At 42.7% G+C, this 560309-nt stretch overlaps 12 protein-coding genes across 29 annotated transcripts; 6 read left to right on the forward strand and 6 right to left on the reverse strand.

Annotated features, from left to right (window-relative positions):
• Positions 1–57041: 57041 nt before the first annotated feature.
• Positions 57042–191706, reverse strand: oca2 (oculocutaneous albinism II). Its single transcript, XM_064326993.1, has 24 exons — positions 191258–191706; positions 175384–175656; positions 155980–156075; positions 151476–151667; positions 147915–147972; positions 146792–146864; positions 144926–145083; positions 143998–144080; positions 142451–142604; positions 132084–132155; positions 131594–131659; positions 130123–130179; positions 124920–125044; positions 121643–121781; positions 112847–112979; positions 102038–102185; positions 100593–100650; positions 98395–98503; positions 91457–91584; positions 90574–90633; positions 88764–88868; positions 83106–83199; positions 80697–80790; positions 57042–58252 (listed from the first exon to the last, which is right to left on the reverse strand). Exons 2-24 carry the CDS (start codon positions 175626–175628, stop codon positions 58165–58167), a joined length of 2535 nt encoding a protein of 844 aa, XP_064183063.1. The 5' UTR covers positions 175629–175656; positions 191258–191706; the 3' UTR covers positions 57042–58164.
• Positions 191707–201957: 10251 nt separating this feature from the next.
• Positions 201958–321172, reverse strand: herc2 (HECT and RLD domain containing E3 ubiquitin protein ligase 2). 7 transcript variants are annotated; one of them, XM_064326997.1, is made up of 95 exons: positions 321042–321172; positions 319521–319631; positions 314641–314734; positions 314008–314139; positions 309181–309412; positions 307582–307682; positions 304327–304468; positions 303621–303731; positions 302997–303168; positions 300667–300840; positions 300310–300327; positions 297388–297576; positions 296736–296887; positions 295334–295491; positions 294114–294227; positions 293379–293630; positions 290577–290770; positions 288068–288268; positions 284318–284546; positions 283434–283558; positions 280242–280420; positions 279619–279803; positions 278434–278589; positions 277917–278102; positions 276760–276930; positions 276377–276480; positions 275740–275890; positions 274009–274223; positions 272937–273069; positions 272035–272162; positions 271029–271224; positions 270390–270526; positions 269150–269326; positions 268445–268581; positions 267943–268094; positions 266052–266243; positions 264889–265076; positions 262555–262747; positions 261981–262163; positions 261508–261692; positions 260752–260899; positions 260165–260361; positions 259418–259648; positions 258009–258147; positions 256957–257103; positions 255308–255450; positions 254648–254915; positions 253363–253505; positions 252484–252582; positions 251923–252091; positions 250916–251041; positions 250649–250757; positions 250131–250270; positions 249822–250012; positions 249171–249276; positions 248946–249037; positions 248137–248312; positions 246779–246835; positions 245350–245461; positions 245144–245225; positions 244656–244799; positions 244302–244392; positions 243669–243846; positions 242240–242321; positions 241942–242113; positions 241137–241281; positions 238988–239213; positions 237754–237925; positions 236858–237044; positions 236272–236415; positions 235412–235603; positions 234207–234360; positions 233284–233391; positions 232608–232739; positions 231970–232128; positions 231757–231875; positions 231293–231418; positions 230830–230985; positions 230433–230548; positions 229950–230148; positions 229133–229347; positions 228181–228358; positions 224664–224825; positions 224029–224120; positions 221302–221441; positions 220330–220517; positions 219217–219414; positions 217250–217333; positions 216677–216818; positions 216143–216337; positions 215458–215570; positions 212012–212202; positions 211424–211529; positions 210342–210554; positions 201958–203078 (listed from the first exon to the last, which is right to left on the reverse strand). In XM_064326997.1, exons 1-95 carry the CDS (start codon positions 321114–321116, stop codon positions 202806–202808), a joined length of 14691 nt encoding a protein of 4896 aa, XP_064183067.1. In that variant the 5' UTR covers positions 321117–321172; the 3' UTR covers positions 201958–202805. The 7 variants fall into 7 exon arrangements, with proteins under 7 accessions (XP_064183067.1, XP_064183064.1, XP_064183068.1 ...); XM_064326994.1 differs by having other exon boundaries at positions 267856–268094; XM_064326998.1 differs by having other exon boundaries at positions 267856–268094; positions 319521–319626; positions 321042–321117.
• A 111-nt stretch (positions 321173–321283) lies between these two features.
• Positions 321284–325524, forward strand: nipa1 (NIPA magnesium transporter 1). 2 transcript variants are annotated; one of them, XM_064327007.1, is made up of 5 exons: positions 321284–322232; positions 322430–322477; positions 323048–323138; positions 323878–324038; positions 324388–325524. In XM_064327007.1, the coding sequence occupies exons 1-5, from the start codon at positions 322100–322102 to the stop codon at positions 324894–324896; spliced, it is 942 nt and encodes a 313-aa protein (XP_064183077.1). In that variant the 5' UTR covers positions 321284–322099; the 3' UTR covers positions 324897–325524. The 2 variants fall into 2 exon arrangements, with proteins under 2 accessions (XP_064183077.1, XP_064183078.1); XM_064327008.1 differs by lacking the exons at positions 321284–322232; positions 322430–322477 and adding an exon at positions 322768–322923.
• Positions 325525–326679: 1155 nt separating this feature from the next.
• Positions 326680–333301, forward strand: nipa2 (NIPA magnesium transporter 2). 3 transcript variants are annotated; one of them, XM_064327004.1, is made up of 6 exons: positions 326680–326834; positions 328277–328512; positions 329394–329450; positions 329603–329693; positions 330295–330455; positions 332346–333301. In XM_064327004.1, the coding sequence occupies exons 2-6, from the start codon at positions 328374–328376 to the stop codon at positions 332984–332986; spliced, it is 1089 nt and encodes a 362-aa protein (XP_064183074.1). In that variant the 5' UTR covers positions 326680–326834; positions 328277–328373; the 3' UTR covers positions 332987–333301. The 3 variants fall into 3 exon arrangements, with proteins under 3 accessions (XP_064183074.1, XP_064183076.1, XP_064183075.1); XM_064327006.1 differs by lacking the exon at positions 326680–326834 and adding an exon at positions 327193–327568; XM_064327005.1 differs by lacking the exon at positions 326680–326834 and adding an exon at positions 327603–328170.
• A 146-nt stretch (positions 333302–333447) lies between these two features.
• Positions 333448–401919, reverse strand: cyfip1 (cytoplasmic FMR1 interacting protein 1). 2 transcript variants are annotated; one of them, XM_064327001.1, is made up of 31 exons: positions 401612–401917; positions 389775–389895; positions 389157–389246; positions 387645–387722; positions 387292–387393; positions 386838–387019; positions 384157–384253; positions 383031–383159; positions 382622–382726; positions 381654–381745; positions 381120–381237; positions 379732–379854; positions 376735–376860; positions 375893–376059; positions 374554–374701; positions 373275–373428; positions 372338–372494; positions 371008–371104; positions 370250–370326; positions 368710–368818; positions 367219–367338; positions 366636–366835; positions 363440–363527; positions 350342–350485; positions 347569–347659; positions 344416–344546; positions 339159–339231; positions 338790–338884; positions 337798–338036; positions 336247–336394; positions 333448–334196 (listed from the first exon to the last, which is right to left on the reverse strand). In XM_064327001.1, exons 2-31 carry the CDS (start codon positions 389889–389891, stop codon positions 334032–334034), a joined length of 3762 nt encoding a protein of 1253 aa, XP_064183071.1. In that variant the 5' UTR covers positions 389892–389895; positions 401612–401917; the 3' UTR covers positions 333448–334031. The 2 variants fall into 2 exon arrangements, with proteins under 2 accessions (XP_064183071.1, XP_064183073.1); XM_064327003.1 differs by lacking the exons at positions 333448–334196; positions 336247–336394 and adding an exon at positions 336468–336516 and having other exon boundaries at positions 401612–401919.
• LOC135250573 (fibronectin type III domain-containing protein 9) lies at positions 351132–357116 on the forward strand. Of its 2 annotated transcripts, none has more exons than XM_064327010.1 (2): positions 351132–351632; positions 356084–357116. In XM_064327010.1, the coding sequence occupies exon 2, from the start codon at positions 356173–356175 to the stop codon at positions 356782–356784; it is 612 nt and encodes a 203-aa protein (XP_064183080.1). In that variant the 5' UTR covers positions 351132–351632; positions 356084–356172; the 3' UTR covers positions 356785–357116. The 2 variants fall into 2 exon arrangements, with proteins under 2 accessions (XP_064183080.1, XP_064183079.1); XM_064327009.1 differs by lacking the exon at positions 351132–351632 and adding an exon at positions 351693–352115.
• Positions 401920–412275: 10356 nt separating the features above from the next.
• Positions 412276–420320, forward strand: chst7 (carbohydrate (N-acetylglucosamine 6-O) sulfotransferase 7). 2 transcript variants are annotated; one of them, XM_064327023.1, is made up of 2 exons: positions 412276–413628; positions 418968–420320. In XM_064327023.1, exon 1 carries the CDS (start codon positions 412360–412362, stop codon positions 413608–413610), a length of 1251 nt encoding a protein of 416 aa, XP_064183093.1. In that variant the 5' UTR covers positions 412276–412359; the 3' UTR covers positions 413611–413628; positions 418968–420320. The 2 variants fall into 2 exon arrangements, with proteins under 2 accessions (XP_064183093.1, XP_064183092.1); XM_064327022.1 differs by having other exon boundaries at positions 412277–413628; positions 418992–420320.
• Positions 420321–421084: 764 nt separating this feature from the next.
• Positions 421085–476517, reverse strand: slc9a7 (solute carrier family 9 member 7). Of its 3 annotated transcripts, none has more exons than XM_064327017.1 (17): positions 476117–476517; positions 459878–460080; positions 456407–456484; positions 453740–453816; positions 452898–453010; positions 451721–451826; positions 451135–451281; positions 450459–450559; positions 450021–450109; positions 446217–446330; positions 445010–445121; positions 443914–444067; positions 438876–438935; positions 432597–432660; positions 430662–430744; positions 426980–427085; positions 421085–424693 (listed from the first exon to the last, which is right to left on the reverse strand). In XM_064327017.1, the coding sequence occupies exons 1-17, from the start codon at positions 476400–476402 to the stop codon at positions 424442–424444; spliced, it is 2145 nt and encodes a 714-aa protein (XP_064183087.1). In that variant the 5' UTR covers positions 476403–476517; the 3' UTR covers positions 421085–424441. The 3 variants fall into 3 exon arrangements, with proteins under 3 accessions (XP_064183087.1, XP_064183086.1, XP_064183088.1); XM_064327016.1 differs by having other exon boundaries at positions 450459–450564; positions 451140–451281; positions 476117–476516; XM_064327018.1 differs by lacking the exon at positions 438876–438935 and having other exon boundaries at positions 450459–450564; positions 451140–451281; positions 476117–476515.
• A 4773-nt stretch (positions 476518–481290) lies between these two features.
• Positions 481291–488197, forward strand: rp2 (RP2 activator of ARL3 GTPase). Its single transcript, XM_064327024.1, has 5 exons — positions 481291–481600; positions 483508–484176; positions 486684–486798; positions 487122–487207; positions 487376–488197. The coding sequence occupies exons 1-5, from the start codon at positions 481463–481465 to the stop codon at positions 487457–487459; spliced, it is 1092 nt and encodes a 363-aa protein (XP_064183094.1). The 5' UTR covers positions 481291–481462; the 3' UTR covers positions 487460–488197.
• Positions 488198–488786: 589 nt separating this feature from the next.
• On the forward strand, positions 488787–512396 carry jade3 (jade family PHD finger 3). Of its 2 annotated transcripts, XM_064327013.1 has the most exons (13): positions 488787–489176; positions 492260–492330; positions 499606–499680; positions 499946–500005; positions 500295–500377; positions 500679–500836; positions 501258–501448; positions 503814–504025; positions 504744–504911; positions 505289–505405; positions 505970–506428; positions 506830–506947; positions 507384–512396. In XM_064327013.1, exons 4-13 carry the CDS (start codon positions 499957–499959, stop codon positions 508274–508276), a joined length of 2448 nt encoding a protein of 815 aa, XP_064183083.1. In that variant the 5' UTR covers positions 488787–489176; positions 492260–492330; positions 499606–499680; positions 499946–499956; the 3' UTR covers positions 508277–512396. The 2 variants fall into 2 exon arrangements, with proteins under 2 accessions (XP_064183083.1, XP_064183082.1); XM_064327012.1 differs by lacking the exon at positions 492260–492330.
• Positions 512397–512483: 87 nt separating this feature from the next.
• On the reverse strand, positions 512484–533750 carry tbc1d23 (TBC1 domain family, member 23). 2 transcript variants are annotated; one of them, XM_064327014.1, is made up of 19 exons: positions 533454–533750; positions 530843–530954; positions 530366–530471; positions 529013–529217; positions 528227–528350; positions 527329–527453; positions 526701–526747; positions 526203–526306; positions 525683–525805; positions 524036–524128; positions 522492–522662; positions 521312–521354; positions 520981–521087; positions 520418–520560; positions 520096–520140; positions 518162–518250; positions 516902–517037; positions 516348–516542; positions 512484–514467 (listed from the first exon to the last, which is right to left on the reverse strand). In XM_064327014.1, exons 1-19 carry the CDS (start codon positions 533573–533575, stop codon positions 514383–514385), a joined length of 2175 nt encoding a protein of 724 aa, XP_064183084.1. In that variant the 5' UTR covers positions 533576–533750; the 3' UTR covers positions 512484–514382. The 2 variants fall into 2 exon arrangements, with proteins under 2 accessions (XP_064183084.1, XP_064183085.1); XM_064327015.1 differs by lacking the exon at positions 520096–520140.
• A 543-nt stretch (positions 533751–534293) lies between these two features.
• On the reverse strand, positions 534294–556025 carry tomm70a (translocase of outer mitochondrial membrane 70 homolog A (S. cerevisiae)). 2 transcript variants are annotated; one of them, XM_064327020.1, is made up of 13 exons: positions 555940–556025; positions 555242–555493; positions 547551–547724; positions 546848–546974; positions 546314–546423; positions 544386–544534; positions 543614–543821; positions 542878–543012; positions 542291–542398; positions 541490–541606; positions 538367–538464; positions 537689–537811; positions 534294–537303 (listed from the first exon to the last, which is right to left on the reverse strand). In XM_064327020.1, exons 2-13 carry the CDS (start codon positions 555488–555490, stop codon positions 537150–537152), a joined length of 1752 nt encoding a protein of 583 aa, XP_064183090.1. In that variant the 5' UTR covers positions 555491–555493; positions 555940–556025; the 3' UTR covers positions 534294–537149. The 2 variants fall into 2 exon arrangements, with proteins under 2 accessions (XP_064183090.1, XP_064183089.1); XM_064327019.1 differs by having other exon boundaries at positions 555242–555631; positions 555940–556018.
• Between the last annotated feature and the right edge of the window lie 4284 nt (positions 556026–560309).

Consider the following 560309-nt stretch of genomic DNA (forward strand, 5'->3'; position numbering starts at 1 on the left):
CAGATTTGGTGCGTGGTAGTAGGTTTCTGTTGAGGAAAACTCTGGACTGGAGGTGGCCAAAGACTGTAGAGTCATGGCTCAAGTGTGCTTGAATATGAGGGTCAATGTCGTAGATTGCACAGATGATACTGCCAAGATAAGTGAAATATGTTTCCAATCTGTAGGAGTTTTCAATTTATATGGAAAGTGGGTAAATCTGATGAGGAGATGGTTTGTTGAAGGTAACCATTTTTTCTGGGCATAGACTCGGAGAAGTTCATTGTTTTAGTTCAATTCATTACATTACATTACATTACATTACAGGCATTTAGCAGACGCTCTTATCCAGAGCGACGTACACAACTTTTTACATAGCACTTTACATTGTATATACATTTATACAGCTGGATATATACTGAAGCAATGCAGGTTAAGTACCTTGCTCAAGGGTACAACGGCAGTGTCCTTACCCGGGAATCGAACCTGCGACCTTTCGGTTACAAGCGCAGTTCCTTACCCACTGTGCCACACTCCGTTCGTCAGTTTTATTTGTATAGCACTTTTTACAGAGAGCTGTTACACAGACATGTTCCAGATTAGCAAGGAAAGAAGGCAGAGAAAATAGAGCAAACACCAGACCCAAACCCCAAATAGCAAGTATATAAGGTCAAATCTCTTAGTAGAGAGAATACCCTCAGAACTGTGTCAAGATAAAACTCCACGATGGGAAGAAAACTTGGGAGGAACCTAACTATAGAGGGGGAGCCCATCCTTCAGGGGCTGGCCTGGTGTAAAGCAGTGGTACAATGGAATGTAACAGAAATGTACTAAGGGATCTATCAAATGCAATGGGTTCAGCAGGTTACAGCTGAGGTAACAGCTAACAGGAATAATATAAGGCGGAATTGTGTGGTCCAATTAGTGCCATTTGTATAGATCAGTATATCCCAGGGGGTATATCTGGAGCTCCAGGCTTGGGTAGAGGAGGAGCAGGGCTGAAGCGGTCTGTAACCACGGAGCAAGGGACAGGGCTGGAGCACTCCTGTGGGCTCAGGATGAGGAAACAGGCTGGAGCAGTCTTTGAACTCAGGGCAAGGTAGGGGCAGGAGCCCCAGGGATAAAGAAATAGAGAAGGTAATGTTAGGCAATATAAAGATTGTCAACAATAATGTAATTTTAGATATACATTGAATTTTCACATAACTAACATCTCATGAACTAAGTGATCTTGGTGGAGAGTAAGGAATGAGTAACTCACTAAGATGGAGCTAAACCATTTAAAGCGGTATAAGTTAACAGGAAAATCGTAAATTTCTAAATTTGATAGGTAGCCAGTGAAGAGATTTGAGCACTGGACTGACCAAGGGACTGACAGTAAAGACCAGAGATGATGTTGAGTGCGTTCTGCATGGATGTTCCTGAGTGGGCCAATCAACTGTATATTGAAGTTGCAGGATGTGTTGCAGTTGTGATCTTGGTAAAAGACTGGAGGTGATGAACAGGTTCCCATCTAAACATTACTATATTTGTATGCCAATGTTCTTGGGTGCAGAGTGTAATAGCCTACCTTGACTCTTGTACCTCAGCACTGAGAGGGTCTGATTGCTATCCGCCAATACAGAACCTGGCTTGCACGTTATGATGATAAAGTTTTAACAGGTTGAGAAATTTTGGAAATACACCAAATCTGCCTAGCAGCACCCTGAGGAGCTTGTGGTTTACAGTGCCTTAAACAGGTCAATGAAGGTCAGGAAGAGGTCTTTATTGCTTTCGACACTCCTTGTACCTGTTGAACCACAAAGATCATGCGGTGCTTTGGTCATGTCTGAAACCACACTGGTTCTTGGGGAGGATGTGCTGTGCTACATTGACCAGGCCAGAGCATGACAGAGCATGACTCGTGCAAGGATTTACCCAGCCACTGCCATACGAGAGATTCCTCAGCCTACTCAGTCGCACTTTCTCCTATAGATGGTCACAATGTTAGTGTTCTTTCAATCTGAATGAACTCTGTCAAGACTGCAGTGATTACGTGGAACAGGCGGCATGGCATTTAATTGGGTAGGCATTGTATTTGTATACCTCCTCAGGTATTCTGTCAGCCCCATAATGGTCTGATGGAATGCAAACATGAGTGGTACATTGGTATGTTTGACTGGTGGCAATGGTGGCACCTTGTCAAGTATGCTGTGAATTGCATTGTTCTTTTGATTTAGTAATGTGCTTAAATGTTCTGCTTATCATTCCAGGATCTTCTGCTGGTCCTTAATTAACATTGTAACATCTGCTGATTATACTGGCGCTGTATTCCTTTTTTGTGGTCCATAAACAGATTTTATTGCATCATAGAAACTGTGGGCAGGCCTGGATCTGATCATTTTTCTGCCCTGAAAAATGCTGCCACAAAACCACGATAAAATGAAAAAAGGAAATATACACTAATAATCACTAATATCATTAGCTACATTTGTGGTACATTATAAATACCATCACATAAACATATTTCCAACATAATCTGAAAGAACAGAATGAACAACTAGCCCCTATTTACTTTGTCCCACTAACACAATTTTGTCTAGGTTTTACTAGTTTCGTTTAGTGTCAATTTCTCAAAAACTATTCACTGCACATCCATGGATGAAAGTTTAAATTGAAGCTGCAGTAGGTGGCTGTCTCATTGGTCATAATCTTGTGATGACATTTAGAAAATGTAACGCCCATTGGGCCTGCCATTTTCTTTTATGGTACATATATCAGCACCATATACTGATCCAGTAATCCATCCATTATCTATACTCGCTTATCCTGAGCAGGGTTGCAGGGGGTGCTGGAGCCTATCCCAGTGTGCATTGGGCGAGAGGCAGGAATATACCCTGGACAGGCCGCCAATGTCTCCAATTAGCCTACCTGCATGTGTTTGGATTGTGGAAACCCAGAGGAAACCCACACAGAGACGAGGAGAACATTCAAACTCCACACAGGCCGTGGAGAACCCATATTGGAACCCAGGGCCTTCTTGCTGAAAGGCGACAGTGCTACTCACTGCACCACTAAAGCTGTCCACCATATACTGGAAAAAACAGTATTTGCTGCTGGATTTCTCTCACAGCAGCTCTTTGTATGATTTCTGCCATTTAAGCATGACCGTTCCCCGATATCTTTTTTTTTTAAGTTACCTATTGTAGCTTTAAAGAAGCACCTTGTACCATTCAGAAATTTGCAACAGAATAAATTTATGGTATGATAGTCACATAAAGTGTATACATAATACATATAAAAATAAAAAGTACACTTGTCAGATGAGGGAAGGGTTTCTTTATTGTCCTCCTTGAAAAAGACAAATTCAAGTGCATGACTAAAGCAGAATCACTGAAAAAGACAACACCAAGTAAGTGGCAAGTATTACAATTAATGGTAATACTGTGTATATGTATAAGTACAAATAATAATTTATGTATAAAAAACCAAAATCGCTAAATATTACATCCACAATTGTGCGTCTGATATTGGCTCTAACAAAGCCCATTGACACAGATACTGTATTGGGCTCCACTTCTGTGCACTGGCACATTTTAATATGCTGTTGGTGACACTGAAAATACAATAATAATACTAATAATATCAGTATAACATCTTTCACATAAAATGCAGTGCAAAGTGCTTCACATTTCAGAGGAATAAAAACAGTTTGCCAAGCAATCAGGAAAGTGTAGCCTTCTTTCATATTTCTTGGCCATGCAAGGATGAGCACTCTTAAGGAGAGTTTCTATGTAGTCACAGGTATAGTACATTTGATATAATTTGCAAGAGGGTTTCACAATGGTAATATTGCACGACAACCTTCAGCCAGATGGATTTTCTGATGATTGCCAGCAAGGCAGTCTGTTGGATGCTGCCTATTGCAGATACTTGTCCAGATTTTTTGTTAGGGGTTTTCTCCTGTAGCCATGTTGCCTAGCAGGCTGACCCACCTGGCAGTGGGGCAGTGGATGGTGGGAGCCAGGGTGTGTCCACAAGCAAGTGGGCCTGAGCCACCTGCTTCTGGGGCCTACTGCTGCTCCAAGATCTCCTGCTGCCCAGCCTGGGACCGTGAGTCTCCCAGTTACCTCAGGCCGCCATGGGGAGTGAAAGCACAAGTCCTGGTGATGGAGACTATGTACTGGAAAAAAGAACACATAAAGTTGACTAATAGCTCAAAAGGCTTGCCAGTGGCAGCACCTGGAAGCAAGGAGCATCAAGCAGCAAGCATGCAGCTATGTACTGAACAAGCAGCAAGAAAGAGAAGCAAGTATGCAACAGAGCACCACAGGGTTGCTGCACTAGATGCATCACATCATCAGCTCATAACCCAGTGAAAAGATACATCAGCACATCACCATGCTGGTGACCTCGATGCACTGTTTGGTGTATTGAGAGGTTTCTTACAGTGTTCTGCATTTTTTTACTGAGAAAAAATATATAGGAAAAAAATGCACTTTGTTCTTTTCATGCAAATATTCCAAGGTCTTTTTTTAAGGGCAATGGCCCAAGCTTGAACCACAACATAAATAATTACTCCTGTTTCTTTGAACCAATTGCCTTTCGGTGTATGATATTTGTGTTGTTTATTGATCATAATATTTACACAGCCATTGGATGTACTGTGAGATTCAAAGATAAAACACTTAATTTGAATGAAATGTCAAAAACGAGATGTCACGCTCTACCTAGCTTTCTCAACATAAGTAAATTAAAACAGAAAATGATCATAGGGTTTCTTAAATATTAACGTGTGGCAAAATACAAGTACAAGTGTCATACTAAAACTATGAAAGACACATTCATTGTGTTACTTTTGTGAGTTAACATATTATGGCAAAAATAGTTTTTCATGAGAGCACAATAAAGTAGTGTACTGTAAAACGCAGATTTTGAAATGCCCTGTAATTCCAAAGACACAGCAATCAATGGGCATGATCAATTGTATATATACAAGCAAAAAACAAATAACACTAAACTAGACCTAGAAGCATTCATGCCATTACATAGCATGTATTAAGAAGACACTTTTATCTGGAGTAACTTAGGCAGCTTTTTTGTTTGCTTTTTTTATATTAATTCATTTATACAGCTGGATGTTCTCACCGTGTCCACGTGGGTTTCCTCTTCGTGACCCTGCTCAGGATAAGCGGGTAAAGATAATGGATGGATGGATGGATGGATGGATATATACTAAAGCAGTTCAGGTTAAGTACTTTGCCCAAGAGTATTGACAACCTACCAGAGAAATGAACTTGCAAACTTTTGGTTACAAACGAAATTTAGGGATTGGTATTGCTTTCTTTTTTTTACTTTTTCTACTTCTGTGTACACTTCCAGAGCACAGGGATTGATTTATTATGCATTCATTATTTCAGTTTTATCAAAGATATTACCAATATCACATTAAAATAATTAATTTCAGTATTTTAAAATCATTTATAATTTAGTAAAATGTAAGAACAGGTCAAGAGTCTGAATACTTTTTTTGTAACAGCGGTTACAATTATACCGCCTCTGATTTGCTATAACAAACAATGTGCTTTTTGCTGTTGCATGTTTACAGAATACCATCTAAAGAGAAAATAAGAGCGTTGGTATCCAGAAAGGTGATGGAGAGGGCTTCATATTTGGGGAAAACCATCTACATATAGTGTCCTTTTGGAGAGAACATTTTAATGGTGTTTAACATTTGTAAAAATAAAACATTTTTTAAACAATTAATTATACTTATCAATATGTTTGACTTTAGTTCAGTGTTAAATGTGTTCAGCTAATTTTCCTGCAGCATTGACATTAGCATCATCTTCTGGATGCTCCAAGTAAATAATAGAAAAGAAACTGGTCACAGGCATTCATAATTAGCACATACCAGCTGGGTCTGTGTGGTAGGCTATTTGCTTCGTAAAAGCTTACCTGGGTGTTAAACTAACAATAACAGCTTTCCTAATCGAGTTGGACACTCCCACAACTCACTTGTGATGCTTGTGCATCAATGTTTGCGCACAGTCTTTTTTCATTACTAAGCCCCATGCTTCATAATCCGAGGATGTGGCTGGTCTCACGTTTTACCACTGGAAATGTGTTTCTTTGATTAACATTGGTATGCACTGACAAAAACCTCCTTATGCGCATCATTGGGCATTACAATTACTGTTAAATTGTATCCGTCTAAATTAAGTTATAAATGTAATTTAAATGGGTAAATACAACTGATATGTTTGAAGTCAAATTTCATAGTTCTAGGTGAAATATTTTCTGAGTAAATGAGCTTGATCCAAAAACTTAACATGCAGTGGACCCAAGAGAGAAAATTGGAATCTGCTTGCTACAGACACAAAATTGGAGAGGCTTTTCCCAGGATGTCTCTCCATTTTACCATGAAACGGTAATTGAAAGGAGCATTTCCAGCAGATGTGAATTCATTTCCATCTCTGCTTGCTTTAATTGTGTCCATTGAAGAAGTCCAAAGAAATTATTTTATTGCAAGGCAAGGTTTTTACATAAAAAGCATAACTACCTGTACAGCATCCCTTTACAGTTATCCTTTGAAATGTCTCTTTGACCTAATGTAGGTTGGCAGAGATAGTTGGAAATTAATTTCCCTTTGGTGCGATGATTTCAGTATTCATTATTTGATTCTTTTCAATAATAGAAATAGCTTACATTGATGATTAGCAAATCATGAATTGCATTTGTTTTACATTACCTGATAATCAGAATATTATTACAAAATTCATTGTATTAATATAAGTAATTTGTTGATTGACAATTATGCATGTTACTCCTTTGTTTAAAATTGACCTCGTAACTGCATACATCAATTTTTAAACACCTGACACAAATTGTTTCCCATAATGCTTAATGAATAATCCCACTAAATTAGTTTGTAAAGTGCTATTGATAACTGATAAACAGCTGTCCAGGTGTCCACACTAATTTCCGAAACCACAGGGAGACGTAGTGTGAACTGTAATCACATGCAGCGAGTTAATCTGTGTGTTGAGCACTTAACTCTTGACAAAAGCAGGTGTCCCAAAATATAAAGCAATTATGATGCGGTTGATCCATTCAAAATGTTCTCAAAGATTAGAGAACAATGGAATATTCAAATATAATTTCTTGCATTATATTTCTTTTTTCAGACAGTATCCCTTTTAATCATTTCAGATGATTTTTCAAAATCCCTCTTTTTTCCGCAGTCTGGATTCCACCTCAAATGTGCCATCGATTTTTGCCCCATAATGTCACCTCCCTGTGGCAAAGCTATGAAACCTTGCTGGCAAATGTAGCAGTCATTCAGAAAACACAATGTCAGTAATAATTCCCCCAGCTCATAGCCGTATTGTGACATCATTTCCTTTGATGCAGTTTGCTCATCAGTCAGACTTCATCAAGAGAGAATACAAGGGTTTCCATTGCACATCCAAGTAGATACATGCTTTAGCATTCTGTTCTGCTCTTCAGTGTGAGGGGCAGTGGTGACGATCTGCCATTAACGATAAAAAGGACCACTCAGTTTTAATTGTTGCACGAAGCTCAAACAACTGACAGCCCCTTCTTTGTGTCAGGTCCCCCTCTTTCCAGAGGCTTAAATGTAGCATTTCAGCAAGTAAGTATAAATTTCAATTATATTACACTTCTCAGTGTAGTAGTGTTAATTTTATGCTGATGCATACATATGGTTAGAGAAGTTGTTCCATCCTGATTTGAAAACTTGGAAGTTGCAAGACTTAGGGGTAAGATTTTAGCATGGACAATGAAATGCATTACTCTATTAATATGGTATGCATAATACATGAACATGTGAAAGAAATTCCAAAAGTAATGTTTAGTAGTGTACTTCAACAAACCCAAACTAAAATATGTCTGTCAGTCATTCAATGGCGTGTGGTATTGTCTGATAAAGTATACTACTAAGAAAACTTGAAAAAAGAACCAGGCAAGCTGAATGCCTTTGTATAACATTTTGATGGGATTGGCTTTCTCTGTTCCCTTCTGAATTGTTCCTGCTCTTTTTGTTATTTTCCCTATTCAGATACTTTTCTTGTCACAGTTGCTGCACCATGAAATGCCACATCTCTCTTGACTGGCTATTTTGTCTCCATATAACGGCATTTTCTGAGGCTACCCTGAGGTTGCATGACATGTTTATGTTTTCTAATGGATAGTTTTCCTTGAAATCCTGATTGGATCAGAGGAGTAGTTATTTTATCTGGCAATAACAATAGCATTGTTCTTTTACATCTCAGTGGGAAGACAGGCCTCCATACAATGATGTGACACCTTGATGTAATTTGTTACCAAAGGGATAATGCCACAATTCTGCTTTTTTTTCAAATTTTCATATGATTTGGAATGCCTATAGGGGCGACATAGCTCAGGAGGCAAGAGCGTTTATCTGGCAGTCGGAGGGTTGCCGATTCAATCCCCCGCCCTGGGTGTGTCGAAGTGTCCCTGAGCAAGACACCTAACCCCTAATTGGAATTGTAAAGCGCTTTGGATAAAAGCACTATATAAATGCAGTCCATTTACCATTTACCATTTGCCTATTTGTATTCACCAGTCAGTGATCAACATGGGAGAACACAAAGAAGCAGACACTGTCCTCCAAAACACAGAATGTGAAGCCACTGCCTCTGTTCAGGCTACAGTCCACAAGTTGAGCTTGTATAGACATGAATCAGAGGAAGACACCTTATTTTCTGGTCGTCACATGGCATGTTGCGAGTTGTCGCACTGGCGTAATGGTATTTTCTACATATATTTAGATTTGCCTGAGTGTTAATTTTGTGACTCGCCATGCGCTGAAGCAGGAGGGGAGCCGCTGCTGGGGTGTGTCAGTCAATATCGCATGGTGCAGTGCAATTTTGGCAGCTCATCTGAATTGCAGTCCAGTCTGTCATTTGCGCCACTCGCCTCCCGCTAGCCCAGACCACGTTTAAGTCATATGGCACAGGTCATCGTCCAGGGGATTGCTCATTTTGGGGCTTTACCATACAATGAGTGCCTGTTTCACAGTCTGTTCAAAAGGCAATGGTTTTCATGGATCATATGCTGTCCAATTTGACTTTGATATAAATCCCAGAAGCAGGGAAAATGCATACTTTGCATGTATTGTTCATTGTCTTTTTTTACCATTTTAATTGCTGTATTTATTTCTATTTGAATATGTTTATGTAATATGTTCTTATACTGCATCGTGGTCCAGTATTTTCTTCTTTTTCTTACACTCACCTGTAATGAGAAGACAGTAAATGCAACCTGGACAATATCTTCATTTTAATCAACTGTAGTTAAAATGATAGAAACAATACTACAAATGATGGATAGCCCTTTATAAACAGTGTTTTATGCTCAATGCAATAATTTGCAACTATCTCGATTTTTGGCATAGTGAATGTAATATCTAATAAATGTAGGATCATCATAAAACAAAACTGTAGAAATAATTAGCATTTGAGTGAAACAAGTAATAATCATTTCAAATTCCTATATGTATTATTTCATACTAGGAATGAAAATTTTGCGAAATTCTTTGAATTGATCGTTGGCACCCATTAATCAACTGCAGTAGTATTTTTGGCTGGATCGCAACCGCGGGGCCAGCCCTACAAACGCGAATGTCTGTGACTGATTGAGTGAGTGACTGAGTGAGTGATGAAGTTACACCATTGGTCGGCCGAGTTATGAAGTCACACCATTGGTTGGCAGGATCATGTGTGTTAGGTCCAGCCATATACTAGGTTTTAACCTGGTCTTGTTTCCTTGTGGGCTCTCATCCTGTTTTGATCAGGATGAGATCTGTACGTGTCTGCTTGTGAGTCTGTTGGTGAAAGACATGAGTTCCCTCACTTCACACTTCCCTGTGAAATTCTTTTGTAAACTTTGATAATGAATGAAAGCAGAGCTGGGACGCTGTGCCTCCTTTCATCCATATGCAAATTACAGCTGCCTGCTGCTTATAAGCCTGATTTACAGCGAGCCAGACAGCTGAGAGAAGGTTATTGCACACAGCAAGCTAAAACCATGTGGTTTGATTGTTTCTATGAATTTAGTTTGTTTGATAAGTAACCCTTAGTAACCATTATGAACATTAAGAAGACATTTTGTGGTTAGAAGTTCTTCAAATGGAAACCATTTGACTGAAATATAGTGCTTAGTCAAAAACAGAGAATGGATAAATTAAAAATATTTGTTCTGTGTGGTTCCAGGGGGTACAACCCTCAATGAAATTAGCATCTTGACGTGGAATATAGTTGGTAAAAAGATATACACATTATTCCATTGGGCCATTTGGAGAGGCTTTTGGACCCACCTTTGGGAAACATATCTTAAATTTTACTGCTTCAGTCAATCCACTCCAAACGTTTATCCTGATGTGATATACAATCCTGGGGTACTGTTGGAAAAATAAATCTGGTTTTGTCCAGTATCAGACAGGCTGGCTGAACTGCCTCCAGGATGGAGACAAAAGGTATTTCTTATTATGCTACTTATTAAGCTAATACTCCTTTGTCATAAACTAATTAACCGCTTTAGTTGTTTTTTGTCTTTCTGACAACTTGTAGCTAACGTGGTCTTGTAATAAAAAGAAAACATTGACTTTACAAAAGTGCGATTCGTATTGCTATAGTGCAAGTGGCAGGCTGTTCATTTAGCAAAATAGCATCAAGAAAAGACTGCTAATTGGCAATATTCCTTAATTCTGTAACAGATAGCCATGACATGAACAACATAGCCTATATGCCATTACCTACCTTAATACCTAAGCATTTTTGTGAAGGAATATGAGCTTGTCTATGTGCTCTGGGATAATTCTGGTGGTGGTTTGCTGAAGGTCAGACCGCAAGTGTTAAGAGGCGCACAGATGGCACCGATGCTTTAGGAATGGACTAATAGCATTTTGCTAAAGCCAACTCTCCGTTAACTTTCAGCTGCTCCACACCCACTGATAATATATTCAGTATAACCCAGCTCTGTGTCCAGTGCGCTCCTCACCTCTGGTCCCAAAAATACCAACAATCCCCAAGCCACACCCAGTGTGCCAGATGCCGCACCATTGAGACTGTGCCCACGCGCCTTACAATAATAGAGCCCTGTAGAAGCAACTTGAAAAGCTGGTCTGCACCTGACTATCCAGTAGGGGGTGTCGGTGAGTGATATGACACAGTCATCTGCGCCAACTGCCCCCTCCCTGGGCGACACTACGGCTAGTTGCAGCCCTCAACCTGCCCAATTGCTAGCTGTCAGCATCAGTCTGAATTTTACACCAGGTCATGGGGCCGATCTACACACTGGAACAGTGGCGGTATATGCCGCCCAGCAATCCCAATGTCACAATTCTAATGCTATGGAAAAATAATGACAAACACAAACAGGCCACAGACTGGAGGAAGATGGCCTGGTAAAACAATGTTGCTGGAGACTTCTATAGATCTGTCCCTCTGACTGCCAAGGAGCGACAAGAAACACAAAGCATCGCCTGACAGAGGGGCTAGAAGCTAGACGACATGATTGCAGCCCTGGGGACACCCTCAGTGAAAAGAAAAACTATGAAAACCCGATCTCTCTCACTCAATTACCCTTAATCCATCTGCGAGGGCATGCCAGTTTGAAGCTGCTTAGAATTTTTTTTCTTTTTTTTTTCAGCCCACATCAGGCCAGGGACATTTTTATTGAATGTATTCATAGAGCTGGCCACTAATGAGGTTTGGCACTCATCCAAAAACTTCTGGATCACAGCTATTATTTTATTTTATTTTATTGTATTTTTTTACCCATGGGATTTATTGGAGAATCCATCCAGAGAACAGCAAATAAATCACTACAGAACAGTAAGCAGTGAAAAGACATGGTTAGAAATATGAAATAAAATAAAGGAAAACAACATTTAATTAAACAGAGCATTTTTTTTAATGCACACATTTTAAATCGAATTTATAGTATTTCACAGTTGCTTACGAACATTTCCTGAAACAATACTCTGTTTTGTTTCAGGAAAAATTCCCAAAATTTGACAAGTTAGGAAAACAAGTAAAAATAAAGTTATTCAACTAAAATGGGTATATACACTCGTTGTTAAAGAAAGACAGGTTATATTTACAGTGTCTCAGCAACCTGCTTCTGGGCCGGGTCAGTTATGTTATGTTAACCTGGGCCAGGCAGTGGGGGAAGTATCCCTTGGTATGTCTTATCCACCCCAAGCAATACTCCAAGATAATGTCCCCACAAGTCCCCATCCATTGCCTGGAGAAGGTTTTCCAGGTCATATGTATTTATTTCATATACCTTCTACTACCATGCTGTGGGGAATAGGGTGTAAGAAACAGAATCTAGGATCATCAGTGAACCAGTTGCGCACCACAGCTGCATGAGGGAAACTGGCATTGCCCCAAATAGCAATGTAGCATGATAGCCCTTGCTGCCCTGGCTTCCTCTGCGCTTGTTGAAACATTCATACATTATCCTGAAGACCATTGAGGAAAGCCAGCAGATGTGCTGTGGTATATTGGCACAGGTTGGCATGGCGGTGTAGGTCTCCAGGGCGGCTGATGGCGGCACACAGTGTGCTGTTGTCTCCACATTGGACAAGGACATCCACTATGGCCCAGTGGCCAATAACGATCCATCCTCTTCTCTTTCATTCTGTGAGGTTAAACCCTGCCGTGTCAATGAAGGTGAACTCATGTGGAGTGTTTTTGGCATCAAGCTCAAATATTTTCCACAAAAAAAGATGACATATATTACTGTATAAATACAGTAAATCACTAAAACTCATTATTAAAAGTAGGCCATCACATAACCCTCACTGTATGCTCCTGAAATACATAACCCAAAAATACTGGATGGAGACTTGCTTGCACATATTCCAAGTGGTGGTCTTTGACTCTTTTTGAATTCCTTTCAAAACGAACACAGTAGGTTTGTTTTGTTCATATTCTGTTGCATCGAAGGATGTGGTCAGTGGTTGAAATGCCGATTTGGTAGTTGATTTGGTAACACCACAATTGCATGGATCTCGTCAGGTACAAAATTTCTCTTCCACCTCCGCTCAGTTGACCTTTTTCTCTTACTTCAGCTCTTCCTGCATTGTTTGGATCAGTTGTTCCAAAGTGTTTGAACTCACCTGTGGCCCTTTTTATTCATCCTGAGGTTATGATGGGTGTGTTAACATTCTTTTTTTTTTTTCTTTTTTTTTTGCACCTATAGAAATTGAGTTCAGGCTGACTTGTGATGACTTGAGTTTGTTATTTTGAATGTCAGTGCTACCCAAATCAGCACATTCAGCCTGTGTGTAGTTTTGGACAAAGGGTTCCACAACATGCAACACATACGAACACACATGAACAGTATTTATAATTTTGAGACATTTTTTCTTTTGATAGCTGATGTAATAGTTTGGGATGTTTTACTAGTTTGAGTTTTAATGTGTAAGTGACTGAGAAAAACTGTAATACACTTCGGGAAAACTTTCGCCTCTTTGCAAAAATAGCATGACTGCATGATAAAGGTATTATGTTCCCCTGAAATGAAAGTGCAGTATCACATTAGTTGCATTGTTCAAAACCGCCCATTTTCTCCATAATCACCAATCAGCAAGATAATGCAAGGACAAGTCTCCATCACTGCCATTCGTGTTGCTAAGCAATTATTATAATGGTAAACTCATTTAAGCTCATTACTGGCTGGATAGGCAGTAACCACTGACTGGGAACATAGCTGCACAGAACTGTACTGATGCACACCTAATAACATAAATTAATGGCATGAGTGAACTGTAATGCTCCAGTATTTGATTTTTCCCTACCTGGCAGGGAGTGTGCAACATTAGTTTTTGGTTAATGCATTGTATTTTTATTCTGAAAGCAGAAAAAAACATCTCTGACACTGATACTATTCAGTAGTAGTTATAAACATTGTGTGAAATTAGTGATTTTAACTTGTGTATTTGAACTTTTTATGTCTGTCAGATATATGATATCACAGAGTCACAATCTGCCAACATTAAAGTCATAAGAAATTGTGAACATAATGTGGATCTTCAGATGTACCCTTTTTATAATCACTAAAATATCTCGTTGATCTCTAATCAATAGCTGTGGTGTGCACAATTTCTTCACATTCCACTCTTAAAGAGTAAGCAGCAGATTTTAAAAAATATATTAAATACACCAGCCAAACAGAAGTTGTCTTATTGTATGGTTCATGACGTTAAAAAAACATCATTTTATTTAAATAAAGGCAAGAAATAAACCCTAAAAGATCAAACCACATGCTCTTTTTACCCCGCTTCCCATTATCAACAATCTTTGAAATGATCGCCTATGTCATATCTTGTGATGCAATAGAATTAGGAAGTGATATGCCTTATTTCCATTAAAGAATTAGCCTATGCTTGATAAGAAAAGTATAAGAAAGTTACTGTAACAACTCTAATGGAAAACAAGTTATATCGAAATATGATTCTAGACTAATTTGCTTGTTAGGGGTGGATTAGCATAGATCCTAAGGTATGAGCTAAGCTAGCTAGTGCCATCCACCTACAGACATTGACAGAATTCAATGTCTGTAGGTGGATGGCACCCACTCTCTGAGGGCACAGGCCTAAAGAAAGCAAAGGCCTGCCTGTAAAGCAACGCGCGGAGAGACACACTGCACTGGCTCTCTCGGGTTATAGCCACAACCGGCGTTTATAACTCAATGTAAACATGTTAGCTATGCTGCAAGTAAGATAAAGAAACTGATCCATCAAGGGATCAATTTGTTTACTAACTTTACACTTACTATCGCTTTGCAACATAGCAACAAGTTAAACACGTGTAGTCCATGTACTTTCCTGCGACGGCAAGCAAATTAACTTCCAGCGCAAGGAAAAATCCACAGCAGGTGCCTAAGTCAGAGTTCCCTTGGACAAGCCAGTAAGACTGACAAACATTCAGGCATCAACTAGCTTACTGAACACTTATGTTTGTTCTTTGTGTCATTGTGTCATTGATTTTATGTAATGTTGTGTTTAGATTGTATGACGTCTCTTGTTAATTGGCTACAGCCACCTAGCCTGCATAGCTAACGTATATACTTTATTACTAACATTAGCTTATAGTCCACCTTCCTTTTAAGTGTGCACATGATCTCTCATGTACTAACTGATACTCTTTTGATATATGGTCTCGTATATTTAGAATTCAAAGGTACACTGAAATTAGCTAGACGTAGCTAACTTCAGTAGCCTTTTATTCACACCATTCCCCATTTCCAGGCCAGGTTTAGCAGCACATGCTGAAAACTGATTCATAAGTTTGCTCCAACAGAGGAGCCTGTCTCCCTGCACCACATGTGCTGGTGAACACACATGACAAGACACACATGCGGAACAGTCAAGTCCCCCTTGCGTATCATCCATTATTTAGACTTAAATTATTTTAGTTTATATGTTTGTTTAATAAATTCTATTTCATTAAACCTCATTGTCGAGCCGATCATTATTCTGATAAATGCTTGAGCCCACCACCACAAATAACTTACATCATTGGTTATTGTTTTAATATTTAATATTGAAAATCATAATCATGATTTAATAAATTATAAGAGACCGATTAATTATGAGAGTGATTATACCTTTGCACCATTTGATTATCACATAAGATAATATATTGATACCATATTTATTTATGTTACATTACATTACATTATAGGCATTTAGCAGACGCTCTTATCCAGAGCGACTTACACAACTTTTTACATAGCACTTTACATTGTATCCATTTATACAGCTGGATATATACTGAAGCAACGCAGGTTAAGTACCTTGCTCAAGGGTACAACGGCAGTGTCCTTACCCGGGATTCGAACCTGCGACCTTTCGGTTACAAGCGCAGTTCCTTACCCACTGTGCCACACTCCGTTCCTATGTATTGTGTATTGTGTATTTCGTGGTGCCTACTTGTGCGGATTGTTAAAATGGACAGGTTTAATTATTTATCGTCACTGTTCTACAATTCATAGATGTGTTTTCCGATACACAGTGATTGTCTTCTATAGACTCGTCAGAGTCATCTGTGTCACTGATAATGTCCTTTTATTCAGAATCAGATATTTCAATGTGGTCCATTTCTATCAACTTTTCAACCAATTGCTGTCAATTTCTGTCATCTTTGCAACCTAACGGTATAAATAGCAGAGCTGTTTGTCTTCCACCTATTGCTTCACACATCCTACAGTAATTTTCCATTGTGACTTCGGGTGTTTCCGTCAGGAGCAATCAATTTGTCAAATTTGAAGCCATACTAACAACAATTTCAGCTTAATTTAATGAGAAATCTTTAAAATACATTAAAATGAATTGGTCTAATATCTTTGGGGGGTGCATTATGTGGTGCTTACCCTTTAAAATTATTAAGAAAACTGTACTTTACCCTTAAAAAACACATTGGAATTTGATTTGATTTGGATATATATATTTGTAAATATGAGATTTAGAAGACAAGATTGGGCCATTCCTCACATGTTCTGTTGCTATATTATATACACATTTCACATTGTAAACATGTTTTCTCAATCTGGCAACTATGGGCTGTTTCTTACAGTTTTCTTCATGTATTTACACACCATTTCTGAAACTGTGACTTATGCCATGACAACCAAAATCATAATAATGCCAGTCTTTGATGAACTATGCACATACATTTTTAGTGTTCTGAACTTACTACTTACTTGAAGAGCCCCATTGTAAAAGATTAGTATTGTCTGTACTCAAATAAAATCTGTTGTTTCAAATGGACATTTGAGCAGATACCATGGGGGGAAACCAATAAAAAGGTTATAACAGTCTGTACTGTCTGTACCTCATATTCATTGTTTTATTCCAAATCCAATGCGCTGGAGTACAGAGCAAAAACATATGTCACTGTATACTTTCACTTTTAACAATTGTGGTGCAGACGGTGGTAACCCTGCCTCCTCCTGCTTGCCTGTCACCACCGCTTTCTGGGAAGTTCAGCAACACGACGGGGAAGAGCGACCACAAGGCAGTCCAATAATTAAATCATCATTCACCAACCGTCGCTCGTTCCTCACCCCAGCTAGCGCCCATTAAGGAGCCTTGGGAGAGCTAGGACACCCGGAGGAGCTTGTCACGACTCTGCACGTATGCTAACCGCTCTCTGGTTTTCCCACAGACTCCGACTAAACTGAAGCAAACTCCTGCAAGCAATGGGAAGTCCCCTCAGCCCTGGCTACAACTGACCTGCCAAACTTCCCTGGGAGGAGCACACCACAGCAGTTGGGGACCAGAAGCTTTTCCGCCTTGAAGCTTGCTAACCCAGGGCTTGAATTATTATGAATAAATGTGCCTACGGGCTTGATTGACTGTTTTGTTCTGCCTGGTCTGTGCCCAACCCGCCTGTCACTCCCAGGTAAGCACTACACTACATACAGTGCCCTCCACAATGTTCCAGAAAAATACATATTTTTTTCTTGATTTGGCTCTACTCCACAATTTCAGATTTGTAATCAAGCAATTAACATGTGGTTACAATGCACATTCTCAGCTTTTATTTAAGTGTATTTTATACACTTTGGCTTCATCGTGTAGAAATTATTGCGCTTTCTGTACATAGGGTATTTCAGGGTACCATAATATTCGGGACATATTAATGTCATGTAAATGAAAGTAGTCATGTTTACTACTGTTGAATATCCTTTGCATGCAATGACTGCTTGAAGTCCCATGACCCATTTTACATCACCAGGTGCTGAGTATCTTTTCTGGTGATGCTCTGCCAGGCCTGTAATGCAGCCGCCTTCGAGTGACCTGCTAGTTTTGTGGGCTAGTTCTCTTCAGTTTTTCCTTCAGCATATAAAATGTATGTTCATTTAGATTCAGATTGTGTGAATGTCTTGGCCAGTCAAGGATTTTCCCATTTTCTGCTTTAAAAATGTATTTTTTACATATTGCTTTAGCAGTATGTTTGGAATCATTGTCTTGCTGTTGGATGTTGGAGTTTGGTGGCACTTGGTTCAATTTGAGCAGACAAGATGCTTCTGTACTCTTCAGAATTACTTCTGCTGCTGCTATTAACAGTTACATCATCAATGAAGACAAGTGAGCCAGTACCTGACAGCCATTCATAACCAAACCTGATTTTGCAGCTAAATAGTGGTTTGTATCTTGTTTATTTATTTTATTGTTTATTTTTACAGGGACAGTGCACAATTAAAAGGTAATTGCACCAGAGTTAGCTAGCAGTTAATTTACATCTGTTGTCCCTGGGCAGGTGTACAAATGACAACCACAAAACAGCAAATACACTACATAAAACAGCATAAAAATCCATCAATGTGAGATAGTTAAAATCAATATGATAAAAAACAGTATGATATCTATGATAAAAACAAGGCAATCATTAGTGGTGGCACATTTGTACTGACTTTAGCCAAAGCTTGAGGCTGGTTTTAAACACTACAAAGCTTCCTGAGTTTCTAATGTTTGTGGGTATGGAATTCCACTTCCCCACTACTTTAACCGAGAAAGCAGATTGACCAAAGGCTGTCTATCTGAACTGCCTCTGTAGCCTCTGTAGTTCTGTTTGTGAAGTCTTCTGCTGACAGTAGTCACAGATACATCCACAACAGCCTCCTGAAGTGTTTCTGATCTGTCAGGCAGATGTTTGGAGTTTTTTCTTCATTATGATCATCAACTGTAGAGGTCTTCCTTGGCCTACTGGGCCCTCTGTGATTACTGAGCTCACCAGTGAACCCTTTCTTAATGATGTTCCACACAGATGATTTAGGTAAGCCTAAGGTTTGGCCTATGTCTCTCACAGTTTTTTTTCTTTTTCCCAGCCTCCTCATGTTCACAACACCAATAACAGATACCAAATGCAATATAAATATTAAAATACCCTTTAATAACAGCTGAGAATCTGCACTTTAACCACATACTAATTGGTTGATTACAAATATTATGGAGCTCACAGTATATATATATATATATATATATATACTTTCCAGCACAAGATCATTATGCCGGCGGTTGCCATTCTTAGGAGAAGACATTGTCAATGTGGTACATTTGCGGTGAGAGTAAAATCCAAATTTTTGGCATGTCAGAGGAAAATGTGAGAATGAGCTAACAAGTAATGCCATACCCCAGTCACTGGATGAGCTTGGAGATGATCTGGAGCCAACTACAAAATGAAGCCACACCATCCCTGCAGCAACAAAACTCCTTTCCACGCTGCATTTCCTGGCTTCTGGTTCATTCCAGGGCACAGTGGTGACATTAGCTGGCATTTTGCAGGCTGCATTTTCAAATGTGCTGTCACTGGTGCTGAGAGTCTTGCTGTGTTGAATGTCCCCTAACATCACATTTCCAAATAATCAAGAGGCCCTTCTGGAGCCCATGCTGGTGAAGCCCTCTTGTATGACCCAGAGAAAGTGGCGCAGGTGTTTGTGGTCTGGCTGCATACTCCAAAATATTGTGCTGCCTAACAGAATGGAAGTGGAACAATTTGAAGTAGAGGGAGAGGATCAGAACCCATGAGCTCCCAAACCCATGTGCACGAAAAATTGGAGACAGAAGTGTGCAGAAGTGATTCACAATTTTTTCTTATGAGCATTATTTGAGTTTTTCACCCCAAAGTAAGTCCAATTTAAAGGGATAGTTCACCCAAATTGCATAATTCTATAATAATTGTCTATGGGCAGTAGTTTCCGTGAACTCCTGCTGCTACTAATGGATTTCAGGGTTCAATTCCACTATTAGCTGCAAGAGAAGCTGCAAGAGAAGCAGAAATGCCAGTTTTTGGAAGCTACTACCCACAGACAATGATTATAGAATAATGCAATTGGGTGAAACAACCCTTTAATTAATGACCTTATTATATACCATTTCTTCTTTGGTTTTCCATAAATCAATTATAGATTTTTTTCACTTCGCTAACAATATTTACTTTTAGCTGTGATCTCCTCCCATAGAGTTTTTCTTCTCGCTGGAACATGGGTCTTAAATGCCAGCAGTGCATTTAAATTAACTTGCTGCGGCTGTGCTCATTTACGTAATGGCTGCACTCATTCAGATTAATACCCTGCTAAATTGAAAACATGGCACACGCAGAATTCAGCATGCTTTGTGTACATATGGCCCTAAATGTTCAAAATGCTAGCTGGAGATTCAGTAGCTCCAATATGAAAAATTATGCTATTTAATAGATTTAAGTTATGCCCGGGCTGATGACAGCTGTGTTTAAAGAGCAAACACAAGCAGTGCCACACTAGTACTACTAGAACGATAAGTAGCTTTCAAGTAGTTGTTGGACTCTGAAGGTGCATATACCCGGTTAATAAGAACACCCATTTGCAGAAATAAAATGGTTTATAACACATTGTAGACTTTGATGAAGATGTAAACATCTCGTTGTCATTATATAACTTTACCCTTCAAGCCAAGTCAGAAAACGTTTTACAGCCCCTATTTGCCCACATAACTTGGACCAATTGTGATTGGACAATCAGAATGACGTCATGACAGAGGTTGGTCACAGTGTGAATGACATTTACAAAATCCATTCTGAGGTTATTTTGAATAAGGGAGTGATTGTCAAAAAAATTTGGGGGCCATTTTGCTACTGAAATTGCTGTTGAATTTGTCTCTGAGGCCGCTAGCATCCATAATGATTTTACGTCACCTGAATAGAAGAAAGTGCCAATGAATGATTATTTTTTAAGATCTAAAACATTTCACAGTGAGTTTTTGTGGTAATAATATGTGTATTATTTCCTTTAATTTGGTTAGATTTTTTATAATGATCCTATTGATTTTGGTAGTTAACTTCAGGGACAAATGCTCAAAACAGTCAAATTAACATAATACAATTTATTTGCTTCTTCTATTCTAATTGTATACATTTCCTTATTAAATGGCATGTTAAAATGAGCCCAGATGTCAATTTTGTTTTATATTTGTGTGTGGAATGGCCATTGTGATTACAATGGCCATTCTACACACAGAATGGCAGAATGGTTGACCTCGCTAATATTAGCATCCTTAGACAGAGGAAAGTTCACAAGTGGCCTTTTTATCTGTGCTGAAGCACTGATTACTGATTGAAAAATTAATGTTCTTTGCACCTGTGAAACTGTTAGCTTGAGTCGAATATTCCTCGGACATTGGGATTTTAAAGCAATACAGAAAAAAATTGTATGCAAAAATATTCAATACATTATCCTTATCTCAATTTCAAGCAGTATGAACAATGTATATGTTTAGTCACTGGTTATGAAATATGTCTCTCAAAAGAGTCATTCCTCTTCTTCTAAAAGTTTCAAATGGGCCAGTTTGATCCAAGCAGAGCACAAGGTTCAGCGGAAATAACTGGTCTTTTTCACACTTCCAGCTCAACTAAACTCAAACCCATTTTTATAGCACATTTCATACACAGAGTAGCTCAAAGTGTTCCACAGTAGTATAAAATACATAATAAGATAACAGGCTATATAACAAGGATAAGATACTCATAAAATCATAAAATAGTAATAAAATAAATGTAAAAATACAAAATAAATAGAATAAATAAAAATATATAACATTTTTCAATGATTTTGATTTAAAGTTATGTTTTTAGCTTCTTCTTAAGAATGCCCACTGTATCAGCCTCTCTAAGATCCTTTGATAATGTGTTCCATAATTTTGCCCCACAAAGGCAGAAGGCAGCTTGTCCCATAGTTTTATGTTTTACTTTAGGGACATTTAGTAAGTTCTCAGAGGAGAATTTTAGGGGATGGACTTGGATGTAAATTTATTTATTCATTTATTTACTTTCTAGAATTAAATTCAAAATTCTCAACACCAAAAAGGCATGCAGCCAGACACCAAAGAGCATTCTCTGTGAGAGTGCTTAATGTCAGCAAATGGTTACCTCCACTAGTTTGACACCTGAAATGCTTATTTTTCTGAGATACACTTTTTATGCACCGTCCATGTATTAGGCTTATTTTAGTTTTTTTTTATTTTATGGCATCACATTTTTTAAATATATTCTCTGATCAGTACAGTGAGGTTAAATGAGCCTAAAAGGAGTGCATTTTATGAGAACACTTGGATGAAATGGCAGCTTCTGTTGCCAGCAAAATCAGGGCCAGTATTTTTGGGACACAATGCCAGCTGAGTCTCACTTACACTAATGAGCCACCTGTGTTTGGATGTCCCAGGCAGGTCAACAGTCACTACTCTGGTGAGCCCGCGCATGGTTAGGCATCACAGATCCGAGAACTGAGAGACCTCGTAGGACAGCAGTTTCCCTCCAATCTTTCCAAATCCCCTCTTTGTACAGACAGACATGACAGCACTACACACATAACTGCCAGCTCACACTGTTTTTGGCTTGTAAGTCATCTGATGCCATTTTCTGGCTTTGGTCCCAATGGATCTCTGTTGTCTGAGACATACATTATGGCCAACCTCACCAGTTCAGAAATAACGCTATTTCATAAGCCCATCCAGACTCATATACCTATGGCCTAACCTGCATTACACAGCAAAATGTTCAGTGTAAAATTAACTCTGATTAAGTGCTTTGAACTCCACTAGTGACACGTGGTCTTTATGGTTGATTTAGCAATGAATATGTTGCTGTGTGGAATGGGTAATGGACCAAAACTAATAATGGCCTGAGTCTTGTCAGATTCAGGAGAGGTCAGTGTATATTATGTGTGATTTGATCACTATGTATGAAAGGCCCATTTTAAATAAAATTATGGTTGTGTTTACCTTAAATGTTACATTACATATAATCTTATTATATTTGACATGGATACTTCTGGTGGCAGTAATGTAATTTTGTGAATAGAAATACCTACATATATGATATGCGCTGAAATATCAGAGATCCAAGAGTGTCAGCATTTCTTCTTCTTCTATTGAAACAGCTTTCAGCTTTTCTAGCCACATACTGAAGAACAGTGCACAGCAATTTCAAAACAATTCCTTTTAATGATGCAATATCATGTCATTTCATATTGTACATGTTTGATGAATGTTTACTGTTCGAAGCACACACATATTGGGCACATGCATATTGGGGAAAAAGTTGCCTAAATAATTGACTTAATAATTTACTTGGTGCTAGATATTTTTTCATTTAATTTAGCTTGACTCCTTGGTGTTGTGGGGAATCTTCATTTACTGTAAATCACTGTATATCATTAAATGTTATTTTTTATTTTTTAGTCTGTGCACTTTTATTTGAATAAAAGTATAAAGGCTGCCTACAATACAGGTCAATATTTTTTCTACACTATTAATTTCTATTTTAAATATGATGTTTAAAAATATAATAGTGAGTGTTTAATTGAATGCAACCAGGAGTTCATCTAGACAAAATCTATGTTGAATGTTAGGCTACTGTTGGTCATTAACACAAGCAGAAGGATAGGTCACTGTAGTACTGGTGCTCATATTTCTAATTAGGTTCAGGTAGGGTCAGATCAGGTTATTCCATTTTGGATCCAAAAATGAAACATTTTAAATTCATATTTTACATGTAACTGACTCTTTCTCCTGGTAAGGATGCTTGTTCTTTATCACAAACAAGTAATCTAATTTATCGGACACAATATGTATGTAAGATAAATGATATTATGTTTTATGCACAACTGATAAAAAAATTGCAGTCCTAAATGTCAATTTTTGCTTCTGGCAAACTTGTAAGTCGTTGTAAATGGACCCAAAAAGTATAAAGAACTTTTATGTGAATTCTGCTCTGTCACTGATTATTAGGCGGGGGGATTCAATAGAATGTCGGCTTAGCAAAAATGCTTTTAGGCTTTCAAACAGACATTTTGTTGAAAGACTGAATGCAAATAGTAGTTTATCCAGTTATGGACTCAAGAGTGCCTGGAAATAGAGTTGAAAGGACAGGATGGAAAGGGCATCAGGTGAATTTATCACATCTAGAAATGCCTTGAGGATGCTCCAAGGTGATGCTGCCTTCCTCACATCTGCCTCTCAGCCTTGTAGCATTTCCTGCTGAGCTCCCCAGAGGAACCTAACTAGGATCAACACATCAACACTTCCTTCCTAACTGTTTTCATCTCTCTGTCTTCGAAAAACTCAAATGAAGCTAGACAGGCTCTCTGGCTTCTGCCACATATCTATGTCCTCCATCTGCTGTCCAGCTCCTGTGTGGACTGCTGTGTTATCCTGTCAGCACAAAAATGATGTAACAGGTGTAACTGCTTCCCTCATTTGCCATAAATTGGCTTGTTAGCTTCTGACCCAGAACAGTGACATGAGCAGGGTTGTTCATCAGCCAGGTATGCCCAGTTCAGCAGAAAGTAAAACAAGACCAGGTCAAAATCTAGTATATGGCTGGACCTAACACACGTGATCCGGCCGACTAATGGTGTAACTTCATAACTCGGCCGACCAATGGTGTAACTTCATCACTCAGTCAGTCACTCAGTCACAGACATTCGCGTTTGTAGGGCTGGCCCTGCTTTTGCGGTCCAGTCAAAAAACAATTACTTTACATTGCAGATGCCATTCGTTGTACTTAAATGCAGTAAACATACTTTCCAAGGTGACATCTGGACTGGAAAGACAGTCTTGTTACTTAAGTATGCTCTTTTCTAAGCTCTGTCTTCTTACTTTTCCAAACTTATACAAAAAAGAAGAACAATTCCATGTTTCTCTTGAAAACAATTGCTGAACTAATAATAATGCCACGACTTACTGTCATATTCCAGCTTCTTATTGTAGTAATGTTTTCTTGATTTTCTTTTGTGGTAAAATAACAGGAATTATGGAAAAAATATTGGCTTCTACACTATAAAAAAATAATTCACTACCTCTATAAATAAATAAAGGCAACAATTTACAATTTACAATCTACTTGGGGTATTATTAAGTAAATGCTATAAGCCTAGCATGCATTTCAGACTAACACAGCTAGCTTAAGTACAACCAATGTGGGTTCCCTCCATATTTAAATTCTTAATTATGTCGTTCGACTTAAATATTTGTGTTTATATTCATTAAGATATTAAGCTAAGTAATTATTAGACAGTCATTGACACACTGCGACAGATCTCAAGTTTGTGACAACTAATGAACTCAGTAAGAAGCAGGTAGGAACTACAGTAAGCTCACTTCTCCTGAGTTACAGGCAGCTGCTACTTTTTTCTTGATTCCTCCCTAAGTAGCTGATGTTACATAATTCTACATCATCGCATTATAAAAAAATAGACACTTGATATTTGACAACAACATGCATAGACAAGTTTTCCAGCAATATGTGCATACCAGAAAAGAAGACAATAGAGCTAGAGCTTTCAAAGAAAATATCACAGATTATTTAATTAATAGTGTTTGCAACACATTATCTGCACGTTTGTCATGTTTGGAGGCTATTTTTAAAGTGAGTAAACATGAAGCTGATAAGTTTGTTGATTTACTGGTATATAGTAGCCGGTACTTGCCAGTTGCCTGTTAAATTGAATTGAATGTATAAGGCTTTAAATGCTTTTTCTTCAGAATATTTTTGATTTACGTATCTTCTATTCTCCTCCAAGATTTAAAATTACAGTGGAAGGCAAAGCCTTCTCATGTGTCCAGGTTAGCGGTTCTGTGCCTTGTTGGGTACTGTCTGTTCAGGGTGTGGTTAGGGGTGTTCACATCTTTTAGATATGCTGGCATGGCATAGCACCCTGGGGCTTTTTGATATTATACTCAAGCATCTACATAGGCAGCAGTTAATCTCAAAATGATATACTGCCAAATCCTTCTTCTCATCTCTATTTTCTTCCTGAGGGCTTCTGCCCCTTCCCCCGCCCTGGGTTTGCCTTGTCCCTCTTCTATTTCAAGCCCACACCATGACACAACCTGGAGGCCTAGATACATCAACATGCCCCTCTGAATTGAAGACATCTTATTACTATACATCTCTCTGCAAGGACTGTCTATTTTACCAGCTGATTTAACTACCTCTGAGTGTATACTGTCCATCAGATTTTATTGTTTTGTCTGCTAGATCTCTCATTACATTTTTGTTACCATTCATTCTATCTTAACTATAACAACAGGTCAACCAGTGGAGGATTCTCTGTAGCTGGGTTCCTCCTGAGATTTCTTTAATTTGAGTGTATTTCTTCCCACTGGGGAATTTGATTTTTTACTTCAGTTGCTTGTTTTTGTGGGTTCAATCCTGTTTTATTTCTCAGTTTCCTGCCATAAAGTGTCTTTGTGACACAAAGCGCTTAACTAAAATTTAATAGAATTTCTCTCCTTTTCTTCTTATTATTATTATTATAACTCCAGAACTGTGTGGTCTCGAATCAAAATTCTTCTCCCCTCAATTTCTTGGCTTATTCCGAACAAAACATATAAACCTGATTTAATTTGCCCCTCCAAAATGTTCTGCCATTTAGAATTTTTTGCAAACCTACTTTTGTGGACTAGTCTGGGTCTGTTTGGCCTGTAGCCGCCAAATAGGGCTAGAAAGAAAGAATCTCCGGAGTCTGAACGTCAATAATGATTTTAAAAATGTTGTTTTCAAAACAATATGCCTGCGACACATAAATAAATTGTTGTAGGCATGGCCATTTTTGCTAAAACAGCTGTAACTTATGAGCATGAACACCATGTCTGATCCTCAAGAAATTTGGTATACACGTACAGCACATGATTCCGAGGATACACACAAGTTTTGATACCTCTCTACCAAAAGGCTGAGCTATAATATCCAAATCATTTTAAATACCTATAACTCGTCAGCCATTTGACCAATCATGAAATTTAGTATGCTGCATCTCTGCAAAAAACCCCACTAGGGGTTCTAACAGATATCTTAAAACACATGGCTGACATCAGCCAATAAAATATCAGCAGCCACTTGATTGCCTTAGTCAGGGCCGGCCCGTGGCATAAACGCTCTATGCGGTTGTTTAGGGCCACAACCGCTAGGGGGGCCACACGATCCAATGTTAATGTAAGGTAAATAACATTATTTTCACTATTTCGTTATTCATCCCCTATCGCGGAACTAACGGTCTAAATTTTAAACGGAAAGGAAACAGAGAATTTCATACCACTATAATGTAAGAAGGATTTTACCAAGCGACCCCCCCCCCTCACTCGACAGAATCCAACAGCACCCCCCTCCCCCTGACAGAATCCAACAGACCCCACCCGCCCCCCCGTTCCCCCGTTCCCCCATTCCAACAGCTGAGACTTGAAACTAACTAACTAAACTAAGCTTACACAATGTCTTTCCTCATGAACAACATAAATGGTTAGAAGTAAAATGTCCTCCATGCAGAATTTCCCACCATTTTGACTTTTTTCCTCAAACGTTTGAAAGATGTCTCCTAGAGCATTTGACATACTGCATCAGCATGGACCTTTCAATGCTTAGTTCTTTGTAAGGTCCTTTAAAAAGTTATGAAAAAGACAGCTGATCCTATAAGACTGCAGCAAAACAGTATTTTATAAAAATTAAAAAAAAACACATTGACATATTATCATTACATTTTGCGGGGAAAATATGTCCTATCTATCGGCCAACTATGGCCCTGATTTGCCACTTGGGTCACTATACTACTTCTACAGCTTCATGGTGAATATTTGTACTTGGTCCACTTAATCGCTGGCATCTATATTTATTATTATTATTATTATTATTATTATTATTATATTCCTCTCATGATCTTTGGCCAAGATTCAATTAGCCTATTGTTTGCCCTTAATCACAACCTAAAGCAATACCGCCTCACTAGTTGCTCTTAATCAAAACTCTACCCTGCAAGTGGTTGCCAGGGTCTCTCACAACCTGTGTCATTGCGTGCGGTGATGGGACAGCGCTGAACGTAGTGTGATGGGAAGCTGGCTAGTGTAGCATCCGAAATACCAAGTGACTCACTACTCAGAATTGACTAATAATATAATTACATTAATTATATAGCAACTTTGTAATGTATTATAGGAATGCATTAGTTATACAGACAGGCTAGCAGCTTGCAGTGTTGTTTGATGTGTATGTTGATTAACATTAGCTCAGTGGTGTAAAGTAACAAAGTAAAAGTATTTCGTTACAGTACTTAAGTAGTTTTTGGGAGTATCTATACTTGAGTTTTTATATTTATTTCGACTTTCACTTTTACTTCATTACATTAAAAAGAAAAAAATGATACTTTTACTCCACTACATTAACATTGGACACCGTTACTCGCTACAAAATAAAATCTGAATATAATTGTCTCATCATGATATTGGATTATCCGGACTGTGCGTATTCGCACACGAACAACTTGCGCTCTCATCAAGACAAGTTGAGACATATCTCCCACAAGACCACACAGCTATTTGCAATTGCGAATTCTTCAGTCTCTGGAAACACCATGATGAATGCAGCCACCTCGTCCATTGGCAATAGTGGTGATGATACTGCCGCACCGGCACCTGCTAGTAGTAGTTTGGAGGAAGGCGAAAACCCGTGGCCATATCTACAAAAAATGTTTGCCTTTGTAGGGATCAAAGATTCATCCTACAGAATGAAGTGCCTCTTGTGTCTGCCTAAGAACACAGAAATAATGGCGTTTCAAAATTCTCAGTCAAACCTAAAAAAACACATTGTGGTAAGTGAATTAACTAATTGCAGTAATCAGTAAAGATACAATATTGTCGATAACATAGTTTGCCAACATTTTACTCAATACCTCAACTCAGCAGTTAGCTAAGAGTAGCCTTGCTAGCTTGCATTTATAAGACCACAACAGTGTTCGGGGCTTCCAATTGCATCACATATCCTTTATTTTTTCGCCTGTGGAGAAAATGAATAGTTTTATGTTCCCGTTTATAAATCGTTTTGTCCTTTCAATATGTTAAGCGGTGACATTAGAAATCTTACTGGGTGAAACCGTTTTATGTTTTGTAAACGTAATTGTACTGTATGGCAATCAAAAAATGATCAAAATCGCTAGCATTACCTAGCTTAGCAAAAACATTTGTGACAGAACAGAGAGAGGGAGGGAGGGAGCAAGAGGAGAAGGGAGTTGAGGGAGGGAGGGAACAACAGGGGAGAGAGGGAGGGAGCAAGAGAGAGAGGGAGGGAGGGAGCAAGAAGAGAGAGAGGGAGGGAGCAAGAGGGGAGAGAGGGAGAGAGCGAGAGGAGAAGGGAGTTGAGGGAGGGAGAAATACACTTAAAGCTTGGAGAGAAAAAAACAATTTCTGGCTGTTTTGTTTCTTTGTACTTTTACTTTTGATACTTAAGTATGTTTTAACACCAGATACATAATTTTGATACTTAAGTACATTTAATGTGAGCTACTTCAAGACTTTTAGTCAAGTGATTTTCTTATAGGTGACTTTAACTTTTACCGGAGTCACTTGCAAGTAAGATATCTTTACATTTACTCAAGTATGGCTTCCAAGTACTTTATACACCACTGCATTAGCTGTGATGGAACGATAGTCTAACAGTTATTGTTCTGTTAGCATTCTTCAAAAGGCAGACCATATTTCCTCAACTTTTATAATTCAACTTTTGAGACAGACAACAGGGTTGCTTGGGTTTGGTGCTTGTTGAGCTTAGCTGGCACTCTGGTGGAGCCTTGCATTTACCAATGAAGTCATCCCTTTCTTCACTGTAACTCTTACTGGCAACCGGCTGGTCATTTTATTTGTGAGAAAAAGATGGGCATCCTACTGGCCCAGGAGGCAGTAACCTCAGTATCTGTTTCAGGCAGACATAAACACAACATGGCTTACAGACTGTATCTATATTTGAAATTACGAATTCATTCACATTTGTTCAAGTTATTTTTAGTGAGGCAGCACAGTGGTGCAGTGTCGCCTCACAGCAAGAAGGTCGGGGGTTTGAATCTCGGCTTGGGCTTTGTGTGGAGTTTGCATGTTCTCTCCATGTTCACATGGGTTTCCTCCAGGTACTCCGGTTTCCTCCCACAGTCTAAAGACATGCAGGTAGGCTAATTGGAGACTCTAAATTGCCCATAGGTATGAGTTTGTGAGTAAATGGTGTGTGTGCTCTGAGATAGATTGGCGGCCTCTCCAGGGTGTATTCCTACCTCTCGCCCAATGCACGCTGGGATAGGCTCCAGCACCTCCCACGACCCTGCTCAGGTATAGATAATAGATGGATGAACTTTCCAAACTGCAAATAAAAAAATAATTATTGCTTTTAATTGTTAGTCGATGTTAAAGACAAAGGTTGCTCGTATTCCAGCATTTGACCTTTTCTCTCTTCCCCACATTTTAACCATGTTAGCCTTCTGTGCTTTAATATTCTTTGTGCGTTATAGTATTCACTCAAATTTCCCATAATTTTACCTTTCCCATAACTTTGGCTGCATCTGCTTTTGCAAAGTGGTGAATTATACCTTATTTTGGTAACACAGATTTAATTTGATAACAGATATAACTTATTTGTATATGTGGAACAAAGCCTCTGGTAAAAAGGCCTACAGATATAGACGGAAGTAGCACTCTGGCTCCAGGCTGCTGCTTGTGCCTCAGAATGCTTTTCCCTGTGGCTGCAGCCGGTGAAACCATGAGTTATGTCACTGACTTTAGCACGGGTTGTAATTGTTTCTGATTGCTATTTAATGTGTGGTTTTGTTTGTCACTTAATTATCTTCCTTGGTGCACTCTCACTTCAGAGTGGTGTGTCATTATTAATTGCAGTCTTGCTTGTCTACTTCCAGGAGTGCATCACTTTTCTTCAATTAGAGAAAAAGGCTACCTTGGGATTGAGCAACAGTTAGAGCTTTCTTTCTTTTTCTGTTGCTGTATTCTTTAAACTGTCTGCACTACAGATGCAAAGCCTGGGACTGGCATAATAGCACTGGCCATAGACCTGCTGTCTAATACAACATAACATTTTCTGGGTTAAGTAAACTTGTGTTCTATCCCTCTCACATGTGTTGGAGATATTCCAAACGTGTTTCAATAACATTATGGCCAATACTTTTTTTATCACTGAATACTTGCAATTCCAGTTATTAATATTTAATTGCCAGCAGGTGTATGTGAGAATGTTGCTTGTTTCTGTTGCATTTTTCATTTAGTGCATAGTGTAAACATCAGAATAAAGCACAACCATGTTTAAAGACAAAATCAATATTTAATCTTACCTTTACAGAATGGTGTTCATTTTATTAACAAAGGATTTGGCATGGCACCCATCAAGTGGGTGCAGATATTTAAATCATGTTTTTATATATGTATATATATATATATATTGGCAGGTGGAAATTGGTATGTATTTCACTGTAAAATAACTATTTAATATGCAGAACATATAAAACCGGAGAATTTATGCAAACTGATGATGCATTACTTTTTGCCTAAGTGCCTCATATATTCAGCCATAATTGTTTTTTTTTTGTTTTTTTGTTGTTGTTTTTTTGTTTGTTTTTTGTCCATAATGACAATTTTCATATTAATCCTACTGTTAACTATTTTGATTTGAAGAAAAGTACAATAAGCAGGTGAAGTTTGATTAATCAGCTTAAAATGAAATACGTTGCAGGAATACTAATTTTAATGTTAAAAAGGATAAAAGAGAAGTAGGGAGAAACAGAATAGAGACATGATAGGAAGTCAAAAACATATGACACAGCCATATTTTGCCCAGGAAAAGGAACTCAATTAAAATACAGAATAAAGCTCTTGAGCCTGTTGAAAGTGAGACGATGTTAGAGAAGGCGATCAGAAGTTGTGTGACGTGGCCTGGAGGCATGGCAGTGGGGGCAGTGCGTCCCTCCAGCAATGGTCTCATCGGAGCACTGGGCCAAGGGAAAGTCTCCACGTCACGTTAAATAAACTTTGACAAAGCCATGCTGCTGGTGCAAGGCTATGTAAGGGACAGATGTCCCACTACTGATGAAACAGAAAGGGTAGTGTCTGAAAGGAGTTTTGGCTGCCGTAAGACCCTCAGGTGACAGCCAGCCTTTTCTTGTTTTGCTAACTCTCCCCCTGCCACACAACCATTGTTGCCCCCACTGAGGGTTTCAGCCGTGAGGAAATTATGTAAAACAAAAGTCCCCCCGGGTTGTTTTTTTTTTTGAGGGGGGGGGGGTGGTTGATAAGTTGGTAAGATCTTTCAGTTTCACTCTGGGGAGGGTCTGTGGAATCACCAGTCTGAACCTCATGTTCTGCCAGCGGCATTGGCAGCTGTGGCCATGCCCCTCTTGACTCGGTGCACCTTGGACTCAATGTCCTGAGGTAGAATGCTTTAGGAGACAGACCACAGCTGGAGCCAATCCATTTCTGAGGAACCCGAGGAGATTTTCAGTCTTCCGTCTTTGGAGCCAGACAGTCTGGGTCAAATACATCTTTAGAATACTTTTAACTCTTTAGATAGCAGTTTGATGATCATTCAGGATTTTATCATTCCTAATCATACTGTTGGTATGACCCCTGTCGTAGGTTTCGTCTTTCCGGGCTGTCATCTGATTGGCCATTTCTGTCTCCAGTTACTCGGCTTGAAAAAGCTGCCGTTTGCCACCTACCAGTGGAGACAAGCTCATCTAACTTGTGCTTGGTGTGTTTTGTATAGTGATTGCTTCGTCTGACTTTGCATATTCTACCCTATTTTTCCTGTCTAGGCCTTCTAGTTTGTTTGCTGATTAGATCTTGTGTATGACCACTGACTCGTTCCCTTCGACTCCAATTTTTGCCTTAGCCCTTCTTGTTTGTTTTCCCCATGATTTTGTGTCTCTGACCATTTGCTCTTGTATTCAATTCCAATTCTCGCCTAGGCCCTCTGCTTTGTTTGCTGATTGGATTTTGTGTTTGACCATTCGTTCATTCTCTACTTCGATTCTTGTTTTTCCCTTGCCGTACGTACAGTGCTCCAGTTAGTTGCTTTGTTATTTTTCATTTATTAGTTTTAAAGGTACTCTGGGTGGAGATTCAGCACTCTGTTGGGGGTACGCTATTTGGACATTTGGTTTCAGACTATCTGCTAACTGTCTGAAGTTCAGCGTTCAAAGCCTCCCCATGCTCAAGTACTCTTGAAAGACTGGCCAGCTTTCAGTTATATTTGGATAGGCAGATAGGGGCCAAAGTTACTGGTCAGATTGCAGTATATTTCTCTTACCCATTTCCCCATCATTCACCCTGTTACAGTCTGTCCCTAGACCGGGTCGTAACACCATACAGTCATGTGAAAACATAATTTTGTTCAGCATATTTGCAAAAATTAAATTTCTTCAGATATCTGCAGGAATTGAAATAGTGCTTAAAGGGTTACAAGTTTTCTAGTATTTATTCAGCTCTGGCCTCTCTCACAGAGGCATTCTATCCCAAATCTAGAATCACCCTTTGAGGAGTACGTTTTGTTGTCATGCTTTGAACACCACATTGAGCTTTATTCTGATATATACAAAATAGAGACAGATTTGTCAGATTTAATTTTGCTCATTAGTACTGAGCATGCAAACCTTCCAAGCAGAGTGCATTGCACGTTTTTTGTGAATGCTGTACCAATTAGAGCATCTTAATGAAATACCCCACACAGAACACTGTGTAAGTCTGCTTTCTGAGTCAGACAAGGCCACTGCCCAGGGGATCTTTGTGAATCTTTATTAAGGCTTGAAGACAAACAAGCCATCGCAGCACACAGCCCATAATAGGGGCCATTTTTCACCTAACATGCCCATGGAGAAAAGCTAATACTGTATATTTGTCTGAAATAAAAAATAAAAAAACACAATTTCCCCAAGTGTCTTTTGATTGAAAAAAATAAAAGCTCAGTTGCTATTACCTTGTTTGTACATTTATTTGACCAGATAGGTCACCCGAGAACTTAATTATCTTTTGCAGGGAAAAACCTTGGAAATCAGAGTGGATATGGCTGGCAAGGGATTGTGCCATAATGGGGGGGTGGGCGTGGACATGATGGCCAGAAGCACAGACCAATTTTTGTGGGAATTTGACCAAAGCATGTGGGTTAGCACTCCTACCATTTCACCCCGCTGAACACTTGAAATGAGAAGAGTATAGGAGTGTTATGGCTGCTGGGCTTAAGAGGCATTATTACACTGAGCGCTACTGTGTATGTTTGCGTGGTCAGCACTACCATGTAAAACAGATATTTTTGAACCTCAGTATCTCAAAACGAATCCCAAGATCATTTTGCAGGTTGCCTACAATCTTTTAGTCTTCCTCTACCATGTTAGCTAATTACTCAGTCCCAGTCCTCAAAAAGCTGTATATTAACTTTAATTGAATGATGCATATCCTCTCATTGAATAATACAGAATCAGCCAGAAAATGACCTTTCTTCTATTCAACACAAATGGCTGAATATTTAAGGCTACCAGCAGCTACACATTAGTATATGTCGGTAATGATAGTTTGATGATAGGATGCCTCCCCTTCAAATTACACCTGTCAATGTTTATGTTTCAAACAAGCAGCCGAAACAGGGCTTCGTTTATGAAGTTCACTTCCTGGTCCTGTCGAGAGACGTTGCTCACTAGCGCTAATGTGGTTGGCTCCAGTATAGGTGTTTAAGCCACCAATTTCAATGCAAGTCAATGGTAACAATACAATAAAAATACGAAGACAGTATTTTTTTCCCATTGAAAATTTAGGCCCAGTAGGTGTCATTTCTTCCTCTAATGTCACCCCGTGTGCCGATTTGTTAAGTTATTGTGCTATTTGGAGGAGATATTTTTTGTGGAGGAATCAGTGACAGTTTGCCTCACCACTCAGTCACTCACACACTTAAGTGGACGACCGGACTTCATGCCCATATAAGGGTCCCCATTTCCCTTACTGTTCCAATTTGTACAACATGGCAGCAACCACAAACGGCACTTCCTGGGCTTCAAAACACTTTTCAACCCATGGAGAGTTAATGGGTTAAGTCACAGTGACTTGGTCCATATTTTTACCTGTCAGGGTAGTTGGTAATCCATCAAATTCTAATTGTGCAAAACCAGTTTTCTAACTAGCTAGTTTAATCTGAAAACAAAGTCATACTATAGTATAATTTTGGACATTTTGGTAAGGTTATTTTGCAGGGTTTATTCCATCTATTCAAGGCCTACAATCATAGGGCTCAAATTCATAATTTTTGTTGGCAAAGCAAAAATTTCTCAGGGCACTACGGCCAGATCAAAAGGTAGTGTATATTTATTTGTGTTATGGTTGCTCTCAAGCTCCCACAAACATAACAAAGCCAAAACCAAGGTTTCCCAAAATTAACCAATAACTTTATTTAACTACACATAAGTGATACCAAAATAGCTGCAAAACGTAAGATAAAATCAAGACCCGGCCGTGGTCGAGAGGTGAGGAGAAAAAGCCCCCATCTTTTCAGAAGCCGACTCCAGGCTTCTTAAAAGGGCACCGCCACAGGTGCTCTCAATTACCTGTAACAAGACCTGTAACGCATGTGTCCGAACGGCCAGCGCCCCCACCTGAGGCAGAGGGACACAACAATTTTTATAGTGCCTTTCCAATGCCCAATATTGTTTAACAAGGTTAAGAAACAAGAGTGAGTGTGTATGGAAAGCACACCAGATACATAGGATAGGATGTAATGCAGTAGAGAGTAAAGAATAAAGTATAAAGACAAAATATATAAGCATACTAATGAAAGCAATATTGGAAGCTACACACATGTTAAAACATGCAAGTTAGTATTTAGAAATTGCAATACTCTCTGCTTCCCCTCCTATTTTTTGAAAGTAGAAGTATCTTATTTTTACAAACTAAGTATGGCCTGCTCTGACTATTTTCCTTTAAAACAGTATCGCTGAAACCCAACCCCACATCAGCTGTATGATTTCTTCAGGGATGTTTCTGAAGTAAATTTTTTTCTGATTCTTAAAAGAGAGCTGTTATGGTTGACTTCTCCTTCCCCTCAGTCCACAATTATATTCAATCAGTGCAACTTTCATTGAAACTAAGTAAGGTCCTGCAGGACAGAAAAGCGCTAGCTAATCAGATTAGCAGGCAATGGCAATAAAACTGGTGACATTTAACTGTGCACCGCCAGCAAGACAGTATTAGTACATACTGCCTCACACAAAAGTATTGAAGTTCTTGGTATCCTTCATCCATGTCCAGAACCATTGTGTGTGTGTCTATATATATATATATATATACACCATACCGCACTGCCATGACATGACACAGATACAACAGATAAGTAAATAAAAATTTTAAACTGAAAAACTTGATTGTGTGTGTCATATTTTATGCTGGGGTGTGCAGCAGGGTAAAGTTGTAGTATGACGTGGCTGTGTTTGTGTGTATGAGGGGTGAAGAGTTAGTAAATTCTGTGTGTGCACTCACAGAACTCCACATGCTAAAACCGGAAGGGGAAAAGTGTTTGTCCAGCGGCTGGTGACAGAGCTCTCCGTCACAAATATATATATATATCTGGGGGCACCGAACGGGGCTGGTCTGGACTATGTCCCACCCAAATGCAAAGTAAAGTCTGTGTCCCAGACACTAGACAAAAGGAAGAGTGTGACGGACATCGCCTCAGTCTTCTATTTCACTGCAGAGCCAACATGGAATTCAGCACAATGTGGCAACAATGTCTCATTATCTCTGTGCCATCCCGCCTGGCCATAACTCCCTGTACAGTATCACAGTGGTGGCGAATGTTGGCCTAGGCCCAAAGAAGAATAACTACAGCCTTACTACCTCAAGCTAATTCCCCTTGTTCTCGCAGTTTTAAATTTTGAGATTGGCTAAAAAAATATATATTTATATTTTAACTTTCTGTTTGTTCTGTTCAAGCTGCAATATGGAGGACTTGGTGAGAGCACTTGTGGATTACAACCTTCAAGAGCAACATGCCACTTAGGACATGGCAGGTTGCCCGTCTCTTAGAGGTGTTTGGGACCCGCGCCACATCAGCCACCCCGCTCCCAGCCAACCCCACCAAGGCCCGGGATGTTCTTCTTAAGATGACGAAGAGTGATGACAAAGAGGCATACCTACACACCTGTGAGAGGGTGACTGAACATGAGATCTGGGACCACCAAGATTGGGTGGACATCCTTGCAACCTTCTTCACTGGCAATGCCCAACAGGTGTATCACAACCTGGGTGCAGCGGAAGCGAGGGATTATGAACGACTGAGGCAGGAGATACTGGCTAGAGCTGGTGTGGTCCCCACATCAGCTAGACCTACATGCTGGGCGAAAATCCCTGCAGCCTGGTGGTCTCCCTCCAAAGACTAGTGCATCGCTGTCTGTAGCCGAACAGAAGGACGAGTGACCAGATTACTGACCATGTTGCTATGGATGGCTTCCTGAGAGCATTACCACACAATGAAAAGAAACTGGCTGAACAACACTCTCCTCAAAGCCCTGAAGAGTTAGTTGACCTTGAGGTGATGGTGGGGACTACGCAGGTAATGCTCAGGGTGGGCCAGTCGGTGCTACCCCACCTTCGAGCCCCGGGTGACCGACCAAACAAGCCTGCCCAGGGACCAGCTGGCTAAGGGAAATGGCTATGAGACACACCAGCTGCCAGTGGAACAGAACCTCCTGCCTCAACCTGGAAACAGCCCTCGGGCATGCCCATGCCCACCGACTCTGGCCTAACACCAGCTTGTGCAGCTCTTGCCTGGTGCTGCCTGGTTGGGGAATTAAAGGAAGTGCACCAGGACACCCCTCCCCTGTACTGGATTGAGAAGCTCTAAGGACAACCATGGGAGACCCTTATCAACCTGGGAGCACTGACACTTTCATTCAGTCCCACCTGCTGCTGGATGCAGGACGTTTAGCCACTCAGCACTGACCTGTGTTCACAGTGATGTCCACCAGGTGACAGCAGTGAAGTTTAACCTTCAGTGCGACAGAGGCCAGTGGGAGGTGCTCGCCGGTGTGGTCGCTGGCCACTACTCCTGGGAGGGGACTGCCTGGGGTTTGACTCACTCTATCAAGCTGCAAGAAAAGCCCAGCTATGAGATGGGGTTACCCAAAGAAGGGGATGAATCATTGGTGGTGGGTGAGGTGAGTTCCCCTTCACTTTGAGCATTCGGAAAAGTGCTATATAAATGCAAGGATATGAGGCCCAGGGACCCCTGGATGATGGGTAATGGCCTCCTCTATTACAATGTACAGCAACATTGCGAGCGCACTCCTGGTCCTGCCCCAGAATTATGTCACTACAGCGCTCCAATTATCCCATTCACATGTCCTAGGAGCTCATTTGGGAGTCCACAAGACACTGAAGAGGATTGCTGACCGATTCCACTGGTCAAGAATGCTTAGGGCTATAGAAGATTATTGTCGCCGGTTTGAATATGCCAATACACATCTCCTGTAAAATTGCCTCTGATCCCTCTCTGTATCATAGAAACCCCATTTCTCCAAAAGACAGGTGCAACATTAGTCAACCCAAAATCAAATTTCTTTTTTAATTGTTAAGCTTGGCCAACATGAATGTGTAATGACAAATAAGCCCCCCCCACCCCCCAAAAAAAATCTCATATCTGCTAGATTTCTTGCATTTTTCTTTTTTCATTGACCTTCAAGGGGCAATTGTGAAATTAAAGTCTATCCTCTGTATCATTTGACCAACACCAGCAAAGTAATCAGTCTTATCACTGAATCTCTATAAGCTTTGATCACAGCATCTTAATTACATAAGACATAACCAAGTTATTCCCTCATTAATTAACAGAATAATTTTGCATCGTCTAAAAAACTACATTTCTAGCCCAAAAAGGCATGAGTACAGGGGAAGTGAGGGCAGTTATTTATAGATTTGATTAATTAATGCTGTAGAGGCACAGTCTTGGTAGGTTTTTGTGGTTTCCTTTTCAATCATCAGCCAGTATATGACTCACCGTAAATAGCAATTGAGTGATGGTCCAGTGCTGGCACATACTTACCACTTCAGTTGGCCCAAATACCACTATGGAATGGCAGTGATGAACCCATCCAAATGTGCCAGCCAGAATGCAACCACAGCTCAACTTTCATGAGACCACGTCTGGCCCAAAATCCAAAATCTGATAAACCTAAAAATGGTGCTGGTTACAGTTTGGCCACTTTTAGCCCAAAATTGAAATGCTGCGCAAACCTTATATGTGGTTAGTTGCATTTAGGTGACTTATGGCCCACAATATACTTGCATTTCCATAACTGTCCCTGAAGTGCATAGACTTAACTATATTTGGCCCGGAATCATCTGTTATCTTGGGCAAACCAAATATGGGTGGGTTCCTTAGCCAACCAGTGACTTAAATTAAGCACATTAGTGCTGAAACATGAAACACCAGCTGACACTTCAGCCCTCCAGGGCTAGAGTTTGAGATCCATGCTCTAAGGCAGGGGCATCTTATACAATAAGGTCCACTGTGAGTGCAGGTTTTTGTTTAAGCCCAGCACTAGGACACCTGATTCTCCTTAAAGGTCTTGACTGAAGACCATGATTAGTTAATCAGTTCAATCAGTCGTGCAGATAGTGATAGGCTGAAGAAAAAAACTGCTCCCACACCAGCCATTTTCAGATAAGACTGGAAACCCCTGCTCTAAGCAGTGACATTCTAAGTTGTACTGTATATTCTTATCAACTCATAGAAATAATTTGTATATCATTTTTCATTTTGCTGGCAAAGCTGAATTGTGAATGCAGATTTTTCGTAAGACAAAGAGATGCATTTCTTTTCTGTTTCAAATACTTAAAATATTATATAATCTAATAGCATTTGATCCTCCTAGTCCTCGGGTCAAAAATGACCCTATCATGGGCTTAGCTGCAGTGAAAACCCCCAACATTTATTTTATCAGCTTTAAATTTTATGACTTTTTTTATGACCCTACCATTATAAAAAGTTAAATATTGCCCTTTTAATGCTTTTAAAAAGGTGACACACAATCAGGGTATACTTATTGTATTTTAAATTAGGGGCGACACATCTATAACAGCAAAAAATAAATAAAAATAACATAAAATCAATTATGACTGAAGAAATACATGTCCCTCTGGACAAAACTGTTATTCACCAATTTATTGATGAGTGATGGGTTGTTTCTCCATGAAAGTATTGATTTAGGGTTTAAAATTCAATGAAGAGGCTTTATCACAGGGGGTCCAGCAAGGATGGGTCATTTGTGACCTGGTGGACATGGGGTGAATGCATAATATGAAGACAACAGGAGGGATAATACTTTTTTTAAGCACTGTATTCAAACTTTACCTATTCTTGCTGTTAGGATCCCTGTAGCTAATTACATCTTTTGTGATAATCTGTATTTTGCATCAGTTTTCCACAGAAATATGGGAAGGAAGTTACATTTATCTCTCTTCCTCACCACACGGGGAGGTTTCATACAAGATGCAGCTTCCTTCTTGTCACTCTTAAAGGAATGTGGACTTACAATGAAGCCACACTTCACGCGGTGCCGCCTCCATTCATTTTGAATGAGAGGTGGCGGCAGGTGGCGGGCAGACCCCGCAAGGCATGTTGGGATTGCCGATGGCGAGGCCGCGGGGAGATGGCCAAAGTTCAACTTTGACCTCCTTGCCGCGTCGCAGTAACCAATCTGATTTGATCTAATGATCCGTCAAGTAAATTGTCCCTATTTTTTTCTAATTTTAGTTCCACATTCTATCGTTCCACAATGGAGGACATAACTCGTAATTGCCGTATCGGGTTTCCCAGCTTAATAAAATCTCCTACAGAGACATTGATAAGAGGAACGCAGCGTGGAGAAAAGTCTCAGAAATTGTCGGTGGCTCTGCTATGTAGTTATCGCCATTACTATCAGTTATCACTGTCCAGTCTGAATAAAAATCGTTTTTGCAGTATCCTAGCTCTGAAAAAGGTTAATAAGCTGCCTAGTTAGGCTGTCTAATGTCTAGCTAGTGAGTACCAACCAACAATAACAAAAAAAATTCTTCCTAATGTATTAGTTGCTAGTTGTTCGTTTCTACCAGCCACCTAGCTAGCTAACCAGATATAACTTCGATGGCATTAGCTGGCTAATTAGCCAGACAATGTTTTTATTCTTGGTTGTTACTCACTAGCTAGACGTTAGACAGCCTAGCTAGGCAGCTGACTAACATCTTTCAGATCTAGGTTACTGCAAAAATGATTTTTATTCAGACAGGACAATGAATATGAAACACGACATTAAACCCGGTCAACATTTAATGAACACAACTGTCTGTCAAAAATAGGTGACACGCCCACAAACGGCCGATTATAGTGTGGCTTCAACGTTAGACTGTCTGCCATCTCAGAGTTCTGTATTACTTCTACAGAATTTCTGTACTGTGGAAATTCCATTAAAACCGAATGGAGGGAGGCATATGCAGTAGCCAAGTATAGGATATTGGAAAGACGGATGAATTATTCAAAAAAAGCCTGGCCCTACATGTTCTTAAGTTCTACACTGCTCCTCTGAGAAATATGGAGGAACACAAGTAGGGGGCAAAAGTCAGAACAGTCAGACCTTCTTGGTAACCTACAGCAGAAATATAACTGAGGATAAATCTCTGATTAAGTCAATTAGGATGATTCAGAGCACATTATGGATCATTAGAAATGTCCCCTCTGTGGATGAATCTCTGAACACCTGGGTGATCATTGTGACTTGTCATAAATGTTTAGAATATATGTACTTCATGAGAAACAGGCAGTTGAGATTGGCACGGTTGTTTAATGCATACTCAGTTGTCACTGAAAATGAATTTGCTTGTACAATTTATTGCAAAACAGGTGAACTCTTTATTTGAATTTAAATGTCTTTCTGCAAAAGGAAATGTGGTTCTTTCATTTCAAACATGGTCAAAAGCTAGTCAAATCTCAGAGCAAAAGAGCAGGGTGGGCCAAGGCATGAAAATACTGTCTCGGTTGATTTATGAAGTCTTACAGCGAACTGTAGAATATACCACAGAGGGGTGAGGGGAGCATAGCAGGCCTTGAGATAAAATGAGTTCAGATCAAGCAGCAACAACCTACCTCAATTCCCCCCCCCCCCCATGGCTAAAGAGAAAACCAAAACACCTTGTTGCAAAAAGAACTTGAAACTTTGCCCGTCCCCATTGTAAGCCAGTGGGGAAAGCTCCAAAAGTAGCCAAAGTTTTCTGTAGAAATTTACACAAAAAATGCTGGTTTAACAGGTTAATCCCATCCCTTCTAATGTCTATCCTGGGTCTGATTTTTTTAAATAATTGCTCCAATAGTGCTAAAATTTTAGTTAATTTCAGTGGATGCCGTGTGGCTTCTCATATTACCATAAATGAACATATGACCATGTAAGGTAATTATCCATCCTGGCAGCCCGGCGCATAACACAGAGTGCTTCAGTGGTAGGTGTAATGCTGCGTACCTATGTACATGTTTGCAGTTCTGTGTCTTTATAGAGCAATTGTCAATTGTTTATTTATGCCACATCTGCCAACATTTTACATATATTTATAGATCATTATGCTATGTAATTGGACATAATTCCTTGAAAATATCAGAAATATGCACTAATGGTTTATGGAAAATGCAATCTCTTTACAATGGAACTAAAAGAAAATGGTCCGGGATTTGGTAATTTTATGCAAATACCTGAATTATGCAATAATTTGTTATTCAATTAAGTGGATTCTACCTTATGTACCTGCACTGTTTTTGCAGTCTGTGCAGATTGAACTGAATCTTTTGAAATGACTAATGTTGTGTAGGTCACAAGTAACACCAGTGACAATAAGGATTATAAAGCATTCTTTGAGTGAAAGTATAAAAATAATTCAGTAAGCTAGCATTTGTGTTAAGTGAAAAGGTTTTTTAGTCATTATTATTTTTTATTGTGTCTTTATTTCATTTTTCACATTTTATACAAATTTCCATATACAGATATGTTTTTATTTGTAGGTTACTGAATTATCACATGTATAAAATATTTTTAAAAATTATTTAATTTTATAATTATTTAATTATTTTTAGTAGAAGCCCAAATTTGTTTTAATTAAATACAAAAAGGGGATGGGGGGGCAGAAGAGATAACAGGGAGAATAATTACCACCAGGGATGCATTAGAGGTTTTTAGATGACTTAGCATTTTACTTTTTATTTCTAGGCCTGAACTAAAGTGCCCTTATATTTCCTTTTTTTAAAATTATTTTTATGGAATTTATTTCTCACCAATTCTCATCTTTTTTCTAATATTCATTTATTATTTTGGAGTTTAAAAGTAAATGTTTTCATTAAATATACTTCATTAAGTTGACCTTGCTTATTAAAGATATTTTCTATTACTTCATGCCAATAAGTTCTTAGAATTGTACAGGAATATTATGTGCAATTGGCTTCATACTCACCATAGTTACTCTAGCATTGCATTGTATCGGCATAAAACATCTGTTAACATGTTAAGAGGAATCTTGCCACCATTTTCCAGGCAAATTCTCTCTAATATAAAGACTTCAATCAAAAATCTGACCCCCATTGTTTTCTGAGATTACATTAATTCCCCTCACCCACTTAATTGTAACTGCTTTATTTGCTGCCTCTGCTTTGCTATACTGTAAGTATCTTGTATATGTTCCCAATACAGTTCTTATATTATCCTTCATGATTTTTAAAACAGAATCAGAGGGTGGGGGTCCTTTAGTTATTTCATTCTTGTAGGTTCCATTAAATAACTCCTTATCTGCAAGTATTCATAAAGCTGTCTGATTGCAATTTTATATTGTTTTTGGTTCAACTCTTGGCTTTCCCTCATCCCATATGAATTTTTAAAATAACTTTTCTCAGTTATTAAAACTTTTGAATGGAATCAGATTTGGGAGTTTCTCAAACATATACTGAAAAAACACAGACTGGCGCACACTCAAGCTTTGATGCATGGAATATCTTTATTGTTTAAAATCAGACCAACATTTTGGCAAACAGGTGCCTCCATCATGGTATCCACCTGAATCAATTGAAATACATTTATTATGCTGTTCAAACATGTCTCACCAGCCAGTACCTCTGCAATCCAGGTGTGTCTTCTTTTCAACAGGTTCTGAAACATTAACAAGAATTTTGGGAGAATCTTCATTTTAAGACAATCTATTTTTTCACATATTGATAAGGGTAAAATTGTCCAACGATTTTGATCTTGTCTAATTTGATGTTATAACCCTCCATAATTACATTCAAAGAGGTGATCCAGTTTCTAAGTGTAAATCCCCCCTAGGTATGATTGCATGGGTGAATGAGTGTGTGTGCCCTGTGTTGGACTGGAGACCTGTCCAAGGTGTATTCCTGCCTCTCACCCAATGCATGCTGGGATAGGCTCCTACACCCCGCAACTCTGACTAGGATAAGCGGGTTTGGATGTTGCTGTAATCTAATAGGCAACCTTTTGATTCATGCAAACATGCACTAGTATGCAAGTTAAATAATTAAATAATAAAGATAGTGCAGCAGGTGAGCTGGGTTGGGCTATCAACAGCTTCTTTAGCTTTAGCTTCTTTTACTGCTTCCAATGGCCAACTGAAGAACCCAGCCCTGAATTGTACGTGGTGCTACCAGCACATGGATGTCTTCATTACAAGGCAGAGAGACCTGACAAATATTAGCGTTTCAGCACGGTAGTAGCCGTTGTGGCTATGGGCGGCTGACAGTGGGTCTGTTGGTGCAGGTGTGAGGTGTCCAAGACCGCACTACCCTGCACGAGCTGTTGAACGCAAGAACGAGAGAAAAGAAGAAAAAAAAACGACACTCAAGTTTTCCAGATGTGGACGTGTTGAATTACCATGTGAGGCAGACGAGATGGATTTTCCTGTGGTTGTGGTCCCCACTCTTTCATTCCACTGCATCCGTATTGGTTGCAAATGGTTGCAAAAGTAACAATGGCAGCGCCCTGGTTTGGGCTTTGTACGCCAGTGTGCACTAGCCATCGAAAATATATGTGTGACGTCATCATCACTTAGTCCATTTTTTCTATGGTCTATGGTACAGATGTGCAGGGAGGATCAGGAACACAGTTGCCCCGGGGGAACAGTTTACAGGGAGCATAAACTCTTTAAATTAGATAATGGGTGATTGAGGGCCAGAATAACAACTAATTTATTACTAGCATACCGTAATCAAAGTTGGCAAAGGCAAAGCACATCCCCATCTTGTAATGCAATTTACATGGCACATCAGCTCTCTGACCAAGGCTTAAAAATAAAAGAAGCAGTAACCATGGGCTCATGCAACAAACAAATAAATCACAGCTGAAATTCGATTTGGCAATTTACTGGTAATGAAATCTTATCTTTTCAACTGCATTGTTTAATCACCCTGATACCTACCTACAACAGGTTTTTGCTGACCTTCTTGTTTACAGTATAGACTCTTGGTCACCCTTCATAGTAATTTTTCAATAAGGGAGTTATATTTAGGTTTTCTTTATTTTCATTTTATTTATGAAATTCTATGTGATCAGAAATGAAACCTGTTGTTTACTTGACTAGATGCATTCCTGTATTGAAGTGCAAGTATGTATTGTGCCATGAATAATATGATAAAACTGCAATTTTTAAATGAGAAGATGGGAGGAAGATGAGAAAAATCGTGAAATTATTCACAGAAACTCAATCAAATAATGCTGTTATTTAAAAAAAACATTTCTGTCTGCATTAGGTTTGACACTGAAAAGCAGACGCTGTGAATGGAAATTTCCTTCCCCTGAGATAGACAAAACCGCGCATATTAGCCAGTAAATATGATAATCCCTATAAATACCCACAAATCTGCTACTGCAAACACAAAACAAATTACAGACCATTTTCTATTGTTTCTTTCTCAGCTTGAGACATTTTTGTGAGCAGATTGTATTTCGCATTTGTTATAATGGGCAGGAGGTGATTGAAACATCATTAATGTTGCCATTATGGCCTGTTCCAGCTATAATGATCTGCCTGACGGCCTAAGCCTGGATTTTCTGGCACTCTGTGAGTCTTTGTGATTGCCAGTCTTTCACACGGTCTCCTCCCCATCCTGTGAGTCACACTGCACTCAGAGACCATTCACTCTAAAATACGTCATACAAGGGCCATGCTTAAAAGCACGTGTGTGGTTGTATATAATAATTATCCTTTTCCATCATCTGACATTATTCTTCTCTGGCTACTGAGGTTATCTGAGAATTCAGCTTCAAGATGGCAACCAAAAAGCAGTGGATTTGACTAATACATCATGCGTTTTTTTTGTTTTCAGTCTGAATTTTGTTCTTTGCAGGTAGTTTGTGTTCCAGTGGGCTGATGCTTTTTCTGTTCTGACAACCACACTTCCATTGGGACATATAATAGACAAGCGCTATTGTGAGACAAGTATCTAGATCAGTGATCTTCCTTCCTGTTCAGGAATTTTATGTTTGCCTTGATATCAGCAACCTGTTCAAACCCATAAGGGGGGGGGGGGGGGGTATGACTTTGTAATCAGCTGCTTTAACTTTTCAATTAAGTGTTGAATAACAACAAAAACCAGCCACTCTCCAGGTCCAGGAATGAAGATTACAAACTACTATGTATAAATTATATATAAAAAGTTATGTAATTTGTACATGTTGAAACTAAAATGTATAAAAAATTTAATGAAAAAGAGAATTTGTACTTTAACCACCTGCAAATTGTTTAACTATACATGTTGAGTATGGGGCCAAAGCCAAATCAAGAAAAAATGTTTCTTTCCCTAACATTATGATGGGACAAAACTGGAAGATAGTGTACAATGGGGGTGGAGATGCAGCCAAGGTGAAGACAAGGCAACATACCACCCTTAAAGTACAATATTTTGCAATTAAGGGACAGCCGAGAGTGGTTTATTCCACTTATACAATGGTTACCCACATTGATTATATATCAGTTACTTTTATCTTTGTTGATTTTTATCAACTTAATTAGCTGAAATGAAATATTCTCTCATTGCCCTTTGGAGATATTATTTTAGCATTGTCAAGCAAAACTGGTTGATAGTTTTATTCGGACCATTGTTCAGCAAAAACCTCCTACAAATTAATATTGTTCATTCTACGATTCTATGAAAGCAATGATTCCTTCAGGAAAAAATATACTTCCTTCTCATTTTATACCATACTATTATCACCAGTTTTCCCATTTTTGTCATTACATTATTGAATAAAATTGCATTAAACCATAACTCAGTAAAAATTGACCTCCCTTTATCTTGCTTTTTAAAATGGTTTGGTCAGGCAGTGTAGACATAAAAAATGTCAGAATAGCAAATGACACAAGATTAAACTTGGTCACACAGAAATAACTTATATGTGTTTTACCAGATAAACTTGTACTTCATGCTTGAAACAGTTCATGGGTGTGTAACATTGTATAACTATACACAGGAACGTTCTGGCAACCAAGGCATAATTAAGTGCCTGTCCCCTTCTTCTTGTGACACTGAAATAACCTCACTGCTTGATCAATTACCAGCTTGGGACAGGAACACCCATTTAGGAGGAAACTTAACATGCTTGCTTAAACATTAAAGCAGTGATCAATGGTTTTATCTATGTTTTGTTGACCGCTCTAATACCACAAGCCAATCAAATGTGTGGCAAAAATAATACACCAATCACGTTAGGAGGGAACACACGTGGAATTTCGTTGCATCAATGACTTTGTAAGCATAAAAACTCATAAAAAACTTAACTACTTCACTCTGAGGTAAGACATTGGCTAACCGACCAGACGCGTCTCCTTAAGGACATTGCCAGACTTCGCTGCGCTTCCCAACTCGCACCTCGCTTGAGACCTGCTTGAGTTGGCCTGCCACCATCTGCGAAATAAACCAAGCTGGTTTATTTCCCATCGACAGCTGTTTTGAGGAAGAAGACTTTTCCTCTGTATCATCCTTGCGGCCGGACCCAAGTGGAAGATTTGTGCACATCCTAAGTCGTCTTGACTGGGACCCTGTGGGTGGAAAAAAAAATTAACATGGTGGAGAGTACACCTAACAGCGTTAATAAGTTTAAAACGTTCACACAAAGTAAGGTGCATGGTTCAAAGGGGGTGTACTTAGTCTCCTAATTAATCATAGGTGTGTTTTGGGCGTAACATGAAATAAACCAATCAGAGTGTCATCTCCCATTCCCTTTAAAAGCCAGGTGCACTTGCACCTTGGCGGATTGCTATTATAATGGCGGATTTGCCATTTTTTTTTAATATCGCGCGTTGTGCACCCATGTATGTAGGCGCATATTACTATCTTAATAATGCGCCCTTAAAATAACAGTAAAATACTGCGCCATTGACTTAAGACCAGGTTTTTGTTGGTCAATTGCGCAATCGCTTTCCGCTGCCTCAATGCGCCAGCAATGCGCCTGACCACACCTCATTTTAAGATCAACACGCCCATGGGCGCTCAGATGGGCGCAAGTACGATTGCTATTTAAACAACGTGGGCGCTGGACGGGAAAATGACAACTGCATCGGTCTGAAACTAGCAAAGACACTTTGCATTGCGCTTGGCGCTGCTTTGTGCCGGGTGTAAGAGAGAGCCCAGTCTTTAATCTATTTATTTATTACATGTGTGTAAATAAATAAACAACCGTGATTCATATGTCTGCCTCTTGAATAGACAAACAGCCACATGACACAGGAAAGGGTGTGATAAAAACAAACAAACCATGCTTTTTCCAAAGCTGCTGCCATAGCAGGGAACATGTACATTAACATCTTACCAAAAGAACAAAAACCACATGGCACAGGAGGATGTTAACATGGATCATATGTAAGAACACATAGTCTTGGGCAGGAAAAGAAACCGGTAGATGAATACTTCTCTGAAGAGAGAAGACAGGGAGAAGAGGGGAAAAGCCTGGAAATATCAGAAAAACAAGAGAAGGTGAGCTGTAAATTCACTCCAACAAGTTCGGAGATCAAAACAGTGAAAAAATACAGAATGCAATGAAAGGCTAAAGTAAAAGGCAGGGGTGAGGCTGTAAGGGGGCAGGAATCTAGAACAATCTCTACAGTGTAAGGATGGAAAGCTTACAGGATGGAAAAGTGCAGCAGCTTCAAACATAAAGACCTTGTGTGACCAGATAGTGGTTGGCTACACCTCCAACCAAATTGCAAAAAAAAACATACGCGAGCAGACCCAAACAAACTGGTCCTCAAAGGGCAATATAGAGTCTTTCGAAGATGAAAGGAACCAGGGCCAGATGCAATTCCACAGAAACGTTGTAGACATATTATCCAAAAACCTTAAAATCAGGCTGTACCACCTGCTTGGGAAAACATAGGGAGCCTGCAGCTGACGAACCAGCAAGAATGGAATCTTTGCTTTTCCATACCGCCTGCCAAGAATTTACATTTTTTTCAAGAAACACAGGAAGTTGAGGGCTGTCACACAACCAGTCATTGTTGGGTTATAATTATAAACTGTTTTCATGGGTGGCAGGGGGTCCAAAACTTGTGGGTACAAAACTTATTTATGGGCCCTTCTGTAGAGGTTCAGTTCTTTAAAATGAATCATGCATGCAACATCAAGTATAGCTATTTTTAGATGTCCAGGCCAAAATAAATAGTACAGTTGTGTCCACTTATTTAATCTGATGTGAGACCTTTAAGTATGCTTGTGAGACCTTCATAATCATGTCATATATACTTTATAATGCTTAATGATATCACCAGCAGTGTGTCTAGTGTGTAATAAATTGTATTAATTGTATGAACTATATTAATTGTTGTGATTAACTGATATGAAGAGCCTGATATACATTGATGAATATGCTCTGTAGTCCACAGCATTCATGGCGTAAGTAAATATTCAATATTCAAGAATATGTCAGGAATTCTTTATGAAGAAAGAGTTAACGTACATTGCATACCCACAAACACACACACACACACACACACACACACACACACACAGTCCTCTGAAAGTTGTAGGATCACTGGGCATGTTTAATTCAAACAGACTCACGCCAAACAGAGAGACGGTAAAGTGACGTGCCGTGAATCTCATTCCCGTGCCGTGCTCTGCTGCGCTCCTGCCATATGTGCAGCTGTGCTGCCGTGTGTGCTGTGATGACACTGACACCAAGCAAAACTGACTTGCCACTTTGTGTCTTGTATAAGCCAGGCCCGAGGTCCCAACCGCAGCTACCACAAATGTGTGTTGCTTGGAGCTGCACAGATCCATCTCCATGAAGAACCATAGATGTAAGATGTACAGTAGGCAAGATAGCTTACTGTACCAATTGGCTAGGAGTAGAATGGTCAAGTGCAATACTGGGAACTATTATAGGCAAATACCCTAAACTACAATACAGAATAAATGGGGTTAATCAGCAAACTTCAATAGATTTAATTTTTTTATTGGTTGTAATTTGGAGGAAAAATGTGCGGATAAGAAAAAGTAGAACAAATGGGCATAAGAATTTGTCACACGCCGCTTGAAAACCACAATGTGGCTGTTCTTAGATCACTGGGAGACCACTGAATAGCTCAGGGCCATATACACTGAAAGCTATATCTCTATATGTTCTTCACTTCAGTATATTTTAGCATAGGGCCATATACACTGAAAGCTATATCTCTATATGTTCTTCACTTCACTATGTTTTAGCTCAGGGCCATATACACTGAAAGCTATATCTCTATATGTTCTTCACTTCACTATGTTTTAGCTCAGGGCCATATACACTGAAAGCTATATCTCTATATGTTCTTCGCTTCACTATGTTTTAAGGATGGATAACAAATGGGAGTCAGTGGATGTGAGAGTTCTACTGGGTCATATTCTGTCATGTATATATTCAGAGTATAGCCCATGGACAACCAGGAGCAGAAGTCAAGTCTGAATTTTATAGTCAAATCTGAATTTAACTGACTGGAATGATGTGTTTGCTTTTATTTGCTCTTGACAAAACTCTGGCTGCAGCATTTTGTGCAAGTTAAAGATGTTCTATGGATTTCTGGGAAGGCAAAAGAGCGTTGCATTAGTCTAATCTGCTGAAAGCATGCAAGGGTTTTTCAGTTTCATTTTAAGAAAGAATGGGTCTGGCAATATTTTTAAGATAATAAAAAGCAGTTTTTCTCTGTGTGACATGAGGCTATAGTGAATCATATTACAGTAAATTATGGGCAGGAGAGGAAAAGTATATAAAATTACTACAATTCCTATTAATAGGGTCTGATTTTATAAGTCCCAGCCATGTAAACAGATAAGTAAATTCAGCGGGGGAACCATCATGGCTGCTCTTGATAAAAGGAATTGGACTTGGGGAACATAATTTACTCCAATGCAGAGCAGTGCGTGTGCGTGTGCATGGCGAATGTTATAAAGAAGATTAGCGGATAGCATCTTTGAACCCTGTATACGAGGATATACACCGTTCCCTTGCGGAGGATGTCCCCGAAAGAAATTGAAATTGTCACCACTACCACCACTTTACCTCTAACATGTCTAACAACAGAGTCACCAAGCATAAGTGTTATTGGGCACGAGGGTCCAGAGTTTGGCTGAGAGGTAAATGGAGGCATGTATCTGGTATAGACACTCAATGTCACTAGACTGGGAAAGGATGTATGCCGAGTAAATGGGTAATGAGAGAGGTAGTCCTAAAGAGCGATCAGGCTAACAGGCAGACTGGTTCAGAGTGGCACTTACATGCTGGAATGATATAGCTCAGTATGCAAATATTGAAAAGCAGAAGCAGAAATCAAGGAAATGTGGAGGTGGAGCAAAACACTTACCAGCATAGGCCCAGACCTGGGCCCGCTGAGTTGGTCAGGTACTGGTAAGTTAGCTCTGCTTCTCAGACAGCTGTTCGGCCATGAAAAAGCCAAAAAATATGCCAAAGGTAGAGGTGGTAAATTTGGTACACAAAATCTTATTATAAAAAATAACTGCCCTTAGGTTAGGATGATGACTGAAATGACAGCCATTCATCTCAAATGAATACGTACCGTACATGGGAAAAACTAGCAAATTATTGGCACTTTCATATATTCTAAAATATTGTTTCAAAAATTAATCTCTGTGAAATACATGTATCATTACATTTTCCAAAAAGTCCACATATTTGCAATATATTGCTGTACATCCCATTTAGCTAGACAAAATATGCTTAAATTAAGGGTAGAGGCCCATTAATAGGTTCCTGTTGATGGGAATATGCTAAATAAAATAACGAACAGCTAGCTCCTGATCATTTTTTCCTTGCTGCTTCTTTCAGCAGTCATTGACATTTTCCAAATACTGAAGCCTGAAGAACCATCAGGAACCACCATGGGCCACTTTCTTTTTCCCATCTGCTGGTGAATGTTATTCTTCAATAGGTCTTCAAACATGTTCGTATACCAAACATATCAGTGAGCCTTTTATCCTTCCCCTCTAATCAGAGGCTGATTTTGACCTGAAACGCTGTGAGTGGAATCTCTGGCCAGTCGGTTGCAATGATTATTTAATTCATTATCAGGTAGAAAACCAAACCAGCAGTACTACTCGGCCTCAAGGGCCAGTATACCGATTGTACAGCAATAAATTCATTCAGTCATTCCACAACAGTGTGCATGGGGGAGATCTTCAAGCACTCAGTTTCATCTCCAAAAGGCAAATACAATGGATTTTGTCAGGTCTTTAATTCTTAAAATGGCAACTAGTAGTGATGGGAGAGTGAGGTTTTGTCAACCCCATAATGGACGATGCCACAAAAAACTGACTGGTCACGAATCAATATTTGCCCCTTTTTTGAATGGTATGATATGTGAATGTGCCATAATTGGCCGCTGATTTTTTTTTTTTTTTAATTACTTTCACCAGAATTATTCAGAAAGTTATGTATAAGTATGTGTTACTTCATGCACACAAGTGCAAAACATTATCCTGAAGGGGCAACGTGTTCTTGTTCATCTGTAATACAGAATCATATGGTGTATGACAATAGTATTCACACAAACCCATACAATGAACACTGGTATAATGAGCCATATTGTACTCTCACAACTCGCAATGGGTGTTTTTTCTTTGTCTAATGTCTCCCTATGTGCCATTTGGACAAGACTACGATAACTTGTGGACAAATCAGGGATAGACTGTCACTGCCGAGTCACTGCTTCTCATGCACATAGTGGACAACCAGACTTTGACATGTTCCTACTGCGCAGTCTCTGGCTCTAATTTGTACCCACAAACTGCACTTCCCGAGCTTCAAAACGCTTTACACCAAGCCTGGAGAGTCAATGGGTGATGTCACAGTGACTTTGTCCATATTTTTATAGTTTATCATTTCATCCTTTTTTCCTTTGCAGTCTGAGAAGTGAGGTTAGTGTGAAATGCGCTCTATGTTCAGTGTATTCATAAAAGCTGGCAATGTCAATGTACCATTGAAATGTTTAATCGCCTGTCTCACAAGTTATACATGTTTTTTATCTGTGTTTCATGTGACATGTTACATGGCTATCTATTGACAAGCTAGCTGCAGGCTGTCGATAGGTTAGTCTGCTAAGTCTTTGTAATCTGGTCCACGTGGGTGTTTTCTGTGCCATTCATGCTGCAGCCCTTTCTCCTTTGCACTCTGAAGAGCTAGGCGGAGAAGTTGCTTATGTTTTTGAAGTCATCGCCGGTTACACTGGCTGCTAATGGCATTACGTTCAGGTTCAAGTCACTAACTGCATCAGTGCCTTCAGTACAGTTCCGTGTCACGTGAACAAATGGCTCCTTTAGTTCACTTTCGTTCACTGGATCTCTTATTCACGGACTCAGAGGATTCATTTGCCTGATGTGTATGACAGCCTGATAGGCAACATAAAGACTGTGGTTCATTTTTACCTTTTCAATTGGCTTTTTAGTAGTCTGTTGGCCCTCCCACAAATGCCAGACTGACACTAAGATACTGGCTTCTGCTTAAGTGACTAAAATCATTCATTTTGCTTGGGCAGTCAGGAGACAGGAGGAGCAGCCAATGAAGATGCAAGTCTCAGCAAATGGGAGGAGGGTAAAAAAAAACACCCTGCCACTGTCAAGAATACTGAAGCAATAACAGAAGAACTAAATATGAATAAATAAAAAGAAAATATTGGTACTAGCTCTGCAGCAATGGTTTTAGACATTGAAACACATTGAAATTAGGTAGCTCCCCTCTTGTTTGTGAATTACTCAGCTGGTTCCTACAGGTTGTGGATTGATTTGTTTGTTCATGGACAAGTCATTGACAGACATGTTACTCTAGTTCCCTTCATTTCTTGGATACACTGGTTTGTTCTTTTCTTTTCTTGCTCATTTGGAGGCATATACATTCAGTGAGTCCTCACCAATGATCTTTTGAATAAACACAGCCCGCCTTCTCAAAGATGTCTTAACTGTTCTATTGGCTCTCATTAGAAATATTCAAACAGAACCTGCTCAGGCACCCACTAGGATACATAGGTGAAGAGAGTAAGAAGATGAAAATGAACAAATAATTTCATAATGATGCTGTTTGTTCTCCTAAAACATTTGTTCAAAAAAGATCATATCATCCATGATCACTACTAGTCATGAAGTTATTGGTAGAATGCTGCTTTTCTGCGTCTCAGTCTGTTGCTCTTAACAGTCCATACTCTGGCTTTATTTATGAATTTACTGAATTTCTTTCTCACTTAGCATTACGTTGCGACAAAACTGTTGTGACTGTAACCTTTACTTCCATCCAGATGACTCCTTTGCATATGCATTTTGGAATGTATTGCTTTTATGCAAAATGTTATTGACCTGACACATTATCATCTAGATATGGGCTTAAGTTTTAGCATTGATGTTAGTTCACCCCCATATTCTTCCTGACAATTCTTTAAAATTCCACTTCAATTATAATTGACCCACCCTGTAAAGACTAAATCTATACAGCATATGGGGTTTATTATTACTTCCTCTACCATTACATACTTTGTTGATGGGCTGCCAGAATACTTTGGTTTTGATGCCTCATCTATCTCCACATTGACAAATGAATTAGCAGATGGATTACTCACTGTTCTGTGTACAACACTTGACACTTGAGTTCCTCCAATAAAAAAGTTACTGAGAAGTGGCTTGCTACTTGGTATACTAACCAAATTTGGGCTCTTAAACATTGACAAATCTTATGTAAATTGCAAACATTTGATTTGGCCGGGTGAAAAAGCCATATGCTTAAGTTTACTATTTCCAAAGATAGGTCATCTTAACTTTCCAACCATATAAATGAGCATGAGAATAATTCTCTAGGAGATTTCTCTAGGAGCAGCAACTATCCCTCAAATTCCATTTTCATGCACCAGTAATGACTTACATTTTTAGTGACATTAGCTTCTATCCCAGACAATGACAATAGTATTGACACTGATGAATTGTTTTCTAGATACACTCATAGTAATGAGACAGCCAAGGTTCTATTAAGGTACTGATCTTACTGTGTATTTGTACTGAAGATACTGTCTTTGATTGAATTGTCCACCATGTTCTCCTACATAACCTAGAAAAACCAGTCTGTCATGTCTGTTCTCTTCCCTGGACTCTGCCCCTTTCTCCCATCCCAAATTCACAGACCGATTCAGCTCCGGCCATCTCCATCGCCCATGCCCTGATGCAAGCTGGAATCTTTGATTCGTTGCCTCACCCCACTTTATCTGCATATTAATATACATTCCTGTAGGATATGTAGTGTTTAGATTTTTAAATAAGGGGTTCTAGCATGCAATATTACTTGAACATTTTAACATTGACTGTTGGAACCGCTGGATTCAGAAAAGAAACATATTCTTAATTAATCCTTGCTTGTCTGACATTCCTTGTCTGGAACTTTATATTTTATCAGCTAGTTCTTACTTCAGGCTGTAATCTGTCCAATCACTGTATTTATTTGCTCCTATAGATTTCCTATAGATATTACCATTTACCTAATCTTTAATTATTGATATCTGGCCAGTCAGCAGAGGGCTTCCGCTTTAAGTCCGAGGTCATTGCAAGGTTTCTTCCCACCAGGGAGATATTTCTTGCCATTGTTTGTATTCCCTCTGAGGAAAATTTTAACCGGCTACATATTTCATATTTCCTGTTTCTGCTATTCAAATAAAATCAACTGAAATGACATTTCTCTGGTTGGCCAATCGCATAAATTTCCCACAGAGCCACATGGGGCATAGCTGTGCTCTTTTAGAGTCATTTAAATTCATTCTTACATTTTAACAGAGCACATATTGTCCCTATTGTCCCTATAAAGACTGACAGGATTGATTTACCACATTAGCGTTGATTTAACTCAAGGAATTGTTCTGTATGCAGTATCTTATACAGTATCTTTGAGCAGGCCCTCAGTCCTTCATTTGAATGCATTTAACCTGGAATATGTATCGTATGGAGATTGAATATAGTGCAATGTATTATAATTGCTTTTTTGCAAAATATCATAAATGTATTTCCTATCAACGCATTTCTAAAAAATAGACTGCAATATTTCAAAATGGCAATGATTCCAAAATCTTTTGAAGTGTTGAAATACAAAGGTACTTCTTGACTTTGATTGTTTTTGAAAGTATATTCCATTCCATTTCTGCTTTTGTTTTTAAAATGTGAATTATTTTTTTAGGCCTCATAGGAAGTGTTGGGAGTACTTTAACAACATATAGTTACCTACATTTAGTTACATGTAGCTAAACTAGTATCTTAATTACATTTTGCAGCAGTGTGCTGGTAGTTCCAGTGCATTCAAGTCTGTGTAGTGGTTGTAGTATTTAATGACTTTTTTTGTCACTTTGAGGTTCAGTTAGCTACAGGAACTTTTGGCCTTTTTTTCCAAACCCCAAATTCCACCTCCTCTCTCTCTTTTCCATCTAATCCCAATTGGTGAGAAGCACCCAACTCCAGCATAGCTGTCAATAATCAATTGCCACACATTGCTGGTTCTGCCCATGTGCAAAAAGAGGCATATGTTTAAGGAGCATGATAATGACATTTTTTTTTTTCATTTTTGATTTAGATTTCTTCATTTTTTTTTTTTTTGTAATTGTAGTTTTGTAAGTTACATTTCTCTTTAGGACAGCATTGCATCTACTTTCAGTGTGAAGTAATTGCTAGTTCATACAAGCACACTTTCAGAGTAGTTTTATTTCAACACGGTTCATAGGTAGCACATAGATCTACTGTGAAGAATCAAAGGGAAATAAATTGAATAAATTCAACCACTTGTTAAGAGTTTTATTGCTTTGACTTTCTCTATTTTACCAGATGCATATTTAGAGCATTGGACAGTGCAGTATTCATGATTCATGAAACAGTATAGCCAGTACACCAGATGAGTTAAATAGGGATAGTTCATAGCATTCATCAATTTAATTTAGAATACAATAAATAACTTTGTAATATTTTGTAATTCAAAAGGGCAGTTTCTGGGGAAACAGATAGGTATTAACTCTCCTGATATAATTTTTTAGGTTTATCACAATCAAATGTTATAATCTTTAAAATAATATTTAAGATAAATGTGAGGTTACAATATTTGTGTATTTTTTTAAAAACAGGAGTCAAATCAGCTTCCTCTTACAGTCTATTACAGTATATTAGTTGTGTTAGTTATGGTAATGCAAAGTACACAATATGGAAAACAGCCATACTAAGATTTAGCCTTTTGGCAAATATTTGACTCTTACATAGACAAATTGGTCAACGCTGCTTACAGAGAATGCAGCAGGGCGTATGCTAACATCCCTTTCAGTATTTTTTTATGGCACCTTTTTTAAAATGCAAAATAAATTTGTTATTTCACCTTCAAAACATTCTTATTTTAAAAAATATTGTTCTGTATCAACAGTAATTTACAAATTGTATTTGCAACACTTAAAAGGGAGGCATAACCTCATCAGTGGCTTTTCATGGCAAATGTAAACAAACATACCATAGGGAATAAAAAGCCTCCATCCTCCAAAACAGACGGAAGCAGTGGATTCCAGGGTGGAGCAGACCACCATGTATTATTCCCTTGTTTCAGTTCTTTGTTTTTCACATCACTTTGCGATGTTTGGTTGCTTCGCTGTACTGTAGGTGCACTTGGAATGCGGTAAAGAGCTTGGACTTGAGCCGTTCTCAGAATCTCACGGAGCTGCATGTTAAGTGTTCTGTAATGGCACAGTCTCCTTTCTCCCCATTGTCACAGAGACTGTGGCAAGCCCTGCAGCAGAACACAGAGTCTCTTTGATCCCAAGACGGGATGCCTTTAGGTGTTCCAACCTAGCCCAATGTGAGTGGCCAGCAGGTAGCACATGCCTATTGTGCAAGTCATGAGCATCATGGGGAATCCCAGCCTGCAACAGAAAAGACAATGGAAACAATATCAGGAGCCGCCACACATTACCCCTAAAACTGCTTCTCAAGCAGTTGCTCCAGGCAGAAGTGCATACATTTCAAGGTAATTTGAGACAAAAGTACAGATGTTTTGTCATGACCTTATCTTGATGGAAAAAAATGCGTAAATGTACATTATATATCCATCTGTAGCCAGATGTTTTAGCCCAGCACTATGTCACCTGATTCAACTAATTAACTAATCATGGCCTTCAATCCAGACCTTGATAAGTCTAATCAGGTGTCTTAATGCTAGGCTAAAACAAAAGGTTCCATGCTGGCCCTTTTTGGATAAGATTGGACACCCCTGGTTTAAATATTTTCTCAGTATAAATTCCCTTCCTTCCTTGTGAAGAGTGGCTTATGGGTGAATGTGTCGATGGATTTGACATGTACTTCACGTTTGCTTCCAGTGACTGATAATCTAGACATCTCCTCCCTCCAATGACAAAACCTGTCAGGACGTGTCATTTGTCTGCTATGTTCGAGACACCGTTGTCTACAGTGTGGACCGGTGGGGTTTAACATGGGGAAGAGCTCAATTCCCCCAGACACTTCTGCAAACAGAGCAACTCAAACAGCATTATCCGTACATTATAGCAGCTTCCCTGTGCCGCCACCTTTTAAGCAGCTTTTCCAGTCTTTTCTGCATACGTCGTGTGTGAATGTGGACCAGTCCCTGAGTCTGACGTGAAATGCCTTTATCTGCTCCATTATAAAATATTCATAATCCTCCCAAAAGCATTACAAGTGTAATCATAACTGTGGAGTCCCTTAATCTCAGAATTCTATCACTCCACATGAGATGTCTTCTGAACCGATTAACCTATTGCCGTTTCTCTCTCTGTCTCACTTATTCATGCACGCTCTCTCTCTCTCACTCTTGCTCTCTCTCTAAGTAGCGTGTGTGTGTGTGTGTGTCTCAATTGAGGATTATATTCTGTCACATTTCCATCAGAAAGAAGGCAGCATAAGTCCTCTCTACTATGTCCCTTTGATACACTAAAGCGTAGCTGCCTGAAATATTTCCATAAAGATTTTTTTCACACTTTCATGACCCCATTTTGAACTGTTAATTGTGCCTGTTGAGTCACCCACACCTGTGCCAGGAGCGCTATAAATGAAGTGTGTGTGTTTCTACAATGCATTAACCCACAAACCAGTGACTATTTACCACACTACAAGCCAGACACAAAACAACCAGAGGGTTACCACTGAACTACCCTGGTCAGAGAAAGCCAACCATCATGTCTCAGAGCTGCAGATTCCTGTATTTAATTCCAATTAGCCATTAATCACAAACATGGAAAAAGTGGAGCTTCCAGAGGCCACCTGCTAGCTGGAGAAGGTTTTGTTATTATGTTAACATTGACCAGCGGTGTCCACTAATCAGCTTTAAATTAAAGCGATATCTATGGTCGACGTACACTAGAAGACGTCAAATGAAAATGATCACATCACAAACACAAGATCTTAAGTGCCTCAAATGAGAAACACTGTTTGAAAATGCTGTGATAGCACACATTAATTTAAAGAGCAGGCAAAGACTGTGAACCTTGCTTTTTCTTCAGTCCTTCCACAGCCATTTGCGGCATGTTCACATGCCAGATTTCTGAGAGCTTCCTGCAGAGCAAAACGCTCAGTTTCTCAGTACATTTCACTCTGACAGAGAAAATTTCTATCCCCGTTGGAGTCTCCGTTAGAGTTTAATTGACACTGATCAATTTTCTGTGCGCCAACCCTTATCTTGAAGAGAAGCTGGAGGTGTGTGATACTACCTCTTTCAGAGAAAGGCCAGAATGGGTCCCCTTCACCTGATGTGTGATTGTGGGTCAGGTTCATCTGTGCCATGTTTGTGTGAATAAAGATCTGACCCCCTGCTTTCTTAGCAGGTAAACGCTTATCGGACCGCCACCGATGCCAGCTGTCAGCTCCCCGGCATTTAAGCAAATCGGCACTACAGCGGTCCACTAGTGGCAGGACAATTCTCCAGCATTTTTTATAATTTTTTTCTTAGCTGATCCTCATCGCAATTGCATTGGCTCAACTGTCGGCTAGCAGACTACCGTAGCGCAGACATGCGAAACTGGCGTGTGGACAGCTGCGCTATTGATGGGCTGCTAGTCGCTTAATGCTCGCTTGCTGACTGGGTTGATGAACAGGAACTGAAATTACTGATTATACCCTCTCCCACAATGGGGACAAAAAATTCAAACACACACACACATACACATACGCACACACACACACACAAACGCATATATACACACACAGAGATACACACAGAGCTGCATACACCCCCATCCAGTTTTCTTGTGCACTATTGCTCATACTGGGTGATTTATGAAGTAGAATAATGGATTAATCTGAGCCTGAGAAATCTGCCAGATAACTGACACAGCTACCTCTCAGCATAAAAAATGATTGCCTTCCCTTATGAAACAGATTAAACTGTAATGTATTGAAATTAAATATATTTTCAGGATATTGTGATACTTCACAATTTATGGACAAACTTGAAAATGATTTCAGCTTTCAGAAAATGCTATACATATTTAAAAAACGTGTTGCTGTTAATTGTATTCAAAAACTATACGATCTGGAAACAGACATCTACAATTCTAAATTCTCAAACTTCACAGACTGATTAGAATAACAAATTATTCTAATATGAGTCAATAATCCAGTGAGGGTATTACTCTGAGCTTGTTTAATGTCAGAAATGTTTTGTGGAATGTGATATATCATATACACCAGTGTCCCAGTTACCTCTAGTAAAGGACCAAACCCTCACAACCCAGAAAAGGCCTAAACAATCCGCTCAATCCCCCTTGTTTTATTGTCTGATTATCTTAACTATGCACCCTCAGGAGTCAAATTTCTTTGCAGTATGAAAAGGAGAAACAAAATGCACTGCACTGGTCTAAACCACAGCAAGCAAGGCAGAATCAGTCAAGTGACACTTATTAGAAGTAATTACATGCAGTTTTGGAAAGTGGCTGAAAGGTCAGGGAAGTGGAATAATTTTGGGGTTGTTTAAAGGCCAAAGGTTGAGAGAAGCATTGCTGATGTGCTGCTGCAAGTATCATGACCATTCACCTCCTATGGGAATTCAGCACATGTCAACAGTATAAAAACATATATAATTTTCATGTAAATTGCAATATTTCACCAATATATAATGAAAAGTATTCTTAAAGCCACTTTAAAAACACATCACGAGTCTATTGGCGACACATAAATAAACCAGCCAGTATTCACAAATAATTGCTTTTCCAGGTGCATAATGATGAGATAAAGCCTGTGGAACTGCGACAGTTAATGGGGTTTGTCTGTGGCATTTACAGTTATGCACAATTCCTTTTATCTTTATGCACATAATTCTGATCAGTGTGCTACTTGGCAAGCGCTATTTTGAGTCATTCCAGGGTTGAATGGGAGAGGGCTTAAAATAGACCCGTTCGTAAACCCTGTAGGACAAAAATCAATCACTGAGATCCAGGGGACAAAGCGAAAAGCGTTACAGAGAAACGATTAATCTCAACATGCTGCCAAGTGGAAGCACACTAAATTCTGCACCATGACAGTGATTTTGGGGATCCATCTGCTGCCGCTTGGCCACCAAACAATTGCTGCCACTTGCCATGTCATCTCCCCATCAGCTCCCGTCGTTTTCAAAAAGAGAACTCCAGATGGTTTGTCATTTGGATATCTACCTTCTTCCTGTAAATCATTGTGACAGGTCTTTTTCTGAAAACACATGGCAGTATTTTAAACTAGAATTCCTCTTAGGAAGAGGGAAATAATGATGTACAAGAGAACCACCCACACGCATGAAATGTGAAAAATACAATCACCATTCAGTTCCCCAAATTGCTTAGTAATGTATAGTTAATGAAACAGGATACGCAGCAATCGTCAGTTCATTAAATGCACAAGGTAATGAACAGACAATGAGACATTTTTATGTACGGTATGTTGTGTCTATATATATACACTTAGTTATTAAGGCAATAAAATACAATAGCGCTCCAAGAGTGAAGAGTACTAGTTGTTACCCATAATGCAATGCACACGCATACATCCCGGCAGATAGAATTTCTGCGAATGAATTACTGTTTACAGGTTATTTTCATTGGGTCAATTATGTCATTTTATAAATTCGTAAAAATATAAATGTGAAGGATGTTTTCCAAAGCAAGCTCATCCAAAGAGAATCACCTGGCCTTGAGTGAGGAGGAGAAGAAGTAGGCCACTTAAAAGTGTTGAGACTGCTGTGGAAAATTATAACAGCTAATAATGTTGATTTCAGATGTTTCATTTCCGGGGAAATGGGACAGTTTAGCTTCAATCCTGGTGAATCAGTGCTGAATCAGAACTTTTGAACCCCCATTCAGGTATGACCTACTGAGAAGCCCCATCCTCTTCAGGCTTTGAGAAAACCCTGCATGAAAGATGCACCCAAGAGCATCTTTCTGCAAAACAAATCCACATAAAAATCAGCGTTCATGATATGCTGTTTGGAGTTTAATGTGTGTGTATGTGTGTGTGAGAGAGAGAGAGAGTGCTTGCCTGTGTGTGTGTGTGTGTGTGTACGTGCACATGTGTGTGTGTCAGTGTATATGTGCATTCCCTTCCCTTCTCCAGCCAAATTATTTTAAAAATTAAGTGTGAAATCTTTTCCGCTAGGTTTTAATTTACATAATGGAAGACCATGCTCCATGGTATTAATCCGAGCATAACAGCCAAGGCAGTGAATAATTTAATTATTAAAATTAATTAAATACTATCAATGACAACGTGAGAGGAAGTTTGGAGGGGTGGCAAAAGAAAAAAAAGAACTGATGTGGAATGGTCGTCTGACCGTCTGTTTGTGAAGGTCACGCTTATGGAGAAAAATGTCCACCCTGAAGAAAAGACAACCAATCAGGGTTGCCTTCACCCCAAAACTCCCAACAAAGACATCAAAATGGCCCCCTGTGTGTGTCATTCAAAGAGGGAAAAAGGAAAATGTCACATCCACACTAACAATAGGTTGTGTCCCACTCACTTGAAAGTGGAGACCTGGCTGGGAACCCCACTGTTCAGCTGCTCAGAGGTATAAAGACTTGACCTCTCCATATAATGGGCAGTCTCTGCTTTAACAGCCTACACGCAGCATGTGGAGTGAGATCCTGCTGGTTCATTCACTCAGCTCTACAGCATGCAAAGTTTTAACATTCAAAAACATCAGTCAAAAATAGCTTCAGTATATTTCTCCTCGGTCTGGAAGGTAGGAAATCTGACTGGTGGGGAAGCCTGAATTTTGATGTATTCAAATGAGTTTTTTTTTCACTGAAGAAACTCTGCACAACTTCTTGACCTTTATCGTGCCAGTGTGTGCTCAGCCATTTAACACGTATTGTCACCGCCCTCTGCTAACATGTTCACACACGCTCACATGCACTCACACACACAAACACACACTCACACACACACACGTAAAAACACGCACACAATACTCACAACTATACATGTCACGCACATGCAGTCACACTAAGTTATGTATGTGCACAACACACACACGCATGTGCATTTACAAATGGCCATGAAGACGCTCATGCGCGCACACAACCAGACTTGTGAAACTCTTTATCGGATGTTCTCTAGGTAGCAGAGAGAGCCCTTCCAGGGAGAGTCGTGTAATATCTCCCCCCAAAGCAATCCAGATAAAATCCAAATTGCATGACATCTGGAAAAATGTATAGGTCTCACAAACCAAAGTAATGCAATCTTAAAATTAAATCAATGCTGTTAAAATCTCATTGCATGCTGCCCGTAATAAATTTCAGTTAAACCGACAAAGCTGCTGGGAAATAATATTTTTCAAGGGGGCCAACACAGGCGTGAATACTGCCATAGTTCCGGCTCATTACCGCAGCATAACAGTTAGCACACATAAAGCGTCAGTTTGATTCATAGTATTGTCTGTCTCCTGTGTGTCTGTTTTCACACACACATGACCACAGTTTCAACAACGCTCACATTTACACATGCACACAGTCCCATACAGACACACAAATACGAAGTCACACAAAAAACTAACTCAGGCCTACATGCACAAATAGAAATGCACTCACGCATGCACGCACACACAGAGTCGTACTTACGAGCACACATACACTCAGTGGCCACTTCATTAGGTACACCTGCATGTTCATGCAAATAGCCTGATGCTCCAAACAGCGAATCATTTGCCTGCGACTCAATATTTCACAAGGTAAGGGCCACACTATCAAATGAGTATGTTTATTGAGCAGGTGCTCACGATTGAAAGCCATAAATAGTAATATGGGCAATGAGTCTGCAGTGTGGGGAAGACTTGAGCAAAGGATTCACCATATCCCCCGGGTTCAGTGAACCCCCACTGGGCTCTGTAGTAGAAGGAGAGAGAGAAAGAGACAGGGAGAAAAATGAAGAGAGATACAGAGGGAGAGGGGCAGGAGAATGAATAAAACGAGAATGAAAGAACAGCTGCAGTGGGCAAGAGGGTTTCTAATAGGGAATAAGTGGAAGGGGAGTGTTTGAGATATGGTCCTCCTCCTGAACCTCAGCTATTCTTGCTTCATTTCACCAAGATTTTGGCAAAGGATTCACTGTAGCTCCTGGGCTCGGTGAACCCCAAAAGTCTTCATAAAGAAAGAGCGTTGACTGTGCTACTCAAAGATCTTGTAGATCTGTGCGGATGTAGAGCTGATAGGCTTGAGATGGCCAGCAACCCACTAGTTTGATCACTTTATCTGAGACGTCTCGACGGGAAGAGATAGTTACGGCATTAATGCGGAAACAGTGGCCAGACAATAAGTTTGGGGAGATCACAGATATGGACAGAACCTGGCAAAGATGGGACAGAAATCCAAACCTCGTGGTGACATGTTATGAATAAAGGATCAGAGAGGAAGAACTTTGGGATCATAATTTGTTTGTAGTTAATTATAGATTCGTATGGATAAGAGTCTGAAGTATAAGATGGACGTGGGTTCACCACTTTAGACAGTTTTGCTACGTATAAGAAAGAAAGCCAGACTGACCGGAGGCTATGTTTGGATTGATGAGGCAGTATCACAAGAGGGGTTAAATTCGCCAGACCTCCATTGAAACCCCCAAAACCGGTAGACATTACAGGCATTTTTTAGCAGACGCTCTTATCCAGAGCGACTTACAGACAGAGCAGAATCAGTGTAAAGCTGGATATCACCAGGGTTGGTTAAATGATCATTGTGGAAGCGTGAGATGCCGTTCCAGTTGGCGAGGATGTGCTGCCAAAGACGGCTTGCTGGAACTTTAAGGATGATCATTTTGAGGAGTGAGGAGCAAGAGAAGGTAGATGAGAAATTAAGGCTCGACTTTGTGGTAGGCTCCTGGGTCATCAGCAAAGTTCAGGTGACCCAGGAGAGAGAGCAGCTGTTGTATTAGTGCAATATGGAGTGACTGGAAGGGAAGCATTGTGCGTAATTTGGAAAGGAGGCTGGAAAAGGGGTGAGGAATACTGGCATCCCAGTGTCAGGAATGTGTACAGAAGGGAGCTGTTTGGGAGGGGGTTGTATGTTATGGGGGAAACCGGCATCCCAGTGCCGGCTGCATTAGCAGGAGGAGGCTGGGTGTAAGGTAGGAAAGCTGGCATTGTGGTGCTGCTAATATTTACTGGAGGGAAAGGCTTAATACAAAAAAATACACTGAAACAAAAAAATTCAATATTCAGCTCTCATAAAGTACATTTTACATCGATAGAGTTCTTTTTGACCAGTTTGGACTCATAAATTTTTGAATTAAGACACACACATACACACTCCCACATCCACATTCATGTATGCTCTATCCTCCAGGTGTTCTCAATCAGCACCCATTTTTAATTAAGGCAGATTTCCTCCCATCCAGTATGCACAAAATGATAATGAACAGCTGAGCTAAAAATAGATGTAAATTGGGTCCTTTTTGTCCACTATAATAGTCTCTTAATCACTGGCAGACACTAGCCGCCCCTGTTCCCTCCAATGTGGACACCACAGGTGAAAGACACCATCCCTGAAGCCAAATCATGGTGCAAATGCTTGAACCTCCCTTTTCTCTCCCTCAACAGACAGCACTTCAGCCGTTACCAGCCCTGGGATTGGAATGCATTTGAGAGGTTTATAAATACTCCACGAGAACATTACTTTGCTTCTCCTTTTAACATCTGTGTAACAAGGATTATTGTGTATAAGCACAGTTTGTAAAACCTGAGAACAATCCCGCTGGTACAAAATCTACACGGACTACACATTTATTTAGACTGCACTTTCTATATAAGATAAACTGTATACTGTAATAAAATGAATTCCTTTGTATATATGAAGGCACTTCAAATATATATGAAATAGTTGCTAATGTATTACATTACATTCAGATGCATCAAAATTAGACCAAAGTGGCAATAACTTATATGTTTTACTATTTATTTTAGTATATTTGATACAAATGGCAATACATTGCACAAGCAACAGTTTAATTACAAACTAAGTCAATCTTACAGTATATACTGATATCACTGGTATGTGGAAATGCTGAAAATATTATCAGAATAGGCTGACAAATCAAGAATACCAGTACATTGGGTCTCCATACACTAGAAAAAATAACATTTACGTAAAGGTTTTGAGCTGACAAAAAATCCTGCTACATCCAGCACACCCATCAGGCTAGTTTGTTGGAGAACATGGCAGAGGTCAACCAGAAACCTAGATACAGCCAGCCAATGGGCTGAGGGGGCCCAAATCTAGGTACCATGTGTGGCATGAAGGACAAAAGGCCTCTGAAAGGACTGCTTTAACAATGCACAACGACTGGAGGGTTCACCTTGCCAGAAAATCTCATCTCAACCAGCATGACTACTCTGCCATTTAATTATAGATGATTGAACTTCCTTCCATGGCCTGATATTATCTGGACCTTTTTGGTTTGACTTTAACTCTCAATATGTTCTAGGTGACAGGGGTCACGATTCAATCTAACTGCCATGCAGTTTGTCCGTAACTTCGAAAAACACGCAAGTAATGTGAAAAACACATGAGTTTGATATGAGTTTTACAATAGTATTTGGAAACAGGATGCATATGTATTAAGGTATAGCCATAATTCCTGGCCTACTACTGCATCCATATCTAAATAGCCAAGGAAAAGCTGGCATTGATATTCATAGTCTGATAGAAGATTCGTGAAAAGGAGACAGATTGTGTGGTGCATTACCTTTTAAAGATTGACTGCATGCCAAATGCAGAATGCACCTGCAGACTCCATTGTCTGAAACACATCCATGACTTGGAAGGCAATTTAGGAGAAAGGGTGTATTAATTATGCTGGGCTATGACAGAAAATCACAGGAGGAGGAAAAGTAAACAGGGGTTGAGGCATGGATGAATGGGATCCTTTAACTTGTGCAACCGAATGGATGTTCTTTTTAATTAACACCACTTTGTTAAAGGCCTGCTTGTTTGTCTGGTAAACATTTGCCACAAAACCCTCAGCTTTCACAAGTTCTTTTGGAACTGAAGTGTTTTGTACTTTTTATGTGCCGATGGATTAAGGCTGAAATTACCTTAATTTTACTCTTGTGCCTTTGGAAAATGCATTATTTCATCCAGCTATAGAAATACATGGGGTCTATGCAACAATATGCAGTGCCCTCCAAAGGTATGGTAAGGATAGAGTGAAGTTAGTTATTTTTGCTTTATACTTAAGGCATTTGTATTTAAGATCAAAAGATGAATACGTTTTACCCATAGTCAGTTCTCTGGTCTCCATGATGGTGTATGCCTCTGACTCTAAGTACAATTTCCACGGATGAAAACAAAGGCTAAAACAAGACTAGACACTCACTACTCTTGTGTGCACGTGAGCAACCATTAACACCTGTCATCTGTTCATTTTGCACAGCTGAAAATGGGGGTACAAAAACAGCTGTTTCTGCTAAATTTTAAAACGTGCATGTGCATACCATCAAATAAAAGCTGATTGTACTTTTGTCTTATATCCATCTTTTCATCTCAAATCAAACTACATAGCAAAAATTACATTTCACTCTACCATTATCATACTTTTGGAGGGCACTGTACGTTGCATAAGTTGTTGTAGATAAGGGATCTGTTATATGCCTATATGTAAATTATGGTGGAACAGAATACCCGACTGGCTTCAGTGTTCAGTTGATCTGAAGGATCAAAGACATCTTTACATTAATGCCAAATGTGCAGACCCCTGTATATCAAGGAATATATACAGACGAGTGACAAATTACAGGAAAAACATGAATAAATGAGTGGAGAAACATAACAAATGCAGCTACTTCTATATAGTTGCACTGCATGACACAATTAAGCAATTAACATTCTATCATGTTCTGTGGCATGTATAAAAATGCTGAGCAGGCCCAGTTGACCTCGAATTTGGATAAAGATGGCAAGAGTAAAAGATCTAAGTGACTTTGAAAGAGGGTTCATTATTGGGGCACGGATGTCTGGAGCTTCAGTCATAAAGACTGCTCAACTGGCTAGTGTTTCAATACGAACAGTGACTAAAGTGACATCTGCATTTAAATCTATGGGAAAGACATCAATAAATAGGGTCTGAAATTGCGGTTGAAAGCGCATATTTGGTGATGCTCTTGCATTAGTGATATATATAAGGAAACACAGAAGAGCAGCTCTTCCTCAGGTGACTGAGAATGTAAATGCAGGACGTGATCAGACCGTGTCAGCGAGAACAGTCCGTCGACAACTACATAGAGAGGAATATTCCTTCTCTTCCAGGTCTTCTCCACAGGGTACAAGGGGTCAGTGAATGAGTATGAAAATTATGTGAATCATATGCTATGGCCTTCGCAGTCCCCAGATATCAAACCAGTTGAATATCTGTGGGAGATTTTGGACCACTGTGTTAGACAGTGCTCTCCACCACCATCAAAACACCAAATGTGGGAATATCTTTTCGAAGAATGGCATTCCATCCCTCCAGTAGAGTTCCATATATGAAGTCATATACTGTATAAAAAATCAAGCTGGAAACAGCATGTAGCAATAGCTCTTCCACAATTGCATTACAGCATCATGCCTTTTCTGCATTGCCTGTCAACACTGAAGGGCTTCAGTTAGGAAATCTGGAATAATACTGCTGCACGATCAGGCAAGGAAATGTGGCAAAGAGGTAATCCTTATTGTGAGAACTAGGGGATTGAGTAGGATGGCCTAGCAAACTATCAACATGTCCTGGAAGTACTTGCCTGACACGCCTGATTTCAGTAGAAACCAAACGATATAAGACTGGACCATCTGCCTTGTTCTTGAATCCACTGGCACAATTCTTGGATCAGTCATAAAACACTAAGGGCCATTTTTACTAAGCATGCCGCAAATTACCATCCATGCCGCAGAATTCTGCATCGCCGCATGTTTTCAATTTAGCGGGGTATTTACAAAGACTGGTTATGTAAATGAGCACAGCCGCAGCGAGTTCATTTAAATGTACTGCCAGTATTTAAGATGCATTTTGCGCATGGGTGAAAAGCAACATTGTTGTACCGCTCCATCACTGGTGAAGTCAGGTTTTGGACAGGTTGGACAGGTGTCAGGATCCATGAATACAATGGATAGGCACTGTCACATTTTTAATTATTCTCATTAGCAAAACAAAAAGAATAGTTTGAATATAAAAAATTAATTTTACACATCAACATGTTTAATGTTAAATGTGTATTTGCTTTGTAAAAGCTCGGCAGCTTTCCTCATCTATTTGGATGTTACCATCTCTCTAGTTACAAAGTTACTCGTGCGGCAATGCTTACATACATTGGCGTACATCTTTTTCATGAATAAAGCCCCATGCTTCTTAATCTAAGGATGTGGCTGGTCTCACATTACTATTGGAAATGTGTTTCCTTGATAACTTCTGTACATGCAGGAAAAAACCTGCACATTACGGGGCATTTTCATTTAATGTTAAAATTATTCCAAACCTCTGATGCAATTGTGCCAACTAGGTGATATGCATGTAACATCAGACTGCATGTACCTTGGTTTTAATTGTATCTGACATGATTAAGTCATGAATGTAAATGAAACAGCTAATGACCACTGACATGTCAAAGCTGTTTGAAGTAAAATTTTATAGTAGGCTAAATATGTTCTTAATAAAACAGCAAAATCTGAATACTGTGGCATTTTTGTCAACTCTCCCCTACTCTAATACATTTACGATGTTTCCTTTTACGATTGGCCACGCTGATCTTAAGCCGGAGAACACCTGCTTTTTTCAGACATTAAAAAACAGAAGCAATTACCTTTGCCACAACAGCCACCAGCCATGATAAATCACCTCTAGTAAGTAATGAGCATACATTTTCATTCTCTTCTCCCACACTCTAAAATACATATGAATTAACGCAAATACACAATTTTTAGGGATGCCACATTTCTCTTGTTTTACCAGCGCAAAAATCCAATGCAGCACCTTAGTAAATATGGAAAAACGCTATTTGTCACGTTAGCGTTATAAAAGCCCCACAAATCCTTAGTAAATATGGTCCTAAAATACAAAATGGATAGAAGACATACTGGACATAGAATGCAGCTAAAAAAAGTTCATTAACTAAAGGGTTATGAAATCATGTGTATTACAGTTTGAAGCCCACCCAGTTCTAGACACTCAGATCCTCTATCTTTCGTTCTCAGTCAGCAAAAGTATATTTTTTAATGAAGGACTATGATTTCTGAGTATATGAAATTAGTTTACATACCTGTGTCTAACAAAGCAGAAAATGAAAAGCCTGCTGGCGAAACATGGCATGGCATTTTTCATTAGGGTTTCATTTGGTACATTTATGAAACATTGTAAAAGGGCCTTTTTTACTACCCCGGCAGTGGAATTTTAATTTGTCAAGTGCAGATTTATACTTTGGGATGTTACCTCATTACTCCGTAACCCGCTCGGTCTGAGTTGCAATTCCAACCACTTGGCTTGAAAGCTCCAACAGTTTCAAACACCTGTAAATGTGTCACTACAGAAATTTATTTGCCACCTTTAATCTCTAATTCTGTAAAAACACGTCCACAGTAGAACAGATGTACAGTGGAGAGCCAGCTATTAAACTTTTATAAGGGGTCAGAGTTACACCCAGAGTCACTTCATTAACTTAGAGGGAAAAGCGAGACAAAACACACGTACAAAAAAAAAAAAAAGAAATCTGTCAAGAGGAGAATAATGTCATTACATATGATAGTCATGCTGGTCAATATTCTGAGAGAGACGACATGGCCTAATAAATGTAACTTAGAACTGTGTCCGTGGGAGAGTGATGCAGCCTGTGTGTTGGGGGCGGGGGGGGGGGGGGGGTATTTTTCAGTGTGACACAAAGCAAATCATGTGGAAGAGAGAGGATTACAAGGGTCAGAACACCTCCCCCTACCTCTCTGTCTCAGGCTCTTGCAACATTACAGTGACATACTATCCCAGCAGTAAAACCCAGCTGCAAATCTGTCACTGTGGCATTGAAAGGACAATGAAAGGGCTAGAGATGAAGTGACAGGTGAAGAGCTTTGCAGTAAACAGTGCCAGCTTGCGCTGCCAAGCCCCTTCTTCTTTAGGCGCGCTGACCGTGACCATGGTGAGCGTGCCGTAATGTTTTACCGCGCGTTTGTCCTGTTCAGAGCTGCAGACAGCCCATGTGCAGCACCAGTACCCGGCTTTCATTTCCAGGTACATTGAGTAAGTAAGTAAGTACATTGCAATATAATGCCAAGGCACTCCACAATGTACTGGCAAATACACAATGGATTTGTGCTTTCAGATACTGCAAAAAATTAAAAATAAAGTGCTGTGAAATATTTTCAATAAAATACACATATTTAAAATACATCACCATGTTCTCCCTTTCCGTAAGCTGTACGAGTAGCTTTGGATAACAGCATCTGCTAAATGCCTAAATGTAAATGTCCCAATACAATCACAGCAATATATTTGCCTGGCTGTGCTCTCTACAATCAACCCAATGACACACAGCAATGAGCACCAGCACTACACACAGCCTTGTCATTGAGAGCCTTCAGATACACTATGGACACACACCAGAAACACTGGTGGCCGCTCAAGACAAGTTAATTATTCACCATGAGGGACTGGACACATTTTGGCGCAGAATTTCCAACCAATTCCCCTTTCTCAGCCCGGGAGCAAGCGGCGGTGGCATCCTGGGCTCGGTTTCCTGGCTGAGACCAGGGCCAGGACCACAGCAGGGCCAGTTCCACACCTGCTCTGCCCACGGAGAGAGAGGCATCCACATCCACAGCCAGCCACTTACTGCATGCTCAGAACAAGGCCATACATCAACTGGCTATCGAATGTAAGACCAATGAGAGACCCTGAAGGGATTTTTTAATGTAAACACCGCAGAATGAAGGACTGAGCCAGCTGTGGGCGCTCTTTGAGTGATCTGCCCCTCCACGCGACATCTCCAATGACATTTCCCGCCAATAACAATTATGTAACTAAATTTTATTCCCAATAATGGGGGGGGGGGGGTTCCGATGATAAATGAGCAATTACCCTGCCATCTGTCATCTTCCAGTTTGTTTTCCAGGCATGGAGAAACCCCAGGGTGATTCCGTCCACCCGCCTGCTTTCTGCAGCGCACACAGCTGTCCTACCTGCTCAGGGAGTTCTACCCACATCTCACAAACTGGGAGAGGCAGCTCCATTAAGCGGGAAGCATGTACACCAGCAGCCGCAGCAGACCAGCAGGAGCCAGTCAGGAAGCACTCAGAAAAGTGCTGACTTCAAAAAGATGGCAAACACGTAGACGGGTGATCGAATGGGATACCACAGACTGTCGTCATTCCCTGGGTTCCAGTAAGCAATTCAGTTATATTTTCTCCGAAGTTAGAGTGGCAGTGAAGAAACGTTTGATTGAACAACTGCTGGGACTGAATGTTCACTGTATAACACTGTCTGATACCGCTAGCCAAAGAGGATCTTGGCCAAAACCTCAAAAACACTGCAGGTACAACAGGAGATATTAGCGCTCCTTGCGTTTCTATCTGCATTAGCGGCCCATGCGTTTCTCTCTCTCTCTCTCTCTCTCTCTCTCTCTCTCTCTCTCTCTCACATGCTCACACACATTCACACCTCAAATGGCTACTCCCCAGTTCCTGCTCCCTGTGACTTTTCTCTTATCTTTGAAGTTTCCAAGGGCTCAGAATGGCCAAATAGTGAATTAGAGGTTCCTGACATTGGCTCTCTGAAGAGGGTCAACTATCACCCCTGTAGGTGATAAATCCTTCACACCAACATGACCAGTGCCTTTGGGGGGGGGACTTCAATTTGCAGAAAAACAACATAAAGGGATAAAGGGAGGGAGATTACAAGATGTAACACAGCACACACTGATATTTGCAACGTGTGTGCTTCAAAATTTTTCCAATCCATCTCAAGATGAGAATGTTCACCTTTGATTACTGATGTGAAACTACAGTCTGTGCTGGTTTTCCAGCTGGGGAGGCTTCTCCATACCTCCAGCAGCAGATATGTCTAGTTATTGTGTTACCTGAAAGTCTATTTTTGTCCTGTTTGTTTTTTTTCAACCTGTACTGAGGAAGTTCTATAGACATTTGTGCTGTCTTAAGGGTGATGTTGCAGCCCTGGAGTGTCTGTGAACAGACTGTCCTTTAGAGCCAGTCTCCCCTATGAGGAAGTTACTGTGGTACTGGTATTTGCAGAGTAGCATCTTTCCTTCATTCCCTTTCTTTAAGCTCAATTACCCTGCTGGATTCAGCTGATCTAAACAGTCTGGATCCGCTTCTTTGGGGGGTAAGTGTGCTGCATGCCCCATCACGAGGAGTGTCCCACTCATGCAGATAGAAATGCATGGACCCCCAAAAATGACATTAGGACCCTGTCATCACTCGTCTGAGGAGTATTCTGGATTTTGTCTGCAACAATTCCCCACTCTATCAGTAATACTACATTATTTGTAATAACAAATAATAATAGCACACCCTCACAACAACACATAGGTCCATACAGAGAACTCTCAAATGAAAATACTGTTCAGCACTTTCATTGAAACAGGTACAAAAGACAGTTACACATTTTGACCAACACCTCAACGCAACACTACATTCAGCAGGAAACAAAATAACTAAATGGACGTAGTTCCTGTGGGAAATCCAAAGGTGGTGATTGGAAATGCTGCCATTTTACCTCCAAGAGAAACAGCTGACGGCTGTTCTCTGGAAGCGAAGATCAAGCAATGATTAAACCAAGCTGCGAAGTCAGCAGCGACACTCTGATTTTGCTTTGTTCTGGTATGGCCTGCCCAAAATGTCCAACATGGTACCTAGGGATGGCAGCGTAGTATAATGGCTAAGGAGTTGGTTTTGTAACCTAAAGGTCGCAGGTTCAATTCCCCGGTAGGGCCCTGCCGTTGTACCCTTGAGCAAGGTACTTAACCTGCATTGCTCCAGTATATATCCACGTGTATAATTGGATACAATGTAAGTCGCTCTGGATAAGAGTGTCTGCTAAATGTCTGTAATGTAATGTACATCTAGGTATATTAACCTATTTTTAAGGTACAGAATCTGATGAGAATGTGCAATGCCATCATGGGGTTTCCCAGGCCACCCCCGCTGACACACACATGCACACCCACAATCACTCTCTCTCTCTCTCTCACACACACACACACACACATACATTCACACCTCAAATGGCTACCCCCCAGTTCCTGCTCTCTCTGACTTCTATCTTATCTGTGAAGTTTCCAAGTGCCCAGAATGGCCAAATTGTGAAGAAAGAATATGTGAGCTGAACATGCTTGTTAATCATGGAAAATAGGTTAAGACCAGTGATCAGTTTAAAGGGAAGTTTTCCCGAACGTTTGCCCCATCAGCTCAGCAGAAGCCAATGAAGGTCAATTCATGATTTTTTTTCTGTTTGGAGCCTATAAAATCCTGCTATTTGTCAGGGGCCTCATTTATAAAATGGACTTGCGATCAATTTTGATCTTAAGTAGTACTTACGCAGAAAACCATGTATAAGTAGTTATTTATAAAACCTTACTTTGAGTTGGAAATGATCTTATCGCCACGCAAGTCTAGAATTAACGTAAGTGATTTTCCTGCTGGTTATGTAGGGGTATTGCGTCCAAGCCTGTGATGAACTTTGCATTAGCTTTATGAATAATTTGATAGGAATTATCAATTAAAGGTGCGAGGAATTAATTGTTTGTCAACCCACCATTTAGTCCACCGAATAATATGTGTTGCCTGTCTTCAATCTCCTCTATCATCACCGTGATCTTGTCTTCCAAAAAGTTTGCTTTTCTCTTTTGGTCCATGCTTAGTCCTGACTAAACCCTCATTTGTGCTAGCATCATATAAGGGGAAATCGCTGATTGTAAGGCACGTTCATGTGCCGTCAATTTTAAGTTAATTTGAGATTTATAGATCACAGGTGCGTAAGTTACAAATGGGCTTCTTAGAACCTGCGTAAGCAAAGTTTTTTATGCTCAGTATCTTTTATGAATCGAACATAAGCACACCGTCGGAAATGATCTTAAGACTAAGTTCAAGTATAAATCTAAGAACATTTTTATAAATGAGGCCCCAAGTCTTTAACCAATTGTGTTTATATACTGCATCCATCTACCTCTCAGTGAGGTGAGCATTTATATTTATATAGAACTAGAACACATTTTAACCATGCTTCTAAACATCCACATTTTAAACAGCTGTAGGGCTGTAATTACTCTGTGTAATATGAACCATAGGGAAAGTAATATATTTGCTGTGTTTAGGTATGCTGGAAAACATACTGGAAAATAAAAACTTTCTGACTTATTTTTATGAAACTTTGTAACTTCTTAAATGAAATTCCAGTCATTTGAATAACGCCACATTTAAATGAATAGAATACTTTGTGGATCATAACAGAAAACTTGTTAACAACAACTCTTGTTTATAACAAATCTCAACAAAAAAATGTTTTCAACGTATAAAAATGGCAAGTTAGTCACACATATAAAGCACTGTCTATAAGTCATTAATGAAAACTAGCAAAATATAGGCCTACCATTAAACATATGTATATCAAAATGAGGCCAGGTTACAACAAACAATATTGGCTATCTTAGCTCACACAATATTAAACAAGTTCTCTTCCAAAGCAAAGCAATGTCAAATAACAAAATGTTGTTGATTTGAAGAAGGTAGGCTACTGCTTCCGGTTTAAGGTTAGGTTTCAAAAGCACCATTTTATCCCAGGTATTGTCAAAATCTAAACAATAGCCATCCCTAGTCACAAAATGATATTGTCTGGGGTTTGCATGTGAAATCATAGAGAATGAATTTCAGGAATACAAATGAGCTTCCCACAATGATTAAACAACTGTAAAAGTAAAGCAGAGTAAAAATGTTTTTGCCAGTTATTACTTAGCAAGCAAGCTAGTTTCCACACAAAACAAAGATGGCGACCGCAAAGTTTTAAAAACATGTTTTATGGGCTGAAATAGCATAACCTGCACTGCCTTCACAGTGCCTTGAAAAGGTACTCCTTTCCTGATTTCCTCTATTATTGCATATTTGTCACACTGGAGCAGTTGTGATGACAAACTCGGCAGCAAAAAGAAGGAGAAAGTGCAACATTTGGAACTTTGGAGTTTTATTGTGTGGACGCGTGAAGCTGTGTCTGAGCGCTGAGTGTTTGCAAGAGGTCAGAAAGTACAGAAGCTAATGATCTTAAGGGAAATCAGTGGGGTTTTTTTTAAACTAATTTTCTGCAAAAGTCACATATAGTATTTAATGAAAGTCATGGAAATGCAGTTTTCGTGATAGCAGTTAGAAATGTGATACCCCCAAACATCGAATGACATGCTGCTGCGATTCTAGTGTTTAGAGACAAACTGAGCGAAATTGTAGAGCAGTAACGCACAATGACAAAAACTGTAAGATACGGCTGTAACTATACTGAGAGAGCTTGTGTTGGTCATTATATTATTACATGTATATTTCATTAAATTATATTCTGACAAGTGAAATTAGATGGGAGCTAAATGCTGGAAGTGTGGACACCTGGCCACTGAAACCAAATCATTTGTGGAAAATGAGTTCAATGGCAGACAAAATGGAATTTGCAATGAGACAAATGTGTTACAGAAGGCACATTTTCAACATGGTGGCTATATACATGGGGTGGAACCCAGATCCAGGGTCTATCCTTCTGCTCTAAAAGATACTTTCCGTCACGACACCAGTAGTGTACAGGTGCCGGTCAATCCGTCCTGTGACAAAATGTTAAGGGTCTGTCGACTGCTGAGACCTCTGCTTGCTTGCAGCCCACCCTCTCATTTCACAGCCCTCAATCACAGGCGCCAATCAACTCCCTGAAATAGTGAGAAAAACTGCTCTCTCAGCTGCGAGGTGTATTTCCTCTCCGAAGGCTGAACCGAGTGTGCGGCGAGTACCTGATGCAGAACACGACAGCGCGCCGCCCATTATAAAACTCTGAAAAGGGCCGGAAGCCGAGCGCATCGGCCCTTTCTTCGGGCCGCGGCGTTGCGTCTCATTGAAGCCGCCCGCGCTTCTGCCTGCGCCTTCTGCCTCATAAGTTGTGTTGGCTGTTTGTCGGTTGGAATTGAGATTTTTTTGTCATCATTGCTGCTAGACTTTGCCCTCACGCTTCATATATAAGATGTAGCATTTAGTTCTTAACCCCAAAAAAACCACAGGATTTCGTGGTTCTGTATTAGCCCCTATATTTCTAAAAGTATGCATTCTATAAGCATAGCTCATGGCTTAAACTGAACAAGGGACTTACACAATTCTGAATTAATTCCAGGCTGAGTGTTGTCAGATATTCTACAACAGAAATAAAGAAATAAACAAGGCACTACAGTCAGATAGGGACTCCAATGTTATCAGCAACCTTGATAAAGATTATAAAAAGGCCACATAAAATAACATAGGTAATGAGTTATATTTTATGCTCAAAAATGGGAATTTAGTCTCTTATACTAATATAATTGCTCAGAAAAAGAGATTTTTAACAAGTTTGGGAAATAATAATGTTATCTCCCTAAAAGACAGGTGGAAAAAACACTCAGGTTTCGGCATTTTTACACCCTCTCTTTGCAAGGATAAAAATACTGATTTGTTTTAAAAGTTAAAGGTGTTAACTATTAAGTAAGAAGTAAGAAGGTGTTGCTATTGTTTCCAATTAGCAATATAATTGAATTGCACTTCCAGTAGACCATGGGGTCCATCCAAGCACTGGAACAGAGACTAATCCGAACGAGCCACCCAGAAGCCCACAGCATTTTTGTTCTCTTTGAAATCTGAAAAAAAAGGATTATTTACCATTCATTTTTTCAAGCTTCAATCTGAGGTAGTGCTACTCTATCAACTTTAACTGCTGAACCTACAAAGGTGACTACTTTTTTGGACTACAACCAAGGCATGGCGATTTACACACTCCAGACCCTTCACAATCAGTCCCACTGCAACTGCCCTCACATTATTGGTGAAATACTGCATATTGGTGGAAAGGATTTCATAAAGCTCCATTGAGATTCTGGGGGTTTTGACAAGATGTGTGTAACAGTCCCTAAATAGGATATTTTCAATGCGACCTTTCTTCCAAAAAAAAAAGGCAGGCACTTTGTAGAAATGGAAATGGTTCCACAGTGCGCCACTGTGTTTGTTATCTGCCTCTGCTTCAGATTCACTTTATAAAGCAAAGACCTTGCAGGCCCCCATACCGAGCTCTCGCTGCCTAATCAGACTTGTATTCAAGCCTTTCTTTTTAACTATGAGCCCACTGATGCCTTTCAGTGCTGCAAAAATCACAAGAGATCTGTTTGTGACATTAGCATGAAAGCCATTGCCGTCAAGCAGGTGGCAAGCTAGAAAGAGTAAAATCAAGTGAAATGAAAGATAAGCATATCACAGTAAATGTAGCACTTCAGAAATAATGTGATTTATTTTGGCATTTCCAGATTCTTTTGAAAACCAGCTGTCTACGGGCATCTGACTTGAGTAAAATATGTCAGATTTTCCAATGACAACCTGTTCATACAAACTGCTCCACCGCCTCGCCCTGCCACACTCCCCATCCCCCCATCCCAGAAAAAAACTGGCATTTCACATTTCAGTGGATGCATCGCGTTAATCAGAAGGTTCGACAAAATGGCTTATGAGGTGCAATTTTGTCAGTTATCTTTCAAAGGGAATCGTTTTCGGCAAATTGGTTCATCTTAAAACTGCCCAAAACTGTGGATGGGGCATTCTTTTCCCCGAAAATATCACGTCCACCATGCACCTAAGGTTGGGTCAAATGTTGTCTCAATCCCAAGCAGAATGTAGCCTAAATTGCAAGTTTTTTTCCTGGCATCTGGTTCCAATTCCTGAGGGTGTTTACAAAACGTTATGCAGGAGTAATTCGCCTGTCAATGTTTGGGGATTTGGACAAAACAATTTCTGCCTGTTTCTGTTCCTTGGTACTGTGATTTGCTGGGGTAACCCCAGGTCCCCTCCTTGGAAGGAACTGCAGATTACTGTGGGTTAAAGCAGGTTTCCTGAAGCTAAGAAGGGAACTAGATTTCACACACAGGATAGAGTGAGGAGTGCCAACATAGAGGAGCCAGCCAGCTGAGGAGGGTGAGCCGTGATTACAAATTTTGTGACCAGAAAATTTAAGTCCCATTTGTTTTGTTATTTAATGGCTTTGATTTTTATAAGCAGTGTTCAATAAATTTTTGGAATGGCAACATTAAATGACAAAGAGGTAGACACAGCTGGTGAATACAGCTGAACAAACGATGAAAGGAATTAAACAATGTATGTACAGGATAACTTCTGACCCAAAGCAAACACGCTTTATCCCATGAAAAAATTATGGTGACATTTGACAAAGATTTTCAGTAAACCATACCTACTTAACAGTGTCATAAAGAGCAACAGCAGCAAATTATAGGTTATGATCAATGCCATACCACTACCATATCAAGCAATCATTTGGAATCAATTGTTTTGATTCTGGTTTATCAAATTTGTATCAGCATTATGATAGTGTTATGACATTGGTCATAATCTGTAATACACTGTCATGGTTGGCTTTGAGAGGTCTCATGATGTAAATTACTGTGTTAAATCTGCTTCATTGGATATATTTCAAGAAAAGTGTTTCTACCAATATTAGATTTGAATTTTTATACATAAATGTATTCAATGACCTTTACATTTATTTTCAGTGACACCACTAAAACAAGGTAAATATTTATGTGTGCAAATATGTAGAATGGCAAATAGAGACCTTTAAAAAGGCTAACAAGGAAAATGGACTCACCTAAAAAATTCCATGAAGGAGAATCCATAGCCATGCTGCTCTGCTATCCCCGCACACACCACATTAGCAGACGCACCAATAAGTGTCCCGTTTCCTGAAACAACACATCAACAAAAAATTGGCTATTTCGTTGCCTAGGGTATTAAGAGGGTTCAGTTGGTTAGATTTCTGAGTTTCATTGCTCTGTAGAAACCCCTACTGGTCTGGTGCCTGTGGACTGCATGCTAAAGCCGCATATGAAAGGTCTCCCTCCAACTCTACTCTAAGCAAGATCAGCTGTAACCTGTGGTGTAAAAATAAGTGGACTCCACAAGAACTGCGGATGTCTACACTCCTTAATCGACAGTGAGGTTCATGCAATGAACACAGCTGCGGTCACAAAAAGCAGACCAAATTGTAGAGGGAAGTGGATGTGGATGGGCACCAGATTTATAAATAGGAAAAATCCACTTAAAACGTCAGTGCAATTTAGCCATCATTATATTTAATGTCAAAAGTTCACTCTGGATAAGAGCATCTGCTAAATTCCAGTAATGTAATGTAATGTGATGAGACCATTTTCACTATTTCTAAATCTGAACAGGTAAGGGTTTCTTGTGTTCCATTCTTTATGCTGTTGTGTCCATTATCACTAGTTAACACAAAATGTGTTCTCTGCATCAGTTCTCGTGTTTCCAGGTGATACCAAAACAGGGTGATAAAATGCCCGGAACATAGTTGATAGCATCATCGAGACATGAGGTGAAAACCCAGCTATATATAGTTGAAAAGTTTTTTAGGCAACATAGCCAGGCTATATCTGGGTAAAACCTGAGTTAAATTGGAGCTAACCTGAGTGAACCTAATCTGTTTATAAAGCATGCCGTTTATACAGTTTGGCATTAAATCCACCGGAGAAGCCGATTGCTCTTGGTTGTGCCGGCTGATGGAAAGAGCAAACGCACAGGGGTTGTGTTAACTAATCAGCCCAGGTGCTTAAATGTATGTTGTTCTCCACAGTTCGGGGTCTCACACTAAGAGCGCATTTGGATTTTTGTTTAATTTCTTTTAGTTTCAGTTATGTTTATCTGACCACACAGACAGAAGAAGTTGGCCACCCCTGTGGTGTGCTGAAAAGCAGTCTTGGGTTTTACTTTCTTTCGTCTTTGTTATTTTAGTTGGTTGTTTTAGTATATTGTTTTCGCCCGGAATCCACGAGGGGGAAGGGTGCAGCTGTTTGTTTATTTGATTTTGTGTTTGTGTGGGTGCGCTCTCTCTCTCTCCATGTGGCAACCAACGGTGTTTCCCGGAACTGCCACATTTCCCTCCCAGGGATGTCATGCTGGCATGTGACATGCAGGTACAGCAGAGTTAGTGTTAGCAAGCTAGAAAAAAATCTACGATTTAAAAAATGGCTTTTAGCTACCTTTCCAACAAGTCATTTCGTCAAATTTCTACCCTGCTACAGCAGCCCCAGTCAACTGTTGTGGGGGGTGCTGGAGCCTATCCCAGTGTGCATTGGGCAAGAGACAGGAATACACCCTGGACATGTCGTCAATCTATCACAGGGCACACTTTTTAATCTTTTTTAAATAGAAGTCTGATCTGGCTCTTTTAGAAGGTGCCTCAGTCCGAGCACAGCTCACCAGAGACAACATCACACCTACCCCAGCATCAATTTCAAGCAGTCAAGCTGTCAACTGAAGACTAAAGTGGTCCAACAATTCCTTTTACCCCCCCTTTCTCTTTACTCCTGCCCATGCCATTTGGCATGTCTCTCAGTGGGGGAGACAGGACCTCAGCATCAGGGCCACCTGCAGCAGGTCTATCCAAGGTCCCCTTGGAAAGAGACCATTACCCCCCACTCCATTGGCTTCACAGCTTGCAAAGTTCTTCACAACCCTGTGGAGTGAGGAGTGAGGAGACAGGACCGAGAGGACAACCCCCTGCTTTCTCCTTCATACACTGGTGAATGAAGCCCCCTCCAGGACCTCATTCCTCTTTGAGGGTGTCAGCCAGCCTTTGAAATGGGAGCTATGATTTCTCCTTCCTTCCTCAGAACAGTCACCATGGCACACAAATGTTTCCCTGGATACCAACAACACTCTATAATACGTGGTAGCTGAGGGAGGGTCATTCCAGAGTGTGTGTGGTTTTTATGTTTTTTTTTTTTTTTGGTGGCTGCAAGTAGGCAGACAGACAGACAGATAGACAGATAGATAGATGGATAGATAGATAGATAGATGGATAGATAGATAGATAGATAGATAGATAGATAGATAGATAGATAGATAGATAGATAGATAGATAGATAGATAGATAGATAGATAGATAGATAGATAGATAGATAGATAGATAGATAGATAGATAGATAGATAGATAGATTGGTAAATAGATAGATACCCCAAAGGAAATTACTTTGTCACTCACCTCCAAGACACGCCCCCATGGCCAAGGCAAAGATGAGAGGCTTGACTGGCAGGTTCACATCGGCATCTTGGCTCAGGTTGAGCAGAACAGGGATCTGTGGAACAGGAAAACCATTTTCAAACTGTTTAACATCTCTACACTCACTTGATGCTTTTGCTTTTTTCCCATATGATTACAACGATAAAGCCTGTTGTTGTTCATTAAAATATTTGTTCAGAAAATTATTATAGTTTTCTGTTCATCAGAAAAATATTATATTTTTATGTTCTTCAGAAAAATATTATCATGTGGGATTTAAGATTCAGAGCTCTCCAGAAATGTTCTCCATTGTAAAAATAACAATTTCTTTTCCTTCATCTATATTTCTCTTTTTGACCAGAACCCACATTATTACACCTGTGATCAGAACACTAAATCTCCTTGCCTTCCATTGACAAATAGTACCATAATTCAAGCCTGGCCTGACACAGTGCTTGGAAAGCAATAAACCTGGGGAAATCTCAGTTATTTTTAGGTACAGGTAGCACCAACTGTGTAAGATTGATATTGTGTAAAATGAAAGTTTGGCACAAACTGTGGGAATTTCTCAGGGCATGCTTGTTGTGCCCTGGACCAAGATATTCACTCTGCATGTACATAGTGCAGCGTAATGGTTAGAGATCTGGGCTTGTAAATCAAGAGGTTGGAAAATTGATTTCTTGGTGGGACATTGCCATTGCCCCATGGGATACCTACCCCGAACTTCTTCAGTGAATATTCAGCTGTATGACTGGTTTATATATAAAAATGTAAGTTGTTCACATTTCCTTGAATAAGAGCACCTGCTAAATTCCTAAATGTAAATGTGACGCAGATAGGGAGGTATATTACATTTAGACTTGCTTATCCAGGACAAAGTGTGAACTAGCACATTCAAAAAGGTTAAATAATAACAGCAGTTCAACAGAAAAAATGCTAAGTAACACTCGTTGAGTCAGCGACAATGTACTATACACTGTAACAGAACTAGCAAGTAATTGGAGAGTGAGGCTTCATAAATCCAAAAATGGGCGGAGCTACAATGAGCTGCCAATCATTTACTTGTTTGAACCCATTAATGGCTTTTGCTCACTATGGCAAAACATCAGTCGATGACTAATGTACTGCATGTGCTCCATCCATTACATTACATTACATTTATTTAGCAGACGCTTTTATCCAAAGCGACGTACAAAAGTGCATATCGTCATTGGTCATTGTACAACTACAAAACACAGGTTCCAGAAGGCACAATCCATTTTTACCTGGAAAACTCTCACAATTGTTAAAAAGCTATATTGTTAATTCTGATCAATCTCTAGTTCAACTAATCTGAGAGGTATACAGTATTCAGGCAACCAGACAACATGTCTAGATTAAAATAAACTGCTAAAGAAGTTCTTAGACATTATACATCAGAGAATGGCCAAAAATTCTGCTGTCCTGACTACCGTGTAATGCTTATTCCACCAGCAGGCAAGTGGTGGGGGTTGCCAGAATAGTTCACAGTTGCAACCAGAGCAACTGTGCAGAACAGTGTGGTGTGAAATCACCCAGAGTGAATGTATTACAATGATACATTCCCAGCTAACTGACACTGATACTAATATTACTATTGTCAACAACAACAAGCAGCATTAACAATGGCACTGGTGTTTCATGACAGTGAGGCGCTCAAACATTATTCAGTGTCAACGGGCCCTTCGCCAAAGAATTCCAGGTCATCTTGTGACAGTTCCCAATGAATGGACTGTCTAAATAAAAAACAGCACTAGGTTTATCATTTGTTCCAAAGCAATCTTATTTTCTGGATAATGACACAGCTGTCAAATCACAATAATACAGGCGGGCAGTGTAGCAGAAGGAACACACTGACAGAATAAAGCAGGGGCGTACGAGCATAGACACCAGGGGATGCCACTGCACCCCCACAAATCACAATCTCCCTATTTTATTGAGTTACTTATTTATTAGTTTTACCCAAAAAGAGTAAAATAGATTTTCAGAAAGATGCTCTTAGAATATGGTTCGTTGACTTAACTCGACAAAATACTATTAAATGTATGTAGCTCCAGCCTCTCTAGTTAGGGTGGCTGTGTGACACGCATTGCCATGTTAGCAGAGGGTTATTACGGGTCACTTTGTCCTTTTTACTAGTTGGGGCACAAGTCACTGAATGGATTATCCTGTGAACATTGTTCACTGTTATTCCAGGCCGGTCTTGCAGACATCTAGTGAAAATGGCATCAAAGCAGTAGCTATGGCTGCTAGCCTGAAGTAGTCAGGCTGGGTCGGCTGGGTAATAGACCCAACTTCACGTTTATAAGCAAAAGTGGATTCTCCCGCAACCCTGGGGAAAAAAAGCATATCACCTCGGTAGGCTATCAGAATACAGCGGACTTGATCATCAACATTTTAACGTACTACGTCTTCTGTTTCTGTGAAAGTGGTTGGCAGTTTGAGCCTCCCGTTCAGATAGACATACTTATTTTCCCTTCATCCAATGTCCTAATCACCTAGATTTCTAGACAGGTGAATTCCATCCCTCTGTTTCCCCTGCATAAAATTAACAGTAGGGTACTCTGGTGAGAAATAATAATAGTATAAACAACAAATCAATAGCAACCATAGGCTACTTTAAAAATTTTGTTTAGAGCGAATTCCAATCGCATTGCAACATGAAGTCTTCAGAATGACTATGCGATAAGGCCATTATTCTTATTCATAGTAGCCATCATTGCATATGAAATACTGACATTATCTTAAAACCACAAAACCATGAAAATCAGTAAGACGTAGCAAACGTTCATGATATATCAGTAGCCTACATGCAAAGTGGTGGGGGAATATGCAGGGGAAACAGATACTGAATTCAGCAGCACACCAGGACCTGGATAATTCAAGAATCATCGTTTTTTATTGTTACCTGCGATCATAAATTCCCCCCTCCCCCCACCCCAGTGTTCACTAATCTCTTTTCTTTCGCACTCCCATGACAAGCAGATTTTTAAATCCTCCACACGCCACTGGAATAATTTGTCTGTCTGTGTGTGTCTCTGTGTGTCTGTGTGTGTGTGTGCGTGCATTGTTGTGTGTGTGGCTGATATTGTATTTTCAGAAATACACAGAGTAACAATATTGTTTTTACATATTGACATTTAATACAGCATATTGGCATAATACAGCATGCCTTTTGCCCTACAAACTCCAGGATGTGGACTCTTGGACCCTATACAAGCCTGATCTGCTAAGAATATATTTGAACAACTCTCATGCCATCTGACTTTCCCCAAGGATATTTATTTAAGATACAGACATAAACAGGCTGAAATCCCCAAGCAGCTCTCATTCAAAGGCAAGCGTCTTGCATATTAGTTCTCACATCATGGCACAGTTTAATCCCTGTGGTCCATTAGCAAATGACATTTGTAAATTTGTAAAGTAAATGTGCACTATTAAAAACACAGGACTGCATCCTAAACGTGCAAGAATAAGATTGAGATTATTGTAACATCATATCCCCCCCCCCACACCTCACAAAGCAAATATGTTGCCATCAAGCTGACACTTCCGCCAGCTAGAAAGCACAAAGTGGCCCACTGTCTGCATGGCTGTCAGTCCACCAGCCTTCTGCAAATCTGCACTACAGCAGTGCGACAGCAGACAGAGTGGTCCAATAGTCAACAGTTAAAGTGAATCAGTTGAGATGAGAATCAGCTGTTAAGAAAAGGCTAAATAGCTGAATGTCCCTGCCACTAAGGGACTTCTTTATAGCTAAATTGCCAAAAACCTGGCATGCCAGCTATTCCCAAAGATGGTCCAAGGTACTCTCTCTTGTTAGGGCAGCTTGAATTTTACATTCAACAAATTGCATAACATATGATTTCCATGGCTTTACATGGTACTGTCCAAAATGTCTAAGGGCAGAATAAAGTGCAGCTATCACTATTTTTAATTTCACAAGTAGCTGTTATGACAGTGACGTTCAATATATATATATTTTTTATATCAGTGTAACAGGCAGTCATGCACAGGCTGAAAATGTGCTCATTACCTGAAAGGTTGTCAGCTTCAGCATAGTATTTTTTCAATAGTTGAAATTCCCTTCATTTATCCGTTTTTGTTATTTGTTATTTGATATTATTTCTGTCTGATAACCTTAATTAACACAAAAAATTTTTCAGGTCTTATGAAATTAACATTTCATAACATGTACTTTCTCTAGTTATGTCACACTGAGTACCAATGTATAATTTCCTCACAAATATTTGGATCTCTTTAAATAATTTTTTATACTTGTGTATATTGATAAATAACTTCCACAAAAATATGTAAAGCGATGGTGTTAAGTTTTTGAATATTTCATGTATGTACAGAATTTAACGTGTTTTGAAGAAAAGATGGCAGATTCCTTGAGAGCCAACTAAAATATTCATATAAGCAACATTACATTACAACTGCAAGACATGGTCCTGATGCATGGAATTATTTCCTGCATAATCTACATTTCTTCTTCTCACAGCTGGAGTCTTATTGTGCTGTCTATTTTTAAAGCCAATTATTTAGCCATCACTTAACCAGGAAACCAGACAATGATTAAATTCTCTGCTTTTATGAAAGAAGAGAAAAGTGGCAAGCACATATCAGATATAATATTTATGAACAGAGCATGATACAAACACTTATTAAAGAATTTTTAAAGAATTGTTCCTAAATTGTTTACAAATACTACATGGAAAAAAGGAAATTGTCTATTTATAAATTAATTACAGTACGAAATGGAATGGAAATAGCTGTGCATATTCAAAATATATTCATTGATTGTATTTGAAATTGTACCTAGTAAGTCTATTCATTCTTGTTGGTCAAACTTAATTTAAAAAAAAAAATTTTATGCCAGTGCTTTCATGCTTAAGATTTTTATGCCAGTTGGAATATGGCTGATATTAAATGAATAACATTAAAGAATCTCTGAAAGTTATTCATGCTCTTAACTAAAACTAATGAACTATTTCAGTAAAGACTGTGTATTTCTGGTTAAAAAAAAAAAAAATTTAAGAATGATTCCAATGAATGGAATCATTTTTTAAATGAGTAATGGAGCAAATGTATTCCATTCATATTAAAGACACGTCAGGAACGCTTAGCCACATGCAAACAGCTTGCCAGCCCCAATTTGCAATGGTGATGCATTCAGTTAAATGAAATATAGAGAATATTACTCCAGAGAAAGGGGAAGTGCTGTACACTCTGTTAAAATGGAAGGAAGAGCTGCTATGAGGGAGCAGTTGTTATCGCTGTATGAAAGCATAATGAATACATAATGGAGCAGGGAAATACACTGTGTGTGTGTGTGTGTGTGTGTGTGTGTGTGCGCGCGCGCGTGTTTGTGCGTGTGCGTGTGTGTGTATGTGTATGCAAAGGCGCCCCCAGGGATTTTGGACCCCATTAATAAATATTACTTTGGGCACCCCAGCACCCCTGTAAAGTCCAAGTTCTAATATTTTCTCAGGGCTCCTGTCAGTCAGAACCTTTTGAATCATCCTAAATCCTCCCACTGTGCATTTGTGTGTATATGCATATCTGCATGTGTGTGTGCGTGTGTGTATTTTTCAATTTCCAGCCAGACGCGAGTCTCACCATGGTGGCAGTGTAGGGGATGTTATCGATGAGAGAGGAGGCCAGAGCAGAAACCCACATCACCAGAATGATGGCGACAGCCAGACGCTCCTCCTCTGGCACTGACTGCAAGAGAGAGGGACTTAATGAGCACAAGGGCCCCATTCACTTCCCACTCCTAACCGCCACTTACTGGGCCTCCTGAGTGGCTTATCATTTAAAGCACTCTTCCAGTGTGTGGATGGGCCCAATAATCTGGAATCAAGTCCAGACTGTGCCATTGCAGGCTGTAGCCAGCGCCCCAGGAACACTGCGTGTTTGGACTCAGTTGGTTGACTGCGTGTCATCGCTCACCAGTCGATCGAGTGTCTGCGATCTGCTTGCCAAAGATGCACATTAAATGTCTTTGTCCATCTCATGTCTGAGCAAGCTCAACTTGTGGACCACAGCGTGCAAACATGCAGCAGTGTCACACCATGTGTTTCAGAGGAGAATGCGTTTCTCTGCACTGTCTGCATTGACAGCAGGGTTTAAATCAATGAGTGGCTAGCGAATATGATTACACATTCAGAATTTGGAGTAAAGAAAATCCCCCCATATTTTTAGAGAATGACAATAAATAAAACTCAGTTAGATGAAACCAAATCAGCTTGGACGCCCCTCGTAGGAGGTGCAGTAGATCTCTGTTGCACCAGGCTTAGAAACCGCAGCCAGTTCCTTTGAAGCAGCGAAGCAGGACACCGAATCGCAGGGGCGGATTTTACATCCCTCCGCACAAAGGAGGCCATGGTGTACTGTCAAAGCCTGATGCCACGGTGGAGAAAGTATTAACGCGTGACTTCCTGCTGCCTTGGGGAAGCAGGCCCAGCGTATCCACCCCCATCATCTTTCCCACTTTGGGTTGTGAAAGGAGAGAATCAGAGGGGCACACTTCCTGTCACATGTCATTACAGGAGGTGAGATCACTGCCGTCCAAACAAAGCCTGACAGGTCCATCTGAGTGCAATTCCCTGGAAGAACTGCCCCGCTTTCTGTGGACCTGCGAGGTTATCACACACACATACATTCACACACACATACACAAACATGCACACACACACACACACAAACATGCACACACACACACACATACATTCACACACACACACAAACATGCACACACACACACACACAAACAAACAGACAGGCACACACATAGACAGGCACACACATATACATATACACATGCACACGTGCATGCACATGCACATGCAAATATACACAGGGGCATGCATATGCACACACATGCACAAGCATACCGATGCACACATACATGCGCACCCAAACACTCACAAACACATACAAAAAAACACATGTACATGACATGTACGCTTACACCTGCACACACAGGCAAGCACATTGGCACACAAACACATGCACAAATGCACAGACAGATACACCCACAAACGCACATGCTCATACAGTATGCACACATACAAACACTCACACATGTTCAGCATACATACACACACATTTGGCCTTCATGCAAGGTGAAGACACTCTATCTAAGACAAATGTGATTCAATCAGTGTGGGAGAAAGCAAATAAAATTTTGATTAAATTCACTGACTTTCCCAAAAGTTCCTCACAAGAGGAACACAAAAGAGGAATGAGAAGGAATGTGATTGAGAATCATAATATTGTGTCCCCTTTAAGCTACATGCACATGTCATACACTATAAGGCTTCTTGTTTGAACACAACTTTATTCAAACAAGCAGTCCTCCCCCTTTCCAGAGTGTGTCGAAGATAGTGGGTTACTGAGAACAGTAAGACAGACCAGACAGACCTACCTTAATCAACAAAGCTGTCTGTGCACCAATGTAATCGATAAGCTGAAGTTGGGCCAGTGCCTAAAGGAAACAAAAAATATTCACCATTACAGTTGTTTTGTTGTTGCCAGTGAAATATGCCTGTGTACAGTTGCGAGTTATTAAAAAGTTATGAAATCTTTTTTTTAATAAAAACTGAAAATTTGTGTAAATTTTTTTTTTTAATATCTTATGGTTGATAAGAGTTTGGTAGATTTTTTTGTATTGTGTTATGAAAATATCTAAATCTTTTTCTAGTTTATTCCACACTGTTAAGTGAATGTTTCATTTCCATCTTTGTACTAAGCTCCCCCTCGTTGGGGTCATGGTTTTTTATGTGTATTTGTGGGCTTTAAAAACAACGGAATTTAAAATAAATAGCCTACTAAGCACTTATAATGGGGCCTGAACTACACTTTTGATCGCACATTGGACTTTTCTTAAACCATGAAACAGAACATAATATACTCAGATGAGAAGCATCCCCCCATTATCCAGGAGTGACTTCACTGTTTTTTAAAGTTGAAAACAATGATTGTACCTTTGTTATGATCAACAAAATAATGGTATTTAATGCATTGTTCAACAGTCGTCCTTTTTTTTTTTTCATGGCTTTAACCAAAACCCAACTTGATGATGTCTCAAAGTACAATTGCTGCTATATACTAAAGTCTCACTTTTGAACACAGTCTGGGGTCAATTCCATTTTAATGCCCACGGTGTTCCATGCAGTGTTCAACTAATTATTTCAATTTAAATTAATATCCCGACTATTTGACTGAACTGAAATTTATCTCAACTCTGAAGGGAACACGTCACATGTTTCATTGTGAATTACAGACTTGAGGGTGAATCTGTGAGGTACCTCCATTAGGACAAAGAGTGCAGCGAAGAACAGGAGTGTGGCCCACTCCACCCTGTGAAGGATGATCTCAAAGTCCTGTATGTCGGCCAAGACCAGCAGCCAGAGAGCCCCAAGAATGGCAATCCAGCCTGTGGGGTAAGAGAGCCAAAGGGTCAGCTAACGGCACGGCACTCCAGCAAGACTGGCCAATAATGACCACCATCAGAGGCAATACATTTAGACTTCAGTGTCACTGCTTAGCTTTGTCCTTGACTTTGTCTGTTACTCAAGGGTTAGGCAAAGTATGCGTATACATAAGTGCTACTTTTTACGAATTTAAGGACCATTATAAATTTGCGAGTTGCAGACGATAGCCAAAAAAAGTAGAGGTCAAAAGAAATTGGGGCCTTGCACCTACAGTGTACCAGTGTAGTTTCAGAGGATTGATCTCTGAATCAGTCAGCTAGTTTGTAGGGGATTGATCTCTGTCCAATAAAACAGTTTTTGGGTATTGATCTTTGTACCAGGAAATCGGTGTGCGTGTGATTGATCTCTGTACCAGTAAATCCATTTGTACAGGACTAATCTCCCAGGTGGAGGGGAATATGTGGGATATGTGAGAAATGCAGGTAAGAAACAAGAAAATATATGGGTTAAGTCACACCATAATTTCATTAACATCCCAAAAAAATAGAAGACATGACAAGGGAATAAGGTTGTAATTGCTTAGGAACTCAGCAGAGAGAAAGAATACTTTAATTCAAGCAATCAGATACAGCTCCATCTGTCTTCTATTAAATATCACTTAAATGGCACTTCCTTAATCTATACTGTATTACTGTAATAATTATAGCATGGACACTTACCTTCCTCTAACTTACTCATACTCATATTTAAAGGATCCATATTTGAGTCCCTGCATAATTTATTGTATTCTTGTTCAGAGGTATGAGGAGGGACTGGTGTAATTACAGTAATGGAATTTATATTGTAATCTTGCTTTGTGAGACACAGTTGAAGAGTTGTTTTTTTTCCAACCACTGGCTGTACACTTGCATAATTGATCAAAGTTTTGCATTTAGTGGATGAATTCTTTATATGAATGTGCATCCATAATAATATAATATGCAACTGCACACAAAAATATTGTCACTGTTTATATCCGATACCACAACTATGAGAATGAATATCTGGCAACAGGTTATGGGGTTTTTAATGGGTGGTCTACGTAGAGCGCAAAAACCAGATAGCTGACAAAGGCGCATGTGATGCATAGCACATCTGTAAATTTAAAGCAAATTGGACAAAATAAGTTTCATTTGAGTTCTCTAGAACAGAAGGTCATAACTGGTAAATGGACTGCATTTATATAGCGCTTTTATCCAAAGCGCTTTACAATTGATGCCTCTCATTCGCCAGAGCAGTTGGGGGTTAGGGGTTAGGTGTCTTGCTCAAGGACACTTCGACATGCCCAGGGCGGGGTTTGAACCGGCAACCCTCCGACTGCCAGACAATCGGTCTTACCTCCTGAGCTATGTCGCCCCTATGAAACGATTAGAATTGGGTGCAATAGTGTCATGTGATCGATACATGCAGTAACTGAAAGGTACCTTCATGCTGGCAGTTTAATCACTCCTAATGTAACTGTATAGGCATTTCTACTTGAATGTGTTTGGAGGGGGTCCTTCTGAAAATATGAGCACGTGCGCTACGTCACATCCCCCCCATTCTTCTCTTCTCCTTTCTTTGATTTATACCAATAAATAAATAGCCATACTATAAATAATGTAACGAGCAGGAGGTGGATGTGAAGGACAGCAGGTGTTTCTACTGCACAGAACTGTTTTAATGAGTGGCACATCAGCAACTGAGACAACACAAGCGCACTTCCCCTGTTGCCAGGACTACTGGCCAAATTCACCCATTGTGTTGCATATATTTCTGCCGGTAATTGACCACTTGGATTTCAAAATATACGGTTGGTTACCATACCCATCAGACAGCCTGCTGTGGGACATAAGCACTTCCTAATAACGAAAAACGAATTAAATTAAAACCTTAAATAACGTTACCAGCCTCACTCGAGGGTAATGTGTTTTCCTCTTTTTTCCATTTTGACATTCTCAGATGCCAGATAAAAAGCCAGGCCAGTTTTGAGAATGTGAAATGCCAAATTCTAGACACACTTATGCTGTGAAATGGGAAAATAATTGAGTGACAGCCTTGGTGCCAATTATCTCATTACAACAATGATGTTTGAGGGAAACAAAGAACTTCCCTTTTTAGACTTTTTTTATCTAATTTCCCCAAAAGCTCTGCTAATATCTAGACTATTAAATTAAAAGTAAAATGAAAATACATGCCATGGTCCTTGAAAATACATGCCATGTGCCATAGGTCATAATGGCTTGGAGAAATTATGAGAGTGTATGAGACAAAGATATACAGTCAAAGCAAATGTGGAAGACTAGCAGACAAGATATTTGCCAGGTTTCAGTTTGACAATTTCAGTTTGGTTATCACCAAAACTAATGGACAAGAAAGTATATTTGCATATAAAAATTGGTGTTGGTTTTACATGTTTGTCAAAACAAGATGTTCACTCCATTCAGGCCTCAGTCTAGGTGAGTGTCATTAATAAATGTTAAAGAAGTTTCCTCTGCGCCTTAAATAGTACATTCAAATTAACTGACTAAGCCCAGTATTTCATTGATGATATCTAAAAGCAGCTATTTATAGCCATAACTGACCTCACATGAGCCAACAGAATTGTTTTAGCAAGAATAGCTTTTTTTTCCTATCCCAGAAGATACCAGAACTGGTAAATGCAGAAAAGCTATTGCCAAGACCAACTTATATTCTTCATTATCTATTTCTAACCCATCCTCCAAGACAGAAGCTAGCAGAGAGCTGGTCACTGGGGCTAAAAAATATAAATATGATAAGAATAAAAAGAATGAAAGAATAAAAAAAGAATAATAAAAGGTGAATATGCAATAAAAGCTCTCTTCCAGATAAGTTGGGGAGCCAAAGGATTTAATTCTCATCAAAAACAGCTAGCTACCCCAGGCCTAATTTTAGAACAATCAGATTGAGTCAAGCGGTGGCACAGAGAGACTGATTGACACTTCATCTGGTCAAGCTTGGCCAGTTTAATCAAGCCCTCATTATGTAGGCATCACAGTCTAAACACACACTCCGTTAGAGGGATTAGCGTTGGCAGTGGTCGTTGCCTGAAATTACCCACAGTCCTTAGTAAAGGTGCACAGGAGGTGGGGGGGGAGGGTGTGTGTGTGTGTGTGTGGGGGGGGGGGGGGGGGGGGGTGCACACACAAGCCTCTCCAGGTGAAATTTGATTATCCAGGTGAGTGTGAATGATTACCTGGGGGAAATCATTTCACAGCTGATGATTGCAGGGAGAGAGAAGGAGAGAGGGATAGGGAGTGAGAGAGAGCCAGAGACAGAAAGAGCCAGAGACAGAGAGAGACAGAGGTTCCCTCCGCAGACCTGGTAAGCTCTGTCTGCATGAATAAAGTCTGATTACTGGGTGCGTTTAGTGAGTTAGACGGGGTGTTTTAGACCTACAGGCACGCCTCCGCTGAGATACGAAGAGTGATAATTACAAACTGGGAAGGGGGTGTTAGGAGCAGCTGGTCAATGAGTGCAGCTGCTGTTAAAGGCACTGCTGAGTTGCGTGGTCTTCTTGTTAAAAACAAAGATCAATTTGGATATTCCTCCTCTTCAGACAATAATAGACAGCATATCTGCAGTATTCTACCAGTGGTTTACTACATGTAGCATATGTGTTTACTTTTGTGTTTGTTACATTGAATTTCTATTTAAATAGTGATTTTATTTCCTTTGAGCACAGGCTGTCCAAATTCACAAGTGGCTTGAAACACATTTTGATCTCACGCCAGTTGAGTAAACTGGCGTGACAACAACAGACTACAAAAGGAAAATCATCAGTCCATTAGGTGCAGGTTGCCGCATAAATAGCTTGTGCCTATTCCAGAGAAGAGTTCCTCAGCAAATGTAACTCTAAAATATCTTTTCATAACTTTTGAGTTCTTGTTTACGCCAGTATTCCCCAGGGCGTCCTCCAGAACCTGGAGGAAAGAGGGACACTGCACATCGCAAGCACTATCAAATTAAAACCTCCTTGTAGAGAACTTGAACAAGCTGATGGGATAATTCATCATTTTCGGTACAGGTGTGTCGAGTGCACAGCACCATGTCTCTATTTATTTAAAGCTATCGTGCTCGGTTTCAGCTTTCTGATATAGTTAATCACCTTTTTAAAATAGCAAAAATATGAATTTCCACCAATTAAATTCATTCTTTACTAAAACTATTTTCAAGAATCAAAAGGTCCATATGAAGTTATCTTTTTTATTCCTTTTTTTTGTAAAAAAAAAAATTATTATTAATAATAATAATAATAATAATAATAATAATAATTAAAAATCACATGCTTAGAACCTAAAAGGACAAATAACAAGGATTCAGAAAGCTGGGATCAAGAAAATATTGTATAAGAACAAAGTAAGAGGGTTATGTATGGTTTTCTAAATTCAACTCGAAAGCAAAATAAAGATGTGGTAAATTACCACCTGCTTTTTACCACACGCAGCACAGAACAATTAAATGACCTACTAATGTGAAAGGGAAAATTAAATCTAACAGTGGCAGTTTAATTAGACTTTAATTACAGCCCATTTTCAAAATATCTTCTCCAAATTAATAAATACGGCCTTTGTGCGTTAGTAAGCATTAATGAACTTAATGTGACGAAGGGCCTGCATTGTACTTCTGAGAAAAGACATGTAATGTCATGGGGTTTATACAAGTTCAAACAAATAAAATGGCTTCTTGTTCTTTCTGTGTTGGTTACTTTAAGCCAGTTTTAAACAACCCTGCTCCTAGAGATCTGCTGTCCCACATGCTTTCACTCCAACGCTAACAAAGCCACACCTCATTCAACAGCAAGAGGTCTTGTTGACCTGTTAATTAGTAGAGGCAGGTGTGCCATATTAGGGTTGACATGTAAACCTGCAGGATGTTAAATCTCCAGGAACAGGGCTACCACTGCTTTAAGCAATAAAATGTCTGCCAGGCTTTCTTGATTCTCAACTGATAAAAACTATATGTATTTTGTGTTACAACATTTATATCATATCATATCATACAATGCCTATTTGTATGTAATTATTGTTTTTTTATGTTATTTTATTTGAATGCATGTGTATTTTACCCATATTTTTAATTATTCATTTTTATTCCAGTGTGATGCACTTTGAGTTGCCTGTTTCTTTGTATGGTTGTTTCTTTTTATGAAAGGTGCTCTATAAATAAGTGTATTTATTTATTTGATTTAATTTATCTGTGACACAAACATTACGTATTATGTGGAATTACACATTAGTTAAAATCTAGGGTCTGTTTGATGTTTTTATAAATGACCGCCAAATACTATTATTATTATTGTGTGATCCAAAACAACCACCGCATAGCAAGAGAAACAAAATGTATTTTTTTAGTTTTCATTTTCAAATTTTTTAAATACATCTGATGAAACTCCAGTCCTGATGGGCTGTAGTATCTGGGGGCTTTTGGTGAATTTCAGTAGTTACATGCAAGTGCTTAATATTTACTCATTGATTGGCTAAACATTCCACATACCTTGTTTCCAAGGACTAGGTTACTGTAGCAGCTGATTGAAAAGAAACCGCAAAGAACTGCAGAGCCGTGGACCTCTGGGATTGTTCAGATCCCCGCTCAATGGGTTTTGCACATATAGTCCAGAATTTAATCCTCACTTTGCTAGCACTTACTGCGGGCAGGACCCCACAGGGTCGCACGTAATTGGCTTTTCAGATGGGAGTTTTTCGTCAGGAGAGTACACCCTGTTACAAGCGCCATCTGAGCCAGATGCACACATACTGCAGATCTCATGCCAAATTACCGCACAGATCAGCAGGAGAATTACAGTGAACACCTTGGTGGACGGACACTCCCCAGAATGTCATATTAAGGGGAGTTTTCAATTAATTCATTACATTTCAATTAATTTCTGGAAATGACTGGAAATGAAATGGAACTGACCCCTATTGCTGTTGCCAATGCATTTTAAAATTTGGAGATTAAATGATAAAAAAGATTAAATGATTTCTTTTTTTTTTATTTTAAAAAATCTTTCAAAAAGCACCAGCAGGGAAGGGAAGATGATTTTTTTTTTTCAAATTCATGCGGAACCAAACAGCTATGGTGACAAACAGAAAGAATAGTAGAGGAAATTAGTAAGGCAGCCTTCGGGCACACAGAGATTAAAAGAACACTCTAAGGAGGAAGGAGATCTCAAGATGGACGACACCCCACGAGCTCTGAGGAAAAAGCATTTCTCTGATTCTGTGTAATTGGTAATGGTGTTTAGAAATCGTTCCTGTCATGCTTAAAGCATGCCCTCCTGCAGTTACATTATCAGATTTTTTTTTAAAGTTGTTTTTAATGTATTCCGAAATGCCCAGACACAAATAGAATAATTGCTTTGCGAACAGACAGATTAATACATGCAGTCGTCAACATCTGAACAAAAACTGGCTGATTAGCATAGCAATTTCTGAATCTTTGTGTTGTGCTTTGAGGCAAAGTGCACAACATGACAATATGAATATTTAGACAATGGAATCTTAATTTATTTGAGGCCAGTGGTTATTCATCAAGGGAATATGCAAACATTTCACATGTTCATAGACATATCCTTGCTCTGTCCTGCTTCCATTGCTCTGTCATCCTGTTATTAAGTACCCCTTAATGCATTATCACAGAGAGAAGGAAGTCACGCCGGGTAATTATACACCATGGCCTATGACTGCACAGCATATCAGTAAAACAATGCCCATGATTCATGATAATTAACTCTTCTTTTCATAAACAATGGAGGAGATGCCTTCTCTTACCGAGGTCAAGATGTATCCCAGGAACAAAGGAGTTGAGGAAGAACATGAAGATGACTATTCCAAGGACAGTGATGCATTTAATCAAAAGGATTTTGTCTGTTATTCTGTGCTGAAAACAGGAAAGAGGAGGGACTTTGTGAATAGCAGAGCAGAGGCAGCAATCGAAATGTCACATTCTTCAAAACAGACTTCAATTAGATGCTGGCACTGGGTCATTTCAAAAATAAAAGTACACGGGCCTCTGTTAATGAGGTCACAGCTGCAAATCGGAAATTTTGAGAGTGAATTTCCAAGGGAGGACAACCTGAAAGAAGAGGTGCAGTCTGTGTGACGCTGTGGTCGGTGTGTCCGTGCAGTGACATTGCTTTATGTGACACTTCAGTGTGGCAATGTGTTATTTGTTAGTACCTTACATTACATTTCGGTATTCAGAAGATACTCTCGCTCAGAGCGACTTACACACACGACACTTTTACGTGGAATCCGTTTATATAGCTGAGTATTTTACTGAAGCAATTACAGGTTAAGTACCTCACTCAACAGTACAACAGCAATACTCCAGCCTGGAATCGAACCCACAAAATCTGAGAAACGAGTCATGCTCCCGGACCGCTAGGTCATGCCGCTAAACCAGAACAGCCTAATGCCTGCATCGAGGTCAACAAATGAATCAATAAAACAAAACTGTTTAGCTATTGGTACCATGACAAAGAGAATACATGAAAAAATAGACCTCTTGGCAATTATTAAAATCCAGCATTTTTTACAATATTTAGCTAAATTTATCTATGACTAACCTTAAACATAGTTGATTATTTTTTAATGAAAGATTAGGCTATTTTGACATATGATGCACAGATACAAATGCTGTTAAACTTCAAGCAACGCATAATGTTACAGCAGTAAAACATACAAACGCTTATCGGTTGTCTGCTGATTCATTCGGCACCTATGTAGCCTATTGTTACATCCTTCAACACTGCATGACTGTATCAGAGTCACCAAACGTATGCTGTATTTATTAAGGAACAAACAAAATGCCAGCATCAGAAATGCAATCAAGTCCTTGTAGCCTGTCATGTTTGAATCCATGTAAAAAGTCAGTGGTACCCAGCAATTAACATGACAGTTTTTGGTATTTGCATTTGTTAGTAAGGTATGTGTACAGTACAAGAGAACCTACTGTATGTTGTTCCTATTCCTGGAGCTTTTGGCTTTTTGGGCACTTTCAATGTAATGAAATGTGTCTAGTTTCCATGTGAAACAAATTATGAAAGTATGGCCATCATTGTCCACAGTCTTGAATATTATTGAAATCCTTTGGGGAGATCATGTAAGGACACCAGCAAATATTTCTCAGCTCGAAGAGTTCAGTAAGGAAGTGTGAGGAAAATATGGAAGATGTCATGTTTAACCATGTGGAGGTATGGTTCTGTTCTCTCAGTCATTGTAACATACATTTTAACCAAGGTTGCCCAAACTGTTGCATACAAGTGTGTGTGTGTGTGCGTGTGCGTGCGTGCGTGTGTGTACATGTATGCATATATACCGTGTATATACTATATATGAACTATATACGTGTGTGTGTGTGTGCACGTGTGCGTGCATGTGTGTACATGTATACATATATACCGTATACTATATATACTATATACACGCCAGCATGATACCCCTGGGACGGAGATGCGGCAGTGCTGGGGAACACTGTTGGTTGCCACATGGAGAGAGAGAGAGCGCACCCACACAAACATGAAAGCAAATAAACTACCCTCTTTACCCTTCCCCCTCACAGGTTCTGGGTGACAACAATAAACTAAAACAACAAGCTAAAATAACAAACACAAAAGAAAGCAAAACCGAGCAGCAACTTTTTCACCAGACCAGCTCCTCCCACTTTTCGATAGGGGTTCACTTTCTTGGTCTTGTGTTCAAAGAAACAAAACTGAAACAAATATCAGTGTGAGCTCCCGGTCTCGGTCCCGAACTGTGGAGAGCAGCACACCTTTAAGCACCTGGGTTGATTATGTGTGTGTGTGTGTGCACGTGCGTGTTTGTGTGTCTGTGTGCATGTGTGTGTGTGTGTGTGTGTGTGTGTGTGGCTACATACTCGTAAATGCTAAAATGAGAACCAAACACTCAACTGTTCATATCTATTCATATCTACCTTATATTTTATTTTACGCACTGTTCATGCTTACCTTTTTCTGCAGCTCCTGAATGTTGTTCTCCCAGTTTTTGTCTTCTTGTGAAATTTGCCTGAAAAAGATATTTGGACATTAAGCATAATCCTCAGTTTCAAAGGCATACTATTTCTCTCAAACTTGAGATGGAACATCAATTATAGAGGTTAACACAAATATAGAATACTTTGATTACCTCACCTCGCAGGCAGTATGCTCTCTGACACCCAGCATCAAATCAGCCTACGTCAAGATCACAGATACCAGGCAGGGGATGCAAAATATAGCTCCTGGTGTTTAAAATGCAGTGTTGGGGGATGGGGGGTGCTAAGCGGCATTATTATTGTAGACCTTTACCCTTTCACCTCTAGCAGCCTGGCTCTCTTAACCATAGTTATTAAGTGACTGAACTGCAGGGTAGGCTTTTAATCCACCCAGTCTGCTGGGAGCTACAGTGCACTTTGTTTCCTGTGAACAATGCCCTGAAGCCTGTATAATTGAGGTAGCAGCTTGTTGTAGGGGTTTGGGACCTGAGCCCATAATCAAGAGGTTGCCAGTTCAATTCTCCTGATTGAATGTTGCTGTTTCATAGCCTTGAGATAAAAGTACAATGCTGTACTTATCCTGAAGAAACTTAATAAATATATAAATACTCAGTTCGATAAGATGGTCATATATACAACTATACATACAATTCGAAATACAAAATATTTATTTTTATTTATTCTTTACTTATCCAGGTGTGTCACATTGAGTAACATTGTCACACTGTCACATTGATTTCCCATGGGAAATTCTTCCTATGTTGCAAGGCAGGGAGGAAGCCGTGTAAATCAAACCATAAGGATTGCCTGCCAAACATGGCTACAAATAGAAATGACTGGAAGTGAATTGGAAGAGAGCTGCCCCACCCTAACATGCCCGTTATAGATGGGGGGCAATCATGAAAGTGTTTTTAGTTTTTCAGTTGTTTTCTTTGTTAAACCCCACCCAGATGTATGGCACCCTCGGCGACTGCCCTTGTCGCCCATGCATATAACCGGCCCTGGCCCACAGATGCATATTAAAAGCAGGGCATCCTTTCATCTCTCTCAAAGGCTAGAGCAACAACGGATTCCCCCTTTCTTCTGTTTTCATTACATTTTGTGCATTTAAATATCTTTTAATTCTTTTTGATTTATTTGTCTTTTCTTTCCACTGGGGATATTATACTGGGGTGGAGGGGTAGGCAGGAGCCAGATTAGGCGCTTTTAGTAGGTGGGGAGGGGATTTAAGGAGTATTATGAAAATTGACTGTTAAACAATGTAATTGTTTATTTATTTAGTTTTTTATCCAGGCGAATTAAATCACTTGTCGAAGGAGATGTGTCCAAAAGGTTACATTGAAAATGAACAGTAAGCCATGTAAATCTAACTACACATGGTCACCCACCAAGTATAAATACAGAAATAGCCAGTATTACCTCTGGAAGGTTCTCAGTTGCTTTCGTAGGAGACTCTCCAGATTAAGAACCTTCTGCATCAGGAGGCATTTGACGGCCGTCTCCTCGCGGCTAGCTGGGTTGATGCGCTGGGCCGTCTGTCTCCACACCAGAATCTCGTGCTTCAGTTCTGTGATCCAGGCACACAGAGGGGCAGGAAGTGAGGATGTCGCAAACAACTCCACCCACAACCAAAAAAACAAAAATGAACATTCCCTTCAGGTGCCACCTACAGCTCCACTATAAATAATACAGTTAGCTTCTGATAGCAGGCATGCTCAGTTCAGAACTTGTACATTACATTACATTACATTCATTTGGCAGACGCTTTTATCCAAAGCGACATTGTAGTTTAGTGGGCCAAACCACAATCCCAGCAATGACCTGTAGGCCAAACCACAGTGTCAGCAATGACCTGTGTGTCCAAAACATAGCTTCCCAGATGCAAAGAGGTTAATATTTTTCACTACAATTACAATGTAAACATGGCTTCACACAATGGAAATACTGATGGATTAAATAAGGTTAAACAGGTATTTTCATTGATATAATACACTATTCACTTCACTTTTTAAGATGATTTATTATTTAATTAGCAACCCTTTCATGAGTCAAACCAAAGGCCTTGGTGCGGTAGGTTTGATCCCTAGGCCTTAGTTTGGACATCCCTGACCTCCAGTTTTGTCTTGGATGCTACACTTGGATGATTCATGTACTTGTCTGGACCAATAAATAATGCTGAACCCCTTTGCGCACATGCCAAATCTAGCCAATCCTTTCCCCTCCCGATGTGAGCATCACAGAGACTTAAAAAATGCCTTAAATGAAGCAGGACATTTATACCATTTACAGTACTATCTTACATAAGTTTATACTTATTATTTAGTAAGAAATAATGTGCCACAAATGTAATTATCTCAGCAAAAAAGCAAAAATGAATTTGCTCTTTTTTAGTTTGCAATGAAATACTGAGAGATCCCATATATAAAACAGGTTAAACTATACATGTCCTGGATCAAAAATTCCTTGATCAAAAAGAAATCTAAGGGCGGATATGTGAAACTGCTAAAGATGTATGAAGCAAGAAGTAAGCAGTGTACTCAGTGTCTCCAAATCTATCCAAAATGTCTAAATTATGCATTGCTGTAAATCACAACGTAATCATGTATTTCACTACATATCAACAGTTTTGACTCAAGAAACTCCCTGTTGTATCATTTTCAAGAGGAACTTACAAGCTTTCCATCAGTACAATGGTCTGAAATATCTAGAGGTCCTGAAACATACCCAAAATCTCTCCAAAAAGGAATTAAATGTTTTTTGTACATTATAAAGCATATAAATGTGCCCCTTATGAAGGTTTAAGATTAAACATTGATTAATAATGCAAAAACATTGTCACACAATGTGGTACAGTACCTAAATGTGTAATCATTAACTCAAGTATGTTTTTCTGTACTCTACAATATGTAATGTTTTCTTGTTCCAACTTTCACATCATATTCGGTGCATGAAAACACAAGCCCTACTGTGCTACCAGCGAACGCTTACGTTACAATGTGAAATATCCTCATTATAAAATACCACTAACCTATCTAAAGACACTCAATTTCAAAAATAATTTATATAACCAAAATATTTTGAGCAGTAATACTTACATAGCAATGATGCTATGACAGAAATGCTATCTGTGTACAGTAGATAGAGACAGAGAGAGAGAATTAATGCTGTCATTCGCCTATTCTGACTTACTCCAGAAAACTATATCAGCTAGGCTAGATCCATCAGCAAATATACGGCTTAGCTATGCTCAGAAGTCCTCAATAATAATAAAATTTCACACAGTGAAAACATAAGGCGGCAATGATGATTCACAACTTTCAGGTATGCAGGTTTATAAAACACTATTCCAAAAGTAAAATTAGACATGTTATACATTGTTAGAAAGCTTACAGTGTCACCTATTGGATATATTAATTGTCAATGAAGTTATATTGTACTACAAAGGGCCACAACACCATAAACAACATGGTATTATGCGCAGCTATTTTGGAAGGTACCCAGGCATCACAAATGAGCATATATTTCACAAACAGATTGTCAAAGACAATATATGACCACTCAGGCTCAAAAGGGACATCTCTATGCATAAAACCAATGGTAGGGTTGTATATTTATTTTATATTTTGTCCCAGATATTGACAGTAGAATTACATGGTATAATTTTAGAAAATTTTGTCTCGTTTATTTCATTATTCAGTGAGCAGCGTTTTCACTGCTGTAGTGGCATATCTTAGCACTATTGTTGGCTTTATCTTGTTTCTTTGACAGAATACAATTTATTGGTGAGAGAATATTTTTATGAACTCCCAGATAGACACTATTGTCCAGTGTGTCATGGGTGGGGTGTAGTTACAGATGAGACTGCAGGGAGGGGGTGCTTGTTAAATAAATGACCGGCACGACAATGGTGGCACTGCGGAACTCCGTATTCGGCTTAGTTGTCTTGTATCATCTATTAATGAAACTAAAACACAGAGTTTCTTTCTTTTTTTAATGCATAATTGCAGCAGATTTAGTTGAATTTTCATGCGCATCTGCAGTAGCTCTGCAGCGTTTGTTGTATCACTATCATGCAAGTGTCACATTTTTTATTTGACTTTGAAGCCCGACTTCATCGTCATGGGCATCCTCTCGTTAAGCACGCATTATCTCAAAGGTCCTGAGTGTACACAGCCATTTAACTATATAATGTCATGGGTGTACACTACAATAAGACCCACATTGCCATGAAAATGTAATTGCCCCCTTCCTGATTTCCTATTATTGCATATTTGCCAACCCGAATAGTTTCATATCTTTAGCTAAAATGCTATATTAGATAAAGGGACTTTGACTAACCCACTTCAAAACTTTAACTTTGTTTCATTTCAGCCATTCAGACGTGGACTTGCTTTTGTTTTTTTGGATCATTGTCTTGCTGCATAACCCATTTCCGCTTCAGCTTCAACTCACAGACAGATGATTGGATATTTTCCAGAAGAATTTTCTGGTAGGGAAGAATTCATGGTTCCTTCAATAATGTAAAGTCGTCCAGGTCCCGAGGCAGCAAAACATCCCCACACAATCACACTGCCACCACCATGTTTGACTGTTGGTATGATGTTCTTACTGTGAAATGTCATGAACACTGCTCTTAGCTGAGGCTAGAGAGGCCTCCTGTTCTTTAGAGGTTTGTCAGGATTAGATGTTACTGCACCCTTGGAGAAATTTTGGCATGCCAACCACTCCTGGGTTCACCACTGTTCCAAGTGTTGTCCATGAGGTTCAATATGAGTGAGTTTTAGATTCAATAGGATTGGTTGTAATCAAGCTGTGTTTAATCAGCTGAATCTAATTATCAATTAAATTTGGTTAACTGGTTGATTGAGTAACTAAGGGGGCAATTCCTTTTTCACATGGGTGATGTGTGTTTTTGATATGGGTGTTTTTCATTGAATAAATGAAATTATTTTTAATGCATTTTGTGTTTATTTAGTTTCCCTTTGTCTAATATTAAATTTTGTCTAAAGATCTGAAACCATTCTGTGTGATAAATATGTAAGAGAGAAAACAGGAAGGAGGAAAATACTTTTTTCACAGAACTGTACATGGATAGCATCAACATACTCTTTTCAGTTAAGGAAATCTCAGTATTCAATTCAAGGACCAGCTTTCATTTTGCAGGGTTTGGGGCAGGTACAGAGGAAGGGAGGGGAGGGGAGCAGAAGTGGGCCAGCTCCTCACGTGAAGGCAGAGGACAGCTGGGTCACTGTCTTCTGTTTCTGACTGAACACACACCTGTTTACACTGCATCTTCGCTCAACTAATGCTGGAAGTTTATTATGCCCATGTTATGTCTAATACTATATCCTCAAAAACCCATTTGCTACTTAAGGCATTACCTCTTCAGTCTCTATTTGGCACCTACTGTGGCACCAAATGTTGTAGGTTTATGTATTAACTACCATGACATATCATTAGCTTGACATATCAAGTCGCTCTGTATGCCTTTTACTAAGAGCATCAGACATCACCTCAATGTAAATGTACATACAAACCAAGAGTATATAGAATGAATCACCATCATTATTCTCTCTACCCCCTATGTAGGCCTTAATCCTACCACACGAAGGAGGGTTGCCTTGACGGGGCCTGGAGAGGGCGGAGCAGCAGCTGACAGGGCCAAAGCCACTCCAGTGCAAGGCACCTGGTCCCAATGGCCCCTGTTGTCAAGCAGTTGCTATGTAATCAAGGCAGAACCCCCGTTAAAGGGCCTAATTGGAATAGGGAAAGCACGCTGTTAATAAATCTACGCAATTACGAGACACAGCAGGGGATGCTAATGCTAACTGCCATCGCCCCACGAAACCCCTGGCCTCTTCGTGGCTACCGTTATGAGCTTCGTGCCCCTCGAGACAAGGCTTTATGGATTGTCAAATTAATTCGCATCGAGCGGTCACCAGTGGCCCCAGCAGTCGCTGCCAGCTCAGGCCATGTGGCCCCGCTGCGTCTCCACCGGGGCCGAAAACAGCTTCCTATCTTTACTGCAACCGGATGTCATCATTAGCCCAATGTCACGCAGATGCACACGTGCAGGCAGACACAGAAACACACACACACACACACACACACAGACATGTGCATAGTGCTAGCAACTTATCACGTTTTTCAGGAAATTAAGGGGCCAGTGACCACCAAACCCAAACCAATCATACATACTGTGGAGAGAGGTGTGAGATGGAATTAAACTTAAAACGGGCTGTTATTTTGAGATCATAGCTGAATGGAAAATGAATATTCTATTAAAGAAACAGTAGGTAGGTACAATGGATAGGTATCTCCTTGTTACAGGCTATATTTCAGATGCCCCTCTATATTACACTTCCTACTGGCAACCCACCGTAGGAGCACCTGTTGGTTGGGCGGCATTTTACAAAAGACCATTACAGCTGCAGTTGAAGCGAGGTAGTTTAGATAAGGATCAGCTGTTAAAAGAATGCAAAGCAGCAGGCAAATAGTCACACCAATAATAGTGCCAGTTTGCAGAGATTGACACACAGACAGCAGTCCAATAGATGCTTGCTTGCAGGGTATAATAGTTTGTCCAAATCAAATCCAGATCAAATCAAATGACCAACTAATTAGTGGTGGAATCCTCTTATCACACCTGCTGTAGGAGGAAGGTGATTAGCTGGCAGGGATTTTTTTTTTAAAGAAAATCTCAACTTCGACCGGTATGTTTTTTTCACAAGGAAAAGAGAGAGCCTGGAGCATCCGAATGTCAGATTACCCACAAATCCCCGGTCATGAAAAAAATGCTCCACACTGCAGGGCATGTGAGAGATGTAAGAACGGTTCTTAGGGGTGACAAAGTCACAGTTTTTTTTTTTCACCCTGGGAACAAAATAATCAGCTGTGATTATTATATCCTTAGTTGCTCCTAGGTAAGGGTATGGTACATCTCTTAGGGCCATGACAGTGTCAGAACGCAGCCCACCAGCTGCAAATCAAAGTGAAATTGATGTCAATTTATTGTTAAGGTCATAATGTCTTTCTTCTTTCCGAGAACACGAGCAGCAGAAATTTTCACCCAGCTCCTGGGCTGTGGGCTAGATTTAATGATATGAACAGGTACGGTATTACAAGGCCACCAAAACAGTGACAAACCAGTGATCACAAGCCTGAATCTTGATGGAATCTAGACATCTGGAGGGGTAGAAATCTACATAGGTTGAGAGATGTTTTGACACAAAACGGATTAGGTTAGCTCCATTTTAACTCAGATTTTACCAGGACATAGCCTGGCTAGAGAGCTTTCACTTCTCAACTAAAGGTTTTTACCGAATGTCTAGATAGTACCATGTCAAGACATCTCAACCCAGATTTCCACCCCTCTAGACTCTAGACATCTATATTCCATCTAGATCCGGGCTTGTGCTCACTGGACAACCATAAAGCCTGAATGCACTGGGAATACAGAAGCTGTCACACCGTGACACACTCTGGCTTTATCTCACCAACCACCATAATTTTTTTTTCATATCTGTTTGTTGGAAAGAATGGTGCCTGTGACTGAATCACCCTCCTAACTGATGTGTCCTAAAAATATGTAGTGTCTACTAAGCATACTGCTTAGTATGTTGTAATACACAGTGGGCAGTATGCAAAAAATATCCTCCATACTCTTTTCCACCTGTAACGTGGAAGTGTCTTAAGACATTCCACCTTTGCGCAGCCATGCTCACGTCTCATTGTTGTGGTTTTTGAAGGAAAGCATCAGTGAAGCTGCACCTCGTTTTTAAAAGCATAGCTGTGTATCATATTTATGGGACCAAATTAGTCATTTACTGTTTTAAAAGTATGCTCCCTAACATACTCAGCGAAACCCTGGGATTTTAAGTACACTACATTTAGAGAAAACTTCACCTACTTAACTTCCTGATCCAGTGCATTCAACAACTATACTTAATAGTAGGCATGTGCACTAATTTGGACATGGTCGGTCTGTGTGCCCTGCGGTGAACTGGCGACCTGTCCAGGGTGTATTCCTGCCTCTCGCCCAGTGCACGCTCAGATCGGCTCCAGCCCCCCCGCGACCCTGACCAGAAAAAAACTGGGTTAGATAATGGATGGATGGACGGATTGACGTATGTTGGAAAAGTCTGTGAGGCGATGACACTTCAGATTTGTCAGACTTGAGCAGAGCACAAATCTGTCTGCATGCTTGAGCATGTGTTGATACATCCCACTTGATTGTAAATTATGAGCATGCCCACGCACTTTGTTTTTCATGAAAAACACCCCCACATCAGCATACTGCATTAAGGCTTCCATCTAGCAATGTGATGACCTCCTGTCAGAAACAGCAGATGCAATGGCTCTGGAAAGAAGTCTCAAATACGCTGCAGGTAATATTAGCGTAGGCTATTTGCAGTGAGGTGTAATAGCTGGCAAAGAAGTAGGGTGTCATATATTGTCAAATCCTCTGCGACAAACCAATGGTGCTCTTACCCATGCTCCCTCAGTGACAACAACAGAGAGAAATTAAGAGGCTGTACCAGACCTTACCTCGCTATATTAAGTCAAAACTTACATGTAATGAAACACACATATACTTAATGAAACACATACATTAAAGGAAGCAAGCTCATTGCTGGCAGAGGGAAGGGTATTTGTATCTTGCATTTCATGACAGCTAAGAAATATCGTAAGTAACAAGCAGATATTTCTACTTTTTTATTATATTTGCCTTGCTGTACTGCTTCTGCTGACTGCCAGATGTCACACATTGGTATTGGGTGTATACACCAGGCCAGAGACAATCAAAAATTATTCTTCAGCATGTTCATCTTCATATGAACAAACACTTTTACATAAAAATCTGTGTATGCACGTTTGTGCTCAAACTTGAGTTTTTTAATAAATAAGGCTCCTCGTCTTTATCTAATGAACAGAACTTTTTGTTTTTAATTTTTCATCAACCAAGGCTGTTCAACCAAAGGGGAATTTTGGAGAACAAATCAATCAGGATTTTAATGGTATTGTATTTCATCTCAAAATTGTCTTATCCCAAACCCTGGGTGAGGTAGAGGGCTACACTTTGTGGTTTACTTAATGAATGACACAAAGTTTTATGATTCTCAGTCCTGAGAGATTTACGGCTATGAAAAAAAAGCTAGACATTTCAAGTTCTTCCCATTAATAACTGCAGTCTTGTCAGAATAAGTAACACATGTAGCGAGTTCTTCAAGCCTCAAGTTCAAAGTCCTTTACAATAACACAATAAAAACAAAGTAAAAGTAAAACAATAAATACAAAACAGCAAGACATTTAGAATAATATGTGTAGAGAATTCACAGATTTAGCAAAACTTTAATAACGTAATGTAAATTTTTACATAAGCTCTCAGATTTAGACCCTGCAAACTGCTTAAACTGCTTTTATTCATCTATTATGCTTTAATAAACTACAAAATCAGCTGACTCTGTGGCTCTCTCTAACCAAGAACAATTACAAGAACAGCACACTGAAAGGCGGCTTGAGGGGTTAAGGGTTAAACGAAGCGTGGCCGAGAGCGCTGAACTGCCCACTGTCCTTCGCGAAGACCCACTTTCCCTCCTTCACACGCATACCACATTCGGTGTGTCCTACTTAACCGACAGCCAGAACAACGCCTCGCACCTCAGAGTCACCACTTCATTTCAAGCAGCTAAAGTCACAGGAAGTCAGAAGGAGAATTCCTTCCTTGTCCTTAAGGAACACTATCATCGGGGTGCCATAAGAATTTATGAATATAATATGCAGTATATCATAATAATAACTGCGTTCCTGCAATGTGGTGTATTAATATCTGAAAACACAACCTAAGAGCGAAAACTTTGTCACTCCTTAAAGTGATGATCCAGCAAAAATGTTTAAAATAGGCCACACGGCTGGCTTTAAATGTCTTATTTCACAAAAAAAAGTATGCAGTTGGCCAATGTGCTGCAATCACAGTTTTATCCAAGAGCTGAACAACTTATTCATTTCCTTTGTCCATCTTATTAATTTTGGCCTTTTTTCTTGGAATGCTATGTTTGCATTATGTATGCTGCAGGTTTGTAATTGCTTCCTCAATGTGGCTCACTCTGTAGTAGTTTACATTATTATTGCTGGTATGCATATATTCAACAAATAGCACTACTCGCTGTATCGTCTGTGCCTCAGTGACACTGCAGAGCAAATGTCCCCCCTTACTGATAAAATTATAACAGCACAGATTTTGTGAAGTATTTGTTTTCCTTGCTGAAACAAGCACAGACTAGCAGAAGTTCCAAGTCAGTTAAAGCTGGTCCAAGCTGTGTAGTGCTGATTCTATGCTTTATTTTTTAGTCAAGCTGTTAGTAAAATGTTTGTGCTAAAAGACCAGCTTAGTCAAGCTGATAATGTAATGGTCATGCTGGTAGATCAACTTGGTAATGCTGTGAACCAACAGGATGGTAGTCATACTGTCATAAACTCATGCCATGAAATGGCTTGCAGCAGGAAAGAAATAATTTAATTTGGGACAATACTATGCAATGACCAATTTGCTGTGGAGATATGTAACATATTGCATCAGTTAGTTCCCTGCAAGAACAGAATGTAATTCTCAAGGCAAGATAAGTGGGTTTTTTGTTTAGATTTTTATGCACTTTCCTCTTTTTCTTCCAATTAGGAATGCTCAGGGACGGACGGAGGGGTGGGCTAGGGTGAGTCACGGCGATCTAAGTAGTATCCTGGTCCACCCATTTATTTTGTTGGGTCTGCAATGATCGTGCAGTGTGCTTCAGTTCTGGTCCACCCCGTTCTATGCAGGCCCTACTAAATTATTATTTCTGGCTAGGCTGCTAATGTTCAGTGGTATTCACTACCCATGTTCATAGCATCAACCTCCACAATGAATTTTGGAGACCACAGTCAACCACATGCTCTCTTCTGATACACATGATATCAACCTAGTGATCCTTCAAACACTGCAGTCAACAAGTTTAGCTTGCAAAGACCTTTGTCGGAGGAATACATTTCAAATGTAGCAGATCCTGGATGCCCGGCTGACCAGCAGGGGTCATTTGTGGGTGTTTAGAGACATCGAGTTCATTCCAATCACTTATTTTCCCTCCTTGCATTTTTTCCTTGCATCTTTTCTCGCTCCTTAGCTCCACCCAACAGTGGATGCGAGGAGGAGATGCAAGGATGTGATACGAGGACAGAGGAGGGGCGAGGCAACATGGATTAAGCAAACGGAACGTCCTTGCTTTGAAGCACCCTCCGGGAACCTCCTCGCTTCGTGCTCCTGACTCCTCGCTCCTCCAAGGAACATTTAACGGATTGGAATGTCCTTAAAGATGGCAGACCTCTATCGATTTCCGGGTAACGCGAGGGCCGGGGAGACGAGGATGGATAAAATAAGTGGTCAGAATGAACCTATGGTAATCCCTGCTGTCTGCATCCCTTCCTCCCTGGGTGGTACTACGGCCATTGTGCATCGCATTTGTGAGACTGGCAGTCACCATCAGTACAGGCTCTGGAAGTTAATCACTTTTTTATGAGGTCACCATACCCACATAGAAGGCAAGCAAAGGCTTTCCCTCTCATATAATCTCAGTGCTGCATTTTAGGTGAGTGTTTTTTAATAAATAAGCCTTAGTTTACCAGACTGTCTCTTGCTGTTAAAATCACCCCACTCGTAGACTAAATGACCTCATTGAAAAGTAACCAATCAGGGATTTCAGTGTGCCATTTTATCCAGTTTTAATGAAAAACGTAAACATTTCCATCTTGTAGATCTAGGTCAATGTGATGGCGCATTACTATTTTAAGGTCAGATTAACTGTGAATTAAAGGATAGGGGGATGGGGCAAATATTCCATGTCACGGAAGCAGATATTTCTTCAATCGCTCCTAAGCAGACAAATTAACCATCAAAAATTGATTTTGTGATAAAGTTCCTCTTAAAACTTACATTTTTCATATCTGAAGGCCCCAGAAGTTATTACCAAGGATACAAATGTTCATCATGTCAGAGATCAATTTTGCTGCAGCCTTGAATTTTCTTCCTCAGATTATTAAATGTCAAAAGCATTTCATTATGACATCAGAATTTGAAATGACAGGGGAAACAAATAATTATTTTCATTGAAATAATTCACTCAAATAAATAATGCCACAAAATAACATGTCAGTCGCTACTTCCTTTCCTTGTGAAAAAAAAGGAAACAAAATACTCACCCACAATCTCCATGGGCTCTCTGTTGTAGAGTTTCTTGTTCCAGTAAAGCATTCTCAGAAAGGGAAAGGACGTGAGGAGCACCAGACAGATCCCCAGGAACATGTACCCGGTGAAAGCCGCAAAGTCAATCCCCTGGAAAAATGTGCAGAACAAAAGGGGCCATCACTCTCTGCAGATGCGTTTGCATGGGCTATGCTTATTTCACCGTATTTCCTTCCTCTACGCCCCACGTTCCCATGCTGATATCCATAATAAATGGACTACAAATGGATCGCTGGTACAAGTTAATTCTCATGCCAGTGACAGGACTCCAATTAACCTGGCTGGCAGCCCATTTTTCCAGCAATTAAACGTATTTCTAAGAAACTCTAGCTAGAAGAAAGGAAATGGATATTGTGTGGTGGAGGAATTTGGTCCCTGTGCTGAAAGCGCACGTCAAATGTTCTAATGTCCAATTTTTTTTCTCGACGGGTTTCAGACGGGGACAAAAACGCCGCTCACTGTGATAATTGGGGTAATCTGTTCTGGAGTCTGGCCAGCACGACCTGTACTGAAATAATGTGGGCAACAGGACATTAGGGCATTCTGGTGCGTTAAAATGCATGGTCGCAGCGCACATCTGGGAGGTCACTGAAAAGGCATGTATAGCACATGTGTACCATGCATTCTCCCCTCTGAAATATAATTAAAATAATGAATCTCTTAAAAGCTCCTCTGTCTTGGCAAACTACACGTAATGGTAGTGAGGGCATTTATGCTTTTGTTAACCATGGAGATACATTAGTATTTCTGGGAAATGATAAAAAGAAAGTGAAAACCTAATTAAGGGAAGAGAAGAATGGCGGTGATTTATTCCTTGTTGCAATTCAGCTCTACAGAGCTAGCATTTGGCAGGGGCCCAGGGCTTATCCGAGGGGAAACCCAGCAAACAGCAAAGCCCTCTCTAAACAGATACCACTGCAGAGTCCTCTCTCCCTTACACTAAGCTGGACCGTGCTCCGGGCTCCATTGGAACTGTAGACATGCTCATGCGTAGCTCCACCCAACCATTTTCACAATTACGACGAAGAAAGCCTCCAATTGAGGGGACAGCAGACGAAGCTTTGTGGTTTATATGTGACTAACACACACTGACAGAGATGTGTTTGGGTGGAGGAGGTGGAGCAGAGATGGGGGAGAAGAGAGGACTATACAGCATAGCGTCTATACTGTACGGAGAGAGAAAGAGATTATATGATAGTCTTCATATGATATCATATTAACGTCATGATTGTTATCTTAATGTAGGTCTGCATACATGTCAAATATAGCTACATATTTTATGTCATGCTTATACCTTTGGTACAGAATATGCTTTGGAAACATTGCTCTAAATGCGCTGTCAATAAAGCAGAATTGAATTGAATTGAGAGAGACAGAGAGAGGGGGTCCAGGGGGAAGAGCATGCTTTTGTGTAGAATCTCTATTCTCTAACTACACGCTTTTATCTCTTACATACAGTATCTTTCTATATTCCTCTATACAGTTGGAAGTGACAGACAGGAGAGACTTCTCTCTCTTTCCAAGCAACCACATAGAGATCAAATTTATACTGTGTACTTTCCAGCTGGATAAACTGAGAATATCTGAGAACACTTTATCAGGATATATCATTTTACAGGTTGTTTTGATATGGAGCTTTCTCTATCTCTGACTGGGTTGGGAATTCTTTATTTTCTAATGCAACATAGATCTTGCATTTGTCTTTAACCCTCAGAGTCACCAACAGATAACTCCCCGGGAGGCTAACAGGGGATCAGGTCCATAATATTTTCATTAAATCGGCATTTGCCACGCAATGCATGCGGCCTTCCATGGCAACGCATGTACTTAGCACTGTACAGACACACTTAGCACAGACAGTAAGCCCATGCTGATCAGTGAAAAATGCTATTACTTTCCGGAACATAATACCCAGAAATGCTCTGATGTGGCTAGTATTCGGTGACATATTTTCTCCCGCTTCATTGAGCACAGTTGTGGCGCAGACTAGAAATGAAAACGCACTATCTCCATCCGTCTGTTTAATGCCCCACTTTCGCCTCGGCGGCAGCGAGACGAATTTGACGGGGCTCGGAAAAATCAGCCCCTTCATTTTTCTGTCAGCCCGATGATGGATTGCCGGGTGCAAGGATGCGTCCTTCGATATTTGGGAGCCGGAGGGCACAGAGAGGCTCTGATTAACGCGACGCAATGTATCCCTGCCACCGAGCAGCGAAGGGAGCTCGGCTAGACGCTCCGGGAAATGACGGCCGGGGCGACCGGTGCGCTCCGTCTCATCTCCTCCTCACCCCTCCCCTCTCCGCAACGAGGGAGCCGATCGAGACGGGCGCGGGCCAGAGCCCCACGGGCCCGTCCGCAAACGCCCAGCTGCATTAACCTCACTCCATTTCCATTACATCGCATTACATTACAGGCATTTAGCAGACGCTCTTATACAGAGCGACTTACACAACTTTTACATAGCATTGACATTGCATCCATTTATACAGCTGGATATATACTGAGGCAATGCAGGTTAAGTACGTTGCTCAAGGGTTACAACAGCAGTGTCTTACTCGGGAATCGAATCAGTGACTTTAAGGTTACGAAACCAGTTCCTTACCCATTATACTATACTGCCACCATTTCCATAAATAAACAAACAAACTGACGAACTTATCGAAGTGCACCTTCTAGGCGTAAATACCAGGTCACACAGAGTGCCGCTGCTCTGTCTGGGAAGGCCCCCAAAACGGCATTCCAAACACACGCGGGACCGGTTGCTGTAATTGGTGTCAACATAGAGGTCCCACTGAATATGAATCACAGGGACAGTGATGTGGAAAGTTCCGTTTAGTAACTGTGGACAAATGCCGGTTGAAGCCCGCCACATGAGAGGCTGTTGCAGCATTTCAACCTGCAAGCAAGTGCCTGTTGGACTGACATCAGTAACAGCTGTTGGTGGGCCAGCGTTTAGCAAATCGGCACTACAACAGCCAGCAAGCGGCAGGACCATTCACCAACCATCTTGCCTTCTCTTAACACCAGATCCGCATCTCAACTGGACTGTTGTAGTGTGGACTTGCAAAATGGCAGCAGACTGACCGCTGTGCCGGCAGCAGGCCACTAGTGGGCAGTTAGTGGTCACTGGCTGGGCAGGGTGTTTTCACAATGATAAGGCAGCATCCACTCTATGGTGCACTTCGGTAATGGACACGAAACACCATGTAATGTATTTCCACTTACTCCTTCAAAGAATCTCAATCAAAAGAGGGGAAAAGAGGTGGCAAGAACTTAATGTGCATTTTGGGAATGTGTGTGCGTGTGTGTGTGTGTGTTGTGATGGTCCGGAACTGGGAGCGACAAACAGCACTTATGCAACGTTCTTCGCTACAGTAGTTTTCATTATGCCAGACTGGTATTATCCGTTCATTAGTGAGGGAAGGCGGGGGGTGGGGGTTAGCGGAGGCGGTGGCTTTCAGTAAGACTCCATTTTCTATGAGGATTGAATGGATGATTGGAGCTTAGCGGCAGACTTAAACCAGGGTGTGCTTTTTTTGATTCCACAACTCCTAGGATCAATCTACTGTGTAAGCAAATGCTCTGTGTGGTACTGGAAGACATTTTGTTTCATACAGTATTTTGTTTTTGTTTTTGTTTTGTTTAATGGACTGACAGGAGTGACTGAAACTCAAGCTTGTGTACCAAATAAAAGATGCTTTTAGGCACTGCCACAAGCTGTTGTTACAGCCCTCCTCAGAAAGAGCTGAAGATCAAAGTCAGTATTTTCAGTCAGTAAATAATAAGGAAGCACTCACTGAGTGTCATTTTAGTTGCATCCTTTGAGTCACTATTGCATCATGAGCATGAGAACTGCTTTATTTCATCACAAATTCAGTCCCTAATCAAAATAGAGGGTCCTTTAGGTGCTTCCTAGGTGTGCCACAGTACCCAGAGCACTGTTTTAAAGCACATGGTGATCAAGAAATTGCGAACCAATCACAATGCTCCAGGGATGCATTTGCATTTTGTGCATGCCGTTTGGCACACACTGAATCTACAGTGTATGCAAACACAGCTTCAGCTTTTGTTGTGCACAGATAAGGAGCACCACCCTGTTAAATTATTTCAGCGGATGAAATCCCCAGGGACTGCTCTAATACGCACTGCATGCGCAGCCAAATTTTCCCGTGATCTCACGCACACAGTTTGTCAAGGGCATGGGGAAGAAGGGGCGGGGGGGGGGGGCCTTCTTCCCCATGCCCTTGACAAACTGTGTGCGTGAGATCACGGGAAAATGCAACGCATGCAACGCGTAGTTGGTGTACAACTCGAGTTTGGACAGTATGTGGTGGACTTAAGGAATAACAAGTGCACATTTAATACCAGGGAATGTGTAATAAAATAAATAAATAAAAGGGTGTCTCGACAATATATTCTAATTATAACTTGCTACTGGCCAGCCTGCAGGGCCCTCTCACTCTTTCACTTCTCCAAAGGGACCCCTGGGGGGCACACAGACACACGCTTTTTCCAGCAAAGAGGCACAGCGAGGCTGCATATGTCTTCACAAGCAAGGGAGTGATTGGGGCTACCGGCTCAGGGTCACAGGTTCAAATCTCAAATGGGGCATTATAGCTGTCCTCCTGCAAAAAGTTTGCCCAATTTGGATCGGCAGTTACAGGGCTGAATAAATCAGTTCTTAAACAGTTGTAAGAAAAAAAGTGCCGTACCAAGGAAACAAATAATGCAGTTTATTTTAATGCGGCTCCCCTGTGTCCAACAGTGGCCTAAAAGTACGGCACACAGATAAAGACGAAGAGCACAAGCACGCACACACACACACACACACACACACTCTATAGAAACTCTCTCCGGCAACACCCCAACTCCACTTCCTAATCTTCCCGGCAATTAGAGTTTGACTGTGAGAATAAAATCCGCAGCGACGTCGACACATCCCCCCTTTCTCCAACAGCCATTACTCCAATGAGGACCCAGTAGGGAATACAGCTCACATCATTGTTTGTCTTCAGCAAAGCAGGCCTTTAAAATTAAGAGTAAATGTCACAGTGACTGCCGGAGTACTGCCCATAACTGAGCCAATCGAATCTCACATCTGAATACTGCCCGGGACAGAAACAGTGAAGTTTTATAGGAGGCAGTGACCCGGCTATGTCACTGTTAGCGGCGCTCACTTGGGGAGGGGGGTGTCAATATTTCATCTGAAGAAAAAAACACAGAAATGCGTCTGCCCGAGCTGCATCTGAGGAGCTCGCATTCCAGACCGGCCTCGGAGTGTCTTCTGCGGCAGACTCGCAGGGTCAAGGCTCCTCAGCAGATCGGCTAGGATTTACACCTCAGTCTAGCGCTACCGCTCGCCCGTCAGGGAGAGCGCGTGACGAGACGCAGCCCGGGCGTCCCTGAGGGAGACAGCACCCCTCATCTCTGACTGAAAGTCCATAAACACCAACAATCCATCATGAGTTATTCTTCAGCGTAGCTACATTGTCAGAATCATGCTTTTACAGTCTAAGGGCCCTTTCTTGGTGACTACGGTGCTTCAGAGGCACCTGGACGCGAGCGGAATTGCAATTTTCTTCTTGTGCAAATAGAACATTTTTTTCCTCCGTCAGTTTTTATGGTCTTCAATAAACCCTTTTCTGAGTCAACATGGGTTGAGGGTCACAATGGAGAGTACGTCAATAAAACATTCGGTGCAGTGCAAGTTTTGTGTTTAATACTGCATTTGCTATTTTAACCCAGCGACCCAGACTACACTGTGCTGTTTTTCTGCTTTTACCAACCCGCACATAGGAACAGATAAGGGGCAGACAAGCAATCACACAAGACTTCCCGATGGCTGCTGAGACAGAGTCTAGACATGCAATTGTTCGATAAATATTTGTATGTACAGTAGAACCTTCAAAATATGAAAAGAAGGAATGAAGGTCTTTTGGAACATGTTGCTACATTAACTTATACCAATTTTAAAAATTCAAATTCTGTCATCAGAATTGTTATTTACATTACTGTAACCTTATTTTTAAATAGCCTGCCCTTAATTTGTAGCCATAGATGGAACATGGATCTAAATAGTCCTTTTCGATATGTGCTTTGCAAACACACACCACCTTTCCAGTGACTCCTTATCTTTGGTTTTCTGTGCAAATTGTTTGTTTTTATTCTTGGCTTTGTTAAGATCAGAAAGCTGTGCCGAGTGCATTCGTAGAACACAGTCTTTAAGGTGGGTTACATAACAGTGCACAGTGATATGCTCAAATGTGCACCAAGTAAAACACACAAATAAAGAATTCCCATACCACTGGAACAGGAGACAAGAGGACTAACTTCCCTCAGGTTGATTTGATTTGAATTGTTTCATGAAATAAAGAGACAATCAGCCTAGCATCCAGCAGAAGCATGTTTCATGTTGCCCTTTATAATGTATAGTATTATAAAGGGTGACATTGTTGGTTATGTCACATTTGGTATAACATTATTGGTTATGTCACATTGTTTACATAAGGTTGTATGCACCCTTTATGAAGCATGATTTGTTTATACATGATTTATGAAGCCATTATGTCATGTTTATGAAGGCATTATATATGCTATATAAATTCTTTAGAGTCACTTCTTTTTAAAGTGTGACCGAAAAAAAGTTGCAAATATTAGATCAGTATACTTCAGGCTTACATTCGGTTAACAATAAAACACACAATGAACCTGAGGAGGCTTTTCTGATGCATCATAAATGTGAATGTGCCCACCCGGGAGAATCATCATCCCTCTTTTAGGCCAGAGATAATAAATTTGGGATTAAAACATTGAGGAGCTTCACCAATCATGCAGTAGGTTGGTAACACCAAATAGACCAATGCAGACAATGCATACTCTCTGGCAACTTCCTCGTGATTCCCCACAGGAAACCCAGAGAGCCAAAAAGTATCCATTAATCAAGTTAATGGAAGTTTCTGTCTTTCTACACGTAAGGTGATATCACACCCACAGTATCCCTAGTTTATTATCTCTTCCATTATGGAGGAAAGGAGGATTCCTCTTTTATCTGCCTATCTTCACCATCTAAGGATAACAGTTACCCTTGACCATTCTGTCTAAAAAGTCTTCATTCTCTGTCACTTCCATTGTTGACTTCCAATGGGCAAGTCATTTTTTTGCCTACACAGCATGGTGCAACATTGCGCGATTTCACGATTTAAGAAAAGCTCTTCATGTTAAGGTCAGTGGGAGTTAAAGGCTAGTGCATTACTTCATTGTGCTAATCTTCCAGGATGCCATTACCAAGATTAAAGGATTTTGGTCTCCTCGCATGTGTGTCTCGTTGACTGTACGAGCCTCCCAAGAATGAGACTACAAAAGCTGGATTGCTGATCTCTGGAATGAATGTAGACTCATGCCAAAAATGACGGGATCAATACTGTTTTGCTTCACGGCCAAACTAAGGTGTCTCACAATTAGATTTGACCTTTGCGTCCCCTCCCCCATTCTTTGAGTCAAACAGAAAACATCAGAACTCATCTGAGCATGCTGAAATACGTTTTCTAGCTTTATGCCATCTGAGGGGGACACTATTTTGATGACAATATTTTTCACAGCAATGGAAACGTTCCACATAAAATCCATTCACAGGATATAAAGTATACAAAATGTATTACACAGTGGTTAGCCCAGAGATAGCATTAATAAATTGATTGGACATAAAAACATAAAGGAGATAGCTAGCTCCCCTTTTCATTAAATGCATATAATGCTACTGATGTTTACTAGCTTGATTCATTTTCATAAGTTTATAATGGATTGTTTTTCTGGGAAAACACATGTATATAACTCATTGAGTGGCGATACTTCTCATGATAAACAGGAGTGAAGATCTTTCCAAGTATGCCATTCAAAGTATTTTTTCTAGCTTTTAGGTAGAAAAGAGTACGGCACATGCTGTACAATGCATTGGGTGTTTGTATTATCATCGACACATAGTCTAAATACTTTTTTTTCATTTTTAGGTGAATCTGTCCTGAAATATCAGCAAAAAGCAGTTATTATCGCCATTATACTCTTGGGTTGCAGTCAGTGTTTTTTTAATAGTACACTTGTTTTTGATGGTATACTGTTTCAGGTGGCCCAGGATTTCTGTCAAGCTGACACAGCAAAACTCCTAGTGTTAAATAAACTAAAATCGACATGTATATGTGTGTCCAATATGGTCAATATGTTCAATCAGAATTTAAAGTACTTTACTAGAGTAGATATTACGCTGAACATTTTGCTGTTTAATGGGCTGGATTTGACAGCTGTTGTCATTGGCAGTTTATCACTACCCTCACAGTAAGAATTTCCTCTAAAACCCTGGTGCACCTTCAGACACTTGCAGAATCTGTAGCACTAGCCAGGCATTCTAACCACACATAATTGCACCAACCCAGTTGACACTGAGCGTTTTCCTGTGGAACAATATGTTTTTCAAAGTTCTTGAGAATGGAACTTGTCATAAAGCCTGTACAATTGTGCGTTTTACCCAGTAGACTGTCCAGTGTTATTTCAACACTAACAGTGAATAAATAGTTCATGTGAGTCCACAAATGATAAACATGCTACGTCAGTGTAAAATGTACTAAAATGTAATGTGAGTTGATTTAACACCAACCATTTTTTGTCCTTTGCATCTCCCCCGCCCCCTCCCCCTCCCCTCGCTCCCCGCTCCTTCACAGTGAGGTTAATAGTCTTTCCCGAAGTGTTGAAAAGTCACATACGTTCTTGCGCAGGTCCTGGTTGGAGACGATGATCACGTTTGGCGGATCTCCGACAGCAGTAGCGGCCCCTCCAATGTTTGTGAAGATTACTTCCGCAATCAGGACATGTCTGGGGTCCAGATTAAGAACCTCACACAACCTGTGGGATAAAGAAAGACAAGAAACAGAAAAGCCCTTAAGTCTTGATTAGATTGGCGGTTACACGAAAGAAAAAGCAAGAAAAAAACGTAGCACACAATTGATTTACAGCACTCAAGCTGTCCAAACAGATCTGGGACACATGAAAGCTAAAAGGGGGATGGGGTGTTGAGGTGGGGTAAAACCGTGTGAACTGATCATCAGTCCAAACACTACAGCTAAGCCTGTGTCTGCGAGCCTGCCACTGTAAATCCCTTCCTGCAGCTAGACGATGAAACTAAGGCGGTGTAGTCTAAACCTCGCAGTCACTATCGCTCGCCTTTCTGGAGACTGCAGTTGTATCCTTCTCTGTCAGGAGCAAATAATACCTCAGCAAAAGCAGACTGCGAAAACCAGAGTGGAGCAGGCTGCTCATATTAACAAGGGAAAAGTTGCTCAGAGGATGAAGATGGGGATTTTTACAGGTTGTAAATGAATATGAAATGAATATGAATATGAAATTTACCCTTCAGAATACCTTTCATTTTAAGCAATGAAACAAAGCCAGTTTGGCTAAAGAGGTGCTGCAAGCCCATTTGAGAGAGCCATGTATCTGCTTTGCCCCTATTACTCCTTTCTTATCCAGGGCTGCTACTAATAATAATAATAATAATAATAATATGGAATATGAAAAATGTGTTGTTTTTAAAAACTGGGAAATAAAACAGCTACTCTCTCTCTAAACTCTCTCTCTCCCTCTCTTTCCCTGTCTCTCTACATCTTTACAGTTGCAAATGGAGTTTGAAAAAGAGAAAAGTTTATGTGAGCCAAGAGAGGGATGGCACAGCTGAGAAGTGGGAAGGAGCCGGTGTCGCTCCACATACAGCTCAGAGTAAAAGAGACACTCTCAGGAGCTTTCTCATATTACACAGCACCCCAAGGAATCCCCAGTCCTTCTGTGGGAAAGACATTTCCAAACATAGCCTCTAATTAAATTCAAAGAGCAATTAATGCTGTGAGCAAAGTTTTCAGCCAAAGAGTGGCATTCAGGGAGAAGGGGTGCATCCAGCTAGAACCAGAAGAGAGTCTCAGGACATTTCCTCATATGGAAGCCCAGAGTAAAACACCTTCAGCTCTCTCCACAGCTCGGCAACACTGACCAATAACAACCAGAAAGGACCTGGATTTACTCCACAAGGCACAATGAATGCACCGGTGTCAATTATCACATACCAAAAAAAAGAAGCAGTATTTCTGTTTTTATCAGCTCAGTAATCAGTACTCAGTAAACACAGTGATTTTGAAACTGTTTTTTGTGAAAGAAAAAAATTACTTTGTGCATATTTCTCATATGCTCAAACAAAAGACAAACAGCAACCAGATAATTTTATTTAGCTATATTTAGAAGCAAACATTACAGCAAACAGCAAACATTACTTATATTAATTGTTTGCTAAGTTTAGCAGGTTAGGTAGCTAGGTAATTTGTTATTGCAGTTCTATATCATAATCTGGAGAGCTAGCGAGCCGTGCTACCAGTCTCAGAGTGCAGAGGGCACTTGATGCATCAAAGCCATGCATCTGGGCTTGAGAGTGGTGCTGCATGGTGGAAGTTAGGCTTTTCTCAGTCTCTCCCCCCTCTGCCAGGTATGCCTACATTAACCTTGAGATTCATTGAGAATTACCAATTCCCTCAACATCTTGCACGTAATCCTACTGTGTATTTGTGTGTTAAAATAGACCTCACCCAAAACGCATTATCACTTCAGAAAACAGATTACTACCTACATTATTCTATCAAAGTGTAAAAGTGGTCAATCTTTCATTACCTGCCCTCAACAGTCTGGAATATATCTGCATAGACTGAAATGTGTAATTAGTGGAATGGGAGTTATTGATACAGCTCACCTATTACTGGTGATAGCTTGTGAAATTTAAATTGCTGAGGCAGGAGAAATCATTGAACACATCTCATCGATGGGAAATTACTTTTTCTTTCACATCAGATAATATAACAGACCGGGGTCCGTTTTAGTAAAAAAACCCTTAATCATCATAAAGATAATCATTTACCTTGAAGGAATAAATTACTCCCTAACCATTCCAAGCTTTGATGACATGCAACAATGGCTAGTGGAAAACTTAATTCACAAAATCGGTGTGTTTTCGTCAGAAAAATTAATTTGATGTTCTAATACACCACAGTAAATTTTCCAGTGTTAATTCAACACTTCAACACACTCAGAGTGGGAACAAATGTTATCTTTTAAGAGTTGAATTAAGACTGGGCATTTTACTGTGTGTGCACATTATTGTACATTGACCAATGACCCTTGTTGCAAACACTGAGACCAAGTACATGTGAGAAAGCTTCCCTTTATTCTAGGCTGTGTTATTTGACCAGCATTTCTGTTGTGTATTTTCAGACTCACCCTGCCCCCGCCATAAAAAATCATGTATAAATCTCTTTGCTGTTTGAAAAAGGCTTGTCCTTCCGTATTTTAGACACTTATTCAAAAACCTGCTGTTCTCCACTGGTGCCGAAGGGATCCAGGGTTGCAACTACAGCAGTAATACAGATGCACTATATGGTAATATGAGGTCAACTGTAGCAGTAATACAGATGCACTATATGATAATATGAGGTCAACTGCAGCAGTAATACAGACACACTATATAGGAATATGAGAACAACTGCAGCAGTAATACATACGTACTATATGGGAATATGATGTCAACTGCAGTAATAATACAGACACACTATATGGGAATATGAGAACAACTGGTAATACAGACACACTATATGAGAATATGCGGTCAACTGCAGCAATAATACAGATGCACTATATGGGAATATGAGGGCAACTGGAACAGTAATACAGATGCACTATATGGGAATATGAGGTCAACTGTAGCAGTAATACAGACGCACTATATGGGAATATGAGAGTAACTGGAACAGTAATACAGATTCACTATATGGAATATGAGGGCAACTGGAACATGGATGCAAATGTTGCCATCAAATTCAACTGATCAGCAACAAGAATGATGGCACACACTCACTGATGGACAGGTTTTGCGCCATGCCCGTGATGTGTACAGTGTAGACACAGCTTTATAGCAATGACTGGAAAAAATGACTTTCAAGTACACAGTACCTTATAGTGACTGGAGTGAAAAGCATCATGGTTGTCACATTGTCCAGGAAAGCAGACAAAATGGCCGCAATGAGGCAGAGGATGATGATCATTGGCCATACTCTTCCTCTGGATAGCTGGTAGGCCTGGAGGTGAAGAAGTGTCAATAGAAAGCGGAGAACATGGGGATGCCTCATCCTCATGATGACACTAAAAATAGCATCTGGAAAATAGTACATAATTAGTTGTTTATGTGCTTGTTGCAACTGCATTTGAATTCAAGTGAAGATTCAGTTTTAGTTTGTAATATTGTTATGCTGCATGATTTTGACTCATAACAACTTTGATGTAATCGAGCAACGTGTTAGTTCAGGCAGGCCATGAGACTCAAGCATGGCTCTGGCTGAATCAGCTGATTAGCATATCCAATTTGAAATTCACCTAATTGACCTAATTTTTTTTGTTACTTCAAAGCAACAAACACTGGTTCACTCACTCCTTTAAAAGCTATAATACAGTTCCAACAGTACTAATAAATTCTAGTTGTGCAAGAACGTATATGCATAGCGCCCTCCAAAATAAAATTTTAAAGAAACTTTTTTTTGTTTTTTTGGTGAAATATATGGGACCAGAAAACTTAATTTGTTTCATACTAACTCAATTTCTCATAGATTATTGGTTAACAAATATATTATAAGTATAAGATATGTTACACATAATTAACCCTTGGTTTGTTCACCCATATAAGGAAAAGCTAAATCAAACCACTATTCTTAATATAGTGTGGTTTGGGGATTGGAATCCCCACCCATGCTTACATACGAGTGGTGCCAACTCTTAATGTCACTTTTCTCAGCCGAAGAGGACCTCTGCACCTTGGACAGTGCCAGCAGGTCCAGGAGGCAATTCAGCACCCCCTCACTCCCCACTCAAACCTGGACAGCTCTGCAAAGGGCCTATTATTGAATCAGGCAGCCAATTATCTCAGAGCTAGAGGGACAGCTGAAACATGTTTGGATAATTGGCTGCCACTCAACAAAAGGCCTTCAGTCTTTCAGTTGGTGAGTTTGGTGCTCCAAGACCCACTCACTAAGCTGCTGCATGCCCACCATTTTGCAGACAGCGAAGCTGGCTAAAACAGCAACCAGCAGCCTGAACCAGGACCCTGACATGGCCTCCATCTCTCACCTCTCCTCCCTGCCTTAATCTTTGTTATAGACAGTTTTTTTTTCTTTTACTTTTGCCTGCCTAGACTGTGCCATACCTTTGTAGTCATGCGCTGATAGTAAAAATTGCCTTTATTAATGTGCCATGTCCATGTGGATTCAGAAAGAAGATCGCCTGCACATTTTGGCTGAATATGGCTTCATCGGGGTGATTACGAGCTTTGGGGAATTTTTTCAATTAATTTTTGTGAGGTGTCCTATGACAGCCTAGAAGAACTCCTTGCATCAACCTTTGAGTGAATCAAATTGGACACGAGGGATCACTGAGGGGGATGAAGAAAAATAAGACATGCTGATAGAGATTTTAATGTTTCATGAAATGTGACTGAGAGCCTTTAAATAAATGGGAGATCTGGCTGTGTGTTGCAGTCTTATATAAGCAGCTATGCTTATCTCATTACATCATTCATTCCTTCCAAAATTCTGCACATTTGGCACCTAACATTTGCAGATTTAAACACAGTAAAGCAACACAAGAGAATAGGCTTTAAATTGCTTTGCTCTTCTAATGCTAAATTTAATTACATAGCTAGCAGCAACAGCTCTGGAAGTTAATAAAAAGTGCTTGCCTACCATAAAAATTGGCAGAAAGCTGCTCTCAGTTCACTTGAGCCAATGATTTTGTTTATCCTTACAAAACTACATTTAACCAACCAGACCTTGATCGAAGTACTGTTGACACACAGAGGTCGCATTTTTTGCTGGGAGGTTTTACCAGTTCCTGAAGCTAGGGGGCGCTCACATTTCCCTCAGTGATATTAAATGTTTGATGTTAGTTTGCTAAATAAATATAAGGCAATGTGTTAGATATTATACTGAATTGCCTTATATCTGTACTAGAACAAATGAGATGACCACATATCCTGTCAAATGTGCAAATGCCCAAAAACAAGAAATTACAAAAGAGGCTCATTTTCTTTATATATAATTTCCTTTGTTGGAGTCCAAAGAATAAAAAATAGCAAACGTGTTTCACATATTTCAAATGATTTCTGTCCTCAACATTTTGGCGCCATTGCATTTATATTGCAGTGCCATTCACTATAGCGCTGCTGAATTCTGTATGTTCTAAATCCTTTTAAACTTAGTCAATGAGAAATGTGCAAACATATGGGTATTAGAGGACAGCCATCACTACTAAACTGTTCTGTGAGTTCATTATTGGCTCAGCACTGTAGACTAAGTGAGGGTATTACATATTCAGAAAGCCTACTTGTTGACTGTCTCTGGCTTTTAAATATTCTGCATTTATTGATACCTAATAAAGCATTAATAACAATATTATACTTCTTTCAAAAAATGTGACAATTAAATATGATATTTTGGAAAAGGGCCAGGAATTTCAAATTGATAAATTGTACACAGGGTTACCAATTAGTATTGGGTTTATCCATATGCATATATTTAAATCTAAGAAAATGCATGCTGTAACCTTATGTGGTGTTCTCTTCCTACACTGCTTACTCTTGCTCCATTTATTAATATAAAGTAACCATGCACAATGTATTTTTAATGATGTATAATACAGTAATTAATAATTTATTAAGCAGTTATAACTGTGTCATATTCTGAAGTTACCCTGGTGTCCAACTCCATGTATCCCAATGAGCAGTCATGTAAAAACAGGAGGAATTTCTGGTCTTTGATTAACCAAATTAAATGCCAAACTGACAAAAAAGAAACTGATAATAAGCAGAGAATCTGTGTTTCACAAGCATTTCCAAGGGCAATGTAGACTGAATGAAAGAATGTAAAAATCTTCATACCAATGAGCTCACTCCTGCTGCTTCTAACACCCACAAATGATTTGATGGTTTAGAAGTTTCTCAACTTATGGAGCACATACAAAATATCCAAATTTCAACTGACTTGAAAAGTGTTTGAGGTCAGCTGACAAAGAGGGAGAAGGCATGTATGCAATAGATTACCTCAATTAATGCAAGTGTATCTCAGTAAGTTTTCAACTTACAAAAGGTGTGAAAATGATCAAAAGGATCATTGAGCATTTGATCAAAATGATGTATAGTACTCTACAGGTATCACAATACAATCTGACAACTTCAAAAATATTCAGCATGTGACACCTTTTATAATGAACGTGTATGGATTGTGGGTAACTCTTTCTGTGAATACTCATTCATAAGACTTATACACAATATGACTAAAGTATTTGGATGCCCCTTGTTCTGAGGCTGTTTTTCATGGATTTGGCTCAGCCCCTTAGCTCCAGTGAAGGCAAATCTTAATGCTACAGCATAAAACCACATTCTAGACAATTCTGTGCTTCTCCAACAGTTTGGGAAAAGACCTTTTTTATTTCAACGTGACAATGCCCCCGGGTACACAGCAAGGTCCATTTACAAATGGTTTTATCGAGAACAGTGTGGAAGAACTTAACTGGCCTGCACCAAACCCTAACCTCAACCCTATCCAACATCTTTTGGATCAATTGGAAAGCCAACTGCAAGCCAGGCCTTATCGCCCAAGCAGTGCCTAACCTCACCAATGCTCTTCTGGCTGTATGGAAGCAAATCCCTGCAGCAATGCTCCAACATCTTGTATAAAGCCATTCTAGAAGAGTGGAGGTTGTTATAGCAGCAAAGGGTGGACCAAATCCATATTAATTTTGGATTAGATGTTAGATGTCAGGTGTCTACATACTCTTGGCCTGTAAATACCACCTTCATGAGCACTACACACACACATTGACATGTCAGTAACCACAAATGGTGTGTGTAATTAGGTATGTCATTGTAAGGTCACCTGCTGTACCATGAGTGATGTAACTGGCCATGTGCTTGTACTCATTAATATAAACAGTTATGACTGTTTATTTAGTTCTTTTCAAGGTGCTACTTATGAAGGTGTTCAATAGCTCTTTTGAAGGATCATTCATGAAAAGTTTTGCTTAACCCATAGGGATGCTATTTTTCCCATGTGCAGCTTATCTCTGCTCTTAAATGACTCCTACTACCAAACTACTGTTGGACTGGAAAAATAAGTAATGAATAATGAATGACTATATTCACTTATGAACAATATTTAATTAAATTAACTTATTAACAATAATGAATTTCTCCATTTATAATTGGTCTATGGTCCCAGTAGGATGGCTCAATAGGAGTGCTTATGACTTTGGGACACTGAAGATATCTGGCTGTGTAGGTTATTTAAATGTATGTAGATAACCTTTCCATTAGCTGTAAGAACACAAATCTATTTCAGAGCTTTTTTGTTTGTTTTTTTTTTTTTTTTTTTCAATTTTACAGCTTCCCCTTGTTGAACTCCCACTTAAAATTCATGAACCTTTGAAATCCCCTTGAGCTCCATAGGTCCAAAAGCTACACTATTTGAAGGACAGAGAATTGTTTTTGCTCCCTTATAATCTCTTCAGAATAATAAAAATATCACATACTGTAAGCCACACCAGTTTTTTTAAAGCCCAGCTTTGTGAAGCATGGGACTCGATTCAGTCACTGGAGGGCTGCCATGTTTCTGAACTGCCACAAGACAAAAGTACGTCTTCCCTTTCATTACATCAAGTGTACATCCCGTGATTTATCTACTTTCATTATGCCAGGAGGAATTTTCCCCCCAAATTTAATTTTGCAACCCTCGATATCCCGCCATCAGTTTGAAGAGAAATCATTTTTATGATCCTTTTCTGGGGAGACTGAGTGACGGAGCAGTCATGTTTTAAAGCAGGCTTTTTAATGTATTCCCTTCCTTGCACCAAAGACAAGGGGAATAGCACAAAAACGCTCCCATTCACAAGCACTATGAATGGGGATACTGATAACTCAGTGCCCCCTGCTCACATCAGGAAAGGTCTTTCATTTCCTACATTTCTGCATGTCTTGAATGACTGCTGTACACAATTAGGGGTCAATTGGCATTGTGAACAGTGCACAACCTGCAAATTCCCCATATTTCAGTGCTCTGGCAGCAAGTGCATTTAGTACCTTTAGTTGAATTGACATGAAATATTACTCACTCACCTTTACTGCACAGTAATCAAAGAAGCCTGTATCTGAAAATATGGCCACCAAAATCATCTGGAAAGAAACAACAGTGAAAAAGTTATCACATCTGTAAATAATATTATTGCCCCTGGCTTTTCATTAGACTGCTGAAGCATGGTTTTTAAAATATTATTCATAATAACAAACAAAAGAACCAACATTTACGTGCCCATATTGTTTTAATGATCCATGGATAAATATATTTCGCTAGCGAAAATATTTAACTTCAGATTTTCAGAAACAAAATTCTAAGCCTCTTGCCTTTCAAGTGTCAGTCTTGGTGTCGTATACTAAACAATTTCAAGGCAGGTCTCTGTCATTAATTATTGGGGTGTGCAAGATGGAAAAGTTGGGATTTTTCTTCTGACATCCCCCTAGGATGTCTACCTACTTCATTATTTAACACCATCAAACTAAACAGGAGATGTTTTCTTAACATCTATATTCTATTATTAATTTGCTGTCATACTAACTACAGTATGAACATAAACATGAAAGCCAGTGCTTTTTATAGTGGGCTTCCTGTATGGGCTTTTTATAACCTCCTAGACAGTGATGCTTTACTGATGACTGACAGCCAATATTTACTCCAAACTTGATGAGAAAAATATGAGAAATCCTCAGACTTATTTTTATAATGGGCTAATTGAAAAAAAAAAATGTAATACTCATTAAACTACGTCACACACAACACACGGGTCTTTCATAATAATGGCTGTGTGTGGCTTGTGGTTCTCGGGTTTCATTTGTTTTCCCATTAGATTTTCTTCATCATTATACAAACACTTGAACAAACATTGAAGATAAAATTGATTAAAACTGATTAGGACTATAGAAATGTCTAAGATGGCTAGTTAACAGTAAGCAGCATCTAAAGTGAGACTGGAGAGGCAGAACTAATAAGAGAACTGTGTAAAAATGCGGTCTAAATTAAGGAATAACAATGGTTGGCTTCATAACTCAATTTCTGTTCCACAAGCTAGGAGACCATTTTTAAATTGTGTGGGTAATTAAACATTGCAGATGTGGCTAAATTTACAGAAATAATATTGTTGTTTTCTAAAATGCAGATGCTGCGGATACAAGTAATTAGCCAACTATGGATTGTGATAAATATAGTTACGTATTATAAGAAAAAAATGTAATCAACATGGATGTATGAATAGAACTACCACAAAGTGATTATTATTTTCATTTCTCTAAGGAGAATGGCTTTGAGCACAGCAAGACTACAATAAAGAATGGATTACACTTCCACTGCTTGTCTGGTCTATGGGTTCAAAGAAATAATACAATAGCCTCCTGCAAAATTAAATAATAGTTACCAAGCAGGCATTTATGGTCTTTTTTTACACAAAATATCCACAAACAAGACAAATATGCCCAACTGGGATTTGTTCTAACAGAGTACCACATGTTTAATCCTAAATTCAAAGGTTGTAATTACCATGCCAAACAACAATGCCAGTGTCTCATAGTCAATCCACTCCACAACTGTCATTAGGCTCGGTCTCTGCGGGAACAAAAGAGGACAAGCATCTGTTACCAATTGGACCATGTAGCCTCTGCTAATCAGGACTCTACAGCACAACAACTGAAATGTTGTTGAAAATGTCTGTGTGGACTTTCTTTTACTAGCCTTTGAAACTAAATTAAATAAATAGGGGACCTAATAGTCTATCATAGAGAAAGAACCAATATGTTCACCTGTTTCAGAGTAACTAGTCCTTAGCTAGAGTCACTCAGCCATTTGAATCAAGATCAGCATTGGAGCCCTCCCATAATTCATAGCATATTGCGATGTGGCTTTGGATTAATCATTCTTTCTCACATTCATTTCTGTCAGACCCCACTGGTTGCTAAGCAACCAGCCAGTTCAGGTGATAAATACTGTAAGAGTTCTTACAGGTCATAGAGTAAAAAAAGTCCAATCTTACATCACCAATGATGGACAGGGCAGCCAATGCAGCCAGAGATCCCAGCATAGCAGCCAGCGTCCGGTGAACAATCTAAGGAGACAATATTCACATTGTTACAGCTTGCCCCCTCAGAGCCTACCACTTTGAATGATGGTGCTGTGTGCTGTGCACTTTGCCATCAACCTTATCAACAATAAGTAGTTTAACTGTTTTTACAACCTTTGTTGTAAAAAAAAAAAAAAACATTTTACTCATTTGATTCTGTTTTGGGCTCACATAAACTAGAACTGAATTACCATTGAACATTTTATTATGTGTGCGATCTCCCCCGTCCTTTACGTCACTGTTCTGTCATTCATTCCTATCTGTTCACCTAAGAGGACACCTGGCACTTCCCTCAGTTAAAATATATTTGTGTCACATGACTCATCTTCTCTTTCTTCCCTGTCCTTCCGACCCTGTTCAACGGTTCAGTGCCCTCCACTGGCTGCCCACTGCTACTTAAAATCATTTTGAGAGCTCTTTGCCTGAGATGCCTGCTGTGTGCAGATTCACTTCATCCATCCATGCTATCATTTCATTGTGCACTCAACCCAATCAACCCTGAGATTATAATCTATTGATATGGCATATCCAATCTCCCTACTGTCTTGTCAAGACATTTTAAGATCTGGGTCAAATACTTTACTTGAAATACTTTAAGTCTTTTGACCCCAATGCAATTATTACAGATTACTTACTATTTCAAAAGAAAAGAACATTTCACCAATATAAAGGACACAATTCTTCTTTTATTTGATTTTACATTTGGGTGAAAGAATATTCTCAGATCTCCGTAGAAGTGCTTTCAAATCGTACCCGCATGCAAATAGTTAGCATAGTATTTCAAATACATATTTGTGAATTTTCTACTGAATGTGTTAATGAAACAAAAATATAATGAGCCATTACTGTGAATATGTGATGAAGATGCATCATAAGTGGGATCATTTCTGTTTAGAATTTTAGACTATGTGCATATGAAAATATTTTCAACATGAAAAGGTGCAATCTTGAGCTCAGAAGATTTCCCATCCATCACCCACGCTGTTTAAATAGTAAATGACCTTGAATCCATGTGGCCAGATTGGTCTTAAAATGAGGTGTGGTCTTGGTAATTGTTGGCATATTGCTACTTTAATGCAGCTCAAAGCGTCTGCGTTATGACCAACCAAAACCTGGTCTTAAGTCATATCGCAATTCCATTGTTATTTTAAGGGTCCAATGTTAAGGCGAGTGTATACACCCTTGTGTCTGTTACACACAGGGGCACACAAACTTGCATACAAACATCAAGATAGACAGTGAAATATTATTATTGTGTATATCAAAAAATAGCCAATAAAAATATAACGTCATAATGAATGGTTATAATATTGATCCAAATTAGACAATCACAATGAAGGGATGACTGTTCAGAGACAATGGCTAGGCTATCCATTGAAGACATGGTTGATGACACGTATATTGTGCGTGAATCGTCATTCCATGAAAAACCTGCAAAAATACACACTGGAGCCTAATAGAGAGGACATTTGAAGTACATAAAAGGCACTGCCGTTGTTTGCATAAGAGAGGTGGGACACTACAATATGGCCCTCAGAAGGTCTGAATGTTCTTTGCAGCATGCTGTGTGTTGTATGACATTGCCTAAAGTCATGGAACATGAATGAGGACACATTACAAGACTTTAGAAGGCACTGAACTATATGCATCGATGCTAATTAATGAACCAAGATACACCAGCAGCACAGCCCAGGAGGAATCCGCTGGTAGAAGACCAGGTTCATATATAGACTGGTAAGCAGACAAGAATTGTTTATTTGCTGAAAAAAGTCCAAAACATTTTCCAGGGAACACTGCATTTATTTGTACATTTTAAATCACCTAAATGCATTGTAGTGTTTTTCAAATACGGTCCAGGGGATTCATCTTGATACGATTCAAAAACAAAGATTCATTCAGATTTCAGCACTGTAAAAAAGGATTCTTTGTTCTTCACATTTTTTAAATTACAGTGACCAGGTTTCCATAATTACAACAAATAAAACCCCACTGATACTCCATAACTGAACAAAATGTTGCATTGACAAACGCCAACAACAGACTCCAAAGGAAATCAAAAGGCCAGAATCAAAACTAGACACTGAAAGCTCTTGTATATCTTCACTCACCTGACTAATCAGGTGAACTCACCTGTATATAATTGTATTTATAATTAATAATTGTAATCATAATTTGAACTCATCTGACTAATCAGAAACACCTGTGAAGCCATCTTTCCCGAACATTATGGTGGCCTGAAATAGGGGGACTATGTATATAAAGTGCTGTAATTTCTACATGGTGAGGCCAACTGTATAAAAAAATTAATGTTTTAAATAAAAATCTGAGAATCTGCACTTTATCCATGTGTGAATTGTTTGGTTACAAAACAAAATTTTGGGAGTACAGTGCCAAATCAAGTCAAATCAATCACAAACATTATAGCTCACTGTGTGTGTATATATATATATATCATGTGTTCAAGAACCACAGGTGTCCAAAAACCACATGTGAATATCCAACATGCAAACTAGAGTGCACATGCAAACCATTAAAATAATCACACTTATAAGATGAGAGCGGAAAAAGTCACATGTCACAGTTCATCATCTGTGAAAATGCTGAATTTCACTTGACTCCATGCCAAATGTTTTGTTTTTGCATGTGGCATTTTTCATTCACATGAAAAAAGACAATTCACATGTGAAAATATCAAAGTTACAAGTGAAATTGTGGTTTTCAAGTGTTAAAAAAGCTAATTTCACGTGTGATTTTTGTAAGGATATGGCAAGTAGAATTTGGCTTGCCGTTCACTGCCCCATTCCACAACCCTGTAATAATGCAGCTGCTGCTGTTCAGTGATTTGTGCCTTGTAGCAGTTCATCATCATCTCATCAATGACAAAGCTCTGAAGGTTGTTTTTCGGATGGGGAAAGGTTTGACTTATCCTGTGCTGAGGAGGAAATTAAACCTGTTTTTGCCTCTGTATCAGAGCCAGCCCTCGGGTTTTGGTGGCCCTAAACAAGAAGGTTGTTGTGGCCCCAAAGTAGTCCAACATAAATCACTAAAACGCATTTAAAAAACTTGAATTGTGTGGCCCAAGGATGGCTGTGGCCCTAAATGACCGCACAGATTGTTTATGCCAGCAGCCGACTCTGCTCTGCACACATTTTAAGTGGCATGCATCAGGCATGCCAAGTGAAAAAACACTCAGCATACTTTATATTCATTTTAATTATTGTTCAAGTATTCTTAAGTATAAAATAGTATACTTCAAGTATACATAAGCATACTGTTTTTTCACATGGAATGAGACTCACACATTGATGACCAATCTCACACTCACAAACCCAGCTCTGAAAATCTGATGTTTTCATTGAAAGCTACTGTGTTCACTATCAGTGGCTTAAATGGCCAAATGTATTTTTAAACTAAAATGATGAGAATTAGGTAATTTCTTTAAATGAAATTGGGCAAAATTTGTATTTAGCATTTTATTTTAAAATTGAAACTCAACCCCCCCAACCACCCTCCCTCAAAAATAATAACAATTGAAAATTGAATTTCCTCAGACATTGGGAATTTCTAAACTCGAGATCTTTAACCATGAAAGGAATCATTAAGTTTTTGTTTTAAACCGATGGCAGATGATCATTGCAAGGATTTCCCCGGGATCAAACAGAAGAGGTCTGAGGAAAAGGAGACCTCAGCATGGACTGAAAACCAAGTACTGGCCACCTGCTAATGACAGCAACCCTCCAAGTGCTATCTGTCACTGTCATAAGTGTACCCCTGCGGCCTATGAGTTATAATACAGGAAGTACAGTCATGTAATCCCAAGGCTGCATGCTGTCCAAACTTGAAGGAACATTCCTCTCAAACAAAGCTTTGAAAATAATTCCATGTGAGTATACAAGATAAAAGCACAGTGAAGGAACTGTTTTTGTTTTGGATTCAACCTTGTTGACAATAATGTCTGGACTTGAGCCTGGACTTCACAGCCAGAAGGACTGAAATACATGCAAGGTGAAAAATGCCTACCAAGCAATCATCTATCAAACTTCCATCAGCACATCAACAGCACATCAGTATTCTGCAAATCAGTACTACAGCAGTCTGCAAGCAGCAGGACAATTCACCAGCTACAGTAGAAATACAAATCCTTAGGGGAAATGGGGATTGTTCAGAACTCGGAAATGTTGATAATTTTAAAATTGAAGTCTAATTATAGAAATTATAATTATTTAACTGACTTTTTACTTGCTATGTGTTCATTGTAATTATTCTAGCCTTATTTTTTTTCTAGATTTTTTTCAAAGGGTAGTGTAGTATAATGGGTAATGAGCTAGTCTTGTAACCAAAAGGTCACAGGTTTGATTCGGGTAAGATGCAGCTGTTGTACCCTTGAGCAAGGTATTTAACCTGCATTGCTTCAGTATACAGAATATCCAGCATGTTCGGGGTATGGTTAATGACCAAATAAAAGTCACTCAAAAGGTTTGTATGAAAAGCATGAAAAGCCCTGCAGGGTCTGTTTTGTGAATTCACATGTGGCAGCAAGTTTTCTAGCTATGTTTTCTTCAATTGCCACTGTAGCTAGTTATTAGCTACTTTGCATCATTGCTAGTCAAAAAATTACCAAGTTAAGGCAGCTCGCTAGCTGTAATAGGACATGGGGTTTTTAGAGAAACTAGGGTGTTGATGCTGTGCTTGACTTTGTATTTTTTGTACATTCTTTGCCTGACCTTATCATCTTTGCAATCAGTGAACCGAAGGAGAATGAGGGAGAATGAGGGAGAAGGAATGCAGACAGAAAAAAGATTAGCACTTAAGACCCAACACTGAAGCAACTTTTGGTCTCTCTCTCTCTCCCTCTCTCTCATACCTATAAGACATATAATACTCGCAAGTAGTCCCATTTAGCTTTTCATCACTTTCAAAGAAAGAATGGGATTGAGATGCAGAATACAGTACAGATTCACTTACTTTTCCCTTGGCTTTGCTAATTAATGTGAACTAATATTATCACTGCTGTCCTGCTAGATTTACAGCACCACCATTTAGTACAATATGATGTTGACATGTTTATGTTGTTACTGTTGGAAATGTAATACTGTCACTCTTACCAATAAAATAGGCAAAAACAAGTTATTTATGAAAAAAATATTTGTATTGTAGACATAAATCTGTTTCCTGTCATTGTCCAAAGACTTTCTGGTTATGTTAACTGAAGATCAAAATTGGATGGATGGATGGATGGATGGATGGGTTTAAACCATCCACATTTTGTTTGAGTTTGTGCCCCCACAAAAGTTTTGGGTACACTATGCCCCTGAGTAAGGGAACACTGAAAGGGAAGCAGCAGTCTACAGTCATACAGGCAGCTTTTCGCCACCTAGCTTCTGGCCCATTACAAATGCATCTGTCAAACTGTCGACAAACGTTTCAAAACACATACTTTAATATACGCAAGAAATTCTAGTTGTTTTCTTTTCATTACACTGCTAAATCTGAAACTTGTTCCCAACTCGCTGATCTCAAATAGGCCCAGTTCCCAGTAATACAGCCAGAGGTGTACTTTCTGTTGGTTTGTTTTCAACAAAAAAGTGTTGAAATGTAATGCTCAATACACGTATTCTGTTATAAGGAGCTTGAAAGATTGAAAGGTGGAAAGGTGTAATCCAGGACTACCCAACCCTGTCCCTGGAGATCTAATGTCCTGTAGGTTTTCACTCCAACCCTAACCAAGCGTGTCTTCAACAGCTAGAGATCTCATTGAGCTGCTAATAAGTGAAGTCAGGTGTGCCAAATTAGGGTTGAAATGAAAACCTAGAGGACGGTAGGTTTCATCAAGAACAGGGTAGGGCCGCCCTGGTGTAATTTCCCGTGCTACTTCTGTCTTCTTATTTTGTTTGATTGGCCAGTTAGTTCATTACCCTGAAGTTCATATTCTCTAGACTTCTACTGCATTTTGCATTCTCCCCTAGTTTTTGCTGCAGCCAGTCTTGCTCAGTTAAGGTTGTGGAAACGTGTTGAAGTATCAGTGACGAGAGGTCTGCACTAATAGCAGTTAGGGCCACAACCCCACTGATCTGTTTTCATCTGTCAGGCAACAATATAACCAATAAAGAAATGAAACCATTTTTCCAAAAAAATCATTCATCATTTAAGTACACTACAGGAAATTAAAGTATTAGTTGATCTGACTGATTACAAGCCCTGGAATGTGAATATGAGATACTTATTATTTATGGCGTGCAAAGTTATTTTTGATGAAATGTGGCCTTGAGAAGGTAACAACCCCCATTAGACATATTAAAGTGTCTCATTAAGATCAATTAACAGTTGCAATAATGATTGTAATCTGTCTTATCCCTGTTTTATTATCTTTGTTTAAGAATGCCATTATGTTACATATATTGGAATATTCTGACTGTTTTGATATGGAAATTGCTATGGGTGCTTTTCAGACAAAAAAAATTCATTAAAGAGCATACTGTAGCTTGACAGCTATGTAGTGTCGGAAAAGGGACATGTTAACAAGTGACAACCCCCCGCTTTCTTCCTGTTCTTACATTGCAGAGTAAAGAACAGAAGCCTGTCTAACAGTCAGGATACATACACCGTAATTACTATGGGTTTTTCTTTGTCTTCACCTCCACAGTCATTATTTCAGACCTGCAAGCATTATTTATGCTTGGCTACCCTAACACACATGAGCACACGTGATCTTCCGTCAATGGAGAGACAAGACTGGGCTCATCAGGGCAAAATGAGACGTATTTAGACATGGCGCAGCCAGGCAGGAAAGGAAAACAGCGAAGGCATGGGATGTTCAGAAATGCATTAACTTTCAGAATGGAATGCGCATTTGTGCTGTCTGCTCTGTGGCATTCAAATCCACAAGGATTGACTTGTATACATGTCGTACCACATCCATCATTAAAAATGGAAGATTACAATAAGCAAGGCAGTTCAATCTGGGAGCAAAGCCCATGTAATCTTTATTACAGTGCAACAAATGTCAGGGAAGTGGGTCACGGAATGTCATGATTAGAATAACACCATAAAAAGAGACCACCAAAACTATGTAAAGAGTGAATAGTGTGCTTAGAGCCAATAAAATCTCATGATGTTAGGCATGCGTTTATATATGAATTTCCTATGCAATGTAGCAGGTAGAAATATTGTATGAAGCCTTGTTACAGGTAACAAGTCTAACTTTGATGCATCAAAATCACAGTCCAACATGAAGGTACCCAGAAAGAAGAGCAGTATTCACTGTAGCAGTGCAATCATTTAGGCATTTATCGTAGGGTAAAACATTGCGGACACAGGGTGTAATCCCCTCAAATTCCCTTTGGCAAGTCGAGCCCAATTTGGAATAATGGTGCAGAGACCGTGTGCAACTCGTAATATAAATTAAATAAAGATGGCTCAAATCCTCCAGGGTTTACATCAGAGCATATAAAAAGTGGACAAATAATAGCACAGGGTAGAATCTGCACAACAAATGTACTCAGGTAAAAAAAAAAAATAAATGGCAACATTCATTTGGTATACACTGCCTCAGAGCATTCTAGTAAAATCTTTACAGACTTTACAAAGAGAAAGCCCATTGTTCCACTAAAAAGAAACATCTCTGGTGGAAATTCATTAGTTTTCAGCGAATATGGCTCATGGGTTGGTGCTGGCTTTTTAATTTGCTTTATTGACAAAGAGCCCTTTGATGGGTCAGGAGGATCAAAGATGCCATTTCTCCAAAGTGTGCTTGTGTAAAATCTCAGGCCACAAAGCGATATAGTTCAATTAAGGCTATAGTCCACCTGTAGATGAATAGAAACAAGGATAATTAAGAAATAACTGAAGGATCACAACCTAGAAAGGACTAAATGGATGTGAAAACTTCCACTCTCTTTGATTAGCTGATGTCACACAAGACAAGATCAGGCATTTTTAGAAGAGAGTCTTGGGCAGTCAAAGGGCAGCCAAATGCTTTTAATTCAATTACATTAGATGCACAAAAAAAGACTGCTATAAAAAGTTAAAGGACGTGTTTTAAAAAAATACCATTCCTCACACAATGGGGGAAAAAAACACTATAAAAGTCTGTAGTCAAGTATTTCTGTAGTCAAGCCAGGCACTTTTCATGTCTATCCAAAAAATTCAGTGATAAAGAGGGACCTTCTGTTCTTTGGCACTGGCTTACTATATCCTGAGCCAGAAAGCACCTGGAAATTATCCCCATAGATGCTCCTAGCGCCACCCAGTGGCCTTTAAAACCGATATAGGATCACATCCTGCTCTGGTTTCACATGCAGTGCTTTGTTGTGCATGCAAGTGTGTGTATGTGTGTGTGCGTGCATGCATGCGCATTGTATTTGTCTATGTGTGTATGTGTGGGAGAGAGGGAGAGAGAAAGCATGAATTTGTGTGAGAGAGAAAGACCAAGAGAGGCAGAAATACAGAAAGAAACAAAGAAAGAAAGACAGCTGGGCCCTCGGTATAGTCTCATTTCTGAAGGCACTTAATACAGCGCTCTCAGTTTTTTCCAGTCAATACACCATTGCTCTGATATGTGCTTGTGCTTGGATATGTTGACAAACAATTGATTTTTGGAAGATATTACTCTTTAAATCTAGCAACTTCTGAAATCACCCCACATTATTCCTTACGCTAGTTTCTAAATCGAGTGAATCCTTTCTCACAGCCAAAACACGGAAGCAAAGTGACCGACTGTCGGATACAGCTGTGGGCACCTTCAAAGTCAGGTCACCTATTCACGGCAGGGGAAGGAAATGATACCTAGGCCATGGAATCTTAGGGGTGACAGTCCACACTCACCCTGCCTTTGGTGACCTACCTTGTCAGGTTATCTTCCCAGTCACCTGCCAAAAGCAGGTCTGGCATGATATCTTGCACACTAAGTGTGGATCTTGAAGATGGTCTCTCCTCATTTCTCCATTTTAGCCACCCAGAAGTCATAATACCGTAGTGCCAAAGTGCACAGGGATTTCAAGGCCAATCTAGTTCATGGTTAAAATCAGTGGTCCTCAAACTTAGTCCTGGGGACCTCTGTGTATGCTGGTTCTTGTTCCAAGCACAAGTGCAATCCCAGAACAGAATTTTACAAAAATAAAATTTCACATGTGATTGTTTTTTTCCCACATGTGAATTGACAATAGGTCAATTCAAAGGTTTTGTGAACACAAGTGATTTTTATTTGTGATTGAACACAAAAATGGCTATGTATACAATATAGCATTATATGTGAAGTCCCATATTGACATGGTGATATATTTCACTTACATAAAAAGGGGTAAACATTTTTAACTGATCAAATTAAACACGGAATCAATCAGCTCCTAATTGGTGACAGTCTGTACACTTTGTCACTAAAACTAACCATTTGGTAGATAAGGAAGAATTCAAAGACAAGGCAAATTATATCATGCCAAACCTACATTGTGTAAACAAAAGCTTAAGGAAGAAATTATGGAAGAACTAAAATGCATGTGTTCAACAACCTTAACTGAGCAAGAGATTGTTATCAACAAAAACCAGCATACATAGAAGTCCCCAGGACTGAACCACTGATACTAGACAAATCATGGACTAGAGTGGCCTTGAAATCCAGCTCAGTGCATGAACTAAATGAATCTAAATAGGCTGTGTGATTTCAGAAATATTCTATAAATACATGTAACATATTCCAAAAATAACAACAGCTATTGTAGTTCTCTACCACTGGTAAAAATATTGTTTGCTCCTGTGTGAGCGTGAGACCATAAATTCACTATCATTTTGATATCTGAAAACTGTATTTCCATTATTGATAATGGAGAGTCTTTTTGACATGAACTGGGACAAACTCCTTCTCATTAAAAATAGTGTTGGGAAGTTAAATCTCATCATGCATGAAATGTATGTAATCATACAAAAAGAGTCAAACACTTCATGGTAAATGAGTAACTTACAAGAAAAATGGCAGCACTCAGTTTAGTATAATGAAAACTTTGCAGTACAGTAAACATACTCCATGATAAATATGAAACTTAGATATGAAAGAGATTTTGAAAATTTCATCTGAAAGTCAGCAGTAGCACACAGTAAATTATGACTGCATGTTAAGCAATAGACACAAAATGTTCAGCATTAACTGTAACAGTGCTTACAGTACGTCAGTCCAAAAGCATTCAGATGTATGCTGTCATAGCTAAAATAACTCTTATCAGAGCTGATTTACTTCGAGCATATTACTGTCCAATGAAACATGAGTAAAATACAGTATGCATGCTCACCTCAAAGATAATCAGGACGTAAACACCTGCCAAGATCACTCCGGCGATGATGACCTGTGTCTCCACGCTGACGTAGAGGGTCTGGTGAGTCATGGCGAGGGGAACCACCTTGGCGTCCCGTGGGAAAACCTGTGCGGTTATGAGAATGGGGGCGCTGTAGAGGCGAGCCACGATGGGGGGAGAGGGAGGGGAGGGGCGGTCAGTGAGGATTCATTAGCACAAGGCTCCTAATCATGCCACAAAATCGCACTTCAATTACACAGTCATTACACTTCCCACCTCACAGTCAGTCAGACAAAAAAAAAACACCTGCGACGAGAAAACCGACACAGGAAAAAAAAAAGTCTCTCTGAACAATGGAGTTGCGAAAAAATCGGGTCACTGGATGAGAGCACACAAAGAAAACACCTCTAAAATTAACAACGCCAGGCCCTGGTGCTTATGGGTACTGAAATCCTGCCTTCAAGGCTTCAATCGATACAAAGGTCGGCCTATTCTCTGTTGCCCTTTTGTTCAAGCATGGACGGTAGAGGCTTTGTTCAAGCATGTCTGGCTTTTTTTCACATGACAGGACAGCCTGAATCCGAGCTGAAGACCGAGCAGGGATTACAGCCCTGGCAACAAGCCATTCTCCACACGGTTCCAATGCAGCGCGAGCCATAGGTGAGCCTGGTAAACCCGAAACACTGCAGCCTGCCTAATAGGGCCTGCTGTTTTCATAGCAATTCTGCCACTGCACCAAGTCATTAGATGGCTATGTCTCCAAAACATGCCACGCTATATCACGCTCATGGCTGGATGCAGGTGAAGACCTCATACAATAAACAGTGGTATGTTTTAATTGCCCCAATCTTTTACTATATTATCAGTGGACAGATCAATTTAACATTAAAACTTCATGGCAAAATAATGAAGTAACCCCCTTTAAGGCTTTTAGCACAGTAAACATGAAAAGACTCACGCCACGATGATAACCTGAATCTCTACATTCATGTAGGAAATGTTTGGCACGGTTTGTACTCCATGTAACTAAAATGAGTTATTCGGATCTGTGACTTGCGCTATATAAATGTGGGTCAGATTCATGGCTGGGAGCAGATGAAGGTTTCCTATAATACAAATGTGACTCACGAGCCCTTTAAAAGGATATTCACTACCACCCTTTTTAATGTCAAGGCACCAAGGGTAGTAAACAATATAGTTTAAGTTTTACTACATCTTCATTAGGCCTGACATAATAACCAAAAAATGTTTGGCCTGTTTGGGTAAACTTTATTTTAACTGCTCAGTCCCCAGGGATATTTGAATATGCTATTTAACCATGAAACTGATTGACAGATTGACAGACTGATTGACTGATTGGCTGGCTGGCTGACTTATTGAGTCATATGTTACAGTATGTATGTTAGACTGATTGATCTAGTACCTGTCTGTGTTGGACGTACTCAGGAAAATCAATGCGTCTTTACAGTTCTAATATTTCCTCATGTATAATATTCTAATATTCTGACATTCTCAGTCTGAAAATACCACGGTGTGTATTTTACCTGCTTAGTATCTCAAAGGTCCTGGATTTAATTATCTGGTCATTCCTTTGGGAGTGTAACGGTATTGTCCAGTTGTGCATTACCTGTTCAAAAACATCAAAAGGTAGACATCACCCCCAGAGGTGGGTAACCCAGCTTCAAAGAGTAGAAGTACTAACCATGCATTTCTTCTACCAACATGCACTAAACCAGCTGATTCTAATTAGCACAACTCTTCAGCCAGGTAGGAGAACTAATTAGTGTAATCAGCTGGTTTAGTGCATGCTGGTGGAGCAAATACATGGTTAGTACTTCTACTCTTTGAAGCTGGGTTACCCACCTCTGAGCACCCCACAATAAGTGGAGATTCAGAATTCACATGAAATGAAGGTCAACAATCAAGATCTAAAAATGATCTCCTAAATCGGGTGACAAACAAATATGCTCTCAGTAACGCCGCAAGGAGTAACAATAAGCATTTGCTGTATAAATAGTGCCCACTCTAACAAGCAAATATTCATGTTCCAATAAGACAAAAGACAGCAATTGGTCATTTCAGGAGGTTGCTCACACAGGAGGATGTGAGTAGTGGTGAGATTATGAGTAGGAGGATGTGAGCAGTAGTGAGATTATGAGCAGGACGATGTGAGCAATGGTGATAATGTGGGCAGGAGGATGTGAGCAGTGATAAGATTACGAATAGGAGGATGTGAGCAGTGGTGAGATTGTGGGTAGGAGGATGTGAGCAGTGGTGAGATTGTGGGTAGGAGGATGTGAGCAGTGGTGAGATTGTGGGCAGCTGATAATAAAGCAGAGGGAAATCAATGGTGCTGTGGTTGCACTTTACTGGCAGGAAGGGCCAGTGGGAAGCGGAAGATTGATCTGCAGATGTCAGAGGGTAGACTCGCAAAGAGGTGGTGAAAGGGAATTAATCCGGTCCAGCACCAACCTGCTGCTGACGCCTCCTCCGCGGGCCTGCTTCTTCTGTCTGCTCCACCTGAATCAGGACGTAGTCCCCAGTGCCACTGTCTGACACCTGTCCCTCAAACGGGCCGCCCACCTGCAGCTTCAGGAGGACGTCGTCTCGAACGTCTGTCAGGTTCATGGCTGGACGCAGGTGAAGGCCTCGTACAATCATCAGTGGACAGTTCAATTTAACATTGAGTGTTGATTTGAGGGTAGAGTTCTTTAAGTCCCTTTAAGATTTGCAGCACAGTGCATATGAAAAGAATTATGACATGATGGCAATCACCTTCTCTACATTCATGAAGGAAAAGTTTGCACGGTTTGTACTCTGTAACTGAAATGAGTTCCTTGCCTTCGCATCTGTGACTTGAGCTATATAAATGTGAGTCTGTCAGGTTCTTGGCTGGGAGTATAATAATACAAATGTGACTCACAAGGAGCCCTTTAAAAGAAGATTCACTACCACCCTATTTAATGTAACAGCACTGAGGGTAGTAAACAAAGTAGTTTCAGTTTTACTACATCTTCATCAGGCCTGACATAATAACCAAAGAAATTTGGCCTGTAACTGTAAATTTGATTTTAACTGTTCAGTACCCTGGGACAGCTTGGTGTTAAATGTGATATATATATATTAACTGATTGATTGGTTGATTGATTGATTGCTCTGGATTAGAATGTCAGACAAATGTGAAAATGACACAGCTAGTCAGTGCACACTGCTTTGTTAACTAGCATTGTACCCTTGTACATTGTATCCCTTGGGTTAGCATCACTCTTTCTCCATTGAATAGGTCAGCAAGTTGCTGAAAAAAGATTTATTCACTCATAATTTGCCAGGTGGAATTTGCTGAGCTCATAATTACTTCAATCATAATCAGTTGGAGGGCACTGCTTGAGAGGCATGTGCTGAGTTTGTGCTGTACAGTCAGAGGAACAGATCAAATCTTCCAGAAGGCAGCCTCCTCTTGAGCACTAGCCCTTCAAATGCTTGACAAGGATGAGGAAACAGGAAGTGACTGATGGCTGTTCTCTTACAATGGCTTTTTAAAATAGGATTACAGGTGTAAAGTGGTCCTAGTTATATAAAGAAGACAGGAGCTGTTTCACAGGCTGCTTAGACCAGTCGGCACTAGTGAACTTCTGAACTCTGTGCAAGATCATATTCATTTCCATTAGGCTGAGATGGCTATTAGTGCACAGCTCACCATGGGCTTATTTGTGGTCTGTGAAAGAATATCTGATATAAATCAAATTTCTAAACTTGTGTGATAATTTTATAGCATTTAAACTGCTCAGAACTCAGACCTCACCTTAAGACCTTGAGAGGAAATGTTCTGGAGTGCTTTTTACCAGCTCAGAGACCATCTTGAAATCAATATTTAATTGCAAGACTGCAGCAACAGGAGACTCTATTCCATTAACCCATGCATTTTCAATGAGACACTGACTACTTTAAGCAACAGATTGGATTCATGAAGGTGAGCATGAACTAAACATCATTTGAAGACATTGACACAGGCATGGCTGATTATTTTATACTATTATACTAGATTATACTATAATGAGTGGGGCAGAAGAATGAAACCTGTTTGACAGTATGACTACAGACATGCACACATACTACATACAAACATAAATACACATACACATACATAGCACACATGCACGGACATACATTGTCATATGAATGCATGCACACACACAGGCAATTACACACTTGCATATATTCCCTTAAGAGCTGGGTCTGTCTGGGACTGTGAACAGGTGCGTCCCCCCTGAGCTCCAATGAGAGGACATACACAAGTCAGCGACTCACAGCTCAGGATCCAATAAGAGCAAAGGATACAGAAGCTCTCTGTTGGTGAGACCGTTAGCATTTGCCAGGGGTTCTCATGGTCTGGATACATGCTGAAGAAGATCTGAAAATGACAAAGATTATGGTCTTTTTTTTCTAGATAAAATGATGTCCACAAGGGGCTACTGTGTGGCTTATCTTGTTAAGGCACTGTTCTTGTGCATGGATGGGCCTCACGGTCCAGGATTGAATCCCTACAGTGCCAGGGCTTACTGTGACCAGCAGCATCAAAGGGCAATGTGTCAATGAGGCGGCACTGTCCAAGGTTAGTAAGGGTTCCAACAGACAGGACACTTCGCTCTCTAGCGACCCCTGCTGTTCAATCTCGTGCCTGTGGCCTGCTCGTTAAAGCTGACTATGAAGTCTTAACGATGCTGCTGGCAAAACACGCTTCAGAGGAGAGAGTGCTTGTCTGCATTCTTCCACAGCTGTGGAGATTGCAACATGAGCGTAGCTGTATACAATCCGGCATTCCAAATTGGGGAGAAAATGGGGAAAAGTACATAAAAATGACAATCCCTTGCACTGAAAAACATTCACTTAACTGTACCTTTACTGAGTACTGTGCCACCAGATATTTCACACCCAGGAGTTCAATCTATGCTGTTGATAATTAAAACCTTACAGAGTGATAGTCTCTCAGATTCTTAAAGCAGATACAGTATGTCTGATTCAACATTTCAGTTATATTCTAGTATAAATCTGTGCCAAAATCTGTGTCTCTTGGCATTACACTGTGTGTACAATGAACTATTAAGTTTATCAGTAAAATTAATGTTAGCTATTTTCATACAGCCAAGTGTTGAGGCTTAATTGGTTGGGATGCAGTTAATTATATTGAAGTCTATACAGAAAATGTATTTAAATATGGTGTATTAAAAAAAAGAATATTATCGGAATATTAAATTGTTTCCTGAACTGACTGAATTAAATGGAACTGACCCCAACCTTGTAAAAGACAATGACAGAATTTTCGTGAAAGATTAGTTTTCCTTTGCTAATGTCTTCTTACTCTACCATTCCTACACTGGCTCAACAACATTGTGCTTTTGGCTTGTTTCAGACTACACATTTTGTTTCAGAGTTTTCACCTAAAGCAATAAAAAGTACTCACTGAGCAGAGAATAACAATGACAAGCATACTGGCAATTTTAGAGATCCTCAAGCAATATCTGCAAAAGAGAGAGAAAAACAGTTTGTTTCAAAATGATGTTTTTTATGGTGTCGGGATCTCTCTGCTCTGGTCTTCTGTTTCCTCCTGTTCCTAAAGAAAGAGGGGTTTTCATCACTGTCTCTCCTGAGAAAGCTGGTAACTAGCCGCACAATCTTTTTGTCATTGTCATGGCACACCTTTATAAAACAGTACATTGGTATTTCACGCTAATGTTTTAGGCACACTTAAAATGAGATATACTGTGTCATGATATCTTTGTAACTTGTTTCTAAGAAAATGTAACACTTTATAGTGGACTGGGAAACCATAGATTCTGTAGAATTCTATCCACAAATGTAACATAACGTAAGGTTAAACCTCCAACCAAATTCCTACAAAAAGGCTTTTGAATCCTTATGAATTATTTATAAGGTGACAATGCTTTTAAGTGTATGTGAAGGTTACAGGAACACAGTTTGCATAAAATGGGACCACCTTTCCCACACCTTGAAAGGAGATTGTTCAGAGGCATCCAGCTTGTTTGATAGAAGTGCTTGCATTCAACCTTTTGCATCATCTTTTCCTATTCATTCTGCTGAGCCATTGGTGAATAATTACGAGGGACAAAGGAAGGATATTCCTAATTCCATAATTCTGTGACCAATTACAGAAACAAACTAGTTCAGATTTTGGGTTTATGTGGTTCACTCTTACAGAACAAAACTAAACAGTTGTACATGTTCTGAAAATGATTAATGATATTAGATGTATTTTGCCATTTTTGAAAAAACAAACAGGGATGAATAATGGGCACAGGATTCATGGTTCATAGCTGAATTCACCCCAACTGTGGCCATATTCTAATTCTGAGCAGGCAAATTACAGACTAAAAGCTCAACAAAGGAGCTGCAGTGCGAGGGCTGTTGTGCCATGCATGCATTCGTTCTCTGAAAATTCTGGACGCCCACGCTAAATGTCCTGAGAACTCCATTAATTTTCTCTCTATTGAAGGAGGAAAGCGAGAGAGACAGACAGAGCAAGAGAAAGAGAGAGAGAAAGAAAGGGGGGGGGCGGGGGATTGGTTGACCTGAGTATATGTTGCCCTTCAAATGGCATTCCATTTGAACAGCTTCCAGCTGCAACTGAGAAGAAAGGAAGAAAAGAAAGTCTTCCTCCCTCCTTCCCTCTCTGCCTGTTTCCCTCTGTCTCCACAGACAGACACATTAGCAGGAGCTGGTGAATCTAGAACGGAATCCTCACTGCTATTCATGCATTGTCACAAGCCTCTTCTTATTCAGCTGTTGCTCTCCTGCTTTCCTTGTCTCCCTTTCTCGTTCTTTACCATTAAATTCTCTCATATTGGTAGATAAACTACATGACCAAAAGTATCTGGACACCCATTGGTCTGGGGATGTTTTTCATGGTTTGGACTAGGCCCATCGAGATATACAAGAACTGGAGACAGCTTCCGTTTACCAGTTCCATTTTTGATGAGATGTTGGATGCCGGGCATCCACATACTTTTGGCAATGTAGTGTAGCATGATGGTAGTGGAAAACAAACAAAAAACATTTGAATTTTTTTTTTGGCTGAGCCAAAAATGCATGTTTGCATAACAACATGCATCAGTGCCCTAGTTTTTGCATCATAATAAAGTCTTAATGCTTATTCTATTGTGTCAATAAACACAGCATCAGTGACACATATAATACAAAGAACTTAATTCTCAACTCACAAATGTTGCGCACTCACAAAACCAATATAAAATGGCTTGGCTGAATACTCAATTCTGATTGGCTGTGCATTATTTTTCCATATATACCTCGTTATTAAGTAGCACCTGCAAAAGTTCAATCAGCGTTCTAAATTTATGTGCATCGGTCTGACCATAGACCGCATAAAAATACGGACGAAGTGCGCTTCATGACGTCACCCACTGATTTGCTATGGTTAGTGCTCACTGGTGCATGAAGCCCAAACTAGGGCGCAGCCACATTACCCGTTGCAACCAACGCAAGCGCAGTGGAGCAAAAGACGAGTCCACGACTACAGGAAAATCCACCCCGACTACCTTACATGGTAATTAGACACGTCCACGTCTGGACAACAAGCATGGCCTAGCAATCACAGAACCGTACTGTCATAATATTTCAAAAAAGTTAATTGTGCAAGATACGTTTAGTGTTACGATATTTACATAGAAAAATAGATAAAATAGATCATTAGCTAACTAGCTAGCTAGTTATATAGACAAATAGATAATAGAACTCTAGATAGCTAGACAGATGTATTACAATATAACTAGCTAGCAAATTAGCTAGATAAACAGATCGATAGCAAGACAGTAAGCTTGCTCCCCCTAGCTAAGCAAATCCCACTAGCTTGTCTTCTTAAAGAAGCTTCAAAACTGCTTACTAATCTGATTTCACCTACAACATATACAAATTATAAAAGACGAGACTTTATGAGAATCAACTGAAACCCCAAACTGGTCAGAAATCACATTTTGACATAGAACCTTGTTTATCTGAAAATGTCTCAAATGTATTAACCGAAAGAACTGGAGAGAAGAATCCTTAGAATAGCGGTTAGTACAGTTGAACGCAGCACACAACATTTTTGGACCTTGGGCTTTTAAATGGTGAGACCGTATGTAGCTAGTTAATCGGAATGAAACGACACAGCATCACAACTGCCACCCAGATTAGGGGATTTTGGCGAAATTATTTTTAAAAATCAGACCCAGGGGAGACATTACAAGGGATGGCATTAACTAGTTGAACCATCATTTCTTGTATAAAAAATGTATTGACTTTATATTTCCTCAGAGAAAATTGGCCTCTTTTCAGGCTTAACATTGGGTGGGCGGGGTTTCAAGTTCTTTTTGCAATCAGGCGTTGCAGTTCACGCAGTAGCCACTGGGGTTAAAGGCTTCACTTATAGAGGCGAGTTGTTGCCCCTTGGGTCTGACTCAGTAAATATAGTGGAAATTTTTAAGAGCAAGCACGACAACAGTTATAATATCATACTTGCTGTCCACGAATGACTCTATTGTAGCTAGTCTAGTTATAGCTTGACTGCGTAGTTTAGCTAGCTATCCATGATAATAAATATCCTGTGAGACCATTTTGACTTCAAACCAAACTGAATTTTATTATTAGGTAACCTGTTGAGTGCTAAAAGTCTGTTTCAATACATTGAGTGGTAGTAAATTCACGGCAATTTCTACGAGGTATAATGGTAATGGCTGCCTTGGACATACCCTATACAACACTACCAAAACTCAGCAGTTGCCGAACATTATCACAATCAATTGAAGGCTGTGTATACATACAACAGCACACACAACTGAACAACAATACATACACAACATACAACAACCGCACACAAAACAAACAAACATACAAACATAAGAACAGATGGACACACAAGCACAACACAGGTATTAATGATAACATATTTGATTTCCATAAGGGAGTGAGCACAGGACAGGGGTGGGGTGGGATGCGGCAGTGACATCACCTTATTCGGCTGGAGAGGGTGAAGTTGAGGTGGAGGTTGTCCAGGGGGTCATACTTGTCTGTGGAGGAGGAGCGAGACAGACTGGCCACTTCGCTCCCAAGACGGCACCTCCGCTCCAGCTCCTGAGAGCTACCGTCCCAGGACTCCTCCTCCATGGAGAAGCCGGAGTCATGCAGGGTCATGTACGTGATGCTGAGGACCAGAGACAAGGCACAAGAACATTTTATTCATTCGTTTATTAATTCAGTACAGTACTAACAAAAAAAAGAAACAGTAAATTATTCAGAAAAAAGAAAAGTACATTTTTTAGCACTTCATTTGATTACAGAAACATTGACAGGTTAGTGGACTGCATTTGTTATTTATCTTGCAAACACTGTTGCTGACCGTTAGACCCTCTTTGTTGTGCTGAACCTCTTGTATTAATTTATTTGAATGTATTTGGGCTCTTTGTTTTTGAAGCCGCTCTAGATACAAGTATTTACTCATTTCCAACCCTCCCCCTTAAGCCTGCACTCAACTCAAACCTTTTACCCACTAACTATCTTAGCTCAGGTTGCGTGGCCAATGTATAATCCCAACAGAAAATACTGAATATTTTTAAGAGTTGAAACAGTGTATGACTTGTAACAATTCACTCCATCACAATCACTTCATCAAATTTTAATTACAGAAACGTTATGCTACCTTTGGAGAAGGGTCAGAGCAAAGAAAGCTGTATATAATAAATACTGATACTGAGCTTACTTGTATGATTGTATGCTAATACAACAGCTCAAAGAAAAAGGTTTTGTTTAACAAGTTATATTAATTTTCACAAAATAATTTCTCAATATCACAAACATCCCTGTTTTCAGTACCTTCTGGTCTCTCCTTTCACAAGGCTTGCATTACCGAGTCGTTTTCTATTGTGATTTGGTGAGCATACCAAAGGGGCTCTTCGACTATTGCTCCCCACAGAATCTTCTTAAGATACTTCAGTAAGTGATTTAAAACACAAAGTTTCAATTATGTTCAAGTCTAGAGATGAAAAAGGCCATTGAAAAACAGTAATTCTGTGGTCAGTAAATACAAAGACTACCATTTCTTGGTTGCTTTGAGGAATGCTTGGGATCACTTTTGGTGAAAAATCCATTTGTAGTAAAAAGTCCATGATTGCATTGAAGAGATGGTATAATTTTTTGTGGGTTTTCTTGATATTATTTCAGTTTTAGTCGATGATATCAATAGGCCCAGACAGGTTTTGTGTGCAATGAATAAAATCTGAGATATATACAAAAGTTTCTAATTACCCATGGTCTACCCTCAATGAAGATAACATTCGATCTTATTTTCGATTGGAGCCATTTTCTGTGGCACTTGTAACCTCCATTCAAAGAAACTGTGGCTGGGCTTCTGATTTCAGTTTTACTGCACTGGTCCTTGGGATTGATAAACTGCTCTACTGGAGAACTGAGGCGGTATTGGCACAATTTTAAAATATGATATTTATGTCAACAATTGTGAATAAATACTATAAATTAATCTGTTCATATGTATAAAATCAGAAACATAAAGTCGCTGTAGTCTTTTCAGTTCCAGAGTACAAATGTAAAAGAAAGGGAGCAATAGCAAGCAACTAGAGCAATCAAGTGGGGGAAATAGCAGACAGACAGTTTTTTAACAAGTTTTGTGGGCAGAGATAATATTACATGTGCAAATCTTTATATTAAAAACTGTTTTGCCTGTGTGTCCTGCAATTGGCTATTGTGAGTTTGACTGTATTGTGTTTTTAATTAAATAAGTACGGAGGAATGTGGATAATGAATAATAGTGAGAATGGATGTAGGGATAGGAAGCTTAAAAAAAAGAGGATGAAGAAACTTTCAGTGCTGTAGTGATGTGGAGCATACCCATGCATAACCATGAATGTAACTTGATGATGGCGTTGGCGTTGATTGGACCTGCCCTCCCAATTACTCAAACAATACTTTGACAAAGAAAGAAGCAGGTATGTGTTGCATCTTGGGTATTGTCCTGAGGTATGTAACTTCAACCATAGTGTGATAAAGAAATCAACACAGGATTGTTCAGACATGCAGAAATCTCAGAAGAAAAGAAATTGATAACATTGAATGATTATTCAATGTTTTAATAGGGTTAATATTCTTTCTGCACATATAATGTGACATGAATGGATAGCAAGGCGATACAAAAGGCTTAAAGTGTGAAGACGGAGAATAGCACGTAAGAACTTAATCCTGAGGGGGTTTTTTAAGTCAATGGATACGTTTCAGACAATCTCAACAAGCTCACTGACACTTAATTCCATTGCATATTATAAACTGATCAAGGCTCATTGTGTAAAGAATACAGAACTAATCCCTTCACATTGTGGAGAGGATGGGTAAAATAATGTGCATTTATTCAACATGCATTTATTTAAAACCTTTCGGTAAGTGATGCCAAATGTGTTGCTGAAAATCAGCTAATTTTAGTCTTGACTGTCCCCGCATCTTACACAGTGGTCTTGGTCATTAAATATTGCTCCACTCTTCTCTGAGTTATCTACCTCAGATGTGGATCCAGGATTTTCTCTAATAACATTTTTTTTAATTCTCTAATAACATATTATTTCAACAAATAATATTGTTAATATTATTTCATAATAATGAAATATTAATTTATAACCATTTAAACTTCCAATTTCGGGGATTTGAGGAAATTGGTAAGCCACCCCATTACAAAACACACAGAAAATCCAATGCGTATCCAAAAAACAGCCAGTAGCCAATTGTCCAATTAGTTTTGGCCCCCTAAAATTGGGCAGTTATATATTTTAAAAAAAGGCTGTAATTCCTACATGGATCACAGGATATTGATATAAATACCCTTAAATTAAATTTAATTAAATTTAATTTAATTTAATTTAATTTAAGAGTAACTGACAGTCTGCACTTTAACGACATATTCATTGTTTCATTTCAAATCCAATGTGTTGTACAGAGCCAAACAATAAAACACGGTCCAAATATTTCCTGACAGCACTCTATATACTATTGTGGTATTATTATGATTACTTTTTTTTTAAATGAATTGTCTTGCCATCAGTAGGTCACTGTAGTGCTGGTTTACAAAATGCTGGGATGACAATAGTTGGCGCTGAAAAAAGGCTACTAGGTACTCTCTTGCTGTCTTGAGATTGAGTACAAACCCCTGGTCATAGACAAATAATTAACAGCAATCTATAATACCATGAGGCTCAGTATGCACTTTTTACACGTTGTGCCTCTCACAACTGAGCTTTTTGGGAGAGTGAATAGTTCCTGCTGCAAAGACTCCAGGGGCTTCTTCCAGATTTCACTGAACTGTACTTATTCATTATCCGAAGTACTTACATAAACAGATGCTTCTGTGGTGCCCAGGTAAAATAGCACTTTTGTTGTGTGCAATGGCGGAGTTGGTTTTAGTTTACTTTAAATTGCCCCAGCGGTGCATGAGACCTGTGGATCTTCAGTCGACAGACCCTATTTATTATTATTGGACAGAAATCTGTGTCCAAAGAAAACTCTATTGGCCACAAAGCCGCAGATGAAGTACACCTTCAATTGCAATAAATGACTCGTTGCAGTGAAGGTCATGTCCACCCACATATTTTCTGGGCTGAATGCTAAACCATGTAATTGCAATTTTTCTCCTGAGCCATACTTTAAAAAAACTATAACAGAAAAATCAGTTGCTGGGGTCAAGTTTGTAAAATAAGCCATTTTAAATTTAGTTTGAAGAGGGAGGTGATAAATCATACTGAACAATATAGTATTTAATGGCTTTCCCTATATAAGTATGAAATGAGAAAAGACTGTCATTGCAAAGTATTTCAAGGTTTTAAAGAAGACCTATTTGTATTTCATGTTGCTGTATCCATGCAATGTGAATTCTGAAATGCAGAAATCTTATGTAAACTATGTCAAAATGTAAATAAATGTGCATAATGTAAATCAAACAGTTTACCTTACAAAGTTTTAAAATGTTGTACATGCCAGTAAATGTTATTTAGCGTTGTGGAGTAGTTAAATTATTCAGCTTTCAGTACTACCATGGAATAGTAAATATTGCCATTTAATAATAGTTACCAAGGCTGGAATGGTGATTCCAAATTGACTGGCTGTAAAATATATGTTGTGTAGAGCTTTACTACTTCTGGCCTTGTTTCTGCCATGCCATGTACAGTGACTGATATTCACGGTCTCTGTAATAAAATTCTGTTGTTCATGAATTCAATATTGTAGATTTGAGACAAGAAAATAATGTAAAACAGACCGCAAATAAACCGAACATGATACAGATACAATAAAAAATTATCTTCAGATTTTTAGATGAGATTTCCTCAGTAGGAGTACGTGCTGATAACGTCAGTGGTAATGTTGTGCTAAGCTAACTCCATCCTTACATTGACCTTGGGGAACAATGGGCTGTGCATTGTGGGGAAAAATTCGATCATACAGGAATGCTACCGGAATCTCACCTGTCATCTGGAGAGAACTTGAGGAGTGGAGTGTTCTCTGTGCGAGCTCCCTGTTTGGATTTGCCCTTGAGGAATTTAATTACATTGAAGTTGTGCCTGGGTAGAGAAGAGGAAACATTAAATATAGTGATATATTGAAAAAGTTACTGATGAATACAGTATGTGGTCCATCACTTAACCAAAGGAAAAAAGCCAGTCATTCAAAAAGTGCAAACGGTAACTGCAAACTTGTGCTCAGAAAGCATATGCAGCAAAAGTCTGAATAGCAGCATATAGCATATAGTATAATAACCAATGTAGTTATTGCTATGCATGCACAAGTCTCTGTTCATTAACATGTACACAATTATTTTTCCTGGGCTTTTTCTCCCACATTTGGAATTCCCAACCCTGTGGCCATCAGCACTCATAGCAGATTCCATACCAGACCATGAGGCCCATCCACGCACTAGAACAGTGCTTTAACAGGATAGGGTGCCCAGCAGCAGACATATGGCTATAATGAATGCCCTACAGCTGTTATAGACTTTAATGTCCAGTGCAACAAACTAGCATGAATGAGAAAAGGACCTGAGAGAAACTCTTAAATACACATGTAGTCTATTTGGCAACCTGGCTGGATCACAGAAAAATGTTTGCTTCCACTGTACATAACTCATATAAAGTTAAAAAAATACTGGGCTACAGAATAACTACACAAAATGATGAGAGCAGACCAATTTTGGTTGATCATGAATACTGATAAACTAAACACTGTTGCAGGTTTAGGTCATTTGTTACTTTAGAAACCTACAGGTTACCTTTAAAGCACACTGCAATTGTGATAAACTAATTAGAAAATACAGCAATTTTATGAGCACAGTGCTATTGGGACTAAGGGGATTTACTCTTAATCTTGTTCTGCACCCAGGAACTATATACAGCTTTTTGTTAAACCCGTGCTAGTCTCCAAGAAAATGGTACACTGCAATCAACCCCCCCATGACAGACTTCAGTGTTTTCTGGCGATGTTGGTGTTGATGTAGTTTTTTGTAAAATGGCTATATGCTTGCAATCATTGTTTATACAGACACTGAAGAATATAGAATTCATGTTGCTGTTTCACTTCACAATGAGGTCATTACAGACTCACCAAGAAGTCCCTGAGGTTTCTCTTTTCTTTTCTTTACTATACAGAAACTCAGAGCTCTTCACCTTCGGGAAGGCAGGACCCTAAAGCATTTTCTTTTGCAGCTGTACCCGGGCTTCTTTTCAACAGGTCAATCTGACTGGCAGAAAGGGGCCTGCCCAGGAACTTATGGCTCCTCAGTAATTGGTGTGCAGCTGGTAACCACGGTGACCTTCTGTGCTTGAGATGTCCATTAAAGCATTGGTCCCACCCTGCTGCCATCCCATAATACTGGGGGGCATCTACAGTTACACAGAAAGAACAGCTGTGTACAGACCCTTACACTGTAGTAATTCACAATGTATGGGTAAATATAAATATAAATATTATTGTAACATATTTAAAAATATACAGCTGTGAAATATATTCATTCATTTTATATAAAGTTAAAATGCATTCCAATATATTTGTTTTCTAGGCAGCAGTGTTGCCTAATGGTTAGGAAAGTGGATTGCAACTCCAACACTGTAGGCTTGATTCCCAGGTGGTGTCTTTCTGTCATGCCCTTGAGAAAGGTATATAACCTGAATTGCTTGAATATAAATGGATTCTGGATAAGAGAATCTGCATCTGCTAAAATGGGACCTACTGGATGATGTATCTGTTGGACCGTTTTTTGTGTATGTGGGGGGGGTGTAAACCTTCACAGTTTCAATCTTTGACTCCCTCAGCAGTATTCAGTGTTTTATCGCTAGAAGGAGATAAGGTATTTTAATTAGTCACAGGCACTTAATGACTACGCTTCTGCAACACTGATGTCACAGGGCTCAACCAATCCAAATGCCTTCCCCCCGATCCCCATCTCCTACACACACAGTACCCCCTTCCGCATTCCACCAATAGCAGCAGGGTGTGCCAATCATTCAAATTACAATGAGTGACTTCTGTTCATAGGAGATCCTCCATCCATCCAACCACTATCTATACGCACTTAATCCTGGGCAGGGTCACGGGGGGTGCTGGAGCCTGTCCCAGCGTGCGCTGGGCGAAAGGCAGGAATACACCCTGGACAGGTTGCCAATCTATCGCAGGCACAGGAGATCCTACAGCAATGAAAATGTAGTATGATGATGCCTGCCTGACCACACTGCAACATAGTTCCCAAAAGGAAACAGAATGAAAAATGAAATATGAATGTGTATGATCTACAGTCCTACATGTCTGTGCACGCTTTTTTGCAATAAGATAACACCACATCCGTGACTTTAGTGAAAGCCTGTGTAAACAGGAAGAGCTAGAATGTGCACAGAAAAGATGCTGATTGATAAACTAAGCCTAAACCTGAAAACATGAGTGTAAGATTCATGAGTGTTTATTTGGAGCATTGTATTTTTGAGGTTATTTTCTTTATATTTTATTTTTTCTTTTTTGTTGGGGGGTGGTGATTTTTGTTTAAAGGACCTTGAGGTCTTCTGACGAATCTCCCTCTTTTGCATACAAAAAGGAAAGAAGAACTTAAAGTTACTGTGATTACTGCAATCTAGCCTAGATATTGTAACCTTTGATGTTAAATTATTTTTTGAGGCCATTATTAACTATTGGCCCTTCAGGGCTCTCATCTTTCCTGATTGGGTCTTGATTCCCGGGATGCAGTGACTCATTACAAATCCAATTTTGGTCTTGGCCAGAGATAAAATAATTCAGGTTCAAGTTGACTCATGTGGAGCTGAGAGAGAAGCCCCAGCAAGTGTCTGAAGGGCAGCGCTCACTCAGAGTACAGGCTGAAGAGGGATAGAAGCACTGATACCTTAGCTTTTAGGAAATGCATAACATGTTATGTCTCAATACTCAGTTCAGATTAGTTTTGCCATGCCTTTGATGACAGGCAGAATCTCACATCTCTCATTCAGCTTTGTGAGTTCATAAACAAAGAGTGAGACATTACATTGTGCGCTATCAAGTATTTGAGCATTTCCAGTCTGAAACCTTGGGCAACTCACTAACTCATGTATTGTAAACCTCAGACATTTTAATTAATTGCCTGTTTTTGTTTTTCCCTGCACAGCAAAATGGTTATTGTTAAATCAACTCTGATAAACAGTACATTTACTTAAGAGTACATTTTTAGGGCTGGCAGCATGGCTAATACTGTTATGCGACTCTGGTGCATGGATGGGCCCCACAGTCTGGTATCAAAACCAAACCATGCCAGCAGCAACTGTGGTCGGCCGACATGCAAGGAAACATACGATCGCCTCTGGCATAACCAAAGGAGTAACAGCTGGGTAACACAATCGCTAGCTGTGCGTCACCCCTGCAGGACTGCCAGCCACAGTTGGCACTGACACAGACAGGCTTCAATCTGAGACCACTGGGCTCATCCATGCAAAAAAAATGTATATATACTTTGTGTGCATTTTAATTCCTTGTGGACCCATATGAACAGAATTGAATTAACACTGCATATTTTACTGCATTTATTTCATCTGTCGTCGACCATAAAAAACATTTCACCTATCCGTTGCTGTTTGTGCAAGCAATTAAGCAATTAAGGGCAATTGGGGGGAAACTTACTTCAACTGGTAATCACAAAAGCTAAAAATGCACTCGCTGACACAATATACAGAAGCGTCCCCTGGATGTTGAAGCCACCACACTGGGAAGAAATCAACAAGAACTCAGTGGGCGCTCTGTACGAAGAGGACCAATGATTGCCATTTAATGTACTGGAGTAACATCCAGTACTCAATATCGAATGAGTCACCATGCAGGGCATCCTGAAAACAAGCTGGCTTAGTGCAAGTACAGGCAAGCTGTATTTACTGATTAAACAAAAAGCACTTCCACACTGGCCACATGACAGCAAGGGGATCGATGTAAGAAAACATAAAGCAAATGCATGGCCAGTTCATACAAGATTATAGGTGCAATTTGGAATTGCATGAATTTTAAAAATGTATATCTAAATGTACAGTTAATAGTTGTAATAAAACTGTTCAATTTGTAATAAAACATTCAAGTTATCGCTTTGTTTATTTGTCTCTAGACCTGTCCAACTAATCGTAAGTTGTTTCAGGGGGTTATAATTGATGGTGTTGTTCCTTCTCCTACCTCCTGTGATTATATAATTTGTCTGCTTTCCCTAGCTCTGAAGTTGGCTTTGTAACTGTAATCATGCTCATTTTTGAAACTGGATCAACTGCCAAGAGGTACGGAAAAAAAGTCAGACAGCAGCGTTCCAGGCTGTAAAGCAACAAAGAGAGAGGGAAATACATTCCATTTTAAATATCCCCATGGCTACTTTATATTTAACAGATACAATCATCCTGAGCCAGATTTGTAAATAAAGCAGAAACCATTCAGATTACGTATTTTTACAAAGGATACAACAACAGAGCCCGCCTAGGTACCAAATCTACAATATATTAGTTACAAGTCCTCATCCTTAACCATAACATGACACTGTTGTCCCATACTCTAGTCACGCTCATTTTACAGAGATAACTATAAAAGAGTACAGTTGCCAATTCAAAATGCACAGCAGCAATACATAAATGCCATTACTGCTCTCATTACAAAATGAAATACACTTAAATGTATTGAAAATACATGAAAAATAAATGTGTTTTTTTTTTCTAAATATCTAAAAAAAAAATGTGTCATTGTATATTGAAGTGTTGCAATATAATTCTAACTTTGATGTATTTTATTACAATATATTGCAATATTTTCTATTTCCATAAGGGCAAGCACTCTGTGCATAAGTTATGATTGCACCAAATTACACAAAAATATGTTATTACTGAAGAAAGAGTTCTGCTCAGCTGAAAGCTGAATTCCTGTAAAAACACCCAGAGGAGTGTTAGGCTAATTAAAATGGAAATCACGTGGAATAATTGCTATGAAATAAAGTGATTCCTTCTTAATTTTGAAGAGACGCCATAGTCCTAGTTCCTTATAAATATGTATTATTTTTATTATGCAAGTCATCATCTTGCTCGTGGAAAACCACATGACCCTATGGGTCAGGTCCCCAACTAGCTTCACATACTGCACAAATGTGCTCCCACACATTTTTTTCTTTCAGAAATACAGCTACTCACACATGCAGTGGAGTTAAATTAATGTCGTATATCATAAAGATGAACAATCTTCATTAATTTCAAATGAAAACATCAATGAGTGAATCCAGGTGTAAATAATTAATGAAACCTAAATCATTATAAAGAACACTAAACTCGTTTATACTCATTTAAAGATAAACAATATCCTGCCTTACCATAATGTGTCTGCTCACATTTGCATTTATTTCTCACTTGCTCCTCACTCTTCCGGTGTAAAATATTACCAGGCTCATGGAAACTTTTATTTTTACTGTGTTAGTTGCAAACCGGACATCCTTGCTTGACTTTCATGTAAGTCAGTTGTTCTATCAGCTAACAAGAGAAGCCCCTATCTGAAATTTTATTAAATTCATCAATCTGATAAACCCTTATGAAAATGGAAAATGCTGCAATATACATAAATAAAATACATTGTTAAAATCCTAAAAAGGTACTGCAACCCTTCACAATATCTTTGTGAATATACAAATTATTGCTGTTTTAAGATATCGTAATATAATGCTGTGAAATATATTTATCATTATATTTTCTGAAAAGGCCAATACATTACAGAATATTCTGTGAAGGACCATTTACAGAGAATGCAGAAATCACATTTTACTGAGGCTAAACACATTCTCGAATTATTCATCGCAGTACACCTACTTCAGTTTTACTTTTCTTTCCAGAAACGTATGAAAAATAGCATGCAGAAATGTCCTTAAATAAAGGAAAGAAATTCTGATCTGTGACCTTTTTTATACTTAAAGGTTATACTGATCCCAACATCTTCATTTATATAAAATTGTTGATGAGGTTCCTGCACTTCATTGGCTATTATCTTTTTAATGAAATAAGCACCAAAGACTGTGGCATAATTCCCTGTCTGAACTAGTGCAGAAAAGTAGGTGTTGTGATTAGGCACTGTATAGTCTAAAAGCAAAGCCAAGAGAGGGACTGAAAATGCATCAAACCCTGCTGAGGCCAATTAGCAGACCCTCTCCTCTAATCTTTTAATCCTAAACGGACCCCACTCTAATTCATTGTCAATTTGGATCAAAGCTTCTACAGCATCGGATGGGAGTGAGGCCTCTCATTGTACAAACTGGGTCAGGTAAAGCCAGAGGAATTGAATACATACTTGCAAACCTTATAGTTTGCTCAAAGAAAGTGCGCTTTTAAATACTCTTGTAGATACATAGATACATATAACAATGGGATATGGGAAATCTATCTTAAAACAGTTTCATAAAATTGCAACATTTATGATATGGAAAAGTAAACACTGGCTTGAAATACACTGTCAATTTAGGCTAAATATTGTATTTGTTGTGCATGCTGTCATGCTCAACTAACTAAAGTACCAGCTGTCTGTTAGCTGAACTAACATTAGTTTGCCAGCTAGGTAGCAAGCAGCTATCTACCCAGCTGTTTTAGCTGTAGCTAGTTAGCACACAAGATAAGTTGATGGATTTATAAAGGATTGAAAACTGTAAATCTCAGGCAGCTGCCTCAAGCAGTTGAGAGGTATGCAAATATTAAATATTCCATCATGACTAGGGGTTTAATTTTCTAAGGAGGGATGAGTGATTGTGGGATGAGTGGTAACTGGATACCAAATACCTGACGGTCAACAGTAAAAGACTGAACCTTTGTCTGCGCTCAAAGCAGTTTACAGCAAAATATGTGCATCACCTGAAAAGTTATACCTGGGGCATCCATAGCAGTGCATAACAGCAATGTATTTAAACAGGAAAAGAAAATCCCACTGAGATTGAAATCTCTTTCTTATGGGGGACCTCACATGCAGTAGTTTTTTTAAAAAATATTATAATAACAAGACATAACAAGTGATAAGACAAGCTATGTCAATATAAAATGGTTAAACAAGACTAAGATTGAGATTAAATATCATATTTGCATGAATTAAAAATTAAAATATAATTAAAAGGTGTGATGGGATCAAATCTGGACAGTACCAGTGCCAAGTGTTGTTGGGTTTCACAATTGTGAGTTGTATGATTACACTAAAATTGTGGAGCACAGAGCCAATTCAATAAAAAAATATATATGTTTTTGTCCCAAAGATTACGTAACTCACTGTATTTCTGCTATTTTATCCAGGTTTATTGTGTTTTTATACTTTATTTTGTTGTTTTATTTTGCTGTATTTCTCAGAATATCCTTATTTTATATCTAGGGGAAGGCACTTTGAACACAATTTATGAGAAGTATTAAATAAATCAAAGCGCACAGCATTGGCCAGGTACAAAGAATTTCAGTGAGAATTTCCCACCCTTTATCCCTGAATACTAACTTGTCAATCAAACACCTACACACTGTCCACCAGCATAAGCTGCATCACTTCTACAGTTCTCCGTGATCTCCAGAGGTGCCTAACAGGGTTCATGTCAATCGAGTAGGATTGTCCTTCACAATTTCCAGAGGTACAGTGCTCTACAGGGTCATGTACTTAGGGTAGTCGTCCAAAGTCTCTTCCCTATTTTATTGCATTGTCTGGATTCCTCACAATTTAATAATGTGCTGTGCAATGCCTTTGTGCCCCTTCTCCTGACACAGTACAATCATACATTTCCCAACAATCATTTCTGCCAATCCTTTCATGTTTCATGTCTCTCTCTCTCTCTCTCTCTCTCTCTCTCTCTCAAACATAAACACACACACACACGTACAGAGAGACAGACTGACAGGCCCATACACACATACAGTGAGTTTCATAATGCTTGGGACAAAGAATTATATATTTTTTTTATTATTATTTGGGTCTGTACTTCACCATTTTAGATTTATAATCAATTCACACTTTTTATACATAGTCACCCCATTTCAGGGCACTATAATGTTTCACAGCTATTTCTGATTAGTCAGGTGTGTTAACACTAGAAGGGCCAGAGGCGATGGCATCAGGTGTTTGGACTTTAAAATCCAAATTACTCCAACACCATACATGCAATACCCTCCTCCTTTCACAACTTTCCCAAAATAGCTGGACTTAAACTAACTGCGTTGTTAGAATGAAGAAATTGACTTTAAAGAAATACAGGCATTTTGTGCCATTTTCTTCACAAAACCAGACAATAGGTAACAGGTGCAGATCCTCAGGTGTGAATGGGTTGCTCTGTCCTCCAGCACACTATTCAGAAACTGAATAGCCAACGCTTTGGCACCAATTGCTGGGTCAAGCACTATTGAAACTAGAAGATTATTTATTTAGATTATTGACTTCAGCATGGGAATCAATAACTGTGTACATTGCAGTCATAGAAATGATGGGCTTATAACTCAGTGGAGATAGCACATCCAACACACTTTCAGTTTTTCACTGAAGTGTCGACTTCAGATAAACTATGAATAGATTACAGGATGGCGAAATCATGCAAGCAAATGGGACCAGAGGAAGCACTGGAATTACTGATGAATGACTTCATCATGGTCCTGGCATGCAAGCTGCATGAAAAGTCAAAGACAGGAACAGCAGCCGCCAAAGTAGCCACGGTCGCAGCATCACCTCGCACCTATCACCTATCACTCCTGGGAAGAAAGTGGCAGATCAGCAAATCCTGTCAGAATAAGGCTAAAGACAACTGCGAGAAATGCAATCAACTTGTGTGCGATCCCTGCTCACACAAACAACCAAAGCTGTGCATTCCCAGTGAAATAGATGATTAAGAAGAAAGAGACAGTACATCTGTAAACTCTCAATCAAAGTAGCGAGAGCAAGGGAAGGGAGAAGCGAGCTGAATTCGTAATGACTAAAAAAATGACTTTTTAAAAATATACTGCAATTGTATTTCTTTAGCTGCTTTCTCCATTTTGTGCTTTGCTTGTTTTGAAATGTCGCTTTTCTCAATGTGTCTGTAATACACCTGGGTGCACCTTCCCTTATCTATATAACAGAACTGATATAAATTAGAAATACAAATGTTGAAATAAATAACCCTGGCCTTTATTTCAAGAAAAAGATTTTTGCAACATAATGTTTATTAATCTTTATGAAATATGAAAATCATTGTGGGTGCTGAAATTGATGTTCGTAATGCTGGATGATCCTGATGCCACTGGGAGCACTGAAATGGGGGGCTATGAATAAAAAGTTCTGTAATTTCTGAATATGTAGTTTAAACAAAAACGTATAACATTTTAATATAAGCTGAGAATGAGCATGTCATCCACATGGAGCTCACTGTATATATTGATCGGTGGGTAGATATGCATAGATACCCATTGCAATGCGAATCAGATCCCGTTTGTATCGTCTGACCATAAGTCTCAGTAGTGAGGCCACAGAAAGGCCAGGCCAACACAATGCAGCCCTTGTGTTCCCATGCCCCCCACTGGTGGAACACAGCACTGTCGTATGATCACCTCAGTGAACTTATTTCTTCTTTCTCTGCTGCATCTATTTACAAATTTGTGCATACCTGGTTCCAAAATACATTACATTTTCTAAATCTGGTGCATATTTTTAATGGCTTCACCATTTTAGTACATTGTGTGCATGGCCTTGCCTGATGCGTACTCTGTCGGATCTACAGATTGCAATCCCACTTCAAACGGAGCACACCCACACGGCACAAAACAGCTGGGAGGTTTTGTGTAATACTGGGAAGATGTCATGATTCTGTGGCCTCTTAGAAATATCCTGGCTTTTCGCAAATCAAATAGATTAAATAGGATATTTCAGGCTCACTAATCCTCTCCGATACTGTTACACAACTTTGAACAGATTTGTAATGTAGCTCACTGGATGCTGCAAATTGAAAATAAGTAACAAGATTCTATCTTCTTTTGTCCCAACTGACACGCACCCCATCCAGATTTCTTTTTTTTTTAAAGGGGGATAAATATCAGAAGGGGTAACCTGGAAAAGTATGGAGTTGCGCCCAACCAATATCTTTTTGTGTGGTGATTTATCTCTACATGCAGCCAGGGGGCAGCAGAATTCTCAAGCGTTGTGGGGGCACCGAGGATCAGGACAGAATGAAAAGCTACAATTCTAATTCATGTGTCATTTCGTCACATGTAGATTTGTGCCCCCGGCTTTGCGGCCCGGAGTTAAATCCCCATGGCATCACAACCACAAGGCTGGGATTAGCACGGCCATCGCTGTGTGGCCGAGCACCGGCTGTCGTAAACACAGTGTGTTTACCCAGGAATTTCGACCCCACTTCCTCTTCCACCCCCCCCCCCCCCCCCCCCAACCACCACCCTTTCCCAGGACCACCAGTGGAATCACCACTGTGACAGACCTAACGTGACTAAAAATGTGATATTCAATCCTCTTTTTCGTGTGTTAACAGCTGTTTCACCCCTAAACCTCTTATGGTGAGCAGTAGGTACTGAGCTTTGAACATTCACATGAACAAAAAAAAAAAAAAACATTCAACAGATTCGCAGGCGAAACTTACATGAGCACAGCTCAGTCTCAGATGTCACAGAAGCAATGTTGATGTTAGCAATCAGGGAGGAGTCAATGTGGTCTTATTTGATTTGAAATTGCTTTTTTAATGGCATGATCTGTCATAATAATGTTCTAAACATGGTGATGGCACAAACAGTTTCCCTCACATAATGTTGTGACAGAGGATTCATGATTGCCACTGTACAATATTCAGTGATAAATCAGCTCTGATGTAGTACATTTCACTCTGATAACAGAGTACATATTATCTCTACTGGACACAAATGTAGAGATAATACATTTATTTGAAGTTGAATTAACACTGGATATTCTTCATTTATTTTAATGCCTTAACAAGGGGAACCAATGCAGTCTTATCAACCCAAAGCAGACTTTTTGTAATAGAATTTTTGAAATTGTCTTGAATGTTTGAAACACACTGAGCAAAGGTCATAAAATCTCATCACACCCATCTTAAAGGTGCAGCATGTAAATGCGTTTTAGAACACTTTTGTTCATATTTGGTTAAATGTCCCTCACATCCCATCAGATATTAATAAATTAAGAGCTTTAAGAAAAAAGTCTGGTTTCTCTGACTGCCCCAGGCTCTGAAATCAGCCACTACAAATTTTGCTGCGTCTGAATCTTAACAACTAATCAGGACAACTCTCTGCAAGGAGGCCTGCCTTTCTGCCTGTCAATCCTGTTGCGCATTCACAGCACTGTCAGACCAGGCAGGGCGGGGCTACACAGATAAGAGCTGAGCAAAGATACTGCGGAGCACAAAAGCTTGACCTCCAAATGACGCGAAACTCTGGTACTACATTGCCATCTTATGTTTAAAACCTTTAAAACTATATTTTTACTCTGAATTTGACATTAAGATCGGCAGATAATGAAAGCAAAGACAGTTTTTAGTAAAATCAGATGAAACCCAATACATCAGCTTGTAGCCACAAAAGCTGCTGATGTGATGTGACTGGTGACTGGTTACAAGCTGGCTGGCCTTCAAACGACATAAAACTTCAGTGCTACCTTGTCATCTTACATTTAAAAGCTTCAAAACTATATTTGATACTGAGACCTACAGATCATGAAAGCCAAGCCATTAAAGTAGTTGCTACAGTATGAGTGACTGGTGACAAACGGCTGTATCTATGGTCTCAGTAGCCAAGCGAAATGCTGTTGCTATATTACACTTGCATTTAAAACCTTTAAAACTATATTTTACAAATAATTTGACATGAAGACATACAGATCACTTTTCCAGTTAAATTAAACCCTAAAACTGTTTAAAATGCAAATTACTCCAACACCTTGGAGTAATGACATAAACATCGATTTATATGAACCATATATATTGGCTATTGCAACTTCCAACTGATTATGATAGAACGGGTGACAAATGCCTCCTCTCTCCAGTAGTCAGATGTCAGGCAGTGAGCATGCATGTCTTTGAAGGGAGGGGCTTTGGGGGGAGAGCTGAGGGGAGGGGGTGGATTTTATTTTTATTTTTTCAAAATTGAGCTCTTGCTCATTTCTACAAACTTACATACTGCACCTTTAAATGCCTTCATGAGTGCAGTCCAATTTATAATCTCTTCAGCTATAATGGATCATTAAAAGACATGATTACTACACAGCTGTGAATCCAATATTAGCCATGACTTGGTATGTGTCACTTTTAATCTTCTTGAATATGGTGCCAAATCTTGCCAATATGTAGCCAAACTAATGTTTGCAAAAGGCTATAATGAACAAACTCTTCAATAGAATTACAAACCACCATGTGATTCGCAGGATGTCCAACTGATGCTCTCTGAAGTGTTCTGTAAAGCGTCCACACAGTAATTCACCCCACAGGATGTTTTGGTTTACATCCTATTATAAATGGTGCACAATGCCTATTTATACAATGACCTTCAGTATGCAATTATTATATGTCACTTTGGATAAAAGTGTCTACCATATAAATGTAACGCATACTATTTATTTTGATTTAAAGGTAGTTTGAATTAAAAATCTGAAAAATGATCATTTTTATACAGCATCGCAGCTTGTTATGCGATGCTTTGTACATCAGCTCTATGTATTGATTCTGCTTCAACCTGGCCAGCATCCACCTTCTGTTTATAGAAAATGAGATATATTTTGATAATCCCATTTTCCCAATACCCACAAGGGCGGTGCTGGAGATGGGCGAAGACGAGCTACTGAAACTGAGACAGAGGACCGTCATTTCCTGGTGATGGGTTTCCAACAGCTAATGGGGTAATAAAGGCAGACAGTATGTACAAAACTGTATGGCATGGGGCTATACAGACCCCATTAAGACCAGCAAAATCCAGGGAATTCTCAAGTTGGGCAATAGAAGAGCTTTCATCTTGACACAGTTTTCTGTGTAGTATTTTTTGCATTTGCACACCATGCATCTTGATATAACTACTTTCACAGAGAATATGTAAAAAGGAAATAATTGTAAAAAATAATGTCTGCTAAACAAAAACCGCCAGCTTATTTTCTTTAAAGAGGGAAAAACATAATTAAATTCACCGTAGAGCCTTATGAAAGGAAATATACAACAGGTGCCTGGTTCATTAAGTGCCTTCTAGCACTAATTGGAAAAAAATGAAGCAAGATTATCCACATCTGACTCATTAGATGTAAGAATCTGTTACCACACACAAAGGGAAGGTGATGTGTGTCTCCTTTCAGAGGAACAGCAAGATAAGAGACAAAATGGCTGCATAAACCAATGTTGTTTACTCAAAAACAAAAGAACGGAACCTTTTTGCCACTGAAAAGATGCAGGTTTCCATCATACAGCAAGTCATACTTAATAACATGTAATACCAGGTGTCCTAATTCATCTAGCTATTTTGTTGATTTATGTTCACTTTGCTTCTCGATCAGCTTGTGCCTCTCCAGAACACACGCATTTTCAATTCAGGATATTTTTAATGAAACACACCTGCCTGGCTGACTTTAATCTGTGGTGAGGAGATGCAGAACAACAAACTCCTCTGTTGCGACAAGTTCTTTTCATCATACTGAGGTGCACAGGTAAGTTCTGGATTATAAATACATTTAAAAAGCAGCCATGTGTACATCACAGCTAGTCTCAGTGTCAAAACTGAGCAACAGGCGCTGACAGAATGGGCCCAAGATCCCGGCGTGCACATCCCTCCCACACCCCCAAAACTCAGGAGATACAGTGACACAGAGAGAGGACCATTCACAGTCTCTTGTTGGGTCTGTTTGATGCAAGGAAAGGGACATGCTACCACATGGACACATCACCATTCTCTTCCTGGCAGAACTAGCTTCCCATAGATCTGAAATTTCTGAAGCCAAAACCAAAATGCATGAGTTAATAGAGCAATTTTGTTTGGTTGTCGTTGGGGATTGTTGACTGAACAACAACCCAACAATTAAAAATGAATACCAGTTTTCCCTCGTTTCCTTCCTACCAAGTATACCCATTTATCCAATCTAAGTGCAAAAAAACATTAATGTGCATTTGGATGTCTTTCTACAGACAGAGCCACTGAATTGTTCAGAGAGAGAAATGAGGTAAGGAAGCCCATTGTATAATGCATTTTTAGAGTCCTGTGCAGGGGCGTAGGAGTGAGTTTGACACTGGGGTAGACACATTTGCTCCCCAGCCCCAACCCTTGGCCGTCCCCACAATAAAAATTGCAGCTGGTGGAAAAGTTAATTGGTTCCACCAGAGCCAGCTATGGGTATTAAAGATGCAGACACATGCTAGTCCCATCCATTCTCACTTGCAAGGGCTGGCTTTATTGTTCCTTTATTGTTCTGTATGTATGTGAGATACCTCATAATAAGTAATAGGCTAACAGTATTCAACCTCACGAGGACAAAGAATGAAAGTATCATGTTTAATAACGTAAACCGTATTTAACCCGCAGGTACTGAAATGCATGAATTGAATACATCATGGACATTTTGTTTTTAGACACATAACTAAATGCATACATAATAAATGTGTAATAAATGACACAGAGTGTGGGGTGCAGATGAGGCATGCTAAATGGACATGGTTGAAGACAAGCTACTCTACACCTGAACACCACCTCCCCTCCACCTCCCTACCCATTCACAGAAATACCCATCCAAACCCTCCACTGAAACATATGGAATCTATCAAATATATAAAAGCCTATTTATTTACATTATCTGAAAATATGGCAATATGGCAGAAAAGGACAGAAATATACATAGATATGTAGTTTGTCCTCAAGAGGAAGTTATTTTCACAGTTATTTGCAGGCATATGAGAACATTCCAAAAACATAGCACAAATACAAAAAAGTCTTGAATTCTCCTGTCTCCCTATCCAATTATCACACTCAAAAAAGAAAAATATTTGGTCACAAATAAAATCTTCACTTCCACACCATCATCAAAATTCTGTTCAGTGTAACGTAAATATGTACAGTAACATGTACATGTGTCAAACATGGAAATACAATGCATTGAGCCAGTTGGACTGGATCTTGTTTTGGACTGCTTTTGTTGGCTTTTTGGTGTGGAAGTGAAGTATTGTAGCCAGCTATAAATTAAATGAAGACCACCAATTCGGTCAACGAGCCGTCCGACTTTCAACCTGACTTGAATGCTTTCAGCGAACATTACGAGGTATTCCAGCTTTAGAAAAGTCTATCAATAGCTAAATTTGTGATTGAACCATACACGGAAGGCACACAAAAATGCAGCCAATGCTTATTCAATTTGTGACCTATTAAACAATACATATAACTATATAATAACTATATAATTCAATTTTAACAATGCAAGCAACTTATTTTAATACATTAATAGTAATAGTGTAGTACTCATATTACCTTATGAGTACTACATATGAATGCGGTAATTCCCAGACAACACCCTCCACCCCCTCCAAAACAGGCTCTCTGCATCTGGCTAGGTAGTCACCACAGCTATGAAATCCCTACCTACTTTCATTCGCCAGGATATCATCGCAAAAAAAGAATTTAGTTCTCCGTTGACCTAGCTTGTTAAATAAAGGTTAAAAAAGGACATAATACAATCATTTACTGAAATGAACAGAGATCCCCCACCATTTTACACTCATGAAACAGTTTGATGCCCAGGATTCCCTGGACTCCACAGCCACGTCCCTCCACAGCTCTCTCAGATGAGATGATAACTCTAACAATCACAGATTGTGCCATTCCACAGCAACACTGACAGCTCGGGAGAGAAAAGCATACTGTAATTTTGCTTTCAGAATAATGGAGAAAGGTCACGGTTTCCTGAAACGCATGGCCACAACTGGTCCTTTTCTACTCAGCAGTCTCTTATCTTTTAGCCTCCATACTGTGCATGCATGCATAGAAATGTAGCATAATGCCTTTTCTTTCAAATTGCCATACAATTTATATTCACATATTTGTTTTTCAATGACATGTTAGCAAATAAAAGGGTGAACTAATTTCCTTTAATGAAGTTCTGTACTCAGCAACAAAAGTAAGAAAGTACAAATTAAACTCAAGTGCCAATGAAAACTAAATATCTATTCCTCTCACATTCCATGCTCTTGAGTGCTTTGCTTCTGTTTGACATTATCACTGCTTCTACTAAAGGCTGTATTTAGCCAGCAGACAGATTCAAACTTGACCTCTGAGGTCCCAATATTGACTTAAATCTGAGTTGAAAAAGATCACAATAACAATTACTTCAGCTTCACATTAATCCTTAAGTGTACTTCCCTTGTGTCCATGCTCACAGAACTAGTACATGTTATTTGCAAAGCTGTAAGTCAAAAAATAATTAAATAATTTCCACTATATATAATAATATGAAAACGAGCCTTGAAATGCCCGTAAAATAACCTCCCTCAGAATGATGGCTATACATAATAACTACACACAATAGTTTACATTGTTCTCAGTGAGAAATACAGCAAGCAGAGAAGTTACTGTAGTGAACAACTCAATCAGCACACTCCCCTGTGTACATGAATACAGCCTGCTGCTGTGCTTCTGCAGTGTAAAAAACATATAAAAATTAACATGATTATTAAATTTTGGAGCAATAACTGCTCTTATGCATCTTTAAAATATATTTGTATATACTAATAAAGTTTATATTAGGTGGAAAACCACATTAGAAGGCATTTCAAGGCTTGCATGATCCCACCAGACTGCATAGCAGGGCCGGAACTAGGGGGGCATGGGGCGGCATTTCCCCACAAATCTTGACTTTTCACTTAATTTAACAAGATACAAAAACATACAAGGGAAAACATACAAAAATACTTTTACCCATGACCTTGGTTTGTAAAGTGCTTGCTGTTTCTCTTTTGCTGAAAACTGTCAAAAGGTTCAGTGTAATAGCTTTACGTGATTGACAGCGATGTGTAATCATTCCCTTTTATAGACAGCCATTTCACTTTGCTGCCACCTTGCATGGTAAATGGTAAATGTACTGCATTTATATAGCTTTACAATTGATGCCTCTCATTCACCCATTCACACACACACTCACACACCAACGGTGAAAGGCTGCCATGCAAGGTACCAATCAGCTCATTGGGAGAAATTAGGGGTTAGGTGTCTTGCTCAGGGACACTTCGACATGTCCAGAGCGGGGGATCGAACCAGCAACCCTCCAACTGCCAGGCAACCGCTCTTACCTCCTGAGCTATGTCGCCCCATACATTCAACCAAGCTTTAGTCTTTGGACATGTGGATAAATACTGAAAAATAAATCTTTTTTTAAATTTTGTAATCTGTAACATGAAGTTTTGTTCTATGGTTCTTGTTATCCTTTTGAGAGTAGAGGGTAGCATTAAAGAAAAATACTGTTACTTTATTATCCTTATTGAGCAACAAGAGAGCGTCCTGCTCATTTGGGCTGCTTCCTGCTGCCATGCTGTCACTGTGACAAACTGGGGAGAGGACTGCCACAAAAATACTTGGAATTGTCAACCTTTGTTATTATTTACCAGTAATATGAAATTGTGTTCTATGGTTTCATGTTACCATTTATCCTTTTTAGAGTAGAATATTACTGAAAATTTGTCATGTTACGAGTCAAAGTAATACCTTTATTTAGGAGGAAACCTTGTATGCAGTTGCAGGCTGTATAGTAGTTCATAATTGGGATATGATATAGTTAAAGGTGTGCGATTATACTGTAGCTCATTGTTAACAATAATCACCAATGAGGGGAGGAGGTTATGGGGAAAATCTCAAAGAAAAATTGACCAAAAAACAGCAGTGGTTGCAGTCTGATATTAACCTTCTGTCCACATGCATGTGACTGTGCATGTGTATAAAACTGGGGATGATGTCAATGATATAGAATTTTTAAAAATCAATAAGCAATGCAGGCCTATGCAGTTAGTTCATCATGAAGTGCCCTGAACATGGTGAAATCAGTTTAGAAAAATGGCTACAATAAAAAAACTGATATCTTTATCCTTCAACAGCAGCCACAGTTAAAATGACATTAAAACAAAAAAAAGTATTAATTCACTGCATTCTAAATCTTTATGAGCCTACTTAGCTAGCTAGCTGTATACTATCCCTTTTGTAATTATTTTAAAGCCTATGATACCAAAAAATCGGTAGCTATAGAACATGCATGCATTAAAGTATAACAAATGGTTATAAATCTAAAAAATATCATCGGCTAGATGTTGCTGAAAGAGCAAGGTGTTTTCAAATATGCACAATAAAAATGAGTACGGTAATAAACAGCATACACAATTTTGACCCCCTCCCACCACCCACAATTTATCTGGCCCCCTAAACAAACATTCAGCAAGCAGACCTGAACCAAATGAAGTGGGTTCAACAGGTTATTTCTACCACAGACCACAACTATGAACCACCGACCACTGACTACTATCCCCTGCAGAAATGGAATATGCTGCTGTATTTAGAAATATATTATACATAAAGAGCAGAATAGGTTGAAGACATTGTGTTGAGTATATTAAAAAGTGTAAAAAGTTAATTGAAAAAAATCATTGATGTGAAACACATGTATCCTTACATTTTACACATATTAACAATATCTTTGAATATATTCAATTTCCATAATGGATGACCACACAAGATTACTCCAAGGTCACAGGTCCCACTGGCAATTTGTGCTGTGCAAAACAAGACACAAGCCACAACCACTTCTAGCTAAATTTAAAATTCAATGCTATGGGACATTATTCAAATGAAAGCCCTCATTTGGCTTTTCGAGGGGAACTGTGGCAGGTAATGACTGCAACATTTGCCACATGATGCAGAGAAAAGTGTGAGAGAGAGAGAGAGAGATACCCTAATGCTAACAACCTGGCCAAATCTGCATGTTTATTTTCACAGCGTGCTCACCCTGTATGGGTCATTATGCGGTGAGATCTGGGAGAGAGGTAAATAAGTTAAAAACCCACACTGTCTGGTATAAAATCTGTGTTTCATTGCTCACCAGTGACCCCTGCTGGTAAATCAGGTGCCCACAGCCTCCTTGCTCAAGCTGTATGTGAAGTAGTGTATCTTCCCCCAACTTACTGTAGGTCTGTGCAGCCTAAACTTGTGTATTCCAATGTGACATCATTTGTTTGGGTGGAGAGTGTGTGATGGCCTGTGTAGGGGCTACAGCTGGCGAATACAATCTGGTATTCCAAATAAGAAAAAACGGCATGAAAAAACCTTTTGACCAATCTCTTTGGCCTCACGGAGTACAAGTCAGAAAAGCAAGAGGTTCCACGCCCCCTCTCTCACCTTTCCTCCTCTCGTACAGGGCCAAAGTCCTTGGCGTAAATGACGCAGTGGCCGGGGGGCCCCGCCGCCACGGCCTGCTGAAGTTTCTGGGTCTCCATCATCTCCGAGAAGCTCTTCAGCAGTCTGGGCTCGTCGAAGTTGCCGGCGACCGCGTCCGAGGTCCCGCGACCGCTCCGCCCCTGGTGGCTCTGCGCGACCGTCTGCGACATCTCCACCTCCCGCTTGGTCTTGTTCTCCAAATACATCCTGGAGGATGGCTCCTAGTAATGGAACCTGGGCACAGAGCAGAGGAGAGGAGAGAAAAGCAGGGTCAATTTCATATATTGCAAAAAAAGATTGTCTCAAAAATATTTCGCAAAATTCATATCGTCAGCATAGCATGACTGCAATAGCAGCGTTGTTTTTCAGATATTATATTCATTTACCAGACACTCTCATTCAGAGTTATTTACAATAAGAGAAAACAGAAGTTCATCCTTCTAAGTTATTAATTTCAAGTTAACTGTACTAACCTACAGTACAACCAAACACCATTAATACATACAGATAAAAATCCAAAACAAGCCATAAAACAGCATCAATCTAAGTCAGTGGTGTCAAACTCGTTGCCATGGAGGGCCGTGTGTATGCAGGTTTTCATTCCAACCAATTAATGCTGCCTTAATTGAGTCCAATTACTCATTCAGCCATATGCGTTTAACTGCATTGAAGCACAGAATATACGAAAATTTTTATTTAGAGAATGCGGGTCACCATAGACGTCGGGTCACCATTGTGCACAAACCTGCATCCCTAATTCAGCAAATAATTTAACTAATTATATAATCAAGATCTGAGGCTGGAATGAAAACCTGCATACACACGGCCCTCCATGGCAACGAGTTTGACACCACTGATCTAAGTGATTGGTTAGCTATTGCTACAATTCTATCAAGCATAAACAATAGGAACAGCCAGGGATTTATATGACATATAGGGGTACGTGGGGGAAGACACATCCTGGGGTAATTCCCCCTCCCTACCATCATTTCATCTTCCTGACCAACAGATTGCACCAAATTTCATCTCATCACATTTTTTGAATGTCTCAACTCTTTTGAATATCTACTTTTCATCTGGCTCATCATATTTGTGAGATTTATTTGATCATCGGAACCTCTTTGAGATGAGTTGATGTCATTTGTCACCAGAAAAAAGAGATCTGTATATTTGTATTAAGCCTTTTATGAATAGTTACTTTTTAAATTATTCTTGGGGATTCTGGGAAGAGTAATTCATTTGAGAGAGAGAAAAGATGAATGTGTATTATTACACCCTTTGTGGCAAAAAATGCCCGCAGAGATGGGATGCATCTTGAGGAACATTAGTGGATAAAGCCATCCATCCATCCATTATCTATACTCGCTTACCCTGGGCAGGGTCGCAGGGGGTGCTGGAGCCTATCTCAGTGTGCATTGGGCGAGAGGCAGGAATGCACACTGGACAGGCTGCTAATCTATCGCAGAGCACACACACCATTCACTCACTCACACACACACTCATATCTATCGGTAATTTAGAGTCTCAAATTAACCTACCTGCATGTCTTTGGACAGTGGGAGGAAACCAGAGTACCCGGAGGAAACCCATGCGATCATGTTAAGTGAAAATATTATTTGCTGTTCATTGTAATGGCACTAACTAGCATTAGCCAGCTACTAGGTCACTTGCTGTAATATTGCTTTGTTTTAATCTGTGGTTAACATTATAATTCATTTAAATGCTATTGTTATTAGTGATCAATTTGCATAAAATGTATAATTTCATGAATAAATTCATATTTCAAATGTTTCTCTTTTACTGCGATTTCTCATTGGCTATTGCTTATTACAATTAAACATGATCCAGTCACTCAATTTTTATTTAAAACTGGGTATTTGGTGTTGTAAATTGATGCAGTTTATTTTTAAAAAATAACTGTAGATTATTAGGTCTATAAAAATCAGGTGCCAGTTGAGCAAGGTGACCCACAGGGGGCACTACTGCCGCAAGGTGCCCCTTAATGTGATTTTCGTTTTTGTACTATAACAACAAAGTTGCCCACTGTTTTACCTTTATTTTTCCTAAAAGTATATAGGTTTAGGCAGAAACATCATATAAAACTGAACTGAAGATAAAATGATGTCCAGATACTGTATGTTCTAATTTGGCAGAAGGTCTATGTTGTAATTAAGTGGGGCGTCTTCCCCCATCGTACTCCTCTCACCCCGCACTCTGTATGCTCTTTGAACAAGGCAAACTTTTAATTGTGCATTTATAATCCTCCCTTTACCACCTGAGGAAAGTATGTGGCAAGTGAACTTAAAGGAATATACTGTAAATGGTATTATTTATTATCTGAAGTATAGTTTAGACAATAATGAATTGTAGTATATTGGCAGTATATTACCTGCAACACTTCACAATATATGGGAACACTTACAAATTATATATCTGAATTCAAATATTGCATTTTATATCTTCGAATATTACAACATATTTGAAGATATAAAATGTCTATAAGGGCTGTTTTGGTGTCATTGCATCAAGAAGCTTGATATTGCTGCCGTGATGACATAAGCCAATTTCTTAATTGAATATGGAGCTAAAGAATCCTTGAAAATAAATTGCATGTTGGCATCTGATGAGAGACAAGAGTGTTGCGTGTAAGGTAATGACCAAGAAAATGTGATGAGTTTATGTCAGTACAGCTGTCTGAGACTATGCACTGTGAATATCAACAGTTCTGGGTAGGGTTTTTAAAAAGCCTTCTGTTGATATTTTAAATCTAATTTTCAGGGTATAACACACATCTTCCATATGAAATGAGCTTAACTGTGTAGTGGTGTTGGCCATTAAAATATGACCCCACTCATCTGAATGATCTATTTCAGGGGTAGATCAAGTGTTTTCTCCAATGACAAGCACCACTTAATTAATAAACTTCAACAATTAAAAATGATTGTTAATTGTAAAACTGCAGATACCTTTACTTTGTGTACATTTTAATCAGTAGAGTCCACTGATTAGATTTTTAAAAATAACATGGTGACATACAGACAGGTGACAAATTAAAGGAAAAACCTAAATAGATGTGTGGAAAAACATAACGAATGCAGATGCTTCCATTCAGGTGTGCTGCATGATACAATTAAGCAATTAACATCCTATCATGCTCTGCGGCATGTTTAAAAATTCTGAGCAGGCCCCGTTGACAGGTGGAAAAAAGATATAAGTGACTTTGAAAGAGGGTTCAATGACCGTGATGCTTGTGCTTTAGAGTGATATGTAAGGAAGGTGGCTGGGGGGGGGGGGGGTCTTGATCCCCTGCCATGACACCTTCAGATTCCTGCTCTGTCTGTTACTCTTTCTACTTTGTACCTGGCTGAATAAAGCGAAAAATGTGAAATGAGGGCAGACTGTCCGCTTTCAATTTTTTTTTAAATACACAATTTCAACATAAAACATGTATTATCATTTCATACAGACATAAATATAAGAATCATGAAATCACAACTAAATATTATTCTGAATATTCCTAATGTAATGATTATCTAGTCGCAGATGGCATTGCATTTCATCTTCTGCTGATCACAGACACGGTCATTTGGAAAGGGGTAAATAGAGATGATATACATGCTATAACCTTTTTTTTTACAATGAATGTAATGACTTTACTGTTCACTGCATATGCAAGTGTAACCCCCCTTAAATGGGGAGAATGAATAAAGAATACACAAGACAATACACAAGTTGTTTACTCTGGCTGTTTCTTTCGAATGGAAAATGTCTTAACAGTGGTAGCCCAGCACAAAACACATGTATTAATGTCAACATAATCAGAATTTAAGTGCTGTACATTCCTTTGTGATTTCATAATTTAACTACCCCTAGACTATGAACCTTCCATTTCCACTTATATTTAATCAGCGGTTATGGAAAATTGGGACAGTTTATCCTCTTCTCCGTCATCAAATTTGACGTTAGCTATTGATATTGATCTTTTTGCTGAGCCCACAAAAAGCCCATTCAAAGCTGCAAAATAGCTTCAAGTTTCAAGTACAAATAGTTGCATGTAACATCCAGTAGCCTACAACAAACATGAAGCGTTCATGACCAAATTACATTGTTTGCAATGAGAACCTAATTAATATGTAATCAGCCCCGAGGCCTTGATTTGAGGCATCAGCATGAAGGATGAATGGTTGTGAGAAATCTGGAAACCCCAATACAGGCAGCTCAACCAGACAGTCTATTAACTATTCAAGGATTTGTTGATGTGTATTAGTCCACGTGACCCTTTGATATCTTCTGTTGTTCCTTTCAGCAAGTTATAAAGACCGATTCAAAAAAATCTTTATTGTACCGCCAGTAATAGCTTAGTAGACCCATTACTGTCCTACAGTGCTCAGTCACGTATCCTTCAGAGCTCTCAAATCAATGCCATCAGCTGGTTCCATTTTACTATGTTCACTTGAACAATTCGCACTTACTAAGTTTCAGCTTGATATCCTGTTGCCTTTGTTTCCATAGTATTTATCTGACATGACCTACATGATCCTAAAATGATTTACTAAAGACCAGGGTATCATCTAAGTAGGGGATGCAGATGCCATCTCGCAAACCTTATATTCCTCCATAGAGAGTTGAAAGGCTGCAGGGGCATTCATCAATCCGAATGGGATCCAGATCCATTAATATGGGTCCCAAGGAGTCACAAACGCTGACAAAGGCCTACTGTTTTGCCCATAAAACCCTTTTCCTGATTTAATAGTGAGAACCATGAGTGGCCCCCAGACCGTCAAGGATGTCTTGCACTCGAGGGATTGGTTGATGGTCTGGATGGGGCTTTTTGCTCAATTCTCTATAATATATACAAAATCTTAGACTGTCATCTTTTTTTCTTATGCAGACAACAGGTGAGGCGGAAGGCAAATTGGATTTATTTACTCATCCCTGTGCAATAAGGTCATGGAGGTAATCTTTCTAGGTAATCTCTTTATAGAGCGGTCTGGGCACAGATAGATAAGTACGTGCTACAGGGTCTGCACCTTTCAATGAGATACTGAGTTTCAATTACTCTATGCACCCGACTTAGAAAAGGAGGCACATTCCTCGTGTAGCATCTTGTGTTTCCCTCTTATGTTCATTGAGGTGGCTCAGGTCAATGGATGGATCCCATTCATTTTCAGTAGCAAGCTCAGTCTGCTTTAGCATTAACATCTAACTAACATCTGAGAGTGTATTTTGGACTCCTGTAGGACAGTAGATGGACACACAGCCTGCACGTGTTGTAATGTGTCAACCACAGTTCTCCCACTTAAGGTTGTGTCATGATTTTTTGGGTTATAAACATCAAGGACAATAATGGGTGGCACACCCTTCTTTAACTTTACAAGGGTCTCACAAAACTCAAGACCTTCGGCCCAATTGGGGTTGATGTCAGGCTCTAAAAGAAGTGAAGCATCTTTTTTTAGGGGCTGGACCTGTACTTTACATTCAATTTGAATAGAGGACCACTTAGGTACATTGACTTTCTCTTTTGTTGTCCTCACAACACAGTCAAGTGACTGTTCGCCATTCACTAGCTCAATAAAGGCTTCAACATTGTTCTTCTTTAGGCCAGGGAAAGTCATCTTGACAATATCAAGTAATTGTCCCCTTTTGGTTGTATCTGACTGTTTCACAGCATTGGTTTTTTACTATTTGCTCAAAAACATCATAAACAATGATTGGGTATGAAAGATATCTGCCTTCCATTACTAGCATAAGAATAACCAGTTCTTTGACATCGGCTCCCTCTGCAGCTACTCCAAAAGTTACCTTTATCAACCCTTTATAGGGCATGCTCTGAACATTGGCAGCTACTACCTGTGATATAAGGTCCTGGAATTTTGTCATTTTGGTAAAAATGTGCTCTATTTCAAGCTTTGAACCAAGTCTTCACTGTATATAATTTTGGAGACAATGGGATGTATTTAAGACAGGGGGGATTCTTACAAAAAGCCTGGGTTTTAAGAAAGTGGGCAGGGGAGAGAAAGAATTTTTAATTCCCTGGTCTGCAGAAAGAGTTGACAGGGTGGGAGGTATCTTACATGGCCCCAGTCAGTACTATTCATGTCACTACTCACATGCTCACTGGCCACACTGTGTTTTTGCTGCATGGAAATGCCAGCTGTAGTGTCTCTATCTTTTTTTGCAATCATTCCTGTTATGTAGGCTTGAACCTTATTTCTTCTACACTGTTGCTGTTTTCTGGGTTTGAGGTTAATTGTCTTGTTGTGCTAATTTGAACAGCCTGCTAGAATTTTTATATTTTGATCCTGCAATGTCAAGGAAATCACGAGGTTTGAGGAGAATGTCTTGTAAGTATGTATAATGCTCCTATGATTTAAGCTGCAGGTCCTCTGACTCTCAATGGATCCATTTCTATTTCTAAGTCACAGACAGGATGTGATGCAGAACCATCTTACTGAGTGGGCCTCACATTTGTCCTCATGTAGGCTCCCCCTTCAGGCTACAGTAACTGTAGACATAAACCGATCATTTCCGATAAGCTTTAAAAGTAGATAACTGATACACAAATAAAATAATACATTTTTTAAAGATCTCAAAATATATTTTACCCATTTTTTTTTTAAACAAGACAAATTTAAATACTATTTGAACTTTAGGTAATGAATCATTTTAACTGTAAATACATGCTTCCCTTTTAACAGTAAATTAGGAATTCAGTGCATAGAATTATGCTTTTTAACTCAGTAAAATTACAGTTCACTAAATGTCTTAATCTCTGTAGGTGTAACTAATAACATGAGAATTACTTTTTACATTATTCCTCTGGTATTTCTACATGCAATTTAGATTGCATGATGAGTTCCAATGAATTCATTTAACATCAGTATCCTCATTAGGCTGAACAGGGGAAATATGACTTGTGTAGAATGACCCCTTGTGGTAATGTCAAGGAAAAGCAAAAACATCTCTCTCTCTCTCTCTCTCTCTCTCTCTCTCTCTTTCTCTTCTCCTCTCTCTCTCTCTCTCTCACTCACTCACTCACTCACTCACTCTCTCACACACACACACTATTCTCTTGCTATTCAAAGATCCATGCACTTTGCACACAGTTAGTGCTCCTCTGAAGGTGGTAGAGAGCTGTATACATTTTCCCCACTGGCTGCACTGCGTATTTTAATAGAGATAAACAAAGGGTCTCCTACAGCTGCAGCAGCCCTTCCTTGTCTTCAGTGGACCTTTATTTAGAGCTGTGGGCAAGCTTTCTTCCTACAGTAGCTAGTGCTCATCTGTAGAATAATTTATAGTATTTTGAGTATTTTGACAACACACATTAGCACATCCTGATAAAAGTGGGTAGGCTATTTTAATCACATTTATTTTTGTATGCAGAATTTTTAACTCCAACACAAAGCTATGAGCCAGGGCTTCTCAAACTCAGCCCTGGGTCCCCGTGTGTGTTGGTTCTCATTCCCACCACAATTGCAACCCCTGGATCATAACAAACTATTAATTGTTCACTTTTGACACTTTGATGTCTTTTCAGGGATGATTTACTATCTTCATGCCTCATTATGTCAGAAACACTTATGTTTGCTCTGGAGAATAAACGTATTATTGAATTCCCAGGATTAATGTTAACTTTTTTATTCATGTAATGTGTGATTTATTGAATTATAGAGAAAGGTGAAATCAGTAATTGTTGAAACTGTGGACCCCTGGTCCCTGAAACTGAGCTGTCAGGAAGATAATGAAGAATTCAGAGTCAAAGCCAAACATGCATTGTGTTAATAAGTTTAAGCAAACAACTGTTGAATAACTTCTTCATGTTTCTGAACTATGATTTCATTCAAGAATGTTGTTGAAATGAAAACCTGCATACACAGGGGTCCCTGGACCAAGCCTGAGATCCTGGCCAATGAGCACAATGACTGATGACAACTTACTGTGCGATATAAGAAGATTACCATAAGAGACATTTCAACTGTAGTAAGTAAAAACATTTTTTTAAAGTAGGTCAAACTAAAGCTCACATGTGGGATAGGTTTATGATCGCCAGTTTGCACGCACTCAGTCACCCGAACAGTGACATCATGAATCAGGTGACTGACACACATAGTGCTGTCGGTGCTGTGCTGTGTCCTACAGGACCACCAAAACAGAGCATGAGGGTTAAGGAAACAAAGATTCAGTCTGAGGACATAGGTTTTCAAACTGCATTGGAACATCCTGCCGCCCTGATCACAGTTCTAGGTCATCCTTTGCTTGATATTCTCAGGTATTTAGCTGCTTGCTTTTAGACCTGATTTCTGATGGGTACAGTTGGTGCTGAGGGAATATAGGTACATTTTGCGCTTCTGTGTACTTGACATAATATGGTCGGTTCATCTACAGGGCCATGTTTTATCATTAAACGGGGTATTGGGCATGGTGGGTTCTTAATGGACAGACAGAACAGAGAAATTTATCTGGCAACCTGGGGGCCGACTGCAGACTGCTTTTCAGGTGCATTAAAAATTTAAATATTTCTTGTTTTGCTTTTTTAAAGTGTAGCATAACTCCCACTCGTGACAGAATAATAAGACTACTTTATGCCCCCGGATGATTTTAAGAGGCTATCGCAGACCTTAAAAACAGACGTTTGTAATTATTTTACTTGTATTTTATAATGTTTAATCTGTGATTTCATTGATGCACCTTTCTGTATGGTGTTTTATGTGTAAATTCACTCTTTGCTACTTCTGCTCTTTGAGGGATATAGTAAAGATTTCAATGGAGTATGTAAACTTACATTAGTGTCATTTGTTTAAAGCATCTATTGTTTACCACATTACAATCTTTATATAACTTTTCATCATCTCATCTCATTATCATCACCATTATTCTGTTCAGTATTTAATCAATCATTTTTAATGCTTGTGGATTTCATCAGTAGCAAATTTTACAAAATTGTTCTACAAACCTCATACATACGATACATATATCTCATTTTAGACAATTCTTCATCTGATGGGTTAACTATGAATGAGGTGAGTTAGGCAAGACCAGGTATTACCTGAACTATCTTGCCTTTTGGTTATATGAGTAAATATATAATCAATCTCAGTTGACACCTTAGATTATTTTTTCTAAGTGTATTTTTCATAGATATTTTTAAAATTTTTGAAGGCATAAATGAAACAAATGTGAATCCAACACGTCACAAGAATTTACTAATTTTGTATTTAATCAAGTAAAAATTTTAAGTAATAGACTACTTTTCAGATAAAAACTTGATCAAGGGTCTCTGGGATTACCTGGAGAGCCAGAAGCAAGTGAAACAGCCAAAATCTGCAGAAGAACTGTGGCAAGTTCTCCAAAATGCTTAGAACAACCTACCAGCCGATTTTCTTATAAAACTGCCGGACAGTGTACCTAAGATAATTGATGTAGATTTAAAGGCGAAGGGTGGTCACACCAAACATTAATTTTATTTAGTTTTTAACTATTTACTGCTATTTACTTATTTGTTCAAAAAATCAATGTTTCAATCGTGTGTGGATCTTCATCAGGTAAAATTTTACAAAATGTTCACACCCTCATACATACATACATATATACCATAAGACATGCCATCTGATGGTTAACATGAATGAGGTGGAGTTAGGCAAGACCAGGTATTACCTGAGACTATCTGCCTTTTGGTTATATGGAGTAAACATATAATCAATCATCATGAACACCTTAGATATATTTTTTCTAAGTGTATTTTTACATAGATATTTTTAGAAATATTTTTGAAAGCAATAAGATGAAACACACCATGATGAATCCAACACGTCACAGAGAATACTAATTCATTTAATCAAGGAAAAATATGTATACCTTGAAAGATATACAGGTCTTTCGTCCATAAAGAGACTTTAAACCCATTTGGATCAATATGAAATTCTATTAAAAAAATGTCTAATGTCATAGTCCTAATTTAAGGCCTTCTGGGAAGATAGTCTGAAGGGTATAAATGAAAAAATAAATTTTGTTATACGGAGTAATATGTTATTAATGTCCCCCCCACTTCTTGGGGCCCTAACATGCTCAATGACTACTTATCTCAAAGAGGACACTGGATGCAGTGCCACTGGGATACGCTGGTCTTGTGTATAGATGGAACATCGATGTTCAGCAATCCTTGTTCTTAGTGGTCCTGATGCTTTCCTCACATAAGCAAGGCCACAAGGACATTTTAACAGTTAAATAAATAACATTTTTGGTGGTACATGAAATGGTTCAGTATATTTTCTTTGTCTTTCTTGTTATTGGGTGGGTGTAGGTGGTACATCTAGTTGTGAAATTGCATTGTGCACGACACACAACGATAATTACCGTGAGGCATATTATTCAGGAAAGTGTTCAGATTTCAGATTTCGATTTAATCAACATTTGTCTCAGGTTTGGGGGACATTTGTAAATCATCTTAGGGGGATCTATAACAATTGTTGAAAGGTGTGGGTCAGTGCTGACAATATGCCAATGTTTTTTAATGATGCTGTCAAATTCTTTATCCAAAGCAGAGTATTGAAGATAACGTCTAATCCCTTGGTCTGAAGGATCTTTTAATCTCTTTTTTTAGACAGTCTTCTTGACTTAGATTGGCATATCGCTCTCTAGTTGTACTAATCCATTTATCTGGATAGCCCCTTTGTGTATGTCTGATTGTTCTGTATATATTTTCTGAATTCGGCTAAATTGGCTAACGGGCAGACCCTTTTTCAAGGTTGTGGGATGAAAAGACTGGCCATGCAAAGAAGAGCATTTGTCTGTTTCGTTTCAATAAAGATCAGTAATAATTCCATTACCCTCAGGTATAATCAAAATATCCAGGAAACTGACCTGTTGTTATCATGAGTGATGGTGAATTTTAAATTTTCATGGCAGGAATTCAAATACTCAGTAGTTGCAGTAGAATTGCAGTAGATTCTCCACAGAACCTTCAAAGATCAAAAAAATATAGTCCACATACTTCTTCCACACTTTGACATTTTCATAATATGGGTTTCCAGAACAAAGAACAGAATCATTTTTGAAAAAAGCCACATATGAGAGAGTTGAAGTTGGTGACATTTCACCACCCGTTGCAGTTCCCTTACATTGTCTGTAAAGAGAGTAAACGTTTTCAAACAAAGTTGTTTTCTGAGCACAATACCAGCCAATTCTCTAATGCACTCTCAGCTCAGTACAGTATCAGGGGGTCTTTTGTTCATAAAGTGCATCAAAGCATTCAGGCCACCCTGTTGGTCAACATTTGTAAATAAGTTTTGGAAGTCCTGGCCTGTTCTTATAATATCGATCATGTCCATAGAGGCCCATACATATGATGGAAGAGAGGTAATGAAAGGTTTTTAAAAAAACCCACAATATCAGCTGACCAATCCATATGCTGTAAAGCTCACTGAATGCATATTGATGCAATGCATGGATCTGAGTTTTAAACATGTTCAGCCGCATATTTTGAAGGGATAGTCACATTCAACCGGAAGTAAATGATCGCAGCAAAGGAGTACATATGCAATGAACAAATATTTGTATTTCAGTATGAACAAAAAAATAATTATTCCTCATTAAAGTGTTTTGACTGCTCTTTAAGCATTCTCACAGGACTCGTATTTCCACGTCTCATTCCTGAAATCATGATCATACTAACCAAAACAAATGGCTAATAACATGACAGTGCCATGTTGAAAGTCACTGAGCTCTTCAGTATGACCCATTCTACTGCCAATGTTTGTCAGAGGAGATTGCATGGCTGTATGCTTGATTTTATGCACCTGTTAGCAATGGGTTTGGCTGAAATTGCCAAAACCACTAATTAGAAGGGGTGTCCACATACTTTTGGAAATGTAGTGTAACCGTAGTCATAATTTTTCATATCAGCTTCCAGCATTGGCCAGTTTCAATGAAGGCATTATTAGCTCAGTTAAGTGCTGTGACTGGAAGCTACATAACCACTGTAGCTAACCGCACAACAAGTCGTACATCAGGCATGACGCAGATACACTGAGGGTCACAGCCTCGCTCACAGGACCTGCACAGTACATGACGTGACTGTGCTGACTTTTCAATGGCCTAGAGGGCGAATTTAGTATTATGTTTAGGTTAAACCTAAATATACATTTTCAACAGAGACGTGTCAAAAAAGTCACGCAGCTGGATTCTGGAAAATTGATATCTAAATATTTGTTGCCACCAAATCCATCTCTGCACGCTGTCCACTGGGGCAATGCCCTCAGCATACGCACTATGAAGAGGCCTCTTGTTCGAGAGCAAAACGAATGAGGAAAGAGGGAGTGAGAAGAGAGTTCAGCCCAGGACACTGGAGTCGAGATGGCAGGAAAGATGGATATCCCAGGGAGTCACGGGGGCCTGTATGATGCCAAAGATTTTATGGTCTTTGCCCCCGAAGCAGGAGGGCTGCATTGGTAAGGCTCTTTGACGGCTGTTGCTATGGGACGTGGTTATCTTAGAGTTTCTTATGATCCTAAGGGCCTCTGTACGGGATCGGGAATTCTTATTTTTGTGTTAAAGGTGTCACAGCTCAGCCCATGAGGTCTTGCTCTCACCGTGGGAATAAATGTCTCGTTCACAGGAGGAGTGATAAAAAAAAGACAAAACTGTGTTTTTGCCTCAAGCATGGTCAGCCAACAGGACTGGGTATGTGACATTGACATCTCTTTTTCAAGCAGGACTGACCGAGAAATATATGAATCACATCCTCTCTTTTTGATTGGCCAGAAGGAGAGAATAGCTTAGAATAAATGTGAGCTACTATATGTGTTCCACTTGAGTCAGATGCTTGTAACTTCTCTGTTGCTCTGGAGGAAAAATAAAAACTAAGTTCTTTTTCCTCCATATATGTTCTCACCTGTCTATTATTTTGTAATAACTAATAGTATGAGTATAGGTGGATAAGTCCACCATTCGGCTACATAAGCAATAGGGCTGAAGAGGCCAGTGCACTGTATACTGTAATGAATACTGGTACAGTCAGAGCCATTGTTAGGCGTGAGACCACTCCAAGTAGCTGCAAGCTACAAGCCAAGCCAATATTAATTAAATATTGCTCTCAGAAATGTTTACTGCATTGCTTTATGAATGAGTTCCCATAGCTAAATTACAAAGTCTGTATAACATAAAGTACGGTAAACTGAAAAGATGTTAGTGTAACAGTGAAACAGTTATTACATTTTTTGCATAAATCCATTTGAAATTGATTGATGGGATTGGGTTTTTAGTCTTTATTTTATTGCAACCACTGGTGACAGTATCATTAAGCAACGCCCCACCCACAATTTTTTTTTTCTTGACCAGCGATTTGCACACAGAGCTTTAGCATAGACTTATATGTACAGTCATCCTGTAACCTCTCACAGAGTATACAATGAGTCCAATAGGGACCATTATGTACTCTGTAAATGCTGATTTAACACTGAACGTTTTACTGTGCAGCTCTCCTCTCTTAAAAGAGACATCAACACAGGCACACGTAACAGCCCCCTGACAGAGCTAATGCCGGTCAGGGGGTCTGAACCGTGCGCTACGGAGTGTGGTGTGAAAACAAACCCCACACCGCAGCATGTGACAGGCTGACAGAATCGCACCAATTCCCCCGCGCGCCGAGTCTGGACCGCTGCAGGTCGGCAGACATGAATTCATGAATTCTGAGAGGGGATTAATTTCTAAATGGCAGGAGGGGTGCTGCAGGGCTCAAATGATGTGGAATGTGGTTGAAAATGTGAGATGATCAAAAGGGTGGATGCACCCCGTGCCTTTTATGAATGCTCTAGAGCAGGGTCTAGGCTTTGACCTCCACCCGACCCAGTTACTGTACATGCTGAACGCCACCCGACCCAATTACTGACATATTATTCCAACTTAATGTGCATCTATTTCCCAGTACGTTCACATAGCTGCACTTGAGAGAAAATTCTTAAAGATTATATACCTTCCACTCAACCACTGCAAGATTTTAATCATAGAAGCTGTGAAGACTCCACTTTTAGAGAGCTACTAAGTCTTTAGGTCTTGTCATTTGTTGTTAGTTTCGCTCATTGTTTCTCTAAAATGCATTTTGAAATAAATCAATTTTAAAATAATTTTAAAGCAAATCAAGTCCCCTGGACTCTCAAGCTGCAAACAAATTTTCTGAGGTGTGGTCTCTTCTTTGTCTGTTATCCTCCCTGTTTTACACCTGTCTGAATAAAGCTGTTTTAAAATAAATAAATAAATAAATGTCAACTGCACATTGTTGCTTCTGACATGCCTGATTGAGCGGCATGTTAACTGCATCATATCATTTGGATTTTGTGGAAGAAGTGGGCATTATGTTTCAAGACTAAACATATATAAATTAAAATTTCTTGCCAGTAATCAATTTTTTACATTTTACAGCAATCTCAAACTTCAAAGGATGAAACAGAGAGGAAGGAAAATCCTCAGTAAGAATGTCTGTTGTGTTTGTGAAAGTGAGTGAGGCTAAGAATCTTAGTGACTGAAACTGTAAAAGGATAAGTACAGAACCCTGGCCCCTCCTTCCCAAGACTTACACGTGAGGGGGGAGAGGGGTGGGGGAGGTTGGGGGGGTGCGGTAGTGTAGATTATAAAAGCAGGCTAAGCCTCAGAAAGGCTTTGGCTTGGATTTAGCCTTATATGTACAGTATCTAGCCTTGGGGCCGCATATACTGTATAAAACTCATAGAGGAAGTGTTGAAGTGCACTCTGTTGCGTGAAAAGCAGTAGGTTGGTTTCTCTAAAGTAGGGGCATTGATTTTTTCCGATTATCTATACAGTCAAACGTCTGGTGTTAATTCCACTATAACAGAGCACATATACAGTAAGTCCAATAGTGTCCATATGTACACTGTAAGCATTGATTTAACACTGAACATTTTTTAAATTAACTTTTTTACACATTGTATGGAAATGAAAGTAAGCAGTTCTAGATACCTACTGTAGTCATCAAAACATTTTTAAATGGAAGCAGTGCCTCCAAAAAGTATTTTAATCACCTTAGGCACACAAGAAAAACAGTCACTTCCCTGATAGTAAAAGCTTTGTTTATTTATATTTTTACTTTTTTGGAGAAAATTTGCAAGCTATTGTAGTTTCATTAATTACTTTTTATTTATTTGTAAATACCTCTGGTCCACTAACAAATGCAATGTGATGTAAGCTTGCAGCTAAGGGAATTTTAAGCTTCTGTAAAACCTAAAATCCTAAACCTAGAAAACACAATGCACACATACAGATCTGGTCAACTTATATAAATCCTTTCTTTTCTCAAAACTAAACATAAAAATGCATGCTTCAAAAATGTAGTCAAATACTAATTTTAGTTAGCCAGTATTCTAGATTAAATTCTGACCACTTTCATGCATTATTATTATTATTATTATTATTATTATTATATACAGTTATACTGTACAATGATACTATTTTTTCAATTGAAGCATTTTCTCAATGATTCTAAATATTTCTAAATATGTAGAATCCAGTTCTTTTACACATGCATAATGGTCATGATATACAGATGATTCAAGCAAAGCTGAGCTTATATAAAAAAACTTGTGAAAAGATCCAAAAATCTAAATTTCAGTATTTACTGACTATATTACAGTGAAACATATAAACCTATTAATCTCTCTCAAATATATCAAACATTATTACATTATTAATTTACAGTAGTATACAGTAGTAGTAAAAATTTGATTCAGAACTAGATAAAGCATCACTCTAGGACTGGAATTCATAAGCTTAAATTTTTTACTATAGGCACTGGCATTATTGATTAAAATGCAGAAACATGTACCTTCAGTAGCTGATGAAGACGTGGAGGAGGATGTCGATGAAGATGCTGAAGATGATGATTACAATGATGATGATGACAAATAACACGGCCACAAATTAGAAAGTTGCTCTAAAGTTTAAATTCCAGCAAATTGGCTGTGTGAGAGAGCTGGTACCAGTGAGGGCATGGGGGCAGTTAGAGCCGGCAAAGCTGAAGTCGCCTCCTCGCTTGGTCTGTGCAGAAGAGAGATCACTTTGTTTTGGGCTGCACCTTGGTGGAGGTCGGGAGTGCCCCACCCCTGGCTGTTCCTCAGTGACAGCTAAGGGTGTTCAATTGTACCAGCCCCCTTTCCTCCGAACACAAACTTCAATGATTCATTAGCAATTTGCCTTGGGGAGGAGCACTGTAGTGCACTAAACCTAGAAGAGGAGGCTGGGCTTTTGAAAATAGGGCAGTGCTTTCTCACTTGAGTTGTTGAAACAGTGGTCCATGGGATTTGTGCAGGGTAGATTTGCATAATACAAAATTAAGTATTATACTCTCCTTTTTCTTTCTCTCTCTTTTAGATATTAAGTCTCATATTGCTCTCATTCTCTCTAATATTATTCCCACCCCCCTCTCTCCCTTTTTCTCTCAATCTCTCTCTCACACACTTTCTATTCCTCCTACACTGCTTAACAGTTAGATGGAGATTGGTCTTTGTGAATGTACTGATCACACAAATCAGTATTTTGGGCATCAGTGCTCTTACCTTTATTCAGGTACATCACTCTTGGTGGTTTTAAATATTCAAAACCACCAACCACCAAAAAATAGGCTTAACAAGCACGAAATCGTCCAGACCCACGGCGCACCAGTACAAAGTGTCATGACTAAAACTTGGCTAACTATATAGCTAGCTAGCTATGGCATGTCCTCATTTCTGTAACGCTATTTGTTGTCCTCCGTGTGTCCATACATCTGTATCGGTGGTACGCGTTACTTAGGTTAACAAAAGTAGGCAAAATGCTAACATGGTAGGGTTAGCTAAAATAACGTTAGGCAATAAAGCTGTGCTTAAAAATCTTGTGCCGTTCGAAGTGGTGATTTTGGGAGATGCACCTGTGAATGCGTCCTACTAAACAAAGCACCACCTGCACATGCGTCCTACCAAACATCCCTCTCAGGTCGTCCATGAGTGAGTAGGGGTGTGGCTTCACCATGATACGATACCATATCGATACTTAAAGGCAACGATTCGATATTTGGCGATATGTGAAATTCTGCCGCGATACGATTCGATACGGTGCAATACTGTAATATAAGATATGATACGATAAATTGGGCTCCAGCTATTATAAGCATATTATTTCAATCAAGTTACAATAGATACAATCAAAATTTGAATTATAGTGCAATTTTATTATTAAGGTATTGAGACAAGTCATATTCTTTCTCATTCTTGATGAAAAACAACAAAAAATAATATTCTACAATAAATTCTTAGTGCAAAACAATTACCCTGAGGTTACAGTGCAACTTCATTAAAGCTGTGCTTAACACTTGGATGAAAAACAAGGGGGGTCCAGGAGTGGGTCCGTGATGGTTTTAAGGTGGGACAGTACATGGCACTCAAAAGACTTCATTACCACACAGGTCAGAGCGACGGGTCTGTAGTCATTGAGTCCTGTGGTCCTTGTTTTTTTGGGGACGGGGATAATGGTAGAAGTCTTGAAGCAGGGTGGTACATGGCATGTCTCCAGTGAACACCGGAGACAGCTGATCGGCACAGTGCTTCAGGGTGGAGGGAGAGACAGAGTCTGGTCCAGCTGCTTTGCGGGGGTTCTGTCTCTTGAACAGTCTATTAACGTCCCTCTCCAGGAGGGAGAGAGTCGTCATTGAGATAGGGGAGGGGGAGGGGGCCTCTGAGGTGGGCAATTGTGGAGAGGCCCGGGCCCCTGCTGAGATGGGGGAGGAGGAGCTGGTGGTCTGGAGCTGGTGAATGGGGTCATGTCTTTCAAATCGACAGTAGAACTCATTCAGGTCGTTAGCCAGGCGCTGGTGATCTGTCTGAGGCCTTTCCAGACAGAGGCTGAGTTGTTTTCTGAGAACTGCTGTTGAAGTTTCTCAGAGTACAGTCGTTTAGCATCTCTCACCGCCTTGCTAAACCTGTATTTAGACTCTTTAAACCGTCCTGTCCCACTCCTAAATGCTTCCTCCTTTGCCAACCTTAGCTGTCTGAGTTTAGCTGTAAACCAGGGTTTGTCGTTGTTGTAACTAACCCTGGTGCGTGATGGTACACAGCTGTCCCCACAGAAGCTGATGTATGACGTTATAGCCTCTGTGTACTCATCCAGACTGTTGGTAGCAGTCCTGAAAACATCCCAGTCAGTACAGTCCAAGCACACGCGAAGATCCTCCATAGCTTCACTGGTCCACTTCTTAGATGTCCTCACAACAGGTTTGCAGAGTTTTCATTTCTGCCTGTATGCAGGAATCAGGTGGACTATGACGTGGTCAGAGTGCCCCAGTGCAGCGCGGGGGACGGCGTGATAGGCACAGTTGATTGTAGTGTAACAGTGATCTGAAGTGTTCTCCTCTCTGGTCGGGCATTTAATGAGCTGGCGGTATTTAGGCAGTTTGTGGCTGAGATTCCCTTTGTTAAAGTCGCCGAGGACAATAACGAAAGAGTCCGGGTTTGTCCGCTCCACACACAGTATCTGGTCGGCGAGCATACGCTGTGCCTCCTGCTCGAGGGCTTGCGGTGGAATGTAAACGCCGACCAGAATGAATGAAGCGAACTCGCGGGGGGAGTAGAAGGGTTTACAGTTGATGAAAATAGTTTCCAGAACAGGAGAACAGTGCTGCATAATCACTGTAACATCTTTACACCAGCCACTGTTAGTATAAAAACAAATACCTCCACCTTTCATTTTGCCGGAGAGCTCTGTGTCACGATCCGCTCTGAATAGCTGAAAGCCTGCCAGCTGCAGCGCAGAGTCCGGTATCGATCCACACAGCCAAGTTTCCGTGAAGCAAAAAACGGAAGATGAAGAAAAGTCTCTGTTCTTCTCCACCAGTAGCTGAAGTTCGTCCAGTTTATTGCACAGTGATCGCATGTTAGAGAGAAATATTCCCGGTAACGGAGTGCATAGACCGCGTCTGCAGAGACGCACGAGCGCACCGGCACGTTTCCCTCTCCTCCGGCATTTCACTGCGTAAACAAGGGTGACCACCGTACCTTTGACAAAAGTGACCAGTAATTCCGCAGATGGGATGAGAAAGTTGGGAAATAAATCCACAGGAGTTGTTTCCCTGATATTCATGAGCTCTTCTCTGGTGAAAGAGTTCCGGATACTATCGCAAAACACTGAATTTACAAACAAAACAAGGCAAAACAATGCGCACCAACACACCGAGGCAGCCATCTGCGGCGCCATCTTTCATGAATTTGTTCCTCAGTTGTTTATCCAGGAGTGTTGTGCACATTGCAGCCTGCTGCTCCAAAAATCTGTCCAACATGTCCAACGAACTGTTCCAACGCGTGACTACATCTTGCTTTAGTTTGTGCTGCGGAACTTCAAGCAATCTCTGCTTCTCGCGCATAGCTGCTGTTGCGGTGGTACTTCGGTGAAAGAACGGCACAACCTTCCTGACTCTGCCCAGAAGTCGCGTGGCAACCGGGACGTTTCAGCCCTTTCTGTGTAGACAAATTAATTATGTGTGCAAATCACTTGATGTGTGCAGACAAATGGGCCCTCGACTCCAGTCGTTGTCGTGTTGCGAGCGTTATCGGTTACGAGTGCTGGGTTTTTGTTGTTTATGTTCCATTCGATGCATGCCTCTCTCAGGACGGCCCCAATGTTTCTACCAGTATGTGCTTCATTCAACGCACGCGTCTGCAGAACATAATTTTTCATGCACCAGTCTGCATCTATGTGGTGTGAAGTGATTGCTACATAGCCTTCTGTTGAACATGAAGTCCATACGTCCGTTGTGATGGCAACTCGCTCTGCTTTCTTCAACTCTTCTTGGACTTCTGCTTTTATTTGATTGTAGAGTGTGGGTATGCATTTCTCGCTAAAATGCTGTCGGCTTGGGACGACATATTTAGGCTCTAACGTGTTCAGTAACTCGCGAAAGCCTTCATTTTTGACAACGCTATAAGGCTTCATGTCTTTACAAATGAAATATTCATTTGATGCCTTGGAAGGCATAGTGGATAAGGCAACGTTATCTACGCCATGCTTTCTTTTCAGGTGCAAGGCTAAGTTTGTGGTGTTACCAGTGTATTTTATTTCGGCTTTACATTTTTTGCAAATAGCATGCGTTTTGTTTATTTTGCCTTCTTTTTTACTGAATCTGAATGCTTCCATACTGCAGACTTACATCCGACAGGGGTTTGGATATCCGATTCCTCACTCATCTCTTTTTGTGACTGTGAACTACCAGTAGCCATGCTGCAATCTGTCTCACCACCTGCAGTTTGTGCCCCTGAACTTGGTTTGTGCAGCACGTTTTCCTTATTCAATTTTTATATTTATTTATTTATCTATTTATCTATATATTTATTTATTCCCACTGACATTTTCTGTGACTAGTGCTATATATTATATTTAATTTATTAGTTGTGTACATAGAGGTTGTTCAGAGACTTATTTTCCTGTAAGACACCTTTGCAACAGTGCAAACACTATACAAATAAATTGAACTGAACTGAATGGAACTTCATGTATGAAAGTGTCCCCACGGTGTTTAAATCATGATTTTAAAAGATTTTAGGCATGGTGTTACTGTTAGGTCCATGTTATTGTTTTATGTTCTAATAAGTAGGCTGTACTGACAATTGCCTGTCACAGACAATAATTCAGTAATTATTCATTCATTGATTGAACTCTATACAAATTGTCTTATTATTGTTATGATATAAAAGCAATTTATTATTACTAGTATTTGGAAAATGAATACAATCCGTGTGTTCTCAAATGGGCGTCTTAAAAGCTTCTTTTCTTCTGAATATGAGCTCTGCAGGGCTTATTCATAAAAACAGGCAACTGTACCACACCCGCTCCTCTCAAGGTCACCAATGACATCAGAGGTGTGTGGTATCCATGGGGTAGCTAGAGGGTTTCCTGGTCTTGTGTTTCAGAAAGAGCTAGGAAGATGTTTGTCACATGCAAGACTGCAGTATAATACATGTGATGCTGCAAACACTGAAAAATATGACTGACTCAGAAGAGGGCTACAAGCATAAGTAAGACAGTTCTTTCTCCAGGCACGCACAGTAAAATGATCGGTGTTAAATCAACTCGTGTAGAGTTCATACAGTCCCTATTGGACTCATATGCACTCTGTAAGTGTTGAATTAACACTGGATATTTTACTGTGCGGTGTGCACAAATAACACAGAGAAAGGAGTTCATTGATTGGTCTGTTGTCCAATTAGTTTGCAGAGACAGTTGAAAGGGAAACCTATTCACAGAGCATGTCAATGTAACACATTTGTTATGTCAAATTTGTTAATATTCCACTCTGTGGGGAAAAAACCAAATATACAATCATTAACACACAAAAGATGATTCATGTTAGTTAGCGTACCCATTTTCCTTTACCTGGAGCAGGTAACAAAAAATATTTAATAGTTACAGAGTAGTGCATTTAGAAATAATGGAATATTTGAAAGTGGCAAATATTTGTATATATTTGCCTATATATGTTGAAAATATATTTCAAAATAACTTCAGAGTATTCTATTTCTGTGGGACAAAAATCTGAGCGGTTCAGGTTAAGTACCTTTCCTGTCCAGGGTGCCACAGCAGTGCCCCAACACAGATTCAAACTTGCATCCTCCCCATTTAAATCTGGGATCACCAGATTGTGCTCCACAGCATCCACCACCTGTTAAGTATCCACATTTCATTGGTTAAAACCTGGAAGAAACACAAGCATGATTAAATAAAGGGATAGTTGGAACACTGTTTCTTCTCTTATTAGTTTGTTGCATTGAATCCATGAAGGAAGTTAAGCAGCGATGTCCATTTCTAAACCTAAGTGATTGTAGTGTAATGTAATGAGCAACAGGAAAAAGGGAGACCCTTGCTTCCATGATACCCAGACAGATCATTGGATGTCTTATTATACAGTAAGTTAACACGGGGCAGAAAACTGCTGTAGCAGTGCTCTCAATGGGTTAAAATCTTCAACCTGATTAAACTGCTGGCCATATCCAGTCAGCGATGTCATTACAGGTATTTGGCCTCAGCTGTCAATGGAAAAATCCCTGGAAAATTTCTGCTCAGTTTTTCTGTGTTGACTTACTATTCTTAATGTACAGTAACAGAAACAATATATAAAGGAGAAGAAAAGAAACGAATTATAAACTAAGTGAGATTAGTTATAATGAGATCATTTTGTATTCCCTACATTCAACATGACACTATAGAGATATCACACACTTACGAATCATCATTTTGCTCCACCATTGACAGGTGTGGCACCGCATAAATATCTTAATTCACAGCACATGACTGTCCTCAAATTTATCTTAAATAAACAGTTTAGAATGTGATGTCCGTTTTATTGTCTTTCTCTATCTATCTGCTAAAACCTTTTCATGAGGAAAAGTTGCATTTGAACTGTTAACTATTACCATTTGAATTCAACTATAAACATTGAGCTATTTTTCAGCATAAATAGTTCACATACTTTATACACTACATTTTTCATTGCATTGAGGGAATTTTTGAGGGCACTACGTAGATCATAAATTTTACCTTTGGTATTTGGACAATCCGTGGGAAGTGAATATTATGCACTATATAGCGAATATGGAGCGATCTCGGACACAGCTATGAACACACTGAAAAGTTTTCCTTTAAATGACAAATTGAGAACTTGTGTTCTTTGAGAAAAAGCTTGAGCTTTTGCACAATACAGTAGATGGGTTATTTGAAAGACACAGCAGATAAATCTTACAAAGGTCACACTGATTCTAAAGTTTGGATTGAAATGAGATACATAAGCAGACATCAACTGTGAGTCACTTTTGCACACATCAGAGTAGTCTTACGGTTAGCTTATTATCTCCACCAGGCGGAGCCTGGAGGGGATCGTGCGTTTGGTCGCGTGTGTGTGTGCGTGTGTGTGTATCTGTCCGCAGCTAATCTTGCATACTACTGGGCCAATCAGCCTAATATTTGTTGTGCATGCTGACAGCAGGCCAAGGGCCTGAATTCTCGAATATTTTTCAAATCGGTCAACGACAAGTATTTTCTTTGAATTAATTTCCATCATTGTTGTCCATTGAAATAGACCTAACCGGCCGCTAAGGGCTGCAAGTGATCAACAACTGCTTCCGTTTGGAATGCCTGGAGGAGATCTGCACTCTGCTGAGTGCACTCTTCTAGTTTTATTTCGGTCTAGGATTGCTGCTACTGTCTGGGTGTGGGTGAACTTCCTGCTGGAGCACCAGGGTTGACCATGTGTTCACGTGACCATGTGCCCAGTGTCACCAGTAGAGCCCACAGACATTGGGTCTGGGAGAGAAACCTGACTCTCAAGTGATCAAGCTTCACTTCTCGAGGGCTTCTCTCTCTCACTCTCTCTCATGCAAGCTCTTTGTTCCTCTCACATGGGTTTTCTTATAACTTTTTTTTTATAGGTTTCGCTGAAAACGACCTAGTTCTTCACTTGGCCAAGTTGAACTCCCACTATCCCACTATCTTAGTGGGAACTAACCCCATTTGATTTCCATTGGAGTCCCAGTGATGCCACAACCCCACTGTTGTCTATTAATGAGTGAGCATACTCACATGCTCTCTTTCCCATTACAGACATTACCCACACATTCACACACAAGGGTTATTGCTCACAAGTACCCTGATATGTGATGTGACTAATCTGCTACATTTAATACAGTGGTTCTCTTGCTTAGTTAAGGTTGTTTGACACGTGTTTAAGATCTTTATATAATATAATTTTTTCCATAACTTTGTTAAACCAGGTTTGGCTGATTGTCATTTGCATTGTCTTAGAATTCCCCATCCACAAAATGGTTAGTTTTAGTGGCCATGTGTCTTCACCAGTTAAGAGCCTGTTGATTTACTTAAGTCTTTAAATTAATCAGTTAATCATTTGCAATATGGATATGGGACTTCTTCATGGCATGCAAAACTATTTTCTGACATAATGTGGATTAAGAGGGTAAATAATCAAAACGTGAAAAGTGTAAATAAGAAAAGCTTGTTCAAATTCAGGGTTTGCAATTGTGCTTCGAATGAAGTTGGAAATAAAACCAACATAAACAGGGATCTCCAACGACCAAACTTGAGAACCACTGGTTTAACAGAAACATGCCAAGTATTTTTTCCTGGCATAGATCTTTCATCTCCGCATGTCTGTGTTCCTTCGCAGCAAGCCTAGTTAATTGGAGGCTTGAATGTTCAATGGACTGTGTTAAGAATTCTTGGAAGTCTCTGTGTTTCTGCGAATGCAGAGGCACCAGTGGGATTACTGGGCCCCCAAGCAGCACAGGACTACTGGAATCTCATACAATGCTCAGTGCACCAACAGGGATTATCTATATACAGTATAAGAACCTACTACTTAATTTTACCATTTAACATAGTAATGTAGATGCCTTTTCTCTCAAAACATTGATCAAAGGTGAATATGCATAGAGACCACTAACCTAGCATAAATATGTGCTAAGTAAAAGCTAAATCTACCTAAATAAAATGGTAAAACTGACTGGGATAACACAACACTGGTGACCCTGAAACAGCCTTGCTACAAAAAGACTAAAAATTAATTTGCTTCTCATTTTGCCCATTTACCATGGATAAAGTCACAACTCATTTTATAGCAGAAAAACAGTCATGTTTCAACATTCTAACACATTATGTACTGACATCCATCCATCCATTCATTTGCCCATCTGTAACAGATATCTGGAAAAGAAATGGCCAGATTTCTATGGGGGGAGTTGTGCACATTCATGTTCCCAAGAGGAAGCAACATATTGATTTTGGTGACCCCATGACCTTTCCTCTAGCGCCGCCATCAGGCCAAACATATCTCGAAAAGTAAAGACGGGATTGCCAAAACGGGAGATTGTTGCGCCTTGACGAAGATCTGCACTCAGCTGAGCGCATTCTAATTATTTCAGCCAGAGGCACATCTTTGACCCGTCTCCACCAAAAAAAGGGATGAGATAACAGCGCGTCTAACGTACATGTGTAGCGCCTGTTTTATGCAATGATGCTGGGAACTGTACAAATTCCATAAAGAACAAACTGAATGTATCCATTCTACTATCCTGCCCTGACTGAACACCCCCCATTGTCTCCCGCCCTGGGGCGGAGAGTACATGCGATAAGCACCTGACTCACTCCAGTGTAAAGTACGCGCTGATTTTTATAAAAAGGACAAGCTAAGTCGGCAAAGAATGCTTATGATTTCTAAGCCAAATTAAGCCATTATAAAACAGTTTCATGAGGAACTGTAAGCCTTTGAACTGCAGAAAACCTTGCATGATTACATATTTTGAAGAGGAAGCTGAGGACCAGGGGGGCTTGAGTGACCTTTGACCTGGACAGCTTACTACAGGCTGGAAAAATGAAGACTATGAACGGAAACAGAACCGTGGGAAGGGAGTAAAGAGAACTGTACAGTCTTTAAGACCCCACTGCCCGCCAAAACATCACGGCTCTTTCCCAGCACGTGAAACGGGGAAACTAATTCGTGGCAATGAGTACCACAGCTTGACTTACAGCAGGGAGAAGTTTGGGCAATTATGAGAGATTTAAATAATTCCACAACACGTAAAAGCCAAAAGGAATGTGTGCAACTCCAGGAGTACACAAGCTTTACAAATGGATAAGATTGACCTTTCATAATATCATGGTTTAAGATTATGGGTTTAGATGGACAGGCTTAGACTCAGATACTATAGACTGTCCTTTGCACCAGAAATGTACATTGTTATACATGGTTATGCATGGATTACCAATTAAGGTAATTTACAATCTTTAAATAACATTAAACAAGGTTTAATTGTCAAGAACTGGTCATTGTGAAGTTACAGTAAGATATGTAAGCATGTCTGGATGTGGACTTGCTGGAGTTGTGAAGTGAGCAAAGGGGGTGGTTGCTGGCCTACCAGAACCCAATGGGAGGCAAACACATACTCAGAGGAGACGACGGCCGTTTGGTTAATGTAGTCAGCCACAGTACGCGTGAAAGTTCATTTGGGTTAGACCTGCTGCAAATCTGGAAGAATAAAGGGGGGGTGTTTTGGGGTGTCTATCACAACAGAGCAGACATGTACACAGAAATAACAATGATCATTCGGTTACCTGCCACCTGATTGGTACATTTTGTTCTGGAAAGCTGGTGGCTGACCTGAAACTGAAGTTTTACTTTACAAAGAACCAAATTTGTACATTTACTAAATGTATAATAAAAAATTCAATTTGAAAAAACAGACTTAGTCAATGATGTGTTAACAATCCATGGAATATCATCCAATATTTCAGTGAATTCAACAGTGTGCCTGAAAAATGAAATGTACAGGCATAATTACAAATATTATTTTGTGATAATATAAGACGACATAATTTTACCTGGTCTGGTTGTATTAATTAAAGATAATTGACAACCAGACACTGATGACATCTGTCCAAATGACGTGCCAAATCCAAGAAACTGGTTTCCATAAAAACAGACGGGTTTCCACAAGCGGGTGAATCCACCAGATAAATGATTTAATGAACAAATCTTTGAAGGGACTTTGAAGGGTCATTTTGGTTGAAATATATTCTCAGAAGATGACACAGTTCATGAATACATGGCACAATCATATTATATACATTTCCAAAGGAGGACAGCGCATACACACTGGGTGAAAAGATTAAGTAGAGATATGGATACAGTGACAGACATCCGTAAAATGACATTTCGGCGGGTCGCGTTTGACCAGAGTCGAGTGACAAACACCGACACTTCCATAGTCAAAAAAATGTTCTTATAAAGAAACACTGCTATTACCAACAAAAATATAATACTAGTCATCTGTAGCATATTATCTCCAATATACAACAAACTAAGATAAGGAAAAGTCACCAAAAAAAAAAAAAAAAAAAAAAAAAAAAAGAAGAAAAAACAGGAGAAGTCTACCACAGTGCTAGGCGAAATGCCTTTTCTGATGTCCTGCTGTTTTTTTTGATAATCTATACACATGACACAAGTAAAACACAAAGTTGATCTGTGCAGCTTTTCTTTAACTCTTTTTTTTCCTGAAAAAAAAAAATTATTATAACAAGGAGCACCTACTTCTCTCCATATTACACTGCCTTCAAGAGCTAATTGCACATTATGATTTTAATCATCTTATTTTTTTTTTTTTACAGGACTCAATACCTAGCTTTTTTTATTCTTAACATTAAGTAGTTTTAGTAGTAGTATTAGTGATACGTGGGATTAAAACTGGCGTCGCGGTTTGCGCTACTGCACGCCAGCTTGTTGTGGTTGTGACCTTAGCGACTCGAGTTTGCCTCGAGGGGGTCAGGGGTCAAAGGTCGGAGGGAGCCCTTCAGTGGCCCGTCAGGTAGTCCTGGGTGGAGTCGGAGGCGAAGGAGTCGGCGTCCTCGTTGTCGGAGTCCTCGCTGCTGTCGTCGGCCGCCGGCTCGCCCGTCAGAGCGATGCGGGCGTAGTCGTCGGTGTCGATGGACTTGCAGAAGTGGATGGCGTACTTGAGCTTCTCCTCCAGCACCTGCTTGCAGGAGTACCTGGGCAGCTTCAGCAGGAAGAAGCAGGTGTACGACTCCGGCAGGAAGTGATCTGGGGGACTGTACTTGTCCAGAACCTTGAGGGGACAAAAAAAGGACACGAACATTTTAACCCACAGGAATGTTTGGGAAGCAGATTTGTTTGAGAAGACAGGAATAATGGCCAGAGATTTAAGTTAATGACATAATGGCTATAAAATACAGTGCCTTCAGAAAGTATTCACACCCATTCACTTTTTCCACATATTGTTATGTTACAGCCTTATTCTAAAATTGATTAAATTCTTTTTTATTCACATAAATCTACACACAATACCCTATAATGACAAAGTGAAAACTGTTTTTTTATACATTTTTGCAAATTTATTAAAAATAAAAAACTGAAATATCACATTTACATAAGTATTCAGACCCTTTGCTATGACGCTCAAAATTGAGCTCAGGTTAATCCTGTTTCCACTGATCATACTTGAGATGTTACTACAACTTGACTGGAGTCCACCTGTGGTCAATTCAATTGATTGGACCTAATTTGGAAAGGCACACACCTGTCTATATAAGGTCCCACAGTTGACAGTGCATGTCAGAGCAAAAATCAAGCTATGAAGTCCATAGACCTCCAAGACAGGACTGTGTCGAGGTACATATCTGGGGAAGGTTACAAAAAAATTTCTGCAGCATTGAAGGTCCCAAAGAACTTAAATGGAAGAGTTTGGAACCACCAGGACTCTTCCTGGAGCTGGCTGCCTGGCCAAACTGAGCAATCGGGGGAGAAGGGTCTTGGTCAGGGAGGTGACCAAGAACCATATAGCCACTCGGGCAGAGCTCCAGAGTTCCTCTGTGGAGATGGGAGAACCTTCCAGAAGGATAACCATCTCTGCAGCACTCCACCAATCAGGCCTTTATGTTAGACTGGCCAAACGGACGCCACTCCTCAGTAAAAGGCACATGACAGCCCGCTTGGAGTTTGCCACCTAAAGGACTCTCAGACCAAAAGAAAAACAAGATTCTCTGGTCTGATGAAACCAAGATTGAACTCTTTGGCCACAATGCAAAGCCTCTCATCTGGAGGAAACCAGGCATCACTCATCACCTGGCCAATACCATCCCTACAGTGAAACATGGTGGTGGCAGCATCATGCCGTGGGGATGTTTTTCAGAGGCAGGGACTGGGGGACTGGTCAGGATCGAGGGAATGATGAATGGAGAAAAGTACAGAGAGATCCTTGATGAAAAGCTGCGCCAGAGCGCTCAAGACCTCAGACTGGGGCAAAGATTCACCTGCCAACAGGACAACGACCCTACGCACACAGCCAAGACAATGCAGGAGTGGCTTTGGGACAAGTCTGTGAATGTCCTTGAGTGGCCTAGCCAGAGCACGGACATCAACCCGATTGAACATCTCTGGAGAGACCTGAAAATATTTGTGCAGCAATGCTCCCCATCCAACCTGACAGAGCTTGAGACAATCTGAAAAGAAGAATGGGAGAAATACCACAAATAGAGGTGTGCAAGCTTGTAGCGTCATACCCAAGAAGACTCGAGGCTGTAATCGCTGTCAAAGGTGCCTCAACAATTTAGTGAAGGGTCTGAATAAGGAATACTGTAAATTTCAGTTTTTTTAATTTTTAATAAATTTGCTAAAATTACGAAACCTGTTTTTGCTTTGTCATTATGGGGTATTGTGCGTAGATTGATGAAAATAAAAATGAATTTAATCCATTTTATCATAAGGCTGTAATGTAACAAAATGTGGAAAAAGTGAGGGGGTCTGAATACTTTACGAAGGCACTGTATGATATAAAGCTGCTTTCCAAAGTTTTTGCCTCCCGTTAAGAAACAGGATGCTAGAGTCCTGTTTAGTCCGTCTTAAATTGGTTCATCAGAGTGTCAAAAAAAGGTTATCCTGAGATAAAATATTGTAGTAACAACGTAAATTAAGTGGACCATCAAAATCAACATCCAGTGATGTCCTATTTCCGATGCCAAATAAGCATCTGACTGGCTGGAATGATCTTATGATTAGTTCTTAATCACATGGGCATTGGTGCCAATTACAGAAATATGACTAAAACACTTTGTGCTAATTCACCTGCATTTGTACGATCTGTTCTCCATTTAGTATTACAAGGAGTAGCAGACAAGACAATGCTCTTTATTCATTCAATCAAGCCATTAACTCAGGCCATTAGGCAGTCAAATTTAACCAAACCACTAACTTTTCCATTAAACAAACCACTCTTTATCTTTGTATGCAGATAATATTACCCTCCCTCCTCCCCCCAGATATTCTAGACATCATGGAAGAATATGAAGATACAATTCAAGAGTAAACTGGAGTAAGTCACCATTACTCCCTCTTAATTCAGCTGCAAAAGGTTAACATGTTGGCCTGGCTATACCTATAGTCTCACATTTATAGCATCTAGGAGTAGATATACATTCCATTCTGGTTTAAATTTATTTCTAAAAATTTTAACAGTACCCTAGGAACTACTGAATTTAATCTTGTAAGATGGAGAAATCTCTCAGTATAATTATCAGATAGGATATCCATAGTTAAAGTTAATATTCTTATATACACAGTAAGGGTTAACTTCTATTGCTCAATGCTGGTTTTAACATCACCTCCTGGTTACTGGGATAATAACACCACTTTATATCATATATGGAAAGGCAAAAGATCAAATAAGTTCATCTTCAAAAAAAAAAAAGAGAACTGGAAGACTCTCTTTGCCAAATTACTTTCAGGCCAGGCATTTTCATGCATTCTTAAACTGGTTCAGTCCAACTCCTACAGTCCCATGGGTAAGCTTGGCAGCACCTATCTCTCTCTCTGAAGCAGTGTAGATTTAAATTGGGCCAATAAAAATGAAAGCTCATAATATTTCCATCTGCCTATATTTTGAAAAGAAGAACAACTAGTCAAATAATGGCATGTCCATACATCAATATTCTGTAATTATTCACTTCAAAATGATGTCCTCCTAGTGGATTTGTCCATCACAGGGGATAAATACTAGTATTCGTTTTCTGGCTGATATCATGGGCAGGGAGCAAGATCTTTCCAAAAATGGCAGAAGTCATATAATCGGCCAGAAAGCCTATTCTTTATGAATTCTATGAGGGGCATGGGGTTCCTTGGAAGAACCAACCACCATACCATCTACTTATAAAACAAGTTGATGCTTTACTAAAATTGCCCAAATGGCATGCTTCAACTACATACAGTATAAATCATTCTTAGTTAACAGAGGGTCAATATTAACGGTTATTAAAACCTGCAATATAAACATTTCAACACCAACTAAGCCTATTGGTGCAAGGTCTGGAAGAATTGTTTTAGCATCCCACAATTTGACACATCAACTGCTTCAATTTAAATTTATACAGAAGGTTCTACTTGACCCCAAAGAATATTATATGAAGAAGTTAGTTACACCAAATTGTGTAAATACTTTAATGTTCTTCAGACCAATTAGGAACATAACTACATACACTACCAGGGTTTTCCCTAGGTTTTCAGAGGGCTTAGGCGCTCTCAACTATATTTTGGAACAGTGTTTATATATATATATATATATGAAAAAAACGCTTTGACCAGCGGTTTTCATCAGAAAAAGACGTTACGTTCTTTAGAACATTGTGAAACATTATTTAGGTGGAGGCTTCAAAAAGCCCACTGGGTTTTCTGCCTCTCCCTGCACTGTATATTATTTGTTATCTTTGTCATTTTTGTGTATTTTTTTTAATTGTGCAAAAATAATAAAACTAAACACAGCCTAACTTTGTATAGCTACCAAGCCACATTAGATACTAACGTTAGTTCAATCGAGCTATCTTTATGTAGGCTAACGTCAACTAACTAGCTTCGCTAGCTAACATTTTTGACAGATGTGGCTAGAGGGTAAATCTATCGCTTTTTCAGTCGCAGCACTTTCGACACAAGCAAAATCGGAAGCGCTATCCTAAAATTTCTTCTTACCGTGAAGAGTGCCTGACCTGCAACCGTAGTAATGTGTTAACACGGCGGCACAATTATATCGAGAAATACCATCTTTGGGAAAAAACGCTATATTCTGTAAATGCATCTAACCTATCATGAATAAAAATATAAAAACGCTTGTCAATCACCCACTTCTATTTATAATGCCATCATAGCGCGGAGTGTTTAAAACCATAAAGCGACCTCTACGTTTTTTTTTGTTTTTTTATTTTTTTTGTCAGCGCATCACCGTTGTTTTTACATTCATTCTGATTTATTTATTTATTTATTTATTTATTTAGTTTATTTAAACAGGGACAGTGTACAAAGAACATTAACCTTATATAAAACAAGGAAAGATGTAATGTACCGGGTTATAGCAATTTGCTAATTTCCACCCGTAGTCCCTGGGCAGGTAAGTAAGGTAAGTAAAATAGAAAGTACATTAAACAGTAAAATAGAGAGGACATTAAAAAACAAAGTACAAAATACAAAAATAGTAAAAACATACAAAACACAGTCATCCCCACATCCCAACCCTAAAACAAAGCGCCACCCCCCATCCCCCCCCCCGCCCTCAAAACTAATTTACTAATGTCTGCAAGTTTGCTGTGTAAGGATCCAATGTTTTGTTAGACGGGAGAAAGTGTGAAAATCTGTGGATGTTATTAGTTCTGTTGGAAGATTATTCCATTGTTTTATGGCCATAAAAGTGAAGGATGATTTTCCAAAGGAGGTCTTGCGTTGTGGAATTCTGCACTCCCCCCGAGTGGTTGATCTAGTGGCTCGTGTTGTTTTTTCTGAGCTGAGTGTGACAAAGTTCCTCAAGGGAGGAGGAGCAGCGTTATGAATAATCTTAAAAATTAGACAAACACTTGAGTACATGATAAAATTTTCCAAATTTAACATATTATATTTAGTGAGTACATGACAGTGGTGATATTGACGTGTTTTTTTATAAAAATAAAATATGTCGCCTAAATGCCTTTTTACATTCATTCGGCTTAAGGCGCTCCGCAAAATCACTTAGGCGCTGCACCTAAGCCTTTCTATGGTAGGGAAAACCCTGCACTACATTTTCAAAAGTATGTAAACACCCCTTCTAATTAGTGGTTTGAGCAATTTCAGCCACACCCATGACTAACAGGTGCATAAAATCAAGCATTCAGCCATGCAATCTCCATTGACTAACACTGGCAGTAGAATAGGTCGTATTGAGGAGCTCAGCGACTCTCAACGTGGCACCTTCCCGACAAGTCAGTTTGTCAAATTTCTGCCCTGCTAGAGCTGCCCCAGCCAACTGTAAGTGCTGTTATTGTGAAGTGAAAACTTCTAGGAGCAACAACAGCTCAGCTGCGAAGCGGTAGACTACACAAGCTCACAGAAGGGGACTGCCAAGTGCTGAAGCGTGAAGTGCATAAAATCATCTGTCCTCGGTTGCAGCACTCACTACTGAATACCTCTGGAAACAACATCAGCACAAGAACTGTTCCTCAGGAGCTCCACGGCCGAGCAGCCGTACACAAGCCTAAGATCAGCAGGCACAATGCCAAGTGTCGGCTGGAGTGGTGTAAAGCATACTATCATTGACGGTGTAAACATGTTCTCTGGAGTGATGAATCACGCTTTGCTACCTGACAGACAAATTCAGGCTTGGCGGAATGTATCGCGTCAATTGTACTAGCCCGTATAGTGCCAGCTGTAAAGTTCGGTGGAGGAGGATCTCGTGGCGGAATAGAAACGAACCCCCGCAGCCATGTTCCAAAATCTTGTGGAAAGCCTTCTCAGAAGAGTGGAGGCTGTTACAGCAGCAAAGGGGAGTCCAACTCCATATTATTGCTCACGGTTTTGGAATGAGATGTGCAACAAGCACATATGGGTGTGATGTTCAGGAGTCCACATCTTTTTGGAAAGTAGTGTAGTGTATGATGAGGAACTGCCAGCCCGTGAAGAAATTCTGAAAAGAGATCACCATTTTCCTTTCTAAAGTCATCCATTTCCAGTTTCCTTGCTCTCAGTGCCTTATTCACCTAAATGATGACTCTTCTTTAAATATGACTATACATCAGAAACGTCTCTGGATTGTGGGCTCTATGGCTGTTCAGGGCTTTTAGCACTGAGATGGCAGCCTCCTCACTCTCTCTCAATGAATCAATGGATTCAGACGTCATTAGATATTTATGACAATGGAGTTACTTACCATCATCTGAGCTGAATGGGGCCAATATAGACATAATTAAGGTATGAAAGGCTCACATAAAAACTGAACAATACTTTAGATAGACCTTAGTTCCGTCTATCTGCAGTTTGCTATTATTCTTCGCTGTCCTCTTTTTCATTTCTTTTTTCTATTTTTCTCTTGTTCCGTTCTTTTTAAAAAGGTTTCTACTTTTCTCAGTCTCTGTGGACTGGCCTGGGTAGGATCAGTGTGTGTTTGGGTCTGTAAGGGATAAGGGGTACTATATGTGCGAATACATACAGGATATGTAGGAATTATGGGAGGGGGGTAGAATTTTTTGGATTGGGGACAAATTTCTCACTGGAGCTGAGGGCAGGTGGGTAGATCTGTTTGCCAGCAGTACAGTCTAAATAAATATATTAGCACATCATGCAGACATTCCATCTCTATACGTGCATACATTAAGTATTACTGTTATAATTAGTATTGTGAGTATCATGATTTGCATTATCATTATTTGTATCATTACTGTCACTGATGGCAATATGAATGATGATGATGATGGTGATGGTGATGAAAATGATCATCATTTTTACAATGGAATATGTATCCATGTACCAGCATCCCAAGAAAGATAAATAAAAACTTGATCAAATAAGTAAATAAACAAATAAATACATAAACAAAACAAGGGCTTCGTGTGGTGCGGATTGTGGGATGTGAAATTTTGAAATCAGTGCCAGCCAACCTCTGAGCTGTGGAAACCAGTGTAACAGAGGAATTCTTTTGTCCCTGAAAACAGCTAAAAAAAATTAATAGCAAATAACCTACCGTCCCATTGCAGGAATATGGCTATTCTCTATCAGCCTGCTAGAAAAATACCCTCTAAACTGGATACATGACCCAGTACACTAGCTAGCAGGATAGCCCAGGGCATCAACGGGCCAGCTGGTAAGCCTGGCCAGCGACACATTTCTGCATTCCAAATGCCGAAGAGTAACGGTCTCATTTCAACTTTACCGTCTGTGACGAGATTTCACTGCTGCAATGCTAAATATTCCTGTGCCTGAATAGGGCTCATCCAACCAGATTATAGCGCGACAGACCCAATAATCGGTCCACAAATGTTTATTCGCACAGACTCGAGCCCGTAAGGCAGCCCGAAACGCGCCTGACCTGCACGACGAAGTCGCGGCCGCGGAAGTCGGCGATGGTCCTGGGCAGGCGGGTGCGGCCCCAGACGAAGCGGAGGAATAGGGAGCGCTCCGTGTTGGAGAAGGACTCCATCACCTCCCAGAACCACTGGATGAGCGGCGCCGTGGGCTCCACGCCCTTGTAGGTGGCCACGGACTTGAGCAGGTGCAGCGGGATGTCCGGGCTTCCGCACACCTGCAAGAGAGAACCGCACACGGCTCACGCGGGCGCACGCACAACGGGCCCCATTCGCGAAACGCGCGTGCGATAACATTCGATCGCAAACAGCGCGTAAGAACGTTTCCGAGAACATTGCGGCATTCGTTAGTTTTTTCTGATCTGTATTTGTTCATGGCTTTTTTCTTATGTAAATCACATGAACAGGATAGCGCATAAAATTTACAAACGGTCAGCATTCATCATCTTATAAATCCGGGATACGCACAAAAAAAACATCTGGGCTTTGTCATGAATCCCTTATTGGTTTTTCGTAGGAGCATTTTTAAGAACAAAACTAAAAATGATTTAAGAAAAGTTTTGTGAATGAGGCCCAGTGTGTGCTGTGTGCCTTCTGAATGTGCTCATTTCTAGTCTAATAACTGCATTATATTACATCAGACCGAATTAATTGAACTGAATTAATTGAACTGGGTTGAGTTTTTATTTATTTATTTTTAAAAATAAATGTGGCAGACAACGTGGGGCTCAGTATTCTCAAAATGGATGTCATTGCACCTGTCAGATCAGAGGCAATTCATTTGTCCTCCTCAACTAAAAATCACATTTACAATTAGCAGGTGCTTTTACTGAGAGTTATTTACACAATGACACTGTTTTTTTACGTAATCCTTTTATACAGCTAGATATTCACAGAAGCTATTCAAGTTAAGTACCCTTTTAAAGGGTACAATGGCAATGCCACACCTGAGAATCGAACCTGCAACCTCTCCATTAAAAGCCCAGTTCATTAACCGTTATAATACGCTGTCACCTCACTGCTAATAAAATCGTAGTAATAACATAATAATAACAATCAGTGGAGCGGGTTGACTGAGCAGCATTACCATGGTTTCCAGCTCGTATCCAGTGAAGAGGGAGAGCAGGGGAACAGGGACCACCCGGGCCATGCCCTCACGCACAGCCGACACCTGCTCGTCAAACTCATGGAGCCTGCAGGGGGCGGGGCACAGCAGGTCAGCGCAGCAAACAAATGCACAGGCCCACATGAGCTTGCACACAAACACACGGACACTTTCACACACATGCGCTTTCCCTCTCGTTCGCATGCACACATTAACTTACAAACACACATTTAGTACACAATCACACGCGCATACACACACACAGACACGCGTGCGCGCACACATACACACTGACACTTTCACACACATGCGCTTTCCCTCTCGTTCGCGCGCACACATTAACTTACAAACACACATTTAGTACACAATCCCACACATACAGACACACGCACTAATGCGTACACACACGACAGACACGTGCTCACACAGACACGCATTCACGCATGCACACGCACTCACGCACACACACACACATACACACACAGACCCATGCTCACACAGGCACGCATTCACGTATGCACACGCACTCGTGCACGCGCACACACACACACACACACAGAGCTGCCTCACCTGTAGTTTATTGCTAGGCGCACATATTCGGCCCGGTTGTCCAGCGTGATGTGGGAGTACTTGGAGCTGAGCTGGATGTCCTGGCCGCTGGCGTTTGGCACGGTGAATGGCAGGGTCATCGCCTCAAACTCCTCCGACGTGGCCTCATTATCCCGGATGTACATCAGCCCGGGGATGAAGTCTTTATCGACCTGAGGAGGAAACATCATTTACTGTACATCAGGGAACTGTGTGTGTGTGTGTGTGTGTGTGTGTGTGCGCCTGTGCGTGAGTGTGTGTGTGTATTTGAGAACCGATAAGAAATAATGAACTTCTGTTGTAATTTTGCGTATTTTATTAGACCGAGCACTCGATAATTAAACTACCCTTTGATTTGCAAGTCTTCTGGCACAAATCACTGATTGCTGGCTAGCGCAAGTAGTAGCTTTTCAGCCATGTTAACTGCACCTTAATTTAAATCTTCCATAATTTACTTCAACTAAAAGCTTCAGGTAAATGTCTAGACTGTAAATTAAACTACAAGTCATTAACCTTACATCACTGCTAAGCCAGCGTAAAACAGCAGACTTAGTATCTCTCATTATAATATCATATATTACAATATATTATATATACCATATATATATTATATATATATATATATATGTGTGTGTGTGTTTAAACATACATACACGTATACGTCTACACATGTGCATATATGCAAACATAATCTCCAATAACGTTTGGGACAAAGACATTTTTTTTTCTTGATTTGACTCTGTACTACACAATTTTAGATTCATACTCAAAAAATTCACATGCAGCTTTTGGTTTCATCATGTACACTTTTTATAAATAGTCATTTCAGGGCAATGAGGGCATCATAATGTTTGGGAAAAATGGCATCACATGTGTTCCGGATTAATCAGGTGTGCTCAAATGCTTCCTCAGTGTAGGTATAAGACAGCTTTCAGTATCTAGTCTGTATTCTAGCCTTTTGATTGCCTTTGGAGTCGGTTACAGGCATTTGTCAACACGAAGACCAGAGTTGTGCCAATGAAAGTCAAGGAAACCATTATGAGGCTGACAAATTTTTTTTTTTTTAAAACAGCCTTAAACATAAGCCATAGACATAGGCCACAAACACTGACCTCACTAAAACCAAGTGTTTAGAACACCATTGAGAAGAAAGGGAGCACTGGTGAGCTAAGAAATCACAAAGAGCCCGATAAAGCTGTTACAGAGCAGTCGGATCAAAGGCAGCGGAGACGTTCGTGTGGAGACAGTGATCCTCCCCACCCGGGCTCTCCTGTCCAGCACACGCAGCTCACCGTCACCACCCCCCACCCCCCCTTAACCTTTCAGCCCCCACCCCCCACCCCCCCAGAAAGAGCACCCAACAACAGCCCCTCTGTCCGTACTGCGCCACCGCCGGCCAGACCACCCAACAACGGCTCCTCTGTGGAGGGCCGTCGTCAGTCCGCTGACCGATGTGAGTCTGAAATAATCAAGCACCATCATAAATGCCAACAAGACCGCAGGCCAGGATCTGCTGCGCAGAGATCTATTCCACAGCACCAGCGCTGGGTGTGACCTCTGATCTGGCTCAACAGGCCCAAGTAAAGGGCACAGCGATTTGCCGGGGGGTGGGGTGGGGGGCTAAACATTTTCAGGACGACAGAAACTTTTTATAAATAGACTCCCCCGTTTCAGGGCATCATAGCCTTACAGTGCATCAATAATATATTAACCTGAGAGGTAAAATGGCGGAAGAAAGGTCTCTCGAACCTCAATGGAGGCGCCAAGAAATGTCAGCAGCGAAACAAAACGACTTTAGAAAAGTCTTATAATCTTAAAAGTAAAGAGCGCATCAGTATCACAAATACGCAGAGGTCGAAGATGACGCAGTAAACAAATGTTGGACTGAATCGGTTTTAGTTTAGTTTATTCTGCGTTAACCAAATTAAAAACCAGACTGGATTGAGACCTTTTTTTGTTGCTGGTACTGCCATGAAGTTTCTAGATTTTTTGGATTTATGCATGTATCTCATTTTCTGGGAATGTTGAGCTTATGGTGTGTCTAGTGAACCTGAATAATGCAAGTAAACCGAAGTATCTACGGTTTGTGCATTTTCTCGCATGTGTGTGGTGTTTTGCACAAATAGGTTCCTACTTTAAGGAAATAATAGATCCATGAGGGCAACCCCATTTTTGTGATAACACAGTAAGTCAGGCGAAAGTAACGCAGATTGTTATAAAAGGTCACCTTTATCCTTCTCTATTCTATAATACCTATCAGTAACATTATGCTCTGTGTAATTACATAAAGCAGCTGAGGAGAACACCCTTGAACAGCATAATGGTGCCCCAGAAAGCAGCCCCTTCGTTACTGATGTTTTATCATCATCTTCATTCATCTTCAATCAATTTATCTTTATTATTGTTAAATCAATAAAAGAAATGAACTGAAATTCTGTTCATGAAGTGAAAAGTGGCGTTAATGCTCTATGGTCTCCAGAAATAATTATTACCACCATTTGTCCAGACATTTTCAGGCACACCATGATCGATTAACTCCGTCTCCACATTTCCTTGTTGCCTCTCCCACGCTTGTCTACTCTGCTAAAATACTAATATCTTCCTAGGCCAGAATGTGCTAACTAGCCAGTTAGCTGTTTGTACACTATGGCGCTGAGTATTAGCTAGCGGTTGATAGCTCGTCATCCAAATTATCATTTCATTTTGGGTTTGCAGGTGACCAACCACACGGCTCAAACAAGAAATGGACACAAAATTTTTTTTACTTCTAAAATATCAGAGTAACAAATTGCAATTTTAGCTAGTTTCCTTTAAGTGAAGTTAGCATAGCCAAATTCAACATGCGCCAGTTTACTCCATTTTACAGTTACGGTCATGACAGTCAGCTCAGGTATTGACCATCTTTAATGGAACTCTGCACATTATGGTACTGTGTGTGAGTGCGTATGTGTGTTTGTTTGTGCGTGTGTGCGTGTGCGTGTGTGTGTGTGCAGGCAGTGTTGGGGGGGGGGGTGGTAGGGTAAGGGCATTGGTGGCCTGCAGCACAATCGTCAAATATGCCCCCACCAATGAATGAAACCTATACCCTTACGCCGACATGTTCCAGGTCACTGAACAGCTAAAAACCATTAGCGGAAACATGAAAGCAAGGCTCAGGGCAGCTCAGTTACATAACACAGACAAAAAGCTCTTCCAACTGCTTTTTTTTTTTTTAAAAAGGAGTTTAAAGGCACAACCTGGCTTGCTTTTACCTTTCGGACAAAAGTGTTCTAATGCCCTTCCCCCACTTGGACGTATTTTCAGAGAAATATTCATTATACACAGTGAACCGCAGTTTCTGCAGTGAGGTGGCCACAGGCGTTGACCGTAGCAGCGGAGGCGTTAAATGCTAAAGCGGCGGCTGACGCGCTCCGAGGCGGGGCCCTTACCTCACTGAGGTCAGCGATGGTCAGGTTCATTCCCGCCAGCTGCTTCCACACGGGCTCGGCCAGGTTGAGGCTCAGGGGGCTCCCGGTGCGGATGGCGATGCCCAGGAGCACACCTGCAGACACGGGTCACGCATCCAGTTCAGCAAGCACTCCCACTCCTGGGAAATTCCACTCTCCCGTCTGCCACCCCCCCACCCCCCCTCCCCGAAATCTCCAGGCTTCGGTTTTTATTTAAAGGGAGCAAGACCGTTCAGTGCTGAGGGGGACAGGCCGTTAATTTGCTGTACTGTAAGTGAAATTCTGAATCATGGTACGGGCTTGAAGCAGGCTGCACAGAATGCTGTTAAATTAGGCTACAGTAGCCGAGGTCAGCCATTTTTGTTTACCAGTGGCCGGTTATGTACAGAAAGAAAGAATTCCAAAACATAAAATTTCATCGGGCACCTAGCCGTACGCTGCCAGAGTGATAAAAGCTGCTGCGAAGAAGCCTTTCTGATTCCGCTCTTAGAGTCGACGCTATTCTCCCCAGCCTATTACAAGGGACTGACAGCAAATGAACTTTTTTTATAGATACTTCTTCTAGAGCTTGTATATACCGGCATTCAATTTACGAAACAGCACGCCTGAGTTCCCCACACATTCTGCCATGGAAATGCGCTTTGGTTTCCTGCACAGGGGTTCACACCTAGGAAGCGGAACATGTTCATGTGCAGGGGCGACTTGGCGGCGGGGTTGAGCAGGAAGCAGTCTCGGTTGGCGCCGGACTCGTCGCGGCCGTTGGGAGTGACGATGAGCAGCGGCGTGAGGCCGTTCTGCAGCTCCTCGCACATCTCGGCGATGGACTCGCTGTAGCCCCCTCCGCAGTCATCCACCGACTCGCCTGGGACCGCACACACACACACAATCACGCGCACGCACACAATCACGCGCACACACACACACATACACGCACACACACACATAAACACGCACACACACATACACACACACACACACACACACACACACACACACACATACAGTACACACACACATGCATACACGCACACATGCACACACGCACACAAAAGCAACACTAATTACAATTCAATGCATCGGTAATCTCTTCGCTTAATTACCAAGGGGGCAGAATACCCAACACATTACATACATACTGCATGTACCACTGCTATACGGGCCACACGTTCTGGCGAGACCTGAACACGGCACTCAGACGTACCCACAAACTTGACCTTCCACACGCGGTGCGGGAGGAGCAGGCTGTCGGGGCTGAAGGAGCTCATCTTAGCGCACATCTGACCGAAAACAGACTTGGTCCCATCCGGGCCGGCAAGACCCCCTTTACTACGGGAGCGCTTCACCTGGGGGGGGGGGGGGAGGAGGGGGGAACAGCAGGGTTAGGCTGGATTAGGCCTCTCCACACGCTGCTGATTGTGGGGGTATGACACAGAAGTCAGGTCCTAGGTGGGGGGGAGGGGGAGGCTGGCGTCCGGCTGCGAGACGCCTGACAAAATCACTGAACGAAAGTGAAAAACCGGAACCACTGTTTGGGCAAAACAAACAAATAAGAAACAAAAAAAAAGAACAAATAAAATGAAAATTTAGGCCGGCTGCTTTTTCAATAATACTCAAACTGCATAAAACAGGCCTGGCCAGACCTGAGAGGCGTGAAATCAGAAATCAGCCTGCGTATATGTGTACGTGTGTGCACGTGCATGCATGTGCGCCGGTGTGCGCGAGTGCACACGTGCACGTACGTGTGCGCACACGCGCGTGCGAAACGGGGCCGTACCTGTATCCGGTTGAGCTCCACCACAGGCCCGTGCTGTCGGTCCCTCACCATGGTGGCCTGCACCACCTTACGGAACGCCGCTTCCTGCAAACGGAGAGGACGCGCGCGCGTTAGGCCCCCGGGCAGCGGGGTGAAGGGAGCCGGCCTCGGCGCTTCTCACCGAGCGCAGAACACAGGCCTGCGCCAGACAGACACACTCCAGGGACCGGAAACATACACCTCCTCAGTCATCTCCGTATCTCGCTCAGTTCTTGGCACGTTACACAGGACCTGTTGTCGCGTACGCAAACCCACCGCTTCCTCTGGAGAGATGATCCTGAATGGACTCCTAAGCCAAGCCACTGTGTGCGCGCGTGTGGGTGTTTACTTAATGAGAGCACAGCGTGCAGGCAGACATAGTCAACGCATGCTTAGCATTTGTGCTTGCAGTGTGTTTATGCAGCGAATGCATATACACTTTCCTTGTACTATATTCATGTATTCAGTGAGTGCGTGTGTAGGTGAGCGTGTGTGTGTGTGTGTGTGAGCACTGCTCAATTTTCCCTGGGAGACGAGGATGCCTCCGAGCGTGTGTGTGTGTCTGTGTGTGCGTGCCTGCGTGAGTGTGCTTGTGTTGTGTGTGAGCGTGTGTGTGAGAGAGAACGCTGCTCACTTTCCCCTGGGAGATGAGGATGCTTCTGAGCGTGTGTGCATGTGTGTGCATATGTGTGTGTGTGTGCGCATGTGTGCGTGCGTGCGCACGTGCATGTGCGTGTGAGAGAGCTCTGCTCACTTTTCCCTGGGAGATGAGGATGCCTCTGAGTGTGTGTGAGTGCATGTATGTGTGTGTGAGTGCGTGTGTGTGTGCACGCATGTGAGCGTATGTGTGTGTGTGTGAGAGCGCTGCTCACTTTTCCCTGGGAGATGAGGATGTCTGAGTGTGAGTGAGTGCATGTATGTGTGTGTGTGAGCGCATGTGTGTGTGTGAGTGCGTGTGTGTGTGTGTGTGTGTGTGTGTGAGAGCGCTGCTCACTTTTCCCTGGGAGATGAGGATGCCTCTGAGCGTGTGTGTGTGTGTGTGTGTGTGAGAGCGCTGCTCACTTTTCCCTGGGATATGAGGATGACTGAGTGTGTGTGAGTGTATGCATGTGTGTGAGTGCGTGCGTGCATGTGTGTGTGTGAGTGCGGTGTGTGTGTGCTGTGTGTGTATGTGTGTGTGTGTGCTGAGACAGAGCGCTGCTCACTTTTCCCTGGGAGATGAGGATGCCTCTGAGCGTGTGTGTGTGTGTGAGAGAGCGCTGCTCACTTTTCCCTGGGATATGAGGATGCCTGAGTGTGAGTGAGTGCATGTATGTGTGTGTGTGAGCGCATGTGTGTGTGTGAGTGCGTGTGTGTGTGTGCGTGTGTGTGTGTGTGTGTGTGCGTGAGACAGAGCGCTGCTCACTTTTCCCTGGGAGATGAGGATGCCCCTGAGCGTGTGTGTGTGTGTGTGTGTGTGTGTGTGTGTGTGTGAGAGAGAGATCTGCTCACTTTTCCCTGGGAGATGAGGATGCCTCTGAGCGTGCGTGTGTGTGTGTGAGCGCGTGTGTGTGTGTGTGAGTGTATGTATGTGTGAGTGCGTGTGTACGTGTAAGACAGAGCACTGCTCACTTTTCCCTGGGAGATGAGGATGCCTCTGAGTGTGTGTGAGTGTATGTGTGTGTGTGTGTGTGTGTGTGTGTGTGTGTGTGTGTGTGTGTGAGCGTGTGTGTGTGTGTGTGTGTGTGTGTGTGTGTGAGAGCGCTGCTCACTTTTCCCTGGGAGATGAGGATGCCTCTGAGCGTGTGTGTGTGTATGTATGTGTGTGTGTGTGTGTGTGTGTGTGTGTGTGTGTGTGAGCGCGCTGCTCACTTTTCCCTGGGAGATGAGGATGCCTCTGAGCGTGTGTGAGTGTATGTGTGTGTGTGTGTGTGTGTGTGTGTGTGTGTGTGTGTGAGAGCGCTGCTCACTTTTCCCTGGGAGATGAGGATGCCTCTGAGCGTGTCGAAGCCCACAGAGGGGCCCTGTCCCGTGTGCCCCAGCCGGCCCTCCAGGTGGAACATGGGGATGCAGGGGCAGAAGAGCTCAGAGATGTGGTGCAGCAGCAGCAGCCTGTTCCTCAGGGCGATGATGGGGATCTCCTGCAGGTGGTTATACTCCATGGGAACCTGGGATACGGAGGGAACGGGCTTCAGTCACACGCACCCCGGCACAGAAGCCCCCATCACAGTCTGGCCACGTACTGTAAAAAACACTCGTCTCTAACGACAACAGACCGTAAACTACGTAAATAAATAAAATAAACATCAATCTCCAATCATAGTGTGGCACCGTGTATAAAGTATCACCCCGGTAAGCAGTTCATCAATTTTCCACAGCAACTTGGTGAGGTGCGGTACCCAGCTTGTGTTACCGGTGTGGCACCAGTGGCAATTTGATATAAAATTTCATGAGATGTTACCAAGTTGCATTGTATTTGGAAAATGTACAATAGAGCTACCAGTAGTTATGTTGAGATAAATATGCTATCCGTAGGCTAGCAGCGTACCTAAATACATACCCAGTTCTCCACGTCCCATTATGTGGATTATCCAATTTTAAATTTTGTCTGCGCATGACTGTGCCTATAGAAGCCACTGGAAGTTAAATAGCTAGTAACCCAGTTTTAAAGTAAGATTAATCTGGCTAGAAAAACTAGCCAAATAAATGCCAATCTCCAACAAACACCAGGACCCACTCACGTTTTAACTAATTAAACACCTGCGGTAGTCAATGAAGTTGTATGGAATTATTTATTTATTTATTATTATTATTGTTATTAATACTAATAATTAGACATTAAAAATGTGTATTGTAAGGCTGCATGGGTGGGGCACCTCTTGAAACTGAAATCAAAAGTAATGAATGCATGGATGAAAATTAATGGATGAAGGAATTAATTACTGCACAAATGAAGAGATGAAAGAATGAATGGATGGATGATTGAAGCCAGAGCGTGTCAGTAAGTGAACAGATGGACGGATGAATAAAGGAATGGAGAGTGAACGAGTGATGACCGGGCGAGCGAAGGAGGGCGGGCCCACCTGCGCGGGGAGCCTGCCGGCGTTGGCGGGTTTGCTGGTGGACCAGGAGAGCGTGTGGGCGGAGCCGCAGGCCACCCGGTTGATCTTCTTCCCCTGCAGCGCGGCGACCAGCCGCGGCCTCTGGATGGCGTTGGTGGTGCCGTCCCCCAGCTGGCCCTCGTCGTTGTCCCCCCACGTGTACACCTCCCCTGAACCGAACGACATCGAGCGTCACCCGCGCGCTCGGAGAGAGACCTCGCGGTCACACCGCACCCCGACAGACGCTAGCCGCTCCCGTTAGCGCTCGGAGCGCGCAGGGGAACGCCAGAGCGGGCACCCCTGCTGAATTTAAAACAAGGCTTCCCCAGGGCCAGTTTCTCACTCGGCCTCTGGAGAGAAAGAAATGGTCCACGGGACGCATTCCAACGAGCGCGCCCAGACCGGCCTCGGGTAATCAGGAAAAGGGGGGGGAATCATTCAGGTAATAATTCATTTTTTAAACCGTTTCAATCCTGGCTGTTCGAGACAGAAGGGATAAAAAATGCATTCGGGAAACAAATCCGTCCTTCCTTGGCAAATGGAAAACTTTCAGATCCATCTACTGATAAAAATAAAAAAAACTAATAAAAAAATCACAGTCAGATTTAAGCCCAGTAAACTTTTTACGGTTTACGTTCTTGGCATACTGCAGAGCACCTTGAGGGCACTGGTTTATGCACAAGATAAAATAAACCCAGCTCACAGAAAAAGTCTGGTTTACTCATCGCTGTAAAGTAGATCAGTGCCATATATATTTACTTAACTGCCATACTAAACACATGACATGATATCCTGTTTTGGAATTACAATCGCATCTATTGGTGTGTAAAATAGCCAGCGCATTGCGGTGGGCGTTGATGATGTAGCTCATAGAAGCTGGGGCCCTTCGTACAGCAGGGCGGCTCACGAAGAAGAGTGTGTTGGAGTGGCCGCCTGCAGGGGGTGCTGTTTTACCGTCCTCGGTGCAGCAGACGCAGTGCAGGGACCCTGTAGCGATGGCGATCACTTTCTTCCCCTGGAGGCCCTGGACCTGCCGGGGCCGGCGCACGTGGTCGTCCGAGCCGTGGCCCAACCTGTGGTAGTCACCCTTCCCCCTGGAAACACACAAACAAACACACACACACACACACACACACAGACACTATCAGGTGTGGGAATTGCGCTTCATGCTTCATAGCAGTTAGGACAAGAATGGAACCAAACAAAAGAATTAATAGAAAAGAACAGAAATTTGGTTGAGGCCAATGGTCAGTTCGGTACCATGGTGTTTTGGAGGGAAGTAACACTGGTGTCAAATAGTAACACTGTGATAAGCCTAGTTACTAGCTAGGCTACTGGTGCTTTTGCGCAGTCATATCAGCCAGGGCTATGCTGACTTAACCCCAAAGTTCATAAGCAATGTGTAACACAAATGAAGTTTGTTTTTGGTTCACAAACCACCTTGCTTAAGCATCTGTTTAATAACCAGATGTTTCACATTCATTCAGATTAGTGAAAAAATAAACGTAACGCTATCTAATTGTGGTTGTGGGGAGTATGAACAAACAAGTGAAAACCTTACTGTTAACTAAACAATTGCCCAAAGAAAAAAAGACACTCCAGTTGGTATTTTTTCATACGGGACCAAGCATTCATTTGAGACTGTGGGAACTTGCATATCCAGAATAAGGTATAGAATTGAACCACAAGGCAATAACTTGAACTCTATTTCTATTTCTGTAGATTCAAGCATTTTAAAGAACCATGTTCATTTTCAGGAACTCTCGAGTTGCTGGACCCTGAGGGTAGGCCGAGAACAGTGAATGTCTCTTACTGAGGGCCTGGCTGACAACCCAATGTTGAAACATACACAAGGGGCGGGAGCTGTACAGTCAGTGGTGTATACTAAAGCTAGTGACGCGGGAGAGCATGTAATTTAAACAGCAACCACAACTGTGGATGTGAAATGGTGCTGTGTGTTCTTAATGACTGGCAGAGCACACCATATGATCAATGCTAAGGTTGTTCCTTGTATGGCAATTGCTACACTTGATACAAGATTAATGATTAAATTTTAAGGAATGCAAGACCAGTAGCATTTCTTGCTAGTAGGCATCAGATCCATTATTAGCCTATTATGCTGCATCCGATAACACCGCATCAGAAAAGCTAACTAATGGAACCACAACTTACACAGGTTTGATTATCGTTTTGAATTAAACAATTTATAACTAAAAAATTAGAGCCTATTTTTCAAAAGGCTAGCTTATTACAAGTATATATTCCAATAAGTGATTCCGATTAAAATCGGTGTATTTGGACTTCACTTTTAAAGTTAAGAACAAGCCCCATTCCCAAAAGGGTTTCCATCTCAGTTTATGTGCTAGAGGTTCAATGCTATAAGTTACCAATTTGGTTTTTGACCTCTAATACAAAACCAGTACAGGTCCTAACTGTCACCATCCCTACATGTTCTATCGCACTTATCATAGCTAGCTACTAGCTTACGAGCTACCCGTTACCATTAGCTAGCTTAGCTACACAGCTAATAATGTCAGTTATGATAATTTGTTGATTTCAAGCACATATAATTTAATGTACTATCACTCTCCAGCAGTTAGCTTTGTGGCCTTCAAAAACATATTTCTCGAGCCTGTCTGAAGCATTCCATCTTTGCATTTTGCAGTTAGATAAACTCAAGCAGCCAATGAGATCTGGGGTCAGGTGCTTGTGCGGTTACTGACACATGCATGCATGTAACCTCGCCACTAAGGGTGTCTCGTCAGTTTCTCTTTGGGAGCTAAATTTGAGGGATCTATATTATAAAAAATGTATGCTTGTCATTCTATGATATGAGGAAAAAGTTTCTAATTTACTCCCCAAATATTTGCATCAGTACCAAACCTAAAAATCAAGTGCTGGTCAGACTCTACACAAGACATTTAAAAAACTTTAAAATGTCCTTAGCCGGAAGTCAGTTTGCTGAAAATAAGCTATATGCATTTTAGAATCATAAGACAGCAATGACCAGATAAGGATAGTGTTTTAAGTGCTGAGTGAGTCTGGAACAGGTTTTTACTAGAAATAGGTTATCGATGAACCAACTAAAATACGAGGATCTCAAGATCCTCAATAGGAGTTCCCATCTTATGGTAAACTTGGACTGGCTAAAATCGCTGTCTCCTTATTCAGTCTAACATTTAGGCATGTAGCAGACTCTCTTATTTAGAAAAAACTTGCACAGCCAACAAATCTTCTATAACATTCAAGCTATTATTCAAAAGCAGTGCCCTGAGCAGTCTCTGAGTTTGAAGCCCTGTTCCCTTACCTAACCCCAACCGTCCTCTGGAGGAGACAGCTGGTGTTCTAATATAGGCCCTGATCATGAGAATAAAGAGCTGAGCTCAGCGCATGAAGCGCTGTGGATATTAATATCAGGAAAGCAAACACCAGCTGTGAGAGGTCAGCGGGGGGAACTGAGTCTGGTGCAGCCAGCCAATCAGAGGGAGGCTCTCGGCAAATTCATTCTTTCTTTTGCGAAGCTTCCGTCGTCAGTGTCACAAGGACACAAGATGGTGTCCTCCTCAGCCTGCCTGCAGCCATTCGGACCGAAGGGGACACGAAACCCCGCCGAGCCGTCTGCGCGGTCACCCTGGCCGGCGCGTGCGTGCGGGGTGTGCGGGCGGGGGTGTGCGGGCGTACCACGTGTAGACGGATCCGGACTTGGTGAGCGCCACGGAGAACTGGGAGCCGCACTCCACCTTGACCACCCCCAGGCCCGTGAGCGAGTCGATCTGCAGCCGCGTCACAGGGAGACAGAGCACAGGCCTCAGGCAGTGTGGCAGAGGAAGAGAGGAGAGGAGAGGAGATGAAAGGATGGAGGGAAGAAGGGAGAGCTCCTAGCAGTAAAACAGCAGGGTAGCCCTCCGGCCTGACGCCATGCTCTCTCGCAGCTCCTCCAATCACAAGATGGGACCATCTCGTTCTGCACTAAGGAGAGACCTGCTGTTGCTTCATTATTGCCATTGCAATTGGCTGGGAGGACTTATTAAAAAAGTTGTCAAATGTCAGTGTAAAAGCAAAAAACATTAAAACACATCAATTACTTACCCAAATCACAAGTAAAAAGATCCATGATCTGAGTATCCATTACATAACTGATGCTGTTACTGATATTCTGATAAAGATCTTACAAATTCTGATAAAGTAATTACTTTGGTAGCACTTAGAGATACAGAGAGAGGGAAAGAGGTACAGAGAGAGAGAGAGAGAGAGAAAGAGAGATACACATAGATAGAGAGATAGATAGATACAAGCAGAAAGAAACTGACTCCTACCTTCATGGGGACCTTGCAGCCGTCGCTGCCCCCCCTCCCAAGCTTGCCGTAGTCTCCGTCCCCCCAGGACCACACCATGTCATCGTCCGTCAGGCACAGCGTCTGCGCGTCCCCGCTGCCGCACGCCACGTCGATCACCCTGTGACCCTGCAGGGCGTCCACCTGGAGCGGGCACAAGAACGGGCACACGTCAGTGTGCGTACGCAAGCGCAGGCTACAACAACAGGCAACTGCGCACACAAACACGCACGCACACGAGAACACACGTACGTACGCAGGCGTACACGTGTGCACACGTGCGCATAACAACAGGCGACAGCGCACACAAACACGAGAACACACGTACGCACTCGCTCGCTTTTTCATTCCTTTTTTTTTTTTTTTTTTTTTTTTACAGTTAAACATACAACAAAGGGCCCTACGGTGTTCGGACGTCAGGAATGCATTAGACCTGCTCAAAACGAAGGCACGCATCGAGACTCTGTCATACATGACGCCTGAAAACCTTCACAGGTCTACAGGGAGGCGGACTTCAAGCAGCAAACTCAGCGTGCTCGTACCGTACGCGAGAGCCGGCGGCGGCTTAGTCACCGCCCCTGGACGCAGCCTAATACTGCGGTTAGCACGTTAGCGGCGCCGGCGCTCTCGCGGGACCGCGCGCCGACAGGCGCTCCCCGGGCCCCGCTTCCTGAAAGGGCACGGCTCCCGCCGCAAATGCCACGCCGGCTCTCGCAGCCTCGCGCGGCAGGAATGCTAATTACTCCCTGGACGCTAGCTGCGTTCGGGAAAACCGCGTGCTTCCGCCTTCCCCACAAAACCGGAGCGCGCTACTGCTCCGGGCCGGAATTAGCATTCAGCGTTTGAGTCACAAGGGTCCATTTCTGAGCAATTTACTTTCACGTGTGCTTCCACAAGCGTGGTTCAGGCATTGTGCGTTTTTAAGCAGGAGAGTGAGTGTGAGTGTGAGTGTGTGTGTGTGTGTGTGTGTGTGTGTGTGTGTGTGTGTGTGTGGTTTGAGCTAGGATTTGATGCAAGTATGGCTATATGTATGTGTATTTCTCTTCACTGCCTCTTGGTCAAGACGACCGCGTAACAGAGATATTAATCTCAATCTCAATGGATCATTCCTGGTAAAATAAAGAAAATGCACCTAACAAAGCTGGTCCTCACTGTGTATGTGTATAATATGAAAGATACACACCAGTTTCAGTGTGAGCTGGATCCCACTGTGTGTATATGTAGTATATGTGACATACACACCAGTTTCAGTGTGAGCTGGATCCCACTGTGTGTATATGTAGTATATGTGACATACACACCAGTTTCAGTGTGAGCTGGATCCCACTGTGTGTATATGTAGTATATGTGAGATACACACCAGTTTTGTTTTGAGCTGGTCCTCACTGTGTGTATATGTACAGTATATGTGAGATACACACCAGTTTTGGTTTGAACTGGTCCTCACTGTGTGTAAATGAACAGTATATATGAGATACACACCAGTTTTGGTTTGAGCTGGTCCTCACTGTGTGTATATGTACAGTATATGTGAGATACACACCAGTTTTGGTTTGAGCTGGTCCTCACTGTGTGTATATGTACAGTATATGTGAGATACACACCAGTTTTGGTTTGAGCTGGTCTTCACTGTGTGTATATGTACAGTATATGTGAGATACACACCAGTTTTGGTTTGAGCTGGTCCTCACTGTGTGTATATGAACAGTATATGTGAGATACACACCAGTTTTGGTTTGAGCTGGTCCTCACTGTGTGTATATGAACAGTATATGTGAGATACACACCAGTTTTGGTTTGAGCTGGTCCTCACTGTGTGTATATGTACAGTATATGTGAGATACACACCAGTTTTGGTTTGAGCTGGTCCTCACTGTGTGCATATGTACAGTATATGTCAGATACACACCAGTTTTGGTTTGAGCTGGTCCTCACTGTGTGTATATGAACAGTATATGTGAGATACACACCAGTTTTGGTTTGAGCTGGTCCTCACTGTGTGTATATGTACAGTATATGTCAGATACACACCAGTTTTGGTTTGAGCTGGTCCTCACTGTGTGCATATGTACAGTATATGTCAGATACACACCAGTTTTGGTTTGAGCTGGTCCTCACTGTGTGTATATATGTACAGTATATGTGAGATACACACCAGTTTTGGTTTGAGCTGGTCCTCACTGTGTGTTTATGTACAGTATATGTGGGATACACACCAGTTTTGGTTTGAGCTGGTCCTCACTGTGTGTATATGAACAGTATATGTGAGATACACACCAGTTTTGGTTTGAGCTGGTCCTCACTGTGTGTATATATGTACAGTATATGTGAGATACACACCAGTTTTGGTTTGAGCTGGTCCTCACTGTGTGTATATATGTACAGTATATGTGAGATACACACCAGTTTTGGTTTGAGCTGGTCCTCACTGTGTGTATATGTACAGTATATGTGATACACACCAGTTTTGGTTTGAGCTGGTCCTCACTGTGTGTATATGAACAGTATATGTGAGATACAGACCAGTTTTGGTTTGAGCTGGTCCTCACTGTGTGTATATATGTACAGTATATGTGAGATACACACCAGTTTTGGTTTGAGCTGGTCCTCACTGTGTGTATATGTAGTATATGTGAGATACACACCAGTTTTGGTTTGAGCTGGTCCTCACTGTGTGTATATGTACAGTATATGTGAGATACACACCAGTTTTGGTTTGAGCTGGTCTTCACTGTGTGTATATGAACAGTATATGTGAGATACACACCAGTTTTGGTTTGAGCTGGTCCTCACTGAGTGTATATGTACAGTATATGTGAGATACACACCAGTTTTGGTTTGAGCTGGTCCTCACTGTGTGTATATGTACAGTATATGTGAGATACACACCAGTTTTGGTTTGAGCTGGTCCTCACTGTGTGTATATGTACAGTATATGTGAGATACACACCAGTTTTGGTTTGAGCTGGTCCTCACTGTGTGTATATGAACAGTATATGTGAGATACACACCAGTTTTGGTTTGAGCTGGTCCTCACTGTGTGTTTATGTACAGTATATGTGAGATACACACCAGTTTTGGTTTGAGCTGGTCCTCACTGTGTGTATATGTACAGTATATATGAGATACACACCAGTTTTGGTTTGAGCTGGTCCTCACTGTGTGTATATGTACAGTATATGTGAGATACACACCAGTTTTGGTTTGAGCTGGTCTTCACTGTGTGTATATGAACAGTATATGTGAGATACACACCAGTTTTGGTTTGAGCTGGTCCTCACTGTGTGTATATGTACAGTATATGTGAGATACACACCAGTTTTGGTTTGAGCTGGTCCTCACTGTGTGTATATGAACAGTATATGTGAGATACACACCAGTTTTGGTTTGAGCTGGTCCTCACTGTGTGTATATGTACAGTATATGTGAGATACACACCAGTTTTGGTTTGAGCTGGTCCTCACTGTGTGTATATGTACAGTATATGTGAGATACACACCAGTTTTGGTTTGAGCTGGTCCTCACTGTCTCCGTGTCCCAGTCGGCCGTATCGGCCCTTCCCCCAGGTGTACAGCTCGCCGCTGGCCGTGATGCAGGCGCTGTGAGCCCCTCCGGCCGCGATGTCCACCACCTCCACACCCCGCAGCGACTCGATGACACGCGGCCGGTCACACGGGCTGCACATGCACGCACGCACACACACACACACACACACACACACACACACACAAAGACCCTCGTCAAAACAAACCTTGGAGTCGTGTCAAAAATATTCAATATCTGAGGCTAAACCCTCTAAATCCCTCTCGTGCTCTGGATGAGACCGTTTTCAAGTCTTGTGATGCATCTTGCTTTACATCATCACTGGAAAAGTGTTCACACTGCAGGTGCTGAGTGAAAATGCAAGGACATTAAAAGGATCACAGCACCACCTTTAGGCTACCATCAGTACTACACCATCACTAAAATGAGCACAAAGAGCAGACCATAGTTTTGTGGGGGTGAGAGATAGGTGTGTCCTGGTGACAGAGAAGGGGGCTCCTTGCTTAAAAGTGCTTTCACTGTGTTATTTTTTATTTTTATTTTATGTTATCTCTTCAGCACCGTACACTTTTATCTTACAAGTCTTATGCCTACCTGTGCATCAATATTTTTATTTTTACTCTCCACTATCTTTTTAACTGTCTGTTCCTGCGAATCCCTCTGTTAGAAAACACTTCAAACACACTGTTTGAAATACACTGTATAAACATTCTACAGTGTAGCTCTTCTACTTTTATTGTTATGGGATTTTCTGAATTTACACACAATCTTTACACAAAAACTCCTAAGGACAAGCACTTGAAACTAACATAAGCAATAAAAACAATGCATTAGATGATCATTCTAAAACGGTCCACATCAATGTGGGTCTGCCGCTATTAAATAAATAAACAAAATGGCGTCCTGACCTGCGGTTGCCGTGGCCCAGTTTCCCGTCCTCGGCCTCTCCCCAGGAGTACACCTCCCCCTCGGAGGACAGCGCCAGGCAGTGCTTGCCCCCGGAGTTAACGGCCACCTTCCGGATGAAGACGTGCTGGATGCTCTCCAGCAGGGTGGGGGTGGACACCGACTCCGTGCCCCCGATGCCCAGCCGCCCCCCAGCCCCGTAGCCTGTAGCGTACAGCTGGAGGGGACAGAAGCACAGGCTAATAAATGCTAATGCTCTTAACAAGAATAAGCACGCGCAGGCTTCAGGATTAATAATGAAGGCTAATGAAGGCTAGTAAATGCTTGAGGGAGTAATAATGAGCTAGCATCAATGCTAATTTTACCTTACGAAATGAGCCAGCAGCAAGATCAATAATGAAGGCCAATCAATGCTACCAGCCTTACACTACCCAAGTAAAACAAATGAAAATTAAAGTGGTATTAATAAGCGATAAGAACATAAACTTGTTTTAAATGCCACAAGAGGGTTTCTTCAATTCTATTTCTGTAGGAAAAGCCGAATTTGTTCACGTTGCTGCCACAACGTCTGTGTGCATTTGCAAATAAAGCGCTAGGCTAAGCGGAGCGTGAACAGCTGGTAAACGATTCACACTCTCAGAAATGGAAGCAATCTCGGCTTGTGTTTCTCTCACTACGGTTTATTTATTTATTTCTAAGAGCAATGAAACTACTCCTCTCTCCTTCACTCGCTCGCTCGCTCGCTCGCTCCCTCCCTCTCCCGCCCCGCCCCTCCAGTAGCAGTGATGTCATCACCGCGAGACGGCAGAGCGCCCTCACCTTGCCGTCGGCGGTCACGGCGAACAGGGTCTGCTCCCCTCCGATCAGCTGCACGGGCCGCAGGGTGGCCAGGGCCTCCGTGGGGGTGGGCACCTTCACCTTCGCCCCCTCGATGCCCCCCAGCTGACCCCTGTGGTTGTGCCCCCAGCCGTAGATGGTCCCGCTTCCTCCGGCGGACAGGGTCCAGTCGTCCGGACGCCTGGGGGGGGGGGGGGGGGGGAGAAGGCGGGCCAAGAGCACGTCATCACAACTTTCGTCAATTTAACCATATCGCTGTGTGCCAGAGCTATTCAACTGGCAGCCCGAGGACCAAGCTGCCACCACAGAAACGCATCTGGGCCAAGAGAAGTTTCTACACACAAGAGTGAGAGCTCGACTGAAACTCTGCACTGGTGACACGCAAAATATGGAACGGATGCATCACTAGAGGATTAGAGCGATGAGTGCAATTTAGAACTGCTCAGCTCACAGGATCTCGCCTACCTGTTCATCCACTGCACCAGCTGCTCGTCCTGCTCCCTCTTGAATATGTCGTGGCTCTCGTGGAGAGCGTTCATGTTCTCCTGGTCGGCCATCAGCTCGCGGATCTTCTTGGCCACCTGGTGGAAGAAACGCGGAACTGCAATGAGGTGAAGTACAGCAAAAAGAGGCCTGCCTTCAATCAACATTAGCTATGCCTCACTATTGAAATGCTAGATGTTCCTTTTATTTCTCCATTACAAAAATACAGAAACACTGCAAATCAGGTATTCACCAAAATCTCTGAGAAGACCATGCAAATACAGCTTAAACTAAAAGACAAATTGAAACTACACAGTAATAAGAAAAGCAGGAGCACTGAGCACTGTACTCTGGGGCAGAAGGGAAGTCTGCCGCGTACCTCATCGAGAAACGGGCGTGGGAGAGGGGTCCTCTTGTCCAGGGCCACCGCCACCCTGGAGGCGGTGCAGTACCTGCGGAACCACGCCCACTTGTGAGTCTCGGCGCAGCAGGGCAGGGTGTCCAGCTCCAGATCACACGCCAGCGCTACCAGCACCTGAACACAGAGGCAGAGTCACTGTGTACCTGTGTCTCAGTGTGACAGTCAACCAGAACACACAGGGACTGATCATTGTGTACCCGCACAGTGGCATTATGCAGTCAGTTACTGAGACACAGCACAATACAGCGTCACGTACGCACAACTACTAAACAATGATGCAGAGATTATCTCCCTGAGCAAGAGCAACACACCTCATGGTCCTAAATATCAGCTTAATTGAACCTCTACACACACACACACACACATGTACACACACACACGCAAACACACAAACTCTTGATCACCTGACAAAGGTCAGTACCTTGAAGAAGGGGCTGTGTAGCAGCTGCTTCCCCCCTCTGACGATGGGGTCCTCGTACTCATACTGCCTCTGCAGGGCTTCAGGAAGGCCCTTCACCAGGGCGGACAGTGCACTGCCTGAGAAAGTCTGAAACAGCCAAAAGTGTTCCTAAGTTTGGACTTTCCATGGGTATTTTTCCCAACTATGTTACCTCTGGGCTACCAGCTGGCAGATTTTAAAACAGTGCAGTCTGTAGGACCACTGACTATCAAGCTACATACAAAACCCCGTGCAAATCCCCACCATGACACTTTCTGTACTGTGATTCTCTATACGCAACATCTGCATAAAGTAAAATAGAAAACATTTAAATAAAAAACAAATATGAAGGGTATACTGTTAATTTGTAAACATATTCTTTTAGTACATTAATAGGCCCGTTATCATGTGTGTTTCTACCCCCCGCCAGCAGGGGGAGCACTCACCAGCGAGCGGGCCTCTCCGTCGCCGTCGCCCAGCAGCCTGTTGATGTTGATGGACTGGCCGAACTCCGTGGTCAGCAGCTTGCGTAGCCTCTGCAGCGCCCACATGCGGTGACCGGCCGCTGCAGAAAAACAGTCAGGCGTTACTGTTGTAGCCTAGCGCCGCGCGACGCGCCTGGCGTCCGCGGGCATGTCTCGCGTCCGGCGCCCACGTACCCAGCGCGCTCAGCTGCGCGCACGCAGCCAGCGAGGCGGCCAGCCGCGGCACGATGCCCCTGTTTGAGGCGAAGCTGAGCCGGAAGTCCAGCAGGCAGGTGACCAGGTCCATGGACGGGCAGGAGAGGATGCAGCGGTCCGACAGCAGGTCCTTGGGCCCTGCGGTGAGGGGGGGAATCCCATCAGCCACAGCAGGAACCGCAGCTCAGTCTCATCTCATCTCAACCTCACGTCAAATGCAACTCATCTCAAACACATCTCATCTCAACCTCAACTCATCTCAAACACATCTCATCTCAAACACATCTCATCTCAAACACATCTCATCTCAACCTCATCTCGTGTCAAATACATTTCATCTCAAACATTTCATCTCAAACTCAACTCAGCTTAATTTACTCTCAAACACCTCTCGTCTAAAACTCAATCTCAGTCTAACCTCAATCACGACATCTCATCTCAATTTCATCTCAGACACAACTCATCTAAAAATGCAACTTATCTCATCTCAAATTAAGTTTGTTAACCCCTAAAAACGAACAGTAAGACACACAAATATGGTTGTATTTCAAAGTGCTAAGAGGCTGAACTACCCTCTAGATCAGCCCGAGTGATGTGAAAACGGCGTGAGCACGTACCAGCAGCAGGCATGATGGGATACACAGTGTAGCGCCAGCCCCAGCCATTGACAGATCCGTCGCTGGTGAACTTCCACTTGAGCTCGTCACCCGGGATACGAAGCTCGCTCGACCAATCGGACCACTCGCGACCTTGCAAGGCACAGTGGCGATAGGGCAGAAGATTATAAACTCAGCACATGATTGGAGGATCCATCGGAGAGGGACTCCACAACAGTCCAGCCATCACAGTGACTGTCCACATTCTGCCACTGACTGAAAATTCACCTTTACACTGTACTGTGGCTCAACTTACCCTGAGCTCTCAGCATCTAAATATATCTAATCTAATTATTTGAACAACCAATTTCAAGTACCTCATCTTCCTTCTTGTACCTCCAATACCACTTAATGCTATGTTGTTTGTGTATGTATGACTACTTCTACTGGTTGTGATTCTGATAATGTGGCACCAACCATGCCTAAATGTGTGTGCTCTTTTCTAAATCTCTAAATGTAAACGGACATTGAAACTAAAACCTAAAACATATGAACACATCAAAGAAGGCTCAGTGGTCCAAAACCAGCAGAAACAATCAAACTTGTCGGTGTCTTAACTCCATAAGTTTAAACGAAATAAGCCAAGGTGCTCCTGATATTTGATGGAAATTAGAACAGAAGATCAGAATTAGATCACCTGATCGGACGGACACGATCCTATTGGCCCCGTCCATGATGGTGAGCGGGTCGTGCCGCCTCTCTGTGGAACATTGCCGGTCGAACTCCACCCTCAGTCCCTCAGCCCCTGCAACAAAAGATAAGCTTTCATTATTTGAGCTTTTTTAGGTCTGTTAAACTGCTGACTATGGGTTAGAACAGGGGTGGGCAATTGCAGTCTTGGAGGGCTGGGGTGTACGCAGGTTTCTGTTTCCAAAAATGACCCTGACTAAATGAGGTAACCGCCTGGATACAGCGACACCGGCTCATTTAAAATGAGATAACAGACAAATGTTGCAAATAGGCCACAAACACATCATTGGTCATCATTCGCACGTTTATAACAAATAAGGCTAAAAAGTCAGATGGTGCAAATTTTAGGACTAATGCAGCAATTAAGGTCACATATTAGCGTGAAAACCAGAAATGGATATAGCCCTCGTTGCCCACCCCGGGCGAGTACAAGTGCATGAAGGACGCATGATGAAGTCATTAGTATTCAGCCTGTAGCTCCTCAACAGAAGCGGTACTATATTGTAACGTCAGATCTGAGGTCGTGAATGAAAACAAATGGTGTTCATAAACTCACAGCACTACTGCAGAGGGGACAGAGGTGTGGCTTAACCCATATTATCATTCTGAGCATACGCACATTTCCTGTCGCAAGTCTTTGTGAAAGGAACAAATGCAACTTAACCACTTCTCCAGCCATCTTTCCACCACAACCTGCAGGCTATAATGGTACTTATATAAATATAGAGATTTACATTCATTAGCTTATCAAGCAGCCAATCAGTGGTCCAGTTGACAATTTAGGCAGTTAATCTGACTTAAACTGTTAAATATGAGAGTAGGTTCCATGGGCTCACGGCTATCCCTGCTGGGGTCTGCGTGCTGGCTGACCTGGGATCTTGACGGTGCCGCTGGTGGAGGTGTCGTCGGTGTAGGGGTGACTGCTCTCCACCACCACGGGCTGGGAGGACAGGCGGCCGCTCTGAGAGTCCGTGGCCACGTCCTCCAGCTCCGTCACGCACAGCTCCAGCAGCATGTCCGCCACCTGCGGGGACGGACAGACAGACAGACAGACAGACGGACAGACGGACAGGCGGACAGACGGACAGACGGACAGACGGACAGACGGACACAGACAGACAGACAGACAGACGGACAGACGGACAGACAGAGAGAGACAGACGGATGGACAGACAGGCAGACAGACAGGCAGACGGACAGACGGACAGACAGACAGGCAGGCACACAGGCAGACAGACAGACAGACGGATGGACGGACAGACGGATGGACGGACAGACGGATGGACAGACAGATGGACAGGCAGGCAGACAGACAGACAGACAGACAGACAGACACAGACAGACAGGCAGGCGGACAGACAGACACAGACAGGCAGGCAGGCAGACGGACAGTCAGACACAGACAGACAGGCAGGCAGGCAGGCAGACGGACAGGCAGACAGACAGGCAGAGGACAGACAGACGGACAGACAGACAGACAGGCAGGCAGGCAGGCAGACAGACAGACGGACAGACAGAAAGACAGACAGAGACAGACAGACGAGGATGCATGTCAGTGAGTCTCCATCAGTGTCATATCTCAAAACTGAGGAAAATGTCCTGTGCTCAGGTTCATCAGTAGATATATGAGTTTACTTTCTTTGAATAACTACCAGTGCTCTATTTAATCAATACAGATATTAGAGTTTATTTTCTTTATATAATAACTTCCTGTGATCTTATTCATCACTAGACATATTAGTTTACTTTATATAATAACTTCCAGTGCTCTAGTTCATAAATAGAGATATTAGCTTATTTTCTTTATATAACTTCCAGTGTTCTACTTCATCATTAGAGATATTAGTTTACTTCCTTTATATAATCATTCCCTGTGCTCTAGTTCAACACAAGAGCCCTTAGTTTCTTTATAGAATAACACTGCAAACATGCATTTGCTGATTTTATTTAGTAAGTAGATATAGGTACTTCTCCAATGTCCAAAACAAATGTCGATTGACTACAGAGTTACACGATAACGCACAGCATACAGAGACAGACGGAGAGAGTGGGAGAGAGCTCCTCCAGGGACAGACCTGCGGGTAGGCGGTCCCCATGCCCGACAGCACGGCCGACAGCACCTCCTTGCCCTTCTCCCCCGAGCGCACGGACACGGCCAGCTTGAGCAGGTCCACCATCACGCGCGTGTCGTCCGGAACCAGCAGGCTGGTGAACTCGTCCAGGTACTGCGGCTCCGGCCCGGCCGCCTTGCTCTGGCTCTCCGAGTCCTGGAGCGGGGAAAAGGGCCCTTTTACCCAACACTCCGCACAGAACACGCACATTAACTGAGAGCTAAGGCCTGCAGGTAAGATATCCATATTGTTCCAAACTCACACGAACACGCACATACTGAGGCTAGGGCCTGCGGGTACATATCGTCTGGTTGCCAGTCCTCATCACAAAAATGGAATATATTGCAATATAATGCAACTATACAGACTTAAAAAAAAAAAAATTTTTTTTAAAAATTAAAAAAAAAAATAATAAAAAAAAAAATATATATATATATATATCTAATATAGAAATATTCACGTGTAATATACCAAAATAGTATTACCAAGCATTTTGATAATAGTATATATTTGCCCATATATTATGAAGTGTCTTAAGCGAACCAGTAAGCAATATATTTTATGTCAGCATATTTTCAGTATATAGTGATATAAATTCTAATCCTTACCTTCCTCATCTCATGTAATGCATGTTTACACCTACCTAACACATTCATGTGAATGGCCAGTTTTTCCAGCTTTCCCTAAAGCATTCACGACTGGCTGGTTTTCCCCTAGCGCATTCACGTGATTGGTAGCACACCCCTAGCGTGTTCACGCGATTGGCTGTATTCCCATCGCACGCTCGCGGGATTGGCCGATTTCCCCGCAGTGCTCAAGCTGACCTCTTTGGTCTTGGTCATGGTCTCGGCGATGATGCTGGCCGCTCCGGGGTCGTCCGTCATGGGGACGAAGGGACGCGAAGAAGCAGCGGCTGCAGAGGGCGTTACCGCCGACGACGGGGTGATGGCATCTTCCGTGGGTGCCGCCTGATCACACACACACACACACACACAGATCAAGATCAACCCCATGTGATCAAATTTTCCAAACCATATTGTACATCTGGACCATGTCAGCCCAGTTCTAATTTAAACTTCATTTGACTTAACACTTAACTAAAATAATAGCACTGTTAAATGTAAATTGATAAAATATGGAGATATCACTCAGAGACTAAGATAACTCCGCGGTTGCAGGTTCGATTCCAATGCGGAGGGAAAGAGTGCTGCCATTGCATCCTTCAGCAAAGTACTTAGCCTGAATTTCAGTAAAATAACTGTATGAATGCATTGTGTGTGAGTGGGTAAATCCCTGATCACCCAAGCAGGAACTAACAATGATTTATCAACAGAGTGCACCATTCTGACCAAAGAGGCTGTGGAAAAGAGTGTTTGGCGGTTGCTGAAGTGAAACGGAACGGGTCGTCACCTCGCCCCTCTTGTCCTGCCAGGGGTTGGGGCTGAGCCTCTCCTCTGTTTCGGGGGGCACGGGGGGCTCCTCGGCCTCCGAGGGGCTGGAGGCGCTGGACTCGTCCGAGGGCGGGATGGGGGAGCTGGAGGGGCACTCCACGGGCATGATCATGCAGGCGGGCATCAGGGCTCCCACCACTGCGTCCCTGGGGGCCCACAGACACACACACGGCACAGTCACAATCAGAGTACACAGACACAGAAACCCCCAAACCCAAACAACAGCCGAGAGAGAGAGAGAGAGAAAGAGAAAGAGCAGAGAAAGAAAAAGAAGGACAGAGGGAGAGAGAAAGAAAGAAAAAGAGAAGAGAGAGAGAGAGAGAGATAAAGAGAAAGAGCAGAGAGAGAGAGAGAAAGCCAACGTTGGCTACCGCTAACACTGAGATGACCGAGTGGGAACTATGCCCTTACTGTGGCCTTTACAACACCACACAGTTCTGCGTGATCTAAAAACCTGGTGACAAATGTGACTAATAAGGTAATCATAAAGACTGTGTGAAATCACTTTCTCCCTTACATTTAATGTGCTCATTAAGCCACAAGATAAAGATTATATTCCCTAAATTTATACGGTGTTACACTTGAAGTGGTTCAAATGAGTCTACACCCCCACTCATGTTCACTTTAAGGGAATTTGCAGAGATGAAAGGTGCTATGAAAATGAGATGTTAGGTGTCAATTCCATTTCAATTCATTAAACAAATTAAAATTAAATTCATTATTTTTTAAAAATCTTACTGGATCCATTACAGGCATTTTCAAATTAGTTTCAACTCATTGAATAAATTGACATTGAACTGATTTAATCCTGTAAATGAAACCCATAATAAGTACCCAACCTGTTGCCATGCCTACCTGGCATATATGATCTGCAGGGCTGACAGGACATGGGAGAGGGCCTGCTGCTTGGCCAGGTTTCCGTCCAGCGACAGCAGGATTTTGGCCAATGACGGTCTGTTGGGTTTGACGTTGCTCTGGCCAATCATCTTATTGCTGACAGCAGAGGCGTCACTGTCTGAGGGGACCCCTGGTGAACACAAACATAAAATCCCCCACAAAGGGTGATTATACATCTCACTTACAGCCCCCAAAAAGCAATCCCCCCAAACGGTGATTACAAAGCTCATTCTCCAACGAATCCCCCCAAACGGTGATGAAACATCTAACTTCTACACCCCCACAAAACCCCTTAACGATGATCACACATCACTCGTCCCAAACAACGATTACACTAATCGCTCGCCCCCCACAAACCCCCCAAACGATGACTGCAGGGCTCACTCGCCCCATCCAGCTTCTGAAGTTTACCCCCGAGGATCGTTAGCTAGGGACTCAAAGGTTTGTTTTGTGGTCTTCTCATTTCAAACACAGATAATGGCTCCCAAGGTGAGGTATTAAAAATAGCGGCCTAAAACTAAATAATAAAACTATGTTTGGACACCATGCGATTATATGGAATTACCAGTCAATACAGCTCTCTATGGACATTACAGCTTCCTGGATACAGAATCTGTACTGAGGTCTATCAGAGCAATGGTCCTCTAGTGATTTAAAACCTGAAATCCAAGGGCAGAGAAAGATGCAACCAAAGGAATTTAAAATAATTGCAATAGGACAAGCAGACTTCAGGAGGAGACAGGAGAGAATTGCCAAAAATAATGGGTTGGGAATACATGAATTTCAGACATTGTTTAATAGTAAAAAGCAAACAAAAACAGTAAAAACAATTCAAAGCTGGATTTGAGTTCTTTTTTAACAATAAACATTTTGCTTCCGTTTTTCTCTGAGAGGAACCAAACAGGAAAATACGCGCACACTTGAAATGACATCTCTGCCACAGGTGTGTAGCTGAACTGAGAATGAACTCAAAATGGTTGAAGGGCCTCCCGCACGTCGCCTCGCACTTCAAAAGCACCTTTATTCAAGCGCCGCGGTTCGGTCATGTAGACCCACGGAATGCCTACGAGGGGAAACCGGTATGAAGTATCACAGAGTGCAGGAGCCCCTTCAAAAACACCTTTTCGTTTTAGTTCTCCAAGAGCAGCCCGAATGTCCGTCTCCAGTTCCGACGTTATCAATGAGGGCTTACCGAGGTAGGAGGCCCCCAGCGAGTCCCTGGCGGTCTGGAAGAGGACGGGCTCGTGCACCGAGGGCGTGGTCACGTCCATGGTCGTCCAGGCGACGCTGTGGGAGGAGCCGCAGGCCACGCGGGTGATCTTCTGGCCCTCGAGGCCCTGCACCAGCGTGGGCTTCCTGTTGACGGTGGTGGTCCCGTTCCCCTGCTGCCCGTGGTCGTTGTCTCCCCAGGCGAAGACCTGCGAGGGACATAGAGCTAAATTAGTTTCCCGAGTGACCTTACAGAACAACAGAGTTCACAAAGTTTCAGGACTTTTCCCCTGAATTTGTACGGACATAATGTATATGGACAAAATGTCTTGCGACAACGAGCTTCGCAATTAGGCATTAAAGATAAATCTTCAACGAAATGTTCATCACGCTTTGTAGTCTTCTTACAGATGTATATAAATATTAAGTACAAATATAAATAGTGCAGATGGATATAAATATATTTTAAATGCCTTTTTCTTTTACACAGAAAACCATACACGCGATTCCCCGACTTTCCATAACAAGAATGCATCATTTTAAATCTTTAAATTTAATATCTCCCATAAAGTTCGGGGCCCCTACGAGTCCCGGTGAAAGGGGCCGTTAATCCGGCCGCAGACGGCGGCTGAACGGGGCGGACCGGGGCGGACCGGGGCGCTGCGCAAGGTCACGGGCTGCCGCTCAGAGCCCCGCGGCGCTGATAACGGAGGAACACCGAAACCGCCGCCTCTCTCTCTCTCTCTCTGTCTCTGTCTCTGCCTCTCTCTCTCTTTCTCTCGCTCTCTCTCTCTCTCTCACTCTCTCTCTCTCTCTCTCTCTGCCTCTCTCTCTCTCTCTCTCTCTCTCGCTCTCTCTTTCTCTCCCTCTCCCTCTCTCTCTCTCTGCCTCTCCCTCCTCCTGCCTCTCTCTCTCTCTCTCTCTCTCTCTCTCTCTGTCTCTGCCTCTCTCTCTCTCTCTCTCTCTGTCTCTCTCTCTCTCTCTCTCTCTCTCTCTCTCTCTCTCTGCCTAATCTGGTCAAAGGAGCCCGCAGGCTTTTCAAGGGCCCGGCAATAAATACGTTTTAAAAGACAAACACGGCGCGCGGCGGAAAATCACGCCTGTCGCTTTTCTTTCTCACCGGCGAGCGATAAGCGCTCAGGGCCTTATCGAGGCCGCGTTACAGACGCCCGAGCCAAGGTCTCCAGACAAAGAGCGGCGCAGACGTCGTTCATCACTCCTGACGGCCCGCAAAAACAAAAACTTTCCAGATAAGGGCCAGCGAAGACCAACGATCCCCGCGTACTTTTTTGAGACCAGGTGAAATAGAAAGGGGTGGCAGTACGGCACAGGGGTTAGGGAGCCAGACGCGCACCTTAAGAGGTCGCAGGCATGATTCCACAATGGGGCGATCGCTAACGAACACTAGAGCAAAGGCACTTATCCTCAAACGCCTCAGTAATTCATCATACGCTCATCATATTAGGCTGGCGAATCGCAGTGATATTATGCGTAAAGGTCGCACTGGCTGTCTTCTTGTCTTCTTTAATTATACCTAGCGTACAGCACTAAGAGGCTGCGTAAAATGCTCCTGGAGAAAAACATAACCGCTATTCCCTACTGGGTGTTGACAGCCAAGACAGCCAATCAGCAGCAAGGTCGCACAGCTTCCGTGTGATCATGTGATGCGTTTCTGCCAATCGCGCGGAAGCTGCAAGGCCTTGCTAACTGTCTTACGGTCAAGCAATAGGTGAAGTGCTTTTTTTCCAGAAAGCGTTTCAAGCGGCCTCCAAAAGCGTGGTTGTTTGCTATCGGGTCAGGTATAATTAAAGAGAAAACGACGAAAAGAAAGGCGGTACGCCACACGGTGGCGACGAACGTTATTGCACGCGATAATTATCACCGCGATATATCGCCCAGCCCTAATCATCATCATTATTATTATTATTATTATTATTATTACAATTATTAACAACAATAGAAAAGGCCAATATCCAAGCCTAGCAAGCATAATAACAGAAAACTTTATTGATGATTTAATGTCCATACAAGGAACAAGCAGCAGGAAAAAGACTATTTAGTTTTAAAAATAAGGGTAAATATGTCCAGAATATATATCTGTATGAACTATAAATGCAGCGCGCTGGGCCCACCTGTCCCGCGTCGGTCACGGCCAGGCAGTGCAGCGCTCCCACGGCCACGTGGACGATCTTCTTCCCCCGGAGGCCCTCCACCATCTGCGGCTTCCGCACGTGCACGTCCGTGCCGTGGCCCAGGCGGAAGTAGTCCCCTTTACCCCTGAGGGGGGGGGGCAAACGGACATTTACATGCCTAGCAGACGCTTATCAGGAGCGACACAAGCATAGAGGTGTAGACAAAAAGTGCAGAGATTAGACCGTTTCCCCACGACAATATTCATAGTGCTATTTGGGGAAATCGTTGCTATTTATTAAAAAATCCCCGCAGCAGCATATTCGCTGAAAACCAATATAAAAATTGTGTGCGTATATTTTTCCACTCAAAAAACAGATTAATGACAAAGAAGAATCTTGGACACACTCCAAAATAACATAAAAAACTATTGTTTGGTATTCCTTCTTGGTAACTGTGCTAACGCCACAAGACGCCATTTTCCTATGCCTTTTTCAAAAGCTATGCTACGACAGCTGAATAAAAACATACCTACACTTCCTTTTGCAAGTCACTCTGGATAAGAGCACCTGCTAGATAGATTTAATGTAACATAATGCATAATGTAATACTGAATTGCTGGACTGTTCAGTTAACTTTACATTTATTGACAATAAATGGGCCTTCCGTGCTTCCACAGTGATATTGCACTTTGTCTGAAAGGAACACTGATGGTCCCCACATTTATAAGTCACTCTGGAAAAGTGCTTCTGCTAAGCGACTGTAATGTAATGTAATGCAATGCAATGAATCCCCAGTAAAGCCTACCAAGTCCAGACCACGCCAGACTTAGTGAGCGCCAGGGAGAACTGGGCCCCACACTCGATCTGGCACACGCCCTGCCCGTTCAGCCTCTCGATGTTTTGGGGGATGTTGCAGCCCTCGCTGCCCCCTCGGCCCAACTTCCCGAAATCTCCGTCCCCCCAGGAGAACACCAAGCCTGTGGAGAGAGAAACAGTCTCACAGTGGCCTCACAACAGTCTCTCACTGAAAACACAGATGCAAGGAGGCTCTCATTCAGCCATTCATGCATCAGTGATCAAGTCCAGTCCAGTGTCACGGGTACCTTCATCCGTGAGGGCCAGGGTCTGAGCGTCCCGACTCCCACAAGCCACCTGGACGACGCGATGACCCAGGAGCACTTTTACCTGCACCCGAAAAATAAATAAGATCAAGGGTAATTCAGGCATTGAATACAAAAAAGAACAAATACATTCTTCAGGTAACAATAAGTAAGCAATCTGCGTGAGTGTGTGCTCAGTATAAAGTATAGCTGTGCTATATATGCCAGTTTGGGTCGGAGCTGGGTGGTGTATAAAGGATAGCTGTGCTGTATATACCAGTTTGGGCCGGAGCTGGGTGGTGTATAAAGTATAGCTGTGCTGTATATACCAGTTTGGGCTGGAACTGGGTGGTGTATAAAGGATGGCTGTGCAGTATATACCAGTTTGGACCCGGAGCTGAGTGGTGTATAAAGGATAGATGTGCTGTATATACCAGTTTGGGCTGGAGCTGAGTGGTGTATGATGGATAGCTGTGCTGTATATACCAGTTTGAGCGGGAGCTCGGTGGTGTATAAAGGATAGCTGTGCTGTATATTCCAGTTTGGGCCAAAGCTGGGTGGTGTATAAAGGATAGCTGTGTTGTATATACCAATTTGGGCTGGAGCTGGGTGGTGTATAAGGATAGCTGTGCTGTATATACCAGTTTGGGCCGAGCTGGGTGGTATACAAGGATAGCTGTGCTGTATATACCAGTTTGGGCCGGAGCTGGGTGGTGTATAAACGATAGCTGTGTTGTATATACCAGTTTGGGCCGGAGCTGGGTGGTGTATAAAGGATAGCTGTGCTGTATATACCAGTTTGGGCCGGAGCTGGGTGGTGTATAAAGGATAGCTGTGTTGTATATACCAGTTAGGGGTGGAGCTGGGTGGTGTATAAAGGATAGCTGTGCTGTATATACCAGTTTGGGCCGGAGCTGGGTGGTGTATAAACGATAGCTGTGCTGTATATACCAGTTTGGGCCGGAGCTGGGTGGTGTATAAAGGATAGCTGTGTTGTATATACCAGTTTGGGCCGGAGCTGGGTGGTGTATAAACGATAGCTGTGTTGTATATACCAGTTTGGGCCGGAGCTGGGTGGTGTATAAAGGGTAGCTGTGTGTATATACCAGTTTGGGCCGGAGCTGGGTGGTGTATAAACGATAGCTGTGTTGTATATACCAGTTTGGGCGGTGGTGTGATGCTGGTGTTGTATAACCATTGGCAGCTGTGTCTGGTATATACCAGTTTGGGCGGAGGGTGGGATTGTGTGTGTATAAAGGATGCTGTGCTGTATATACCAGTTGGGCCGGAGCTGGGTGGTGTATAAAGGATGGCTGTGTTGTATATACCAGTTTGGGCCGGAGCTGGGTGGTGTATAAACGATAGCTGTGTTGTATATACCAGTTTGGGCCGGAGCTGGGTGGTGTATAAACGATAGCTGTGTTGTATATACCAGTTTGGGCCGGAGCTGGGTGGTGTTGTCTCCGTGCCCCAGTCGGCCGTACTCTCCCAGGCCCCAGCTGTACAGCTCCCCGCTGGAGGTGATGGCCGCACTGTGGGAGCTCCCGCAGGCGATGTCCCGGATCCGCTTGGTCTTCAAGGCCTCGATGAGGCGCGGCTTGTCACAGTTCCTGCATGTCACGGGCAGAAAGGACGTTTTAACGGCGGCGCCATTCTGCGTCTGAGGACAAATGGGCTAACGACAGCACAAACGCCATCTCTCATCGTGATATGTGTTACAGTGCAACATCCTGGATATTTCTGCCGGCCAGAAAGATTGCAATGGAAACATAGTTTCTACGACTTCAGAACCATCATTTTATAAGTATTAGAAATGCCCAAGGACAGTTTCTCAAAGGTTTCACTTATGTATTGCAATTTCTTGAACCTGGAAACTGATTTTTTATTTTTAATAAAAAATCAGTTCAGATATAATCCTCTCCCAAGTATCTGTGCGTGAATTGCCAGATGTACAAACATCCTCACCCTAGAAAGTGCAACCACTGAATCACGTCAAAACTACTGTATGTGCAAGTATGTTGTACCTTAGCAATTACATAAAACTCAATGTATGTGCATTGCTTACATCCTGCTGAAATGTCCCAGTTTGCCGTCATCCCCCTCGCCCCAGGAGAAGACCTTTCCGTCCACGGTCAGGGCCATGGCATGGCGCCCTCCTGCAGGTACGGATGGGGAGCAACGAGAGAGGGAGGCATATTACAGTGATCAGTCACTAACTGCTTTTGGACCAATCAAAAAGGCTTTGCTTTCCACAACAGAAGAACACGATTGGTTCAGCGGATCAAAATGAGTCACTGGTAGTGCCCAGTATTTGGTTTGGCAGAGACTCAAGGTCAGAACAGTTTTAGAGTTCCTGTAGCTCAGAGTGGGCACATGATAGGCTCTCCGCACGGCAGTGGGCGTGGCCCTGGGTACTGACCCGAGTGCACGGCCACCTTCTTCACCACGTAGTTGCTGAGGGCGGAGATCTGGCGCGGGATGGGGATGGTGCCGCTGGAGAGCCCCAGGCCCAGCCTGCCGTTAGTGGCCTCGCCGCAGGCATACACCTTGCCCTCCGCCGTCACTACGGAGACGGAGCCAGAACCAGAGAGTCAGGGTTACAGAGTAAGACACAATAAGAGAATTACAGTCAGAGCTCAAAAGAGCCAAAGTGTCAGAGACAGAGTCAGAGAACCAGAATATCAAAGAGCGTCCAGAGCCAGAGAGCCAGAAGGCCAAATATTATTTGGAAAATATTTCTATTTCTGTTTTAATTATTATTATTATTATCATCCTGCCTCGTGATCGCTTATCTATTACTTGCAAACTCGGACAGCCAGTCACAGCAGTTACTTTGTCCAGCCATCTGAATCATGGCCACTCACATTCCTGCCAGTAACCACCTCCGACGGGAGACCAACCACTCACCTGCGAACAGGCTCTTTGACCCGCCCGCTACCTGCACCACGTTGAGGGCAGAGAGGGTCTCGGAGAAGGAAGGCACCTTGATCTGCAAACGGAAGCGCAGGTGGAGTTAAGGCAGGTGCATGTCCTCAAGCAGAGGGAGAGAGAGAAACAGGGATAGAGACAGAGAGACAGAGACAGAGAGAGAGAGAGAGCCGGTCTGGACGCACCTTGGATCCCTTGAGGCCTCCCAACTGATCTTTGTCGTTCAGGCCCCAGACGAAGACTTTGGTTCTGATGGACGCTGCGGACTCCAGGCCAGCTGATTTCTTCCGAGCCAGACTGGTGGAGGAAAGAGAGAGAGGATACAAGGTCAGCAACGTCCTAAAGTCTGCTGAAAAAAGAAACCTAACTGTTGGTGACGGTCGATAATCATCTACATCAGGAGTTCCATAGGCCGGCTATCTTCAAAGCCCATTTTTAGACTCCTCAAATGATCACAAATAGCTCAAAATCTCTGTGTTTATTCATTATCCTGTTTGACCTGTATATCATTTCTACATTTTGTGTGGTTATTTGTCTTTGCCAAATTTTATGTAATACTATGCAAAGCAAAATGCCCACTGGAAAAACAATCTGTGGTTCATTTTTCACCTGGAAATCTACCCCTCCAATGTGGCCCATATCCCGACAGCCTGCCGTTCCTGCCAAAGTTTCGTTTTGTGCCAAAAACAGGTGAGCGGTAGGCAGCTTTAGATTTTCACAGTAATTGTATTTTTCCAATTACGGCATTAGTGCACAAAATCCTCTGTAATCCGCAATAATATCCAGTGAAATCCTTCCCTAGAAGCCGATATCGCCACTGATCCGGAGGTATAAAAACCACTCGCGGTGCCTCCTCACGTCCCGACCGGCATTGATGTTCAGGCTCCCTCAGCAATACCGCCTGTACTTCTCAGCTAATCTGCCAGGTTACCCAATCAATGACAACAGCTTCTGCAGTCTGCAGTCTTCACATGATTACTGATTAAAGCTTGAATCCAAACTGCTCCTCTTTTTCCTATAAATCACTCCCGGGGTCTTGCTTCTTATCTTTCAGATCTTCTGCTTAAAGCTCCAGGAAACTGGATTCAAACCCCAGAAGTGACAATTGATTGTCTTCTTAATGTTTCTTTCAAGTTTTTAACCCAATCGTAACCATTCAATTGTAATAAACACTATCAGATTATATAGTGTTATGTCACTTACATAGTGACTTATATAGTGACATGTTCTGCAGATAGGAACAGAATGAGTAGGTATCCTGCACTTATTAATATTCATGTCTGTAAGTCATATGTAAACATTTCTCGTGACTAGGGTGCAGGAGGTTGTCCAGTGCAGTAACATTAGACTACCCGACAACACAAAACGTAAGCAACATAAGCTAGGCTTTACCGTTGTATAGTTACACCTGCATATCATTAAATGTGTAATGCCATTGGAACACTGAGCTACTGTACACTAACAATAGACTGGACAGTCTAACAGTCTGAAACTCCAGACATTATAACCAAATAGAGAAAGGCTTCAATGCTCAGGTATTTAAATCCAGCTTGGCTTGGCCACTCAAAAGAGGCAAGAGCATAATTTACACATCACAAGTAGAAAGGATCTCACCAGTCGTAGTGTTTTAGTGACACACACTTTACCCGGTTAAGCCTGCCCACTGGAAACCTGTCGTTCAGCCAAGGGGGAAAGCAAGCCAATCTCAGCACGTTTGTTTTTTTGTTAATAGATAAATGTATTTTAATAAATATTTTCACTGGGTGTGTCTAATAGAAATATTTTTCTGGACTGAACTGGCTAAAAAAGCATCAAATAAATTATTAAAATCAAACAGCATTAAAAGCAAAGAATTCACTGACTTCCAGGACCTTTAACTCCAACCATTCAGGCAGGTGAGGTCCATCCCACCCTCCCAAAATCACACCTTTGGCCAAAGGTCCTTCTCTAGGGCAGCCCCTAAACTCTGGAATGACTTCCCCCAACACAATCTGTGCTTTCAAAGCAGGCTTAAAACCCATCTTTCCTCTGTGTGGGGATGTGATTTTGTTTTTCATTTATTGTGCCACCTGTCTTCTAGGGCTGAGTGATATAACGCAACGATAATTACTGAATGCAATAACGATGATCGCCACCATGTGGAGTGTTGCCTTTCTTTTTGTCTTTTTTTAAATTTGATTATGTCTGATACGGTAGTAAACATCCAAGCTTCAGAGACCGTGTGAAATGGCCCTGGGGAAAAAAATGTGACAGCTGTTATCTATTCATTGTTGATAAGACGGCCAATCAGAAGACCAGTCATACAGCTTCCATGTTTTTTGGAGGAAAAAAAAAACACATCATGATCACATGGAAGCTGTATGAGTACCCAATAGAATGTGAAGATGTTTTTGCCCCTGAAGCATTACATATGTTCTCTGAAGTTTGGATGCTGACTACCGCATCAGGTATAATTAAAGAGAGAGTAGTCAATGAGTGGAATAGCCTGCCAGGTCATGTAGGAGAGGCAGAAACTCCGGGGATTTTCAAGATTAGGCTTGATGTGGTGTTAGATACTATCTAGTCTGTAGGTAATCAGAGAACTAATTTAGTCATGAAAATGGCAAGCATTGTTGGGCTGAATGGCCTGTTCTCGTCATTATGTTAAAGAAAAAAAGACAAAAAGAAAAGCAATGCACCAAACGGTGGCGATGATCGTTACTGCATTTGATAATTATCCATTTTATTCCGGTGTTTCACCCAGCCCTACTGTCTTCCATTTGTTTTCTGTTTATACTTTCATTTTGGTAAGCACATTTGAGTTATGTAGCTAGGCCAGCTGCCACAGTGTCCCACAATTCTCACAGTCCCGCCCCCTTTTAGACACCCCCCTAGCAGGACTGCCCCTCGCTGCTCCCAGCTCCCACATTCGAGGTAGGCTGTGCGTGAAGAAAGGCAGGATGACGCGGCGCGTTCGCAGAGCGACGACGTACCTCCCGGTGCTGGTCTTGTCGTCGTCCTCCTCCTCGTTGTCGGACGCCAGGAAGGGCACGGTCGCCAGGTCCTCGTCCTCGGCCCGGATCCGGCCCACGATTCCCAGCCCGTGGATCTTACAGTCGATCCCGGAGCTCCTGCACTGCTTGATGGCGATCTCGATGTAGCGGTGATACTGCAGCAGGAGAGCAAGGAACCCACTGAAGTGCTACAGGAAACTAAAAACATGCTATTTGCTTATTCATTAACACAAATGGGAGACCTCATTCTCCCTCTGCAGTCCCCCACATTATGAGAGAGCATGCTCACAACTGTTCAGGACATTTCTACATTTGAGTGTCAAAAAATTGCTTTCAGTTCTCAGCATTTACAGTTTTCATTCTCAGGAATTCCCTTTTTGATATCCCCTTATTACTTTATCTCCTTTATTGCACTGTCTGCAATATTTTTCCTGTAGTTATTTTAACATTATGTGTGTGTTTTTAAAATATCATTTTATTGTCTTACCAGTGCACCCTGTACAAAAAGCAATGTATAACTACACTACCAACTACTATATCAAACATAACTACTAACTACCACCACTACAGCCACAACCAATGCTGCGGCTACTGTTATGGCTACTGCTGATCAACTTGGTGGTGGTGGTGTTACATTAATTCTAACCCCGATTTCAAGGTCAGGTCACGGATCTGATAACAGGAGGTTTATCGCCACTGCGCCTGTGAGCCGGGTCAGTAAATGAGCAGCTGCAGGACCGGGCGGCGCTACGAAAGCGCGCTCTGCGAGCCGCGCGGGGAGCTCCTACCTCGGTGCAGTCGCTGAGCAGGGGAACGGCGGTGTCCGTGGGGTTGATGTTGATCGTCTTCAGCTCTATGAGGTTGTTCAGAGAATTTCCTCCTGAAAGGGCAGAGGGAGTAAAAAACGACACAAAGTGAAAACCCCGAGATGGAAGAGCGGAAAGGAAATGCAGGCTGTACGCGTGACGCTGAAAATCCGGAGCGCAGTCTGCTCCGTCAGAGCGGATCCGTACCCGACACCACCACCAGAGAGGGCATGTAGCTGCTGTCCGCCGGATCCACCATCATCTTCAGCCGGTGGACCAGGACGTCTGGGAAGAGCTCCAAGCGGATCCAGTGCTAGAGGGAAGCGCGGAAACAGCGGTCAGGGAACTGCTCGTAAATCAGAGGGCGAGGCTTTGGTGGGGACCTGCCGTAGTACCCTAGCTGAAGTGCTGCAGTAAATATCTGGAGTATAAATAAAAGCTCTGTGCACCCTGGATAAGAGCGCCTGTTAAATGCTTCAGTGTAAATATGGGGAAACGTGACATGTCAAGTCTTCTGGCCTAACCCTAACCCTAACCAAAACAAATATTCACACTATATATATATTTTTTTTAAATAACATGAACAACAACTAAAACAGAATGTTAGTCATACTTAATGATGACAACAGGACTTCCAGCCTATTTAGGCTTGTAATTTACCAATAATTAAAAGTACACTCAGCACTGCATCAAGCGTGGAACTTAAGACCCCTTGAGTCTCAGTCTCAACAACTGTACATTAACTGACAACTTTGCATAGACCGAAAACTCTTGTGTACAGCTGTGCAGCCTCCCTATTGGTACAACCGTCTCTGTTTTATTGGAACTACGTCTCCCAGACTGCCTTGCAGGACCCACCTTGCCCTGCGAGCCGGAGGACTGCCAGCACTGCTCCCCGCAGTCGATGAGGCGCGAGGCCTGGTTGACGGAGGACGACACGCTGAGGTTCTTGACCGCGCGGGACCACTCGTCGATCAGCATCCCGCGCTGGCTGCTGTGGTGCCGCTTCAGCTGCTTCCCCGATCGGCCGCAGAACGCCGGAGACTGGCCTGGCGGGCGGAGACAGGCGAACAACCCGTCAAAGTCACGCGTCACGCCAACCAAGCTTTCTATTATTTATGTTATTGCAGCACGGAATGCTTTTCACAGGCGCTTCTCTCTACTGACCCGGCTCGTTGATTCTGCCGAACGAGTGCCTGGTGTTGTGCTTGCGGGTCTTGAAGCAGTTTTCACAGAAGTCAAAGTCTTCGCAGTTCCTGCATTTGAACCTGGGGCCGTTGATTGGGAACATCTGGCAACCGTCACACCTAAAAGTTTCAAATAAAGTTAATTTAAAATACCGAACACAGGACACGATTATCCTGAACTCTCCACTAAAGAACACTGAGAGTCCATCTCATACTGAGTGATTACAGCCACCATTTTATTATTTGTAGTTATCAGGGCTTTAAATTACTCTTCCACCCTAAACTGCAGGTGGAGAGTACAAATGAAAGTTTACATGAACACATAAAAATACAAAGTTTAAATGGTAAAATTTTGACAGCTCCTTTTATCCAGGTGTTATTGCAAGACAATGATTTCCCCATCATATGTATGGAGCTGCAACAGCATCTCATACAGAGCCAGGTAGGCCAGGGCTAAAGCCAGGGGCTGGAGTGAGACTACAAGCCCTGCAGCCTCACCTCACTCCTGGGTGGATGCTGGGCACCAGCTCCATCTCCGACAGCAGGCCTGTCCAATGAGACTGCTGCGGGAAATCCACGATCACGTCTTTCCCGTTGGCACTAAAAGCTGCAGAGAATGATTTATGAGAGAGATTTATGAGTCACCCCTGGCTGATCCAAGCAAGCACTTACGATTTAAGCAAGAAACTAAGCAAGTTTGAAAATGAGTTCATTCTCAAAATCAAAAGCAAGAAAAAAGAAATTCGACAGATAAAACCAAGTTACCCTTCACAACTCCGACGCTCCTGTGAGTGACTGACCCCCACTTGTACTTTGGCGTGGTGACCGAGGGTTTGACCCGAACTTTGTCCCCGATCTTGATGTGCGATGGAGAGCTCTGTGGCGGGAAGCCTGGAGGTGGGGGAGAGGCAAAATCACAAATACTGGTGACTGACGGCCCGTGGCGGGTCTCGTCCCTCCATTTCCACCTCAGCTGGAGTGTGGGGAGCCTTGAACCGCAAAATGGTGGCTCTGCACCACCCAGGGGGGTTTCCTTCACCCCTTAACCTTTTGAAAAGTAGGTTCATTGGAATGCTTTTTCAAAATTCTAAATCAGTGTTCTAGAACTCCATTGCGTGCAATTAATAGGGGCAATTGTAATCAGCATTAGAATGTCCCGTTAAAAACATTCTAATCGCATAAAGGGTTAATGTTCTCTGAGATCATGAGATGGAGGGCAATATACATGCAATCTATGTTTATCATTATCATTATCACTACATGAAAACACATCCTTCCCACACTAATGGAACTCACACACAGCCACTGAACTTCCAAAAATGATCAGCTGAGAGAATGCCTGACAAAACGGGTGGCATTTGCAGCCAACTTCTGCTGACAACATTGTAACGAAAAATATTTTTACAATTTTGACAGGCTGTAAGCAAGTGATTGACTTAGCTACTCTCCGGATAAATCAAAGATTATTATGATATTTTTTATGAAACCTAAAAGTAGATATTACAAAAACGTGACTCTACTGGCAGCCAGTCTGCAATTTTTCACGCTTCTCAGTTGGGCAGTGATTGGTCAGTCGTTCCCAGATACTCAAACGCAGCAATGAAACTTCCAGTGATGAGAACTTTCCGGCACATCAGCTGCACTTCGGAAATGCTTCTTCAGAATTTCTCCATTGAAAGAGCGATAGAGAGCAGGCTGCAGCTGTTGGCTGTCTGTGTGAAAAGCCCATAACCCAGTTTGCGTGCAGTGTGTTTGAGGGCGGAGTCTCGTACCCAGGAGCTCGGTGTGGATGTAGCGGACCCAGTAGGTCCCTCCCTTCTGCTGCCAGTCGCACTGCACGTTGAGGTCGTGGAGCCCGTCCCGGTCCAGCTTGATCACCTTCCCCACGTCGCCCTCGTACACCTCCTCATACGTCCTGCAGCACTTCACCATCATCCCCACCTGGGACACAAAACAAGGGGCCAGAGAACTTTGTTACTGTGTGTGTGTGTGTGTGTGTGCTTGTGTGAGCGTGTGTATGTCTGTGTTCCCCTCGCCTGAAACGCTCCACCATTTCCTGTCTGTGCAGTATATTTTTGCGATGAAATGCATGCAGAATTGCAGAATTGATACAAAACTGAAAATAGGTTTAAAAACATGCAATTATTATCAGCATTTTTTGGAGGGATGTCTCCTTACATTATCACGAGATTGTCGAAACGGTTTTCATTAAAACAGACTACTGAAACCAAAGCCATCTGGGTAATGACAGAACCGGTTTCTAAACCTCCAGTTTCAAAGGAATGTTTGAGGGAAGGTGGCCACGCTTTGCGGCCCGTGGGAAAAAGGCTCACCTGTATGTTCTCCCGGACGTACACGGCGTAGTCATCGTTGGTCTGGAAGTCAGACCTCCTCTTGAAGGTCTGGCTCTCCGTCACCACGGCCCCAGAAGGCTGAAAGCAGGCCAAGCCGCCATCATTTCCCAGAACGAAACTCAGAATAGCAACAGCTTTTGGCTGTAGTAACAGTTCTCTGAAATGTAAACAAGTGGCTGCCAATATGAAGGTGAACCCAGTCTGAAACGTGGCCAGTGCTGAAACCACACGCCTTGTTGATTGAGCACTCTGGTCCTGAAGGCAATGACGCCTCCAATGAGCTGTGAGAAGGGGAGGAGTCTACTATAGACAGGAGGAGTCCACAGAGGGATGGGATGGACTGTGGATGCCACTCCAATAAGTGACAAGAGGGGGAGGAGCCTACAGAGGGATGGACTGTGAGGCCACTCCAATGAGCAGTGAGAGGGGGAAGAGCCTACTATAGACAGGAGGAGTCTACAGAGGTATGGACTGTGGATGCCACTCCAATGAGCAGTGAGAGGCAGAGAAGCCTACTATAGACAGGAGGAGTCTACAGCGGGATGGACTATGGAGGCCACTCCAACGAGTGGTGAGAAGGGGAAGGGTCTACAGAAAGATGGACTGGGGAGGCCACTCCACTGAGGGGTGAGAGGGGGAGGAGCCTACTATAGACAGGAGGAATTTACAGAGGGTTGGACTGTGGAGGCGACTCCAACGAGCAGGAAAAGAGGGAAGAACCTGTGGAGGTTCGGTCCATGAGGACCTCTCCAATGAGCTGTTAAGAGGGGGAAAGGTCTACTGAGGAACAGGCTAGCAAGGCCCCTCCAATAAGCAGAGAGAGAAAGGGAGGAGTCCACATGGGGATGGGACACTCACGATGGGGAAGGCAGTCTCAGGCTCCTCAATCTCCTCCAGGACTTCCTCATCTGAGTATTCGTCGGACACGGTGTCAGCATCCGACAGCTCGGTGACGTGGACGTCGGGGTGATCCAGCAGCCAGCCAACCAATGCCTCCACTCCTGAAACAGAAGGGCAAGGGGATGGAGATCAGAACCAATCAATCACACAGGGAGACAGCTGAAAAGGACCACAAGTTCTGAATCAACACATGGACCGCTACCCTGCATAGGCGTGTGTTTCTGAGAACTACTGTACAGCAACACAATTAAAGCTTTGTATTACATAAGCACCCCATTTAACCCTTAATAAAATCCACCTGGCTGTTTACAGCATGTAACATGTTAAATCAGGGGGCTGAAACACCAGTCCTGGAGGGCAGCAGTCTGCTGATTCTTTCAATGAGCAGCCAATTTAGGCCTTGGAAACAAACAGCTCCAGCGCCTTGGAAACAAGGTGTGCAGCCAGTCAATAAATTAAGCACTCAAGTGCACAAAGACCAGCAGACACAGCAGATTTGAGTTTGAGCTCCCAGTATTAATCACATAATACCCTGGATATTTATTCACCTTTATTCATGAATTGAATTATTTTTAATCCATTTTTACATCCACCAACAGAGTTGACTGGAGGTTATGTTTTGGCCCCATTTTACGCATCTGTCTGCCTGTCTATTAGCATGATATCTCCAAAGTTGTGAACAAATTTGCATGAAACTTTGTGGAAAGCTTGGGCATTGTGGGACAAGCAAAAACAGATTTTTCACACCGATTGGCCAACGAGACGTGTGGCGTTTAACTTCTGAACTGAAACACGTAACACCATGAAACTTTGTGTGCTTATCAGCAGCGGGGTGCTGAAGAATTAATTTCCAACCACTGAACAAACATAGTGTCGATTGGCCACGTGGTACTGTAATAACTGACTAAAATGCTTAAGAGTTGCTAGAATTTAAACAGGAATATCTCATAATAACTTGATGCGAGCTACAGTCATGAAAATGTGTGCATCTCCTGATGTGAAGGGCGCGGAATAAATTATTAAATTTTGGTGAATATCCGACATGTGGAACTGGCGTATCTTGACAACTGCATAGTTTCCAAAGATATGCGCTCTACTGAGGGCCATATTCCAGTTCTTAATTCTTTTTAGCTTTGTACAGTTAATATTAAGAGCCAGGCACACTTTGTGTGAATTTTAAAAGGCAGGCGGTAAGAGTCTCCAGACTGAGAGCCTCCCCTCTTGCGGCCTGTCCCTGCTGTACCTGGTATCCCAGAGGCACTTCCTGTAGCTCCGGACAGGGACTTGAGGGCGAACTCGATGTTCTTCCTCTGGAAGCCCATCTCCATGAGCTGCACCACGATGGGCAGCGGGGGCACGGGAGAGGCCTTGTGCTTCTTCTGCTTGGGCGGCCGCACGTGCTGCACGGTGACGGGCGTGGTCGCCTCGCTGGAGCTGCTGTCCTCGAACAGCGGGGAGGACGGGTGCGTGGACTCCACCGCCAGGTACTGACACACCGCCAGGGCCGCCGCCTGGGGCCACAGAGACATACACATGCGTGTGTTAGCACGCAACATACGCACACACACACACACATAGGGAAACACACAAACAAACACAGACAGGCAGCGCACACAAAAACACACACACACACACACACACACACACACACATACAAACACACACAGACAGGTAGCACACATACACACACACATAAATACATACAAGATTATCAGCTGCCCAATACAAACGCATAACAAAAATTCAAGTGAACCACATGATGCCTCTCTTCTGCAGGCCCATCTTCCTCGGTTTCTCTCAGGCGTTTTTAAACTGTCTCATTCGGACCGTCTGGCCCATACCATCACAATCCCTCTCCCCCGCCCCACGTGGATCGAGAACGACAACCCCACCCCGGGCTCACCTCCAGCTCCTGCCTGTCGAATATGGCCTTGATGGGGGAGGGCTGCGTGGCCGCAGACAGCAGCTGCTGCAGGAGGATGAGGGGGGGCAGGGGCCCGTCGGGGGACAGGTCCCCGACGTCCGGAGACGACGCCACGGTGTCCTCTGTAAAAAGGGAGCCAAGACAACGCACAGTGACCCCTCCGACGACATCTGCGCATCACATCTGTGCATCTAAGTGGACTCATGAGCTGGTCTGGGCTCGATGGCCTGGATTCAATCAACATTTGTCAACTGTATAAACGACTGAATGCAGGTGACGCTTTTTTTCACCCACTAGCAGTTTGTCAGCAAACAGCAACAATAATCATCTTAAACTTGTAAATAAAAATTTCACCCGCATTTATTTTATAAGTCAATGTTAAGGAGAGGGGCAGATTGAATCCAAGCCTTTTCATAAAAACTAGAGAATGTTCAGAACTTGTTGTTTTGAAATCAATTAATAATCCTCTAGGGGGCAGTATTGAGCTGTGCAGTTCTCTCAGGTTCACCAAGTTCAGATCACATCTCAGAGCAGCTGGTAACAGAGAGTGTTTCAGTGGCCAGCAGAAACGTTTGCCAAAGGAGGAGCCGTGATAGCTGTGGGATGAATACGTGAGTAATGCTTTGAAGCACGAGCGGGTGTTAGAATGCTGTCCTCAAGGGCTGCTGCTTTTCAGTGCGTTTCTGCACCAGTCATTCCTTCAAGCAGTGAACTGGAACCACATGTTCTCAAGGCCTTATCTAGCAGATGATTGAAAAACCACAATTACCTACAGACACAGGACCTGCAGGACCTGAGACTGAGCCCTACTGTAGGGGGTCAAACTGAAGGGAGTCCGCAGATAGATTGTGGAGTGAATGAACGGAGCTATACATTTGCTTTGAAGAGTAATAAATCTCTATATAATCTGTGCAGCATGAGACCCTGATATGCGAATATAAACATGTTGCCCACGCAGCTGCCATGTTGGCTGTAGGCTTTATAGTGCTCAATTCAGCAGGTCCATTGGAGTCAGAGACAGACGAGGTCTGCCTACGCAGCCATGTTGGCTCAAGGCCGAGCGTGTACAAAACAGCAGATCAATTAGTGTCAGAGACAGGCGACGTCTGCCCGTGCAGTAGCCATGTTGGCCCTAGGCTGACTGCGCTCAAAGCAGCAGGTCATTAGTGTCAGAGACGAGTGATGGCTGGCCACACAGCAGCCATGTCGGCTCTAGGCTGGACTGTTTGCACTGAATCGGGTCAACAAAGAGTCAGCAAGAGAGATGCCTGCCCACGCAGAAGCCGTGTTGACTCTTGGCACTGGATTAAGCAAGCCGCAGCAAGAGTCAGACAGCCCGACAGCCTAATAGCCCCAGAGAGTTCCAGAGTGCCGTCCAAGCCACCCACACACAAACACAATGAAGGCGGGAGCCAGCGGCATTTATTAACGTCAGCTGTCTCGGTCTGCCTCTGACTCTAATGGACCTGCCGTTTTCTGCACACTCAGCCTAGAGCCAAAATGGCTGCTGCATGAGCAGACATTGCCTGTCACAGTCACTGACTCATCCGAAGAAAATGGTTTGGTGGCAGAAATGAAACTGCTGATTGGACAGAAGCCCCGGGGAGTTCTGGGTGGGCGGGGCTCACCGCTGGGGGTGGGTCCGGTCTCCAGGACGGCAGACTGGGAGAGGATCTGCCTCAGTTTGTCCTGGTGGGACAGCAGCGCCCGCGCCGCCTTCAGGATGTACAAACGCAGCTGCTGACAGCGCAGGAGGTGCAGGTCCACCTGGTCCGCTTCAGGGGAGGGAAACGCACGAATGCACACGTACACGCACCCACATACACACACAAACACAGACACACCCACAAACACGCACACACACACACAAACACAAACACACACACACGCACACACCCACAAACACACATACACACAGACACAGCCACAACACACACACACACACACACACACACACACACACACACACACACAGACACAGCCACAAACACAGACACACCCACATACACACAGACACACCCACACACAGAAACAGACACACACCAATGCACATGTGCGTACACATGCACACACACAACCACAGACACAGATACACATACACAAATTAGCATAAACACACACGTGGCAAAAACACATCAGTTTCACTCAAACACGATATTCTTCTACATGTGCGCTTTCAAATTCATGTTGCTTGAACTGGAGCGAGTCATTCAATGATTGTATCCAGTATCCTGTGCATGATCCATTTGGCCATGAGTTAAGAACACAGGAGCACTCTATTAAAGTAGATCTTCACCCTGAAATGGGTGGCAGTGCGCCATAACAATTTAATAAGTGCGATTGCAACTTTAAGGTTGTGGGGTCGATTCTCAGGCGAGTCACTGCTGTCATACTCCTAAGTAAGGCACTTAACTGACTGGTAAATATCATGCAGTGCAAGTGTGTGAAAAACATAATCTGTGTAATTCACTCTGAAAAAGTGTCTAAAAAATGGCTAAAAAAATATTTTTATGGTAAATTGACCTGTATACTGATAATATTGCCAAGTAAAACAACACGTAAAAAATAGGGCACAGTTTCCCTTTTAAGCAGTCCCTGAGTCAGAGAGACAGGAAGTGCGCCCGATTCCCGGTCCTGCGTGCTTCCTGTCGGCCGCCGAGGCGGGCGGGCGCGCGCGTACCTGTGAGGCCGCGGCTCAGGGACTTCTTCATGCGCTGCTTCTCCAGCTTGCTGCCGGCCAGGTGCACCAGCTGGGCCCACACGGACAGCATGGGCTCGGTGAAGGGCAGGTTATGAACGCTGAAGGCCACCACCGGCAGCTGAGGGGGCAGAGAGACCCGCGCCGGCTCAGAGACGTTTACATTACGGATGCGTTTCAGCCTTTCAGAACGTGGCTTAAAATGGTTCCCCCTCCGAATAAAACACTGCACGCAACAATCCTGCAAATACATTCCTCCTCTTGGTGTGTGCTGCTATGCTTAGGGTCAGGCACACTGACTCTCCGGAGGAAAGAAATGCGGCTTTTAAAGGTTTATGTATGAGGGACGTTGTAGTACGTTTTGTGTAAAAGAGTTCTGTATGAGTAAGATTTTAGTTTTGCAGTGTAAAGAGGTGGATTACGAATAAGGTTGTAGTATGTACAACATATAGCAGATGAGTAGAAGTTGTAGAACGTACAGCATAAAATGGTTATGCGTAAGGCCGTAGTATGTACAGTACAGCGTAAAGTGTAAGTGGTGTAGTTTGTTAAGTGGTGTAAAGTGGTTGTGCATGAGTAAGGTTTTAGTATGTACAGTGTAAAGCGCTTGTGTATGAGTAAGGTTTTAGTATGTACAGGGTAAAGCGGTTGTGTATGAGTAAGGTTTTAGTATGTACAGTGTAAAGCGGTTGTGTATGAGTAAGGTTTTAGTATGTACAGTGTAAAGCGGTTGTGTATGAGTAAGGTTTTAGTATGTACAGTGTAAAGCAGTTGTGTATGAGTAAGGTTGTAGTATGTACAGTGTAAAGCGGTTGTGTATGAGTAAGGTTGTAGTATGTACAGTGTAAAGCGGTTGTGTATGAGTAAGGTTTCAGTATATGCAGTGTAAAGCGGTTGTGTATGAGTAAGGTTGTAGTATGTACAGTGTAAAGCGGTTGTGTATGAGTAAGGTTTTAGTATGTACAGATGTAATGTAAAGCGGTTGTGTATGAGTAACGTTGTAGTATGTACAGTGTAAAGCAGTTGTGTGAGTAAGGTTGTAGTATGTACAGTGTAAAGCAGTTGTGTATGAGTACGGTTTTAGTATGTGCAGTGTAAAGCGGGTGTGTATGAGTAAGGTTGTAGTATGTACAGTGTAAAGTAAATGTAATGTAAAGCGGTTGTGTATGAGTAAGGTTGTAGTATGTACAGTGTAAAGCGGGTGTGTATGAGTAACGTTGTAGTATGTGCAGAGTAAAGCGGGTGTGTATGAGTAAGGTTGTAGGATGTACAGTGTAAAGCGGTTGTGTATGAGTAAAGTTTTAGTATGTACAGTGTAAAGCAGTTGTGTATGAGTACGGTTTTAGTATGTACAGTGTAAAGTTGTGTAAGCTGTGTTTCGGCAGGCGTACCGGTTTGAGCTGGCTGAGCAGACACACCCTGCAGGTCCTCATCTCGTGGAACTGCACGGTGATCCTGCCCTTCGGGGTGATGCGGGTGACCGTCCCCTCCCCGAACTCCTCGTGGACCACCTGACCCCCCAGCCGCAGGCGCCCGTCAATGCCCCCAATCACCGCCAGCACCGCCATCAGACTGCCCACCGCTGGGCCCTCCGAGTCGGGGAAGTACTCCTCCAGCAGGGTCTGAGTGGGACAGCGGGACACACTGAGAGAGGTGACAGACTCCCCCTGGTCTTCCCACAGGCGCACCAAGGACCCATTTCACAGGTCACCTTTCTAGTCCTGCTCATGTTAAAATCAACGCTAACTGCTCCAACAGGGATAGCATTCCCCCCTCCCTCCCACAATTAATCTGGAAATACTGATTATCAGACCCTAAATATATTCTAGGCCCCTGGTATTCGGTATCACTCAAACTCCATTGCTAACACTCTGGCAATATCTTGTGAGGTGTGTGCTTACGACACACCCAAGTCGTCTGCTCCCATTTCAGAAATTTAGAGTGAAAATAAATCTGTATTTCCTGAGTTAAAGCTCAAAGAAGCCTTCCAAACACAAGCAAAAATTCCAGCCTTTAAAACCCAGAACACAGTAAGAGGTTAAATAAGCCAACTCAATGCTGAAGTCTATCGAAACTGAAATTGCTTTGTCCACTCTCTACTGTTTAGTTGGTTAGTTTGGCGGGTGGGCGGGGCTTACCGCCTCAGCGTGCCGGCCTGCCATGACGTCGCCGATGCAGCTGAGCTGGGAGTTGGTGTACTCATTGATCAGAGCGTTCCATTGGCCCAGGGAGTGCAGGGTGCGCAGCACAGCCACAATCTCCTCCGCCAGCGTGCTGCTGTGAGTCGCCGTGAGCGACGCCTGGGGGCGGGACTTCCTCCTGCGCAGGGAGCCCTCTGCAGGCAGAGAGAGGCGGAGCAGTGATGTCACAGAGAAATAATGTCACAGTGCAGTGAGGACCGAGACACATCAGTGATGTCACAGTGCTGTCAGGCCAAAGACACAGCAGTGATGTCACAGTGCAGTGTAGCCATGGACACAGCAGGGGTGTCACTGAACACTGATATCACAGTGCTTCAAGGCCATGAACAAGGCAGTGATGTCACAGGGGAGTCAAGCCATAGACACAGCAGTGAGGTCACAGTGCAGTAATATCAGTGCAGTGAGGTCATGGAAACAGCAGTGATGTCACAGTGCAGTGAGCCTATGGAAATGCTGGAGGTTTGGGAGGCTTTTGTTTAAAAGAAGCAGTCTCCTTCTCTACAGAGTGGTGCAGCACCCCTTACCCCTGAGGAGAGGGAGATCTGAGGAGCAGGTACTGAGCAGGCTTCCCAGAAACCCAAACAGCTTCTCCACCAGGAACTTCATGTCCTGGGACCTCTCCATCTTGTCCCAGGAAGGGAGCACTGCTTGCAACAGGCGCAGAGCCAGGATCTGAGGGGGGGGGGGTACAATTAGAGTCATCAGTTAATGAGGAGTGAGCCCTTTCTGAAAACTAAAAGGTACTCAACAAAGAAAAAGAACAACAGTACATTTATCTAACAGAAAAACAGAAACTGAATCCACTCAAATGCAAATGGAAAATTCATCTAATCTGCCAGCGTGGCACTGCCAGGCGGGATTGATTGACAGCAGAGGAGGCGTGATTGACAACAGAGGAGGCGTGATTGACAACAGAGGAGGCGTGATTGACAGCAGAGGAGGCGTGACTGACAGCAGAGGAGGCGTGACTGACAGCAGAGGAGGCGTGACTGACAGCAGAGGAGGAGTGATTGACAGCAGAGGCGTGACTGACAGCAGAGGAGGCGTGACTGACAGCAGAGGAGGCGTGACTGACAGCAGAGGAGGCGTGACTGACAGCAGAGGAGGCGTGACTGACAGCAGAGGAAGCGTGATTGACAGCAGAGGCGTGACTGACAGCAGAGGAGGCGTGACTGACAGCAGAGGAGGCGTGACTGACAGCAGAGGCGTGATTGACAGCAGAGGAGGCGTGACGGACAGCAGAGGAGGCGTGACTGGCGGCGCAGGGCCCGGCCCCTCACCTGTCTCTGCAGCGTGACGGCGGTGAAGGGCTGGTGGCCCTCCACGATGCGCACCAGCAGGCCGATCCAGGCCGGCGTGCTGAGGGTGCTGCACATCTGCGGCGTCAGGGCGATGCTCCGGATGAAGCCCAGCGTGCACCAGCTGCGGTGCTGCTCGCGGGACACCTGCCTGTGGGCGGAGCAGCCTGGGGAGGGGGCGGGGACAAGCACAGTCACCAGGGGCGAAAAACACTGATCCCCAAGAGCCAGAGCTTCTACTTCCATCAGCAGCCAATTTAACCCCAATACGTGTCATTAAGGAGTTAGCTGGTCAACTTTCTTAAACATTTTGAAATGATTTGAATGATTTCACATAATTTTAAATGCTTCTAAAGGTCAGCCAGGTAAGTACTCATTCCGGCTTTGTGAAATACATATGTGAGAAAGGGTTGTTGGGGCTGAGGGGTGGGGGCGGGGCCGGGGGCGGGGTTTACCAGTCTTGTCGTTGGCTCCGCTCTCCACGAGCATCCTGAGCAGGCCGCAGAGCGTGCGCGTGGCCTCCGTCTGCATCACCTCGGCGTGGATCCCGGCCGACAGGGCCAGAGTCTTCAGCAGGTTCACTGTGCTGGTGAGCATCAGCGCCGTCGGGTGAGAGCTCTTCTCCACCTGCTCCCCTTCTGAGACACGCACACACACAGACACACACAGACACACACACGCACGCACACGCACACAGACACACACATGAGCACAAGCACGCACATGCACACAGACACACATGCACACACACACAGACACACAGACACACAAGCATGAGCATGCACACACAGACACGCACACACACACACAGACACGCACGCACGCACACGCACACACAGACACGCACATGAGCATGCCCACGGACGCGCGCCCACACACACACAGACACACAAATGGAAACGCAACAAAACAATTCAGGTTTAGTTTGCTTTTAAGTTCATTCAGTACCGTTTCTTCTAACCATTCGATACTGACTGGGTTCCCTAAATCCCAGCATCACCAGGTCCCTCCCCTCAGCCCTGCGCTCACCAGTGTCGTCCTCGGTGTCCGAGTCCTCAGTGGCAGGCTGCGCGGGGGGCGGAGGTTCTGCCAGTTTGAGGTCGTACTTGCCCTCCTTGCCCATCCTGTAGGAGTTGGTGCTGCTGGTGTCCCACTGCACCCGGATCCAGCCGTCCTCCCCCAGCTCCCCTATGACCCGCCCCAGGCCCGGCGGGGGGCCGTCCTGCAGAAAGCACAGAGACACCGCTGCTACGACCGCACGCTCTCTCAGACACTGCTGCTACGACCGCACGCTCTCTCAGACACTGCTGCTATGACCGCACGCTCTGAGACACTGCTGCTACGACCGCACGCTCTCTCAGACACTGCTGCTACGACCGCACGCTCCCTGAGACACTGCTGCTACGACCGCACGCTCTCTCAGACACTGCTGCTACGACCGCACGCTCTCAGAGACACTGCTGCTACAACCGCACGCTCCCTGAGACACTGCTGCTACGACCGCACACTCTCTGAGACACTGCTGCTACGACCACACGCCCCCTGAGACACTGCTGCTACGACCGCACGCTCTCTGAGACACTCCTGCTACGACCGCACACTCCCTGAGACACTGCTGCTACGACCGCACGCTCTCTGAGACACTGCTGCTACGACCGCACGCTCTGGGACACTGCTGCTACGACCGCACGCTCTCTGAGAAACTGCTGCTACGACCGCACGCTCTCTGAGACACTGCTGCTACGACCACTCGCCCCCTGAGACACTCCTGCTACGACCGCACGCTCCCTGAGACACTGCTGCTATGACCGCACACTCTCTGAGACACTGCTGCTACGACCGCACACTCTCTGAGACACTGCTGCTACGACCGCACAGTCTCTGAGACACTGCTGCTACGATCGCACACTCCCTGAGACACCGCTGCTACGACCGCACGCCCCGTGAGACACTGCTGCTATGACCGCACGCTCTCAGAGACACTGCTGCTACGACCGCACACTCTCTGAGACACTGCTGCTACGACCACACGCCCCCTGAGACACTCCTGCTACGACCGCACACTCCCTGAGACACTGCTGCTACGACCGCACACTCTCTGAGACACTGCTGCTACGACCGCACGCCCCGTGAGACACTGCTGCTATGACCGCACGCTCTCTGAGACACCGCTGCTACGACCGCACACTCTCTGAGACACTGCTGCTACGACCGCACGCCCCGTGAGACACTGCTGCTATGACCGCACGCTCTCTGAGACACTGCTGCTACGACCGCACACTCTCTGAGACACTGCTGCTACGACCGCACACTCTCTGAGACACTGCTGCTACGACCGCACGCCGTGAGACACTGCTGCTACGACCGCACACTCTCTGAGACACTCCTGCTACGACTGCACACTCTCAGAGACACTGCTGCTACGACCGCACGCTCCCTGAGACACTCCTGCTATGACCACACACTCTCTGAGACACTGCTGCTACGACCGCACACTCTGAGACACTCCTGCTATGACCGCACACTCTCAGAGACACTGCTGCTACGACCGCACGCTCCCTGAGACACTGCTGCTATGACCGCACGCTCCCTGAGACACTGCTCCTACGACCACACGCTCTCTGAGACACTGCTGCTACGACCACACGCTCTCTGAGACACTGCTGCTACGACCACACGCTCTCTGAGACACTGCTCCTACGACCGCACGCTCTCAGAGACACTGCTGCTACGACCGCACGCTCTCTGAGACACTGCTGCTACGACCGCACGCTCTCTGAGACACTGCTGCTACGACCGCACGCTCTCTGAGACACTGCTGCTACGACCGCACGCTCTCAGAGACACTGCTGCTACGACCGCACACTCTCAGAGACACTGCTGCTACGACCGCACGCTCTCTGAGACACTGCTGCTACGACCGCACACTCTCTGAGACACTGCTGCTACGACCGCACGCTCTCTGAAACACTGCTGCTACAACCGCACGCTCTCAGAGACACTGCTGCTACGACCGCACGCTCTCTGAGACACTGCTGCTACAACCGCACGCTCTCAGAGACACTGCTGCTACGACCGCACGCTCTCTACAGTCACACAGCCAATTTCCTTTTCACTAAAGCAATGCAGCTTTAAGAAAAAATGCATTTATACTCCCGTATTACAACAGTACCCATATCTTACTAATAAATTTAGAAGTAACGTACTTTTCTTTTAAAGGCATTCCTGTTACTTACGTTCTAATGTTTTTATTATTTAGTAATATACACTAAATACATTTTACAATTGGCCCAGCCAGGCCCGGGGAATGACAGTGGACAAGCCGGCTAGTTCCGTTAACTAAACTAAACAGTGACCCCCCACCTGGTCGCCCCACTTCCAGTCCAGGCCCCTCATCACGCGGGTGCCGATCTTCATCATGGCGGCCAGCTCGGGGCCCGACGCGGGCATGGGGGTGGGCGCCGCCTCCTTGCGGGACTCCTCCAGCACCGTGGCCGAGCCCCCGTGGACGCAGGAGCCCAGGTCCTCCTCCGCGCTGTCCGTACTGGGACCTGCAGCACCACACCGGGGTCAGGGGGGCACTCAGCAGCCAATCAGGCATGTCAGCCATTAAACCAAAATCAACTCATTCAATAAAACTCTAGCAATCAATATGATAACAGACTTATCATCAATTAGTTATCAATTAAGTATCAAATTTTTTTATTACTATAAATTATTACTGTTCCCCGTAGAAGAAAATGAGAAAAATACAGCAGCATATTGCTGGTACAATGAAAACATTTTCTTTCCAGATTATATGACTATAAGTATATCATTATAATGAAACATAGCCTAGCAAAAATGCTACACAGAATTTGTTCCCTGAAGGCCAGTAACACGGAGAATGGCTTGTGTGCATGACTTAATCATGTGTGTGTGTTGCGCGAGCGTGTGTGTGCGTTAGTATGAGTGTGTGTGCATGCGTGCGTGCGTGTGTGGGTGTGCGTGCGTTAGTGTGAGCGTGTATGCGTGCATGTTTGTGTGTGTGTGTGTGTGTGAGTGTGTGTGCATGCATTAGTGTGTGTGCATGCGTGCGTGTGCGTGCTTGTTTGTGTGTGTGGGTGTGCGTGCGCGCTTGTTTGTGTGTGTGTGCGTGCATTAGTGTGTGTGTGCATGCGTGCGTGCGCGTGCTTGTTTGTGTGTGTGTGTATGCATGAGTGTTTGTGTGTGCGTGTATGTGTGTGTGTGTGTGTGTGTGCGTGCTTGTTTGTGTGTGTGTGCGTGCGTGCGTGCGTGTGTGCGTGCGTGCTTGTTTGTGTGTGCGTGTATGTGTGTGTGTGTGTGCGTGTATGTGTGTGTGCGTGTGTGTGTGTGTGCGCGCGTGAGTGTGTGTGTGCGTGTATGTGCGTGTATGCGTACATACCGATGAGCCTGAGGATGCTCTGGGTGAGCGCCAGCGTGCGTGCGTGCGTGTGCGTTAGTGTGAGTGTGTGTGCGTGCGTGCTTTTGTGTGTGTGTGTGTATGTGTGTGTGTGCGTACATACCGATGAGCCTGAGGATGCTCTGGGTGAGCGCCAGCATGCCGGAGTTGAGCAGCAGGCTCAGGCCGTTGGCTCCGTGCTTCAGGGACAGCATGTTGAGCATGACCAGCAGGAAGCGCGCCTGGGGCATGGTGCCCAGACTGGGCCCCGCAGGGTTCTCATTGGTGATGGTCTGCAGGGGAACCGGCTGCACACCTGAAAGCGCAAACACACCAATGCACACACGTGCACACGCGTACACACACATGCACACGCATACACACACACACGCGCGCGCATACGCATGCATACACACACACGCACACGCATACACACACACGCACGCGCGCGCGCATACACACACACACACACACGTGCACATGCGTACACACACACACATGCACACGCATACACACACGCGCGCGCGCGCACACACACACACACGCACACATATACACACACGCGCGCACACACACACACACACACACACACACACACGCACACAGGTACATAGGGGGTACAGAGAGACAGAGAGACAGGGGGTTTAATTATGTAATAATATGGGATTCTACGTGGCACACCACCAGTATATTAGGGTGATGGTACAGTATGTGTGTATTAGGGTGATGGTACAGTATCTGTGTATTAGAGTGATGGTACAGTATCTGTGTATTAGAGTGATGGTACAATATCTGTGTATTAGAGTGATGGTACAGTATCTGTGTATTAGAGTGATGGTACAATATCTGTGTATTAGAGTGATGGTACAGTATCTGTGTATTAGAGTGATGGTACAGTATCTGTGTATTAGAGTGATGGTACAGTATCTGTGTATTAGTGTGATGGTACAGTACCTGTGTATTAGGGTGATGGTACAGTATCTGTGTATTAGAGAGATGGTACAGTATCTGTGTATTAGAGTGATGGTACAGTATCTGTGTATTAGAGTGATGGTACAGTATCTGTGTATTAGAGTGATGGTACAGTATCTGTGTATTACAGTGATGGTACAGTATCTGTGTATTAGTGTGATGGTACAGTATCTGTGTATTAGAGTGATAGTACAGTATCTGTGTATTACAGTGATGGTACAGTATCTGTGTATTAGAGTGATGGTACAGTATCTGTGTATTACAGTGATGGTACAGTATCTGTGTATTACAGTGATGGTACAGTATCTGTGTATCAGGTTGACGGTACAGTACCTGTGTATAAGGGTCGATGGTACAGTATCTGTGTATTAGTGTGATGGTACAGTATCTGTGTATTAGAGTGATGGTACAGTATCTGTGTATTAGAGTGATGGTACAGTATCTGTGTATTAGAGTGATGGTACAGTATCTGTGTATTAGAGTGATGGTACAGTATCTGTGTATTAGAGTGATGGTACAGTATCTGTGTATTACAGTGATGGTACAATATCTGTGTATTAGAGTGATGGTACAGTATCTGTGTATTACAGTGATGGTACAGTATCTGTGTATTACAGTGATGGTACAGTATCTGTGTATCAGGTTGACGGTACAGTACTGTGTATAAGGGTCGATGGTACAGTATCTGTGTATTAGTGTGATGGTACAGTATCTGTGTATTAGAGTGATGGTACAGTATCTGTGTATTACAGTGATGGTACAGTATCTGTGTATTACAGTGATGGTACAGTATCTGTGTATGAGGGTTGATGGTACAGTATCTGTGTATTAGGGTGACGGTACAGTATCTGTGTATTAGAGTGATGGTACAGTATCTGTGTATTACAGTGATGGTACAGTATCTGTGTATTAGGGTGACGGTACAGTATCTGTGTATTAGGGTGACGGTACAGTACCTGTGTATAAGGGTCGATGGTACACTATCTGTGTATTAGGATGGTGGTATAGAAGTCCGTATGAGGGTGCCACACGGTGGTACTGACCCAGCTCTTTAAACTTGGCGCTGGCGTCCAGCAGGATGGTGCGGACGTTCTGGATGGCCCAGGCGTACAGCTTGCCGATGGTCACCTCCAGCAGCATGCGATTGAAAGGGGGAATGAGATCCACGTCCTTCAGGCAGTCCGACAGGGGCTCCCTGGGGGCAAATAAACCTCTGGGTTTAATTCACTCATTCAAAGACTGACAGGTGAAATCCCAGCGGGGTCCTAAATGCAGATAATATGGGCAACCTGGTCACTGCCACTAAACCATTTATGGGGAACTGAAAAGTCCAAAAACAAAGCAAAAGGAGACGAGGCAATCGTGCATTCAGTTAAAATCAATTTAAAGATGCAATTACGCCAGCACTTAGATACCTGCTTTCAATAACCTATACTGATCCAAGAAGAAGGCTGAAACACAGACTCACAGAGGCCCCTGGCCTCAGTCTGAAGGCACCAGTGGTCTGGCTGGACCCGGGCGGGCGACATCGCCACGGAAACGTACCCGATATTGGTCCCTTCCGGAATGAGGCGCTGCCAGCCGCACAGCATGGCGTACTGCACCGACGGCAGCAGGAAGCTCTTGGAGGCCAGCTTCAGCATGGTGTCGATGCCCTCCAGCCTCACCTCCGCCCTCTCCAGCTGCGGGATATTTGACGGGCGTCAGACTGACAGGTTTTTAACTGCACTATCCCCAAAACCACATTCCCTCTGACAGTCACTTTACTCATACCCTTCGACCCTACTAAAGCTACTGTAACACACTACCAATGGGATCAATAAAGTATCCATCTATCTGCAGTATCTATGCATCCATCCATCTACTTCAAACTTACTTTGTTTTTCCCAACCCTCCTAAAACGTCAACCCCTGTTACCCTTTTCACACACCAACACCAACCAACCAACCCCCCCTTCACATTCCTCTACCTACTCCTAACACCTGAATGCCTCCCATACTCCTCCCTTCTCTCCAGGGATAAAAAACTGGGATAAGACCTGGCTATATCTTAGTGGTAGAAAAGAGGGACGAGCTCCACCAATCACGGAGTACATTGGTAACACCAAAGAAACAATTCTGACGGTGATTGGTGGATACTACTTCCTGGTGGATCTCCTCCTCACTGTTCTCAATGCATAAGGATGCGATGCTGCTATTCTATCTCGATTTTAACATCCCAAGCTCCCCTCCCCCGTACTGTAACCATCACCTGTTTCAGGAGGCACTTCCTCATCTTCTCCACGTCCAGGGGTTCCTCCTTCAGGGCGAACTCGACGATGGTGGCCATGAGGCTGGACTGGGGGAAGGTGCCTTGGACGCTGTGCTTCAGCCATTTGTACTTGTGCACGCTGGTCACCGTGGACAACAGGGGCTGCCACTTGTCCTGCTGCTCACAGACAGACAGACACACAGACACCAATGTTCACATACAAGAACATAGGAACATAAGGACACATCACGACTGGAACAAGCCGAATCAGCCAATTCGGATCGCCATTTATGAGCAAACTGAAGAGCATCCAGCACTGTGTCATTCTAAGGGCATCTGCCTCTCTGTCTGACCAGGCATGCTGCTCCACGCATTAACAACTCTAAAAAGAACAGAAAAACCTTGATATCCACGTAGAGTTTACCTTTACCTAATTTACACCTCTCCCCCATGTCCTGCCGACAGAACTCAACCAAAAAGTTGAAAAGTTTACTTACTCATCTGTGGACCTGGGGTACGGGCCTCCATTACAAATAACTACGGGGCTGCCGTACGCAAACATGGATTTGCACCGTGCATTTTATATTTTCCTGAGCAATAAGTGAGCGTAAGAGTATGAATTTACCACAGACTCACAGCATGAAGGTGGTATGCATGTAAAAGTGTGCGAGAGACAGCTGGCCAGTGTCAGAGAGAGAGGCTGGACACATGTAACCACCCCCTGAGCTGGGGGAGTTTAATTAGGGCCTGTCAGCTGGGCAGGCAGAAACATTCTGATGCCTTTATAAATAGACTAATAGGGGGGCGGGGCCAGGGTATTACTGATCCCTGCTGTGATCAAGCGCTCAGAGAGAGGGAGACTCTGTGGCAGTGCGATGAAGGGTTTCAATCTATAGCCGAGAGACAGAGAGAAGGAGGGAGAAGGGTGGGGCCCAGAGACAGAGCAAGAGGGTACGAGAGAAGAAAAAAAGGAAAAAGAAGACGATGGAGAGATAGAGGAAGAAAAATATATGAAGGAAATGAGTGAGATAGGAAAGGAGAGGAAAACAGAACAACAGGAGAGAGAGGGAGAGGGTGAGTGCATGTGAGAGGGAGAGAGAGGAACAGAGATAAAGAGAAGGAGATGCAGGGAGAGAGAGAAAGCAGATAAGTGAGTTAGAGAGCAGGAAAGAAAGAGAAAAAGCAGAAGAGAGAGAGAAAGGGAGGGAGGGAGTGAGAGAGGAGGAGGCCGGAGGTTCACCTTGGGCGACTTTGCGGGCGCGGGCTTCTTGTCGGCAGGCGCGGGGCTGATGGGGACAGCGCAGGGGTCCTCTCCGTCCGTCTCGTCGTTCTCCAGCTTCGACTCCTCCACGTCAGCCGACTCGGACTTCTTGGGCACTGAAACGCACCGATAACGACGCGCCCGTGAAATCCATCCGCCGACGGCACTCAACACCTCCTCGTGTTACCCAACACAGAGTCACTGCACAAATATCAAAGTGCTTACAAGGTTCAGGTCAACAGCCTCCTGCCTCTGAAGGACAACATATAAAGTGTATGTATACTACGAACGCTATAAATAGAATTTGACAAAAACAAAAGGTTGGCAACGTACCGGTAATCCAGCTACAGATTTGTATCTGCCAGCCAAGTCCATTTCACATTTAGACAAAAATTATTTTGATTCAAAACATTCATACACAACTCAACTCAACTCACATTTATCTACATGTACCCAAACACATTCATATATTTCACAGGTACATATGTTGCAAAGACGCTCTGGTAAAGCCAGATGAACATTACCAAAGCCAAATTGCCAAACCGGCATACATTTAATGTAGGGAGGCTGATCGTTAAGTCGGTTAAGTTTGTGTGAGAGCACGCAGCCCCGGCCCACCTCTCTTCTTCCTGCTGTCGCGGATCAGCTTCTGCGTGATCCGCTTCCAGCGCGGCTGCGAGCTGAGCAGCTTCAGCTTGGACACGATGGACAGGTCGTTGCTGACCGCCGGCCGCAGCTCGTTGAACAGGAAGCGCAGGCGCTCGATCACCGGGGCGCACACCTCCTTGTAGGACCGGCCCTGCTCCTGGTGAGTCTGGGGCAGGAAGCAGCGCGGGGGGTCACAGGAAGTACGCAAGCGGACACAGGAAGTGCGCAAGCGGACACAGGAAGTAATAGACTCAATTCAGTTTTATCTGCATAGCGCTCTTCGCAGAGACACTGTCACAAAGACGCTTTACAGAGATAAACGGGAGGAAATTAAATGAGGCCATGGCACAGCACAGACCTCAGGGATATACCGCAGATGTTCTAGTAAGTGCATTCAGTTTCGATCAACTGATACCCTGAAGCAAACTTTGTCTTTTTTTTATTTTGAGAGCATTCTTCAGTGTGCTGTGGCTAACTGGGCCATAACCTTCCGGCAAAAACCTAACACAGAAGTGGGCTACCTGCTAAAAACGCTATCAAAAACACCACACAAAGATAAGAACAAACCTTAAACTATTGCTGATTTGATTCATATCAGTTAATTCAGTTGCATTTGTAACGTTTCATAACTGTTTGTCATGCAGAGCACCAGGATTGGGGACAATTCCATTTAAGTCAATTTATGTTACGAAAATGCCAATAAGCCTCTACGAGGAATCTTAAATTAATTAAATTCAATTAATTTCATTTCAGTTTGTTACGTTAATGTTACACTGAAATAAACGGGACGAAATGGTGATATCACAATTTTGTATTGCTGGAACCAACACTGACGTTCACCACATCACCCTGGATACGAGCATCAGCGAAAATGATTGTAATGCGATTTCCAGAAGTGAGTGAACTAATATAAAACATTTTTTTTAAAAGAACTCTCTAAAATGAATGAGAATGCACAAAGAAATGAGAATTCTACCTTAATCAAAGAGCACTTTGCCTGGTACACCATCCGACACACGTCAATCACAGATTTGGGAAGGGATCTCAGTTTCCCTTGGTCCACGCCCAAGGCACATTGCTTGATGAGTGAGAGAGCGACGTGACCTGGAGGGGGAGGAGCCAACACAGCGGTCAAACACGCGCACGCTCTATTCACACATAAACGCTTTAATGACAAAATCATACAGGGAGACAGTGCACACCAGCCAGCTCTGTCATAGCTCTAGTTCAATATCCCTGCAGTAAAGCAGTTGGGACGGTAACAAAAGCTTGGATTCCGCTTTCATTAAACTGGCATGCATTTTCATAACATGACATTCGTGATGGAGTAAACTGCAACTTGCATTTCACAAAACCTGGTAGAACATATGCCTGCATAATAGACAAAGCCAACTTTGAACTGTAGAGGGTGCCAGTGATAAAGAAATTATATATACTGGTCGGTCTGAAAAAGCAATGGTCATTTCGATTATTTGCATTTTCCATCATTATATTGTGTTTCCACCACTTCTAACCAGCTAGCTAGAAACAGCTTGCTAGGCAACTTGCTCTCCTTACCAGAAGGCTACAGAGATTTTCAGACCCTACAGAGATTTTTGTAGTCTGTAAAGACTGAATCTCATCCAGTGGCTTCAGTACTTGAAAGTTTGTAGCATTGGCTTGCTAGCTAACTACACTACACAGATTAGAAAACAAATAATGCTTGTGTACATAACTCATGTAAATTGATATAAAACTTGCGCCTCAAAGTGTATTACATTAATATATTACATAACATAAAATTCAACCTTTCCCTAAGACTGAGCAGAATCCCCTCCCTTTATATAACTGCAGTTTGAGCGGGAGGACCAATGCTATCCCAGAGTCGCTTGCGGTTACCGAGGTCCTGGTGCTTGAGCAGGCAGCAGAGCAGCAGCCGACCCACTTCCTCCACTGGGTGCTCCGGCGGGAACACGATGGGCGTGATCAGGTGGTACTGCTTGCAGCAGCGCTCGATTTGGCACAGGAAGTCCTGGGAGCATCGGAGAGGAGAGCACGTCAGCAGAGCGCCCCCCCCCCATTATCCAAATAACGAGGGCCCGAAAGTGGCCTCCGCCTCCCCGGTCACTACTCACCCTGCCAAAGCTCTTTCTATCGGTCACACATCAGGTGCCGATAACACAAACCCAACAACAACTTCAGCAGGAATATTACCCAGAGGTTACCCACAGTTGATCATTCCACCAACTGTATATGTGCAAATTCACATTATTTTGTGAGATATGCACCCAGTATCCTACTTTAGTATCAGCCACAATTACAAAAAAATCTGAGTGGGCATGTAACATTTAGCATACTGCAAAAAGCATGAAAACATACCCAACAAACTCGAACACTCTGTATAGCAACATTATTAAACCTTATTAATGTTTTTTAATGTTTCATATTGGATATTTTGCTAATGGGGAAGTAAGGGGTGACATATTATGTCACGGAATTACTGAACTATGTGCTAGACTGACCATCAAAAATCACTTACGACCTACATAATAATAACCTACAATATGCTGAAATAAAATATATCATACATATATTACCAAAACTTCACAAGCATACACATTTATGCCACTTTCCAATACTGCAAGGTGAAAACCTAGATGTGAAAAACAATCATCTATATATTTTCAAAAATTTCACATATACAATATGTACTATATTCCATTTCTCAAAGGGAGTCCCCAGATACTGCCCTGTGTTCCACAGGTCACATGACCAGCCCTTGCTCTATGCTGACTGGGCAGGTTACTGTGTTCCACAGGTCACATGACCAGCCCTTGCTCTATGCTGACTGGGCAGGTTACTGTGTTCCACAGGTCACATGACCAGCCCTTGCTCTGTGCTCATTGGGCAGGTTACTGTGTTCCACAGGTCACATGACCAGCCCTCGCTCTGTGCTCATTGGACAGGCTACCTTCACAGTGTGGTCCTGGATGTTGTTGTCAGCGATAGCTTGGAGGAAAGGCTGAGAGTGGTCGCTGAGGGTGAGTCTGCGGGAGTTGAGCTTGGCCTTGTCGGGCGCGGTGGAGCCTGGCAGGCTGCAGTGGTCCTCGTCCTTCTCCTCGTTGTAGTTGTAGTGGATCTGGCTGGTCTGCAGGCCCCCAGAGAAGATGGATGACTGGAGCCACTCTGAGAAGAACGACACGCATTTTTATTTTTATTTAACCAGGCGGGTTCACTGAAATACACTCTCTTTTACAAAAAAAGAAGCCAGGACAGCTAAATATACACAGAACATCCCTGGAATAACAAATATCAGCAATGATACAGAATAACAACAACTGAAATGTTTGTTGGTTCTCTAAAAGCATAACAGTATGATCTACAACGGTACATATATAAAAAATATCTCTAATCGTATATTAGTATCCAATAGTATAACAGCAATTTCTTGGTATTCTTTTTCTATTGAAATCATGATATCAAATTTTAATTAACAAATTGTTGGGCACTGTCACACACCATTCTATGTAAAATGTCAATTTTAGAGACTAGATCATTTTAGTTTTAAGGACCTTTTCAAGCACTAAATGAAAAAGGATCTGTTTTTTCCCAGGTAATACCAGTGCTTGAAATTTCAGGGCATAAATTTCAAGCACTTTAAGAACCTCGTAAAAACAATAACAAATACACACAGCAATTACACTCTTCCAGCAATGCTTCAGAGACTTGACAATTCAAATGTAAGCGAACAGAAGCATTCTAAATGGAGAGGGTTCCCCAAGGAATCCTGATAGGGAAGTCACATTGATGCACCTTCAACATTCCCCTCTAAATTCTGACCATGTTCATACAGGTCCACAAGACAATTTATAAATATAAAGCCATATAAATATTTCTAATGAAGGAATTAGAAGTAGTGTGGGTAAAATAGAAAAAGTTAAGTGAAGCTTAAATGTTAAATGTTACATGAACAGAAATTGTGAAAGAGGTTTACTGCTCAAACAAACTGACATCACTCCTATGTCTACAGTAGCTGGCTACAACTGTCTGTCGATTTGACCATCGTGTATCTTTTTTTGGACTAAGGCAGGGATTACAGGGGCTAGTGCCTGGATTACACTGGCGGGCTATTTAAAATTCCAGAGCTCGCACCCTGCTGCTTCCGCCCATCACAGAGCTCTGTCCTTGAGTAGTAAGTGTTTCTGTGCAATGGGACATGATTTTAAAACTATTTTTCAGGTTCATAATACACATTTAATTTCAAATTCAAAAATGAATTATAGACATTGTTCAGAACCAATTGATGTGCCTAGTGACAAGCAACCTGCCACAATGTCTACGTGCACGCTCGCTAACGAGAGGCACAGACTCCCTAACGACAGGCATGCTCGCTAACAACAGGCACGCTCGCTAGCGGCAGGCAAGCTTGCTAACGATAGGCACACTCGCTAATGCAACGTAGGACAGCACGCTTGCTAACGACAGGCCATCGCTACGCTTGCTAACGACAGGCATGCTCGCTAGCGACAGGCACGCTCGCTAACGATAGGCACGCTTGCTAACGACAGGCACGCTTGCTAACAATAGGCACGCTTGCTAACGACAGGCATGCTCGCTAACGACAGACATGCTGGTTTGCTAATGGTAGCAGGAGAGGTGCCGCGATCCCTGGGCGAAACGAACAGCGGCGGACGGTACTCACTGGCGCACTCTATCTCCATGGGGGACAGCGGCGTGCTCATGGCCAGGTAGGAGGCGTGGAGCCCCAGCAGCAGGCCCAGGTTCCTCTCCGTGTCGATCAGGGGCGAGGACAAGCTGCTCAGGTCTGGCGTGGTCACAGTCTCCTGGTTGGGCTGAGGAGAGGGGGCAAGTTAAAATGAATGGCAGCAACACTTTTCCTAATCATACTTAATGGAGAGCGAGATTCACTGTCCTTATTCAAACCCAGTTGTTACTTTTGTTTATTGCGGTCGTAATCTAACCAAATAATGCTCGATTCATTTCCATAAATTTTGCTGCGTAAATTGTTTTCCAATACCAAAAAGAATGCAAGCAGTGACTTTGCAATGACCTTTAAAAGCTTGAGGGAAAAGGCAAAAGCGGCTGCTAACACGCAAACCTATTGCACCGACACCACAATGTACACATGAGCAAGTTTGAAGTGGGGTGGAAGGTCTTCCCACTTATGCTGTTGGGAGCAATTTGTGTAAATCAAGCATGGTTTTCAACATATGAACCACTGGGTATTTGTATTATCATCTGCAGATGGTAAAGCTAAACATTTTATTTATTTGGGCGAATTAAAAAAACAAAAAACAAAACAAAGACAAGATACGTACCTCCATGTACTGCCCCACGCAGAAAGCCTGCATGGACTCCCTGGTGTCCTCGAACTGCAAAGCCGCTTCAAGAGCAACCACCGGGTCTTCTCCTGCAAACTGGGCTAAGGGTGGAGACAACCCGTTAAACCAGGGAATCATAACATGGGGAACAAAGCCAAGGATAACATCTCCCATTAACAAAACAATGATATAACCTTGTCCTCACTAAAAACAGATCAGTAACGCCTCGATGAACAAAATTCCTACAGTAGACAGGAAGGCTTTAGAGCTTTAGACAGGATGGCTTCAGAGCTTCTTCTATCATCCCAAACGGCTACAGAGAGTCCTTGGCACGGGACACCCTGCATGTTTGGGGGTTCGGAAGTTTTTGCGGCGCTTACCCAGAATGCTGTTCCCCGTGAGCGACTGCGCCTGGAAGTCCTTGATGTCGTAGACCTTCCCGTCGATGACGGTCCAGAAGCCGCCGTCCTTGTTGTGGTTCTCCAGGTCGGCCTTGCGGATGAGGGACACCTCCTCGTTGTTCCGGGAGCTCTGGCCGGAGAAGAAGGAGCCTGCCATGGCGGGACGGAGAGGAGAGGAGGGGAGCGGGTTAAACAAATCTCACCTCCACAAGCCACCGCTTCAGCTCATTCAATCTGAATACGGCTCGACTTCTAGTATTTAAGGTTTAAGGGCCTGATTTATTAAGACCTTTAGCACGTGAAAAACCTTTCAGCGTACGTAAAACCAATAACATGACCCATGATTGGGCATGGTATTTTTTTTGCACCAATCATTGGTTGTGTTATTAGTTTTGAGTGTGCCAAAAGGTTTTGCACATGCTAAAGGTCTTAGTAAATCAGGCCCAAAGTACCTACTCTGAGAAACATGACTTCTGGTCTGGGAACACACAGACGATTGTGTATTAGAGACTGCATACTGTAGGTGGCACCGTCTGGCTGAGTCAATAAGTGCCTCAGAACCAGGGAGCGGCCAATGACTCAAGCCACAGGAGGAATTAACGGAAATGTAGATCGGACGGAGTGTAGCACAGTGGGTAAGGAACTAGACTAGGAACTAACAGAAAGGTCGCAGGCCATTGGTAGGACATGCGTTGTACCTTGAGCAAGGTACTTAACCGATTGCTCAGTATATATCCAGCTGTATAAATGGTACATGTAAAATGCTATGTAAAGTTTGTAAGTCGCGATAAGAGCGTGCTAATGCTGTAATGTTAATGTCCTCATTAAATTTCTTTAAAGAGTAATACAGCGAGTGTCTGTTGAAAATCTTGCAACAAGCTTTTTTTTTCCAGGCGGCCATCTGTTTAATTAAACCTCCCGGTCTTCTGTCATGAACACTGGATCCATCCCTTCATTAATTCAGAGATTATTTTACTCCGTTTGGTGTCTCGGCTTGACTAACAGCCCACAGCTAAAATGGTACAGCTGTGTCCCTGAAGACCGGAGATTACACAGAGGCGAGTGACCGATTGGCCGGGGCCCGTAACTGCAGCAGCTCAAGCACGGCGGTAGGCGCAGCGCTTCCTGTGGCGTACCCATGATGCCCGGCCAGGCCAGGTCCTCGTTGTCGTCGCTCTCGTGCCCGGGCGCCAGGTGGTTGAAGCGGTCCAGGTGCTCCAGCAGTCCGGCCAGCAGGGGGATGGAGCCGGTCTCCTGCATGAGACCCCCGTCGATGGTGAGGAGCAGCACGATGGACACCACCAGCTCAGGAAGGAGGACGCCTGCAGCGCACAGAGAACGTAAACATCCTCAGCAGCCAATCAAGTACAGTGAACCTGCGCCACAACGAATCAAGAACAGCGAATGTGTTCAACGACCAATCACAAAGCAAACGTGCACCAGCCAATCCCATACACTGAACTTGCTCAATGAACATACTCAGTGAACCTAACACAACTCCACATTCGCCAATTCAGTTAGTAATGCCACATAATTAACCTCAATAAGACAAATTCACGGATGAAATTGAAATACGCATTTACGGTTTCACTGGTGCATTTTTATGAAAATAAAGTTGGGCAGAAAAATGATGATGATGCGAAGCTCTCGTACCTGTGAGGTCACCCTCGATGATGCGGGACACCTCGGCGAAGTGGCGGTGGCCGGCGAAGGCGATGCTGGTGGCGACGGGGAGGATGTCTCCGATGTGGGTGCACAGCAAGGCGATGTACTTCTTCAGCAAAGAGCCCACGCCCAGCAGGTCCGGATCTGCACACATTCACACATTCATTCGTAAAAAAGGGATTAACAGAGTGAACTGCAAAAGGGCTATCAGACTGAGCTCGTCAGCAGAACAAGGTCGCATAATTTAGGTCAATTCCACATAGGCATCCTTTTTTCACACACCTTTTTTATACACCATAAAATTACAGTAGTGTTTCTGAAACTGCTCATTGTAACTCTGACGTGACAGACAGTCCCATTGACACGTATGGCAGCCCTACATTCAGTTGTAACAGACCCGACTGCCCCAGGTCCACAGATGAGAAAGTAGGAGGTTTTGTCTTAACTTTGAGTTCCATCAGCAGATCATAACACAAAGGGAGAATTAGCTAAAGGTAAATAAGGTACTGATATTTGAAAGGACTTATTATTATTTTAAATAGACAGCAATACATGGCACATGCAGATACCCTCAGGGTGCATGCTAGTTTGTAGGTAAATGGAGAGCCTAGATAGGCTTAAAGGCCTGTTCTTGTCATTATGAGTTCTTGTGTACTTATGTACCTTGTACACAACGCTCACTTCCTCACTGCAGGTATCAGACCAAAGCTACATCAGCAGGAAGCACATTCGACTGCAGTGCGAGCCCTCAACTTTATTATTGTATTATCTTTATTTCAGGAGATCAGTTTTTTTAAATGCCAACAGACAAACAATTGACCACTCCTGGACAACTACGATAAATGAATGGAGAGCAATTTCTTTAATCAGACGGACAGTTTGATGACAAAGGGTAATGGCTTCCACCTTGCCGCTGAAATCATGCCTCTCTTTGGAACTGACAGCAGCCCTTGTTAATCAGAGGTAACGTTATCGCCTGCCCAAGGACAAAGGCCAGAGAAGCGGCTCATATCAGCCGAGATGGGCCTCCTTAACGCTCCGTCAGCAGGGTTATGAACAAAAGGAGGCCGTGCTTTCACCGTAGGGCTCCTGGCATAAAATGGAAGCCGAGCTATTTTCACTATGGTAAGAGGCGATCCCTCCCGTTAGCCGCGGCGGCTGGCCTGGACTCACTGTATCCATTGACGACCTCCGGCCCGTTCACGCCCAGGTACAGCTTGCTGACCAGGAGCCGCTGGAAGCGGAGGAGCAGGTCCAGGGAGGCCGAGCGCTCCTTGCCCACGTGCTCGGCGTCCAGGCAGCTGGAGATCTTCCTGGCCACGTCCTTCAGCCTCGCAATGGTCTGGGAGGCGATGTTCCTGAAGACGGGGGATACAGAGGAGGAGTGCTGTTCTGGGATCAGAGTTCCCCTGCTCATGGCCCAACTTGATCCATTATGAGCTAAATGGACAAACTGATCTGAGATCAGCACTACTACTTTCAGCTGCTAGATGAACAGAGGTCCAGGACCTAGCTATGAATCAGACATGGACTCATGCCAACAAGGTCAAAGACTTGGAACGGAACATCAGTGACTCAAGACTAAGATGTGCACTCAGATGTGTTACAGGGATTTCACTTGCATTCATGGTCCATTAACACAATTACCACCACGACCATACACAAACAAGCACAGACACATACGCATGTTTGCACATTAATGAACGCAAACACACAAACCCACAAAGCATGTGTATACCCAAAATTCTCACACAGATATTGTAGAAAACCAGATGATCAAGTTCAGTGTGTGCTACCTGAGCAGCTGCTGTACCAGCTGTACCAAGGGCAGGCTCTGTTTCCCCGCTGACTCGTAGATCCCTGTGTTTATGAGGTCTTTGTCCAGCGGGGTCCTGCTCCTTTGCAGCGTGGATGCGTTGGCCTCTTGCTCGTCAATCTCCTTCTCCTTCTGAGCCTCCTTTTTGGCTTCAATGTCCTGAGGAACCAGAGTTTAGCACGCCATATTCACACAGGGAATTTAATTGCTTGCGCCTAGCTGCCGTCCATCAGCTTATCTCCTCCCCCGCACCCACTCAGTTGCAGCACAAACGGTAACCGTGACAGGCACTGTGTTGTTGTCTGATCACACACACCGTGGAGGGATTAATCCAACAAACATTTTGCAGCAGAAAACATCTCCAAATCAAAAACCTAGAGACAGGAGATATTTTCCCCTCTCTATCCTCTAGAGAAAAGATAATCCCTTTTGAGCACTTGTAGTGCGAAAAACAAAACAAAACAAAAATCCGTCATCATGCATCTGTCAGACTGGCTTTAAGTTTCTACCAAAAATAAAATCAGAGTGAGTGGAGTGAAGCTGGGAAATACATTTGCGGCAGACGTAGGAAGTTCAGGCGCACCCCACAAATTAAAAACACTGACTTATATCTCAGTGACGGCAGCATTCACGGCCAACTCCAGTCAACCAACCAATAGAACAAAGTGCCTACGTCCAACAGCCAATTACAGACAGCGGGCCATATTAAGCAAACAATCGCGCACTGACTGCACAGAGCTGGTGCCCAATCATAAACCGCTTTCACCAAATACCAAGAGGGACCAGGCAGATTTTTAGATTTTTAATTTCTCCTTTGTTTATCCAGGTGAAACCCAGTGAGACAGAAAGCTCTTTTTCAAGGGAGCCTGACAACACGAGCGAAACATCGGAAAGACTGCACTGCAAAAAATGTCTTAAGAAGTGTCTGAGTCTTGTAATAAAAAATGTATCATTGTCCTTGTAAAAAAGTTGAAAATAATAGCTTGTTTAAAGCTACTGTTCGTTTGACAAGTGAAATTTTCATGCCTCATTGTCAAATTTTGAAATCAGTCTAAATGGCAATATTTCTGTCTTAATTAGCTAAGAAATAGAAATAATAGTTTAAGTCGAAATAAAAGACTAAAATACTTCCTGAGATTGGCTTATTTTTTGTTTTTTTCTGCATGTGGAAAAGCTTGGTGAATGTAAGACACTGACCTGTATCTCAAACGCACTGACCTGCATCTCAAACGCCCTGACCTGTATCTCAAACGCACTGACCTGTATCTCAAAAGCACTGACCTGTATCTCAAACGCATTCACCTGTATCTCAAACGCACTGACCTGTATCTCAAACGCATTCACCTGTATCTCAAACGCACTGACCTGTATCTCAAACGCACTGACCTGTATCTCAAACGCATTCACCTGTATCTCAAACGCACTGACCTGTATCTCAAACGCACTGACCTGTATCTCAAACGCATTCACCTGTATCTCAAACGCACTGACTTGTATCTCAAATGCACTGACCTGTATCTCAAACGCCCAGACCTGTATCTCAAACGCACTGACCGGTATCTCAAACGCACTGACCTGTATCTCAAACGCACTGACCTGTATCTCAAACGCACTGACCTGTATCTCAAACGCACTGACCTGTATCTCAAACGCACTGACCTGTATCTCAAACGCACTGACCTGTGTTTCAAACGCACTGACCTGTATCTCAAACGCACTGACCTGTGTTTCAAACGCACTGACCTGTATCTCAAACGCACTGACCTGTATCTCAAACGCATTGACCTGTATCTCAAACGCACTGACCTGTATCTCAAACGCACTGACCTGTATCTCAAACGCACTGACCTGTATCTCAAACTCACTGACCTGTGTTTCAAACGCACTGACCTGTATCTCAAACGCACGGACCTGTGTTTCAAACGCACTGACCTGTATCTCCAAACGCACTGACCTGTATCTCAAACGCATTCACCTGTATCTCAAACGCATTCACCTGCATCTCAAACGCATTGACCTGTATCTCAAACGCACTGACCTGTATCTCAAACGCACTGACCTGTATCTCAAACGCACTGACCTGTGTTTCAAACGCACTGACCTGTATCTCCAACGCACTGACCTGTGTCTCCAACGCACTGACCTGTATCTCCAACGCACTGACCTGTATCTCAAACGCATTGACCTGTATCTCAAAGGCATTGACCTGTATCTCAAACGCATTGACCTGTATCTCAAACGCACTGACCTGTATCTCAAACGCACTGACCTGTATCTCAGACGCACTGACCTGTGTCTCAAACGCACTGACCTGTATCTCAAACGCCCAGACCTGTATCTCAAACGCCCAGACCTGTATCTCAAACACACTGACCGGTATCTCAAACGCACTGACCTGTATCTCCAACGCACTGACCTGTATCTCCAACGCACTGACCTGTATCTCAAACGCACTGACCTGTATCTCAAACGCATTGACCTGTATCTCAAACGCCCTGACCTGTATCTCAAACGCCCTGACCTGTATCTCAAACACACTGACCGTTATCTCAAACGCACTGACCTGTGTCTCAAACGCACTGACCTGTATCTACAACGCACTGACCTGTATCTCAAACACACTGACCTGTATCTCAAACGCACTGACCTGTATCTCAAACGCACTGACCGGTATCTCAAACACACTGACCTGTATCTCAAACGCACTGACCGGTATCTCAAACACACTGACCTGTATCTCAAACGCACTGACCGGTATCTCAAACGCACTGACCTGTATCTCAAACGCACTGACCTGTATCTCAAACGCACTGACCTGTATCTCAAACGCACTGACCTGTATCTCAAACGCACTGACCTGTATCTCAAACGCACTGACCTGTATCTCAAACGCACTGACCTGTATCTCAAACGCATTGACCTGTATCTCAAACGCACTGACCTGTATCTCAAACGCACTGACCTGTATCTCAAACGCACTGACCTGTATCTCAAACGCACTGACCTGTATCTCAAACGCACTGACCTGTATCTCAAACGCACTGACCTGTATCTCAAACACACTGACCTGTATCTCAAACGCACTGACCTGTATCTCAAACGCACTGACCTGTATCTCAAACGCATTGACCTGTATCTCAAACGCACTGACGTGTATCTCAAATGCACTGACCTGTATCTCGGCTGTAATGGCCGCATTGAGGGCCGACTCCAGACCCCCGTCTGCCATCAGGCTGCTGACCAGCAGGTCGATCATGAAGCGCCGGCCGGGACTGACACTCATCTCGTTCCCAGACACTGAGAGGGGACACGGAGTCAGACAGCACATCAGTCAGGATTACCAACACGCTCCCTTTCATACAACTGCGTGTGCTGGTTAGTAACATGTTTCATTTCATATTCAGAGGTTGTTTTAAGAATTCAAAATTTTACCATTTAGAACTTTATAGGAAATACTGTCAAATTTCACCTTGTGTATTGTTCAGCAATAGCGCTAAGACACAGCCCTTTGTCTAGATATCATTTCAAGATTTACTTTTTAATCAGTGGAAAGTGTGAATCATTTTAATTTAAATAAGTCGCCTTTTTGCATCAGTGATAATTGGAATCTGATAAGGCATTCCTATTGTATTCAGTTAATCGTCTTCCCTGTATCTCCTTCAAGTCAGCAACTCCGAAGTTTGCATCTCTGAGGTTCTTCTGCACGTGCAGCAGGGAAATGTCCTGGGTGTGTGCTGGGTGTGCCCTGGTTGTGGCCTGGGCATGTGGGGGGGTTCATGGTGGTCTGTAATGTGGGTGGTCCGGGTGTATTCTGGGTGGTTCTGGCATGTGTGGGGTGTCCTGGGTGTGTTCTGGGCATGGGGTGGGTGTGTCCTGGGCGTGTTCTGGGCATAGTGTGGGTGTGTCCTGGGCGTGTCCTGGGTGTGTTCTGGGCATGTGGTGGGTGTGTCCTGGGCGTGCCCTGGGTGTGTTCTGGGCATGGGGTGGGTGTGTCCTGGGCGTGCCCTGGGTGTGTCCTGGGCATGTGGTGGCACAGCGACGCCCCGCCTCTCTCACCCGCGCTGGGGAGCAGCGATGACAGCGCTCTGGCCCTCTCCTCAGCGGTGGGCAGCAGCACAGACCAGCCGCTCTGCAGGACGGCCTGAGCGGCCGACTGCACGGTGTTGAGGACGCCGGCGTTGCTGGCCAGCGTCACCACCGTCTGCTTCAGGCTGTTGAGCAGCACGCTGCCCAGGCCCAGGCCCAGCTCCTCGGGGTCCACCTGGTTACTGATGGCGGCGTGGAGCTACGGCGCGGGAGACCACAGGGAGAACACGTCACTCACACGCTACAGACCACAGGGAGAACACATCACTCACACGCTACAGACCACAGGGAGAACACGTCACTCACACGCTACAGACCACAGGGAGAACACGTCACTCACACGCGACAGACCACAGGGAGAACACGTCACTCACACACGACAGACCACAGGGAGAACACGTCACTCACACAGACAGACCACAGGGAGAACACGTCACTCACACGCTACAGACCACAGGGAGAACACGTCACTCACACGCTACAGACCACAGGGAGAACACGTCACTCACACGCTACAGACCACAGGGAGAACACGTCACTCACACACGACAGACCACAGGGAGAACACGTCACTCTCACAGACAGACCACAGGGAGAACACGTCACTCGCACACTACAGACCACAGGGAGAACACGTCACTCACACACGACAGACCACAGGGAGAACGCGTCACTCACACACGACAGACCACAGGGAGAACACGTCACTCACACGCTACAGACCACAGGGAGAACACGTCACTCACACAGACAGACCACAGGGAGAACACGTCACCGACCACAGGGAGAACGCGTCACTCACACGCTACAGACCACAGGGAGAACGCGTCACTCACACGCTACAGACCACAGGGAGAACACGTCACTCACACAGACAGACCACAGGGAGAACGCGTCACTCACACAGATAGACCACAGGGAGAACGCATCACTCACACGCTACAGACCACAGGGAGAACACGTCACTCACACAGACAGACCACAGGGAGAACACGTCACTCACACACGACAGACCACAGGGAGAACGCGTCACTCACACGCTACAGACCACAGGGAGAACACGTCACTCACACACTACAGACCACAGGGAGAACGCGTCACTCACACGCTACAGACCACAGGGAGAACACATCACAGACCACAGGGAGAACACATCACTCACACAGACAGACCACAGGGAGAACACGTCACCCACACGCGACAGACCACAGGGAGAACACGTCACTCTCACACGCTACAGACCACAGGGAGAACACCACTCCACGACACCTCTCACACAGCGACAGACCACAGGGAGAACACGTTCACGTCACCACAGGAGAAACGTCACTCACAGACAGACCACAGGGAGAACACGTCACTCACACAGCTACAGACCACAGGAGAACACGTCCACCGACAGACCACAGGGAGAACACTCACTCACACGACAGACCACAGGGAGAACACGTCACTCACACACGACAGACCACAGGGAGAACACGTCACTCACACACGACAGACCACAGGGAGAACACGTCACTCACACGCGACAGACCACAGGGAGAACACGTCACTCACACACTACAGACCACAGGGAGAACACGTCACTCACACGCTACAGACCACAGGGAGAACACGTCACTCCACACAGGACAGACCACAAGGGAGAACCGTCACTCCACAGACAGACCACAGGGAGAACACGTCACTCCACACTACAGACCACAGGGAGAACACGTCACTCCCAGCCACAGAGTAGACCACAGGGAGAACGCGTCACTCACACACGACAGACCCAGGGAGAACACGTCACTCACACGCTACAGACCACAGGGAGAACACGTCACTCACACAGACAGACCACAGGGAGAAGCACTCACCGAGACCACAGGGAGAACGCGTCACTCACACGCTACAGACCACAGGGAGAACGCGTCACTCACACGCTACAGACCACAGGGAGAACACGTCACTCACACAGACAGACCACAGGGAGAACGCGTCACTCACACAGATAGACCACAGGGAGAACGCATCACTCACACGCTACAGACCACAGGGAGAACACGTCACTCACACAGACAGACCACAGGGAGAACACGTCACTCACACACGACAGACCACAGGGAGAACACGTCACTCTCACACGCTACAGACCACAGGGAGAACACGTCACTCACACACGACAGACCACAGGGAGAACACGTCACTCACACACTACAGACCACAGGGAGAACACGTCACTCACACGCGACAGACACACCAGGGAAGGACTTAAACAGGCCACTCCAAACGCACAGACCACAGGGATTGACTTGTCTCACAGTCACGAGAAGCAATTAACACTTAGCTCATGACAAGCTACAGATGCACAGTGGAACACTCACTCGACCGTACAGGACTCATACAGGGAGATCAGATTCAACAGACGCTCATGACACAGGTGATAATCACTGTGCCTAATACAATCAGGTGACAGACTAATGGAAACGTTTACAAGGTGTCATAACACTTTCATCAATGACAGACATCAGGAGAAACGTCACTCAACCTCAAACACAGGAAAGACATAAAACCATTCAGTGTGACAAATATGCAATAATAGAGGAAATCAGGCAGGGGCAAATACTTTTTCACGGCACTGTATGCCAAACACCACTTAAGTAAAAAAGAACACTTCGGTGTTCACATAAGCCAAACGCCACTTACTCACAAACACACCGCAGTGCCAACGTATCCCAAATGCTACTCTGTCACAAACACTCCCCAGTGGTGCTAACGTAATGTAAATGGAACTTAGTCACAAACACACCATAGTGCCAACGTACGCCAAATTCTACTTTGTCACAAACACTCAACTTCGCAAACATGAACCAAATACCACTTAGTCACAAACACACCGCAGTGCCAACGAATCCCAAATGCTTTGTCACAAACACTCCACAGTGGTGCTAATGTAATGCAAATGGAACTTAGTCACAAACACACCATAGTGCCAACGTATGCCAAATTCTACTTTGTCACAAACACTCAACTTCGCAAACATGAACCAAATACCACTTAGTCACAAACAGCCCACAGTGCCAACGTACGCCAAATGCTACTTTGTCACAAACACACTGTAGGGCTAATGTAAGGCAAATACCACTCAAGTCACAAAAAAACAGGAGCACATTAACTCCAGTACATCAAATAAACTCTGCTGCCTCAGATGAACTTCTGCTACATCAAATAATCTCCAATACAACATGAACCAGAAATTAATCTAATAAACTAGGGCACTCAAGCATGTGAAAAACAAGGGAAAAACAGGATATGGAATTAATAATTCAAAAAACACAGCACAGTGGAACTCTGAGGAACATCATTGGCTTGAGGGCAGAATCATGTACCATCCAGACCTTCCGAACATTCTGGAAAACTACCACTGAATTAATTAAATATACTGTACTTCCAATTCCCACAGATACACTTCCAATATAAAATCAATTCAATTGAGTTCAGATATGACATCAGGGGGGTTCTTCCTTGCCATTCTTACCCTAAGCTTGCTTTAGCTGGGGTCTCAGGACACGCTCTGCTGTAAAATGTACTATATAACTGCATTCAGTTTAATTTAAAGTAAAATAACAAACAGACAGAAAGTTGCGCTTGAGTGTAAGAGTGTGAAGAGTATATATAATCAGTGAATGTGCACAGTTAGAGACCGAGGACGGGGGGTGGAGTTTGGGTACCCACCTGTAGCCGCAGCAGGTTCAGCGTGGCCACCACCATGCACTCCTTCTCCTGCGGGGGGGGCCAGTCGGAGCTGCCCTCCATGCCCTCGCTCACCTGGCGCAGGAGCAGGTCCAGCTGCTCGAACGTCATGGGGCACACGTCCACCACGAAGGGCACGCGCTGGCCCACCGACCACTCGGAGCACGAGGACCAGGCAAAGTTCTGCAGGCAGCAGAGAGCATGTTACAGTGGGGGCGTGACATGAGAGTGTGACAACAGAATGAGTGTGACATTACACTGGGGGCGTGGCATGAGGGTGTGACATTACAATGGGGGTGTGGCATGAGAGTGTGACATCAGAATGAGGTGAATATGGGGGGTGGCATGAGGGTGTGACATTACAATGGGGGTGTGGCATGAGAGTGTGACATTGGAATGGTGTGGAATTACATTGGGGGGGTGGCATGAGGGTGTGACATTCTAATGGGGGTGTGGCATGAGAGGTGACATTGGGAATGGGGGTGACATTACACTGGGGGGTGGCATGAGGTGTGACATTGAGAATGAGGGACATTACATGTGGGGTGCATGAGGGTGTACATTAGAATGGGGGTGTGGCATGAGAGTGTGACATGGAATGGGTGGGTGGGTGTACATTAATGGGGGGTGGCATGAGAGTGTGACATTAGAATGAGTGTGACATTACACTGGGGGCGTGGCATGAGGGTGTGACATTAGAATGGGGGTGTGGCATGAGAGTGTGACATCAGAATGGGGGTGTGGCATAAGAGTGTGACATCAGAATGGGGGTGTGGCATAAGAGTGTGACATTATAATGGGGGTGTGGCATGAGTGTGACATTGGAATGGGGTGTGGTATGAGAGTGTGACATAATGGGGGTGTGGCATGAGGGTGTGACATTATAATGGGGGTGTGGCATGAGGGTGTGACATTAGAATGGGGGTGTGGTATGAGAGTGTGCCATTGGAATGGGGGTGTGGCATGAGGGTGTGACATTAGAATGGGGTGTGGCATGAGGGTGTGACATTGGAATGGGGGTGTGGTATGAGAGTGTGACATTGGAATGTGGGTGTGGCATGAGAGTGTGACATAATGGGTGTGGCATGAGGGTGTGACATTATAATGGGGGTGTGGTATGAGAGTGTGACATTGGAATGGAGGTGTGGCATGAGGGTGTGATATCAGAATGGGGTGTGGCATGAGGGTGTGACATCAGAATGGGGGTGTGGCATGAGAGCGTGACATCAGAATGGGGGTGTGCCATGAGGGGGTGACATCAGAATGGGGGTGTGGCATGACGGTTTGACTTGAGGGGCATAGAGTGGGGCATGTCATGAAAGGTGTCATGTAGGTGTGACCTGAGCATCCATTCCTCATCAGACCCTACTTCACTGTCACGAAACACTGACTGAAATGGCGGAAAGCTGACAGCGCAGTTTATCTGACCCAAGTGCTCAAGGTTTCCACTTCTAAACCATCAATCCATTACAGACACAACACTGTTTCCGCAAGCTCGTGAGCCACATTGACAAATGCGCACAGGACATGACTGAACTGCAGAGACCGTGATGTTAAGTTTTATTTAAATTACATAATGTGATATAGCCATGTTAATTCGAATAAACTGATTAGGAATACGCATCAGTGCTAAGTCCAAGGCTTAGATAGGCACAGCCGCCCACAATGAAAAGCAAACACACCCCTGCTGTCTGTTCTCTGAGCGGGGGCCTGTACTACAGAGAAGCAGAGGCTCCCAAGGCATGCCTTTGCCATGAGGTATTACATCACACCGATGGTGTGAACATTTGAGGGGTGAGGCGAGGGACAGCCAAAAACTCGTTGGGACACCATGACTGACAATATAATGACGAAGGGAAGAGAAATGAATGGTAATCCCTGTTACATACAGTATGGTGTCACTTACTATTTATTTCCTTTTAAGAATGCTAAATGTATTTCTTTAAAATGTATTAGTCTTAAATGTATTAACAATGCCCTGTACTGCATAATACCATATACTCATATGTTGGTTACTAGGCTAGATACTGAGAGAAGGAATGGGATGTTCACTGAATGAAAAAATAAAATGACTGTACAATGTCAGTAGTTTATGACATTGTAATATCAAGCTTATTCTGCATTATTCATCTATTTATTATATTCATTTATTTATTATGCAATACACACATTTAAGCTAGTAACAATGCTATGTAGTATATAACATTAATATCTTTTGCACTTCCTGCAATATGGCCAGTGACTTCAGGGATTTGCACTAGCCAAACGCTAGCCACTTTCGATTAATAAGTTGTTTTAAGATATACATTGGCAGAAAGTTTAAAAAAAATATGTACCTTGCCAGTTGTTGTGTTACTTTTGGTTTGACAAACAGCAACTTTTTCCCCTTTTCTACTTTTAATCACCTCGCTGCGAGATCAAGTTTGACCAAACGAACGAAGTCAGACGAGCAGGGTCTGTGGAGGAACCCGAGCCGGACGCGGGCGCTCACCTGTCCGGGCCCACAGGCGATGCCCACGATGTGTTTGGTGTTGAGCCCCGGCAGGGCCTTGGGCTGCTTCTTGTTGGAGAAGAGCGTGTCGAAGTGCTGCAGCTTGTCGTTGCTGCCCCAGCTGTGCACCTCGCCCTCGTCCGTCAGGGCCAGGCAGTGCGTGGATCCCACCGCGATGTCCACCACCTTCTTTCCTGCTCGCGAGGGGACCGCATAACATAACATAACATGACGCAAGACGAGAACAGGCCATTCGGCCCAACACTGCTCGTCTATTCCTACCACTGTAAACTGTGCTTAACGTTTAGTTTATCTACAAGCTAGATAGTATCTAACACTGTATCAAGCCGGGCCATCTCACACTCTACCTGCAGTCCTCACAAGGAGACCGCATCTCACACTCTACCTGCAGTCCTCACAAGGAGACCACACCTCACACTCTACCTGCAGTCCTCACAAGGAGACCACATCTCACACTCTACCTGCAGTCCTCACAAGGGGACCACATCTCACACTCTACCTGCAGTCCTCACAAGGAGACCACATCTCACACTCTACCTGCAGTCCTCACAAGGAGACCACATCTCACACTCTACCTGCAGTCCTCACAAGGAGACCACATCTCACACTCTACCTGCAGTCCTCACAAGGAGACCACATCTCACACTCTACCTGCAGTCCTCACAAGGAGACCACATCTCACACTCTACCTGTAGTCCTCACAAGGAGACCACATCTCACACTCTACCTGCAGTCCTCACAAGGAGACCGCATCTCACACTCTACCTGCAGTCCTCACAAGGGGAACCACATCTCACACTCTACCTGCAGTCCTCACAAGGAGACCGCATCTCACACTCTACCTGCAGTCCTCACAAGGAGACCACACCTCACACTCTACCTGCAGTCCTCACAAGGAGACCACATCTCACACTCTACCTGCAGTCCTCACAAGGAGACCGCATCTCACACTCTACCTGCAGTCCTCACAAGGAGACCGCATCTCACACTCTACCTGCAGTCCTCACAAGGGGACCACATCTCACACTCTACCTGCAGTCCTCACAAGGAGACCGCATCTCACACTCTACCTGCAGTCCTCACAAGGAGACCGCATCTCACACTCTACCTGCAGTCCTCACAAGGGGACCACATCTCACACTCTACCTGCAGTCCTCACAAGGGGACCGCATCTCACACTCTACCTGCAGTCCTCACAAGGAGACCACATCTCACACTCTACCTGCAGTCCTCACAAGGAGACCACATCTCACACTCTACCTGCAGTCCTCACAAGGGGACCGCATCTCACACTCTACCTGCAGTCCTCACAAGGAGACCGCATCTCACACTCTACCTGCAGTCCTCACAAGGAGACCGCATCTCACACTCTACCTGCAGTCCTCACAAGGAGACCACATCTCACACTCTACCTGCAGTCCTCACAAGGAGACCGCATCTCACACTCCACATGCAGTCCTCACAAGGAGACCACATCTCACACTCTACCTGCAGTCCTCACAAGGGGACCACATCTCACACTCTACCTGCAGTCCTCACAAGGGGACCACATCTCACACTCTACCTGCAGTCCTCACAAGGGGACCACATCTCACACTCTACCTGCAGTCCTCACAAGAAGACCACATCTCACACTCTACCTGCAGTCCTCACAAGGGGACCACATCTCACACTCTACCTGCAGTCCTCACAAGGGGACCACATCTCACACTCTACCTGCAGTCCTCACAAGGAGACCACATCTCACACTCTACCTGCAGTCCTCACAAGGAGACCACATCTCACACTCTACCTGCAGTCCTCACAAGGAGACCACATCTCACACTCTACCTGCAGTCCTCACAAGGAGACCACATCTCACACTCTACCTGCAGTCCTCACAAGGAGACCGCATCTCACACTCAACCTGCAGTCCTCACAAGGGGACCACATCTCACACTCTACCTGCAGTCCTCACAAGGGGACCACATCTCACACTCTACCTGCAGTGCGCAATGCTAACACCCACAGAATGACACGTGCACCCTGCTCGACAAATGCAGCGCTCCAATTAAACTACACCCAATGCTAGAGATTGGGAAAACAAAAAATGTACAGTATATCACCAGTTGCGCTACCTGCTGCCTGTCTTTATCTTTAAAGTTTCAAAAGTAATTGTCCATAGATGAGAAGGGAATAGAGCAATTCACTGTGCCAATGCAATGTTCCCATCTTTTACACTTTTTTGCCTCAAGCTCCTGTAGTTTCTTTACATACAGTAGTTCACTGCGTATGAAGCCTAAGAGTTGCTGATCAAAGGCCTGACATGGACTGTATTGTGGTGCCAGATAAGAAGACTGAGTTTGCCACGCACAACGGAATTTCAAGAGGGTAAGATTTACAACTTGAGAAAACAACCTATATTTGGTTACACTACAATAAGAAATCATAAGCAACAACAGACTTAACTACCTTTACAGAAATGAAATCTATTGCAATACTGAATACAGATAACATAACGATGTATTTCACAGCAGTGTATTCAAAACATATATCCCTACATCTGAAAGCAGATATAATATGCATATTCACCCATATATTGTAAAGAGCTGCAAGAGCTTTTATTGTATTCCCTTTCTGTAATAGTAATTGTGGTAATTTTTCCCTTTAAACAAATTCATTTAAATTAACTATTTAATTCTTTGTACAGTTAAGCACACCTGTAGGTCGATACTGGATGATGACAAACAGAAGACACCCATAACCAAGGCCCAATGTGGACCGGGCCCCACAGTCACTCACCTTGCAAACTGTCCAGCAGTTTGGGGTAGCGGACGTGCTCGTCCGTGCCGTGTCCGAGCCGCTGGTTGTCCCCCTTTCCCCAGGTGTACACCTGCCCGTCTTTGGTCAGCGCCACGGAGAACTGGCTCCCGCAGCACACCTTGACGATGTCCAGGTCCTGCAGCTTCTCCACCAGCTTGGGCGTCTTGCAGCCGTCGCTGCCTCCCCTGCCCAGCTTCCCGTAGTCTCCGTCCCCCCACGACCACACCTGACCTGTAAGGGGCGGAGACGTGATTAGGCCCCTCCCCCAAAACTTCACCAGACCTGTTCTCAGCAAGGCGAACATTAGAACATCACCACAAACATATGCTAATGTCTGAAAGGCAGTGTATAGAGAAGTAAAATGTCTGCCAAAGACAAAGATGCTGAAAAAGAAAATTGATAATAATTTGGTACTTAAAATTAAGTTTTAATAAATGTAATACCTGTTCTTAACTTTTAAAAACAGTCCGCAGGAAATCCACAGTGAAAACTGCTCACCTTCTTGTAGCATCCAGCATTTAAATAAAAATCATGGGGACACAATAAGAAGCTTCAGTATTAAACTGCTGAACAGTGAAACTGGTGAAACAGGAGACATGGTTTGCAGCGAATGCTCTCCTGGCTGAACTCGAATGCAGGCTAAGAGGACGGACGTGACTGACCCAGTTCCCCCAAAACCGAGCAAACGGGCGCAAAAACGTCCCCCCCCCTCACCGTTCTCCGTCACGGCCAGCGTCTGCGCGTCTCCGCTGCCGCACGCCACGTCCACCACCTTCAGCCCCTTCAGCGCCGTCACCAGCATGGGCGTGGTCTGGTCCTCGCTGGAGCCTGCGGGGGCGGGAACCGCGACGAGAAGCAAGGTGAGACGCCGCGGTCCGAATCGCGTCCGACCCAAACGCAACCGCTCCCTGGAGGGGAGCAGCTAACCTCCTCAGAGTGGGTCAGATTTAATAAGGAGCGCAAAGAGAGGCCGAAGGATTGGATTAAACAGTGACTGGACCACATTGAGCCGTGTCACTCGTAGGCTGAGCCATGCCCAAGGGTCTTTCACACAAAAAAGTACAAACAAGCAATTGTCTTTCATAGTTTCAAATGGCGGGAACAACACAGAAGAGTACAACCTGCACTTCTAGTACCATGAAGCTCAAGAGTTCTAATTATTTCAACTTCACCTTTGCACCTGGCAGGTGACCAATCGCTGGCAAATTGAGAAGCCCAAAATATCTTAACAAGATGGCAGGAGTCTACTAGTAGAACATTTGGTAAGTTAAATACCTCTTCTTGTAAAAATATCTACATTAAGGTTTCATTTATGTTGCACAGTGTTGATATTTGACTTAGCTTCAACCGTGTACTCATAAAAATGTGCAGATTGTCAGATAGTTCCATAGTTATCTGTGGTTGCTGTCTTTGACCTTACCTCATGGTGGCTGCAGCCTCCACCTATCTTATACTTACTGACCTTACACTCATGGTGGCTGCAGTATCCACCCATCTTACTCTAACTGACCTTACACTTATGGTGGCTGCAGTCCTTGACCCTTACACTCATGGTGGCATCAGTCTTTGATCTTACATTCATGGTGGCCGCAATCTTTAACCTTACACTCATGGTGGCCGCAGTCTTTTACCATACACTCACAATGATGGAAGTCTTTGACCTTACACTTATGGTGGCTGCAGCCTTTGACCTTACACTCATGGTGGCCGCAGTCTTTGACCTTACACTCATGGTGGCCGCAGTCTTTTACCATACACTCACAATGATGGAAGTCTTTGACCTTACACTTATGGTGGCAGCAGCCTTTGTCCTTATACTCATGGTGGCTGCAGTCTTTAATGCCTTACATTCATGGAAAGTTGAACGGCTTTCGGTACATATGCCGTGTGCGAGATCTGTAAGGTTCTCTAAAGGGGCGGAGCAGTGCGGTTACCGTGTCCCAGCCGGCCGTAGTTCCCCCGGCCCCAGGTGTACAGCTCCCCGTCTGCGGTGACGGCGGCGCTGTAGGTGCTGCCGCAGGCCACGTGCACCACGTGCTTCCCCGTCTGCTTCCCCGTGAAGGCCGTGATCATGGCGGGCTCCTCCAAGTACCTGCGCGGGAAGGGAGGGAGGAAGAACCCGCCGTCACCTCCGCACCTCACTACAGCACACCGAACCGAGTGGGCGGGGGTCACCTCCACACCTCACTACAGCACACCGAACCGAGTGGGCGGGCTCACCTCCGCACCTCACTACAGCACACCGAAACGGAGTGGGCGGGTTCACCTCCGCACCTCACTACAGCACACCGAACCGAGTGGGCGGGGTCACCTCCGCACCTCACTACAGCACACCGAAACGGAGTGGGCGGGTTCACCTCCGCACCTCACTACAGCACACCGAACCGAGTGGGCGGGGTCTCCACAGCACTCACTACAGCACACCGAACCCGTGGGCGGGTCATCCGCACCTCACTACAGACACCGACCGAGGGGCGGGCTCACCTCCGCACCTCACTCAGCACCGAACCGAGTGGGCGGGGTCACCTCCGCACCTCACTACAGCACACCGAACCGAGTGGGCGGGGTCACCTCCGCACCTCACTACAGCACACCGAACCGAGTGGGCGGGGTCACCTCCGCACCTCACTACAGCACACCGAACCGAGTAGGCGGGGTCACCTCCGCACCTCACTACAGCACACCGAACCGAGTGGGCGGGGTCACCTCCGCACCTCACTACAGCACACCGAACCGAGTGGGCGGGGTGAACTGGCAAGCCGTGGCATTCACATTATCCTACACCTGACCAGGTGAAAACATCACAGCACAATGCCAATTTTGTTAAATATCACACACTTATCGAATGGCTCAACATGAGATTAGGGAGATCTGAATCGGAGTCCGACGATTTAGCGATTTTTCTTGGATGTTTGCGGAGCCACAGCACCCACACTATTAATACCTGGGGAAACATTGTGTGTCGCATCACCCAGGTGAGAGCTGCATATCAGTGACAAAGACCCCCCATTCACCGCTATAAATGCGATGAATTATTACAATCATAAGGACCATTATAATCATCAATAATGGTCACTAGTATGGATATAACTATAATAATTAGCTATAATATTCAATTTAACTTTATTTCAGACACATAGGTCCATAGCAGTAAGAAAAATAACAAAAGTAAAGGTAATAAAATAAAACACAACACAAAGACAACAATACATACATATGTACAAAATCATAATAATAATTACGATAGGCTTTACTATATAGCACTACTGTTGTTATTGATGACTAATAGCTCTAACGACAGCTGATGCATTATTAACACTGTATGCGAGTGCTCACGTGGTGTCCCCATGTCCCAGGCGGCCTCCGTCTCCGCAGCCCCAGGAGAAGACCTCCCCGTTGGCCGACAGCCCGAGGTAGTGCTGTCCATCAGGGTGAGCCGCTATCTTAATGATCTTTCTGGAAGACAGGGCCTGCACCAGCAGCGGAGCCTGAAACAGGGAGAAAGCCCATCAGCGAGACCCGGGAGGCCACTTTGAGCTGCCACGCAGGTGCTCAACACCGAACCACGGGGACAGGGGCTCGGGGTCTGCCAGTTTTGATTAATGAAATCACCCAATTAATCACTTGGCATCTTGGGTCTGGACTGGCATCTGGATTTTGAAGTGAAAATGAAATGGAGCAGAACCTACAGCCAGTGCCAGACCAGGGATGTCCAACCCCAACCTACAGTTAAGATGAGTTCAGCAACTAAATTATAACTGTCGCTCTCTTGGGAAAATAAGGTCTCTCTTTTTTTTTCTTTTTAAAAAAAGGACTGTTTACAAACTGGTTAAAATATAACCAACCTAAAAAGGGGGGTACATAACAGAGGAACAAGCTGAAGAAGGTAAGAGGTAAGATTTTGTAGCGGAAGCATTCTGCTCATGGGCAGAAGAGCAGCTGTACGGGACAGCGTGACTGCAGCGAGGCGGGGAACGGGCCACAGTACCAGGGTGGTGCTCTTGTAGTTCTGCGTGTAGACGGCCCCGCTTCGGGACAGGACCAGGAAGCCCTTCTCGGAGCAGACGACCTGCGTGACCCCCAGGTTGGCCAGGGCCTTGCACTGGACCGGCCCGTTCACGTTGGCGTGGAGCTTCCAGCCGAGCAGGCCCCAGCCAATCACCTCCTGCAGAGTGCCCTGGGAGGGCGTCAGAGGGAACCCGGCCTCAGCACTGCATTCAAATCAACTGTCACGTTTCCATGACAACTAGTCCAGGGGCACACAAAACCTTTTTAGCGATGACCCAACTGTGATTTTCATGACACAGACGGCTGTCATTTTCATGAATAACAATTAACTGACATCAGTTTGGGTGGTGAAAAGCATGGATTGATATCTCCGGGTAAAGTGCTGACAATAGCCCTGTTTTTAGTACCTAAACGCTGAAGCGAAAGGACAAAGTTAGCAGGCAATTAATCACAGGAAGCAGGCGAATTAACAGAATTTGACGCTTCATCAATGAAGCATAGTACGGCTAAGTGCTCAAAGGTGCCATTGCTCATAATGACTTCACAACCGAATAGATGTCTCCCATAGTCTGTGTACCGCTGAATCAGTCAACCAAAATACTGACACTAATGACTTGGCGGAGCTTTCTCTGCCTCAAGCCTATTTTATGCTTTCTCACACAACACTTTCCACAAATGGCGTGCGACAAAAATGAGGGTTTGACATGATGTCTGTCATTTATACTTCGCCAAAGGCCTGCAGGGAGGGTTCTGCAGCCTCTACGAGACTCCAAGCTCCTGACCGTTTTTTACATGGGTAAAATGTCCAATCACAGTGTGCGACACAGTATGACGGCTTCTGCGACATACTGTCGACGCTTCTGTGCCACAAAAGCGTTCAACTGAAAACACACCATTCTGACACGTCACATACATCACACGTCACAAATGGGCTTAAGCCTTTACGCATGCACTTTAGTAAGTCACTTTAGATAAGAACATTTAATAAATTCCTGAATGTAATATAAATGTAAAAATCCCTTACACTCTAGTGTAAGTAATGGTTGAGCATACACACACAATGGTCAATACAGAATTCCAGTTACACTTAGGACTTGAATGAAAGTAATAATTTACTCAAATTAACATTAAAATCAATGCATAAGCCTTGATCTGGGTTTTATATATATATAGTTCTGAATTTGCTTATACAGTTAATAGTAGCCTGAAGACTTCTAGGGGAATTGTGGTCCCAATGTGATTTACCAAATTATTTGCATCATACAGCACAGTGGCGGGATGCCATCTTTCATACGCAAGAGGCACACTATAAATATAAATAGACTAGTCCATTTTTTTTCTCCGGTCCACGAACGGAACATTTGCATTTCTGGGAAAAAGCCAAGTACCGAGTTACAGTAGTGCATCCCTGGAATAGCACTAGATGATCAAGGGAGAGCTGCTCATAAGAAAACAAAGCAGAGAGAGCACAATCTTCGTTAAAGATTGATGAATAAATCAACCGGCAAATGCTAAGTGCGATACCAGCAGGATGACACTGTTCTCTCTGCTTTAAGGACATGCTTAATGGAGTATGTCTCCTATAGAGAAAGCACCTCCAACACAGACACACACACACATAGACATACACACAGACAGACACACACAGAGACAGACACGGAGACATCCTCCAATTTCTCTCCCCCCACAGCTGGGAAGATTCTAGACGGCTGACTGAACATTCCTCATTGGGAAAGCTTAACAATATTAAAAATGCTGAACCCGGCTGCCCCTCCCCCACCCGCTCTAAGCACTCCTGCAAAGTTCGGAATGCATTTTTAATAAGGACATGCCTCGGAGAGCCACTGGAGCAACCCGGGTGGATCCAGAGACAAAAGGCTCTAGTGTTCTGAGAGCGGAGGAGAGGCCGTCCCGGGGGAAAGGCACGCGATGCCCGCGTTCCCACAGTCACGCTAACGCCCACCGTTCTCACGAACTGACCCACCTGCTCAAAATGACCTACCCGCTTCCTGAAACGGCCAGGCTAGCCCGAAAGACAAGCGCAACCCCCAATGGTACCAGCGCAGGTCGTCGTGATAAACTGCGTGATACACGCATTAATGTTGCTATCCCAAAACGTACTTAAATATAATTCATGTTAAAGGACAGCACTGCATGAATTTGTTTCACATGAAGATGAAATACTTCACAAATGTGGCCTGACAGTAATTTTAACTTTTGAGCAATAAAAGAAAACTGCTGCCTGACTAACCAAAGACGCTTGATGTTAGTAAGCTAGCGCAGCAGATTTTCGGGCTCATGGCAAGGCAGCACAGAATTATGGGTAGGAGTATGCGTATTTGACAGTAAGGTGAAAGACGTTGAGGCACACATGCAGTTTCAGTAAGTAGGTCAGCCTAAGGGGCAGGGCAGTTTGTCAGAACTCTGGGAGAGCTAGCGTTTGCCAAGTTGCCAACAGGTTTTTCTTTTCCACGGCCACTAGGAGGCGCTGGTGGTCCTTAAGTCACGCCTTCACTCTTGGCCCTTTCTAATCCTCGTATTCCCTGTGGTCACTGGATCATTCAGGGCACATGGCCGCAGTCATTGTTAAGGGCATGGTTATCACAAATAGCTTGTTATGAAAATATGGACGCTAGCAGTCAATGGGAGCACAAAGTTAACACATAGGAGGTGTTGCATTGGCAGTAGTTTAGTGCAACACCGATGCCTCTGAGGTTCAATGGCCTGGGCCAGCAGCCCAAGTCTTTGACATGAGGCTTTATGCATGAAGCCGCTCAAGATTTTGGCTCAACCTGGCTGTCCAGACTGTGGAAATGTGGTCATCGGTACAGGCTCTGCAGAAGGAGCCAAGCCAACTAGCTGACCACTCGAGACACAGCCAAGGAAAGAACATTTGAGTTACCTGCATATTCCCATGATCCTTCAGGAGTGCAGGGAAACAGGAGAGAGGCAGGGTGAGCACCAACATGCACGCTCACACACAACTTTTTCCGCACAACCTCGAACATTGCATCAACGTATTATCAATATTAAAATAACCAAGTACCCATTAGACCAATCTTTAAGTATCCAAATACACTAATGCTCATGGTGTTTATAGTTCCTGTGAACATGCAATTAATCCAGGAACCAACTGAAGCGTGGTGTTGATGAAGCTCATGGAGATCAGCCATAGGGGCACAACATGCAGCGGGAGACACTGGGATCCACAGGGACAGAGCAGCGCTCCCAGTGAGTCCCCTGGGCCGGGGCGCGCTACCTTGTGCGAGGTGGGCGAGCTGCACTGCGGAGGGCTGCAGGGCGTGGCCAGCCGGTCCAGGTGCGCCATGATGACCACGGCGGTCTGGCGCAGGTCGATGGCCAGGTCGTTGTCCTGCGGCAGGGTCAGGTAGCGGAGCAGGCTCTCGTTCGGGCTCAGGGGCGCCGTGAGGACCTGGGAGGGAGCGGGGAGCGCACGCCGTTTAGAGATGCGCACTTTCACAAAAACCCTGAGCTTGGTGCACTCTGACAATAAGACACTTATCTGTACAGCACACTTCACTGAAAGTAGCAGCTCAAAGTGCTAAACAGCAGAATAAAAATACTACATAAAAAAATGCACTGAACAAAATATAAAGTATAAAAACAATAAAAACAGCAAACAAGTTTTTATTTTATTTTTTTTCTACTCCTGCTATGGACCTCTTTTTAAGATAAGTCTTGAATAGAGTTGAAATGAAATGAGTTAAAAATCAATAATGGCCATCTAAAACAAGTGAGCTTTCAGCCGAGGCTTAAATAATAAAAAGGTGAAGCTTCTGTCATTTTTCTGTCATGGTGAACTGTCGCATAGGTTCAGTGCATAGACTATAAAGGAAGCTCCCTCAAACGCTTCCTTTAAAAAATGTAAAAATTAAATTAAAAAAAACTGTAAGTGGAGCTAAGTGAGGGTTTCACCCTTCTGGCTCCATTACAGAAACCCATTAACACTTAAACAGCAGTTCAGTCACGCACAGAAGAATATGACACTGAACACAGTCAGTCAGACAGGGAAGGGCTTTAACCAGCTGTGTGGTGACTCGTTAAAGCCGTTCTCCATCGGGATTTTTTTTGGTATTGGCTAATATTAAAGTTTAAACAGTCTACATATAGCACTGTTTGTACTATAAAGTTTAAATACAACCATTAAATCATCTATCCCTTACTAATGCGCATGGGGCACCTTTCCAAAACAAACCTTTTCTACAACCGTTTCTTCCATTCCACAGAACAGGAAACCTGCTGTCAAACTTATTTCATTTGTATTTTACTGTATTTACATTTACATTTATTTGGCAGACGCTTTTATCCAAAGCGACATACAAAAAGTGCATTTCATGGTCACTCTACTAAACACAGGTTCAATATGATACAATACTTATTTTGTACAGCTATTTCTAGCCAAGAACACAGTTTAGTTCACACAGTGAACACTATTCAGACCTAAGCCTACAATTTCATACTTTTTTGTGTGCAAGAAAAATTCAACAAAACAAATAAAATAAATAAACGGAAAAGGAGGGGAAAAAGTTGAATTCTGACTAGGGAAGATGACTGACGCTCAGAATGCGCCGGGGGCCGGAGCCGCAGCCTGGTTCTGCGAGGCGTCTGGCAGCGTGAATACGCACGAGGCGTGCCCGCAGGGTGCGTGAGCGGGTCAACACGTCCGCAAAACCCATCTGTCGAGCGCCGGAGCGAGCGCGGCGAGGAAGCGCTAGCTCGCTGTTAGCATTCGAAAGCGGGAGGTTTTTCACGCACTTTCAGCCCGTTTGCGTGACTGCAGATGCCCCATATATGCATTCATTTAGCGAATGCGGAAGGCAGGATATGCGCTCCCATGCGTGCGCTACCCACGCCATCGCCCGTAAGCGTACCGCCCGGCACACAAAGGCACATTCATTTCACGCCGTTCACTCGAACCACCGCCCAGGCTTCTGCTAACCTGAGCGAAAGAGAACGTAGGAATTAAACGATGGCTTTATTCAGCCGATATATAAACCCTGTGGAGACCTCTCCCTATTCCCTGATAGGTCTCTTGGCGATTATGTCACTGATGTACACACAATTACAGCCTCCCTCTGGGCATGAACGGTTTCACAGTAACCCAGCTCCTCAGCAGTGGAGATGGGAGACGTCCCACTGTTGCGCCAGGGCACGTTTTTACCGGTTTCAGTGAGAGCTGCGCAACGGCCACTGAAAATCATTAGAGCCTACCAAGCACGTGTGAGCTAATGTGAAAATGCTATTTCTGGCTGGACCGCGACAGGCGGGGCCAGCCCTACAAACGCGAACGTCTGTGACTGACTGAGTGATGAAGTCACACCATTGGTCGGCCGAGTTATGAAGTCACACCACTGGTCGGCCGGATGAAGTGTGTTAGGTCCAGCCATATACTAGGTTTTGACCTGGTCTTGTTCTATGACAGATCGATCAACTGCCTGTGTTTGCTAGTTGTGCATGCCATCCATTGAAAGTGGTGAAAACTAGCAGCTAATGCACGCGCTAATGTGAAATTGCCTGAGGTGCCCTGTCCACACACACACAGATTCTCAGACAGGAAGTGGCCCTCACCTCCATTTCCTCCTCAGCGCTGGGCAGGTCCTTGCTGGAGTGAATGTTCTGGAAGCGCAGGAGCAGGGGAAGCAGGGGGGCGCTGGTGCCCTGGGCCGAGCGCTCGTTGTCCATCTCCCGCGCGCCACTGTCCCAAAGACGCAGCAGCAGCAGCACGGCAGACAGCAGCTGGCTGTGGGACAGGGAGAGGCGGGGTTAGCACTGTGTGTGTATGTGTGTGTGTGTGTGTGTCTGTGTGCGTGCGTGTGTCTATATGCAGTGTGTGTGTGTGTGTGTGTATGTGCGCGTGCGTGTGTGTCTGTGTGCGTGCGTGTGTCTATGTGCATGTGTGTGTGTTTGTGTATGTGCGCATGCGTGTGTGTCTGTGTGTGTGCGTGTGTCTATGTGCATGTGTGTGTGTGTGTGTGTGTGCGCGTGTGTGAGTGTGTGTTTGTGCATGTGTGTGTGTGTGCGTGTGTCTCTGTGTGTGCCTGTGTGTGTGAGTAAAGGTGGGTCAGCATGGAGTAAGTGTAGAGTGTGGAGTTCGTCAGTCAGGGTGAGCCCATGTGTAGGCAAGCATCTGGAGTGTGAGCGTGTGCGTACACAAGTGTGACTGCATTATGATCAGGAGGGACGCGCACGCACCTGAGGGTGCCTCTCTGCACTGCCAGCTCCAGGAGGATGGCCAGGGCCAGGTGCTGGTCCTGCAGTGGAATGTTTCCTGGGCCTTTAGCACTGGCACTCCCGTGGACATCACTGCGTCACACACACACACACACACACCCAGGACACACTCAGACACGTTCACAAACACGGGAGCCAGCGTGCGATAAAGTTTATTATTCAATTAAAAACTAAATCTGAACAAGCTCTGACTGGGGACTGCAACCGGCTTAGTGGACATAATAAGGTACTGCCGCTCACTGCAATGAGACACACCGACTGAGCGAAGTGAGTGTGCTAGTCTGCGTCCTGCACTACAAGACACAGGCACAACACTCAATCGCGTGTTTTCCATAAGATATATTATACAGCTACCAAATAATGCACCATGAAACCCCAGGAATTTCTTCATACATGCATCACTCATTCAGAGTGTATACTGAGAGAACAGGGCCCGTATTTATAAAGAAATTCATAGTAGTAGTAATGCTGATCCCTACCATGAGGATCACTCAGATCCCATATTCTTATAGCACCACAGCTAAACTGATCTAGGGTCAGTTTTGTCTGTTAGCTCACAATGGATGAGGTAAGCACACACACAGGGAAGCCTGATCCCAGATCAGGCCTGGTTCCTGAGAAGCGACGGCCTGGCGCTTATGTCACCTCCAGCCCAGTGGAGACTCACGTGAGGAACTTTGTGGCTCTCTCCACCACCTCCAGCCATACGGAGGACACGGTTCCCTCGTCGAACAGAGAGGCTTCTGGGAGAGCCCGCAGGGCATCCAGGGATTCCTGCAGGAGCTCGCTGCACAGGTCCGCGTCCTCGCCTATCCCAGGAGACACCGGGGCAGTTTGCACACATCAACAGGGTCCAAAGGGAACAGCATACTGCAATCAAGGCTAACCAAGAATCTCTCCATTGGTCTTTCTATCTCTCGCTCTGGAGAACAGGCAGTAGGCACATATCAACAGGGTCCAAAGGGAACAGTAGACTGCAACCATGGCTAAACAAGAATTGCTCTCTCTGGCTCTCTCTCTGTTTCTCTGGCTCTCCATCTGTCACTACGGCGCTTCACTGACAGGGCAAACAGAGCAGCGCTGGCAAAGCATATACAAAACACGAATGACATAAGGAAATACGACACATAACACAGTATAACATAACAAGTCCGCCCCTACTCTGCCTCGATATACATTTCAAATTCGACTTTCTTTATTGGTGGGAAAGACATTTGTAGACACTGCATCCAGCAGTCAACTGAAATATTAACGCGTAACAATATTCACACACATACGGAACATTCTGTTCTCTCTCTGCGTTAGCCACAGCCCTCTCTGATCCATTACGGTGCAGCGCGGCCAGGCTCAGTCGGGCAGAGTCCTCTGTTATTATTTGAACTCTGAGCCGGAATGGCGGATCGTGTTGCAGGGCAGACGCCCGGAGACAGAGCCAGACGCGCTGCTCCCACCCAGCCTCAGAGGACCGCGCTGGGCGATGCGTCGGATTGAGGCTTTATTTTCCCTTTTCCGTGAGAATAAGAGAGCCGGTAAGCTACAGACAATGAGAAAGGACGGCAGGGATCACACAGAGGACTCCCTTTATAGTTCATAACTGTATGCACGTAAAAATACACCGTGACTGCATTTTTACACGCATTTTCATATTTAAATAAAGATGAGGTAATCTCTGCTCATTTGTACACGCGCACATGTGTATGTGCGTACGTAAATATGTGTACACATTCATAACTGCAATGTTTTATATACATCAGGGTTTTTTCTGCATTGAAATGTCTCAGGCGGACTGCCTAAATGTTCTCAACCCGCCTACAGGAGAAAAAAAAAACCAGTAAGAGGATTAGTAATGGCCTGTGAATCTACTAGAACTACTTCATTGTGAATGATACTGCATTTAAAGTTTTTAAAGTTTTTACTGCTTTCATGTATATCTGCAACCTTAGACATGCTAAATTAGCTACAGTAGAATCCGCTTAATTGCATAAAAGAATGAAACGGACATCCTATATCGAGTGTGCCACTCAGGCATCCGCTATCGACGTCATTTTCAACTGAATACACCTGCGCTCTTTCCATAAAAATATCCAAAATCTGCCCCAATGGTTTATGCAAATATGCAATCTCTTTTCACTGGAATGAACGGGAAATTGTTTGGGATTTGGCGCTTCTGTGCAAATACCCGAATTATGCGAAAATCCGTTATGCAATTACATGGATTCTACTGTGTAAAGCTGCACTGTTTTGCCTATCTGTGCAGACTGAACTGAGAAATAAAATTCTCAAAAGCCCTGACAAAAAAGACGGTGCAAGCATTCTCTGAGTGAATGTATAAAAATAATTTAAATACAGTAAGCTGGCGTTTGTGCGGATTCAGTAAGTTAAACGGTTCATTAATATTGTACCTTAAGTTTTGAGTCTCAAAAATGAAATGCCAAATACCACTATTCCTGAAGAATTACGCTCTTACAATGCGTAACCCTTCAATAAATATTTAGATTGTTCCAGTTTTTTTTAATTTTTGTCACGTTTTTTAATTTTTGTCGTCTGCATCCCAATGCATTGTGGGGGTCTCTTGAAGATCAGAACTCTACACTCTAAATGTAGCTAAATATAGGGGGACAACACGCAGAGTTTGCGGTGACAGTAAAGCTGGGCCAACTGCAGTCGCCGTCACACAGTCACCACCTGAGCCCTATTTTGAGCCAGGAAAAAAAAGTCTGTATGTGTATGTATATGTGTGTGAGTGTATACGTTAGATATACACATACACAAACAACATTACCTACCTACAGCTGTGTAAATGAAAGCATCGGTTCTCGAGCAAAATACATGACACGAAAGAGGTCATAAAAAGTGCACATTGTTTGCTGCCAAAGACCCGTTTCACAATCCCACCCATCCAGCCCCTTCAGAGGAGAGCTTAGGATGCGGCGGAGCCTCGGGAAGCCTGCATCGCAGCGCAGTGGGGTGGGGGGGGGGTCACGAAAGGGCCCCGTTACGCAACCGCTGTGGGTCTGCAACACCGCTGACCTCGGTGCATTTGGAAACTATTTATGAACAGCAACAGGCCCTGCTGACAGAACGGCACCGTGTCTCCACAGCTCCCCTGAGGTCCACGTGCAGGGGACTCAAATGCACCGTTAGTGCGGGAGGGTGGGGCGGGGGAATCAAAGCGCCGGTCTCTCTCTCTCTCTCTCTATCTCTCACTCTCTCTCTCTCAGCCCATTTCGATGTTGCTTTTGATCTGATGCTCTTTTTTTTTTCTAGTGTAATGAATTGAACGTAACATTTTAATGAAAGGGGCATCTCTCTCATCTGACTCCCACTGCAAAATTGCTTCCTGTTTTTTTCATTTTCTGGCTCCATTCTGACTTTTTGAAAGGGTATTGGAGTTTCCTGGTAACCAAGGATGTGGTTTTAATGGTCATTTGTGTGAAATAGAGGCAGTCTGTTGAATGCAAATACTGCTTTCATCCTTGATGTGCATGACTGTATGTGCAGCGATGTTATGTTTCCAGAGCTTGTGCAGGTGTACATTTACATTCTTCAAAAAGATGTTTCATCTTATTTTTGGTTGAATCTATTTCCTATGGCGCATGCAAAAGGAAACTACCAGCATGATGTAAAAACAGCTAGATCTCAGTGCTGTACAGGCTGCTTTGTAGTCACCAGAAGAATACTTATTTACTTTAGCTAGAAACCACCAAATGATCCTGGGGAAACTGAAGACATAGACCAAACCTGAAATATAACAAAACCCCCAGAAAGCCAACTATCTCTTTAAATCCAGCCACCACTGAAATTATGAAACTAAAGATAAAACTGTTTCCGTGTACCCCAGATTCCCCTCTGCGCAAGTTCTGATAGAGGTCAGTAGTGTCATGTGAGCAGTGGAGGATGCTGGGAGATTTGCTTTGCCTACCTGACCTCCACGCCCGTCGCAAGAAGGCGAAGGCAAAGGAGAGGGCCGCCCTGGATCCCACTCTGGCAAGACCCTCCACCCCCTTCCCAGCAGGACGTGGGCTGGAAACACACACACACACAAACAATTATACATCCTACTCAGGTGCATTTCTAAGCATTTTACAAACATTTTAGTGTCGCACTGCCAAGCAGGTGAAACCTATTGTAACTGCTGAAATTCCTATCACTTATTATTATTTTTCTCCTCTATTTCGGCGAAACATTGGTAACTTCTCATCCATCTTTCCACACCGACTGTACTAAACACACACAACCTGTACTAAAGAAATGGAATGAGTTGGCCATCAGGGGGCACTATAATCAGGTCTCAAAGTCAAACCCTCAGCCCAGCAATCCCATTCGTGCTAGAACTGTCAAATTTAGTACATCAGTGTATCTCCTCGTGTTTGATATTTTTGCTTCCAGGACGCAAAAGCTCCGTCTATGATTTTTGACCGCTATTTAGAATGTTTTTAAAACCTTCAAAAGACATCTTCTCATGAACCGTTAATCCGAATAATTCCAGATTTGGGAATTATTCGTATGAGATCGTTTAATACCGCTGCAACCCTGGTTGTAGTCGTAGCAAAAAATAGCTTGATTTCTGTAACTACTCTGAAGCTTGTTCTGAACAGAATTATCTGTCCATATCGCTAGTACGCATTTAGTTTCACACAAATTCCAACCATGCATGTCCTCCATGCTTGTTGTGAGTGTAAAGCTACATGTGTTCTGCTGTGGGGGGCGGCTATGTCACGTGACATTATACTTTTGGAGTTTTAGTTGTCATACTGTACGTATCGTAAAGACAAATTCATTTAAAATTGTATGACATTCGTCTCGAATGAATATCGGACCACCTCCTGAAGTGGTTTAGGCGATCGGATTTGAATCAGGCCCTAATGGATCTTGGTTGCATTTACACCTGCATTTCTATGTGGATAATCCCCATCCAGATATAATCCCGATGCTCAAGACGTATAATAAGAACAGGTGTAAATGGCCTTAGAAGCCTGCCATATAACCACTTTTTTTTTGCCCAAAATCACTGCCATATAATATGGATTAAACAGTGAACAACCCCCTCCCCCTCACACTGTTTGAACCACAGCAGGGTAACTCATTAACCCATCACTCTGAGCCAAAGCAGGACACCATGTTAATGGTTTCAATTGCATTATGAATAATTGCACTCCATGACCAACAAGGCCCACCCATTGTGAATAATAATTATTATTATTTACACACTTTTTGATTTTTTGTTATATTATGCATTGGGTGTGTATGGAAACAAGACCAGGTGAAAACCTAGTATGTGGCTGGACCGGCCGACCGATGGCGCGACGTCATAACTCGGCCGACCAATGGTGTAACCTCATCACTCACTCAGTCAGTCACTCACTCAGTCACAGACATTCGCGTTTGCAGGGCTGGCCCCGCTGTTGCGGTCCAGCCGAACACTGAGCCCAGATGACGCGTGGTAACGTTCAGACCCTCGGGCCCACGGGAAAACGGCGCGCGGCCGACGAGGGCGGCGGCGGTGCGGCGGGGCGCGCACCTCTTGTTGTCAGCGGCGGGCAGCGGCGGGCCGGGCGGGCTGGCCGGGCTCTTCCAGCGGGACTTGTACTTCTCCTCCATCATGCTGTGGCTGAGCGAGATGAGGTAGCGCTCCAGGATGACCAGCCGCTGCCGGAGGCGCAGGGCCGACAGCGTGCTCTTGGCCGTGTGCGTCGCCAGCTTCTGCTGGTCCTCCACCAGCACCATCAGGCACTCCTTCAGCTCGTTCTCATCTGCACCACACAGTGATGGGGGGGGTTGGTAAACCCAGGGATGGGGATACAGGCATTACATCACATTTATACACTGAATACATTACATTACTTTCAAGCATTACAGTACATTCATAAGGCGCCCAATTACATTCACACGTTACAGTAATTCCTGCTAACAGCCACAAGATGGTTCTATCCCCGGTTGGGGCGGGATGGATCAGGACATGGTTAACACCCACTGATCAATCTGAGAACCTAAGTTCCATGTTTCTGATTTTATGATGACTGCATTGTTCTAACAATATTGGCTCTCTACATCTTGCCAACCAATCATCACCATACATCAGATTCAGTAATCCCTTAAATTCCCTACTCACTTTGATTCCCCAAGTCATCACCGCAAAAGTCAACAGGGTTCCTGGTCAATCTACTGGTTTAATTAACGGTGAAAGAACGTGAACCAGTATGACCAAGTGAGGTTGCCTTTCTAGTTAAAGCACCATTTCCCAAGAGTACAAACAGCAAAGCGGTAGCTCGTCATGGCAGATTGTGGGAGCGCCTACACTTCATTCAACCATTTTAAAGCCCGAGAACCTCAAACGTTCAAATGAGAAGGGGGTGGTCCATACACAACATGGTCTTCCAGTAGAACTAAATAAACAATGAACAGTCACAGCTACATTCCAGCACTTCCCTTCCGCTTGACTGATAGCAGAAGCCCTGAGTCACACTAGCCTAAGATACGCTAGCCAAAATAGTAGCCTTTCCTGGGGTAACACAACAGCCTTGAGCAAGGGGTTCCCAGATTGTGGGTTACAGGTGGGCTTAAAATGGGCCACCAAATTACACTAAAATAAACTTCCTTTGCATATCCCATTGGCATTCCCATACAGGAAAACGGTGCGCCAAATTAAAACCTGCAACATGCACTGTGCTAATCACAGTCCACAAGTAGCTCTTAAGAACACTGATGCGTGTCAGCAGGAACATTCAATTACCATAATGCAACATTTTAATAAATGACTCACGGGAGACTAATTTTAAATTTCATATTTTCTTTTGTTGCCATTAGCACAATTTCACTGATGAAGACAATATGGGGAAATGCTACAAATTTCATTCTCATATTAACTAAAAACATTGACTGCGTCTCAGTTCATGACGATCACATCTTCCACGTTTAAGAACATACGGTCACTCACAAAAAAAAGGATTTGCTTCGCTAATAAATTGGGTCATTGGGGTTTTTGGGAGAAAAGTTTGGGGGAAAAAAATGGTCAACCCTCGTTGACCAGGAATGCTGTGCATGCGTCTTTATCTGATTGGTCAATGTGTGTCAATAAACAAGCAGCTTGCTCGTAATGAATTCCTGACAACTATTGTTCCTTTCAAGACCCTCACAATAAGCGCTTCATAAACCTGCTTCTTTTAAACAGAAGGAAAGAGGAGAGGGTTGATCAGGCTGCTGCCCTGTTCTTTGGTAGCTGTAAAAAAAAAAAAAGCCATAAGGATTATCGCTTGCTTGTCTACTCTGCTACGGTACCCTAAAATTACCATACCAGGAACATTCATCATAACATAACATAACAGAACATCATTCATAAATCAAATTTGTATTTTATCTTCCCAATCTGCACAAGTACCTTCATACAGCACTTGTGTCACATCTGATTGATTGCTTGTCAATCATTTCAAGGTTTTTTTTGCATCTACATAATGGGAAAGGCACTCCCTTCCACACAAGACGTTATTGATTGGTTGAACACGTGTAATGAACCTGGCAGCAGAGCGTGGAAACCAAACCTTGGATCGACAGCATTTCGGGTGAGCTAGCAGTTCCCAAATTAACCCTTACAGAAACTAAATACACTTTCAAAAATTAAATAAAATTATCACTTCATAATATATGGGCAAATATATAAATTACTGCCACTTTCAGAAATGAATTGAAAAAATATTTTAAAAAATACATCGCAGTGTAATATATTTTCGCAATATTTTCCTAAAAGTACACATATTCAAAATATACTGTTGAATATTATATTTCATTTTAATATATTACTGTATATTCCATTTTCATAAGGTTTTTTAAAAATACAACACTGTGAAATATATTTATCTGTATTATTTCCCAAAAAGTGCACTGATCTACAATATACTGTTGAAAACTATAAAAATATTTTATTACAATATTTTTCCAGCTGGAAAATGTGCAGGTGGCACTGCTCAGAAGCCAGACTGATCTCCCTCTGAACTCCCCTCCTGGGTCCCTGTCACAAGGCCCCGCCCACAACAGCTGCTTATCTCCAGCAGCGACGCCCAAGTTCATCTGTAAACAGGGCGCCAGGGACGGGGACAAACACCTCGGGGGGGAGGACAAACTGGGCCCCCCACGGTCAGTTTGTACAGTAACTGGAGCCGCCCCTGGGCCTCGCGCAGGGAGACGGCGGGAAACGCAGCGAGCGGCGGGAAGAGAATCAGAGCCGACAGGGGCCCGGCAGGAGCGCACACGAGGTCGCCGCCCCGTCTCCTGCTGTCAATCAAAATGCGCCGTCGCTGGCGCTCCACAGGCGTCAATGAGCCAGCGAAACGACGGCGGTGGAGACGATCCCCTTGGCATCGACATTGGGGTGGGCAAAAAGAAAACATTTTTTTAATATTTGGAACCACAAACATAGCTGACATTCGCACAGTTCGCTATAACAGTGCGGATCACAGATGGCTTCATTTGATCATAAAACGTGCAGATTAATTAGCATTTGCATAAATGAGGAGCGCTCTTCAAACGGCTAACGGGGAGCTGAGAGACATCCATGTCTGCTGCTGACAGCAGACTCGCCGACTGGGTCGCCAGGCAACCGCCATAAACAACGCAATCTACTCTTGCTTACCAACTAGCAAGCAAGGAGCCAAATTTAAAACATTACCCAAACATCGCTGCTAACCCTAGCCAAACGTGTCATGAATGCTTAAGGGAAATACGAGATTGCCGTTCCAGAATGCAGACACGACATCAATTAAACACAAGTAAACACAAAAACTGCTCAGCACGTGACCAGGCCCAGGACCGAGTTTCTCTGCCCTGTATGACTGCCAAAAAATACAGTCAGGGGCAATCTTTAGCAGTTTTTGAACACGGTCAGCAAAGCAAGACATGACAACAGGCCTTAAATTTCTGGCACTGACTATACCCTGCCCTCCAATGTAACTGCTGAAGGGTCTGACCCTTTGAACCCCCCCCCCCCCCCCCCCCCCGCCCATAATGTGCCTGTATCTAGGCCTGTCACAGATCCAGTCATTCGGAAGGGTTTTGACACTAAATTCACTAAAATTCATTGCATCTGTGTCATGTTATTGATGTCTGTTCTCATAGAAGTAAAATATATACGCAAAAAAAAACTATGGGAGCTTGGGAAGAGGGAAACAGAAAGGCCGCAAACACTCATGATAAAGGTTAAAAGACAGGAGCATCATATTGGCAAGTCACATTTCTGGTACAGAGGACAAGCACCCGTACATCTATAATTTACCGACCAAAGCCAATGACAGGTCACCAGGAGCACAAATGCCAATTTACATGCATGTTTTGCATTAAACAAGAGTGAATAATAAAAGAGTTCTTCCCAACGACATCCTCCTGAGTAATTCATTCTACTTTAAGGAATGCTGGATGTTTGTATTATCATATCATAGTGATAATAATTATTTTCCATTTTTCATCACATTCTTACTTCAATGCCTCAATTTGGAATGGCAAAAACCCCCACCCTCCTTCAACCAAATTCATGGAAACAATCCACCGCATTTTAAACGGAAGCGAAACGCGAGCAGATTGAGGTTAGCCGTCAAAAGCAGAAACGCAGACAGACTGTAGGGCGGCGCAGGTTAAATTCCAGCATCGGCGAGACGCACCGTGGCCTAGCAGCCCTACGCATAGCCTGCACGCAGAAACCCCCCCCCTCAGCCTAGCAGGCCCCTTCTGCTCCTCAAATACACGCTGCCGACCCCCAGCACGCTGCTCCGGATTGAGCAGCCTCGTAAAGCCCGGAGACTGCTGAAACCCCACAGGGTTATATTTAGCCAGTGTTTTGCTCAGGAGAGAGCTAGCCGGCGCTCAGAGACGTAGCACGGGTGGGGTTTCGGGGCTCGAAAATAAATATAATAAATGTACGTGGAAGATGATTTAGTGGGAAACCAGAACAGTAATCCTTTACTCCCTTCCCCTTACTTAGCAGTAGCCAAGCCTATTTAGCTTTCCCCGAAAATTATGTCACTGGGTGAAGTGCCGAAAGACTCCCGAGAACAGGTCTGAACAATTTCACAGACAGGATTTCAGTTAGTAAGCGCTCGTTTAACAGCTGGCAAAAACAGGGGGGGGCGCGCTTCGAAGAGGGGCAAAAGAGAAACATACAGATCAACTTCAAATGCTGTTCAGTGTCCAGTGAAGCAGAGGGACGATGCTACAATCTCCGACGTGGTTTCTGTTATAATGGCTAGTGGCATCAGCACCCACCAAACCATGGCCCGGAACATTCCGCACAAACAAAACCAATGTCACAATTTTAAACAAAGAAACGGAAAAAACAGCAGTGAAAAAATTCAGGCTGACCCACCTGGCTGCCGCCCCCAGTCCCACGTCTCGATGATGGAGTGGTGGACGGACGTGGACGCCTCCTCCTCCTCCTTCTTCTCTTTGTCGTTAGACTCATCCTTCTTTTGACCACCAAAGCAATCGGCGCAGTCCTCTGCATGGGCCAAAAGAGCAGAGGTGCGTCCTGAGAGATCAGCACGTTTCAGGGGGCGCCCAAAGCCCACATCACCCCCACCCCCCCACCCCCCACGGGCTATGTCAATACTAATCTTCAAAAACACCTTGACAATTTAGCACAAAGCATAAAATGCACAGACAATTTTCTTCATAGAGAAATTCTGTCTGTACACCTAACTTTCCTCCAAGATGACATTTAGCATTTGCGATTGTAACGGCTACCCGTTCAACTCACAAGTGTTGTTCACAATTCACAAGTGTTGGCAGCGTCATGACACCCTTGACCAAGGTAATTACTTAATCAGGTTTGCTTCAGAAAAATTACAATCCATTAAACATTCACAGACGAGTGTGCCAGCTATGTAAATACACTTCAGCAACAACGCTGAGGCTAAATAAATATTGATGCTAAATAAACAAAGTGAGGCCTGGACTTGAACCAGAGTCCTCGCACTCGAGCAGCGTATTGGAGCCTTACCTGGGTGAGCAGATTCTTCTCCGTTACAGGTGATCTCTTCATCCTTCACCATCTCATTCCACATCTCACTCAGGCCCTCCGGAGAGAAGGCGCGCTGCAAGAGAATGACATCAGACACCAAGGCCGTCAATCGCTCCACGTTCACCCAGTAAGACCCGCCTCCATTCATCGCACAACAGAGAACCCTGCCAACTCAAAGTCTGAGAAAACTTACAGAAACGTTCGCCACACACCTTCACGCACATAAAATCTGTATTCCACGGGAATGTCTTGCCGGTTCTGTCCCAGGGAGTCACCAGATGATTGCGACAACTCCGATTAAATTCTAAGAAAACCCTCAGGGTCGCCCATCTAGACAGACACCAGCAACTGACGGACTGACCGGAAAAAAATCTTGTAAAAATTGTCTCTGAAAATGGAAGGGGCCGCCTGGGATGGCCCGGATCGATTTTGTGCAGTTGTAACCTGTGGCTCTAAAACGGATGGGGTTCTGATTCTAACACCCACATTAAAACATGTGCCTTCAACAGCAGGGCGGGGGAACGGGCCGCGAGCTGGAGTCTGTGTGCGAGCAGCCTACCCAGCGGGCCCCTGTCGGAGCCCGCGACAGGAATGAAATGCTGCTCTCCTGGTGCCAAACAGAACAATGGCTCAGGTTCACCTGCTATTTCCAGCACATGGGAGCTGATCCAAGCCCCCGCCAAAAGGAAGGACATCTGCCAATGCGTACCCTTACAGGCACGGCAGCCGGATAAAATTAACTGCAGCCTTTCAGCCCGCTCCAATTTAAATCCTCGCAGATCCACATCTAAAGTTTAGCGCTGGAATGGTCCTGCAGACTTCCTGAAAAGGTGAACCCACCCTGACGGGTGGTAAAGAAATGACCCTGAACAAATTCACATCTGTTTCTTCAAATGCTGTCTGAGTCACGGATATTTTAAGCAGGTATCTCTTTGAGCCGAAAAAGGCATCCTGTTCGAAACATTGAACTCGTCTGATCGGCGCGACAGGCTAAAATGAAAACACAGGTATGTTGTGTCACAGGGGTCGTCACTGGTTCTAATGCATAAGAAGCATTTGTAGTTATCCCAGGTTTTTGTGGGGGGGGCTGCTGCTGTAGAGCATATCGTGACAAATGTTTTGTCAAACCACACTATGTGAATACATTGCGATTTATTTTCGTCGGCTGATAATGTTTTTATTTTCAACAATTTATATTTCAAACACAATATAATGACACATTTTAAATGCATGAGCAAAATGTGTAATACAGGAGACTTTTAAAGGTTTAACAAAGTGTACAAATTATTATCATTCACAATTACACAACAAATAAAATTAGGTGACATCTAATTCTTCAATAACTTCAAATTGATGATGTTCTACATGGAATACTGAATCACCAGGCCATACCAAGGCAGGTCTCCTTTTTCTAACCTTTGGATTAAAGTTACGGTATTATTTTATTGTGTCTATGGAGTCTTTAATGAAATATCTGCAAGTAGACAACATTTGCTAATTTTTAAAAATATATATATAGACACACAGAGAACAGCCTGTTTATAGTTTGTCTCTTTCTTACCACCAACATTAAAAGAGTTACTTCACCACCTATACAATGACAAATTATTTCAGTGCACCTTTGTACAAATTATCTTTATGGGGAAAACAGATACAATCAGAGCTTTTATTGACAGATAACTGCTGTATAACGGTCCAAAGCATTGACAGACTAGGTCTTGTCAAACTGACAAAGTGAATACTGTTGTTGAACCAGACTTGAGAATTAAATATCACAAATCGAATTGTTCTACCTTGCTTGCACAAATTCATAACAGCCTTAAAAGCAGAAAGATGCAGAGTGATTATATGTTTGTAACTGAACATCATTACAAACAGCACAGCATAAATAAAACGAGGTAATGAATATTGATTGACAGGCTGGGAACAAGGCTTTCCAAGATTCTGGTTTCAAATGTCAATAGAACAGGGCAAATTGAACATGACACTTGAAATTCTAAACCAAGGAGCAATAAGGCAAGACGAGCTTTCACCAGTCCGACCTCATTGAGAAGTCTAATTTTGGCTCCCAGCACATCTCAGAATCCTTGAGCAATACTAGGTCAATTGCCTTTGAAAGCAAACACACGCGCACGTGATATATGCACTCCAAAAAAACAGCTGACTTGAGAAGCTGCGAGCCACTAGCCACGTGCGGGAATTTAAGAACTTAGCTTTTCTACTGCCCCTGAGAGGACCTCACAGAATCCGAGCTTGTGTGGGACGGGAGGATCAGAGCCGAGCGGACCTGCTCGATGCGGACGGTGGCGGCGAACTACACGGAGCCAGCGTGAGGCACAGACATCAATGCGCTCAACTCGTCGGAAAAGCTTACATCCACGTTACGTGTTATCGATTGTACCGTGACAGAAGCCACACGTTTGCGTCGGGACAGCTGTACTTTTTACGCATTTTCAGTGGATGAACATTTTGCAGCTAGGTTCGTTCACCTGCCTAAGCATATGCATGCAATTCAGTCAACTCTTCTTAGTGTGGCGAATGCGAAAAATCTGCAGGGTTCAAGTACACAAACGAATCTGTTCTTCGTTAGTACTTGATTTCTCAACAAAGGCATTGTAGGATAACCGAGAAATGCACTAACAAACAAGCTGATAGCTTATAGCTCTGCCGCGACTTTGGCCGAATTCATATAAACAGCGAAACTCGATTTTCTCTCAGCAACTGAAATTAATATATTTAGGCTCACCAAACAATGCGCTGCATTGCACTCAAGTGCAGTGCAATTCATTGGACAAAAGGGCACCTACAGTCCATGTTACTATATTCAAAGTCACATCTTTTCATCTGTTTCAAATTTCATTAACCTGTACTTAAAAGAAGCTACACTGCCCAAGACAACTTGGCCCAAACTGCCTGAGACTGATCAGTCCTGGGGGAAAACAGTGGGAATGGAAGGCCTAATTAAAATAGCATGTCACTCCTTACCTTAATTTCATAAAGCAGTGAAGCACTGGACCAAACCAAGCCGATGCCCCTAGGTTAAAACTCATGCACAACTGAGTTTTTCACCAGAGCCATAAATGTCAAATAAAAACGTAGGCAAAACAAAAACTTCAAAAGGTAAGAAACATTATAAATTCCATCAGACAAAATACATTTGTCAACTAGTATAAAATTTAAATACTGAGCTTTGGTTATTGCTGTGGCAGGATACAAAAATGATAGAATTGCACTTCCTTTGATCAACATCATCACATCATCCCTCTGATAGCTAACAGACTGCTCCTGGACTAGGGCACTGTCCAAATAGCCTACTTTGAGTAGCATCCTCCCTCCCTTCTTCATTTCACTGGTCTGAGGCCACTGATTGACCTGGTACAGGTTTCTGCCATATTGCTTTCACTTATTCATGCTCTATGGATCAGGTGAAGGAAAAAAGGGTGCAACATGTTTTTGGAGACAACCTCAGTGACCAGGAGAATGCTCCATACCACACATCAGACTTCTGACTGACCTACAAGAATGAATGGTGACAACTCTCTCAGGCAAGCTGAATCGCAACCTGACTGGTGCACCAGACCAAGCATATTGTCCCTCACATCTGTCTGAGATAATCAAATCTTTTGCATGAGACTGGGATCACAGAATCAAGCATAATACAATTCAGTTTAAACAGCAGAACACATCGTCCTGCTATTTCAATGCACATCATTTCTGGCCATTCATACACAATGCAGGTCTTCTGGAGTCACAAAAAACACAAGCAGGTGTTTTAAATGATCACTGCTGAATTATTCAACTCGCTGTTTCAATTTTCCCCAGGACTGCTTACAAATGCGCATCAACCTAACACTCACGCAAGAAAAAGTAGCCAAAGATTTTTTGTAGTTAAAAATAGCTATGTATGTACTCTTGCTTAATTACTAGGAATACATGTCCTCAAATGACAAGAACTTCTGTTGAAAAACATGTTCTGGTGTTAGCTGTACACAGTCACACAAAACTATGATCTCCTGCAGCTATTTTTCATATGGAACAAAACAAGTACACTGCAATAATCTATTAGCAAATGTCACAACAATTTGATTTGACCAACCACTGAAAGGTTAGGCCTACAGTAATTTTTTTATTTTTTATTTTATTTAACCTTTCATTAGATGATTTACGCAGTAATAAACTACTGTTCATGGAGGAGCCAAATACTTGCATAATCCAAGGCTATGTCTGTGTTATTCCTTCATATAACACTTTCATGAACCCAAAAACACTATCATTGTCTCACGTAATTGAACCAATCATCCCCAGTGGCATGTGAAACCTGATTTGTTCAAACAAGTCAGTGATTGACAGACAACCATAGCTCCACCCAATCCAGGCTTCATGAACCCTCAACACTCACATATCACTACCAACAACTAATAAAGATCATCAAAAGGCCATCACATGCAACAGCTAAAGCCTCCAGTGCAGCGGTGCAAAACCTAGTCAAAATAACATTTTATACGCTAATATCAAACAAACATTTCACTCGAGATGGCCTGAAGAAGCACATCCATCAGCCGAAACTACTCGCTACACCAATTTAGTCAAAGGAGGAGGTTGCTGTGTGTCCGAGCTGGAAGGAGGTTCCTCTCTAATCGTCACACCAAAAACTCCTAGAAGATGATTACCTAAAGACCAGAGACTACTGCCCTGTCAATGAGGTCAGTCAGACTAAGACAATGTTGCATCCAAAGGCCTAAAACAGTGTGTGTGTGGCCTAAAACACCTGTGGCAGGACTGACGGGACAGTAAACTGGCATGCTGTGACAGTGTTGCAGGCAGCGAAGGGAAAAACAGGACTGACAGAATCTATTTACCTGTAAATCTATCTTCAGCCACTTGTTGTGAAACCTCAGCTGAGCATCCAAGGAGAAGGACGGGGAAGGCATCTTTCCGTCTGTTCTCCTGGCTGCAAATTGCAGCCTGTACTGCACAAGACAAAATGAGACAAAATGACACAGCATATCAACTCAAATGATGAATGAAATGCTTTGTTCCTAATGTGTGTGCTGTGGTTTCTGAGTGATTGAGGACAGATAAAGCAGTTTACGCAGGTAGTTAGCAAGCAACTTGGTTTTCAAATACAGTTGTGATGATATACTTAAAACAAGCATAATAATAATATGGAATATATTTATGACATATGGGTTTTCCGCATATATACATATACTTACATAAACATACACGTTACTTGCATACATACACATACTGATATTATTTTATCTATTAATTTTTGGAAAATCTGTCCGAGACACAGAACGTGTAAAGTACTTCTTTGTTATACATCCACGTACGTTAGCTAGCCATCACACTTCTCGAACTCATATATGCACTGAATTCTTATAACTATCACTCACAATGATACCACTGGGAACTGGACGAAATTAAATATAAACAAAATGCATTACAATAAAGACAAATAGCTCCACAGTCTTCACATCGGGCCGTTTGCTAGCAATGTCAGCGTTACATGATTTACATTCCATGGAGAAAGCAGAAATAAATAAATATTATTACACAAGGGTGGTTCCTCAACAGCTTGCTTAGCATCAAATTAAGTTTTTGCTGAATTATTTGTTCTTGGATTTAATTTTAATATATTGTCACGCACGGGTATGTAGCTATAAAACAATGTACTGCCATATTTCGGTATTAATTCACTTTGAAAATGTCCGCTTGTAGCAGCAGTGCAATATCCGACGAGTCGACATGCCCACCAATCCTTACTATAACAATATCGGTAGCTATAACATTTAGCAAGCACACTTCTTTGTCTATCTACTAAATGTCAATCCTTAACGTTCTTTTTCGAAAATTCATAGTTTGCTTCGTTATCGACAATCTAGGGAATTTGCCGTCTAATTTAGCAAGCCATCCTCAACAAGATGTCGCTTATGCCACTTCCATACCTAGGCTAACGTTAGCTAGCCATCAACCAATGCCGAACGTCATGGTCAGACACAGTTGTCAAGCAAAATAAATTAATAATCGCAGACAGGGGTGTTGCCTTTTGTGCTCAGCTAATTAACACGACTCATCTGACTGAAAGCAAGGATAATGTGGTTTTGTATCACGATAGTTTCAACACTGTCGCTAACTGCACCTAGCTACCGAGAAGCTGCCTCAAGCTTGTTGGGTGCCTTTGCTAGTAGTTGCTCTGCCCCTGTGTTGTTGATACTGCCTTGGTGCAGTTTGCTTGGCTTGGTAGCCAGCTAGCAAGAACATCTCAATTTATGGCCAAGCCATTTGAATCTTTCGTAGATATTTCAGTGCGACCGCACCTTTAATCTTAAGCGTTGTCTATTAAGTGATTGCATTTAAAACAATGTTACGCTTACCTGTTGTCTTTGTCTTATCCTATTTCTCTCTTCAGTCCAGTTACAGTCCCTAGCTTTGCTGCATTCTAATGTCATCCATGTTGGACCATAATTGACAGGAGCGATAGCCAAGGGACTAAGGAAGGAATACGAGTGACGTCAAATCGCGTTTTAAATGGGCGGGACGATAAGTCTCTTGATAAAGATAGGTAGACATAACACGAGGTGGGAGTATTCTAGCTCATATGATATAGTTGCAGAATGCGTGAGGTGTGGAAAGGTTCTGTGAAATATAGTTTAGTGAAAATTACTAATGTCATTCATCTCGTAATTTACTTGGACAGTCGTAGGAAACCTTACGCACCTGTTTCTTGGTATATTTATAACTTGGTGTATTTAGATATTACTATACTAGACAGATTTTACACCGACTTTATTGGAAAAATGTAAAGTAATGTATGGCTTGCACGTGCAGTAAGGTCATATATCCCTAGCATTAGGACATTACTAATAGTAATAATAAAAAGTAATTAAATATTACCGACTTAGTTTGTTTTAAGGGACGACATTTTTGCACCAAACGCGTTCACACGTTGTGTTTGTCTCACGACAAAATATGAAAGGCTGAGTGACGAACAACACCCTTTATCAGTCTGGTGATACCTGGCTATACCAGACGCCTCAAAGCACAACAAGTTTTGAGAAAAACCCTTGTTTTCCAAATATTTGCTATGTATATTTAACAATACTTGTTAACAAAACACTCAACGAAATTGAAGGAAAACTGCAATTATCCCATCTATCGGCTACTGGTTTTCTGTAACTTAAACTGTCGAAAGAGGGCGCACGTATGAAAACAGCATCTATTTCAGTCTAACTTCCGGTTAAAAACCAGGCTAGCTGCTAACAGTATTTCAGAAAATGTTGTAATTTAACCATGACTTGGATTGTTTAGATATGTGTAAAATTCTGTTCTACTTTTAAACTGGTAGGAGACCATTCATTGCACATTTATTTTGCTATATGCACTTTTTTAAGTTAGCTAACTGCCCAATGCTAGCTTGCAAGCTTCTATTAAAATGAGTGTAAAATCAGTTGAAACTTCATCCCAATCTGTGGCTGCTGGAGTCGCAATAGCCGTGGTGTCCAGTTTTATCAATGGATCTACGTTTGTACTACAGAAAAAGGGAATTTTACGTGCCCGAAAACGAGGTATGGTTGGTTATGAGTATAAGTCAAGAATTTAATAACGCGTAGGAAGTTGGCAAGTGTAGTGGCTTGTCCCTATCATGTTCAAGTTTTAATGTGGCCGTTTATGGGAAGCAAATTCTTAATGGTGTATGTTGCTTTTTGAGCTGTACTTTTTGGGAGTGTTGTGCCGCATACTTAATACTGTTGTGCATTTCCAGGTGATTCCTATTTATTAGACGGGGTGTGGTGGAGCGGGACGTTCTCTAGTGAGTACTACGCCCTCCTGTGGCGGCACTCATCCCAAAGCCGCAATGTCACGAATGGCTATGCATGCACACTATAAAGAATAAAACGACCCATGTTCAATTCTCAGGACATTTAATCAGACAGGTCAGGTAATGCTTTCATTTGCTGTAATTTGCCATTGAGAAATCATTCCGTAGAAAGAGGTTACATTTGTAATTGTGATTCGCTAATAGACTGGCAGATGAAATTAGTTGGGTTCTAATCGCTGAAAGAGTGGACACCTGGTCGCTGAAAATAAACCTTCTGTGGAAAATTCTCAGTTTAAACAAAAAAAGAAAAGAAAATGACAAGCCAAATCTGCATTGTGTTAAAATACATTGAAAGAAAATACGGCAGTAGAACGGAAACACGTGTTTCCAACAGCCGTGATCTAAAGATTGGTTGTAACAATAAGCCAGCATACACAGTGAGTCTCTCAGAGTTTAGGAATCACTGCTGCATACTTTGTTTAGTTATATCTGAACTTAATAGTGTTGGTTGAAGATCACCTTATGCTGAAGTTATAAGTCCCCTGTTGTCCTTCCAAACAGTGATCTTGGGTCAAATAGGAAATTTCTTGGCATACAATGTGGCCCCTGCTGTGGTGGTTGCACCCCTAGGAGCCCTAGGTGTTCTGTTTGGGTAAGTGAAATCATTTTTTTGTTTAAATCTGCTGACATTTACAATACATATGTGTATTGTACATACATTTACAGTATTACTGTATATGGTCACATTAAACCTCCCTCTAAAAAATAAAATTAGTATCTTGCAATAAAGATAGCAGTGTGCAAGTCACTATTGCTGTCTTTAAAATTTTAACACCAGAACAGTTGGGAAAACGCTTATTTATTAGGCTTTTAATGTACCAAGTGAATTACTAGCCAAGGAGCAAATGAGGCTATCTGCACTGCTACCTATGAGCTGGAGATACGTTTAGAGACCAACCTGTCTTCCTCAGGCAGCATGTCTTTCAAATTTTAAAATCTAGGAAGTTTATCTCAAATTGGTCATATTGCAAAATTGATTTTTTATTTTCACTAGTTTTATTTAAAGAAGCAAGAGCAGTTTATCTTCTCAGATCGACCAAAACAAAAATTACATTTCCTATGTGGCTACTCCACCTGGTGATCTTTTCACATGTATCTTACAGTCAGAGCTGAGAAATGTGTGAACTGTAATGTATTGATGTACTTTTGTTTCACAGACCATTTGGGATCAGGGACTAAATCCCTGTGTAAGGTCTGTAACAAGCAAGTAAGAAGCTGTTTGTGTTGCTGAGTAACAGAGATCCCATTGAAGCCTGGTGGCTCAATGCACCTGCTTCTGTGCTTGTCACTTGCATTGTCCACATAACTACAATGCCTGCTTTGTGGTGCAGGGCTCTGTTGGCTTCTCATATTCTCCAGGAGCATCTGAATATCTTGGGGAAGCTTGGTTGTATGCTGTGCTGTACAGGTTCAGTTATGCTTGTCATTCACGCTCCAAAGTCTGAAAATGTGACCACAAGAGCTGAACTGGAGGACAGGCTAGGAGATCCAGGTACCATGACTCATTCCTACAGCTCAGTAATCCCATTTTGCAAATAGGTTTTATTGACTTTGTCTCCTCCTTCCTGTATTGCATGCCTTTGCATTATATTGCACGTCCCATTGCAAATGAAACCCAAGTTACTACAGTTTGATATTCAGAAGTGAATGGGGAGACCCTTCCTCTTCAAAAATGTGTTTCTTGTGGTGCCAACAAACTGTTTTTTTTTAGCTTTTCCAACTGAATTTTTAAATCGAAATGTTAATAAATCGAGCGATTCACAAGTGAGGGCAGATTTTCCTTTTATTGTCTTTTCAAAATGTAAAATTGACGGTAGACTGTTGACGGTCTCATTCCGCAGTGCTTTTGGCCTACATCTCTGTGGTTGTGCTGCTGTTGATTGTGCTGATCGTGTGGCTGGCCCCAGTCTACGGGTCGTCAAACATCATGGTGTATGTGGCCATCTGCTCACTGCTGGGAAGTTTCACCGTGCCCAGCAGTAAGGGGCTGGGCATGGTAGCCCCTGAGGCCTTCACTGGAGGTCCTGACAATGCGGGAGCTCTCTGTCTCTTCCTGGGCCTCTTGGGAACGCTGGCCGTCAGCATCCTCATTCAGTTCACATTCATCAACAAAGCCCTGGAGAGCTTCAGCTCCAACATATTTGAGGCCATTTACTACGTGACTTTCTCCTCCACTGTCATCCTGTCCTCGGCCGTCGTCTTGAGGGAGTGGAGAGGCGTGGGCTTGGTGGACTGCCTGGGCGTGCTCTGCGGCCTCGCCACCGTGTCGGCAGGCGTTTTCTTGCTTCGTGTCTCCCAAGAGGCCTCTCTCACCTGGAAGCAGGTTAAAGTGCCGGCAAAAGAGGACTAACTTGTTTTCAGAATTTCTCCGGAAGCCACTGAGGAGGACTATAAACTATTAATTTGTTAATTTACCTGTCTCAATTTCAATAATGTTTGCTTATTAAATTAATATGTATAATATATGTAAATATGTGATGAGTATGGAGTGAAATTAAAAAATTTATTAAAAATATCAAAATTATTAAAATATTAAACTATGACACTACTGCAAGTGTAAATGGAGAAATAAGAGTACAATTTCTTACTTCCTTCACATCATCATGTTCTTTGTGTATGTCATGCTTTGATGACATATGTGCTTATTCCTTATTCTGTGTATATTGCATCCTAGTTTATGTCCATGAAAGCTAACAAAAGTTAGGTGTCCGGAAGTTAGTTGTTTAGCTTTTACACATCCAACCAAAACAGGCATATACATCCAACAACACACGTGTTTCTTTGGCTGAATGTGGCAGAACTACATTTTACAGCAAGAAAATCTTGTTCTCCTGCAATTTGAAGGAAAGTGTCATATACCAAGAAGGCCAATAGATAAAGATGTTCTTTCATGCTGAAGCCTGAATTGCTTGTCATGCTCCAGTTAATGCTGCTAGTTCACTTTGTAGAATTCTTCAGATATAGTTTAGATTGAATAGTGAGGACGAGGAAATAAGTAAAGAATATGTGAATAATAATAATATATGTAATTGAAAATTGAAAGCCAGGCAAACAATATTCCGCTGGCTGATACAAAAATATTGTAATCCTTTTCTATTACACTGTCAGGTTTGAGCAAAAAATGAAAAAACACCTGGATCAGGTGTCTGTACAATCTTCATAATTTGCCTGGCAAAACATGCCTTCAGTGGGTAGCACAGTCAATTAAGGTGTGAGCACAGCCTATATGGTGAGTGGTCTACAGCCTATATCACGTGCCTGGGATGGGTGGGTCTCTATTGGACAGCTGAGGAACACTGGCAACTGAGCAGCTCATCATATGCCCACAGGTTGCTTCTCATACAGACTGCGCAAACTCCTATAGTACACAATGTGGCTTGTTGTACATTCACTCATCATTGGCTCTCGTGTCAAGAGAAGTGCACATGCTTCAGCTGAGCTGTTTTTGTGCTGTGCAGCTAAAGCACGTGCACATGTCACCTGAGAGCCAATGAAAAGCCCCACCCGAACAAAACGCACAAAGACACAACCTTGCCCAAATCTCAGGGTATTTGTGGGATTGTGAATAAAATGTACAACAGTGTTTTAGTGTAATTATTATTGTACTTCCAATGTTATTTTTTCTATAAATAAAAATAAATCCTATACTAAAATGGTAAACAGATCTTCCAGGACATTTGTTAGTTGTAAGTCAGTGTGGGCATTTTAAGGCAGAAGTTTACAAATTGTATGCCATGGTGGACTTAAAGCACAAGTAAATATACAAATGAACCTGAGATATCATTTATGTTATTAATTCACATAAAGGTCTGTGGCAAAGCATGGCTATTACATTTAACACAGAAAAAAACATGTCATTGTAGTGCGTTATAGAGGAGGCGTTATAAGAATGTCATTGATAAGAAATTATGGCACTGGCTGTACTATAACACTGGTTTATTATCTAAAATTTAAATAAATAATAAAATTCAGGTAATGGAGTACTGAATATGGCTTTTGCTGTTATTTGTGATTTGCTTATTTAGCTGGCATCTCTACTTTTTGGATGTGTCCTCCCTCTCGCAACAGTTCTGTGGCCTAACCCACTCTACTTCCTCACAGAAGAGACGCAGTGAGGGAATATGTGCACCAATGAACTGTGATGTGCACGCCCACTCGCGTCTGACGCAGCCTGTGGCTTTGGAAGCGCAAGCTTGTCGAGGCTAGCTGAGATGGGGAGGAAGGAGGGTTTCTGAGATAACGCCTACCGCTGTCTGCCACCGATCAATTTACCCCACGAATCACAGAGGTAGAAAACTTATATGAGATATATTTCTTATTTGTGTGTCGTTGGGGTTTTTGTTGTTGTACCTAGTCACCTATTTGAATAGCGTGGACAGAAGGCTATCACTAGCATTTTAATTGTGACAAATCCAGGATACCAAGGAACATTATTAGCTAGATTGCTAATGTTAGCTTGCTAACTAACTAGCGCCAGCTAGCTACAGACGTTTAAGAGACCGATTCAGTTGGTTGCAGAAGTTGCTTTGATAGCCATGTAGCGAGCAAGCTAATTCCGGGTTGTGTGGGTTGAACGCTTCAATGGGCACAGCTCACGAGCTAGTGTTCACATTACAGCAGGTGAAACCGTAACGTTAATGTTATGGGTCGATGTGACAGACGATGGCTAGGTTGACGATGCCTTAGCTGAGCTAACTGCAGTGTCAAAAGCTAGCGTTACCTTCCTCTGATGGACATAAGGGTATAATGGATATAATGGACACTAGCCATCATGATTGCGGAAATGCAAAAAGTGTTGGCAATACTACTTGGTAGTAAAGTTTAACGTTGGCCAGCGAAAAAAACTGTACTGATACTTGTGGTTAAATGTAGAAAGGTAATGTTAGCTGGACGCTCATTCATAGTCATTATCGCCAGAGGTGCGCCAGTTTTAGCCAGCCTGCTAGCTAACGTCGCACGAACACATTTTCAATTGTTCTTCGGGTGAGGTTGGTGGCCACTTATCTAGCGGACATTACAAAGGTACTTAGGTTGTTTTGGTTTGATTTTTTAAAAGGGCAGCTTGTTAGATCGCTATGTAACATATTTGTACGGATACAAGCACTTGTTCTGTTTTGGCAATGGTGGCGGAAACACGAGTATGGAATATTGACTGTTAAGTCACTGTGGTCATAGACGAAAATTTCATGAAGTTTTCTTTCGGGATTACGTCGTTTTAAGATGTAGCTAGGCTATCTACTAAACATGCTTGTTTCCCTTAAGTTGGCACGCTTTCGGGCAGTCGTATTTTGTAGACCAATGGTTTGAGGTCGATGACAGGTAAGGTAGCCGACTAGTAACAGTAGTTACTTCCTGAAATGTTCACAGTGCAGGGAATCGAGTTTCAGAGGGCAACACAGGACCGTAGCACGAGCAAACCGATCAAGGCCACTACAATAGAGTGCACGGTTGAAGGATAGTTGAGTGATTGTCATTTTTTTAGTCAAGCAAGTCAGGATACGGAACTCCACCGTGGAATAGGTTTATAGAAGCGGCAACAACACGTAATACTTCTTCGCGAGAAGGCACGATTAATAATGCATGAAAGATCCCTGCTAGTTTGCATTCATTTGGGCTTGCCAACAGTAGGTGTCTGTTTTTTGCAACTTCAGTTTAACCCACACGCACAGCAGACTGACCAGTTGGCCGCCGATAACTTGTTTTTGTGCATGTTTCATCCGTTTCTCTCAGGTACAGCTGTTGGCCGGGCCTGCCTTCTGATCGGCAGCTCGCCTGTGTGTGGGGGGTCGTCGATGTAACTGATCGTAATCGTATATCCAGCGCCACGATGGGTCAGGACAGGGGGAAGTATGACTTCTACATTGGGCTGGGGTTGGCCATCAGCTCCAGCGCGTTCATCGGGGGCAGCTTCATTCTAAAGAAGAAGGGTCTATTGCGCCTGGCCAGGAAGGGCTCCATGCGGGCTGGTACGGTCACTTTTACAGACACACCGAAGCACGTGATAGCAGCACCGGCAAACCTGACTGATTTACGCCTCATTTATACACTGTGGCTATGTGTAGAGAGATTATGCAATTTTAAAATGTCAACATTTCCGTACCCATCCCGCTGATGTGTTGAACTGGACCATTTTGCTATGGTGAAACGGGTTTCTTTTGCGGTCGTTGCTATTATAGCAGAACAATAACGTTATGCTTTCGCATTCTTGGAAGTTGAAAGAAGCTCGTTAGTAATTTTTTCCTCGTGCGAAATCCTGCCACAGCTTGCCTGTCAGCATTGCCCCGTACTTTAGCAGTCATTTGGCCACAAAAAACACCGCATTACTGCGCGCTTACCAACGACCGTTTTTACAGCCGACAGCAATCATTAACAGATATTCACTGGACTTTTGCTTCATTACGGCTACCGTCACGAACGACGGAGACGGAGTGTAAGAGGTTTTTTTTTTTTTTTTTTTTAACTTATCTACCCCCTCCCACCCAACACACACAAGGGTTGTTTGTTCGGAGGTTCAATATCATGTTATTTTACTTTAGGTATGGGTTATGTAGCTCACACTACATTGCACCAGTTAATAAATAATGGCCTTCTATTGTAGTCCATGCCCAGCATGTTGAACTCTGCCTGCTGTTGCACAATAGAAGCCTTACCACAGGGCCTATAGTGACACATATTAGTACTTACCACTGTTCTGCTGATAAGTGCCTTTGTTGAAATATAAAAATACATGCCAATATTTCAGCATGTAAGCTGTGCAACGTGCACTGCTGTTGCTTTGGATAAAAACTAACCACTATCCCAGAACGTATCCAGTAATTAATCTGAATTTTTTTCTTCTTCCTCATAGGTCAAGGTGGTCATGCCTACCTGAAAGAGTGGCTTTGGTGGGCTGGTTTATTATCAAGTAAGTGCAGATTTAAATTTAATTTTTAAATATGATTTTGACTAGCGTTTCATTGACAAAATGGCACACATTTGCCAGCTACATTGAAAGCTGTGAATTGTCCTGAGCGAGTTTGTCAGGGGGGCTAAGGCAGGTGATCTGTGTTTTTGTAGTGGGAGCCGGCGAAGCGGCAAATTTCGCTGCTTACGCCTTCGCCCCAGCCACCCTCGTCACCCCTTTAGGAGCCCTGAGCGTCCTTGTGAGGTGAGTACCTCTTAATCCATGCGGACTGCTGCTTTGCCATAAAATGGGCAGCTTTCATTAGCCTCAGAAATGTCAAGTGAAGTTTTCGCACTCGACTTGCAGACCAACATGCATTGGCGTGGCCACAGCCTGTGTGTAGAATATTTGGATTTTATGCAACAGCCAGCCGTGGTCATGCTGATGCATGCAATGTAAATGCTATGTAAATGTATACGTTTACATATTTTAGCATTTGGTTAAGGCCACTGCTGTGGACAAGGTCTGCTAAATGCCCACACGAAAGTGCAGCGAGTTAAGTCATACATGTTGCATGGCCATTTTTGTAACTGCTTACATTTACAAGGTTTGGGGTCAATTCCATTTGAATTCAGTCAGTACCGGAAATTCAATTCATGGACTGAAAAATGCCCATTGTTCTACAGAGATTTTGCTCTAACTCTTGAGTTTCACTTGAATTCATTTCCTGAACTGGCTAAACTAAACTGACTAACCCCACCCCTGGCCACTTATGTTCTATTGTGGATGTTTTTGAGGGAAATGTGGTCATGTGGAAAATGAAGCGCACAAGGTTGCGTTGAGTTCACTCCGATTCCTGTTTCAGCTCAGTTTTATCCTCGCACTTCCTGTCTGAGCGGTTGAACCTGCACGGGAAGCTGGGATGCCTCCTCAGCATTCTGGGCTCCACCACCATGGTGATCCACGCCCCCAAGGAAGAGGAGATCAACAGCCTGGACGACATGGCCAAGAAACTTGTGGATCCAGGTACGCCCACGCTGTGCCTCTGACATCATGCGTTAAAGGGAAGCCTGCCTGTTTAGACTTGTAGGGCTTAATATGTTGTGAACGCCCTCAAATATGGCAATACGTTGTAAGAACCACACAACAGATTTCAGTTATATAGAAATATAGAATAGAATTTATTATTATTAATATTGTTATTAATAGTGAACATATCAATACAATGCCACAGAATTTGTGTGTGAGGACACACGGGATATCTGTGAACAGGATGAATTTATTACACATCTTGGTGTATCAGCACGTATTATCATTAGGGATTATGCATTTAAAGGAAGTATTATCACCGGGGTAAGATCATATATACGACATGGATCAATAATAACGTTACGTCAGTTTAATTAATGGGGATAACATACACGTTTCAGTCTCACCAAAAATGATAGTTTGACCCATATGGTCAAGTGACTTTAAATGGCTGCTGCTAAAGAGCGGAGCTCTTTACAACAGACAACTTTTCCGTCCCTGTTGGCATAGACGAGCATTTGCCACACAGACACCATCTCTAGTCTTACGCCCTCCTCTCGTTTCCTCTGGCCTCCGATCGTCATCGTTTTGATTTATTTGATGAGGGTTGTCCTCGGTGCTTTCCTACTGAGTAATGTCCCACTCTGGCTCGAATTGAAAAGGCCGAAAAGAAGACATTTTCAATGGACAAGAGCAAAGGACAGAGAGCTGTGCAACCATTTGACGTCACTACCCAGAGTGCACTAAGACGGTAGTAACAATGGCAATCTACGAGTTGAGGGATTACATTTTTTTTTAAATAACTAAAATCTTTCATGTGGTTTTTATAACTTATTAGTATAATTTAAGGCATTTAAACCATATTAAGGCCTACAAGTCTTAACAGGCGGGGTTACTTTCAAGAATCTGTGTGTGGATAATGGGTGATTCACAGTCAGTGTGTACGCTTCCAGTGCAGGGAGCTGATGCAGGCTCAGTGTGCATAGGGAAATGATGCATTCCGATTTTGTAGTCATAACCAAATGGCAGGTGCTGTACCATACCTGGCAGTAATCTGAATTTTTCCAAAGGCAAACTTCTTTCTTAAAATAAACTGGGGGGAAAACCGGATGGAGTTATTTTTGACTATAGCAAGCTAGAGATGAAAAAAAATGACCAGGGGGTTGTTGACGAAGGATAGCCGATCCAATTCTCAAAACATACTTACAAAATAGTGGCTGCCAAGGATCAAACATTTAAAATTGTTCAACCATCCATCTCTATGCCCATGCAAAGTAAAAAAGAAAATAAAAATTTTAAAAATGATACACTAACTAATGTTAGCTAAGTTTAGGGCTGGCCCAAAACTGTTAAACAGTCCTCTATGCAAGTTTACTTTACTTTTTATTTGAGCTGATTTAGCAGGGAAATGGCTAAAATCTACTTTTCCCCACCTTATGCACATGTTGTCATACATGTTTTATTTTTTCAGGAACAAAAGAATGGTGTGGAAAAATACAATAAAATGCTTGTAGTTTTTCCCTCCATAGTGTCGAACAATAAATTGGCCTATAATAATTGTAAAACCGTGATATGTCCTCAGACTGTATTCGTACCGTCTAAATCTCATACCAACACATGCCGATTCCTCACTTAACCCCAGGGAAGAGACTACACCCTTTTACGCCAGTAGATTTATGTAGTGTGCCAAAGGAAATGTGATCCTGATGTCAGTTCCTACTGTAAAATTTTTATGTTCCCTACACAGTGCTTTGAACACTGATGGCTGCTCATTTCACTCATCTGCCCTTTGTAACCCACCCCACCCACCTGCCCTTTGTAACCAGGTAGTCGATACTCACAAGGTGAACTATCGCTTGACCTCTTCTCTTGGTTCATCTTCCTCAGGATTTGTGGTGTTCGCAACCTTTGTCGTCATCGTGGCCCTCATCTTGATCTTCATTGTGGGACCTCGGCACGGACAGACCAACATCCTGGTCTACATCACCATCTGCTCCGTTATCGGGGCTCTGTCGGTGTCCTGCGTCAAAGGACTGGGCATCGTCATAAAGGAGGTGATCGCGGGGAAGCCGACCATCAGGAAGCCCCTGGCCTGGCTCCTCCTCGTCAGCCTGATCGCTTGCGTCAGCACCCAGATCAACTACCTGAACAAGGCCCTGGACATCTTCAACACCTCCCTGGTGACGCCCATATACTACGTCTTCTTCACCACGTCGGTGCTCAGCTGTTCCGCCATCCTCTTCAAGGAGTGGGAGCACATGGGCCCGGATGACATCATCGGCACCTTAGCCGGCTTCGTCACCATCATCGTAGGCATCTTCCTGCTGCATGCCTTCAAGGACGTCAGCATTAACCTGGCGAGCTTGGCCGTGTCCATACGGAAAGAGGAGAGGGGGCCGCCTGTGGCCAACGGCCTGGCACCGCACGCCTCCTACGAACTGCTGGACAGCAACACCACGGTGGACATGGAGGTGGGCCCGCCCTTCGAGAGTGTCTCCAGGAGAAACGGCACTACGGCAGCCTTGTAGGGTCAAAATGGGCCAAGTTGCTGGGCACAGGCCCAATGGAAGATGGTGTATTTGTGTGAAAACAGACTAAACTTGAGACGTTCAAGTAAAAGAAAGCCTCGGACGGACCAATGGATTGAACATTTCTGTTTGCCTTATCTGTCCCTTTTTTGGAATTTAACATGACTACATGATTAGGTTCCATCTCACCCATGTAGCACTGTAAATATTATTCCCAATGTTTTTAAAAATGATTTTCATATTCTTTCTGTACAGAGATCTGTATTTACATGCACAGAGTTCATTTCTATAAATTAAACTGGTCAGTTCCCTTAACTTTATAATAAATCCAATCCTTATGGAAACAAATGTCCAATGGACAGTTTTCACACTTTTCAGGACCATAGAGGGTCCTATTCTCAATGATACTTGAAGACATTTTTGATTTCTTGTTTTTTATATATAAACCAAGATACATTACATAGAGATGATGATTTATTTAGTTCAAATGAGATTACAATTGAAGTCAGAGGCAATAAATGGTTAACATGAGTAAAAACTTGGTTACATTCCCGATTTCAGCTTGATTTAAGGTAATGTCTAGAAAAAGTGTATGAAAATTCAAAACTATAAAGAAAACTTTATACTGGCAATCCCACTTATTTGATACATTGTGCACTACCAGTACTTCACCACTAAAGAACCCTTTAAATACCCATGTACTAAAAACCTGCATTAATTTAGCACTCCCCTACTAAATCTTTTAGATATTTTTAAAGTATAAAACATAAGTGTGGCATTAATAAAAATATTTAAATGATAACTATTCACTTCCATAATAAGGCACGTGTTAAATGAGATCATTTCTCTGGGACAGCAGAGGTTTACATTGCTGATAATGACAATCAGTGATGGAACAGTGACTAAAACATGGACAGCCTTAAAGGCAGACAGGCCAGGTTATGGACTCTAGGTGTATTGGATGTTAGTCGGACAGAGATTGGTGGATAGCAACAATGGAATTTCAATCGCTGACTAGGGATTGGCGGGTGGCAGTAATAAAACTTCAGTTGCTGGCCAGGGATTGGTGGATTGGTGGTTGGAAGCAACGCACATGCTCCACTGGCATGTTCTCTCCATCCCCAGATTTCAGGTACTTGCTGAGTATGGCAAAGATCTCGTCGTTCAGTACCTGGAACTTGCGAATGCGGTCCACCATCTTCTTCAGAGGCTGTGGATTGGAGAACATTGAAGTCAGTGGACAAATCATGTGACACAGCAGTTATAATAATGTAGAACCACAGGTGCAGATCACCCTCCTCACCACTCTTACCAGCAATACGATCATTGGCTACAACAGACTTAGCTTTTGTAAAGCAGAACAAATAGCTAAATTCTGGACAAATAGGGTACCTCACAAGGTTCAATGCAGGTAAAAAATAACCAAAATTCAGTAGAAGATTAACAAAGTGGTAAATGAGGATTTTTTTCACTTAACAGAATTTCAATTCAATTTATGAATTGACAGGATTGTATAGATCTTTCACCTCATCTCTCACTTCAGCCACTGCTGTTATGACAAACTACTTGCCAGTTACCCCAATGCACCAAAATTCATATATCTGTTCAGAAAGGGAAAGGAAGTTTTTTTGGTCAGGCTGAGAAGTCATGTTGGCAATCTGGCTAGCGACACCAAGGTTACAATCATTTATTCATGGTGACGAACCTTAATGATATTGGTAACCTAAGAGTCACAATCTAAGGTTTCATGATTAATGAAAGACTGGAACTTTTATCCTACCATCCAAGAAGAGTATAACCACTGACAGGTTTTAGGCTCTGGTCACCCTTGACTGAGATGATGTCAGGCATGGTTTACCAAAGTAGATTGATAAGACAGTATGACGCAGAATCTAGATCCAGTTACATAGATTAATGGGATTAACTAAACTAAAAGGTAATGCACACAAAAAATGCCAGACACAAAAACCAATGTGGGCAAAATGAAACAAGTCCACACACCCTAAACACCACTACCTATATGAAATTATTACTCACCGCAAACAACATAATCACAACCACACATACAAAGTCCTGACAAAGACCCAGCGTTAGTCAAAGCTTTTATCGTGTTGACTGCGGTGAGCAATACATCAACGATTTAGGGAGCAGCATTTGCAGTCTCATTGAGATTCATTCCACTGCTTATCTGTTGTACATTTTCACTAAGCTTAAAATAATGTGGTTCTCTCTCCTGAAAGATACCATTGCCATTTGAATAAGTTTGATATTCAGTTTTAAGACAACACGCCCAATATCACGCCGCACTAGGAACAATAATTCTTCAGTCACGTACAGCTGAATGTAATTTAGAATGACATGCCTCAAGTAGGCTCTCAGCTCTATTCAAAGACCGTTCTGAGAGAAGACCCCAGTGGGATGTAGCCAACTAATGGAAATCCTCCTGTTAAGTCAATGCTGAGTGGTTTTCACAGGAAGGCATTACCATGGAGATACCACAGAACTTGTTTTACAAGTTCTCACACGGCTACAAAGCGAGAGATTGAGCTAGAATTTATTACTTTTTTTTTTTTATGGGAAAAAAATCTAATGGTATGCCAAACCTTCTGGAATGAAGATTGACTGTGAAATGCTTCAAGGGACATACCACACATGAAAACAGCCTCTTTGGCAGGCTGTCGCTTAAAAAAGAAATGTGTTTTCATTTTATTTATTTTATTTTATTTAAGCTGTTGCTGATCCTTCCCACTGAGTACCAACAGACACAAACAAATTGAATTTTATTTTCTGGAATCTCTCAGAACAGGATGTACGTTTGTGCTCAGCAGGGAGTTCATCCATAAGTCACATTATATGAGTGCACTACAAATCACAGTCTGCATGTTGGTGTGTTTGCCCTTCAAGACCAAGTTGTTTTGCCCAGTTAAATTACACAAGGGCGCGTCATTCCACAGTCCTGAGAGGCAGTAGTGTCTTCAGGTTTTTGTGGTTTCCTTTCAGTCAGCCTTCAATTAAGGCCTTGAGAACAAGGTATGTGGATTCTCTAGCCAACCATAAGTGAAGCACTGGTGCTGGAACACAGTGAAAAACAGGAGACACTGCGGTCCTCCAGGACTGGATTGGATTGGACTGGGCGTGTGTGCTATACACCTTAGCAAACACACAGACACATTACAGCAGTACATCTCATAATACTGCACGAAAATAAACTTTACTGAGGGGGGTGGGGTGGTTGTTATTCATATGTGCTGGTCACTCACCACACTCTTGATGACCTCGTCTTTGCCATCATGTTTCTGGACCTTCAGCAGGTGGTAGCTAAAGTCCAGGATGTCAAACCGTCTCTGTTGGCCAAGGAGGGCGATGATCATGCAGCCAGCCCAATGGAGCCCATCCCCAAAACACTGTCTGAGAACCAGAGAACCACAGACGAGATTATAACCAGTACAGCCCGTCCCCAAAACACTGTCTGAGAACCAGAGAACCACAGACGAGATTATAACCAGTACAGCCCGTCCCCAAAACACTGTCTGAGAACCAGAGAACCACAGACGAGATTATAACCAGTACAGCCCGTCCCCAAAACACTGTATGAGAACCAGAGAACCACAGGCTAGTCTTGTTCCACTTTGACAAGTGAATTTGAATTTAGTTCATCTGAATTTGTATTTCATAATTTGAATTTGTATGTAGGTTTTTAAAACCAAATGCTGTGATTTGAATCTGAATTTCAAGACTTTAACTAGCTACAATAACGTTGTTATTATACACGATATAGTGCTTTACAGACAGTAGTCTAAAAGTAGAGTTTGACAGATTGTTGTGGCTCTGAGCAGAAAACCTCTAGACCTCAGGAACAGCCAATGAGAAGCAAGTGACGCACTGCAGCAATTGATGATATCTGCGAGCAACTGCTTTTCCTAACTGCCCGGTTGTTCACAAACTGAGAGCTTTCGGAGATCCGAAAGCCATTGGAGTCTGAATCTTCTGGAGAGTTTAATTAGAATTTCTTTTAACATTTTTGAGACTTGAAAGGTTGAACACTGCATGCAAATTTCTTTTTACTGAAGTACTAGAAAAACAGTTCATATTCAGATTCAGTTGTCTGGTGGCAGAAGATTTACATCACAGGTCTAATTAAGCAATCAGGAAGCAGGAAATTGGCATAAAATACAGAAATAGATATGACCCTCCAGTAACGAAGTACACCGCTCCTAAAGCCTGATTTATGCTTCGTCATACAACCCTTTCAACAAGTGTCGTGTGACAAATGAAAGTGTCACACAAGGTTTTGCATTTCAAATTTGGAAATGGACTGTGGAGAGGGTTCTGTTGTCTATGGTAACGAGACACCAAACTGCTGAAGTTAACATCCGCGAAAACATTTCGGCGCCCGGGGAAATTACAGAGAAATAGAAGAGGAATAAATTTAATATCTACTTTAATTTAAGAAATGATGCAAACAGAAAAAAGAAGGCGGTCTTTCACGCAGATAAACCGAAAATAATGACCTATCCATGGCAATGAATTCTGGCATTCCATTTGGCTGTCCAATCAACATTGTGCAACAAAGTATGAAGTTCTGCGACAACAAAATCGGTGCGCGACACTGGAAAAAAAGTGTTGTGCGACACTATTTTCCTTTGAAAATATGTAAATGCTGTCATGCGACACTTGTCGAAAGGGTTGTGCTACAAAGCATATATCAGGCTAATGTCCATGCTCATGGAGCACCTCCCAGATCAGGCCTCCTACTCTCAGATGCTTTATGATCACTAGCGCTGGTGCACAGGAACAGGTCAGTCACTCACTCCACGGTGAACTCATGGGCGCCGACGGGGATGCAGTAGACAAACTGCATGGCGCTCCACAGCCGGTGGAACTCCACGCACTCGTCGACATGCATCACTCCGTTGCCCGGCAACGGCCCCCGCCAGGTGGGGTCGTCGAGGAAACCGCGCACGCGGGTCAGGATGACCTCGAACATGGACAGGCCGCAGCACAGCCGCTCTTTGGTCAGCAGGTCCCCCTCTCTGGCGATGGCGATTTGCTGTGGTGGAAAGCGGAGAGAAACAGGAAGGAAGCTTGTGAGCAGGTTCAGCAGAGCAACTCCATTACTCTTCAAGTGTAGTGAAGTCTGCATGGACATGGGGTTTCTTAATTCCTTTGCAGAAAAATAAGTTTTTATTTTAAGTGGTTTTTAACTCGATTGCAAAGTGGGGAAACGCACACACACACACACACACACACAATCTTCCATCACACAAACACACATTTCCTCATCATAACCATATACATACACCTCCCCATCACACACAAGTAAATAAACACAGACACACGCACTCCTTTCTCAAACATACTCTCTCACACACATCAACCTCCCAGCTTCACCTCAGCACATTATAGTCAATCAATAACCAATCAAGTCACTCCGACTACTTGCATGACATCTAGCCTATTCAAAAAATAAACTGGTTGTGGTCGATGCAAGAAACCGCAGGAATAAAGCTTTTCAGCAGTATATTTCTACAAAAGAACAGCAGGATATCCTTGGGGAGAAAATGAGCTTGTGTTCACTCACATTACAGGAATGTGTAACGTCCCTAAAAGCATTCACATTTAAAAACAATGTATATAGTCAAAAAATGTGAAGGCCCACGGGAATTATAATGCATATATAATTAGCCAAACATAAATCAACACAAAGCAAAAATATTTTATTTTTGTTCCTGTAATGGTTGTTAAAAATGCTACAGTATAACTGAAAAGGAGCGACTGTACAGCTGTGGGGGTCCTGCAGTACCTGAGGGGTTCCCAGGCGCTCAATCAGGGGCACCAGGTGCAAGGCGGTGTACTTGGTCTCTAAACGCTTCATCTTAGCATCCAGCCGCTCCCCCTCTGCAAGGAGAGAGTGAGAGGAGAGAGAGAGACGCTGTCATTGTTTACCCCTCTCCCATACAGAGTCACTATGTACCGGCACAGTCACTTTTTCCAACTTGCCCACTAAATGTATCTCCCTTTACATACTATATTTTCTTTATTTGTACACTAATTGTATTGAATCAATCGGTCTCAATTTTTTTAATGTCACGCCAATTCAGTTGCTCGGTCACTGTGTGTGCTTCACCAGCAAAGAGAGGAAGAGCCACTCACAGACACATGACATGCCTACCTTTAACATGGACCCGGGGTAGAATGTTCTGGAAAGGAGCAGCGTGCAGCAGGTCACACACCTCTTCCTGGGACTGTGGAACAAAGCCAGAGAGAGGATAAATGGTGTGTACTGACCAATGAGGCAAACCACCATACACCAAACAAGAGGTGAATCTGTATTTTGTGTTTTATTTTTTTTTTTTACTGTCTGGGCTACTAATGTTGTTTGGCTCTGAAGGAGTGGCTTTGTAGACAAACTCACAGACGCACGTTATGTATATTTTAAACTTGGGGGGGGTGGAGGGACTTGTATGGTCCATCTGTCTTGCATATGGACAATGACCTTATGAGAAGGTCTGATATGTGTGAGGGGGAATAAATCCATATTGAAAACACAGGAAGAAAAAAGATGAGTACAATCCAATATACTTGGGCTTTCAATCAGAAGAGATTACATCACACTTCTCCTTTCCTCCAAAACTGCCTCCATAACATAATCAATGATGCAGTCAAAACAGATGACATTGTAAACAGAAGCTAAACATACACTATATGACCAGAAGTATAGAAATGGTTTTGTCGAGATCGGTGTGGAAGAACTTGGCTGGCCTATGCAGAGCCCTGATCTGAACCCCATCACCTTTGGGATCAATTGGAAAGGCAACTGCAAGCCAGGCCTAATCGCCCAAGCAGTGCCCGACCTCACTAATGGTCTTCTGGCTGAATGGAAGAAAATCCCTGCAGCAATGCTATAACTTCAAGTATAAAGTCTTCCCAGAGGAATGGAGGTTGTTATAGCAGCAAAGGGTGGACCAACACCATGTCCATAATTTTGGATGAGATATTGGATATCAGGGGTCCACATACTTTTGGCCATGTAATGTACCTAGATTACTTGTGTGAAAAGAACATGCCGATTCCTGCAGGACACAGATGGCTATGGGTAAAGACACTGCTACATAGTCTAGCTTTGGGAGCAACAACATATTGCATATTTCTTTAATTTGAACAAAAGTAACAGCTTGAATAATTGATTTCCTTCTGTGAAGCCACCTTTTTGTTAGATAAAATCAGAATACATTTGGAAAAAACGTTAAAGGACTTTCAGCTGTGTTCTGGCTTGCTGACAGCAGATGGCACTAATATTCTACAAAGTTAAATGTCAAAAGTTTTTCTTCATTGCAAGTCTTTGAAAATTTTTGAAAAATGCATTAAAATACAACTATAAATATTAAAATGAACAATAAAAAATACAAATACTATGAAAATAAGCCAATTTATCCAGGCGTATGGTAAAAGCAACAAAAGTTATATTTTTCCAAGCACATGATGGTCATTTGAAGACCCAAATTTGACTTCTAGTCCTTTGAAACTAGAAGTGAATATCCATTATAGAACAGACACACCATTTCAAACCTCTAGCTCTCCCATTCAGAAATGACATACTTCACACCAAGAAAATAAATTGTATTATTTTCCTGTTTTGAATTTGAAAAAAGTATAGGCCTACATCTTTGTTTTCTTGTTTAATGAATACTTTAAATGTTAGAAAAAGTAATTGCACCAGGACATGTATCTTATTTTTTCCACCAGTAGTGACCTTGGCTGGACTAAACTGTTTTCAAATTCTCTTTAAATCAGCACTGTCATGGTGGCTTTGACTGTAACAACCTTTCAAGCTACCTGAAACACATAGCAGTTAGTGGCAATTCTTCTTTATGTGCAAGCTTTGTGCTTCCTTTTGTTCTCTTTTTAGACAACTAGAAATCCCCACCCCTTCGCCACAGCTCGACTATATTCAGAAATTTGGGGGGGGGGGTTACTGAAGATGAATAAAGACCTGATGGAGGCGGAAGAAGGAGCACGCCGACTTCAGTCTCAGACAGAAGAACGACTGATTCAGGCAGACAGCGCCAGCTGTTCACATTCATACAAAGGCAATCCAAGCACTTTGAATATGAAGGTGGCGGTGATGGGTACACTGGGTAGAACGTAGCAAGTCTTCTGCTCTAGATGATATCCATGCAACCTTTACACCACCCCTCTCACCTCAAGAGCGCTCATTTCCAAACCAGCGGTTTCTCAATATGCCTTTGCAATCGAATGGATTAAACACATATGCTTTTGGACATCTGTGGTTTTGGTTTTTCTTGCAGCCATTCAGTTAAAAACCAAACGTATTGTATTTAAACATGGGTTTCCCCTCCCAAAAGTGCAATCTGTATTAGTGTGCATGTAAAAAGGGAAAAAAGGTTGAGGAATTCAGTGTTTCCATTGATTGAGGCCTTTTTTCATAAATGTCACCAATAAATTTGCATTTGTGATGCACTTCGACCTCATCCTGATTAGTAACATTTAGGTCTCTGGAAAGCCAGGCCCAAATGTCAAACCATGTGTGTGAATGTGCGTGTGCGTGCAAAGACACCAAGTCTGTCATCAAGACATGAAACAAGCCAGAGGCCAAATCACTTTCTAGAGACCCAAATGTCAAATTTTACTGATCACGATGAAAGTGCATCACACATACAAATTTATTGGTGACATTCATGAAAAAAGGCCTCATTCGACAGAAACATTGAACTTTCCAATCTTTCTCCCCCTTCACAAAATGCAGATAATTAACTGAGCCATTAGAAACAAGCTGCGCGTCGCTAATGCACTCTGTCTCAAAGCTGCCAGTAAAACTGCCTCATGACTCAGCCACACAGACACAATCACACAATCAGAGCTAAAAGGTCAGACTTAAGGCATGATTGTATCAGGACGCAACTCCTCAATGTAACAATGACATCTGCACTGTCACCAGAGCACTTACATTTACGCCATTCAGCAGATGCCCATACCCTGATAAAGTTTACACTACAAAGATTACATTTGAACTCACATTCCATTTATTTCAATCCATTTACACAGCTGGATGTTTTTACTGAGGCAATCAGGGTTAAGTACCCTGGCTCAAGGAATAATGGCAGCACCCCAGTTGGGAATAAAACCCACATTTGAGTTACAAACCAATTCATTAGCTATTAAAGTACAGCACCACCCCAGAAAAACAAAGGTAGCACACTAAGCTACAGGTCTTAGTACTTGTAACAGTGTATTAACCCAGTGATACTGTGGCTCCAGTGTGAGCACTGTGTCACTTCCTCGGCTAAATCCCATGATGTTACATGACAAGGGTATCAGGGATATAACAAAAATTCTATTTTTATTTTGTCAGTTCAGCAAGTGAATTGAAGTTCTTTTTTTTAAATACCCATAATGTTCTCCAGGTTTTTTCAATTAACAATGTCATTTAATTACACTGATGTATTGTACGAATTTTTCATTATGTTTCCTTGCTAAACGCTAAATCAAGACTCACTGTGGTGCTATAAGAAGCAGCGCAAGCATCAAATGCTTCGGAGGAGCGCACATACTTGCCTCCGCTCTCCTGACTCAATAGCACAGGTTACAGCAATGAATGCTCATATACAAACGACTGGGCATTCCAAATAAGGGAGAACAAAGGGTGAAAAGCATTTAAAAAATGAAGAAAAAAGCATGTAACGCTGGTTATCCATGCACAATATCACCAGGAGTTTGACTGTAAAAAATGTAAAGGCAGACGGTCCTCTGGGGGAGTGCGTAAAGAAAAGGACGGAAAGCTGAAACGGGAGTTCATTAAACAGTCTGAGCTGTATCCTGACGCAATCTACGTGCTGCCATGTTTCTATGGCAACATTCTATTTGGCCAGGCGGAACAGGTGGCTAAAAACAAACACTTTGTCCTTGTACGTACAGGTGGGCTAAGGTGAAAAACAGAAGAGTATTTAAAACTACAGGGGTACATTTCCTAAGGGAAACGCAGTGCGCGAATCGTACGCAGTTGTCAGGCGATGAAATTTGACGAGCAGCTTCCAAAGGGACTGTCAGATAACCATACCATACTGAGTTTCGTAGAGATCGGCCACATCCCCTTGGATTTATAAGCCATTATGTCATACGCCATGCCCATGCCCACAAGGACCGATTTCCCCCAAACTTGATCTTGTCACTAATATCTAATATGTGCACCTACTTTTGTTTCATTCGGCCATTCGCCTCCTATTGATTGATCTTGAAATCCCTTTAATTGCAGTGTGAGGAACCTTTAACGTTTACATAGCACAAACCTTTACAGAGTTGTAACCAATGTTGTCATAGGGCATGCCCTTTTTCAAGCTCAATGATCAATGGCCATGTTGTTTATCCTTCAGGCCAGTTAATCTGGGTCCAATGAAGCTGGGCAGCACGTTTGGTGCAGATCAGCCCACAAATAAAAGACCCATCAGAGAAAAGCAAACAGCGAAAAATCCATCAGACAGACCTCAGTGGTTTCATTTGTAGAGCTGATTCAAGAGATTATGTGAACCCAGCTTCATGGAAATCTTACTGTGTGTCTTTTAAAGGTGCAGAATTTGGATCTTTAATGCTAGTGCCACCTCATGGCCAAGTAAAGTTATATTGGACTTACTTGACCATATTGCCAAAGCTCAGGTCGGGTCATTTACCATCTCATTGAAATTGCCATCTGACATTTCTGTGTGATGTTCCCTGACTCCATCTGCCGGGTCTTTGTGGTCCCCCTGTTCTTGTATGTTGGCAGGAGGAGTCAGGGGAATCGTTAGCGCAATTGAGACCCACCTAGGCCCGGTGCATCCTGGTGCATAAAAGCGGGAGTGTCAGCTGGGCTCTCGCTCTCGCTCTCCCTCCCTGCCTCCCAGCCGGCATGAGGTTTTGTTTTCTTTTACATTTGTGTTGTTATGCACCTCACAACACTTTTGCTCTATACATTTCACGGCACCCTATCACTTAAATGACTGGTTTCCTGACGAACCTTTCTTTATTTCTTATTGAATTCTTTTGAAATTTGAATCCTTCATTTCCAGTGACTCCCTTCTTGTTGCAACTCCTGAGTTGTAACATCTGCCATTCATTCTCTATGAAATTTTTGATGAACGTTATATACTTCAGAAGCTATTCAGAATTTCATAAAGTTGCATACAAAACTGATGACTGATGAGAGTAGGATTGGTGCGGCCAGCTTGAAAGCTGCCCAAGGAGAGTGGACAAATTTGGGAAGAAAATATAACGCACATTTATGTATAAAAAGTTGCCTGCCCGATAATGATAGCGTGTTGCTACGTCAGCATATGCCACAGGTCCCAAGCACAGCGGGGACCAGCACACACAGCGGGTCCCGAGGACCCATTTTTTGGAACCCGTGGTATAGGAGGCACGGCTGTGGTACGTACCAGGCTCTGCTCACTCAGCAGGCAGAAAAGTATGGCGTTTCCCACTTCCCGCAGGTTTTGGAAACACACAGTCTTCAGCTCGGCGTACTCCACGATGTCCTTCAGCTGGTGGTGGAAGAACTCCAGGATTCCTGCGGGGGCAGCAGAGGGAACCGTGAGGGAGGAGCCAGACCTGCTACAGGTCAACACCCAGACATATACCACCTCCACCTCTGTATCATGTGACCATTTACATTCAGCGATCACGCTATGCTTGGTGTAAATAACCACATGTATGCATAGGAGTGGCTGTATACACCCACTGTGACATGACTGCTGGATATATCAAGTCACACCTTGCAGGGGGTTTAAGCCAGGGCCATTAAACGGGTGGCCCAGGGGCCAAACACGACCCTTCATAGACATACCCTGGGCCCTTTGATCATTAGGAAACACAATTTAGAATTAAGTATCAAAAGGCATTAAAACAATAGCATTAAAACAATGTCCAGGTCTGAATCTATGTCCAGTGTCTGCATTATGCCCACTGGTGACATGATACTCCACAACAGTTATGAATATTTTATACACCTACTTTTATGCACATAGGTAGATTACATCTTATTCTTTCGTTGTTTTTTTTAAAAAATAGCACACAAAAAATGTTTGGCCCATATGCACCATTTTTATTTTGAACGTTTGACCAAGAATGACAAATGAATGAAGAATTCTGGTGTAGATGCTAGCAAATTGCAGAACTGTCTAGACTCCCTGCATTGTGTGACTGAATTTATTCAGTGACCACGTTACAGAATAAATTACAATGATTAGAGTTAAAGTGTTAATCATTCTGTGAATAATTGTGCAGACCAAGGCTTTTTTTGGTTCACCGAGACCTTTTGATGTGCTGGGAGCGTACAGTATAAACGAACCCCTTTGTATTTTCTTTTCTGTGCGCAGTTGCAATCGCGGAACAACCACTAATCATTTCTGCTAATTGTGCTTTGAAGACTGTGCCCATTTTATTTCTCCTGTCATGTTAGGGAACACGCAATTCCAGGCGCGGAGGTCAGACAGGCGTCTGGGGTCGAGACGCCACACATCAGCTGAGTCAGCTGACTCCAGCTCAGGGTCTTTGGGCGAGCGATAAGGGCCCCAGGGACAAGGGTTCGTTGGCAGCTTTAGTATTCCCCAAGAAAGCACACGCGCATTTGTGGTCTATGCAAGAACGTCTCATAAGAACACATCTTGTACCCTACACAACATCTGTGCACACCTGTTCACCGGTTGTTTAGCTTGTATACAACTCAACTGAATTTCGCAACATAATTCAGTTGTACTATAGAGACCATAGACTTTCAATTTCTGAAATCGAAACATGAGATTGATGAATTGCTGCTGAAAATATACCAACTACACCTTATAAACCGCTAAAAAAGCCAGAACAGTCACTCTCATTAAAAGGCGCATGAAGTCAGAAGCCGTATGTGAGATGGTCCTGGTCCTCCAAGCGTGAGTCCCTTGTCTGAAGCATGCCAGACCTTAGGCATGTGAGCGAGTCCCGAGTTGTGAACACACACAGGTATGCGCAAACACACACAAGCTCATCAGAGCAGGACTCAATTCCATTTCTATTCAGCAAATTTTAGGAAATTAGTTTAAATGCAATTAATTGATCGCAACAAAAAAAAGTTCCCAAAGCAAATAGTATTTTTTTTTATTGGCATTCAAAATGTAATGTAATGAAATTCTGAACAAATGCGATAGTGAGCCAGGGCTTGCGCTGGTAACCAGGTACTTTTAATGTGAAATGCTTCCACCCTGTGGATACGGTGGCTTGCTGCTATAATGAAGACATTTAAGGACTCACAAGAGTGTGAGCGCTGCTATAATATGCCCTTTTATAATTGGCCAATTTATATATCAAAGAGCACTTCAAGCCTAATGGCAAATGACCCCAAGACAACAGTAAATTAATTACACTTATTTATTCTTAAATTACTCTTCACACACAGGTTCTCTGCTGACCTCAGTCTGATAATTATTTGAAACACCTTTAAAGTGCCCCTCCAGATGCCTTTTAAAAAATAGTCCTAATAACCTAAAAAAAAAAGGTTATTAGGAATACTGTAATTTGCATATCTTTGCACAGTGGACCATGATAAGTTCAACATTTATGTGACATCCAAAATTTGGCTTATACATTTCCAACTTAGATCTGAGGGACGTACAGAGAAGCCCTCCATCTACAGTGAAATAACGTGGAAAAAGTCGCTCTACACAAAAGTCAATCTGTATAGTGAAAGTCATGCTTCCAACAGGAGTTAACCATTTAAAAAAAAAAAAACATTTTTGAGTGAAGGGGGTCTTTAGCACTTTAGATGCAAACATTACAGAAAATATCTAGACATGTCTAGCTGCGCCAATATTCTGATTGTACCTTTTGGCTACCAAAATGTATTGTTGGAGAAATCTCAAGGATCTATGTCATATTTTACTTCAACTCTTCACAATAAAATTTTACGTGAAACTCTTGAGAGTAAAGTTTTACCCTAAAGAGAGTTAAAATATTTAGAATACGTATTCAACCCAGATCAGCTGCTGTGCGATGTAGCAGTTTGCACAGACAATGTCAGGATCTGGGTATACTCAAGTGAGCTGTGTGAGCTAGTGCTAGCCAGTTCTCCTTGCTTTTCTCCCCAGCAACTTCCAGTCTTCAGCGGTGCTCGTTCACACCTTCTCAAGACCACACTTTTGAACCTTCCAATCCCCCTGGTCCTGACTGGGACAGCAAGGGTAAAATGGCGTGGTCATGGTCAAAGGGGGTGACCATGACCGTGCTGCCAGATCACGTGTACCTTGCTAAAGAAACATGAATGTTAGCATTCATCTCTCAATAACTTGAACACAAAGGAGGCGTTTTAGGCAAGGGATTTATAGGGATGTTGACACCTATGAGGCCCAACAGGCAACAAGCACATGGGCCCACAGTCTGAGTCTTTGGCCTGAGGCTTCAGGCTCAAACTCATCTGAGCTTTAGGCTTAACCTGAGGTGTGCCCCACAGCAGACAGCCCAAACCCTTTTATTACACAGTGGACACAGAGCTTTAGCGCAGCACGACTCTTAAGGCTGTCCTACCACCACCCACTGGTGCCACACCCGAAGACCCTTACCTGGGGAGCCATACTCATGACGGGGCAGACGGCAGATCTTGGGCATCACCTCCATCAGGGTCTTGACGTACTGCATGATGGTGCCCTGAAGCTGAGCAGGACAGAAGAGGCAAGCTTCAGTCAAGAGTACACACATACCGCATAAGGAGAGGTATGGTCAAGCCAGGGGAGATTGACACCAGACTGAAGAGAGGTATGGTTTCATAAAAGGATGTATAACACATGTGGCCTGTATACAGGCCATCTGTAAAGCCGTCAGGCTCCCAGACCCTTCAGTATCCTTATGTAACTATCCACAGTACCCTTCAGTATCCTTCAGTAACTATCCACAGTACCCTTCAGTATCCTTCAGTAACTATCTACAGTACCCTTCAGTATCCTTCTGTAACTATCTACAGTACCCTTCAGTATCCTTCTGTAACTATCCACAGTACCCTTCGGTATCCTTCAGTAACTATCCACAGTACCCTTCAGTATCCTTCAGTAACTATCTACAGTACCCTTCAGTATCCTTCTGTAACTATCTACAGTACCCTTCAGTATCCTTCTGTAACTATCCACAGTTTCAGTAAACTATCCACAGTAGCCCTGTATACGCCATCGTAACTAGCTCCAGTACCCTTCAGTATCCTTCAGTAACTATCTACAGTACCCTTCAGTATCCTTCTGTAATTATCCACAGTACCCTTCAGTATCCTTCAGTAACTATCCACAGTACCCTTCAGTATCCTTCAGTAACTATCTACAGTACCCTTCAGTATCCTTCTGTAACTATCTATAGTACCCTTCAGTATCCTTCTGTAACTATCTACAGTACCCTTCAGTATCCTTCTGTAACTATTTACTGTACGCTTCGGTATCCTTCTGTAATTATCAAAAGTACCCTTCTGAAAGCATACTTCTGTATTTATCTGCTGTACAAAAAAAGTGCCACTGTGAAATGAGGCATGGTTCAGAGTAGACATACCACAGTGAGTAAGCAATACTTCAGTCAGGAATGCAAATATATCGAAGGGCTGGTGGGTGGCACATTCTGTAAAGGCACTTTTCTCATGGACAGATGGGGCCCATGGTCTACTATCAAATCCAGACCATGGGGTAGTCTTATTTGTAGTATACAGAAAAAAAAATACACTTCAAGTACCACCAAACCAGCTTGCATAGTGACATTATTTTTTTATAAGGTCTACATATAAACATAATTTCTATAGGTCTTACACAAAATACATTTAGAAAACACAAATATGTGCTATTTTGCAAATGCTTCTTACCTTGAGCACATTAAATAACATACTAAAAATAAGACTGAATGTAAATAATATCATTAATATCATTATTAATAATAATACTAATAAAAATAATAATAATAATGAGGTAAAATACACATCTACAACCTCTGGAGGCATAATTTCACTGTGCAAGCTGCTCTGGAGTTATGTATGTGGAGTGTATTTTTATTAATTAATGTTTTTCATTTTTTTTTCTCAGTGCAGCAACAGACCTTATGCCAGCCACAGTAAAGCCAGCAACCATCAGGAATTTCTGTAAGTCTCTATAATATACTTTGTTGCTGCATGGCCCAATAGAACACCGTCAGACATGTATTTCACCATTTGGCCTCTCTCACCCATAGGAAGCTTCAAAGCACTCGGCCAGCATAGCCTGGAGATCAGAACGAACTGGACGGGGGTTAGCGATCTGAGGTGTGAATGTGTGTGTCTGCGTGTGTGTGTGTGTGTGTTACAGGGGGGTGTCCATGCCCCTTTCCTCTCCTCTTTTTCAGTAGATAAATTATGCAGCTTTCTTTTGGTTAAGTTAGTTTGGGCAACTTGGAAAGAAGAACTTTTGTAACAGTTAGTTGGAAGTGGGCGTCTGAGTCCTGCATCTCGGTCTGGCATTTGGAATATTCTGCCGTCTTTTGGTTTCTGCATTTTGGATTTCTTTGGGACAAATAAGCTGTGGTTTAGCATCTTCTTTCATTCATTTATTGTATGACTGAAACCTTTTTTAATTTTTTTAAGGTAGTTGAACCTCATCTGTATATTAAACATGAATATTTGTTGTAACTTAATAAATTTTAATCTGGTCGTGAGTTGTACATTTTGATAGGTCGATCCAACAGTTTGCTCTGCCTATCGACAAATTTAAATTTACCCAGGAATGCATTGCAGCAGGGTCAAAAGGTCAACTGTCTTTTGATTTGCCCACTTGCTTTGTAATAAGTGACCGTGGTGGAGGGTTTCTAACTGCAGCTTGCAAACAAACGCAACTGTGGAAGAAGGCATAGGCTGTGAATATACCCCAGCCTTTCTGATTTATTTATACACTCCTGACAGCTGTTTCTGTCTTTATTCATTACTGCTGCTGTACTCAAATTGCTGTACCCTGCCGCTGTACTAATTACTTTTAAGTTGGAGGCAATTTAAAACTAAATAATTAAATACAGTCTGACAAACAATATGCTTTGAGAACGTGTATAAATCTGCACATACTGCACTATGTACACTGTTCCCTGTTATCAGACTCCAAAGCAGCACAGACAAATGGCTGATAAATTGTATGTGAACGCAGCTTTTCAGTAAAAAGGTTCTGTGCTTTCTGAAAGCACTTAATGTCCTCAGCCATATTTATAATGGGTACTTCAGTGGTCATAAAGCCACTGCATTTTCATTTATTTATTTTTTATTTTTTTGCTCAACCCACGTACTCCATGACTGAAAATGTCTTCCTGTTCATTAACAGGAAGACGGCAAAAACAAGATATGGCTCTCACCAGGCTCTTGACGACCTTCAGCAGTTCCTCCATCACCACGGCGATACCCTGGTAACCCAGCAGCCTGCACATGGCCTTGATGTGGGGCGGGCCCACAAAGTGCCGGTAGAACCCAAATATGCTGCTGTAGGCCAGGTTCAGAGCCTGAGGGGAGAACGAGGGGAAGGATTAGAGGCCGGTACAATCGCAGACAAAGGGGACAGGTATTCAATGGGCACCATTCAAGAAAGCCCTGCTGAATGCAACAAGATCTATGGAAAGAAATTGATACAGGAGCGAGTAATGCGATGGGGCAGAGTTATCGGTGCAATGTTGCAGAACTGCATTCAGAGGGTCAGCTGAGGGACAACTGAGGAAGTATTTGATGCTTTTTCCACCACTAACACCCCCCACCCCAAACAACCAACTTCATCTTAAAACAACAGCATGAAGGGGGTTGCTGGGTGACCCATCCTGTTAGAGCACACTGTTCTAACGCGTTAAAGAGCCCCGAGGTCTGTTAGCGAATCTGGACTGTGTCAACATCGTGCTAACGATGACCCACAGCCATGCGGGGAGCGATTCAGGTGGCTGCGATAATAATTTAAATATTTAAATTATTATCAATAAACAAAAGAACAGAGTAAGCGTAAGGAACTAGAGTATCAACAAAATAAGCGCAACTAATGGTACAACAGAAAATGGCGACGATGAATGAATGAGTCATGCAGTCACTCACTGTCCTTCGGTTACATGTTGTGCAGCCAATGCCATAGAGTCCCTCTTTTATACATGAAAGGAAGCTGTCGCTGCTCTTGGACACTAAAACCCACGGCACATTTGCAAAAAAAAAGGTGTAACGCTGTGCTTGAATTGGCTTGTATCTCTCTCTCTCTCTCTCTCTCTCTCTCTCTCTCTCTAGGACTGTGCGCTGCTGGCATCACACAGCGTGCAGGAGGAGAGAGGGAGTCGACTGGGAGGGAAGCTCTCTGCCATAATCCTTTCCTTTTCTTCACTCCTTTCTTCCCTCCTCTCCCCCTGCACCTCATTAGATCACATCGTCTCTGCACGGTCACCTCCACGCGAGGCACAGCTCTTTTCCCTTCATCTTTCCATCTCTCTCCGCTCAGCCCATCTCTTACTCCTTCCCTCCGTTTGCTCCTCTCCTCTCTCTCGCTCGGGCACCAGGGGCAGGACACGGCTTCGGCTACACCGGGCACGCGGAGGGGACCCCGGAGCCCCAAACCAGCGGCCCGGAGGGGGGCACCAGGGTACCAGCCCCCTTTCACACCAGCCGGCACCTCCAATTACTGTAAGTCTCTGATCTCCGGTCACACCTGCACCTACCAGGGCTCAAACCCGCATACGGAGCCTCAACAGTTACTGACGAGGAGAGGGAGAGAGACAGAGGGGGAGAGGGAGAGAAAAAGGGGGCGTGAGGGAGGGAGGGAGAGAGACAGACAGACAGAGACAGAAACCGAGACAGACAAGGAGAGAGACAGAGAGAGAAGCTATGAGGATTCCGACAGCCTGAATTACAAACACTGTTAATGAAACAAGAACAAAGAAGGTGCCGGTAGCTTCCAGGTTTCAAGGTGCTCCGTGAACAGGCAGAGAAAAACCAACCGACTGTTACATGAAAGTATTTGATTGAACTACTGATAATTTTCGACCAGCCCGAATAGCATTTTAATCCTGGAAACATTCTCAGCAGCTTCACAGGAGAATCAACTGCCACCCCACTCCTCAATGGCTCCGATCTCATCTGCAGCCTACATCCTCTGCGGTTTTAATGGTAATCATGGAATACCATAATGTGGTCATTTTGTGATGTCTTTTCATATTTACTTATTATAGTGTTTGACAATTCTTTGATGTGTGACAAAATGCTGAAAATTGCCTTTCAGGTTTGGCATATACATTTATTCATTACTCTGATATTTCAAGGTTTTGATGCATGATAATATGCTGAAAATGAGCTGAAAGTAAGTATGCACTTCGGCTGTAGTTGCTTGTTCCTTTCTAGTGCTGTTGGTTGGAAATGAAATTGCATTTAGAAATGCATAAAAGTACTTTTTCAAATGCATGAAAAGGAACTTAAAATGCAACGTTAAGCTGAAATCAGCAGTGTCCACGCTCGCTGAACACAGAAATATTTCCTTCCCACTGAAATAGGGGAAGCATCCAGAAACGGTATGAATCAAGTTTCACATCAAAGTGTGTATTACGTTTTAAAACTGAGAAATGGCCTACAATGCTGAATTAAAATTCCTCAAGGCCTGGTGTTCTGAGACAGGAGTAGGAGGGGCAGTAGCCTACAAAACATTAGCATAGGCAGCTACAGTGCCCACCAAAAGCATGGGAAGAGTGGAATTAGTAGTTATTTTTGCAGTTCACTTGAGGCATTTGAGATGATGAATACGAGACAAAAGTACAAACAATCAGCTTCTATTTAATGGTATTTACATGCATTTATTTTTCCATTTTACAGAAATGGCTGTTTTTTGTGTCGATCCCCCCCCACCCTTCCCCCCTACCCCCACTCCATTTTCAGCTGTGCAAAAGTAAGTTAACAGAAAACCTGAAAGTAAATCGAAGCCATAAAGTCTAATATTTGGTGCCATAGCCTTCAAATGCAATAATTTCATCAAGCCTACAACCCACTGATATCACCAATCGTTTGGTATATTCTTTATAAATGCCTTTCCAGGCCTTCACTGCCGCTGCTTTTAGCTGATCACTGTTGAAATGTGTGCTCAATTGGGTTTAAATCAGGTGACTGACTTGGCCAGTCAAAACTTTCCACTGTTTCCCATTGACGATTGCTTTGGTTGCATAGGCAGTGTATTTGGGGTCATTGTCTTGCTGTAGGATGATGCGTTGGCCAATGAGGCTACAGGAATTTCTTTGTACAGTACATTTCCAGAAACAATTCTGTACATTTCCATATTTGCCCTAGTGCTGACAGCCTCCATTACATCATCAATAAATACGAGGGAGCCTGTTCTACAAGTTGCCATGCATGCCCAAGCCAGGATACTACCTCCTCTATATTTTCACAGATGAGGGGAGTGCTTTGGATCATGGGCTGTTCCTTTCTGCATAATTCCAGCTTTTCATCACACTGGTAAAGATTTATTTTGGTCTCTTCTGTTCCAAAACTCTTCAGGCACGTCTCTGCATTTTTCAGCAAATTCTAATCTGGACTTTCGATAATTGCTGCTGATGACAGCATTTGGATCTTACAGTGTAATCTCTAAAATTTTCCACTCCAAGTCTTCTGTGACTCATTATATTTTCGCCCTTGCCCTCTGGGGACTGCGTATGATGTCACTGTCCATTGTTTTAGGGTTTCTTTTCACAGCTTTTAGGATTTGTCTGTCATAAACTGCAGTTTTCCTCCTTGGCAGACAGTGTACGGTGCTATTTCTGAGTCCACCAGAGCATACTTTCTTTTTCCAAGACTTTCCAAACTGCTGTACTTGATAAATCCAGTTTTTGTGTATCCTACTCAATGCCTTTTATCCTCAAAGCTTACAGATTAGTTGTTTTTCAGCCATAGTTAATCCTCTGGTCTTCATGACGGTGTATGCTTTCTGACTCCAAATGCACTCTCCAAAGATGAAAACAAAAGGACTAGACACTCACTGCTCTTTTATGTGAGAACAATCCATCAAAAAGGAAACGTCTGAGCAACCGTTAACACCTGCCAGTCATCCAGTAACTTACTTTTGCACAACTGAAAATGGGGGTTTTTACACAAAAACAGAAGTTTCTATAAAATGGTAAAACATATACACATGTAAATTCGTGCTTTTGTCTCACACTCATCTTTTGATCTCAAATCCAAATGCCTAAAACCATTCCCACACTTTTGGCAGGCACTGAACATGAGCTCTGCGCACAGCACCAAATGTGAGCATAAAAAAAAACAGCAAAAGAAAGCCTTATTATACGGCTGTCCTTTTCTTGAGTTGCCTTCCAGATGCTGCCAATTATCAGCTACAAGTGTATTTTGTAGTTGCTGGCAAATTACCCATTGTCTGTTGCACTTTTTTTTCCCTGACAGCCCACAAAATGGATGCACTGCTGATTGGTTAAAGCATAAATCACTATGTTACTTATGTAAGCAATGCTGTCTCCAAAAGATCAAAACCAAATCCTATTGTAGTGGGCAGTATAATACTGTATTTTTCAAGACAAACTCATTTAAAATCTCGACTGAGAAAACAGGATTACTTATGCAATATTTGTTTTCTGTATACTGGGTCTTTAAAGGTCTCTTACAGTGAAAACATATTAGTATTTTGTTGTCACTGTTTTTTTACTTGACACTCGCTTTCCAGCAAAGAGATCCATAAGAAGCCTCGAGTTACTTCTCTACGGTTTGAGTGGCAAACCACAAATTGACTGGATATCTGTGGGGACTGAGCTAGCTACTGATTAATGTTCTTAAAAAATATCCTTCCAGGCAACACAGATTCCCATCCAGCCAATTTCATTGCCAAGATGAATTCCCCTGTGAATTAATCCATGCAAGCACACTTCCAGCTGTTAATTTGTACACCAGAGAGGAGGCAGAGCTTTCTGTGAACAGCATCGTTTTCCTCCCAAGAGAATAGAAATGCAAGTCTCCTCTCACAAGAAAAACTGACTTATTGCAGTTCAGTGTTTCCAGCAATGAGTTTCTTTCCCCCTTTAATGGCAGCTTGATCCCTAGACAGCAACACAAGATAAGAAAAGCTCAAGCCTTTTGAGTGTCTTTGCTGAAACACTGACCATCAATAAAATATTCCCTTCCAAATCCAACTGTGTTCCGTGCAAAAAGCACCCATTCATTCAACTACAACCAATTACAATTCACAATGACGGCCATTAGCAGATGCTTTCAGCCAGGGCAAGAAGGTGCACTTAACAAGGCTAGAAAACAAATGATGGAACTGAATGTGAACTGAACTAAAACTACTATGCAGCATTCATCTAACATGTTGAAAAACAGTATTTTAGTCTAGGAAGATTACTTTTTGGGTTTAGTAAATTTCATTTTTCAGCACTGTTCGCTGTATACTATATGGGAAACACCACGTTAGCCAGATAACGAATGCCGTTCTGAAATATTCACTGCAGGGTTTTTCAGACGCTTAAAAAGGAATGTCACCAATAAACATTAAAGATGGAACTACATATTAGAGACAGAATAAACCACGCCTTAATGTCTGGTCGAGTGCTACGGATAGTGCCACCAGTTAATTTCCTCCTGATTTTGCGCATGGTGCTTCAGTCCTCAGCCAGCTAAAGGCCACGATAGCCTCTTTGTCAAGCCCTTTCTTAAAAATTCACCCCATTTTACCACCTCAACAATACAAGCTGATAAAGCTACTGCCATTACTTAAGCACAGAAAATGATTGACAGCAATGTTTACAAGCAACACGCATGTTAAATTCAGTTTGATTACTTGCTACCATGGACAAGCTGCAGTGTTTTTATGTGTTGCACAGGGGCATGGCAGATTTTGTTAGAAGCAGCAGGAAATGCCCACATTAAAAATGAAAGCAGTTATATAACATTCAACTTGCATGAAAAAGATTTATTTGCAATTCTGATCCTGGAAAACCACAGAGCCTGCTGGTTATAGTTTTTTTCCTTAAGATCAGCGACAAATTCAGACCCAAGAAACGAGGTGACCGGAGCTAACAGCTTCAACTGATCAAGCGGACAGTGTGGATGTGACCATCAGCACAAATGCCCTCTCTGTCTTTCAGTGCTGCAGACTCTCAGCTTCCAGAAGTCGCCTTCCCATTGGAGGGCACCACGGGACAAAGACCCGGCCAGAAAAAAGCAGGAAGACGGAATGTCGCTAGCGGTGCAGGACATAACGGCCACCTCGGCCACCGTCGCCTGGTCAGCCGTCCCAGGGGGCTGCAGGGGGGGCTTCTACAGCGTGATGTACCACCCCAACTGGAACAGTCTGCTGACGGGCCACGCCCACCGGAACTTCCTGCGCGAGGTGGCGGTGCCGGCCGGTCAGACCAGCGCCGGCCTGGGAGACCTCAGCCCCCGCACCACCTACGTGCTGTGCGTGACGTGCCAGGCCGCCACGCCCGCCAGCCCCGCCCACCTCTCCCGCGACCGCTGCCGGGTCTTTAACACCCTGGAGGAGGAGGCGGCGCCCGGGAGCAGGGCATGGGACGGGGCCAGCGGCGAGCTGGCCATGGGGGTGTGGCTGGCCAGCACCATCCTGCTGGCGGTCATCGCCGGGGTCCTCCTGTATGGCTGCCTCCGGGCCTGGTGCCACTGGGAGCAGGACTGGAACGGCAAGGGGGCCGCGCGACGCCCCAGCTCCGCCTCCTCCACGGGGAGCCCCAGCCGGTCGGCCGTGACCCCGCCTCCTCGCACCTGCGCCCCGGAACAAGCGACGCTGTCCGCGCAGCCCGACCCACAGGAACCCCGCGCAACGCCTTAAACCCTCCCACCTGCCCCCGCGACTGCATTCCACAGTCCCATCGCTCCTTATACTACTGCTAGAGAGGCCTGCTGTTAGCTTATGGGACAAACTCCACATAAAACGGACACAAATTCAATGACATTTGGACCCTTGATGCTTTTATTGCTTCAGGAAGACCGCACTGTAGAGTTTAAAAGAAGCTGGTGTGGGGGGGAAAAAAAAGCATTTCAAAATGCTGTCTAATTTAATTGCAAGCCAGTAACTGTGACCCATTTTCTGAGCTTTTCAAAAAAAATGTCCAATGTCTAGTAAATGTACTTTGCTAAGAAAATAAAATAAAATAGAAATTTCACGTTGTGAATTATTTCAGATACAAATTAATATTCTACATCTAAACTTGACTGAAGAATAAAATAACAAAATTACCTTAATTACAGTAACGGTCTGCATTGAAATGTAAAGAGCTGGTCGGTAATGTCGGTAAACACTGACTATGTTTTCAATAAGGATGAGTGGCTATTCTGAGGCGCTGGGTTTGGAGGTCTGGTGGAGCTCTTTCATTCTTTGAAAACCCAATTCAGTGACCAAAAAGAAATCAAGGTGAAGCAACTGAAATCACCTGCTTGGACCGATGAACCAAATGCAGTCACAACAAAAACCAGCAGACCCTGCAGCGCTTCAGGACATCGGCTGGGGTGCCTTGGTCTCCAGAATATCCAGCACTGCATCACTCCTGGACTGGAACACCCCCAGGGTCTCCGTCTCTACAGCATGGACACTCAAATGTGGCCCTCGATTCCAAATACGGGCCTGGTTTTCTTTCCTCCCGGCTAATTAACTGAACCAATAGTGCGACACATTGGCCAGTCTTCACACCTCACTCCCAGGGAAAGGAAGGGTGGGAAATGGCAAGATCTCGGTCCTCGAGGAGGGCTCCAAAGCAATGACCTTTATATGAATTGGGCAGACTGACTCAAAATAAGAAATCACAAGTGCTTTTTAGCAGACCCGACTAAGGACGCTTCCCGAAGGCGACTTTTCAAAGCAACCCCAGCCCAGTGACCACCGGGGTCAGGTTCACTCCATCTCACCTCAGGAAATGAACTGCAATCCAATTCATTCACTGCAAATTCCTCACAGAACATTCTAGGTATTTTCAAGCCAGGAAGTGAACAGCAGTTCAAGCAGACAGAACTGGAATAGAAAAGCAATTACAGTACTTGATGCACTCTGGAAGAAACATTTTTTGCAGGTCCTTCAACATGACAAGGGCACAACGGGAATCCGCTCTGCCAAACTCTGTACCAGGCAGTTAAAAAAAGGACTGCAACGCATGATGCTTCATCAGCCTTTCAACCAAACAAACATTGACTAAGCTTTCAAAAAAGTGTGAAATTCAGTGAGATCCCACAATAATTTGTGTATCTAAATCCCAATCAAGTGGAAGGTTTTCATAAACCACTAATTAATTCAGTGCAACATATTAAATAGGATAAAAATAAAAATATAAAAATAAGGGTCAACTGCACTTGCATGAAGACAAACAGGTTATTTATATCCAGAGCTATAGACGAGGAAAGGGGAAATAAGACTCAGAACCAGGGCTTGACATTAACACCCACCAAATGCATGTAGAATTCAGCAGTGACATGCAACTCGTTCACTCTTACTAGCCACTTCAACAGGGGACCTCTTAGGGAGCATTTTTTTAAAAACATTTTTTGTAGTTTACAAAAGGCATTTTAAATATTTAAGTCAATTTGTGATGATACTACATACTACAACTCCCATGAGCACTGGGAACACACAGTGTGCTTATCCCATTGGCTATCCACTTTGCCCTCTGGCTTGCTCAGTAGGACACTGGGGGAGAAGGCAAACATGGCCTAAATCAAACAGCGAAACATGGCGCACAAACAAACATTTGTATATCTAATTACTTAGATTCATTGTGGTTCTCCAGTTCTGATCGTAAAATATGGAAGTGACAACAATTGCAACAGAAAAAAAATGGCTTGGCATGAACTTTGACCAAAAATGGATGAATGGATGTCCATTTCAAAGTCGCTTTATTTAGCACTGCAAAATAAGAAAAGCAGGCTTATCACAGAGAAAATGCTGAGTGCACTAGGACTTTGAAAAACTAATAGCCACAGTGGCTGGTGAGTCAAAAAGTTAATGTCAAGCCCTGCACAAAACCCAGGTGGTCACGAGAGATAGAGAGAAGAATGAACTAAGAAAACAAAGGACACTTCCATCAATACCACAAGACAGCTATGAGTCATTCTCTCAACAAAGAATCCTTACTGCTGACTGCCAGCAATAGCAGGCCAGACTGTTCAAACCGTGAACCGGTCAATAGAGATGCCCTCTTCCTAACACAAGAATGGACGCACATGCACATGCACACACACACACACACACACACACACACATAAACACAACAAGATACACATACAAGCACACACAGACTAAGGAACATTCATGCCCTGACACATGCACACTAACATGAAAGCAAAAAAGGTTTGAAACACCTTCTCATATTCGTATGGCTCTGAAAGCAGTTCGTAAATGAAACCCAATTTTCTAAAAACAGCTGGAGGCTGTGAGAAAGAGCCAGTGGCTGGCCAGTCTCTGTACCCGCCCACTTCATGTCATTCCAACCAATTGCATTTCATTCCTCCAGGTGTAATCAATGAGGCGCAGGAACTCTGCCTATCTGCACCTCTGCAGCCTACAAGGGGGGTAGGCACACAGCCTGGAGGTCATTGACGCACAATCCCACCACTTCTGCAGCTGGCCCTCACATACCCCTTTTCCACCAACGCAAACCTAGTTCTGGTTCTGGGCTGGTGCTAGTGCCAGTTCGCAGTTGGTTCAACTTGCGAACCTTCTAAGAACCGGTTTGCTTTTCCACGGGCTAGAGAGCCACATCACTACATCACAGTATACGTCTGTATACATCTCCGCTTTCCCAGCAACATCGTTACCTATTAAAATGTATGTCCTGTAAAAATACAGATAATAAACTGTCTAAATGTAAAAAAAAACAACTTCATACATTTAGTTATATTAATAAGGCCTTATTTACTATATCAACTTTAAGACAAACAACATGCTCGGAATTCTCTCATCGTGACCCATTAAATCCAATGGCGCAGACGTTGCTTCATAATTTCAAACTTTCCTAACGGCTGCTTTGCGTCCTGCGACTTGGGTTACAACAGTGAATATGTACGGATTCCTAGACGTGCTGATATATTAACCTTAAATACGCAAGACAGGACACTTAAACAGTATGCTAGCAAATTTATGAAGTTCCATTCATTTATATGGGGTGGTCAATACACATTCCCTTAGTAACCAAAAGCTAGCGCTGGACCACCTCTGACTTATCTGCCGGCACAGAAAGTGTTGATGCTGCTTTGGAACCAGTTTTCCCGGCCGAGAGCCGGTTCTTTTGCTGTCGAAAAGCGAAGAACTGGTTCGCGATTAGGCACCGGCTCCGAACCGGCCCTCAAAATGCCTTGGTGGAAAAGGGGTAACACAGACGCCTGGGGCCCAACCCTTAAAGTCACATGACCCTTAGGGGCCTGGCCCTTTGGTCACATGATCCTCAAGGACCAGGCTTTTTGGTCCCATGACCCTTGTGACAAAAATCTTTGGTCATGCGACTCTTAACCCTAAAGACAGCAGCAGCACCCTAAGACCACTGTCCACCCAGTGATCTCAGAACCCAACTGCCTGCCTTACACACCAAGGCTATTAAAGCAGTGGTCCGAGGGTAAAACGCAGCCCACCACAGATGAAGTCTTGGCCCTTTGACCCCTGAGAAAAGCACACTATTCAAACTGTGACAACTGCCAGTCTTCACCTACAGTGTGCTTGCTTACCTCCCACAAAAGACACAATAATAAGTGCATTATGCATATTTTAAGGTAACCAGATTAAATGTGCATCTTATTCCCACACTGTTTTAAAAGTATAATGTGATACATATTTGGCCCCTATGCAGCACTTTCAAAAATAATCTGGCCCCCCGGAAGATGAAGTTAAAGAACCACGGTGTACCTTAACAAGGCAAACTCAAGAAGGTACTTATTTTATTTTTATCCACTGTATTTCTTTCTTTTTTTTTCTTATTTACTGCAGCGACAGCAATCAAACATCACCGGGACCGAAGTACCACTTCGGGTCAAAATTTGTGACCTTCTACTTCCTACTCTGTAATTTCAATAAATTATTCCTCCTCCTTTTCAAACAGCCGCAATAAAATCAGGTCCATATTGAGAATGCATCAACCCTGTGCTCAATACCGGGGTGGGGGAAGGGGCTCTTTTAGTCAAAATCATCATTTTTAACAGTTATACATAAATCATACATAAATGACCAAACAACACAAATACTAAAGGTACCACAATCCTCTCTGTTAATTTCATCCTCTGTACAGAAAGATGAAAGTTCCCTCGTCTCAGACCAGACATTTTTACAGAAATTCTTTCGTTGGTTTATTACTTCTCTTTTGTTCGTTGGTTTACAAACAAACACGCGCCGTGATCAAGTCGCAAAATGTAATGTGCCACACTCCGAGTCTCTCGTTGTGATTGGCTTGCACGCTCCACATAAGGATGCCGTAGCCGTTTGCGTGCCTTACACAAAAATGTTGTTGCTTTTCTTCAAACTGAAGCCGTGGCAGAATATTTCCATAAATTTTACGAGGTCCTGACCCAGCAAATTGGTGGAATGTCGTACACGCAAAAAGGAACTCCAGCTCCTATTCACGCGTGATGGCGACACGGAAAATAATAGGTACTACAGAGGAAAATTAAAATGCGCAGTCCGAGTGGCTTGATAACTCGTTAAGCTGTGAGCGCAGTACCCCACCTGATTAAGGCAGACGGATAGTTCTTGGGGTTTCATCATCACCCTGTCTGACTGTACTTCTCTCAGAGTGCATCAAAATGGTACTTAAATGTATTTAGTATGTCCGAAACTATAGCATGCATCAAACAGTATGCAAAAAATACCCGTGTGTCATACTATACTCTGAAATATCGTAGTATGCAAACACAGGGCACTGCACTGGCAAGAATATCCCACAATGCATTACGATAGTTCACAATCCAAGCAACCAGACATCAAAAGGATCAATTGGAGGGCTGTTTCAGCCCAAAGTGACAGAAGAGTTGAACAATTTAAATGCATTACCTTTCACTATGCTTAGCAGAAATAAGTTGAAAACAATGGGTATATTTACATTTTAAATCTTTTTCCGTTTTCTTAACACAAAGCCACATCAACTAGCTAGTTTTTATTGCAACATACACAGCAGAATTACTGTTACGTAACGTACTTGAAAGTACGCCATTTTGTCAGCCAAGAGGTCATTTCGAGACGGGGCAACATGCCGATAGATGCTATTTGCATGCTGTTAACAGATCTGTGCAAAGATACAAAGTCTTTGGTCCGTGGCTGTCATGACAGTGAAAAGTTCAGAAAGGAAGTAACACATTTCTATGATGATGACAGAATGGCCGAAGAAAGCCATCACCAGACCTGCCAACCTTAGGAAAATATTCTGAGTACCACAATAGTCAGTGTGACGCTTAGTTCACATGCTTTCACACCGCTTCGCTTTGCACGCACACATGCACACACAAGCCTTTCTTCATAATTCTAGTTTTGACTGTTGAAGTGATCAGGCAAAATTGTATAATTTGACCTGATTCTAAAATATCACTTGCACTGCACTGGGCTATATTATGGTACACTTGCAAGTCAAAAGTTTGAGTACGCCTGCTTAAAACAATTTTTTCATGATTAATATTTCATTATATGATGTGTGCTTATACAAACAGATAACCATCAGTTAAGTGAATTGCATTCAATTATTTAATAAAAATGGGGATTATTTGCTACATTAGCAGTCTATAGTCAAACACCTTTGCAATGGTCACTTTGCTCCAACAGAGCGTGCGCGATTCAAAGTTTGAACAGGGAGTCTCCGTAGCGTTTGAGTTACTGCAGCTAAATTACTCCATCAGTTATTTTCACATCTCCTAATGAGGCTAAATCGTATGCGAGCTACTACTACGGCTAACTATATACACAAATTTATCTCATTAGGATATACCCCTTGAAATGCATCATCTCGTAAAGTTACCGAACATGAATTAACGTTTTATATGTTAACATTACGGTCAAATTTTTGTGCTTGATTATTACTCCCCATTTTACCTCAGCAATGCAGCGCTACGCCTCGGTGGATAATAAAGTACCGCTGCGTATCAGTGGATATTGAGTGGGTTGGGGAGGGGTTACAGAACCACAAGCACAAGGTCGTAGCATCTGGTTCAATCCGAGGGATGTAGTTTAAATACCGAATAAATGTACAGTATCGTTTTGTATTAATTGATTGTTTTCCGTAATTAAATTACAATAATATATTTTTTTGCGTAGTTTCAGCTGGCATTTCGTACCTGCGTATTTTGACCAAGAATTGCGTGGTTGGTACACAAAATGCGTGCAGGTTGGAAGGTCTGCATCACACTTCTTACTCACATACTAAGTACACTGAATTAGAATACAGTATATACATATACAGTATGTAGCGCATAGTACACAATTTCAGATGCAGCCTGTTACAGGAAGTAGAAGGGTCCTCTGCACTGACCTTTGACCCGTACAGGTACTGTGGCTGGGCGTTGGGCGGTTTGTCCCTTTGGAACTCCTGAGAGAAGGGCAGGACAGTTCTCACAAACCTGGGAAAAGAGAGAGCGTGTGGGGGACAGAGGAAGAATGAGAGAGTACAAAATAAGAAGGAGAGAAATAGGAAAGGAGGGGGAGAACGGGAGGTGAAAGTGAGTGCAGGACAAGTAGGGAGAGAGAGAAAGAAAGAAAAGGAGAAAGATGGAGGGAGCAGAATGGTGAGAAGGAAAGATAAGAAAGATTGAAGGAGATCACATTGAAGGAGGGAAGAGAGATGGGGGAAAAGAAAATCAGGAATAACATAAATAAATGAACGAGCAAAAAATTATCCATCACTATGATTTCCACTGCAGTCTCACAGGAAACTCTGAGCAGTTATTGTATGTCGCTTTGGATAAAAGCGTCCGCTAAATTAATGTAATATACTGCAAGGTAGCCTTCCAGTGCTTCCAGTGAGACAGCCAATCATACAACACAGCCAGACACACCGATCCCAGCTCCACTAAGGACAGCCAGAAGAGGCCAAACAGACACACAGGGTGCAGCGAGTCCGTGTCTGAACAGGTAAGAGCTGCCCTGATAAACATCGCGTCTGGGAAAGAGGAGAAAACATCAAGGAGGAGACTGAAAGCAATGCGGGATACAAACACCGTAATGAGACGCTAGAGACCACAAGCGAGCCCTTCAAATCTATTCTGTGGGGACTGGAATCATGATAAGCACTTTCACCATCATCACCACCACCACCACTCCCAAAGCATCAATCAAACCTGACTGTTGCTTAGCGCTCTGAAATCTCTTTTTTAGAGCGGCTTGTGGCATTTGGCATTCGTATATTTGGACAGACCAGTCTACCACCCATCTATGTCTCAGTAACCTCTTATTTGCCCATGTCAGAGGCCTCAAAGAACCCCGCTGATGTCATCACCAACAGAGCTCTTTGTTGAAGTATACTGCGCCTTACGTTTACAAGCAGGCATTCAGCAGATGCTCTAATCAAAAGCCACTTAAAATAAGTCACTTCAACATAAAGCACAAAAAGGATAAGCAACGAGCAGAGCATATATCAATCACTAGTGTCACAACCTATAGTAGTTAATAAATTCATTGCTCATACAGTTTGGGGCAATTTGAACACAGCACAGCTGAAATGTAGGTCCCTCTTATTCTGAACCATTATTCATTTAAAGGCTATCCTCTGGCATCCAGACTCGCGTTTGAAAGAGTCTGAAGATGACAGGCTGAACGAATCAGTGAAATTCAAAGAGATTAAAATTATTTAAAAAATGTAAAAACTGCAGTGGAGCATAGCCTGACCATACTACCTCCTTGATATTCTCTTTCTAAATCAGTCCATCTCCCTCGGTTCAGATTCATGTGCCGACATAATAAGTTTCCAGTTTTTTTTTTTTTTAGAGAAGCAACTTGGAAAAGACTCAGACACTGCCGACAGCTCCAGTATAACCTCGCTTTTAAGAGATAACAGGGACAGCCTGGCAACTTATTCTTTTCCCAAGTACGTTATTGTGCTTCAAAAAAGAAAAGTGGCTCAAGTAAAGGACAATCGCAGAGCTTCAAGCCCCTTCTGATAGAACTAAGACGTCTCCACAAGGGAAAAACAACAATCAGCACAGAAAGCAGAACTTTAAAAGCTGTCAAAAAGAAGGCTTTGTGCTCCTCTTCCTCCTGAATGCTGACGACATTGTCTCGAAATTGCTTTGATGCATAGACAGGTCCCCGGAGACCTGGGTCTTCAACAGCAATCTAATTATATCAGGTACTCAAAACACTAGTGGACTCGTATCCATTTCAGAGCCTCAAGATTAGTGACAAAGCTTGTAGTGTGTAGAATGGCAATGGTTAGGGAACAAGATTAGTAGTCAAAGGTAGAAGGTTATTTACTTAACCTACACTGCTTTAGTAAATAAAGCCATAAAAAAGATTGTACATAAATTTTTAGAATGCAAATCTGTGTAAAATGAATGTATATTAAATGCCTAAATGCTATCACAGATTGTTTATTTAGCCATATAAATCAACCTGAAAACATGCCACTCAATCACAAACTAAGTCCCCAAAAATCTACAGGGATGTTTGCAATAGTAAAGCAATAAATAACTGAACAGGTTCTGAACTATGTAGGGCAGTAACCAGATCTTATAGCCCCCTGCCGGGCTTGAAAAAGAGAACAAAAAGCGTGTCTGGCGATGATTCCTCTGGTTTGGAAGGTTTTTGCGGTCCCATTTTTATTAAACAGTTGCAAAGCCAGCACCAACATCTTTAGCCCAAAGGTTAAAACACCACCAACACAGGATATTTACCCTGTGTGAGACTGAACGTCTGGTCACCATTTTCACCATGTGTATGTCACTTTTCCCTTTGTCCGTGTTTTGTATGCGATCACTGATTGCAAAAATCAAGGCATCAAAGCAACAGGTCACGTGACCGTGTTCTATTTTGAAACTGTTATTATGCTTGAGTGTTGAATTGCCACTCACTACTTAGTGGCACTGGTTTTGCTGATGGTCTCACACTGATGAGGCGTCTGGAAAGCCAGATTCTGAGGTAAATTAGGCTGATAAGGAACCGTTTTTTAAGCTTTGGAGCTAAAATGAGAAACGGGTAGTTAAAACAGACTCTCTCCTGTGAAGAAAGGAGACAGAAAGAGTGGGGTATGATGAATTAATGACACTGCTTATGGCTAAAGCTTATGGCCATATCCATATACTCGTACGTCTAAAGCCATAGAGGAGAGAAAGATCATAAAGTCATAAGTAATAATGTTTTACTAGAATTTTTACTTTTAATTATTAGTAATTATTCCCCACATTGTGCCTTGTGTCTTTTTGTGAAAACAATGTGAAACATTTTGAACTTACGGTTTAAAATATACTCTTGTTAAGAGCCTGGGCTGAATATATTATTTTTTTAAAGTTTTGTTTTGTTCCAGACCCACGGCGCAACTCAGTTCCGCAGACACCTTTTAGCTGACACCACCAGCGAATGCGTCCTACTAAACAAAGCACCACCTGCGCATGCGTCCCACAAAACGTCCCTCAAAGGTCGTCCGTGAGTGAGTGAGTGAGTGACCACAATTTGCCATGCATAGCCGACGGCGCCGTGGGAAAAATCGTGGAGGGGGATGAGCGTCGGAAACCTACCGGTTAGTGGAGCCATTGTAGCAGTAGTTGGGCAGGAAGTCGTAGTTGAGCTCCCAGAAGACGTGGAGCGTGATTCTGCCATAGGGGGCGGACACGTTGTGGTTGGCTTCGCGGAACATGGCGTTGAAGCTGTCCAGCGTCAGGAACTTCCCCAAGAGCTTGTGGGTCATGCGGTTTATCTCCAGAAGGCCGTCCAGCTCCTGCGGGAGGGGGCACAGTCCGAAATAAGTCAACCCAGGATCCAGTCGCAGACCTGCATTCCAAACTGATATTTTAATTGCCCAAAATGTCAGGAGCTTCTCAACCCAAAGCCATGAGATGACCGTTTCCCCCGGTACCCACATCGTGTCAAAACGACCAAATCATTCTTTCTTGCTGCAGTGAGATGAAAGCAAATTTATCTGTTTAAAATCAACCCTGATATAATTTTATTCTGAAGGAGACCTTGAAACCAGTGCAGACTCACAAACGTTGTTAGAGTTTGAATGAATACCGAATACTTGAATACTTCAGAGTACGGTTGCAAAATTTTTGTGCGAAGAGCTTCCTGAGGTAAGAGTGGGGGGTGGAGCAACAGACTAACCATGATGGAGGTCAGGTCCTCGCTCTCGAAGCGGTTGATGGCCAGCTCCAGGGACTTGGACATGGCAGCTGACACTCGCTGGGTGATCAAGCGATTCAGGTCTATGGACCGGCCCAGGAGCTGCAGAACAAAGACAGACACACAGACGCCGATGTTATGACAAACAGACACCGAGCTGCTGCAGTTTCTCTGCTGGAAGCAAACAACAGAAAGCAAAGTAAACCAACCAAATAAAGAGGTACAAGATGAAGCCAATGGCAATGGGCCAAAACTGCATTGTTCCAATGGGCTGAAGGAAGGAATTATGTAGAAAATCAATCATGTTTTTGACAACCTTAACTGACTGGCTGCAACAGGAGCTACACTCACCATAGGGGCTCAGGCCTGAAAACCATTTTCAAACCAAGTTTTTTTTTAAAAACATCGCTGAAATGACGAGACAGATGGAAAAATGAACTATATGAAAAAATTGCTACAAAAAAACATTACAATAAAAGAATAACTTTCAGCTAGGTTATTAGCACTGAGTGACAAACAAACTGACAGTTACAAATTTTAACATTGTGGATGCCTCCTCCCCCTATAGTTCCCTAATTCTTCATGCTCTTGTTGCCATTGTATTTCTGTAAAATACAAGTGAAGAGGAATGACACCCACCAAAAAAAGAGCAGAAAGCTACCTCAGATCACAGACTGGGGTAAGTCCAAAAAAACACTGGTTTCTGTTCCACAAATCACAAAGCGCAATGCCAACAAACTGCCAGAAACCACAGAATCACGCAACTGCGCTTCCGTCCCGCCACTAGAACAGCGCGAGGCTGTCGGGATATTTCCAGTCTGTCTAACATCAGCACACTGAAAAGCAGTATCATCCAGTTTGCAACAAAATACCCCCGGGGGTTTTTCCTCAAAGTGGGAACATGGGAGCACTGAGAATTCAAGACTTGCTTAATGCTCCAAAACAGAAAAGATGTTAAATTCCCTACGCAAGCAGTGAACATTTTGAACACAAGTCTTCATCGGGTCCACATCATTGGTTCCGATCAAGGCCTTTGGGGCTCGAAACGTCAACGGTGAATAAAACACCATGAATGCAAGTAATTGATTTTATTCTTTACACGTTCCTGTCACCCTACACCTTGCGTGAAGTTTTTCGGTGTATGTATGTTTGCTCTTATAACAAGGGAGCGTTGTCCACATCGCGTGAACCCAAACCCCCACGTTTCTCTAAAATAACCCGCAGAGAATAAGAAAATTCAACATCAGGTGGAATTATTTCTTCAGGTGGGTAATGAACGACATAATGTCCCTCATTACTTTTTTTAGTTATTGCCTACTTGAGCATTAACATTGCTAACAAACTGCAGAAATGAAAGAAACAGTCGTTTTTTTTCCCCAAATTCCCCAAATCTGCATCAGGACTCCATAGCCATGGCTCCTCATGTTAAAGGTGTGCAGGAAGCCCCAGTGTGTTAGCGCTCGCGGGCACTACCTGCACGTGTCTCTGCTTCAGCAGGGTCTCGTAGCGGTTGGTGGCCGGCCAGGGGATGTTGGCGCTCTGGTTCTTGCAGTCGGCTCGCAAGCGCTTGTCCAGGAGCAGGCTGATGGCGCGAAGCAACACAGAAAAAGGACGTACGTTAACACACATTTTCCGCCTGGGTTTCGGCTCAGAAATCTTATGAAATGCAGAATTTTTTTCCCTCCCCCAGTTTGGAATCGGCACTTGTTACTGGATCCACCGCTATTGGCGTGGGAGAGCGCAGACTAGCACGTGCTTTCCTTCGGAAGCGCGAGGAGGCGAGAGCCACATCGCATCGGAGGAAGGCGCTTCAGGTGCAGCTTCTCAGGTGAACTATGGAGGCGGCCGATCAACCAGCAGGGGTCGCTGGAGAGACGCAGACCGCAACCAACTGAATCCTCCCTAACCCTGGACTACCGCACCACCAATTATGCAACAGGCAACTAGCCAGAGCTGGCATTGGCAACCTTTAAGTTATTTATTTTAAGGAAAAAAGTTGGGCTAGAACAAAAGCCTGCATCAACACCAGCCATTCTTGAGACACCCCTGGTTTCAGTAGGTTCCTAATCGGTTAGTGTAGTTCATTGCTTTTGGGCAATCATTTTACTTAATGTTCCTGGTTCTTCTCCAGGATTAAAAACTAGTGTTGAATTTGATAGATTTTTACTGTAATTCTTTTAATTACTGTTTTAAATTTTGTTTAAAAAATATTTTAATGATTTTTTATCGACAATTGTTTTACCCAACATGTTCATCTCCATTACTTCTTATTTTAGCTGTAACTCAGCCATATTATAACTGGGCTTCTCCCTCAAAGCTTGTTGGGGGTTTAAATAAAGCGTTGAGTGAGTGAGAAAATGCCAACGTCTTCAAAGAACATTACCGAAACTATTACAACTAGGATTGTAAGGGGACATGATGGGTGGTCCGCACAGGTAATATGCACATAAAAGTTACCATTTAAACTCAGGCTTTTGACAATTTTGTCCTGTGCACTTTACCTGCCAATTCCCCTCTTCACGTGAGCTTCCGGTGACTGACAATCAGGTTCATCTTGTTCATTTCAATCTCCTCTCACAATCTGTCTGTTTCCACGCCTGACTCTATGATGCGAGCCATTTCCTTACAACGCAGCTCAATTTTCACATGAGTCTTCCTACCGAAATAAGTAATGAACTGGACACCCAAGCCAGTACAAATAATAAAAAGGCAGAAATGATTTATTCATAGCGTTCTGGATCCGTAAAGTCATCCTCAGTTCTATTATCAAAGGAGAATATTTCAAATGCCGTTGTATTATTTCATCTCTGTACTGTGTCTACGATATTTGAGTGGTGTAATTTGCTAACACCCCAGAAAAGAAGGTAAAATTAGCCAACCAATGAACATCACAAACAGTAGGATTCAAGCACGTCCAAAAAGGTGCTTCGTTTAAAAAAATAAGAAACAAGATAATTCAGTTTTACTTCCCAATCTTCAAATCACTATTCCTATCAACAATGATGCCACATACCTTCCAGCGAGAATCTTGTAGTAGGCAAATATTTGATCAGCAAGTTTATAGACAAACTGGTCAAAGCACAGGTTCACCTTGAATGAAAAAAAAAAAAAACACTTTGTCAATTCTTACTTGATTTATAAGGAAAGCGCTTTTTAGACTTGAACAAAATAAATGACCTTACTTTCATGCATTTACATAATCAAACACAAGGACAGGCACATTTAAGGGGAATCAAAAGGTTATGCAAGAATATTCAAGAGTGAATGATGGCACAAAAAAAAAAACTATTTCACAGACAACAGCCTCCTCTGAACACTGCTTCTCTGAGAACTGCTAGTGTAAAGACAAGCTAAAAACCTACAGATCTGAACTGCTTAAATGCTCATCAAATGACCATCTCTTCATTTGTCTCTTTTAAAACACTGATATCTCCAACTGTCCCAGGTTTAATGCTATAATATTTCACTGTGGCAAAAAAAATAACTGGTTCATTTCAGCTTAAATTTTGTTCAACAAAAAAATGGAGTAGGAGTCAATTAATTCTCTCAATTAAAGTCAGTCAAATCACAAAATCAATCTCAGTTCAATTCACTAATTGAAAAATCTTCAAACGTGATGGGTATTTCTCAAATTCTTGAAGTGAGCTGAAAAATAATGTCTCGATTTTACTGACTGAAGTAGAACTGACCCCAGCCCTGGAGCAACTCATCAAGGGCTGAGGCGCAGAAGACTGACATAAACCGCAGCTGCTCACAGAAAGCAAGTCATACCTCAGCCTCTATCTCATCGTACAGGAACTGCTTCTTGAACTTCGTGAGTGCGTAATGCGCACTGTCGTTGTACAGGTCCAGGGGATAAAGAACATATCTGCAGAGAGAGAGAGAGAGAGGCGACAGGTGGTCATCGCAGGCTACGCCACTATTCAGCTCAGAGGAACACACAAACCAGCCCCACGCGATTCAGGGAACTCCTCTCTGCCATACTGAGCTTCTTTTTTTTTGTTGCTTTGACCGTGCAGGGTTCCCACTCACTTTAGGAAATCATTTTCCAGGACTTTTCAAGGACAATTTCCATGACTTAGACTTACAGACATGAAACATGCACAATGGTAGGCCAAAGCCGGTGGTGGTCCCGGGATGGGGGGAAGGGGGGGTTGGCAATGTGCAAGTACCATAACCATTTAAAATTTTGTGCTGCCGTGTAATCTCAGCAGCTAATAAAAATGAGAAAAGTGGAGAAAAATACAGAATTATGTATGCAATCTCAGCTCTAAATGTACTGTTTAATAGCTTGACTTATAGCCTAGCCTACAATTTTCCAGGACCTCACAAATATTTCCAGGACATTTTGAAAATTTTCTCATTTTCCAGGTGTTTTCCATGACTGGAAAACTAGTCGATAAATTTCCAGGTTTTCCAGGACGAGCGGGAACCCTGCAGTAAATAGTGTTCAACAAATCTTTTGTTGCCTGGTTTTCTGTGCTCAAGCCACAAGTGCATTTCAGCCCTGGAAAAAGAGGCGTGCATGTTCGCTGCATGGCTTTCATAAACTCCACATTGTTATCTGCTACAGTTCTCTGAAAATTGTAGGCAGTGACACCTAGGTCATCTTTCCACATAGAAAAGAAAATGAAACGAGGAACAAAATGTTTCTTTAGGGAACACGACGTAATTCAATGTGTCATATTTGTACAGATTGGAAAGAATGTGACATCTTTTGATCAAAAGGTGAAGGTCTGAGACAGCAGCTTAGCAAGCTAAGCAATTAATGACGTAGGTGAGTGTATGTGTGTCCTGTGCAGACAACGCATCTCTGAGCAACCTTCGCTGAACACTTTCTGTCTGTCTTTAACTGGGTGCACTCTCTCAGCAGCCAATATTCAGTTTGTGTGTGTGTGTGTGTGTGTGTGTGTGTTTGTGAGTTTACATTTGTGTGTGCGTGTGTGTAAAAGATTGTGTTTCTGAATTGCTGTCTAGAATCTTGATTGTGCACTTGACATGCATCAATGCCGCACACCAAAGTGTGGCGCAAAGAACCAGCTGTGTGTTTCCCAGCAGGGACCCCCTCTCCTGAGGGCACAGCAGGGGCTCCAGCTCTTACTCCATCATGGACGCCTCCTTGGTCTCCAGGATGTGGTCGGTGAGGATCCAGGGCATGGACATCTCGATGGGGAACTGGATCCTGCGGCCCATGGTCAGCTCCAAGAAGAACTCCCGGAACCAAAGCTGGGACAGGTCACAGCACTGCTGGAGAGTCTCTGAGAGAAAGATCAGACAATTGACATGATCAAGTGTTCACCTGACCAATGGAGAAAAGTTAAACCCCAGGTGACAACCATGCCCAATCTCTGACTGTTTGGTCAGGAACAGAACAAGACGGACCCTTATGCAGAAGATTTCCTAAATTCACCCTTTAGTGTGCTCGATATGCTTTGGAGAGCATCTTCACATCAGTATAGAGAAGAAATAAATGTCTCCAGTTAGCAAACACAAGTCCCCTTTTTTAAATGCAAAAAAAAAACTAAACAAATTGGAAGTGAAAGGGACAAACTGAGAATTTGGGAAGTGCTAGCCAATTCAAGCACAAAATTACCTCAAGAGAGAACAACCCTCGGTCAAGTATTCAAAAATACTAGGGGGTCTAATATAACTGAAATAATTGAATGTCAGAAAAACACTCCAAAGGCTTTTAAAAGGGCATGTATCCTTGAGTACACTCCTCACGGTGTACTTCTAAGGACAACGCAGCCTGGGCCCACAAAAACTCACTCAGTCCTCGCTTCTTTACACGCAAGATCCGAATGCCAACATTTACACCACAGAGCTGATCTGTTGGAATCATTTAGTGAAACTGAAACTGCTTCAGTCTGCCGTGCCAGCAACGCAGCGCGAACAAGGATTCGGTGCTAAGAGTTTGCCCGGCGGCACATACACTTACAGCAGCCTGCGGCGAGCATTCATTAGTGGTGACCCTGTAGCTGTTGAGAAGGCTACACTGCTGTGCAAGGATGTTCCTCGGCCATCGGGGACAGCCTTACCACTGAAGTTGAGCAGGAGGGTGTAGAAGAAGGACTCGCGGTGAAACCTCTCGATCTCCAGGATGGTGGGCCCCTCCAGGCTGCTGCGAAGCGTCTTCTTGGAGCCGCTCTTGTCCGCGACGAGGGACTCGAGCATGGTCCGCACCATGTACAGCTGTGGTGGGGGGGGTGCAAGTAGTGGCAGGGGGAGGGAAAGGAAGGAGGGGGTGTGGCGGGGGAGGGAAAGGGAGGAGGGGTGTGGCAGGAGAGGAAGGGAGGGAGGGGGTGTGGCAGGAGAGGGAAAGGGAGGGAGGGGGTGTGGCAGGGGAGGGAAAGGGAGGGAGGGGGTGTGGCGGGGGAGGGAAAGGGAGGGAGGGGGTGTGGCGGGGGAGGGAAAGGGAGGGAGGGGGTGTGGCGGGAGAGGGAAAGGGAGGGAGGGGGTGTTGTAGATGGGATTGAGGTTGGTGGACAGGGAGGGTGGAGCACTAATGCACAAAATGCTTCTCACAGTAATTATAGGAATAAAATCAATACGTTACACCGTACAATTGAATCTAATTGGATTCAATGGGGGACCCATATTGGGACCATTGATAGGTCAGTTTTCATAGGGAAAACAACAAATGGATTACATTTGTACATTTACAGACACCATACAGTGAAAATCCCTTAAGAAAAGGCTCAGAATTATCATCATCTCTTATAATTGTGTGATACCACTTCAATGCACAATTCAACATTTCACAGTCAAGATTAGTTTATCAGTTTATCAGGGTTTTGTTTTTTGCTTTGATGGATGAATCGTATATTTGCTGATATAAGAGGTACCCTCACACTGGTACACTATGGGCGAGAGAGAAATTGTCACTGGCATGCTGAATAAGCCTCTTCTGATGGGAACTTCTAAATCAGGGGGTCAACAACTGTGGAGAGCTACAGAGCCTGCTGGGTTTCATTTTCATTAAAAAATAAATAAATAAATACATTTTAAAAAATCAGTAACAGATTTAGAACCAAGAAACATAAAGCCAGATTCAGGAGTTTACAACTTCTATTTTGAAAAAACTACAGAGATTTTGACCGATCAGATTTAATTTGATATAAAACATAGCTAGTTGGCTAACTTGCCTCTGTAATACACTGCCTCAGCGACTTGACAGTGTAATCAACATGTTTAATTAAAGAATGTAGTGCCGAGTAGCAACGAAAACCAGTAGGCTGTGGCGTGACTCTCCAGGAGCAGGGAAGCGTGCTCCTTCACCCCGAGGGGCTATTTGAGAGGGAGGCACGCGGGGCAGACCTGTGTGCTGGACGGTCCCACGGCACGTCGGGGCACTTTGATGTCGAACCCCCCCTTGGGGTCTTTCTCTCCACGGAGCGCGGGGTCATTGTGGGGCTCTCGTCCCGTCTCCCAATCGCAAATGGTCTTTCTGATAGCCTGGAGAACGCTGGAGACAGAATCCCAGCAACCTCAGCCAATGACAATAAGCCGTGGAAACAGGGCAGGTTCAGGGAAGCGGATGATAATCAAAACTGCAACAGCTAAGAGACACCTATCAGATATTCATAGTGCAGACAGCTGGAAGGAAAATATAACAAGTCAATTCCCACAATCATCAAATGAATTACAATGAAAACTAATTGCACCAAAACCTCATCTCCATCCAACTGATGTTCCTCATCCTATATTTCATTTAAGCAATATGATATGAGAAGCAGAGCCAATGAACTGTGGGCAGAGCTGTATCGTCACTACAGTCACGGCTACAGGGGTGTTGCTAGACACAATGCTATGTGGTGGGCCACAGCAACCCCCTGGGTATCTGTGATTACACTCACGATACAGCACAGCCTCGAGCGCTGTATTGCTTTTATATTGCTATTAATGGTTACAACAAATGGAAACAGTTGATTACAGAATGTGTATTTTGCAATATTATTTGTAAGTTACGGTTCGTCCATGGAGTGATACAAACAGCCCGTTTGAATAATTGTTATTGTATTGGATTTATGATCACTGTAGAATGCCATCCCAGCCAATCAGCATCCAGGATCGAAATGACCCGTTTTATACATATTTACATTTTACAGTAAAATATTCAGGTGTAGAAATTTACTGCATGTAGAAAGAATATAAGCTGTGTAACCCAACCAGGTGCCTAAATGGAGTGTAAAAATACCGCATATTTTTAATGACTTAATTCTGGAGACAATCCAAGCATCTGCTCAATATGCCATTTTGTTCTTATAGTTGCACTGGTCTGTCACACTACCATCTTATTTGGATCATCGGTGTGCATTTCTGTGCACCAAGCCCCCTTTTCACATCACTGGTCAACAATAACTTCTTTAGGAGACTGTGAGGGTACTGTAAGGGGCGACATAGCTCAGGAGGTAAGACCGATTGTCTGGCAGTCGGAGGGTTGCCGGTTCAAACCCCGCCCTGGGCATGTTGAAGTGTCCTTGAGCAAGACACCTAACCCCTAACTCCTAACTGCTCTGGCGAATGAGAGGCATCAATTGTAAAGCGCTTTGGATAAAAGCGCTATATAAATGCAGTCCATTTACCATTTACCATGATAGGCTGTCACCATTTCATTTTGAGCTAAGCTTTATTTGTCCCATGCAGGTATCCGTACCTCTGGATGACATTTTTCTTTTTCTTGATAGCCTGGCGCAGGGGGTCCCTTAGGGCGACCTGGGCGAAGTCCTGCAGGGCAGAGTAGATGGTGTGGCGGATGGCGTGGTTGAAGACGCTCTCCATGCGACCCATCAGCACCTGGAGACCCTTGATCATGGCCATCACCTGGCAGAGAGAAACAGCACATCCGGTCACCTGTCAGTCTGGCACATTACATAGACAAGAACTGGTCGCCAAGTTATACACAATCAATTACAAGACCTACTCGGACCAGCCTGAAAAGATAAGCCACATACAATAGAGATTCTAGCTCTAGTGGTTCTAGTGTTTGTTTCTAATGTTAAATACACATAACACACTGTTCACTTAAAGCAATCCTATTCCCATTGACTATGGCTATAAATGAAGTCTTGAAGGCTGCAGTGTCTGCAGGTTTTTGTATTTTCTTTTCAATCAGCAGCCAATTTAGGCCTAGCAATCAAAGTGTATGGGCCCTTTAGCTAATCTGTGACTTAAATTATTCAATAAAGCACTAAAATGCACCAAAAACCTGTGTACACTGTGACCCTGCAGGATGAGTTTGAGATCCCAGCTGTAGACTGACCAACATTAAACTACGCAGAGGACACAATGTTTACCAGGAGATATTTGAGATACAGAGCAATGATTTGAAGTTATAAATATTTCTAAGTTTAAGGCATGAACAGACGTTTCGCTCCCATTAATTTGGACGCAATTCATTTGACAGTTTCCCGTTTTTATTTTTCGTTGTTCTAAGAAGACTCATTACATTACATTTATTTAGCAGATGCTTTTAGCCACGTAAGTGACTCCACTCACCTCCACCAGAGCAAACTTCTCCTCGCTGGTGTAGTTGTATCTGGTGGCTCTCTCATATTCTTCTGCATTGTCAGGGCACTCCTTGTTGGAGTACTTGTCTGTCGGGTGCACCAGCTTCCAAGAGTACTGTTAGAAGACAGACAAGACCCACAGTGACATCGCTGTGACCTTAACAACCACCAACTAAGGGGTGGGGTCAAACCGATAGGTTGACTGACAAAAAACCTGTACAGCCACTGTCACAATCAGTGCTAATACAGGACTCGAAAATAAGGGGCATGTCAGACCACATAAATTTTCCTTGCTAACAGCACTGTCAGTGGTTTATTAATGTGATTTCTTTTCATACACTGTGTAGGCGACAAAAGCCAACAACCTCAATGTCTGCAGAGAAAATTAATGTGTCTGAAGACACCTCTTATTTTTGGGTCCTATATTGGAACTAATTTTCATTGCAGACAGTGCTGTCAGTAGCTTATTAATGTGATTTCCTTTCATTTTCTGTGTCGGCTACATTACAGCCTAAAAGTGAACAACCTCAATGTCTCACTTTTCTGCTTTTTTTATTAAGTGAACATCACATGTGATTGTTAAATAATAGATACAACAAAACTTTGAACTGCCTAATATGCAGGCAAGAGCTCTTTACCTTCAACAAATGTTATAAAAGCCAAACCATGATTGCCTCAGCCAGTCAGTCATCTTTATGGTGAAAGCACAGACCTGTCCCTTTTGATCAGATGAGACTAAGTAACTCACGACTGCTGTTGGCTTAAATATAAATTACAAACTAAAAGTTTATTCATCTCCCAGGGTAACAGGAAGAGATGGAGCAGGAGACAGAACAGCAGAAAGAAACCAGACAGGCCTTACCAATGTGCTTCAACGAATTATACAGTGTTATAATGTTATAGGATTATAATTCACTGTGCCTCTGAGCTAGTGAGCATTAGTGTAATTATGTGTTAAAAACCCACTAAAAACTAAGGTTATCCAAAAACCATGAATTTGCAATGATACGTATCTTTGGGGTATCGACAGCCATGGGCCCAGAGCAGTGTTGTTTTTGCCACTAGTTCTTGTTTTACTCATGGTCTCAAGTCTTCTGACTAAAATGCATTTCAGTTTTTACATTTTAGTCATGCATTCTGTATTCATTTTGTTCAAGACAAAAATAACTAAAAATCATATTTATTTTAGTTGACAAAAAGTATATGGGATATACCAAGTATTTTAGTCCTAACTTTTTTCCTAAATGTTTTGCCACATTTAATGGCCTGCCTCTAGTCAATGCCACGACAATAAAATACTTTGTAACATACTCAGAGTGTTTCTGATCATACTTCAGTTGTGACAGCACATGTCCCTTTTACATGAGTGAACACTGCTTCACATGTGCATATAGCAATGTCCAGCTGCAGTGTGAACGTCACTGTCACAAAGCAGCTTTACTTTTTTGAAGACAAAGACATGAAAGATTAATATAAAACATAAAATTATTTTAAAAAACACAGTTTTTGTTAATTAAACTTGGTTGAGTTAAATAAATATTGGTAACTGCATGCATTTGTTTGGGCATAACATTTTATTTGAACAGAAGTAATTACAGCTATCCAATCCAACCCAACTGCATATGTGTGTGATCTTTCATGTGAATATTCTCCAAGTGTCAGTGTAGAGCTGACAAAACGTTGATAAAACATGCACAGTTTTGCGTATTCTTTTATTTCTCACCCACAAGCAGCTGAGAAGAATTGGATATTCCTTGATGGCATTGAGCTTTATGCAAATATAATGGGCTTAAATTCATTTAATAACATCAAAGCTCTCCTGATGCACTTAAATTTTATTTTATATTTTTACTAAAAATTGTCATCATTTTAAATGACAAAAACAACACTGCCCTAAAGCAGTATTAACAACAACTCCACACAAGTTCCTGGTTAAAATCCTTTCCAAATTTTTCTGTGCAGACATCTAGCAGGCAAACAACATTCAAAATAACCTGACCTTTGTCTGTCATTATAAATAATGTATCCAAATGGAATGCATTTTTATTATTCTGCGATCGACATCTCTTGCATAAAAAAGAAGCACCCTGATTAACGCTTCTCACTAATGTAAACATTTGCCAACAGTAGCTAGATTTCCAGAAAACCATGAATTCCTGGCTAACTGCTGGCTAAGAAAGCCCTAATAGTCAACTGTCTGCTCCAGTGCAAAGCATTCTGGGAATTCCAATGGCAGTGTTTGCATTTGTCACTCAGTGAACACAACATATACAGGAACAAATGTAAAAATCCGGGGAAAATAAAACAATCCGCTTGTGTGACTTGTGTGGGCATCTGTGAAAGAGCGTTCCACTGTCACTGCAGAATCTGACATGCCGTTGAATCCAAACTGAAGGGTTTGCACAAAGAGTCGTTTGAACTGTTTGATGATTTAAACCAAGAATTAGCTTTCTGACCTGGGGACAGCAGAAACAAGCAGTGACCTGACAAACTGGGACGCACCAAGAAACCAAAACAAGGCTGTCAAATATTCACCCTTATCACAAGTACTGCATGAGTTCTGAGAGGATAAACCAACCCACCCCCCTTCAGTTCATGATTTGAAATTGAACAAACTTTAGGTTTTAAAGTCTGTCAGGGAATTTGAGAGAGCTCTCAGCTTTTCTTAAGCTTAATTCAAGCACAGAGAAAAACGTCAAAAAGAAACAACAGCAGAACCCACTTCAGGGCAGAAGAAAGCTAAGAGGCACCAAGAAAGGCGAGGGCTGAGTCTGAAAACTGCAAAGTGACATCACTCCTTCATTTTCACCCTTCACCTGATCTACAGAGCATGGACAGGGGAAAGCAATATAGCAGAAACCAACTGGCCAATCAGTCGTTACTTCAGATGAGTGAAATGACAAAGGAAGGGAGTGAGGCCAAAGGCCCACCCTGTGCCATGTGACCATGTGAAGTGGCTGACTAATCCGATGGCTGGGAGACTCACCACTTCCATGACATGGGCACTCCATTGGGACAGAAGCTGCAGGCCCTGCAGGGCCAGGTCAAACAGCTTCCTGTACTCAGAATCAGTCTTCTGGGACTCCTGGCGTCCAGACCCCGTCACCACCTGGAGGTGGAGACCAAAATGGAGGCTGAAAACTGTGAGTTTAATGCAAGGTGATGCCCTAAACAGTGACCATAATGAAGGACAAACCTCTATACGGTGACCCTAATAGAGGATGATCCTCTACACTGTGACCCAAATGGAGGATGATCCTCTACACTGTGACCCAAATGGAGGATGATCCTCTACACTGTGACCCAAATGGAGGATGATCCTCTACACTGTGACCCTAATGGAGGATGATCCTCTACACTGTGACCCTAATGGAGGATGATCCTCTACACTGTGACCCTAATGGAGGATGATCCTCTACACTGTGACCCGAATGGAGGATGATCCTCTACACTGTGACCCTAATGGAGGATGATCCTCTACACTGTGACCCTAATGGAGGACAGGATGATCCTCTACACTGTGACCCTAATGGAGGATGATCCTCTACACTGTGACCCTAATGGAGGATGATCCTCTACACTGTGACCCTAATGGAGGATGATCCTCTACCCTGTGCTATGAGGTGGGGGAATGCATTACAAAGTACGGCATTGAAAAAAAAGATAATTTCCAATTATATATATTCATGCAAGAGAACTGTAGCCCACTCCAATTTGGGCGAGAAGCAATCGACATCAAACCGCCTTCTTGTAGGCCGGCCCAGCAGGGGCCTTTTCACAGCGACACACAAAAGAAATGATTTTAAATTCCAGCCGTTAATTAGGAACACTTTGAACACGTTTTCTTCAGCTCCTCTTTAATCAGCAGCACACCTCAAGGAGCGAGAAGAACGAGAGGATATAACCTCCCTCATATCAGGATGTGGACACTTTCAAACTACAACAAGACGAAACTACATACATGTTTTTCTGTCATTAACGCCGTTGGGGCCCCTTGCTTTGCAAAGTGATTTTTTTCCAAAAGCTATTAAGTTAATTTAACTTATATTATTTTGGCTGCATGCACACCATGGCTTTAATCACATGCATTATGTACGTTATAAGCAATAAAAAAATAATAATTAACTAGAAATACCGCCTCACGGTTGTATGCCTCTGCTAAGGAAAAAACATGTTTCGTGAGGTCACAATGACCTTGACCTTTGACCACCAAAATTTAATCAGTTCATCCCTGAGTCCAAGTGGACGTTTGTGCCAAACTTGAAGAAATTCCCACGGCTGTGCAGTCACAGAGGCATAAAAACTTCAGGCCACAGTTTTAACACTCTGACTGAGACTCGGAGCGAGGGTCACATGGCTGAGAGGGACACCCACCTCACTGTTGCTGTAGCGCGCCAGCTCAGAGATGAAGCGCATGTGGTCGTCGCGGATCTGCAGCATCTGCTCACAGATGTTGTACTGGGGGCTGCTGCCCGTTGACGTGCAGGACCACCTGAGGAGCAGAGGCAAAGAGACAAGGGAGGTCTAGCGTTCACTGACCAGCTCCCATTGGTACACCTGCCCCATGGCAGAAATTCACAATTTATTATGTATTTTATTTATTAACATTTCTTTATATAGGGTAGGTTCCACTGTGCATACATGCCCTTTTGCAAGAGACTCAAATCTTTGATGGCTTCAGTGCTTTTGATGAAGCCATCAAAAGCATCAAGTGCTTACTGGTTCCTTTGCAATTCAAGCCAGCCAATTTAGGCTTTGGAAATGTGTAACTTTAATAAATACATACACAGATCAAATCAAATAAAATGTTATGCCCAAACACAGAACTGTTAATGATAAATGAAGGGGCTTGTCACTTTGAAAGTGAAACCCTCCAAGGCTGGTGGCGCCCGTGCTCGTCCGTCTCACCTGGACTTGTTCTCCTCAAAGTGCGCGCTGTTCTTGATGTAGCGTGACAGCTCGATCTGCATGTCACCAAAGAGCGGCACCACCTGGAGTTGCTGTTGGCGATTGGTGAAACAAGACAGGAGAGGAGAGGGAGAGAGAGGGACTTTCATCTTCCGTTTCGAATACTCAAAAACCGTGCACAGATAATGCTCATCTGCCCCAGCCCCCCAGCACCCAGCCCCCAGACCCGATCCTCCCCCCCAGGTCTGGGAGACAAACCAGAGAGAGGGAGGGAGAGAATGAGACAGGGAGAGGGAAAGAACGAAAAGGAGAGTGAGAGAGGGAGGGAGGCGAATTGACTGCTCTTCCAAACCAATTGCCACATGTTCCACGTCCTGGGGTGGAGGGGGGAGGGAGGAAATGAACCTAACAGCCAGCTTTCTCTTCATTTTATGCTCAAGAGATATGAGGAAAATTAAAAAAGACAAGTGGCAGTGCAGGTCTGCAACAGGAACTGAGCATCTTCTTTTCACAATGAGAAGGACAGCTGGCAGGCAAGTGACAGTGATAGTGGTGGGGGGGAGGGGGGGGGGGAGGGGGTGTAGCCAGGGATGAACTCAGGTGTGATTCCTGATTACTGACCTGATGTGCACTCAGTACAATGGAGACAGTGAGACGAGAAAGCAATCTCTCAAACTCAAACGCTTGCTTTCACACTCAAACACACACACACACACACACACGCGCGCACACACACACACTGTCTTTTTCTCTCACGCAAACACATACACACTCTCACTCAAAAATACACACTCTATTACACACTCTCAAATGCACAATCAGACCAAACACACACACCAGCAACAGATGCATATAAAAAACTAAAATGCACATGCATTCAAATACACTCATGCAAGAGGAACAAATAAACAGGTATACGTAAGCAAGCATACAAACACAAATACAGAAGACAGGCAAGCAACCCTCACCTTAAAAAACTTGTCAATCTTGGACAGGTTTATCCTCTTCTTAGTTTCCAGTTTGTAAATATTGCTATTGGCCCCGTCGATCAGATACAAACCAAAACCCATGACCTGCACAAAGCATTGTCAGAAACAACAATTGGAAAAACTCATCTGCTTGACATTACCGAATGAGAAATTCAGCTTCATACATACATACATACATACATACATATAAGTCGTAAGCCATGAACCCATAAACAGTGCAAAATAACTAAAGGAGTACAGATAAAGTATCAGTTAGCTCATGGATTAATTGCTTAATTGGTCGATTACATTATTAATCCGCTTAGTTTTGAAAATCCAAATCCTGCCACAGGATGGCACTGGTAGCAAAGACGGTATTCTTGGTTTCTAAAAAGGAGGCGGAGCTTACTTTAAGCAGCATGTGCTTCTCGTTGGGTGTGAGGTACATCTTGTTCTCGTAGTAGTCCACGCACAGGTTGACGATGTCGGCGAGGAGCTCGTCGTAGCCGTTGATGACCTCCAACTGCTGCTGCAGAGACTGCAGGGCAGAGGAAGCCCTCGGGTTACAATCAGTCACAGGTGTGAGGAGAGTGTGCTAGTTCATACAGGTCATGAGGAGACTGGGGTCGTGTACAGTGTGTGCTAGCTCATACAGGTCGTGAGGAGAGTGGGCTAGCTCATACAGGTTATGAGGAGAGTGGGGTAGTGTACAGAGTGTGCTAGCTCATACAGGTATTTTGCAGAGCGTGCTAGCTCATACAGGTCGTGAGGAGAGTGTGCTAGCTCATACAGGTCATGAGGAGAGTGTGCTAGCTCATACAGGTCATGAGGAGAGTATGCTAGCTCATACAGGTCGTGAGGAGAGTGTGCTAGCTCATACAGGTCATGAGGAGAGTATGCTAGCTCATACAGGTCGTGAGCAGAGTGTGCTAGCTCATACAGGTCATGAGGAGAGTGGGGTCGTGTACAGAGTGTACTAGCTCATACAGGTCATGAGGAGAGTGGGGTCGTGTTCAGAGTGTACTAGCTCATACAGGTCATGAGGAGGGTATGCTAACTCATACAGGTAGTGAGCAGAGTGTGCTAGCTCATACAGGTAGTGAGCAGAGTGTGCTAGCTCATACAGGTCATGAGGAGAGTGGGGTCGTGTACAGAGTGTGCTAGCTCATACAGGTCGTGAGGAGAGTGTGCTAGCTCATACAGGTCATGAGGAGAGTATGCTAGCTCATACAGGTCATGAGGAGAGTGGGGTCGTGTACAGAGTGTGCTAGCTCATACAGGTTGTTTGCAGAGCGTGCTAGCTCATACAGGTCATGAGGAGGGTATGCTAACTCATACAGGTAGTGAGCAGAGTGTGCTAGCTCATACAGGTAGTGAGCAGAGTGTGCTAGCTCATACAGGTCATGAGGAGAGTGGAGTCATGTACAGAGTGTGCTAGCTCATACAGGTAGTGAGGAAAGTGTGCTAACTCATACAGGTAGTGAGCAGAGTGTGCTAGCTCATACAGGTAGTGTGTGGAGGGTGGAGGTAGCTACCTGGGTGATTTTATTGTGGTTGGCCAGGAACATGGACAGGTTCTGAGACTCCTGAATTGACTGGGGCTCCGACATCTTCCTGAGGAACTGGGCAGCTCTGAGGGAGTGGGTCGAGAGAGGGTGCGAGGGGAAGAGAGAGAGAGAGAGAATGTGTTTGAGTAAAAAAGAGACACTGTAAATGTGTGCCCCACGAGGGAGAAGCAGGATCAGTGTTACAGGCCGTGACAGCAGGTCTGAGAAACAGCAGATAAGAGTGTGCCAAATCAACATGATGCCATGCAATGAAATGGCACATCTGCTGCTGGGCTGACATTCCAGAGCCAAGGTCTCTGTAGACGGGACTACCACAGCCTGTGCAGGATCTCCAGCCCCTGCATTCAGTCCCATGAAAAAGTATTTGCCTCCTTCCTGATTTCCTGTATTATTGCACATTTGAATGGTTTCAGGTCTTTATCCAATATTAAACAAAGGGAACCTGAGCAAAAAAAACTTCTTAAATTATTCATTTATTTAATGAAAAATGTTTTCATACACCCATAACACCCTTTAGTCGCCCCCTTAGACTTAATAACTGATCATACCACCTTCAGCAGCAATGACTGCAACCAAATGCTTTCTATAATTTGATATCACATTTTTTCATAAAACTGCTTTAATTCATACAAATTTGTAGGCTTTCAAGCATGAACTGCTCATTTCAGGTCCTGCCACATCTCTATTGTGTTCAAGTCAGGACTGCAGCCAGGCCACTCCAAAACTTTAATTGCACCATCACACCACCACCCCAATGTTTGACTTTTGGCATGATGTTCTTACTGTGAAATGCTGCATCTGCTTTACACCAGACATAATGGGACCCATGTCATCCAAAAAGTTCAACTTTTGACTCATCTGTCCATAGAATATTATCCCAAAAGGCCTGGGAATCATCCAGGTGTTTTTTCGCAAATGTGAGAAGATTGATGTTTCTTTTGGTTAGCACTGGTTTCCACCTTGCTACTCTCCCATAAATTCCATTTTTTACCCCAGTCTCTTTCTTATTGTGGAGTCATGAACACTGACCTTAGCTGAGGCTAGAGTGGCCAAAGATTCACCACTGTTCCAAGTGTTTTCCATTTGGAGATAATGGCTCTCACTGTAGTTTGGTAGAATCCTACAGCCTTAGAAATAGCCTTTCCAGACTGATATATTTCACTGATATATATTACTTTTTCCCCCTCATCTCTTCTGGAACTTCCTTTCATCGTAGCAGTGTGCTTGAAGAAACTTTGTGGAGACCACTTCACTGATGGTAACGTTCAATATGAGCGAGGTTTAGATTTAACAGGCCTGGCTACAATCAAGCGGAGCTGTGTTCAATCAGCTCAATCTAATTATCAATTCAATTTGGTTGACCGAGTAACAAATAGGACAATTACTTTTTCACATGGGTGATATGGGTGTTTGACAACTGTTTTCATTCAATTAATGAAATAATCATTTAAAAAATGTGTTTTGTGTTTACTCGGGTGGCCTTTGTCTAATATTACATTTTGTCTAAAATTTGAAACCATTCAGTGTGACATATGCACTAATAGAGGAAATCAGGAAGGGGGCAAATATTTTTACATGGCACTGTATCTATTCATAACACATCTGAGCAGGAGATCAGGAGTGCAGAAGGATATGGAAGGGAAACCCAGATCCAAAATCATTTTATGCATGCTGCCCCAGATTCCTAACCCATTCAAGACTGGGAGGACTGCTGCTCCAGTATAAACTCTAAACTCAGACTGAGCTTGGACTGAGACGGAGCATTTTTGTTGCTGCACCACTCCTAAAGCCTGTGCAATTCTGATTGTTCCATTAAAGCTTTTAAATGAAAAGGTATTTAATTATAAAAGAAACATGAGTTCAACCCAACTGTACAGAATGCAGAATCACCGTTTAATATTTAGCTGCACCATAAACGCAGTCGATGTTTGCATGCAAACTAACTAAAAAAAACTATTTTGCCCCCTTTATCTTGGAGGTCTTGAGGCATGCACTTTGACAATGGCACTGAGAGTATGGAATCTTATTTTTAGCTCTTGTGCCATTTGCTCGCCATGTGAAATGCACTTCTCTAAACAGCTATTAGCTAAAAGCTTCTGCCAATGACTAAATAGTAAACGATGAATTGAACACAGCATGACAGCAAACATCAGATACCGAAGCCATTTCTACAGTAGGCGGGGGTCGCCTGCTCTTGCAATGACACAAGCGGTGGATCAATGCTGCCATCTCTTGGCCCTTTGCAATCTGATATTCATTAGTTTTACAAGAAACGATATCCAGTGACGCATCTTACACTTGATTCATTCTCGCAGATTGTTTAAACTAAGTGAGTCATCCCTTCTCTGTTCCTCTCTGATTTCTATCCGTCGGAATAAAGCAAAGAAATACAAAAGGAGGGCAGAATGTACTGCTTCTCTTTAAAAAAAAAAAAGCATTATTACACTGCACAACTTATCTTGTACGTAACGTTAGGCAGCAAGCTGCAGAAAAAGGAACGGCTAGTTAAGTGGGTTGAGGCTGCAAAATTTAGGAACTTCAAAACTGGGTCGCTTTCTGTAACACAGAGAAAAGCTTCTTCAGGAAGTCAGTACAGACGGGAAGTGAATTCTGGGTTATTTACAGGAGGAAATGCGTGCCCTGGCTACCTCTTGTAGGCGGAGTGGTCGTTCTTCACGCTGCACTTCATGTTCTTGAGCTCGTCCAGCACGGCGAACATGTTGATGAACTTCCCCAGGGTCAGCAGGTACGCCTCCGACACGAAGTCCTTCCTCCGCTCGGCGTGGCACAGACGTCGCACCTCTCCGCAAAAACGATCGATCGCGGTACGCTGGAGGGAGAGGAGGAGGAACACTGTTACTGTGCTTTTGTAGCAGGCATTCTTTCTTATTGCAGATTTATTGCAGACATTGTATCACAGTAAAATGGGTTAGAATTCAGAATATGATGTTAAATGGCTCCAAACTGTAAAAATAAAAGCTTGGCCAACACTATACTTAGGAAACATTTAAGTCAATGAAAAATACCCTAGTGCCATGTCTGCACCTATGATTGTAAAAAGACATCAGGGCTGCCTTATTGTTTTATGACTGGCCGCGTTACCTGGAAGTACATGAAGTTCATAAGCTTGGTGACCTCTGGCTCCAGGACCTCCACAGTCTTCTCATAAATCTCCACTCTGTTGGGCTGCTCATTGCATTTCACCTGGGAGAGGAGAAAGAGCAGGGAACCAGTGCAGTCAGACAGAGCTGTGAAATCACACACATGCACGCATGCACGCACGCACGCATGCACGCACACGATACACATACATGCAGTCTCTCACATACAAACACACAGACACAGACCGATACACATACACAACAGACAAAGACACAGTGTCAGACACACATAACAGCCACACACACTTTCACACAGACAAGCAAACGCACGTAGGCACGCACACACAGCCTTACTTGGGGGATAGCCCGTGAGCAGCTTCTCCAGGTGTACAGCATCACAGCATACTCCTGTCCCTCCTCCAGCATCTCATTCTAAAGAGAGAAAGGCCTTACTCTGGGGTCTTTGAGAACAGCCAGCAGATTACCATGCGATGACAGATTTATTCTTACTGTACCCATAAAACCCGAGTGGATATCACAGGACCAAACACACGCATGCACAGTATATTTTAATTCAAATGTATCACCAACTGAAATGAAGACAGCAAAAAAATGAATGAATGAATGAATGAATGAATGAATGAATGAATGAATGAATGAATGAATGAAAAATTTTGACATCATAATATACACTATACAAATCAAAATCATCCTGAATACAATCCATTATATCCATCCATTATACACAGTACATGACCCCTGGGATATTTTTGGCATTGCTCCAAATTCCAGATGAATAAACAAGGGTCTCATTCCACTCCAGCGTAAGTCTTTCAGTGTCTCTCTCTTCCTCCTCACACACAGTGACACACACATACATACACACATGCGCACGAACGCACACACGCTCGCGCACACACACAGTGACACACACACATACATACACACACGCACGAACGCACACACGCTCACACGCGTGCACACACACACGCGCACACACACAGTGACACACACATACACACACGTGCACGAACGCACACACGCTCACACACGCGTGCACACACACACGCGCACACACAGTGACACACACACACACACATACACACACGCGCATGAACGCACACATGCGTGCACACACACACAGTGACATACACATACGCACACGAACGCACACACGCTCACACACACGTGCACACACACACACGCACACACACACACACACATACATACACGCTCACACACGCGTGCACACACACACACGCGCACACACACATACATACACACACACGCACGAACGCACACACGTACACACACGCACGCACACAAACACACACATGCAAATACACACACACACACACAGAGTGATCCTTTGATGTAGCGAAGCCCTCAGCGAAGCGTGCAGTGCAGCTGCTCCCTGCATACAAAGTGCAGCTTGATTCAAATCACTCAGCTTCGCAAAGCAATTACCCTGCGCTAATAAGGCACAAAGCGCCACCATTCTCACGCAGTAAAACCGCGGTAACAGCCGTTTGTCACCGTGGCGACTCGGGTGGCACATGCCCGCTGGGTCAAGGTGTCAGAAAGCTCCCCGAGGGCGACGCACAGAGCCAAACGGGGCCTGCCAGCCCTCTCTGGGCCGTAGCTAGCTTTCTGATGCCGCCGATGTTTCCCACAATCCCTTTTCTTTCCCGCCAGTGAGTTTGGCTCCGAGCTCCCTCCCCAGGTCAGGGCACAGACGGACAGAGATTAAGCTGAGTTATACAGCCAGTTCATTAACACGAGCCCGTCTCCATAAAACGGAAGCCGTCCATCTGTAAGCGCTCACAGAAGCAGCGAGCTAGCAGGAGGGCGGGGGACGTGCGTTACCATGCTGGAGTGGATGGTGGCTTGCTCAATGTATCTGGCGATGCCGGTGACAAAGGCATTCCGATCCTCAAAGTTGGTGTTGAAGTTGGGCTGATGAAAAGGTGAAAACACACACACACGTAAGTCAAGAGAGGAGTTGCACAGAATTAATATAGATTACAGAATATATACACATTCATATATATATTTAAAATAACTGATAAACTATTTCATTTTCAAAGATTTCTGAGCCTCCTTCCACACGTTATCTTACCCTAGGCCCAGCACTCCAATACTTAACTTCAGAAATGGCTACTAGGGGCATTAGCAGTCCATGTTAAAATACACATATACACAGCAGGTATATACAGTATGGGAGGGGCAGAGTAGAGTCCTACTGTGAGATGTGTGGGCCACAGACTTTAATTCCAGCTCAATGCTGTGGCTGTCACTGAGCTTATTTTAAATACAGACAGACAGAACCAAGGGCAGTCATAAGGGTTAGAAATCTGAAAACAGTAACGGGCAGAACCTTTGTGGAGAGAAAATGGCTACCATATTTGTCTGCATGGTAGGTACGAGAACACGTATCCTGAAGCAGCCTAGCAACACCCAGGTGGCCCTTGGCGTGGTTCTGACCTGGTAAATGAGGGAGGACGGCAGGGGTTCGATGCAGGGCTGCTGGTCCGGGAGGGGCAGCTCCTCCAGAAGGTCCACGTTGGACAGGGCATCCTCCAGCGTTACCGTGGACGCCATGGCACTGAAGACAAAGCAGCAAGAGGTCAGTCTACAGGCTGGGGAATGGGCAAGGACAATGCGCACCACATCACATTACATCATTACATGAGATACATTCAGCAGACACTCCTATCTTGAGTGACGTACAACAGGAGAGATAATAACACTCATTTGAGTTATATGACCAACAGAACCAGATGCGACTAACGTTCCCAGACCAGTGAGTGCATTTGCTAAATCACAAGCAGCTAAACATAGACTAACAATGCCAGCCAAGAACATCCATCTATTAAAAAAACCTGAAACAATTCAACTGGACAGGAGTGCTAGGGGGTGGGGTGAAAAGGGTTTCAGTCTGCCTCTGGGCAGTTGTTTTGGCTGTCCCGCTCACCCATAGGAAGTTTTTCTCACTGGGAGGACAGCAGAGAGGGGTATTGCGACTTAGAAAAGCGACCATAGAGGGAGGGGACAGCCAGAGGTGCCTGTGGTTTTAATACTAGCCATAAAGAGGCCCCATCCCAATAATCCCACCCAGACTCCATCATTTCATTGATCTGAAGTCACTACTGATCCAAATCAGAGGTCACGTTAATGACATTGGCTCTCCTTCTGTATTTTTACATAGAAAAAGAGCCAAAACGCAAGGAAAAAAACACATTGCGTTCTGTAAATGCAGAACTGTAAATTCTGTAAATTTTCCTGATTACAACTTGTACAACTTACATATTGTACATTAACAGTTTGTAGTAATGATTTTCAGCCTATATTGTAGGATGATTGATGGTATGAGTTTTTAAGTTTGCTGGTATTCTTCCCTTGATTTTGCTATGTAGGCCTACATCTTAGCCATTCTTTTTCATCAGAAAGCCAAAACATTAGCTTATTTCATCCCGGTTCTGCTACAAGTGTCATAATAAAATACTGAACGACATAGCTATTTATTATGCTATTATTGTGAGTTGGCATGTTTTGTTCTTTTTATCAGAACGCAAGTGAATTTGTGTAAAACGCAGGCTTCGAAGTATTGCATTCCAAAGATGCAGCATTCCATGGGATGGTGCAACCACCGCCCACTGGTCAAAAAACACATATTAAAAAATCCTAAATTCTCACTGCACTCCCGGTGGCCACAGAACATGCGTGATGAATCGGTAAGTAGGCCTACCATTAGCTTAGATATGTGGAATTAAAGCCTTTCTTTATTCAGATGTAATGTCCAGAGTTTGAGACTGCTGTCGCGCCTAAGATTAGTGCACGGTAGCTAAGTGTTACAATTATTACACTTTGAATGATCTGCAGGTTTAACGATATGATGGTGAAGCCTAGCTTATGTAGCTTTCTTTCGTATTCTTGGGTGGTCTAATGGTACTGCGCTGGAAAACCAGAAGGAATGGTTTACATATGATGCGTCTTATTCTTATGAATATTAAACGGACGGAGGAAACACACCTACCCCGTCCTTGTCTGCTGAACAGGTCACGATAATCCAACAGTACATTATTACAATTTAATGGTTATAACTGGGTTAACTACTTGAAAGAAATATTAAGATGACTATCAATTGTCACTTCTGGGGGTATAACTATGTTTTGAATCCAGTTTCCTGAATCTTTAACTGACTCAGCTGCTTGCCATATGGTGCGGTTTGTGCTTTAACTTTCATCTTTAGCTCGTATTTTACTAAAGGCAAATTTATGTCATGTGATGGTCAATAAAGTTATCTGAATGTCAATTTTCAGCCACAGCCTTAGTCCACATTCAGACTACAAGAAGCAGAACAAATCCCACAAATTGAAAGAGTGCACTATTAACACTGCCAGGCAGAATGTGCTCTTATTTCCACACGCTACTCTCGGAGAAATACCACAGAGCATGTCTTAGCCACAAAAAAACTGAGGGCACTGCCCATCATGGAAGCCTCCCTCATGACAACATCACCATAAACGATCTACACTCACGTGAACATAGGCAGGAAGTTCACTCAGCGACAGCCATCACGAACGGTCAAAAAGAATCTCTGACGTCAATGATAAAAACTGCGCATTAACTTCAGTGCCCACAAAAAAAAAAAAAACTAAAACGTGTTATTCTTGCAATGGTACAGTGACAGTTTCGTTTTTAATCTCTGAATACTAATTAGTTTCGCAAAACTAACAGACGAGGCCAGTTGTGCTGGTGCCCAATTTATCCGCCGTATTTCAGGGCAGATGTTCGTCTTGAGAAGGAAAGAGGGCGGGCACCCTGTCGAATATGCTTTGCCTGTTTCTGTGGTTGCTGGAGCAACGCCTAGAAATGCAACAGATAGACTGATAGTGTGAAATCCTGTTTGTCTCAACATTGGTAGCGCAACTCGGGCACAGCCCTTTTTGGTAAAATCTCTGAAGGCATTTTGTGATTTAACTGCACACACAGTCCTGAGGAAATCACAGGTGGCACTGATTATTTTCTTCACTTCTGTGAAAGTATCATTTATTTTTATATTGCTATTAAAGTCTCAGCTGAAATCTATTTAAGATAGCTCATCTGTAAGAACTTGATTTTACCCTTCTGGTTCTATCATCTTATTCTGCTCATTTTATTTTGTATGTATTTTATCCTTTTTCCATTGCCAACTGCCTGTTCCACAGGTGCTCCATAAATATTTAATGATAGCTTATAATTAAAGTGTCTATCGCAGTTTTGTGGACCTGGCAACATCTGTGGTGACTGGTGGTCACAAAAGTTCATTTTCACACTCCAAATACAAGAGTTCCATTCGAAACGCTGCTATTACTAGGAGCACATTGAGTGCTTATTTTTCTTACAAGATAACCTAGCAGTAGCGTATTTTGGGCAAAGAAGACTGCTTATAGACAACCAATAACGTCATCTAACACAGTAATATTGAGCAACATATCAAACCTAATATTAAAGACACTTTTTGCATTTTAGACATGTGCCATTTCATGTTTGTCATGCAAGTTCCTGTGCGTGCGTCACCAAAATTCTAGCTATTTTCCAATTGGTTGCAGACGACCATCTGTTCCCTGATTGGTTGCAGGTAATTCTTTCCCCTGCTTCCCATTGGAAATAAACTTCTGTTGCAAAACCTGCACCAATTGTACAGAATGTAAAGGGAAACTACACTCTAATACCATGTTATGTCAGTTGTCCTGGTGATCGCAGCACTCAGGTCAATTTTTACACAATGGGAGACGAATATCTAGAAAATGTATACATTGCAATTGTCTTTTTTAACCATATTACCAATGTGCCATCAAAATGTATTTTACGTTTCCCTTTAAGTCTGTGACTGGCAGGAGTAGCATGTGATGGCAGCACAGAGTCTTTGCTCAAGGTTTGACAGGTTAGGTCCGAAATATCCGGTGAAACACTTAAAGTTACAATCTCGAAGATTTCCGTTTTGTTCTCTTTGGCAGTACCAATGGCAAGAAGTGGTAATTGCAGGTGTGTTTTTGGACCTCACTTCCCATAGATCCAACCGGATCCAACCAGTGTCGCCTGTGTGACGTCAGTCAGTTGGCACGCCAACTATAACACTTACTATTTACTGAATAAAAAACGGTTGTTATAAAAGTAATGGTATGTACATACTCATTCGTCGTCTAACATTAGGCTAACTTAAGATGTCTTTACACTGCCGAGCCGGGTTAAAATGCCGTAGCAAACCTGGGGTAGAATTAGTGATCAATTTCTGCAAACGTTCTTTATCCACCTTTTGCCCGGTATGAACGTCTTTACACTGCAGAGAAGGATTCGCTGTGGCTCGTGCAATTATGTATCTTGTGCACAATAAGCAGTCTTTTTCGTGAATGATTGTTCTGTGGTATTTTTGAAACAACTGCCTTGCAAAATGTTACCCCTGGTTTTTCTGGTTTTGCTAGCTAAACTGTTCGAGAATAAAGCTGAGCTGGGTGTTAAATTAGCAATCAGAACAAGAAGAATAAAACAAAAACAAAGGAGATTTCATCAAAAAGGGCATCAAGGCTGAAGGAACATATGAGGAAGCGTAATAAAATAATAACAATGCTAATCCATACTGCCGTATTCTTTTATTTAATTTTCTCCTGCGTGACGTCTTCAGAAATCCGACCCGGCTCTGCTCCACATACCCCGGCTTTATTCTGATCATTATAATATATTGATGAACTCGATGGCAATGTAGATAACGGTAACGTTAAGGCCAGTTCAGATCAATGATTCGCAACGAGGCGAAACGGTTTTAGAATGTTGCAGAGAAAATTGCAGCGGTGTGAACTGGCTAGTAGCAGAGCTGTTGCCTGCCCTGAGGTTTTAAAAGACCGACCTTGTCAAATCGCCAAGTGCAGTTTTAGAACGTTTACAATCAGACGTCTTGGAATTTAGCAAGTTGCATCCAGTCTCGTTGCGAATCATTGATCTGAACTGGCCTTTAGTTAGCTACACTGCAACGTTGCAACAAGGTAGCACTGCATTCGAGAGACGGTTTGCGAGGTCGGTACCGGTCGGTAGCGTTAGCTAGCGTTTTTTCTAATTGTTAGCTGACATTAGATTGTGTTAATTACATTAGCTAGCTAGCTAACGCAACGTTACCTGATATGAGGGATGGATACTGTGCGCAACGTTGTCTAAACTAATGTTGTCTTTCTTGACATGGTCCGGTAGCTAGCGATAGCTGTGCAAATAGCTATGTAATTTAGTAAAGTTACATTGCCATTAAATGTAATACGAAATCAACATCAACAAATAATATGATCTCTCATGTTACACAAAAACTTTTTAGGGTTCCATAACTCCCCCCACCCCCCTTTTCTCTGTTATTGTAACGCTAGCAGACACCAGAAAAAACAGTACACCACTCACACACAAGTGAGTTGAAGAGCAAGCCTGTTGCGTTAGCTCCATCTACCCTCTCTGGCGGACCAACCACTGATGGGTGATGGAAAACGCGCCACTAACTATGCGCCGCTTGTGATTTTTTCCCGGGAATGTCGCCACAGACACCCAGTTCTTTACTCATAAATTATCATATTAATAATAATATAAATTAATATAATAATAGGCTCAATCACCATTGTGTTACCTAATTCGGCGATAGATAGTGACTTAACAGACATTTATTTTAATGAAAATCTTTGAGATTATTACTTTAAGGTGGGCAAGGAAACTGGTCTTTTGCAAGAAGGAGCTCGGCACTATATAAACACCTTTTTAGCAGATGTTCTTATCCAGAGCAACTGACAAAAATACAACTCGCACACATAAGGCCAAGTCAAGGCCTAGGCCAAGTCCAAGTCCAAGACTTCAGTGTCATAACCAATAGTGGTAATCAGTACATAAACTGGAACATATAAAGTTAAGTGTCATAGTAGATGCTTTACAAGGTGGGTCTGAGGGTAAAGAGTAAGATGTTAGATGTAGTGCAGGTTAGGGCCAGTAAACTCCCAACAATTTCTCAGAGTTCAGTGTTGCGCGAGCGGGAATTCAGAGCAATCGGGTGCGTTTCCAGTGGCTGGAGGGGGGCTGGGGGACCTACGGAGTTGCTGCTCCAGCACAGAACCGCTCTATGAGCCGGGAAGACAGACCCAGCCTGTGGCCCAAGACAGCTGCAGAGGGCACACAGAGAGCTGCAGAGTCTGGTGCCTCGCTCTTCACAAAGGAAGTGCATAATCACAGTCTATAACTTCCTGTTAAGACAGCAAAATGGAGGGGGCTGGTGAGCTCTCCACCGTTTAGCCTACGTTTAGGCAGACACTCACAGCTTACTTGTTAAAAACATGCAATCCATTTGTGCAAGAAGCAACTGTGGTTCAGCACCTTACTCAAGAATAAAACAAGGACTCAAACCTGCAGGGTCAGAGTTAAAAACCCGTCCCCCTAACAATTATACTGCACCGCTGTTGTAATGGGCTTTCTTTTCACTCGTGCCCGAGTGCTGAAAGCCTGAAGGCATTGGCAGAGTTAGGAAAGTCAGTAATCCCTGGAGCCTGACAGTCAGGGTAACAAAGCACCGCCCTGAAGAGCATTTGGACGGCGGTCTGGGCCGGGTCCTGCGCCAGAGAGAGGAAGGAGACGCGTGGGGCCCATTCATGCGCGAAGGATTCACAGCCAGCTGAAGAGCAAAGCTAAGAGCCGCTCTCTCACACCCGGCCACCACAGAGGCAGAAGTCCCACTGTGTTTAAACACCACAGCCATAAATACAGAGGGGTACGGGGAGGAAAAAGGAAGATGGGGAAGGAGGGACCGGGGAAGTACAGGTCAAGTACGCAGTTTCTCTATACAGAACGGTATTCCCTATTGTTCTCACTGTCGCACAGTCTCTGTATGTCTGTCTCTCTGTATCACTCTCTCTCTGTTTCTCTGTATCTCTCTCTCCGTCTCTCTCTCTCTCTCTCTCTCTCTCTCTCTCCCTCTCCGCCTGAGGGAGGCTGTAACCGCAGGCTGGCCAACTGTCACCACAACAGCCACACTACCCACGCACGCCGAGGGCGAGCAAGACCTGCCCCAACCTGACCTCCATTCAGTAGCGGGATTAGAGGCGTGAAACGAAACCGCTCGTTTCGCACTGTATTGTTTCTCCTGCCCGGCGAGCGAACGTGGGGGGCGATGCGCGGGAGGGAGGGGGGGGCAACGCGACTTGCTCCGCTCGCTCAGCCGCTCGAACCGAAAGCGCTGGGACGGCATTCCAAAAGGAAGCGGCGTCCCCACATTCTAGCGTCAGCTCAGCAGAGGCTGAGGCCTCTTCCTTCCTGAGGAGGAGGAAAAGGAGGAGGAGGAGGAGTGGCCTGCAGCAGAGTGGCTTTACTTAAGAAAGGAGAAGGAAAGAAACACCGCGAGCACAGTTCCTGACTAAAAGCAGACCTCACAGGCAGGCCTGCTCATGCCTCCACCTCGAACGCTAAGCGACTGTAATGTAACCGCGCTGTCCGGGGGCAGTGGGCGTGCTCAAGAGCACCAAAACGTTACCTGAACATTACGACTTTAAAACAGAAAGCGTACGTGAATCAACCTCCGCTTGCAAAACCTTCTCAGTATGATAACCGAGAGACCAATCACTTGTGGCCTTTATAGGCTGTGCTCAACACGTCTAAATGGCAATAGCCTATATCGTAACTTGCCTCTTGACAATCTGTGTATCCACACAACGATTGCCATACTGGTATGCACCGTTTCCCCCCAGGTATTCATAGCAGAAGTGCTGCAACTCTGAAAAACTCAAAAGAACCTCCACAAACAGAAAATGTCACATTACGTTTACACTACCACAGTAGCTCACTGAAGAAGAGCGTCTGTTACACTAACACACTGGCCAATCAGAGTAGAGAGCAGGGGGGCTTTTAAAATATCTCGAGAAAAACTCCAAGGTTAATGTTGCTACTTGGGTAATAATTACCAATCTGCACACACTGTTACATTAAAATGCCACTGCAAGGTAATATAACAATTGGATTCACTGTCAACAAACTGTCAACACTAACATTTTTTCCCAAAGACCTCATATGCTCCCAAGTTCAAAATTTTAGGAGCACACTAATGCATCCAAATTAGCAGATGTGCTACACATTATTTTTTTTATTATGAGTCCTGCCTCCCTGTGACATGGGGTTATCAAGGCTGGTTTTGGGGAATAGCAGGGGGATCACCGACCTTTCAAATCTGACTGCTTTTAAACTTTTATCTGCACTGGTGGGGGAAAGCCAAGAGTTACAGCTGGAAGCTGTTTTTTCCAACAAAACAGACACAAAAGAAGGGGAAATGATGCTGCAAAATTTGACTTTTCAGCAATGTTCAAAAAAGGCAGTAACTGAGAGAATATGTTCTCAGGCATTGACTCGTAACTTCCTTTCACCTTACTCTCACCTTACTGTCCTTCACCGTGATCTCCCCACCAAAGCCACATGCACTGAGCGACTGTTACCACTTCCACTGTATTGTACTGTGCCTCTTCTACACAGCTGGAGCCCATCCAACGCAACACAATATCCCCTGATTACAACAAGGCCACATCAACAACAACTTAATTCTTCAGGGCAAGTGGCCATAAGACAAAGCAGGCTAACACTTAATGACGGTGATCCAGAGGACACAACAATCCATCCGTCCATCCAAGTCAACCATGAAGGGAGGAGTGCCGTGGGTTACCCTCACCCTCCCCCCCCCCCCCAAACGCTCTAGAACCCGGTGGGGTGGGGGGTGGGGGGTGCTAAGTTGTGCTAATGACAGCCGTTTGCGTTACTGTAGGAGCGCAGTCAGCCTGCAAGTAACAGTGGGTTAAACTCGAGGAAGTCCCCAAGGACACGGCTGCACCATTCCAACACAACGCCTTTCAAATACCAGCTGGCCCACAGGAAACAGAGAACCCAAGGGGAGGCTGATTACAAACACGGCATGTGGGACTTAATTAAACAGGGCATGAGAACGAGTCGGTCTAAGAAAAAAGCCACGCCCCAGCCAAAAGTACATAAATAAATACAACCAGGAAACGGCTTTAAGCAGCATAACGCTTGTGTCATCATCTCCCGAGCAACAGCGCGAGCTGACAGACATGCATGGCCTGCGACCTGTGGCTGAAACAATGGGTTCTGCTCGAGTGGCCAATGAAGGGCGTGTGCTCCCCAGGCACAGCTGACGGCCTCCGCTGCTGCCGATTCAGTTCTCACTTCTCCTGAAGCTCAGCTAAACGTCAGCTGCTCTTCCCTCTGCTAAGCTTGTCTGGGCGTCTTTCAGAAACTACACAGCCGAGCAATCTCTTCACCTCCCTCAGGGCCACAGCACAAATACCAAACTCTGTTCAGAGCCTAGAACTTCAGAGAATGTGGGAAAATACTGCAACACGTTTTTTGCATGCATTGCTAGCGGTAAATCGGCACACAAAAGTGCTAGCTTAACGAGACAAAAATTGCAGTGTGTTGAAACTGCAACATGTGACTTCAAATAGTTCATGGGATCTTCCATAAGCACCTGCCTAAAGCTAAGCAGACATGGTCTCTCCTTAAATTATAGCTGAAATGTTTAATCCTTGTTAGTGACAAGCAGCAATCACAGACTCACCGAGCTCAGAAATAACAATGACTCACCAGTAACCAGTAATAATAAATATGGCATTTCTGCAGCTGTTCAATGGACAAGTATGCAACAAGGCCTTCAGTTCTTCAGCTAAGAAGATAAAATTAGATCTTCAGTGAGATCTTAAATAAATCCTGATTTATTTTAAGGAAAGCCAAAACAGTACTTATAGACTATGCACACATTATTAAAACTTTTTCTGAAAAGATATGTTTTATTCCCAGCCTTAAACTGAGATTGAATGGATTCAATTTCACGTTCAATATCCAGTTTAAGTAAAGGTTGCAAGTTCAACTCCTAAGTGCTGTCCTTGTACAAGGCGTCCAAGCGGACGTTCTTCAGTAAAATGTCCAGCTGTGTAAAAGGACATTGTGTAAAAATGCAAGTTAAAAATATAAGCTAGTGAGTCACCCAGGATAAGAGTGTTAAAGCAAACATGTAACACAACGCAAAAACTGTTCCCTAGGAACACCCTAGGAACTTGGACCTGGCAGAACAACGGAGGAAGAACCCACATCTTTGGTACAATTCACCTAAATTAACCTAAACAGTGTGCATAAAATGTCAATTTATAATAGGCTATACTCTACACTCAGCAAAATGGAGAACGCCATTGTGAAAATGTGCTATATTTGGTGATGAGTGGACAAATACTCATAAATACAGTGGATAAACTTACAAGTAAGCTAAACGGCACTGACTACCAGTGTAGTTAGCTATCAAATTGCTTAAATTTACAAGAAAATTTGTCAGAACATTTTATCCAGAGAAACATGATATGATATGACAAACATTTATCACAGGATAAACAAGGGAATTCTCTGAACAAGAGATTGTGTTCATGTTAGCGCCTTCTTAATGATGATTCGGACCTTAACTTGAGACTGAAGCAACAAAAAATATTTTATTTAATACACTGCATTTGTATCATTGTCTTGATGTTGTAGCTTGTCGTTATGCCTCCTAGTTTGACTAGTCATAACATTCTGACTGTGAACTGGACTTAATGTGTTTGTGGCTATGGATAACGGTTTCATGATGAGTATTGTACCTTATCGGACCTGTGTTTCGTAGTTGTTCCAATGACCTTCAGTATGCACTTACTGTACGTCGCTTTGGATAAAAGCGTCTGCCAAATAAATGTACTGTAATATTGTTCTCTCGTTTTACCTCTGCTGAGTAACCCGATTTTACAAAACAAAACAGGATAACCCCAAATATGTGCATGCCATCTATTTGAATAGACACTGGTCAAAAGCTGTAAATCTTGAAAGTACTACTGTTATATTGAACAATGCCCAGCCATTTACTGTTGAAGTCTAGAAATCACTGTCATCAGATGTAGAATGCCTTTCATCGACATGTTAACTCTGTATTTTTTTCTAAATGCTGTAACACTTTTAATCTGAATCGTATTTGTATTTGAAGGCATAGCTTCTGCAAATTGCCTGTTACCCTTGTTGTCAATTTTAAAAATGACAACAAAAAAAGAAAAACAGAATAAGCACAGAAAAGGCAGCACTTACAACTGTATGTTGCAGCTTAATGAAAGCAGTCACTGTACTGGCAAGATTTATCATACAAAATGACATGAATGAGTTTACGCTCAATACCAAGAAAGAGTGAATTATCTCCATGAATTTTGTTCATTCTTAGTATCTCTAATTATTACTTTTATTAATTACTAATTATTCCCATTTTCCGAAATAAGCACTTTTTTCAGGGGGAAACAGTTTACGTTCACACTCCACTTAAGTAAGCAATGCAAATTATCTGTGGGAAGTAGACTAAATTATGCTGAAAGATAATTGATTACTTATGTTACGTATTACTGATACATTTCCACAGATATCCAACAACAGACCACTGAACCACTGAAGATGCTAACTATCTAAACCCCATTCAGTCAATATTATGGGGTTAATAACGTCAAGCAATTAGAAAAATATACAGATAGCCAATTGAAATAATGATCACATCCAGAATGCCGTCTTGGAAGAGAGATAGTCTAGCTCGTAAGCTTAGGCATGAAAAATAGGCGTGAAAAATGCAACAGATGTTAGTCAGCGCTAGATGGCCATTAGCTAGGTAGCGTTAGCAAACTATTTATCCAATAAGTTTTAAACGGTGGCTAGTTCTACATTCTGGCGTGGATAGAGCTATGCTACTTAATCTAACGTTAGCCAGCCATGAACAAAATAAAGACAAAAAAGTCCAATGTTACTAGAGGCAGCTACCATTAAGCGTCCAGATTTAACCATAACTAAACAAATGTGCTTAGCTAGTTTGAGAAATGTTTCCATTATGTATTAGCAAGCTACATAACAACCTAACGTCAGCAAGCCATCTTTTTAGGCGGAGTTCTAGTTTTCCAGATACCCTGGGTCCATAGCTAGCAAAGTTCGGAACTCCAAATCCACAATTCACTCAACAGCCACACATAGTATGAGTCACAGGCTGGCCTACAAGAATGAGCTGAAAGAGTGAGTGACTATTTATCGGAAATAAACTGCAATGTTCCCTTTTCTATTTCTGTCTCACTAACTCACTCGCTAAACTCCCCGTTGTAGTCATCTAGCTTGTTAGTTTATTTCGCTTACCAACAAGATCAATATGATATGTAGATCACAACTCTAAAACAAATCAACGAGAAACGCAGACAACACCCAAGACTAACAACAAACTTTCTTACCTTAGCAATCCGTCGAAGCTAGCTAAGTTAGCTAGCCAACTGTCTGTGCAACCCAAACTTCCTTAGGAAATCAAGGCAAAAATCCCATTCACCAAGATGGTTCACCAGTTACCAAGCCCGCTGGGCAATGTGTGTCCCTTCGCCTCAAATGAAAACTTATTAACTATGTAGACCGCAAAATACTTCTGTAAACTTTCCTTTTTCCGGTCACCGCTGATTCCTGCCACGGCCGACAGTGATCGCAGCCAGGCAGGGACAGAGAACCCGAGCTGGGAGTTCCTATCTCGCAACTAGCAAGCCAGTTGGTTTAGGGAGCAGGAAACTTCGGTGGGGTGTAATGCACATAAAATGAGCTAGGGGCGTACAATGCAGCGAAATATTTTGGAGCACTGGTAACGTTTGGCGCTGCATGTCACTATAAAGACGATGCTGTTATTATTCAGTGGAGGGCAGCAGTGGAACTCAGGGACAAAAATGTGATATTACCAATAATGCACAGACAGCGATCCATCAATAAGTGTAATGTTAACCTAACAAACAACAGTTTGTAATGTAACTAAAGTACCATTAGACATCAGAATTAGAATCAAATTTATTCACCAGGTAAGTTTGCACATACAAGAAATGTGCCTCAATTTTCTCTCAAAGATCACATTAAATAATACATAACAGCAATTGTAATATAACAGCATATATAACAGCAGAAATATTTATGAGTAAGAGAAGTAAGAGAAACAAATGGAAATAAGTATATACAATTAAAAATGAAAATGAATATATATATAATTTAATGTAATTATGAAGTATGTTACGCTTCCTTGCTCTGTGAGTCTGCGTGCACGCGTGCATGTCTTAATCCTGCAGGTGGAGCTGATTGGGGCTTGATTGCCTGACTATGCACACCTGTGTCGACTGGATAAAGCCTAAAAACACCTCAGCTGAGAGACACCTTTTTAAGACTCCCTTTGTTTTTGTGTGATAATTTTCTGCTACTACATTTTGTGTGTTTTTGTTTTGTTTATGGCATTTGTTGCGCTGCTGTCTGTTGTTGCGCCCAATTATTGGAACTTGGGTTGGCTTTTGGGACGTAACAAAATGGTATATAAAAATGAACAGAATTATGTACACGCATTATGAGAGTATTGCAAATGTATATGGGTATAAGCAATAGTAAAAACAATAAAGTAATAACATTGTAAATAATGTAGGTAATACTGCAACACATTATACAGGCTATATTATAATAGTTATCCAGGTCGGGACAGTTAGTGTAGGGACTAGATACCAGCAGTAGAGAGCAAGCTGCAAGTGAAAAGTGGTATGGTGGTGTGCATTCAGTTCTTTATAAGGACCAATGCCCATGGGAAGAAGCTGTTCTTGTATCTGTTTTTTCTGATTGTCTGGATTTGCTTCCCTGAGGAGAGAGCTTAAAATATGTGGTGGCCAGGGTCTGAGAGGTCAGCAATGATCTTTCTTGCCTGTTTTCTGGATGTGGAGCCATAGGGGTCCTTGAGGGTCGGCCAGTTGCATCCTATGGTCCCCTACACAGAGCGGATGATGTGCTGCTGTCTGGCACTGTGCCTTGTGGTGGCCGACCCATCCAGACAGTTGTGCAGGAGCTGGGGATGGATTCAATGATGGCAGTGTAAAATTGAGCCATCAGAGTCTAAGGCAGGTTGAATTTCTTCAGCTGTCTCAGGAAATAGGCTACATTCTCTGCTGGGCCTTTTTGGTTATTGTGGTAACATTTGATAATCTATCTTTGCAACACATCTAGAACAAACATTATTCAAGGGGAAACTCAAAGAAAGAAAAAAAGAGGAAGTTTATCTAGAAGGAGTCAGGAAACCATGGTGCAATCTGAAGAGTTCAGTCTGCATTGGAATATGGGTGTCTTGACTGCAGTGGGAAGCTCATTCTACCACCGGGGGGCAGAACAGACAGGACATGCAGGTATGCACAGGGGAGGTGCCACATGCCAAGAGGAAGCAGAATGGAGGAGTCTGGTAGACGTTTTGGGCCTGATGATTTTTTGAAAGGAGTTGTCCCTTTAGCTGCCTGATAGGCTAGCACCAAAGATTTGAATTTGATGTGAGCCAATATAGTTGCCCAGTGGAGAGTGATGAGAAGGGAGTGACATGGCTAAGTGGTGGTTGTAGATCAGATAAGCAGCAGTATTCTGAATTAGCTGCAGAGGTGTGATGGTGGAGGCAGGGAGGCCAGCAAGGAGAGAGGTACAGTAGTCCTGGTGGGAGATAAGAACCTGGACTAAAAACCTTTTTACACTAGACCCCAGAACTGCAAAGAATAGAAAGAAAAGAAACAAGACCAGATCAAAACCTAGTATATGGCTGGACCTAACACACGTGATCCGGCCGACCAATGGTATAACTTCATAACTCGGCCGACCAATGGTGTAACTTCATCACTCACTCAGTCACAGACATTCGCGTTTGTACGGCTGGCCCCGCTGTTGCGGTCCAGCCAAAAATGTTCTAACAGTAATGCAGCTCTCTTTTTAAACAGTCTTTTAAATAGGAGTTGATGGTCAACAGTATCAAATACTTGTTGGTCTATTATTTTCTGTCCAAAGCATTTATGGCATCAAAGCCATCTGGGTGCCCTTTTTATGTAGATAGCTTAAAAGACCACAGTATCACCTAAGTGATGTTGCAGGCAGCGTTTGATGACTGTTTCAGAGTATGCTAATGTTACAGTACAGTGCTCTCCATGATTATTCACTCACTTCATGAAGATGAGCAAATAAGGCTCTATGAAATAAACAATACAGGCAAAATGAGCCATATTGCATGCACAAAACGAAATGTTACGTTCCTTTATACTAATATCATTTTTCCCATTTTTGAGCATGCAGTACAACTCAGTACCTGCATTGTTTATGTCATTTTAAAGGGCACATCACTGGGAGAGTGAGGCTTCACAGCATTGGAGGAGCTACTATATGCTCACTATTGGGAACAAATCATTGTTATTTTTTGCTTGCGTCACGGGCAAGGGGTTTTGGACCCAGGCGCAGAGTGGGGGAAAAAAACACAAAACTCAAAAATGTAGATACAAAAGACTTTATTAACAAAAACAGAACAAAGAGCCACGATGGGCAAAAATACAAACTCCAAAAATATATAAGTTCAAACGGAAAACAAGAGGAACTCAAAACACAGGCAGGGCAGAACACAGGCAGGCAGAGTACACGGGTAATACATACGGTAAGGAACTAACACAAGTTGGAAACAAACACAAGGAACCAGCACCCGAGTCAAGCGGACAAAGAACTTAAATAGACAGGGGTAATGTGGGAGCCAAGTTACATTTATATATTTTTTATTTGATAAAGAAGCGCAGTCTGTATCTTGTTTAATGTATTTTGTTTAATTGTTGAATGTAGGCATAATACTTTTAATACAAGAACTCTGTGAACTCTGTGAAGTTAAAACGATGACGTAGGTTACCGTCACTTTAAGAGAATTAGGACTGGATTCTTAATAAGACGTTGTGAAGTTGCAGCTCAATTAGCTACCGAGCCACACGGTTTTCTTACCGTAGTACGATTTACAGATTTTGGAGAACTTAACGTTGAATACTCCTGTAGGAAGATAATGCAAACTGTGGAATAAAATTGCGTGTTCTATCTTTTACTACATCGGAGTCCTGTGGAAGTTTTTCCAACGCAAGTTGACGTACACGAGTTAAGCCAAGGCAAACGAGGAGCTGCAGCCCCCACAGGTAACAAGACACAGGTGAACTCAAAGAACAATCAAACCAGAGGGAAGGAAAAACGAGGCAGGTGGGGATGATGATTAAATAACGAGACAATAAAATAATTGAAAGCAATAATACAATTAACAGGGGAACGAGCAGGACACAAACAGAAGTGCCGCCATCTGGCGGCCCAACAAGGAAAGACAGAGACGGAAACACAGAACCATGACAGCTTGTTTGGTTTTTTTGTGTGGAACATAAAGGAGTCAGTTTGCAATGCAATTCAATCAAACAACACTTACGTTTTTCTCAGATCCAAGATTTAACACTTTAAGGTGTAAGGTCACAAATACAATGTGATTAGAATTTTCTTAACTGAACATGAATAATAGTGATGTAACAATATGTTAATTGAAATCAATGGGGATCTAGATATTGACAAAAAAACATTCCATAAAAATCTATTCTTTATATGGTTAACAGGCATTAAGACAGAAAAATGGGAAAGGTGTGGCCTGAAAATTGTGATACCCAAGCTAAAATGATGAGCCATTTTGAGGAGAAAGTGAGTTTGTCCATTGCAAAGGATGCGTTTGCCTGTCTCCAGCTTTACGGTCATCGCTGTTTTTATGAAAGAACCAAAGAAAGAAGTTGGTAATTGAAGAATACTTCATAATTGTCATCATACTTCATTTGTGCAACATATTAGTAATAAAGATTTTTATGCAATAATGAAGAGGAGGGGAACAAACACTGATAAGGGGTAAACTTACCAAACATGGATAAGTTATAGAAGCAGTTCAGAGTAAAAGCTATTTTAACTGTAATAACAGTATAATTTACCATTAGCGTGTTATTGAGCAAGAGTATTACACACAATGGGCCTCATTCACCAACCGTTCTTAAGAAGAATTTTCTTCTTAAAACCCACTTACGTAGTTTTCACAAAGATTCTGACACTCACCAATGTTTTCTTATTTGGGACTTGTTCTTAGGTAAGAGTACACTTACGCACATTTGAGTGCTGACATGTTTGTGCAAAATAATTGGTAATTGCATTTTCTTCAATTCTACAGTTGTATAATATTATAGGATTTAAATTACAATAACATTTTTAAACAATTATTTTCATTATTTTAAGGTGCATTCGCATTAAGGTGCCAGGTTCCGCCTCAGAGGGTGGTTGCCTCAACGGGAGTTCATCTGTAAATAAATAATAAAATTCAAACCATTGTAGTGACTTTTTATTTTTGGGGGTTTCAATTATGCAATGTTTGGTCTATACTGCAAAAGCAAATGTTTAAATTTTGAATACAAACAAAGCACTTAGGTAACACTTTTTAAACACATGGACATGTTGAAGAAGAGAACACTTATTCAGAGGCGTCACTAGGGGGGTGTGGACCGCACAGGGTGACACCATCAGAGGGGGTGACACCGAAATGACTGGCAATAAATTTTTGTGCAGTGTTTTGTGTAGCGACGGGTTGAAACAGCTAATTTCTCCGATGCAGTTTACTGCTGGTTGATTTAATTAGCGGTATTAATGTGACTAGAAGCGCCGTGTCGTTTGAATGCATAAGACGCAATTCCTTGCCCCCACTCCCACTCGCATTTTTTTTTTTGCCTCAGGTTTGACATCAACTTTTTTTTTTTGCTTAATCAGTTGTGCGCCCTTCTCCGGATACAGCGTTCGCTGAACGAGTAATAGCATCCCATGCATCTTTTTGTGTGTGTGTGTGTGCTATTTTATATCCACTACTGACGCTACTAAATATGACAGGTCGTTTGCTGTTCACTTCCTGCAGCAGTACCTCCACGTCAGAACTACTGGAGTTTTTCTTTTCTTGACTTCCCTCTCAATTTTCTTTTCAATTTCTGTGTGTGCACACGGCCCGGCAGTCTCATGCCCTTTTATGGGGATTGGCGGGGCGTTTACCTATGCTAATTAGGAACAACTGGCATCCGCTTTCTACTTACGAAGACAATGGGATTCATCATTATAAGAACACGGTTGTGAACAATTCTGCGGTTTAAGAACACGTCATGAATCTGACGTAGACTTTTCTTAGGACCTTTCTCAAGAACAAATTTAAGAAAGAACTTAAGATATTTTTGAATGAGCCCCAATGAGTTGTATTCTGATGTGATGTATGATTATTAAGGCGTTCAACATATTGGAATACGCGTGCTGAGCTTGCATCTGGTTTAAGTGATTAGCATTACAGTTACTACTTCCTGAAGGAAATCATCTGGCCAAAACCCATACTGCATAGGCTACTGTACAACACTGAGTGCAAGTTTCTCCATTCTGGCTCAAGCATTCTATCATGCTCTGCAGCACTATATAATAAGAACGGATTCTTCTTTTCACTGAATACAAGTTTTATGGCTCTATTTGTAAATAGCATTAACCCAGAACAAGCCATACGTTAATGACCTTGCACTTGTTTATTTAATATGAAAGTCCAGGGTCATTAACTTATGGCTTGTTCTGGGTTTCTATAGAGGAGGCAGGTATGAGAGAAACCTAATTTTGTAGGTTAATCTACATAATGATGAAAATTAGTTTAAGAAATTATGCCAGCAACTACAATCATAAAATCTGTAACCACATTATAATAACCTTTATATAGCACTCTTCAAAACAGCCAGTGATTCACAATATAGGCAAGAACAAAAAATAAAATTAATAAAATGAAACAATGTATAATTACACAGTTGAGTACTCAACTGAGTACTCCGGGGAAGGCCACAAGTGCAGAGAAGACTCAGAAACCAGGGAGTAAAATTCAAGTCTTCACTTAAAAGAATAGGCTAAAAAAATTAATGCAAAAAAAGGAACATAATAAACCAGAGAACACAACAGACCACAGGAAGAAAGGCACAAGACACAAACAGCTGGAGTAAAACAAGGAAAGTTCACACAAAGAAACAGCAGGGAACATTGGTGGAACAGGGAACTAAATACACAAAACGACACCTGCAGACAATGACCTAAACAAGCAGACACCTGCAGACTAACAAGAAAAAATAAGTGAATAATTACAAACAATTGACTCCAACAAGACACAAAACACAAGGAAAAGGGAAACAGGCGGCCTCTGGTGGGCAGTAAGGGTAGCTCATGACACAGGGAGTTCCGGAGAGTTGGAGCCCTGACTGCGAAGGGCATTGGTCTTTAGCCTGGGCCTGCATGGTTCATACTGGATCGGTATGACAGAAATGTAAGTAGAGGCCAAGCCTTATCAAGCTTTATAAGTAATACATTTAATTTTGAAATTTGAAATTAAAGTCAGCGTGATCTAATTTGTGAGCACTGAGCAACCAAACTGGTCATAACAAAGCCATTTTTTTCACAATGAAAGTTGTGGTAGTGTTACTTTGTTTATTATTTTTCAAGCCCACCAATTTTTCAAGTCCACCAATCCAAATGGTATTTCCAAGAAATTCCGCATGAAGTCTTTAAGCAAGACTGATATAAACGGCCTAGAATGTGTACAATGGAGGAGCACCAATACGGTAAGTCTGTGTCTCCTAACTGTGATGCAAATATGTACTGTCTACCAAACATACTGCCTACCGTTTGTGTTTAGTGCGTATTTTTAGTATGCAATGGGTAGTATGCAAAAAAAATCCTCCATACTATACTCAAACAGTATTATAAAAGAGTCATAACACGTCCCACCCTTGTAGTAAAAAGGCTCAGTATCTTCCTCTCTGACTTCTGGGACCTCCTAAAAAGTATGGTCTACTTCCTCAAAAGTGTGCTCTCAAATACACTCAGCAAAACCCTGTAAATAAGTATATCATCTGGGGATTTTAAGTACACTACATTTAGAGAATATTTTCATACATCCAGTGTACTCAATTTATATAATCTATAATAGGCAAGTAAGATGTTATGGACATAGTCTGGACCTTTAGCCAGACATGCATTCTGCTGCTTGTCCAACAGGTGTCTCTGTAGCCACCATATTCGGACTAAGCTTTCTGCAGTATAACTATTTGGTCAGGGATAATAAATAATATGATAATGATTCTGCTTGCATCCTGGACCTTAACCAGAATTGACACACTATCCACTATCTGTGAGTGATAGCTCTCCGATATCTGATAGCTGAGCCTGCAAAACAATAAAAAAAAAAACCTTGCAGCTGAACCACAGACCGCACTCTCAAGTTTCATGACTGAAAGAAATCTGAAAAACTGTGAATGACAGAAGGCAGGAGGTAGAATCGAGGTGGGCTTGTACAGGGAGCAGTGTGTCTGGCCAGCTGCACCAGTTTTAGTATAATCTGTAGCATAATCTGTACGTAAATTCACATATTCAATGGCATATTGTTTTTGTTTCATAATTTCTCACTTGGCACATACATTTCTGAAGTCAATTCACGATACATTAAATGTGCATACAAACATTTAACCAGGTTAAGGGTGTAAGCAAAAGGATTTGCCACTTTCAGTTGTGATATAGAAAAACATCAACAGTGCAGACAAGTAAAAAATAAGAATTTTCAAATCATGGTACAAATAAGAAGCAGTCAACTGGTCATACAAACAGCACAGTATGCTTCTCATATACACCTCAAGAGTTTAACAGCATTCACAGTCAGCAATCCACTGTCATGCAGCACTGTCAACTTGTGAAGCTGGTGTCTGCAACCCAGGTCCTGGGGAGCAGCAGGACCTGCTGTTTTTGCTTTTCACCTTAAAGTCAGGAACCAGTACAGACCCAGTGTCCATGTTCATAAAGTTTCTCAGACTAGGAGGTGCTGACCTTGGATCAGGTTTCCCTGGTCCAGATCATATCCTTATCCATTATTTACCTAAAGGTGATACTGATCCTAGATCAATGCTCATACTCGTACGCATTATAAATATATGCCCAGGTGAGTTAACAGTGTAATCACCTGCGCTGAGACTGCAGCTCTCCAGGACCAGTTGTAGGGTTTGCTAAGCAGGTAGGACCCCCACCCTTACCTTGTTGGTAGGATGGGGGAAAGGCAGGAGTACCCCAGTCACACGTGTTGTAGGTCCCGCTGAGGGTTGAGATGTAGAATCAACTGGTCCCTCTCTCATCTGGCAAACAGTTAAAAGTATACATATATTTTACATATCAGTAAAGGTAATCATCTAACCAGTGAGATCACCTGCCCAGCAAAGTGTATTCATACAAAGGAGGCACAGCCTTTGAAACTGCAAGAGTGCATGTGATCCCAAAACAAAAGCAATGGAAATAAATTATTCAAGAAATATATTGTACAGACAGAAGCACAGATGTAGAGGCTAGTTCCACTACTGAAATCTGGTTTAAAAATGTATTCTATGAATAACATTCCTACATGCTACCATCTGTATTCCACTAGTTGCAAAGTGAAAGTTTATTTTAATGTTTAATGATACCCTATTGCAGTGTTACAGTCATTAGAATTTGCAACTTTGCCTTTCAACATGCAGTTTGCTGATTATCCACCAGATGTCTATGTAGTATCTATGTTGGATTAAAAGCCTCCACCATATTACATTTAGAAGATTAATGAGGCTGACCAGTAATGATTCAATTTACATCCTGTTCCTTAAACAGGAGGCAGAGTACTAAAGAATGGTCATATCCTCTAGATATGTAAGCACCCAAATGAAGTTGGGATTCATTTAGCAAAACCTGCAGGGTAACCATTGATCACATTCACACAATTACTATTGAAATACATCTCTGATTACAGAGACACTTAAAAGCTGACAATGGCACGATTAATGATTAATGTCTATACAAACTTATATAGTGAAGCCTTTGACATTGAGCAGCACCAATTTATTTTTCCACAGCAATACGCTGCGGATAGTAATTTTGTAATTTGGCACATAGATCATTCTAAAAGCAATTACCATGACCCTAAATGTACCACAACTCTGAGTGTGAGTTGCCCTGCAACAAGCAAGGGCTCAGAGTGGTACACACAAAAAGCTAGAAGATTTGACTTCACATTTCAGGATTTAGTGGTCTGTCAGTTAACTGGAGTTCCCTGGAGTTATTAAAGTCTTTGTTCGTCCTATTTTGGAGTTTTGTGTTTTTTCCCTCGCTCTGCGTTTGGGTCCATTCCCTCACCCTCCCTGACAGTTACACTCTAGCGAATCAGATTTACTGTAAAGGTGGGTAACAATGTAAATAAAACTTTGTTCATTCAACAAAGAACTGAAATTATTTTAGTAAATAAAGTCCTAATACTGAACACAGATGTTTGGCAAGAATACAGAAATGCTCTGTTAGGTTTTTTAAAATAAATTTGCTGATACAAACTTTTTTTCAGGAACTTGTCTAAATGCGTGCCTTCTGAAACTTCACAAACAGAAAACATTTTTGATGTTGCAACAGCAAGATCCTGATTTGATTTCAATATCCTAGGCCTACTGCGGTTTTAGGGTACTTCACTAAAACTTTCAGGGGTTAATTTCACTCCACACATCCCTTATTCTGTGAGCAGGCTGGCCTAATTCTTACTCAAGTTGGATATATTTTCATGTAAATAGATTGCAAAACAATGTATATTGGCACTAATTTTACACTTCAGTTGTAATTACATATTAATATTAATATTAATGGAAAATGAAGTTGTATCCACTTTCACCCGGCCAAATAAATAACAATTACTCATTTATAATTACGTAAGTAAGTACACTTTTAAGTAAACACAACACAATTAAAATGTCAATGTGTAAATGTGTCAACTGTAAAAGATTGTATAAGATTTTTGAAAGATATTTGAAAAATGTACTGTAAATACATATTTTGGGTCGTTTCACATGATAGATGTAATTATCATTTTAAATATAAGATTATTTTGAAGCCTAAGAAAAGTCGGACTTGGAGCTCTTATTTTGACATTTCAGTGGGCGTGTCCAAATCGGGCTGACGCTTCAGTTTTGTCCCTCCACTTAAACTTTGGCCAAGGCTTGTCGTTCGCTTGCAGTCGAGGTGCGCTGAATATCTAGCGGAGGACTTCCTGCCCGTTTCTGTGGCTGAGGAGATGAAGAGGCGGCTGCACAAGAAATACTTGATTTTGATTTTAGGATATTCCGTGTTACTTCTGTTAATTCCTTATGTTTTGGATTACAGGGGTAAAACTATTCGTGATAAACATGAAGTTCAGCAGCAAAAGTGCCCTGACTTCGAAAAAACACTGGCAATGTGGAGTAACGTGGACAATAGCAACAATGCCACCGAGATGGTGGGAGACGCTTCCAATAGGAGCGATAGGATAAATATTTATTTGCACGCCACATGGAGAACGGGGTCTTCCTTTTTAGGTGAACTATTCAATCAACACCCAGATGTGTTTTATTTGTATGAACCCATGTGGAATATGTGGCAATCGCTCTACCCTGGAGACGCGGTGAGTCTGCAAGGAGCCGTCCGGGACATGATGAATTCACTTTTCCGCTGTGATTTCTCCGTTCTTAAGCTCTACGCCGGAACTAGCAACATCACTACCTCATTCATATTTGGGTGGAAGACGAACAAGGTTATCTGCTCAGAGCCTCTATGCAGCGCCTACAAGAAAGACGAAATTGGGCTCGTGAGAGGAGACGTCTGCGACAAGTGTCGGCCGAGGGACCTTAAGGACTTGGAGAGAGAATGCAAAAAGTACCGCGTTATGGTCATTAAAGACGTCCGTGTGTTCGACCTGAGCGTGTTGGTTCCTTTAATAAGGGACCCCGGTTTGAATCTTCGGGTCATTCAGCTTTTTCGAGATCCGCGCGCTGTGCACAATTCTAGGCTGAAATCCAAACTGGCCTTAGTGAAGGAGAGCGTTCAAGTGCTGCGCAGCAAGAAACAGACGGATAAATTCAAACGGCTCCTAATGCCCAGCAACAGGTCTAACCGTGCGGAGAATTATGTGGCGAGCGCAATGGAGCTGATATGTGACAGTTGGCTAAACGACATGTTGCTCGTCGCGAACGCTCCGCAATGGTTGAAGAGAAATTATATTCAGATACGTTACGAGGACCTTGTCCTTTACCCCGTGGAGGAACTACAGAGGCTGTACCGCTTCTCAAACCTCACATCCTTTCCAAAAATTGAGAAATTTGTCGTTAACATGACGCGCGGAGAGGGATATTCTTCTGAAAAACCATTTGTTATATCCTCGAGGGACGCTAAGGAAGCTATATTTGCCTGGAGAGAGAGGTTAAACGTGGAACAGATCAATCGAGTCGAAGCCTACTGCAGCGAGGTCATGAGCCGCCTGGGGTATCAAAGTGTTGTGGATAAAACGTAAAGCCTGGAGAAAGTAGAGGTAAACATGCGGATATAACGTTAGCCCAGCCAAGTTATTTCCCAGAAACATAGCCTAATAGCGGCTTATACTGAAATACATTTATTTCTGAAATACATACATTTAGCCTGACATTATCTTGGAATGTTGTACTATAGGAAATTTAAATTTTTTTTGTTTTGTATTCATTTATTTAATGTTTATAAAGTCTAGTTATACACGCACTGATGCTCCGTAGGCCTAAATGTAATGCATAGGCTACATGTTAGGTTGAGCAGCTAGCTGTTTCACTATAAATATTCACGCTTGCACTTTAAGTAGGCTACGGCGTTAAACATCGACCTTTTTCTATATTCTACTCATAGCTTCACCTGTTTTATCGCATTAAGCTGATCAGGACATTATGAACTTCAACGTGAAAGCCATTTAGGCCTATGTTACATGAACATTTGCGAGACGTGAAACCTTAGTGGGTGTACCAACTTAAAAATCATATAGCATATTTTGTGAGTCGCCTGTATTCAAATTGTAACCATGGAGAGGACACACGGGAGGGACGTTAGACATTGAGGTAATAATAATAATAATCGTCGTCATCATTGCAGTCATCAGCACAAACATAATACAACTGCATTATACAAAAATGGTTAGTGGAAGTATAGAAATGCAAAGAGAATAGGATCGGACTTGGTGTCAAAGCATCTTTCATTCTCAGTGGGTGGTGTCCTGCAAGACAGAAAAATTGTCACGTACAAACTACATTAATTAGTTTGGGGTCCATCATTAAATCGGCAACAGTACGAATGAGACCTTTCATGTTGAAATAATACATCTGTCAGATTCTAGATTTTCATAAACCCGCCACTGCAGCGATATTACGTCTCGTGCTTTGCATAATACTTGGAGATAGGGATGAAAACAACATAAATGAACAATGCAATGCTGTTGAATAGCACTCAGATACATTATACAGTTGATCTTTTTGGATTAAAGTAGTCTTTCTCATGCTGTGCATTGTGTCTTCTGAGAACATGCACGTAAATCATGTTTACTTGTTGCAAGATTCAGATGAAGCATCAAGGCATATGCTGAGCCTAAACAGCCATTTCAAATGTGATGCGTAAATCAGTGGTGCAGCTTCGCTGGTAAAATTGCTCTGAATTTTTATGTGATAAAATCACCTAGAATCTGTCATATTTCCAGTTTGGAGAGTAATCTCAAATCACACAAACCCAGTTTTAGTCTGATTGGCCTAAACGGTTTTTATATGTAATGATGGATATTGGTTATAGACTTTTATATTGAACTGCAGGCTTTATAATGGCTGGTGTTGGGGCATTCTTGACTACAAAGCAAATACAGTGATGTTATGGTTCCAGAGGCTGTACATGTGATGTATACCTTTTATTCACGTAAATATACATTTTTTATTTTGTGCCAGTTACGCTTTGATTGAGCAACTGACAATATTTTAATTCATAATTCAAAATAATCAGGTAGCCTAATACAAATGTAACTAAATCTGGAGCCATAAAGTCACTGTAGAATATGCTTTGGAAGTATATTTTCTTGCTTTAATGACGCCCTCCACTCAAAGACGTGTTTTTTAAATGAATAACTCCTCTTGGAAGCATGACTTTCACTATACAGTGATTTTTTGCAGATTTTTTCACATTCTTCCACTGACAGACAGAAAGCTTCTTCGTACTTCCCGGAAATCTGAGTTGGAAAATATCCATGTACAAGCAAAATTTATAACATTACAAATATGTTGACGCTTCACGCACAGAAAGCTGCATAGTTAGTGACGTTATTGTGACAGTTTGTGTGTTGAACATGGCAGACTGTGCAGTTTTGCGATGCAATCTCGAGATAACTCGTTAACAAAGGTGCCCAAAAAGGGTTGGAATTTCTTCTAAAAAATCACATGGATGTACCTGACAGCATAGAGGGCATCTGTGTAGTGCACGTTTTACAGATGACTGCTTCCAGAACCTCATGCAGAAGTCAGAGGGTTTTGTGAAGAAATTATTTGTGAATCCAGATGCTGTGCCTACGATATATCCTAGCACCGCAGCAGAAGCTCTAGCTTCTGGCATTCTCAATGAGAGTGAAGGTGTAGTAGACATGCCATTAAGCCATTTTCAGTTGTTTATTGAAATCTTTCAGTGGAAAAACCGTTTTAATCAGATTGTTCAATATATAATATTTTTTAAAGTTTGAAAGTACATATGGAGGGGTACTTTAAACCACAAACTTGCAAATGCCCATACACCGGCCATTATTAAGCAGGCAGGTCATCAGTGAATGGCTGCTTGACTAATCACTTGTTTTAAATTGTCTTAGCTATTACATTAGTTATATTATTACATATGCAGATGGGTGACAAATTAAAGGAAAAACCAACATAAAAGTGTCTTAGTAAGGCATACTAGGTAAGGCATTGAATCTTCCAAAAGATATTCCCTCATTTGGTGTTTTGATGATGGTGTTGGAGAGCGTTTTCAAACACTTGGTCCAGAACTCCCATTGGTGATCAGTTGGGTTGAGATCTGGTGACGGCAAAAGCCGTAGCATATGATTCACATAATTTTCATACTCATCGAACAATTCAGTGACCCTCTCATGCTCTGTGGATGGGGCCGTTGTCATCCTGGAAGAGACCACTCCCATCAGGCTAGAAATGTTTCATTGTAGGATAAAGGTGATCACTCAGAATAACTTTGCTTTGATTTGCCGTGACCCATTACAGTACATTACATTTATTTAGCAGACGTTTTTTATCCAATGCGACATACAATAAGTACATAATACGTGACCCTTCCCTCTAAGGGGACAAGTGGACCCAAACCGTGCCAGGTTAAAATTGTACTAACGCACGAGCATCCCGGTCATCAAATTCACGCTTTTGACCACAGTTTCTGACCGTATTTACTGATGTCTTTCCTATCGATATAAAATAATGCAGGTGTCACTTTATTCACTGTTCCTGTTGAAACACTAGCCAGTTGAGCCGTCTTTATGACTGAAGCTCTTGCCGTCCGTGCCCCTATAATGAACCCTCTTTCAAAGTCGCTTATGCCCATTTTCCACCAAGGCATTTCGAGGGCTGGTTCGGAGCTGGTGCCTAATTGTGAACCAGTTCTTCCGTTTTTGACAGCAAAAGAACCGACTCTCAGCCAGGAAAACTGGTTCCAAAGCGGCACCAACTCTTGGCTGGTCTAGAACCAAGAACCGCTTGGGGCTGGGGGCAGGATTATCGTGACCAAGCAAGACCAACTAAAACTTTGTGACCGCCAGGTAGAGTGAGAGCGCCTTCGTTCGACAGACAGGGAAATGTAAACTGATTTGCAACTATGAAATAGGCGAAATATCGGTAACAACCTGTACCTAGTTATGTAGGAAAAAAATTCTGGAGTTATCCTCCAGTGGTTTTTTTTTCAGTATTTTCGCAATTTTTTTCTGTGCCGGCAAATAAGTCAGAGGTGGTCCAGCGCTAGCTTTTGGTTGCTATGGGGACGTGTATCGACCTCCCCATATAAATGAATGGAACTTTACATAAATTTGCTAGAATACAGTTTAAGTGTCCTGTCTTGTGTATTTGAGGTTAATATGAAAAAAGGTGGTCGCTATCAGCACGTATAGGAATCCGTACATATTCACTGTTGTAACGCAAGTCGCGTGACGCAAAATAGCCATTAGGAAAGCAGTTTGAAATTATGAAGCAACGTTTGTGCCATTGGATTTAATGGGTCGCGATGAGATAATTGCCGAGCGTGTTGCTTGTCTTAAAGTCTTAAAGTTGATGTAGTAAATAATAGTCCCTCCATTTTTTCGCGATTCGGAATTTTCGGAATTAAACACAACCTAAACAAAATGCCGCATGTTCCCTGACACTCCATAATTCGTAAAATGGCGAATTATTTCTACTAATTATGCAGCGTTGAGGAAAGTGCCTTTTTATGTTGTGTTGAATTCCGAACATTTCAAATCGCAAAAAACTGGAGGCACTAAATAAGGCTGTAATAATATAACTAAATGTATATGTATGAAGTTGTTTTTTTACATTTAGACAGTTTATTATCTGTATTTTTACAGGACATACATTTTAATAGGTAACGATGTTGCTGGGAAAGCGGAGATGTATACAGACGTATACTGTGACGTAATGATGTGGCTCTCTAGCCCGTGGAAAAGCAAACCGGTTCTTAGAAGGTGTGCAAGTTGAACCAACTGTGAACCGGCACTAGCACCAGCCCAGAACCAGAACTAGGTTCGCGTTGGTGGAAAAGAGGTATTAGATATTTTCCTCTTGCCATCTTGATCCACCTTGGCCCGCTCAGCATTTTTATACATGCCTCAGAGCATGATAGGATGTTAATTGCTTAATTGTGTCATGCAGGACACCTGTATGGAAGCAGCTGCATTTTTATGTTTCTCCACTCATTTATTCAGGTTTTTCATTTAATTTGTCACCCGTTGTATATTATTACTTTTTGTAGCTTGTTTAGTTTGTTACTGAACTCCACAGGTTAGAGGTAGCAAAGTGCAATAAGGAGTCCAGTTACATCCTGATTATTAACACTGATAGTCCTCTGTTCAATGCACTGTGAGTACAGGTGCTGGCACCTTGTCACATTCTCTTATTACCTGGCAAATCTGCCTATCTCAGCCCTGCGGCTGAAACGGAACAAAGCCGCTGTCTTTCCACACTGCGACCATCTGTTTTGAATTATGGAAGTACGCTGCAGGGGGGAGTGCGCTTTCGAGCCGTGGCCAGGAACTGAAGTGCGGTACGGAATGGAATTTTAATGCGGACGCATCTTCAGAATACAACTAGATTTACTTGGAGGGGGAGAGGTAAAAACAAACTAGCCGTACTGTGTAGACTGCCAATGCTAACTGCGTGAAGACACCGCAGTGCAAAGCTGCTCACGGATGGGGGAACTGAGGATTGATGAGAGGCTCTGCTGGTGTATCGGGAGCGGTGGCACCGAGCTGGCAGTCACTTGTGTGCGTTACGTGGCCTGAGAGGCGGGGCTTTTCCGAGACCGGGCTGGGTGCCAGGCTGGCGCGAGGCGATACGGCACGGACCACCGGAGCCTTTGTGCGGCCCTCCGCTCCAGTGTAGCTTTTCCAAACGGGGTCCTGCCCTGCACAGAGGTACAGCGTGCCCTGCTGACCCGTCCCGCTGCCAGAGACGTAGTTAGGCTAATGGGAGGGTCTGCTTAAGGCTTTCTGAATGTAGATTTTTGGAGAGAGCTGATTTGAGTATGGGGGATAGTTGATTATAGATAGATGGGGGATTAGCTAGTGGCACAGATAAATTAGGGTCTCACTTCGCTCTCTCTCTTTCTCAGTTCCCTCTTCCTCTTGCGTTTCAGGAGCCTGATGAACAGAAGACGAGGGGAGAGGTGGATATGGAAGAGAAGGAGAGTCACCACCACTGGTGGACAGAGAGAATGAGGAAACAGGGAAGCAGACAGCCAAGCTGGCCTCCAGGTGTGGCAGTGCCAGCCAATCCTTTTGTCTGAAGAACCAGGAAGTCATCTGAGGATGAGGGGGCCAGACGGCCTTGCCTCACGTGTAAATATGTACAGGGAAGAGATGGTCCGGGTCCCTCTCCTGAGACTGGGCTGGCTTCACCACAGAGAGGGAAAGAGGGAGCCAAAGGCCTACCAATGTCCTGACATCCAGATTTCACCGACACTAATCCCTTTTCAATCCTCGGCAGGCCCTAATCGGCACAAGGCTCATGTTACCTGGGAGACTGGTTCTCGCTCGACCTTATCCTTGCTCCTGTCGTGTTTACCCAGTATTCCCAGGTGGTGTGCAAGTGTGTGCAGCAGTTCCCAATGGTGCATCTACGTCAAAACACAACAGTATTCTATGAAGGCAAGAAGATAAAAAGACTTGATGGGCCGGGGGGGGGGGGGGGGGGGGGGAGTAAGCAAAGTGTTAACTAATAGGAGGAGGGGTGTGGGAGAGTGATTTAAGAGGTGACCAATTACAGACACGTCCTGCACTAATGAACATGTCAGAGAGGGGTGCACTTCCCTTATGGAAACTGAATGCACCACAGTATGATGTATATATTTGGACTTGTATTTGTATATGAATATATTTCATAGCAGTGTATTAAAACAAATATTGTAATATATGAAAGCAGCAATAATGTCTATATTTGCCCACATATTGTGAAGTGTTGCAATATCATGATAATATTTAAAAATATTTTCAGTATATTCTATTTCTGTAGGGTTGGCTGCAGTAGGCACTCATCTTGTCTTTAGGGGTGAGAATCGAACCCAGTGCAGTATGGTCCTGAAGTATCCAGACAGCTAAGGTATTCCTCCACCCCCGCCCCATAACCAAAAGAACAACCACACCCCTGTGAAATTCCTCAGTGCCCCATGAGAATACATCCAAAGTCTCTCAGCTGTAACCTCCGACCACGCAGAAAGTTACTTTTTGGTCATATTGACTTTCCTTGGCTAATACATTTACTTAGGTACTCAGATTTTTACTAAAGCTTTCTCCTTAAAAAACTTGTGCCTCTGCTTCAGTTGTTTTTTCCCTCCAGTGTAAAAAGTGAATCAGTCAAAGACCTAGGATGCAAAACGTGCTGACAAACTAGTTTCTCTGTCCCTCAATGTGAATATCCTGATTATTTTCATTGCTTAAAAAAATAAACAGTGGTGTTGACAACAGTATTGATTGTTTACTACTTTAAGGTGCTTGATATTTGACGTGTATGAGGGAGACGCCATGATTTTCAGGTACCTTCTTTCAAGTAAAAAATAATTTTGATAGCTGATCTGTATTAAATTCACCCCAGGAAGACACTTTTGTGCTTTTTTTGTTGCTAAGTGAACCCTCCATTTAAGTAAATAAATGTTTTTGCATGTTTTAAATCCCTGTTCCTGTAAATACTATCTTCATGTTCATTCCTAAAACTTAAATCTGTTGCACTCCAGATTCAAACTCCAGTGCATCATGTTGGAGAAAATGAACATAGAATCAACAGCAGTGTCATCTTAGATGTCTTAGGAAACATCCATTGTTTGGAGCACCGGAGCTGCAGCAATCAAAGAACTCCTGTTTGTGCAAGTGTGGCATTCTGCAAACTCATAGTGATCTACAAATGCTAGGACCACCCTGTTTAAGTACAGGACTTGTCCTCCTCGCAAACATAGAGGTTTCAGTGCATATTCGTACTGCGAGCAGCCATGAGTGTGTGCCAACCCAGCAGTTAGCATGAATGAGGTAAACGTGTTAGTAGAGTTTCGCCATCTAATGCGAATAGATTCATCATAATTTGCAAAAAGGTCATATCGGTGATAATGGAAAATAGATGGAAAAATAAGTTAAGGAGGAATGAGGCAGTCTCACAACTCAGCATTTGTGTAAGAATTCAGAAGTATCAAATTTAGGAGTTTAATTCCTAACAGAATTACAATAAAGCCAACTTGAAGAATACATTTTTTCCTTATTTTTTATTGACAGATATAATCAACATGCAAAACATCTCAAATGAAACCAGGTTACCAGGAGTTCCCACGAGAGATCATGGGTGTATGCCTGAGGCGTTCACAACACACAGATGATGGTGCCCAGACCACACACTGCTAGCCAGGCTAACGCCATGGCCAGCCGGTTTCCCCCACACATATTGCACAAAGTTAAGGGCAGAGGCAGCCTCAAAGGCAGCAAAAGGACAGACATAGATTGCACAGTTTTATAATACGCTATGAAAGTGACTACGTCACTGCTGACGTCACATGATTGATGGAAACGCACGTACCGCACCTGTTAAAATGGTTACTAGTTTTATACTCACTATGACAACTGGGAATGTTGCAGTTTTATTAGATTTGTGTTAAATATCTACTAGCTATTGTTACTGCGTATCAAATAGCTAGCTAAAAGACAATAATTTCATTTAGCCAAGTAGGCCAAGGCCAACTAACATTATACTAGCTCAGTTAATAGAGAGAGTGGATGTTGTGATGTAGACTTCCGTAGAAAACAGATGAAAGAAACCTGTACAGCAGTTCACCATGCTTTACTAATCGAGGCTCATCCTTAAAAAGTAACGATGCATTTGGACTGTGTCTCCGGTTACAATGGTTTCTGTGTGTCTCCACGGTACGTTACTACATTAATGCTACACTTTCATAGCGTATTGTCTCCAGCTTTGGGCCCAAGTGCATAAGCTTCCACTGACGGTCTCCACATACCGACTGTCACGTTGGGTCCCATAGAGACCCCAGCCTCAGGTTCTCGGCCTCTGCATCACATTATTTGCACTTCATTTTTTACACTCCTCCACTTTTTGTAAGAGTAACTTACTGTAGCATCTTAATTCAGGTAAAACACTCTGTCCACATTAGTTGCATTCTGAGCAAAAATTCTGGCCAGAACTGTCTAACTGCACACCAACTTAACATACACTAATGCCCAGACTACATTTACCTGCTGGTTCCACCCTCATTTGTGTTTGAGACTGTGAACATCAGGAGCTATTTGGAGGCATATAAAAACACAGTATGTAACAGTAGCAGTAGCCTATGATACTCAAGTTGACAACACTGACCATGTACCCAGAAAGTCCTGACAAGGAATCATAGATGGCTCTTAAAGTTGTACGTAAATAATTCATTACAGTTGCTGGAGAATGCAGTGTGGGCTTCTAATACATGCATGTCTCCACAATGTCCCGTTATCCTGCAAGGCGCGGCATTCACAGTTTAACGCTATGCTATTCAAGCTGGCTCAAATAATGATCCCCACCCCCACCACACAACGTAATCCAGCTCTACGGATGATGGCTCTAAGACGGATTGCGTAACCCGACTCATCAGAATGGCCTCCCCGTACAAAGAATAACACTTCTGTGCCAGTTTCTCCCCCATCTGTGACCAAATTTGAAAAAAAAAAAAAAAAAAATCCCAATCAAATAAATGTAACAATCCCAAGCATTGTCTCACGATCACGCTTACACTCTTTCAGTCTTGAGATTTGTGTCATATTCATGAATATTCATGGCATTCTGGGAAGATTCTGTGCACTCTAAAGAGCTCATACATGCTCAAACAATACTGAAGCGCACACAAACAGCACTGTTCTTTAAACAATGGGGCAGACTCATCAGCAGGGCTTCTGGCGACTGGTAAGCGTTACATTAGAGACAGATGGGGCACATGCACACATAAACACACATGTGCAATGCCCCCTCAGGATGTGGAGCAGCTCAAGTGCTTGGTATGTTGTCTCCTACAGGGAACAGCTGCCCAAGATACATCATCAAGCTGTAGAGACCAACACAGCTGTGAGACAAACCTCGTCACTACTGGAACAGCCAGACAAAAAGAAGCTATGTTCTGAAGCAAATCTGAGTAAACACCCTTCTAGGAGCCAGCGTTCATAAGAGAGACCAGATATAGTTTTTTTTTTTTTTTTACCCTTTTCAGCAGAATGTAACAAAAGTCGATTCTCAACCCCCACATAGAATTTGAGTTAAATTAAAGATAGCTAGGTCAAGTAGTAAACAGCTATGGAACAATAAAACCTAAATCCTTGTTTTAAATTGGGATACATGCAGATCTGGAAATACAGAGTAAAAAGTATGTGGTGGAAAAGTTGGACCAAGTTGGATAATATGGGAATCAATTAAACAAAAAAGGACTTCCTGATAACTGTTACACTGATAGAACACAGCAACAGACTTCCATATTGCAGAGTTAATGCATTGACTGGGCAAGTATTTCCCAGTAAAAAAAGCATCAGTGAACAGAGCGTTCATGTTCATCTCTGACTCATCAGTCACCAGGGAAGTATAGCTATTACAAAATGTTTCCCTATCCATTCTTTTTTTGTAAACAATGAATGCTTCTTGTATGTACTGGGTTTCGTATTGTTACAAAGAACAGCCATGGATATCGCTTCAATTTCTGCTCGGTTAGAATTTCAAAATAAAAGTCAGAGAATCAGTTCTGCATAATATTTACGGTAGTGAATGCCCTTTGGAGGGAACCAGGACTGGAATGTAATGGCTGGTTGATCATCATGCTAACTATAGAGATCTGGCTGGTTGGCTAATGGAGATCATGGCTCAGAGGTCTGCAGGGGGGTCAGGCATCCCTAAGTTCTCTAAAAACGCTCAGTCTTTCAGTCATATAGCAGCAGTGAGTGAGAGACAGGGACGATGAACGACAGACACAGACGGGCGAAATCACCTGCCTGGAGCCTGACATTTACCAATGAGCAGCCAACAGTGCACTTTCCAGGCTTCCGTCCGCAAATACACTTTCAGCTTGCGACTTCAACTTTCATACAGAGGAACAGCGAAAGTACACCGAACTACGTTTTCAGATCTGACCATACTTAAGGAAGCCTTCAAGAGGCTTCTCGATTCATACAAGCCACAGAAAAAAACAAAGTCAAAATAAACGAATGGTAGAGAAGCCTGCATCGCACAGTACAGCACATGACATGGTCCTGGCCCTGGCCCCGGGCATCAGGCCTGCCTAACTCCGCTCTGGTACGGGAGAGGCTAATTAAATCTCTGTTATTTCTCTTCATTCCTGCGGTTTCTCTTCATTCCCCCTCCTCTTCTAGAGCTCCAGCTGGGACTGGCCAGCTTGGACCGGCTGGCTGTAGACGAGGCCAAACTCAAACTCGCTCCCCTCTCCGGCTCCCGCGTCCCGTCTCTCTCCGCCGTCTGGTTAGCACTGATTGGGGGGGGGGGGGTTGGGGCTGGAGGGGCGCGGTACGGGAGGGGCGGCCGACAAAGGGTTCTTCTTTTTTGGGGAGGGGTTGGGGTGGGGGGGGTTCAGGCGTGGTCCTCGATGGGGAACACCAGCCGTGTTCCCCGGCTCATCAGCTCCTGCTCGCGGGCCTCCAGGTCCCGCTCCAGCGCCTCCTCCGACGTGCTGCCCCGCCGCTGCCCGTTGGCGCGCCCCGCCTGGGCCTCCCGCGGGCCGGACGCCCCGTTGGCCGTGATGGCCGTGTCGCCGTAGGTGAGCGTCAGGTCGCCGTCGTTCAGGATGAGGTCAGAGTCCGTGTCCCTCAGCTGCTCGTGGCTCTGCAGGTCCAGCAAAGGAGAGAAGCGTGTGGATACAGATTTATTAAACACACACACACATACACATACACACAAATACACACACACACACAGATACACACACACACACCCACAGACACATACACACAAATACACACACACGCACATACACACACACACACACACACAGATACACACACGCACGCACACACACACATACAGATACACACACATACACACGCACGCACGCACACACAGATACACACATAGACAAAAGACACAAAAGCGTGAGGATACAGATTTATTAAACACACACACACACACACACAGATACACACTAAGACACACACACACACAGATACACAATCAGACTCCATACACCTTCACACAGACAAAAGGGAGAGAACCGAATACAGATTTATTGAACACACACACACAGATACATACTCAGACACACACAGACAAAATGGAGAAAAGCGTAGAAAAGATTTATTATACCCACACACACTCACACTATGGAGAAAAGTGTGTGGATACAGACGTATCAAACACACACACAAACATCCACTGACATACATTAATATGTACAAACATAAGAATTCTTACACACACACAAGCTTGTTTTTTACACTTAATATTTAAACCAAAGCATCGCGTCATTAAAAATAAATCCATGCGTAACTGAAACAGTAATGGGTCGACTTTACAAAAGATCAAATGAAGGATTAAATTCTGATGCAGAAACGGACCATGGTAATCGTGGTTACGTGATGCTGGCAGGCCTGTATACAGACTAAATCAGGACTGGACTGTGGGCTCTAAACCACATCTGTAGAAGGATTTACTGGCCTTGTTAGAACACATATTTACATTTTAACAAACCCACTCAATTCTCCCACTCTTTCACGCATAAAGATTAAATATCCCAGAATAGCTTTACAGTACTTCAAAGACATCATCAGGCTGTTATTGTAAATGGCAATGAACTTGTCTGGTTGAACAATGATTAAATGAATAAATGTAATTATGAAACATTACACAACTTAAAAATTATATTTTTTCAGGAGAGTGGACCACCCACCCTTCCTTTGGTATTTTTTGGTTTATACAGATAGTGAGAAAGCAGAAAGGTGGTGAGCTCGCAGCGGCTCATGGCAGGTGACTGAACCCCCGGCTGCTCTGGGGGATTTTTAAACGGTGTCACACTCGTCTCCACGCCTACACGGCAATTTACATAAGACCATATAAATACATAAAAAGCAGAAGTGGGATGAGAGCGCGAGATACAGTACAGCGATCAAACGCTTTCTGAATGCCCTGTGCACCAGTTCTCCCTGTCCTTCATTTTCGAGGAGAAAAGACAGAGGGATCCGTCTCGCTCATCCCCCGTGCGGACGGCGTCCCAAATCTGCGCCCCGCGAGCCGCCGAGCTGTAACTGCCTCCCTCCGTAACCGTTTCCATTTTGGATGACAAACAGGAAAAAGGGAACAATGACCCCTCTGTCGCTTAGTTTACACAAGAAGACAAAGACAGAGGGACAGTGTGTCGTGTTCAACCGCTGTTTATGACAGCGGGTAAACTGGAGGGGGGGGGGGGGGTCAAGGCGCCTGAATTTCTCCTTAAAAGAAATCCTCCTTGTCATTCGCATCACTACGGCACAGAAGCAGTCCACTGTGCGGAGAAAACAAAACGTTCCATCTGTGGAACTGGTGAGCAGGACCGTGGTGCTAATTTCTGAAAACGACATTGCGTTTGAATAGCATAAATACTAAAACAAATTCTACGTGCCTGGAACAATGGGTTTCGTCATTGTGGTAATACCTTAAAAGAGCCATACAAAAGGAAACACTCCTGTAATAGAGGAACTGGGGAAATTACACTCTCAGTTCTCTGAATGCACTGTGGAAGGTGGAAAAACACAATATTGGGAAACAGGCTTTGCCAATTTTGACACAACACTCAAAAGACTTTGAATTTGTAGTTACTCCTGAAGTCACAGTAAGCAATAAATCAAGGCAGGTTTGTGCCATGTCTCTTAGCATGACTAAGAGGTTAACTTCCAACCCCACCCTTACACATGCATGCATATGCACACACATTTACAGTCCAGTATCTTCCTCCGTCTGTGTGAAAAAGACATGAAAATGTCAGATGCTGCATAAATACTCCAAATACAGCTCACCAAAGCAGCTTTACAGTAGGTGGTCAGACGTGAATGTGGAGGGCTGGGTAAGTGGGTGTGCTGAGTGTGTGTGTGTATATACTATGTGCATCCATGTGTGTGTGCGTGCACACAGGTCACTCACCTCATATGCCTGTGGGCTGGTCAGACAGCGTGCCAGGGGTCCACAGCAGGTAGGCAGGGTGGTGGTGAGGGGGGGCCCGCTGTGTGTCAGGATGGGCTTCAAGTAACTGGAGGGGGGGGGCAGTCAAGGAACCCACCCAAAACCAGCTGTTCAGCAACATGACCAGAAACTAGCAGGAGCCTGTCCCACGCCTATTCATTTTATTCATGCGCATTGGTATAAAGCAGTAAAACATAAATGAATAAATTATAAGCACTTAAGCCTTTATAATGGTGCGAGCACTTAACTGGGCCGTTTACTGCTGACAGTGCATTAAACTGCCACTTCACGAGAACTGGAAGGCCATATCACCGTTCTTTAAATGTTAAATGTTTTTTTAATGGAGCCACTTTAAATGAACCACAAAATTAAGCTTCGCCTTGCTATTAATACAGCAAACAAGAAACTAAATTTGCCGCAATCACTTCTGAGTGTGCGAGTATGTGCCGCTCTGTGTGTGTGTGTATGTGTATATGGGTGTCTGTGTATGTCGATGTGTGTGTCTGCATGTGTGTGTGTGTGTACAGTGATGCTTTTTTCATGTGCCAGAAAAAGAAAGCACTAAAATGTGTGTCATCGTTGCTAGTATAATTTTTGTGAGAAAACTGATTTTCCTATGGGGCTAGCAGTTCTTTTTCAACCCTTCTTAAACACATCGATCAAAGTGCTAGCAAAACGGCTAATTATACAAACAAATAGTGTAGAAGAGTTGGATGAAGAGCAGCCATTTTATCCTGAGCCTTATCTTCATGCCATATGTACTGACTACAACTGTCCATTGTGACACGGAGCCCTGCTTTTAGCCTAAGCCCTCGTGCATGCACTCTTGCAAGCTGCTCAGGGGAAGAGCAACCGCTAACTTGTAATATGCAAAGTAAAAGATTGTGCAGAAAGGTCACCTCTGATGTGGAGAGGGGTTAAGCACATGGCCTGAACAAAGACAGCTCTATTCCTCCACCCCCCACACCCCACCCCCACCCCCCCACCCCATTTTCGTGTGGAGCTTTTACATTACATTCCATTCATTTGGCAGACGCTTTTATCCAAAGCGACGTACAAAAAAGTGCATTTCATGGTCGTAGACAACTGCTAAACACGGGTTCAGTAAGGTTCAGTAAGGTACAATACTTATTTTGTACAGCTATTTTTGGAGCTGGGAAGGATCTCTCTTATCTCTGGGGTCTGTCGGGTAACTGGCCATTGACAAGAAAGAATCATGAGCTATAAGCTTTCAGGCCGACCCTCCTCTGAAAGGGCTGACACCCATACCAGCCTCCCCACCCTGCATCCCCTCACTGGCTCACCAATGTGGTGAGAGATAACTCGACACAAGGGGCCCAGCTTACCGCACCGAGACGGGTGTGGTTACTGTGCTCTAAAATGCACCCAGCCAAGTGAGAGAGAGAGAGAGCGTAACGGGCAGAGAGCAAGGGGAGAGAGAGAGAGAGAGAAAGAGAGTGAGAGAGAACCACTCATTAGCTATGGAAAATGTTGTGAAAGCTCTCCCGAGGCTCTAGCGACCGGGCCTAAGTTCACCATCTTCTTCCTGATTGGTTACAGACCAGGAAATGCTACTGAAACACAGCAGGACAATGCAGAAGTAATAATAAGATTACTTTGTGAGGGAAGCTGACAGTTACAGATAAATCACTGAGGAAGCCTTCCATTTGCCATTAGAGCCTCAACTCTGATCAATGCTTCTTCTACCTTATGAGTTAGCTATCCGGTCAGGAAGATTCTGCAAAACCGGAACGACGGGACTACGAGCATGACCACCAGATTCTGCCTCTCAGAGAAACACTCTCCTATAGAGAGGTCCTCATGGTAATGCAGACTGATGATTAGAGTGGAACTAAGCTTAATGGCTTTTCACCCTCCCCCCTCCCTCCAGTCATCTTCTCTGTCATGGCTGCACTGTTAAATAGTTCAAGCATGACCACACTATCATATGACAATTCTAGTCTGCCTGAGGGGATAATAAACCTTTTCTGAGTGTACCCAATTTAACTCAAATAGGGAGGGCAGAGCTTAAGACGGCCATTGTAATATAAGCCATCGATGTGTCTGCATTAATACTGAAATCTGGAGATCACTGGAGACGCACAAAACTTCACTGTCAAAATGGCTATTTGTCTCAATTCATTGTGTGATGTGTGCTAAACATCTGCTACTCTCAGGTCAGGGAATGAAAGAAAGCAACCTCTCAGTTCATCGGTTTCAGGAGAAGCATCTTTACATATACATTTAAACGACCTAGTCTACGAGGAGGTCGTTCTGCCAAAGCTGACTGAATTCCATTTCACAGTTCACATCTTACACTATTTGCATCATCAAAGCTTCACTCCAATAGTGAGGGGTGGCTAATTAGAAAAGCTGTTCACAGATGCGCACAAAGGGGCTTGCAGTCGAAAACACAGGAACTAAAACATCACCACCCCTTGGCTTTTAAAATTCTTTTGAAAAAGTAGTCCCCATTTCAAGACGTTCTGTGTGAACAAAGGGAGATGAGGTCTTTAAGCGATGGCACTGAATATCAAACAGGATCAAAGGGAGTGTGACAAGCATTCATTGGAATTCAGTGAGAAGCAGAAGCACTGTGAGCTGAGCGGCACCGCGTTCTGGTCAGCAGAGAGGGAAAGCCGAAGCACAGCCAGCGTTCTGCAGGCAAAGACGTACCCTTCCACCTTCGCCACGGACACATCACAGAATTTTTACAAAACACCCAAACCGCAGGACTACCAGGGTCACTACCATGCTACTCTCAAGATATGACTGGACGTGATTTGTTACCATAGTGCAGGTCGCCATAGTAACACACTGAAGGCTGGGCTCCAGAGGCTTGAAACCTCATTAACTGGAAAACAGGTAAAAGGAGATGGGGGGTGGGGGGAGACGGGACCTACAACTGTGAGAGCATCAATGGCAGGCACCATGCTTGTGTGAAGCGCATCACCTTATTTTTCCTCTCCATGTGGTTGTCAGGGGGAACGTTGTTCACACGGGGGCGTGACAAGGCAACAGATGCCAGAGGACGGCCCCCTTCGTCGTGCTCATAATTAAAGCACAAAAGGTAAGTGGGTAGATTTAGAGGCAGCCCGTCACATTTCTTTAGCTCAGTAACTGAGGGCCCTGTGGCTACCAAAAGATCATAAAACAAAGTGAACACACAACATTATATATTGCTATATTTTCCCATATATTGTGAAGTGCTGCAACATATTCATATTTCATTTAAGTTTGTTTTCAACGTATTCAAGAATTTATGTGACTTCCAACCTAAGCTCTGTCACAGCATCCTGCTTTGCATGTTTTAATCTCTCTCTGTTTTATATATAAACAGATAGTTGCTGCTTCCACTTCATGCCTCCAGTCATTTCATTGCTGTGTTCTGCTTCAGTTACTCATTAGCCCACACAAGATTTACATAGCAACAAGCTTATCTTGTCAATCAACAGTGAAAGTCGAAGTGAAAGCCCAAAAATTCTCTTTGTAGTCAAACCACGTGTAAACGCCAAGTCATATTCACAGTTAAACGCAAATTGAAGACAAATGGAACTCAAGGTATGTGGTAGCACAGGGAAAACAACAGGACCAAACACAACCAGTCATGAAGCGTCAGAGGAAGCTCGTGTCAGAAGGATACTTATGATCGAAAGTGTACCACAGCCTGAACATCCAGGCGCTCTCCTGCTTGGTCTTACTGTGCCCCTCTGGATGAATCCCATCCTGTAGACAGAAGAGAACACAACACAAAAGCCTACTGTGGATCTGCATCACATGCTGCCAAGAACCCATTTGGACAACAAATTCTTCCATTTTGTTATGCATTTTGAGAACAAATAAGGACAGAGTGTAGCACAGTGGGTAAGGAACTGGGCTTGTAACCAAAGGTCGCAGATTCGATTCCTGGATAGGACACTGCCGTTGTACCCTTGAGCAAGGTACTTAACCGAAATTGCTTCAGTATATATCCAGCTGTATAAATGGATACAATGTAAAATGCTATGTAAAAAAATGCTATGTAAGTCGCTCTGGATAAGAGCGTCTGCTAAATGCCTGTAATGTAATGTAATGTAAAAATTCACTAACATGGTTATAAGAAAATATAAAAATGAAGAAGGCCAGGACATGTTTGTACACACATATTTGGACAGCACATGGTGCATAGGGGCAACAAATTCACAAATTCACCAAAGGAGACGATGTCCAACATGAGTGACGACAAGGAGGTCCGAATGCCTTTGGGCAAAAAAAGAAAAGGAAAATGAAGGGAATGGCACGCAGCGGGTCAGCTGAGTTGAGGGTGGGGGCTGGTCGGGGGGGTGTTTTCTTGCAGCTTGTATGTTTGGAGTGATAAGCATCAACACCCAGCTGCCAAGGGGCAACACAGCAGTGCGAGAGTCCAGAGCCCTGCCCCCTGCCACCCCCCCAGTCGCCCCCAGCTGTGCCCCAGCTGTGCACGCACCGCCTCAGACGGCCCAAACAACGGAGCTCCGAAAGGGGCGGAGCCCACACCGCACCACCCAAAACGCTTAGACCAGGGATGCGCGTGATCCCAAAAACCACAGAAGACCAGATGTGCAGGGAGTTAAACAAGAGAACTACAGTTCCTCCTGGAGTTCGCATCTTCCCTTTCATTAAACATCCATCATGTCCACATGCGCTCTCTTCAGCCGACCGTCTCCACGAGACCGATAGTTAGCCGAAGGCGGGCTGTGCGCGGCGACCATTCCAGAGCGCTTAGATTTAGAGCAGATTAGGCACCGCGCTGAGAGGCGAACGAACAGCAGACGGCCTGGGCCTGGGCCACATTGTTTTTACACAGCAGGAAGCTAAAATAAGCATCCCTCTACATCCTCTCTACAGGCGACTGCACCATGTTCAGACAGAAAACGCTTCTTTTTTTGTTGTGGTCGTTGTACCTCTCCATTTAAGGCCCTAAGGTGTGAGTACGCTCACCTCCCTCTACTTCCTGTACGTGCGAGTTATGAAAGCGGCGTGCATTTGTGGTCGTCGCCAAAGTCCTGTCCTCATCTTCGCTCAACCGACTTGAACGAAACTTTGAAAACAGGCTTGAACAAAACTTTGAAAACAGGCTCGAACAAAACTTTTAACAGACAGCAACACCTTTCTGAGATGTGTACTACTGGGTCAGAACAAAACTGAGAACTGAGTCTTGATGGGGGAAGTCATTTCAGGAAAAGATCACTTTCAGCTCACCATAGCGGCATTGCTCAAAAATAAATGCTACATTTCTTTGAAGGGGAAAGACCAATACACATTCAAAAATGAACCCCCTGAGGCAAAGTGTAAATTTTCATGTACAAGGTAGACACCAGCCACTGGCTAGTCAGATGTAGAAAGACTTGTCTTGGATTTTCATTACTTAAACAGTTTAATCACCCGAGGGAGATCAAGAGAAATGAGATCCCTCTGTGCTTTTGTTTCAGCTAAAGCTCTGCTAAGAACAGGCCGAGACAAGGCAGGGCTGTTGGAGTGAAAGCATGCGTGACAGGCTCTTATGTTGTGTGCAAGGAGAGCGCTGGATGGAGGGACGAAGGAGGAGTGCAGGACTTACTCCTTGGAGCACCTGGAAGCTGTCCCCACACGGCTGGAGGTCCTGGTCTGGGTCCACGCCCACCCTGTGAGGAGGGAGAGGAGTATGGTCAGCGCAGTGAGTCAGCTGTGTGTGTGCGAGAGCAAGAGAGGGAGTGAATGTGTGTGTGTGTGTGTGTGTGTGTGCATGCACTTGTGTGTGACAGAAAGAGTGTGAGTGTGTGCGTGTGGGAGTATGTGTGTGTGTATGTGTGTTTGTGAGTGTGTGTGAGAGAGAAAGAGCGAGAGAGGGAGTGTGTATGTGTGCGTGTGTGTGACAGTGTGAGTGTGTGTGTGTGTGTATGTGTGTGAGAGAGACAGAGAGAGAGAGAGAGAGAGAGAGAGGGAGTGAGTGTGTATGTGTGCGTGTGTGACAGAAAGTGTGTGAGTTTGAGAGGGAGAGAGAGAGAGAGAGAGAGAGAGAGAAAGGGAGTGTTTGTGTGTGAGCAAGCAAGAGAGCGAGAGCGTTTGTTTTTGTGTACCATAGCGAGAGCGCACACAGATCGAAAGAGATAGAGGATTTCACAGTTCTGCAAAGCTTTACACCGCCCACATCACCCACCCCATCTAAATGCTTAACAGTCATTCAGTCAGTGATTCTAGATAAGTCAAAATTGAGTATATATATGAATCTGTGGATCATCTATAATTACAGGTTCAATCATGACCAACATATGGGTTCTATAACACAGCATTATACCCTGTAGCAAAATCCTCTCCTCCTGTGCACAATAGATTTAGCCAACCTGTCACACAAAAGGTCAGTAATGACTTGATGGCAAAAAGAAGAAACTTCTGAGTGTATTTTTGTGTGCATGCTAAAAATGACACAGAATGGACAAATATTCATATTCCGGGGAAAGGTCTGCCCACAACTGATCTCTGATCCCTTTGGAATCACATTAACCATAAAACTTAATGACGTGGGACTGTACTTCTTTAAAGCAGAGAACAGTAACTGCTAGATTACTCCAGCCAAGACCAGGGGAGTTATTTGGCGTTGTGAAACTTTACTGAACAGTACAGGAAATCAGGATACATTAGAAAGGTAAATATCAAGGCTGAAACAAGGTCATGAGATGGGAAAGCCATCGTACAAGATGCCAACTGATTTACGAAATGCACTTAGCCACATACGTGTGCGTGTATTCATACAGATTTTGAGTCATGCTGTGGATCACTTCCCTGCTGAGGAATCCATTTGCATTTTTTAACGTTTCCCCCACCTTTCTCCCCCATGTGGAATGCCCTATCATGCTCACACGGCAATGCTTGCCGCAGCCTTCCTCGTCGTTTCATGGAAAGTGCAGAGAAGCATGTACTCCCTGCCAGAGCGTATGATGTCAGCACAGCACAGCTGCTTCTCCTCACACCGCAGTTCGCACGTTGAGCTCGCACTTCGTACGCAGCTCACCCAATGAGAGGGAAACCAATTGGCTGGGGGAGGAGCTGTCGTCCCGAGTGACCGAACCCTTCCCATCCCTGCGCGATGCTACAGCTAAATGCACGTGCACTGCCCCGTGGTGCTTCTGTGGTACTGCCAATGGAACCGTGCCTTAACAGGACACACCACCCAGCAACCTCATTTTGACCACTTTTGAGCCTCCAGGGGGACACTTACTGCAGTTGATTCCATTCACCTAAAAAAAAATCCCTAGAACCAATAGATAAAAAAACAACCCCAAAACAGCAAAGATCCACCACCATGGGTATGACATGCTTTTCAACACAAGCATCCATCTGACCCCATATCCGCTACTGGTGTGCTTGGCGTTGATCGATCGGTCTCACCTGACTGTAACACCACCTCAAATCAGTTATTCAAAAGTTACTGACCATAATATGACTGCTCCTCAATGGCCATCTCAGTTTCCAGACTTCAAAACAATGAAAAATTAGATTTGAATTGAGGAGGGCAGCCCACAAGCACAGACCAAATGATCTGAAGGATCATGAAAAATTCTGTATGGAGGAATTATCAACAAGCTCTCCGCTATATTCACAAATCTCATGAAATACTATAGAAGATTATTCATTAGTGTTACTCTAGCAAAGGAATGGTGCACAAAGGACTGAATACAGGAGTGTGAATCATTTCCATATTTCCAAAACGCCCATATTTACCGTAAGGGAAAATATTACTTGATAAAATATTTTTCTCAGAGCAACATAATAAGTAGAAGAATATTATTTCCCATTTTTGAGCATACGATATATCTCATGACTTAAAAAAATCTTCTTTGCACATTTTTATCAAGGGTGGCACCACACACACACCTACAGAAATAAACACTCACACTTACGGAGATATACACACAGTACCTTGCAGTGGCACTCCTTTTCTTGTCAGGTTTCCTCATTTTGCTGTTATTAGAACTTTCAATAATTAACCCTTCGGAAAGGGTTAAAAAAAACACTGCCTGCTCCAATGTTACTCAAAAAAGCTGATATTATGCATATAAGTGTCCATGAAAATGAGATCATTTCCAGTCACAGAAGTACAAAACCATTTTGCAATGGCAACCCTAAATCCATTCAGGTATTGTTGGGTATCATCTTTGGCTTCTCTGCTGGTAATCAAAGCAGTGTACCTTGAGGGGCGATATAGCTCAGGATAAGACGTTGTCTGGCGTCGAGGGTTGCGGTTCAAACCCCTGGCTGTCGAAGTGTCCTTGAGCAAGACACCTAACCCCTAACCTCTAACTGCTCTGGCGAATGAGAGGCATCAATTGTAAAGCGCTTTGGATAAAAGCGCTATATAAATGCAGTCCATTTACCATTTACCATTTACCTTGACCTGTAGAGTAAGGTCATCAGACTCAAGTCAGTTTCTTCAGTTAAATATTGAATTTCAAGCCACAACACACTTAGTGATAGGACAACCCAAGCGTGAAAACTGAAGCTTTTAAAACTAGTCAAGCATAACATGGTACAGAAGCAAAAAGCAGGCCAGTGCTACAAGAACATTTTCATTCAAGAACAGTCACCGAGTAGAATATGCTTTACTTAGCCCTGTCACTCACGGACAAGCCCACCTTCTGCACTAAGGAGCACATGAGCAGGAATAAGACAGCGGTGATCCTGAAAGTATAGCCAGAAGGTATCCACCAATTATTGTCTTCGTTGTTCAATTGGGTTGTTGCCAACATACTCTGTGATTGGTTGAGCTCATCCCAACAGTCGCCCGATCTAGGAATCAAAGTTCCTTTTTTTCCTGTGAGTAAGGAGTCATGACATCTCTCTTCTCTATTTTAATTTGCCTGAGAGCAAGTCAGTCTAAGGTCTCCGCAGCCAACAGCGACCTTGGCAAGAAATGCCAAAGGACAAATTAACCCCATTTTGTTCAATGCAATTGTGGATACTTGAGGTTACTTTTGTCATGATGCATGCCAAATGCAGCTTCGTTAATTTCCATAAGCTTTAAATTTAATCTTTTTTTTTTTTACAATTTGTGCATGCTTGGCAAAACCGTCCCTTCAATTTAGACGACCGTCTTCCAGATTCCAGATATTTGGAAGAAGGTTCTGTGGTCAGGCGAGGCACAAGTGTTACACGTTCGGGCTAATTTGAACGTGTTGCTTGCACTGGAAGCCTGACAGAAAACGTCAATCATATAGCACTATTCCAACCGTCTGCCACGGTGGTGAAAGCGTCTTGTACTGGGGACATCTCTCATTCTCGTCAGCAGAACCAGAAAGTGTGTCAGGACTGAGGGGAAAACGGCTGATGCAAGCACAAGTGAATCCTACAGGGAAGCCTGCTTTAGCTCAGAACATAAAACTGGGTCACAGGTCCACATTGATTTCAGGAGGAAAATGACTGAAAAGGCTTCGCAACATTTTAATCCAACTTTACTTTTTTCGCAATTTGTTAGCCCTATTTATATATCAGTCCGGTATAGCTTACTTGATTTACTTATCTTATATTTATCCTGGAGAAAAGCTCCATTGATACTGGTATCCTTTCTTAAGGGGGACCTGGACATTCATGCAACATTCCTTAAGGAGAACACCCTGGCATTCTCTAAATCAGGTCTATTCAAATGTGGCACCATTCGAATGTGAAAAATTTGACTACAGGGAGATGTGTGGTGCAGGCTGTAGGGCAGTCGACTCTCCAGCCATATACTAGACCACCCTCCTTGTCGAATCCCCTAAATTGAACTTCCTGAGCAGCAATACTGGGGTGTATGATTGGCCATTTTACACAGCTGAGCCATTACCTTAAAATGATACAATACCGACAGAAACCACAGGCCAGGAAACTAGCTCACACCTGGAACACCAAGGCCAGTGCAGAACAGTAGATTCACGGTGTGAGTCGAAGATTGTTGGCCCATTACTGATCCCCAAGGAATGTGTCACAACTTGACCCAAATAAAATACTCCAATTATGGCTGCTGGGTGGCTCTTTCAGTTAAAGCACCACGGTGTGGTGCAAAGATGAAAGCAACTAAAGCGGGATGGTTTAGTCGCTTAGGGCAGGGGTTCCCAAACCTCTTCTTTGGGACTCCCAGCCAGATCCAGGTATTTGAGGTGTTCCACCTCAATTACACCTGACACTACAAATCAAGCCCTTGATTAGTAGCATTAGGTGTGCTTGAGGTGGAAAGCATCAAATACCTGGATCCGGCTTGGGGAACCTCAAGGTTAGGGGTCCACGTTTAATTGCTCTCTGGCGACCCCCACTGGTCGATCGCCACCCATGGACCCATATTTACATAAAAAGTAAGGGTGAATACTTACTTATTTTTTCCTACCCACAATTCTCCAAAAGAAAAAGAATATGAACATCCATTTTAACAAAAAGCGATGACTCACCATGAATGCTTCTATAATATTATCAGCCTACGTTTTCTCAAGAGACAAAAATAAACAAATAAATAAATCTGTACAAAAAGCCTTTTTGAGTGAAAGGAATTTTGCCCAAGCAAATTACCCATGGCACACAGTGTTCCAGGAACTGGCTGCAATTCATTTTATAAAAGCCTCTTAATAAGCCACATAAAAATCCTTCAGTCTCAAAATGAGGTCTGGAGAATTTAAAGAAGCGTTTTCGTTCATACTGTTCAGTCGAGGGTCTGGTTTCACTCGAAGACCGTCAAAGCAAACGGCAAGGGGCGTGTAAGATTTTACGACCTTCCCTGTTCCTCCAGCGAAGGCCCCCTGTGAGCCAGCCCCACGGAGAAGCCAGAGGAGAAGGCAAGGGGGCCGTCGAGAAGGGAAGACCGAGGCCGGAGAGCAAGCCAAACAAAGACAGGCGTGTGGCAAGCTGTGAGAAAGAAAGTTCTGGAAAGAAGGAGAAAGAAGCATTTACGATTACACAATTTGAAAAAAAAAAAAAACTTATTTCCAAGACTGCTCCCCAAGCTGGTGCCGGTGTTTAAGGGGAAAGGGAAGAGGAAGTGCCATCCTGATAAGGTTTGTTCCCACTGTGCTCCCTTTGGATGCTGAAACAAGCGCAGCACGAATTGTAGCCTGCCCTGGTGTACTGTGGCACCGTGTGGTCCACCTGCATAAAGAGAGCGCAGGCTGGCTATTTCCACCGCTTGCACACAAGCATGAAATCGACACGCTCCTGTCAATGAGAACTTTCACTAGCAGAGTCATCCATCGCCTCTCCCTGTCAGCCGTTCAAAAATACTTCACAAAGACACCAACCTGAGCGCCTCAGTTCGTCAACTTGTCACTGTGACAAATGGCTGAACAACGGGCACGCAGATGCCGTTCGTGGAGCCCTGACTGCTGATCATGGGGTGCCATAAAAGCGCGTCTGTCTTCCTTTCATTTGAGATTCTCATGAACACCATCATATTTAAACAATAGACAGACGCAGCTATGAATCACAAAAGAACCGACTGAATTAGAAAGGCTTCATTTCCCTGTGGGCTCTGCCAAATCCTACTCTTTCGAGAGCACCGCGATGTAAAATAGCACAATGCGTCAATTCTGATTACGTCACCAGCAAAACAATTTGGTTCATGAAAAGCAAGCTCCTGGCAGTGTTCTGCACACTCCTCCTCAATTACGACCCGGTGAGGCCTCGTCCTCCTCCTCACGCCAACGGCAGGAGAAACGGAACTTTCTCTTCAGGACTACGAGTGAAAATGATCCTATCAGGGAAGCACTTCCTCAGAAATGCCCGCCCCCCTCACAGTGCACAGACCACTGGCAGAGGAAAGACACCGATGACCTCTGACCCCCACATCCCCTTGCGTGACTTCACAGTGGGAAACAGAAGCAAGGGCGTCCTGAGATGTCACCTGACATACTGCCACATTCTACTCAGATGTTCCTCCTCTGACTCGAGGTCCTCCCCAACTCTGGTACAACAGAAAAGGTTATGGTTATGGTGAATCAGTTCAGCACCAGAACAGGTCATTTATTTATCAAAACCAGTTACGTGGATTAAAGCGAAGAAAACTGAGGTCCAGGTGGTGAGAGATGTGCATTATTAGAGACATGTTTGTATTTTTACTACAATGATACAATTTGTTGAACAAAAGACCAGCTCTCATTGCACATTTGGTTGGGGCAAGGCATTAATCATGAAAACATAACCCAACGTGAAAACACAAGCAAAACAAGAAAGGCTTTGTAATTGCATGCCAGAATCAATCCTCAATAATATTCCTTATGCTTATAATGTCATCTGTTGTCGTCACTGGTTTAGTGGGAAGTTTATTTTCATTATTTCAGTAGACTGTTCGCGGTCTCCAATATCCAAAAAACATAAATTTACAATAAATTAGAGGTAGACTTTATCACGTAACCCAACAGATATTAACTGACAAACACACTGCTTGTTCCCTGGATGAGGGGAGAAAAGGACGGGTACGTGAAAATAAACATAATTTATAACATTTTGATTTGATTTCTAAGAGAGCACAGCAATGAAGATGGGCCTTAATGGCAGAATGCAGAGCCAGCTCAACAGCAATAATGGCAGGATGCCAAAGGCCGGAGCCTTGCACAGCGCCCAGGCTGCAGATCTCTGAAGGGGTCCCTCCTTGTAAGGTCCAGCGGTTCGGCGTTAGCGCACTCGATACTTCAGCGCTTGGGCGGTCACTACAGGCCTAGCCGAGCGCTACGGCGCGCGGGCGACAAGCGTTCTGTTCCGACCCGCAGCCCGTTAGCACAGAACAGCACAGAACAGCGCGCTGGCAGCGGGGTGGGGGGTCACCGTTTCAACACCGCTGGAGTGCTTCAAGACACCCCGCATGCAAAGAAACAACGCCAGGATACGAAATCCTCTCCCGTGCCTCGGTTCGTTTTCGGGCTACTTCGCTTCAAGAGGTCAGACTCTGCGCTCGGCCCCGGGCTAAGCAGCGGCTGCTGAAGGGGGAATTCCAGAGGAATCTGGCGTAACGTCGCAGGGAAATAAACTGTGACACACAGCACACGTCACGAGCACGGGCTCTTCCAGGGGAGCAGGTGCATGAGTCCCAGCCCATTCACTTTCAGGGGGGTTTTGGGTTTATGTCTTTGCTTGTCCACAGGTACATGACTCTTTGAATCCAAACACTCCCAAAATTATCATTAGAAACCCAAGCAGCTAAATCTGGAAAAGTATTAAGAGTCCGTTTCATTGCTGAACAATGCACTTTACCAGGTAACAATGAACGTTTCATTGCGACCAGGTCAAGTGCATGTTAAGCCATCATGATTCTGTCACTGATTTCACAGGTGTGACTGTACTGTAGATAAGTAAGGAACTCAGGCGTACAGAAGACAATACACACTCATATAGGCTTTGCAAAGGGCAAAGGCGGTCTCAAATGGCACTTTTTGCACAAGGTTATAATACACCAAGTGCCTGTGTCCTTGCCCAACCACCACTGCAACAGCTTAGTATTCAAATTCTAATTACAATGCTCCGTCTCAGAACTGCAGGGTTCCATCTGCAGTCTTAAGATATCCGGCTTTAGAATGTTCAATTCCCCATGCCGAAGCAATTGCATGGATTGCATGGATGTAAGGTTTAACATGCTTAAAAAGGTCACCAATTTTACAGCAAAAGGATATTACAATACTATGAGTATTCGATATTGAGTATTTTTACATTTAAAAATTATTTTGGGGGAAAATGAAAAAAAAAAAGCAGTAACAGTAAGTGGTCTTAAAATTTAAGACAGTGAATAAAACTGATTTGCCAGCAGTGCTAATTTCAAATACATGTTGTTCAGTTGTTCAGCACAAATACAAAATGTCCCAATGCTCAGATGCAGTGTGATTGTGAAGTGGCACATACAGAGCAACACTGGCGAGGCAGCATCCAAGCTAATCACAGAGATTTCATGCAGGAGGATTAGCATTAGCCCCTGTGAGTGATCCCTCTTTCAGTGAGTACTGCACCAACCCCCCTCTCTCTCAGGGTACAGTCTCCAGCAGATGTTCCGTGGAAAAGACATTTAGCAGACACAGGGGATTCATGTTTATTCACTGAACCCTCTAGTCTAAACAGAGCATGTGCAACTGCTACAAGGAGAAGCCTGAACCCAGCGACTCACTGGCAATCTGAGAAAACGGAACCGGTTTTAATGCATGCACATTTGTATGTATGTATGCATGCGTATGTATGCATGAATCCATGCATGTACTGTAAGGACCTGTAGAGACATGTAGGCTATGCAAGAACCTACCCTTATGGACACAGAATGTACTGAATGTGTACTTAAATTAAATATAATCAAAGCAAACAACACAAGGTCAAAACAATGAAATGATCACCACTCTCAGATATTAAACATATCTGTTGTGAAATATATTTATTTTTGTTTTAAAAAAAATCCAAACCCTTACAATATATTGCAGCACATTCTTTGTCCATAAGGCGCATTCTTTCTCCTGAATATTTTTTCCATTGAGTTCAACAGAAAAATTAATCAGGAGAAACAATGCTTGTAGTATCTACTGCATATCTGGCAGCAGCACGGTGGTTTGAGGCTCATTTTATACCTTGGACCCTTGATGACTTAAAGCCATTTAGCCAACAAATGTGTGCCATACTGTATCAGCATAATTTACAGCTGAATCTAGTCCCACCCCCCAGTTCCCATAAAGATCCATTCCAATGCAAAGAGTTTTTGTTTCGCTTGTAGGACAACCTGACAATAAGATATCCAGACTCTGATGATGTTGATAGGTCACAGACATCAGGAAGTCATGGCATGCAAAGGATATGCAACCAAATACGAAACATGACTCTTTTATTTGACATTATGTTAATTTGTCTAAAACACTGAAATGGGGGACTACGTATAAAAAGTGCTGTAATTACGACAAGGTGAAACCAAAATGTATAAGAATACCCTTTAATAAAAGCTCTGAGTCTGCACTTTGACCACGTGTGAATTGTCTGATTACAAACAGAGGAAATAAAATATTAAATCAGAAAAATGCAGGTGGTTTTAATGTTGTGGCTGATCGGTATATATATATATATATATATATATATATATATATATACATATATATGGAAAATATAAGCAACAAAAAAATCACAAAGGAAATTAAACAAGCTCCCAAGCATTGAACTCCTGCTTGCGTTCCAAACATCTAGAATTCCCAATATGGAAATTCTGTTGTGGATATCAATAGCTGTTTGTCCGGCCATGTATGCCAGGTCTGATGCAGATAACATAGTTTTACATTATAGTATTATAAACGCAAATTGCAACCATGTTTTCACAAGAAGTGAAACAAACTTAAAGGAAAAATGAACATTATATTTGTATGACAAAATATTCAAACTTGTTTCCTACATTATTACACAGAACAGAGTCCAGAGAGCTACTGAGCCTCTGGAATGCTTTACCTGTGAATTTGCCTGCCATAAATCATAGATTTAAATAATAAACAGGTTTAAATGTCTCTGATTTGGCTACTTTTTAAGCACAATATTTTTATACATGTTACTATCAGCAGTGCATCAAACGCATCACCTGGTGCATGTATGTCTGCTGTGTCATCATATCTGCCATCATCTTAGCATCAGGACGGTACTGATGCATTTGTTAAGCTATTATTTGCAGACACAAATACAAGCCCACAGTTTCATCACACACTCCTCATTTTTACTCAGCTCAACAGCAGACCTCTTTCTGGACACCACAGAAGGCAAAGCACAAGGCTGGAACTAATTCCTGAACTCCCCCTTATGCTAACCTTGGCTTGAAAAGCAATTGAAAAATAAACGCACTCGCACACACACACACACACACACAGAAAACCATCACATATTTTAAATGTGGTTAATTGGTTAGCATTATCAGTGCTCATTTCAATTAGGGCGTAATAAAAAACTTCAATAACGTTTAATAGAAAATAACCACTAAACGAGGCACAAACGACAACAGCCAATCCATTTTGTGCAACTGAATCCATCGTTTCTCACAGTAACCGCCACTGCGTTTCTGCACACGGTACCCTTGAAGCCCCTCACACCCACACACCACCACCAAAAGGGATTTCTAATTTGCTGGCAAGAACATCCTGGAACGCACAGCGGTCTCTTGACCACTCCCCCGCAGTCTGTCACGGTTACCTCCCGAGCCAGCGCCATGGCAACAAAAGCACGAGCAGGTAGCTTTTGGGCAGGTGGCCCAGCCTGACCTTTCTGTGAGCAGGGTCACTCGGCACGCATGGGCATTAGCTGGGCATTAAAGCCCAGCTCTGTTGTGGCAGCGGGGAGAAGCAGCTGCCGCAGACTCTAATAATCTTCTTTATTTTGCTAAACAGTGGATCCCGCTGAAACGAGCCGCGCCCTGCTGGGCAGAGCAAAGGCCGAGCCAGGCAAACCGAGGCGTCCGAGCGGCGCAGCGCACGCGCACGCTAGCTGTGACGGCGAAATCCAGCGCAAACTCACAAGAGGCCAGCGCTGTCCTTTCCAAAGCTCTCGTGTTCTGGAACTGAAATATCAGTCCCACTCAACTGCAATCTCCAAAGATTACAGCAGCTTCAGTGGGCAGTGTACAGGAAAGCTCTGGAGGTGGACAACAGCTCCACCTCCTGGACAATACTGGCAACTGGCTCCATGATTAGATGACGGGAAACTACCCAGACACCCCTGGGGCCTGAGAGATAGGTGGAGGGGTAGATAGAGAGACAGAGAAAAAGTGAGAGTGAGAGAGAGACAGAGAGACAGAGAGAAAGAGAGATGGACAGAGAGATGGTGACAGACAGAAAAAAAAGATGGAGAGAGAGACAGAGAGCGAGAGAGATGGAGATAGAGACTGATTCACAGAAAAAAAGAGATGGATAGAGAGACAGAGGGGGGAGAGACTGGGAGTAGCTTCTGACCTGATGTGTAGCCATGATAGCATGGGCGTGGTGCCCCCTCCAAAGACCCAGACGGTGAAGAAGACGATGAGGAGGGTGGTGGTGAACATCATCTGCCGGGCGTAGGTGGCCGTGTCCCGGATAGCCAGCGCAAACGCCATGGCCCCGCGGAGACCTGCGACCGGAAAAATACCGGAATGTGACATCAGGCAAAAAAATTAAAAATAAAACACCGCATGAGCTGCATTGACGGGCGACACAAATCCAAACATGGACACATTTCCTGCTGTGTGTGGCATGTGTGCATGAAGCTGTCCTTGTCCAGGCACTTGGCATAAATTGCCAGACGTGGCTATCAATGTCTCAGGACACATCATGAAATTTCAGTGTGGGCATAGTCCATGGATTAATTTGGAATATCCAAATCCAGAAATCCCCGACCACGGACGTGCCCCAGGAGCGTGCAGAAATTTCTGGAAATACATGTGTTCATATGGGGAAAACTACCCTTCATGACCAGCACGCCCTAAATTTCACTGAAATTTAACAGGGCGGATATCTTCCAGAAACTCTGTTTTTCATGAAGTGAAAAACAAACTGGATTTAGAATGGCAGGCACTGACATTCAACAAGTCTGGTTAATTACAGTTTGATTACGGATGATGGTGTCATTTCACCTGAACTGCAAAATAAAAATCCTCACGGAGAACTAGTGGCATTTTAACAAATAATGAACTGAATTTCAAATAACTTCCTCAACTGACTGATCTGAAATTGAACTTACTCCAGCTCTAATCAATTCACTCTTAGGAGGGAGCCATTTCACCCTGAATGGATAAGAAGTACCTGGCTGATCCTGACTGGAACAACCATGGCTGTATTTCTCATACCTGCAAAGTGTTATGGTGAGCGACCATTTTGCAGACAAGATAAGCACTTGCATTCTTCAAACCTCTGTCCGAGACTCCGTGTAAAAATGACATATCTATTGCTTCTGACATATCTATTGGTTTCTGATTGGATAAAAATCTGCTATTGCCCTCACACCAGTGTGCTGTCAGGTGTCAGTCGCTGCTGGTTTGTGATTGGGTAAAATGAGGACACGTCTCCCCGGTACCTGCAAACATCATCATATGCTGGAAGTTTCCTCTGATCTTGTGGCGACGGCCCAGGTTCAAGATGAAAGAGAGGGGGTAGATGTTGCAGGCCCTCCCGATGAAAATGGCCATCTGTCGGACAGGTGGTTGAGGAATACTTTTTCCATAAAAGGATTTCCTGTTGACTTGCCCAGTTGTCCTTTCCTGTGACAGGCAGTTTGTTAATTGGATGTCATTTGAGTGAAATTTACTTTCTGACCCCTGGACTTTCCTTCTCTGGGGGTAGGGCACTAAACAGACAGGTAATGGGCATACCTCAGGAAAAAAATGACAACAGCAATAAAAAATTGGGTAGTGGCCACATTATTATCAGACTATCAGGGTCTCACTGATTTCAACCAATCATTGTTATGAATTTGCTGTGGAGAGCAGAACTTTTTGATTGGGTCAAACAAGTCAGTGATTGACAGCTCCTTGTACCACCACCCATCACGAAACCTAACTCACACACCATCACTAACTGGCGACTAAAATAGACTGGTAGCGGTGATCAGATACACAAACACTGTATTAAATGCTTCGGAAGAAGTTCAAACAGCATTTACTCCTGCAAAGGTTTTAGCGACAGCAACATATTTTGCTTGCATCCTTAAAACTTTATGCGAGCATTTAATCTAGTGTGCCTCTGTGCAAGTATCTCTTTATCCTCATCAGAATGTGAGCAGGCAGACTTACAAACAGAGCTGTTTGAACAGACTGTCAAAGCACAAGGATTCTGGTTTAAACCCAACATATCCTTCATTCTGAAAATCGAGTTCGGGAATATGACATACTCCATCTAGAATATTACAGGGTTTTAACTGACACCTTTTTATATCTAAATGCGTTATTAACATGGGAACACACTTGTTACCTTTCTTAAACATGTTTTAACTAACAACAGGTGCCACATAAAACATGGGTATTGAAAGTTTAAAGTAGTGCATGAAGAGTGAGTTTTCTTGAATCCTATAATGGATGCATATAAAATACTGTGTCAATTAATGACTTGTTAAACAAATCACAAGCAAAACTGAGCGACTGGTTCAAATCAGCTTTAGTTTCACCTTGGTCACCCATCACTAGATCAAAAACCTGTAGGAAGAACCCTGTAAGTGTAAGCTCTCCCTGCAGCAGTCATATGGTCTTGGCTCCAGCCTGATTAATTCACGCCGTGGAAAAGGATACGAAAGCCCCGATGATGAAGATGGGGCTGAAGATGTGGTTCTGGAAGGTGAAGAGAGCCAGTCCCATGTAGGAAAATATGAAGTTCTCAGCCAGGAAGTGCAGGGCTTCAAAGAGCTGGAGGGACACACACACACACACACGCACACACATGCACACACGCACACACACACAGGGCAAGTCCAATTAATTTTAATTTTAACAGGACTACAGATTTTTGGCCTCTCAATATTTAAAAGGCCTGTAATTATTTTAGAAGCTTTTCAAAGTACGACATACCATTCCGAAATTACATAATTAATCCCTTTAAACCTCACTAGTGACTCCTCTTCAGTTTCTCACTAAATTATTTATCTCTTCCAATCTGCACAAAGAGCAAAATAAATGCCACCTCTGCCTCCCCCGAAGCAGAGTAATGCAACTGACACCATTTCAACACAGGGCACTCCCAACTCAAAACGAATCACAATCTCAGGGTATGTTTATTATTGCTGAAATTGAGCACTTTAAGCTAAGTGAAAAGACTAATGAAGCTTAAAACAAAATAACACAATAATCTTGTCTTGCCTGTCATTCTCGTCTACACTGGAGGACTATGATGATGGAAATAAGGTCAGTGCCTATTTGTGCTACCACGGTAACCTGGATAATTTTGTGTAAACTAAACTCATACCCACATAACTGCCCACAGCAGGACCAGAGGGGAAGTGGGTATATGAAATTAAGATAAGTACAGCAAGTTCTTTAAACATAAACTGGTGCAGTTATAAAATGTGAATATGCAAAATAAAAAAAAATGAATTAATTCATCAATATACATAATATATATATCATATATATATATATATATATATATATATATATATATAATATATATATATATATAAATAACAAAATATTTAAAGTTTATGTATGTTATGCATCGTTTCAAAATAACGTGTTCTCTTGCTCTAAACAAAACTGCCAAGTTAACACCATCATTTGAATTAATGTTAGCTAGTATTTAGCTAGCATTAAGATAACGTTTTCATTATCTAAGCTTTAACCTTAACTTTTCACTTTTGACCAAGATGAGTATAGAAAAATTCTTTGTTAAAAAAGAAGGCTAGAGGAGGAGGGAGAAACTGCACCACAAATAGGTTGCCATAACATTACTGTTATTGTAACAGTTAGACCTACTTACTTTAATTGAAATTGATGAAAATTATTGTGGTTAAAAATTGGGGCATTTTGGATATCAGAGACCAGTGATGTTAAAGCCCTTATGTTTACGATTTTATGTGATCATGTTATCCTCCAAATCATTCTGATAGCATAAAGGTTTGTCTGTAACCGAGACCATTACTGCACAAATTGTGTTTGGGTTTAGTTTGGGTTCCTTCTGCATTCTGTTCATTCTCTCTGTTGACGCAAAAATTAGGCTACAGACTTCATTTTCTTCTGGAGACACGGCCAAAGTAAAAATAAATAAATAAATGAACTTGCAACACTCCAAACCCCCAAAAAAATTCTCAACAACACTGACTGAGTAACAATAATAAAATAACAAATGACCTCTTCAATGTTTCAGAGTGAACCTAAGTGAAAAGCAAGGAATAAGCAACAGACTGTAGTCTGTACAGCAGTCACGATTCTGGGATTAGAAAAAATAATAAATCCTTGCTTGACGGTATATGCGCATTTTGCAACGAGCGAGCAACCATGAATGTACTGTTAATGTCTGCATTAGCATACATGTCGGCACTTCACCAGGACAATCTCCATTCACATTTAAATGAGTGGTGGATAATCCAGTAGTGTGCTTATGTGGAAGTTTGCTGTACTGACGTCGCTTTGATGGATGGCTGTGCATGTGTTTTTGATTGTATAAAAACTAGTTTATGTTTTAATTCATTCACAAAACTGTAGGACATACACGGGTTAGGCACACTGAATTTTCCCCACACAGGGCACTGTGTCTGACGATAACGGGTGTTGGAAAGTTGAGCATCTTTGCATGCTTAAGATGACATGCATGTGGATATTGCGCTTCAAATTTACAGAGGATTATGGATTCATATTATTTTACGAACACCTAGAACATGAAAGCATTTTTTATTGTTCATTTTTTATAAGTACATTCCTGGCACATGAAACAGCGCAGATGAAGAGGACAAATGTATTGCTGCAGCTGTGCAAAAGGCCCAGCCAATCAGAGCAAGTGGGCGGAGTGCAGAGAAGAGACTGGAGGACCCTTTTTCACAGAACACACAGTAGGTGCCCATTTCAGGTTTCTGGAAACTTGTATGTGCTTTGCATAATGTATTTGTTATTTTTATCTGTATATTTTCATTTTTTTGCTCCAAATTCTAATTTACCTTGGCATATTTGTTACATTGTACTCTCAGGGCACCATTGTAAAAAGGTTTGCTCTCAACTGGCCTGTCTCAGGTTAAAGAAAGATCTGTCTGTCTGTCTGTCTGTCTATCTCAATTATGTCAGAGCGGCTCTCTTCTGTCTCGATCCATACCTCTCCAGCAGTTTAGCCCCCAGTCAGCACAGCACCAGATGTGGCTAGCCTCCTTTAAACTCCACAAACATTCTTGAGCAGAAATACTTATGCACGTGTGCAATAAAAGTTGATGATGCAGAACAAGGCCATGTAGACATTGTTGCTGCTAGCAAACATCAAAAACATTCTATCCCCCTTTTTTCCCCACTTTGGAACGCCCAACTGAATTCATCAGCAGCGCACGCTGCCGCAACCGCCATTATCAATTCGGGAAAGCGCAGACAGGCGTGCGCTCTGCTCCAAAGCAATATCAGCCACCGCATTTTATCGGGCTGCTATCCACTCTCCTCCCCAGAGACTCCTCGCTCCTTGCATTCGCTACAGCAAGAGGAACGAATGAACTAGTGTTGTGCTGTTCGCGAACGATTCGGGAAAGAGTATTGTTTTGTCGTTCGTGAACGATTCGGGTAAGTGTACTGTTGTGTCGTTTGCGAACGATTCGGGCAAGTGTACTGTTGTGTCGTTCGCAAACGATTCGGGCATAGTACATTCAGTGAACGAATCACTGAACTGATTCGTTCACTGAGTCTGCGAAGGATAGTCAGTCAGTCAATGAATAGTTCGCATGAAGTGATTCAGTACAGTTCGTTCACCCAAAAGATTTGTTCTTTTGAACGAATCGTTCGTGAACGACACAACACTACTGGCACGGTCTGAATTCAATACCAGATTGTAGGGCCCATCCACACACTACAGCAGTGCCTTTACAGCACTGGCCCTGTCAGATGGAATGTTAGGGCTAATTAAATAGTTAAGGCCAGAAGCTAGCATGAAAATGGACTGCATTTTATATAGAAAACCAGAAAGAGATACAGCCCTTGTTGCTCACATGTGCTTTACATGATGAGCCACGCAGCAGCCCTTAAAATATTTTTTATAATGTTTTAAGGTTATAATGAGGGAGCAACAGTGCAGAGAGGAACAGCATTTTTACTGCCATGAAAGGAATTTATGCTCGCTCCCAGGCCTTCCCTTTCACACCGTAAAAATCTGCTCTCTAGCACCCCCTATCATCAGGAAAAGCGGCCTACCACAGCCTGATTACACATCCTGCCAGGCAGATTACAGGTCCCAGACAAGCACTGACCCTCTCCCCCTTACGTTAATGAGAATATACTGAAATAAATGGAGATAAAATATATTGCAAGATTTACATTTTCAAAAAAATTCCAAAAATTCAACAGATTCACAATATATTGCAGAATGCTCTGTTTTTGTAAAAGAGGAAATGGTGGGGCAGGGCCTGGTTTCCTTACCTGTTTGGTACGTTTGGTGGACTCCTCTGAGAGGTTGTTGTAGGTGTAATGGGCCTGGGTGATCCCACAGAACAGCACGGACACCACACCTGAGAGACGGACACAGGCGCACGTACAGAAACAGCGAGAGAGAGCCGGCACTGTGACATCACCACCACATACATACACGGAGAGCTACCGTGGCAACTAAAACTATTAACACATCGATACGGCAATCACTGCCGGTTGCCACATCGATATGTTGAGCACTGCCTTACCTCATACCCACTCATAACCCATAATACCTCTCTCTTTCTCTCATTTTCTGGCACTTATTCTTATAAACCTTCTCAAAATACCACCCACCCACTCACTCACTCACTCACTCACCCAACACCCACTAATGAACTCACTCACTCGCCCAACCCCCACCCAACCCTAGTTCCGTCTCTCACTAACCTGTGAAGCCACAGGCCTCAGCCAGTAGGAAGGTACTCCAGGACATGAGGAAGAAGAGGGCCGTTTCCAGAAGAGGGAAGCAGTGGAGCTTGGTGAACTTGGTCACGTGACTGCTGTATTAAGGAAACCTCAAAATTTTATTTAACTTTTTTGGTACATTTTATTCTACTTTTATCCCATATTTTAGAAATTTTTCTGCCAATCTCAACTGTAGGATAATCCAACCGCAAAATCTTCCTCCATCAATTCAAAAGACCAATGCGCATACCCTCCGAAGCGTGTGGAGTCAAGCTGCCAGTTCTTTACGCTGCCACAAGGGGTCTGCGCGTCTGTGCAGCTGACGCAGTCAACCTGCAGTTCCCCAAACCTACCAGAGGGGCTGCTATTGTGTAATGAAGAAGTAACCCTGTCAGTCAAAACCACTCATTTCACTGATGTAACCATGGCCCCCTGGTCCAGCAGGCCATTGGGCAGTGGCATGGTAACCTCAGCATTTTGCACTATAGCGCACACTCCAACCTTAAGCCTTTCTTAGGATCATGGGACCGACAATCAGTTGAGCAGGACAATGTTGAGCAATGGCTCCATCCAAGCTAATTCTTCTGGATTATACTGCGATTTAGTGGGGAAACAACATGTGGTGTGTTTTTAGGTGGTCTATGCACGGTTTGAAAAGGATATAAGGGCGGTGACCACACCAATGACTGCGCCCATAGCAAAGGACCCACTGAAGATTCCCAGGAAAACGCCCACCGATTTGAAGAAGGCGGAGGCGTCGAAGGTGTGGGTGTTGGCTCCGCTTGGCTGATAAGCCACAATGGAGCTAATAAAGAAAGAGAAATAATATTTAACACCTTTCATCTCCAAGCACAGAATGTTAATATGACAAACTGATACAGAATGGAGGAAAAAGCTTTCCATATTAAACATGCTGCGCTAATATATTTGTTGTGTTTTACTTAAAATTTGAGGCACTGCGATTACAACGGATTCCCCACAATCATATTGCAAAAGCAACTTGAAAAAATAAAAGCTGCATTTTGGTTGCTTGGCCAGCAGGGGGCACCATGATGATACGCACTGCAGAGTAGTACTACTATGGTCTCAAAGCTGTTCTCACACGACAGTGCAGTATTTCAGATATGCAGACATATAGAACAGGGAATTGTCTACTGGTAAAGGGGGAAAAAAAACCCCAAAGTAAATATTCTCTCAGTGAAAGAAACAGTGAGTGATGACTCTACAGCTCAAAAGTGACTTACGAGGATAGCACTATGGCAACGGCATCGTTCATGACGCTTTCTCCAAACAGCAGGGCGTACAGGTCCACGTCTGCATGGAGCTCATTGAAGATGGCTAGCACTGTAACTGAATTTTCACAAGAAAACACTTCAGGTTGTCCTTCATGCCTCACATCCCACATGCACACACACACAAACACACAAGAACACCTGCACACACACACACGCCAGGCCACATAAGTACACACAAAACACACACACACACATACACACACACACACATCCACACGCACACACACTCACACACGCACACACGCATCCACACGCACACGCACGCACACACGCATCCACACGCACACGCACACACACACACATCCACACGCACATGCACACACACACACACACACACACACACACACACACACAGGACTGCATGCACACATCCCACACACACAAATCCCAGGACTGCATGTGCACAAACACGCACACACACACACACACACACGGACAAACATGCACACTTGAAAAAAGCATCACATTGTCCGACTGCCAGGACCGCCACCTCCAGCTGTCTGCACTTGGTGAGTCCTGATGCTATTTAGACAGATTCGACAGTTTGACCGATTGACCGTGCTGATCGCTATGAACTCTGACAGCACCTGTCAGAGGAGAACGGACTTGCCCCAAGTCAGTTTCCTGCCAAGGTTTCTTCCTATTCATTCTACCTGGGGAGTTTTTGGTAGCAACAGGAGCAACCTTGTAAAATAAACAATCCGTATTAATTAAAAGCACAAGGGGCTGGTGCACTAACTGCTTTGGACACATGGGACCTGAATCAGGCGCTGTAAAGCAGATTTAATGCGCCAACACTCAAACAGCTTTGAGGAATCCTCTTTTTCCTCTACTCCGTTCCCCGGGAGCGTTTCAGTCCGCAGAGGATGAGAGCTAATACGGAGGCCGCTCCAGCGTACGGTTTTTCCGACATCCCCCACTCCCCCCCCAAGAGAGAAAATGCGCTGCAGATGGGAAAAACACCCCGAGCATCGGCAGAGAGCAGCTGGAAGTGAAAATGCAGACTTTGGCACCGGATGAGCACCTGAGGCGCGGACGCGCTTCGGTGGCGAGCCGGGGGTTCGGGGTAAAGCCGATCCGTCGCCCGGGCGACAGTAGGCGGGGCCGTGCGACAGAGGCTTGGTACCTGGGTCGGTGGCGGAGATGATTGCTCCGAAGAAGAGGCAGTCGGTGTAGTAGAACTTGTCGGACAGCTGCCCAACGGCCTGCATCAGCTTGACCACGCCGTACATGAGGTTCCTGAGGGGAAGGACATTAGAGTGGCCATGAGCACCTACTTCCTTCCTCTGAGCTTGTGACCATCTCAATGGCACAGGCCAGGGGCAACCAAACTCAGGCATGAGGCAACCCCGTTTATGCTGGTTTTCTTTTCAACCACAATCGCACTCCCTGGAATGTAGCAAGCTGCTAAATGCTCTTCATTAGGCACTTCAAATGTCTGCTGACAGATGATTTTTCTGTCACTATGTCAGAAATAGCCATGTATGCCGTGAAGAATAAGCAACCCATATTCAGCTGCAAGGACTTTTATTCAGTCAGAATAACCAATATTTTTTTGTAATGTGCTACATGGCTAGTCATTCCCTTAGAAAGAGGTTATAGGTTTTCATTGACTTGACTATAGACTGATTGGTGAATTCAGTGGGTCCTAACTGTTGAAAACTATAGACAGCTGGTCACTGAAACTATTTGTAGAAAACGTAATTTCAAAGACAAATTATAACGGAACGAATCATAATGGAACACACAGGCTCTTTTCAGCTTGTGTAATCAATTCTGCTCAGTCAGTAAATACAGAAAATTTAAGAGATAGATGTTTGAAAAATTCATTTTAATTTCACACATTAACACACGTTTGACATTTCCCTATAAAACCAAACAGCTCCTTTCTAGCTTGAGCAGGCAAGCAGATAGAGAACTTTTCTCAACTGATTTTGGCACGATCATTCAGCACAGGGACCTACTTACCCGATAACAAAACAGGAAATAGCTGTCCCGAGGAAAGCATACGTTATAATAGAGCCGAGGTTCCTGAAGAAATGTCTCTGGAAGTGAACAAAAAAATTATGTCAAAATCTAACCTGGAGACGGGACATGTAGTCATGGTAACTGCGGGCTATGCTTTCGGGTTTAAGACAGTGAGATCATCCAGCGTAGTTTGAAGTAACTGCCCTGCATACATTAACCCACTTCCCCAGTGGAGTCATGAGATTTCCCATTTGGTCTGCACTCCAGTGCTCAGACACCAGGGAGAACAGACTGCAGCCTCATTGTTAGAAAATACCCCTTCAAAATGCGTGCATGCATACACATACATTCATACATACGTACTGTATACATACATATGTGGATACATGTACACATACATACATACATGCACACACATATTCATACTGCACATAGTATTCAGCCTGAATTGGACAGAATGTTCCTAGAATGTTGCTTAGAATGTACTCCCTCAACAATGTGCGCACACATAGCCAGACACACTAACAGACACACAAACGTGTAAATAAAATGAAATCAGTCTAACTGAGAACAGAGGGCTGTAGACAGTACACTTTAGCCTACAGCATCAGCTGGGAACAGGCAGCACTGTTTGAGGAAGGGGGGTCTGGGGTGGCAGGGAGCTCAGGGCAGAAAGGGGGCTCAGTACAGACTTGGGTGGTGGGGGTGGTGTGGGGAGGGGGGAGCAGCCAACCTAAAAAAAAATACACACTTCTGTTGGTGGGCGGGGTCACAGAGCTGCCAAGCCAATGAGGCGCATCACCCCTAGAACAGGCAAACTTTCAGCTGCATTTCCAAGTATGCGCCAGTTTCAAAGCGTGGAAATAAAAACGCTGTACACGAACAACTTCAGACTCAGTCCCTCGTGTTTCCTGTTGACCTTTCAAACCTTGTCTTACCCAACGGCCACAGGGCAAGTGCGTATGCCTTATATATGATATCATCAGAGTTCACCAACGTACCAAAACTGCAAGTCTGCAGAGTGTGAACCACCTTTATTCCATATGGGCATTTGTTCTTTTTTTTTTTAGGGGGGAGGGGGTGGGGTTCACTGTGAGCCACAACTCACACTCAGAAGAATTTATAAAAAGATTTTTGAGTGGGGAGGGATTTTTCAGCCATTCTTCCTACCCCCTACAAAACATTTTCATTGGAACATGTCCAATGGGGCCAGTTAGGAGCGTGGCCAGGGCTGTGGGAAAACAATACAGCTTTATCAAATAGGACAGACGAGGCTTCCTCCAGTTTAGCGTGGGCTTCTGAGCTGATTCAGCGACTCCGATCCCTGGCAAAAAAAACCCCCAAGGAACTGAGGCAGCACATTTCCTCGCTTAGCGGCCATGTGTCTCGTCACCTCCGAAGCCAAAACGGATGCGCAGAGCCGCGCTGGAGGGACGCTACGCCGACAGATCGCAAGAGAAAACGACACCTGCAAAACGGCAGTTATGTAAACTGTGGGGGGGGTTACTCATTGTACATTGACATTTAACCCCCCACCCCCCAAAAACAACAAAAAAAATTTGCTGACAGGAAAAGATGTCACAATATGACATCATATTGTGAGGAAGTTTCCAGAATCTCAAAAGAAGCCTCCAGTCTCTCTCAGTCTCAGGGACTCAGGGCCATTACCGACTGATCTACGAGCCGCCAGTGGAGGATTACAGCTTACAACAGCAATCTTCATTCGCTCTGTGATGCAGTGTAATGTGCTTCTCTGATGACACCAGTGGTCCACTAAAGGGGTTTAATATCAGTTCTGCCGAAAGCAGGAGGAAGGAAGAGTGATTACAAAACAGTAACTCTTCACGTTCAAGCCAAAAACATAAAACTGATAAGGAGAACTGGGCTTGTAATTCAGAGGATTCAGGTTTGATTTGCAGATTTCCAGGTGGGGCACTGCCATTGTGCCCTTGTGCAAACGCACTTAACCTTCACTGCTTCTGCTAATATCCAGCTGTATAAAATGGACTGCACGTGTAAAAAAAAAAAAAGCCCACGCAGTGTAAGTAACTCTGGAAAAAAGTCTGATAAATGCCTAAAATGTAAAAAAGACGACTCCTGTTTGACAAGGAGTGCCTTTGGAAAAACAGCCAATATAACAAGACCTCCGCTGCCCACTTCCTTTAACCATAAGCCGCATCTGGAAAAAAAACTTGAGGGCGAACGTGAGACGCTCAGCACCACGAGTTTCAGCGGCAGGCAGAAGAAAAACAAGCAGACCGTCGGGGTGCCAGGCTAACCCATGCGAGGAACTGAGACACCTGGTCTGAACTTCCTCCCGCGAGAGATGATTATTTTCAGAACGCGACTGCCCGGCCAATTGGGGCATTTCCGCTGCACGCGGCGGACCAATCAGAAGAGCTCCTCCTGGCAGTGGGTGTAGCAGCTGCGCTTTGCTGATGCACGGGCTCAGGTTTCCACAGAAGTGCCATCAACGCAGTCAATCGCTCGGAGGATAGAAAGCGCTGTGCAGCGACGCGCAGCAACTGTAACAGCGCTGTCACACGCACGCCGGCCGACTCAGAGTAACCAATCAGACACGAGCCTGAGCTACTTCTGTAAAGAGGGCTCAAGATTTAAGAACTGAATTCTGTCTCGAGTGAGTTGCCGTGTGCACACACCACTTACCTTTTTAAGGCTATACCCAGCATGAAAAATAATTGGAGGTAGCAAAATATTGAAGAACACCTCTGGATCGAACGTGACCTGGAAAACAAAAAAAAGGGAAGTTAACATTATTAACTGGAAAATTATGTTCATAAAGTGCATCGTGGCTACAATAATCAAAAGCAAAAAGAAGGCGATCATTCGTGGCGCTTAGATTAAAGTGTTGGTTCACTTTCTGGAGTTTTTTCAAATATTATTTCAGTTCTAGAATATTTTTTTGATTGGCCCTGGCAGCTTTTGTGTGCAATGAAAAGTATTTTAGAAATTTTGATATTAAGCTTCTACCAGGATAACAATGGCTGGTGCAGCGGCACCGGCAAGGAAGAAATATACTTCCAGCACCTCCAAAGTGCAGTGACATTTGGCTGTACATATGAACAGATCAATTTTGCAGCTAAACACCCAGAAAATTTAACTATCCATTTAAGGTTCCAGCAATGAGCCCTAAATAAATCATAACTAAGATTGATTTATGCCATTATGAAATGGTTGATTTGGAATGCATGCTAATAATAGCTTTGTCTTGCAGTGTCAATCTTAAACACTAAATATCTTATTAACATAACATAACATAACGTACGTAACATAACTATGAGAACAGGCCACTCAACCCAACAATGCTTACCATTTTCCAACCACTAAAGGTACCTAGTGCTCACCATTTCTCAACAAACTAGATAGTATCTAGCACCGTACCAAGCCAGGTCTTGAAAACCCCGGAGTTTCTGCTTCTACTACTCTCGGTGAGAAAAAATACTTCCTAATGCCTGTGCAAAATTCACCTTTGCCAGTTCCCATTTATGTCCCCTACTTCTGCTAACAGAACTCAACCTGAAGAATCTCTTGTAGTTCACTTTGTTAATCCCTTTAATGAATTTAAAAGCCACAATCAAATCACCCGTAAGTCTCCTTTTACTAAACTGGAAGAGATTAAGCATCCTAAATCTTTCCTCACAACTTTTATCTTTCAAACCAGGAACCAACTTAGTTGCCCTTCTTTGAACCTTTTCCAGAGCCCCTATATCATCTTTCTTGTAACAAGGGCCCCAGAACTGCGGACAATACACTAAGTGTGACAAAAGTATTGTATAAGTATAACTTCCTTGAATTTATACTGAGTATTTTTGTAGGAAGCAACTGAACACACCTGACTGATCAGAAACGCCTGTGAAGCCAAACATCCCAAACATCATGGTACTCTGAAATGGAGGGGCTATGTATATGTATATAAAACTGCAGTAATTCCTACATGGTGAAACCAATGTGTTAAAAAAAAACCTTTAATAAAAGCTAAAAATCTGTACTTTAACCACACATTTGCTCAGAAAATCCACAATTGGGGAATGCAGAGACAAATCAATAAAAAAAAATTTGTTTTTGTCCCATACATTATGGAGTTCACTTTATGTAATATCACAAGCCTTGTTACAATCAAAACATCTGCCAGCTTCCTCAAATAATGCCAAAAGGATGTTGTTATTTTCAAAAAAATGTGTCTCTAATGATAGACTTCAGTTATTTTACAAATGATGGAAGTTAAACTGTCAGGCCTGTAGTTCCAGTGGCCTGGTATTACTCCAGTTTCTAATGACTGTTATAATATACCTGCCAGTGGTTTAAAGATGATACTCTTAGGTATCTGCCACCACTGCTGCCTTATTTAACTTTAGTTTATGCAATTCATCTAGTACTTCTTTATCCCCTATCTCTATATCTGCTAATATATTCTGAGTACTGAATATCCCTCCTGGCCTATTAGTAACTTCCTGTCTGGTAAAACCCTCAACAAAGTAACTATTTAAGGCATCAGTAGTATCCTTATTCTTATCAAGCAACGCTCTATAAGTTAAATGCTTCTTAAATTAGTTAAATTATCGGGGAACATCAATTGACACAATAAAATTCTGCTTGATCAATTTTCCAGTACCTGTCACATAGCCATTTGTGAGGGTTGAGTGATGTTCACTTTTGGAAAGCCATTGCAATAAATGGTAGTCTTAAACATGTCACTTAAACAGGGTCTGAAGTATGACCAAAACCCCATAAACCCGTACACTTACAGAAGTTTCCCCCTCTCACTTCAGAACTTAAATTTCTCGCCTCAGTCCCTCCTCGGCGTGCTACATACTTCCAAAATAAATAAAAAAAATGTCTTCCACATAGAAATATATATATATGGCTATATTTATTTCACAACTTCCTGTGTCCCAGTCAAGGGTTTATGATTCACGTGGTGGGTTCCTTTTTACGAAATGAAAAGCGAGGCGTGAAGTGCCAAACAGAGGGTGCGGACTGTGGAGTGCGGGAGAAATATCACTCAACATAAAGCAGTCAGATTTATGGAGCAGCATTGCAGAGAAGCAGTTAAAGAGCTGGGCTTGTAACTCAGACTCTGGGTTCCAAACCCAGGTGGAGCACTGATACTCAAGCTTTGTTTGTGTATTGCGTGTAAAAAAAATCTAAACTGTTCAGTTTCTCTGGATAAGGGTGACCACTAAGAAATTAAATACTGCTATAAAATAAATACCATATTCCACAAGTTCCCCCACAGGCAGGGGGTTTACTAATGCATATGGCACAACAAGCTGTAACCACTCAGCTGAGTTTCTTGTGAGATTTCCACATGCATGATATACCATTCTATTCCTTTACATAACTGAGAAGAGAGAAAACTGACTGAAAAAAGTCATCTTATCTACATTAAAGGAAGCCCAGACAGCCCAACTTATTCTCTATGTGTGGGTGCTGGAACTCAGTGTACCAAAGCAGTTTAGCACAAGGTCAGCTTTGCTCCAACTGTTTATCAGTTTTCACTAGTGACCAGCGATAGGAACCTGTATTTTGACTTTCCACTCTATAGGAAATAAAACCAAGGCACCAGCCGGGGGTTATGGTGATTACCTGATCAGCCACAAACCACACACATTGCTTCCAAGGCTGAAAGTGGCTACTCAATAAAGAAACTAGAGTTTCCCTGCTGACTGCACTAGACTGAATATTTGGGTGCCCCATTCATCAGCTCATTCACTGACTCACTAGATCTCACTTCCTCACTCACTCACTTACTAGATCTCACTCACTCACTAGATCCCACTCACTCACTAGACCTCACTCACACTCACTAGACTTCACTAACACACACTAGATCTCACTCACTCGCTAGTCCTCACTCACACTCACTAGATCTCAGTCACACACTTGCTAGATCTCACTCACTTGCTAGTCCTCACTCACTTACTAGACCTCACAGACTCACTCACTCAATAGACCTCACTGACTCACTCACTCAGTAGACCTCACTGACTCACTAGATCTCACTCACTCACTCACACACTAGACCTAACTGACTTACTCACTCACTAGACCTCACTGACTCACTCACTAGACCTCACTGACTCACTAGATCTTACTCTCAGCCTCTGAGGGGTGTACCTTGCGTAGCATGTCGTTCTGCTCCACATTGTGGATCTCACGGGAGTTGATCTCGCCCTTCAGCGTGTACTCAAAGAACTTCCCGCTGACGTTGAGCAGGAGCGTGCTGACAGGCCCCGTCTTCAGGGAGCAGCTAGGTGGGGTCTTGTTGTGGTAGCTGGTGGAGGAGATGCCGTAGCGGAAGATGACCCCTACCAGCAATCCTGGGGAGCAAGGGGATGGGCGGGGGGGACACAGAGGACAGCAATTGCAACTTTTTAGAATCTTTAAAAACTTTTTACACTTTCCCCAATTTGGAACATCCACATGCATTCATAAGCCATGCTTATTGCTGCAACTTCCACTGTCAATACAGGAAAGCACAGACAAGCACGTTTTCTCCTCCAAAACAAGTGACATCAAGCCGCCATTTCTTTCCACACTACAGTCCACAAATTGAGCTTGTACATAACTTCAGCAAAATCTATTAGCACACGCAAACCAAATAACACAACCACTGCTTGGTGCAACACAAATAACATGACCAATCACTGGTCATGTTATTGGTTTTGCTCGTGATGAAGGTCTTAGTAAACCAAGCCCTTTATGTGCACCTTGAGCAAGCAGAAGGTACCTGATTGGCCAGAGGGGCTGCTGGTGAGTGATGACACGCGGTCATCAGGGATCAGAGTCAGTGCGTTTACATGCACAGTTTAAATTGATCTATATTAATAGCTCGATTTGGCCAAAGATGAGATTTAATTGGATTATTGTCGTTATCCCAATATACATGACTCGGAAAGAATCGATTTATTGACCGAAGTTTGTCTGACGAAGGCTTCTTATAAATCCTGCTTCCTCCAATTTTGTCACAACTTTTTTTGAATAGTTTGCCATTCCGTGTTTTTTTAGGATATTTGACTCCTTTAGTTGCGATAGCATGAAGTTGGTCTCCTTGTCCGTCCAGAAATGTGTTTTATTCATCATGATACTAGGGACGGCAAAACAGAGCTTTAGAATGTCGCCAGCAGTGTATGCGCGTGAGCTCGACAATGCATTTCTCGCGAAAAAGGTTGTTTGTTGCCTTTTTTTTCTTAGTTCATTACAGCGGTGATAGAAGTGACACTAATTAAGTGGTACTGTGCTGTCAGCCTTTATTGATCGCCGTACAAGGTTAATGTGAAGTAGCTAGCACAATCGGACAGCACTAAACCATAAAAATGTACTTTGAATGGTACTTGCTCAATCGAACATTAAATGTGAAAAACATTTGATTATAGTCAGCGGCACCGAAATTTTCTGTCACACCCTCAATAAAAGTCCCAGTAGAAGACTAAATTAAATCTTTTAAAGTTATATGTTTTCTGAAACGTTATCGATTCCGCTTGGCCACCGTGAGAATATAGTTGCTATGTAAATTACGGAACATGTGCAGAACACCTAGGCCAATTTTCGGCCTACTGAAGCGTATACATGCTGTAGTAAATCGACCTACAACCGCATTATCTAGGTATGTTAGTCCGACTATGAAAAAAACTACTTTGTACGATTTCAGTCGGACTACGATGTTTACATGATTTTTAAAAGTCCAGTTTTAGCCGAACTAAAACAATAAATCAACTTTTTCAAGCATCATGTAAACCCACTGACTGACTCCCCTCCTTCCTGAGTGATCCTAAGGACAATTACGCACCAGCCAGCCACAGTCAACACAGGCACAGTCTGAATTTGACAGCAGACCGTGGGGCGCATTCATTCATTGGAGCTGGGTCTTAACCGTATGAGCCACCCAGCTGCCCCACAAGCACACCACCAAGGCCCCACAGCTTATAACATATCCCCCAATCCGTGGAATTTGGTCAAGTTGCAAGAATATATATTTCAGGTGTCAGCAAAGATGCTCTGACAACCAGCCTTGAAGTGCACAGAACTGGGTGAAATAACCCAGATTGATCATTGTTATTGCTGCAAACTTCCAAGAAATGCAATGTGCATGAGTTTCTATGATTATATTTAGGTATTACAGTGCTTTCACCCTTTTGAACTTTTTCACATTTTGCCCCATTACACCTTAATATTTTAATGCATAATTATGTATTTATCAACTCTAGTACCAATGCAATACAAAACATTTGATGCAAAAATATTTTTATGCAACAACTTCTTACAAAAATTTAGGCAAAGTGTTACATTCATCTTACCTAGTATGTCTGTGTGAGTTGTGCATTTAAATTCTCCCAAGCAAATTTTTTCTAGCTCTGAGAGTAAGACAGTGTTAATGATCAGCAATTTTTGGGTCATACCACAGATTTCCTTTTTTTCCCCTTAAATATTTCCGGCCCAATATGTGGCTGAATAGATGCAGTTTGTAATTTCCAGTGATTTGGAACAGCAGGCGCGTTCAGGCATGAACCATTTTAGAGTGCAGAAATCCAGTTCCATTCCAAAAACCATGGTGGCACCAGCCTGCTTTGTTTCACACCACAGCCCACAGACGAGCTCATATGGAATTGCATTGGTGGAAGACCTTTCATATGCGGCTTGGGCATACACTCGATCGACAAGTCGGGGTCGCTAGAGAGCAGTGAAATGTGGAACCCAACCAACTGAACGCACCATCACCTTGGGCAGCACAATCGCCAATTGTGTACCCCCCTATGGAGCTAACGACCAAATTTGGCGCTGGCATGAATTTGGCACCATCCATGCATCACAGTGTGCCTTAACCGAATGACCCACCCAGCAGCTCTCACATCACAGACTGTCAATGGGATTTAAGTCTGGGCTTTGTCTGGGCCATTCCAGAACACTGACCAGCTTTGCGCTTTTTTTGCAATAAAACCCCCAAACATCTGCCGACAGATCAGAACACTCTTCAGGATGCAGGGGTGGATGTGTCACAGTGACTACTGTCCACAGAAGACTTCACAAACGGAACTACAGAGGCTACACTGCAAGACATGTATAAAAGGTGCTGTCATGTCTTTATGATGGAACCAAAATGCGTTAAAATACCATTTAATGGGGCCGTCTGGGTTGAGGTATAAGCACTCGCCTACCACCGCAGAGACCCGGGTTCAATCCCCGGCAGCGGTACTTGGTCAGACGTTCCTACGAACACAATTGGCAGTGTTCGCGGGTGGGAAGCCGGTTAGGGTATGAGTCCTGATCACTGCATTAGCGACTCCTATTGGTTGGTTGGGGCGCCTGTCCAGCGGGGAGGGGATCTGGGGGAGATAGCGTGAACCTCCGCGCACGTTACGCTCTCCTAGTGAAACTCCTCGCTGTCAGGTGAAAAGAAGCGGCTGGCGACTCCACATGTATCGGAGTAGGCATGTGGCAGTCTAAACCCTCCCCAGACCGACAGAGGGTAGCGCATCGACCAGGACTGTGGCTGGTCTACACGGGGAATTTGTATAATGACTAAATTGGAAAGAAAATGGGAGAACAATGATAACAAAAAAGTAAAAATAAATAAAAGCTGAGAATCCGCACTTGAACAACGTGTTATTTGCTGGATAACAAATATAAAATTGTGGAGTACAGAACCAAACCAAGAAAAAAAAGAATAGAACAGAATAGAATAGAACAGAATTAATGTAATTCTGAAGGCATCTATACACATACCTCATGTTGACATTATAGAGAGTTACTTATATGAGCAGGAGAAAAGCCCATTTCAGTATATTTTAATGTTACTTTACAACAGGAAAAACAAGAAAAAAATCTGTGAAGGGTGAAAACCTTCTTAAGGCACTGTACATTGTAGGTTGGGGGTATTTGCTGGCAGATTGACTAGAGTATTATATTTAACATACATTTCCCCCATGCTCCCCACACACACACGCACACACACACACAAATACACACAGACACACAAAGACACAAACAGGCATAGACACAAACAAACACAGACAGAAACACACACAGACAGACACAGGAAAATTCAGCTTACTTTCTTTCCCCCACCAAACAAGTCCACCTCCACAATCCAAGCTATTTTCAAGCCACCAGGACCAAAAATATGAGAAAGTGTGTTTATTATTCCGAGCATATTTCCCTGCATTTCTGCCACGCGCCCCTTACTTCTATAACTTCCATTCCGCACAGAGTAATCTACTTAAATAATTCTGCAAATCGGTTTTAACGGGCACACAAACCCTGTTAATCACTTCTCATGGCAGGCTGGAAGCAGAGCGATAATGATGGGAGACTGGGCCTGCTGCTGCTGCTGCTGCTGTGGCTGCTGCAAGGCTTTCAGATACCTGGAGAGCCTCATCTCAGAGGACTAATTACACACACGTACAGAGGCACACACACACACACACACAAACTGTGTGTAAACACACACAATCCACTGTGGGCAAGCACACACGCGTGTACTAAAACATACGCACACGTGTGCATACTCATAAGCCTGCCTCCACGCACGCATGCACGGATGGACATACACACACACACGCACAAAGGAAAGCAGGTCTGAGCACCATTCAGTGCCCAGCACAAAAGCGTTTCACAGATGAAGCTGTAGACCTGATACTAAGCACACTGTGACATGACACCCAGTGAACAGGACTGGGTCAGGACAGAGCTGCATTCAGGACCATAAGCCCCTAATACTGGAAACGGAGGAAAGAACTCCCCTCTCTACTGAGAGCATGAAATAAATAAATACACTAATAATACTACTACTAATAATAATAATACAGGTTAGTCATACAATATATGAAAACTCAATTCATAAAAACAAAAGCGAACATAAAACAACAGGGAATATGAATGATACAACAAATACAATATAATAGGACTAATACAGAATGATAAAAGTATGTGATACTGCTGGAACTAGTGTGTGCTCTAATCTGTAAAAGTGTTTCAGCCATTAAAAAAGTCAGCAATTGGGAAAGATTTGCATTTTCAAAATGCTGTTTGCATGTTTTACACCCCAAATCATGAATTCAGTGACCCTTAATAGCCTTCATGCACAATCAATACATATAGCTCAATGCATTTTATAGAGGATAAAAACAACTATACTTAAGTGCTCTGTACATACTGCATAACTCCCAGTATCTTTTTGAGAGTGATCTATTGTTCTGTGCGTGGTGGACTGTGGGTTTGGCGAATACAGCGAGATATGTAGGAAAGTACCTACCAGTCCAACCTGCCATTAAAGCAGAAGTAAATTTACCACATTTGGCAAGTACCAAATGTGGTAAATGCACGTTTCAATTAAATCTTTGTCACTGGACAAAAGCACCCACTAATGTAGGAATCTGCATCTCTGGAAAGCCACAGGGTCTGCGGGTTTTTTGTTTCTACCTAAAAAATCAGCAAAGAAATCAGACCCAAGAAGCCAGGTGTGGTGAGCGACCTCTGTAAATCAACGGTTTTAATTAATCTACTGAATGCTGAATAACAACCCAACCCTGACGCTCTCCACGGCCAGGGATGCAATGGATAGCAGGCACTTGATGAACATGAAGTTCAATTTATTTATTTGTTTTTAAACATCACAGTGGGTGCAGAGACATGTATTCCGTTTAAATATCCCAGAGCGAACAACCCTGTGACAGAACCCCCTCTGTCCTCCGGATCATTCTCCCTGCCAAGCCCACAAAGCAGGGCTATCGTAAGGACTTACTGCTACAGAACTAGCCCACAGCAACAGCTGGTTTTGTTTTGTCTGTCAGAAATCTGAGAAATCCTTCTCCAGCACAATGGCGGATGAACTGACCGCTACAGTCCAGACAACAGCTGTGAGTACTGCATCTTAAAGGAGCAGACCCACATACTGTAAGAAGAACAGATGCACTCTATGCCAATAGCTGAACTGCAACATCCAGGTCAAACATGCATTCACCAAGGGAAAAGTTGGCTAACATGTGTAAACAAATTCAAACTTCTTTCAGGGAATCACAAATGCTTACTTTTGAGAATTTAAATGTAAACTAAGGAACTTTCTGCAGGTTATTGGTATCATTTCAGTGTAATTGCAAAACCCGCAGACCCTGTGGCTTTCCAGAGATGCAGATTCCTACATTAGTGGGTGCTTTTGTCCAGTGACAAAGATTTAATTGAAATGTGCATTTACCACATTAGGTACTTGCCAAATGTGGTAAATTTACTTCTGCTTTAATGGCAGGTTGGACTGGTAGGTACTTTCCTGAGGCGGCATAGCTCAGGAGGTAAGAGTGGTTGTCTGGCAGTTGGAGGGTTGCTGGTTCGAGCCCCCGCCCTCGGCGTGTCCCTGAGCAAGACACCTAACCCCTAATTGCTCCCAATGAGTTGATTGGTACCTTGCATGGCAGCCTTTCACCGTTGGTGTGTGAGTGTGTGTGTGAATGGGAGGCATAAATTGTAAAGTGCTTTGGATACAGGTATACAATAGCAACTATAGGCCACTTGGGGGTTTGTTACATACAAACAGACTGGATATGTGAACAGATTAATTCACTTTTACTGATATTTATGTTTATAAACATGAATATCAGTTTATTTTTTATCTTGCCAGAACTTATTTCTTTGAGTGCAGTGGTCGCAGGTTATATATGCCTTAAAATGCCTAATGAAATAGTTCCAACTAAAAATGATATTCAACATCATAGTCTGAGATCAATTAGGTACACGTTACATTGGCATTTTAAGCATTTAGCTTACGCTCTTATCCAGAGCCATTTACAATCAGAGCAAGGTAATATACAGTACATATACATGCGCAGATTCTGCAGGTGTGCCACTGCTGTACAAGCTGCTTTGGAGTTACTTGAACTGCATTTTCTTGCTATTGATCACAAACCCACAAAAGCCCCAACAACTGTTACTGTAAAGCCAGAAGCTTGTCAAAAACTACTCTAAATATCTAAAATGCCTTTCATCACACATAAAAACTGTCAGGAACAATCAAAACATACACAAAAAATGAAATGCCACCCTAAAATTACAGGAAGTGACCTATTCCTTTAACTGCCTGCAAGGCAATGTGCAACGAACCAAAATGGCTTCCCAAGCAGACGAAGTCAAGAAATCAAGTAATTAAATACTCATTTCTCCAGTGTAAATGAAATATTATTCATGTCATATTTGTTCCCAACTTAAAAGAATCATGATGAAATTCCCTATCCTCCAATAGTTGGGTAGCAGTGTAGTTAGGGAAGTTGGTAACTGTTACAGCACTGGGCTTGAAACCAAAAGGTTGCAGCTTCGATCCCCAGATAAGACACTGCCGTTGTACCCCTGAGCAAGGTACTCAACCCAAATTGGGTATATACCAACCCAAATGTACAGTACATATATAGTTGTACATATGGATAAATATGTAAAAATGCAAAAGCTTTGTAAATTGCTCTAGGTAAGAGCGTCTGGTAAACGCCTGAAAAGTAAATGAAATGTAGTCACGTCGACTAAATCAACATCATTGGCAAATAAAACACAACCTTTAATATTACATTATTCAACAGTAACCGTGACAGGGGAAAACAGATGGCGGCAAAGGCAGAACGCGCATCGAGGCACAGTAAAGCAAGTATTTCATGATCATATAAATGCACTGCATGGCAAAGAAGCAAAAAACAAACGCGAAAAACGGTTTTTTTTATTTTTTATTACATAAAATCCGCATAACACCCAGAACGTACTTCAGTCAGGAGGCTGCATCAGAAAAATAGACCGAGGAGCAGTGTGTCGTCTTATGAGGATTGTACGCACGTGCAAGGAAATATGACCCTTGAACCAGTGCAGACAGTCGCAAGCAATTAATGCATTTGGTATTTGCCTCAAAAACAGAACGGACACGAGGTGTAATTTTGGGACAGACCGCGCTGCATTACAAAGCGCATGTTCTGCCTGCCTGAGCATCAGGAAGCGGGCTGAACCGAAGTATTGTGGGAAAACTCGATCGGTCCATTTCAGCCACAGGGACAATGAAGCACAGCACTCGATCTGCAGTTAGCATTCCGCAGGCATACCAGCGCGCTTCAGGGAGAGACTTCAGCCTCCCACATCTGTGCCGCACATTCGCGAGGCCCGTCTGCAGCAGACTCGAAGCTTACTGAACCAGCGCGGGAGCTGGGTACGCTTCTGACCCATACCTTTATGGCAGCGGCTCACAAAGCTAGGGTCCTCAGCAAAAACGGAAAAAAATGTATAATTATCGCGATACAGAAAATACTATTTCCATATTTCATAAAATAACACATTTCATATAAAAATCTACCTTTTCCTGATTGTACATCCTTTGATAATCAATACTTGGTAACACTTTGACTCAGAATTATTAAATAATCTCTTGTATATTAAAAATATTTATGGCACATATCTTCTGTATATAAGATTTAGACATGAGATACTGTACAGTGGCATCATGATATAGGCATGTTTCTTTGTACTCATGCAGTATATAGACACCTCATTGCAGTTTGTAGTAGCCACAGGACAAGGTCAGTTGCTGACCAATTTATTAGGTTGGTGACCTTCATGGGGTGGTAAAAGGGGGTCTGGATATGACACATTATGGGAACCCCTGGCTGACTGGACCACTCCAGATAGGGGTGAACCCACCCAGCACCCAGCTTGTCACATTAGTACTAGAGGGAAGGACATTTTCACTGAGCAAATAAATATAATAAACATGAGTGCCCATCACATTCGTCTGATTCTAAACCATAAAACCACATTCTTACATTGTTTTTCTTACGCAATTGTTAAACTTATCTGCTCTCTCTCTCTCTCCAAAAGCTTGAGCGCTCATTTCTGTTACTTCGGTTAAAAATTCATTTCAGTTTTTGTCTTTAATACCTATAGTTTTGTGAGCAATGAAGAATATTGTTCTTTTACTGAATTTCTGATGACTGTTCCTTACAATGCATGTGTGGGCATTCAGTTTGTGTTTAATCAGAATACTTCAGTACTCAAAGCGCCTGACAGCATTGTATAAACACCATAAAATATCAGTTCATTATTAGCTCTGAATAATGTCGCTTAGCTGCTGATTGCTACTTGAGTGTTTTCTTAGATCACAAACTCCAATCCTTACATCAGTCAAAGTGAAACTGGCTGGGTGCCAGAACCACCTATAAGCCTGAACAATATTTTTTATTAGACATAAGTTTGTCTTAAGCAAATGATCACTTTAAGCAACCCCTCCCTGGAAAACACCACAGCGGCCGTGTAGTCCAATTACACACCTCAAAACAATGAACAAGGACACTGCACCTGAAGAGGGAGGCAGGCAGGCATGTATGAGTCAGCAGTATAGGAATACCGGCTATGCTGAAAAAAAGGGGGGGGCACTAGACTATAGAGTAATGTAAAAGTAACTGAAAAGTAATGCAAGAGTAATGTCTTACACCCCCTCCAGTCATCCAGCTTGAAAACAAACACTGGAGCCATTAAGCTCAGCTTTAACTTAATGCACTGGGAAAAGACCTCCTTTTTGCATTCTCTGCTAAATTGAATAAACTCCATCAGACAGTGGCTAGGAAGGGGGGGGTGGGGATTCCCTCTCCATTATTCCTGAGACTGTAGAGGAACCGTTTTACATTAGGCTAGATTGTTCAGGCTGGCTACAGGGGCTAAAAATTGAAAATTAGCCTTGGGCCACCTCCAGCACAATACACTGTGCGCACAAACATCCATGCTAAGAAGCATCCATTGTCCCAGCATATAAATAATGGCATGAATAAATAAATTAAATAAAGAAATACTATTAAGAGGACTGAATAGCTGAGGGCTTCAATAAATAGCTTGCATTCAGCAGTCTATGAGAAAGAAAGAGTAAGAGAGAGACAGTTAGTGAGAGAAGGAATGATAAGGGGAACGATAAAGAAAGACACACTGTACCAACGCTGGCTAAGAATAAGAGGTCTACTTATGGTCATAAGGCTGTTAGTGGATTCCGCTAGTCCATAACAGGGCCCAGCTTCCTGGGTGTTAAGGCCAGTGGGTAAGAGTAATGCCTCATAGGAGAGCAGAGACTGTGACTTCACAGGGGTGACCTTGTCCTGAAGGTCAGGGGGACAGACTCCCTTAGCCCTAAAACCCCAGTACACATTAAACAGGGTCACACCACACCAATGACCCCACACTAAGAATGCACAGAAACAGGTCAGAAGGAGGAGCAAAGAAACCTCTTCAGATATGTTAAAATGATTAACAGCACAGGTCAAAGGGAGGACTCTTATCAGCGATCCACCGGTGAGAGAGCTACAAAGGCACGCCCGCACTTAGACTGACACTGCATGCATTTTTAAACAAGAAAACAAAGGATGTCCAATGACAGCTGCAATTCCATTGTATTTCCGCGATCGAGGTGGAAGGCTGAGGGCTAGCTCATTAGCATTCCCTAAAACAAGCCGAAACAGCCGCTTGCTGTTGTTCCACACTGCAATCCAACAGCTAGCCCACTGCAGCTGCAGCACCGAATCGGATGCATGGTGCGTTTCAAAAAGTATTTGTCATAATACGCTTCATGACACGTCCCAGCCAATGAACACACGGCAAATTTGGTAACGGATTGGGTGCAGCCAGTGAGGTGCATCCCAGCAGTCTACACCAGGCCCCTAACCTGATGTGCCAGGAGTAACAGAGCAACAGTTTCTGTATTTGAACGCAGGTGGTTGTGATTATAAATACAGGTCAGAACATTTCCAAACACAAGAGAGGCCATCAGTTAGCCTATTAATGACAGGGAGAATACCAACACTGGATACACTACTTAGATATCAGTCACAGACGGCATTAGGATTTCCAACTGCACTGTGTTACCTGGGAAATCCTGCATTTCAGATAAAAGTGGTCTGTCCTGTACAAAATGCCATCCTGACCCTTATTTTGTGCTTTGCACTTCCTGATTTCAGGTTGCTTCATGGTTAGCAAACACTCAAATTGTATTAGCCTAAATAGAAAAAAAGACTGCACAGCTAAAAATTCAGAAGCTGGTCACCGTAGCGCTGCGATTGACTGGTTTGTGCCCCGTATTTGCTGTTATGCTCTAAAGACGGCACCTATAGGGCCTGAAAATGCTCCAAAATGGACATATTGATTTCAAGTTTCACAAAAAAGTATTTGTAATCCAAGTCATAAATATTCATCAAATATGCTTGTCATAGGAAAGATTTTTTTGAAAGATTTCGGTGAAATTTGAGACGTTGAGGGAATTTTGCATCCAAAATCACCTGGAATGTCCCCAAACACTCATTCTGGAATCTCACACGAAAGACACACAGCAGCAAAGCTTCCCTATATAAAGAAAGACTGCTTTGTTCAGAGACATGCCAGTCTGATAGCTTGTGGGGCTGCCAGGCGAGAGATATGCCAGTTTGACAGTTTGGTTCCCCCTGGTGTAATCTATACCTAACTTTAAATGAAGCATAGTGCTCCACTGTGATATGTAATTCTTTATTTCCCAATGCAAGGGATTTTCTAAGGTCTACAGGTCCATGCTGTTCATTAATGCAACATATCCTTTCCCTTGGAGTAACGCTTACGTCCATTACAATGTTTATTTACTGTCGCATTGCTTAGCACAGGTCTTGACATTGGATGCTGTGGCAAGCTTTGTTTGTAAGTCAGGAGAGGGTGACAGGAAATGGAAGACATATTTCATCAGAACCGGGCGCCACGCTCATTAATCCCCTAAAGGTGTTCCTGGCTCTCCTTCAGGCTGAAACAGAAAATGCACCAAAGATACACTGGCTCAAACCAGCCACACAAACTGAAATCTAACTGTGAACAGCCTGGCAGCTCTCCCACTAGCGCATGCATTGGGATGCTAACACACACGCACACACTCACTGGGAAGCATGAAAGTGCTTTTAAACAGACAACTCCGTGCTACTGTCAATATCGACAAGAGAAAGCAGCACTTATTCACATTGTTGAAACGGTAGCGTACACTGTGGTTTGACTCTGCCACAGCCACACAGACGTTGATGACGCCGCGTGCGAACGCCGACGTGGCATCCCCCGTCTGTCTCTACGCCACTCCGCCACTCAGCAGCAGGTCTGACAGCTTTGGCACAGTTCTGTTGACATTCTGTCAACCACAAAGCCCGAAAGGGAACTCAGCCAAAAATAATCATTTAAAAAGTTGATCCTCACCTTCTGAATAATTTATCCACCTAATTTCTAATGCATCACACACGCCACTCTATCCCATAACAGAGAAAATGAACAGACAATGATGTCATTCAGGTACTCGCCCTCTACCCCTTCTATAGAGAATGGTTTCAGATCATTTACTGGCTGACATTCAGATGTAGCTAAAACAAAACTCCAAGCCTTCAGTTATCTTAAATGTGATGACTGTGATTTGACAAAGCATTGATTTTTCACCATTAAACAGCATTCTTCAATTCAAGTGAATGGAGGTGGACATGCATTAATTTCATGGTAAGAGGAGGAGACATGACATCATCACTTCAAGTTGTTTTTTGCAGATATGATCAAAATATTTGGTTTTCACACAAAAGTACAAGTCATACCAATGGAGCATTCAAAGTAGCCTAATGTCTCGGCAGTTCCTATTCGAGTTATTACAATTTGCCACCTGCTAACACGAGGGAAACAACACAATAATAATAACTGATAATATGGCCAGGCCTGGTTTCCACTAGTCAAAGACTGTCTGTGGTTCAAATGCACGCAATTCTAAACCCTTGCCAACCAGATAGAGAATAAAATATTTGCAAACAACAGACGGAATAAAAAACTCATTTTCTAAAGTAGCTAACAGGCCCCCGTCAGCATTCTCGCTGCATGGGTGAATTGGCTCACATTTCTTTTAATTGAGAAAGCCAGCGTTGCTTTTTACTAGATAGGTACTTTTGTTCGCAACACACGGCCGTTATCTAACAGTGCCGAGAAACAGCAGGGGGAGAGAGACAGAGGGAGGGGAGCGAGGGGGTCTGTAGGCGTGTCATATTTCAGGGGGAGGAATGGCCCAGGAACACTGGGAGTTGAGGATAAAGACCAGCTCACCCTGGTTACAGCACTTCAGTTTCATCTCGCAACAACATCTAATTTCAGCATCCTCTCGAGAACAGGAGAAAAGGCATTAACGCTGAAAAACCGCTTTCTGCTGATAACAAAACAGGGGAAAATGAGGAAACGCTGAAGAAACCTTACAGCAACTTTACAGCAACCTTATTCTTTACAGTCTTGTCCATTTCCCTCACTATAGAGTGTGTCCCAAACTCAAAAAGAAAGACGTCACACAGTGGCCTCCTATGGACGCCTCCAATGCAAAGCAGACAGAAAATGTTTCTCATCATGAAGAGTTCTGCAGACTTTGAGGAAAAGACGACAACACTACACAGAGTCATGTGAGACCAGCTCATAAAAAACAGCTTTCCTGGCATTAGCAGGGTCTCCACATACTGTTTTGTTTAACAAAAACTCAACCAAAATGTCCCTATTATTTCACAGGAGGATCCAACAATTTTCACTGCAGCTCTTGCACGGACTAATACATTATGGATCACCTTTTAAATAAAATGTTGATATGAAGATACAATAGAAGCTTGTTCACAAAATGAATAGACCTCCCATAATAAACATGCCCTTAAACCAAAAAATAAATAAATATATATATATATATATATATATACATTTTTTATTATTATTTTTTTTTTTCTCTTTAAATTGTAGGAGCCATTGGGAAAATATTTTAATATGGAAAATAGTATGTGTGGACAAGGGGTAAATATGAAATGCTTTGCTCCCACTGAACACTTTTCAATAATAACCGTTTCATTCTTCCTCATTCAGGAAGTCGCTGATGTTCTTACAGTGACGTGTAGGATTCAGTGTTATTCCCGGCTCCGACTTCGTGACTTTGTGAGGTAAAGTTATGCCCAGTGTCAGGGTACCAGCAAGGTGACCTGAGACAATACATTTCATATGGAAAACTACACCTCTACCTGAAAGAGACCTACAAAGGGAAACCACACACACAAGAAACCTCAGCCGTGAAGAACCCCACAGTGTCAGTTCGGAGGACAACTGAGAATAAAATGTTTCACATTTGAAGTTGTCACCTGAATCTGTCACATACATTACATTTTCAAAAGAAACAAGCAAACGTTCTGGCACACCAATGGAAGTGACATATGCCTGTATATAATAAGGAATCTCTGGGCAGGCCTCTGCAACTGAAAAACATCCACAGAACAGCTCTCCTCTGTATGGTAGTTTCAAAGTTCTGGACAACTTAATAACTGCAAATGAACCAGACATCAACAAATCACATCCTGGAACATGAACCTGAGAGCAATTTCTGGTGCAAATTCTAGTGTGTGAAATTATCCATTTCATAGATCAACACATCATTTTAAATATGATCATATCGCTAATTGTTTTAAGATGTCTCTCAGTGCCAAAGCTAGTTATTCTACAGCAATGATAACTCACTCACAAAATGTGCCTGGACCTTTGCATGAAAATGAATCGGACCCACTCACTCACACAGGTTTACTATTGCTGTGGCTTAAGAGGGAGGCAGGAAACAGATGTGATGTCAGTAATAAATATGTATCTGAGACTGGCATTGTGTGTTCCATCAATCTACTAAAGAGAATCCCAACAGACCGAGACCACAGATCTCATCCTCTTCAGCCTCTTCTTATACATTCAGCTAATTTAATTTTCCCATCAGTAAGAGTACCCCAGCCCAGCATGACATCATCACTACCACCAGGGACCAACAGTAGAGAAAGACGATAAATGGTTGACTCCTGATCTGCAGTCGACAAAGTCAGACCAGGTCCTGCCTTGAGGCATGGCCTCTCTGACCAGTTTCAATAATATGGGGTTCTCTCACTTTCACATCCTAGTCTGGTTAGCCAACATTTCACAATAATAGTGTCTATTCAGCAACCAAGTGTTTTCTACTGAAAGGTCTCTTAAGAATACATGTCTCTGTGAGAGTGTAGGCTACATTTTGTCCAATTAAATAGGTAGTACACCTTGAATGCAAGCCTGCAATACATATATGACCCAGATTACACTTCACATTTGTGGGATTTTTTAAGTACATGCAAAAACTGTGCCACCTCATGTGCTTATCTAAATAAGGTAAAGATAAAAAATTTTTATCTTGTTTTATCTTGTTGTTGCCTTGTGATTTTTGCTTTGTTGATTTTATTGTAAAGCACTTTGTGACGTCTGCTCTGGAAATGTGCTATATAAATAAACGTATTATTATTATTATTATAATGAAGGGATCGGGACTGTTTATGGTACGTCAATTTAATTTTCCAGATGTTTTGTTTGTGTTCAGCAAGGATAAAGGGTTGTGAAATTAAGTTAAGTCGGTGTGTTTGTTACGTCAAGTCGCTGAAAAACAGAAAAATACTTAAAACACTTCGAACAAGTGAGTTCGTAGACCTGGTGTGACTGTCGGTGCACGCGTGTGGGAAATTGGAGAGTACCACTGTCATCAACACGGCTGAGGCAGCTGCGCTCTGTGAACTAGCCAACACTCTGCCATTTGTCAATAAACACACTAGGGCATGCCAATAATACAACAGCCTACAGGTATGACAAGCAGGCCTGACTCAAGAAATAGAGGGAAGATGCAAGGAGGTGGGAGAATGGGGACTGAGTGAGTCATTCAATAATAACCACAGGTCAATTAGGTTTAATCGTTAGCTTAGCTAGCTATAAACCTCACTAGGCAGCTAGGCTGAAGCTAAAATACTTTTAAGAGTACTTCCGAACGTCGTGACATGAGATTATACAACAGAAACGAATTGTGTAAGATGCTGGCGCACCACATTTCATTTGGTTAGGTAGCCTACAATTGGATCATCACGTCTATTTTTCATGATAGACTGTCTAACGACTAAGCATCCATTGAGTCGCTTAATGTAACTAGCCTGCTGCAAAGAAGTGAACGCGCTGAACTGACGAAAGGGTTATAGCAAGTAAATACTAGAAATCAGTTATAATTGCAATCCAATCACGATACAGGGTTTAGCTCGTAAGCGTCAAATTGCACGAACCTATTTGGCCTGCTGTGCACGATGATACCACAAATATTTTGCACCGTTATTCATTTAAGGTCAATTTCGTCATAATTCCCTTTATCTGTAACCTTGCTCAGTTGAAACTTAGCCGACGCAAATTATATATCTCTAGGTTAGTACACAGGTTAGTTCGAGGTTTTGGCAAGCTATGTGACATGAAATGCGTCTCGTTAAACAGCTATAGCGACGGCAAGCTAGCTAGCTATAAAGATGGCAACAAAAAAATAAATCTCACCGTATATCATGGCCAACCCAGTCTCGTGCAAAAAACGGACTCTTCTGTGTTTGAAAAGCCAGATGGTAAGAATGGTTAATGTCAGTAGTAAAATGAATGTCAGTAAATTCACGCTGTCCTGTCTATGACTTTCCTCAGCCTCCTTTTCGGTGGCAAGTTCCTCCATACCGCTGTCCTCGGCGTTCATCTCACAAACATGTGATATCAAGTACATTAAAATAGGAAACAACGTATTCCTTCCGAAAACATGAAACGTCCAAGACTTTGGCTTGTCGACGAATGCCATGGTGCAAGATGCTGGTAGCAGACTGTCTCCTCTGGTCCGTAGAACGGCGTAAGGGACAGAGTATATAGATAGACAATCTAGAACCGTGAAACCTTCGTCTGCAGCCTGTTCAACCTTTTAAAGACACACTGCGCCGTTTTGTGGACGCACTGCAGCTAGAAATTGTAGTGCCCCCCTAGATAAAGAACAAATCGACTGACAACTAGTTTTAAGGTACACCGAGTAAAAACGAATGAGATATTTCCTCACAACATTTATTATAAAAAAAGAGGGGAACACTGTTGCAAATGGGAAACCTATACTGTTTGTATTTTATATATGCATGAATGTTATTTTTATACATCTATGTATACAATAAACAAAGTAATGTTTATTACATGCATCTCAAGTTTGTAACATAATAAACAATAAGCAGCACTGTTTTTCTTGGGTTGTTGGAATAAGAAATAATATATTTATAATATGTGAACAGATTTAGTCACGTGTTCTTCCTCTTGCATGCTTCAGGTTACATTATGTATTGCCTGCATTAGATAAGATTATCCTCAAATGCAAATTAAAAAAAAAAAAATTTAATTAAAAAAACGTTACTGAACAAAAATACTCAAGTGTATTCAAGTACAAGTGTTTAGATTTCACCCGCACAACTTGTGGAACAGCAACTAATTTCCATAGTTTGCTATCTGCATTTAAGGAGAAAACATAAACAGGCATATGAGTTTTACATACATTTATGTAAAGAGATGAATTTTAAGAAACAAGTGAAAACATGACTGTTTACTCTCTTCTGTTAATTCTCTTCCTTTCCAAGATGAGGTTTTTTTATTTGCTGCATCAGTATTTAAGACATGATACTTTGAAGTACAAATTATCACACAAAACTGGATATGATAACTTTAGCATGTCACAAGGGCCAAATAAGATGATTGAAAGTTAGGGTCATTTATGAGGAAAGAAGGGGTGTGTGTGGGTGTGTGTGTGTGGAAAATGAGGATCTTATGAACCTTGCCTATTAAATATAATAATAGTAGCTAACATAGCACCACAATGGAATGCATCCTCAGCATCCCAACATGGATTTTTCCCACATATTTGCTTTAATTTATAAATGAATATTTTTGTAGGGCAATGGTTTTGACCATGTGCTCCCTGCTGCCTGCAGTTGGGTTGTAGGTCTATTATCTATAGTCAGCAGAGTACAAAACCAAGCAGAAACGATTATCCCCATGCAGCTGTGGGAAGGCAAAAAAAAAAAAATCGAGCACTTCTGTGCCCTCTACACCTCAGCTTAAATCCAGCACAATGATTCCTGGAGACTGCAAATTGCAATCAGTCATCTACAGATGAGCAATCTTTTAAACAAGGAGAGAAGAGATTGATTCGGACTGGTGAACTAGTTCATTATGCTGGACAATGGGACACTGTCTGAAGGTCTTTAGTGCTTCTAATCACCACACAGCTGCATGAGTCAATCTGCCAGGCCTGCGTTTTCCCTGATCAGTGCACATGCTGAGTCCCCCCACAGTAAATGACACCCTGCAACTGACAGTGCACCATCAATCCTGCACAGCTTCACTGCAGAGCCTATCTCCCGCACCAGCCCGGAGACGAAGCAGCAGGGGCCGCTTTCAATTTCTTTTGCACCAATCCTGAGCCTCAGTCGGAGCACGATACATAATGGATGCTATGTTTCATTAAAGTAATGTTGCCGTTACTGGAACACGGTTGAAGCTTCGTATTAAACGAGGAGATGTTAGTGATGTGAATTAATTAGTTGAAACAAGGATGTGCAAGTTGTGCTAAAACAGCCTACATTTGTTTTCTGTTTTGAATGGCAATAATTACTCAAATGAGGATATGATATGCCACACAAATGGCGAATTATTATTGTCTAAGTTAAATTGAAATGCAAGCTTGCGAAGGGCAAGAGGACACAGTCATGAATGTTAAATATCATTTTCACATAAATATAATTCTTGTTTTTCTGAATCTCTTTGTCTCTGCTGTTCGTGACAACTGTGGTAATCTATTAGCTGCTAAATGTATAACGACAGCCTTTAGTGAAAAGTTCAACCTTACCCTCAGTGACCCTTGAAGATTTAACACTGGTATAGAGAGGTCCGTTTGCTTTTATCAAATCAATGTGAATGCACACAATATATGAGTAATCAGACTAACCTGAAATCGGGGCCATTCTAGGCCATTTTAATCTGGGCATCAGTTTGCAACAATATTTCATAGTTAATCATCTGAGCTCAAACAATCGCGTGGCTTGCCTCTTTCCTGACGAGGCTCCGTGGTATAAACGTTGTCTCCGTAAATTGCACTGTAAAAATCACAGTCGGTAGCAACAGCGCAGTGCAGACGCTGTGCAGTTTCTGTTTCTCCTTATCCTTTACTTCACCTTTACCTTCAACCTGTCGTTATTGCGGGTGTGCATAGAACCTACTTGGTTTTAAGTTCCTCTGATGTGACCAATGGAAGAAAATCAGTGTGAAGTTGCGCCCTCTAGTGTTAACACAAATATAGTAAAATGCAAATATGGGAAAATGCGGCATCTTGTTACAAGCGTCAATGCAATCAGTCTGATTTAGCAGGGTTTCTATAGGCTACTCTAATTACCGTTCCGAGGTGAAAGTGGTTCTCTATCCAGTCAGATAAAAACGGTCTTCTGTGAATCATGTGACTAATCATTACATTACATTACAGGCATTTAGCAGACGCTCTTATCCAGAACGACGTACAACAAGTGCATTGGTTCATGATGTAATCATGTGATTGTATGTATTTTGACAACGTTTGTTACTTTCTTCCTGCAGGATTAGCGCAATATTGAACATAGCTGTCAATGAGCCACCCCGGAAGAGTTGGCCTATCATTGAAATGAAGAACTATTTTGGAGTTAATCTTTGCGCTAAATGCATGGCCCCTGACTAAATAATGCACACCCATTCTTATTTCTAAGGCAGCCTTTGTAGAAATTTAGATGAGATTCCTCTTTATCTATAAATTCGAAATATGCCATCTGATCTCAGTGCGCCAGTATTTTCACGACTGTGAGATATCTGCAGCACATGACATACAATCATGTTTTCCTTGAAATATCAAAACGCATTTTCAAGAAACTTTTATTGCCTGCTATGATTCGGCCTGAGTGTCCACGAGTAAACAGGCCTATAGGAAAGGTGTTCGTTTTTTCCAAAGCAGTCTCCTTGCCTACTTTGCAATTATGGCTCAGTAATGAAGTCAGCGGAAATTTATTTCATCGCATGTGTTAGACTTTCACATTGCACGTCTCAAATCATCAGTGTTGATTGTCACATAGCAATGATTGACAGCAATGTTCTCACATCGTTGTGTGCTTTATTCAGTGTTATGAGAACCGCAGACATGTGACAGGCAGTGTGTGTGTGTGTGTGTGTGTGTGCGTGCCACTGCAACATGCACTCTAAATTATAAAGTGAAGTAATAGAACAAGGCTGTTTGTTTGCAGCAGGCTTAGGCAATTTTTCAAATGTTAACGGATGAATTTTAATAAAAATCATTTACAGAACATTGTGTGATTGAATTTAATCATGATCCACTTAAAAAGCATCTGTCAATGCTGTACACGGGGGGCGGTAGAACTAACTACCCAGGGCCCCTCAAAAGGCCTGAACTAAAAGGTTTGCGTTGGGAAGGGGCCCACGGAGACTGCATTTGCACAGGGCACATCATTTTGTGATAGACCCCTGGCTGAACGGTGCTTGCTGTAAACCTGCCCATAAGAGACACACATCTGCACCTATGCAGTTAATTGGAATGGACAAGTCCTGTAGGAAGTTTTGTCCAGTGTAGACTTGCTCGGAGTTTTAAAAAAAAGAACCAAAAAAAAAACAAACAAAAAAACAAACAGCCTCAAAGAATTAGTACATTCGGGGTTGTAACCATGTTGTAAATTTTTCCACTGCTTTTCCCCAACCATTTCAACAAAGCTTTTTGCCGTTTTCAAGGATTAATCTGTGATGTGGCCCTTGTTGTACAACTCATCGAGCTGTACCAGTGCAGTAGTATTTGCTGGTCCATCTCCAGGTCATAAATCTGGAAAAGAAACTGAGGTACTGGTGCGACACACAAAATCCAACTGGCCCATCGTTTGCATGGCGAGGTTTGAGTTTCATTTGTCCCTTAACTGTTGTTACACCACTTTCAGTGTGGACAGTGCTTAAGACTTTTTTTTGACCTCCCACAAGTTTCAATTGAGAAAATTGCTTGCCCAAATGCAAAGCGTGGTTGAAATTTTCAAAACTCTCGTGAACCTTGCTGACAGACGATTTCTCCTTTTGTTGGTATACATACAAGATCGTGGTTGTTTTTAAAACGTTGATCTATTTTTGTATGTGTATGGATACAGTGAGGGTCATAATTAACCATTGATATGATTAGCCGGGTGATGTGTTCATGCAGTGTTTATGGACCCGGCAAGGATATAGTCTTTAGAGAAACTAGCGACATTTCTATATAATAGGCTATGAGACCAGCTGAATAATCTGACGTGCTTGCGGCTCCGTTGAGTTGATCTAAATTGCCTCTGAAAGCGAACTACATTAGTTCTCTCCCCCGAATCCAGCCTCCAAATAAAAGCTGCACAGTTAGCAAACACTAAATTAACACTAAATAACTACATTGGTGTATTTTTTAAAAGTACAATCGGAAATTACGAAATTAAAACTAGAATAAAATTAGAATTAAAAATGTACTGATCACAGTTTTATTTGTATGTAGACGTGCATCTTGCGAGCAAGCTGGTGTAATACACTACACACTAACTGAGGAGTCATGCATTTATATCTAGCTAGCTGATTCGCTGTTCCCAAGTAACGAATTGCTAAGTAGTGATTGGCTGTCTCAATTGGCAAGGAAACGGGAAGCGCACACAGGTTGTGCGTGTCCCAGGCAGAAACCCAGTAAGATCTTAAGAAGGGGAATCGAGCAACACATTAGAAAACTACGGTGAGCTAGTTAATTGCAGGTGACTAACTGTTTTGGTCAAAGGTTGCATACATAAAGTGGTCATAAACATGGGCTGCTGCTTTTCCAAAAAATCTAAAAGGAAATCCGAAAAGGAGCTGACACCAACATCGGTTGGAACAGAAAACACGACCAATAACAACGCCGAAGCGGAACCAAAGAAATACAGTTGGGACACGCGAGAGAAGGTAAGTTGGCTAGAGTCGGAGACAGAAACAGTAGATTTTTTTGTATTTTTTATTTAACGTTAGCGTAGAGAACCCACCTAGTTATGTGGCTACAATTTTAACCACTTGACAGCGCTTGTCAAATGACAAGCTGATGAACGTGTTTGCGAGAGATTGTTATCATAGCAATCACGAGTTGAAAGTAACTAGCTAGCTTGGTATAATAGCAGTAGATAGCACCAACAGAGCTACCTAGCTAAGTCGATCTGTGCGCAGTTCTGTGACGTTATCTGTAAAAAATGAGATGTAAGTTTTTGCTATGATCACTTCGCTAAACAACATCGCTTATTTGCATTGGGTTTAGCTGGCACAATACATACCTAGCTAACGTTTTTAGACTGTAAATTAATCGTACGTGAGGCTGTGGACTCGTGTAATGAAGAGACCTACTGGCCTTCGTTTAATGCCTGGTGATTACTGTGGGCGTACGATCGGTGTTCGCGTGTTCTGCATTAGACAACATGGAAAGCAATAAACGGATGCATGTGGTTTTTGTGCTTTTGCCACACCCAAATTAATATACCTATGTCACAACTGAGTTTTGAGGTTACTGGATCTTTGTAAATACTTAAGTTTATAATGTACACAAGAATGGCGCACACTCACAAGTTACAGAGGTGCAGACTAACGAAACAAATAATGAAAAATCAGGTATTAACACACTCAGGGTCCTCCTTGCTGTGTTTGTTTAAGCAACGTATCGGCAAAAGATGCCTTCGTTCGGTTGAACGTTGGTTAAATAAACACAGCAGAGAAGAACCTTGAGTGGATGACCTTCTGAATTTTTATGAAATACTCAAATAAAATTTTTTAATTTGGTTCAGTGGTACAACATGTTGAGATGCATTCTGTTACACGGTTCAGGCAGTGCTGGATGCCTGGCTGTGTATTTTGATGCAACCCTGTCAGCGCTGTAAATCGCTTCATGAAAAAAGCCAATCAGCTAGTACACCAAATTCTTGACTCCAGTCAAGACCAAAATGTTAACTGGGTGAGGCACCATCTTCCAAGATTCTACATGTAGAATCCTGAAGACTCCTGGACCTAAGTGTAGATGTGATGTGCATAGTGGCAGGCACTCTCCAGTTTGCTTTCCGCTACCATAGGACTCAGTCTTTGTCCCTGCTCTCTGAAGTCATCAACCTGGTGTAGCAGCCCCTTTCCAGTTTGTTCATGTGGGCATTCAGTGAGAGGGCTCACTGGACTGTATGAGGAGATGTACCTAGTAATATGGCTAACCTGTAAAATGCTAATATGCCTTTAACCCTTGTGTTGTCTTCATGTTTTGCATGTAGTTCGTGTCCACAGGGTCAAAAATGACCCACCCTTGCTGGAACCCCATGACAAAGCCGCTTCGCTGAATTTTAAACCATAATACATATTTTTCTTGTAGAAACAGCCTGTTACTCATAAATAAATCAGTGAATAACTGTTTTCCAACTTCCCAGTCAATAAGAGACTATATCTTTACTTTTTTACATTTTTACTGCAAAATATGCATCGTAATTGATTTTTTTTTTTAAATAGATGTGTGGCACTTAACTTTGATTATGACTTCTGACATAACAGTAGGGTTAAAAAAGACTCATACGAAAATCTGTGTACACCCTGATGGTGTACCAGTTTTATAAAAATATTAAGAAATGGCAACGTTTCACTTTTTCTAATGGTAGGGTCACTCCAAAAGAGTAATCAAATTTCATGCTGAAAACATTTTTCACTGCTGTTAGACTCAGGATAGGGTCATTTTTGAACCTGGAGATAACATGAGGGTTAAAGGGATACTTCGCCCCAATTCGATGTTATTGTATTTTACTCGTATTGTTGGAAGTTCAATAAAATCTAACTTTTCTTTTTCGATCCTTCAGGTTGATCCGAACGACTACACACTGAAAGGGGCCAAGGATGCCACGATCGGCCGCCTGCCTGGCAAATTGAATGGCCAGCAGCTGGTCATCCAGGACTGTGAGAACTGTGACATCTACGTCTTCGACCACTCGGCCACCATCTCCATAGACGACTGTGTGAACTGCCGAGTGGTCCTGGGGCCGATCAAGGGCAGCGTGTTTATCCGCAACTGCACGGACATGAAGTGCGTGGTGGCGTGCCAGCAGTTCCGCGCCCGCGACTGCAAGAAGGCCGAGGTGTTCCTGTGCTGCTCCACGCAGCCAATCATCGAGTCCTCCACGGGCATGAAGTTTGGCTGCTACCAGTACTACTACCCGGAGCTGGCCTTCCACTTCAAGGACGCCGGCCTGAGCATCTTCAACAACAACTGGAGCAACGTCCACGATTTCACCCCGGTGTCTGGTGAGACCAACTGGAGCCTGCTGCCCGAGGACACCGCGGTTCTGGACTACGTGCCAGCGCCCGACCAGGAGTCGGAGTTCAAGGGCATCAGGGTCTCGGCGGACGGCAGCCGGAGCATCGTGCCCCTGACCCGCGGTGGGAGACGCAAGGACAGCGACGAGTCCTGCCTGTTTGTGTTCTTCTGTGGGGACTACACCACTGCCAACGCTCGCAAACTCATCGATGAGGTGAGCAATGGGGTGGCATCTGGGGTCTGGAAATAGATGGGTCTAATCAGAGAATTCCCTCGCCCTGGAGATTTATATTAATGTGTGTCTGTATATATGAATAATAATCCTTAATGAATTTCTCTTAAAGACTTTCATATCATGGTTTTAGGATTTTGTAAAGATATCTATACATAGGATGGGCAATCAAAATGATTGAAATCATGGTTTTAAATTCTTTTGTCAGACATCCCCATGCTATAGAAATTCATTTAGTCTAACTCCTTTTTATCCAGCCGAGTGACTGTTGTTAAGAGACTCATGTTGGGGCCACCTTAAGAAATTGGGTAAAGAGGGAGTGGAAACAAAAGCTGCCGTTATTTCTTTCTGCGGCACATGGGTTATTTGATCCCATCGGATGTAGTAAGTGTAGCTTCCAATGAGCTCTCAGACTCAGCTGAAGATCATTGCTTTCAGTAATACGATATTGATCTGTTTGCAACTGGACAGTTGGAGAGGGGACTGAGAATCATTTATGTCAGAGAAATGAAGTGCCGCCCTTTTTTCCACTAAGTTCCTCTGCACTGTGACACTTCCTGTGGCTTGTTGGTGATACGTAAAGAAACTGAACCAAAATGAGGAACTGCAGATTGATGATACAAGCACTTTAGAGGACATTCAACTCTCTCTCACCTTATAATCTCTTTCATGATGTCATTCAGCAACTCACGTCTACTGTGTGCTTTCTGCCTTTAGTATTGCTCTTAGGAAAAATAACATTTCAGCTGCCTGCGACACACACAAGCAGATACTGGTCCATGTGGGGACTCGCGTTCGCAGCACTGCACAGGCAATAAGCTACACAGTTGCTCAAAGTTCTGCAACTTCAATTCCCTCTTCGCATATATGATTTGTGTTTCATTTCCATTTTTTTAACAGCCAATTTGCAGGCTGATTTACACAGTTTACAATGAAAATGCAATCAGTTTAATACAGCTGGATATTGAGTGAAGCAATTCGGGTTAAGTACCTTGCTCAAGGTCCCAACAGCAGTGTCATACCAGGAACTGAAGCTATACCTGTGGGGATCCAGTCGCAGTCATCACGGGGTACGGACCGGTGTTGGCACTTTCAGACATTTGCGTGTCTTTAGGGATGTTTCATCCGGCTCCTTTTATGTCCCTCTCCACTGCCTATGCTGACCCCAGTTTGTTTAATCTGCAGAGTTAAGGAGCTTTGCTGAGCCTCTTATTGGGAACCCCACTGTATTTGACCCAGCTTTAAGCTACTGTACTTACAGGCTGTACTACACCTACATATACACCTAAGTAGTGTCACAGCTAGCGCAAAAAGGTGGGAAAGTTATTCAGTTGGACACCCTTTTAAGTCTCAAAAGGGTGCAGCTGCAGCAGGTTAGAATAGAGTGCAGTGCTGAATTTGACACATTTTTGTGACTGCTCTACTGCTGTGAACAGCTAATCAGGGAGGTCAGACCACAAAGTTCCATGCAGTTAAGAAATAACTAAACTTGAAAGGCCACATTTTCAAATATCACACTGTTATTTGACTAAATAAAGTTTAATGTAGGCTAATAGTTTTAAAAAAAAAACAGAATAAGGTAAGCTGGATGCCAAACTATGTAGGGCTGCAACAATGAGTCTAACTCATCGATTTAATCGAATACAAAAAAAAAATTTGATCTGAAGATTGACAAGGTGATTAATCCCTATAATTAAGATCATAATCATTTCTTCAAAGCATCCATCAGTGAACAAGCACTGCTAACCTCTTTGGGGAAATTATTGGAATCATGTGACTGTTGGGGATAAATGGATTTCCTGATAAGTGGATAATTATTTGCGTGAGTTTTTGGGGTCGGGTGGTCATCAAATAGAATTTACTTCATAATGAAAACTGGTGTAAGAAATTGTTTCTGAGACTGGATTGGTTGTCAGAATAATGGTCACATTCTAATTTGTGCTAAAAAATATTTGGTGCTGTTTAAAGACTTATAGATGATTTGACTAATAAAACACATTTAGTAAGTAATCTATAACTGTTCTGCTAATTGAATGTACAATTGTACAAAGTCATAATTGCATACAGATCAAGCTTAGCTAGATAATAAGGCAGAAAATGTCAATATATGGTGTCAAAGAGCAGCTAAGAGAAAAATAGTTTTTAAAAGACTGTTGAAACTTGGTGATTAATGGTATAGCCAGTATGTTTGTCAGTCATAGCTTAAAATGAATAATGCAACAGTGGTTGTTAGCCTGCAATAGATACTCAGTTGGGTAACTGGATAATAGAGCATTGGCTGTTATACACAGAATCTTTATAGATGAACTTGGTCAGTCAAGGAAGGACTCCATTTGTTAGTTAGCACCTCTGGTTAGCACTTGCTGACTTGCTATTTATCGGGTGTCACAGTTAAAGCCAGATTGCATTGCCAGTTCTTCCTGTATATAATCCAGTGCAAGATCAGAAATTACATTTTTCATTCTTTCTTTCTCCAACCTCCATTACAGGCCATGGGGAAAGGATTTGTTCTGATCCAAACCAAAGAGGTTTCAATGAGGCCTGAAGATGCTAACCGCGTATTCCAGGGCAGTGCTGAAGATTTTACGGAGCTGATAACTAAAGGTATGAAAAATGTTACAGAGGATGGATGGTTGAATTTAGTGGTTACTTGTGTACAAGCTTTAACCGATTTACTGGAAAAGAAAGAGTTTTGATCAGAAATATTGAATGTTTATATTGATAAAGTATCATACTTTAATCATTTGAGTATTTTTCCAAACTAAATCACTTTTAGAAATTTAAAGAAAAATTATTATCTATTACAATACTGCAAATTGAACAACGATGTTTGCAGTTGTTCTGTTGAATAGTTCTGTTAAATAATATATGTACTGAATAGTAGGTACTAAGATGGCTTTGCAGAAGAACATTGCTCTTTGTTTTAGGTCCAGTTGTAGCTTTGGAGTTGAATGGAGATGGGGTGGTGGAGGCGTGCCGTAACATTGCCGATGAAGTATTCAGTGGAACGAAGGTAAATGGGATGCTTAAACCAGATTGTTGGGAAAGTATTCCACATGTATAATAATTTATGTAATGTATTATGATCATGCATTTGGCATAACACTGCGTGCTGAAGGTTGTATGATATCATAATATTTGGTTTATTTGTATTTCTGTTTTCTTTACTTTACCTCTGCAGGTTTTTGTTTCGGAAAGCAAAAACACCTCTGGGAGAGATGTGGATAATTTCTTCAATTTTGCAGACATGCAGATGGGACTGTGAAGCTTTTTTCTCTGGCTGCATTCTGTATGTTATGGCATTAACAGATGGCCAAAGTGAATTATATTTTTGGCAGAAACTGGAACTTGTTCATAAGGCACACATGGGCAGGCACAAACAGTTGTGCTTAAAGAATGTGTACCTGCCAGTCAATCTCAGTTTTGTACTTGTTGAATGTATTTTGGAGCGATAATGTGTTTGTTTGTGGTATCTCTTGTAGCTGTTCATTTATATCTAAGTACATGTAAGTAGATGGGTGGATACCATAAAACATAATTTCAAATTGAAAAACAGTTGATAATATTCTTAGCAATTCTGTACAGCACAAATGAACATATGATTACAGATAATGGTTCTGTAAATCAATTTTAGATTAACTTTATTTGGATTACTGGGACAAAATTGAAGTGTCTCAATTGTGTTGGTGTATATATACATTTTTACAACATGTTATTTACCATTCCCAGCTAGTTTAATGTTTTTAATGCACTGAAATGTAGTCCAATTATAGTATAGACAAAAATGTATTTTGAATACGTATACAGATTTTCAGTTATCATTTATTCAAAAATGTGTTGATGTTCATATAAAATGGTGTAAAATGTGAATTAATTTAGAATATCTTGCTGCATGTCTTTGCAGCTGTTTAAAAAAAAATTGATTTAAGTTTTAATTCCTTTTACTCCAAATTTAGGGAGTTGATATCTGCAACAGGTGTTGGCACCCATCAGTGTAATTTTTTTTTAAATTTCTGCATCTCTTTACATCATGAATCTCAGTCTGGAAAACTTTCTCCAGATTTCTTCAATTCAATAGTAAGAACTGTTAATACATTTAAAATACATGAATTTGATACATTTTATTTTTCAAAAATGAATTCAGAATATCTAAAATTAATTCAGACAACCTAGAAATTGATTTAGCTAAGTTTGAGAATGGATGGGTGAATATTTTCTAAATCACGTTTATGACACCTTAGGAAAGAGGAGTGCTTTAAAGTTATTTTTAGAGCTGAACTGCATTCTTATTGCTTCTACTAGAACAGATTGTTATATTTGTGAGATATTTGTGAAAAAACGAGTAATGCTGGAATTTTATATTACATATTAGAACGTTTCATTTGTACACGTTTCTTTTATAGAACTGAATGTCAAATAAACCTTTTTCAAAAGTTTTGATATCAAAATCTGTCTTAATTGTCCTGTGTAAATTTTATAGCATATGTAGGAAATGTAAATGTAATAATGTGGCTGAGGTTATTTTTAGTCGTACCGCAGGCCGAATGTCCAATTTGCGTCTGTGGCAAGAGCGAGTCATTTTGATACTCCTGTCCTGGTCATGTAGGGCGAGTGTTTGTGGCTGTTTGGCCCGTGGTGTATCATTGAGGAATCCGATTATGCCCCCGTTTAATGTAGTGACGCGTTCAACTGAAAAACTTATAAAGTTGATTGAAAATCACCACTCAGGCAGGCAAAAGCAAAATTGTAGAACATAGCGAGAAGGCGGAGTCTAGGACCCGGAGGTACTGCTAGTACAATAGAGCTGTTGTGCTATGGTGGAAGAGATTGCAGCGCAGGGTAAAAGACAGAGTGGAATGATAGAGGATAAAATAGGGGAAAACGAACGATAAAACTCTGAATCATACGCGCGTTTTTGAGAAGAGTTTTACAACGGGCCAAACACATCCTGATCAGTACCGATCGTTCATTTCTGAAGCAAGGTAAGGTCGCTGCATGAACAATACTGCTCGTGTCTTCGGAGGGCTGTGTGTGCCAACGCTAGCCCCGAATGGCTTATCCAGGCAGTGGGGCCTGCTTTCCTCGGTCCTGCTCTTCCCCGGAGGGGGTTCAGTACTGTATCAAAAAATGGACGTAAATTGGTAACTGGGAGGTTATGTAGTCGTGTGACGATAAAGCTCGGCATGTGTTGTTATAGGCGCTGAGTAAGCTAACTAGCTAGCTATTGCTAATGTGGAGTGCTAGAGGAAGTGTTATTTTGCCATGAGTGGAGGTGGCGCCCTTGTTTGATTTCAGCCACATTGTGTCGTATTCACCGCACCGTCATGCAGCAGAGAGAACAGAGTTTGGCGCCAAGGCCAACAGTAATCCCGTGAGAGAAAGGGAAGCTTTCTGTAATGGTGGACCCGGGCGCTTGCCGTATTTTATGGATTACAAACCATTTGTTATGACATTTTCCCATTGATAGGGGGACAGTATTATTGCTGGTCAGGACCCACACATAGCCGATAGCCTTGAGTATCAAAGCCATTTCTATCCAGTCTGTTAGCTCTTCGTTGAACCGAAATGGCTAGCACTGTAGCGGGTAGCTAGCTAGCTGTGGTGAGGCGTGCCACCATAAAGCAGGTCGCAAACGTACTGATATTTTGATCACTCTGTGTGGTTTTAAGAACTTGTGGCTTCGAATGCCCTATTGTCACTGTTAGATGTGATGTGTTTACTAGCTGCATATGTGAGATTTGCCATTTCGACTAGCACTAGTAATAGTCATATCTGCAATGTTGTCCCTTTCAATTGGAAATAAGTTGCTAACCATTTAGCTTTGCGATGTTAACTAAGAATGAAGTGGTTGCTGGCTAGTAGAACAACATGCTCACCCATGTAATTTGCTAGAAGTGAGTAGCTAAGCAGTTGGCTAACTCACACGAGTTTGCAGTGTGCAAGGCACTTGAAGGCACTCTACATAACTTCCAGTAGTTATTCCACTGGAATTCTTCTCTAACGTTGCTTTGCTGATAGGAAACTATACAAGACATTGTTTCAATTCATGAGACGTATAATTCATGCAAAATCGATTTAAATTCGTATAAGTGGAGTTTCCCAAAGTATGTCTGGTAACATTAATGAAGACCACTGAAAGAGTCTGTCATTTAATACTTTTTTGTGGCTATAAAGGGTTTTCTCCCAATGACTAAGCTTTGTTTCCTAACAGAATCCACCCCTCTCTTTTGGAACCCACCTTTGAGGCTATAGCATGGGGGAGAACAGGTCATTTCCCCCCCAGTTCAGCTCAAACCTGGAATGAAACTCGGCTTTTCTGTTGGCGAAACTATGCCTCTCTCTCTCAGCGAAATGCATTGCCTCCCTGTTCCCTTTGTTGTTACTGTACAGTTGTAACTTGTTGTATTTGTCAATCTTTGTGTGGAAGATGTTTTGAAAAGTATTTTTTCATTCATTTCATTCTAGTCAGGTCTCTTGGAAATGTGGCTGAAGTGAATCTCTCCATGGACTGAGGCTTCCTTGTCCAGCCTCTTTCCACCCCGAGCCCCTCAAGCAGCTCTCTGTGAGGCATGCAGGGTACTGCTAGCTTTTTAGGATACTTTAAAAAAAAAAAAAAAAAAAAGCTACCCAGTAATTGACTGTTGCTTTTGCCTGCAGGCAGCTAGGGACGCTCTCTGCATTACCTAAGTCCACAGTTCAGCTCAGACAAGATGGGATGCATGGCTGTCCTGTCGTCTTTTTTATTTGGACGCTGATGCCACATGAAATCCCTCGGGTCCAGGGCTCACCTTGTTAATTTGAGGGAGTATGTGACAGTGGTGATCATAGTTGAGGGAACGTGTGCTATGGCTCCCTGTAAAGAGAGGATGGACTGCTGCAGGAAAATGTCAGTAGTTGACCCGAAGAAAGCAAATGATAACATTTAACATTTATGTGTTTTCCGTGTTTCCCCCTCTCCTCTTTAGTAGGCTTCGTCCACTTGAAAACGTATCAGGGCAAAGTGTGTGAGTGCGAGCAGATGCCCCCAGAAAGCAGACTAATTTTACAAAAACAAGCAGCTATTCATAAGGAGGAGCGGGTTCTCATTTCTGGCTGAGAAACCCATGGCGGATGGCGCATTCCATCCTTCGAGGTCTATTTTTGGCAGGTTAAACTCAGATACAGTGGCTGTGAGTTCTTAAGGGGGCTGAAAATTTTGATGTTTTATAACTGGCCACAGTGCATTTTAGATTGATACAGCTTCATCTACTGTAGTAAACAAATGCATTCCTTAGAGGAATTCCCGTATCTATTGCAGAAGGATTTAGGGACCCAGATCACCCATATGTCTCTGTCTTCAAGGTTAAAGCCCTGGCAGAGAGCAGCCTGTTACCCACACTGGTATTTTATATGATGGAAAGCCAACATTTACAACCAGTTGAGTGCGTGCAAACTAATGCCAGATGTACTTCTGTCACCAGCCACCCAGAAGCCCTTAGAGGTGTTCTTTACAACATTAGTGTGAGATAAGAGGCCCTCATACATAATATATGTATGATTTTGTCGCACTCAAGAGAAGTTTCTTTAACTGGGGTTTTGCTGTGTTTAATATTATGTTAATATACCCTAATCCAGGTTCACTTGCAGTGCATACAGCATTATAGCATGTGTAGCCCAATCCAATTCATACAATTAAGTTGAATGGTAACTACCTTGCTTAAGGGTTTATATCAAGTCTACCACACTGCATCATGTCATAATATTCACATGGGAGTGGGTCAGGGTGTTTTCCCTTGTGTAAAGTTGTCCTCTAAGACAGTCTAAATTGTGGAAGTGAGTATTTGTCTAGTCTTTTGTTGGTTTTCGGTGTCTTAAGCCAGAACAAATAGATCCCCACCAAGCTTTTTGTGGAGTGCGCCTTCACAGATGTCTGCTTATCTGTGAAGTGCTGCATTGATGGGGTTCAGGCCCTAAGCCTCTAGCCAATAAATGATTGGAACTTGAGGAAAGGGCAGTCATTTCTGCTAGGGCACTCCGCCTCCAGTGAATCATGGACAGCGAGAAAGGCTGTTCCTTTTTTCTGTAGGGTGACTGGGTTTGCTCTGGCCTGCCTGACCAGAGAACTGAACCTCACCATGTGCTGCTTGTTTGTTGAAGGTACTGTCTTCTCACATTTTTTGCAGTGTTTCTGTTGCATTTGGTTTCTAACTTTTTTTTATTTTTTGGAAAAAATATCAAGCTGGTTACTGTGGTTAGGAACATTTTTCCCAAGTCTAACTTTCTATATGGCATATAACTTCCAGGCTACTGTGTTTTCATTGATTTGGAATCATACACCTCGCTTTTCTGCGCAAACAACGATACTGGTACATGAATTCTTTCTGAAGAATTGTCTAGCGCACTTGATCAATTTTATTTCCCTTTCTTTAGACTTGTTATCATGTAACATTTAAAAATTCCCCAAATTTTTACCTGAACCTTTCACCTCTGGTGTCTTTGTGTGCAGTTGATCGTTGTCATTGTCAGATTTATTGTCATTGGCAGTGTTTGCTTCTGGGCGGAAGGGGCAGCTAAAGCCTAGAGCTTTTTTTCCTTTTTTTTCCATCTCTTGACCTCATTTTGTGACTAAAAGTGAAGCTGCTAGACCAGTCCTTGGCATCCTGAGAGTCTGCTGTCAATGACTTATGTCAACCCTGTTTGTTTGAGTGGTGCTGTGAACAGGCGGCTCCGTGGAGCTAGGCCCCAATCAGGGCAAATGACCTGGCCAGTGGCCACTATTCTGTAAGTGAGATGAGAAAATTTACAATTCACTTTACAGTGCTCTGTGCAGACTTGGTCTGGCCTTTGAGTAAAACCTATACCTTCAAAGTCCTTTGCTTTATTTTCGGTTTAAATAAAAGTTCTGGTTCTGAGTCCTAAAAAGAGCCATCCATGTAGATCAAGGGAACACAACAAGAGCTCGTCCATTTCAGGATTTTTAGCCAACTTCTGTTATTATTTAATCTTAAATTCTTTACTTGGCCTGACAGTTAAAAAAAAAAAAATATTATTATTATTATTAACTTTATAATGTTATAAGCTGGGGCTACAAACTGCATGTTGTACTCTAAGGTGGATATCCTACTCTGCTCTGATTCTGATATTGGAGTGAATCGTGTAGGTATAAAATGCTGTTTAAAAAAAGAAGGGGAAAACAAGTCAGGATACTTGCTTGGAACAAAACCAGTGTTCTTTACCTTTGATGTAGGTACTTGAAATTTTGGCAGAATTCCCATGGAGATTTCATTTAAAACTGGTGAGTTTGACAGATATGTTTTCTGTTGGGGATTGCTTCTCCAGGCCATGAATTGCTGCAGTAAAACAGTGACACTACATCAGTTTTTCCTTTTTCATTGGGACTGAGCTTATCTGAGAACTGTTAATGTTTGACAGGTATTTTCCCAGACGCCTAAAATAGGGCATCCCAGAAAACGTTCAGCCACAGGCATTATCATTTAAATTTGTTTTCAGAGCAAATGAGATTGTGTTCCAGAAGATCAGGTATGGGTTGAAGGATTAAAAAAGAGTAATTTTACTAATGTGGTTTTAGCGGGTGGTGATAGGCAGAAGCACTTTTGCGACTGCAAGTGTGTGTGGCTGTGTGAGGGGGGTATTAGCTAATAAAAAGTTAAATTAAATTTACAGAGGACCATTGCAAAGACGCTTTACAGAGAAACACAAGGAAAACTGGGCAGAAACCAGGCCTTAACCTCCAAAAAGCAAGCAAGGTGAAACGTGTGGTTCTGCGGTACAATCTGCTAATTATAACGTACAGAACCAGTAGTGACCACAATGAGGACCCTGTGGGGTCCTTGGTCCTGATAGACAAATGAAGGGCGTTAGGCTACACCTCCTCCTTTGTATTTCAGTTGTGGTCCAAATGGCCAAACACTTGTCCCTCTCAGTTCTATCCTTTCCCTGGATCATACAAAGCAGGTGAACCTTTCCAGTACCAAGTGACAAGTGAGGCTTTATGAGACACAAAAAGAGTTGGGCAGCCAGATGCTGCCAATCCTTGACCTGATGTTAACCAACAATTCATGCTGATTCTTTGAAACTGAGTAACTGACAAGGAGTAGTTGGTAAAAAAGTAATGGGCTTCATCCGTCTCTACTCCTTTTCTTTTTGCTCGCTGGTGCTCAGTCCTGGAGTAATGCTGATGTTTGCTCTGCCATAAGTCATCATTATTTACTTGAAGTCATTATTTGGACGCACCTGCTGCGTTCCATTTTTAAATCGGTTGTTATAATAAACGTGCCTCCAAAACCCACTCAGTCTGTGGCAGACACCTTGCAGAAAGTACACACATTGACTCTAAAATGAAGATTTAAAGAGGCCTAAATGCAATTTTGAACCATGTGGGTGATACACCCCTCCCTAGTGCCCTGTGAAATGTATTTATCTCTGCAGTTTATAAGCTTATAGTTTGGTAAGTTTTGCCTACATTCGGCAGAGCAAATAACCACTTTCACAGAGAAGACTTTTTTTTCCCCCTCATTCCTTCCACAAGAATGTCACACGCTGACCTCAGCGCATGACATTCCCTCTCACTAGAGCACATGGAATGAATGGACACTTGATTTATAGCTCCATGTAGTATAATGGATAGAGAACTGGGCTTGAAACTCAAGGGGTTTCAGGTTCAATCCTCACGTACATATCCAGCCATTTAAATGGATAAGACATTAAAAATGTAAGCTGTGTGAGTTGATCTGGATATGAGCGTCTGTTAAATGCCTAAATGTAAATGTACCTTTAAATCTTTGTACTAGTCTCTTTATAAGCCATCTTGGCATTTCCAGAATTAGGGGTCAGTCCTGAACCATTTAACCCATTTATTTTTAAATCCCAATATTGACTGCCTCCAATCCCCAGAATTCCATGTGAAGCTTATAGCAACATTTAGGCCTATATCTGATTGCATGGAGGTACTGATATGCTAAAATGGATATACATTAAATCCCTTACAGATACACTTGAGCTTTGTGTATAGTGGGTATATGTACAATATAATTTGAATATACCAGTCTGATTATGAATTTCACTCTTCCAGAATAGTTGTATATGCTTGCACAGGTTTTGGGAATGCCCTCATAATGTCTTTTTGGACATTTGTTGTAAACCTGCTTTTCCATTTACTGTGTGTGGTTGCACCTACTTATATTGCATAACATCACAATGGACAGTGGCTCCATGAGTTGCTTCCACACTATCTGTATCTGCTCCCGGGGAATGTGCCACAGATGTGTTTTTATAACTGCACATCAAAGTAGTGGTTTCTTTGGATCATCAAAGAATTGGTGTCATTGCCTTTCAGATAATCTTTTTTTTTTTGTTGCCACTTTCACTGGGCTAATTATGTTTAATCTGAGTTCCCGCATGTTTGCTTGCATTAGCCTTTCAGACTAAATGGACATTCAGGCCCTAATTGCAGTTCACTGTAGATGGTTATACATATAAATGTTTCTCTTCTGTTACCGAAATAACTCTAAAGCTTTTCAGAGCGTTGTTTTTATGATCATTTTATACCCTTGATACATAGATAGTGTTTCCCCTATGACTTTTTTTCTAGCAGTTCCGTGAGATTTCCCAGGCTTACGGTGCAACTCAATGTTGCATGCTCAGTCACACGGCTGACTCTTGGAACTTTGCTACAGCTGATTGGCACCTCAGCTTGACTCACCGATGTTTGTTACAAACATCTCATTCATGCGTACTGTAAAGTCAGTCATCCACCACTTTGTAGGTGTTAACCACTCGCTACGCATGAGTTGGGGCAGTGAACAACACTGCACAAGGCTCCCATAACCCCCCCCTGAAACAACTAACAATGACATAAGACATTACAAGGTGACTTAAAAGCAAAAGCAAACGAGTGCAACCATGTATGAAAGTTTCCTGCCTGAATATGAACAATATAACAATGAAGATTTAAGCTATACTATGTAGGATTTTGTGGCCCTTGTAGACTCTCTGTTTGTAAAACGTACTCACACATCCATCGTCCTTATAAACCCCGCTTACGAACCCATCAAAGACACACACTCCAGCCCTATAAGCAAAAAGAGAGGGTAAGACATGCAAAAGCTACCCAACCTCGGCATCTAGCTGCGTAAGGGAACTAGCTAAAAGTAACGTTACTTACAGGTCCAACAGAAAGCAGGCCAACTCCACATCGCTTTTCATCCCCATAGCGAACTTCAGCTGAGGCCACTGAAGAAAAGTAAGTTCAAGGTTGACTAGTTTTTTGAACGAGCCCTGTCGACTTGTATTTTTGCTTCATTGTATCTAGGCTTCTTAACATCTGCCATTGCAGCAAACTAGCAACAAACACTTTATTGGAATCTGATCCCAAACCACAGGCTCTGTAGCCACAGCCACCCCTCCCCACACAGAAAAGCACCCCGCCCAGAAACGTCGCATACACATTTTAGAATAAAAAATACAGGTAAAAGGTGGACAAATTCTGCAAAACTAAGTAAAGACATACACTGCCAGTGCATCGTAGATATGCTGTAGCATGGTTATTTTATAATATTTTCAAGTAAAAAAATCCTACATAGTCTGCCTTTAATGTTCTGCTAATGGTGGTGTCAAGGAAAAATGGTTTGCAATATAATGCAGGCCTCAGCTTTACTTGTTCGTTTCAACAAACGTATTCTGAGCCAATGGGCCGATTTGCCTCTAAACGTAGCTTTTAAAAGAATAAATTCTAGCAACGGTGCCAGGAAGTCAGGCGTGGCAATGTGCCACTGCTGTCTCTATGTTGGGGAAACACTGAGAACAAACTCATATACTCCTTGTGATTTCACTTCTTGTTCTTGCTACTGTTGCAATTAAAAGTACAGGCAGTAGTGAACTGTGTGGGAGGCTCTTACTGTCAGAATGGAAGTATGACTCTGGAACACTCATTGCCGGCACCACTGGAACTGGGCCAAAATGGTGTCGTCCGCAGCGCCGAGCTTGTTTGCACATGACCGATTTGGAGCTTCTACAAGCTGTGCCAGGCTGATCCCCAAGGATGTGTTGCTCATATTCAATAGGGAGTCACTGGGTCAGACTTGTTATTGCAAAACACTTCCTGGGTGATTGAGATACAGGATGTTTGTTCTTTTGTTAGTAATTTGGGGCTTTTTAAAATTTTCATGACTGGTTACTGTGTTGATTGGATAATGTCAAGAGCTTGATTACTTTTGTGAACCAATCAGATTATTCAGAGTGTCGGCGCTATGGAAAAAAACAAGCTCTCGCATTCATTCTGTGCTGTCAGAATGTGAGGGTGTATGACCCACAGGAACTGCCGTGTGAGTGCTCCGGCCTTAGGCTCCGTCTGGCGTACGGCGGCCAGGTTCCATATTTGCGCGCTTGTGGGGAAATGTGTCAGTGGCCATTTTGCAACTTCCTGTCATTCGGAGCATATGTAGCCCACGTAGGCTAAGTTGAGTCATGGCTGTCGGCCATGCCTGAGGCGTTTTATTGAGCCACCTGCAGAGAGAGTGCGATTCCACAGCTTTGTTGGCCACGGTTGACAACTTGGGTGACCGTTTCACAGTTTAGAAACTGAGCAGAAAGGAGTCAACCATAACCATAATTTTATATTCAGGTCTTTCTCGCTTATCCGTGGATTTATAAACTGTGAAAGTAGTCACTGTTCCATTCATTGTGTTTAGTGACAGTGCCATTCTTCTCTGATGTAGTGAAAAGATAAATGGCTGAAGTGGAACCTAAATTAAAACGAGTCTCGACAACTTGCCTGAAGGGGAAAGTGTCACTTTAGCTTGATTTCATAACCATTAATTAATCACCATGCTTGACTGTACTGTACATCATGAGAGGTCTTTCTATAGTGATTTTGAGTCTTTATCCCTTTGAAGAGCAGGTTTTTTGAATGTTTATTTGAAAATTATACACCAGTGTTCTAGAACTCTGTTGCTTTCAGTTACTGGTTGCATTAGTATTTTCAGTTAGCATTCAATCACATATTTGTGATCTTTCTCTTTAAAGGGTTGAAGAGCTGATTACAAAATTAAATCTGATTTTACATGACAGAACTTTATATTTCTCATTTGACTTTCATTTTGTGGCTATCGCCTGGGAGAGGGAGTAGTAACTGTCTTCTGGCCTCCAGAGTGTGATTAGCCTAAACAAAGTCGGTACGGCATACAAGTACTTGATGAATATCAAAAACCTTTTTTAAATATTTCTGTTATGGGTTTTTGGTAAAGCTAATGCTGCTCGACTGTGTGGTACAGCCTTACTCCAGGTTTTGACTTGAAGGACGTGGTGAACAATTATTTATTTTTATTTCACCTTTATTTTACCAGGCAAGTCATTAAGAACAAATTCTTGTTTACAATGCTTAGTCATGTATGTAAGCACTTGCGGCATGATGCATATTTGATTGGGGGTTCTGGTCAAAGCCGGTACGGTTTTCATTGCGTGGACATTGGTGCGATAGTAGCTAAATTGAAAGTTGGCTCGACGGTAAGTGGTATTCTGACATTGCTGGGTGTCTGCAAGCTCAGAGGAGGCGAAACCGCGGGCCCGGCCGCCTCTGCCCTGGTGGGGAATGTGAGGCGCTTCCTGCCTGTGGGTACACTGCAGCCTCTGTGGGGGCTGCTGGGTCTTTGAGTCCCTCTGCTGGGGAAAGGGAACAATGGGGGCCTGTGTGTGGGCCGGGAGACGGGGCCCGTAGCGGGCGAGTCGCGCCGCCGCTCCGGCCACGGCGGCCGCCGCGTGGCACAGTCTCAGAGCCAGGGGGAGAGAGACGGTAAAATCAGGGTGAGAGGGCTGCGATCTCACCTTTCCAGAGGTAAAATGGAGAGTAGGTCCACCGGTCACAGACTACATTTGTGACAACCAACAGACAAATGACAATGATGAATGGAGGAAACTTTCTGGTAATTCCCTCAGGGATCCTAGACGCATGACCAGGAAGTATCAACCAGTCACCATCAGCGTTATTCTTAGCAGTTGTTACCAACACGCTCCACGATTGGTGGAGCTCATCTGTTTTCTGCCAGTACAGTGATGTCACAGCACTCCAATCCTTATTTTAGCCCATATTTCTAGCCTTTTACAGCCCTAGCCCCGGAGCCTTCCTTAACGCTGTCGGCTTAACGGCCTTGTTTATTTTTGTGTTGCGTTTGCAGGCTTTAGTGCAAAAGGGGTGGGAGGGAGAATGAACTGTGCCAAACACACGGGGTGGGGTGGGGTGGGAGGGCAAGATGTTATATAATTAAAGGCAAGCTAAGGAGCCATGCTGCACTCCAGCACGTGTATAAAATGGGCTGCTGTTGCCACAGTGATGCCACCTCATTAAATGAATCTGTCGTGTGCCCTTTGTTAACTAACCCCGGGGCCATGTTCTTTCTTTTCTCTCCTCTTTTGCAGGGATGAGTGGAGGATATCATTAGTACAGCACCAGCAGACGAATACACTAGCATGCTCTTCAACTTTGGATTTATGGTGAGTGCCGGGCAGAGCAGTGTTTACTGTATGAGTTTGATCTGAGGGAAGCCATTCAGAGAGGGACTTTCCCTCTGCCCAGTTTCCTCCAATGCGCACTGATGAGCTCCAGATGTGTCTGCTTTGTCAGGAGCTCCCCTAGAGTGGAGACTCTGTGGAAGAGCTCTCTCTCTCTGTTCTCTCCACCCCCGCTCCCCTCCCCCGCTCGCTACCCAGCATGCCCTCGGTAACCCCGCTCTCTCTCTCTCTCTCTCCCTCCTTGCAGGATACTTCAGGATGAAAAGGCTCAGGTCTTCAAGCAGCAGTGACAGTTCAGATAATGAGAGTGAGTACAGCGCCTCCCGCAGGTGCGGTCTCTCTGGCTGCGCCTGCGTTAAAAATGCCACCTCCTGTCACATCGGCACAGCTCTGATAGAGAGTGGACGCTCTGGTCCAACCTTCCAGATTAGATAGTGTGTGTCTTTAAAAGATTTGTGTGTTGGGAAGAATGCTTTCAATGCAGGCTTGTTCATAACTAGACCTGGTGTACTATTATTTCTTTTGCTGCTCTCTCCCTCTCTGTCTGTCCATCCCTCTCTCTCTTCCTTTCTCTGTCTCCCCCCCCCCCCGTCCAGGTCCTTCAACCTCCTTTTGCTCTTCCAACAAGTATGGAAGCAAACCAGAAACCCCCACTACCATGCCAAAGAAACCCGCGGAGGTAAGGCCAACATACCCACCCCACCCTGTCCTCAGCCAGCTCACCTGTGAACTGAACGGGAGGAGCACTTCCTGTGTTATGATGGAAACCAACGTTTCAGTTCAGCTTTGTTACCTCACGTGGTCTCTTTATGTTAATGTGCTTTCTCATTCCTTCTGGAAAACTGGAAAATGTGAACCGTGACAGCTTGTCCGTAAATGGCCCTGTACGAAGTACAGCTCGAAAGACTGATTGGTTAACGTGTGCCTGGATGGTGAGACTCCTAATCCTGCTGCACTGTCCCCAAACGCCCACTCCAAAGGTGTTCCGAAAAGACCTGATCAGCGCCATGAAGCTGCCGGACTCCCACCATGTGTCGCCTGAGGACTACTACCTGCTGGCGGACACCTGGAGGCAGGAGTGGGAGAAGGGCGTTCAGGTGCCCGCCAGCCCCGACACCATCCCCCAGCCGTCTCTCAGGTGAGGCTCTCGCCAGACAAGCCCGGTCAGCGAATTAAAAAACAATTATTGTTATTGTGGATCCAAACACTGCAGTTGCTGGAACCGTGATGGACTTTTAGCTGTTATGCTGGAGGCTTAGCAAACTTGCTAGACTTGTTTTGATGGCAGAACTTGCCTCAGTTAAGGTATAGCACTGGTGGGTCGACTATACTGCACACAACAACTTTTACAAGCCCAGGCCTTGCTTCCTGTTTGACCGACATTACAAAATTTGTAATGTAATTTGTAATTTCCTCTTCAAATGAGGAACTCATTTTCCTAAAGATGGGACCTGCAATGGCCCATCCTCAAGGCTCTCCTCTTGTGTTTCCTATTAGCTTTATACAGACAGGTATAAACCGTAGAGGGTAACGGATAGAGCTGCTCTGTCTGTATACAGGATCATTGCGGAAAAGCCCAAGGAGACCCTGTTCTCTCGCCAGAGGAAGTACATCCAGTGCTGGAACCCGGAGCCCACTGAGCCAGGCTACGTCAACATCCTGGAGCTGGCGGAGGCCATGTGCCGCTACGACCTGGACGACATGGACCTGTACTGGCTGCAGGAGCTCAACGCCGAGCTGGGGGAGATGGGTAAGGGAGGGGCCAGTGCGGGGGTTTGATAGCACATTTATGTACATTTGTATTCTTTCCCTTTCGCTTCAGGAGAGTGCGGACAGGCATGTGCTCCACTAAAAGACACGACGTTGAGCTGCTGCTGCTTTTTCGCACCTCAGCCCTCAAAGCGAGGCTGCACTGACATGAGTCTGAGGAAGACTCTTCATATGCGGCTTGCGCTAGCAGAATCAAGGGCGGTAATAATGATTAAAATAATTGCCAATGCTAATTATGATGGAAAGGAAACCAATGGCTGCCGTAAGTTGGGACTGTGGTTTAAGGTTTCTGAAAGGAGACCTCCAACAGCATGGCTTTGGCGGCAGTGGCATGTCATTTTATTTTCATTTGTAACATTACTAGAGGAACATCCGCCCCCTACAGGCCAGTTCAAGCGGCGGCCTGGTTTTGCTGGGTTGTCTCCTGTCCTAGCACAGCCAAGCCCGGCCCCTTGGTCGGAGAAGGCCGCAGGACGGTATGGATGTTGTATTATTTAGGCCAGGGATCTTCGATCTTTTTTAGACCAAGGACCCCTACTTGGACAGAGGGTCAAACCACCAGGGACCCCTATTAGATTTTAACTTGTTTTATTGGCACTTTTTAACATTGCATTTATATGTACTGTTGCAAACGCCTCATAATGATGGGATAGGGTGATATAACGCTAAGAATTGGAACTCAGTGAATGACTGGCCCTGGTGATAGACATACAATAGGTCTATTCTAGGTGAGGAGGTAGATGACAGGCAGAGCCTCAAATCACTCTCTGGTTGCAGTCTTTGATCTTTTTTTTTTTTGGGTAACTCAGGGCAGAGAACCCACTTTCGCACGGATAGGTTGTGGAAAAAGGGTCTTCATAGCGATCTGATTCGTTGTTGGACTAACGTTAGCCTTTAACCAAGCATTGCTACCAAGCATTGAAATGCACAGGCTTCTGTTTTAATGGGTTTATTTGCAAAGATGGTATCTTGGCTTTAGTTTAATTAACGTTAGTACACTCTTACGATCGCAAAAGATAAAATGTAGCCGGAAATATATTTTCTTACCAGAGCTAAGTGTCTGTCACGGGAACTATAGGTAGCTCTGTATGCTATGTTGAAGTTCTTTTTACAAGTCACTGCATTTCATGGCTGCCTGATGGGAGGAATTATTTGAATGCATTTTGTAATATCAAAACAAATTATAAATGTGCAAAAAGCAAACAAATGTTTTTTGCCCTCATTTTTAAAATGAAAATTTCCCCATCACTAATATTAACTTGAATTTATTTTCTGTGGATCCCTCAAAGGACCCTGCCTTTAAACTCTTAAAAATGAGAGAACTGCAACTTTGGTTGGGGTGTTGCGGTAGATGTATGTTTAGATCTTCTCATTCCTGTTTTAAATTCCTCTGTATGTAGAAGTTCCTCGTATGTTCTAACCAAAGTGTTTTCTTTGGCCCTGTTCATTTTAGCATGCTGTCTTGTCTTGTCTTGTCTGGTCTCGTCTGTTCTCGTAAGGTCAGTCCAGGTTTTGGTATGTGGTCGTCAGTTACACAGAATCCCGGGCTACTGGTGTTAGAACCGGGGCTTGAGCTATTTGCTATGTACTAAACAGCATAGACAAGCAGCATCTTGTTTTATCTTCACTGCATCGCCACTGAAAAATAAAAGGAACATACATTTGTCAGCTGGATGGGTATGGTGCTTTTCTGTTCCTCAAAAGCACTGATATATGGTTTTGAAAAACTGCAAAAAAAAAACATTGGTGATACACAAAGCCTGCCATCTTTCCATTATATCAAGCATGGCGGATGCTTCCTGTCCTGTCAGGAGCGTGTCATCAGTTAGTTTTTATGACTGTAATTTGTGGGCTGCACCACCACAGAAGAGTGTGCTGCGGAACTGAAGATGAGTTCCTGTGCAGTGCAGTGCACAAGTGTGTGTGTCTGAAAGCGTGGTTTCGAAGCCTGTGAGCGGCATTAAGTGAGTTTAAATATCACTCTACACCTTTTGTAACGAAATCACATGTTTCGTGTCACCTGCTCCGCTCCAGTACTGCTCTTACCCCAAGCAAAAAACAAAAAAAAAATCTATTTCTCAGTTTTAAAAATGCCAGCTAGCTTTAAAATGTATTTTAACATGTGTTTGTAGCATCTACACTTGATTCACCTCCCTCTTTTATTTAGCTGAAATATTTGCTGAGCCCCTTCGTAAGGCTAGCCAGTGGCTGTTTGCTGCGTGTGTGTGCATCGCTGCGGTGGCGCACAGTTGCATGCTGGGCCGGCGGGGCGTTTTTCCGTGCTCGCGGGGCCGAGGTGACGGTTACGGCGGCTGCTTCAGCTTAACGCCGGCCGTGTGTCCCAGGCGAGGCTGCGGTGGACGAGCTGACCATGGAGCGCGTGATGGAGGCCCTGGAGCGGCAGTGCCACGACAACATGAACCACGCCATCGAGACGGAGGAAGGCCTGGGCATCGAGTACGACGAGGACGTCATCTGCGACGTGTGCCGCTCCCCCGACAGCGAGGAGGGCAACGACATGGTGTTCTGCGACAAGTGCAACATCTGCGTGCATCAGGTGTGCGGAGGGAGCGCGGGTTCTTTTGAACACTTCCAGACAAGATCCTACATTTGCATTTAGGCTATTATTCAGAGCGACTTGTATAAGTGCCAACAGGCAGGTTTAGGCAACGAACAGCTGATCATCAGGATCACTATCAATGGTAGTCATGACATTATCTTATTACATCAAGAACATTTTTTAGGTTAGTAGATTGTATTGATTGCGTGGACAACCACTGCTAGAAGTTCTTTCATCCCTCAGCTCTATAGGGTTGTACAATGGCTTCTAACCACTTACGGAATACGGTAACTTGCAGAACAGGCTTTTTCCCTGTTGTGGATTGAGGCTTTCTGTCCTGTTCAAGGGATATCTCCGCTGCCATTCTAAACTAACCCATTGTACCCACATCTCAGTCAAATATTAAATTCTGTCACTGTTCTGATGTCTGTCGAATTTGAAAACGTTCTTGCAAATCCTGTCAAATATTTTTTTTTATATATAGACGCATGCTACTAACTGAAAGGTTCAATCATGAAATATTGTTCTGATGATATTTGGTTAAAATGGATTTTTCTTTTAGATTTAATCTAAGCTGTAATCTGCATAAATTATAGTGACATCAGAAGGGTTTTCAAATAATAAACCAATGTTAAATAATTATATGATCCCAGGTAGGGCTGTTCCTGCGTTGACCCTAGCCGCCATTCTGACTCAGTATGTTTTGTGCTCGCAGGCTTGCTATGGCATTGTCAAGGTGCCGGACGGAAACTGGCTCTGCAGGACCTGTGTCCTGGGCATCGACCCCCAGTGCCTGCTGTGCCCAAAGAAGGGCGGGGCCATGAAGGCCACACGGGCCGGCACCAAGTGGGCCCACGTCAGCTGCGCCCTGTGGATCCCTGAGGTAACGGCTGAGCCTACCCACAATCCTCACTCACACACTGGCCCTCGCCTCTCCACTGGTCCTATGTACAGGTCCTACCCACAATCCTCACACAGTGGCCCTCGCCTCTCCTCTCCACTGGTCCTATGTGCAGGTCCTACCCACAATCCTCACTCACACACAGGCCCTCTCCTCTCCACTGGTCCTATGTGCAGGTCCTACCCACAATCCTCACTCACACACTGGCCCTCTCCTCTCCACTGGTCCTATGTGCAGGTCCTACCCACAATCCTCACTCACACACTGGCCCTCTCCTCTCCACTGGTCCTATGTGCAGGTCCTACCCACAATACCGGTCCATCTCGTTTTGATTAATTAGATTGATCTCCCGGCTGCAGGTGAGCATCGCCTGCCCCGAGAGGATGGAGCCCATTACCAAGGTGTCCCACATCCCCCCCAGCCGCTGGTCCCTCATCTGCAGCCTCTGCAAGCTGAAGACGGGCGCCTGCATCCAGGTGGGGGCCCAGCCCGACGTCCAGCTGCTGCTCCGCAGCTTGGGTCCAGTTCTCACCTTCTCAGATTCCTCAGTGTATACAGGGGTAATATATAAGGCTGGGATAAGGGGATAAGACAGTGGTGATGTCACTATACTCGTATGAAACAGACCGCAGTTCCTCCAGTCGCTTAGTATGTAGGTAACATTCCAGTCTCTTCCGTGCACCCTGTGTGTATCCAGGAAGTACCCACCAATGACAATTTCTATTGGTTGCTACCAATGTAGTGTACAATGTAAAGTGAGTGGTGGAGCTCCTCTCTGTTGTATACTCCTAGTATGGAGATGTCACAACAGTGTTATCTCTTGATACTCAGTGGAATATGGATTGGATGGAATCTCACTGGAATCTGCAGTGTAAAATTCTCTTTTCTGGTTGTAGGTTTGCCCCCAGTTAGACTAAATGGATCTAATCTCAACATAGTGTGAAGTGAAAATTCAGTTTTGTAAATTTCTGGATATTTGCAGAATGTTCTGGGGGGATGTTCACTTGTGAACCCTGTGTGATTTCCCCCCCCCCCCACAGTGTTCGGTAAAGAGCTGCACCATCCCCTTCCACGTGACCTGCGCCTTCGAGCACAGCCTGGAGATGAAGACCATCCTGGACGAGGGCGACGAGGTCAAGTTCAAGTCCTACTGCCTGAAGCACAGCAAGACCAAGGCCGGCGAGCCGGGCCTGAGCCCCGCCCGCCACAAGGCCCCCAGCGACACCGAGAAGGTGGGCCTGCGGGCCCAGAAGCTCAAGGAGCTGGAGGAGGAGTTCTACGCCCTGGTGCGGCCCGAGGAGCTGGCCCAGGCCCTCGGCCTCCCCCAGCTGGTGCTGGACTTTGTCTTCCAGTACTGGAAGCTGAAGAGGAAGAGCAACTTCAACAAGGCCCTCCTGCCTCCCAAGGAAGGGGAGGAGAACCTCCTGCTGCAGCCCAAGGAGGACAGCGTGCACACCCGCATGCGCATGTTCATGCACCTGCGGCAGGACCTGGAGAGGGTGGGTCCCAGCTCCGCGCGCGGACGCAGCACGCTGCAGTCTGCCCTTTTAGAAAATGCAACGACTGAAATATTTCACTGCAGTATATATTTTTTTAATATTACAATATCTAAAAAGTGTCACTTGTTTGTATTATTTGCCTAAAGTGTTGGAATATATTTGCAGATGTTGATGGTTTATTGCAGTATATTGCAGTGTGTTTTTTTTTAAGGTTGAGTGGGGGGGTTGGTGATGCGTTCGCTGGGTCTCTTTGGTCGCGTTGATTAGCGCTGAGTTACGGGGGTCGTGGGTTTGCGTGTGAGGCGAAGCGGGATGGATGCGTGTGGCGGTCTGTGACGCGGCCTCTCTCCGTTTTCTCGCCCCCGCTCGCTCGCTCGCTGGCGCCTGCGCGCTCCGCGCAGGTGAGGAACCTGTGCTACATGGTGAGCCGGCGGGAGAAGCTCAAGCTGTCCCAGAGCAAGGCGCAGGAGCAGATCTTCAACCTGCAGGTGCAGCTGATCAACCAGGAGCTTTCTGCAGGTGACCGCTCGCTGGGGAGGGGCCACGGGGCCTTTGTAGTGGGGGGAGTGTTTGTGGGTTGACCCAGATATGTGGGGTAGGAGGAAGCTCTAAACATTTTTATATGTGACATTTCCTTCACAGTGCATTATTTTTTGCTCTGGGGTCTCTAACCCTGGTCTGTGAGAGCCACAGGGCCTGCTGCAGCTCACTTACTGGATCAGTCATAGCAGCGAATTACAGTGAACTCGTCTTACCTGGTTTATTGAGTACAAACTAGTTACCGGTTGTAGTTTTTTTTTAATGTCGAAAACTAAAACCTGCCTGAACCCTCTCCAGGACCGGCGTTTCAGATCCCTGTTCTAGATTGTAGAAGGTCGTAGAATTTTAACCAGAGGTATTAATGTATTTTGGGGCTGTTGAGTTTTAACCTTTTTTTAAAATGTGTTTTTTGAAGGTCTCCCTCTGTCTTACACACTGGACAGCGCCTTGTTCCGGCCGCCCCCGAGAATCACGCTGAAACTCAAGATGCCTAAAGTGACACTGGGGAACGGGAAGACCAGCTCCAAATCGGGGAACGGACCCCTGTGCCCGGACACCAGCGGGAACGTGTACGAGCGGAGCGTCGTCGGGGGCGGGGCGGTCCCGACGGGGAAGTCCCAGCACTACGCGGGCCGGGTCCGGAAGGAGGACCACGCCAACGGGCTCCTGTCCGCCTCGGGGCGATCCCGCGGGGAGGCGGAGGGCGTGGCCGGCGGGGGCCCGCCGCTCCCCGCCAAGCCGTCGGGCAAACCGCTGGCGCTGCACGCCGCGCTCCACGGCCGCTCCGCTAACGGGGGCGGCGGCAAGCTGGAGGCCCCTCAGCGCGCCCGCCCGCCCAAATCCAACGGGGTGATGGAGAAGCCCCTGCCCCAGAGGGACGCTTCCTGCCAGCTGGGCCCCGCCGCCGCCGCCGACGCGGGGACCCTGGGAGGCCTCCGGAAGCCGGGCGTGGAGCATTTCGGCAGGTCTCTCAAGGAGGCCACGGTCTGCCTGGTGCGGACCCCCGAGGACCTGCGGGGCCCGGACAAGCCCTCCCGGAAAGGCTCCGGCAAGGAGCGGCCGTGGGGCAAGTCGGCGCCCGAGCGGCACGCCGGCAAGGCCCCGTCCTACCAGGAGAACGACGGGTACTGCCCCGACCTGGAGCTCAGTGACTCGGAGCCCGAGGCCAAGGGGAAGCGACGGCAGGCCAGGGGCCCCCCCGGGGGCGGCAGCGGCGGCTCGGGGAAGGAGAGCCCCAGCCGGGACTACAGCAGAGGGGGCAGCAGGGGGAAGCTGGCTCTGGGGTCCAGAGCGTCGGTGCAGAGGTGATGCCCCCTCCCACCACCATCCCCCGCCCCCCCTTTCCTTCCGTGCATCGGCCACAGTTCTGTTACTCCTCCTCTTTTTCCTTAAGATTGTCACAAGTGCCATGCTGGCCCCGCCCTCTCCCCCTACTTTCCCTCGCATTCGTGTTCTGTTTTACGCACTTTGTGCGCCGTGGAGGGGGGGGGGGCGTGTCTTGCTGGGGCGTGGCTGGAAGGCCGATCTCCCAGGCCGTAGAGGCGTGCGCCAGAAGACCGCTGTTTCGTGGACACCCCCCTTTCCCCCCATCTTCAGTTGATGATGTCATCTTTTGTTTATTATTCAGTTTGTCTTTTTTCGACAAATCTGTCAGTTTGTCAGCTTCTCACCTCAGATGGGACGATGCGTCCGCCAAGTCGGCTCCATCCGTCGCCTTGCCCCCCCCCCCCTCCCAATGACACTGTCAGTACACTGTTTATTTCTCCCTGAGCAAGACGAGAGGTCGCAATATTTGTCTGTCTGTGTGTCGTTCCTTTGCCTTTGGCTCCTCCACACACTGCTGGATTTTAATCATTCAAAAATTTGTTGCAACAGCGACCATGTCTTACCATGGGGCAGAGCTGCCATTTTTCTGGAACTGTGTAAATATTGAGGGTAACGAAAAATAATAATACAAATGTCCATTTCTATATGTTGTAAAGGAAGGGTGGGCTCACAGTTGGGGCTGCAAAATTTGGCGAAATTCCTGTGACAACGAAAGATGACCCTTGTGTTTATTAACAAATAAAGGTCTCGTGCAAATAGAAGACTATTTGCTCAGAGACTGTGTAACATGCCTGATTGGTCAGAAGGCATTGGTAAAAAACTGGCAGTTGGAGATCCTTTCTTCCCATCTATTGTCTCTGTTGTGCTTTTAGATTTAGCATGCTTTCTTCCCTGTCGTTTCCATTCCTCTTTTGAAAAGAGAAAGATGTAAATCTGTTTGAACAATGGCAGTTTTTTCCCTCCAGTTCTTCCAATGGTATGTACAGGTCTGCAGAGTGTGAGCGAATGTTTGTGTGTGTATCTCCTTGATAGTCGTTTGTGGGTTTGACTGCCTGCGTCCCACCTGTGGTTTTAACTGTTAAAATGGTGGTTCTTAACCTTGGGCCTGGAGGGCCACAGGGTCTACTACCTTTCGTTGTTTCTCAGCAATTATTCAATCAGTTAAAGCAGTGTTTCTCAACCCTGGTCCTGGGGACCCACTGCCCTGAATGTTTTAGATGTTTCCCTGCTCCACCACACCTGACTCAAATGAATGGGTCATTGTCAGTCTTCTGCAGAGCTTGATGACGACCCGTTCATTTGAATTAGATGTGTTGGAGCAGGGAAACATCTAGAACATGCAGGGCAGTGGGTCCCCAGGACCAGGGTTGAGAAACACTGAGTTAAAGCATAGTTGAGTGGCCTCGCCTGGTCTAAATTTGCTGCAGCAGACCCCGTGGCTCTCTGGGACCAGGATTGATTGGCGCTGCGCTAGGCTAGCTGTATTTCCGCAGGTGAGCCAGTTCCTGCCAGTGCTTGGTGCTTTCCCCACAGCCACTGCTGGACTTTTGCACCTTCTTGGTGCCTCGAGCCCATGACTCTCAATTCCCTCAAGTCTTCAATGTGTGCTGATCTAGGTGCGTGGTCATGGCCAAGGACAGGGTTAGGATGGGTAGACTTTCAGTATAATGTGGACGCTAGCGATGATCCTTTTTTGGGAGTGTGATGTTAACGCTAAGCTGTTGCGTGCGAGTGATTTGGAGTTAAGTTGGCACCTCTGAGGCCTGACGGTGAACGAGCAATCGGGCCCAAAGGCTTCAGGCAGGAACTCGCTCAGGTTTTTTGACTCAACCTGGCTGGCCTGGCTCTGGAAATGTGGCTAATGAGTCTTTATGTGCGATTGAATGCCCCTATTTCCACACCGCTAAGGTATCCAGTCATGGCCGTGTAGGAACGCAAACTTTTATGAATATGGGGGGGGTCTGAGGAACTGGTCTTCCCCTTGAAAGTCCCTGGGGAACCGGTTACTCATTTTCACAACTGTTCCGCCTGAGCCGATATCCAAAGCACACTAATGAAGTCAAATAAGGATCTGTTCTTTTTAAATTGTTCACTCTTTTTCCATCACTGAATCCCAAAGTAGGGAAGAAGTTTTGTGTGACACAAGGGGTCAGCAGGAGGACTAGGGCATAGAGCTAGAGCTTGGTACCCTCACTCAGAGAGAATGGATATTTTTTCAGTGTGACACTGGATGTCCTCACTGGTATTTGATTCCACACAGTTTCAGCAGATTCCAAAATAATTTTAAGATCTGTGAATTATGCCAATTCTCCTGAGTTAAGCCCATGTGAGCATGACCACAGTCACGTACAAGGAACTGTATGATGTCACATGGTGACCTCTAGAGCCCCTCCCCCAGGAATGTCATGGTGTAACGTTTCAGTGCCCTGGGTCTGATACCAGTCACACTTTTGTAGATTAAAAAAGCAAAAAATAAAGAAGTTATAAATTCATTTCAGTACATGGCTGTGTAAGTGATGTAACGGGAAGGCCACACAAGCAAAGAAATTCACATTGTAAAAAGTATAATTCTAAAAAGAAATAAAACACTTCCACTGCATGCCAATTGTATACTATGAAATTGAAATGGAACACTTTCTTAACCCTGTCTGGCTAAAGTGTGATGTGGAATATGGTTTCAGGTCTTACAGCAGTGGCTTTCACTCTTTACACTAGGAGAGCTGCAGGGTGTGGACGGTTTTTGATTTGACCTTAAAATCAGCGTCCACTTCTGACCCCACGTCAGGTGCGGTGGGCTAACTATCATTGACTGCTTTCATTGAGTGGAAGAGGGCTGAGTAACAGTGCAAGCCATTCTAACCCGCTTTGTATGGTAAGAGTGAATGCCACTGGCTTAGGGGATTCTTCTGGGTCACAGAGAATTGAAGGGCCCAGCTAGAGAAGCTGAATTGAAGTTTTCCCTCGGCAGAAACCATGTGCTTCAGTTTCAGGTTTCTGGCCCTCTGGGATGGATCAGAGCCATGACAAGCCCCATTGCTGGGTCATTAATATGGCTGAGATCAATATGGCAACTCGCAACTGCACTTAGGCTGGTTGTACTTGCTCATTACTGCGTAGCTGTTCTGTTGTCACTCGAGTTCAGAAATGATAAGTGGCCAAACTGAACATACTGACCTGGAACGACCAAGAGGAAACACAATGGTTCCGGGTATCGAATGAAGACTTAGGCCAGTAATGGTAGTAAAAGTTCATTTGATTCAGGAAACCAGTGTGACTCATATGTATGAAATTAACCAAAAAAAAAAAAGGTAAACACATTTTCTAAACTTCTATTTTTGCAGGTTTTCTTTATTTTTTTACATTTTATGATAGTGCAGCAGTGGTAGGTGTGGGTTGCAGACCCAATGTGACGTGCATGTAAGTGGACCTCTTGTTCCAAAAAAAAAAAAAAACAACCCCTGAGAAACCCTGCACTTGAGAGAAGGCCAACATTCCTGTGGGTTAGCTGTAGTACTGTTTCTCTGCTGTTCTGTGTACTGTACTGATAATCCGGAAGTCAGTTCCTTAAGAGGGGTGGGGAAAATAGGAAAGTGGCTTTTGCTATTACAGGTCTTCTGATTGGGGGTCAGCTTACAAACCGTGAAACAGAGCCGACGGTGAGGAGGCCGTGACAACTGAAGGATTGGCACAAATCAGCATGTTCCTTACAGTTGATACGAGCAGTTTTTTTACCGGTGTAACCTCAGCTATTTGAAGGAACACTACCCAGGCTATTTATTGCACGCTGTGCAAACGTCGTTCTTAAAATTCAGAAGGAAATATTATTGCTGTAAGTGTTCACTGATATGATTTATGTGTTCCATGAACTTGTTGAGATGACCTTGTTGTTGGAATTGTGCTGTCTCTCTTCACAGCCAATCAAAGACATTGTAAATGATATGAATGCATTAATTGCTATAAAAATGTTTTGCTTTCTTTTAGAGCAAACAAAAAGAACTTAAGGAACTTCAGTTTTACACTAAGGTTATCAAGTTACCACAAGATGAATTTACACAGACATTTTTCTTGTTAAACCTTTTTCATTAAATTTTGGAAATGCAAACCTTTCGTCTCCAAGTAATTTACCTCTGTTCTGTTGTCCTGAAACTCAAACGTGCATCATCACCAAAATGCTTGACACTGACAAATGTTTGATTCATCTGTAAATTTATTACAACAAAGAGGGTTACAAAAACAGTATAATTACAAGGTGCATTTAACAGAAAATAAACTCCCAAGTAATTAAAAAAATGTTTTGATTAGGTCTGTCTGAAATGGGGGGGAGGGGGGGGCAACCTCTGCATTTGATTTACAAACAGGAAATGAAGGAGGGTTGCAAAGTGTTGCAAGTCTTGAATGGAAACTATGACCCACGTATTCAGTCTGTGGTCCAAGACTGCCTTCTCATGCAAGCTGAAGAATGAGTCCAACGGAAAGCAAGGTCTAAGAAAGAGGGCCGCAAAGCTCAATTTACAAAAAAAAGGGGGGGGGCGGGGCCTTAAAGAATATTGAACAAACAAATCCCCGTAGTGGTACAGCAACAAAACTATATAAAGTCTGGGGAGGGGAGGGCTCAAAACCGAGGGACCATCCTCCCAACCGGTTAGACGCCTGTTAGCTTTGCCTAGTTTAGACCTCCATCCCGACTGAGTCTTTATAATACAACAGATCTCCAGATCACATTAACACCAAAAGGGATGTGGGGCCACAGCAGCATCTTAAACATGGTTGTGAGGATGGGGGAGGGGAGAGGGAGGCAGGTTTGTGTGGAAATAAGGGGAAACTAACCCCCTGAAATAAGCTGTGCTATTTCCCCTTAAGTGAGTAAATACACAATAGCAAGTTAGATGACATGGTTAAGACAGGCCCCACCCTTCCGTATGCGCTTTTCTCTTATATACAGTACAGAGATAATTCAACCAAACCCTCTTCGTTTCAAGGTTAAGGCTAGAAGCTGAAAAACAAACGCCAAGGGCGTGTAAGAAAAGATAAAACAGCCGTCACAAACTTAACCCAAAAATAGTGAATGGAGGACAGATGATGAACACCATAAGGTAACATACACCTTTTTGTGTACAGTTGCTACCAAACTTGAGACTATTTCTATCTCTCTTTTTTTTGGAGGAAAGGTAATGTTTGGTAACGCGTCTTAATGTTCTCAGTCAAACTCAGTGGCTTCGCTACACCCGCGGCTACACCGGGACCGGTTGTCATGTGGTCATTCAGACTGTGTTCAGGGGTTACCAGTATGCCGAGCAAACACTGCTGCACTCTCACCACCCAGTGTTAAGACAGTCTGGGTGAGAGGAAGGAATGTAGACAACACCCAACCCCCTCCCTCCCCTAAATACAGCTCTCTGAAAAAACTGTCAGACACAAATGTCTATTCAGTTCTTCCATCTAGCATTCACAGACAGCAGATCGCTTTCAGTTCTGCCATCTAGCATTTACAGACAGCAAATCGCTTTCAGTTCTGCCATCTAGCATTCACAGACAGCAAATCGCTTTCAGTTCTGCCATCTAGCATTCACAGACAGCAAATCGCTTTCAGTTCTGCCATCTAGCATTCACAGACAGCAAATCGCTTTATGCTTAAATAAGATACAAAAGAAAGTGGTCAGTGACTGACCTTCCTATATGAAGTTCTCCACAGTAACTGAAGCCTCTCTTCCGTCAATACCTCCCTGCCTATACATTTGCCAGTCGCGGAGTACAGAGCTGCTTCACATTTGTGTTTGTTAAGGCTAGGCAGATGCCTTAAAAATAATGATAGGTTACAGCTTAACTGTTATAATATACTCCATCTTGCAAAAACTTTGGACATTTAAACGGTCAAAAAAATTATTTTGAAATTATTTTTTGACGAAAAGTCGGAAGGATCAATTTGACGTGTGGCATGCGACCGCACAGCTCCTCGGGTGTAAAGTCTGGCAGGTGGGACCAGGCTGTCCATTTACAGGTGGGGACTTATAATCAACACCGCAGGCTACTATTCTCTCATCTGCAGTTCCTCTAGCCGCCAGCAGGGGTGCACTTGTTCACCTTGGAGCTACGAGCTCTCGAGAGCGTCCAGCACCTTCATAATCTGCTGCTTGATGGCCTTGGTGGCATCGCCTGCGTTCGGTATGAGGTACCTGGAAAGGAAGGAGAGAGGGAGGGAGGCGTCACTTAACACAGAATACCAAACCTCAGGCAAGCAGAGAAGGTCTTTTTCCACAGCGGTTTTGAAAAAGCAAAAGGTCTACAAGTGACTTAACGACCACGGTTCTCAACCATGATCTTGGAATACCCCTTGCCATGCTAGATATCATTCCATCTAACTGCTTGATTAATTAAGGTTGAATAAATAGTTCTTTATTTTATATTGCAGGTTTCGCTCATTACTATTTACTTTTTTTGTCCACACTTCAAGCATTCAGGAACAATTTTAACTGTATGAATTAAACAATAGAAATGTAAGCTCTTTCAACAAGACCAGGTGAAAACTTAGTATACGGCTGGACCTCTCCGGCCGACCAATGGTGTAACTTCATAACTCAGCTGACTAATGGTTTAACTTCATCACTCAGTCAGTCACAGACATTCGCGTTTGTAGGGCTGGCCCCGCTGTCGCAGTCCAGCCAAAAAGAATCATGAGCCTTGATAATGAAAGTATTTGTTTTGTGAGAACTGGTCTGATTAAAATCCTTCAATCAATGCAGAATATTTATTCTGTGTAATATGAATATAACTTCTCGCGTTAAAGAGTGTAAATCATTCCTTATTAGACATTAAATGTCAAATTAAATACAATTAACAGCTCTTTATAGTTCAGGAATTGCAATTATGTTGGGATAAAAACCAGTGGGGACACAGGTCCAGCGTCAGGACCAGTGACTAGGGGGTGGATTTCCCTGAAAAACGTTTTTTTGGAAGTCAGGAGACATACTAATTACCTGGCGTGAACGAGCCTGGGTCATGGCACACACACTTTCACCACTTCTGTTTAAGATGAATACAAGCAAGCCAACTCAAACCAATTCACGCCAACTCAACTCAATCCTGGCGTGTCAGCCCTGCAGTAGGTACTAATCACAGACTGATGAAACTGAAGATAATTCAAGGCCAGCATAATTCATTTGAACGGTGTTACCAGGAATGCTACTGGATCATAAATGTGAGAAAACGCCTCTTTAAAAATAGAGATTTTCAAACTGTGGAAAAAAACATAGACTACAGTATGTGTGCCAAGTACCTACTGAGTATTATGTGAATAGATACTAATGGAAAAACTATTTCAAGGATTTAAGTCAGTGCATGTCCAGCCAATCAAAATACAGGAATCTACACAGTAAGCTAGCAAATCATGGAACATAATGGTCCCACTGTACAAATATAATAATAATAATAAGCAGTTTTACAAAACATAATTTGCGGAGGAATGTGAACACAATTTTGCTATGGAAATAACACAAAAGCATGGCTCAGTGTTACATCCTCTGTGGTATCTCAAGTAAAAGTTTATCATGCTCCAAACCAGCATTGAGTTTGCATGCCTCTTGCCAAAACAACCAGTGAGACCTGTTTCTACTTCACATCTACTTTGTTTATACTCACGTGCAATACATTTTACTCACACGTTGTTTTATAAATAGCACATGGGAAACGTCTGGCCCATACACACCATTTGTAAATAGAATGTGGCCCTTTGTAAGAGATAGTTGAAGAACACTTCAGTAAAGTGTGCTAGGACAGTTAAAACCCTTTAAAGGTACAATAAACACTAAATCACGTTTTCGCAGTTCTAAAGCCGAGCATCCTGAGTATCTCCGTTTGATACATCACCACTGGCAGTTGAGGGCAATGCAGTTCTACAACACCGACTTTGAATTTTGAAAAATGCATTCCAAAACCCTACTCTCCAAAGGGTTGTCCAAATGTGTGCAGGCTGATGACTGACGAATGCTAACGAGGGTGCCGGATTCAGACTGGCGGTAGCCTGCGCGCCGCCATTCGTCTGCGCAGCGGCGGGTACCTCTCCACCGCCAAGATCTCCACGCCGGCCGTGTTGCTGTTGCCGAACTTGAAGGTGATGAGCTCCGGGTGCTTCTTCTTGGAGGTGATCTTCACCACCGAGCTGAGCGGCTGCCGGGACTGGATGTAGGCGAAGCCCTTCCGCGAGGCGATCTCCCGCAGGCAGTACATGTGCGTGGCCGTCACCAGGAGGTGGCTGCGCAGACGCAGACGCAGACAGGGAACGCAGAGAGAGAGGGACGGGGGAGCGGAGTTAGCTGGTATGCGCTTGTGAATAACACTGCCTCGCCAGCCTTGGGAAATGTCTCCCTTCTGGCTGGTAACCTGATTTGGAAACTCCATATGTGTATGAGTATGTGTGTGTGAGTGTGTCTACCCTATCCCTGATACACTGTGGAGAAGACATGTAAAATGTCTCTTATTTGTAGTCCAAAAATCTGAAGAGAACTACAGGTGGTCACTTCCCATTATTCAGCCCCCTAGGGGCGACAGGAGGTAAAACGAGCACAAGGGTGTACGATAAGCGGGCTGTGCAACATTGCACAGCGGGCTCACCTGGGGAACATGTGGCCAGTCTCCTTCACTTCGTTGCAGGGCACGTGGTGCTTGACGTCCGGCTTGTTGATCCAGGTCTGGATGTTTACGATCTCCTTGCGGTCGTCGTCCGATATGGACGAGCTGTCAATCTCATCTGCGGAGAGAGTCACACGGTAGCTCTGACTGCAGGGCTGAGGGAACCACCCCTGGCCTCTCCAGAGCTTACTATGGGCGTCCCAACCTTGTCCTTTTAGTGCCACAGGGTGTGCCCATCTTTACTGTTACTCTGCAATTAACTGATCAGTAAAAGTATTTTATGACATAGGTTATTGCACCTTGTTTCTTGGGTATATACTTGTTGATTTTAAGTCCAGCAGAACCCTGTGTGCACCAAGGTTTGGGGAGCCCTGGCCTACAGAGAGCAGCACTGGCCTCTCTCCTGCAGTGACTTGGACTACGCCACCCCTGTGTATGCTGCTTTTTGTTCCAGCCATAGCTGCAACCCTGAATTGTAAGGAGTTGTTAAATGTTCTTAGCTTGACACTGAATACCCTTTGAAGGACAATTTATCTTGTTAGGCCACATAATGTCAGAAACAGATATGTATACCATGAAGAATAAATGTCCCATATTCATATTCCAGGACTTTTAATAACCCAACTCAAACAATTCTTTAGTGTTCTGAAATGTGCTATAAATATGACACATGATTCCTGTATAAAAAGTGGTTACATTTTTTAAATTCAATTATAGACTGACGGGTGAAATCAGTGGGGTCTCGGCTGCTGAAGGACATCAGCTCATTGAAATTCTACCATTTGTGGAAGAGTTCACAGATAAAGCAAAGAGAAATGAGCCCAAACCTGCATTGTTTCAATAAATCTAAAAAAAAACAACTATGGAGGAACTTCTAAAAGGTTACAACGATGTTGACTGACCAGGACTGGCTGTAGCGAAAAGCAGCATACACAAAGGGAGGCTGAGGACTGAAGCCGAGGAAGCCCTGATCTAGGCGACGCTAACCCGACCGCGCCGGTGAACCTCCAGCTGACCTCGTGACATCACCTCTCTCTCCCGCCTCTGCTCAATTTAGGTTCCGCTGAAACGGATTTACCTTCTGTGTCCAGCCGGTCGAGGTTAAAGAGTCAGGCTTAAAGATAAAGCTTAAAAAGGAAGCTACGGTACAAAAGGGCCAGCAGACGGTTTGTGTTGGGGGAGGGGGGGAGGGGGGGTGGGGGGTGGGTGCGTGGGCGCGGCGGAGCAGGGGGGCTTATTTACCCGTGTCATACTCCTCCTCATCCCCGATGCTGAACACGGGTTTGACCCCCCTGTAGGGCCTCCCTACCCGGTCGCTGCTGCTCACATGTCTGTGGAAAGAGTGAACCGTCAGGATCGCCACAGCAACGACAAGCCAAACCCCCACCCCCCCCACCCTCAGCCCCGCTCCCACACACACACACACACACACGCACACACACATCCAGAGTGGTCATCAACGCTGGGACAAGAGATGAGGGAGTCCCAACTCTACAAGAGGAAGCAAACCAGTTAATAAAAAAGGAAAGATGTTAATAAAAAAGGAAAGATGTTAATAAAAAAGACAGATGTTAATAGAAAAGGACCTGCTACTGAGAACACAAAAGCAGCGATGCCCATCCCGTACACGGTAACCACGGTGAGGTGAACCCTGGTACTGAGTTATTAGCGGTGCAGTAAACACTGCCAAAGAGAAGGGGGCGCCGTGTCCACACAATGCTGGCAGGAAAGGATGTTGGCAGCCATGACCGAAATAAACCCACCACTGGTGGGGGTTAGGTTTACTAAAACACCCAGACTCCAGTGATTCTCAGAGCAGATAGAGATGCCACTCCAGGTTGCTGTTGGGGTTAGTCTGGAAAGCAGGCACGGACAGACAGACAGACAGACAGAAAGACGAGGCCGGAGGTGAGCTGAAAAGGCATGAGCTGGCGGTTAGAGGGCGCGGTGCAGCTGAGGTCAGAGCTGTGAGGGCGTACACCGGAAACACTGAGACTCTGGGGGGGTGACTGTGTGAAACACATTATGACCGTCTGAGCTGTGTGTATATGAACAGGAGTGTGTGTGTGTGTGTGTGTGTGCGGTGTGTTGCATATAGTGTGCACTGTGAGTGTGGTTTTACGTGCAATGTGTGCATTCACGCGTGTGTGAACAAGCATGCACCTAAATTAAGTGCCAGTTTACAAACGTTTTGTAAACAACCCTTATGGAAATGGAATACACAGCCATATATTTAAGTAAAATATATTTTCAAGAGCAGAAAAGATATTGTGCAACGCTTCACAATATAATAGTATTAATTATTGTTGCTTTCAGGTATTTTCAGGCAATTTTCTCCCAAAAATACAACGCTGTGAAATATATTTATCTTTATAAATATATTTACAATTTATAGCATAGCTTTCCAGGATACTTGCTTCTGACTGGGAAATGACTGGTCATCAGTTGTGTATAAAGGCGCGGTTTCACACTAGATTATATCCCTCCACACTTTACGTAGCCGAGCAGTCTGGTCAGAGTGCACTCCCTTGTGCTGGTATCTAACATTACAGTTAAGCTAGGCGCTATGGAAGAAAATCCTGGAAAGAAGCAAAGGAAAATGTAAAAAGCTAACCATTCTATGGGAACAGCTGACACTGTCAACCTGGCCACCTACATGCAAAAATGCCCCCTTTAACCTGACGCTCTTCACAATAATTGGAAACCTCTAATTTAATTTTTGTAAATAGCGTGAACTATGTGAAATTAAAAACTTTGTGAGCCAGCTTGTTCGTGGTTGCTAGGATACTAAAAGCTGTTGTTCCTAGTGGGAACTACTTTTTGTGGCGGAAGCTACAAATGTACAAATATGCGTAATTTCTCTGGCAAGTAGTCGTGGTATAAGCGGGATAATGTACAGTGAGGGAGGCAACTGTTTGAAAACAAGCCCCTTCAGGGTGATTAAGAGAACATCACACCGAAACAACTATACATCATCCCTTACACATGGAATATTTATTATATATGAATATGACACATTGTGGCATATTCCATTTCCATAAGAGAAGAGCAGAGTGGCTCGTGGTGAGATGTGCAGGCGTGTCCCCAGGCTGGCAGTGCCACCGTGAGTGAGCGGGCGTGGGGGCCGGCACTGGTGCTCATGCCAGCGGAGAGACAGAACGTGGGGAGGGTCTTACCGATCCAGAATCCCCTTCTCTGGCCAGGGCAGATTGAAAGACATTCTATTGTAAAATAAATGAGGCACAGGGGGCGGGGTTTGAGGAAGGGGACTTAACTGGACACAACTCGTCAAAATAAGGGCAGCTTAAAAAAAAAAGACAAAGTTTAAAACAACGGAAAAGCACATATTTTATCATACAGGAGGGTAAGTAATGTTAACAATTACGTGGATGCGGTATGAGTGGGGAATTTAAATATTACAATAAAAAGGAAGACAAAATAAAATGCCAGACCCAGAGCACAGGTGCGGTTAAGTCCGGTTTGGGGGCGGGACCTCACCTGTCCACCGGCACCGAAGTGTTCTCGATGAAGCTGATCACCTTCTCCTTCACATTCACAGACTTGGACTTGAGGGCAAAGGTCATCTTATTGACCAGAGACTTCACACCTTTGCCATCCCCAACGCCGTTCATGGTCTCGCCCTGCAGGAGAGAGGCGGGCGGGCGGGAAGGGGCGGGACCAAACGAGGCAAGGGGCGGGACAGAGCGGGGGGCGAGGTGTTGTAATTAAAAACTCACTCATCCTGTAGCCATGACAACCAGCCTACTTCTGTCTGTCTCTCTTTTATTGACTTATCCCTGGAAGCTAAGTTTGCACAAAAACTTACCCGCTTTCACTAAATGTTTGTACTATTTACTTACATTTATTGTGGTAGTAATAAACATATATGTATTGTGGTAGTAATATATACCACATATGGCTTGATTCATTTTTAAGCATTTTTTCAATTCTATGTTATATATTCTGAAGAGTTGCAATATCTTGCGAATATACTGATAATATATTTGTGTGAGGGGGGATCAGGAGCGGTGAAGGGCAGGCCAGGGGGCGCACACACTCACATCGGGGGAGCAGAGGCTGCCGTGAGGCCCTGAAGTGCTCACGATCCAGTGGACGTACACGTTATCTGGGCCCTCCACGTTAATGTCAGCCAGGTGCTGCTGCAGAGCTGGAACACAGAGCAAACAGAGTCACGCTTCAGGATATTAACGTCCCCTAAACACACACACACAAGCAAGCACACACAGACACAGACACACACGCACGCAGGCACACACGGACAGATACACACAGAGCCTCGCCTCAGGTTATTAACATCCCCAAACCACACTCCACACATTACTTGCGCACACACACAATGAAATTTTGAGGGGTTTGTGTTTTAAAGCTTACCCATGAAACCACCTTTAGCAATACTGACATACTCCTTGTTTTTCTGTAACAGAAAATACAACACAAGACTGTTTTAATTATTGTACTTGGCAGAAGTACAATTGTGATGCAAATCAAAAAATTTTAACAGATACTACCCCACTGTATGACAGACTAAGACTTGTCTGTTTTCTGAGAGTTTCAATGAGTTTTCTGCTCTCACTGTAGCCACACGCAACCCAGTGATGACATCACAGACTATGAGAAGCACGTGTCCCAGCACAAACCAAGATGGAAAGCACATTTATGTACATTCCCACCAATAGGAGACTCCGCCCAAATGTCCCACCCTCTGACCTGCAGGAAGTGGGCCAGCACCATGTTCATGTACATGCCCTGACTCCGCCCACACGCCCTCTGACCTGCAGGAAGTGGGCCAGCACCATGTTCATGTACATGCCCTGACTCCGCCCACACACCCTCTGACCTGCAGGAAGTGGGCCAGAACCATGTTCATGTACATGCCCTGACTCCGCCCACACGCCCTCTGACCTGCAGGAAGTGGGCCAGCACCACGTTCATGTACATGCCCTGACTCCGCCCACACGCCCTCTGACCTGCAGGAAGTGGGCCAGCACCACGTTCATGTACATGCCCTGACTCCGCCCACACGCCCTCTGACCTGCAGGAAGTGGGCCAGCACCATGTTCATGTACATGCCCTGACTCCGCCCACACGCCCTCTGACCTGCAGGAAGTGGGCCAGCACCATGTTCATGTACATGCCCTGACTCCGCCCACACGCCCTCTGACCTGCAGGAAGTGGGCCAGCACCATGTTCATGTACATGCCCTGACTCCGCCCACACGCCCTCTGACCTGCAGGAAGTGGGCCAGCACCATGTTCATGTACATGCCCTGACTCCGCCCACACGCCCTCTGACCTGCAGGAAGTGGCCAGCACCATGTTCATGTACATGCCCTGACTCCGCCCACACGCCCTCTGACCTGCAGGAAGTGGGCCAGCACCATGTTCATGTACATGCCCTGACTCCGCCCACACGCCCTCTGACCTGCAGGAAGTGGGCCAGCACCATGTTCATGTACATGCCCTGACTCCGCCCACACGCCCTCTGACCTGCAGGAAGTGGGCCAGCACCATGTTCATGTACATGCCCTGACTCCGCCCACACGCCCTCTGACCTGCAGGAAGTGGGCCAGCACCATGTTCATGTACATGTCTTCCTCCTCGCGGCCGCTGCCCATGAAGCACAGGTGCTCCCCGCTGGCGACGGAGCCCGACTCCAGAGACTGCTTCTGCGCCTCCAGGAGGGACTTCACCGACAGCGCAAACTCAGAGGGGTTCTGTAGCATCTGGGACACACACACACATAGGCGCACACGTACACACACACACACACACACACACACAAATAAATTTGCAGTTTTACCACCCTTTGTGGAGGAAGTAAGGGACTTTATGGAAACAAAATATACTGCATTATGCTCAAATTATATACACAATGTACAGTACTGGCACAATTTATGGAACCACGGTGTTTAAAGAAGTAGTTGAGTAAACTTGTATCTGTGCCCTCTCTTCTGTTTGTTGTTTGTTGGATTTTCGTCTGTAAAAATGTGTTCTAAACAGTTATTCTCTTGACTACGAGTGGTAAAGACATTATTTGACCCTCAGTAATTTGAAATAAAGTATACAAACAAACAAAAAAGTTTTCTTTGCATGAACATTATTATTTATGTAGAAAAAACACTGGAAAATGTTTAAGCTGATTATAAAATTAATAACAATACATTAGACTGCTCAATTATGTAGGTATGAACTAATACAAATAGGAAGGTGTAATGATTATTACTTAACACAAATGCTAATTATTTCCTTTTTGTTTAAAGGTGATATTACATTTATGACGTACCGCACATATCATGCCGAAAACAGAAATTGTTGCAAAATATTGCATTAATTGTCAAACTATACATGCAGTGTTTCCATAATATGTGCCAGTACTTTATACACAACATACATTCAAGTAGACACAATATATACTATATCAACAAATAAATGATTGCTGCTTTCACATACCACCAGTTATATACTCTTAAAAGCCAATGCTGCTAATTATTTTTCCAAAGGTTTTATTTAAAAACATCCAGTCTGCCCAACTTCACGCTCCAGAACAAAAGCAATACAGCAAGCAGAATTACTTTTTCAGATGGGTAATCATTTTTATCCTTAATTTTTCATTGATTGACAACTTGCATTTTATTCTCATATTGCATTATTATTTTTTGATATCACAGGACACTGAAGGAAATAAGTTTTTAAGAGTTTAAATTTTCCCCAAACTCCTTACGTGCATTTGGATCTTTGTTTATCACTATATTTTCCAAGAAGTCTCTATATACATATATCTGTATATTCATAACATCCAGTATCTATACCTGCTTATTTCTGGTCAGGGTTGCAGGAGATGCTGGAGCCTACCCAGCATCCACTGGGACAGAGGTAGGAATACACCCTGGACAGTTCGCCGGTCCATCGCAGGGCACACACACCATTCACTCACACATTCATACCTATGGGGAATATAGTCTCCAATTAACCTAACCTGCATGTCTCTGGACTGTGGGAGGAAACTGGAGTGCCCGGAGGCAATGAGGAGAACATGCAAACTGCACCACCGTGCCGCCCTTACTCATAATACACTGCAGTATATTCCATAGCTCACCAGGTCAGAGTCCAGGTGGAAGGCAGTGGAGAGGTGGCCAGCGTTGTACTGCTCCGCTGGACGGCAGTCCACCACAAAGAACCGCACGCCCTCCTAAAAAAGTTAAAAGGGGTGGGGGGGGGTGGGGCATTAGATACCCTAAACACTGCTGACTGAATAGGTTACATTGCATAACAAGGCATTCATTTAGCAAACGCTGTCATTCAGAGCTCATTACAATGCAAGCGCATCCCCTTGAGATACACGTGAAACTGCCAGACCGGGCTAACAGCATTCCAAGGCTGGCTAGCGCTTAGCATCACTGAAGTGTTCAGACAGTTAATAAACCAGTTAAATCTTAAACACTGCAGCCACCCACTCAGCCCATCCAGTTCTTCTGCCCTGGCCTGTGTCTTCACTGTACTTCCATCTTGCCCATTCAGCCCACTCAAACCGAGGGTCCGCAAACATGGGTGACCATGTATGTACCCCATTTATCCTGGGGGACCCCCCATGTATGCTGATTTGCATTCCAACCCTATGTGCAAATTCAGAAATATGATAAACTGCTCATTGTCCATTTTATTCAGACTCGCGAGGGATGACGTATTCTCTTAATGAGAGCCAGAGACATATACTCATCTTGCACAAGACATACATTCCACATTATTTACATACTATTAGGATTAGATAGCAGGCCTTAACGCTGAAATCAGATTTGTTTTTCGAATTCTATTTGTGTTGGCAAGCATCCAGAACTGATCTGTGGGTTTCGACAAGCTACATGTTTATTGCTGTCATAAAATGATGATGTAAGTCAAGTGCACTCTGGGTCACAAGGTAATTGAAGAATAAACTATTTAAGAAGGCAAAAAAAAATCTTATTTGACCAGTCAGATGCAAGTCACATGATCAGGTCGAATATGCATTGGATTTAGGACCATGTAGGCAGCAGCTCCCTATGGGCAGGGGAAGCTGGAACAGTTCCAAGGGCTGAGACTGATAGGGGCCCACAAAAATTGTGCTGTATTGTGCAGGGACAGGGTGGCCAGGGCCCAATGTGAGATGGGGCCAAAATGGGGGCCACAATCCCTGGCGATTCCCCTACACGTAGGAATGTGGTCCAAATCGAAAATGAAAATCCCACATTCCACCTGATTATATCATGTGTGAATGCTGTTCAGCTTTCAGGTTTTGCTTCAAGGGAAAGATCAAATGCTTAACAGATATTGTGAATAAAATTTTGGGCCACTTCAAACTGCCTGCCTAAACAAAACCTTAATTGCTCAAATCAGTTCTGAAGCAACTAATGCTTGCATTTTCTTGAATATTCTTCAGGGTTTTATTAGATTTATGATTAATCTTCCGATTGAATTCATAAATTCGGATGGAGGACACTGGTACTGAACTAAAATAAGATCAAATAGAAATAACTATGTTCTTAACTGAACATTCTAATGCTGATGTAACAATCACTCCTGGTAACTGAAAGCAATGGAGTTCTAGAACACTGACATAGAGTTTTGATAAAACATTCCAAAAAACCAACACTTCACAGGGCTAAAATCACCCATTTCCATTCATCGATACAGTTCTGTTCCCACTCCTTTCACCCTGCCCATCCTTCCACTGCTCCGCCCCTCTGTAGCCCCACCTACGAGTGCTCACCGGCTGCAACTGATTGGCCTGCAGGATCTCTGGGACAGACACAGGCAGACACAGAGCCTGGCTCAAGTCCATGTCTTCCTCCTTCAGAGCCACCAGGCTGCTTCCAAACAAGTTCTGGTTCTCCTGTGAAATGTTGGGAAGACAGACGGATCAGACGGCCAGGCACTGCTAGAACACCCCAACCCTGGCAGGAGGACCTGGCCATTCAGCCCATCAGAACATTAACCATACCGATGCCAACTGTTTTACCACTACAACTGTATTCCATTAACTTGCACCAGCCATGACTAATTATTTATGCAACACCACAGATAACATAAAAAACAAAGGCCCCAAGATTTTTTATATCAGGGATGTCTAAGACCTTGACACAGACACAGGCAGGCAGACAGACACGTTGACAGACACACAGACACTCACATAGAACTAGTGATGAAAATATCACAGATGTGAGAAGGTTCCAGATTCCTGACAGTCAGGCGCATGTGTAGAGCAAGAGGGGCACTGTGAGCAGCCGTACCTTCCTGAGAGACAGAGGGGTCTTGCTGTAGTAGTACTGAGCCAGAGAGAACAGGTCCTCAATGTCATCGGTCTCCAGGTGAGCGGGGGAGCCCTCCAACATCTCTGTTACACACACACACATTTACACATTACAACGTGGGGACCCACACCCTTTTTTTTTACACCTTGTAACTCCTCTGACTGTAAAAATGGATTAATCAGCCAAAGCACCTCGTAACAGTTATTCAGGCATGTAAGAGAAGCTTTCTCCTTCCACATGCGCACGTACAGCACACACATGCACACACAGCCACAGAGAATGCACGTCTTGCACTCCGTTCACTGTAGTTGCATTTACGTGATTAATTAAAGCAGTATACTGCACAGTCGTCTCAACTCACCTGGGTTCTTGGTCAGAATTGGTTGCTGATTTTTAGATTAAAACCAAACAGCAGCAGACCCTCTGTGGTCTACAGTGAATATGACAGAGCTAGAATGCGGGGCGGAGGATACTTACTGATAATGTCCTCTTTATTGTCCAGTTCCTGGGAGAGGATGGCATCTCTACAAGAAGAGAAATACTGCATTACTGCATTATCAGGGTTCTGTATTATCATTTAATAGGACAGTCCACCCTCTGTTTGAATATCTACCTTTATACAAACAGTGAGAATGCAGAGAGGGTAATAGATAGAGAAGGGATTACAGCTCAGAAGGCGCTGTGGCGGGGGATCAAACCCCCACCCGAGTGGGGGGGGGGGGATCTCGTATAGCTCAAGAGTTGGCAGCCCAAAGGACTGCCGCACATAACTCGCCCCTATCAGGGTTCACTTAACTTGATCATAGTCCACTGTGATATCACATCACCTCAGGTGAGTCCAGTGGAAGTAGTTCTCACGTGACCCAACAGCTAATTTAGAAAACTGAATCTGTAATTCTTTTCACTTGAATCGTTCAATATGATTTGTTTGATGCAATTCTTGACTCTGTAAAAATGAACAATTTGCATTCTTCTGATGCGACTCCTTTGATGAACTGATCTGAGACTTAATGGTGAATGGGGGCTAGTCAGCCATTATGGATTACGGAATTATGGATAACAAGGCGCCCTATTACCCCTCAGCTGCTGGTCTGCCTGTACCTACTTTGCGTTGACGAGGATGATGAGCATGAGGAAGAAGATGAGGAAGGGGTCGGCCTGCTGCAGATAGACGTCCCACATGGCCTGGGTCACCTGAGGGCTGCAGTGGCTGGCGAACATGCTGCCCAGCTGGGGGAAACCAGAGGACAGGAACGCCAGTTATACACACGCAACATGCACGGAGGTCCTGAGACCGAAATAAAACCGGCTTAAACCAGCTTCAAGCTCTGAATCATTGCTACGTCATTCCCTGTCCCAGCGCAACCTGGCCCTGGCCCAGGTCCTGGAGAGCAGCAGGGTCTGCTGATAATTATTTTAGCTTTACAATTAGCAACCAGTTCAGACCCAAGAATCCAGTCAACGTGAGTTAACTGTAATAAACTTCCTTAAAGGGAAACTAAACCCTTATTTGATGTTTTAGGATTTTACCGATTCCTCCACTTTTTGAAGGTAAAAATAAATTATATATCAGATTTCGAAGTTGTGCTTGTCTGAACATCTCACCTGCCTTGTCCTGCAGCTGAAAATGGCTCTTTGACTCAGCTATGTGCAGATAGTACATTGAAAGTGGGTGCGGCTGGCCTGATGATGCGATAAGAGTCACTCTGGAAAATGATTCCAGGACGGCAGACAGCAATTGCAACACACCAATCTACTTGATAAACGTTGTTTTACCGTTATTATGGGTGGACACAAACTTATCACCAAAAATTGAATTTAGGTAGAAGTTCTACTTCTTAACCACCCAATTACTTGCTGAACAGTAAAAATCAGCAGGAGACCATGTGACTCTCCAGGAGCACGGAGGCAGACCCCTGCTCTGCTCATGTTCCTTCAGTGTGTGAACGGCTACACAAGCTGCCCATGTAACTCCGGGGATCGTGCAGAGGGGGGACAGTCACCCAGTTGATGGCGTAGGAGTCGGGAGTGATCTTCTTGGTGTCCAGGAAGGAGCAGAGCTCGGGCTCGTGGTACTGCAGCAGGAGCCGGAACAGGTGGAAAGGTCGGCCCTTCGACACACAGTCCCTGTAGGCACACAGACGCGCGCGCGCACACACACAGACAGACACACACACACACACACACACAGACACATAAAGGTCAGTGCTCTCTCTCTCACAGAATCACATTTGGTCAAGGCTGAACCTGCATTCCTACTTCCTCTGTCTTACCCACAGCCATGCAGAAGGATTACACCGCTAAGCCTGTATATACATGTCTTTCTCCCCTCCCCCGCAAACACTGGCTTATGTTTGTGTGTGTGTGTGTGTGATTGTGTATATGTTTATGTGTTATGTGCCTTTCTAAGTCTTCTATGTGTGAGTCAGTGTGTGTGCAAGTACAGGAGTCTCTGTGTGTCTAAGAGTGCATGCATGCTAATCTACCTGTGCATCTATGTATCCGTCTGTCTGTACTGGTGCAAGCTGGATACCCGGGGATGTATGTGCTCATCATGGTGTTAATGCGTTTGTGTGTCTGTCTGTCTGTCTGTCTGTCTGTATGTGCGCACGCTGGTTACCTGGGGATGTATGTGCTCATGATGGTGTTAATGCGTTTGTGTGTGTGTGTGTCTGTCTGTCTGTCTATCTGTATGTGTGCAAGCTGGATACCCGGGGATGTATGTGCTCATGATGGTGTTAATGCGTTTGTCTGTCTGTCTGTCTGTCTGTATGGCGCAGGCTGGTTACCTGGGGATGTATTTGTTCATGATGGCGTAGAAGCAGTTGTAGAGATCACTGCGCGGCAGCTGCGGGCCCAGCAGGGGTTTGAGCAGGTCTGGCCAGCTGAGCTCTGAAGTGAAGGTGATGCTCCGGGATTTGCAGTAGAAGGTAATGACCGACTCTACGTCAGCCAGAATGCCTTCTTGCTCCTCCTCAGGCAACTCCAACTGATCTGGGAGGGAGGAAAACACAGGGGTCAGAGGGGTTAGAGGTCAGAGGTTAACTCTCCACAGGAGAACTGCGCATACACTGCAGTTTCCCCTACGCCTTCTCACACCTGGATAAAATGCATGATAGCCATTAAATCACTGTGGACAGTACAGATCTCATGGCAATATACAAAAGAGTTTTAACCCCCTTCATCTTGACATACCTGGTTAAATAAAGGCAAAATAACAAAGACCAACTGTTTGTTACTTGTTAAGCGATGTGAACTTAGTGATATCTTAGTAGACATTTTAATATTTTCAACCCACCCCCCAAACTAGCAAAGATCAGCGTCATAATTGTTTCTGAATGATATAAAGATTTTCTGAAGTTTTGTACTTATACAAATAGAGTGTTAGTATTTCTTGCTGCTGTAGATTGATAAAACACTAAAGAGAATTAGCCTTACATTTTTTGGTGTAATTCTGTATTGTCCAGTCAATGCTAGACATTGCGTTATTACAGCCTGGTTATTGCAGCAGGTGAAAGGCAGGGTTTTTTGACATATCCTGGCAGCAGCTCTTTCCTGTATGAGACAGAAGCTCGATTCTGGGTGCAATGAGTACGAGAGCTTTGGAGCCTATGGGAATGCCATCTTTTCAGAGACTATGTTTCTGTTGTTGTTCGAGAACAAAGAGAAGGCTTTCAGTGGCACAATGAGCTACAGGCTCCTGGCGCTAGGCTAGGCTAGGCTGGACTGGGCTGGGCGGTGGGTGCTGCATTAGCCAAGTCAACTAAGTCAGGACAATGCCAATCCGGCACCTTCTACAGTGAAAGAGCATCTAAATCTGAGAGGATTTGGCACCTTCACAGGACACTGGGACCTGTATGAACACTGACAGTAGCCTGCTCCTCACTCTGATGAGAAGGACTGAGTCCACCTTCTCTTAGGACCCACAATGAGCTCATTTAATATCTTTACCAGGCCCAGCAGAAACAAAGCAATGAAATAAAATACTGTATGACAGCAAAGGACTGTTACCGAATGGGCTTCAATCGTGAGGGTAGAACCACCAATCATAGCGAAAGTAGTTTATGGATGACATCATAAATTGCAAAGCCCATACCACTATGCCAGGTGCTTGTCATTTCGATTTTTCTCCAAACACTCACCAATCAGCTGCTGACACCTGCTGTGGATTACGGTCTGCTCAGGCAGGTCCAGAGACCCATCCCAGGAAGACAGGCTGTCTCCTTTCCCTGCCACATTCAGAGCAATCTGGCAAATACAGAGACATAGCATCAGCTAGCATCGAGAGACAGAGAGTAGCCCTGTGATGCTAACGGTCACAGTTGGCACTGGCATGGCTCAGATTTAATCCATGTACCACAGTGCGGTGCCTCATTCAAATGAGCCATCCAGCAGCCCGGAGCATGTCATCTTAACATGGATAGGGAACAGGAAAAAACAGGAAATGCAGTTTCGAGCCAGCACAGGAAGTTGATGTGGGAAGTCAAAGAGAGGGAGGGAGAGACAAATCGGCAGTGCAGAGTGAAGGCCGTTCTGGGCATTTTCACCAAAGCGAGGACTGTACTGAGCATGCTCACTGCAGCCTAGGTATGAATCCACTTTTGGCCCCACCCCCTCACCTTCCATATTTTGGGTCTCTGAGGGTCGGGCAGCACTTGGCCCTGGATGATATTCCTCACAGTCTCCAGGTCACACCCTCCTGAGTCCAAAGCCTCCGCTAGGTCCCGTTCCCTAAGAGACAGAGACAATGCTTCATCCCGGTTGCCAGACTGGGCAAGTATTTCCCCCAAATACAGGGGTTTGTGAAAAAACTAACGGATGAAGTTTCAGTATAAATATGAATGGGAGTTCAAGGTTGATGGGGATTTTTTTAAGTCTTGAAATTTGTATGGGAATCAACCAGGATTGTGGATTTTGGGGTATGCATTAATATATAAAAACTACACAAATCAGCCAACATCACAGCTACAGTCAAAATATGGTTAATTCTGGCAGCACCGTCCACACCACTGCTGCCTCAGACACACGCTAACATCCACAACCCATGTAGTCTCCTCTACAATGAAAAAAACATACAGCACTGCAGCAAAGGTTTGGTTATTAATGAAAATAAATCATATTTTGTTTTTGCTATGTCTGCATGTATTCAGGCTCAACCTGCCAACACAACAGAAATTACTCTACCTGAAAAATGAAAGAGAACAAAATGTACAGTTTACATAAACAGTCATGTGCTCTCAACTTCACTGAATACTCTGGAAATAAAATCCAATACTTTGAAACTCAAACATTCCAGGTCTCTCAAAAGGAGAGGAGAGAGCGAAGTTCATTTGATCTAAAGCTGAGAGGGGGCTCACTCGTTCAATAAATGAATACATTCATTGTTTAAATGGCGTAAAGGTGCTTCAAATTTAGTGATTACACTTTCCATACAGACAGTTCGTTGACAGGACCTCGCAGAGCAGCAGGATAGTTCTTCCTAATGGCCGCTGAGGCCAATATTAGACAAAGAAGAAGAGCCAGGCCCAATACTTCCTATAAGAACAACGTCAGCGGCTAGCTCTCATTTTAACAGGATCCTGAGAGTTAAACAATGAGCTGTCGCAAAACTACTGCTGCTGCACCACGTAACATATACAGCATTTGCAGCGAAACTTCTGTGCGAAATAATCGAAAAGTTTGACTATTTTAACTGGGATGACCAAAAGAATGCGGGCATAAACAGAATAGAATTTTTGATATGAATGCAATAGCCTCTTTCCATTAGTAAGGCCGAAGTGGTTGATGACAAAACGCGTATTTATCATTCACTTTTAACTCAATAAACACTTGGGTGCCGGTATCACCGGTGTGACTTAGCGTACATTTGAATACAGCTTCATCTTTAAGTAATTTAAATTAATTGAAATGCGAAAATAAAAAATCGTCTTCGCGTGAGTATGTGCGAACAGGTTGGCATTCGTTGTGCACAGTAAGCTACGAGCGAAGGCACTGCCCCTTCGTCCATTTAAATATAAATCCAAGTCGAAAACTGCATCTTCTGCGCTGCAAGACAGATGCCCGGACACATGCTCTGTATTGATTCAAAGGGATCGTGTTACATATCTAAGGCAGGGTTCTAACAAGCTACCTTGTCTGCAGTACTCTGCAAGAACGGAACAGACAGCAAAATTACAGCCCAGTTTACAGTACTGTAAAGCTAAAACAAACAGACAGCTTTGACACAACAATGCACAGAAAGACATGCAGTTTAATTTATAACAAAAGCATTATTTTCTGGCAAGTTATGTAGCTCTAGTCTTCACATTGGCTTTCCGTACAAGATGGTACCGAATATGTTTTTAAAATATAACCTTTATAAAATTTTACTACATAGTCAACAAAAAGTGACGTTAAACAGATAGTTGACAATATGGGATTTATCAATATATGGCCAACGTAAACAAAACGGGCACGAGTCTTAACAGATTATCCGATTTATTACATATCGGATTTATAGACGTGCTTGATATGGATAAATCCGGCTAGCTCGCTAGTAGCTACAGCACACGACCTAGATCTCAAAATCAAAGGGGAAAACAATCGCACATCAAAAATTCAAATACAGCATAACATAACAGTACTGGTAGGCGAAAGAAGAACCACTATTTACAAGTTAGCAACACAATGAAATCTGAGAAATATCGTTTTTGAATTGGTGTAGCTGACTAGCTAGTAAGTAGTAAGCAACCTCAGCTAGCTACTTTCTGTAAATAACGTTAAATATGCAGCTAGCTATATTGCTAGCTATGGAAGGGAAGAATAAAGGCAGATTGCAAGATAGCTAGCGACCAATCTACGTAGTCTAGCCTTGAGCAGCTAGCCTAGTGTAAGATGATCTGATTATGGTCACGTATAAAAACTATATCGAACGAATCTATATACTGTGTCTGTTAAAGAAACAACGAGCTCGTTTGCAATACAGCAAAAATGTTAGTTAACTACAGTAGCCAGTAGTGTCGCTTTGTTCGCTAGCTTGATTAGCTAGGCGCATTCTACGAGAGGATATGGGGAGGCGGCGCTGATGTGTCTGATGATTCAACAAAGGCAGACAACGCTTTGCACTTATCCCAAGCCCAAATTTTTCACCCCCGGTTCAGATTTTAGATGAAAAACAATCTCTTCACAGTTCTCCAATCGATATTTTCATATACATTTTATTTTCGAAACTGCTTGTCAGAACGCTCTTACCAGCTGCCCTGCGATACTTCTGCTTCCGCCATTGCTGTTGACAACGTCCACGTCAAGCTTGCCGTACACAATAACCTTGTGTCGTAATTTTCCTTTTGACACTTGTTGCTTTCTAAAATCATTAGTTCATCAAATCTTACAGAAACCACTTTGCATCCGCATGGCTGTATAGTCGTTTCACATACCAGGTCCTTCCCATATATTTCTAAAATAAGAATTCGACAGTTCCCTTGATAGACGGAAACCGGAACAGCGCTCAGTCTAATTTTTGCGGTCTAAACGGTAGCTGTACTTCGCAAATGTATTATCCATTACAATGTTACCCACGCTTTAAAAAAAACAAAAGAAACCAACGCGCTGGCATCAGTTTACTTTTGGCATCAGTGAAGCACCTCACCTACATTCCCTACATGCATAAAATGACAAAGCCACCACGTAGATTTGCACACAGGTTTGACATAGTTTTATTTTGTAAATTTACATGGTTGCAATCAATTTACAAAAAAGGAAAATCCAGAATTTCTCAGTGTAGTTGACAGAAAGTCAGTCTTTCATCCAAGATGAGAAGGTAGGCCTACATATGACTAGGAACCAGTGCATGCATTCTTCATCTGCAGATTGGACCATTATGTTTCAAACTAGAAAATAAATCCTCTCTGCAACTTCACAGCAGTCATCATGCTTTTCCACTGTGCACGGCAGTGGGTGTGTGTCTGCACGCCCATGAACACAGTGGCAGATGCTTAACTGACATGCATTTAATTAGAATTATAAGCACGAAATGGAAGACTAGAGAATGCATTTCAGAGCCACGAAAGAACAGATTTCCCTTTGCAAATGTAGAACAAATTCATTAATGTACTTTATTTCAGGTTCCAACATGTTATCTGTTGATACAATTCTGTAAAAAACATAACAGACAGGATGATATTATATATCTCCACTCCCCCTGGCTGATCAGGCAGATGCCCACACACATGATGCAGCCAAGAGTTTGCTGTGTGATAGTCACACAGACAATTTACACAACAATCACTGTACCAACAGCACAGGGCATATTCTGGCTTGATGGGTTTAGGATACCATATTTATAAATGTCGTTTGAGTTTTGACATCAAATTAGTGAAACAAAGAGTCATGCTGCTGTAGGAACTTGACATTTCTCTAAGTGACAGCAATCTCACACCTCTACCTTAAAAACTCAGCTGGAATCAACAGATACGGAAGTGTACTTTTAACATATATAATTTTTATAGTCCCTTTCACTGATCCAATGGGTATATTAGCAAAAATTTGGTATTCTATCAAGACTTTTGAAACTGAACAAAAACCCATATATATATGCAAAGGAACCCTGTAACAAAATTAGAACAGGCTGGCAAAACGAATACACACCTAAATCAGTTTGCATCCCCATACCAAATGACAAAACCAGTTGCTCAAGTATTGCAAGCTGACATCCTGACTGCTACCTCTAAAGTCAATTCCCCACTAAAACTTAAGGCTTTTGCACTGAAGCACATTGAAAAGAAGCAAATGTCAGTTTTAAAACTGCAGTGATGGTTACATCATGGGCTACTGTACACTAAATGTAGAGCGGTCTTAAATGAAGTGTGTGATCAAATCAGCCCGGTCATTTGGAGAACAACAAACAGAACACCGGCAGCTCACAGAATGCTAATATCTTCTATCTGCCACTGTCCAGGGCATTTATTTCTGCCGTAAAAAAGAACATGGCTTCAGACGTCGTGTGATTCTTCAAACTAGTGACATTTAATTAAATAATGCAAAATTTAATTTGAGAGCGATTTGGTTAAGCATGACCAAGGGAGGACGGGGGCGAGAACAATGCGTAAGATGTGTGGGTGTGAGCGTATTTTCAGGGCTTCCAAAAAAAAAAAAAAAAAAAGAAAAGAAAGAAAATAAAAGTTGAATGCATAGTTGTATTTAAACCACCACTGGTAATTTGGCATAGAGAAAGCAGTTTTCCAAAATTATGAAATACGGGTGTTTAAAAAAAGAAAACCTCGCCAGACATTCCTCAAACAGTAAAGAAAAAGAAAACCATCAGTGGGAAAAAAACAGATTTATAGAATTAATTCAGGAAGGACATTTCACTGAAGCCCATCCATAACAGAACAGCTGGATGAGCAGAAAGCACTATTACAACACCAGAATTATATCAACATTCATTCAAAAAATATGAATCCCGCACACGCTATACAAAATATAAAAAGAAAACAAATAACATCGTACGACCCAAATCCAGTGTCACCCCTTTAATCCCAGACATCTCCACACTCCAAAGCAGTACAAACACACTGGCACACTGAATTGCACGCCTTTTCACTACAGTCTTACACAGCCTGCATCCTTGCATGAGGCATATCAAGACCAAGGGTGCGGGTGGCCTCACAGCACAGTTGAGATCACTTTCGACAGAAATAACGATGGCAATGAAACTGAACTGTGACCGCTTGCACTCTGCTGTGAGTGCAGTGGATCCATTAAGGACGTGGAAGGGAGGTTCAGGTTCATTGCCAGGGGAGGGCCCCCTTTGCCCCTGTGCACCTCAGTGCTCGGTGAATCCGTTTCGTGCACACCCTTCACGTGGCACGTCAGCGCTTTAAGATTGTCGGCTCATTTCCTCACTCATTCAGCCACTGAATTTGAAGAAAGAAAAAAAAAAAAAAGCTTCCTTGCTGTGGCTCTAATCCAGGGCTGCCCAACCCTGTTCCTGGAGATCTACCGTTCTATAGGTTCGCACCTCAACCCTACCAAAGCACACTTCATTCAACAGCTGGGGACCTCGTTGTTGAGCTGCCAATTAGTAGGATCAGGTGTGCCAAATTAGGGTGGAAATGAAAACCCACAGGATGGTAGACCTCCAGGAACAGAGTTGGGCAGCCATGCTCTAATCTAATACCAAGATATTTGCCGATCATTAGTGTGGGTTTGTATTTTTTTTTTTTTTTACAATTTAAAGGAGCAACTACAATGCCTTCCCATGGGGAGCCTTCTAGATAAGTGGCACTAAATTTGTCTGTCTCATAAAGATATATAAAGTTGAGAGCAATGTCAGGTTTACAACCACAAGAGGCGTTTCATGCACACAAGCCAATATATGCCAGTGGAGCTTCAGATAAATTCTATTGCTTGTAAACCAGAAGATTTTGGACTGGTGTGATAGAGAAGAGTGCGTTGCTCTTGACTCACAACTCTAGAACGTGAGCTCCTTCGACAACAAATCACTCAGCCAATCACATTAGTTTGATATGGTTGTCATACTGTAGTGTGGCATTTCAACAGGAATCGTGGGACACCACCTGGAGGTTTAAAAGTCCTTGGTGGCAGAAGTGTGTTATGTAGACACATGCTTGTTTTGCTTCCACGTTACATTATGACCTTGAAGGACAGATTAATTTCCTTGTCAAACAGTCCAACACTTTACAGGAACACAAAAAAAAAAAGTCATTTTCACATTACAATTATGTAGAACATAATTCAATGATCGCAGAACTGTTTCTCTTTTATTGTTAGTCAACGTGTTACAAAATGAAATGGAACATGACAGAACATATGGAAAACCCAGGTTGAGCTGAGGGCGGGGCGGGGCGGGGCAGGGCAGGGCTGGCCAGGCGGGGTAGAAGGGTGGCGCGACGCGAGGAGATGGCGGGGCGGGGGCGGTGCAGATAGTTACAGCGTCGGAGGCTTCAGTCCGTACTTCTTGGCCACCTCAGTCTGGGCGTAGGCTGCATCGCACAGCGAGTACAGGTGGGCCATCTCCATCTCAGACTTGGCCAGGTTTATGGCCTTGTTGAACATGTCAATGGCCTTGTCCAGGTTGCCTCTGTAAGGGTGGGGGAGGCATAGGAAGAGAGCAGCAGGCATTTGTTAGAGCTGCATGATCAGGTGGCAGTGTGGTATAGCAGGTAGGGAACCGGGTTTGTAACTCGTGGGTTGCATGTTCAATTCCCAGGTGGGACACTTGACTCGTTCTCCCTTTGAGCAAGGCGCTATACCTGAATTACATCAGTAAAACATAAATGCATTGCTTTTTTTTTTTTTTTTTTTGTTTTGTTTGTAAATGTCTGCTGAGAAAGAGTCAAGTGGCTTCAGTGAAATGTAAATACAAATAACACAGATGCAAAGAGGAAGGTGTGACGTATGCAGTATTGTCACAAGTGGTTGGTTTTCATACCTCTGGCCAGTACTGAAGGAGAACTAAGGCTCACCTTTGGACTTCAATGGTTCCCATAGTTTCGTAGGCGAAGTCGCACTTGTTGTCGATCTCTATGGCCTTGCTGATGAGCTCCAGACCCATGTCCAGATCCTGTTTCCACTGGAGCTGCAGGAGACTGGAGAGAGAGAGACACAGATGCACACACATGCACACATACAGGCACAGACACACATACAAGTCAGTTTCTAATTTAATCAAATAAAGGAATCATTCATCATTACAATTTACAACTAATGAAAATACTAATTGACCTGATTAATTAGAAATCCTAGGATGTGAACATGGTGCATTTATTCTTCACGACATGGTTTAACTAGCATAATGTTTCATAACCGTAAACCAATGGGTGTCAAACTCCAGTCCTGAGTTTTCCTTCAAATCAGCAGCCAATTTTGGTTTTGAAAAGAAGGTGAATGTTCTCTTCAGCCAACCAGTCACTAAAAACGAATCACCTGTGTGCTGAAACAAATCAAAAACCTGCAGAAACTGCTGCCTTCCAGGAATAGTTTCAACACCACAGGGGTAAGACATCCCTTAGACATTTTAAAGAGTCCAATTAACACAAAACAGCCAACAGCTGTTACAATACAGGGGATGCAACTGGGACTGGAACAGTACAGAAAGGGAGAGCGAAAGTGTGGAAAGGCAGCGGCGCCAGCGGCAAACTGACCCTTTGTGCACGTATGTGGTGGCGTTGTCTGGCTCCAGCTCGATGCACTTGTCGTACATCTCGTCAGCCTTCCCGAACTGCTGCTGGTCAGTCAGGGCCTGCCAGGCACACACACCGCGAACAGCGTCAGAAACGCACGGCAGAGCTACGCTAGCACAGGAGTAAAATTAGCATTTATGTTCACAGTCACTACTGCGGTAGAACAGAGATTTCGGTCGGTCGGTCGGCTAATTCGATTGCTCCAATAAAGCCACGCTCCGTCAGAGCTGGAATCAAATGGAGCGCAGCTGCATTCCAGCGGCTGAATGGGTTTACAGAGCTTAGCATTTTATCTCTCAATGACCTGCCAATTTGACTCAATCTGGCAGTGAAACCCGAATGTAAGGATTGGTATGAGGATAGGTATGTTCTGGGTTCCCAGCATGCCGCAGTTTTAAACATTCAGTCGGTTCGCATCGTTCTGACAGCATCACTTTTTCCAAATTGAAAGCGCTGCTCGCAAAGTATCATAAATCTAAGGATAAAACTCCATATTCATAGAACAGACGCCAACAGGAGAGGGCGCCCCTATCTTTGTACTACAGAACGTGAATGTTAATAAACGGGGAGACTGTGTGGCACATTCTGCAGTGTGATCCCATCTGTATCTGTGAACCTTTCCTTTAGAAAATAGAATCACATTTTCAGTTACAAGTTTTATCTCAGAAAAATGTCACCATATGTTTCGCTCTCTCTGCTCTTAGATTGCTTAATTGGTGATTGGCAGTGGGATGAGCTACACCTGTTCCAAATAGACTGCACCTGATAGACTCTAGTATATATACTACAGCCCTGTGATCCTTCTGGAGTCCTCTACACAGACAGGCCTGGAGGATCACCCCATTTGATTGCTACCTAGTCTTTATTACCATTGTACTAATTCATTCATTGTTGTACTGCTACGTGGTGATACCAAGCGGCCAAAACCAGACTTCGTTTTTGAAGCTCATTTCCTGGTGTTGTAGTTCCTGGTTGCTCACTAGCGCCACTACGGATGGCTCCAGTATAGGTGTTTTCATATCCGGTTTCCATGTAAGTCTACGGTACAAATGCGATCAAAATACAAAGTCAATAATTTTTTCTCACAAGAACAAATAGTCATAATAGGTGTATTTTATTGGTCTTATGACTGTCCATGGGTCGATTTCATGATTTATTGCGTCATTTGGGCACAGTGCCAATATTTGTTCTGGACCAATGAGGTACAGCTTGCGTCACTTCCGGATTACTGCGGAGGACTGAGCTATAGTAGGGGCTACAGTCTATGGTCACTGGGGTGGGCGGTGGCGTCTCTTGGCCTTGACATTGCGGCGCCGGCTACGGTCCGCCTGTGCTAAGTCTGAAAATGCAAGCATCCCATTTCGTGGTGATTTAATTATGGCGTGTGCTATTTACAGCTGCACTAGACGACCATAAAATAATCCTCCTCTTAAGTTTTTCGGTAGCCGAGTCATTTTTACTATTTCCTTTAGCCTACTTAACCAAATAATTAGTTGGCAGAAAGCGTAATCAGCTTGCTATATTTGGTAGTCCAGTAGTAGCCTATGCTAAAACAGTTCGCAACTTCGGCTACCAAGCCATTTGACTAGCTAGCTAACCTTAACCGGCAAACATTCAATCTGTCAGACGTGTTTGGCGGCTTGTCAGTCGTGTACATTCCGTAAATGTCTACCTGGGCCATGCTTCAAGCATGTGACAAAGCTACTATAATCCCGATTTTGGGATAAACACTTTCAGTTTCACGAAGCGAATTAAGAGTCTCAAGGTTCATTTGCTGAAATCACACACACAGAATTTAACGAAATTAACCATCTTGGCATTTAGAAAGGAATATGTTTTTAGCATTTAAGAGACCGACAAGCTAGGCATTTAAGACAGTGGTTCTCAGAATCGGTTCTGGGGGCTCCTTGCGTATATTGGCTTTTCTCCATTGGTTTTGATGATTTACAAGAAAAAACGATAGCCTAATAATAATTAGAAATTCAACGTAGGCTACATTATTTTTGTCTTCATGCACCAGGTGGAAAACTTGCTGTACAAAGTGCGTTGTCATATTTACACGCCTGCAGATCAGTTATTAAAATACTTGGTAGATTTGTTAATAACCGCTGACAGTGTTAATTTTTATTCGGTAGAAAGTGATTTGCGAACGATCGGTCAGCTAGCGTCACCCAGCAAGTGAACACCACAAACGGCGATGGAGTAGCTAGTAGTAGCAGTTACTGGCTCATTAACTGACTGGCGAAAACCTACGACGATAACTTGCTCGGTTAACAGCAGATCTACCAGACAGTTATACGAAAATTAGCCTAGTCAAATCACCAGTAGCCTACACATCTCCGATTGATTGACCATCAGTGTAGTCAATGTTCTTCCCCTGTGGTTCATATTGCTAATGCGTGAGCTAACCACGGATAGCCTACCTAGCTCACTGGCAAGCTGATATGCTAGTTAAGCATATTCGTTTTGCTGAGAAACATGAATTGAAGATAACTGAACATAGCCTAATTGTATTTTTAATGTCATACATATAACGTGATTACATGACAGTACAGTCACGGATGGAAATTAAACTCCGTAAACATCTGATAATATATTTTAAAACATAACGGCAGACAGTCAGCTAGCCTCGTTCAGGTTGATGGGCTTTTCCGCACCGGACTGTCAATCAAATTGTAAAAATCACAGAGCGGCTTTTAAACTCTGTGGTTTTGGCTCCAACTCCAAAATGGCCGCGCCCGCCATTGAGCTTCAAAACGTATTTTCGGAGACCCACGGAGAGTCAATGGGTGACGTCACAGTAGCTTTGTCCATATTTTTTTACAGTCTCTGGGTGATACGTGGATACTTGTATTTATCTTCAAGTGCATTGTGAAACTTGTCTATTAATTCTGGATTAAATCATTATTGTTGAATCTCTTGTTCGACTCCATTTTATGTTGTGGTTTGCCTGTGGCTAGCCGTAACAGTCAGGTTTATCAAACGGCTGAAGTCCCGTAGCGGCCCTGGCCTGGGTGCGGGTGCGGGTGCGGGTGTGGGTGCGGGTGCGGGTGCAGGCGGGGAGCCGCGAGGGGAAGCGCGTACCTGCGCGTAGAGCGCGTAGCCCTCGGCGCACTTGGGGAACCTCCTGATCACGTCTTCGAAGCCGTCCATGGCCGTCTGCACCTGGGAGGGGTTGCTCCCCGTGTACGCCTGGCGGTACTGAAACGCAGAGCAGCGACAGACCGTCAGCACGTGTTAAAAACGTGGTTATTACAAGTTTATAACTGCCCTCCTCTACTCTCTATCCCAGCATTACAACAGTTTATAACTGCCCTCCTCTACTCTCTACCCCAGCATTGGGAAAAACTCAATTTCAAATCAGCCAATACAGCAAATGAATTGAAGTTTAATTCATGAATTTAAAAAAATTATTTAACACGAATTGACCTCATTTCTCAAATTTACTGAATGGAAAGTGATCTTGTTCCTGGTACAGATAACTAATGGGTTTTAAAATATTTTTAAAAAAATAAATAAATAAAAAAAAAAATAAAAAAACATGCTTTGGCTTCTAATCCAGAGGTTGCTGGTTTGAACCCCAGGCAGGACACTGCCATTGTAGCACTTAACATGGTACTTAACCCAAGTTGTACATGTCAAACTGCAAAAATTCTACAAGTCCCTCTGCATAAGAGCAGCTGGTAAACAGAAGTAGTGTAATATAATGAAATGGAATTGACCCCAATGCCTCTTTGTCCAGCTGGAAACCACTGACCAGTTCAAACAAGCCAGTGACCAACGGCTAACTGTCCTTCTTCCCGAAACCACTACCTGTGAGGGCAGCTGAAACAGTGTTACGCAGAGATGGGGAAGAAGCAGTGGTGCCCCCTGGTGGTCACTCACCAGAGCGAAGCACTTCTGTGCCTGGGCCAGTGCAGAGTCGGGCCTCAGGCGGATGCACTCGTCAAAGTCCCCGACGGCCTCCTCCACCTGGTCCAGCAGGATCTTCAGCTAAAGGGACAACCCTCGCGGTTACGCTTTCCACATGGCTGCCTGTCCATCCGCGTGTGTGTGTGTGTGTGTGTGTGTGTGTGTGTGCGTGTGCGTGTGCGTGTCTCTGTCTGTGTGCATCCGTGTGGTGAGCATCTGGATGTAAAATGCAGCCCTGTATGATAACTATGCCATGTATACCCATTACTGATTCTGCCAATAGTGGGAGATGTGTAAATTGTGCGACCCGGACTTCTGAATAGTGTACTTCTTTTGTCTCAATGGGGCAAAAATATATGTCTAGAACAAGCCGCATTTGGGCCCTTGGCCAACCTTTTGAACAGATTCAGGCATAAATCGATTCTTGTTCTCCTCAAAAGATGCTGTGAATGCAATTCAGAATAGTCCTTGCTGATGATTTATAATTTTTCGGACATCGGGACAGCAAACGAGCGAAGTGCCGACGGCTGTGAAGCGAGCGCGGGGGAGCGGGGCCGTACCTGGCCGCGGTGGTGGTAGACGTCGGCGTTCTGCGTGTCGATCTCGGCGGCCATGTTGAAGTCCTGCGTGGAGAGATGCGGCTGCTGCTGCTGCATGTACATGCTGCCGCGCTTAATCAGCGCGTTGGCGCGCAGCTGCGGAGGAAGGGCGCAGGGCGGTCAGACACGCGCTCACTTCCTCTCATTCACAGCACTTCCTGCGCGTCTAGCACGCGGTCTTTAAAAGGATAGGTCACTTTCTGGCATTTGTTGATAATATTTAAGATTTAGTTTTATGTTCTTGACTAGTCCTGATGGCTTTCACTTGTGATAACAAATATCAGAGATATTTCTGGAGGTATATGATGATTTTCTAGATGTACAATGGCTGACACATGAGCACTGGTGAGTTTGTAGTCTAAAGCAAGATAATACACTTCAAGTAACTCCAAAGTAGCTGGAATCTTAAACTCCTGGAGGGCTGGTGGATTTTCTGTGATCTTCACCAATTAAGCGTCATTTAAGTCTCTGACTGGCCAAGTAGTCCAATACAAGGCCTAAATCAGTCGCTGACCAAAAGGGTTTGAAAAGAAACCGAACGACCTGCAGGCACTGCAGCCCTTCAGGACAGGAGTTTAAGACCCCCAGCTGCAAAGAACAAACAGCACGGCAGCGTTTTTCGTGTAAAAGTGGCCACAGGGAGAAACGTACTAACTGAGCAGAGATAACTGACAGGGCTGAGCAGCAGCCCGGTTACCTTGACGTTGGCGCTCTCCATGTTGATGACCTGGTCCAGGTCGGGCTGGGCGGCGGCGGCGTTGCCGATCAGCAGGTAGAAGGTGGCGCGCAGGAGGAGGGCCTCGGCCATGTGCTTCCCCCGGGACTCCACCTCCTTGGTGCACTCGCTGATGATCTTGTCGTAGTTCTCCTCCTCCATGTACTGCTTGGCCTTCAGGTAGCCAGAGCTGGGGAGGGGAGGGGAGGGGAGAGATGACCATGGGGAATACTGACACTCAGACACGCTGCCCTGCGCGAGGGCTCTCCTGCTCCGCTCGCCTGCTTCTGTAGGGCGCTCCTGTGCTCCTGAAAAGGAGACTGGTGGGCAGAGCTGGGAAGAGCAGTCTGCAGTTGAGTGTTGTGCCATGTTTAACTCTCTTTCTCCCATTCTAGTGTGCAGTGTTTGCTTGCTTGCCCTCTCTCTCTCTCGGCATGTTGGTTTACTCAAAAGTTCTTGCGTGCTACAACATTTGCCGTGATACTTTTCACTCACCCCTGCATATGAATACACAACTGAGCCTACAGACTTCCACAGCTCGTGTTTTTCCCTTCAGTTTGAACGTTTCTGTTGAACTAAATATGTCCCCTGTAGTTTCCCTGTGTGGTCTGCCTCTGGCCATGGCCTTGTGAGCTATGTTGTGACGCACGTCTGCACTTTGTGTCACCCATCATCCTTTGCGGTGCGAAGCCTTCTATGGGGCTTCGTGAAACAAGAGCAGCGAAAGCGCTGGAAAGAGCGGCGAGCGGCTGACCTCTCCGTGACCTCCGCCGCCTCCCCCTCTTTGTCTTTGTCCTCGTCATTCTTCTCTCCCTTCTGCAGGGGCTGGGAGATGATGTCATCGGTGAAGGAGCTAAAGTAAGACTTTATGAACTGCGGGGAGGGCATCAGAGGCTCACGGTTCTGCAGAGAAAGAAGGGAGAAGGAAAGAGAGAGAGAAGAAAAAGGGAGAGGGGAAAAGGGGGGGGGGATTGACAAGAAAAGGGCAGAGGGAGACCAAAAAAAAGTAAAAAACAGGGCAAGCATAGAGAGAAGGAAGAGGGGAAGGGAGAGTGAGAGCAATATAAAGGGGGAGGGACAGAACGTGTGTATATGATGAGAGGAGGTGGGAGGTGAGAGGAGGTAAGAACCATTCACTTCCTAAGGACATCACTAGCAACAACTATACAAGGACAAAATTTTACTGTAAACAAAACAGTCCGCAGCAAAAGTCAATAAAAGAGTGCCTGACAGAGAAATTACAGTACGGATGAGTAACAAAGCAGATATGGAAATAATTGCAGACATCCCTATTAGGTTTTTAACAGCAAAAGCCACCCACACAGAAAGCTTCGAAGCAGGATAAACAGGACTAACATAGTTTACACTAATGGGTTAAAATATGGCCCTGGCCCTTCAGATCCGCATTCAGATCTGCATTTTGTGCTCAGCACTTTTCGTGTCACCATTTACTGGGCAGAACCCTCCCCACGGGCCTTACGGTGCATGTCCACTGCAGCGTCGAAAGCAGCGCGGTTTGACGCCTCCCATTCGTTTCCTATGGGACAACCGTCAATCGGCCCCGCAATGCATTCTGGTAGCGGCGCGCTGAAGCGACGGGTAGCAGCGCGACGAAAAAGTTGAGCGGAGCTCAACTTCATTGCAAATGAATCCGTCGAGCGCGTTCCATTGAGCCAATCAGGTGAAGGCTGCGCTGTTGCTTCTTCAGCCGGCTAGGCAAAATTTTGTTTGTTAAAAAAAGTTCCGCGCATTTTGAGGATGGAGGAAAAACCGATAATTTCTGTAGCTGCATTCCCAGTGTTACACGAGGTAGAGAGCAGCTATTACTAGCTTCTTGTTGCGGTCCATGGCGGGTTTGTAATATATTGGGATGTCACCTGGATTTAAAATCGGCGGCGAATTATCCGGTTTGACATACGATAGATAGCTAGCTTGTTAACATGGTACTAACTCCGCTAGCCCTAACCCAAAAACTTAATAAAATTTTTTTTTAAAAGTCAGTTATACTTGGAGAGTAATGTTAATTTTATTCTGGTTATTCCACTGCTTTGCAAGCTTATTAGACAGAGTATATTGTGACGCTCCTATATTTACACGCGTTGCATGACGGGAACACATTTTCAGCAAGACTTCGTAACGCCCACCAGCGGCCGCCACATGTTGTTTTTGACACGCCCCCAAGCAGCCAGGCGACGTGAAGCGACGCGTCGACGCGCGATGTCTGACGCCGCAGTGGACACGCACCGTCAGCCGAAGTGTGAAAGCCACACGTCGCCCAGCATCCTAAATCGGGGCTGCTCGACCCCAGGTCCTGCAGGCTGCAGGTATTCGCTTAAACCACGCGCGACACCGCCAGATTTTCGCGAATGAACTTCCTGACCCGAAGAGGTAAAGTAACCACTGAAATCTGGCCGTCTGCTACAAGGCTGAAGGGAACGCACGCAGCTGCTGCAACCCGCAGGACCTGGGGTTGAGTGCCGCTGCCTTAATATTTGTCGAGCGACACTTTTTCACAAGTCCTGTGCGATAAAGCATAAATGGGCCTGTTGTGTTTTGCGCCTTGCTGGCTCACTGGGAGCACAGAGCCGGTGCCCCCTCGCCCCCGCCCCGCCCCCACCCCCACCCCCACAGTCTCAAAACGGGGCTCCACCACCGCCGGCCGCGACACGCCGCGCTCCTCACCTTGTACTTCTCTTTGGCTTTCTCCTTCCCCAGCTGCTTCAGCACCTTGTCGGCCAGCAGCATGCTCTGCTGGTTCTGGAAGGCCTCCAGGATGCACACCGCTGTGACGTCTGGAGAGGGGGAAAGAGACGGAGGTGAATACGTGAACGCGCGTGTGTGTGTGTGTGCGCGCGTGCGTGTGCATGTGTGTGCGTGGGCACGTGCCTGTGTGTGTGTGGGCGCGCATGCCTGAGAGCGAGAAAGTGTCAGTGTGCAGCTGCATCCCTCTCTTACATCCTCGTCACTTCCAGCAGACCAAACCAGAACAGGTCCCAGCTGGAGTGCTACTGTTCTATCCTACATACAGTGAGCTGCTTGGGTAAACGTCAAGCTGCATGAAACTAATAAAAGGGGATATCCAAGCTATGCATATTACCCTGAGTAAGGCTGCTTTGACCCAGAGGCATTTAACATTTTAAAACATGAGTGTACTAACAACGCTCTCGATATGATGGTGAAAATATAGACGCAACTTCATCCGGTTTGGACCCCCACCTTCTAGGCATTCCTTCTTCTTGTCCAGCCTCTCCTGCGCTTTGGCCCGGCGGAACAGGGCTTTGACGTATCGCGGGTTCAACTCCACCGCCCGAGTGCAGTCCTCCACCACCTCCGCCCACTTCATCTGCAACACGCCGCGCAATCAGCGCACAATCAGCGAGCGCTCGTACACTGAGACGCGCATGTACGCGCACGCGAGAGCGCACACAGCCAGGAGGTACACACACGCGCACTGTCAGGCACACACACACACACAGCCCGGAGGTGCACACGCGCGCACTGTCAGGCTCACACACAGACACATACACGCTCACACACAGACACATACACGCACACACACAGACACATACACGCACACACACAGACACACACACGCGCACACACACACACACAGATAAACACACATACACACACACAGCTGGGAGAACTGTAATCCCTTAACACTGGTTATTTACACTGCCCGACCAGTTGCTAGCAAGCCCTGCTCATTGACACAGCCAGGGTTTTTCGCCTACCTAAAATTCAAGGTCTCAGACTGAGGCGTAGGCTACACCTGAGCAGAGACAAACCTTTTCGCATGGTGACCACCGTGAGCTCTCCCACCCCCTCAAATGCAGAAAATAAAGCATTGCTAAGTAGACTTTTAAGGGACCGTAAACAGATCATGGCGGCCCGTGTTTCGGGGGGGTACTGGTCCTACCTGCTGCTCGTAGGCGGCGGCCCGGTTCTGGTAGAAGGTGGACAGGTCTCCCTTCTGCTCTTTGGGGCAGAGGCTGATGGCCTCCGTGTAGCACTGGATGGCCTGCTCGTACTTGCTGGCCTTGAAGTACTTGTTGCCCTTGTTCTTGGCACCCTGGGCCCGGTCCAGTGGGCTCTGTAGAAGGGGGGGGGGAGGGAGGGGGGGGGAAGCAGCAGGCGGTCAATGCTAACGCAGCCAAAAGAGAGTGGGGACGTCACACCCAAAACGCAGCTGGACCGCTGCCCGAGACGCAGCATTGAAATTAACTGCCAAAAATACATATTCAACTGTTTAATATGGTGTAAGTTAAAAGGAAATGACAAATAAACTGGTTCCACCACACAATTAATTTCTCTCTAAAAAAATTATGTTTTTCCACCACAAGTGGTGTAACCAAGCATAGGCATACTTGAAATTTCCCCCTACTTTCCACAAATTAAAGTAGCAGCTAAAATGCATCAGCAAATTTATTTTTTATAAATGCCATTTTTTTAGTAACAGTAATTTCTTTGTCAGCTATAAATTTGCACAGGGAGGGGGCGGGGGTCGTAAAGAAGCTTGAAAAAGAATATTCACTGTTCACAGCTAAATTTCTTGCATAAACTGAGGAGTCCCCAAGAGAAGGAATAACAGTCAACAACATCATTAAAGAGGTATGACCACCACAAAATTGTGGATGATTCGTGCAAGAGATTAAACTTCACAATCACAATAACACTTATCTCTTCCTGGAAATCAAATTTTGCATGTCTTAGTCATGGTGTGATGCAATTTTTATATCATCCAAAAGATTCATGCAAGCAATAGGCTTAAACATTCTTCCTGTACTAACAGCATTACTTTTGATCCCTGAATATGAACCACAAGCTCCTGTGAAGAGAGGCCAAACAGCAAACTGGTCGTAAGAGCATTTAGGGGAAAAAAGTGGAAAATGTTACCATAATTAAAAATAAAACTGGTATTTCAGCCATTTGCTTTTATATTGCTGTTATTATGTAATAGGGGCAGATGCATTGCATGGCTTAACTAAGGCTTCTTCTGTACATTAAAAGATTTCTTCATTTATTAAGCATGCCAGTTCAGAGAGCAGGCCACAGAAGTCCATCAGGGAGAATTATGCTCACAAACACAAAACCTTGCTAGGATTCACAGCAGAGTGCTTTTTAAGCTGACACAAAAGTGTGATTTTTCCCTATGACGTCACAGATTACTGCCAGGCGCATCAAGCACTTATGCCAGAACCCCAGTTTACCATTCTGACGACAGGAAACAAAGCACTCAGTTACATTTCGAACGATCACCAGCTTGCATACTTTAACACCAAGACTTTCACCGTATCCAACGAGAGCAGGAGGAAGCACACGCACAGCCCAAACTCCCCGCGGCTGAGCGAGTCTGACGTCTTCAGAACAAATTACAAGAGAAAACGGCATCGATCGCCAGAGCCAGGTTACCCGTCATCCGTGACAACCAGCCCATAATGTTCCCACTGTGTCTCTCAGCTCATACTGAACACTAGACTCAGAATAACTCAGATTCCCAGGTAATGATCTGAACTGGACTGCACCCGAGCTGGACTGCAAACAACTCCATGCTGCAGACGGAAATAAGTGCTCATTGGTTTAGAAAATCTAATTCCAGTAATAATCTTGAAAAAAATGCCACCACTCCAAATTAGCACTCCTCCCATGAACAAAAATTTCAGTTAAACATGTGTTTATTAATGCAACATGCTGAGGGAGCTTTAAAACATTTAACCAATGTGTCATGTGCCATTTCATCCTGATGGAGGCTAGTGAGCTGACCATGTCCAAGTAAGCCAAAATATGCCAATATGACTCTTTTTTAAAAATCCCTTCCATGGATGGATTTACAAGTTTTTGAAAAAAGAATACCTTGGTGATATTTTTCAAAATTAACAATTTGAGCAGACCCATTCCAAAGAGCAGCGTCGACACCCCCGTCATACTGCCACACCCACTCCAGCAGTGCTCCTGTCTGCCTCGTCCTCATATACTGGAAATTCTTTCAATAATTTGCTTTGAAGCAACAGACCAACAAAAAAGTTTTGAATGTAGCTTTCATTATTTAACAATTATTAAAAACAAAAAAGTAAACCAGTGAGCGCAATTTCATTATTGAAAATCTTGTGTGCCGACTCTTCCTTTAAAACAAATCTGAATGTTCTTCCTAGGCTTTCTACAGTTGCATCACAGAAATCAGCTTTAAACAGCCTACACTGTGGAACGGTAAGTAAGAACAAGGTATCAGAGCATACTGATCCATCAGCACACTATGACCATAAAAGGGAAGAGAACAAGGCATTTAACAGCTCAGAGGGAACCACATAATGCGTCGTGAAGATCTAGTTAAGTTAGTAAATGACACTTTTCTGTAAGTTTCCCCTACAAGATACAGGTGTGTTTTCCACTCAAAGCATGCCATCAATAGAAATGTTAACAGCAAACTACTTTGGACAAAATCAAAAAACAAGGATCTATAATGTCAGAAAACAGCAGCATCTTATAGTAAATGAAAGCCCCGGACGCTAACATTAGCAAACACACTACAGTGATTTGAATTCAATGATTTCAATTATTCAATGGTGGCTGTTAGTGTGCTTCCGGTAGCTAATTTTGCCCATGTCATGTTAATGCAAGTCAAAAACTGCTTTTCAGAGAACCCTGTTTCCTCTACTTTCTCATCAGTTTTCTTCCCATTATATTATTCATTTGCATAGCAGGCTATTAACCGGAATAGCACGACTCCCCTTTCCATTTCTTATTTACAAATCGCCAACCACATTGTTGGGTATTTACAGGTATCCTGCTACACACCTGGATAACTGAGCAGCTTCTCAGCTGCTAGGCTTCTGGCTCTAGGCTTCAACAAGTGTCATGCCTCGGAACTGAACCTGCAGCCCCTGGGTTATAAACTCAGCAACACGCGCGCACACGTGACAGACACGGCCACGTCACGGCCACGTGCAAAACCAGTCACTGACACATCCACGCCGGCCTCCTGAGGAGTGTTTCTGATCTGTCAAACAAGTGTTTGGGGGCGTTTCTTTATTATGATCAGAATTCTTTGGTCATCAACTGTAGACGGCCTCCTTGGCCTCCCAGGCTCTATGCGATTAGCAAGCTCAATATTGCTCTCTTTCTTCTGAATGATGTTCCAAACTGTTGATTTTGGTAAGCCTAAGGTTAGGCCTATGTCTCTGAGTTAAAGAAATACTCAGCCTCATAATGGCTTCTTTGACTTTCTTTTGCACAGCACTGCTCCTCATGTAACAGATTCCAAAGGCAATCAAAAGCCTACGATCAAGACTCCACACTGAAAGCTCTCACACCTGATCTAAGGGAGCAATTCAACACACCTGACTTATCAGAAACATACGTGAAGTCATTTGAAAATGGGGGGGGCTATGTAATCAAACGTTGTAATTTCTACACGGTGAAATCAAAACATATTAAAAAACTCCCTTTAATAAAAAGCCGAGAATCTGCACTTTAACTACATGTGAATCGTTTGATTACAAATTTAAAATTGTGGAGTACAGAGAAAAAATGTTTTTGTCACAAAGATTATAGAGGGCACTGTATGTGGCACGGGAAAGTAAAGGCAGGTGAAATCCTGGTGTGTTCTTGAAACAATGACGCCAATGAACAATGGCTATAATATTTTAATCTTCTATCGTTCCATCTAGAAAAATGTTCTATCGTTTTGAGTTAGAAGTTGCAACAGCTTGTTTGTACAGAAATGTCATTTTTGTCTAATCAGACACAGGCAGCTGAACTGTAAAGCCTTTTTTGTCTAAAACACAGTTTGGTGACAAAATATTGATAGAAATGAACATCACTAAAAATTTTAAGTAGAGAGACATTAATATCACAAGAACATTGAGACTCCCTTCTTCACACCCATAGATAAAACTAAAAATGATGGAGCAGCTCATGCCCTATTTTATCTAAAACATTAGCTGGATGGTAGTTTTAACCAGTGTGATGACAGCAAAGACGAATTATTAGACCCAACATGCTTCATCCATACACTGTAATAGGTTTCATCACTTCATCCTATAGCTGCTTTAAGCAACAACTTGTGCTCACAAACAAACATGGAAAGAGGGAGATCACAAAACGTAACAGCCTTCTCTCTATTTTCAGAGATTTTTGTATTATTCAGGTTTATACCTGCAAAATAAACCGTAATTTTGCCAAGAATTTTAGACCTTGACTGTTATTAGGGGCCAATTTAGGATAGCTCAATGCTAACAATTTGGGATGACCCTACGTGCGACCACAAGCGCTGGACCAATGATAGGGAAGCACCAAAGACCCTGTTCATGGCAGGGAAAACCCTGCATGCAGGAGACATTTATTAAAGATGTGAATCCCATCCCCTCAAACTAAATCCCATTGTTGCTCCGAGACAGTTTGTCCGCCGTGAAAGCCCAAGTCGGCTGTTGAGGCTGATCCAGAGATCAGCGTACAGGGCACTATGGATTAGGCAACAACGTGACGGTAAGCCCTGGTGACGGGTGTCCGTCTGCATGTTCCCGTCCATGTGGAAGAGTAAGCCTCTCTACCACACAACACATCTATGTACAGGAAGCCACAGCTGGCAGCTCTTTACAAACTGACATAACCGCTCCTTCAATGAGGCTGTGAGCCTGCTGACAACACTGCCAGAGACAGAGAGTAACCAAGAGAGATATATATCGGGCGGATGATAAAATCGGCTGATACAGGCCTTCCACAGAAGCATCTGTATCGGGGAAAACACGCCAATAAAGCACCGATAAAGTACACATGGACATGACTTATTTTGAATGATAGGCACACACAGAGGGTGCTGCTAACTGACTTCACTAATATGAGGTATCAGAGAGTCCATCTCACAGAATTCTATGGTCCATCTGATATCACACTGAAAACATACTGTGATTTAGAGACCTCTATCCCCTCCGTGTTAAAAAAAAAATTAAGTGAAGCACAAGCATCGCGCAAAGTATGAATTAGGCTTTAAGCGAGTCACAAGCGGCCTACCAGAGGCTAAGTTAGCATGCCAATGGCAGGAGCAGCCAGAGGTTCGCAGGCATTTTTGCTCCTCATTTTCTCATCCGCAATGCACGGATCCAGAGCATTTTCAGACAGATGTCCACTCATTCGCTGGTTTTTTTTTTTTTTTTTTTAATCACAAATTAGTTGGCAGGCTACTGTTGGACCTCCACTCATTTGCTCTTATTTGTAGCAAACAATAAATGCATTTTTAAACACAGAAACAGTGAAAATTATTTATGTCCCCAGCAAGAGAGTTTCTAGCACAACAGGGAACACCCATGAGGACCTCTGACAGGTATAAAGAAGCAATACTGCTAGTTTTATGTGTCACAAACTAACTGATAATATTGATGGTCAATGTTCAATGTAAAATGAAGATAATGTTAATAATATAATATTTTATTTGTATTATTTATTAGCTGCGACCGCAGCTCTATAGCTGTCTGTCGGTTGGTCCACAAAAGTGTCCCACTCCGTAGTGGCCACAGTTGTCGCACCAGGAGGCTGAAATCTGGCATGGATGTTGGTCATGAATGGAAGGTAGAGCTGAGTAACTATCAGGCCGATTGACCAAGAGGGGCGTGGTGATGGGCGTGGCCTACCACAAAAAGGCACATAACTCCCGAATGGATTCACAGATTTGCACAAGATTTTGTGGAAAGGTTGGTCACGAGCTTGTGTGAGAGTGTGTGCATGGATGCATGCACACATGGATGCATGCGCGTGTGCGGTCCCAGCTATTGCGGATTTGTGCTTGTTATTTTAATATTCTTAATAATAAAAAAGAACATTTTCAAAAAAATACACATTTAAAATGCATAATAATTTGATACATTTCATTTCAGCCATAAAAATGCTGCACATTACCAGATTCAGTGCCGTTGAGTCTCGATGTTAATCACTGCACCACAGTGCACAGAATATTCGGTCAAGGTCACAGAGTCAAAGTGCAAGCACCAGCCAGAAATATGACTCAGCATTTACTACTACTCCCAAAACCACTCTGAAGAGTTATTTTTCGGGATGCAGTTCTAGGGCCGTTATAATAACCAACAGTTGTCTGGCCATACTGTCCAATGCCTCCTTCGTTACATTCTAACACAGATGCAAACTAACATACACATCTATGGAAGTAGAGGAATACAGATTTAGTCCTTACTAATAAAAAATGTAACAAATTTTATTTGTATGACAATATGTTTTACGTTCTTACAGCACTTCATTATTAAGCATATTAGAGAACAAAGTCTCTGTACAGCCCTGCCTGTGGGTTTGGTTGGTAAAAATTTTTTTTATTTTTTAAACAAGCCGTTCAGATTACTATAATTCCGCTACTTTTTTATGCATGACATTTTTACATTTCTCTGGTCTACCCATTTTGCTTCATAAAATCAGGAATAATCGTAGTTTGTAGGCCCGAAACATGAAAATTAATTTTAAGCTAGTATCGGTAGATAGGACAGATAGGACCCCGATATTACCGCGACTTCCAAGTTCGTCTCCACCAATGAAAAAATCCCATTTGTAAGCAGCCGATTTAAGTAGTGTTTTAGTGGTGGCACGATTTTTGCCAAGGGGGTCAGACATCAATGGGTGAGACCGGTTTTCTTCTTACAACTAACATTCTCGGCAATGAACTTTGGTCCTACTGGCAAAACAGCAACTAAATGAACAGCAAGTAATAAATTACACATTATCCAGAGTTCGATTGAGTGCACAACACATGGGATTATAGAAAACATTAAATATGTAGCTCGCTAAATTAGATTGTGAGTTTTGCAACAGCTAGCATCATAATTATGATTTCACGAATTGTGCGGGGCGTACACAAGGTTGTACTTTCACTTATCTCGCACGTTATTTTGCACCTTACCTTGGCAATTAACTACTTAGCTGTATTACAATAACGAGTTAACACACTGACTTTTTTGAATCGTTATTTCGCAGATGTGGAATGGAATTCATTCGTAGCTAGTTGATTGGGGGCATGTCACATTATTGAGTTAGATTAGCCTAAAGTACAAAGGTGGTAACCTGTAACGTCACGAATTTAGGGAAACGTTGGAATACTGCATATTTCGTTTTTTTTCCAAGACACATGTCCTGCGAGTCCGCACGTTATCTTGCATTAGCAGGCTAACATTAGCTAATTAAGCACAAGACTGTCAAAATCTAGACAGCCCTGCAGCTTGCTAGCTCCACCTAGCCATCTAAGATGGCTAACCAACCTACGCTTACTAGCGCCAGTTAAGTTGCTAGTCTAAACCAATGACAAAACAGCTGGTAAACAGGTTAATCTTTAGCCGGCTAACGCTACATGCATGACATGCTGCCTGCTAGCCAACGATGGATTGCTGTGTTCCAGCAGTAGCAATAGGCATGTCCTTGAATGTATAAATTCGCGAGCATGGATGATTAGACTACAGGTAGGTAGCTAGCTAGCTCACGGGCTAGCAAGCTGGCTATCCATCTCCATTCCTGCTTAACAGGCTAGACAGCCTTGGTAAACGAACATTGGCATTAGTTAGCGAAATTGCGTAATTAAAAATTAAAAATTGTTAAAAAGGTTACTTCAGGATGTCTCACCATGTCCTGCTCTCTGGCAGCTCGGTTAGCCGCGCCGTCTTGCTGTGTTTGGCCCTGGACGGGACTGGCGCTGCCTTCTGGCGTTTTCCTCTCTCCATCGCGCTTGCTTTGCTTCTCTTTCGTTCGGCTGCGGTTCCACAGATATATGGCTCCGACCCCCAATACAATAGGAGTCCCCACCAGTAGCGCAAGCTGCCAACGGGGAAGACCGCTGCCTGACTGCGGCTCGACAGGCTTTGAGGCCGCCATCGTCTACCATGCAACAAGCAGAGGACGTACACCAGCGAGTTCACCGCCGACACAGAAAACGGCGAGGTCAGGGAATAAGCTAGCTATCATGGGATACTGGCGACGACAGCACAACTGCAACCGGGGCAATGCAGGAACTTCCTGATGATGTTTTCGTGTAAAAAAATTAATTACATTACGACCCACTCACCCGCGGTTTTAGTTCGTTTTCACAAATTACAGATTTAGTATTTTGTTATTAGAACTTTTCTAATTAGCGATTTATTGCAGCAAAATGTTGGCTATATAGTACCAGCTGCTCGTCTTGGGCTGATATTTTGGCAGCTATTCAATTTTACTGCCTTTTCACAAGCATGTTAGTTTGATTGCTGTAGAGTTAAGTTTATCATAATTTGAATTTTGAAAAAGTAATTGTCTGGTCACGAGTTAGGTAAGTTAACTAACGTTACCTCAAGCAGAATGAAATGGCACGCTTGTTAGCCAAACGAAACAGTTTGCATTTCCAATACTGAGGACAAAAACCCCATCTAGCGTATTCTTTATGCAAGTACATAACGGCGTTTTCTTTCTTGGGTTTCATGACGTTGGAAAGACAACTTTAATGGTGCACCACCATCTATTGCACTGGAGGGAGCAGAGCAGCGAGGAGGAATTCAAATCCTGGTCCTAGACCTGTCTCATAGGTAAAATGTAATTTATTCTCTGATTACCTGTCCAATGCTCAGTATTTCACTGATTCCCCATGTTATTGCCTCCACCTTAAAAATGTGTACTCCGTTTGTGAGGATATACCAACACTATGGTCAGATCATTAATGGGTCATTCTACAGAAACGGTGGCATTTAGAATTGCAACATGTCTTGAAATGTATTTCATTTTACTTAATCAAAACTTATTGTACAATATTAATGAACCTCCTACCTTTAACAATTCCACAAAAATGAAAGCTTAATGTATTTTAATTATTTTTATACATTCACTCAAAGAATGCTTGTGCCGTCTTTTTGTCATTGATTGTCACTCATACAAAAAACAACATTAAAAGCTCATCAGAATATTATTTCTTTATTCAATCTGCACATATGCTCAAAGACATAGTAGGTTGATAATAATTAAAAGAAAAATGTTTTATTATTTATTTATTATATCAGGTATGTGTAAAGTTATATTGTGTGACATTTTTTCATTTACGCATCATGTTTTTGCTGTAATATCAACAATAACTCAAAAATAATTCAAAATTGAATGATACTATCCTTAAAATTCCAACTCATGAATAAAGCAACAATTAACAAACACAAAATTATTATAAAGTCAAAAATTACACCTTTAATATCACATCACCGAAACAAACATGCAGTAACACCAGTGACACAATATAACACCAATGACTTGACCCCAGACTATTTCATACAACTCAATGAGATTATTACATTTCATGTAACTAATGTGCCATTTTTTAAATTTAACTCATTTACAGCACTGGGAGATTTATATAATTTGAGTAATAACATTACAACATTTTGCCAAACCACATTAAGAGCAAAGAGGGGCACATTAAAGACCCAGACCAAGAACGATTGTCTGAACATTGTCATGGACTTCATAGTCAACCTCACCATTTTCATAGAAACTCATAAAACATGTAGCCTGGTTCATCCTGTTGAGCCAGCTAGTTGTCTGCCAAACATCTGTATGGCATATAGTGGACTCTGTAGGCTACTAGTACTACAATGGGGAGCACCCTGGCTGTAAAACATACTCATTAGAACACAAGTAAACAAACATTTTCTTTACATCAACTTTAGGCTTCCAGCAACTGACTTGTAGTCACACATGCAGCTGACCCTCCACATATGTCCAGATCTTCTGGTCAACCTGAACTGACCGTTTGTTCACAGGAACTGGCTCTGGCATGAAACACATGATCTGGTCACCCCCATACCAGTTTACATCTTCTTTTGGGCTTGGCCAGAAAAAACGGTTTTCTCCATTCCTGTGCATGCACTTCACTTTTATGTTGTGCTCTTCCACCTCCAGTATAATGCCAAGGTATGGCTGGTCATCATACCTCACAATACACCACTGCCCGCTATGGTGAGTCTCAATGACATCAGGTTGGTGTTGTTGTTGTGGAACAGCTCTCATGTGTTGCCTGTGTCTTGCCTGGTTGACTCGCCATGCCTTGCGCTGACCTCTCTTTGCCCTTTCACTGAGATCATTTATTTTCTTTCTTTTTCCCGTTGCTATATCATTGGCATAGCCCTGTTGCCTTTTTACTAAGTACTCTGCTCTACGTGTAGGGTCAGCATCCCTGCGCTGTCTGTAAAGCCTCTGCTTCTCAGCTGCACTCAATTTCGCCATACCTGACAAAAGGAACAATAACAATAACAATAGGAAGTTATGAAAATGAAACAATATGTGCTATTTTGCTTTAATTACTTATGTTGAAGCTTTTATAAAAGCTAATTTACACAAGAATGTCATTGGTATTACTGATTGTCATTGGTGTTACCAGGAGGAGTAGTAACACCAATGACGGTAACACCAATGACAATTTGCAGAATTTTTTACAAAATGGATGCCGCAGTACCTCAAACCACATATCTTCAATCATATTAAAATCATTCAAATATTTAATTTAATCAGTTTGTATTATCTATTTCTAATTCCCCTTCCTGTGAAATGACGAACACCAATGACATATTTAAAAGCCTTGTGTAGAATTAACACATAAATCATAAAATTTATAGCAAATGCAGAGACATCAGACTCACCATGTGCATATGTTGATCACACTTCCTCCAATGACCTCTTGAACCAGGAATTACTTCTAAAAGTCATTTCATTTTTAAGTTTTCCATTCCATAAATGTGACATTTGTGTTTACTTGATGACATTTAAAGTAGGAGAAAAATAAATTTCTTAACTCAAAATATGGCACTAAACTTCGATACATGGTCAGAGTGACAAGCAAATTGCTTGCACTTGGTATTTTATATAAATGATTAACTAAAAATACCGCCTCGCAGTTGTATGCCTCCGCCAACCAGTAGCCAGTCTGGATATAAAATGTCATCACTTCATCATTTTATCCTATTAGACATTTGTGTGACACTGTCATAATTAGCGTGTGAATTCCTGAGTTATGGCCAAAAACGTGTTGTGTGAGGTCACGGTGACCTTGACCTCTGAACTTTTCCCACCAAAATCTAATCACTTCATCCTTGAGTCCAAGTGGACGTTTGTGCCATATTTGAAGAAATTCCCTCAAGACGTCCCTGAGATATCGCGTTCATGAGAGAATGGGAAGGACGTGAGGTCACAGTGACCTTGACCTTTGACCTTTGACCACCAAAATCTAATCAGTTCATCCTTGAGTCCAAGTGGACGTTTGTGTCAAATGTGAAGCAATTCCCTCAAGGCAAAAACATGTTTTGTATTCCCTCAAGGCAAAAATATGATTTGTGAGGTCACAGTGACCTTGACCTTTGACCTTTAACCAACAAAATCTAATCAGTTCATCCTTGAGTCCAAGTGGACGTTTGTGCCAAATTTGAAGAAATTCCCTCAAGGCTTCCTGAGATATCGCGTTCACGAGAATCGGGACGGACGGACAGACGGACGGATGGACGGAAAACCCGAAAACATAATGCCTCCGGCCATGGCTGTGCTGTCGCGGAGGCATAAAAACAAGAATTGCTCATTACATGACTCAGATATGTTTTATTATTATAAGAAGAGTGTATATTTATCAAAAATATATATGACATGTGATCATTAAGTCCATTTAAAGTATTTTGCTTGCTGCCAAGGTGAGAGACAGGAATGCCATCGTTTCTGTGGAATGACTCTAATGTGTTTCCCTAACAAGTGCAAGAATGCAGTCAGTTCAGTGTTTCCCATCCTTGATTCACAAATCAACACCTCTCATTTTGTGCATTTTAAATGAAAATGTTTACTTGTCACAGACCTCTGAATATTCTGTTAAAATTTGGTTCTTTGAGTTCACTCGCTGTGAAGAAAGCTTTTACACATTAAAATGTCCAGTGTTAATTGAACTCTAACAGTTCATAATTCTGAACAATAGACTCACAAATAAAATATATGATGTGACTATATAGCTCAATTAAGTATTTAAGAGCTATTAGCTATTGACAGCATGTTTGGCTATTGGAAGATTAACATGCAACAGTTTTATTTTCAGTCAAACTGACCCGTCAAACTTTTACTAGAAGAGGAATGATACTTTTTAAAGATGTATTTCATAGCCAGCAACTAAACCAATGTAAATGTAATTCTTGTTTTGTATTTCTGTTTGTTGTTGATCATCTGTATTTGCTTTATGCCAATAAATACCAATAATGTTCTGCATGAAATCCTTGTTTAATTTTTTTTTACAAATAAACATGATTTATACCCAAATGCCTTGCTTATACTAGATTTATATTCATCACATCTTTATCACAAAACTTAATGACACTTCCATTTTTAGGTAAATGGCAACCATTAAACGTATATTGTTTGTGTTGTTTGGATTTGGGATAAAGATCATGTGAATTAAAGTGGCAATCCTTAATTTTTTTATATTTAAAAATGCTATATTTGATGTCGGGCATGACAGTCCTGCCAAATTTAAATGTGACGCATGCACAGGAACTTGCGTGCTGAAAGCAAAAAGCAAGTGTCTAAAATCCATAAAGTATCTTTAAAATTAGGTTTAGGTTTGATATGTTTCTCAATATTACCGTGTCAGACTACATTGCTAGTTGTCTTTAGGTAGTTTTCTTTCTCCAAAATACGCTACTGTGGATTATCT

The sequence above is a fragment of the Anguilla rostrata genome, chromosome 3, assembly GCF_018555375.3.
Source record: "Anguilla rostrata isolate EN2019 chromosome 3, ASM1855537v3, whole genome shotgun sequence".
In the NCBI taxonomy this organism is placed as follows: domain Eukaryota; kingdom Metazoa; phylum Chordata; class Actinopteri; order Anguilliformes; family Anguillidae; genus Anguilla; species Anguilla rostrata.

Excerpts from the sequence above, each read along its gene's own strand:
- oca2 (XM_064326993.1), bottom strand. The coding sequence starts at position 175,628 with ATGTATTTGGAGAACAAGACCAAGCGGGAGGTGGAGATGTCGCAGACG. Across the intron at positions 145,084-146,791 it reads CTCACCAACAGAGAGCTTCT|CCATGAACCTGACAGACGTT; the intron begins GTATCCTTTGCT and ends ACCTGCGTCCAG. Across the intron at positions 91,585-98,394 it reads TGGGATACATCTTGACCTCG|GCTGGATTGCCATTCTTGGG; the intron begins GTAAGAGAAGGC and ends CTTACCCCACAG.
- herc2 (XM_064326994.1), bottom strand. The coding sequence starts at position 321,116 with ATGACATTAGAATGCAGCAAAGCTAGGGACTGTAACTGGACTGAAGAG. Across the intron at positions 250,013-250,130 it reads CGGCAGAATCAACGAGCCGG|GCCAGTCTCCGGCGTTCTGC; the intron begins GTCAGTAGAGAG and ends TCCGCCCGCCAG. Across the intron at positions 248,313-248,945 it reads TGCTCAGCGACTGCACCGAG|TATCACCGCTACATCGAGAT; the intron begins GTAGGAGCTCCC and ends CTCCTGCTGCAG.
- nipa1 (XM_064327007.1), top strand. The coding sequence starts at position 322,100 with ATGAGTGTAAAATCAGTTGAAACTTCATCCCAATCTGTGGCTGCTGGA. Across the intron at positions 322,478-323,047 it reads GTGGAGCGGGACGTTCTCTA|TGATCTTGGGTCAAATAGGA; the intron begins GTGAGTACTACG and ends CCTTCCAAACAG. Across the intron at positions 323,139-323,877 it reads GCCCTAGGTGTTCTGTTTGG|GGCTCTGTTGGCTTCTCATA; the intron begins GTAAGTGAAATC and ends TTTGTGGTGCAG.
- nipa2 (XM_064327004.1), top strand. The coding sequence starts at position 328,374 with ATGGGTCAGGACAGGGGGAAGTATGACTTCTACATTGGGCTGGGGTTG. Across the intron at positions 328,513-329,393 it reads GAAGGGCTCCATGCGGGCTG|GTCAAGGTGGTCATGCCTAC; the intron begins GTACGGTCACTT and ends TCTTCCTCATAG. Across the intron at positions 329,451-329,602 it reads GTGGGCTGGTTTATTATCAA|TGGGAGCCGGCGAAGCGGCA; the intron begins GTAAGTGCAGAT and ends GTGTTTTTGTAG.
- LOC135250573 (XM_064327009.1), top strand. The coding sequence starts at position 352,070 with ATGGCTCCGATCTCATCTGCAGCCTACATCCTCTGCGGTTTTAATG. Across the intron at positions 352,116-356,083 it reads CATCCTCTGCGGTTTTAATG|TGCTGCAGACTCTCAGCTTC; the intron begins GTAATCATGGAA and ends TCTGTCTTTCAG.
- cyfip1 (XM_064327001.1), bottom strand. The coding sequence starts at position 389,891 with ATGGCGTCCACGGTAACGCTGGAGGATGCCCTGTCCAACGTGGACCTT. Across the intron at positions 370,327-371,007 it reads ACGATGAGATAGAGGCTGAG|GTGAACCTGTGCTTTGACCA; the intron begins GTATGACTTGCT and ends TTTTCATTCAAG. Across the intron at positions 334,197-336,246 it reads ACGAGGTCATCAAGAGTGTG|CCTCTGAAGAAGATGGTGGA; the intron begins GTGAGTGACCAG and ends TCCAATCCACAG.
- chst7 (XM_064327023.1), top strand. The coding sequence starts at position 412,360 with ATGAAGAGGCGGCTGCACAAGAAATACTTGATTTTGATTTTAGGATAT.
- slc9a7 (XM_064327017.1), bottom strand. The coding sequence starts at position 476,402 with ATGGCATTCGTCGACAAGCCAAAGTCTTGGACGTTTCATGTTTTCGGA. Across the intron at positions 451,282-451,720 it reads GTTGCCATAGTGCTATCCTC|CTCCATTGTGGCTTATCAGC; the intron begins GTAAGTCACTTT and ends TTTCTTTATTAG. Across the intron at positions 424,694-426,979 it reads CCAGCCCACAGGCATATGAG|AGCCACGAGCAGCTGAGGGA; the intron begins GTGAGTGACCTG and ends CTGGACCTGCAG.
- rp2 (XM_064327024.1), top strand. The coding sequence starts at position 481,463 with ATGGGCTGCTGCTTTTCCAAAAAATCTAAAAGGAAATCCGAAAAGGAG. Across the intron at positions 481,601-483,507 it reads GTTGGGACACGCGAGAGAAG|GTTGATCCGAACGACTACAC; the intron begins GTAAGTTGGCTA and ends TCGATCCTTCAG. Across the intron at positions 484,177-486,683 it reads CTCGCAAACTCATCGATGAG|GCCATGGGGAAAGGATTTGT; the intron begins GTGAGCAATGGG and ends CCTCCATTACAG.
- jade3 (XM_064327013.1), top strand. The coding sequence starts at position 499,957 with ATGAAAAGGCTCAGGTCTTCAAGCAGCAGTGACAGTTCAGATAATGAG. Across the intron at positions 500,837-501,257 it reads ATCCCCCAGCCGTCTCTCAG|GATCATTGCGGAAAAGCCCA; the intron begins GTGAGGCTCTCG and ends GTCTGTATACAG. Across the intron at positions 504,026-504,743 it reads GCAACATCTGCGTGCATCAG|GCTTGCTATGGCATTGTCAA; the intron begins GTGTGCGGAGGG and ends TTGTGCTCGCAG.
- tbc1d23 (XM_064327014.1), bottom strand. The coding sequence starts at position 533,575 with ATGATTTTAGAAAGCAACAAGTGTCAAAAGGAAAATTACGACACAAGG. Across the intron at positions 528,351-529,012 it reads ATGAACAAATACATCCCCAG|GGACTGTGTGTCGAAGGGCC; the intron begins GTAACCAGCCTG and ends GTGTGCCTACAG. Across the intron at positions 520,141-520,417 it reads ACTTCGGTGCCGGTGGACAG|AATGTCTTTCAATCTGCCCT; the intron begins GTGAGGTCCCGC and ends ATTTTACAATAG.
- tomm70a (XM_064327020.1), bottom strand. The coding sequence starts at position 555,490 with ATGGCGGCCTCAAAGCCTGTCGAGCCGCAGTCAGGCAGCGGTCTTCCC. Across the intron at positions 546,975-547,550 it reads CCGCCGCCTACGAGCAGCAG|ATGAAGTGGGCGGAGGTGGT; the intron begins GTAGGACCAGTA and ends GGCGTGTTGCAG. Across the intron at positions 546,424-546,847 it reads GAAGAAGGAATGCCTAGAAG|ACGTCACAGCGGTGTGCATC; the intron begins GTGGGGGTCCAA and ends CCCCCTCTCCAG.